General features: G+C 42.1%; 4 protein-coding genes and 5 long non-coding RNA genes across 12 annotated transcripts; 2 read left to right on the forward strand and 7 right to left on the reverse strand.

Moving 5' to 3' along the window:
• Nucleotides 1-3,794: 3,794 nt before the first annotated feature.
• On the reverse strand, nucleotides 3,795-16,007 carry LOC103558711 (uncharacterized). The gene is made up of 4 exons (XR_011541682.1): nucleotides 15,834-16,007; nucleotides 4,803-5,028; nucleotides 4,671-4,718; nucleotides 3,795-3,938 (listed from the first exon to the last, which is right to left on the reverse strand). It is a non-coding gene; the product is annotated as an uncharacterized lncRNA (long non-coding RNA).
• Nucleotides 16,008-59,136: 43,129 nt separating this feature from the next.
• SPON1 (spondin 1) lies at nucleotides 59,137-304,319 on the forward strand. The gene is made up of 16 exons (XM_070626401.1): nucleotides 59,137-60,042; nucleotides 79,172-79,278; nucleotides 128,953-129,086; nucleotides 159,612-159,685; nucleotides 164,525-164,647; nucleotides 203,833-203,981; nucleotides 279,832-279,896; nucleotides 290,252-290,453; nucleotides 291,442-291,582; nucleotides 292,037-292,112; nucleotides 293,143-293,325; nucleotides 296,446-296,616; nucleotides 296,714-296,881; nucleotides 297,769-297,933; nucleotides 299,960-300,223; nucleotides 301,959-304,319. Exons 1-16 carry the CDS (start codon nucleotides 59,805-59,807, stop codon nucleotides 302,120-302,122), a joined length of 2,424 nt encoding a protein of 807 aa, XP_070482502.1. The 5' UTR covers nucleotides 59,137-59,804; the 3' UTR covers nucleotides 302,123-304,319.
• LOC139084224 (uncharacterized) lies at nucleotides 112,504-117,692 on the reverse strand. The gene is made up of 4 exons (XR_011541635.1): nucleotides 117,634-117,692; nucleotides 115,712-115,775; nucleotides 114,797-114,902; nucleotides 112,504-112,619 (listed from the first exon to the last, which is right to left on the reverse strand). It is a non-coding gene; the product is annotated as an uncharacterized lncRNA (long non-coding RNA).
• On the reverse strand, nucleotides 131,968-142,230 carry LOC139084221 (uncharacterized). Its single transcript, XR_011541631.1, has 5 exons — nucleotides 142,055-142,230; nucleotides 141,473-141,617; nucleotides 136,681-136,830; nucleotides 135,996-136,106; nucleotides 131,968-133,631 (listed from the first exon to the last, which is right to left on the reverse strand). It is a non-coding gene; the product is annotated as an uncharacterized lncRNA (long non-coding RNA).
• On the reverse strand, nucleotides 154,746-164,535 carry LOC139084225 (uncharacterized). The gene is made up of 3 exons (XR_011541636.1): nucleotides 164,381-164,535; nucleotides 158,773-158,908; nucleotides 154,746-156,500 (listed from the first exon to the last, which is right to left on the reverse strand). It is a non-coding gene; the product is annotated as an uncharacterized lncRNA (long non-coding RNA).
• Nucleotides 304,320-311,406: 7,087 nt separating the features above from the next.
• RRAS2 (RAS related 2) lies at nucleotides 311,407-381,549 on the reverse strand. Of its 3 annotated transcripts, none has more exons than XM_070626407.1 (6): nucleotides 381,145-381,549; nucleotides 327,851-327,938; nucleotides 326,934-327,036; nucleotides 326,652-326,760; nucleotides 314,852-314,970; nucleotides 311,407-312,908 (listed from the first exon to the last, which is right to left on the reverse strand). In XM_070626407.1, exons 1-6 carry the CDS (start codon nucleotides 381,250-381,252, stop codon nucleotides 312,821-312,823), a joined length of 615 nt encoding a protein of 204 aa, XP_070482508.1. In that variant the 5' UTR covers nucleotides 381,253-381,549; the 3' UTR covers nucleotides 311,407-312,820. The 3 variants fall into 3 exon arrangements, with proteins under 3 accessions (XP_070482508.1, XP_070482507.1, XP_070482509.1); XM_070626406.1 differs by lacking the exon at nucleotides 381,145-381,549 and adding an exon at nucleotides 380,643-380,994; XM_070626408.1 differs by lacking the exon at nucleotides 381,145-381,549 and adding an exon at nucleotides 380,298-380,479.
• A 76,550-nt stretch (nucleotides 381,550-458,099) lies between these two features.
• On the reverse strand, nucleotides 458,100-489,125 carry COPB1 (COPI coat complex subunit beta 1). Of its 2 annotated transcripts, none has more exons than XM_008526749.2 (22): nucleotides 488,697-489,125; nucleotides 487,814-487,964; nucleotides 484,361-484,590; nucleotides 483,783-483,952; nucleotides 482,167-482,281; nucleotides 481,354-481,446; nucleotides 478,838-478,975; nucleotides 476,887-477,006; nucleotides 474,865-474,972; nucleotides 474,634-474,780; nucleotides 473,748-473,893; nucleotides 472,079-472,175; nucleotides 470,856-471,016; nucleotides 469,853-469,973; nucleotides 467,530-467,757; nucleotides 467,186-467,365; nucleotides 464,825-464,969; nucleotides 463,675-463,794; nucleotides 460,947-461,092; nucleotides 460,247-460,336; nucleotides 458,957-459,112; nucleotides 458,100-458,488 (listed from the first exon to the last, which is right to left on the reverse strand). In XM_008526749.2, exons 2-22 carry the CDS (start codon nucleotides 487,902-487,904, stop codon nucleotides 458,429-458,431), a joined length of 2,862 nt encoding a protein of 953 aa, XP_008524971.1. In that variant the 5' UTR covers nucleotides 487,905-487,964; nucleotides 488,697-489,125; the 3' UTR covers nucleotides 458,100-458,428. The 2 variants fall into 2 exon arrangements, with proteins under 2 accessions (XP_008524971.1, XP_008524970.1); XM_008526748.2 differs by having other exon boundaries at nucleotides 488,662-489,037.
• Nucleotides 489,126-497,574: 8,449 nt separating this feature from the next.
• PSMA1 (proteasome 20S subunit alpha 1) lies at nucleotides 497,575-509,936 on the reverse strand. The gene is made up of 10 exons (XM_008508528.2): nucleotides 509,775-509,936; nucleotides 508,461-508,505; nucleotides 508,099-508,200; nucleotides 507,875-507,978; nucleotides 505,601-505,689; nucleotides 504,923-504,993; nucleotides 504,677-504,806; nucleotides 502,969-503,048; nucleotides 499,257-499,367; nucleotides 497,575-497,944 (listed from the first exon to the last, which is right to left on the reverse strand). The coding sequence occupies exons 1-10, from the start codon at nucleotides 509,775-509,777 to the stop codon at nucleotides 497,888-497,890; spliced, it is 792 nt and encodes a 263-aa protein (XP_008506750.1). The 5' UTR covers nucleotides 509,778-509,936; the 3' UTR covers nucleotides 497,575-497,887.
• Nucleotides 509,937-517,420: 7,484 nt separating this feature from the next.
• On the forward strand, nucleotides 517,421-530,987 carry LOC139084223 (uncharacterized). The gene is made up of 3 exons (XR_011541634.1): nucleotides 517,421-517,474; nucleotides 528,389-528,588; nucleotides 530,377-530,987. It is a non-coding gene; the product is annotated as an uncharacterized lncRNA (long non-coding RNA).
• Nucleotides 530,988-543,730: the final 12,743 nt, after the last annotated feature.

A 543,730-nucleotide genomic window follows, 5' to 3' on the forward strand; every position in this document is an offset into this window, starting at 1 on the left:
GTCATGTGTTCTGTCTACGTTCCCTTGAATGTAGCTCTCCTTGACCCCAGAAAAGTTGGGAGGACCTCAAACAGAACAGCAAGGGCCTCCCCCTGCCCCCATCACCGACATGCCAGGCCTGAGCAAGGCAATAGACACAGCAAAGACCCAAACAGACCCGGTCCCTGGCTTCGTGGAGCCTGTGGTCTGGTGGGGATACCGCCATTAATAAAATAACCATGCAGATCACCGTTAGAAACTTCATGAATGCTGTAAAGGGCAGAACAGGGAGTCACAGGCCCCTCATGAGAAACCTGCTGCAGTTCCTGGGGCTGGTAGAGTTTTCTTGAGAGAGTCATACTTGAGCTGGTATTTAAAGCTTGAATAAAAATTAACTAGAGGAAATGGGGAGGAGAGAGAGCTGGGCATCTTCCAGACGCACTCTCCACTCTTCTGCATCCTGCTCTCAGGCCCTGAAGGCTGACTGCCTGGGCATACATCTGTAGCTCCCCTGCCATCTCTGGATCTCTGCTGGGGAGTGTTAGCTGCCTAGGGAATCATGGGAGTGAGTAGTGCGAGGTCAGGGTGTGCACTCCCTGTCCTCTACCCTGTGGAGTTGCTCTGGTTGGCTGGGTCCTTTAAGGAAAAGTCACTATTCCCACGCTCTCTCTCCAGTAGTACTGACCCGGACACCAGGCTTTAGAGCTCTGCTCCTGCTCCAGCTGCACCACTGCCCATGGGGTAAGAGGCCCTGCGCCTCACACCTGTGCCTCCGCTTTGTGTGCCTGCACCCCAACTCTGGTCCAGAGTAGGGACTGGACCAGCAGCGTTCTTAGCCCTAGGCTGAGGGGTTGGCCAGAGGGTAGGCAGTGTGCATGTGGTGGGTCCTGGGGGTAGCGTGGGCGTGGGGCTGGGGGTCCGCCTGAGTGAGTGATATCACAGGTGATTACCAGCGGAGGTAGGGGTGGGAAGAGAAGGGGGTGTGCTGTGACCGGGGGCCTAGGGCCCAGAGGTTTCCCTTCTGCTACAGAACTTCCCTTTCCCCACAGAATATTGAGCAGTCAGAGCCTTCTGAATTCAAACTCAGTCTTCCAGGTTGTTCTGAAGGTTTATTTGCCTAGAGCAACAGATAGTCTATACTTCATTTAGCAGTTTGTTAGTTTCAGTTATAACTTTCATTTATTTAGACACATGGTTTGGGAGGTCTCCAAGCGTTCTCTCGTCCTGGGCCCACAGATGTGTGGGATGAGCCTGCCTTCCGGTAACCACTCCCTCCCTCATCCCTCATCCCTTTGGGCCTAGAGGTAGGATACCCCAGGCTACTGCGCAAGCCCCTGTGCGGCCCCTACACCCACGCCTTTGTGAAAGGCCCTCTGCGGCAGACCGTCCTTGAGCTACACTTGTGAGTGGGCCGTCTGTTTCCTGTCGGGACCCTGACTGGTTCAGCAGGCTTTTCAGAAAAAGCTGCCTCCCAAAAAAAACACACACACACAATTTTTTAACTTATACTTTTCAGTTCTTCTGCAAGCCATCAGTTGCAGGAAGCAAGGTGGAGAGAGATGCTGAAAGATGCAGGAGGGCTGGGGGTTATTGTGCCTGTTAAATCAAAGTACGTGTGTGTGTATGTGTGTGTACATGGGGAGGAGGTGTGGTGTCTCAGCTCACGTGGTGCTTTCCCTCCGAGCGCTCCCAACAGCGTGTGCACCCAATGCTCTCTGCAGGGTCTGGCTGGCGTGCGCTAACCCCTGGTGTCTACAGATGCCCTGTGGGCCAGGCTGCCTCCCCTGGCATAACAAGGAGAAGGCAGCGCCCTTCACTCAATCACTGAAGCCCCTCCTTGCAGGAAAACTGGACTCCTGTCCCCTCTCCCCCTCTCCTCAGGGACCACTACTTCCCTACCGTGCTCACCTGGCCTCCCTCATGCCCCAAGTTCCCTAGGAAATACGGAGATGTCCCACCCCCTAAGGAGATGCACAAAGCCAGCTCAGACGAGGTCGTGCGTACAAACGTAAGTGGGCTGTTGAACAAGCACCACTTGTGGTGTAATCAAAATGCAATTTTATTTTTGTCTCCCACAATCGGTTTGCAATTTACTCGGTAGGGATGAATTTCCCCCTGCCTTGGAAATCTCTAGCAAGCTCACAATCATGCTGCTCGCTCTCCGGGAAGAGGTATCCCCAGGTCACTTTAAATTGCAGGCACAATCTTATTTAGTAATTAGAATGTTCAGTCCCAAACTCTAATCTTAATTTAGTTTGGTGTCTTCTCCCCCTCCCCAACTTGGGCCGACGTTAGGATGGGAGACTGCATTTGGAAAGTGGAGGGTGGTGTGGCTAGCACCCCTATTGCTCCCCCATGAGCTCCCCCATTGTCTGACCTCCCATTGTCTGTCTGCAAGGAGGATAGGAAAGGGCTTACTTGAAATGTGTGGTCTCATCTGACATCATGCTCTCTCGGCCCAGGAGATGTTTGAGCTGGCTTTTTCTCTTCTGGGGTGGTCTCTCGGACTCTCTGGAGTTTCCTGTTGGACCCCTCTCGCCTGAATTTTCTCTTCACCCAAGGACATGCACCTTTTTATGGGTGGTAAACTCTTTGCCCTCCAGTCAGACGTCAGGACCTCAGGCTGCCCTTCTTGAGTGTAGCCCACATGTGTTCCATGGGAAAATGCTTATCTTTGACCGGACAATCTCTAGAAGTGCGTGAGAACTGAAGGCAGCAGCCTCCCCTGGGTCCACCAGGAAAAAACCAGGTGGTCAGCTTCTTAGTCTTGCCATCTTCCCACCCAGGTGCCTGGATGTATGCAAGTGTGTGTGTAGTGTGTGTGTGAGTGCGTAGTTCTCTGGGTAGCAGAGAGGAAGCCCCTGTTTACCAGGTGAGAGGGCAGGTAGTTGGGCGCTCAGTGAGTCAGGCTCTCCCCTCCTACTTGGGGGAGGGGTGGGGAGAGAGAACCCTGCCTGACTTTCCCCACAGCATCCTTCCTCACAAACTTCTGTCTCTCAAAAAGAGTGACAGGGTTCAAGAGATAGAGAATGGTTGCCAACTATTTCTGTTGAAAATCTGCATACGGTGATTTAGCACTTCTTTTTGGAATTTCACATCTATTGCATTTTGGTATCTCCTAATTACTTGATAAGGATAGCCCAGACCCTTTCATTTTTAGTTAAACAGGAAAGAAAGGTAAATATGTGAAAGCAAAAAATAGAAGGAGAGACTCAAAGGGTTAGGGAAAGAGAGAGAAAGAGAGAACAGATCTCTCAGGATTTAGGAAGAAATACTCTTGGAACAGGTTCATGGCTGGGTGGAGCTGGATTCCACTGGCGACTTTGCTGGATCCTCATTCCAGCTCTAGAAAGGGCCCTGCTCTGCCCTGGTCCAAAAGAATATAAAAGGGGAGGAAACTTTAGTGACTCAGGTTCAGGTACGAGGACAGAATCCCAGTGTTAGGGACTAAGCCGAAAAAAAAAAAAAAGAAAGGATGAGAATCATGCTTGGAGCCACAGCAGCACCGCGTGATTTTACCTGGCCCAACAATTCCGTTCCCATGTTGAACCTTACTTACAAAAGAAAAAGGATCCGTTTGGCATCAGACTTCTCGTCTGTAACACCAGAAACTAGCAGATGGTGAAATACAATATACAGACCCTCAAGAGAAAAGAACTGCAACCTCCAAATTCTGCACCCAACCAAGATATGTCCTTGTCAGATGCAAGGATTCAGGGAATATCTCACTCACCTACTCCATCTGAGAAAAATACCCGAGAAGCAGAACAAGGACCGCAAGATAAAGGAAGACATGCAGCGAGCCTCATAACGTACAGTTCAACCCAAACAGGTCACTCATTTAATTATTTATTCATTTTGCAGTTGTCTCTAGGGCATCTTCTGTGAGCCAGGCGCGATTCTGTGCACTGGGTGGCAAAGAATCCAGGTAGTGCCCCTGCTGTCATGGGACGCACATTCTAGTGGAGGAGAGACAATAAACAAGTAAACAGAAGGGTATATGATTCAAGTAAAGATAGTTCAAGAAAGAAAACTAACCAGTCAGCAGATAGGGAGGGAGGAATAAGTTGGGGTGAGCTGCTCTTTTACGTAGGATCGTTTGCGTTTTCAGGGATGGAGCATTTGAGCAGAGACCTGAGCTATGCGAAGGGGCAAGCCATGCAAGTATTTGGGGGAGGGAGAAGGGCTGCAAGCAGAGAAGCATCAATGCAAAGGCCAAGATGGTGTAAGTACCCAAGAAACCGCAGGAGGTGAGTGATGGGGGTCGTGGTGGGAGATGGGACTGAGGCGGGCAGGGTAAGACCAGGGAGAGCCTTGTGGACTCTGGTAATGGGTTTCACGGTCATTCTAAGAGTGAAGCAAAGCTGTTGGAAGGTTTTGATCAGAGCAGCGATGTGGTGTTTAAACTTTCCAAACGAGCAGTCTTGCTCCTGTATGGAGAACACATCGCGGGAACCCCAGTTAGGAGGCTGATGCAGTAGTCTAAGCAGGAGGAGGCTGGTGACCTGGACTGGGTATGGGACTCGTGGAGATAGTGAGGACTGACTAGATTCAGGAAATATTCTGAAGGAAGAGCCACTTCTGTTGTTATTTATATGCGCATGCATAAAAAGGTGCATAAAAGGATGGGCAGCAAAATGTTACTGATGGTTAATGTGCAACGAGATTTGAGGCGGTTTCTAACTTTTTACCTTATACATTTATGTATTGTTTAAAATTTTCTGATGAGCCTGTGTCATCTATACAAATGAAAAAAATTAATACAGCCAAATTCATTGTGCATAACAAAAAAAAGCCAAGAAAAAGAAATATTTTTGAGATACCAAGAATGCCTTCAAGGTTGTCCCTGGATCCTTTGTCCTATTCTCTTCATGTGTCGATCTTTTCTTCAGCTGTCAGAAGGCTCAGAGGTAAATTGGCAGCTCCCCTTTAGTAATCGTGTAGTGGTCCTGCAGCCTGTACGTCTGTGTTTTGATTTTTCTGCTGAATCGTGTCTAAGAGAGTGTTGCAGGCCGGGTACTCTGCGGAGGCAGACTCTGAAGAGGAGATCTGTGTGCAGGAAACATATTGGGGTGTACTCGTGGTAGTAAGACCTGAGTGAGGGAGGGAAAGGAGCAGGACCGGGCAGATCTGGAAGGTGAACCGCCATGCAGTCACCACAGGTCTCCGCCGATCCTTGGAGAGCTCTGAATCTTGAACGGCCCTTCAGAGTTATCTTGAATCGGGGCAAGAGGCTGGGCCTTTATACTTCCCCATCGACTGGTCATTGGATGGGTGGTATAACCTTGGTGAGGCATGACACTCTCCTCAGCTGGGGAAATGAGTGTTTCTATCCTGAATGTGTGGGGTCTGGGCAGCACACCACAGCATTTACTATGGGGAGGAACATATCTCCTGTTAAAGCTCTTACACCCCAGACTCAGACTCTCTGAGTTTGAATTCTGGCTCAACCACCTATTGGCTGGATAACTTTCTGGCTAGTTCCACAATTTCCTCAACTATAAAATAGATAATGATATTATCTACCTCAAAAGTTTTTTGAAAGGATTCATCAACTAATCCATGTAAAGTGTTTAGATCAGTAGCAGGCACACAGAAAGCACTCAATAAATGTTAGTTATTAACATTATGCTAGTTGCTATATTTTCTGGTCCAAACTTTAAACTCATTATTTTTATGCTTTTATTATATATAATGTTGTCAGTTTCTTCAAAACCTCTGAGCACTGAGGGGGTTGATTCCAGGTCCTGGATCCAATCTGCAGTGAAAACGACATGAGGATCAGCCCACATCATCAACAGTCATAACCCTGCTATCTCCTTTGAGGCCCATCAGGTGGGGGGCTAAAGGTGATTACTACCTGTCTCATACTGGGCTGTGCTGGGACCTGGAGCGGTGCAGAGTCTGAAGGTGGAGCAGAAACAAGACAGGCTGACAGGTACTGTCTGACAAGTGATATTAAGATACTTACAAATCTTGCCTCTAAAATATGGCATCTGAGTGAGGCCAAGGATATTATATTATCTATCATAAGGAGATTTTTCATTTTCCATGTAGAACCTTGCCAGGCGGTTAAATGACAGAAAACACGGTGACAGCTTGCTGTGTTCCTGACCCCATTATGCAGCCAGTGTATGAAATATGTCTCCTTTGAAAATAAAGTTATTCATCAAGTTGTCTCTCACTAGCATGGTGTAATTATCTTCCCAAAGTTATGAATGAAATGACAGGTTCCCAACAAAAAGAGCATGATGTAAAGATGGGTGTCAGCAGTGCCAGTTTTCTCCCTAAGGAAATGTTGGGCCTACCTCTCCCTGGGCTGCTTTTGCCACTGAACCCCTATGTCTCAAACTGGCCGACTTCATGATGCACATGAGAGAGGGAGGTGTCTGTGCTCATCCTCTCCTCTCACTCCCTGTCACAGAGGAACTGTCTCTACTCTTGTCCAGAGCGAATCCTCTTCATCGGGTTCTTTTCTTTCCACATCTGTCTTTAATTCCCTTCATCTCTGTAGCACTCTTGCTCCATCAAGGATTATCCCATCATCAGGCAGATAAAATGGTCTGCAAAGTGCCTGACACGTGAGAATTCCACTCATGTTGGCTACTATCGCTATTATTATTACCACCAAAAAGATGCCAGTAAGCTGTTTTCACGTGTGAGTTAGCCCTTATCTTCCACTTACAACAGTGTGATCACTGATTAAGTGCTATATATGTGTTTGCTATCATTATCCTTTATCCTCCTCCTCCTCCTCTTCCTCCTTCTTTTTCTTCTTATCACCAGTATTACTATCCACCTGGGTAAAATTTCTACCAAGGATTGCTTAAGGTGACTGCTAGAGTGAAATATGTCCAACGAGCCAGTTAGGTCTAATTGTGAGGAATTAAAAAACATCCACAAAATCATTCCGCAGGGCATTAGGAGCGCTGATGATAGACAGTTGTTAAGACGGCACAGCTTCAGGGCTTTATTTCTCGCCAGTGATTTAACCGCTCTTGTCCTCTCTGGTAGCGAGTGTGGGAGGGGTCATGAGGTGGTGAGGAGAGCACACGTGTGAGTAGTTAACCAGCCTAATGTAACAACAGCAAAAACATCATGTCATCGTATCTTCGACCACTTCCCACTGTCTTCTCACCTTCATTGTAAGACACGCTCTTGTGGCCCCTATTACCCCAAATTCAGCCGCTAACCCAAATCGCCTTCAACCTGCCATCCTGTGGTCCCCTGCAGCATGAGTAAATTTCTGGAAAGGAGAATCCATATTCATCGTTTCTCTCCCTTTTCAATCTCCTGGCTCCTGGCCCCAGTATTCCAATCCAACTGCCCTCCCCAAGGTCACGATGGCCCCTACTTTAGGAGCTCTTAGGACTCTTCTCCACTCCTCTGACTTTTCCTTCTGTTTCCTTTGTTGTTCCCTTCCTTTTCTATTCAAACTTCAAATTTCAAAGTTCTGGCCCCAGTAGGGTTGCCAGATTTAGCAAATAAATAAATATTTTATCTGGCAACCCTACCCAGCTCTCTTCTTATCCACTTACATTCTCCCAGGAAATCTTATCCACGGCTTCACTCTTCTCTCTGTAGACATGTCTTAAAATCCATATCTCCAACTCTGTCTCCTGAGACTCAGCTGAGAAGTTCAGTCGCCTCCTGGATGTCCCCAAAGCACCTCAAACTAGATATGCTCTCCGCCTCCCCAGCACCTGCTGCTCCTCCGTGTTCCCGTCTCGGCACACAATTGCCTTTAAAGGAAGGAGTGCAGAGCCCCTCTCTCGTCTTTCCACACTCTTCCTTGCTTTTCCCAGAGAGGAGAAACTGATATGAATGGGCAGATTTTCAAAAATCTAATCAGGAGCCATTTATCTGGGTGACATCAGTATGCTTTAGAACAGGGGCTGGCAAACTTTCTGTAAAGGGCCAGCTTGTAACTATTTTAGGCTTTGTGGCTGTACCTTCTCTGTCAAAACTAAAAGCAGTCGTTGAGAATAGGTAAATGAATGTTCATGGCTGTGTTCCAATAAAATTTTATGTATGGACACTGAAATTCAAACTTTAGATAATTTTCACTTGTCATAAAATATCATTCTTCTTTTAATTTTTTTCTAACCATAAAAATGTAAAAATCGTTCTTAGTTTCTGGGTCATATGAGAACAAGCGGTGGGCCTATTCATCCCATGCTCCATAGTTTGCTAACCTGTACTGTAAAAGGTCACTATTTTGGAGGGACTTTCTCTGTTGTTTTTCTTTCTCTGTATAGCAAGAGTAGTTTGCTGACCCAGGGCTTTCTCCAACTAAGCAGATCTGACCATCTGTATCTTGTCTGTCTCTTCCTTCTACAGGTCTGAAATGCTAAGGGCCAGCAGTCAGCCTGGCTCTCTTGTACTCTCTGTCTCTTTTTGGCTTCTTCCATCCATGTGAGCACCATGGCAAGAGTTGAAACTTGAGCTTGGGGTTTGAGGGAGACGGAAGCAGCAAATTGGGGGAAAATTCTTTACCTGCTTAAGCTTATTCTTTTATTTGCTCTGTGTGTGTGTGCATGTGTGTGTGTTCTCTCTTGGTTACTTCATGGTGAGTGTCTATGGTTTGGGAAGGGATTGTGGTAGACCCTGGCTTTCTGGCTAAATACTCAATAATAGCACCTCAAATCCCAGCACTATTTCTAATATCGCCATCCTTCTAGTGCCCAAGCTAGAAAATGCAAATCATCTTTGACTATTTCCTGATCTGTTACCTCCATACCCAGCCAGTTTCTATAGGCACTATTGCTATTTTGCGTCTTAATGTCCCCTCCTACCGTCCACTCTTGATGTTTTCGTAATATACGTTCAAATGGGGATGAAATAATTTTTGAAATTGCAATGGGAGTATGGGCAAATTTCATGGTGATTATATGATACCAGAATTAACCAGAGATTTAAATTTGCATACAGCAATGGTATATAAAAGATAATTATGGAGGAAAACAAGATGGCGGCTATGAGCAGACGCTTAATGGTGGCCATGAGCTTCAGAAGGAGAGGATGGCACCATGAAGTAACAGAGATACTTTATTGTTGGGAATTCTGCACATTCTAGGAATATATTAGAGACTGTCAAAGAATTAATGATACAAACACCCGCCAGGAACAAGTGGCAACTCTGTAGAGAGCAATGGAGAGGCTCCCGGGATCTGAAAAGAGCTTTTCTCCTCCCTATTCTTTTCTCAGACTTTGTATTTATGAATATACTCACCCCACTGCACCCCAATTAGAGCAGACTTGTTAGCCTTGATTAGAAGATTTAATATCCATGATATGTTTTCTATGTTAATTAACTTCCTCTCTATGACCTTGTATTTAAAGTACTCACAAAGAACAGGGAAGACACAACTCTATTTCATATGACAAATATTCCCAGATCTGTTGGGAACGGAAGTACCACTCCAGACAAATTTCCCTTGAGGGGGTGGCCTCGAAAACTTGTGCAAGCAAGTGCTCACTCTGTCATCCTCGTCTCCTGTCTGGCTGTCCTTGTCTTCAGTCTCTTCCCATCCCCTAATCCATCCTCAGCAGAGTCATCTTTTTAAAGGACACATTTGAGCAAGCCAGTCTCCTCCTCAGAAACTCTCAGTGGTGGGTTTCCACTGCTGCCTACAAACAAAGTCAAACTCCTGAACAAGGTGTTTAGGTCTCTTCCCTTGAGCTAGCTTCCACGTGCTCCCCAGCCCCATCTCTGACTACGCCCTCTCTGGCCTCCCTGAAGGTTCAGGCACCTCTGGGGTTCAGGCACTGAACCTCCGTGGTGCAGACTGTTCAAATGACTTCTCCACAGCAAATAAAGCACATACTCTTGTATCTGTGCTATTACACAGCTCCCTTTATTTGAAATGTTCTTGTCCCTAGCTTCTGCGTGTTAAAATCCCACTCAGCCTTCAAGGTCAAATCCTGTCATCTCTGTGAAAATTTCCCAGACCCTCTCAGTCAGTCCCCCACAGCACATTGGCACTGAGTTTGTTAAACACTAGTGCATTCTGACCTCTGTTATGTTAGTCTGATCACACATTTGTTCATTTCATAAATAATTACAAATGACCTTCTGTGTATCAGGCATAGGAGATAAAACAGGGAGCAAGACTGACATCCAGACACTCTTCCTGACCATGTGGGGTGACAAGGACCTCTGCTCTAGACCCCTAACAGCAGACATTTTGGGGTGAACCGAGACGTGGCTGGGCAGCATGAGTTAGGGAAGAACAATGGTCAGTCTACTCTCTTGCCTTGGTTTTACTGAGTAGGGTGTGTAACTTGAGAGGAAATGAAATTGCTTGGGACAATAGAGGGAATTTTCAGTGCCTTGACAAAAAGAGAACAGAAGAAAGAGACCCTCAGGAAGTAGTTCTTTCTCTAAAGGGAAGAGGCTCTACAGGAAAAATTAAAATGTCCAAGAGAAAGTTGGCTTAAAGGCTGCTCTACCGCATGGAAATTAGATCATCCATGGGAAGTATTCAACGCCATGCCTACAACGTACTAAGAACCAAGAAAATCTAGTTGTTGTTATTGTTATTTTGTCCCTTCCTCTGAATCTCCATGAAATCTTCATTAACATCAACATTACTTGTCAATCCTTGAGAGCTGGAGTTTTAGGGCGAAGGGAAGATATTAGGAGGATGGGGAAAACTACTAAGTCTGGCCTCATAGTGGGCTTGGGGGGGAACCAAACACTGCCCAAAGAGAACCAGTCACACTGAAGCATACACCGTTTATTGGGTGCTAACCTGGTGCTAGGAACTGGGCTAAGAGCTTGATGTACCCTATTTCATTTAATCCTCAAAACGCCCTATGACGTAGTTGCTATTATCATCCCCCATTCTATAGATGAGGAAACTGAGGCACCAAGAACACAAATTGTTTGCTCAAAGTTACACAGTTAATAAGTGGGTGGAGCCGGTATTCAAATCCCAAATCTCCAAAGCTCCCCGACTTGACCACTTTGCCCTGAGGTCCCTCCACCAGCCCTGAGCTCCCCGAGGGCAGGAAAAGACAGTGTTGAAGGAGGCGTGGCCCAGAACATCATCCTCATTATGTAAACAAGAGAAATGAGACTCTGGACAGTGAAGTGACATAATCTGTACGTTTTACGAATCAGGACTACAGATCCGGCTTCTGACTCCCACTCAAGTGCTCTTTCCGTGATTGGAGATTGACTTTTATTTGAGAACAATTCCCACATGAAGCATGTGTGCTGTTCCCGCTCCTGGGCCGATAGGATCACCAAGCCCCAGCTGGGATTAGAGTCTTCTTCGATTTATGGCTTATTCTTTTCTGGTCTGGGTTATTCAAAGGTCAGTTGGACTAATGGATGAGGGCTGCTTTGCAGCCTATGTTCAATTTAAAATGCACGATGCCTGTCAGACTTATTACTTTTAAAAGGGAGCTCTCATCGGAACGGGGGTGCTATTTTAGAGATGATTCTGTGATTGGCTTTAGAGAGTCGATCAGATATGATTCAAAAAGATAGTGCTGAAATTCATGACATGTGGAAAAAAAAAGGGACCTAACTTCTCAAATGAACTCCTGATAAGAACAAAGAGATTCGCTGAAATATTTCACCAAAGTCTTTTGAGGCCATTAAGAAAGTGCCCAGCCAGGACTGAAAAGTGCATTAATGGTTATTTCTTTAGGGCAATTGAATTATTGCATCTATCTCCACCTAACTTGATTCACATTGAAGCAGTTTATTTTTAAAATTAGATACAAGTGTTCTGGTTTAAAAGGTGGCTGGCTAGTAACCCTTGACACAACCTCTTCCACCCTCCCAATAAAAGTCTGTGAAGACAGAGAAAATGTCAAAAATGCATTTAAAAAACTTCAGACTAGGACTGATGAGCTGCTGCTGGAATCTGTGATTAATTAACACTAACTTCAATGCCAATGGAATTGGCCAGAGAGTGCAGATTCCGTCCTACCCTCGCTCTGGTATTAGAAACAGAGTCAGTCTGCTAGATTGAAAGCAATGATACTAGCAACAGTAGTTAACATTGTTAAAAGATAAATTGAGGTATATTAAAATTTTTTTAAAGTTTCTTTGAGCAAAAGTCAGTTGGAATGGGGAAGTGCCAAACTAGAAGCAGAATGACCCACTGACAGGAGCTAGGGGCAAGTTTTTTATAGAGAAGATGCAGAAGCAAAACAAGACCATCGTTTGATTGGCTATGGCTTCTGCAGCTTCACTATTTAGGAAAGGCTTGTTGGCTGTTTGTGATTGGTTGTTCTTCTTACCCTTGAAGACTTTACAGGATTGATTCTGGCTGAGGTTTCAGTTTTCTTACACAGGCTACCAAGGTGTTAGAGCCACCTCAGTCTGAGGGCCTCCTTGTTACATCACTTCAACAACACATATTCAGTGCTGACCATATGTGAGGCACTGGTTCTGCATGAAATCAAATCATTTAACCTCCTCAACAGCTCTAAGAAGTAGGAACTATTATTTTTCCCATTTTACAAATGAGGAAACTGAGGTGCAGAGAGGCTAAGTATCTTGTTCAAGATCAGAAAGCTAGTAAGTAATAGAGCCAAGATTAAAATCCATGCACTTTATCTAGTTCCTCTTTCATTGTGTGCCCAGTTCAGAAATACAAGGTCTTCCTAACAGAAATCCAGGCAGCCATAACTCTACAATGTCCAGTGATAACAAAGTGCATTGTCATGAAATGTAAGTGCCAAAGGGCAAAGCAGCAAACCAGATAAAGAAAAAAATGATTACAAACATAAGAAGAAACTAATAGTTGTACAATTATTTGGGTGACTTATGCAGACAAGTTAGGGCAAAACTTAAATAATATTAAACAAAATTTTTACCTTTTATTAAAATGTTTGAAAAATATTTACAAAAACAGATCTTACACTAAACCACAAAGAAAAGTTGGACAAATCTCAAAAAGTAGAGAGTATAATGACTACGTTCTCTGTCTAAAATGCAGTACATCTGGAAATCAAGAAAAAAGTTTAAGGATAAGGCCCTCAACCTCATGGAAGTCAAAACACTCTCCTAAAAAGCTATCATTGAGAGAGGAAGTCAACGGTGCAATGGAGATAATTTAGAGAATTGCAGCGAGAAAACAGTACATCAAAATTCACAAGATGTCAAAGCTATCCTCATTGGCAAATTCATAGCATAAAGTGATCTCATTATCTAACAACAAAATATAATAAACTTCCTTCTTTGACTCAATAAAATAAAAAAATAAACAAGATAAATAAAAAAGAGGCAAAAACAAACACCATGAAATTGATATATGTGGTGGAGACTGTAGGATGATTTTCTTAATGTTTCCAAACCCAACCTCATTATCCCTTTTCTTCCACAGAAGCTGGAAAGTGAAATGATTAACTTCCCAGAACCCCTTGTAGTAAGAAGCAGCCACGTGAAATAAATCTTATCACTGAGATATCAATGGAGGATGATCGAGGGGGCTTGACACATGACTGTATATAAAATATATATTTATTATAAACATATAAATCATATGGTAAATAGATACATTATATAATTAAATAATTATGTTAATGACATGCTAATTATAATAATAAATTATACAGTCATGGGTTGCTTAACGACAGGGATGTTTTGAGAAATGCGTCATTAGGTGATTTTGTCATTGTGCAAACATCGTAGAGTGTACTTACACAAACCTAGATGATATAGCCTGCTGCACATCTAGGCTATATGGTACTACCTTATGAGCCCAATGTCATATATGCAGTCCATCACTGATTGAAACCTTGTTATGCAGCGTATGACTGTATAATTATATATTTCAGATACTTACATGGTAATTATATACAATATGTCGATGAAAATAATCCATAACCAATCTATAAATGAAAATTTGGGTGAGTTTATTCTGAGCTTAAATCTTAGGATTATAACCCGCGAGAGTCTTTCCACAAAGCAACAGAGCACTCCAAAGAAGTGGGGGTACACAGGGCGGTTATATACTCTCAAAGAGGGTGTTTCACATATGATTGAAATGTCCCTCCCACAATAGTCACAAGATTGCCCTGTCGGCACAGCACTTGATGGACACAGCAGGTAGTGGGGCTGCTATCTTGGTGGGCGTAGCAGGAGGCAAGTCTATTGTCTCAAGCTGGGCGGTTACAGGTGAGCGCAGCAATCAGTTTCTAGCCTAAGGAAAGATACTTAATCCTTAAGGAGACACCAATGTTGGGAGGGGGAGGGAAGTTGCACCTTTATCTCAAGGGCCTTTGTTCTTGCCATAGGGAATCTCTAAAGCAGATATACAATGCATGCTCAACGGCCTCGGTCAGGCCCTTTTGGAAAGACAAGCTCAGGCCGAATTAGGTTTACACCAAATGGCTTCCTCATATATTCCAATATATCCTATTACTTGCCGTTTTTATCTATCAAATATATAAGTAATTGTGTAAATATGTACCTATGAAATTCCCATACTATATAATTGTGCACCCTCCCCCCAAAATATATTGTATTAAAATTCCAAAAGTAGAATTATGTGCAAATAGGTTTAGCTAAAGATCATTTAAAGAAGAGATTATTTATAGAGGTGTGGGCAACGGTTTAGGAAATTCATGGATATTGAGGTATTCAAAACTAGCACCAATGGGAAGCCATTACCATCCTAGGCCTGAAAGAGATAAAGGGAGTGTGGTAGTTTTAAAGATTTTTTGCTACTTCTCTCTTGAGGAAGTAGAGCTTAATTCTCCTCCACTTGAGTGTGGGCTGGACTTAGCAACTCCCTTCTAACAAACAGAATACGGAGGAAATGATGATGTGTGACTTCTGAGACTAACAGGCATGTGGCTTCTTCCTTATTTTCTCTCTCGGCTGGCTTGTTCTGGAGGAAGCCAGCTGACCTTTCATAGGAAACTCAACCGATCCTTTGAAGAGGCCCACAAGTTAAGGACATGAGGCCTCCTGCCAACAACCAGATGCTAGAGCTTGGATGGGATCCTCCAGTCCCAGTCAAGCCTTAGGATGACTGCAGCCCAGCAGCATCTTAACTGCAACCCCATGAGAGACCCTGAGCCCAAGCCACCCAGCTAGGCCACTCCTAGATTCCTCAGAAACTGTGTGAGATAGTAAGTGTTTGTTGTTATATTTGGGGGTAATTTGTCATACTGCAATAGATAACTAACCAGATGGAGAAAATAATATCCCTAGACATGGTGAAAATTTGCGTTGTGGAGATCTGGCTTCTGGAAGAACAGTAGACATAGAGGCTGTGGCCCTTGTCAGAACCACTGGGCCCGGCTGGGAGGACGAGGAAGAAGATAGCCTTTGCTCTCTCTCCTCCTGCCCTTCAACCTTCTGCCAGTGCATACACTGACCAGGCCCAGCAGAAGCCATAGGGCAAGTCAGCCCCAGTCTGTAAAGATTAGCCCCAGGGCACAGAACAGGTCAAAGGACAAGTTTTACGGAGCCAACAAAGAATAATCAGAACATATTTAGACCAATCTCAATTATGAATAGTGTTTCGATCAGGATTTGGTTGGAAAAGGAGAACCACTAGGAGATATATGACGTAAAGGACGTATTACACAGATTGGACCTTATGTAACTGTGGGAGCTAGTTAAACAATTTCTCTATGGCTGTTGCTTCTGTGCGTGGGGCCTCAGACTGAAGTCAGCAAAGCAGGCAATGAGGAAAGAGGGACATGAAGTGGGGACAGCAAGAACTGGAGCCCGCAGACAGACTGAAACCTACATTGGTCTCCTACTGTCCCCAAGTCTCCAGTTTTGATGATGGGAGAATCTGCAGGAGAAATTGGTACCCTTCTCTGGGGCTGAAATGTATCCAGCTCAGGAGTCAGTGAAGCTGAAGGTGTTGACTCACCAGGAACTGGAGTTGCTGTGGGTCTGGCTGCTGTCCCACCTCGGCTGCTGTCAGACGAGCCAGCAGAGCAGCGACAACACTTTGAGTGGCGTGGCGTCAATGTCTCGTGCCCTGCAGTGGCCAGTGAGTGCAATGAGAATATGGCTCCTGCTTCATTTCCGCCTTCCCAATCTCACGCAATGGTCCTTGGGGCCCAGCTAACCCAGAACTATGCAGGGCAGGGAATTCTGGAAACAGTCCCAGCTAAACTGAGTTGATACAATACAAATCCACCACAGGGCTGCAAAAGGACAAAATATACTAAGAGCAAAATGAAGTATGTGTTAAGAGGATTATCTACCACAACCAAATCAGGTTTACTCCAGGGAAGCAAGGATAGTTTCGCATTAGAAACATCTATTAATGTAATGACATCAGCTCAACAATCTCAGTAAGAAAAACCAGATGATAATCTCAACAGAGGACAAAAAGATGTTCAGATAAAATTCAATATTCACGCCTGATTAAAATAAAAAAATCCTCCTAGAAATCTAGAAGTAGGAAGATACCCCCTTTAACACACAACGTTGCTTGTTGACATCCTGTATCATCCTTAATGTTGAAACACCAGAAACATTCCCGTTAAAGCCAGGAAGAGGCAGAGGTGCTGGATGTCTGTATTACTATGTAGCACTGTTCTGGAAATTCTATCTGATGCAATAAGACATCAGGCAGAAATAAAAGGTAAAATTATTGGAAAGGAAGACCAAAATTACTGTTATTTGCAGACAATATGATTATATATCTTTAAAAAACTGCAAAGAATCAGCTGAAAGCTCTTAACATGAATTCATAATAAGTAAATTGGTGGCATAAAAGAAAAATGTACAAAATCCAGTAGCTTTCCTCTTGCTAGCAATGCCACTCAGAAAACATGATGGGGAACAGAATTCAATCACAAGGCAAACCGGGAAACATTAAATACCCCACAGCGTTGGCATTTTTGAAGAATACAGATCATTTATTTTATTGAATGTCTCTTCATTTGGGTTTGGCTGCTGTTTCCCCATGATTAGACTCAGGTTATGCATTTTTGGCTGGAATATCTCAGAAGTAATGTTGTAGCCTTCTGTGTGCATCCTATTATGAGGAATATGACATCAACTCATCCCATTATCGATGACACTAACGTGGATCCCTGTTAACGTGGTATCTACAAGATTTCTCTTCTGCAAAGTAATTATTTTTCCCTTTGTAGTTATTAGGCACCTTTTAGGAATTTCTTTAGAGACCCTGTAAATATCCTGTTTCTCATCAAACTTTTACTCATTGTCAAATATTGTTTTTGGCAGTGCTGGCAAGGATGGGCGAGATGTCCGTTCACACACAGCCCTAGTCCGAGTATAAATAGGTCACAGTCTCTGAAGGGCAACTGAGCAACCCTTCTGAGGAACGTTAAAAATTGACATAGTCTTTGATCTAATAATCCAAATTCTAGGAATCTGTTCTAGGAAGGGTAAAAATCAGAAGTGTGGCCAGAGAGGTACTGTTTTCATTTCATAAATTTTCATAACAGTGAAAATTTGGTGACAAAGTAAAAGTCCAACAATAGATGGGTGGATAAATAAATTATGATAGTGCTGTATGAAGAAATAATAGTATTCTTAAATACTAACAGAAAGAATAGTCACCAAATAAATTTACTTGAAGATATGTATTTTAAACTGCATATATAGTATGTACTTATAGGATATTAGTATTTTAGAGAATTTTAGAGAAAAACACACTAAAATTTTAATAGTATTTCTTTCCAGGGGTAGTTTTGCAGATAATTTTTGTTGTTTCTTTCATTAATTAATTAAATTAATTTATTTCTTTAGTGAGGAAGATTGGCCCTGAGCTAACATCTGTTGCCATTCTGACTCTATTTTTCTTTTCTCCCCAAAGCCCCAGTACATAGCTGTATATCTTAGTTGCAGGTCATTCTAGTTCCTCTACGCGGGATGCTGCCTCAGCATGGCTAGGTGAGTGGTGTGTAGGTCTGCACCCAGGATCTGAACTGGTGAACCCTGGGCCGCTGAAGTGGAGTGCACAAACTTAGCCATTCAGCCATGGGGCCGGCCCTCTACTGTTTCTTTTATATTTTGTTGTATTTTCCCGGTGTTCTACAATAATATACTTACACATTTTTTTATAATTGAAAAAATGTTAGTAAAAACCACCATGTAAAAATTAATTTTCCTGCAAATTTTCCTTGTATAAATTTGTGATCGATGTGTTACCTCCTCTGAAGTCAGCAACAGAGAGTTGATGGAACAGCTGGCAAAACAGGTGAAATCACTCTCTGTGTTTGGTCGTCGTTAAAGTATGACATGTAATATTGTACGATCACATACATTTAGTCAGACCACTTTATTTATTAACATCACAGATTTCAATCAGCAATGTATTCAATAGTTAGGCAATATTTTATAGTTTACAATGCGCTTTCATATACATTATCTCATTTATTAAATGCTGACCTGTTTTAGGTCATTTCAATCTGATCATGGAGAACAATCTTAAAAATTTCATTGAAAACTGAAGTCGCTTAGCTTCTTTAGGCCTCTCTTTCCTTATTACAAGCATATCGTGGTAGAAAGGGTCTAGATCTGAGACTCCAAACACCGGGTTTGAGTCATCTTTCTGCTCCTGACCAGCAGTGTGACCCTCGTCCATTCATTTCATCTTTCTCTGCTCCTTTTTCCTGGTCTTCAGAGCAAGGATTCCTGAGGTTTCGTTCTACCATGTCAGATTCTTATATGCCGTGGGAGTTCCTTCCCTGCCCAATATGCTCGGTTCCTGTGGGTTGCTGCAGTTGTCAGCAAACATCAGTGTCCTTGCAGGATGTCTGCAAGCATCACCCCACGAATGTACCTTAGCAAGTTCACATCAGAAGAGAACTGTGTTTTATTTTGCCCTGACAATCGTAAGCACTGGGCAAAACTGTGTTTTCATTTCATTTCTTCAGAAACTTTGGAGTCTCCCTAGCATGGCCCGGGTCTTTGGTGTCAACTCCCTTCCCACTCTAATCCCCTTGAGAGACTGTTGGCCACACTGCAGCAAAAGCAACTTTATAGATAAATGCACAGCTATTAGGCATTATACAAGAGGGCAAGCCACAGGACCCAAGGTCCATAAACAATGCCTCAAATAAACACTTCCCAGTGAGTTGGGAGAAATATGCGGGAAGGGGAGTCATGCCCCCAATTCTGCTCAAGGAGACCATGCCTTGAGCAACTATTTACAAGAATGTGCTTTTTGATTGACCCTCACACTAAACTGCTCCTCCCCGTAAGAGCAATAGCACTTTTAATAAGATGAGCTCCTTATAAAACAGTTTGATTAATCCCTGAGTTGCTTCATCTGAGGTCTGCTTTGGATAAGGCTTGCTACCTTGCCAAGTTTTTAAGGAGTTGAGAAGAGAATAATATTTATTGAGGGCCAACCACAGTATGGTTAAAGCCGATTATATCAATCAACCCACAGCGATCTTGTGAGCCATCTTATCTTCTTTTCACCAAATGAGAAAAATGTCTGAAAGAGATTAAACGGGCTACCCTAGGTCACACAACTAGACAGATCTGTCTGACGGCATCTATGATCTTTCTATTGTGCTGTGGCTCTCCAGATCTGGGGAATACTGGGTAAGTTTCAGTCCACCTTCATTCTATTGCTATAAGGTCATTTATTCATTCAACAGACATTTAGCAAATGTCTCCTATGTGTCAATGTCTTAGTCCATTCTGGATGCTATAACAAAATACTGTTTCTCACAGTTCTAGAGGCTAGAAGTCTGAGAGCAGGGTGCCAGCACAATCAGGTTCTGGTGAGAGCCCTCTTCCGGGTTGCAGACTACCAACGTCTCCTTGTGTCTTCATATAGCAGAGAAGAGAGCAGAGGAAGCAAGCTCTCTTTTGACTCTTACAAGGGCACTGATCTCATTCATGAGTGCTCCACGCTTATGACTGTGTCTAATCCTAATTACCTCCCAAAGGCCCACCATCTAATAATATTATGGGGTAGGGTTTCCACATATGAATTTGGGGGGGGACACAAAAATATAGTCCATAACAGTCAGGAACTGTACTAGGCTCTGAGAAGTCATCTGTGAAGCAAAAAAAAGTTACTCCATCTGTTGGAGGTTAGCTTCCAGTCGGGGAGACAGATAATACACAAAATAAATATGCAAACAACTAGTATGTGCATGGATTTAGGAGAATGGGGGTATAAGTTGACAGAGGAAATCAGTTTTGGACGTGGGTAATTTTGAGATGTCTGTTAAATGTCCAAATGAGGGACGAAGTGGAGGACAGATGGAAATATGGGTCTGGAGTTCACAGGAAAGGTGAGTGAAAACACTTCACTGTAAGAAGGAGTCAGAGGAGAAACCATAGGGTTTTCTCTATTTGCAGTTTAATAGCCCCCAGTCTTGACCCTGTGGCAAAGGCCGAGTGAGTGCAAAGACCTGGAGGTAAGAGAAACAATGTGTCTTTGAGGAACTAAGAGATGCTCAGTAAGGCTGGAGTGTGGCATGTGAGGGGGAAATGGAAAGAGACTGGAGAATCAACCAGGGAAAGGACCGAGAGGATCAGAAGGAGCTTGGACTTTGCTTGGAGGGGAATGGGGGGGCCATGAGAGGGTTTAAAGGAGAGAAGGTGTGTGCTTTAAGAGAGACAGAACTCTGGCTGCAGTGAAGCCTGAATTGAAGGGCAGCACTGGAGGTGCGAGGCCCACTCAGTCTGCTGCAGGAGCCCAGGTGAGAGAGACTGGCGGCCTTAACCAACGCAGTGCTGAAGGATGAAGAAAAGTGAGTGGGGTCCAGTAAGGTTTGGAAATAGAATCAACAGGACTTGGTGATTGGTTGGAAATGAAGGGTGGGCATGGGTGAAAAGGGAGTTCAGGATTTCTGGCTTGGACACCTGGATGGATGGCAGGGCCACTTACCAAGATGGAGATTCAGGAAGAACCCAATTTTGAAAGGCCAAAGGTGAGTTTCATTTTGTATATATTATGTTCAAGGGGGCTGTGGAAAATTCAGGTAAACGGTTGGGTGCGTGGAGCTGAAACTCGAGGGCAAAATCTGAAGTGCACTGGGGTATGCACACTCTCTCCGAAGTGGATGGGGGTCACCCAAGACTGGTGTAGAGCATGCACAGTGAAGAAGACAGAGCTCCAAGGAACGCTGCATTATCCCCAGGCACTATCTCACTGATCCTTTTAACAACTCTGTGAGTTGAGTTTTATCTTTTCTATTTTCTTCAGAGTCAATTGAGTAGACAACCAGAGGCATTTCCTAGCTCCCAGCCTTGGGAGCCCCCACCCCCCCAACTTGTGTAATATCTTGGACAGTGTGTCAAATCTGCTAACATGTGGGTCACACATTTATTACACGAGGTGCACTTGGTGCGTGGAAGCCTGTGGAGAAAGTTTGAGTACTGTCATGAGCCTGTTTTTAATGCTAGAATTATGTAATATCTCTTATCCAGGTTAAAATGAGAAACTCCCCCATTTTTGTAATTTTTGACGTAAGGATATTTGGGCTGACACTGCACTTTAGACCGAGAGCCAGGAAAGTTATCAGCATGGTGGAAGTCAAGCTGTAGAACCCCAGAGATCAGACACGACATAAAAATGGTCTTTTGATCCATTAAGGTGAAGAAAATAATTAAATTTCTGCATGTTCCTTCCAGTAAAATAATTATTCAGGAGAAAAAGTGGTCAGACAAAGAATCATTCCACAAGGAGAAATATCATAAAATGCAAAGTATTTTCTTATTACTTTTTTACTACCTTTTTCGTAGGCGTTCACGGGAGGAAAAGGAAAAAATTTCTACAGAGGCTTAAGAGAACCTTTCCATGAGGGCTGATCCCAAATACCTAAGACAGAATAGAGGCTTTTGAAAGGAACTTTTAAAAATAACGGGTAAGTGTTTTTTACTCTTGAAAAATTGTTATACTGTGTGATTTTAAAACATTTTAAATCCCTCAATAGAAATCCACAGAAATGCAATAATTCTATTGTAGGATACGCTGAAAATAATATTTAACCCAGTGACTGCGCATCAAAGTGAGAAGATTATATGCTAGAATGGCACATGGCGTGCATTCCACGGTCCGCATAGCTGATTGCCATGCAGTGCCTTGGGAGCAAGCTCCATGCTTTCAATGCCATTGTGTAAGTATTCCTGTTCAGCTTAGCCATGAGATATGGCTCCTACATTTATATAAAGGAGCAAAGAAAGTCATGTTCCAAGTTTGTTTCCACAGCAACAATATTCCATATTTTCTTCTTCTGTGTCTAAACATGAATAAGCTTCTACTAGAGAGGGTGGAATAAAATCCTTGCAAACACCAATTAAGACCGACTGTGAGTGTGAAAGCTCCAGTGATCATATTCATTCAACAAGCATTGATTACAAGTCTATACCCCAGGCTAGGAAGCATGTTAGTCCCTGAAGATGCAGAGATGAAGACCTAAGGCCTGCCCTCTAGATTGTCATATACTGGTGAGAGAGACAGCCAGGCAAAAGGATGACTTTAATGCACATATAATATTGTCTGAGCTAAATAGAGGTACGTTCGGAGTATAGGAGGAAGCAACTAACTGCTTGAAGAATTCATGGATATTTGACCTAGATCTTGAATAACTGATGATCTTTTGCAGAGAGAGAGAGAGGGAGAGAGGGAGAGAGGGAGAGGGGTGGTGGTTGGGGGGTTGGGGGGACAATTAAGGCAAAGAGAACTGTATGTTCAAAAACATACAGATACCAATAGAGGCATGAGAGCAATGTCCTTGAGGAAAGCACATTGGGATGGTTGGGAGACATGCAGGTGGAGAGAGTTGGGGGCATAATATGGGGCTAGAACTTCAGGCTGGGGCTCTTGTGAAGGACCATGTGTGCCTAACTAAAGTGTGAGGATTTGATCTTGTAGATGATGAGGATCCATCAAATCTACTCAAGCAGAGGCGTGATCAGATCTATGCTGCTGGAATATTCACAGGAGCTGCAGAGGAAACGACGGGAATAAACGGAAGAGTTGGGGGTAATGGAGGTAGACAGACCCAGCTAGGATCTCACCGTTTATCTGAAGATTTGAGAACTTACTAAGATGTAAAAGCATATGTATAAGCTCTGGCTCCTAATAGATGACTCAGCAGAAGTTTGTTGAATTCCTTTCACCTTCTCTCCCTTCTCCTTCCAATTGTGTTTAACCTCAGAGTGGCAGCTGAGTGGGAGCGAATCCTTTGCTGGAATTTTGCGGATGAGGAATTTAGGCATGAAAAGAAAAACAGCTAGCCCAAGTTCCAGCCACTAGTAAGTGGCAGGGATGGAATTTGAACCCAGACATTCGGACTCCAGAGGTTGGGTGTGTGATCAGCACACTAAGCCCCCTCTCACTGCCTGGGAGCTTTGTTGTAAGGATTAAATGAGAGGACGTGTGTCTCTTGCTGAGATGATAACGTAGTTAACCCTTTGATGATGCCTTACTCCTCTCCCAATATCTGTCCTCCTGGTCTGTGGCCTTAACCTGGTCACTTCCCATTTTTCAGAGTCTCACCTTGGCCCTTGCAGCTCTGTATTTATCCTCATCCCAAGGCTACAACTCTTTCCTACAGTCTTCAGATTTTCTAATCCCAGGCCCCACACATACACTCCAGTGCCTTCTCACAAAATACGCTTCCCGTGGCCTTTGTGAAATAATGGAACCTCTTCATACCTGGTGCTTTTGCTTCATTAAGTACCAAAAGTGGGATGCCGAGGAGCTCCTTTTGACCAGAGATCTTGTGTGTTACAGAGACATTGATCAATGTTGCTGAGATGCTGCTCTACCTAAAATATTTGCACCCAAAGTTCTGAGCTGCTTGACCCAGGAGAGTCCAGTCCATTGGCTGGCCAGAGAACAATTCAATTTTCTTTCTCTCTCTCACTTCAACTTAAACTCAGAGACTCAGGGACTGAGATGCTGGAACTTGGAAATCAGGTGGAGGAGGAGCCTGGGCTCTGCTCATGGACCCATGAGAGCTGGACCAGAGAGGGAAGAGCTGAGGGACTGTGCAGCCCTTAACCTTGAGTCCTGACTTTCATTTACATGGGCCCTTTGGCTATACTTTCTGCCCTTGGGGTCTATGAGATATGCCCTGTCTGCTTCCATAAGCTCTCCTTTGGGGTTTGTGTCATTTTCAAAATGGATTTCTGTTTCTTAAAATCAAATATTCCCCGAGTCTGCTCTAGAACCATGGATGGTGCTCTCATGTATGAGTTTTATGTGCTCTCAATAAACCCCATCAGAGCCGGATTTTTAAAAAGTGTCAGGGGAAGTGATCAAACCCCTGCTGAGATGGCACTGAAAGTAGATTTCTTTGCTCATAGCTTATAATGATGTAAAACAGGCTGTTTCCGCTGCCTCCTATTTTTCTTAACCTTCCAGATAGTTCATGCCACAGGTCTCTACAAAGCATTTCTCTACTTCTAACTGGCTTAAAATATTTGGTCAGCCATGGTCTAACCAGGTTGCTAAGTATGAGAACTAGTTGTAACAGCTAATTTTATAAGCCCTAAGAATAATGGTGCTGGAGAATATTCATGCAGAGTATGGGCTACCAATCAATTTTAGGATTCAGGTACTGCATCTGTTTGTAATTGCGCTAAGTCTGCGTGTGCACACACACACGCATGCACAGCCGGATTCCACAACACAAAAGACAGCACTTGACTTTTGAAAATACGTCTTTTTTGATTTTGACAGTGAGCTATGCCAGGTGGTCAATTTGAATGACCATTAATCAGAGTAATGGTGTGTCAAAGGAGGCAGGAATCATTAGGAAGGTATTGTCTCTGGAGGGTTTTGCAATTTTCCAAAATTATTTTTATCTAAAGAGACTTATGAGGCTCCACAGTGACATATGTGTCCTATTTACTCCATCAGAACCAGAGTGGCCTAGCACAGATGCACCAATGAGAGAAGTGCTAGATCAGGCTGGAGACGGCTGCCTTCTGAGGGGTCAGGGCAGACTGCAACAAGGGGTCAGCACAAGGACATCATCTTATCCAAAGGATGCATGTGTGAGGTAGGGGTACCCCAGGGGAGCGAAGGTCCTGCCTATTGCCAGGTCTCTGGAGACTGGCATCACCAGGGGGTGATGGGCAGGCTAGCCACGTGCTGCAAAGGCACAGTGACTGGCGGTGGGATGGGTCTGCGTCCTCAAAAAGGGGAGGCTTTCTGTCACAGAAAAATACTCAATTTTAAAGGGACATAGTTTAGCTAGTCACCCTTGGATATCTGAACATTGAGATTAAACTGTAAAACTGTAATAAAAGGAAGCATGAAGATTAATAGATAAAATTCTTTAGCACTTTAATTTTGTAGAATTCAAAATATAAGAAAATGAATTTCCTGGCCTCTTGCCAAAGCAGATATAAATAAGTAGCGATCGAGACTCTAATTTCCTGAGGATCTTAATAAAGAGAAATATTTATGGTTTAAAATTACCTCTGAAATTATGCTGCAAAGAATAGTTAGTTTATGACTTCAGAGAACAAAAAGAAACTTGCAAATACTTGATGTTGGCAGATCAATTAAGTGGTAATACATGCTACATTATAATTTTAATCACCATGAAATTAAAATATGATAATGAGTGTTAACATGACTTTATCCTTTCAAACTATGATTTAATTTATGGAACTTTTCTTGACTACTTCCTTATTTCCTTGGTTATTTTTTCTTATTCAGTGTGCTACTTTAGATTACGCACTTTCCAATGCATATTATTCAAGACAGCCACCAATTAATGAGTTCTTCCCTTATCAATTAAGGATCTTGTAGGCTATTCTTGCTCATTTTAATCTAGTTCTTTCTGCATCCCTACATAAAATTCATGGAGAATGAAAATAACCCTTCTTCTTTTAAAGGTCTTTTTGTTTTTCAAGGTGTTTAGTTTTTCCAGGGATACACAGATAACCCAAAAGTGAGATTGCGCTCTTCAAAGGCAGCCTTCCTCTAACATATTTGGGGAAAGGGGAGGAGTTTGTTTTAGGCATCCATGTAGCAGCTATATGGACCTGGCGCGCTTCTCCTCTCCCATCTCTGTTGGTGTTCCGGGTCCTTTCCATGCTATGAAACCTCCATCCCACACTGGCCTCCGCGGATGGATGGTGTTGCAAGGACCGCTTTTCCCTTTACTGCTCAAACCTCTAATTCCCAACACCTCACTTTCAAAGCTTCAAGCTGGGACGTCCAAAAGTTGTCTCAATAAAGGAGAGGGAAATGTTTAATAGTACACCAAAAGTGACTCAGGCTGTCTATGGGAAATGAACAACAAAAAAGGATAAACTCTTCACAGAAGATCCCACTATGTCTCTCCAAGGCATCAGTTTACTCCTTGCATCTTGATGTTAGCCCTCCTCTCTGCCCCTCCAGATTACCCCTCTTCTTCTTCTGTCCCCTGCATGTAAAACTGCACCCCTCCTCCACAGTGAGGGAAAGCTCACTCCCTACCCATAGCTGTTGGTCTAACCCTAGAAGCCATTTATTCCACCCAATCAGGCAATTCCAGGGTCTCCATAACCCCATTTCCCAAACGCAGATTTTTTTTTTAGAATCTGCTTTATTCAGCCAAAAACATCATGAAGGGGGCAGGGTGGGTTAAGAGTGGGGTGCTGAAGCAAGACAGTCTTGGGTAGGTTTCTGCACTGAAACCAACATAATTTCCTGTCCCAGCAGTAAACGATGCTGCGACCAGGCACACTTTCCTATGCCTGATAAACAATACCGAGAGTAAGCAAACACAACTGAGTTGCTTGCTCCAGGAAACACCAACTCCTGCAAGGGAGGCTGTGAGCCAACTAAACAGTTAAATTATCAAAACTAAGAGCATGCTCATCAAAACTCACTTCAAAACCCTAACCTCACTGCACTCACCAATCTAAAGCTATTCTGCCAGAAACTCTACCTAAGTCAATTCTAATGACTTCCTTGCCTTGCAAGATTTGTCCCTGTCCAGGTCCTTGTTATGTGCTTCAGCGACTCCGTGTCAGCTAGAGGATAAAGTGAAAACTTTTGTAAGGTAATCCTGGTTTATCTGTCCAGCCTCATCTCCATCACTCCAACATTGAACTTTATTCCAGAACCCTGACGAATTTGTAACCACCCTCAACACACACGTGCATACCAAGATGTTTCACGTCTCTGTGCCTTCATTCATTTCTCTCATTTTGCATACCCTCCTCCTCTCTCCCTTGTTGCCTTGCGTAAGTTCTCCTCAACTTTCACTAGTCTGAGGCCTCTCTTCAGGAAGCCTTCGCTGAGCCTCAGGCAACATTAGGTGGCCACCCTTTCTCTTTTCTCAGAGCCCCTGTGGTCTTACACATTGCATTGGGCTGGTCCTGGCCTCTCAGCAGAGCTCCACGAGAACAGAAACTGTCATATGAGACCTGAAGATCTCCATACCCAGGAGTTCCAGATACACGGGAATGCTCAGTTGGTGTGTGGTGAACTGAACTGGACTGGATTTCGCCATCGTGGTACTGGTGAATATTTTTCTCAGTTTACTGTTTGTCTTTCATTTAGGTTGTGTGAGTTTTTGACATATAGTAGTTTTTATTTTTTATAGAGTCAGATTGATCTTTCTGTGATTTCTTTTATTGATTTTGGGCTTAAAAAGTGACGGACTGGTTTTTAAGAGCCTCTCCATGACTTGGCTGAGAAATTCTGCAACCTCATCCTGCTGTCTGAGATCAAGAAAGCAGCATAAGGCCCAGAAACAAGGAAGACATCTCACCCATCGATTAGAAATTCATGGCTCTCTTCCTTTCCTTCTCAGTGAGAGGTGGTATATGGGCCAAAGGCACAAGTTATATTTTGCATTTTAGCTCTTGTAATTTTCATCAATATGTGAAGACAGCTATCCTCAAGCTAAACAATTCCATTTGGTTTTAGGCCCCAGAAGACAATCTATACCTGAATGCTTTCAGGTAAAAGGAAAACAACATTTGCTGTTTTACTCTTTTCTTACTTTATTTTCTAAATAAGCATAACACACCACAGCAATTTACTCAGCAGGCTTCACTCACCTGGCTCTCTGCTTCACTCTTAGTTTTTCTCCATCTGAAATGTCTGCCCATCCTCCAAGGGCCAGCTCAAATGTTATAGCCTTGATCGGCTCCTCTCTGATGAGCTCCTTCTTCTAAACCCCTCTTTCCCCATTTTGTAGGTACATGCTTGTGTAGAACACACTAAAATGTACGTAACACAAGGGCACGACAGATGTCTCATTCACTCGTTTATTCATTTGCTGTTCAGACATTAACGAAGCATAGCAGGTGGCCTGCTCAGCACAGGAGAAACAGTAGTGAACCAGATAGAGGCCAGTTCTGCCCTCGTGGAACTTCCTTTCCAGCAGGGAAGACAGCCACCTAACAACTAGTTGCGCATTTGATTACACGCTTGGAAAGTGGCACAAGGGAAGAATGTAGGAGGCTAAGTGAATGTGTGACAGAGGAGTGAGTTAAGGGGAGGTCAAGGGATCACTCGTCTGGGAAGCGATGTTTTAAGTTGGTATCTGAAGGTTGAGTAGGTGTTAGTTAGGTAACATGGAGGAGGAGAGCAGGGCATGCCAGGCAAAGGGGTAGCATATGCAAAGTCCCTGAGGCATATCACCATGTGGCTGCCTGTGGACACCACCTTGCTTATAGAGAGTACCCAACACACGTGATAAATAAAAAATAGTAATATTTTTAAAAATATTAAATAAACAAAGTGATATTATTGGTGTAATGATATTTCTTTCCAAGGTTCTAATATGTTCAACTCTCCAAAGTAGAAGCATCAAGAGCAAAATTAAGAGCTGTCACTTTACTGGTGAGGCAGAATATGATAGTGATTAAGAACATGACTCTGGAGTCAGACAGGGCTTAGATCTCATCTCTATCGTTTATACCAGGCATGTCACCCTGGGCAAACTACTTAACTGCTCTGTGCCTTACTTTCTTCGTCTGCTAAATAGAATAATAATAAAACAATGATAATAAATAGTACCCATCCCATAGAGCACCATAGGCATTAAATGAGATAACACATGTGAGGAGCTGAGAACACTCAGTAATAAGTCAGTACTCATCATTTAGTGAAACCAAGACATCATCTGTAAATCTTCTCAATGTCACTACCTAAATTAATATTTATTTGTGTTTGAATTAACAGTACTAACAGTGACCAGGAAAAGGGAAAGTACAATTTTTCTTTTTTGCCTTTTGCCTAAGGAATTTCCCTTGTGAGCACGTCTATATATAGCGTCATCAGTGGAAAGTAGAGCAAAGAACAAGATTTCCAAGTGATAACATTATATTTCAGTCTCAGTCATAATTACATGCCTTCATACCTACTCTCATGAATTCTAAGCATCATTTCTCCTCTGTTTTCACTTTTAAATACCTGTAGCTTTTGGAATCCTTTTGGCAATCTTCTACAACTTTTCAAACTGGGGCAGCTTGCTTAGAATCCTGACTTCTTTCCATCAACCATTTGCTTGTTTTGCAAAATGTCATTAAAACAAAAGATGCCGTGAGTATACCCCAACATCAAGATTTTACGTCTCTGAGACAAGATCGTGAGAAGGGAATTGACTTGAAAATGATTAATAGACTTGATATTTAGACTTTCCAGCCTTGGTTTCCAGCTTTTCACCTTGCATTTAATTTTGAGAAAGACCAGGCTGTAGCTGCAGCTTCATCTTACAGCTCGCGTCTCTGCGTTGGACTGACCAGTCCACCAGACTTTCATCACGCCCAATAGACCTAGAGAGGAGGCACAATTAAAAAGAAGCATTTGAGGAGCAGCTGAACTGGAGTAGAAGAAGGATTGTTAATTAATTTTTCCCCATCTCACCTCGAACAATGACAGGCAGTTGGCTTTCTATCCCCACCCCAGTCAGCCTTGGTGAGGATGCAGGTGGCCAAGGCTGCACGAATCGGCGTATGAGCAGAACAGGAAATCTAGTAAGCTGGCCAGACTTAATGCTGCTGAGCTTCTGATTTGGAGACATCACTATATTGACTTTTTTCTTTTTTTTGAGGAAGATTAGCCCTAAGCTAACTACTGCCAATCCTCCTCTTTTTGCTGAGGAAGGCTGGCCCTGAGCTAACATCCGTGCCCATCTTCCTCTACTTTATACTTGGGATGCCTACCACAGCATGGCTTGCCAAGCGGTGCTGTGTCCGCACCCGGGATCCGAACTGGCGAACTCTGGGCCTCGGAGAAGCGGAACGTGCCAACCTAACCGCTGCACCGGGCCGGCCCCTTTGACTTTTTTTTAAATAGTTTTATTGATTGAGGTACAATTCATATACCATACAATTCACTCCTTTAAAGTGTACAATTCAATGGTTTTTAATATATTCACAGAGTTGTGCAACCTTGTCATGATCAACTTTAAAACATTTGTATTACCCCAAAAGAAACCCTATAACCTTTGGTTATCACCCGACCCCTGACCCCCACTCCCCCCCCCACCCCGACTACTCTCATCCTCCTAGCCGTAGGTAATGATTAATCTACTTTCTATCTCTATAGATTTGTCTATTCTAGACATTTCATATTATAAAAAGAATTTTATAATATGTGGTCTTCTATGACTGGTTCTTTCATTTAGCATAATGTTCTCAAGGTTCATCCAGGTTGTAGCATCTATCAGTGACGCAGAGCAATGGGCTTGCTCTGCTTGCTGTGATCTGAGCCAATTAATCACAATGAGTTAGAGATCAAGAAAGGAAGTTTAATTAGATTAGCCGGCTAATCGGAAGATGGGTGACTAACAACTCAAAAACCCATCTTCAAGGATTATAGAATCTTGAGGTAGTTACATAGGGAAAATCGGCAGTAAGGAGGGGGTTTCCTTCAGGCATGACAGACTCCAGGGTCTTTTATTGTTCCATTCTTCTGTCAGCTGTGATGGATACTTTGTAGGTGTGTTTCCCACCTGTGGTCAGCCTGTTCCTGGAGAGAAACTCAGAACAAAGTTTTAATTTATCAAGCTATTGGGGAGTACATATGTAAGTGGGAGACCATAAATTAAGAGAGCGTGTGAATTTTTTAGAGTACATGCAGAGCAGCGAGTTGTCACACAGCGGAGGAGCTGGGGCCATTTAGCAAAACAAGATGGCTTCACTTTTGCTCACTTCCATCAATATTTCATTCCTTTTTATGCCTAAATAATATTCCATTGTTATAGATATAACACATTTTGTTTATCCATTCATCTGTTGGTAGACAGTTGGGTTGTTCCCACCTTCTGGCTAATGTGAATAATGCTGCTATCAACGATCATGTACAAGTGTTTGTAGCGGCATATGTTTTCATTTCTCTTGGGTACCTACCTAGGAGTTGAATTACTGGGTCAAATTTTCTTGGTGTTTTAACTCAAATACAAACACCAAATTAAACTAAATGACAGCATTTTGTAAATAGTGAAGCACTTATAAAAAATAAGGCTTAGTGATAACTGTCTTCTAGAATATTCAATCTCCTAATTTATTCCAGAAATGTTGAATCAGTTTCTGTTATGTACTTTGCTCTGTGCTATGTACTGGGGATAAAGATTCAAATAGGACTAAAGTGAGGCCCCTAACTCAGAGGGACTTAGTGTTTATAAAAATAACTAACATGTATTGGATCCTTACTCTATGTCACGCATGATACTAAATGTTTTCTGTATGTTAAATTCTTGACTACTACTGCCACCCTATGAGGTCAGTACTATTATTATCCTCATTTTATAGAGAAATTGAGTAACCTGCCCAAGGTCATGCAGCTGGTAAGTGGCCGAGGTGGGTGGTCTTTGTCACTTGATCACTCTCCCAGACTGCTTCTCTAGCAAGAGTATCGTGCAAGAGTTGAGGGTGTCACCTAAAGTTAGACATCCGAGGATGAATGCTGCCTCCCCCACTCACCATGTGATCTTGGGCAGAAAAATCACACTTTCCAAACCTCAAATGCCTAATCTGTAAAGAGGGGCTGATCCAAGTGTTCACAGAGTGGCTATAGGCATTAAATGAAATAAACATATATCAAGTACTTGACCTGCAGTAGTAACCAACAAATATTAGCTGTTATTATTATCTCTAATAGACTCTATATACAAAATTACAAGGGCGTATGATATATAAGGGCTGCCAAATGTTGCAATCTGTCTCTGCTGGAAAGGAAAAACGTCAGGTTCAGCTGCAGAGAAGCTAAGCCTGTAGGCCTCCTTTTACCCAAATTCTATCCATTGATATGGAAGTCTTAAAAGCTGGCTTCTATTTATCTCTTCTCATTCCGTCTTCAGCACTGCTGGGGAGCTTAATGCAGGGTGGTGATTTGTATTCCATAAGTGTCTCCTGTCTCATCAAGGAAGGGGCCCATCCAGGCTTGGTTTTGGGTGGGTTTGGAACCTGACACCCAGGAGATGGGGGTAGCAGCAAAGGAATCAACCCAAGCATCCATAGGGGTCAGACAGGCAAGATCCATTCCTCTGCAGGCTCCTGCAACGAGGGGAAAAGGCAATATGGTTATGCAAGAGAAGATTTCATGGAGATGTGTGATGCATTTAAACATGAATGTATTCTGTTCTCAGTAACTTGGAGAAGTTGCTGTTGCATTGGGGTCAGCCTGACATGGGACTAGTGAGGCTCAGGGTGCGGTGTGACTTGTCACACTAAGTACACTTGTCTCCCATGGCAACGGGTTACTGGGCAGCAGGAGACAGCAGGGCTGGGAAAGCATTCAGGGGAAGGGTCAACAGGGAGCCCTTCTTTGCATATTTATCTGGCCCCGGATTTGGCTGATGGTTTCAGAATGTGTTCAGTGGTCATCAGCATTCCCTGCTGTTCTTGGGGATGAGGTTGTTCCGGAGGGAGGAAGAATCAAGATTGGCTTCCTGGTACTTGTTACAGGAAAGTCAGACACCCAGGGAACCCAACCATGGAGAAGGCAAAGTCCAAATGAGTTTATGAATACGCACATTTAAATACACTTTGACTCTGCTGGGGCTCCCTCATACTCACATAGTCAGTGCGTAATAAATATTTATTCCCTGTCTCTCTACAATCCCTAAACAGCTTCTCTTAGAGATCTGTGTGTATTGTAGGGGAGGAAGACATTTCCTCTTCCCAAATGGGGGTTCGTCTGGCTGGAGAACGAATTAAATTCACATGAGACAGAATAGCAAGAGAAAATTAAACAAAGCTTTATGAGGAACCATGGCCCGGGGCCTTTCTTCCCGAAGGAAGAAAGGGAACCGAAGAAGTGGGGTGCACATAGTGGTTATATACCCCCAAACGGGGTGTTTCACATGTGATTGAAATGTCCCTCCCACAATAGTCACAAGATTGCCCTGTCGGCACAGTGCTTGATGGACACAGCAGGTAGTGGTCGGCTATCTCGGTGGTCGTAGCAGGAGGCTAGTCAATTGTCTGGAGCTGGGCGGTCACAGGTGAGCGCAGCAATCAGTTCCTAGCCTAAGGAAAGATGCTTAATCCTTAAGAAATGCCAGCGTTGGGAGGGGGAGGGAAGTCAGTTACAGGAGGTTACCAGACTAGCACAATAAAATGCAGATTTTAAGTCCTTGCCTTTGGTATTGATTGAGAGTTTTTAGAGAGAAGGTCATCTCCTTTCTTCTTCCTGGTACAGCGAGGGAGGCAACCCCTACAGATAGAGATTTACCCTACAAATGCAAAGGTGTCCCAACAAAGGGTAAGTTCCATTCCTCAGAGCCTCCTTCCCTGTCCCAGTTTATCAAAAGCAATCAGCCTCAAATAATCCTGATGCCAAAGAGACATATCTTGGGGTGGCCAATTCCAGGTCCCCACAGTATCATAACTACTTGCTCACATCTATCTCTGCCCACCAGCTTGTGGATTCGAGGGGGAGGGTGGACTGTGTATTATTCTCTTCATACTCCCAAGGACCAGCACAGTATCTGGACCATGGTATGTGCTGAAGAAATGCGACTGGATAGAATGTTATGGGTGTATAGCCTTTTGGCTGGAATTCTGTTATTTAATTATCATATCAAACCTGTGCTGGTTTTATTATTCCTGTTTTAACAGATGAAGAAACTTAGGTTCAGAAAGGTTAAGCAATCTGACCAAGGTCATGTGTTCGTGGAGGTGGAATTAGATTTCAAGCTGAACATCTGATGGGTGATTAAGACTCACATAAAAATCAATCAGCCTATTACCACATTAAGACACTAACTAGAATGATTGAAAGAAAATGCCTGAAGCTTCCAGGAAGTGCAATATCATCAAAGAGCTTACATTAATTGCCTTCTGGTCCATGGCACCAAGCTAAGAGCTGTAATAGGTAATACACACAGATGGCATGTTTCTCCAGAGGATTTTTAAAAATAAAAAACTATACGTAAAATATAATTATGTATAAGAGGAAGATTAGCACCACCATGAACTTGAATGAACCTAAATATGGTCCAGACAGATGAGAGCTCCCCAAGAACAAGGAAGGGGTCATCCCAGTGCCCTGCACAGGCCAGACACAAAGCTGGTACTCAACAAGAGCTGCTGAGATGGATTCCATTTTAAGGTATAAAGGCTATATAACCATCGAGTCTGAAATATAAAATGTCAATCAATAGGATTGGCATTGAAATGAAGGCATCCTTCCTAGCTGGCTTCCCCACTCCTGCATCAGGACTCCTCTGCAGGACTTGTAGGGTGTTCACGTCACTGGGCTTGAGATGAAAGCCATGAAAAGTCATCTTAACTGGCAAGTCCTCAGGATGAGCATTGCAGCTCTGGCCACAGGCACAAGATGGGGGTGTCCGTGGACAATAGGGGTGAAAGAGTAGTTTATCACAGCATTATCACTATCTCTTCCCCTCTACCGGAAGTGGGCTGAGAGCACAGAGAAAGCACCAGACAAGTGAGCAGGAGATAGGGATGGAGGCAGATGCTGTCAACAGAGCTTGGGCAACACCTCACAATCCAAGGAGCAGCAATGGGAGATTGATGCTGAGCCCCAGAACATGGGGCTGCATCTGGGCCAAGCGCTGCTGCAGGTGGGAGTGGCTGTGGGTACAAGGCGGGAGCAAGCGTGCTGGAGCGGAGTGTGGGACCAGGGCTGTGCAGAGGAGCACTGGTACAGAGGAGGCGAGGTGGGCTAGGAAGGGCATGCACGTTCAACAAGGTGTACTGTACTTGGGGTGGGCACTGTGGTGGGGGCAGGGTGCTAGGGAATATGGGAGAGTTGTACAGGAACAGACACAGAGTAAGCTCCAGGATTTCACAGTCCAGTGAGGAAGACAGACAGACAGAGCCGAAAGTGATTCTGTGTGACAAGTGGGAGAAATAAAGATGGACTAAAACATTACAATAATTTTTAAAAGGGCAGATGAAGATTACTGAAAGTTAGTTTGTGCCAATAGTCAGAGAGTTTGGGGTTCAAATTCTAACCCTGTCACTTACAAGAATGTACCTGGCATGAGTTATGTAGTCTTCTTTAATCTTCAGTTGCCTCATCTGTAAAATGGGTATAACGCCTCCTTAATGAGGTTTTGTAAGGATTCCAGTGAGGTGTAGGTAAAGCGTTAGCACGTGGTCCAGCATAGTAACCCTCACTGAATATCAGCTGCTTTACAGCTTCTGCCACTCCAGCTCCTACTTGCCAGGTACAGCTGAGAGCTTTGGTCCATGCTATTTAATTTTTATATACATTCTGCTAGCCAGTTATTTTTATCCTGACTTAATAAGTGAAAAAAGTGAACGCTAACTATTTGAATAACATAGGGAGTACACAGCGGATCTAGGATACATCTCCAGGCACGTCCAGCTTCAGACCCTCCACTATTTGTTATCCTGTGCTTTATTCTTATAAATATATGGTAGGTACCTATGGTAGCTGCCTAGGTTAGCACTTGGATAATAATAGCAATTATTTATTTAATAAATTGTATAAATAATGTAATTATTATATTTGTAGCAATTATTATATATTTATAGTTATTATTGTAGTAAGTGTTAGGCACTAAAGTAAGTCCTTTTCTTACACGACCTTATTTAATCTTTATAATAATCCTATGAATCAGGAACTATTGTTCTCTTCATTTTGCAGATGAAGATAAGTGACACACCCAAGATTACAGATCTATCGAGTGCTGGAGTTGCGATTTGAATGGAGAAGGGTGGGAGGGAGGAGGTGGGAGTGGGGGGAGCTGGACTCCAGATTCTGTGTATTTTGTACTACAACTTGCTTAACTTTAGTGGAGGAGTTTTTCTATCACTTTCTCTAATTTTTCCTTTTTTTCTCTTCCTCATCCTTCTTTTTCTCCTTTCTTCTCATTGGTGTCTCAAGGGCACTTCTCCTCCATTTTCATAATCAGGTTATAGTCACCCAAAAGGGAGCACAAATCTGGAAAAACAGCATTTAGCCTCACTAATAAGCAGAGAAATGCAAATTAAAATGAAAATGGCATTAACTTAGGCAAAACTTTTTAAAAGAGGAAACCCAAGTCCACAGGGAAGCAGATTCCATTTCCCGTGCTAATGTAAGTTGGCACAGCCCTTTTGGCAGGAGTTTGCAGTGGGTAGAAAGAGCCACCAAAGGACAATTCCATTTAACAGTCATTTACTCATTTAACACACAGCGATAGAGTGGCTTGGGAATTTATCATAACGCCATGATGGAAATTACTTTCTTCTCACAGGAATTCCACTTAAGAAGGGTTGCATGTTACTATTTACTCTTCCCCCAACCTTCTCTCGGTTTGCTATGTCTCCCCTGGGGCTAGCTGGGAGAGGCGAGCTCTGCTTCAGAGTCGCATTCGTTACCTCAGCCCCCAGGATACCGTGTCTACAGTGGGGACCCAGGTGGAGCCAGCGGCTCCTTCGTCCACAAAGGGTGCCGCTTAAGTGAAAGGTGGTCACTTCCTGATGTGGGCAGCCAGCCTAAGGCAACGCCAGCTTCCTTATTATTATTATTTTTTGAATTGAGCTATAATTTTTAAAAAATTATTATTTTTTCAACTTTATTGAGATTTAATTGACATATCACATTGTGTAAGTTTAAGATATATGGCACGTTGATTTGATACATTTACATATTGCAAAATGATTACCACTGCTTTCTTATTCACACACCTCCTAGCTCTCAGGGGTTGAACAGTATGACTTCGTCACAATGATTCACATTCCCTCCTCGCCTCTTGCTGACCTGCTGCCCATCACTCCTGCCTCAGGAATATTGGTTTCTCCTTAACATCCTACGCCGTTCGGAGTGTTGATTCTGGAGGCAGGGGCCACAGCACTCTGCCAACCATTTAGTTCCATAGACTCTTTCTTCATCACTCCAGCCCAGATCCACCCCTTCCCAATAGCCTGGAGGCCTGGGCAAATGAATCTGTGGTCATGACCTTTCCCTGTAACCTCCCTGGATCTGGTCACCTCCACTCTTGATGCCCTCCGGGTCTTGGGCAGCACATTTTAAAATCGGAGTACCGTTAGCTCTGACGGGGGCGGGGCAGGGGTCAGGGAGCCAGGCGCTAGGCATTCTCCCGCGCCCTCCATTGCCTGCTATTGATTTCTCCTGCCTTCGCCCTTCCGCTGCCCCATAAAGAAGCCGAAGCAGTAAAGCTGTCAGGACATTTTCTAAAAGAAAGATGTGCTGAATGGAAATGCTGTAGTGCCTCTTAAACAAAGAGGGACAGGGTGGCTTTGTGGGAGCCTGCGGCCTTGCTGGGGGCTATGAGTGGAGGATGGGTTAGGAGAGAGATCCGCACTGTCAAGGATGTGGCTGCTGATGTTCCTAGAGATGAGGGGGCACCATGGGCTAATTCTCTACCCCGGTAAGAAGCACAACTCACACTGGAGCTGCTGCGCCCCTTCGGTTTCCCACAGTGAGGCTGAACGCTTAAACGTCAGCGAGTCCCACAGATCGATGGAACTCAAAGTCTCTGTCCCTCCTTGGATTTCATCCCTGGTCCAGGAAAGAGAGAAGGCTGGGAGACCTGGAGGTATTTTTCACCTACAGAATCTGTGCATCATGAGAAACACCACTGTCCACCTGCATCGGTTGCAGGATGCTGCAAAGATGCTTTGTTTACTAAGACAGTCTCAGATCAAGATCCATCTCTGCCACTTACTGGCTCTATGGTCTCAGGCAAGGTACATAAGCATTCTGAGCCTCAGCTCTTCGTGCTTCAAAATGGGATTGCTAATACGTCCTTGCAGGACTCTTGTAAATATTTTAGAAGTTGAATTCCATAAAAGAATCTAATGTCTTGCACATATGTGTTCAATAAATGCTTCCTTTGCCTCTTCTTTAATCCCCATTGCCTGGAGCCCTTAACTCAATCTCTGCTTGGCCTTTTATGTTTTAACAGGGGCTTATGAATCTGTTTTAGGGCTTGCTGTGTTCCTGTTTTAACAAAGCCCCTCTAGTGGCTAAAAAAGCTTTCTTGTACCAGAGTATAAGGCAGAATCCACAGTGATTAAAGCAGGAGACTGACAGCCATTAGTAACAATGAGCTCAGACAAGTGGCGTCATATAGTTGCCCATCTTCACAACAGCATGGTGTTTATAAAAGTGCGCACCATACTGCCCGGTCTAGAGTAAGCATACAATAAATGTGTGGCAGGAGCATCCTGGGATAGCCCTCAAAATTCTGACTCCCTGGGATGAATGTCCTGTATAACTCCCTCCCCCAGAGTGTGGGTGGTGCTTGCAAATGTGATGGCTTTTATGCTAGTAAGTTAAATGGCAAAGGTAAAGGGATTTTTCAGATGTAATTAAAGTCCCAAATTAGTTGATTCTGAGTTCATCATAAGAGACATTATCCTGAATGGGTCTGTCGCAACTAAATAAAGCATTCTTCTGCTGGCTTTGAAGAAGTAGGCACCACGAGTTCTAGGAAATGAATTCTACCAACAACCACAGGAACTTGTACAAGAACCCTGAGTCTCAGATAAAACCAAAGCCCTGGCTGACACCTTGATTGCAGCCTTGTGAGACCCTGAGCAGAGGACCCGGCTAAGCTGTGCCCAGACTCCTCACTCATGGAAAGTGAGAGAGAAGCAACATTTTAAGCAGTAGCATTTGTGGTAATTTGTTAGGCAGCAATAGAAAACTAATATAAAGTTGTAGACATTTGAAAACATTGCCACTAATTTGAAATAATAGGACAGAATCATTCCAGATGGGATTGTCACCAAAGCACAGGAGAAGAGCCAAGTAGACCAAGATACCAGTTCTTCTGGAAAATGACTAACTGCTACCAAGCAGAATAAAACTCTATTCCCCCAATTCCAATACCTTTTTATGAATACATGCCCACCTGCAACTCAGCAAAGTATATTCTAGGAGCGAGTACTTCAAGGATCCCTGTTCCTTGGAGATGGAGAAGCACAGGCTTGATTCTGGATCCTTGTGATTGGTGTCCACCTAAATAAGGAGGTAAACTGAGGCAGGCTCAAGTTACCAGAAATTGAGTTTATTCAAGAATAGCAGAGTAATTGCAATTTGGGAAATGCGTGCTGTAGCTAGCTGCAGTGAGTCTGTTGAAGGTTGGGGGTGGGCTGTATTTATGGGCAAGGAGTGCAAAGAGGGAGAAGCCCAGCCAGAGTCTGAGCAATAAGTTCATTGACGTGAGGATGGGGAGAGATGCTTGGTGGATGTTCATTAGTCAGGAGATACTTCTTGGTCTTTTGTAAATCAGGCTTTTAATGCAAATCAATCAGTCAATCAGTCTCTCAGCTCTTAAGTTCTGTTCTTCTGAGAGTGCATGCGTGAGATTCTCCATTTCATATTCTCTGGTTCCATTTTAGATTAAAATCCTTTCACATTGGAGCCAGCCCTGATGGCCTAGTGGTTAAAGTTTGGGGCTCACTGCTTCAACTGCCCGGGTTCGCTTCCCGGTCTTGGAACTACGCCACCCATCTGTCAGCGGCCATGCTGTGGCAGCAGCTCACATAGAACGACAGTGACTTACAACTAGGATATACAACCACGCACTGGGGCTTTGGGGAGGAAGAAAAAAAGAGGAAGATCGGCAACAGATGTTAGCTCAGGGCGAATCTTTCCCTGCCAGAAAAAAGAAAAAAAACGTTTCACGTTGGAAATAGGAAGCAAATGTCCTGAGATAATATTTTGAAATATGAACACATGCCCTCCTTCCATTCCAGAGAATGGACTTTCCCCTGCTCAAACTAAATCTTTCTGCGTTCCTTGTCTCAGGGGTAGAATGAACACCAGAAACGGAGAAAACAGAAGCTTTTCTGCCCTTGGTTTTCAGAAAGCCAGTCCTCAGGGGCAACAGGGAGAGCTCTGGGCTTGAAGAGTAGATTGGGAGACAACCAGATGAGTAAGATCCAGACTATGCTTACCTCCGACTAGAGAGAGTCCTGGGGTAGGGGAAGTGGGAGCCAGAAGGGAAGGGATAAATGCGTGGACACTGTGGATCTCTGAAAAAGGGGCTTGCTTGTTCTTCAATCAAGCTGAGCTCAGGGCAGGCCACATGCTCCAGAAAAGCTGGAGTGATGAAAGACCCTTGTCTTGTTTCCTATGAGGAGCCCAATAGGCAGCAGACCTCAAAAAAGAAATAACTGTGTAGTGTAAGGAGAGGGCCTTCAATAGCCCCACAGAGATTCCCACAGCCCAGTGGGCACAACAGTAGTAGGATAATTGAGTGCACTACTGAGGGACAGAAAGGACCTGAGAGGTGGCCAGACCTCAAGGGGACTGCATCACCACTTGATGGAAGAGTCAGAACATTCCACAAATGCCGTCATGGATAGATGACGACTGAGAGCAGATAATGCTTCTCTGGTCCCGGAACTCGGATGGAACTTCTAGGAACTTCAAGGAAGTGGGGGAGGGGAGGCAATTAAAAATTAAATTCTACTATCCATCAAGAAGGGATGAGGGGAGGTACTTTTAATAAAAATTATACTGAATTTGGCCCAACTGAGTTTTGTAACTGAGATTTGTATCTGTTGAACAACTGGTCTACTTCTGGGAGACCCAGTGAAAAGCAAATGATAGGTTTCCAGGAGGAAGGGGGCTGGCAGATCATGATTGGAATGGCCCCTCTTATTCCAACTCCTTTTATACCCTCTTCCAGTGTTTACTCTGATGGAACGTGAGCAAACACGAGACAAGCTAAGGCTGGATCCTGCACATTGGTGCTTGCCGTCTTTCTTGCTTCTGAAACCCCTCTCCCAAGTCAAGAGCCCAGGCTAGCCTTCTGGAGACATGTGGCCCAGCCAACAGCCAACACTAACATGTGAGTGAAGCCATTTCAGACCACCCAGTCACAGAATGTTGCCACCAGGTGACTTTAGCTGCACAAGCCATAGTTACTGATTCGCTGACATGGTAGAATCATGAGTAATGAAAATGGTTGTTGTTGCAGACTGCCATATTATGTGGGGTTTGTTATACAGCAAAAGATCACTGTTGGGGAGGAAGGCATATTCCTCCATCCTCTGGGTTCTTCTGGCAGGCCTAAGAATTAATTGACATGAGACAGAACCACAGGAGAAGATCAAACAAATTTAATAACATGTACACATGAGAGAAACCCAGGAAAACTGAGTAACTCACCAAAATGGCTGAAGCCATCGCCTTAAATACCATCTTCAGCTAAAGACAGGGGAGGATGCTGGGGGTAGTGATTTGGGACTTTAAAGGGGAGGAAGGTAATTCACATGGAGATCGAAAAGCAGATGTTTGGTAAAAAAAATGTTTGCCACGCCTTGCAGAGACAATGGGAGATGGTGAGGACTTTGATCAAATGGGCCTTGCTAGGTTCCTCCCTGTCTACCACACCTAGTTTATTTTATATTGTAGGTATCTATGGTAATAGCTCCCTCCTGGAACAGACCTTCTATCTTAAATTCTTTTAGGCAGTTATGGGGAAGTTCAAGGTTTCTTCCTGAATCTTTTGTTTTTAAAAATAATCAAGCAAAGAGATGCGTTTTGGGGTGGCAGATTCTGATCCCCACGTCACCAGCATAGGTGTACGCAGGGAAAATATCTCATGGAGACGTGTGAGACTGAGCTCCAGGCAGGAGAGCTCAATACCAATGAACCAATCTAACAGCATATTTTGAACACGGAACTTTTATTTCATTTGATTTCCCACACTGACCCTGCGAAGTAAGATTTATCATAGGTGAGATAACTCAGGTCAAAAGAGTGTGTTAAAACTCCTATTTTTTTTACTGAGTCCAATTTGGCTTTAATAATGTGCCTGAACTCTCATAGCTAAGTGTAGCTCTTACCGTGAGGCTGGAACCAAACACCTCGATGGGACCCAGCATGCATAGTGGTTAAGTCTCCTTTCCTTTCTTGTTCTTTTTAGGACCCAGTCCCAAACCTGCAGCCTACCTACCGCAGGCCTCTTCTTCTCCCAAAACAAACAGAGGAGTTAGAGGAAAGGAAGAGGGAGGGGGACTGCCTTTGTAACACCCGTGGGTGAGAGTTGAATATCACCATGGAGCTCAGTGGTCTCAGACGAGACAAAGGCATTCAGTTGCCTCTATTTGGACAGCTGAGACTGGCTCCCCTCTCCCCAGCATGCATGTCAGGAGACCCGGGCTGAATCCTAATTCCAGGCAGTGGGAGGGAGCTTCTCAGAGAAGATTTTCAACAGCAAATAGGTGACCAGTCTCCACTGACCCCGTACCGTCTTCCAGGAACACTGCAGAAAATTTTTGGCTCATTTTCTATCACTCCAGATTTTTTCTTCCCATCAGACTCAGAAAGCAGAGTGATAGAAAAGCTGAGCATGTGCTGTGGAGGAGGGGAAGGAAAAGTCTCTAAAAAAATCATTTAATTCACAGAGTTTTAGCTTGGGAGATTCTCCTGGGCCTTGTAATCATGAAAAAGGCAGATCTCTGTCAAGGATCCCTTTCTCCAGAGCAGGTCTGACCCAGTCTGTGTGCCCTCGGAAGACGCTGTAGCATCCAAGACTCTGAGTCAGTACGTGGCATCCTCTCTACCTGTGCTCCTTCTAGACATGCTGCATCTCCTGCCCCATCCTAAACTCAGAGAAGAGGTTTCACGTGCAGAATGTGATGGAGAATCCTGGCCCTCTGACTCACAGGGGGTCACCTTGGACCTGAGCTTCTTTATCTATAAAACACACATCTAATGCATGCCTTGCTGCAGCTGTGAGGATGACATGGAATGACAAGTGTAAGTGCTTGGCGTGGCTTCTGCACCTCTTAGCTGCTCCTGGCACTGGCACTCACAGTAGGTGATCAGCGAGCCTCAGTTCTTCCTAATCTTTCCATACGTATATTTACTGGAGTGGTGAATGGCCAGCAGGTTATAATTTTAATTTTGTCCAAAAAGGCAGGAACTCTTTATTTTGCTTATAGAAGGCAGGAACTTTGTGTTCTGTATTTCTTTTTTGTTTTCTTCTTCTTCTTTTTTTTTTTAAAGGCAGGAGGGTTTTTTGGTTTTGGTTTTGGTTTTTTTTAAGATTGGCCCTGAGCTAACATCTGTTGCCAATCTTCCCTTTTATTTCCCCCTTCTTCTCCCCAAAGCCCCGCAGTACATAGTTGTATATTCTAGTTGCAGGTCCTTCTGGTCACACTATGTGGCACACCACCTCAGCATGTCTTCATGAGCAGTGCCATGTTTGTGCCCTGGATCAGAATCGGCAAAGCCCTGGGCCACTGAAGTGGAGTGTGTGAACTTAACCACTTGGTCACGGACGGGGCCAACCTCTGTTCAGCATTTATAAAAGAAAATCTCTTCAAAGACTTCTTGGGGCTTCTGCTAAATTGGAAAATCCAACTAATCCCTTTGGAGTGGACTCAGTTGATTCCCTACCCATAGCATCTCTTTCTCCCCTACAACCTACCTCCTTTGTATTTCCTCCTGCCTTATATAACCTTGATTCTGTACAGATATTTGTGGTTCCCCTGGCCATGTGCTTCAAGGAAAGTAGCCCCTGCCCCAGATCCAGGGGGAGATTCTGATTCATCTACGCCAGGGTTTCTCAACCTCAGTGCTATTGATATTTTGAGTGAGATACTTCTTTTTTGTGGTAGAGGCTGTCCTATGCATTGTAGGATGGTTTTGCAGCATCCCTACCTACCTACTAGATGCCATTAGCACCCCTCTGTCTCCAATCACAACAATCAAATATGTCTCAAGACAGTGCCAATGTCCCCTGGTGGCCGAGGGGAAGAAGCACTAGTCCGAGCTAATCATAGTGGTCCCATTACCCCTGCCAGTGACTAATGTGGGCAGTGGTATGTGATGCATTGCTGGCCAATAGAACTGAAAGGAAGTTAACTGAAGCTTCTGAAAAAAGATTTCCTCACTCTTAAAAGGAGACTCAAGGAGTAGGTAGCTCCCTTTCCTTCTGTTGGACATTTTTGGGTCTGGTTCTAATGACCAGAACTGTAGCAGCCCTCTTGCAATCATGGAAAACTAGCCTGAAGACAATGTCAACTCACCAAGAGATAGACTGGGCCTGAATTCTTAATGATGTCAGTGAGCCACTGAATTAACCAAGCCTGGAGCTCACTTACTGCTATGAGAGATCATTCATTTGTTCATTCAACACATTATTTACTGGATGTCTACTATGCACACGCCACTGTACTAGACACTGGGGCCAGATTGGTGAGCAAGATGGACAGATTTCCTGCACTTATGACACTTGCACTCTACTGAACTTAGTGCTTAAACCACTGAGAAGATTTTCTATTACTTGTTGCCAAAGGCAACCAAACTACTGCACACCTACCAAATGCGGCTGCTGTCAACATCACTTGGACCTTTGTTGACACCTAGGAGAGTTTTTTTGTTTCTTCCCTCTGACTCCTATCTCATTCTCCACACAGACCATTCCAAACCATCTACACTTTCCTCAAACCTCTGACCACCAAGGCCCTCTTCCAACTTGGCCCGTACTAACTTCCTATAGTTCTCCATAACACCTTGTGCATACCAGTTTCATTGCTTTGTCTACTGATTTCTTGTAGGGGCTCTGAATGCAGCCTCTAGGCTGGACCTAGCTAAGGAGTCAAAGTGCTGAACGATGCAGAGAAGCCACGAGGGAGACCACATCTGGTCCCCACAGCACAGACTGAGGTCCTGACAGCTTTCCGTTTTCCCTTTCCGGTTCCCGTAAGTTCTTGCTATAGCTTTATAGAAAGGAACCATTTTCTTGAACCAGCCCTAAGGATATCTCTGTTTCAGGGATCAGCAAACTATGACCTGTGAGTCAAATCCAACCTTCTGCCTCAGAAGCTAAGAATAGTTTTTGTAATTTAAGTGGTTGAAAAAAATCAAAAGAGGAAGAATATTTCATGAACCAGAAAAATTATATGAAATTAAAACTTCAACGTCCATCAATAAAGTTTCATTGGAACACAGCCACCCTCATTTGCTTCTGTATTGTTTACAGCCGCTTTCACGCTACACTGCAGATTTGAGTAGCTGCTACAGAGACCATATGACTCGTAGAGCCTAAAATATTTATTATCTGAAAAAGTTTACCAGTCCTTGCTTGATTTCACAAAACTAAAAAAGCTCTGCTTAATACAAGTACTTTCTAAAATTAGAAATTATGAGGATCTTTAAAATAGAGAATGCCTAGGGGGCTGGCCCGATGGTGTAGTGGTTAAGATTGCGTGCTCTGCTTTGGCGGCCTGGGGTTCACAGGTTTGGATCCCCAGCATGGATCTACACATTGCTTGTCAAGCCATGCTGTGGCAGCATCCCACATACAAAATAGAGGAAGACTGGCATAGATGTTAGCTCAGTGACAATCTTCCTCACGCACACACACAAAATTAGAGAATGCCTAATAGACGATTTAGTGCCTCTCTGATTGGGTTTGGTGGAATCATCCTCTGCTCCCAGAAAGCTAGTTAGAAGGCAAACACAGAGAAGGAACTTGGGTTTAGCCTGGCAGAAAGATGGCTGGCCCAAGAAATAATAAAATCAGGCACTTCCTTCTTTTGTCAACTGTTTTCCAAGATGTTCTGCTAAGGCTCCCCAGTGTTTTTGAAAAGCGAATGTCGCTACACAAATAGAGTCAAGAAGAGCAGTCGGCCCACACTGTACATGTGGCAGAAACAAAACACCAAGCCATGCCTGCACTCGGAGTGACTAAGCATTCCCTGTGGTGTTTCCGTGGTTGATTGAATTCATTAGCTTGTTCATATCTTAGATACATTCATTCAATCTGCAAACATATATTGGAATTGTGTAAGGAAAGTTGGAGACTAAACAGCAGAGATGTGCGAGAAATGTCAAGATCAACAACACAGACTTTTTTCTTCTGTCTGAAAGGATAATAAATGCAGAGCCTGGTGTTTGTGGCTTTAGCGGGTGCGGTAAATGTAGTGAATGACAGAGGGAAAACAGCGTGGCTCCTCTCCTTGGCTTCCATCTTTGTCAATGAGAACTCTCACTGGACTGGAGAGGGTGGAACCTGTATTGGGATGAGAGACCTGAAGTCCAAGAAAAATATTGGAAAACTGAGCTGCTCCAAACAAGGATTAGTCTCCTGGACTAAACAAATTACCTGCCTGGGCATGAAGATGAGTTGCCAACAAGATCACTGGCATGTAGACAATGGAACTGTGGGGAATTCAGTGGTACTGGAAATCAGAAAACAGCCAAATAGCATCTTGATTCTATATCACAAAACTCAAAGATGGAGCCTTCAAACTACAGAGCAGTGGTATTGAGCCTGGTCAGAATTCTAGGACAGATGTATCACTTAGGAATCATATTTCTGTTTGTAATCGAAACCCCAAAAGAGTAGCTTAATCACTTTAGAGACTTATTTTTCTCATTGGATGAGCAGTCCTAAGGCAAGCATTGGTTTAGCTGCTCAAAGATGTCAGGACTGAGTTCTCTGAGATTCTCTTGGCCTCTCCCTCATCATCACCTCACGGTCCCAAGATGGCTTCTCCATCACCAGCGTAAGCATCTGTGTCCAGGCAGGAAGAAGGGAAGCACAAGAGAAAGTTGAGTCTTCCCCTCCCCCCTTAAGGAGCTCCCTCTACCCCCACCCCGGGAAGCTCTACCCAGCAACTTTCACCTGTATCTCATTGGTCAGAATGTGTCAGATGGTCCACTAGTGTGTGAAATATTAGGGTTTTTTAGCTGGACATATTGCTCCGCTCCCCCAACAAGATCAGGGATTTGTTAGTGAAGAAGGAGAAAATGGGTACTGGTGACACAACTAGCAGTCTCTCCAACAACAGATTTTCCAAGAAATAGACTATAAGCATGTTGAAAAAGAAAACAAAGAGTTGATCACTGGGAATTGCCACGAGTTTACAAAGAAGCTACCAAGCAGATTAGCCTACTTTTCTTTAATGAAAATGTTGCTAGGCTGATAGAAAGAAGAAATATGGGAGGTGTAGCAAATGTGTTTGTCAGCAGCAAGACATTTAACAAAGCCACTTGTAATGTCTTTATAGATAAGACGGAGAAATATGGATGATGTGACAGTAGAGTAAGGTAGATTTATAACTGGTTAAAAGACTCAAAAGACTGCTGATGAATAGTTAATGTCAGCTTGATAAGCAAAAGCTATTAGAACTACATTGTGTTATTTTCATTAATATCAGACTTATGAACAATAACAATATTTATAACTGACAGGAGATTCAGTCCTTGTTCCGGTCATGCTCCACATCAATTTCTGGGATGAGGATCTAGACCTTAAAGACTTGAAGGTGACGTAAATCTGGATGACAGATTAAGAATCCAAAATCACCTAGGTGGACAGGAATGGTGAACTAAATAATATGAGCTATCATTTATTCAACAACTACTACATGCCAGATAGTAGGCTAAATGCTTTCCACACATAATCTCTTGTCCTCTGAATAGTCTGCAATGTAGGTCTTCTTATCATCCTCATTGTACAGATGAAAAAACCAAGACTCCAAGAGGTTGAATCACTTGCCCGATATCACATAGCTGGAAGTGAAAGTACTAGATTCCTACCCCAGTCTATCCACCTATTCGATTTCCCCTATGACATTCTGCTTTTCTATGCTAGTAAATGTAAGCAAGTCCTGTATTTTAGGACCAAGCAGAAGATGGGGAAGAAATAGGTAGGGGGAGGCAGCAAGTAAGGAAAGGATTTGGAGATTTGAGTTGGCTGAAAAATCAATAAGGATGTCTTCAACTTACTTTTAAATGCATCAAATAAGAAGGACTAGTGGAATTACAGAGTGATAGACAGATGGATTTGTGATAAAGCAAGTGTAGTGAAATGTTCATTGTGGAACCTAGGTAGTGGATATATGGGGGTTAATTGTAAAATTCTTTCAACTTCTCTGTATGTTTGAAAATATTCATAATAAAACGAGGGAAAAAGTCAATGTAAATTGACAGCATGACATGGCCAAATGTTTAGCTCAGCATGTATAGCCTCTTTCTTCTGGGGTAACACAGCCATAAGTTAAATTCTGTCTTCAGTCTGGGTGCCAGCCTTTTCCAGGGTTGGTGACAAGCTGCAATATGCCCTTGGAAGACAATGCAGGAGAATGAGGGATCCAGAAACCATGCCTAACCCAGAAATGGGAAGAAAATAGTGCAACATGGTAATTCTCAGCAAATAGTTAAAGAGCTATGTATTAGTTTTCTACTGCTATGCAACAAATTATACCCTAAACTTAGCAGCTTAAAACAACAATATTTGTTATATGATTGTTATATAATATTTGTTATATGATTCTGTAGGTCAGATATTCAGAAGAAGCTTATCTGAGTGGTTCTAACTTGAGGTCTCTCATGAGGTTGCAGGGAGACTGTCCACAGGGGCTGCACTCATCCGATGGTTTGACTGGGGCTGGAGGATCCACTTCCAAGATGGCTCACTCACAGGGCAGGAGATTTCAGTTCCTGTTACAGACATCTCTCCATAGGGCTGCGTGAGTGTCCTCGTGACAAGGCAGCTAACATCCCCCAGACGAGCTATCTAAGAGAGCAAGGAAGAAGCCACAGTGCCTTTCATGACCTCATCTCTGAAGCCACACACCATAACTTCTGTATTATTTTGGTCTTTAGAAGTGAGTCACTGAGTCCATGCTCAAGGGGAGGGGAATTAAGCTCTACCTGTTGAAGGGAGGCGTCTCAAAGAATTTGTGGACATATTTAAAAATCACCACAGTTTGCTTCTTGGAAGAGAGTTAGGCTTGTTCTATAGGGATCCTAGGGAAATAGTTTTTATTTCAATGGAAAGACAATTTTCCTAGTGATTAAAGCCCTCTAAAAGAACTAGAAGGAGTTGGTGAGTTTCCCTCCACTTGAGAGATCCAAAAAGAATCTGAACAGATAGCTGAATATGTGCTATTCATTCTTTTATTCAACAAATATCTGTAGAGCATTTACTGTACGTCATCCACTGTGCAAGGACCTGGAGATGTAACAGCAAGCAAGACAGATGTGGCACCTGCACTCATGGAGTTCACACTGTCCTAAGAGTGAACAAGCAAATCAAATAATTACAGGTTGTGTTGAGTGTTACATAGACTATAAATAAATAGGTTATTGTAGGAGCAACTAAGGGCTAGGGAGCTACTCTGGTTTTATAGAGAGAGTTCATAAAAGAGATAAAGGTTTGAACCAGGTAATCCTCTAGATTCCTTCCAGTATAATGATAGTCACTCATTCATTCCTTCATTCATTCCTTCATCCACGCAGCAGACACTTACTGAGTGTCTACTGTGTGTCAGGCACTGTGCAGGGCACTAGGGGTACAAAATAAACAGTTTCACCTTTTAAGGACATGGGGTCTTGTGAGAGATAACAAGGTGTTCACAAAGATGATCATCCCATGTGACAGGTACTACAGCATGATGCACAAGGAGCCTGAGGCACACACCAGTGACAACCCTGCCCGGGCATCATTGAAGGCTTCTCGGAGGTGCCATTTGAGCTGTGTTTTCAAGGATAAGGAAGGGGACTGACAACCAGCAGAAGAATCTTTCCAAAAGGTCAGCATCAGAAACGCCAGGATTTGTTAAGGAGAACGAAGGAACAGAGACGAAAGTGAAATGTGAGTTTAATGAGTTAGCGAAGCTGGTGAAGGGATGCACTGTGAATCCTGGCTCCTGCACCACTGCGTTAAAACGCACTGGGCCGAGAACTGACTCATTTCACATTCAAAACTTCTCGAGAGAAACTCCAGTACCCAATATTCATCACAACTCTGCTCCTGTCACAACAGCTTCCCTGTAATTCCCTGCCACAAACCTTCCGCTCCACATCCTCACTACTGCACCCCTGTTCCATGCTCCTATAGTCAGTGCGACTCAGGATGCCTCCCCACTTCGTCTCTCCAAATCCTCCTCCTCCGTCAGGTCCTACTGCTTCTTTGAAACTTTTGGACCACTCCAGCCTGCAGGGTTTCTCCCTTTGGGGACTCTGCGAGGAACACAGAGACCATTTGTCTCGGTCCTTAAGTGGCACTGAAATGTCTCTTGCAGATCTTCATGGGCTCTCAAACAGATTTTACATTGGGCAACCAAGGAAATCTTTAACCTCTCTTTGCCTCAGTTTACTCATCTGCAAAATGGGAGTAGGAAAATTACCTGGTTCTCGTGAGAATTAGATGAGTCCATATATGTGAAGCATTTAGACCACGACTGCCTGGCTCCAAGGAGGTGTGTTATGACTATGAGCTGTGATTGTTACAAGCCCTTTGCAGACAGGAGGCATGCCGTCCTGCCTCGCAGAGACACAATAAAGTGCTCAGTATCGTCAATGTCACCGCTCTCTGATGAATGAATAAAATGTGTTTTGTTCTTCCTATTAATGCTCACACCAACAGATTTGGTTCCGATTTTTCAAGAGAAACGAGTTTGGGGCTGAATTATGTTCTGAGGACTTTTTTTTTTCAGGTCCTAGCTCTTAGAGTTGTGTATTTGCAGTAACAGTTGGATGCAGCTTATTTAAAGCCACAATCCAATCCGTAAACCTGACACTTCAGCAATTATGTTCTCCAGATGGGAAGAGGTGCAAAACTTGGGCCACAGTTAATTGGAAGGCAAAGAAGGCACTTCTTTATTTGCAGCCCAGGGACACTTCATTATGCTAATAGGAGGAGGGGAGCATCTTTTCCTCTGCCCTTTCTTTCTCTGCTACTCCTGTGTATTCCTTTGTGAACTAAATACCCTTTCTGGCCATTTCTGTTTTCTTCCCTCATCTCCTGTTCTCTTTACTGTCTCCTTCCCTCCCTCTGTCTCTTCCTCTTGTCGTCAGGCTGAGAGGATGTGGGTCCATTTTCTCCACTGTTTTCCTCTCTCAGTGCCTCCCTTCAGTTCTGGTCTTATGTGTGAGAAGAGGAGCTGTCGGCCAACAAGCCCTGGAAACTCCCCAAGACCACAGCTACCTGCTGGGTTACAGAGTCTAGCACCCCACCTCCTCAGCTCACCCTAGGACACCACTGTGAACAATCGCATATGTCACCTAGTGAGCCAGGTAGGGAACACAGATTATTCTTTTTTCCATTAGCATGCCAGAAAGGATGTATTTATCAAATTGGTCTTTTGGTTTGGAAATCAGAGCACACAGCTGAGAGGAAGCAACAGAGGACAGCCAAGCTCTGAGAGCGTCTCAAAGCGGGTGTTGGGGCACAATACCTTACCGACTCCCAGATTTCTGTTCCCCGCTCCCAACTAGCATCTGAGCTGGAGATGTATTGCCTTTGGCAGTCACTATCAAAGACAGATCTTTGAAAGACCCCTTAAATGGGACAGATCCACAATTGAATGTATATCATCTCACATCATCCCCCTATTTCCACACATCCTGCGGCTTCTCTTCTTGAATTCATTATCTCAGGTAACTATCCCACCACTGACACCCCCTTGGGCCCTTGGCTCATGTGAGAACTTCAGAGCCATCCCTGACTCCTTACTCCCCTCCTACAGACACTTACTGTGTCCTCTTCACCCCCTCCTAAATGACCTTCCATGTCATCCCTTCCTCTCTAGCATTAGCGCATGACCCTCCTCTGGACTGCTCTTAAAGCCTCTTAGCATATGTCCCCACCCCAGACTCTCATTGACGACCCATCTTCAAACAGTGCCACTGAAAAGGTCATTCTATCACCCCAAGGACACATCCTGCCTTTTCACACCTCTCTGCCGTTTACCACCTGTTCCCTCTGCCTAGAATACCTGTTCCCTGTCCAACAGGCAAGTTCACATCTGTCTTGCAAGAAGGTGTCAAGTACCTTTTCAAATGTGACCTTTTCCTGGGCCCACCCCCCAATCAGAATTAATTATTCCCTTCTTTGTGTTCTCATTAACAGTTAGTATATATGATTCTTCGTGTTGCAAATACCTGCAGTATCTGTCCCCGTGGCTTCTTGAAGGCAGGGATTATGTCGTGTGTTTGTACACACTCCTCCTAGGTAATCAATAAATGTTTGTTGAATGAAAGGCTTAAATTTCACTGAATATCTACTTCATGTAGACACATTATTCTAAACACAATGGTAAACTCAAAGAGCAAACAGTCTCCCTAAAATAGGCCCAAGGAGGTGACCTTGTGAATGCTATGAGTTCTACTTAATATTGCTGCATATTCTGTTCCCTGTCACCAGGTGGCAGTAGTGTGCCATGGTCATGTGGTCCAAGCTATGAAGTTCCAGAACTTCAAAAAGATGACTCTGCTCGGTCTGGGTTGCTAGATTAACAGCAATAGAAAACCACGAGGGGAATGTGGGCTGTGTCTGGGTTCCGTGCATGGCTGTACTTGCAAGGGCTTGCTCTTGGGAGCTACCCACAGCTGCACCTCGCATGCTGTTTTGCATCCAGACATTACGTTCTCTCTAATCCATAAACCCAAAGCAGGAAGACTGAGAGGTCTCCAGGCTGGGACCAGGTCCACACTTTAGAAGACATCCTGCTATGCAATTCCCTTTAACTTCTTCCAGTGGAGAGCTTCCATTCGGCCGTGCAGTGACAGGGCCCTTACTGATGGCTTTCGTCTGTTTTAACTCAGACAATGACTATGGCAATTAAGAGATCTTAGGTGACCTCTGTTGGAGCAGTTTCAATAAAGAGAAAGAAGCTGATCCCAAACTGCACTGCATGGAAAAATGAATGGAAACTGAAGGAGCAGAAGTAGCAAGGAGGACAGCTGGAGGGGGAGAGAAGATGGGCAAAAGGTCCCGTGTCATGCCTAGTGCCACCTCACCCCCTCCTCCTGCTCCCCTCCCAGGAAGGAGGAGTCTTACCCATGTCTGCAGGCTGAGGACGTGGACAGGAAGGGACACTGAAATACAAGAGGCAGAGAGGATCCCAGCCAGAAGGTAGGAGGGATGAGAACAAGAACATGAGCAGGGGATTAGCCTTGGAAGAATTAAGAGTTAAAACCTGTCTTCCTTTGAGGCAAGAAGTAAACTTGGGTTTTGCCAGTTTGGTTTGATGATGGAGGAGACAGAGTTCTGAGGAAGCTCATGCCTGTGTTCTCTTTTGGGGGGCGTGAAATAAGAAACCAGGTCACTCTCAAAAAGTGAGAATAACAAGAGTAATACATCACGCACGAAAGATGGTTAGGTAGGAGAAAGAGATAAGGTGCTCTGAAGAATGGGAAAGGAAGCTGATTAGGAACAACTTTAAGACTGATGGTTAAGAACAGAATTCATGAGCTTGGAGTAAGGCAGTGTTTTATGCAGCAGAACTGAGAAGCCTGGGATAGTTCCATTGTTCTGCTTAGTTTATCTGGGGGGTGGGGGTGGGGGGGTTAGTCAGAGAAGAGAGAGAGAAATAAAAGAAGTGACCTAATGAAGAGTGTTGGTGAAGATGTGGTTAAAATGGTTAAGCATGGTGTCCAGAGTGGGTGGGGAAGGAACTGACAAGAAGATGGGCTGGGAAGAGGGGTCAAAGCAAGGGGGTAAGGAAACTGGAAAGCTGAAAGTGGAATGAGAGAGGGCTGTCGGGGGGTCAAGATTTCCAAAGATGGGCATGTTTCTGAGGGGGAGGGCTGCTGATATGGAGGGAGTCACGCTCATTGGAGCAGAGAAGGTTAGAAGGATGGCTGAAATCAGTTCAGACTTTCTAGTCTCCCAGGACTATAACATGAGTTAGAATGGGCAGGAAGCCAGTGAGCCAGTTGCAGAGTCCTCTGTGGCTGCAGGGGAGTGACCTGGTGGCTATAAATGATGGAGGTAGGATGAAGCGGTGTAAATTGGATGCTGTGAGCTTTAAAGGAAGAGGCTTTTTTGAAGGCTATTCTAGAATGCTGATCTGGAAGTGGCAGCGAGAAAATTCTCCAGAGAGTAGAGGGAAGGGCAGAACTGAATGAAGACCAAAGGACTGGAGAGATCAGGTGAACAGTGGCGCTCATACCTTGGGTAGAGTTGTGAGATGGACCCAATCAGCTTCAGAATTCCAAAGGCAGTGTAATTATATATGATTCGGACAGTGCCTAGAACATAGCAGGTGCTGGATAAATATCTCTTCAATTAATTAATGTCTTTTTCTTCTAGAACTTTAAAAAATTTTACCCTTTGCATTTATCTTCCATAAATTAGTCTCAAAACCTGCTGGCTCACCACTAGGCAGCTTCCTGGCTTTTCCTCATGACAGATTACAAATAGATTGTTTAATACCGTTCGCCTTCCTTCGTTGTCTATCTACTTTCTTTTTCTAGAAACCCCTTCCTAGAAAGTTTCTGAGTATAACTCTATGAGTTAGAGAATGAAGATATAACATTATTGGATTCTTATTATAAATTAATAAAATAAGAATAACAATACTTTCTTTTGGTGAGTCACTTTGAAGTTTGCAAATTATTATCTCAGTTACCCATTTGTTTCTCAAAACCCCAGGAGATAGACAGGATAGGTATTACTATTCCCAATTTTGTACATAAACAGTTTCGACAGCTCCTGTAACTTCCCAAGACCGCTTAACTTCTCACAACCAAAACGTGGGAAAGCCAGACTGGAACCCTTACGCCTCACGTCTGAATTATAAACTCTGGGACAACAGTTCCCTAAACTTTAGTTTGAATTTGTTCAAAGTGCAGATTCAATACGTCTGGGATGGGGTTTCAGAATCTGCAATTGAGGCAAACATCTGATACTTGAGTTTCAATGACCATACTCAGAAAAATACTAATCTAGAAACTTTTTCCCTTCTCTCTTAAAGGAAAAAAAAAAAAAAAAAAAAGAAGAGGCTGATCTCACCTCTTACCAATCAAAGGAATTTCTTTCTTGGAGAAGTGGAGCCCCCAGCTCTTCTCTTCTGTGACCTACCCACACACACTGATAAAGCTAATTATCTGCCCTGGCTAAATGACTTTCTCTAGCAACACCCTAGCAACTAACATCAGCTCTGCCTCAGGCTACAAAACTGGAAAGAGATTTCTCGAAGTCCAGTGTATTCTACAACAGAACGAATCATCTGAACAGGAAATTAAACAGAAAATCAACTGGATTCACTGCTAGGAGATGAGACAGACACATGAGACAGTTGATGACAATCCACCAGAACACAACAGTCACAATAAGAAACTTTCTCCTCAGAAGCTCTACTGAAGTCTAGTGGAGAGACCGTGGGACCTCGTTCCACGGAGGACAGGAGAATTTAAATGGGCAGGAGGAAAGAGGGCATTCTAGGCGATGCGAGAGCTATAAGCAAAGGTGCCGAGCCAAGTCTGAAAGTGAGGGACGCAGGCACCAGCTGGGCAGCACTGGGAGCTCAGTCTGGGCTCTACAACCAGATCTTGGAGGGCCTTGAAGATTCCTTGAAGAACTTGGGCTGAGTCAGAGGGCCTTGGGAGGCTGTTAAACACTTTTTATTGGTAGAACAAATATTTATGGAGCCAGGCACTACAATGTGCATGGAGGATACAGTAGTGAGCCCCAGACACAGCTCCCGCCCTGTGGAGCTGAGGACCTGGTAGTGGAGATGGACGCCAAACAAATACGAAATGTAAAAGTCAAACTTAAAAGTGAAGAGGTAATCACAAATTTTGAGAATATTAAGAGAACAGATATCAGGTTCCAGGAGAGCATATAAAGCGGGGCAGGATCTATTCTAGGAAATCAGGAGGGACTTCTCGGAGGAAGCAGTTTTACACCAACATCTGAAGGATGCGTAGGAGTTGGCTGGAGAGGGTGGTGAGTGAGAGAGATCAAAAGCACTGGATTTGAGGCAGAGAGAACAGCACAGGCAAAAGTTCACAGAACTGAACAGTGGCGGTGGCTGGAGCCCATGACAGAAGGAGTGCACGGCCTGAGAGGAAGATCAAGCGGGGCCTTGGAGCTGCGTTAAAGATTCTGTCTTTGTTCTGAGAGCCCTGAAAAGCCACTGAAAAAGGATTTTAACCTCCGGATTGACATTCAAACCCGCGTTTTAAAAATGATCATTTGGGCTTCAGTGCAGAAGACAGATTGGGGGGGAGCAAGAGTGGATGGCGGCAGTCCAGTTAGGAGGCTGAGGGATGATAACTCAGACTGGTGCGGTGGCAGAGGAGGCAGAGAGAAGTGGACAGATTCAAGAGGTACTTGGAAGGTGAAACTAATGACTCGGTGATGGATTGGATGTGTGCAGAGAGAGCAGAGGTCTGATATGCCGGCAGAGCTGAGTTAGGGAAATGGAGCTCGGGTTGTGGGACTGCAGCTTGATGGGCTGCGTAGACCTGGTGTCGTAGCCCAGATGGTGGGGACACTGCTGTGTAGTGGGAAGAACCCCATCTTGGTGTTGGTAAGGCCTGTTTTGAATCCTGGTTCTTTTTCCCTTACTAACTGTGACACCCAGACAGGTAATTTTATAGGTTCCTAATCTGGAAAATAGGAGAAGAGAGAGGAAATGGGCCTCCTATCTGACATGGTTTTCCTGTCAATGTTCCATAAAAAATTAACTATTCCACCCCTGCCTGCTCCATGCCCTCCCACCTCCACGTTAGATTTGAATACCATAGTCTCCCTTTATCCTTAGTTTCGCTTTCCTTGGTTTCACTCACTCACAGCCAACCGCAGTCCAAAAATATTAAATGGAAAATTCCAGAAATAAACAATTCATAAGTTTTAAATTGCCGCTGTTCTGAGTCGTGATGAAATTGCGCCCTCCTGCTCCCTCCCGCCTGGATGTGAATCATCCCTTTGTCCAGCGTATCCACGCTGTGTGTGCACCAGCCCTGAGTCACTTACTAGCCATCCCAGTTACCACGTCAACTGTCGTGGTGTCGCAGTGCTTGTGTTCAAGTAACCCTTATTTTACTTAATAATGGCCCCAAAGTGCAAAAGTAGTGATGTTGGCAATTAGCATATGCCAAAGAGAAGCTGTAAAGTTCTTCCTTTAAGTGAAAAGGGGAAAGTTCTCAACTTAATAAGGAAAGAAAAAGTATCGTATGCTGAGGTTGCTAAGATGTATGGTAACTTTTGTTATAGCATATTGTTATAATTGTTCTATTTTATTATTAATTATTATTGTTAATCTCTTGCCGTGCCTAATTTATAAATTAAACTTTATCATAGGTATGTATGTATGTGTAGGAAAACCATGGTATATAGATAGGGTTTTTTACCATCTGTGCTTTCACGCATCCACTGGGGGTCTGGAAACACATTCCCTGTGGGCAAAGGGGGGACTACTATATGTCGATTTAGATGAAAAGACATTCAAAAGCACATATTTAGGCTGTTAGATATACAATAAGTTCTGTGAAGACAGGACCCACATTTTATGCATCTCTGCAGTTTCCTATCCTCTGAGACAAAATCGGGTACATTACCATGAACCACTTATTTTAGTTTGTAGTATATATCACAATTATAATTTGAAAAGATTTGTGTAACTATGCATTTAATATTTGCCTTTCCCATAAGATTGTAAGATCCACAAAGGCCAAGTAATATGTCTGTCTTGTGTTCCAGAGCTGAGCACATGGAGAGCCTTCAACATCAATGAATAAATGAATGAATGAATGAATGAATGAACTCATTTTTGTTTTCTCTGGCACTCACTGCTCAGCATGGTCTTGGCCCCAAATCTACACTCAAGGAAAGCTTGCTGGATGGCTGGGACTGTGCACCATGGAGTCCAGCATGAGCTCTCAGCCAGCGCAGTGACGCTGGAGATAATTCACTCAGGACACAGCCGTGAATCTGAGTGTCACTTCCGTGAAGCAGGGCTGGTCAGCTGGATCAGGCGCTGCTGAGGGTCAAGGAGGGTCACAGCTGAGAAAAGAGCATAACTGGCTTCAGCAAGGGGTCACTCTTGGTTGACCTCTGAGGAAAGGTGCCCAGTTAATAGTGGCAGTGGAAGTCCCAGCACAAAGACTGAGGAGTAAGTAGGCAGGTGAAGAGGAATGGAGACCTCCAATGCAGATGGCTCCTCCGGGCTGCGAGTGATGTCAAAGAGAAAAACCTGACCTGGAAAGCAAAGGGGATTGCTTTTTAAATGTAGGCTCTCGAGGTGTTTTAATGGCCCGGGAAAGGAGGAGGGGCGGCAACCAAAGCTTCTGAGAGCACCTTAGGAGAGAGATGCTGTGCACACTGAGGGGAGGCAGGGGCCGTGAGGCGTCCCCAAGCTGGGCTAGGTCTTCGCTACTGTGGTAGCCAGGGCCAGCTCAGACCCAGCCATTGAGGGTTCGGGAGGGTGGGTGGGGGGCAACACTAAAGACCGGACCAAATGTTTTATACGGGTCATTTCCTTTAACTCTAGCACCCCCTAGAGGAAGGATGTATCAGCCCACAGGCACACACACACACCCCTACAGAGCATGAAACTGAAACTTGGAGAGGTTAACTAACTTGCCCAAGTCTCCCGGTGGGTGAGTAGCAAGACTAAGATTTGATTCAGGTCAGTCCCCAGGGAAACGCTGGGCAGAATCCCGTCCCCGGCCTTCTCTTGTCTGGCCTTGGGCTCTGCCCAGTGAGCCCTCAGGCTCAGCTCCTCAGCAAACATCTGTCACTGAGGACTGAGAACCTGGAACAAAATCTAAGTCAAGAAAACACAGGCTTTTCTTTGAACCTTCTCAACTCCTTTCCAGAGCTATATGAGGACTCTCGTGGACCTCAGACACTTTTCTCTTTGTGGGCTCCCTCCTACATAAAACAGTAGTAAACATTATATTTCATGACCGTGTAGGTACAAATACATTAATATTATATAGTAGAATATTTTATTGGACCTAAATCTTTTTTCCTTCTGATTTTAAAGAAAACATTTTCAGGAATCTCTCAAAGTGTTACAGGTCGAAGGCACTGACCCTGCTGGGCCCAATGGATGAGTCATTCTGTTCGTTTCTCATCCTCCTGTCTGACCTGTTCCAGCGCGACTATGGGAAGAGCAACAGAGTCAGACGGTCATGTCATCCGACCTGCCTCAACTGTTCGGCTCCAGGCCTCAGTTTGCTCATCTGTAGAATGAGCGAAAGTAATGCCATGTTCATCGTGTGCACTCAGAGTGAAGGACAGCGGATATAGCATATAGCTAGGCACACAGTAGGTGTGCAAAAGTTCTCAGTCTTTCCCTCCTTCTGGCACTCTCCTCCACAGTGGCCAATGTGTAGCTCTGGATTGGGGCAGCAGCCTCCTTGGTGGCAGGACACAGCCCGCAGTTTCCCTGTACCCTATGATTTCCTCGCCAGACCCTGGGAATCCAGCGTCGCAAAATAAACACGGCCGCGCCGCTAATCGCCAGCTCGGAAACAAAACAGCGCTGCGCTCGGGGATCTGGGCAAAATCAGCCCTCCCTCCTCCTCCTCCTCCTTCGCCGCCGCCCTCCCTTCCTCGCGCTGCTCGGCTCGCTCAGCTCAGCTCAGCGCAGCGCAGCTCGGCGTCCGCCAAGCCGAGGCGGGCACGCTCTCCAGTTGTCAGCGCCGGCTCCGAGCTCCCGCTCCCCGCCCGGGCTCCGCCAGGTCTCGCTTCCGCGGGGACCCCTTCGGGCAGGAGTCGCGTGGCGAGGGCCGGCGGCAGCGGCACAAAGTTGGGGGCCCGCGAGGATGAGGCTGTCCCCGGCGCCCCCGAGGCTGAGCCGGAGTCCAGCGCTGCTGGCCCTCGCGCTGCCCCTGGCCGCGGCGCTGGCCTTCTCCGACGAGACCCTGGACAAAGTCCCCAAGTCGGAAGGCTACTGCAGCCGCATCCTGCGCGCCCAGGGCACGCGGCGTGAGGGCTACACGGAGTTCAGCCTTCGCGTGGAGGGCGACCCCGACTTCTACAAGCCGGGAACCAGCTACCGCGGTAAGTGGCCCGGCTTGGCGTTGGGGGCGCGAGACGCGGCCCCCGGAGGGCGCCGACTGCGCGGTGCCGGAGGAGGGCGCGCGGTTCCCGGGCGCACGGTGCCGGCGCAGCCGGGGAAGGGCCCTTCTGTCCTGGCTGCCCTCACCTCTTTTAGCAGCGAGCTCTGCGCGGTTCGCAAGCTAGTCCGGGGCCGTCGCGGGGGCTGCAGCCAGGCGAGGCAGCCCCCATCTCTTGTGCGCCGTTCCCTGGCGTGGGTTGTGGCGGAGCGACGCGTCACACCGGCCTGCCTGGAAGGCAATCTGGTTTCTCCCTGGCCAGCTCCAGGGGAGCAGAGGAGACCCACCTTTCCCCAGATCCGTCTCTGGAGTAGAGGGGACCCTGGCTTCTCCCAGTCCGGTCCCAGGCAAGGTGATGACTCCTGCTTTCCTCGCTCCCATTTCTGAAGGAGGGGATACCAGCCTCGCGAAGACCGGTCCCCGGCGGGACGGTCACTCTAGCTTCCCCGGATAGATCCCGTCAGGAGAAGGGACTTCGGCTTCTCCCTTAACTGGTCCTGGGGTGCGGAGGAGGGCAGGAAGAGCCTCAAGCTTTTTCGGAAGGGTCCCTGGAAAGAACTCAAATTATTCTCTGATGGTCCCGGGCGAGGAAGAAGACCCAGGATTTCTAGAACAGGCTCCCAGTGGAAAGGGCCTCTGGAGAGCTTTGGGTAGGATCACAGAGGGAAAGGGAACCTGATGAAGATGGAAAGGGAATCCCAAATTCCCGAGGCCTGCTCCCTGGAGGCCGGGGGACCTTGGATCCGCTACCCCGAGGCTCCTCGCCAGAGGGATGTCGCGCCTACGCTGTTCAGCTGAGAGCGGGCTTTCGGGAGCGCAGGAAGGGGAATTCCAAGCAGGTGAGCGCCTCCTGGGCAGGACAGGCAGCTCGAGCGGCACAGACCTGAAGACCCTTGGCTCCATCTCTCCGGCCACCCCTCTCTCCTCAATCCAGTCATCTCCCCGTCTTTCCCCAGCGCAGCAGCTGCCGTCCTCCAGTTGGGAGCCAGGACATCGGGCAGGGAAGGAAGCCTGCCTGGCCTCACCTGGGGGGTGACAGGGTGCGTGTCCCCTCAGCCCCGCCCCTTCATAAGTCAGCTCCGGTGCCAAGCAGGGAAGAGCGTGTCTTTGGGGTAGCTAGTGGGGCAAATGGGCTCACAGCCGCCGCCCTTCCTCCCTGTGTTCTCGGCTCCTAGAGCTTCGCGGGAGGAAGCGGTGGGAGCAACACTGGAGAAAGTTTAGGGCAGCGTCAGCGGGCGCCCAGGCCACGCAGGCGACGAGAATCAGGGACCGCCCTTCTCAGAACGCTTCTCCCGTTTTCCCGGGTTCGTGTCCCGGAGTTTCCGCATCTAGAGCTACCCAGAGCGGGCTTCCGCGCGCCCTCGGCACGTGGACGCGCTCAGCGCTTGGCAAGGAGCCCCTCCGACCTGGGCGCGCGGGTCGGCGGGATCCTCGGTGCTCCACCGACAAGGACGTTGGGCGGAGAACACCGACCCAAGCCCGGGAGGGGGCGGCGGGGCGGCCGGGCTGCAGGAGCGAGCTGAACCTACATGCGGCCGCAGCCTCCTGGCCGAGCTGGGAAGCTGCCAATGCTCTCGGTGGACCCTAGGCAAGCAGGCGTAACCCCATTGGCCTCTGTAGTCTCCCCCAAATGGAGGACCTGGGTTCCCTGGGGAAACTGCCCCAGTTCCACGTGGCAGGGAAAGAAGTGGCTCTGAGTCAGACGGACTGGGATTTAGTCGCTGTGTGACTTTGTGCAAGCCCTTTAAGTTCTCTGAACCTGTTTCCCAGCTGTGAAAATAGCTCTTTATCCAACCTCTTTGGGTAGTTGTAGGGAGTAAGTGAGTTTACAAAGATGAGTGTGCCTGAGCTTCCTAATACCTGATGGTTTGAGTTGGATATGAGGCCCTTATTGGTTTATTAATAGAGGGATGTGCCTGGTCAGATGTTTTGTTTTTGATGTGTTTGTGTGTGTGTGTGTGTGTGTAAAAAGTGGGTTTTCTCAGCACTCCTCCAGTCCAGTCTACCAGTGAATGGTGATTATCTGGATCCTCATGAATTAATTGAATGAATGGATGATTGATTTCTCCATATTAGGAGCTTTGCCTAAGACTGTACCTAATTAAGTCCAGGAGGATTTTTTGGTGGGGGGTGGTTTAGGCTAGTCTGGGGCCAGGCCAAGTGTCCTGACGGCCTCTCTTCCCCCAAATCCTCACAGTTTGGCTGAGCGCTGGCAGCGGGTGGCCCTAGCACCAGGAGAGAGATGCATCTGGTATTCACTCGGACAGAGAGGTTCCAGGACTAAACGCTAGCCCTTTGGACTGTGACATCCGGACTCAGGCTTTCAGTGGGCAATCATCTTTTCTCCTTTCTGGTGGCAAAGAGATCTTGAAAGGAAGATCTTGCAGAAGCCACACTGGGGCCTTCTAAGTCAATACTCTGCAATTAGCAAACCTGATTCCGCCACTCAAAGTCGGGGAGAAAAAGGCACTGGCCTAGTTTGTGACATTTTCTGTTGGCTTATACTGTCTTAGAATAATGATGTTAAAAGTAAATCTAACGCATTCTGCTCCGGGTATTGACTTAGGGCTGTGGAAGTTTACATCCCTTTGGTGTTCTATTTGCTTTTTTATTTTTTCTGGAATTAGGGCCCCTCACAATCCTTGGAATCAGTGGCTTGTTTTCCTGCCTCAAATCTTTATCCCCGGTATTCCATTTCATCCCCAAATGGTTTCTGCTCTCTGTGCCCCTCATCCCAATAATATATCCTGTACGTATTCTAGACTGGAATAAAATGGTCACTATTAAAAAATATTGAAACATGGGGTTTCTTCTCAACAGCCAGCATCCAAGTTAGATTAGTCGGCCCTTTCCGAGTTGTTAGTACTATATTGACTTCCGTCCCTCTCTCACCACTTCTTTCTACTCTCCCTCCCTCCTCCCCCCACCATTCCCCTCCCTCTGTAATAATTGTGCTTTAGAAAGCTTTGAAAGGCCTGCTCGGTTTCTGACCATGGCATCCTTTGAAAAGGAGATTACAGTGATTAAAAATAACAAGTTGAGGATCCTCAAGGGGCTTCCCTTATAGGAGGACAATTTGCAGGACCAGCGTTCCCAGATCACAATTTCAAGCCAAATAAAAGAAAAGCAGCTTAAATGTTCAAGAATTGATTGAAAATAAAAGAGGCTCTTTTGTCTGACCAAAGGTCTGTTTATTAGGAAAATAATGCCAGACCCTGGCTAATGAGAGTGGCTTTTCCTAGACGCTCTTTAAACGGAAATTTCAAGGAACTTGATGGGAAAAGAATGTCCAGTCGAGATTTCAAAAGCTTGTCCAACTTCAAGTATAATTGGGGGATTTATTTTAAACTGGGGGGTTTGGAGACCTCCAAAGCTGCTGTGCCTTCTCTTTCTTTGTCCCACTCTGAGGCACACACTGCCATAGGAGTGTGTGTCCCACCTCAGCCTGGTAGAAAGAGCCCCGGCTTTGATGTTGGCTGGGACCACTCAGACACATATTCACTCCATGATCTCAGGCAGGCCACGTCACGTCTCTGAGCCACAATTTCTTCAACTGTAAAATGAGAGTACTCTCCAACATCCCCACCCCATCTCCCAAACTCCCACCCCCCCAGGAAGTTGCTGTGAGAATTAGAAATAATCCATCACAAAAGAAACTGTCACACAGTAGGTGCTAAAAAAATATGCTATGAGATGATTATTTTGGAAATAGAACAACACTTGGCAGCAAGCGCTGAATGAGAGATTGTGTCAAGTTCTTCCTATTCACCTCACTTATTATTCCTTACAGTACTTTGAGCTGTTTTATTATTAATACTTTACAGATGAGAAGACTAAGTCTCAGAGAGTTTAGAAGCTTGCCCGTGGTCACACAGCTAAGCATCAGTGGAGGCAGGATACAAACTCAGGGATGTCTGCCTCCTCCATCTGTGCTCTTACCCAGTTTTCTATAGGGACTCAGTGAAAAGATTTGGGAGTAGAATGAATTCACTCAGCTACCCTCAGCCTTCTGGATGGTGAGCCTTCATTGAAGGCAAACAACAACAAATCAAGATAACTGACGTATCTTGGGACCCAAAGTATAAAGTGATGGATCCTTATTTACATTTTCTTTTTTTCCTTTTAGACTTCAGTATTGCGTTTCCCTATTAACCAGAGGACTGACTTAGAAACATGAAGAACCTTGTCAATCTTTAGCCCATTCCTTTTGTTTGTGGGGGAAATCGAAACAAATTGGATAGGAAAAAAGAAACTAATTTGACTATTGCTTTATTTTTACATGCAGATGTTATAGGACCATTGAAAAGTGCATATGTAGAATCTCAGAAATTTAAGCCGAATGGGGTCTTTCGAATAAACTATTTCTTATCTAATGGGTTCTTTTTAAATTAAGTATTTCTGATGATATTGTAATTACTTGTAAGATACCCCTCCCATCTCTCTTCTTTTCTTACACCATTCCCCTCTTTAAAAAAATTTATAATTTTTTATAAAAATAACATTATATTAGTTTCATCTGTATAACATAATGATTTGATATTTGTATACAATGCAAAATGATCACCACAATAAGTCTGGTTACCTTCTGTCAACATACATAGTTACAAAATTTTTTTTCTCATGATGAGAACTTCTAGGATCTGCTCTCTTATAACTTTCAAATATGCAATATGGTATTGTTAACTATAGTCACTGTGCTGTATGTTTCTTCCCCATGACTTATTTATTTTATACTGGAACTTTGTACCTTTTCACCCCCTTCACTCGTTTTGCCTGCTCCCCAATCTGTCCCTCTGGCAACCACCAATCTGTTCTCTGTGTCTCTGAACCTGGGTTTGGTGATGTTTTGTTTTATTCTGTTTGTTTTGTTTTTTAGATAAGTGAGATCATATGGTATTTGTCTTTCTCTGTCTGACTTATTTCATTTAGCATAATGCCCTCAAGGGTCCATCCATGTTGCAAATGGCAAAATTCCACATTTTTTATGGCTGAATAATATTCTATTGTATAGATATACCACATTTTCTTTATTCATTCATCCATCGATGGACACTTAGGTTGTTTACATGTGTTGGCTATTTTAAATGAGGCTGCATTGAACATGGGAGTGCAGGTATCTTTTTGAATTAGTGTTTTCATTTTCCATTTCCCTCTTTTTATTATGTAAATTTATTTTTTTAACCTTTATCCCTTTTAATAAGTATTTAGCTCAAATTGGTAATAGAAATTAAAAGATACGTATCTAAATGCTTCATGGTTGTGGAGATTGTTTATTGCTTTGAATTTCATGAGATGCAAAAAAATGAAAACCTACAAAAAGTGAGAGCATATCAAATTGGAATTTTTCCAGGTTTGAAGCTTGAGTCCTTCTCCATACATGGTTAAGTTGTTTCACTACAACTGACCGACTCAACGGGAACAACAGGTTGTGATTACTAACATGTTCCCAAACATAGGCTGATTGGTCAAGAGCTTTTTACTATCATCCTCTCCATTTTCTTGTTACATATAATGTGAGATGCAGGTCAATACCAAATCCTGTGGGGGAAAAAAACTCTTACCACATTGTGTTAGTCAGGATACAGGCTAAGCTCATGCTACAAAATAAAGTGTTTTAGACAAGAGATAAATGGGAAGTCCAAGGTGATGGGCAGCTTTGCTCCACAAGGTCAACCAGGAACCCAGGCTCCTTCTGTCTTGTTGCTCAGCCATCTTCTAGTACTCGGCTGTCCAATAGATATTCACAAGTCATAGTACCTGAAATGTGGCTAGTCCAAATTGAGATGTACTATAAGTGTAAAATGCACACTCATTATTGAATAATTAGTATGAAAAAGAATAAACTCACTAATAATTTTTTATATTACTTGTTGAAATGATAATTGTATATATTAAGTTAAATAAAATATATTGTTAAAATTACTTTTACTTGTTTTACATTTACTACTATTGGATACCTATTAACAAAATAAAATTAATTTCACCTGGCTTGAGCTTGTTTCTATTGGATAGCACCGTTCTACGGTGTTGTTCTCATCAGCACGTTTATAGTTCATTACCAACACATCTGAGTTGCACTCAGCATGCAGTGGGGGAGGAAGTAGAAGGCAAGCAATTTTCTTTTAGTGATGTGACCGAGAAATTGCACCCAGCACTTCCAAACACACTGCACTGGTAAGAATTGAGTCATGTGGCCACACGTAGCTGGAAAGGAGCCTGGGAAATATAGCATTTAGTGGGCAGCCACATGCCCAGTTAACTAGGGGAGGGATTTATTTTTTCAAAAGGATGAAGGTGAAAATGGATTTAGGGGGCATTTAGCTGTCTCTGCCACATGTTTTAATGCATAGTCATGTAAAAACACAGTATTTCATGTTCTCTTACTCAGTGACAGGTCATCTAGATGGGTCTTCTCAACAGCGTGTCGAGAAGTTGATATATCTGCTAAATGAATCAGCAGAGGAGAAGTGTAGTGTGTGTGTGTGTTGATAGGTTTCACACTGAGGAGATAAAAAGGGCCAATATGTCAGAGTGACCAGTTCTCTGTCAGCCTCTACCTCAGTAAAGGTGGAACCTACAGGGAAAGAAAGCAATGGAGGAAGAAGTGGATAAAGCAAGAAAATGAGAGAGAGGAATAAGGAGGAGAAGAAGAAAAAAGAAATTTAAAGAAAAGATGAAAAACACTGGGGTATACATTCGGAATGAAAATGAGAGAAGTCATTTGAGTACAGTGGAGTCCCATCTTACTTGAGGGTTAGGTTCAAGAGGCACCAGGGAAAGCAAAAATCACATCAGTCAAAATTATTCCTCAAAAGTCCTTTGGGGCTGGCCCTAGGGCAGAGTGGTTAAATTCGCGCACTCTGCTTCCGCGGCCCAGGGTTTTGCCAGTTCGGATCTTGGGCGTGGACACGGTACTGCTCATCAGGCCATGCTGAGGCTACCTCTCATGTAGCACAACCAGAAGGACCTACAGCTAGAATATACAACTATGTACTGGGGGGCTTTGGGGAGAAGGAGAAGAAGGAAAAAACAAAAGAAGATTGGCAAAAGATGCCAGCTCAGGTGCCAATCTTTAAAAAACAAAGTCCTTTGAAATTGTACGTAAAATATAACACAGATACTAGATTCAGCCTCGCCTTATTTATGTACCCCTCCAGAGAGTTTTGTTAGTGGGGAATAGAAACAAACTGACATTTCTCAATAAGTCCAGCACTTCTCGTTTTCCCCCCAGGACTGGGAGAGACTGATGTTTCCTCAGCTGAGTACCAGATAAGGCAATTGGCTTGCTTGTCCTTAAGCACTGACATGACAAGGGTGGTTATTCACTATAAGATGGAGCGGGGCAACTGAGGGTCTCATCTCACGCATGCTCTAGCACACGCATGCCTTGAATGGAGTGGCAGGTGGCCCCTATCTAAAGTATTATTTCCTCCCTCTGGTTGTTCTCCGACAGTGTGCATTTGTGTTTGATGATATTGTAGGCACGTCTGCTGGAGCACAGACGGCATCAGGGAGCTCACGATGTCACAGAAAGCTTTCAGTGTGGCTGGCCAGCTCTTGCTGATATTAAATTTCCCATTTTTACAGGGTGTCTGGTCTGGGCTGGAGTTGAGGCTGAGATAGGAAGGGTAAGGAGGGAGGGAACATCACCAGAAGTCCTTTGTGAGCTCTACAGAGACGAGGCTTCTAACTTTCACAGAAGATTCAAAACTACCATGAAAACTTCAGGGAAATGTAAATGGGGCCTCACATCTACTGATTGCTAAGGCCCAGGAGACTCATGGGAGATAACTTGAATCCTATCTACAGTTGTCATTCAGATATTTGCAAATATGTCTCACAGATTGGGTGAGAGAGGGGAAGGGCAGGGAAGCACAAACCACTGGGTGTGGGGCATGGCAGTGTGGGAAGGTGGGCAGACTCAGGGCAGGCCATGAAAAGTAAACAGTGCTTCAGGAAGCTCTTCTGATGCTCCTCCTCTCCCCTCTCCTCCTTTTCTCCTTCTCCTCCTCCTCTTCCTTCTTCTGCATCTTCTTCTCCTCCTTTTCTTTCTCCTCCTTCTCCTCACAGCAGCAACACTGCCCTCTGAGTTTTCCAAACACACTACACTCATTCTCGCCCCAGGGCCTTTGTATATGCTCTTCTCCATGCCTGGAATGCTCATCCTTTTGTATGGGATCTTTGTATGGCTCACTCGTTGTCTTTTAAGTTTCAGCTCAGATGTCATCTCTTTAAAGAGGCTCCTCTGACCACCAGTTTATGTTTCCTGTTACTTTTGCTGGTTTTTTTCATAGCCCTTAACCACTCTCTGAAATGACCTTGTTTATCATCTGCCTCCTTCAACCAGAATATAAGCTTTATGAGGGCAAGGATTGTATCTTTCTTATTTGCCTTTTTATTTCCGGCACCAAGAACAGAGGGGGCCCTCATCCATATTCCCAGGCACTAAACGTAACAGGCACTAAATCATTATTTGTTGAAAGAGTTAATGTATCGCTTAAACCCCAAGAAGGCTGGTGTGAGATGTCCCTCCAAGACAGCTAGATGGAGGGAAGGGAAAGCGATTCTCTCTCAGCCAGAGACAGGTGAGACCAAGGGATGGGGACAGATAGCAAGGAGCTCCAGGTGATGGCAGCTGAGAGGATACCCAGTGCCCTGAGGGCATTGGCTGGAGGTTGAGGCAGGCACATGGCCTGGGTCCAGGGTGAAGACTGTTGGGAGAGAAGAGGTCAGCAGTGGTGAACATGGTGGGAAGTTGGATCATCGATGGTTCAGAGGTGAAGAGGAGAACGACAGCAAGCACAGAACAAAGGGAAGAGGCTGCCAGCTTCAGACTCTGACTCTGATTATACAGAGAACAGGGCAGAGGGCATTGTTGGCCCATCGAACCTAGACCGGTTATTAAAGTGACTTTTCCTGCAATCAGCACTTTGTGGGTTCATTTGTGTGGTTTCCAAGCCTAGCCATGCATCAGAATCCCTTGGAAAGTTTTTAAAAAAACAGCTTCACTGCCTGCCCCCCAACCCCCAACAAAGGGCTGGATTCCAGGAATCTATGTTCTTTCTTTTTTTTCCTTTTAAAGCAAGATAGTGAGACACAAAGGGAAGGTGGCCAAAAGGTGGTCACCTTCCTTTGAGTGTACTTCCCCACCACCACCTCTCCCAGCCCTGCCCCAGCCTCCCACGTCCCACAGGCTTTAGCCCCGGTCACATCACTGCTTTATCCTGGTACAGTGGGACATCAGTAAAGTGGCCAGTGGAAAATCCTCAAAGCTGAGTGATGGCAGCATTCCCCTGCCTTGGCAGTGGAGTGGTAGGGAGAGAAGAATCTAGGCTTCCTTTAAGTGACAACACTCACAGACTGGCGAAGCCCGAGCTAAGGCTGACCTAGTTGTCCTTTGCTGCCAACGTCTGCCTGTCATGTAACTTCCACTCATTGGTCCAGGTTCTGCCCTTTGGAGTCAAGCAAAATAAGGTCTCCCCTTGACCATATGTCAGCCCTTGAGGTGTTTGTGGAGAAACAGCAAGGATGACTTCTCTTCTGACTAAAATGCCCCGTTTCTTCAGCCTTTCTTTATAGGATGCTGCTTCTTGTTCCCTTTGTGCTCCAGATGTGCTCTGATCCGGGCAGAACATGGCGGAGTGATTATCTCCCTGGTCCTGGACACTGTGTTTGTGTTAAGCTTGCCAGGTCTTATGCTTGCTGTTTTGGCAGCTGTGTTGTGCTCTGGGATCATGCTGAGCTTGTAGCCAGCCAAAATTCCTGTGATTTGCTGGGAAGGCCTGCTGCCCTCCTCACCCTATACTGGTGTAACTGGTCCTGGAACAGAAGATTTGACATGATTTCCACATTAGAGTTAGTGCAGCATGTTTGGGTCCATCCCTGTAGCTGTCAACCATTCATGAATCTGGGTTCTGTCATTGAGTGACTTATCCGCATAATCTAATTTGAGATTATCCACAATTTTGATAAGCAAGCCTTAGAAGTCTTTATCAAAGAAGTTGACAAGAATGTGGAATAAGTCAGGGCTCAGAACAGAGCCCTTTGACATTCCTTGAGTCTTTCCCTAAAGCTGACACTTAGTTAAATAGTTTTGAAGTCAACTAAATTGCTTTCATCTCAGTGATGTTGAAATACCAGCTGCCACCCCCCTGGTCAGTCACTTCAGTTAAGTCATGAATACTGTTTCCTTAGCCTGCTAATGAGTTGTATAATCTAGGCAAATTTATTTTCTTTCTTTGCTTTAAAATTAGTCAGAACTCTTTCCACTGCAAGTAACAGGAACAGAGTCAAACTAAGAAGCAAAAATGAGAACTATTAAGTCCCATATTTGGAAAGTTCAGAGGTGGGTCTGGCTTCACATGCAAATGGATCTAGGGACTCAAATGGGACCTCTCTCTCCCCTTCCCTCTCTCCTTTCCACTCCTTGCTTCCACCTTCTCTGTCTTGCTCCTTCCATCTTTTTTCTCTTGGCTGTGTTTCTGTGTGTGGTCCTCATTTTTCTTACTACAGATAAACTTTCTCCAAATGACAGGGAAGATAGCTGCCAACAACCTTCAATGGAAAAAATGTTCAATTAGTTCTGTAACTAAAAGAAAAGCCTTTTTCCTTTAACTCCAAACTGGAAAATCCCAGGGAAGGATTCTGATTGGTCCAGCTTGGGTCACATACCCAGAGAAATGGGGTATGATCTAGAGATAGACTGGATCTGGGTCACAGTCACTTTTGTGACATCATATTTCAAGAGAGAGAGGGGTACTGTTATTGCCAGCCGCAAAGACCACACTGTCAGAGTAGGGGAAGAAGTGGGGGTCTTAGACAACATGTATCCCTTAGAGCTTCCTGCCCTCATCCAAATTTCCTGCTATGTTCTCTTGGCTGACAAATCTCCACTTCCCCAAGAGCATCCTTCCCATCCATTCCTCTTTCTCTCCACATGCTGATCGGCTCAGGGCCCCTTCATCTGGCTCCCAGCTGTCCCATGATGAAATAGCACATGGTGGAAAGAATGAACATCTATTGAGCAGTTGCAACAGGTCATATATGTTACTCCTTTAATATTTATGACAAATCCATGAGATGATAATGATCCCTATTTTATAGAGGACACTGATTTATTTTTTGATATATTTTCAGCAAACATTTATATATACTTACCATTACAAATATTAACACATTAGCTGTTACAATAACATGCCATTTTACAGGAGATTAGACACTGAGGCAATGAGATGCTGAGTGACTTGTCCAAGATTACACACAGCAAACAGAGGGGAATTTGAACCCAAGTCTGTTAGCTACATCTTTATAGAAAAACAGTTTTCAATTTTAAATATGCATAATATTTACTGTGGAATGGGAGATGTTTCATCTCTGCCTGGGGATGCTGGGAGCCTTGGCTGGAGAAGATCATTTTGGGGGAAAGTATCCAATCCCCCCATACACAGTTGCTCACCTTTAGACTTCTAGCCCTGCCTTCCTAGCTGTCAGCCCATTACCAGCATCTTCTGCCTGATCCTGGCTGGGTGGGCTGAATTGTTGTGCCAGTTTCTAAGCGAAATATGTGAGTTGCAGCTCCCCAGAGCTCTGGAAGTTGTGCAGAGTGGGGAGGGGACCACCGTGGCTTATGTAACACTCCAGCGGTCCTTGTACCCCATGTTACAAGTTAACGCAGAAGCTGAAGTTCCCTGTAGTTGATATGTGGAGCAAGATGACTGGGGCATCTCAGTAACACATAGCACGTGGATGGCGGGGGCTGGTCATGCAATGGAGCTGGGATCAGGTTCAGGACCTTCTCAGTGAGGTTGGGGCTGGGGATTCTGAAACCCAGAGGCAGAGTTGGGAGGGTGATGGAACTGGATAAGATCCCAGTGAGGGCAGTATGCGTAGCAGATGAATTGAGTAACAGTTCATCAGAGTTTATTAAATGGTTGACACACCAACATTTGAAGGACCCAGAAAGCTATTTGAGAATTAGGTAGGATGGGAGTTTTCATATGACAAGTGTACCCAAGGATGGGGAGAACTCACCCTTCAGTGGAAATTTAAGGCCAGTCTCCAGTGTGAAACATCAGTCCTCATACAAACAAGGCAGGCCAGAGAGGCTCTTGCCACCTGGCTGGATTTTAGGGAAGCACGATTATCCAATAGTCACACAACTTCCAGCCTGATCTTCCTAAAACACAAATCTGAATGTGACATTCCCTAACCCAAACCCTTCAGGGCCTGCTCATCACCCCCAGGGTGGTATCCACACTTCTTAGCAAGACCTTGAAGGCTTTTCCCTCTACCCACGATGCTGTTACTTCTCTTGACCTCTGGACAAACTCCTATTCCTCATTCAACATGCAGCTCCAATGCCACCTCCTCCCTGAAGCCTCCTCTAACTCCCCCAGTCCCAGTAGACTCAGATGTTCCCTCTTCTGGGATCCCAGAGTGGTTTGTTCATGCCTCCATAATACCCATCATATGTCATAAAAAAATATCTACTGATATGTCTTTTTCTTAAAGTTATTAGACACGTAGAGGGCAGAGACCATGCTTTTTCTCTGTCTCCAGGGGTGTAGCACTGGGCTAGCACAGACAAGTGCTCAGTAAACAAAAGGATGAGGCAGACTGACATATTATACATGGAAGCCCATGGGAACTCTGGCAGAGGGACCAGAGCAGGAGTGAGCAAACTATGCATTGAAGACAAATGAACTCTTTTCTTTTAAAAAAAATTTATAGAGATGTAATTGACATATAACATTATATTAGTTTCGGATGTGAAATGATCACCACAGTAAATCTAGTTAACATCCATCACCAGACATAGCTACAATTTTTTTTCTTGTGATGAGAACTTTTAAGACTTACTGTCTTAGTAACTTTCAAATATGCAGTACAGTATTACTAACTATAGCCACCATGGTGTACACTACATTCCTAGGACTTACTTATTTTATAGCTGGAGGTTTGTACGTTTTGACCCCGCTCTCCCTCACCCCCTGCCTCTGGCAACCACCAGTCTGTTCTCTATATCCACGAGCTCTGTTTTTTTTGTTTTTTGCTTTTGTTTTTTGATTGTTTTTTAGATTCCACATATAAGTGAGATCATATGATATTTGTCTTTCTCTGTCTGACTTATTTCACTTAACAAAATCCCCTCAAGGGTCCTTCCATGTTGGAGCAAATGACAAGATTTCCTTCTTCTTATGGCTGAATAATATTCCATTGTATATATATGCCACATTTTCTTTATCCATTCATCCGTCAATGGACACTTAAATTGTTTCCATACCTTGGCTACTGTAAATAATGCTGCAATGAACATGGGCACGCAGGTATCTTTTCGAGTTAGTGTTTTCATTTTCTTCAGATAAATACCCAGAAGTGGAATTGCTGGATCATATGGCAGTTCTATTTTTAATTATTTGAGGAAGCTCCATACTGTTTTACATAGCGGTTGCACCAACTTAGAACCCTTTTTCATTCATTTATTCAACAAGTATTTCTTGAGCTTTTACTATGTGTTAAGAGGTATGCTAGACGCTAAAGACACAGTGTAGTCCAAGGCAGACTTGGTCTCTGCTCTCATGGAGCTTACAGGTTATTAGGGGAGACTGACATTTAACAAACAATCCACAAATATTTAATTAAAATTGAGTGAGAGGCATTCAAGAAAAGGAGAGGGATATTGACAGGATATATTTTATGGGGGTGGGAGGGGCTGAGAGGTCCTCACGGGGCACTTTATGTTGAGTGTGATAAGCTGCAAGGAGACCCGTTCATTATAAGGACCTACCCAGATCTCCTTATAACCTGGCCCCGTGAGGATCGTCCCCGAAGAGAGTCATCTCCATTGCAGTCTTCTTAGTGGTCCTTCATTGGCACCTATTAGAGTTTTTCTTTGGAAGTTCAATCATTGTTCCTGAGGACTAGCTCTCTGAAACTCACTGTTGGTTAACTGGCTTGCTGAGCATCATGATCTTCATCATCATAATCATTTTCGTTAACATCTTCATCGTCCCCAGCTTCGCCATCACCATCAGCACCACCACCACCACTGCCACCATCATCAGGCTTTACAATTATTGAATCTTTTATATGTGCCAAGCACTGTGATAAATGTTTATTTAATCCTCCACATTCCTAAGAGAAACTCAATATCATTAACCTCTTTTTAAAAATGAGGAAAGAGGGAGATTAAGTAACTTGCCAGAGGTCACATAATTAATAAGTGGCAGCTTTGGGATTCTAATCTGAAATCTTTGCTCTTAACCAGTTCCCTGAAGGTCCTCACAGGATGGCTCCGAATGAACTTTAAAAAAAATCCTTCATAAGCAATTTTCTTGAATTTCTTGGGTCTCGTAATGGCCTCTCTTGGGAGACACTTGGGAGGAGTCATTAGAGAGAAGATTCTATTATTTCTTGCCAAGCAGTCATCTTCAGTCATTACTGGGACTCAGAACACACTGCACATTTGCTCCTTTCAGGACAGTCATATAATAGGGTTCTCTGGAGGGACAGGGTCTCCTCTCTTCCCTCAAATTATACTGTATAAGACCACCATTACCAGTGCTAATTATGGATTGAAACCCCACACTGAGTTCAGCTCCAATGCCCCCATCCTGTGTGTTATATTCAATAAGGTGGAGTAGAATCTCAATTTTCTAGAACCTACAGGAATGCAGCATTCTGGCAAGTTCAGTGTATGATCAACCTTTTAAGTGCACTGCTGGAAATGCAGTAGTATTTTATTGTGGATTTAATTTTATTTCCCTGTTGACTAGTGAGGTTGAGTGTCTTTTCCTATACTTATTGGCCCATTTGGACACCTTCTTTTATGAAGTATCAGTTCATGTGTTTTGCCTATTTTTTTCTGTTGGGTTGTTTATCTTTTTCGTATTGATTTGAAAGAGTTCTTTATATATTTTTGGATAAAAGTCAGTTGCTGGTTGTATGGATTGCAAATATCGTCTTCCACGCTGTGGCTTACGTTTTTTAATGGTGTCTTTTGATGAGCAGAATTTTGATATCACTCTTGATATCACTGCCTTTATGTATCTTCTCCTTTATTGTCACTGTTTTTTAACGTTCTGTTTAAACACTGTTTCCTACTCCAAGGTCAGTCACGTTTTATCCAGTGCTACCTTCTACAAACTTTATTGTCTTACTTTACATATTTAGCTCTACAATCTATGTGAGATTTATTTTGTGTATGAGGTCAGGTAAAGGCCAGGATTCACCGTTCTCTATATGGTTATCCAGTTGCGCTAGCACCATTTATTGAAAATGTCATCTTTTCCCCACTGCTCCTTTATCATAAATCAAGTTTCCATATATTTGTTGAACTTTTTCTGGACGCCAAACTGTTCAGTTGGCCTACTTTTCTTTCCTTGCTGTAGTACACTGGCTTAATTTCCATAGCTGCATAAGTCTTGATATCTGATAGCGTAAGCCCTCCAACTTTGCACTTCTTTCTCAAGATTGCCTTGGATATTCTTGACCCTTTGCATTTTCATATAAATTTTAGAATCAGCTTGTCAGTATCACAAAAAACGTGCTGGGATTTTAATCTAGAGTGTACTAAATCTATAAATCAATTTGAGAAGAATTGGCGTCTTGATAGTACGAAGTCTACCAGCCCATGAACACGATTCAGTAAATTTAATTGCACGTCAGCTCCGTGCTAATCACTGTGCTGACCTCAGATGTGGTTCTTGCCTTTGAAGGACTTACAAGTAGGTAAACAAAGACTTAACCACAAAGTATAATGTAATGTGATCATCTCATCGCTGCTAATAATAAGAGCTAATATTCATTAAGTGTCTATTATATGGCAAGCGTGATTTTAAGGACTTTACATGCCTTATTTCATTTACGCTTCACACTGATACTTTGAGGTAAATACTGTTATTATATCCATTGTACAGGTATTTTAAATTTTAATTTATGAAAACTTTTTAAAATTATAGGTTAATTTCTTGGACTCAACAATGTCCAAAAAAAAAAAAAGCCCCCAGATCTTGATGGGGAAGTCAGAGGAAACACCACATAAAAGGTGAAAATTTAACTGATTTCTGAAGAAGTTTGCCAGGAATGGAGGAGTTGGAACATTCCAGGCATATGAGTAGTATGTGGGAAAAAAATGCTGTAGGGTGAGATGATTTGGCTTTTCAAGAAACTGCCAGTGAGTGAGTCCCAAGACGGAAATGCAGTGCTGTGGGAGTGGGAGTGTGGTTGGTGAGCTGGAGAGGCAGAGTCTGCAGGCCTCTCAGTGTGTGGGGTCTGAGCTTTATCCTGAAGGCAGTAACTGTGTGGTAGGGGTTATCTTAGGCTGGGTTCCCCAGAAGCAGACTTCATTCGTTTCCTAGGGCTGCCACATATATGATCACAAACCAGTGCGTTAAACCAACAGAAGTGTATTCTCTCACAGTTCTGGAAGCTAAAAGTCTGAAATCAAGGTGTCAGCAGAGTTGGTTCCTTGTGGAGGCTCTGAGGGAGAGCTCCTTCCATGCCTCTCCTAGTCTCTGGTAACGATCCTTGCCATTCCTTGGCTTGTGGATGCTTCCCCCCAATATCTGCCTCTGTCGGCACCTGGCATTCTTCCTGATGTGTCTCCATGTCTCTTCTTTTAAGGACACCAGTCATATTGGATTTAAGGCCCACCCTAATCCAGTATGATCTCATCTTAACTAATTATATCTGCAAAGACCCTATTTCCAAATAAAGTCACGTTCCTAGGCACTGGGAGTTAGGACTTCAACATATAATTTTGAAGAACACAATTTAACCCATAACACCAACCCTCAGGTGAGAATTGGGTGCAAGTGATTTATGAAGGACGTGCTCCTGGGGAAGCCAGTAGGGAGTGGGGAAGCAGGACAGGGAGGAGAAGCCCACCAGGCTGTGCCGGTCTCTCAGCGAGTTTCAGTCTGATCCTGCAGGGCCATTGTGAAGTGCCAGGTACCCCTCAGAGTTGTCCTCATCTGATGCAAGGGAACTGGGGCTTTCATATGAGCAAAGCAGGCTCCAGGACCTGAGGACAATCCTCAAAAAAGAGCCACAGGTGCTGGCCACTGGAAGCAAGGCATGTCAGCACCAGGGTCACGTTAAAATGGCAAAAACGAATTTGAGGCCATCTGGGCAGAGTACCTTTACTGTCACCTTCTTTGTCCTCTGCTCCCCTCCTCCAGAATTGTGTATAATGGCCTTAAAGGCCACCCCAGCTCACCCTAGACTGCTTTGAGGCTGGCTGGCTGTCCCTCAGAGATTGCAGCTCTTTCTCTGACATCATAACCATCATTTTCTGCTTGCCACTGCTGAGCACCCCACATTTCTTACTGTTCTTACTTTATCGTGCTTTTTTCTCATCCTTTCTTGTCCACTTTCTATCTTTATAGACACAAGTAGCCAAACAGAATGCTCCTTTATTTTTATGGGATGAACTAACCAATCAGAGCATGAGATTTGCAATCTTTGTGTCTCAAAGATCTTCTCTGAGATGTCATTGTGTCAGTGTCTCATGGACCACTGCTATGTTATCCAAGATGGTGGTTTTAGTTTTTGGAGCTTTGAGGTGCCTCATTTTCAGGACTGGAACTAAAAGTCCCTCCCCAGTAGGGAGTTGCTTATCAGAATCACATAAATATTATATGTTAAATGAATTGATTTTTAAATTTTTAAAACTTAGTAAGCACTTGTGGAGTACCCACACTATGACGAATGTACTCAGTGTGTGCAACCATGGGTGAAGTGTTAAACTGAGGAGTGGTCTGGCCCTACGTCTGCCTCTGGGTGGTCTTACTGCCTTGGGTGTGTCTGTTAACCTCTCTGCGTCTCTGTTTCCTATCTGTGAAATTCGAAGACTGGAGTGGAGGATTCTTGGGATAGCTTGAGGCTCTAATAGTCTATAATTCTACGTTTGACGACCAGAATCTTAGCACTTTAATGCAGGCAGTAAAGCAATTTAAACCTCAATTTACATCAATTTCAAGAAACTTGAATTGAGTGTCTATTAGATGCTAGGCTCTGTGCAAGGTGCAGGGGAACAAAGAGAATTCAAACCCAGCCCCTCTCCAGCATTAACTCACAGTCCAGTGGAAAAGGCAGGTAAAAAGAGAATCGCAATCCAATGCAGAAATTGCAGTAAACGATTTCCATCTCAGAAGACTGCGGATACCAAGGAAAGAGTGACCATCATTGCTAAGTACACCCTTGAGCCAGATTTCAGTGAAAGCATAGCTCTCTGAGTAGACGTGAGAAGGAATAGTATAACATAGATTCCTAACTCCAGCTGCTATAAAAACAATCCCCCACAAAAGAAGTTTATTTCCAGTTCATGCAAAGTACAGTATGGATGTTTCTGGTCAGTGAGAGATTCTCTGTGTGGTTATTCAGAAATCTAGGCTCCTTCCATCTTATGGTTCTACTGTGTTTCTCCTGGGACGCCACAGTCCTCTGCTGGATCTCCTGCACTCAGCAGGCGGAGGTGAGAGAGGGAGAGTAGAGCATGATGTGGAAAATTTGTATGGGCCAGGCTGGAAGTGGCATGCATCATGTCTGTCCCGGCTTTCCACTGGCAGAACAGAGGCGTAAGCAGACCTTATTGCAAGAGAGGCTGGGAATGTGGCCTAGCTGAGTGTCCACAAGAAGGAGGAAATGTATTTTGGAAAACACACAGCAGTCTCTGCACAAAGGGCATCCTACAGGAGTTTGTGCTGTGAGCAGCTAGATTTCTCCTGGGTCAATCTAGCGGAAGTGTAACATTAGAGAACTGTCAAGACTGGAGTTGCTGACCAGGGACTATCTCCAATTGCGGTCACTGGGAGACAGCTAACCACAGCCTTGGTTGCTTCAAGAATTCCCAAGTGAGATTGCAGTTCAGGCCTTTAGCAGGTTTTGAAATACAAGAGGAGCTGGGTGGAGAGGGTGAAAGCTCCCTACTCAAGGCATGAGCCTTTTCCAATGTCTGCTGCCCCTGCAACCCGCAGGCCTGGGATGCTGGTGGAGAACTCATGTCCATCCATTTGACAAATGGAAGACAGCTGATTCTTGTGCTTATAATCTGCTTTCTTCTCTCTCCACAGTGACACTTTCAGCTGCTCCACCCTCCTACTTCAGGGGATTCACATTAATTGCCCTCAAAGAGAACAGAGAGGGTGATAAGGAAGAAGACCATGCTGGGACCTTCCAGGTAAGGCCCCTCTGGGCTTTCTCAGCGGCCCTCCATGCCCTGGCAGGTAGAAGCCAAGTGAAAGGTGGACGGACTGACGAGCTGAGTGAAGGGAAAGGTGCAAGTGTCTGCAGGGGTTTCTTGTGCAGTTCCTTTGACGTTGGCCAGGTGGGCCGGGTCCACATGAAAGACCCATCACGGAGCAGGCAGCAAACGCCTCCAGTCTGTGTTGTGGCCTTCGGGGTCGGCCACCAGGCAGGGCTCTTCTGTGGCTCACAGTGCCTTCGGGCTGCAGAGAGTGCTGCACGGTGAGCCCTTGGAACCCTGGCGAGGCCCGCTGTTTTTGCTGTGCAGCCGTTTCATGATTGACTAGCGGTTCTCAAGTATAAACGGAACAAGAGCTGAGGATGGCCAGACTGGAGGGAGTTCAAAGCACAGGAGAACTATTAAGGGAATGAAGAGATGGATTTATGAGGGAAGATTAAAAGAATTAGATATGCTTTGCTTGGCTGAACGAACAGGGCCGGGTTTAAGAGGTGGTAATGGTCTTTGAATGTCAGTCCTCGCAGAGCAACCTCCTCCGGGGGAGCCTTCTTTTGACTTTGTACCAAAGGGCGCAGCAAGACGAAAGTGGGTCAGGGGAAGAAAGGGAATCTCAAAGGCGAGGGCCCTGACAGTGAGCCATATTCCACCGTGGAATAGTCTTCCGAGGGAAGTGGTGGGAAACTCATCCCCTTTCAGAGGTTTAGAAAGAGGCCGGCAAGTTGTCAGAACATGTCCCAGAAGGACTGGGGCAATCCTAGGAGGAGGCCTGGCCAAATTTGCTGTAACCGTTTCTCATCTCAAATTCCCATTGTTCTGGAATCCATTTTTATCTGGCACTTGCAAACTCAGAAGAAAAAAAGAAACCCAAGAAGAATACTTACACCCGTAGCTGGCTGCTGGGGACTCTGGTACCATTTGTGGGTTCCATTGAGGACCCTGCCCAAAATATCTTCCCCACCCAAAGGCATCTTTTAATCCCTTGTGGCCAGGTTGTAATTTTGAATCCTGTGATTAAAAACATTATTAATTGTTTTTAACATAAACAACAGTCCATTGTTTAGGATTCTGCGCTTCTGGCTTAGTGGGACTGTTAATTCCACGTTCATTGTAATGTCCTTCTATGCACCTAGATGGCAGGACCTTTCTTGGCTCATATCTGAAGGAATTAACCAATAATAATACTAACAATGACCAAGATTTATTGGGTACTTACCATATGCCAGCCACTAGGTTAAGTGCCTTACCTTATCTTGGTTTATCTAATCTTAATTTAGTTTACCTTGTCTTAGTTTAATTCTCAAAACAACCAAGTAGATAGGAATTATGATCCCTATTTTATAGATCAGGAAATTCAAACTAGACAGATTAAGTCACTTGCCTAAACGCGGAGAGTAAATAGTAAGGCCAGGCTCCTCTATCAGGTGTCTGATTCCAGAGACTAAACCGCTTCCCTGTAGTACTCAAGAAGCTCCTGGCACAGGTGTGTTTGGACAGTGCATCACTAGGGTTGTCAGAGGAAGGGAAGATTCAGGCACGCATTCAGCCCACAAAGCATTAAAATATATTCCCCTTGTCCTTGTTGTGCTGACTTACCTGGAGGTGTGGATGACTTAGATTCTGGGCAGCTGAGACATCTGGGTAGCTGAGTGTCAGGATGGGGGTGAGATGGAGAGAATGTGGTCTTAATTTTCACACAGACAAAGTTTATCTACTTTAAAATGATGCTTCAAGGTATATACCCAAAAGAATTGAAAGCAGGGACTTGAAGTTATTTGTACTCCCACGTTCGGAGCAGCATTATCCACAATAGCCGAAAGGCGGAAACAACCCAAACGTCCATTGATGGATGAAAGGAAAAACAAAATGTGGTATCTATATGAAGTGGAAAATTGATCAGCCTTAAAGAGGAAGGAAATTCTGATCCATGCTATAACACGGTTGAACCTTGAAGACGTTATGCTGAGTGAAATAAGGCAGTCATAAAAGGACAAATAGTGTTTGATTCCACTTATAGGAAGCATCTAGAGTAGTCAAATGCATAGAAACGGAAAGTAGAGGATGGTTGTCAGGGGATGCGGGGGAAGGGGACAAAGGGAATGATTGATGAGCAGGTGTGGAGTTTCGGTTTGGGAGGATAAAAAAGTTCTGGAGATGGATGGTGTGACGGTTGCACAACAGTATGAACATACTTAATGCCATTGAACTGTACACTTAAGAACGGTTAAAATGGTAAATTTTATGCTGTGCATATTCTACCACAGTTAAAAAAAAATGATGCCTGAGTTAAACCTAATGGGGGCATGATGTAGAGTTAGGCCTGATGGGTATATGGCTTATTTCCTAAATGCTGTTCTGTTTTTTTTTTTTTAAGATTTTATTTTTTCCTTTTTCTCCCTAAAGCCCCCCGGTACATAGTTGTGTATTCTTCGTTGTGGGTTCTTCTAGTTGTGGCATGTGGGACGCTGCCTCAGCGTGGTCTGATGAGCAGTGCCATGTCTGCGCCCAGGATTCGAACCAACGAAACACTGGGCCGCCTGCAGCGGAGCGCGCGAACTTAACCACTCGGCCACGGGGCCAGCCCCAATGCTGTTCTGTTTTAATTCAATAAATTGATCGTCCTCTTCAACTCACTGTTGTTCTGCTCAGCTAAATCTTGGTCTCTGCCACCAACTGGTGAATACAAAGCCCTGCTCACAGTGGGCAGTGAGTAAACGTTTGTTGAATGAATAAATGAACAAATGATTCTTTCTGCTAGCATCCATAACTCAGTCCTATTTGGAATTGTTTCAGAATTCCTATCTCTTTATGCATCCTCCCTTCTTCCTTGTCTTAGAGCTTCTCACATCCTTTCTTCTTTCCTCTCAGTGGTTCTCAGAGTGTGGTCTCTGGACCAGCAGCGTCAGCGCCATCTGGGAACTAGTTAGAAACACAAAGTCTCATGCCCCACGCAGACCTACTGAATCAGAAGCTCTGAGGGTGGGGCCCCCAGAACCAGTGTTTTAACAAGCCCTCAGGGTCGATCTAATGCACACTCAAATTTGACAACCAGTGTTCAAATGAGACATGGACCCAGCCCGCTCAACCTGAACTCCTCCATCATCACATCAACATATCCGTCTGCTCCTATCTTCTCATTGCTTCCACCAGCCATGGAGGGATCAAAGAGAGAAACAAATACGGAAAATGCCTAACATACACTAATAACGTTTGTGTGCCAGATCCTGTTCTAAGTGGTTTACATCGATTAACTGATTTGATCCTCAGAGCAACACTATGAAATGAGCATTGTTGTCCTGTTTTTCACGGATGAGGGAAGTGTGGCACAGAGCAACTAAGTAACCTTCTCAAGACCCCTCAGCTGTAAGTGGTAAAGCTGGGATTCAAACCCAGGCAGTCTGGCTCCAGGTGCCTGCTCCCAACCACGGTGTAAACCCCCTCTTAGTTTGTGTGCGTGTTAAGTGAAAACATGAGGGCCTACTATGACTTTTTATGGTAGTAGCCTCTGTGCCAATGGCTTTATATGTGTCATCTTACTTGGTTCTCACAGCAACCCTGTGAGGTCAGGATTGTTATCCCCATTTTCCAGATGATGAAACTGAGTCTCCAAGGGGTTAAGCAAATTGACCAAAGTAATTCAGTGTCTACAGGTGAAGGCAGAGGCAATCCTGTGCCAGTGATTTTCTCACACTTCATCTGCCACCCCTGCCCAGCCCTTGGGCATTAGATGCACACTCCACTTGGGTTCCCATCACCTCAGAGGTTGGAGGGGGAAGGGCCAGAGCTCGGGCCTCTGTTTTACCTCTCCTGCTTGAGTCACTGTGGTCTCTGTGTTTGCCCCCTGCTACTCTAGCATGAAAGTCTTTTCTGTCTGTACCAAAGCTGCCATCTTTGGAGTTATCCGTTTATTCATCAGCACTTATGGAGGGTCTCCTACGTGCCAGGCACTGAGGTAGCACTGGGGCTGCGATGGTGAGAAAAATACCCAGTCCTGCCCTCCTAGAGTTTACAGTGTCCTCCTTGTAACTGTACCTGAAATGACCTCTGCTGCCAACAGGCGTGGCAGGAAGTCAGCAAGTCCTCATTGGAACCTGAGTGGAGGATCAGAAACTACAAATGCCACGGTAATTTGAAAAATACATACGTGGTGATTAACAAATATTTGGATGTACTTCTTTGTTAACACTCTCCCTCCAAATATGACAGACCTTTGAGGACTTAGCAACAACAAAAAAATTCTAATACTCTAAGTCTGGTTAAAGATTACATTCTTAGCTCTAAAAGTAACTCTGAAAGGGGGTGATTTTGCCTCTAAAGAAGGGAGCCCTCACTGGGAGGGCATAGTCTTGCCACGTTCAAACACAATGAAAGCAAACTGCAATGCCCCTTCATACCCAGCGGGGAGGGGACGGGGCTGCTTGGGACAGGGAGAGGAAGGGTTACAGCTCTCACCACGTGGGCAGAGGGCCCGGGAAGGGGGCGGGGCTGCCTGCTCTGCTTCCAACGGCGGGCCAGCGTGGCAGCGCTGGCACAGACCACGGTGTCTGCCTCTGGCTGCCAGAAGGAAGAGACATGGAAACCTCTCTTTGATGGGCTAGCTGAGTGTACTCATGGTTAATTGAAAGTGACAAGGAATGCAGGGGCTGGACTGCCTGTGCAAAAGCTACCCACCAATCCTCTCAAATTGTATTCCTAAAAGCGAATTCCTCCCTGGAATGCTCACGGGCCAGCCAACTGCCCGGCTCTTTCTCCCACCTCCTCCAGGTCTCTGCTCAGATGTGCCTTTCCCAGGGAGGCCGCCCCCTCACCCTGTTTGAAACCTCATCCTCCTTCGCTCCTGGAGCTAGCCTCCCTACCCTCTTCTCCACTTAAGTTTTTCCATTGCTTTTATCGCCACCTGACATGCTGTCTGCTTCACTTGCTGACTTGAGTGCTATCTGCGCCTTCCGCTAAGTTATGAGCTCCACGAGGCAGGGATGTTTATCTGTCTTGTACCCTCAGCACCTCAAACTGCACCCTGCACAGAATAGCCACTCAAGTACTTATCAACACTATGCTAAGCTGCTAATTTATAACACCATTGCTTTATTTTATTTTTAATTTAAGGCCTATAGGTGTTGGCTAATTTAGGTAATAGTCTGCCAATCAAAGAAAGAAAGCCTCATTATAAAGGCATGTGCCTGAGAAGAGCCTTTATCAGTACTATACAAAAAAGGATCTTTTAATAACTAATTATCCCATATTCTTAATCACCTGTTTCTAAACTATTTTCATGATCTCTTCATTAACAATAAATATTTATTAGCAGTTAATGGGTTCTGAGCCACGTGAGAAGCTAAGAGGTTTTGACACACTTTTCTAGAAATAAAATGCTATTACAAGCCTCTTATTTGGAATTTTCTTAGTTTCTAGGAAAACTTTCCCTTGTTATATTCACCTAAGCTTAATCATGTTTCTATAATACTTTAGGAGTTTTCAATCTGCCATTCACTATTATAAATAATGGAGTAAAAACAGTTTCTTGCATAAAACTTTTTTCCCTATTTGGTATTATTTTGCTAGAGTAGTTTCCCAGAAGGGTAATTACATGTTCGTTCTTACGTTTTTGATGTGTGGTGTAAAGGTGGTCCCCACACCTCCTCCCAAAAAAATTCCACTCAGCACTCCTTTAACAACCTGGATACGGTTGTTCCATCATGGTAGCCACACCCACTGATGTGAAGGGAAAGATATATGCCCATATCAGGACTGGGCATCACAGGATGTGGGCAGGTCAAATTGATAGACCAAATCTAGCAAGATGAATGCTAATGGAGGAACACAGAAAGTCACCTACCTGGATCCAAGTAACCAGTTGCACATGTCCAAGAAGAGAGATTTGGATTTATGGCAGCATGTTAAGCAAACACACACAAAAAATACCCTAGGAGTTTTAGTTGCCTATAAGTAAGTTCAGAATGAGTCATCCATGAGATAGGATCACAACAAACGAATGAGGTCTTAGGATGCATCATAAAAGCATGAACACAGGAGGTAGATTTTCTCATGGGGTTCTTAATCCACCCTGAGAGAGCCCGCAATATACTCTTTCGGTCTCTATAGAGTACGCCTTTCTAGGGAACGAATATTACAGCATAAAAATACAGAGTTTTATTTCATCATTCATTTGTTTATTCAGATATTTCCATAGCATTCATAGCTCTCTGTACTTTTCCTTCAGAGTGGTTATTACACCTTAGAATTATGTATTTTTTGTAGGATTATTCTTTTAATATTGCTCTGCCCCACCAAATTATAGGGCAAAACCATATCTGTTTTGCTCACTACTGTATTTCTAATGACTAGCACTATGCTTGGCACATGGTGGACATTCAATAAATATTAGCTGAAATGAATTAATGAAAGCACTAATTACCAGCTATGGGAAGGGCAACATACTAGGCTCTGAGCATTTTGAGATGAATAATTAAGGCCTGGTCCCTGGTATTAGGAGGTCAAGATCTACGGGAGAACTTCCCAACCCTGGTATGCTATGTACACTGGTAGATCACAAATGGGTTATAGGAGAACCTAGATAAACATTTCCTTAGTTATTGGGGTGGTCTCATCTGTTTACTCTGGGGAAATGCTATCATTTCCTATGTGTGACCTAGAATAAAGAGACTTGTATAGAAAGAACTGTGTTGCAGCATGCTAAGTGCTATGATTGCTGCATGTGTGCAAATAAGAAAACAATCATTTGCAGGAAGTGAGGAGTGAGTGCTGATTTGGGAAGAGAGAAAGGATATTTATACAGATGGTAACTGTGAGTTGTCTCTTTGGGTGGTTGAAGTTTGCAGGTGGACAAGGGGTGAAGATGAAGGGTTTGTGTGAAGACCACTCTACTCTTTCCTCAGACCTCTATTTTAAAACTTTCTCTATTTTAATTTATCACTAAATCTTTTTTAACAAGTGCATACAACCCAGTGAGACCTCAGTAAAAGTTTTCTTAAATGAATGAACAAATGAATGAATGAATGAACCAGGAGATGAATGACGTGCCATGCTGCCCCCTTCCCTTCAGGAACTCAGTTGGTATAAAATGCCCCTGGGGAGCTGCGATCCTAAAAGAACCATCAAAAGAATACATTTTTTTTTTTTTAAGTACGGTTCTTTTTTTTTGGCTTGGAAATATTTGCCCTGAACTAACATCTGTTGCCAATCTTCTTTTCTTTTTTCTTTTTTTTCCCTCCTCAAAGCCCCAGTACATAGTTGCATATTCTAATCGTAAGTCCTTCTAGTTCTTCTATGTGAGTCAGCACCACAGCATGGCTACTGACACAAGAGTGCTGTGGTTCCACACTCCAGAAGCGAGCCCAGGCCACTGAAGAGGAGCGTGCTGAACTTTAACCACTAGGCCATCAAGGCTGACTCAAAAGAACACACTTTAAAAGCAATGTCAATACCTCTTGTTCAACACTTAGTTTTCTTTTTTTTTTTTAATTGCCACATAAAATCATTTGTAAGAAGAGCAAGAAGCAGTGGGCCATGTGAGTACCTGGGGTGGACGGGTCCTCAGGCTTCTACAACCCTGGTTTCCGGTGCCTGCTACCAGGAAGGACAAAAAATAGTTTCCTTCCAGGCAGGCAATGCCTGAGTCTGGGACCCAGACTCATGGAGACTTGAGTACCACTCTTCTCAACAGAGCACGCTCTTGTTTTGTGTTGGAAAACACAGAAAAAGATAGATACAAAGAAGGATAAAGAAGAAATGCAAATACATCATCTTATAACCTAAAGATAATCACTATTAACATTTGGGTGCATTTCCTTCCAGATTTTAAGAATAAACGCATATACATATATATACACATGCACATATATGCATATATGTAATTTTCAATAAAATATTGGAACCGTACTATAGAAGGATCTTATATCCTGTTTTATTTTTCATGAACATTCTATTATATATTTCAATGCAATTAAATATTATTCCACAACATGAATTTTAATAGCTTTATAATATTCCACCATACTGTTGAATTATAACTTATGCAACCATTCCTCTATTGCTGGGCAAGATAAGTGGTTCCAGTTTTCCTTTTTCTTTTTTTCTGTTTACTCATAAAAAAACACTGCAGTGCACTCCTTAACGCATAAATCCTTGTCAGCATTCATGAGTATTTCCTTATTACTAATTTCAAGAATTAAATTACAGGGTCAGACTAAAGTCTCTCTCTGCACACATACACGTATATGTACATATTGGCTCCTTTATTTCTACAGGTGGAAATTACATTTGGAATTTGACAGTGTCAGTGATGGGCACGTAGGTTATTATGACAGTGGAAAGCATCCCTATTTTTAGGTTGATCTTCCCACTCAAAAAGGAGTATGTATCTCATTCTTCTTCCAATTCCAGCTTGGCTTTTCCATTTGGAGTATGCAGCGGGTGTGTGGAAAGAACATGAGTTTTGGAGTCAGCTGACCTGGGCGCATATTCTGCCTCTACCAGCTGGGTGAAGAAGTTGCTTAATTTCTCTGAACCTTAGTTCCTTCGTCTATAAAATAAGGATGACAAACATTGTTTTGAGTATCAAATGAGATAATTTATGTAAAATGCCCAAGACAGTGCCCGAACATGATGAACCCGCAATCAATGTCTCTTCTGTCTGAGCCAGCAGCCAGGTGCCCTTTCCACCTCTCTGTGTCCAATGAATCACAAACGCCATCCCTCTGTAGTTGTGACCAGACATCTTGTCTTAGGTATAACTGACCAGCTGTGTATCTGACTCTACCAGGTGAGGGGAGAGACCAGCTTCTCTAATTCTTTCTATTTTTACTGTAATGTGATCGGGAAGCCTACAAAGTAACATGGAAAATTTCAGTGCTGCTGGATCCATGATACCCAATAAATAAAAACAGAACTCTGTTCAATGTGGGAGCTGGGTGTGTGGCTGGGCTCAATTACTGGCTTTGTGACCTACTCCCACATAGCAGCTTCACCAAAAATGGGGTTCAAATTATACCCTGACAAAGGCTTCACACCCAGGGGATGAGCAGACACAGGAAACCACCACTGTTGCCTCCAGGTACTAACTAGCTTAGGTGCGTCACTTACTTCCATTCTCTCCCCCTCGGCTGTAAGCTCCACGAGAACAGAGACTGTCTGATTCTTGCACAACGGCACACCAAGTGCTGGTGCAGTGCCTGCCACAAAATAGGTGCTTAGTAAATATTTCTCACATAAATAAACACATTTATTAATCTCCTGTCAGTTTCAGACCCCTCCCATGAGATAGGCACTGTTATCATCCCATCTTACAGGCCAGATAAAACTGAGTGAATTAGAAATGTGACAAAGGGCACAGAGCCAGTAAATGGCAGTGAGTAAGGATTAAAACATCTGAGGTCTGTACCATTTTCTCTATTCAGCATCTCTTTTAGCTCCAGGGGAAGATGTGTGGGAGAGACAGACAGAAATCAACTACCTGGTCCCTTGAAATCCTTTCTGGGTCATTCCAGGGATCACACCAGGTTTATCTTCCTATAGATACATCATCCTCCAGGTCTCAAGCCTTCACATGCCTTCACATTTGTGTTTCCTGATACCTGTCTTACTTTCATCCCATTTAGAATCTGTGCCTTCTTATCCATCTCTGACCTCTCAAACACTTGGCACATCCCTTTATTCTAGTTCTTCACATGCTGTGTGGCCCTGATGTGTTAAATTCCTATTCCCCTACAAGATTCTGCAAAGAGGCAGAAATCTGGGCTGCAGCCATCTCTGTATTCCCACGGTCTCACCAAGGCTTGGCACACTGGCCAGTTGATAAATGTTTTCCAAATTGATGGATGACTGCTGCTGGAATTCCTGGGCCTACCCACTTGTTTGCTGGCATTAGTTGGTCTCATGCTTTCTTACATGGGAACTAGCATTGTTTCCACATCTGTTTTTCTAAAGGTCTGGAAATAATTTTCAAATACATTAAAGAATTGTTTAGCACACAATATATAACTTTTACTGCCCCAAAAAACTTTTATCACATATGTATTAAGTAGCTTAAAAATACCAATAAGCCACTGTGGGCCTTGTAATCCTCCCATCCTTAAAATGAGAATGCTGAGCCTCCATTCTAACCACTTTATGGGCTAGATCTTAATTCTGGTTTTACAAATACTTAAGTCATCTGGTTGCTTTTAAAAATAGAGTTCAATCCAAAGAGTGAATGGATCATCGTGTACTTAAACAGTAGCCTATTGTAGGGTATTTAGGTAGATTTTTAAAAATATTATAAATAATTTTATAAAGAAATCCTTTTTCATTTATTTATATATTCATTCAACAAATATTTATTAAGCCTACTATATACAAGGCATATTCTAGGTTGTGAGGATATAGCTGTGATGAAACAGACAAAAATCTCTGCCCTTATGAACATTGTGTTTCTATATTTTAGATAATTTCCATGGGATAGTTCCAAGTTTCTGTATCAAACAGTTTTTTGGCTTTTGATGTCTATTATTATGTCATTTTCTATCATACCTGATCAAGTAGGAAACTGACTCAGAGCTTAGTTTTAGAGCAAATGTGTAACCCAAGTTACCTTGTCTTGGTTTCTCCTCTTGCACACAGAACTGTCCCTCCAGTTGACCCCCCGCTGACACCTGATGTCTCATAGTTGTTTGTTTTGGACAGGCCAGGGTGTTGGCTGGAAGGAGTTCCCATCCGTCTACCATGTGGTTACTAAACCACAATTTGCAAATCCCATTCTTATGCAATTACCTTCTCGGAATAAAGTTCAAAACTTAGATTTTCGCCTTGATAAATTTATTATTCAACATGACCCATCTCTCCAGCATTTCAAGATTCTTCTAGATTTGGCATCTTTTATCCAACATAGTCCATCGCAGTCCTCACAGCTTTATGTTGTCTTCAGATTGAATGAGCCTGCATCCTCAGCTAAGCCATTGATCCATGCTGCAAGGACTTTATATTTCCTCTTCCCGCTAGCTAGGATGCTCCTCCCCCAGATATCCATAAGACTCTCTCTCTCACTTTTCAGGTTTCTGTTCAAACGTCATTTTGGTCAAAGAGCACGTTTCTGACCATGTTTTATGAAACAATACCCCTATCACTCTTAATCCCATTTACCCCACTTTAGTTCTCTCCATTTAACTTATCACCGCCTGACATGGTATATGCTTGCTGGCTTATTACCTATTTCCCCTCGCTGCTATGTCAGCTCCATGAGAGTAGGGACATTGCTCTGTTCAGTGCTGTGTCTGTTCAGCGCTGTCACAGTGCCTGGCACATAGTAGGCATTTAATAAATAGCTGTCAGTTTCTTAGTTGTGCTTTTTAAATTTTGGCCTAAAACAAGTTGTTCTTTTTGACAATGAAATGACACTGATTCTATGGTAAAGACAAAAATTCTGCCCCCACTCCCCAGCCCCTTTCCTTCCCAAAGTCAGCTGACATCCAGGGCTTCTTCGTATGTACCCACATGAGGACACACGCACACATCTCCTGGCCTCTTTCCAAAGAAGCCTGTACTTGTGCAGCTGCCTTCCTGGATCCTAGTACCATCAAGCACCACATAATAACATTTCAGTCAATGACAGACCGCATATATGACAGTAGTCCCATAAGATTAGTATCATATAGCCTAGGTGTGTAGTAGGCTATACCATCTTTTGGTACACTCTTTGGTTTGTGTAAGTATACTCTATGGTGTATGCACAATGACAAAATCACTTGCATATCCCCATTGTTAAGCAATTGCCTGAATCCCAATTTAATTTCATTATTTTAGTGGCAACATAGCCACTCTATCCCTCACTGGCTGCATAAGTTTGGGCCATTTAATTTACCCTTTCTGAGTTTGTTTCCTTGCTTGTCAATTTGGAATAATACTAATTCAAAGAGTTGTAAAGATTAGATAGGATTGCCAGTTTCCGCTACAACATGTAAAGAGCTCAGAAGTCACCACTCCTGTCCTCACAAGAAATAAGCCAAAAAATTGAAAATCAACAACTCTGATTAGATCCATCAGCAAATTGAGGTCACAAGGCAAACTGTCCCTCCTCTCCCCCAAACTGGAGGGAGGAGGAATACTGAGAATCACAGCTCATCAGGAGCAGAGGCTGCTGGAGACAGTAACTGACAGGAGCACTTCAGCAGTAATTGACGAATAGCTGGAGGCTGTGTGTGGGCCAGCTTGAGAGTTAAACTCCTAGGTGCCCAGTGTGAGGAGATTCCCACACTTCTGTGAATTTTACTTCCAGGAACCTCAGCAGGTTCTCACAGTGAAGATCAGAGGAAAACCCTTCCTGCTTCAAGCAGAGGGAGGGGAACAAATAACCATTTTGAAATATATCCAGAGCATTCTCCATAAGGAAGATCTGCCCTCAAAGGAAACTGCTTTCCCAGAGCCTTATCTGACCTGGGGGAAGGGCAATTAGCCAACTCTAGCCTCCTCTAGCCTTCCTGTCTCACATAAGGGGAGTATAGAAAGAGCTAAAAGAAACTCTTCTGAAGGTCACAGCCTGGAGACTCTGACCTTATAAAAAAACTGAGATTTAATCCTAAGATTATAGAGTCTATCCCCTTCCCAATACCTTAGTACCACATCAGCAGAACTCCAGGATAATCACAGTGACAGCAGAGAGAGCTTCCAGGCACAAACTCTATTTAAGAAGGAGATTCTAGAGAAAACCAAAGATAATAGAGGAGACAAAAATAAGGACACTGGAGGTAATTGAAGCCTCTGACACCTGAGGCTACAGCAAACATTAAACCCAGCCTAACTCCTAGCCAGATAAACATAAAACCTCATGCTAAAGGCCTTTTTACCTCAGTTCCTATTATTCTATAGATCATGTCTGGGTTTCAACAAAAAATTACAAGTCAGGCCAAAAGGCAAGAAAAAACACAGTCTGAAGAGACAAAGCAGGCATCAGAACTAGACTCAGATAAGGCAGAGATTTTGGAATTATCAGACTGGGAATTTAAAATAATTATGATTAATATGCTAAGGATTCCAATGAAAAAGTGGACAGCATGCCAGAACAGATAGTAATGTAAGCAAAGAATTTGAAATTCTAAGGAAGTATCTAAAGGAAATTTCAGAAATCAAAGACATTTATGTAACAGATATGAAGAATACCTTTGATAGATTCACCAGCAGATTGAACATGACCAAGGAAAGAAGCACTGAGCTTGAAGATATATCAGTAGAGACTTTCCAAACCAAAATGTAAAGAGTAAAAAGAATAAGAATGAGAAGAAAAGCAGAACAGAATACCCAAGAACTTTTGGACAACTACAAAAGTGTAGCATATGTATAATGGGAATACCAGACAAAGAAAATGAGAAAGGAGTAAAAGAAATATTTGAAGATTAGAGATTAGATGAAATAATACATAAAAAAGACACCAAAGTAGCTTACTTATACTATGTGATCAATAAATGATAACTGCTATAACTACCACTATCATCATCATCATCATCATCATCGTCATCATCATTAATTGATAGATCAAAGTAGCAGAGAAGGGAAGAAGAGTTTGGATTAAAGGCAACCTTTTAGAAAGGACTTAGTCTTCCTCAGAAACTGGAGGGAAACTTCTTTATTTGAGACGAGGGAAAGGCAAGGAAAACTAGTGAAAATACACAATTATTCGTTGAAAAGCAAGAAAAGAGTGTGGGAGAGTTCACATAGAATTCTCTCCATATAATTCTGACTTTAATAATAATATCTTCTCACAGGATTATTGAAAAGATTAAATAGTGGTAACAGTAGTTTTCTAATTGTAGTGAACATCAAGATCTCCTGGGTTCTCGTTTATAATGTGCCTCTCTGGGACCTAACCCAGGGAATTTGATTCTATGCATCTAAGAAAGTGAATAGTTGGGGCAGAGGACCCTGCATTTTTAATAAGCACCCTAGGTAAATCTGATATAGGTGCTCCACAGAGCACTCTTTAATAAATATGCAAGCACATTGATTACAGCCTGGCCTGAAACATGCTCAACAAATGTTTTTCAAGTAGATAGGGGCAAGCCATCTGCAGAGGGGCAAGGACAGGGCTGAGGACTAAGGAGAGGGAAGAGGCTGGGAACAAGAGCAGAAGGAATGTGGTGGGAGTCCGTGAGAGGTGGACAGAAGGATTGCCTAGCAATAGAGAGACTCTAGGATTCCTAGGGGGAATCTTCAGACTAGATTTGTAAACTTTCTCCATCAACCCTCAAGAGCTTGGTTGCTGGAGCTAAGTGAACAGGCGGTATGGTTTTCCCAGGGCTGGCAAGTGCAGGATGCAGTGGAAGATGGGAAGTCACAAGCATCTGGCCAAGGGGAAAGGGAACCAGGGCACCATTGAGAAGGCTGGTCAGGAGTCCAGGCTGGGAGGAGGCAGTACCTCCAGTATCTCCTATCATAAAACAATCCCAAAAGTCCTAGGATCCCACATCTCCTCCACCCACTACCTCATTTCTCTGCCCCACTTCAGAGCCAAGCATCCCAAGAGAGTTATGTCTACATGTTTTTCCCACATCTTCACTATCCATTCACTTCTCAACCCCGACCAGCCTAGATTTAGCCCTATTACACCACCAAAATGACGCTTGTCAGTTTCTTCAGTGGTCTCCATGGTGTCAGTAGACACTTCTCCATCAATTCCTTACCCATCTCTCAGCATCACAGAGAGGGCTAATCGCTCGTTACCTAAGACACTCTTCTCTCATGTCTTCCCGATTTTATTTATTTTTCTTTCTGGCTATGGCTGTGCCTTTATTCGCTTCTCCCCTCTACCTGAGTTCTAAATCTTGGTTTCTCATACTTGGCACTATTGACATTTGGAGCCAAATAATTCTTTGTTGTGGGCAGCTGTCCTGTGCATTGAAGGATGGTTGGCAGTGTCCCTGGCCTCCACCCACTAGTGGTCAGTATCACCTCCTCCCCCCACCAGTTGTGACAACAAAAAATGTTTCCAGACATTGTCAAATGTCTCCTGGGGGACAAAATTACCCTCAATGAGACTCACTGCTCTAAATGTTGCGCTCCTCCAAACTCAGTCCTGTGACCCTTTCTGTCCTTTCTCTACACTCTGTTAGTCCATTCCTATGGGGTAAGTCCCATCTATGTGATAATGACGTCCATTCATGCTTTTCTTAAACATTCGTTGCCCACTTCTGTGTTCTAGACCTTAGACTGAGATAGAGGATAAATTAAGACTGTGGTTTGTCAAATTAATTGGTGTGGATTTCAATCCCTGTTCTTCTCTTGCTAACTGTGTGACTTCAGCCGTCCCAGCTTCCATTTCTTACCATGAAAAATAGAAATAATAAAGAGGTCCAACCTGTAAAGACAAGCATTAGAGTCCCTGACACATAGTAAGTGCTTAAGCATTAGTTACCATGACTTTCATAATTCTTATCACAGCACCTTAAGGGTATGCATGGTGGGCTTCTAAAGCACAAAGGAGGCATTGTTAGCCCTGTTGGGTCATGTAATAGAGTGTTGAGGGTTCAGCTCTAGGGCCTGAGAGAGCCGGGTTCAAATCCTGAGTCCACAATTCCGCTCTGTGGCCTCTCTAAGCGTGTTTCTTCTTCCTTGTAAAATGGGAATAGTAATAGTGCCTACTTCATTGGGTGACTCAAATGAGATAATTCTAGGAAAAGGGTTTAACATTGTGTCCAACACATTGATAATTAATAAACATTAGTAATTATTATTAGGGGGGCATGAGGGAGGATCATCTTTAACTGAATCTCAAAACTCAAGGAAAGGGCAGCCTGGGCAGATATTTATTCTTTCACAGTTCTGGAGTCCAGAAGCCCAAAATCAGTTTCTCTGGGCCACAGTCAAGGTGTCAATAGGATCACACTCCCTCCGGGGGCTCCAGGGGAGAGTCCGTTCCTCATCTCTTCCAGTTTCTGGTGGCTGCCAGCAGTCTTGGTCTTGTGGCTGCATCACTCCAGTCTCTCCTCTGTCTTCACGTTGCCTTCTCCTCTGCGTCTCTCACTCAAAACTCCCTCTGCCTCTATCTTTTAAAGATACATGTGATTGCATTTAGGGCCACCCAGATAACCCAGGATAAATTCCTTCTCTCAAGAGCCTTAAATTAATCACATCTTTGCCATATAAATTTATATTCACAGGTCCCAGGGATTAGGAAGTGAATATACTTTGGGGTGACATTTTTTTGCCTACCACACAGATCCATTTAAGATCACTGACCTTGGAGGGCCCTCAGCCCACCTGGCAATCTCACTAAATTACCCTGGAAGGCTCTCTTTCCCGCTTCTCTAATCTGATTTCCTCTAATTTCTGACCTTTCTCTACCTTTTTCCACATCACTCTTATCAAAGGACCTTGTCTCTTTCTCTTTAGGAAAAAACAAGGAAATCCCTGGACCAGGACTCCTTAACTTGTTGTCACCAAGTTAATAGACCTACCTGCGTCTTTCCTCACCACCCTGCTCTCTCCCTTCTCCTAAGGCCAGATTCTCTACTTAGGCTCTGGTTACCACCCGCTCCTGCCTTCTCAGGAAACTTAAATGGCCAGTAGCCCCTTCTCCCTTTTGTAGAGTCAGACTTTTCCTCTCGATTAGATGCTTCCCATCAGCTCAAGCTTTAGGGCATGAATCTCCCTTCTTAAAAGAGCAACAACAAAAAATTCCCACAACAAACACAAACTCCATCCCCTGACCAACCTATCACTAAGTCCTGTGGATTGTACCTCCTGGGTATCTTTCTAATTCACCAGCTTCTTTCCTTCTGAGCCTACTCTTAGTCCAGTCCATCATCATGCACTCCTAGATGACCACAGTGACCGCCCTGCAGCCTCTTTTGCCACCTCACTGTGGTTCTGCTGAGCACCCTTCAGTGGCCTGTGTGACCACTGGGACAGCTCCATGGGGTCAGGCACTTTGTTTCATTCTCTGCTGTATTCCCTGTGTCCCGACATCTAGAAAAGGGCCTGGAACATAGTAGGCACTCAATAAATGTTTATTTTACTTTATTTTTCAGTTTGACTCTTTTTTTATTGAGGTAACATCGATTTATGACATTATATAAATTTCAGATGTACTTCATTATATTTTGCCATCTGGATAGACTACATCGTGTTCCCCACCAGAAGTCTAGCTGTCATCCATCACCATACAGATGTGCTCCTTTACTGCTTTCACCCTCCCCACCCCCTATCCCCTCTGGTAACCACCAATCTGTTCTCTGTATCTATGTGTGTGTTTGTTTATTTTCCACATATGAGTGAAGTCATATGGTATTTGTCTTTCTCCATCTGATTTATTTCACTTAGCATAACACCCTCAAGCTTCATCCATGTTGTTGCAAATTGCATGATTTCATACTTTTTTAAGGCTGAGTAGTATTCCATGTATATATGTGTGTGTGGATATGTATATATATATATGTGTGTGTGTGTATATATACACATGCGTATATATATATGTATATGTGTGTGTATATATGTGTATCTATAGATAGATAGATATCTACACACACACATATCTTGACATCATTCTTAGCAGTATCTCTTGGAATAAATGGTTATTTCAGAAGGAGACCATTTCCTTAATAGCCTATAAGGCCCAGCAAGGTCTGGCTCCTACTTCTATTTCTTCTCACATCCTCTCACCCTTGCTCCCTGGGCCCTAGACACTCTGGTGCCCTCCCGTCCTGGGGCCTTTGTAAGTAAATGTTTTCTTGTTTGGAACACTCAACCCATCTTTTCCTACCTAATGCCGACTCAGTCTTCAGATCTCAGTGTATATGTTGCAAGTTACTTCCTTGGAAAAGCTTTTGTTAGTACCCTTATATGCCCTTATATCTTCTCATCATACATGTATCTTTCCTTTGTGGAAACTTTCCCAGCTATAATTGTGTTCATATTTGATGACTATCTGATTAATGTCCATCTTTCCCATCAGATGAGGATTGGGGCCATTGTATTCCTAGTGCTTAGCATATTGTCTGACACACATAGATGCTCAGTAAATAAATATTGCAGGAGTTAATGAATGGATAATGGAATAATGTTGGGGCTGAGATCAGATACAGGAAGAGGAGAGCATTTGGTGGAAAAGTCACAGCTCAGTTTTGCACATGTTGGAGAGTCCAGCAGATGATTTGGTCAGAGAGGCTCCCTGTTGGTTGGAAATTTGGATTGGGAGCTCAAGACAGAGCTCAGGCTAGCTATTTAGACTTAGGCAGTTGGTGAAACCAACTGGAAATGACAGGAAAGATTGGAGATACAGGAGGATTAGCATCTGGAGATGAGAGGGGGATGAGATTAAGAGCAGCCTGGGAGCTCATTTTAGAAAGGAAGAGACAGAAATGTGAAAGATGGATGTCACAGAGAGAAATGTGGAGATGGAAGGGAGGAAAGAGCTTGAGGGGGACGTGACACAGAAGGTGAGGACAGGTGAAGGTGAAGGAGGGGCTATGGGGAGACCGGGGCTTGAGGGGAAGGGGGAAAGTTTAGATTTTCTTAGAGGTGGAAAGCTGTTGTCGCCATAGGCCAAGCAGGTAACCTACGTGAACGAAGCGTCTATGTCTGTGACATAATCCTGTCATCCTGGATGCAAACTATTTCTCAACAGACTATCCTGCAGCTGTTCACAGCTGCCCAAACTCACTGAGGCAGGTAAGCCAGGTGTGATGAGCTTTCTTTTCTAGCTGCAATATTAAGCTGGAGTCATATCCTTTGCTATGCTCTTTCCACTAAACCACACCGTCACGCCCTACTCTAGCCTACCTGTCTGAGGCTTGAGGATGTGTTACTGCCATTTTTCAGCATTTCAGTCTCCTGCAGATGAAACTGGCCCCCAGCCAGGGGAAAATAGAATGTCCTTGGTAAATAGCATTATGATAAGATCTTGGCTTTAAGAAATCCTCATGTTGCTTGTAACATACTATTCTTTTTTCTTTAATGAGGAGCCCTTAAGAATCAATTATATTCTCCTACTTAGTGTGGGTGATCAGGACAGACCAGGACCAAAATATTATGCGCAGAATGTGACTCCAGTCTAGGGCAGCTGAATGTGAGGAGCACACGTAGCTGCAGAGCGGGTCTCGGCCCTCTCTGCCCTTCTGTGTGGGTTTGAATCTCGCTCAAGCAGCTCAGAAGAAAGAGCGTTTGACTCTACTGAGGGTATGAGGTGTAAGGCAGCAATATAAAGTGTGAAAAGTGCTTAGCAGAGTGGGGCCAGCAAATAGCAGCTGGATGTATGACAGTGGGATGCTAACTGCCTCAAGTGGCTGAGGGTCTGGTCATGAAGGCCTTAGAGGCCAAGGAGGGAGTTGTCAATGCTTCTCCCCTTCCTTACCAGGCAGGGCTTGCTGCTCAGCCTTCCAGAGCCCAACACTCAGTGCTGCCAGCCACCGCCCCTGGTAACTCGTTGCTGCGAAGCCTTCTCATGCTAGTGGTGATTGTAGCCCAAGAAGACCCAGCCCTCCTGCAGGCACCTTCAGTCCTAAATCCCACCCTGGCATTTTGCCCAGTGCCACACAACCCAGATGGGGAGATTGATGCAGTGCCACAGCCGTGTTTCCTGTGACCCCAAATGAGGGGCAGCTTTTGATACTGGTGAGATATATCTGGGAACCAGATGAACACCTGATCCCTTCTAGAACAACTTAATGGCGCTAAGCATTTTCTCACTTTGGAGATGTGCAGACCACGTTGATCCCATGTGCTGGGGAAAGAGGCTTTCTCCATAAGTACACCATCCACAGACTGCAGCCTTCTAAGTAGGAACCAGGATTAACCAGTTTGTCTGTTGGTCTGGCAAGCCCTCACTCCTCTTTTGAGACTCAGCTCAAGGTCACTTCCTCTGTGAAGCTGCTCCAGTTCCCCCTCCCCCACCCCAGCCCCCACTAGAAGCCACACCCTCCTGAAGCTTCCAGCTCCTTGGTTCCAATGAATTTCCCTTTTATTTGCACCTCTTTGCCTCAGCTTTCTAGACTGCAAGCCCCTTGAGGGCAAAGCATGTTTTAATCTTCTTGGAATCTCCAGGGCCCAGCACAAAAATTAGTTCTTGGTAGTTAATTAGTAAGTGTTTGTTGAATAAAATTGTGGCTACATTTTATGTCCTCTTCCTTACTTATTAAATATTAAATACATCTATTTATGTATTCTGCCTTCCTGGAGAGGTGTTGCTGTCCCTACACGAAATGGTCTCTGATGGCTGATATTTCTTACATCTTCTCCCTGTGGGTCTGTTCCCGACAGCAGCCCCATCTTCCAAATGCAGTTTCACACGTGTACTAAATCAGTTTGCTGCAGCCTGAACCTCGGTTCTTGCTTCTCCTTCAGAACCAGTTGTGGGCTGGGAATACGGATCCAGGCAATCCCAGAAGGCCCATGCTGACAACTCCTGCTAACTCGTAGGCTGATTATGCAGGTTATTCACTACATAAGCCTTTTACTTCTTGTTCCCTGAACCCTCTCTGTGTAGCCTTGTCTGTTTCATCAGTGAGGGCACTGGCGGCTCAGAGACTGGGAAAACCAAGCCTACCCCACTCTATTCCCATTCGGCCAGCTTTTATCCTCGTTTGGGGTTTTGGAATAAAAAAATCTGATCTATTAGTAAAGGAGTGATAATTAGTCATTTTAGAGACACTCTCTGAGTAAGACTGCCAATTAATCCAATTTGGCTGTTCTGTTTTAAAAAAAGAAAAAGGAGGCAGGAATTAAGGGGTTTGGTAACAATTATTCCCCAAATTCTGACTCACTGATGGCTTTTTGGTTACAGATGCCAGAAGTCCCATTCACTGTGTTGCCTGGCTATTGAGTAGGATCTTCCTAGAGTATATGCAGTTTGAATGGGGTTTTGGAAGCTGCTTGAATTTTGTTCAGGACATATTGCTACTATTGAATATACTGCCTCTTGAGCAACCGGTTTACCCAACTGCGGGAAGCTTAGCTCACTTTATTAAATTTTTAACTGCATCTCAGTGTACTTATTCTCAGGAAAGGTAGATTGTAAGAAACAATTCTGAAATACGTGGACATGCAGCAATTTTTTAAATTATTTATGTTACAGATTTAGACTCCATTCAGGTCAAGCACACCCCCTGGAGGATGCGTTAGTGGTTTGCGAGCTTTCCTCCCGTGTACATCACGATACTACTCTTAATAACAGCCAGCATTTATTGAGCGCCCATTGTATGCCAGGCTCTACACTGGGTGCCCTATCTACTTTAACTTTTATCTTTAAAAGACATCTAAGAGAGGTTATTTACTTGCTCAAGTCCACACAGCAATGACTCCCAAACTTGTGGGGTGTTTTTTTCCTTGGGTGCTTTGTGGAAAGGAGAAAGAAAGTTACAGCCTGTTTGCAGTCGCCATGGGTTTAAGAGCAAGAGGAGTATTAAGCATGGAAACCTGAGAAGGCTGGTTCTTTTGAAGCTTTTGACTATAATCAAATTAGACGCTAATGTGCTAATGCCCGGGGAGAAGCCCTGTGCGGGAGACCACTTCCTCCGGCCTCTCTCCCAGCCTGAGCTGCCTCTGGCCTGCCTGAACCCACTAGTGACTTCTGGATCCTGGCTCTTCTTCTCCTTCCAGCTAAGTGGACTAAGTGGGCCCAGCCCAGTGACTTATGTCTGTGCTGTGGCTTCTTAACAGTAAGTGGGATGGCAGCAAGCATAGACTGCCATGGGTGGGAAAAGAAAGAAGGGGCTGCCACAGACCAGGGAGGGCAATGACAGCATTCCACAGGTTCTAAAATGCCCCTTTTTAACATTGCAGTCAGAAATCAGAATGCATTTTACAATTGATAAACGTGAAATGTAGGATTCATTCTCCCCAGATAAGCTGTTGCTGCGTCATCGATGCCTCTTACACTCAATGGCATCTCACGCTGGAGGAACTATGGCGGGTATTCTCTTGTGTGTCAGCTCTGATCAAGTGGTGGAGACCATCTGGAGTTGGGAGGAGAGGGGTCTGATGCTGTGTCCTGTCGCAGTGGGGAAGAATGATAAGCTGCGGCATCAACGTACATCAGAAATGGCATGGAATCCCTAGTGCTATGCATTTGCACCTTCGTGAGATGTCCTTGGGAGCAAATGGAGGAACACCCGCCATGTCTTTAATTGTAAACTGAGGGAGACAGTACACAGGGAACATTTCTCAGGGACCAGGTCAGAGGCCTGCCTCCTTTCACACAGATTTGTGACTTTGGTCTTTTCAAAGAGCTTTTTAGAGTATTATTTTAATTATAAAAAATAGTCTGTGCTTATTGTAAAACAAAGATATGGAAGTATACGAAGTAAAAAATTTCATTGTATGAGTGTTACTATTAATGGCCGTATACATTGTTTTTACCTTTTTTTCTAGTGCAAACCAACATGCGTGTTTATATGTGCATGGGAGTATGCATGCACACATACTCATTTGTATATCTGTAGAGTAAATTTTAGAAGCAGAATTCTGGGTAGACATCATTTTAAATAGGCATAAAATAGTCCACTCAGCCTTTCCCTCTTGAGGTGTAGCTCAAAGATTATTTCCTATTCTTCATTAGTATAAATACTCAAAAAATAATCTTTGACCAAAAAAACTTTTCTTATGTTTAGATTAATTCATTAGAATGGTTTCCCAGATGTGGAATTACGTATTAAGGGATAGGAACATGCTTAAAGTTCTTGATAATTTGTGAATTGATATTCCAAAGACTTGGTTGATTGACACTTGTAACTATGGGTAAATTTAAGCTCAGTAATAAAGCCTTTGTGTTTCCACTGCCAAAGAACAAGAGAATGTTGGAAATATCCCAGTGTGCATCCATGGCGGCTGTTTAGCAACAGGTCTCGCTAGGAGTGGGGCAAGTCGTGCTGTCCATGTGCAGTGCGTCGGGGTTCAGGGTCTCAGGGACACCTCTGGGGAAATATGCAGGCTCTGGGTCACCCTTGGCTTTATTTGTCTTAGCTGAATTGCTCATAGCAGGCTGGGGAAATGTCCCCACTGCCAGGACTCCAGGACGGATCTCTGAAGTGTCAGGCCACTGACTTTCCTTCTCATGGGTCAAGTGCAGATGACCACGGAAGGCTCAGAAGTTGATGACTTACTCGGGGGTCATCCAATCTTGGGACTGATTCTTCTTCTTTCCTTTAGAGGGAGAGGGGGAAGGAAGAGAAGGAAAAGGGCTCAGATAGCAGCTTGAGACACTACTGTCCCTGGGCATCCTACTAACCATACCTCAGGAATTTTCTTTTCTCTGTGGGTATAATAGCAGTGTGCTCTCTTCACAAGAGCGCTTAACGAAGTTCTAAGCACCTTTCACACATTATCTCATTGAATACGGTTCATTTAACTGAACCACCAAGAGTCTAAGTGGTCTTGGAAACTAGTAAGGTGATTCTGTGATGTGCACTTTGCACTTGTACTGACCTGTAAGAGGGATTAACTGGGAAACAAACGTTGGATCTGCCAGACAGAGGCCATTGTGCTACCTAGGGTTCAGCAAGAAGGCAGGAGTATATGCATCCAGGTAGACATCTGTTTCTAAATAACAACCAACTTAAGCATCCATTTATTTGGAAATGGGCCCATGTAACTATAGCATTGGTTATGCTTTCTCTAAATTTGAGTAGCGTCACCCCTCATTTATTGCTAATGGATGCTTTAAAGCAAGTTCTCAGCATAGGGTTTTTTTTTTTCTATTATATTTTTATACTTACATTAAAAAAGAAATATATAGCCAACCTTGTTCAAAAAGAATTTAAGATAGCTCATATCTGGTTTAATCTAAAATTAATGCCTCTAAAATAGAATTTTAAAATGATCATTTTAGTGGTGCTTTGGGGACTTGAATTGAGAAAGTAAGGAAGCTGGGTGTTGACTCACACAATTCCTTTTATCTCTGCAGAAGGAAATGTGCCATTTTTCCATTTCAGCTCAGGCAAGTGCTTCTTGATCACTTAGGAAGTGCCAGGCGTTGCCTTTGGCCAGCAAGACCTATGTGCATTGTGCACCAGCTGACAGCAGATCGGCAGACGTTTGCTTACAGAATAGGCACATGGCATTGCAACTTTGCAAGGCAGGCTCTCGACTCCCCTTGCAGGTGCCCATGGATTGCTGCTACTGAGGGAGACTTGTGTACGATCGGCGCTGGTGTCAGGTTCATTTTCATTGGCAGCGGCCCTGCTGGCACATGCTTCATTTTCCCATGTTCAAATGAGAAATTTAATTTTAGTCTCCAGAAGTATTAATTATTAAGGAAAATATTACAAACCGCTTTTCAAGTTGAGACTGAACAAATGGCCAAGTATAACTGGATTCAGGGCCCTGAAGTAAAGACATTGTTTCTTTAAAACATTTTCATTGAAGTGAAAGTCAATGAGGTCACAAATAAAAACAGTTAAACTCATTTAAAAAAAATTCTCAACCTTTTAGTTAACAGGGAGAGCCAAATAATGAAACAAATGAAACATACTGATTTTAAAAATCAACGCCAATGTAGTTTTAAAAAAAAATTAATATTGTTTCTAGACTAAGCATTACCTGAAGGATTTTTAAATTAGCTTAATTATCGTTATTTTTGTTTAGTAACCTGTGAATAAAGATTTCTTTTTTTGCCTGGCTTAAATACGGACTGACCTTTTTGCAAAATGCATCTTATATTTCTGGTGAACTTAGCAGTGCTTAAATTGTGTTCATATTCATCCTCTCATGTGAGCTCCAGAATAACCCTGGGCTGGAGAAAGAACTGGGTTCTTATCTGGATTTTACAGATGAAGAATCAGAAGTTGAGCGACTTGCCTACTGTCACCAAACCAGAAAGCGGCAGGGCCAGGCATATTTCACGGGGCCATGCTGTCTTCGCAAATATTTACAAAATTAGACAGTCAAATGGAAGACCTTCACCAAAACTCCTCTTGCTACTTAGCATATTGCAAATGCTAATTGTTGGATTAACTGAGACTAAGTACCTTGAAGAATATGTATATTCTGATAATGGATGCCTTACATCAACTAAGTATTTTTAGGCTCCTTGTGTTTTTATACTTGTTACATCTTTGTAATTATTGACCAAACTCATGAATCTTGGACTGTTTGGAATGAGCAGCTCACTTTTATTGAATGCTGTTTGGTGTTATATTTTATTGATTGCTTGCCTGATTATCTTAAACTTTTAGCTTTAAGATGGCTTTGCCAGAGCTCCTCCACAATTATTGGAAACTACTCACTTTTCTGGTGAAATAACCCTGGAGCAAGGTACTGTTTAGAGTAGTTGGGTCTTGTTGCTAATTTGTGGGTAGAAAGAGGTAAAATGATTACAATGTATGGATGTATTCCATCTGTGAATGGCTAGAGGGCCTCGGCTCAAATTTGAACCGCCGTTCAGACCGGCAGCTCTACCTCTCAGCTCTGCACAAAGCCCTTACTAGGTCCCAAATGGGAAAGGAATCTGCTTCGCCAAAGTCATCAAAGCTAAGATATTAGAGCACCCAGGTTATCACTTGGGAATGGAGAGGAGAGGATAGATTCAAACAACATTTGAGAGGTAGAAGTTGGCTGTGGGGGTTTAAAGATGACATGGAAATTTCTAGTTTAATGATGTCAGTAATTGAGATAGAGAGCAAAGGAAGGGCGGGGGCTGGGAAGGGGAGGGACTGAGATCAAGATACCGTGTCCTTCTCCTGAGGAGCTTATAACCTGCTTTGGGAATGCTGTGTTGACGGGGGGGGGGGGGGGGGGAGCGGGAGGAAACAGGTGAGTAAACCAATGATTAAATTGCAGTAAGATAAGGGCTTCGATGGACATCTGCAGAGCATGCTGGGAGAACAATTCATAGAGGTGGGGGAATCAGAAGGCCTCTCAGTGAACGTGCCACTTGGGCTAAGTTGTAAAAGAACTAATTAGGGAGAGTGCAGTGCAGGGCATTCAAGGCAGAGGGGACAACAATTTAAAGATCCAAGTAAAAGAATAGCCAGTAGATCAGGCAAGTTCAGTGGGCTGGAGGGTTTTGGGTGGTGAAAGACAAGATGGTAAGAGCAGCTCAATCATGAAGAGCCTGATAACGGCATCCAGCATTTATTAGGCATTTACTGTAACCAGGAATAGGGGAATAGTTCAGAAGATGTTCAGAAGGTAGACTTGTCAGCATGCAGTAACTGATTGGACGTGGGGAAGAAGAGAGAAGCACAAGTCCAAGGAGACTCCTGGGCTCCCACCTTGAACAAAAGGGAGAGCTTGAAGGAGGAGCCCATTTAAGAGGGAGGAAGATGATGAGTTCCATGTTAAATCCAAAGTCCCTTTAGTCATCCAGGTAGCCAAGACGCAGTATGACATTGTATTTGGATGTATGGACCTTGAAACTGTACTGCCCTGGTTTGAATTCTGGCTCGGACACTTAGGAGATTTATGACCTTAGGCAAGTTATTTAATCCCTCTGTGCCTCAGTTTCCTCATTAATGAAATGGGGATAATAATTGCATGGTACCATTTACTTTATAGAGTTGTCGTGATGTTTAAATGAAATATATATATATATATAATTTAGAACAGTTCATAGCAGTACTCAATGAATATGCATTGTTGTTATTATTGTCATTATATATAGTTTTGAGGCTCAGAGAGGGGCTGGGGTTGACACCATTGAGGTAGAGTATTAGGCTAAGCTAACCATTATGTATCTATCTGTTAGGACGTATTTGGCTATAAGAAATAGAAAAGCCATTCAAGGCTTTTCTTGTAGGTTCATTTATTGTTTAGCAAAGAGTTTGGAGATAAGTGGCTTCGGCATTCTTTCAGCAGCTCAGTGATGTCAGGTCTCTGGACAGGTGGCTCTGTGATTCACTTGGCCTTTCTCTCCTGGTCCATAAAATGGTTTCTCTAACTCAAAGCTTCTCACCCTCACCAACAGTGTTCCAAATAGCAGAGAATGAGGCTAGTGGGGAAAAAAATGCTCCCCTTACAGATCTCTATCTTTTTTTATTTTTTAAAGGAAGATTGGCCCTGAGCTCACATCTATTGCCAACCTTCCTCTTTTTTAATTGCTCCCCAAAGCCCCAGTACATAGTTGTATATCCTAGTTGTAGGTCATTCTAGTTCTTCTATGTGGGATGCTGCCACAGCATGGCTTGATGAGTGGTGTGTAGGTCCACGCCCGGGATCTAAACCAGTGAACACTGGGCCGCCAAAGCTAAACACACGAACTTAAACACTTGGCCACAGGGCTGGCCCCTCTATCTTTTTACCATAGAGAAAAATCCCAGAATTCCCCAGGCAGACTTCCCCTTGTGTCTTATTGGCCAGAACTGGGTCACGTGGTCACCTGTCGCTCAAGGAAGAGGGGCAAGATAGCTGTAATTGGCTTAGGCTGTCCATGATTCATCCTTTGGGGCTGGACACTTTAAGACTTGAACAAAATTGGGGTCCTTTTAGCAAAGAAGAAGGAGGGAACGGCTGTCGGGCCTGCAATTAAGAAAGTCTGCCACACTAGGGAGGGAGAGCATTTAGAGCAAGAAGACAAGGGAAGAACCCAGAACTCCATGGATGTGTGGCATTCACATAGGGAAGAGATTTCAAATGCCAAAGAAATAGGAGGAGAGAAGAGCCCTGAGAGAAGCCCAGGAAGAGTTCCAGGAGGGTGTGTCTACAGGGGTTCATGTGGCAGAGCTTTGAGCAGGAAGAGGCTGTAAAGAGCTGTCGGATTTGGCAGTGAGGAAGTGGCCATTGCCAGAGCAGATTCAGTGGCGCCAAGGCGTGAGAAGAGAATGGCAATCTCTATCCTATGCAGTTGGTGGGAGTGCAAATTAATTCAACATTTCTATCCGCTTGGCAATGTGTATCAAAATGTAAAATGTTTGTACCCTTTAACTCTGAAATTCCTCTTCTAGGAATTAATCCAATAGGCAGAATTAGACAAGTGTAGGCTGATGTAGGTATAAGGATATTGATTGCAGCCTTGTTTATACATGATAGAAAAAAAGAGAAGTGTAATTGAGCTCAATGTCCATCATACAGGATTAATTAAAACAAACGATGGTACATCTTGTCAGTGGAATACCAGCCACAGCAGCTGAGAGCTAAAGTTCTAGAATCTGACAGTCAGGGTTGAATTTTGGCTCTGCCATTTACCAGCTGGATGACCTCAGGTGTCTGGGAACTTTCTGGGACTCAGTTTCCTTAGCTATAAAATGGGTAATATTGCAACACTCATACAGCTATGCTGAGAATTAAGGAAGCTGATGCAAATAAAATACGTAGACTATGTCTGGCACATGTTGTGATGCAGGCATTTAAAAGTGTATGGTAGATCGATATGATGGAAATAGAGAACTATTTATGAGACATTAAGAGAAAAAAAAATGATGTTACCGAATAGCAAGATAATATGATCCAACAGTTAGTGCTTTTTTCTGGGAGGTGGAATCATGGGCACAATTCACTTTGTATTTTATGCATTTCTGTATTTACTACCTTTAAAACAAAGGTATTTAATGTCTGATTCACCTGACCAATGATAAGCTACACAAGAGCAGGTACCGTTTTTGTTTTGTTCATCACTGTATATCATAGTGCAGTCATGCATCGCTTAATGACAGGGATATGTTCTGAGAAATGTGCAAACATCATAGAGTGTACTTGCACAAGGCGACTAATCTTACGGGACCGCCGCATATGCTGTCCATCATTGACCGAAACATCATTATGAGGCACATGGCTGTATCTGGCACATTGCAAGCTGGCAATGAATGTTTGCTGAATGAATGAATGAAAAATAGGAAGCCGTGTTTAGGAGGAAGTTGCATAGACCAAGATTTCAAAGATGTAGCAGTTCCATCTCAACAGGGGCCAGGGTAGACCTCAGGGAAGAGGTGGCAAGTGGAGCAGAGCTCAGGGCTAAGGGCTGTCTATCCGTCATCAGCATGGATGCTGCAGTGTCCCAGGCCGTGGACAGCATGAGAGAAAAAGAAGTAAACAGGCCCAAAACCACAGGGATCCAAACCCTGGCTCACTGTTCAGAACTTCCCAAACAGGCTGAATCTGAGAGCAGTATCATAATATTTTAGAACTACAGGAGATTTCATTACCATTGAGTCACTTTTACATGAGAAAACCAAGCCCCAGAAAGGTTGAGTGAGTTCCGCAAGTTCCCCCAGGACGTGTGTCCCCCAATTCCTGCTTTGTGCTGGCTCCTTCCTCCAGGATCAAACAGTGTGGATATTTCCCATATAAATGAAGATGTTGGAAGAGGATATTCATTGGATCCCTAAGAAACCCATGTCTCTTTAGTGTGATGCATTTCTAAAGTTCACTGATCACCCAAGCCCTTTATTTGCAAAGAACAAAGGGACGAGGAGCGTAATTAACTCACCCACAATCTCCCATTGTCCTTAAGTCTTTTGTGTAAGCATTGATTGTTGTTTCTATTGTTGAAAGCAGGATTGTTCTCTTAAGGAAGCACGCCCAGAAAGAGAGCCGGGCAGGGCGCTCAGCAGGTGACACTGTTGAAGTTTGACCTTAGGGTTCCAAGAATAAAAGAAAAAGACCAAAAAGCCCTAATTGAACAGAGGATCATTTTGAATTGGTTACCAATCTAAACTACAGAATGCTTTGAGAGAAAAAACATTTGGTTATTTTCAGGTACGTTTAGGAATTCAGACATCAGTCAACTGAGCCCTCAAGTACAGGCCCTTAGGGAATCCAATTTAATGAATATTTAAGAACAACTTGTAAGCACAGGTAAGTGGAGCCTCCAAAAAGGCTTGGAAAACAGCCTTTTCTTGCTGTTATATCTTTACCATTACTTACCCATACATTATTTTTACTCTGAGGTTGTTTTTGTTGGGAAGAAAGGACAGGCCTCGTAAAGGAAGATGGTGTGGCAGAGGAGAGAGCCTGAGATGTGGGTTGAATACGTACGGTTGGGTTGAATATTGGTTTGTCCGTTAGGAAAGCTGTGTTTCCCTCAGGAAATTGCTTAACTCCACTGAACCTCAGCCTCCTCCTCTATGACATGGGATCATAATACCTATTTCAGAGGGTTGTTCTGCTAATTCAACAAAATCATCCTTAAAAGGTCTGGCATATAGCTCGGTAAATTCTAGCTTCCCTCCCCCAAAGCTAAACTTCTGTTCCCTGACCATCTGAAAAATCAAGTTACAAGTTACTGAAATCTTTCCATCGGTGAAAAGAAGGCAGTGTATTTGGTTCTTTACCACATCTTGTGTATGCTTTTGACTTTATCCATGGAACGCCTGGAGTTGCTTCATCTACCTTGATTGCAACACACTGTGAAGGCAAAGGTGAGGAGCAAAGCTAAAAGCAGGTTCAGGAGGTTCACCTGGAAAACCAGCGACATGGAAGTCTCAGGCATCCCTAAATTTGTTCCTTGCACTTTCCCATCCTAACTCTTTAAGATCTGTGGCTGGGATCATGTAGGATGGAGACAACCAAAAGGAACTGTCAGAGTCTCTGGAGTGAAGCATGTTTAAGGGACTGGAGCTTGGCGGATGTGACAAAGAGTGGCAGGGAATGATATCCAAGAAGTTGACGGGGGCTAGCAGGCATTAAAAGTTTGGATTTTAAGCAGCCAGCCCTGTGGCATACTGGTTAAGTTCAGAGTGCTCCACTTTGGTGGCCCAGGTTTGCAGGTTCGGATCCCAGACACAGACCTATGCCACTCGTCAGCCATGCTGTGTTGGCAGCCCACATATAAAGTGGAGGAAGATTGGCACAGCTGTTAGCTCAGGGCTAATCTTCCTCAGCACACACACAAAAAAGTTTGGATTTTAAGTGCAATGGAAAGCCACTGGAATTCTTTAAGCAAGGAAGTGACATGATTTGATTTATTATTTTAAACATGCACTCTGGCTTCTGCAGAAGTTTGGATTGTAGGGGTTAAGTATGGAAGCAGAGAGATAAGTTAGAAGGTTGCTGCGGTGCTTGTGGAGTTTGGGATTCTAGGATGCTGGAGAGAAATACTGTGGAGGTAAAACTGACAGGCAGTTGGAGGTGAGGCTTAAATAAGATAACATAATAAAGTTTCAAGGATGTAGTAGACATTTAACAAACACAAGTTCCCTTCTTCCTTTGTGCTACAACTACATCAAGAAAACGACGCTTTTCTCTGGAAGTGGATATAGGGGGATGATGAGTTAATAACCACATTTTCCAAGCTGCGTATTCTCTCTTTGGAATAAGAGCTGACGGCCAGTTCTTGCTGACCACAGCCTGCCTACTGGGAAAACCTGCCAAAGGAGGGAGAAAGTAAAGAGAGGCATGAATGAGGGAAGAGAGATATGAAGACTAGAAGGAGCAATTCAGGGGCCTCCTGACAAATATGAAGGTGTTGCTATGTACAGAAGGCGCCGGCTAATAGCTGGATTTGTATCCTTAGAAGTGACAATATAGATGTGTTAGCGCAATCTGCTGTGATTAGAACTGGAAGGAATCCTCTGGAGGCCAGCTCATCCAACTTCCTCATTTTAGGAAACAGATCCTGAGAGAAGTGACTTGTGCAAAGCCACATGTATAATGGCAGAGGCAGGTTTCATAGCAAGATACAGTGGGAAAGACTGATGTTCAAAGTAAGAGAGACCAGGTGCAGTCATTGATTCAGCAAACATGTGCCGAGCTCCCGTCCTGTCTTCAACCGGACTCTAGGCACTGGGAACAAAGGGTGAGATAAAGCAGACAAGGTCCCTGTTCCTGTGGAGCCTACACTCCAGTCCCTCCTCTTATGGCAACTCTGCCCCCACAGGCCAGCTATTTTGCCTCCATGGATCAGTTTCCTGTTCTCTAAAAAGAGAGCAATAGGGGCCGGCCCGATGGCATAGTGGTTAAGGTAACGCACTCTGCTTCAGCGGCCTGGGGTTCGGGTTCCCGGTGTGGACCTACGCACCACTCATCAAGCCATGCTGTGGCAGGCATCCCATATATAAAATAGGAAGATGGGCACAGATATTAGCTCAAGGCCACTCTTCCTCAGCAAAAAGAAGAGGATTGGTGGCAGATGTTAGCTCGGGGCTAATCTTCCTCAAAAAAAATAAAAGAGAGAGAGCAATAACACTTCTTTAATTTTATTCAATTCATTTATTCATTCCACAAAGATTAATTAAATTTGTGTGATGTGCCAGACCCAGTGCTAGGTGCTGGTCACACAAAAGTAAGCAAGGTAGATCCAGCCCCTGCAGTCAGATACGACAGACTAGACTCAAGATGCTCGTCATCCTAAATGTCCATCTAAATCACCCAGGGCCTTTAAAAAAGCTCTGCCACCCCGGCCTCACTCTGAGAGCTTCTGATTCAACTGATCTGCCTGGCATCATTATTTCCACAAAGTTCCCAGGTGGTTCCAAGGCTCACGTTCACGGAAGCGATGGAGCTCTGGAGAGGAGCAGATAAAGGACTAGGTGGGCATAGAGTGCAGCACATCTGGCTCAGGCTCTGGGGTTTTCAGGAAGGCTTCCTGGAGGAAGTGACACGTAAAGTGAGATCATGAGTAGAAACTAGTCTGGCAACAGGAGAGGGAACAGTGTCTGGGAAGACGGAGGGTTGAGGGAGTAACAAATAGACACACTTAACACAGTCCATGGCCAATGATGAGCACTTCCTATGCCTGTTTCTCTCTCTGTGTTCTTCCTGACCCCTCTCGCCTCTCATCAGTGTTCTTTCTCCCACAATACACTGTGTTGACAGGACAACAGCGGATTCCCTGCTTCTAATAATTATCTGGAAGAGCTTCTTCCTGTCATCCATCAGCCGGTGAACCGCTCACATCTCCTGCTCCTCAGCAAGGCGTGAGCCAGGCTCTCAGCTCCCTCCCCACGGAGCCCAGCTCAGTGCCGCCTCCGCATGACTTGATGTTGTCTCCCCCAACCCTCCACCCTTGGGCTCATGGAGACCAAATGCATTCTCCTCAGACAGTTGATTTGTTTTGGAGGCTCTTAGTACCCCCAAGGCTGGGAACCACATTGGATGTGTTTGACAAATAGCCACTGAGAATTGCCATAAATCCACTTCTTTAAGAGACATTCTTAGTGTTAAAATACAGTTAGATCAAAGTTTGGCATTTCCCCAGGGAGCAGAGACATTCACAGACATGTACCATATTCAGTAAGATTTAAGTCCATGCGTGATGTCTGCTGTGTGAGGAGAAATCTGACATGCTTTTATAGCCTGGAGAATGAAGACATTCAAGGACCTGTTTAAGCCCCTTCTGAAATAACCCTCAGCAGAACCTTACCTCATTCTCAAGGCGAGGGGTCGGGGAGAGGAGCAGAGTGTTGACCCTGTGCTGATGTCTGCTGACATAAGCAGAGTCCAAGCAAGCATCGTGGGTAAGGAGGAAACTGGGGCTTTGGGGAGAAAAACCAGAAAAATGCCAGAAATGTCACTGTCCTATGCTTGGGAGGGGAAGAGTCAGAGAGTCCCTCTCTTCTATTTATAAACTTCTAAATGCAATGTTTAGAATAAAATGGATGTTAGGATTTTTCCTGCCTATGAGGTGGCCCCATCCTTTCCCTCCTGCCCCCTCCCCACTTTTCCTTGTTTGGGCCACTTTGACATATGGGTGAGACCAGAAACAAAGGTTGTCCGCTCATCCAGGCAGCCATCTGTCCACACTTGCCAGTGAATGGAATTTGCCAAGAACTCCCACTCCAGGGCTCCAGGGAGAGGCAAGCTGATAAGCTTGTGCCTCTGATAAATCCGACAGCCTGGGATGATCTGGCAGGGTGGGGAGGCTGAATCCATGGGAAACTGTGTCCCTGATGGAGACAGGGCTGGATCCCTCTCGCCTGGAGGTGCTGACACTGTAAGAATGGAGGAATGAGGAGGAAGGGATGGGGGTGGAGGACCAACTCAGATGTTTAAAAAGCCAGAGCTGCAAATAAAATCTGGCTAGGATCAGTTTTTTCTGCATCTGACCTTACTAGAATCCTCTTTCCAAAAATCTAAGCCTTCTCTGGGCACACAGGGTCTTGCTGGAGGCTGGTGATGTGGTGGAAAGGCCACTGGTTTGGAGCCAGACTGCCGGGTGTGAGTTCACTATGAGCCTGGCAATTCTGATTAAGTGACGCCATTTCTCAGAGCCTCATTTTCTTCTGTGAGATGGAAAACATAGTCCCGTCTCAGGATTGCTATGGACTTTAACTGAGCCAACATAGTTAATGCTTATAAACCCCAGCCCAGTGACTGGGACACGGAGGGTCCTCAGCCAACAGAGTTTTCGCTCCCAATCTTGTCCTTTGCTAAATGAAATCAAACCATTGAAAGCCCCATTAGTGTACAAGAGACATTCGTTTGTCCATCCCAGAAGGTGTTGGCACAATATAAAAAGGATTCCTGAACAACTTCAGGCAAAGCAGGATAAAGAGACACACATTCTGCTGAGCTGATCATAAATCTGAATGAAATAATTATGTAAAGTATTTGAGAGCAATTCAGTGAGAAGATGCCTCATCTGCCTTGATGGGCTTTTCAATTACTCATTTTTAGTACTGCATTATACCATTCTCTGGCAATAATTATTAAGCATTTCAACTGTATTGCAATATAAAACTTAAAAGGCTGATTTATTTCCTAGGCGTTATACTACCTAGTATAACGTTCCCCGATTATGTGGTTCTATTTGTTTAAACCTATTTATCACAGTGATTTTCTAGCATTGAGTGGAAACTGACACCAGATCCCCAAGTGGAAGATGAGGGGACAGTGATTTGGGGACAATGATTTAGGTCCAATGGTCACAAGCGCCAGCTTTGGGGTCATGAGGGATATGAGCCCAGAGTCCCTACTTCCTAGTCCCAGTTTCTGAGCCTGTAACATGGAGATAATTCCTACTTCACAGGATTATTGGGATGATTATGTGAAATGATGGCTATGAAGTGTTAGCAAGAGCACAGGATGTGGACTCCATAAATATGAGATATCATGGCTATGACTATGCATTCTGGGATGCCCTGCATTTCCCAGTTATTCACACTTGTGCATCAATCACCTACAAGGCTCTGGGCACTAAGGGTGCTGTCAGGGCCCATTCTCTCATTGTCACTTTAAGAACTCAAAGAAACTGTTCCAGACATCTTGCCAGTTCCTGTATATTGCGCATCTTCTGTCATCAGTACAACATAGCCATTTTGCATAAAGACACTGAGGCACAGAGAGGATAGTTACTTTTTTCAAGGTCACTCAGTGACTAAGACAGAAATCGAACCCAGGTCTGCCTGGTTCCAAAGAGCACGCATCATATTCTCTTCACTACCTCCTGCTGCCTCTCAGGATCCCAGGAGGCATGTGTCACTTGGTTTGAAGGAGAAATTCCTTCTCTTCCTGGTTCTTCTCAAGAATATATCATTTCTCTTACTGAGGATTACCTACCCATAGTAAGTGACCAATTTCCCCAAAGTCCATCTCTACCTTTCTTAGCATCCCCCAATCCTCATGTGGAAGATAAGGTGCTTTTTTTATTCTAACCAAGGGCTACAGTGTGGGTAGAGTGATCAGGCAATGACCCCTACACACACACACATACCTGCACGCACACCCCGGTTCCACTGGAGCCTGTCCACTGTACTCGAGGCTCTCAAGCCAAGCTGGATTTAAATGCAGGCCAGCTGGGCTGGTGCCAGGATACCAGTCTGTAAGAAGCATAAAACGTCGCTGGAAATGTAATGAGATGGAGAAAATGGTCTTTACCAGAATTATTGAACCAAGCATGACATGAGAATGATGATAATAATAAGATTTACTATTATAAATGATACACTGTGATTATAATGTATACAATGATAGCTTTGTGCCAGGAACTTCTCTAACTCCTTTCCATATATTAACTCATTTAAACCCTTCCAGCCCATTTGAGGTCAGTACTCTTATTATCCCCCTATTTTACAGATAAGAATACTCCTTCCAGAAAGGTTAAGGAATTCGCCAGTCACAAGGCAGGTAAATAGGCTGTTGGGCTCTCTCAGGCCCTTCACCATTCCTCTTGGTAGGGGGCGCTGAAGTGACAAGAGATGGTGTAGGCTGCCCTCTAGGCCTCTTAGTTGCTGGATAAGGTGTGCAAGTTCAGGGCGGGGGCTCTGAACTGCTCAGGGCAATAAAGAGGGAGCAGTGCTGAGCCAGCAGCCTTCCCTGCCTCCTCCTCCTACAGAGCACTCAGCCTCTCCTCCAGATGAATGTTGGGCAAATATTTAGAGATTATCATTTTGAAAGGAGGCCAGGTTATTAGCCTGCTCAGGGCGCGCACGTGTCCTGGTCCAGCCCTGCTCCCAATCCTGGCCTGCTGTGTTTGCTCTCAATATGTGAAATAACCCATAGAGCATGGAGGATTAATCTGCTTTTCAGGGAGGAACACAATCCATTAGCTCTTAGGACTTGACCTCCGTGGACTGGAGGCCATATGCCCAGAGCGAGTTGTCAGAGGGGCCGCCTACTGCTCATGTACCTCTGCGCTGCTCCTCCTCCAGGTTCCCACGTGCTTCTCAGGTCTGGGAGGTGGAGGCACAGCCCTGGGGAAGAGGAAATAAAGCAGAAAGGGTAAAAAAGATGACTAAAATGAAAATAAGAATCTATTTTGGCAGAGTTGCTAGCAAAGAAAGGGATGCTAGTAACTTTGGCGAGAGGATATAGGGTTTGGGAGGTGAGGGTCTTTGTAGGGAAAGAGGACAAGATTTAGGCCTAAATCTCTACAGCCTAGAAGAGGGACCAGTGTCAAAAGCTACACCGGATAATCAAGCCAATGCAGACATTCTAATGATGTTTCTGATGTGTTTAGAAAAACCTGGGAAAATGTGGAGGCTCCTAGGACTAACGGAAAAAAACAAGACACGATGTTATACACACAATATGAACACAATTGTCTATAAATTTCCAAGTACAAATACAGAAAAGTCCAGAAGGAAAAGGACAAACCAAAACTATTGAAACAGTGGGGGATTTTTTTCCCTTTACTTTTCTGTCCTTGTAAACTTTTCTATAATGAACTTACTCCTTAGAGCAATAAAGGCAAAACCTTCATTTAATTTCTAAAAATCTGCATTGAAAGCTCTTTCATAAAAGACAAATCAGCTGTTTTTCCTTCCATGACTTTCAGACTGAGGAAATACACATGGGAAACTAGAAAGAGGAGATGTAATGACTGGGATTATTTTCTTTGGATTCTCTCTCAGATATTTACTGAAGTGGTTCAAAATCCCTTCCTGGACAGATCCAGCAATAATAACCTACGTTAATTCCACTCCTGGGAAAAATTAAAGATGTGAAATTTAGCCATAAGAGATGATCATTATAGCCCAAGATTGTAAACAACAAAATGTTCAACGCTCTGAGGCTCATTAAGTAAAATGTGAACTGTTCATACTATGGGCCATTATACAGTCGCAGAAAATTTTATTGAGATATATATTGAGTAGAAAAGAAAGTTGTTCATAATGTGTTGTTGAGTAAAAAGCAGCTTACAAGACAGTAAGTATAGAATAATCCTAAATTTTACAATATATATGCATATATGTGTGTGTAGGTATGTATGATCTGAAAAGAAATATATCAAAAGGTTGATAATAACTATCTTGCGGGTAGTAGAATTATGAGTAATGTTTGCTTTGTAATTTTTGCTTCTCCATGTTTTCTGATTTTCTACAGTGAACAAGTATCTCTTGTGTAGTAACAATACAAAGTGTATTCCTGCTTTTCCTTTTCAGGGTGTCTTCCTCCTATGTTAATACAATCAGCGTAAGGTGTTGGGGGAACGCTTCCCTCTAGCCACAATACACTGAGGACCCATTATGGGTGCTGAATGTTTTGTAAATGTCATCTCATTTTTTCCTTTTGTCAACCAAGCAAGAGGGGTATTATTATCCTCCTTTTTCAGGTGGGAAAAGAGACTCATAGAGGTCAAGTGACTTAGCCAAAGTCATCCAACTGGAAAGTGGCAGAGCCAAGATTTAATACAAATCTACCTGACTCAAACATTCATGCACTTTCCATTCCACCACACAACATCTCACAAACCTCCAGAGAAGAAACATTTTTGAGATGATGCTGTAGGACATATCTTCCTTCATTCTCCACTCCAGTCCCTAACTGTCAGTGTCCCCTACACTCTCTGATGCAACAATCCATATTTAGATATACCAATGTTCTCTCCTTCAGACTCAATTATCCTACTACCAAGACCAATAAGGACCTGAGGACAGTCTGCTCAAGCAACCACTGTCCCCAGTTGAGGGTTATCACCTCACTATCCCTGTTAGCCATCCTTGGTCATGGTACCTTTGCATTGACCACTGAGGTCTTGAGTTGATCTCTTACTCTCATCCCCCCAGCAGAAGTCCCTCCTTATCCTAAAGCCTAAGTTTCCAAACCTACCCTCTCTGGCCAACTCTACTCCTATACCATGCTCATGGGACTGGAATCCTGTTGTGGATGCCATTCCAAGTTCCTATTCCAATTCTCTCACTTATCCTTGGTTCTCATGTAGGAACTGGAGCCCTAACCCTGACCGCTAGCCCTGATCTCTATGTCTGGGGCTCTGCTTCCTGAAGACAAATGTCCAAGATGACACCTACTTGGACTTCTAGATAGTATTCTCCTAGATGTCCCATTGCCATGGTCCACCCACTTGTTAGAATGCTTGTGACTTAATCTGGGATCTTGATGCTGCTTAGGTTTATCTCTTGAAGCTTAAGTCTGTTGGACCAAAAAGGGTGAGGTAACATATCAGGAGAGAGAATCCAGATGAGAGTTGAGGACAGGAGCCAAGAGCCAAAACTAGATTTAAGAAAGAAGTATTGTGTATTCAAGTCTGAAAAGAAAGTGAGGCCATAATGCAATGAGGGAAGAGTAAACACCCTAAGGTCATGCTGTAGATTTCAAAATGGGTATGGGGTGATTCAGGGCTAAGATTGTGATCAAAAGTTTTGGAAGCCCTTAAGGTCATGCTGATGAGGTAGCTTAGAAAGTTCCCAGTATTTGAAAAGGTCTATTCATGACCAGACACCCAACCAGATGCCTTAACCATAGCTTGCCAAGCATTCTGGAAATGAAACTTTGTCCACCCATCTAAACCTGGGTCTACCTTACCTGGCTATCTCCTCTGGCTAGATGGGGACCAGTCACAGGTCCCTTAATCTCTCTCTTTTGCAGGGAGTCAAGCAGACTGCCTTACCAGCAAATCTCTTCCAAGTGACTTTAAACTTAAACATAACCTGAGAAAATTTATGCTGACCTATAATTTTAAAAAAGGATATGTTAGCCGTGGAATGTTGTAATGAGGCTCTTAAAAATTTAGAAACCTCTTCATTTAAAATAATATATCATCACTATAGAAACTTTAGAAAATACAAAAAGCACAGAAAGAAAATAAAAATCATGCATAATACTACCATCAGACACAACCACCCATTGTAAAATATTTTAATTTTCAGTCTTAGGTACTCAGAAAAGAAACCACAGATTGAAATAAATGATGAAAGCTTCTTAAGTGATCTTCATTCAGTTGGTGGCTAACATGGTAGTCTATTCTAGACCATGACAAATGTGGACATGTCTGGGAGTTGGGGAAAGGTACAAGAGCAGGTTATGGTAGGCCCAAAGCTTGTCCGAAGGAGCTGATGTTTTCTGAAAAGCAAACAACTCCGGGAGCATTCTCTGAATCAGAGGAAACAACCCCTTCTGTTCAAGGCTTAATTACCATCTGGCAACTGAGGTTGTGGATAAACAACCATATTTACCTGAGGTGGCTTCTATGGCTTGGAAAACATTCTTCTTTGTTTCAGTTCTGGGCCAAGAGTCTTAGTCTTGTCCCCTACTGGGATCTTTGCCAGAGGCAACTGGAAAAGGTACAGGCTTTGGCTTTAGACAATCCTGGGTCAGAATGGGTCACTCTGAGCTTCATTTCCTCATCTGTGAAATTGAAATAACTATTCTCATCAAGGATTCAATGATGTGACAGTTAAGTACCTAGCACATCATAGGTGTTAATTAAATACTCGTTCCCTTTGGTTTTCCCAATGTAATCACCCAGAACCCTCCCAAGGATTATAAAGATTTAGGATTAAAAGTACCCATAAAAGTTCTGTGACCTCCAGTAAAGAGGGTCTTCACTGGAGGCCAAGTGCACAAGTCCAAGAAAATCACATTGTTTGGAAATCCATCCTCACACCAACAAAGTTGCAGAAGGGAGTCTAAATTCCTTTGAGGAAATTATGAAGCAAAAGGACTCTTTACATTTACCAAGTACTTGTGTGTATATTGGAATCAGGTAGTTAGTTGTTGGGGGTTGGTCCAGTGTATATGGTTCCATGGGACTAAGCTTGGCTAGAGAGAAACTTCTTACCTAACATAAGGGGATAACATTATTAGGAGGGACTGTGGAATACAGGAAAAAGTTGAGGCATTAGAGCCAGATGGGGCTGAGATCAAACCCTGGCTCCATCACTGTGGGACTTGGCCAGGTTAATTAACCTATCTGCGTCATGGAAGTTTCCTCAAGGATAGGCTTAATAATGCTTATTTTTCAGTGTTTGAGGGGAATGGAAGCAATATATGTAAAGTCCTTGACCAATAGAAAGTGCTGAAAAATGCTAGCTAGTATTATTATCCAGGCTATTAAGGACCATCTAGAAAAACAAAGTCCAAAGTCAGAAGGAAGTTCAGGGAGTTGTCTAATTAAAGGAGCAAAGGCAGATATTGCAGCCAAGACACAGAGCCAGGAATCTCACAACCAAAGGGAGGAGGAAGGGATAGTTAGTCCTTCAGTGCACACCTCTGTATCAGGCACTGTGCTAAGTGCTGAGGAAACAATGAGAAAAAAACAAGAGACTAGAGTCTGCCCTCATGTTGTTTACAGATTATTAGAGAACTAGACATTAATCAAGGACCCAAAGAAATGCTTGTAAAATTAAAAGAGAGATAAAGTATCTGAAAGGAGAGGGATGGGATTATGAGAACACATAAAGGAGGAAATTGCCATAGTGAGAGAAGACAGGGAAGGCTTCTCAATGAAAAGGATGAGTGAGCTGAGGTGAAGTAAAGAAAGGGAGGGAGAGAGGGAAGAAGGGAGAGTGGGAGGGAGGGAAGGAGAAGGAAGAAAGGGAGGGAAGGAGGAACTAGCAATTGACCAGCCTTTGGCAGGAGAAAATACAAGACCAGTGGACCAAGTATGGAAAGCAAAGAGGGAGATGGCACAATATGAGGGTAGAGAGGTAGAAAAGCAGGAACTCAACTCTGTTAAGGATTTTAGTCTAGATTCTAGAAGCAATAAAAAGCTGTTGAATTGTTGTAAGGTAGGGCATATTACAACTATATTTCTGTTTTGAAAAGATCTCTCTGGCTTGCAGTATAGAGAACAAATTAGGAAGAGAAAGGCAAGAGAGGATGTACAAAGACTAGTTAGGATACTTTTATGTTAGGTCAGATTAAAAATGATGTAGCTTAGTCTAGGGTAGTAGTAGGGGTGGTAGTAGGAATTCAAGAGATATTAGGAAGGTAAAATGAAAAGCATTTGATATGAAGGGTGAGAGAGGGAAGAGCCAAGGATGACATCAAGTGTTTCTGGCTTGCACAATTGGAGGAGGACCAGGTGAGAGGGAAGATAGTTAAGTTAGTTGTTGACAAGGTGGATTTGAAGTGTTTTTGATCCAAGAGGAAATGCAAGTAGAAGATAGAAGCTCAGGGAAGCGGCCAACACTGGAAATATAAACTTGTGAATCATCCACACATAGGTAGTAATTAAAGCCATGAACTGAATGAGATCAACTACAGAAAGAGAATAAAGTCAGAACAGAACAGGGCTTAAGACTGAGCCTTGAGCAATTTCAAATTTAAAGGCCATTAAAGGAGGATGAGTAGCCACAGAAAGTAGAGAAAGAGCAGACAGGAAAGTCAAGGTGGGGCAAGGGCAGGAGGGAGCTATGGCACAGAAGCCAAGGGAGGAAGGTGCTTCAAGAAGGACTATATATTAGCATCGCAGAAGCCACTGATGGCCTTAGCTAGATTTGTTTTGGTAGTGCGATGTTCCCGAAAACACCTGGGATTGGGTTGAGAATGAGTGGGAAGTGAAAACAGTAAGTATAGCCAATTCCTTCAAGTAACTTGTGATGGAGCGAAGAGCGATAACATCAAAACCAGAGGCGGATGAAGAGTTAACTGAAGGTCTCTTAATTTTTAGGTGGGAGAGACTCAAATGTGCTTAAAAGGCTAATGGGAATGATTCAGTTGGGGTAAAAGTTGAATCTGGAGGAGAGAAAAGTGGTAATTGTTAGAGTCAGGAAGACAGGATGGACCAAAGCAGAGATGAAAGAGAAGTAAGTCTCCTCTGTTATAACAGGAGTGAAGGAGGACAAGGTGGATGCAGATGGGAAAATGAGAGACTTTATATCTGATGACTTCTGTTTTTTCTATAAAGTAAGAGACAAGGTAAAAAAGAAAACAAGAATGGAAGAGGAGAGATAAAGGTTGGAGGTTTGGGGAGATTGGAGAAGATTTGAAATCATCATTGTTGAGAGTGGGAAAGTAACAGTTTACAAGATACGTACAGCAGTGTAGCGGGGCAGACTTGAGGCTAGGAGTCAGTTAACATAGGAGACAATTGGCCTTACCATGGGGCTTTGTCCAGCAGCACTGAGTCACAGAGGTGTGAGAATTTTATCTAGGTTTGGGATTTTATCACATCAGGAAGATAAAATGACAACGGTAAGGGAGTTTTTAGAGAATTTATACCATATATGAAAAGATAAAGATCCACAAATAGATAATACAAAATTGACAAAGAAGAGCAAGAGAGAGGAACTGGCCCTTCCAGATATTAAAATATATTACAATGCCATTGGGGGTGGGGGGGAGGGGATAGATTAGAAAGCCCAGAAGCAACATGAGTGTTTGAGAACCTGGTATATGACTGGTTGAACATATGCCCCATTTGCCTGGGAAAGTCCCACTTTTGCCTGTTGTCCAAGAACAATTGTTAATAACAGCCTTTTTCATCCTTGTTTGGACAATAAATTACATTGTCACTCTATATATGAGAAAGGTGGCATCACAAAAAAAGTGAGAGAAAGATGGATTAAGTAGTGTTAAAAGTAGCTTACGGTATGGACTTTCGGTGTCCCATCCCACATATAAGGAGCTTGGAAGTGGCCACTCCATTCTAACAGCAAGTAAAAAGCCAAGCAAACTGAAAACTCAACAGCTCTTCTTAGATCCCTCAGAGAAGTGAGGTCGCAGGGCAAACCACTGACCCCAAAATTGGAGAGACAGACAAGAGGATCTAGAGAATCACAACTTATCAGAGCAGAAAACTCCACATGCCAGAGTAGGAAAACCCAAACTGTAATTGATGGATTTCTGGAGGCTCAGTGTGGACCACTCTGAGAGTAAGAAACTCCAGGGGCACCCAGTAATTGGATTGGGGGCAGGAGGGGCAAAACTTTTGTGAGTTTTACATCCAGGAGCCCTACCAGGTCCTTGCAGTGAATATCTGAGAAAAATCCCCTTGTGCTTCTGGCACGGGGAGGAGAAAAGAAACTATTTTTAAATACACCAGAGCATTCTGTTCTTCATAACCAGGACTGCCCTCAAGAGAAACTATTCTACCAGAGCCTAACTGCTGGGGTTTTATCAGAGCCTAATCCATGTTGGGAAAAGGGTATATCCAACTTGAGGCTCCTCTAGCCTTCCATGTAGGGGAAGGAAAATACATGACTCGAGTCCCCTCCAACCATTTAGTCCTACCTAAAGGGGGAAAGAAACTGAGAAGCACATGTGAAGTTCACAGTCCAGGGGCAAAAGTCACCAAAAGACTGAGACCTAATCATAGGACTACAGAACACTTCCCCTGCCCCACATCTGACCACTACATTGCTAAAGGCCTATTTACCTCAATTCCTTTTACCCAGAACATCATGAAATTGGTGTTGGAATTATCAGACCAGGAATTTAAAACAACAATGATTATTATGCTAAGGACTCTAACAGATAAAGTAAACAGCATGCAAAAACAGATGGGCAATGTAAGCAGAGAAATGGAAATCCTAAGAAAAAACAAAAATAAATGCTAGAGATAAAAAACCTTGTGACAGAAATGAGAATGCCTTTGATGCGCTTATTAATAGGCTGGACATAGCTGAGGAAACTCTGAGCTTGAGGATGTGTCAATAGAAACCTCTAATGCTGAAAAGCAAAGAGAACAAAGACTGAAAAAAACAGAATAGAATATCCAATGACTATGGGACAACTACAAAAGGTGTAACATATACAGAATGGGAATACTAGGAGAAGAAAGAGAGAAAGGAACAGAAGAGATATTTGAAACAATATGACTGAAAATTTTCCCAAATTAATATCAGACACCAAATCACAGATCCAGGAAACTTAGAGAACAAGAAGGATAAATGCCAAAAAACTACACATAAGCGTATCATATAAATGACAGAAAATCCAAGAGAAAGAGAAAATCCTGAAAGAGGCCAGAAGAAAAAAAAGCTTACCTATAGAAGAGTAAAGATAAGAATTATATCCAATTTTTCCTCAGAAACCATGAAAACAAGAAGAGAGTAGAGAGAAATATTTAATGTGTTGAGAGAAAAAAACCTGCCAACTTAGAATTCTGTACCCTGAGAAATTCCTCTTCAAAAGTGAAGGAGAAATAAAGACTTTCTCAGACTACCCAAAATTGAGGGAATCTATTGCCGGTAGACTTGTCTTGCAAGAAATGTTTACAAAATTCTTTAGAGAGAAGCAAAATAATATAGGTCAGAAACTTGGATCTTCATCAATAAAGGAAGAGCATCAAAGAAGGAATAATGGAAGATAAAATAAAAAATTTTTATTTTTCTTATTCTTAATTGATCTAACAGATAACAGTTTGTTCAAAATAATAATAGCAACAATGTATTCGATTATATATGTTTATGTCTCTATATATGCTTATGTATGAGTAAAATGAATGACTGCAATGATGCAAGGGACAGGAGGAAGGAATTAGGAATATTTTGCTATTATAAGGTACTTGCACTATCTGTGAAGCAGTATAGTGTTATTTGAAAGTAGACTTGTATTAGTTGTAAACGTATATTGCAAACTCTAGGACAACCACTAAAAAAAGCCCAAAAAAAAGTGTGATTGATATGCTAAGAAAGAAGAGAAAATGGAATCATATAAAATACTCAAAACCAAAAATTCGTAAGTGTGGAAGACAAAAATAGGAACAAAGAACAACGGCAACAAATAGAAAACAATAACAATTATGATAGATATTAGTCCAACTATGTCAATAATCACCTTAAACATCAATGGTCTAAAAGACAGATTGTCAGAGTGAATCAAAAACAAGATGCCTATGTGTTGTCTACAAGAAACCTATTTTGTATATAAAGACACATATAAATTAAAAGCAGAATAGTAAAGATATACAATGCTAACCCTAATCATAAGAAAGCAGGAATAGCTATACTAATTTCAGACAGAGAAGAGCTCAGAGCAAGGAAAGTCATCAGAAATAAAGAGGGGCATTACATGATGATGGAGGAGTCAATACTCCAAGAAGATGTAACAATCCTTAATATGTATGCACCTAACAACAAGTGTCAAAATATGTGAGGTAAAACTGATGGAACTGCAAGGAGAAATAGCTGAATCCACTATCATAGTTGGAGACTTCCACACCCCTCTATCAAAAATGGCAGATAATCAGTAAGGATGTAATTGAACTCAACAGCAGCATCAGTCAACTGGATATAATTGACAGCAATAGGCTACTTCAACCAACAGCAGATTAGACATTCTTCTCAAGCTCACATGGAACATACACCAAGACAGACCACACCCTGGGCCACAAAACACACCTTAACAAATTTAAAAGAATAGAAATCATACAATGGCTGCTCTCAGACCACAATGGAATTAAACTAGAAATCAATAATGAAAGATAGCTGGAAAATACCCAAATACTTGGAGACTAAACATTTTTAATTAACGCATGGGTCAAGCAAGAGATTTCAAAATAAATTTAAAAATATTTGAACTAAATGAAAATGAAACTACAACATCAAAATTTGTGGGATGCAGTGAAAGCAGTGCTTAAGGGAAATGTAGAATATTGAATGTATATGTTAGAAAGGAAGAAAGATCTAAAATCAATAATGTAAGCTTCCATCTTAGGAAACTAGAAAAAGAAAAGCAAATTACATCTGAAGTAAGCAGAAGAAAAGAAATAATAAAAACGAGAGCAGAAATCAATGAAATTGGAACAAGAAATCAATAGAGAAAATGAACAAAACCAAAAGATGGCTCTTTGAAAAGATCAATAAAGTTGATAAGCCCCCAGCCAGGCTTACTAAGAAAAAAAGAGAAGACACAAATTGTTAATGTCAGAAATGAAAGAAGGGACATCACTATAGATCCCATGGACACTAATGGAATAATAAAGGAATATTATGAACAACTCTGTGCCCACAAATTTGATAACCTATATGAAATGGATCAATTCCTTGGAAAACATAATCTGCCAAAACTCATACTAGAAGAAATAGACAATATGAATAGGCTTATATCTATTAAAGAATTGAATCAATGCTTAACAACCTTCCAAAACAGAAAGCACCAAACCTAGATGGGTTCCGTAGTGAATTCTACCAAACATTTAAGGAAGAAATTATACCAGTTCTCTACTTCCTAACTCATTCTGTGAGGCCTGCATCACCCTAAGCCCAACACCGGACATACTGAAAAAAAAGAAAACTGCAGACCCCATCTCTCATGAACATAGAAGCAAAAGTCCTCAAGAAAATATTAGCAAATCAAATCCAACAATGTGTAAAAAGAATACACACCATAGCCAAATGAGATTTATGCCAGGTATGCAAAGCTGGTTCAACATTTGAAAATCGATTAATGTAATCCATCACATCAACAGACTAAAAAGAAAACTCACACAATCATATCAACAGATGCAGAAAAATAATTTGACAAAATCCAACATCCATTCATGATGGAAACTCTCAGCAAACTAGGAATAGAGAGGAATGTCCTCAATTTAATAAAGAGCATCTACAAAAAAACCTACACCTAACATCATACTTACTGGTAAGAAACTTGAAGCTTTGCTGCTAAGATAAAGAACAAGGCAAGGATGTCCCATCTCATCACTGCTTTTCAACATCATACTGGAAATCCTAACCAATGCAATAAGACAAGAAAAGGAAATAAATGGTATACAGATTGGGAAGGAAGAAATAAAACTGTCTTTGTTCACAGATGACATGATTGTCTACATAGGAAAATCTGAAAGAATCAACGAAAAACCTCCTAGAACTAATAAATGATTATAACAAAAGAATAATGGTTGCCAGGAGTTGGAGAGAGGAAAGGATGAATAGGCAGAATACAGAGGATTTTTAAGGCAGTGAAACTATTCAGTACAATACTACAATACTACAATGGAGGATACATGTCATTATACATTTGTCCAAACCCATAGAATATACAACACCTAGAATGAACCCTAATGTAAACTGTGGACTTTGGGTGATAATGATGTGTCAGCGTAGGTTCATCAATTTTAACAAATGTACCACTCTGGTGCCAAATGTTGACAATGGGGAAGGTTGTTCATGTGTGGGACAGGGAGCATATGGGAACTCTCTGTATTTTCTGCTGAATTTTGCTGTGAACCTAAAAGTTCTCTTAAAAACTTGTTTATTATTTTTTTTTTAAAAAGTAGCTCATAGCATGGAGAAAATAGAGTTGGAGCTCTACTTCATCATATTAAACAATAAACTCGAAATGGATTGAAGACCTAAATGTGAAAGGTAAAATTATAAAGGCAATGGGAAAAAATATTGGAGAATAACTTTGGGATCTCAGTTTTTTAGGCAAGACCACAAAAGTGCAAGCCGTAGGAGAGAGACTGATGAATTTGACTGGATGAAAGTTATTTCTGTTAAATGAAGAATTCCAGAGATAAGATGAACCTCTGGGTAACAAAGATATTGTAAATGATGAGGGATTTATATCTAGAAATTCCTGCAAATCAATAATAAAAGGACAAGAAAATCCACTGTCAAAGAGTCTAAGTAGGCACTTCACAGAAGGAGAAACCTGATAAATACATGAAGAGTTGCTCAAATTTGCTAGTATTAAATTAAAACAAGACACTACTTTACATCCATCAGATTGGAAACAATTAGAAAGTCCAGTAATCACAAGTACTGGTAAAGATACGGGGAAATGGGAACATTTGTGCAGAGCTGGTAGAATAAAAATAGGAATGGCCATTCTGCAAAACAATCCGGCAATACCTAGTGAAATTAATATGATTATATCCGCAACCCAACAACCCAGCAATTCCACTACATTGTTTATGTTGCTGAGAAACTCTTCTGTGGGTTCACAACTAGAGCAGCATGAGGATCTCCATTGCAGCAATGTTTGTGGAGGCAAAAAGCTGGAATTCAGCTAAGTGCTCCTCACTGGGAGAATGGATACATAAAATGTGGTCTTTGCGTGCAATGGAACTAGGCAGCGTCAGAAGCAATGAATTGCTTTCACATATATTTCACATAGTAACACTGACATATCTTAAAAGCATAAGGTTAAGTGAAAGAAATATTAAAATACAAAACAATTCTATATAACTTCAAGTGAATTATATATATATATGTATATGCTCAGAAGGACGTATATTAAATACTTAGGAGCAGGGCTAAATAGAGGAGAGAAATGGGAGAAGGATAAAGAATGTAGAGATAAACAAAACATAATCCTCCTAAAAAGTAGAGGAATTTTTAAATGTAACGTAAATACAATATGGATATCATGAACTCATTAAGTTATGTTTGAAGATTAAATGAGTAATTCAGATAAAGCACATCACCTAGTGTCTAGCAAGTATGAAACACTCAATAAATGTTATCTATTAATGTTATTAACACTACTCGTGACATAGCTGCTACCAATCAATTGGAGTTGGCACTTAAGACCAATTGGATTTAGATAATTTCCCCCAAAAGATCCTTCCAGGTCTAATAGTCTATGATTCTACTAGAGCGACAGGCAAGTACTGGCCGCAGATCCAAAGCAAGCAGGAGAAGTGCTGAAACAGTCCTGGGGAATGGGAGTGGCTGCTGGCTTTTTTCCAGTGTTATAGGAAACCTTGGTGATTGCCATGGGAGGACACCCATACAATGCACTAACTAAGAAAGTAGAGACCACACAAGTAAACAGTGCTATGAAGCTGAGAGACTTCATGCACTTTGGTATGCTTCCTCCAAAGGGGCGTTTTCTTTTAACATTTGAATTTCAAGTTATAAAATTGTAGCCGACTCACCAAGTTTAGCTACAGAGAGAGTGTTTGCTTTTGATTGTCCCTCCGCCATCCCCCTCCTTCCCTAAAGTGGGACACAGGTTTGTTAGGGAAGTGAGCGAGATCATCACCTAGTGGCCTGTTCCTCAAAGTGCTGACACAAGATCCTGGTCCCAGAGAGCAGAGAACAAATGCCAAATCCTTACCCTTATGTTAATTCAACGAGCATTGACAGGGACTCTATGCCAGGCACTATTCTGCTGTCTGGGGATATAGAGCTGCTAACACAAAGTGACAAGTTTAAAAATAAAATTAAGGAAGTGTCAACTCAGAAACTTGAGACTTCCCAAAGTGACATTGCATCTTAATGTGTTTATTTTCCGTAGATCATAGATGAAGAAGAAACCCAGTTTATGAGTAACTGCCCCGTTGCGGTCACTGAAAGCACGCCCCGGAGGAGGACGCGGATCCAAGTGTTCTGGGTAGCGCCGCCAGCAGGAATGGGCTGTGTGATTCTCAAGTAAGTGAACCTGGAATCCTTGCAACGCTGCGCTCTTTCCCAGTGGTCTATCGAAGACTTCACGGGGCGGTTGCAGAAAGAAAAGTGGCTTTCCTGGGGCATCAGACAAGTTGCATTATCTCTCTGCCCTCATTATCTCGACTCTAAAACAGGACTATGGGCCATCATGGGTGAAGTGCTATGAAAAGAATCATTCACCTGAATCTCTATTTTTACCTAATACAGGGATTCTCCTACCCTCTATCTTCCTAGACATAATGCTATGAAGGCCGATTAAGAAAAATTACAAACCAGGTGGGGATAATCCTTGCCTTCCTCCATCTGGAATTTAACACCTGGTTTCCTTAAATTGTGCTAAGCTGACCTGAGACCCAACTGTAACCTCCATGAGCCTCCCGCTCTGCTTTATGATCTCATCTTCTTCCTTCTCCATCAAAATTGCCTGCTTGTGCCACTTGCTAGCTGGCCTCCTGACCCTCCCTTTGGTGAGTTATAATAGATGATAAGAGGTGTTAACCAGCTGACAGTTTTCCGCTGAAAGGTAGCAGTATCTCAAACCTCTGTCTCTGAAATTGTTTGCCATAGAATGGTGTTCAGGGAGATGTAAACACGTGGGCAGGAAATAAATTTCTACGGTTAAATAAGTTTGGAAAATGCTGTATCCCCTTCTTGCAGATTCACAAGATATCTTAGCATATTGAAGGTTTTGCAAAGTCCTGCTGAAATGAAATCTGTTTCTCTTGGTTTGACCCTGCATTTCCCAAACTTGTTTGACTGCAAAGCTCCTTTTTGTTTTTTTCTTTGAGGAAGATTAACCCTGAGTTAACATCTGCCACTAATCCTCCTCTTTTTGCTGAGGAAGACTGGCCCTGAGCTAACATCCATACCCATCTTCCTGTACTATATGTGGGACACTTGCCACAGCATGGCTTGACAAGCGGTGCATGGGTTCACACCCGGGATTCAAACTGGCAAACCCCCTGCCACCACAGCAGAACGTGCGGACTTAACCACTGTGCCACCAGGCCAGCCCCTGCAAAGCTCCTTTTTTGCTGAGACATCTATTAACATTCACCAATTTGGGAAACACAGCCATACCCTCTTTTAAATAGATTTAAAGTCTGTATAGAGTGATGCTGGGAATTTTGGGATTTCAGATAGGCAAATAGTCATGAGTGGATGGGCAGGGCTCCAATGCCAGCATCCAAGAAGCCATTTTCCCATGGAGGTAGGGGCTGGGAACTTCCGAACCATCTTCTTCTTTAAATCACCCAAGGCCTTATTTATGTATTTGGTGCATTTGTCTGCATCTCCAGCAGGTAGACATTTCAACAGACTTACAATTGTGGTTGAGTCCAGCTCACCCCTAAGGAGAGGCTGATAGCCCACCCCCAGCTAAGCACTCCAGTTGCCACCGTTTCTGGGCTCAGCTGTGCCTGGCTTTTGGAAAAATGCCCACAGAAATCTCTGGAAGCCTCTGTCCATTGTTCAGACCCAGCCATGTCTTTGCCTGGCCTCCTTTTGCTGCCATCTGTCTGGGCATCATTTATTTCCTTCTTGGTTTAATGCAAGCTGAGCATCCTTTCACAGATTCTTTGAGAAGTTTGGCTCTTGACATTAATGTACAGGGGTGATTAAAAAAACTTTGTTAGCAGTAGAAATTTTTTTAATGAAACCTTGTGTATAAACCCCAATATATAACATGTATCTAGTATTTACTTGAAATGCAGGAGAAGGCCTTGTGGGAATAAACGAGGACCACGGAAATGAGAACAAACAGAGGCTATTTAGAGCTTGCTCTGTAGCAAGGGAGTCAGCTGCCATCACTAGCATTTGGCAGAGACTCAAAGGCAGGCCAAGGAGTGGGGAAGCTTTACAGAGAGGAAAAGGGAAGGCTGCAGGTACGTTCTGCTTGGAGGTTATTGGCATGGGGAAGCTGCAGGGGGGCTCACTGGAAATGGAACATCTTCTGTGATTGTTTTGGAGAGCATATTTGGCTTTCTTTTGTTGGTCCTGAGTTGGCAGTAGGGGAGGCAGTGGGGACAAAAATTAGAGAAGCTGATAGTTATCGACAAGTCCTAAACCTTCCAGGCTGATGGCTGTCGAGGTTGTGGTTTGGCTTCCCAGGCCGGTTGCTGCAGAGGCTGGGGGTCAGAGTTCTATTGTCATTGTCAAATATGGCCTGGCCATTCTCCATCAGTATTTTCAGGCTCTCAGCCTGGAGTCTGGGTTCTCAGCTTGGCTTTTCCAGACTTGCACCCCTCCGCATGGCAGCCCAATCACTCTGCAGAGCCTGGGGCTCCAACGAAGACAGTTGGAAAACATAGACGTATGCGTTGAGTCTTCCTGCTCTAAAAACCCTTCCCTTTCTGACCCAGATCTCTGTTTTTTTTTGATTTATTGTTCTCATAAGCCAGAAGCATTTGATCGTCTTGGCGAAAGCCAGAAAGTCATCTCTTGTTTACCCACTAACAATGATAAACATATGTGTACATATGTTTATCCACTAACAATAAACAAACGTGGCTTGTCCATTCACTCATTCTTTCAACAAATGTAACTGAGCTTCTACTTGTGCAGGCGCTCAGGATCTATGGGCAGCTGAGAGGCGTTCTTGGCCCTGGAGGTTCTCCCAGGCCAAATAGAGGGGAGAAAAAAGGTCAGCCGATACTTTCTGTGTACCAGGAACTCAGCTGCTCGGCTAGCAGGCTTTATCTAATTCAGTCTTCACAACAAACGACCTCCATTTTACAGTGGAGGAGACAGGCCCAGAGAATTAGACACATTTCCTGAAATCACACATTTATTTCACTCTAACGCCCATGTTCTTCCTTTCTTTTATGTATTTTTTTCTGAAGGAATTAAATATAAGCTACAACTATTCATTAAAGAAATAATAGTTTTATGGGTAAGACATAAATACTTTCACATTGTAAAATTTCAAACAAGACAGAAAATAGTGAAATACAGAAAAATACAGAATATAGGAAAAGCGAAAAATCTCTAACATCTCTCCCAATAAATCCCAGAGTCCCCTACCCAAAGGTAGCAATAGTATCAATTTGGTGTCTGTTCTTTAGACTTTCATCCGTGCATTTGTGTGCATATTAAGTCAACATAAAAGAACGTTGTTTCATTTTTGTGGGAATTTAAATTTACACAAATGGTATCATAGTCTACATAGTGTCCTGAACCTGACTAAGTTTTCACTAAATAAAACGTCTTAGATATATTTCCAGGTCAGTGCATGTAGGTTCACCTCTTTTTTAAAACTGTTGCACATAATCTGTAGCGTGACTATGTTAATTATTCCACGGTAGATGGACATTTAGAGAGTTTCCAGTTTTTTACTGTTACACATAATGCTGCGATGAACATCCTTATACTTGTGTCTTTGAGCAAATATGCAAGTCTTTATCCACAGTAGATGCCAAGAAGTGGGATCATAAGGGATGCACATTTATAATTTTAATAGACACTTCCAGATTTTCCTCCAAAAAGCTTGCCAACTTAAACACGCTCCCTGACTGTGAATAAAAGAGCTTATGTCTTTACTTGCTCAACAACTCAATGTTATCAATCTTTAAAATTATGCCAATCTGATAAAAACAGTATCTTACATTAATTTGCATTTTCCTGATTACTAGTAATATTAAGAATCTTTTCATGTATTTATTCTTTTTTGATTTCCTCTTCTGTGAATGCCCCAGTCATATTGTTGTCCATTTTTCTAATAATGTGTCTTTTTAAAATTGATTTTTAAACATTTAAATATGTAATTATACAAAATATATTTATGTACAAAATAGATTTTACATAAATATATGTAAATACATAAAATGTACAATTTTATGTATTTAAAACATATTTATACTTAAAATTTACCTGTAAATAGTCCAGATAATAACAGATTGTTATACATTTCAAATATTTCTCTCCATCTTTTAACTTTGCTTATGGGTGTCTAATCATCCGGAAGTTTGAATTTTTGATTTAATCAATGTATCCATCCTTTCCCTTATGAATTTTGATTTTTTGTGTCTTGTTTAAGAATAATTTTCCTACATCCAAGGTTATAAATATATTCCCATATTTTAAATATTTTTATAGATTTAAAAATAAATTTAGATCTTTAATCTTCCTGGAATTTAATTTGTGAACGATATGGCGTCAGTAAGCCTCAAAAGAAAATAGATGAAGTGCTCAAAATGAGGTGCCAAAGGGCAAGTTAAATCAGGGGTTTATTTGCAACAGTGTGGCCAAAACACTGGGAGGAACCTTCATCACCCAGGCCTGAAGGGGCAAGAGGAGGGAACAGAGAGGATGGAGAAGACCACTGCCTCACAGGAGCTGAGCTCTTCAGTTAAGAGAAGCAACTAGCCTGAGGTGTCCCCACCAGGACCCCACCCTGTCCTTCCCTCTGATCCCTGTCAGTTCTCCCCTTTGGCCTGGCTCCAACTGTGAAGACAACGGAGCCCCTTGATAGAGTCCACACAGATTCTCCTCTGTGGCAAAGACCAGGGTGCAGAAAGACGGAGAAGGTATCTAGAAGAACAAACCAAAGATTTCCAGCACAGATAGAGAATCAAAATCTACCTATTTTTCTCAAAATGGCTAGTTGTCCCACATCCATTTATCACGTAGTTTATTCTTTCCCCAATGGTTTGAAACGCTACTTTATCAGATATAAAATTTTTATACAGGTCCATTCTGTTCTGTTGATCTTTTTATCTATTCCTGCTTGAAACCCACACCATTTTATAGCATAATTTTATTTATGTTTTCATAGCAAGTCATTGCCCATTAATCTTCTGGTTCAAAATGTTCATGGCCATTCAAGCAGATTCATAATTGCAGATGAATTGTAGAATAAGTTTGTTGTGTTCAATAAAAACTTATATTTCCATTTTGAATGGTGTTGCACTGAATTAATAGTTTAATGTGGGAAACATCAGCATCCCTACAGTATGTTTTCCAGGTCAGAAATATGGAATGTCCCCTATTTATTCAGCTCTTTTGTGTCCTTCAGTAAAGTAATGTAATTTTTCTTCATGTAGATTGCACATTCTTATGAGGCTTTTTTCCCCATGGTATTTATAGTTCTGTTGCTTTTGTGAATGGGCTCTTTTTTCCTATTATATTTTATAATCATTGATTGCTTGTGTTTAGGAAACCTATTGTCTCTTGTACATTGAGTTTGAATCTGGACACTGCCGAACTCTCTTGACAGTTGTAATGGCTTCTTCTTTCATTCTTATGGGAAATAATTAATAAGCATAATTTTTAGTCCTTTTTCCTATGTTAGTTTATCTAGCACCTCTAGCGGAATATTAAATAGTGGTATTCTTGCTTATTCCTGATTTTAATGGGAAGACTATTATATTTCACTTTTAAGTATAACATGCAGTACAAGTTTCCAACTGATGCCTTTAATCAAGTTGAGAAAGACCCTTTATCCAACTGAGAAAGCTTCCTTCTTCCTCATGTGGAAGGTGGTGTTTGGAAAACCAACCTCCCATGTGCCCAGAGGGTACCAGCACTGAGAGTCAAGCTATAACCAGCGGTCCTGATTTTCAAGACACTTTCAGTCCAGTTTTGGTGTCAATAAAAATGTGTATGCCAAAGTTAGCAAACCCACAACAGACATGAACTGGGGACAAATTAAACATGGTTAGTCAGAAAGGAGATGGGTGAAGAATGGCGTAGTGCAAGCGCCAGAGCTTCTTGGAGAGGTTGGTTTATGGCTTGAAGGCTGTAGAAGAGTTTGGAGAAATGGACAGAAGGGAAGAGATTATTCTAGGTGAAGGGAGTGGAGTGAGTGGAAACTGAAGTGAGAGCTTGGAGGTGAGAGTAAATGTGGCAGACCCAGGAGACAGTAAACAGACAGACTTGGAGAGATTAGAGCGTCTTGGGGGGGCCAAAATCCATTGCCGAATCGTGGAGGTCCTCCAATGTCAAGATAAAGAGATTGAACTCGATTCAAGAGGAACAAGGGAGCCATTAGTGGTTATTAAACAGTGGACTGACATGCTGGGAGGAAGGTTTGTTAAAAAATTAGTAAGGAGGGGCCAGCCCAGTGGCACAGCAGTTAAGTTCTCATGTTCCACTTCTCGGCGGCACAGGTTCGCCGGTTCGGATCCCGGGTGCGGACATGGCACCGCTTGGCAAAAGCCATGCTGTGGTAGGCGTCCCACATATAAAGTAGAGGAAGATGGGCATGGATGTTAGCTCAGGGCCAGTCTTCCTCAGTGAAAAGAGGAGGATTGGTGGTAGTTAGCTCAGGGCTAATCTTCCTTAAAAATATATATATAATTAGTAAGGACACTTCAGTCTGGCAGCAAAGTTCAGGACAGATGACAGGGGAGATGCCAGCTTTGCTGTAGAGGCCTCACTTTCAAAAACGAGCATTTGTGTTGTGGTGTTTGGGTAATATTCCTGGGAGAAGGCAGCCCAGTAGGATAAGCTGCAAAGCCTCCTAAATGTCTATAGACGACAGCTCTAAAGCCCGCTTGGCTGGTTGTGATCCTTTGCCCAGGAGGGTAGACAAGGGAAGCACATAGCAATTACGACTTTTCTTTTGGCACAAACCTGATGCCATTTCCATTTTCCATTTGGAGGCAAAGATTTGAACATTGCTAAATTACAGGCTTTCCAGGCAGCCCTCCTCATAGCTTTCTCCCTGCAAATGAATGACCCAGCACTTCAGGTTTTCCCGGCATGCTGCAGTGCCGCAAGCATGCTGCAGCCCGTTACAGCAGAGGAGCAACTGATTGAAGAAAAAGCCCCCGTGAATAGAATAGATGTTTACAGACCCCACTAGAAGGAAGTCCTGTCCCCTTAAGTCGGACAAAAATTTTGTCCCCTGATGCCATCCTCTCTTTCCATACATTTATTACCTTTATTACTTACTTTGATGACTAGATTTCTGACACCCATGTCCTTTTGCTGGGAGGATCTGAGATGCGTGTCCTCCTACTCCTGAGGAGATAGTCACGTGGTGAACCGTTTGGGGATTTCAACCTTATGAAACAATGGTTGGTTACAGGCAGTAAAAACAACCAAGAGCCAATCCCTGTTCTACGTGCATTACAAATACTTATTTAATTCTCACAGCAACCTATGAAGTAGATACTAAAGAGGATGCTGAGGCACAGAGAAGTTAGGTAACTTGCCCAAGATCACAGGGTAATTGACAGAGCTGGCATTCAAACAGAAGCATCTGAACTCCAGAGTCTGTGATCTTAATACTGCACTCTCACCATCTCAAATTGGTGCCACTGGGTCAGGTTCAACTCCAACTTCTCCCTCTCCCCCAATCTCATTAGTTGCCAGCCTTGTCTCTTCTGTCTATCACTTGCTTCCCGTTCACCGCCTTAGTCATAGACACTTCTTGCCTCACTATTGCAAGAACATCCTAATTGCTCACCCTCGTTCCTTACCCTCCGCTCCTTCCTCACACTGGGATAAGACTTGCTATCTCCATATACAGCTGAACCCCACACTTACCTACCAAACTTGAACGGGGCCTTCCCTCACCTTCAAGATAAAGTCCCTAATCTAAATCAGATAGTTTAAGCCTCCCAGCATCCTTTACCAGAGTCCCTGACCAGCCTCTACTTCCACTGCATCCCTCCACGAACACTGTTATCCGGCCATTCTTGTCTGCTCACTGTCGTGGTAACATTGAGCACCTCCTGTGTGTGGGCACCAAGGGCGCAGAGGCTGTCTTTGAAGAGGTCACAGTCTAGGGGCACAACACAAACAAAACAAATCAGGTCCACAGCCTGGCATCTGCAATTCTGAAGTCCAAAAAGCTCTAAAATCCAAAAGATTTTCTTAACTGCTTTAGGGCCCAAACCTGCCCTGAACTGACTTGAAGTTAGTTATAGTCTTTTAGTGTAAATATTAATGTGTTTGAAGCTGCCCCAGACCCTGATAGGTGTATTACAAAGTGTACTATAAGATCTGAGATCTTGTTCAGTGTTCCCCATCACCAAAGAACAAAGCATAGCATCCGAGGCCCTTTGTGACTTGTTCAAACCACTTTACAGCCTCATTTCTAGGTGCTTCTTCTCCCCACATGAGACTGTGAGCTTGATGGAGGAGGGGATCAATTTTACTCCTCTTTGTAGCCCTGATGCAGAGGTTGGCAGGGGCCTGCAGACCAAATCTGGCCCACTAGCTGTTTTTGTAAATAAAGTTTTATTGGAACACAGCCACATTTAGTCATTCATGTGTTACTTAGGGCTGCTTTCATGCTACAGCAACAGAATTGAGAAGTTGCAAGAGAGACAGCATGGCCTACAAAGCCTAAAATATTTCTTCTCTGGCACTTTATAGAAAAAGTGTTTACTGACCCCTGCTCTAATGCCCGCAGTGCTAGGACTCAGTAACTACTGATTCCTGTCCCAGGTACTCCTAAAAGCCCATCTAAGACAGAGGCTTGTATGCAGATAATTTATTTCAGAAGTGATCCAAGGAGCAGGAGGTGGGAGGGGGTATGATTTGGTCAAGTGTTACTAACTTGGCCATCACTGTAGGCAACCAATTCCTGATCCCTCTGGGACATTTTGAAAAGCTTTATGACATGTGTCTCAGAACAGTGGGCCCAGGGATGAAGGGGGAAACCATTATCCATTGTCTTCCATCCTCCATTGACCAAGGTTGGCCACACAAGCGTTAACTCCCCTGCACTTCTGGGTTGCACACACAAGAGTGTTTTCCTGAACACATACTGCAGCATCAGAGAAGCTCTGGGACAGGAAGCAAGAGGTACACCACGCAGACAAGATGTGCATCATCCAGTTACAGTGGGGCAGAGCTGGTCACTGCAACAGTGGCTGGAGTCTGAGTTGGGATGAGAGGATGTAAAGAGGTATATAGAGGTGCCAATGCATCGAGCAGTATGAATAACAGTGTAAGTAGCTTACATTCATTGTCAAGCACTGTGCTAGGTGCATTGCATGCCTTATCTTACTTAACTCTCATGAGAGCCTATAGGGTCTTCTCTATATTGTGCCCATTTTGTTGACGAGAAAACTGAGGTTTAGAGAGTTTATATTCAGGGTCATAAAGAAGTTAAATAATGGAGTTGGGACTTAAACCCACTTCCGCAGGACTCCAAAGCCTTTGTTGTTAACTAAATGCTAAGTTACACTGGCTGAGCTCGACCACCCACACCCCCTGCCTTCTGCCTCAGTTGGTCTGTGAGGTGTGTGAGGGCAGAGCCACTCTTGTAAACCATGGGTGGAGGAGGCCTGTGGGGGGAGATGTTGTTCCCCCAGTGAGGAAACTAATTGTCATTTAGAAAATGGAAAACAAACCCAGGGACCTGGCAAGAGAAAGTCTTGTTTGTGGAAAGAGAGGATGGCTATTAAGGAGGAATTAGCCAGCACTCATAATGCTTTGTAACTTCATAGAGCTCACCAAATCTTTTTATCTTGGAAGGAAATAACATAGAAAACCCACATGAGATGACTCTGTGTGTGATTTAGGAGTTGGCAGGGTGAGGAGAATCTGATGTGGCTGGGGTGAAGCTTACTCCACAGTTTTTCTGGCATTAGGTATTGAGAAGAACCACAGGCTCCTTTGTTGTAAGTCAGGGTGGCCTTCCCGTGAGACCGTCTAGGACCTCAGCAATGCTAACTGGGGAGGAAGCGAGGAGTCAACAGAAAACGGGCAGAGAAGTCCCGAACCAGCTGAAGCAACTGGTTCTTGGGAGAGCAGTTGCAAAGACTGAGGCCATGGCTAAAAGGGCAACACGTGCTTGGTTCTGGAAGACTTAGATACCCTAAGACCTACGATGCAACAGGTGGAACCCAGATGCCAGGGGTTCCCAGGAGGCTGGTGGTGGCACGGTTCCAGGGGAGCAGTCCAATGGCAGCAGAGTTTCATTCAGCAGCTGGAGTCCCAGGTGCACGGTCCAGCCCCCAGTGGAGGAAACTGGCAAGATTTAAACAGGAAGGATGGGCTGCAGAGGCACTCCAGGCACAGCAGTGAACTGAAGCTCAGGTGGAACGCTGAAGCCCTGCTCTATGGACTGTGCTAACATTGCAAGCAGTCGATGGCTGCCTGTAACTTGGTGGGCTCGCACAAATACCCATCACCCTCCCAGCCCCCCCCTGCCCAACTGTGCACCAGGACCAGTTCCAGTCCTCTCCCACTGATGGAGCAGGAGTTGCCAATATATTTCCTGTCCTGGTCATGGTGGGATCAAAGCATGATGCTTTGACCCTATGGACATTTTTTTTCTTGAGATTAAATTCACATAACATAAAATTAACCATTTTAAAGTCATCAATTCAGTAGCATTTAGTACATTTACAATCTTGTGCAACCATGATCTCTATCGAGTTCCAAAACATTGCCATTGCTCCAAGGTAAAACCCTGTACCCATCAAGCAGTTTCTCTCCACTCTCCTCTCCTCACAGCCCCTGGCAACCACCAATATGCACTTGTCTCTATGAATTTACCATTATTCCATATAAATGGAATCATACAATATGTGACCGTTTGCATCTGGCTTTTTCTCTTAGCATAATGTTTTGGAGATTCATCCATGTTGTAGCATGTATTGTTACTTCTTTCCTTTATATATCTGAATAATATTCCATTATCTGTGTATACCACAATTTTCTTATCTCTGTGGACGCTTTTGACATGAAATGGTCAAAGGATAAAAATGGAAACATTTGGGCTACAGTGAAAAAAACACCAGATGGTATCACATCTACATATATTTTTTAACTAGGGAATACACACAATAGATGTGTTGCTCCACTCCTGAGCCTCACCCCATCCCTAGGGAGGACAGTGATGACTCTGGGACAAGGATGGAAAAGGACAAAGAAATGGTTCAACACCTACTTTGTTTATTTTTTAGGGTCATGAAGTAAGTGTGAAACAGGTTGGCTTATTTTATCCCATCACCAAAATGGGTTGGTTAGATCTTTTACACCCAGTATATGACCACAGTGTAACAATGTCATATACCTGGGCATTCATTACTGCATCTTGGAAGGAGCTTGGGCTGAAGCCTACTGAAGATGCAGATGATGCTGGAAAGATGAGCAGAGGGTCCTCAGTGCTCTAGAAGGCGTTCCTCCAGAGATGCTCACGGCTCCGTCACCGTTCACTTTCAGTTACTCATCAAAGAATTGTCCCTGAATTACTAGCCTCCCTGCAAGCCTGCTTGCCACAGAGAATACCCAACCTAAAGCCAGGGAAGAAATGAGATCACATAAGAAGAAAGAATGGCCCCTGCTCCTTCCATGATTAATTATTGCAGGCTGATTTTAGCTACATTTTTCCTTGGGTATTTCCCTAGGATTTCACATTTAACAGCCCCTGGAAGCCAGAAAAACAGAAGAGAAAAAGCTCCATTATATCTTAGTTCTATGCTATTCATAAATGAAAATCATTGTTAATTTAGAGTTTGACAGCTGTGGTGCATTTGTAAGTCCAGGGCAGCTGTCACCAGCACTCTGGCTTATTTTTCAAACAGATGTTTAATTCGACTTTAGTGCTATTGCCAATCTTTGAGGAAAAAGAGAGGGAGAGAAGCAGAAACAGAAATAATCATTATATTCATCATTTGGTTTCCTTTCAAAACATAAATCGGCATGATTAACGATGACATCAGAATTGCTCTAATTGCAGTTTTAGTGCAGAACTGCTTAGCTATCATCTCCTACATGATCCAAAGTCCATTTTTTGGGTTTTTTTCTAAAGTCAGAGGCTGTTTTGTGATAATTACACCCAGACTCTGAACCACAGTCCCAGCTACCCAGGAAAGCCTTCCAGAGTGCAGAAAAAATTGGGGAGTGATGAATGATGGGTGACTGGGCCACAACCCCAGATGAAGCCACAGGGCTGAGTCTTGTCTTATGGCTGTGGAATCAGGAAACCAACAAAAGCAAAGAAACAGAGCCCCTGGAATGGGAGCCAGGGACTCCCCCTCGCTCTTACACATCTACCTTGCTTATGTGGCTCAGGCAGCCGGGTTTGTGCTTGCTCACAGTGTGCAAATCCATCTCAGTGTATAAAATGAAACACATCTGTGGCTCCACGTAGAAATCTGATGAGTCAGAATGTACTTGAACAGGCCCCACTGTTCCAGTCCACGTTGGTTGGAGGAACCTTCCTTCACACCAGCTGTGCTGCTAGGTAAACCCACTTCCCTGATCTGATTTCTCTGCCCTCGCTCTTTTGTGTTTGGCTCTCAGTGGTCTCGCTTGGCTTTTACTTTGTACCATCTATCACGTGTCCAGTCAATGACCCTCAGTGCCTCTTTGACAATGCCTCGGTATGGGGACACTATATGCAATAACGTACTTATTGCATGGCTATGTACTTGTTTCTTTGTACATTGAGATGGAAGACTCACCTTGCCTTCTTCCTTAGTCCACAGCTGTGGTATGTGCTGTGCTAAGGATGAATTTACCCCAAGGAAAAATTTGGCAGATGTCCTGGAGCCCAGCTCTTAGGTCACGGTTTGGTAGCGGAATGATCCACGGCCTCATCAACTGGTGCTAGAAATAACAGGATGCTCTAAACAGAACTGAAGATATGGACTCTGAGGGCCAAGTCTGACTCCTCAGAGGGTGGCCCCCCCATATTTTTAAATGGAAAGTATTATTTGCAAATTATTAACCAGAAACTAATTCTTCCTTAACTACAGAAATACCAGGCTTCTGCCAGGTTGACCAGGTGGAATTTGGGGGAATCTTTAGGGAACTCGTACATGTATCAAAATCTCCTGGCTGTTTCTTGCCACCCTGGCCATGTACCTGGGTCCAGACCATGGATCTGTTCCTCCAGCAGCTGCTCCCCCACCTTTGCTCCATGCTTGGAGCCCATCCCTTAATTCTCCCCATCACAGATAAGGTCAGGTGACAAAGATTAATAAGATGTTGTTGAAAGCTCGGGGAGTGCCAGAAGGGAATTATAACACAGAGAATCTACATACCTGGCTTACAGGTTTGGGGCTCTCAGGGCCCAGAAGCCCCAGCTCGTCCTTGGGGGTTCCCTGCTCTCTTACTTGGTGGGCATCAGGCTCCCTCGCCTAACCTCATGGCCAGTTTGCTTCCCCCCAAAACAATGCCCCTGAACGAGTCCCGGTTGCCGCAAGTTCTAGACGCAGCTGTCCTCTGGACTAGTTTGCTTAGCATTATAGTGGTGAAGGTGGAGTCACAGGTCAGGTGGCCTGAGATTGAATTCTGGCTCCACCCCTTCCCATGACGTGAGGCCTAAACTCCCCATGCCTCGGACGCCTCCCTGTGAAATGAGGATAATAATAGCACCTACCCTGTCGATTGCTGTGAGGGTCAGATGAGTTCATATAGATGCAGCGTTTAGAACAGTATCCAGCATAGAATAAGCTCTGTACATGGCTATATTATTATGATTATTGCTTTACATTCACAATAAAATGAAGATCACATACAGATGTTTCTAAGACAAAAGAAGCCGTTCGTCCCCAGAAGTGAATTCCAGTTTCTGGCACTTAGGATGAAAACTGTACATTTTTAAAGCTGATTTTTTGAGCTTCAGAAACTCTTAAGCTTCAGTCTCATGGGGTCTCCTTTCCTTTTGCTTGCTTGCTCCTTGCCAGTTCCCATAGAGAATATGAAGTGGTGCGAAGAAAAACATAGAACAAAATAGTCATGTTAAATTTTAAAAAAATCAAGACCAGAGCAAATAAAAATTAAAATATAACATCAAGACAAGAGGATGACCAAGCACAAAGATACACAGGCTCTGAGCTCCCGTGGAGTTGTAAGTGTAACAGATTCCAACTCATTAAATAAAAGGGAACTAAAGGTTATTTGATATGAATAAATACCTGTGCCAATTAAATGAATGATTCAGAAAGTTTGATAAGGAACAGGATGTTTATATAATCTCAAAGTACCTGCCCTCAAAATACTTAATAACTTACAAAGAGAAACAGCCACTTTAGAGTGGAGAAGTCTGGCAGACACCAGGAACGGAACAAATCTAAATTTAAATCCTGTGCCACCAGATAGGATGCAACGAGAATGCAGTATCGCTTCTGTGATATTCCTACCGAAGACGCATAACCTCAGTCTAATCCTAGGGAAACATCAGACAAGCTCAGACATTTTATAGAATTACTGACGTGTAATCTTCAAAAGTTTTGAGGTCATAAAAGTCAAAGCCTAAGGAACTGTTCCAGATCAAAGGAGACTAAAAAGACATAAACTTTATATGCAACACTGTGATTCCAAACGATCTTTTGGCTATAAAGGAACAATTATCAAAACTTGAATAAAGTTTGAGGGTTAGATGTATTAATGTTAATTTCCTAAATCTGATGGTTGTATTGTGGTTTCACAGAATATCCTTATTTGCGGGAAAGACAACAAAGTACTCAAGGTAATCAGATATCATGTCAACCACTTACTCTCAAATGCTTCAGGGAAAAAAGATGTTCTTCGTATTGTTCTTGGAAATTTTCTTTAGGGTTGAAATGATTTCAAATTAAACAGACAGCTCAAAGGCGAGAGAGCTGGAGTGGAAGAGAAAAGAGAGGAGCCGATTTGCATCTTCCCTTCTCTTCTTTCTTCTTTCTCCATTTTCTTCCTGGCTTCTTCCTCCAAGACTGTTGGGCTAAGATGTGCATGAGAAGATGTTGGGTTCAATTGAGAAGACAGACAAGGACTTGCTAGGCCTGAGAGGCTGGGCTGAGTCCATTTGTTTCTTGATTCCTTCATGTGGCACCACTGTTTCATACCAGCCAGCATGCCGGATGCCAAAGATACAGAGCTGAGCAGGGTGCGGCCTCTCCTAGGAACTCGCAGAGTGGTGGGAAAACAAACCGGTCAATGGGCAGCACACATGCTGTGGAAGGGGCCACCCTGGGAAGAGCACAGGGTTGAGGTGGGCAGGCACCAACCTACTGTGGGGTGGTGTGAAAGTTCCGAAGAGCAGAACTTGTGAGCTGACTGAAGGCAGTAGCGGAGGAGGGACAGAGGAAACAGCGTGTAGAGAGTGTCCCTCAACCAGAGAAAGCAAGGAATGTTGGGGACCTGGAGGTGGGTCCTGATGGTGGGGCAGGGAGGAGTGCAATGGGGCTGAGGAGGCACTCAATAAATGTGACCTTTTTTCTTTATTTTCCCTCTTTTCTGTATCCTTTCCTTTGCCGAAACTTCCCTTCTCTGAGAATTCAGCTGGGTGTTGCTCTAGTTTTTTAATGACAGTGATAATAATAGCTAGAATATGTGCCAACAACCTTATAATGAAGATACTATTCTCCCATTTTACAGAGAGGAAACTGAGGCACAACTCACCCGATGTCATAATTAGAGGAGCTGAGATTTGAACCCTAGGCAGTCTAACTCCACAGCCCAAACTTTTGATGCCACAGTGTACGAGCAGATCTTTAATGAGGCTGAACTCTTGTGAGGATTATTTGTCTTTTATAGCGCGGGCTTGTGGGCCTCGATAGTTCTTTAACTAGAGGTGCGAATGGGGGAGATGCTTGTGAACAGCCGTCTGTCGGTGCATCTTACCCGTGCCCTGCTTTCCCATGCTGCACTGTCAGCGCTGATGTGAGTCCTGCCATGGGACCAGGTAAACCTGGAGCCTGGGCTACACCACGTGATGCTTGTACCCTGGGTGGCTGCAGAAATTACAGCTCAGGGAGCAGCTCATAGTGGAGGAGGGCAAGGAAGGGTCCAATCAAAGAAGAAAGGCTGAGGATCACGTCCAAAGAGTCCTCAGTGGGAAGACAGTCCCAAGGGAAGAAATGGGGCACGGAGCTGAGTCAAGATGTGCAGTCTAGGATGGAAACTGAATAAGGCAAAGTTGTACAAGGCCCATTGTCTGTGATGCTGTAAGTGGCACATGGCCTCGGTGGGAAGGGACATCAATGTATCTCTCCCCATCCCCCACCCCCACTACCCCACCTGCTATGGGCCAGGCTTGTGCTAGGTGTGAGGGAGAGACGAGAGAGCAGGCTGAGGGACCGGCATGTGAATCTTCATCTGAGACCCTGAAATGCCAAGCTCTCTTTGGAACAGGGCTGCATTTGCATTCTCACTTTCGTCCCTGGAACAAAGCCAGGAAGTGACAGAGTTACCGGCTTGGGGGGGGGGGGGGGAATGTGGCAGGGGAAAATAGCAAGTTCTCTCCTGCTGCCACTGCCACGGCCATCTCTAAAACAGCTCTTTAGAAAAAAGCCTAATTATTCCATTACTCCTCAACAGACGGGAAAAGTCTCCCTTTCCACACCTCTCTGACAATTACTACAGATTCTATTGCGTTTTTCAAGATGATTCCTGACTGAAAACGTTGCATTAGACAGTTTGCCCCTTGCAGCTGGGCTCTGGGGTCAGACAGGTCAATGTCGGAGTCCTGGCTCTACCCAACTGAGCCTAGTTTCCTCCCTATAAAATGAGGATAAGGAGCTAAGCATGGGAAATGCCCCTTCACATTTTTTAAAGTAGTGTAGGGTTTGCAAAGCACCTTCCCAATACTCTTGCAAGGTTGCCATCATAATCTTCTTGGGAAATGAAAGCTCAGAGAGGTAACACCGTTTGAACTGGATCACACAGACCCTGAATGTAAACGTCAAGATAGAAACCTGGTCTCTGCTTTTAAAATAGAAAGGATTTGCTGTGTTTATGCACATTTTCTTTTATGATGCTCAAAATCACTGTATAAAACTGGGGACACCTACATCTACCTACCTCTCTTTGCCCAGGAGTTTTACCTTGGTGTTTCCTCATTACATGGGAGTCGAGAGAGCCCAGTGGAGAAGCCATGAGTTGGGCATCAGCCTCGTTGGGTTCCTAATCCTGGTTTCCCGCATAAGAGTTATATAAACTTGGGCAAGATACTTGGTCCATCTGTGCCTTGGCTTTTTTCATCTGCAAAGGAGATAATAATAGTACCTACCCCGTAGGTGGGAGAATTAAACAAAATAATCTATGTCAGTGGTTCTCTACCCTGGCTGAAAACACCTGAGCAGCTTTTTAAACTCGCCGGTGTTCTGGCCTCAGCTCTGGAAATTCCGATCTCCCTGTTCTGGATGAAATTGGTGTGTCAATACTTCTTAAAAGCTTCCCAAAATGATTCTAATGAGCAGCCAGGGCTGAGAACCCTTGAAGTATGTAACATGCTTGCTACGCAGTGCCTGCGCATAGTCAGCACTCAATAGATGTTAGTTGTTATTGCTGTAAAAGCTGCTGCCATAGTCAAGGCATGTGGGCTAACACTGCTGAACTGGTACGAACACCCAGTGGACCCCAGCGGCTCTGCAGTGCTCTGTGGGTAGGTGCAGAGAGGAGCAAGAGAGAGACGCTCCTGCAGAAGGGTTTACTTAACTCTCTAGTTGGATAAAAAAAGGCATAAATACATGAGAAGTTAAATAGCAACGTGAGGTTTAAAGTAGAAGGAAGATAACGTTTTTCAAGCACCTACTTTGCGCTAGGCACTTTCCACATTGGCTTAGCTCATTAATGCTCACAGGAGTCCCGTAAAGTAGATATTAACCCCAATTTATAGGCAGAAAACTAAGGCTCAGGGCTCTAATTCACCTACTGCACACTGAAGAAGTAGATCCAGGATCAAACCTGATCTGCCTGACGACAAAGGTCTTTCTATTATACCATGTCTTTGTCATGCTGATTTCATGGTGATTACAAAGAATACTAATGAACCACTTGGGATTAGAAGTTAGAAGGTTTAAACCCCAGACCTCATGGATATATGTATGTATGTATGTCTCTGTCTGTTATATTTTTAATCATTCTATCCATTTATCCTTCCTTCTTCCATCCATCCATCCATCCATCCATCCACCTAATTCTTTTATCCAACATGGCTACAGAATAAGATTTTCAGTTTAATCAAATATTTTGGTTAATAGGCCAAACTTTAGGGTAAATTTTAATTAATTTTTCATTTTCCTACATAAAGCTAAAAAAATTAACATTAAGCTAAACAATATATCACTACCAGTAAGTCACAGAGGAATAGGATAGCTGAGGTTATGCTTTAAAGCATGCTAATGGTATTAGAGTATTTAATGTAGATTAACCACTAGTCCTAAACAGTAATACAAATAGAGGAAAACAAAATTAACATGATTAAATACGTTCAGAGACTCTTTATTCTGTTAATTGCTAAAATTTGGGCAACAGTCAGATTGCAAAGAGACTTGCAGCTGCAGCTCCAAAAGAGCTGGTCGTCCCCTCAGCTGTTGCTAATTAATGCGATTTTCCTAATAACAGTTTTCTGATAGCAGAGAGACAGTAACAAATCAAAACAACTTCATTTTTATGCTGATGAGCCCTAACAACAACAATGAAAATTGCCCAACAGGATCCAAATAGAAATGTTGCTAACTGCAGGCTTACAAGGAGTATCTTTCATGCACAGCTGACCTTCAGTGCGGAAGTTTATTGCACGAATACGTGGGCTATATGGGATCGCACGGCAAGTCACATCCTCGCATCAACCAATCAACCACAGTCACACTGGGTCACAATGGGATTATGCCATAGGCCCCAGAGAGGAGCAGGAAAGTGCTCTGGACAATTGTCCATTGCTCTGGACCTAGGCCTGTGTAAGTGACCCATCTTCTCTTAATTTGTCTGACATTTTTTCCCAAAGACAGAATTCAAGCAGACCAGTTTGCACCATTCAATATGCAGAATCCCTACTGGGCAGAGTTAGCAGGAAAGCGACCCAGAAGTACCCAGCATCCCTCATGTTCAACCCATCTAATGTTGCCCTTGCCTCTTGTATTGATCTCCAGTCCTCCTTTTTTTTCTTTCTTTTTCTCCTTTCCTTCTTCCCACTCTCCCTTCCTTCCTTCCTTTCTTCACTTTCTTAACTTATCTCTGAAAGTGTTTTCTATGAGAGAGGCTAGAAAACAGGGCAAATCGTGCCCAGATTTCATGGCTTACATGTGGTCTCATGTTGCTCCAGAATTCTGTGGGGTTCAATATGATCATGGCTCACCTCCGATGAGCTCATTAGACATAAGGATGAGCTCAGATGCTACAAGATGGGTGCAGATGTTGAAAAGAAGAAACATGGGAGAAATCTGGAGCAAGTCAAAAATGAAGGCCTGTGGGTGTCTTTTTCTTGGGAGGGCGGGGGGTGGTCAACCCAAGGGATGAGCAAAGTGGAATGCACAGTGCAATCAGCAACTGTCTTTTCCATGAAGAAAGCTCTGTCCTTGGTTTTACTTCCTCCTGGCAGACATACCATCATCCTGCTGATTCCCAACACTGTGAAGGGATTTCCAAATACAACCTGAGTGGTTCCTTTTGAGAACAATGCTTGCCATCAGCCAAACTACCTAGCTTGAACAAACCAAAGCAGAATTAACTGGCCTTTATGCAATGGGAAATGTTTCGTGACTCAGAGCAGTCACCGTTTGCTGTTCCCCCAGCACTCTGGGTGGCACTGCTAATGCAGAGGAGTTCGTGCCTCTTGCCAGATCGTGGGCATATGGTAGACCCACAACACGATGTGTTGAATAGGAAAGAGTTGAGTTACGGGTAAAGTCAGTATATGGAAACATCTCAGATTGACACACCCTCAATGCTTCCTACATGAAAGGCACCGTGCTAAGTGCTGGAAGGGCCGCAAGGGTACAAGGAGCCCCTTCCCTGAAAAAGCGCAGAGTTCAGTCGGAAGTACAAAACGTAAGCAGGCACACAATAAGTTAAATGGTAAAACAAGATATTAAAGTGCAACTAACGTCAAGAGTACCCACCCAATGCCCAAATGCCAAATGAACAGTAAAGATGAACGGTGATCTAGAAATCCGGAGAGGTCACTTCTGAACTTTCTGGTCAACGGGACTCTGAGGAGGCAGTGATATATGGTGACAGATGAGTGGGGTGTGCTTAGGCAGAAAGGAGGCGGAAGTGCATTGGTGGTTTATCCAGTAACAGAGGCAGAAGCCAGGAGGGGCCCTGTGATACACGTTCTGCACACAGTGAAAAGGCAGGGCTGAGTTCCGGTAGTTGGGAAGAGTCAGGAGGGGTCAGACCTGGAAGGCAGCTTGTCTCCTGGTGTTTAGGATTGTAGACGTTTAGCAAGAGTTTGGACTGTAATCTGTGAGAGAAGAACTTTTGTTTAGAGAGGACCTACTTTGTGCCGGACCCTGTGCTGGGGTGTGGCAGGGCAGGGTAGAGGTAGGAGACGGGATAATTAGGAGTCTGGTGCCGCTGCTGCCTAATAGTCTGTGAAAGGAAGTGGTAATGTGCTAGAGGTGACGATTAATCCCCTGGCAGAGTGTAGGTAGTTTGGACGGGTTGGCAAGGAGAGGAGACCCATTAGGAGGTTACTGCAGTAATTGTACAGGGAATCCTTCGTTTAGTCTTCCATGCATGTCCTTCTTGAGTCTAGAGGAGGGAGCATCTCCCAAGACAGGATCTGCTGCTGTATGAGAAGCTCCCATTTCCACCGAAGAAAGCCCTGGGTAACAGACAGGGAGGCCCTCTGAGGAACTGAAAGGATGGCAGATGCCATGTGCTTAAGGACCTGAGAGGACCGTGCTGCCAGCCCTGACTTACAGGAACCCACGGAAAGGGGAGATGGCTGCAGCCACGGCAGAGTGGGACCAACTGCAGATAGTAATGACTTGTGTGTGAGCCAGCTGGGAGGGAGCGTGCAATGTAGCGCATTTCCTCTAACTTAGAGGCTGAGGTGATTATGTGATTACACCCACGCCCTGCACTGAGCAGCAAGGACTCTGCAAGGAACACTCGAGAAACCCAGGAGCAATACTTTGCTTCTATTTCTTGTTTTCCAGCTGAGACAGGTTCTATTTTGGATCAGAGCATAGTCAGGAGAGAAAGCAGTTGAAGCCTTGGGTGCTTAGAATAAAAATTTAACCTTCATCTTTAGGAAAAAAAAAAAAGTGTATATCTTAGTTGGAGATTTTATTAAATGGAATGACAGTAATACCATTTCACATATCTACTATCATTCATTTCAGACCTAATAGTGGTGCTTAAGCTTTTCAAGGTCAGGAACCCCTTTGAGAAGCAGATGAAAGCTATGAACTCTTAACCAGAAATATGCACTTGTGCACATCATATGGGATTTCATCATCCTGAAACCTGTCTGCAGACCCCAGATTAAGAACCCCAGGTTCAGTAAGCCTTGGCTGCATCCTCTGCTAGGTTCCAGGCATGTGATGATGAATAAGACACAGTCTGGGGCTCGAGGGGCTCACAGTCTGCTGCGGGTTTATAGATGTGAAGAAGTCGGAGGGGAAAGCAAAGGGCACTGACCAGCTGTTTAACTGCAGGAGATGTTATACAGGAGAATCAGGGTTCAACAACATTGTGGAAACAGTGAGCCTGTCAGTTGTCCCATGACTAGTAACACCCCGGGTGCCAATAAGCATATTACGAAGTGCTGAATAACGTGCTAAGGGTGATTGAAAAAAAGTAATTTTTCAGGAACATCAAAGTCCGTGTTTCTAAGAGAGTTTCTTAGAAGTTCTAAGAGAAAAAGGTTTTTTGGCCTAAAGATGTGTTGTGAGATATTGCCTTCCCCCCAGGCTCAAGGATCAGACATAGATCTCTTTGCAAGGTTAAGGAATGCCGTAGATAGTTTAAGCCAGAAGGAGGAGCCTGTTAAGGGTCAAAAGATGCTGAAAAAAAATATTGATAGTTTGGTGTAAAACAATTACAGGAAACGAGACATGGTCCTGTTCACCACCCAGAATTGCCTACCTGTCAGAGCTCCCACAACTGGGACTACATCCTGCAGCCTATTTATTTTGTCCATGTGAGTTTATTTAAGACTTTTCAACAGATGACAAATTTCCAGCCAGTGATCGAGCAGGGACCCCTAAGGGTTTCCACTGTTTCCTCGGCCTCGGCTTACAGGCATGTGACAGCCTCCTCCAGAGAAAAAAGAATATTTCCCTCGCCTGTGTTTTCCTGTCAAGCTCCCACCTGCCGCCCTCCTCCTTTTGCAGACACGTCTCTCTTCACACTGGAGTGTACTTGCAGGCCTGCTGCTTTCTTCCTAGTCACTGCGAACAGGTGCCTGTCCCCTGCACCCCATGGAAAGTTCTAGCAATAGCAGCACAACCTCCCACCCAACAAATCCAAGCCCTCTTTTAGGTCTCATCCAGAGTGTCCTTCTCCAAGACTCTTCTGATCAAGTGTCTCTACCCTACTCCCACCTGAGTCCTCCACTGGCTTCCCAGTGCAATCTCTTGACCTGGTATACAGGGTCAGCAGAGCCCACTCCACCCTGCCTTTTGAACTGCCCTCTTCTCTGCTCCTGCAACACTTTGTTCATACCTCTTTCCATTAGTTAGTCATACTTTTGAGAGCAGTATTCATTAAAAAAGTTAACCAATAGGACCAGCCCCAGTGGCCTGGTGGTTAAGTTTGGTGCATTCTGCTTTGGTGGCTTGGGTTCGGATCCCAGGCCTGGACCTACACCGCTTGTCTGTTAGTGGCCATGCTGTGGTGGTGGCTCACATAAAAGAAAACAGAGGAAGATTGGCAATAGATGTTAGCTCAGGACAAATCTTCCTCAGCAACAAAATAAAACAAAAGAGAAAACACTTGACCAATGATAGCTTTAACAGATAGAGGTTTATTTTTCTCATATAACAAGAAGGCCCGAGCTAGGTGATTGCTGGTATTGTTTCAGCAGCTAAATGACGTCAGGGCTAGAGCCTCTGATTCTTCTTGGCATTTTCCTCATGATCACAAAATGGCTGCCTTGTTTCACACATTGTGTTTGTAATCAAGGCTGAAAAAAGAGGGACCGGCCAGAGTGGATCATTAATTTCTTTTATCTGGAAAGCAAAACTTTCTCTGAAGGTCTCCCTTCCATCTTACAAACCTCCCTTTATGAGGCTGAATGTGGGTCACATGCCTCCTTCCCCAGCTGCAAGGACGGCTGGGAAAGTGGGAGCAGGACCATCATGATTGGATTACCTGATACCACCCCTCAAAAAATGTGAGCTCTGCAAGCTTGGAAGATGGCAGGAATGGATATTGGATAGACTCTACTACTTGCTATGCAGTATTTTGATTCATCAGATTACATATCTCTCTTTTATCAAGCTGTCAACTGTTTGGTGTCACACACACTGTATCTTATTTATCTTTGTATCTCCAATTCCTAACACCGCTTTGTGGCACCTACTCTGTTAAATAAAAACATGAGTAAATGAATGTCTGTCTGGCTTTAATGCCTCTCACATACAGATTAGTTCTTTTAAAACGTAATCCAATTTTATTCTTTTCTTTTTACATCTCTCTTATGATACGAAAAGCAATTCCTCGTTAATTTTCCATTGAATTTTGGAGGGATAAAATTTAAAGTGCTAGAAAAATAGTAGTGACAAGATGTATGATAAAGATTAGGTCTGAAATCGGACAATAATAAGAGAAAATGGAACCATGATAAACTTGCTATCCCCAGGGTCATTCTAAGAAGAAACAAACTGAGTGCTGAAATTAGTTTTCCTCTAATTTTTGTTAAAATCAGAACCAGGGCTTTGTAGATGATATGAATCAGGAGCATCAGAAATCCAGTGACCATACAAGGTTGGGAATGGATTGTAGTCTTGTTAAGAATCTTACTGACCTCTTAGCCAGATTCCGGTCATAACTTAAGCTGCATGTGTACATGCAGCACCGTGTGGAGGCGATGCCCCTGATTCAGGTCGAGATGTCTGCTCAGAGCAGATGGCTTTGCTTCTGAGGCCCAGGGATGGTGGACGTACCAAGGATCTCTTTTTGGTGTGCAACTCTAGCTGCTGCAAACAACCCATCCCTGCTTACAGACAGCCTCTGGGACTCCAAGTCCAGCTCCACTGCCGTCTTTCCAAGAAGTTGTCCTGTCAGGCCTCACTCCGACCAATAATTCCCCCGACTCCACCTCCACCTCTGCCTCAACCCAGCCAGAAATGGCCTTCCGCCTCTGAGTCACCGTAACACTTGTAGATGATTCTCCAGTTGGGGTTGTAACATGCTCTGTGTTCTGAGAGTCATTTGGGAACGTCTGTCTTTGAGTGTGGCAGCTTATCGTAGGCATAATGTCTTTCAAATGGCATGAACTGGCCCTCATCTAATCCTATCACACCATTTTGTTACCAGACTCACCACCAACCCTGGTGGATTATATCAACATCAACATCTTTGTTTAATATTACTAAGTTTTGCAAAACATGACCATTGGGGGAAACTGGGAAAAATGTACAATATCTGTTATTTCTTAAAACCGTATGTGAATCTACAATTATCTCAATACAAACTCTAAAAATAAAAAAAATTCTTCCTTGCCCCTTTTGCCTTTTGTTTCTGTCACTGGCGTCTTTGATCCTCCCTGTGGTCATTGGGGTTTGTCTACAGGGCGTCCGTTAACTTACCTCCCTCTGTCTCAGTTTTCTCATTTGTAAAATAGGGATAACAGTAATGCCTATTTCATGGGGTTGTTGGGAGGATTAAATGAGTTACTATTTATGAAGCACTTAGAAGAGTGCTTAATCGTCAAATAAACAAAAAATAAATAAAATATCTTGTACTCAACTTCCTCTTTCTGCCCCAGATCCAGTAAGTTACTAAGCCCTGATCAATTTTCCTACAATGTGTCTCCTAGATTCTGTGTTTCCACTGCCCCTCTCCCAATTCAGACTTTCAGGGCTGCCGTTATTGCTTCTTGGAGATTTGCCAAGGCAAAGTTAGTCGGTCACTGCTCTTCTGACTCCCATGGCTCCTCCATTCTTGCGCTCAACATTGATTTCCTGTTTCCTTTTCTGTCTCTGTCTTTTCCCCACTGGACTAGGAGCTTCTTACTGGAAGGTACCATCCCTTATTCATCCTTGAATTTTCAGCTCCTAATAAAGTGCCTGACAGAAAACAAGTGCTCAGTCAATGTTTTATGAATGAGTGATAATTCAGCAGGAGTAATCTCCTAGCAGCTACTAGAATTGCCTCTTTGCAACAATGGTGGACGACCATGCCAGTCTCTGAATCCGTAGCTTTGTGATCCCAAGCGTGGATTGGGACCTTACTGTTGGGCAGCCATGGAGTTCTCATATGTGTTGTAGATAGAGCCTTGCAGACAAGCCTTCACTTTTCTTCTCTCATGAGCACATTGTCATGGGCTGCCAGGATGCCCGGTAACTCCTGGACACAGCTCCATGTCCTGAGATCCACCTAAAGCCATATAAACGATTGGCAAGAGTCTGGTTCATGGAATGCACCCAGCCTCTGTAAATATTTGCTGATTAATGTGAGACCATGGTCAGGTTAGCACTTGGCCTCCTTGTGAAGTGAAATAAGGCGAATAGCCTCAGTTCCTAATGATATTACCATCACTATGACTAATATTTTATTCATGGGTCCTCCCATAGAGTTGTTCTTTCATTGGTAGAAGGAAGATGTTACTGGTCATACACTGGATCACCTCTATGGAAAATATCCCTGAGATCATAGGCAAATTTTGTAAAGTATTCCAAGAAATGTTCCGTAATAGGGATTTTACTGGAATTCGGAAGAAGGTTGGCAGAAAGAGTCTGGAGACCACAAGTCCGAGCTTCATTTTGGCTGTACATTTTCGCCACCTGAAACAGCCTGAGCCAAGTGGCACCCTCACTGCTCCCTCCACAAGCCAAAGAGACAGACCTGATATCAATCATAATAATAGCTCTTGTTTATTACCACTTTGATGTGCCAGGCACTATGTGAGGGCCTGGGGACTTAATGACAGCAGCAATCATGGCCACCACGTCCTGAATATTTACTTTGTGCAACGTGCATGTAGTAAGGGCATGACATGAATTATCTCTACATGGCAGTGAGCCAGCGGCTGAGGATCCCTGTGTATTTTTAAGTCGTTTCATGGCCTGGCCTCTTCCAAGTCCTTCAGTTGCTGAGGTCTCCCACTCCCTTTTCCATGAGAGCAGGGATCCCAGGCCTCTCCAGCACTAGACACAAACCCACCACTTAGCAAACTCTAACTTCACTCCCACAGGCAAATTCCTCAAGGAAAAAGAACAGCAAATGAGTAAACCCTTCAGACAGAAAAGGGCCGAGCATCTAGGAGATTCAGATGGCGTTTCTGAAAAGGTTCTGCTGTAAGTCTAAAAGAAAACTTTTGAAATGATTAGTAAGTTATTTGGAACCTCAATAGTCCAAAGTTTGAGAGCTAACGTCCTGAGAAATTTAATTTAGATTTCCCTAACACGCTCACGATAAGAGAGCATCCAGTATATCAGCCTGTAAACGCTGTGCAACAGCCCTGCCAAACTGCAACACGGAACGGGGGAAATTTGTCATTTTGAAATGTTCAGGGAATTCTTACTAACAGCTTTCTCATCTTGTAAAGCTATTATTTTTCTGAACTATAATATGATTTATAAATCTCAGCTGAGTTTTATGCTTTTGATGGGAACAGACTCAAAGTGAAATGCATTTTCTCAGAATATAAAAATTCTCTCAGGAGTTGACCAAATGAGGAACAAAAAGAAACATCTTTTGCAACCAAGTGCACCAAAGTCTTGGTCTCTGCTGGCATATCTGTAGGGCAGTGTTGGTCTCCTCAGAGTTCTTGGCTCTGCTTGACTCTCTTCGCACTCTGCACGCTTTCCCTGGGTGACATCAGCCACTTCAAAAGCTCCCACTCTTCCTTCTGCCCCAGTGACTCCACATCCATACTCCCCACTCCTCACATCTCTCTTGAGTTACAGGTCCCTTTGTCTAACGACCCACTAGACATACCGCCATCATGTCCTACAGACAGCTCAATCTCATATTCTCTCCTTTTCCCCAAACCATGTTCCTTCTCCTTGAATCCCCATACTGCAGTGACGCTAATGTCTATAGAAAGGAGTAAGATAAAGTTCCTGCTCTCAAGAAGCTTATAATCTAGCCCAGGAGACAGAGAAGTAGATAGGCACTTAAAATACAGGTTAAAAAGTACTGTGGTAGGAGCAGCCGAAGAGGTTGTGGCTCTCACAGGAAGAGCACCCAGTCAAGGAATCAACCTGAAGGAAGTAACATCTGAGTTGGGTAAGAGTTAGCTAACTGAAGTGTGTGTGTATGTGTGTGTGTGTTGAGGAGTCACGAGGAAAGACAGAAGGAGTCCCATGGACAGAGGCCCAGGGGCATGAGACGGTGAAGAAAGACATAGGATACAGCTTGGATAGAGTGCTCAGGAGGATTGGATAGAGATGAGACCAGAGCACCAGGGCTGGATCAGAACTAGCCCGTATTCCACATTTGATCTGCACTGTTTGAAATCCAGAAGGCGTGATCCGGAGCGTGGGCCAAGCATGGGCATAGAGATGTGTGCTCAGTCTTTTCGTGGAGAGCTTCAGGTGGTCACAGCCCAGGCTCCAGGAGATCCACCAAAGTATCAGTTCTCCACAGTATTCCCTTGAGATGCTAAAATAGATCCAAGGAAAATTCATTTGAGGTTGCATTGCATAATAATACCTACCTCACGGGACAATTATATTTTTTATAATAATCATCTTTAATCCTTACAACCACTTTGAGTGTAAGACAGATCGTGGACTTTGGAGGTAGAGAGGGCAAACTTCAAACCCTTGGGCATGTTACTGAACCTCCCTGCCGCTCAGTCATCCTCGGCTGTAAGATAAGGGTGAAAATGGCCACAAACCCTCATCTTAAGCCCTCTAAAAACAAGAGCACTCTGGTAAGTTTGCTAAACTTGACCTAAACTGACATGAAGCTATTTATAGTTTTTATTTATTCTCTTAGTATGAATATTCTTATATTTTGCTGCAGAATATTGATGTTTTTGATTATGGGGATGATAATGGCGTATTACCACCTTAACTTTCTAATATATAAAAAACTCTGAATCCAAAAATACATCTAGCCCAAGGCTTTTGGATGTGGAATTTGAGGTCCTGTGGTGTATGTGAGGCATAAGACATAAAGATAATGTACAGAAAGGGACTTCCCAGCACAGCAACTGGCACACGGTCGGGGCTCAGGAATGACAGCTATGTAAAAGAGGTGTGGGCCACCTTAGACTTTGTACAACAAGGCGTGAAGGAATGGAAACATCTTATATGAAATACATGTTTTCTATCTCTGGTCCCCCAAAATCTTACGATCCGACTTTTGGAAAATTTGGGTGTAATTTAATTTTTCTAAACATGATCATGCTTTCAAATCACAGGCTTTGCTGTTGTTCTCATATTCACAGCAGGAGGAATTTGTTACAGATGCTAGCAAAGAAAGGTTTTTGGAGAGGAATCAGGACAGTCAAGGGCCTGGTAGAGGGGAAGAGGTGTTCAGACGAGGGGCATATGCTTCACAAAGTCTGGAACCCGGTGAGCATGACATGAAATGGTGACAGATGAAGCCAGAGGGTGTTGGGGGGAAACTTTATGAAAAGCTTTGAATGGTAAGTTTGTATGCAAGAGAATTTCATTGAAACAAAATTTTATTTGCATTGGAGCTCTGTAACCACACATCAACCCATTTTTACTCTATGGCCCAAGCACTCTCTTAAAAGAGCAAATCTGATCCTCTCACTCCTCAGGACACACTCTTCAAAGATGTCTCATCCAGCTTGGAGTAAAATGCCATCTCCCTGCTGGCCCTGCCCACCCCCGGCTCCTCTCACACCACCTCCCTGGCTTATCATTCATAGGTTCTCCAACCAGCCATGACCCTCCCTACCTCAAGGAATTTACAAAGGATGCCCTCTCCCTTGCTTCTCCCTCCCACTTGCCTAGTTAGCTCCTACTCTTTCAAATCTAAGCTCAGCTGTCTTTCCCGGGGGGAGCCTTTCCCGGCTTGGTCAGGACCCCCATGTATACTTTCCCACACCATAGGGACTTCTCCATTCAGTACTTAATGGCGGTTGTGTTAAATGGTTGGCTGAGGACTTAGTTGTTTAATGCTTTCTCCCCACTCTTCTGTCGACTTTGAGAATGGGAAGTGGCCCCATCTGTCTTGTTTGTGACAGGGTCCCTGGCCAGGGTCTGGCCACTCAGCAGGCCTCCAACCACTCTGTTGAAAAGACACCAGTAAATACAACAGGAGGACAAATAGGGGAGGAGGCCACTTTGGCTGAAATGGGGACGGAGACTTTGGCTGAAGGAATAATGTGGGGCCTGGGATACTTCCCCCTAGGCCTTCTCCTTGCCCTCCACAGGGGTCCCCGAGACACTTCTTGGCAGGGACACTCTGAAAGCACTGTGGGAGGGGATGGGATGCTCCGACTAACAAAAGGCTCTGTTATTTGGCTTTAGGGTGAGGCTGAGTGTTCTCTGGGCCTGGGGAAACTTTCTGCTTGATGGGCGATGGAATGGATAGATGATCAAAGTAACTTTGTGTAGACAAGAAGCCTATTTCATTCATTTGTTTCAACATCTCATCTCTTTTGGGTGGGGACAGACTGTAAAAGATATCTTAGGCTGGCCTGAATTTTATTCTTTTTGCAAGACTGGGTATAGAGTAGACATTTCTTTGGAAAGTCAACTTGGCCTAGGCCCAGACCATGGAAAACCGCCTCTGTACTCTGCACATCCCTGCACACATGGGCCCGTTACTGGGTCTGAGAACATGTGACACAGGGCAGATCCTATGACTCTATCACTCATTCAGTATGATCAGCTGTGATGGAGTCAAGGGATCCCTTTATCTGTTAAATAGGGCAAATCAAAGTGAAAATTACCTTTTGACTGAGCGGCATTGCTGAAGAAAATCAATAGAAATGCCCGAGATCCATTGGCACCGTCTCGATGTTAAGTGTTGTAGACTTTCCAATTACTGGAACACTGGGTTTCAGGATTCAGCCTCTGCGGGGCCAGCTGAAAGTACACAGCAGAGTGGGTTACAGGAGAAGCAGCGTGTCTGTGCAATCCTAGATTAAAGAGAAAATATGTGCTGGCCAAACGTAAGTCATTTTTCAACCTCAAAATATTCTTTCCAAATTCTAAGATCCTGTGTTTGACAAGTTTAAGAGGGAGCTATAACAGCTGAAGTTGTCTTTGTTCAAAATGTAGGAGACAGTTTCGTCTAGACTTTCAGGAGAGATATAGAATGACATTTTCAGAACAAATCAAAATATATTTTTAAATTCCTTTTTTCCCCTTCAAGACGAGGGTTTGACATACTTCTCTGATTTGAACATGGTTGATCTATAAATGGCCTCAACAGTTTGATACAAAGCTAGAGTAAAATGAACCATTGAGAAAAGTTATTGAAATTGTTGTTAGCTCACTTTCTCATCTTTATAATAATATCAGCACCACCTCCACCAACACGATAACTGGTACTTATTGAGTGGTTTCTAGGCATGTGCTGAACTCTTGACATACATTTTATTTAGTTCTCAGAGAAATTTCATGAGGTAGGTATTATTATTAACACCAATTTTCCAATGGAGAAACTGAGGCACAGAGAGTTGGGGTGACTCACCCAAAGCCACACAGCCGTAGGTGGACAAGCAAGGATCTGACATCCCTAAATCTGCCCTCCTCACCACGGCACTTGTGTCTTCTTTCCCCACAGGGCCAGCATTGTACAGAAACGCATCATTTATTTTCAAGATGAGGGCTCTCTGACCAAGAAACTTTGTGAACAAGGTAAGAACGTGTGGGTGGGAGAGGGCCAGATAACCGGAAGCTGGCTCATTCAGTCTAAGCATCCAGCCGCAGGAATTGAGGCGATTGGACTCTCTGAGTTCCTCCGCGTTCTGCTTCCCCACGCAGCTCCGATTTTTAATCTGGCTGTGTGCTGTAGATAATTGGATCCGCCTTAAGCTCTAATTACTCAGCTTGATTCCCTGGGTAGGAGATAATGTACCTTAGATTGGTGCCATCATCTTCTTATTTTTGTGAAACAGTGATTATTCTGAAGAGGTTCCTTGGAATAATTCACAGGACTTAATTAAGGAACGCACAATTGTGTACCTTTAAGAAGTCTGTAATGATTCTCTGCAATAATCACCAGCACCTGGGTGATGTGGGGGGATTTTTCTCTAGGGAAGATGGGCAGGAGATGGGGATGCCAAGGGGGCATTGACCTTGTGATTTCATCGCATTCAAGGATCTGGTCCTTGGATTTGCAAGCTCATCCATGCCCTCTCCTTGTTTGAAGGCATTTTCGCAATGGTCATGGAGATTAAGTAGATGGGGAGGTTGGAGCAGAGGCCTGGATTCAGATCCTGCCTCTGCCCTTTCTAGCCACTTGACTTAATGTAAGTAAAATAGTACCACGCCACCTTGCCACATAGGAAATGATACTTATATATCAGTGTTAGTAATTATCTACATCTGAAAGCTTGTTTATTAATCTACCGTGAAAAATTAAGACCTTAAGTGTCTGAATGTGTTTAGAAGTTGTTAGAGAACTAAATAAAAATAGAAAATGTTCTAAAATTATACAACTTAATTATCTCATTTTTATTCATTTTTGCAGAATTTTTATTGGCATTTAGAGCAATTAGCATTTTGAGAAGAAATAGACCTCTCCAATTCTAGCACATCATAGGTACTATGAAAAAGAAAAGTTGGTAACAGTCTTCTGGGAAAATAATAACAATAGCTAATATTTTTTGAGTGCTTGCTACATGCCAGGCACTATTCTAAGTCTTTCACAAGCCTTAATCATGTCATCTGCACAAACCATATATGGTAAAGATTATTATACCATCCTTATTTTATTTTTTTTTAATTTGTTTACTTGTTTTTTGATGAAGATTAGCCCTGAGCTAACATCTGCTGCCAATCCTCCTCTCGTTTGCTGAGGGAGATACCCTAACATGCTTCCTCAGGTTAGATTGGCTAACACTGTGCTTATCTTCCTCTATTTTTTTATGTGTGGGATGCCTGCCACAGCATGACTTGATAAGTTGTGTGTAGGTCCGCACCCAAGATCCGAACCCGGTGAACCCTGGGCCCCCGAAGTGGAGGGGGCGAACTTAACCACTAGGCCATCAGGCTGGCCCCCTATAGCATCCTCATTTTATAGATGAGAAGCCTGAGGCACAAGACGTTTCAACAGCTCACTCAGGATGATACAGCTAGTGATAGAGAGCAGGGTGTGAACCTAGAAGCCAATGCCCTTAACCTCTGCCTTTCTATCAAAGGGACTACCTCCCAATTCAGCAGCTTGCATGGTTACCTTTGGTAGACAAAGCATAGGTCTCCCTGCAGCTGAGCTAGGGCAGAAACTAGGTCCCACTTGGAGGACTGATTGGAGAGCATGGAAACAGCAAAACGGGAAAGAGTTGGGTGCCCTGCATTTGGGTCATACCTGCCACAGGGGCTAGAGAGCTGGAACCTGTGGGCCAAGGCCCTTGTCAGCTTCCAGGTGGGCATCACCACACATGGGTTTGGGGGCTTTCCTGCCTTTCCTTTCCTGTAGTTAATTGTCCACAAGTTCACTCAGCCTTTCTCCAACCAGGGAACATCTCAACTGTTGAAGCTCTTGGTTCCTAAAGGACAATCCCATTCCTACCCTGCCTCCAGGAGACGACATTGAGGTCCCGTGGGTTAGAGTTGTGGGTGTTCTGGATCACACATTTAGAGGCCACCTTTTGGTCTACACCCACAGGTGGCCAATCACAGCCACTGTGGTATTGTTTTGTTAGGTTGATTGCCAGAGGACAGCTTATTTCCCAGATTTGAGGGTTCTTAGGAGACACTTTGCTGTCACCTCCATGTACTGACCAGCAATTGTTAACTAAAGTGCGCTTTCCAAAGCCTTAGTCCTGATGTTGGGGGAAGTCATCTAAAATACGAATACGCTAAAATTCTGCAGATACAACGTCAATAAAATGGCATACAAATCTCTATGGGTTCTCAGTTCTGAAGCAGAGATCCTATCAAATGACTAAGGATGCATATGTATGAAAAAACTACTTCCCAATGGCAGCTTTGTGGATGAAAAAAGGCCCAGCAGGACCATCCTGGGCTGTAGGATCTTAGGTGCAGTTGCAGGTGATCCCCAGAGACAGCAGACTCCTGAGGAAATCCATCACTTAGCAAAGCAGGTTACATTAAGAAAGTCTTTAGTTTACAAGCATAGAGCAAAGGGGTTTTTCTTAAGTGTATATGCTCCTTAATTATCTTAGCTCTTTCATTAGGGTCTTTGCATTCTTTGCTTCCTTGGTGAATCAAATCACATCTATCAAGGAAGAGGAGAAAGAAACTCGTGTCTGTTATTTTTTTCCCAGTTGAAGCTCTTAATCCATAGGGGGAAAAATTAAGAACTGCACAGATAAAAAGCAGTTGGGTGTAGAAATTTGGGGAGAGGGCCGCTCAGGAGATGCTGCACTGCCTGAAGTTACCTGTATTTGCAGTCCTTGCTGTGGATAGAAGCGAGTTAACACTTGTTATCCCTGCCCTTTGGAAACCTGGCTCATTTTCAATAGGCTTTCCCTGGTAGGAACCAGTGTGTCTGCTTTTAGTTTCAAACTTAGAAATTTATTTTTTAAAGGGAAGCTTATTTTCCTTTGGAATTCAAAAGGCTTATTCTCAGTGTATTCCTTTGACCTCCTGGATATATCTTTAAGTTTACTACCTGTATCTGAAAGCGCTTTTCATAAGGTAAAGCTACCCATTGGCCTTATTTTGGTTCTCTGAGAGATTGTTGCTGCCTCATTTAACAGCGCCTGGTAGTTAGAATTGAGACCCCAGCATGTATCTCTTAGCTCTGAATCGCCTTTTCAAAACTAATTTAGTTTCTTTCACAACATCGTTGGTCATAATGGAAATATAAAAAGAAAAAATGTTCAGGAGTTACTGATTTAAGCTACCTGTCCTGAAATACATTCAACAGGGCTTGTCCCTTAACTATCAAAGTGGCTCACCCAGGAACAGACCCGGGTTTCGTGCGCATAAGGCAGTGGGGAGCCGGCTCCTAAGCATAGACAATGCTCTGGCCTTTTCCAAGGGTACAAAAAGTAGCCAAACAATTATTTCTATTTTGGGTGGTTTCAGATCTCTTCTCTGGGGCTGTTTAGAAATCCTGGAGCTATGTAAGGAGGTAATTTTTTAAATGCACCATTCTTCACTTGAAAAAGCAAAAAGAGAAACACAAAAAAATTTCTCTCATTGGTGCTTATGCAGATCTGTCCAGCAGAAGGTCTTTCCTGGAGGGTTATAGTGCAGAGATTAAGAGCACGGCCTCTGGGCTCAAAGCTCTTGGTCCACCTGCACCACTCACTAACACTGTGACCTTGGGCTGGTTACCTACTCTGCCTCAGTTTATTGATCCGTAAAATGGGGTTAACCAAAGTACTTACCTCCCAGGATTGCTAGGATTAAATGAGACAATATATGGAAAGGGATCAGCACATACAAGGTCTCTATACAGTGTAGTTATTATTACAATATCCCATACATGTGTCTCCATCCTAGAAGGCAGAATTCACTTCTTCTACCCATCACTGATTTTGCATATTCAAACCAAATGAACTCAGCAAATTCCATAAGGAAGGCCTGTAAAATGATCTTCTTTACACTCAAAAAGATTTTTATATTGTCACTGTTCATTATATAATGTTTAAGAATAAATGTCCAACTTGGAAAAAAAAGGAGCATTTATGTTAGTACCTCTAGAGGAACAAAGAAAAAGCAGTTGAAGCAAGTTGCATCTGCAGTTATTGTTTTCATCTTGCAGGAAGCAGAACAGACTAAAAGCAACAATGCACAGTTAGGGACGGGGCTTGACAATCGGAAATACTGAATTTATTCATGTAATTTCTCTTTCCCCACTTATCAGCTATGCACAGCTAAAAATGGGGGTGGAGAGGGAATCTTGTTAAGTTTTTCCTGGCTGCTTCTATGCTCAGAAGTAAACCTGAACTTATGAACATGTTCCCAAACCCCCACCCTTCCCAGCAGTCTCTGAAAGCTTGATAAGATGTGATGTGACTATATATGCATATCTTTTTCTTTTTAAATAATTTTCAGCAGTCCTTTATGTCTCTCTACTTGTTCTCACTGTTCTCCTTCAAAGCTGCTCCTTCTGGTCCTGGCAATTTGGCCCCAGAGAATATTTCTTAGAGAAAACACACACATGCATATGCCTCTTAAAATACGGTGGAGAAATCTTGTTGTGGGTGGGGTGGGGAAACAGATTCAGGCCCAGAAAGGATAACTGAGTGAATTTTATCCCCCGTTTCCCAAGATAGCCCCAGTCCCAGATATTCTGCCTTACTGGTCCTACATATCTCCTCACATTAGTAGAGCAGAAGTTCTGGTTTTTTTATTTGCAAAATAACGTTACCATACTTAGAGGTATATAAAGTTCATTATAGCCCAAGTACTGACCTGGTTCTAGGTGTTATTAATCAATGAAAATGGCACCTCATCTTCTTTTCCCAAGCATTAAGGACAGGACGAGACCATGATGGTGCTGCCTTATCAATGACCCACGTTTGTTTCCTAACTTGGTGACTTTCCTGACTGTTTCAGATTCCACGTTTGATGGGGTGACTGATAAACCAATCTTAGACTGCTGTGCCTGTGGAACAGCCAAGTACAGACTCACATTTTACGGAAACTGGTCTGAGAAGACACACCCAAAGGATTACCCTCGTGAGTAGAGCAGCTGCCGTAAGGGTTGGGGGAAAGCGTATTGCAAAGTTCTTCCTCATCGTGGGATATACTTGCTGAAGTATGAGAGTTCTGCTCGCTCTTAGCAATTGATTCATGAAACTCACATTCCCACAAAGTGAGTTCATTGAAACAGGCAGATATAATAGTGGTATGCTTCCAGCTTCTTTGCATAGCATTGTTCTAGGCATTTTCTTATCTCTGAGTCACAAAAACATTCCTGAGGTTATGCTGCTTATCTTCAAGTCAGACATTTGGTAACTTCAGTCCTCCTGAAATAACTCTATCCATGAATTATACAATAGACCTATTTGTGCTGGAAATATCTGGCAAAGGGAGCTGGTCTTGACTACACAGACCGAGGTCAACAAATATTCAACATCCTCAACCATAGCAGGTGTTAGTAATCTATCAGCATACCCTGTTCCTACTGGTTCCAGATGCCACCTTGGAATCCTTCATGACACCATGCTTCAGATAGTCAGTCCCAATCCAGGAGAGTTGTCAGGAGACCCCAGACTTGCTGCTTGGGAGTAGATCCTCAATCAAGACCCTAGCAACTCCCTTTTATCATATAATTGTCTCAACAAACACCTTGCATGTGCCAGATACTTTGCTAAGCTCAAGAGACATAGTAGTGAACCAAGAAAGACACAGTCCACATTCTCCTGCAACTGAGAGATTAGTGGGGAGACAGACACTAATCAAATAATCACACAGAAAGATGTGAAAATTGTAGCTATGAATAGTGGACTTACCATGTGCCAAGCATTTTTACATATATGTCATTTAATCCTCAAAATGACCTGTTTTTGTGGATGAGCTCATTGGAGATCAAAGAGATGTTGTGATTTGCCCATAGTCAGATATAAGTAGTGAAGCCAAGATTCAAAAAGGGATTTTTCAGGCTCTTTGTCCTGCCTCTCATTTGGATTGTCTTTAAGAACCAGCATATCCCATTCTCTAACTGTGGGTGGCAGGAGATCCGTGTGTGGCACTGAGCATGATTTTCTGTTCATTGTCTGTTTTATTCTTGTTCATTTCACTTTAGAGTTGCCACAGCTGGGAAAGAACAGAGGGACTGGGAGAAAGAGATTAAAAAGAGGGATTTGAGTCAGTCCCAAAGGAAGGGGGAGCAAGGGGTATATGGTTGGGACTTAGAAGACCCAGTCTAGACCAGAACCTCCATGGTCCCCAAACAGCCCACCCAGAGGCGACTCCAACTTTTCTTGGCAGATCAAGAGCCCTATTGTTTAATTTTACCCACATGTAATCAAGGCTTGGGACCGTAGTTCATTCTTCTGACTCTGGGATTCAGCTTGATCTGATTCAGCTGCTGTGGGAGACCTATGTGGACAAACTTGGACTCTGCCTTGGGGGGAAAAACCACTTGGAACGAGTATGATGGAAAAATTTCCTTCAGTGCCTTCCATCCACTAATTCAGAGGAAATAAAATGTTAGGGGCCCATTACTCATCATTTGTAATCCTAAGGAGCTTCTTGCCCTTTTCTATTCTGACACTGTTATTTCCCAGAATTAAAAAAAAAGGTACAGACCATTGTTTCTGGATCTTTGGGCCAAATCAAGTACAAATCTATACAGAATTTCTGTGGAGTTGTTGGGAGTTTCTTAATAAATATAGCAGACATGAGTTCCAGATCCCCCAGGATTGTCAGATGTCAGAGTGTGTCCTAACTTTTGGTTGCAAAAACTTGGTCACTATCTACAAAAGAGTATCTATCACATCATACTGTAATTATTTCTTCAGGAATCTTTCTTCCCCATCAGACAGAGAAGTCCTTCAGGACAAAAGCCACAACATGCTCATCCTTCATTCTTAGTGCCTGGAAGTGCCTGGAAGTGCCCGGTGCCCTCCCAAGTACTGTGTCCTGATCATTGAATGCAGAGTGGCATTCACCATGACCAGGGAGCAGATTTCTAGCCCACATCTAGTCATGATGCCAACACTGAGCAGGGAGTGTAGGCCAGACCTTCCTTGGAGGTAAAGGGGTGTACTTGTACACTTGGGGGGCTGGAGCCAATTGGAAGGGCACAAAGAAGGTCTAATCAGGACTTTGAAAATTTGGTGTTCATAAAAGCGAATTCTACCCATCTTAGGTAATAGATAACTTTCCTTTTGCTGCTCCAGGAGTGATTTTGTCTCGATAACCAACCCTTACCATGAAGCCTGATTAAGCCATGATGCTTCCCGACAATAGTGTAAACTGACAAATGCTGAGTCCCTGTCTCATTAATTACTCATCCAAAACACTACTTTTTCTCCAAGGATCTCAGAACAGCGATTCTCAACCTTTTTAATTTCAAGACTCCTTCTACACGCTTAAAAATCATTGAGAACTCCAAAGTAATTTTGTTTAAGGGTTGTGTCCCTCAATATGTGCCATATCGAAGACTAAAACAGAAATTTTGAAATATTGCTTATTAATTAATGTCAAAAGTGACATATAATGATTTAGCAATAATAAACTCATTGCATGTTAGGACATTTTATGAAAATAACCATACTGTCCCAAACAAAGAAATTTAGTGAGAAGAGCATCATTGTTTTACAGTTTTGCCAATCTGTGTGGCTTAATAGAACACACCTGGATTCTCATATTTGCCTCTACATTCAACCAATTGTGGTATATATTTTTGATTGAAGTATATGAAGAAAATTCTGTCTTACACAGACATGTAATCAGAAAACGGAAGAATATTTTAATAACCTTTTCAGATAATTACAAATAATCTTCTTTTATATTACACCAAAGCTCTGTAGAGTTTTGTAAATTTGTAAATGGTAGTTTCTTAAAGCATGATTACAATGTGGTATATGAAACCATCTCAATGAACTTGTACTCTGTTACATTAAAATATATTGTTTTATCTTGCACTTTGAATGGATTGTTTTTACAAATGAATGATTTTGTAACATCATACACTGGTCATTTGGAAAATATTGGTTTACTGAGTTATGCAGATGATCCAAATGTTGAGACGTTTCATGATACAATATCAGAAATCACATTCATTAATATTACTTCCAATCGCATCAGAAAAGTGTTTAAGTATTGGAAAGCTATCATGTTCATAGTAACAGATACAAATTTGCCAAAATTCTGCAATTTGCTTGAAAGGTCAAATTTTATCATTGGCGACAAATACTGTCAGTTGTTTTCCTTGAAGTGACAGGCTCACTTCATTTTTGAGAAAATGTCTGCCAAATTCTCAAGTCTGAATGGCCATAATTTGTCTGTCATTTGTTCTTTCAAGTAAAAATGATGTTTTATGAAAATAAAAGTGTCTAGTCCAGCTTGCACCTCAATCAATTGCTTTTATTCAAAACAATCATATTACTTCAGTATCTTACCAGAAGTGCCTCATGCATAGTAAAAAGATGTGCACTCAAAGGTACAGAGATTAATAAATAAAATTAATAATTTTTATTGTTTCATCAAGGACATTCTTAAGTGAAACTGACTCTTTTGGTTGTTGTTTGGTTGTTTACTGTGAGGAATACACTGACTACTAATACAGTTCAAGACCCCTGCCTCGGTCCACACTGACTGCCAGCAGTTTTACTCACCAGCTTTTGCCCCATCAGTGTTAATGTCAACACATGGCAAAGACAAATTTCGTCTTAGTGTTTATTCTGAGAATAGTTTTTACCTCACAGACCCCCTTGAAAGGGCCTCAGGGTCTCCAGGGGTCTGTAGACCACACTTCAGGAATCTTTGAGATGGATAAGATAGCAACCTGAGTATCTGCCCTCAGTTCTCTTTGGGTCACTTGCTGTTGAGAATTCACCTGGGACTTCTCATGGAGGGTTGGACAGCACCTTCGTGCTTTCAGCCCTCTCTTGCAGTGGGCCACGTCTTCAGGTGGCTCTTCTCAACCATTATACAAAATTGTTTCTTCCACATGCTGTTTCTGGGGTTCCCTCTCTTGAAGAACAGAGCACTCTCTGCATCTGTAACACTTCTCTCTCTGGGAGGGGTGAGGTGTGATGAGATAAAGAAGGCAGGAGGATGGCCTAAATGACCTCTGGTGTTCCGTCTCTATTGCAATGCCGTAAATCCCTGCTGGCCCTCTGAAAATTGTGAAGTCTTTCTGAAACACTCCCAATCAGGTAGTTTCTAGAAATCCATTTTAAGGCTGGATCATGCAAGTTTTACCTCCTAATTTTATAAGAGAAAAAAACCTGAAGCACAAAGAAGTTAAGGGCTTAGATCACATAGCCAGAGTGTCAGAAACAAAATCAAAGCTCAGATCTGATTCCCTTCTGCCTTCCTCTACGGGCTGCCACGAGGCAGTCTTCTCTCCTCTGCAGTAAAATTAAATACTTTATACACAAAGCATCTTTTAATACCAAATTCTGAACAGCTTTACCCACTGTACAGAAACCAACTCTACAGAGATCTTAACCGAGAAGTCAGAAAGAGAGGGTGTGGATTTGCTGCACCTGAACAGATTTTCGGGACCCTGGAGTACTAGGAGAAGTGTAAGACCCCCCAGTGTCTGTCCTCAGCACCTGGAGCCTGCAGTGACCACCGGCAGTCCAGGAGCTCGTGTTCTTTGCAAGAACTCAGTGACTAGGCAGTGTTCCTTCGTAGGCATGTCCCAGGGGTTGGAGACATGCCCAGTCTTTGCTGGGGGGCTAGGAGTTGCCTAATAGATGCTGAGTCTCTTCCACCCCGTAAAGACTCTGTAATCTTCCTTGACAATGCAAACTGCATAACTGCCACCATTTTTAATAGAGCATCAGTTTTAATATCATTTAACAAACACTTATTGGCGAAAAGAATATTTTTTCCAAGAGCCAATTATCTTTTTCATTGGCCAACACATTGCCTAAAATATAAACATGGCCACTGGGAAAAATATTCTGCAAAGTCAAAGTTAATTTTACAGTGGAATTCAGCCATCTTTTCCATTGGGTCATTTAACTGAAAACAATTATTATTAAACCCAGTCACATGAAAGACCATCACGTTAACACTTGGCCATACTTTCTTTTCCTCATATGGGTGAATACACCCATACACAGAGTTTCTAACATCACATTTGAACATATTATGTCCTACTTTTTACATTTGATTTTGTTTCCATAGTCATAATTTATTATATCAGCTTGTTCTAAGCATATCTAGCTGTTCTTTTGTTGAGCATTTGGGTGATGTCAGGTCTTTGGCTAACATAGAAAGCTCTGCAATAAACAAACTTTGTACATGAAGTCTTCTTCCACCCTTCCTCCTTCCTTTGAATTATTTCCTTGAAATAATTTCCCAAAAGTAAGACAGCTGGATCAGAGGATATGGACCTTTTTTGGCTCTTAAGACCTTTTGCGAGATTCTTCCTCAAAGCATTTGTATCAGTTCACCATGTTACAATAATGAATAAATATATCTGTTTCTCCCAGCCTCCTCAGCACTCAATTTAACTTTTTTGTTTGAATTTTGCCAATGAATGGTTATAAACATTAATTTTATTTTAAATTGGCATTGGTTTAATCACTAACACATTTTATTGTCTTTTGCCTTTAAACCCGCTAGAGTGTTGGCAGGAACCAAGTGTGAATTTGCTCATTATCTCCCCAGGACCTAGCTCATTGTCACATTAAAAGCCTCTCAATAAATAATGTTGAATGAATGAATGAGAAGCAGTTACAAAATGAGCAAGGAAGAGAGTAGAGGGAGGTGAGCAATGAAAAGCCACTGAAGAGGTTAGAGCAGGAGAGAGAGAGGACCTTATATGACTGCTGAGTGGAGAGCACATTGGATGGGACTGGTGGTGCCTGGGTAGATGGGTTAGGAGGATGTTGCGGTGGTGGATGTGGTGGTGGAGAATGGAGGAATTTGAAATATCTTTTAGAGGTAAATTGTGTCATGGATTGCTGTGGAGGAGTAAGAGAGAGAGGCATCAAAGCTGACAAGCCACGTTTCTGGCGTGGAAATGGAGGTACTCTTTCATCTTAAAATATTCCTCAATATTATTGTCTTTCTATTTTTATAAATGATTGTGAAATCATTTTATCAAGTTCTCTAAAGGATCCTGTCAGAATTTTAAGTGCGATTGCATTAAATCCTCAAATTACTTTGGGAAGAATTGTGAGCTTTATAATATTTACCATGCTCAGTTTCTTCCCAATTATGAATAAGACCACTTGTGGGTTTTCTTAGCCCAGTGCCTAGGACAGTGATGAGCCACTTGTGGACCATAGGCCTCTCCTCTCGATCTAACTTCAGAAACAAAATTAAACATTCAACAAGTGATAATCGCACTCCCTCCTACCATCACTGGGAAATCCCTCCCCACGCTGAGTAACTGCCTGCCTCCCAGCTGTGCCACCATCAGGCTGAGTCATGAACAGACTATGGCACCAGGAAATAGGATTTTGTACCAGGCACATGTGTCGTGATACACCATTTCAGTGAAGGAAGGGGCTAAAGAGAAAGAATTAACTAGCTTCTTTCTCCTTTTCCTCCTCCCTTCCATCCGCCTCTCTAAATGCCTTATGGCAACAACTCGCTATTTTATGCATTAGGAGTCAAAAAGGAAAGTGAATAATCTAGTCTTCCAGTTAAACATGGCAGGTTGAACACACACATTAATCTCTGATCTGTCCTCAACTCCCATAAAGATAATATTAGATGAATAAAAAAATATATAAGCCCACAAAGACAAGAAAAGAGGAAACAAGTCCATATTAAACAACAGCACCCAAATCTGGGGACATGGTCAACAGATGGACAGGTAATGACTATCTTAGCAGAAGAAGGGAAGCTGAATCCTAAGTACGTGCAGAGAGGGTGGTGCGTAAGAACCAAAGCACTTCATTGTAGGGAACAAGGAAAGGCCTCAGGAACCAAGTGCTCAGCACAATGAATGAAAAAGGCCTTGAACAATAATGGGGTTTGGGACAAACCTAAAGGCATCCAGAAAAACAGGCAACAAATAAAGGATTGAGAACTGAGGGACATCAGACCTCTTTAGAGCAACACAAAAGCTACAAAACAATGGAACAGTGTCAAACTCCAGACCTGTGGTTCTAAATTCTTAGGTGAGACATTTTTTGTTCAGTCCAGTGTCCAGGCAGCGGAGACAGAGAGCATTCTTATTGGATCACTTTTTCATTGAAACTTTGTCCCTCCAAGGGCCCTGCCTTTAAGGGGGATTGTGCTCCAGTCCCCTGGTTTGAGGGGCACGCTAATCTCTTATCCCTGTGTGGCCACTGAAGCCTAAGCCTCAGGGCAGCCGCAGCGTCCATCTGAGCTTGCAGCTCAGGTGCTGTCTCCCTCTTTACTTAGACCCCAGAAGATTTCTCTCACTTTTTCTAGCACTTCGAGGTATTTTGACAGGGAGTTTTTGGGGTTTCTATTCTGATCTCCAGATTATTTCCTGCTCTTCTCCATCCTGTTCTGGGAGGGTGACCTCTAGGGACCTCATCCCCCGGGCTCCCTCGCCCGCCTGCTTCCAGGTGGATTTGGCTGGTGAGAGGCCAAGGACAGAGGAGAGTGCCGGCAGGGTCTCTATGGCTCCCTCTCTGCTGAGGCTGCAGGTTGGCGGTCCTCTTCCAGAGGCCACAGCTTCTGTCCAGCCACCACCTCTTCCAGGTACAGCCCTCCCTCCTGGTTCCTGAAAATGCTCCCCCTCCTAGGGAGATACTTCAAACTCAGAGCTGGTTGCAGCTCCCCACAAGCTTCCCTTTCCCCTCCTGCTTTCCTTGAACACTGCCATGCCGTTATAAATTGTCCCTTCATCAAACTCTCCTCTCTTATCTGATTCGATTACGCCATCTGTTTCCTGTGGGACCCTGATTGATTTGGCCATATTTTTAGAAAGTGATTCTTAAACTCTGGACGTGTGTTACTTTGACAGCATAAAAAGCAAAATTAACAAAGACGATAAAGTCAGTTGTCACTATAGGATTTCACCTACATCCCTGCTACACTGCCACCTTCTTTGACTTACTCAGAATCCCCTCACTTTGGCCACCACCCTCCCATGCTGCTTCCCTCCCACTGCACTGTTAGGCCCCAGGGACATCCGAATGGGACTCTTTCCTCAGGGTCTGTGAGTAACTCAGATGCCAGTTCAGTTCCCATTCCCAAGGCGTCCATTTCCCTTCTCCCTTAACCACCACTGGGCTCTCGTTCCACCCAAAACACATTCAAAGGAGCAATGTTATAAGTAGACACTTGAATGCTTGCGTGTCAGGTGATTTCTGGAATTTTAGCTAAGAGAACACCCTTTAATAATGGGGAGTGCGTTCACACAGATCGTGTTTCTTGGTATAAACATATATGCAATTTCTGTAAACACTGAGACTTGAACAAATTTTAATTTTCCCTCCGTGATTTCCTTTTCACCATGAAAGCTTTGAAGTTTCTTTCTTGTATACCCTCCATGAAGTTAATTCCTAGGATTATTTTATATTTTTGTTATTATTGTGACTGAGATTTCCAGTTTTCATTATGTTTTCTGCCAGGTTCTATTTAGTCTACATGAATGCTACTGATCTTTTATGCACTTTGATTGCATCTACATGCTTTTATTTCTAAAAGCTTTATCTAAAATTCCTTGAATCGCCTATGTAATCACTCATAATTTGTCTGCAAAAAGCAGTATGTTTTTGTCTTTTTTTCCTGATTACTAGTCTGTGATTTCTATGGTCTCCCTCTTGTTCACTGACAAGAACCTCCAGTGCAATGTCAAGTAACAATGGTAAAAATGAGTAGCTTTGCTCGGCTCCTATTTGTATTTAAAATGCCTTTAATATCTCTTCAGGACACTGTTGACTTTTGGCTTCAAATACGTTAAATATAGATGTCTACTTTTAATTTTTTAGTGGATGTTGGATTTTTCAAATGCCATCTAGCACCTATTGATATGAACATATAATTCTTACGAAAGTCTCTTTTTGTGGAATATAATTAATAGTTTTCAATTTTCTAGACTATTCTTCCTTTTTGTGTGTGTGTGAGGAAGATTCGCCCTGAGTTAACATCCACTGCCAATCCTCCTTTTTTTTTGCTTGAGGAGGAGTAGCCCTGAGCTAACATCTGTGCCAGTCTTCCTCTATTTTGTATGTGGGTCACCTCCACAGTATGGCTGATGAGTGGAGCAGGTCCGTGCCCAGGATCTGAACCCATGAACTCTCAGCTGCTGAAGTGGAGCGTGCAGAACTTTAACCACTGAGCTGCAGGGCTGGCCCCTATTCTTCCTTTTTGCAACGGACCCAGCTTGATCATGGGGTGGTTTTTCCCTTTAATGTACATGCATAGTTCTTCTTCTTCCACTATTATATACTATTTGCAAGGCATTATATTAATTGTTTGCATACATTTCCTCAATAATCCTTGCCTTAGCCCTATAGGATGAGTATTACATTCCGTATTTACTGAAGATGAAACTGAGTCTCAGGGAAGTTAGCAGTTAGGCCAGTTCATAGACCCAATGTGTGGTGGAGCCAGGCTTTGCATCCAGACCCTCTGACCCTAGAGCCCTTTCTTCTGTGGCTCTCTTTTAAAGAGGGAAGCTACCAGGATTGTCTTTAAATTCTTCACATCTACATGCAAGAATGAAATATGTCTATAGTTTCTGATTTTAAAATCTGCTCTTTATCTGACTTTATCAAGACCATATTAGCTTTGAGGAGTAAATTGATATTACTACCTACCCATCTCCATTGATAATTGATACTTTGAAAGAAAACCACAAACACTGAGTATTTTCCCCAACCTTCATCTCCAAATTCCCTTCCAATTTCTTTATCAATTATTGGTGTGTACACGTTCTTTCTTTTGTATTTATTTCACAATTTTATTTCTTTTCTTAAAAAATCATCCATTTTATTCAGATTTTCATAGTCCATAACAAACAACATAGAGTACAGTAGGATAATTCTCCTTTATTTCTTGACTAAATCTACCTGTGTTGCCTTGATCTGATAAGTTTTGTTAGCCTAGTAAATAACGCTACTGCTATTCCTTTTCTAATTTCCATACATCTGGTTTTATGCATACTATCATCTCCTTTTATTTCTTTAGGATTGCCCTTTTGTTCCTTTGATAAATTTTTACATTGCTTATTTAATATGCTGATTTTCCCCTTTTTGCTTTTTTTTTAATTAAATGCACTTACGGCTATAAATTTTCTTTTTGGTAGAGCTCTGAGCCCGTCCTGGAGATTTAATATGTAGTTCTCATTTTCATTGTTTTCTTAATAGAGTACTTTTATACTTTACCTTCTGGACATACTTGTTAATTAGCAGAGTCTTTTTAAGTGTCCGAGTAGTCAGAGATTTTGGTTTATATTTTTGCGCTTAATTTTGTTTCTTTATTTTGTTTTGGTAAGAGAGTATGTAATAGATAATTTCTGCTTTTTTGTACTTAATAACCTTGTACATATTTATTTTAGGAAGCCTTTTTTCTTACTCCACCTCAGGGGCCGAGGGAAATGTTACGTATTTCATGGCGCACGAGATGCAAGGCCCTCTGGCTTTGTTTTTTGTTTCATTCCATTTACCCCATATTTACTGTGATTACTGTCATGTTACAATTTTTTATGCCATCTTATTTTATATTTCCTGATTATATCTTTTTTTAAGCTACTTGTTTCTTTCCATTGCCTAAATTAGGTTTTCTGCTGGCTTAAAAGTTATTGGATTCATTTTTTTGTTCTTAGGGTGGTTGCCTTTAAGACACATACTTATGTTTATTTATCTCTATTGATTTTATAAACATTTTAATATTTATGTCTTCCCTTGAACAAAACAAGAACGTTAGCATGCTCTCAGATTCTTTTGGTCTCTACCATCCCTTTACCCAAATACGCACTTCATATTGACTATTTTCTAGAACTTTATTTCAGATTGTTATGGATATTTTTTTCTTTTCTTTATTCTTTGCTTTTTTACACAACCATAACTTTACCAAAGTTTTGATTACCCATTGATCTTTAGCATTTCTCTTAGTGAGTATTTCCCACAAGAGTGTTTTCATAGTGGGTCTCTATGAGGCAAACCTCTGAAGCACTTATATGCCAGAGGATATTCTCAGTACGCTCTCACATTTAAATGGCATATGGCTGAATATAAGACCCAGGTTTAAAAGCATTTTCTTTTATACAGTAAATGTTGTATTCTTATTTTCAGCTGTTTAGAAATACAATGTCAATCTGATTTTTTGTTTCTGGATGATCTACTCTTTCTCTCTGCTTTTCTATTTCTTTATTGTATCATTGATGCTCTAAATTTTCACTATTAACGTATCAGGTGTGGATTTTTTTCTTTTTGAAAAACAGTTTTCTACTCTAGGAGCTCTGTAAACATGAGGTCTTTTCCCTTCCTTTTATTCTGGGAGATCATTTTTCTTCGAGTAGTTCTCCTTTTTTCTCTCTTTCTGAGCCTCCAGTGACCCAGATCTTGTCACTTCTACCCGTCTTCTTCATGTCCTTTAGGTTTTACTTTATATGTTCTCTCCCTTCATAACTTTCCACTGCCTTTTGGGGGAATTCCTCACTCTTCCTCCCCCATCATTCCTTTCTTCAATGCTAACCCTCCTGCTTTTTATCCCAACTATTGTGCTGCTTATTTTCACCATTGTGTGGGGGTTTTCTGTAATCTTTTATTTTGAAATAATTTCAAATTTATGTAAAAGTCGTAAAAATAGTACACAGAATTTGTTATTATCTTTCACCCAGATTTGCAGTTGTTGACATTTTACCACATTTGCTTTATCATTCTCTCTCTCTCACTCTATATAATTTTTTTCTGAACTTTTGAGAATAAGTAACAGACATCGTGCCTGCTCCTTTATACCTAAATGCTCCAGTGTCTATTTCCTAAGAACAGGGATATTCTCTTACAAAATCACAGTACGTTTATCAATAACATTGATAAAATACGATTACCTAATCTACATACCTTGTTCAAATACACTAGTGGTACTCCTAATGTTCTTTATAACAATACTATACATTAGCAATATAATGCAAGTCACAAATATGTGCCACAAACGTAATTTTAAATGTTCTACTAGCTACATTAAAAAAGTAAAAAGAAGCAACTGAAATTAATTTTAATAATATATCTTATTTAAGCCAATATATCCAAAATTGTATCATTCCAACATGTAATTAATATAAAAATTTAATGTTGAGATATTTTGCATCCTTTTTTACATATTAAAACCCAATGTATATTTTACAGTTATATCACTTCCCAGTTCAGACTAGCCACATTTCATTTACTCGGTTGCCGCATGTGGCAAGAGGCCACCACATTACACAGCGTAGCTCTGTAGCAAAGACAAAAATAAAAATTCTGGCCCAGGATCCAATCCAGGATCACACACTGCATTTACTTGTCATGTCTCTTTAGCCTCCTGTAATCTGGAACAGTTCCTTAGTCTGTCTTGACTCTCATGACAGTGACATTTTTGAAGGGTACCAGGCAGTTATTCGGCAGACTCTCTCAATTTGGGGTTGTCTCATGTTTCCTCAGATTAGATTCAGGTTGTGCATCTTTGGCAGGGGTATCACAGCCATTATAAATATTTGTTTAACACCCAATTTATATTTGGTTCTTTTTCTTTACTTCTTGTTCTTGCTTCGCATTACTACTGTCTCCCTATGTCTTTGAGGATATGTGTTGTGCTTATGTTAAATTTTTGGCCCATCTATTGTAATAAAGCTGCTTTGTGTTCAGTTCGCTCTCTCTTTTACTCTGTTACCCCTTGGTATTTAGTTATTGCGGCAGGTGGTCTTGTGTTTCTCTGGTGATATCACTGTTAGGCCTGGTAGTGTGTGATGGAGAAGGGCCAAATCTTAGGTGGTGTCTCTTCTGATGTGTTGAAGGGAAGAGCAGGGGGTGAGGCCAGGGAAGAGAGCTCCAGGCGTCTCATCACTCTATCAGCTCCCTCATTTCCTTCCATTCTACTGGGTACCTTCTCCAGCCAGGGACTCCTTCCAACACTTTTAGAACAAAGCAGGAGTAGGAAGCAGGATTACTCTAGGTTCTAATCCCCAGCCCTGTGAGTTTGGAGAGGGAAGGAATGCAGAAGGGTATACCCAAGGGTGCCTGGGCTCCCTTCATCTCCTCTTCCTTTGAGAAGGGCTTTTTGCTGCCCTGAGATTTTTCTGGCTGGGGACAGGAGTAGGGCTGGACAGGTGCTGCAGACATCTGGGTTGCAATGACCCTCCCTTGGCAGTATCAGAGAGGGGAAATAGGAGAACTCCAACGGTCCTCCCAAATTCATCCTCCCACCACTAGGTCAGAGGAAAGGGGAGGACTCGTCACTCCTCCTCCACACATCCTCTTACTCCTGGGCCATGTCCCCTTCCACCCCTGGCTGCTTCCACCCCATCCCCACCCTTCAGTGTCTTTGTTAGTTCCATGGATCTGTGCTTCTCTCGGTTTCTGAAGTTTCCCAGAGTTGAATTTAGAGGAGTGATTCATCATCTCATAAGAACCATCAACAAACTTTCAGAGTTTTTGTTGTTGTTTAATCCATTTAATTCTTGGCAATATCTATCCTTATTGCAATATTATGGAAAATTTAATTATGTTTTTCAGGCTCTCTATTCTGTTATCGTTTTCTTCTTGATACTTCATATTCTCATAATGGGGTATTAACACCTTGTTCTAAATTTGTGTACTTATAATTTCTTCTAGATTGTGTGTGTGTGTGTGTGTGTGAGAGGAAGATTGGCCCTGAGCTAACATCTGTTGCCAATCTTACTCTTTTTGCTTGAGGAAGATTGACCCTGAGCTAACATCTGTGCTGATCTTCCTCTATTTTATGTGGATGCTGCCACAGCGTGGCTTGACAAGCAGTGCTAGGTCCACTCCCACAATCTGAGCCTGCAAACCCTGCACCACCAAAGTAGAGTGAGCGAACTTAACCACTGGCCCCCATTTCTCTTCAATTTTTAACAGTGATTGCTCTCTATTTGTTGCTATGTTCTTTGGGTCCTATAGACATACTATCATTATATTCTCATTATTAACTCTGACTTTCATCATCACATAAGTAACATCATTAGCTTCCTTTAATAACATTTGCCTTAAATTCAACGATGTATGAAATCCCACCTGCTTTTCTTCACTTTAATTAAGTTTATATTTTTAGTGTTTTAAAAAATTTTTTTTCTTACTTTTAGACTTTCCAAGCCTTTTTAAAGATTTCCCAGTAAATTACTGCATTAATCTAATTGGAAGCATTTTTTTGTTTTCTTTTTTTTTTGGTTTTAAGTTTTTTGTTTGTTTCTTTGTTTTATTTTGTTCTGCTTCCTGCATGATTGTTTAAACTTAGAGTTATTTTAATTTTAGTACTCTTCAGTTTATGTTCTGCCATTCTCAATTTTTTTAACCTCAGGATTTTTATAGTTAATGTTTTTCTTTCTAGATTTTCTTTGGTATTATATAGACAATGCATTTGTTTTTGGTTTTGCTTAAATTTATTCCCTTTGGCAACAATCTTCTTTTTAATTCAATTAGCTATCAATTTTAAATAAACAACAAAGATATTACTTCTATTTTGTCAATACATTCATACCTTATTCAAGTAATATCTTTTGATTCATTTTTGTGGAAACCTTTGCTGCTTTTTGTTTTTCTCAACTCTTCTCTCACTTCCATTCTCGATTGATTTAACTTATCACTCAATTTATTTATTTAAATCTACTTTTATTTTAACAATTCTCATAATCTCCAACTCCTATCACAAATGATTCTTCCCTGTTTCTGTTCTTATTTACTCATCTCTTCAATAGATACTTATTACTTCAGGATTTCTTACGATTTTTAATAGTATCATTTTTTTTCAGGTCTGTCTTTAAAGATCAGGTTTCTTTTTGAAGTAATCTTTGAAGTCAACTCTTGTCCATTAGTGAGTGATTAAATTTTAAGACTGAAAATCTTTGCATTTGGATAACAACTTGACTGGATAAAAACCCAAATTATATAGCTTTTTACTCTGACTATTGTTTGTACTTGGTTTTCATTACAATGAAAAAAAGCATAGTCCTTATTCACATGATTTATATTCCTTTACATGAAATCTATAACCTAGCTTCTTCAGAATACTTTCTTTTTCTCTTGTGGTTAAAATAAAATATTTGATGATGCATGTTGATCTCACTTATTTTAAATGAGATTTTAAATAGGGCTTTATTTATACCTTCAGCTGTTTTATTAGTAGTGACATTTTTCTTCCAGTGCATCTTTTTTTTTAATCTCTGATTTTTTTGTTCTTTGTTGTTTGCTAAGTCATTCCACAAGTCTATTCAGAGCATCTATTTTGTGTAGGCAGTGTGCTCAATTTATTCCTTCTCTTTCTTTAGGAATTCCTGTCTCTCCCAGAGTGCTCCACTCTCCAGAACCATCTTCTTTTGCATGTTTTCTTATCTCTTTCCATGCTCCACATATTTTTTCCTACTTCATTTTCTCTTTCTCTGTTTAGTTTCCTATAGCACCCAGTTTCACATTTTACCTCTATTATCATTGTTTGTTCCTTTTCACTCTTTCTTCCCATAATGAGCTCTTCTGAAATATGTATGACGTCTTGCTTCCACACTTAAAAATAGATTGCAACTGTTCTCTAAACTCTGTTTTTATTCTCATTTCAGTTCATGGTTTACTGAGTTCATACCCCCATTCCCACCCCTACCTTGCACCCAAATTCTTAATTCATATTTCTTCTCTCATTCTGCCAACCATCTTTACTAGGTCAAAATCTCTTTTTCCCTCTTTTACTCATTCTTCCTTGAGTTTCTTGTGATGATTGTGACTACTGTTTCTGAAACCTTCGCTTCAGACTTTTTTATTGGCATGTAAATGAGACTTGAAATTGGAAGGTTCACAGCTTCCCACTTGCCTTCCTCCTGGAAGTCTACAAACTGTATTTCTTGAGCATATCCTTTCTTACATAAGACATGCCTATATTAGATTGACCATTCAGAATTATATATTACATGAAGTGTTACTTTTTTTATATCTATCAAGGTAAAATCCCATCACCATTGATAAGGGTAAGTTAATTTATTGATAAATTGCTTGTCATTTACTCCTGCTTGTTGGCAGTTTGAGGAGCACATGGTTCCTGCATCTCATTCATGAATCTTAAGTAGTCACCTGTTTTCAACTGATTTGAAGAGGAAGAAAGACTAGATTCGTTGGCAAGTCATGGATCAGTTATTATGTAAGCTCTAATGCTCCCGGTTTCCCTGGCAAAATGGATGTGATTAACATTTACGTATGAGACAAACCCATGCATTTTTCATTTAATATTTCCTTCAAATCCATTTGCCAGTTCCCGTGTTGTAATTCCAAGAAATACATCCTTTAATAATAAAGACTTAATTTTCCCTTTGCATGAAAATATTCTAAACTCCAAAAAGCTTTATGAAATTGTAGGAGAGGGAATATACAAAGTCCATTAAACAACAGCATTATGTATGGTTACCCAGGAATTTGCACTCAAAACTCTGCTAAAGCTAATGGCATTTATGTACTTAAGTTTTCCAAACAACGAGTTGAAAAATATACCCTGAACGATTGTTTATGCCAGGAAAGGCCAACTACTTATAATCACAAGTGGAGTTTCTGCAAAGGTCTGTGCCTGGCACTACAGTCTTGGCAAACATCCCTCCCAATTTGCAAGAACTCTACTGTTTTGGGCTGGAAGTGAAGCATGAGCACAAAGAAATACTTGCAGCCTTTTCCTAGCCTTGGTTAAATTTGGAGTGAAAGAACAAACATATAAGAGGACAAAGAGTAAAGGAAACCACAGCACCGGCAGCCCTGCCTTATACTGAGTGAAAAGGATTAGTATGGGCCGCCCTGCAGTAAAGCCAATCGCCTGTGATCAGGAAGCAGGATAGTTGTAATCCCTTTACCATTGAGTTGATTGATTAAATTGAAAGTTATGAGTCAAATGCCCCAGAACATCTTGGAACCTTCCAGAATCTGTGCATATTCATATGATCCTGATGACCTTCCATTGGAAGGGAAAGTGTGCACTACCTGCAGGGGACACATGAAGAAAGGCTTGGGGGGAAGCTGAAGTTTTTCACAACCACCAGCAAGAGTTTAATTAAACTCTCTCTAACATAATAAGCTTGGTTCAATTTAAGAGCGAAATGTGCCATGTTTTCCCGCACATGGAGCTTCCCAGGGTCTTGCAGCTCAAGTGGAAAGAACAATAGAAAGCAGAAGCCTTTCTCTTCACATCTGGCTTGTCAAAATGGGGCTAAGAGGCTTTCTGGAGGGTTTTGCTGGCTGAGACAGTTAGTGTTTACAGATGTGAGTGGCTTTCAGTCATTGAATGCAAATTGCATTTGCTTTGTCACACACACCCTGGGAAAACCAAGAGGAAGAAGAGGAATAATGTTCCTTTATCCGCCCACCCACATTGAGATTCAGGGCACAGTCTTTTCAGGTTTATTGGGTCCCTAAGCAACCTTTGAAGAGAGCTGTACATCTGTCCGGCCGTCCCCACTGCAGCAGATATGGATTCATTTGGCTTTGCCTTTCAAGTCTCTCTGGTTCCATCTTGGGTCCATTGACCGAAATTTTAGGTAAACATTTCTTGCCTGCAGACTGGAGTGGTCACACAGCTCATGGGCTAATTCTGCCTCCCTCTTAAACTTTGATCTGTATTCTGAAGGTGAACTCATCGGAAAAAAAGAAAGAGGGCTAGCTTTTAAAGTGGAAGCTAAAAGCCAGAAAAATAAGCTAAAGTGGGAAGGTGGGAAACAGGAGTTTCTTTCTGGAATACTGAATCTCAACACCAAATACCAGCAATGTGAGAGCTGAAAGAGCATCGCTGATATGACAGAGAAACTATAATCCAGGTTTCTCTTGCCCCAAGAAAGAGTGGCCACTGGTCAGCATTCTGCTCAAAGGCAGTATATACCACATACAGTCTGAGCCATCATGGACTTGGAAGTCAATGAATCTGAGACATATTATAGGGCCTTATGAAAATTGCTGAACCTCTCCGTGCCTTAGTTTCCTCACTTATAAAGCAGGGATGATCAAAGCACCTTCCTCATAAAGCTATTCTGAAGACCTGGGTTCAAAGCTAAGCTCCTCCATTTACTAGCTGTAGGACCTTGGAAAAGACATCAACTGATGTCTCTGAGCTCTCATTTTGTGCAGTAAAACCAAAATCTACATTATTGAGTTATTGTAGGATTAGATGAATTAATATTCTTACAGCCCTTAAAACAGGCTTGGCGTGTAGTGAGAGCTCACAAAGTGTTAGTCATTGTTATTTTAAAATGAGATAATGTATAAATGGTTTTTAGCTCAGTACCAGACACATAGCAAGTCCTGTGTTAGCTGTGGCTGTAAAGAGCTCGTTTCTATCCTTGTCATTATACCACGCAAATTCTCAACCTTTAAGTAAAGATTTAGCTGTGACCTTGCATTAATATCTTGAACAACCCTTCCATTTGATTGGCTTCATCATCCAGTGAGAATTTGCTGATCTTCCAGCCTGGCTCCTGATTTCCTCCATGTCCCAAATGGAGAGAGGCTGAATTCCAGGTATATTTTATCATCCCTAACTCTACAAATACGAATGGCCTCAAATTTAAAATTAAAAGACACTTTACTAAAGATCTTGTACTGCAGAAAGCCTAACCAGCAATGAGGAAATAGCTAGAGTTTGCATTCGTGACTTTCTCCCCCCTCAGAAAGGAATTTAATAACAAATACAACATACATTTCACAATCAGCTAGGCAAACACATGGAACTAGTCAGCCAATTTTAATTACAAGTTAGTGTTTACAGACTTGTGTTCTTGTAAATAAGCTAAGGGAAGTAAACAGAGTTTGGGATTTATGTGTTCTGTGATTTCTGTGGGCCAAGATCAGTTTTACTTGGTCTCCCTCCTGTCTTCCCCACTTCCCCATCCTCCCACTAACACACATAAGCGATTCCTAGGTGGGATTGGCCTTCAAGTTTACTAGGGCCTGAGTTACAACCAACTAGAGAAGAAGCAAAGCTGAGATGAGATAAGAAACGGACCTAAATGTCGAACTGAGTTCTTGGTGCAGCCCTTCTGTCTTTGCCAAGCCAGGTCTCACTCACTCTTCTTAATTCCGCCAAAACCATCACTTCTTCAAGGAGGTCTTCCCTGATACCCTACTCTGGACTGGGTCTGGTTCTCAAAGCCCCTTTATAACCATTTGCAGCCTTTTAACCATTTGTTGTTTAGTCTGACTGCTATAGGTTTCCCTAGGGTTATATTCCTCAAGATATTCATATAATTTCAAGCTTACAGAATTCAAGACTAATCCTGGAAAAGGATTAAGACTGCCTTTTCAAACCAGCTGGGAAGTGGTACAGCTGTGCACCAGTTACATAAGCACAGCTTAAAACCCACTTAATTACCAGCTTTGAATCATGATTTTTGACAGTCCTTTTTAATTTGGAGGAGGGGAAATTTGCATAGTTTTACATTTTGTGCATAGAAAGGCTTTAGTATTTTTATGTCTCTTTTTGTATGTCTTTATGAGTATCTTTATATATTTCTATGCCCTGTGATTCACATCCACATCAAGTGAGGCTGCCCAGTAATTATTTTTTTAATTAAATTCACTGTCTTTCCCACTAAACGATAACTTCTAGCCACTGTGACTATCCCTTGTTCATTGCAGCACATCCGGTTCCCAGCAATATGTCTGGCACATGGTAGACACTCAAGAAACCTGGGAGGGGCTGAGGAGAGTAGAAACTGACATGTTCTGAAAATCTAAAAAGAGGAACAATTTTTTCTCCATGAGCAGGAAAGACAGTCATGTCTTGCATCTCAAAGATAGAGGAAAGAGTTATCTGTTCCTCTGGGTTCCATCAGTATTCTGTCCACTCCTACATCATGACACAGATCCTAATTGGCAAAAATTATTTCTCACTCTGTCTCCTGCACTAGACTATTAGTTTCCGGAGGGCAGGGACCATCTTGTTCATGACTGTATCACTATCTCCCAGGCTGTCAAAACAGAGAAGAAACTTATGAGTATCAGATGAATGAAAGGATGGCTGGATGAACTGGGGTCCTCGGGTCCACTCCATTCCTTACAATGATATCAAGGAAACGTCACATAGGACAGGCTCTAAACCACCTCTAAAATCTACCTTAAATGCATTCTACTTCCTTTCATCTGTAAGATATGGAAAAATCTCTCATATTATCCTCAACTTTGGGGTATGCAATTATAATTAGCATCTTCAAAGTACTATGTATATTAGAAATAATATTGGACAAACTTCCTATATGAACCTTTTCCTTACCGTCTGTTTCCTGTGTCCTCTTTGCTTTTTCCCCACCTTCTAGAATGGTTTTATGGCAGACTCCAGAGAAAGGCATTTGAGTTGGTTGGGACCATCACTGTATCTCCAGCTCCAGCCCAGTATCTAATATAGTGTTAGTGCTCAATCCACGTTATTCAGTGGACTTGCTGCAAAAGGTCTTCTCCATTTTTAAGACTTAACTACTTAAAACAATCATAGGAAAGGAAAATGTAGATATTCTACAATCTTAATAAGTTTGCTCAGAATTGTATGCACAAAACTCTGCTGACGCTAACAGCGTTTATGTGCTTAAGTTTTCCAAACAATGAGTTGAAAATACACCCTGAAGAATTGTTTATGCCAAATAAGGCCTACTATTCATGATCATGACTGGAATTGCTGCAGGTTTTATGCCAACCACTGCATTCCTGCCAAACATCCTCCCAATTTGCAAGGATTCTTGGGTTTTGCATTGGAAATAAAGCAGTAAAATGCCTTTTCAACCCAACTTATATGAGTCTTATTCTTCATTAGTCCTTACTTAGCCTACACTGATTAGAGGAACATCCTAACTCTGTTTTGAAATGCTTATTTTGGTTGACAAAATGACATGGATTTTCAACCAAAGAGCGTGGAAACAAGTTAATAGTATTGTGATGTCAGTTTGAGTTGTGAACACACACTTGGAAAATGGCTCACACTACTTCCGTGCCAGAGGCGCCAACTGAGAGGTTGTCAGTCAGATATTTCCATCAGCCAAAGCAAGAAATCAGCTCCCCATCCTGGTGGCTGTTGGGCCAAAACTTGCAGCAAAAAGCAAAAGCAAAAAGCTGGCAGAGCAAGGGCTTAGGTTTGCTAATCACAGTTCCTAGAGATGATATGCTTGGAGAATAGCTCACAACAAGTAGCGCTTACAGGCAAAAGTGCTCCTGAAAAGTGAGCCTGCTGAGGACCCCGAGCCCCTTCTTCAGACTCAGTCCAGCCCCTAGTTTCCCAAACCAGTGATTTTCCTTCTTTGGAAGAATTTTGCAAGAGCTTAGCAACCGATCATTGTCCCAGTTCTAACAAGGCCATCACATCTAATGGTTAAGTGTGTGGACTCTGGAGCCAGACTGAGTCCTGTCTCTACCACTTACTATCTTTGAGATGTTAGCCAAGTCACTTACTTAACCTCTCTCTGCTCAGTTTTCTCATCTATAAAGTGGAATACTAATACCAACTTCACAGGACTATTGTGAGGATGAAATGTATTAATATATGTAAAGAGCTTAGATGACTGCCTGCCATATAGTGTCGTATAATTCTTGGCTATGATTAGTTCTCATTTTTTGTGATTCGGTTCTTGCTTTGGACCCTAGTTCTCATAGTTGGGTCTGCAGGTTTCAGGAACTTGGCAAAGGGAATTTTCCATCTTGATTATTGCATTTGCGGTGTTCTCAGCTGCCAGCACATGGTGGTGGGGATGGTCTGAGCCAGCTTTTGTGCTCCTAAATAATAAGGCTGAGACGCTGTCCTCCTTTGTAACAGAGCCCTGGACACTCATCAATCAACCAGCTTTCCTGGGTGTACTTACTAAGTGAAGGCCTTTAGAAAATGTCACTTCTGTATGTATTTTTAAAAGTATTGGCGGGGGCCAGCCCGGTGGTGCAGCGTTTGGGTTCGCAGGTTCGGATCCCAGGTGTGGACATGGCACCGCTTGGCAAGCCATGCTGTGGTAGGCGTCCCACATATAAAGTAGAGGAAGGTGGGCATAGATGTTAGCTCAGGGCTAATCTTCCTCAAAAAAAAAAAAAAAAAAAGTATAGGCAGGAAGCTAATACTCAAGGCAAAACTTATAAAAGTTCTGATACTACCAAAGCAGAGGGGACTCGATCAAGGTCACAGACCCCAGACAGGGTAAATGGAGGATATATTACATTACCCTGGGTTAAAATACAAATTCTTCAACTGGGCTAAATTCACTGGGACCCAGCCAGTACCAGTTGAATCTCTTGCCCCTCTGCAACTTGTACTCTTGGCTCCATATCCATCTTATGTGCCCAGACAGCACACTGATCATTGTGACCTCTGGGCCTTTGCACAGGCCATTTCGTGTGCTTGCAACAGTCTGTTCTGCCCCCAGCCCCTTCACCTGGCTGATTGCTGGCCACCCTCTTGTTCTCAACATAAACCCCACTGTCTCGGAAAGCCTTTTCGAGTTCTCCAATCTGGATTAGCAGCCCTCCTTTTTTCTGCCCCAGCCTTGTGGTTATCCTATCACCACACTTTCCAGGCTGCATCGTAACTGCCCACCACATGCTCGATCCCCCTAATATGCTGAGACATGGCAGGGCCCTTGTCTGGTTCGGCTCAGATCTCCAGGACCTTGCATAGGACTTTGAGCATAATGTGTGACAGTGAGAATTTGTCGAATGAAGATGAACAAAGCTCTCTCTCTACCAAGCTGCCTCCCTGACAGGTCAAATCCCCAAATAAAGATACCAGCTCTGCAAGTCCTGGCTAACGGCCTCATGCATGCTGAGCTCCTGGCCCAGAGCACCTGACCTCTGACCTTTAAAATGTCCTGGGGTAACCTTTGACCTCCCACCTCTACCTCTCACAAGCTCACAGCTCATCTCTGTCATTTCCCTATCACCATCCCCATTACATGAGAATCAAACTTTGGCTCCCATACAATGCAGCTCAAGTGTTGGGTAGTACAGCATGAGCCTGGAGAGACAAAGAAAGGAAAGTAACACTGCTTCTGTCTTCACATTTTCTGTCTTGAAGTGAGGCTTTTATTGAAGCATAGCATACATGCAAAAAAGTGGGTAAATCCTAAGTGGACAGCTCACAGTTCCCCGTTCATTTGAAAGCATTCATTTTATTAGCACAAAAATCAGAAATTTTTCTTTTTAGCAGCCTCCTTGTTGTCTCTTTCCAGTCACTACTCCCCCCACAAATGGCAACCACCATCTTGGTTTACATCATAGATTAATTTTGCCTGTTTTTAAACTTTTTGTAAATAGAATTTTACAACATATACTCTTTTGTGTCTGGCTTCTTTTGTTCCACTTTATAGTTTGTGAGACTCATCCACATGGTTGTGTATAATTTTGGTTTGTTCCTTCTTGTAGCTGTATAATATTCCACTGCATGAATATGCCACATTTCATTTATCCATTCTATTATGAATGAACATTTGGGTAGTTTCTAGTCTGGGGCTGTTATGAATAGTGCTGTATAAGCATTTATGTGCATGTCTTCTGGTAAGTATATAGATGTATTTCTTTTGGCTGTAAACTAGGAGTGGAAATGCTGGGTCATAAGATATGGTAGCCCAGCTTTGGTGGAGACTGTTAAATTTTGCACAGTGAGAGAGATCTGGTGAATCCACATCCTTGCCAACACTTGATATTGTTGGTCTTTTTTATTTTAATTATGTAGTGTATATGTAGTGATATTACACTGTGATTTTTTTAAATTTGAATTTCTTTGATTTTGAGTACTATGCTGTTATTGATCATTTGGATAATCTACAGCACCTGTTCAGGTCTTTTGACCATTTTTTCTATTGAATTATCTGCCTTTTTCTTGTTGATATGTAAGAGTTCTCAATGTATTATAGATATGTCTTTTTTTTTTTTTTTTTTGAGGAAGATTAGCCCTGAGCTAACATCTGCTGCCAATCCTCCTGTTTTTGCTGAGGAAGACCGGCCCTGAGCCAACATCCATGCCCATCTTCCTCTACTTTATATGTGGGATGGCTGCCACAGCATGACTTACCAAGTGGTGCCATGTCCGCACCCGGGATCCGAGCTGGCGAACCCTGGGCTGCCAAAGCGGAATGTGTGCACTTAACTGCTAAGCCACTGGGCTGGCCCCTAGATATGAGTCTTTTGTCAAGTGTATGTATTGCAAATATCTTCTCCCATTCTGTGGCTTGCCTTTTTACTCTCCTAATCTTTTGATGAACAGAAGATTCTAATTTTAATATAATCCCGATAATCTTTTTTCTTCACAGTTAACACTTTTTGTGCCTCATTTAGGAAATCTTTGCTTACCTCAAAGTCATGAAGACTTTGTACGATAGTCTCTTCTAAAAGCTTTATCATTTTTACCTTTCATATCTAGATGTTGAATTGATCTATAATTGAATTTGTGTATGGTATGAGGTTGGGGTCAAGATTTTATTTTCCCCCCAAAATCATTTCTTGGGATGCACATCCTTTCCTTTCTGCATTAGTGTCACCTTTGTCATATATCAAGTGACTGTATATCTATGGGTCTATTTCTGGACTCTATATTCTGTCATTATGTTCCATTGGTCTATTTGTCTACCCTTCATACCTGGGAGTATTAGTTCTCCAACTTTGTTCTTCTTCGTTCTCAGTCCTTTGCATTCCTGCATAAATTTTAGAATCATGATCTCAATTTTTATTTTTAAAAACCTGTTAGTATTTTTATTGGGTTTATGTTGAATTTATGGACAAATTAGGGGAGATTTGACAACTTTACATTATTGACTCTTCTAATCAACAAAGATGTTATATTGCTCCATTTATTTAGATTTACTCTAAGTTCACTCAATAATGTTTTATAGCTTTCTATGGGGAAGAGGTCGTGTTCATTTTTCACTAGGTTTATTCTTAGATATTGTATATTTTATGCTATTGTAAGTAATAGCTTTTTAAAATATCATTTTTCATTTGTTTGTCACTGGTATATAGAAATTAAATTGACCCTCGTATATTGGCTTAGTATTCAGAGAGCTTGCTAAAGGCATTTGTTAATTCTGTTTCTTTATATAGAGATTATTTTGGAATTTTTATATACATAATTATTATCTTCTACCAACAATTCCTCCCTAGTCTTTAAGCCTTGTCTACCTCTATCTGGCCTTACTGCCCTGGCTAGAGCCTCTAGTACAATGTTGAATAGAAGTGGTGATAGTAAGCATTCTTGCCTTGTTCCCAATCTTGTGGGGGAAGCTTTTAATGTCTCATTATTAAGTAGAATTTTTTCTATTGCTTGTTTGTAGATATTTTTCATCAGGTAAAGAAGGTTCCCTTCTATTCCTAGTTTGCTGGGATTTTTTTTTTTTTATCATGAATGGATATCGAGAGTAATCAAATGCTTCTTCTGTATCTATGAAGATATCATATAATTTTTCTTTTTTTCTGTTAATGTGATGAATTATATTGATTGAATTTTGAATATTAAACCACCTTGTATTCCTGGAATAGACCCCACATGGTTGTGATATGGTGTATTTTTTCTAAATATCTAGATGTAAGGTTGTTTCGAGGTTTCTGCATCTATGGTCACAGAAAAGATTGGGCTCCTATCATCACCTTTACCTTCAATTTTGAGGTGGAGTTTTTTGCCCCAGCCTGACTCCTCTTTCGTCCTCCGTATAGACTTAGCTCAATAGACTTCACTTCCATTATTAGCTTAGCAAACTTTCCCCAGAGCCTCTAGCTTCTTTCTCACTGGCAGAACAAGAAGCTTTCCCACAGACAAAGCAACCATGATCCAAATCCTGGTTCAACCGCTCACAGGCAATGTGTCCATTACAAGTTACAGAGCTTCTCTGAGCCTCTGTGTCCTCATCAGGGAAATGGGACTGAGAAGTAAATTAGATAATACATATGACGGCATCTGGTACAAGTATGTGCTCAGTAAATCTTGATTCTTATTACCTCGTTTCTCTGCTACCTAAAGACTTTTCAGACACAGAAGAGCATTGGCTTGTTTACAGGCTTAGCCAACAGTTAAGATTCAAACCTGAAAAATAAAACTAATGGGGGTGGGAGAAGTCCATTCTTTTTGTTACACTCTAAAGAACAAAGAAAAGTTATTTACTGCTCCTGCTAAGTTCTTAAATAAGCTCCTAGATTTTTAAAATTAGATAAACATTACTAGAATTTATCATCCAAAATGCTATAGTTCCTTTCCTGGGGCTTCAAACTCAGGTGTTAATGGTATAGGAAACATTCAGAAGTTGTCCTGGAATATAGCCTGTCTCCCATATATAACAATGTATATGTGGAAAAATTGGCGTGGAAGGACTTAGTTAAAGTTCCTGTTTCTAGAAATATAACCCTAGTGCTATTTGTTGGTGCACAATAAACCTTCAACCAGCCTCTATAGTAGCAATGGAGATGGGAGTTTGGGGATGCCTGAGATTATGTTCTTTGCCTCTGAGATAAGAATAAGGTGATGGGCTAGGCTTTAGAGATGTCCATATAAATCAGGAGTCAGAAGTTCAGAAAAATTGGATTGGGAAGGCTGAGTTCAAAGAAGGCTGAAATTTATGAACGTCAAGAGCCAATACTCCCACTGTTGTCAGGGGCACTGGATAAGCACTGTTCTGTTTATCCCCCTGGTATCCCCACCATAAGAGCTGATTCTGATGACAGCCATGGGTGACATCAGAATGACCTTCTAATTAAATCTGGACTTGGATCAGGCTGTGGATCCCCAGTGGAGAAAAAACAGCATGGCCTTGGCAGACCCAGCAATAATCTCAGCTCTGCCACTTATTAGCAGCTCTGTTCCCTCATCCATAACATGGGGATGATAATGACCTATCAAGTATGAACACTGTGAGAATGGAAGGATGTTGGCTAACACCTATGAAGTGCGTGATGCAAGGAATGTACTTGATAAATGGTAGTGGTTGTAAGGATAATGGTATTGATAATGATAACAATGGCAACAATGATGACTCTGACAAAGGAGACAACATCCATAGCTTTGGGTGGAGGGGTGCTGAAGGGGTATTTGTATTCTATACTTTGCTTAGAGAAACAGGAGGAGCAACCCCAGCTGGCTCTTGTCATATCTGCAGACTGTTATTTTATGGATCTCTGGGCCTAGACACGTGATCTTACCTGAAAGAGCCATGTCTTAATTTCCCCAAAAGCAGAGCCTGAGGCAAGGACTTTGGTGCAGATAGTTTATATAGAAGGTGATCCAGGAAGCAAGAGTGAAGGAATTGGGGGGGGGGGGGGAATGATAGGGGAGGAGGAGGAATCGACCTAAGAGTGCTTTTTGAGGTCGCTGGCATCAGTGTACCTCTCAAAAGTGTACAGAATGCCTTCCGAAATTATCCACCTTCCAGAATTGTCCAGCAGTACCCACCCCTCTATAGGCTAAGGATTATCTCCAGGAGCACTAACTTCCTTGCACTCCCAGGCACTTGCTGGTTGGCTAAGTGGGCTTTCAAAGCTTCATAGAAGGCTGTGAGGCAGTAAATGGAAAGAAACACAGTACACTTGAGGTGGGCACTCACCGACAGCATGAGTGAGCAGGTGCTCGCACCTGCTTACACCTGTCATTGCTGTGGCTGGAGTCAGAAGCAGATGGAGGGTACGTGATACCGAGCACCAGAGGCAACTGCTATGGGCCAAACCCTAGCTCAAGTGCAGGCTCTTCCTGCATGCTGTCTCCCTGAACATGTGATTCACAACTGTGAGAGACCTTGGTCCCCAGTAGAGTCTATCCTCTCCCATCTCCGCTTCCCAGAAGGGGCCACCTGCACAGTTGGTCCTTACACTTAGCAGTACTCAGACCTATCCCAGGTTCCAGAGCTATGCTGTCCGATATGATAGCCACTAGACATGTGTGGCCATTTAAATTTAAATTGATTAAAATTAAATAATATTTAAAACTAAGTTCCTCAGTCACGCTGTCCCATTGTCATTTCAAGTGCTCAATAGCCACATATGGCGAGTGGCCACCATATTGGACAGCAGAGTATAGAATGTTTTTGTCTTCACAGAAAAGCTCAGTTAGACAGAGCCTCTCTAGATTGAGCCTAACTGGCCCAAATTCTGGCTCTACTGCTTACTAGCTCTGAGCAAGTCATTTAACCTTTCCTTGCTTTAACTTCCTAATCTGTAAAATGGGCATGTTTCAAGGATTAAATAAATAATAAGATATAAAGCACATAGTAAAGTCTCAGTAGGTGTTTATTATTATTATATCCCAGTTCCTAGGGCAATTCCTATGTGAGGCAGGCAGTTGTTAAAAAGCCTTCAGCCCTGATCCAGGCCTGAGTCCCTTGGGGCTCATCTCTGTGCTCCTAAATCATCTCCACACTCAAGATGCTCCTGCCATGTCCCCTCAAGTCTCAGAACAGAGATGCTGCTTTGACCACTTCTTGCTCTCAGCCTCTTTTCAGTCCCCCACCCTGACTCCAGAAGGTAGGACCTGAAACTTGACTACAAGCTGTGTCAGGGGTCTGCTTCTGGGAACTTCTGTCAGTACACCTGACTCATTCTGCTGCCATTTTCCCACCACTCGCTCCACCCACCCACTGGGCTTCTGTACCCTCCCAGTGCTAAACCGCAACTAACCTGACAACACCACTTGGAAAATCCAGCTACCCTCCAAGACCCTGCCTTACCCAAATGGACAAGTCCTGTGTGTGTTCCAATTTGCTCACATGCCCTACCTTCCCTGAAGAAATAGAATATTAATATTAAACGTAATATTTCTTGAATGTTTATTATGTAACAGGAACTGCACTGTTTTTGTAAGGATTTCCTTCCATAATACCCATAACAACCCTAGAAGGTAGTACTAGTGTTGGGTAAAAGGTTATTTCCATTTCACAGATAAGAAAACTGAATCTTAGAAAACTTGGATTGCTTGTTCAAAGACGCAGAGCTCATAAAAGGAAACAGGAACATGATGATGGCCTTAAACCAGCAGGAGGTCTCTTTCTTCTTTCGAGGCCTTTGAGGGAAGGATGAACTGATACATGCAACAGCATGAATGAATCTCAAATGTGTTATGCTAAGTTAAAGAAGCCAGACTTAAAAGGCTACATGCTGTATGAGTCCATTTATATTATGTTCCAGAAAAGGCAAAACTGTAGGGACCAAAGGCAAATCAGAGCTTGTCAAGGGCTGTGATTAGATGAATAGGGTTGACTACAAAGGGGCATGTGGCAATTTTTTTAGCTAATAGACCTATTCTATATCTTGATTATGGCAGTGGTTACATGATTGCATCAATTTGTCAAAACTCGCTAAACTATACATTTAAAAGGATGAATTTTGTTGAATTTAAAGTATACTTTTATTTTTTTAATGGGAAATAAAGCAGACAGTAATTTTCCTCTGATTGCCCCCAGCAATTATCCAACTGTGGGAATGGAGGGGAGCAAAAGTCAAAGTTTCAAAGACTTGGTGGAGTAAATGAGCTCAGGTGGGAGCTCAGGATCAGGTTGCAAGGACTTGAGAAAAGAATTCAAGGAGAGGAAGTGGAAACAGTGAGCCCAACTTTCCTGAAAAGCCTGGAGATGCAGGAAAGACAAAAGGTAGGCTTTGTGGGGAAAGAGCATTGATGGAAGATTTTTTTTCACCCAGCATGAGAAAACTTGAACCTCCTTCCTTTAAGGGAGAAGCTCTTCAGTGAAAAAGAGATTAAAGGTGGACCTTACCCCATGCATGTACCATCCCTAGCACACTTCATTCTTTCATATAGATCTGAGTTGCCATCTGTTTTCATTTCCCTTCAGCTTCAAGAACTTCCTTTAATATTTCATATACCACAGGTGTGCTGGTGATAAATTCACTCAGCTTCTATTTATCAAAAAAGTGTTTTATGTCACTCTCATTTTTAAAGGATATTTTTGCAGGATATAAAATTCGAGGTTGACAGTCTTTTATTTCTTTTAGAACTTTAGAGATCTCATTTCATTGTCTTCTGGTTTGTCTTGTTTTTGAAGTCAGCAGTCATTCTTTCTTTATTTTCCTGATTGTAATCTGTCTTTTATTGCCTCTGACTGCTTTTAAGATTTTTTTCTTTAGCTCCAGTTATCATCAATTGATTATGAAGTACCTACATATAATTTCCTTTGTTTTAATCCTGTTTGGAGTTTATTGAGCTTCTTGGATCTGTAGGTTGATATTTTTCATCAAATTTGGGAGAATTTCAGGCATTATTTCTTTAAATATTCTTGTTACCCAATTTCTCTACCCTCTCTTTCTGGGACTCCAATTACCCCTATGTTAAACCACTTACTGTTATTCTAAAGGTCGCCAGGACTCTAGTTCATTTTTTTCAAACTTTTTTTTCCGCACTTCATTTTGAATTGTTTCTATCACCCTGTCTTTCGGTTTGCAGGTCTTTTCCTTTGTCATGTCCTGATCAAATATTGTATTTTTCAGTTCTAGAATTTCCCTTGAGTTTTTAAAAATAGTTTCTGTTTCTCTGCTGAAAGTCCCTATCTGTTCACTAATTAAGTCCATCTTTTTCTTTAAATCCTTGAACATATTGATAATAGATATTTTAAGTCCTCATATGATAATCCCAACATATCAGTCGTCTCAGGAACTCTCTATTGACTTGGGGTTTTTGTTTCATGGTTATATACCATATTTTCCTGCTTCTGCACATGTTAGTAATTTTTGATTGTATGAGGGCTCTTGTAGATGCTACATTATTGAGTGTCTGGATTTGTTGTCTTCCTTTAAAGAGTATGGAGTTTTGATCTGGCAGATGGTCAATTTACTGATAGATCTGCTTGATTCACCTTCAAGGCCTTTTTCCTAAGCTTTATTAGGGTAAGTCTGGAGTAGCCCTTACTCTAAGGCTAAAGTAGTGGCTTTTCTAGGTCTCAACTGAATGCCCAGAGTGGTCAGAAAGGTCTCTCTAATATGAATGGTTGGATGTCCTACATCTCTAGCGTTGTGTGATCTCTGGAATTTCCATTCAGCTCTCAACTCCCCAGTAGCTATTCTCTCACAGGCCTTGTACAGTCTCACCCTGCCCATGTGCAGCCTACTGTTTGGTCAAAGATTTAAGGGGACTCCTATGCATATTTCTGAACTTCCTTCTCCAGACAGCTCCCTCCTTTCTGGCATTCTTACCAGTAAATACTGTCTACCTCAGCAGCCTCAAATTGCTATCTCTACCTCCTCAGCTCAGCCCAATTGCCATACTCTGCTGTGCTTCATCTTCCTGCACCACAAACCAGAAAATGTCCAGGATAAACCTGGGGCTCACCTCTTGTATTTCCCTTCTGTGAGGGATAATAGTCCTTTGCTATCTATTTTCCAGCATTTGAAAACTGGTGCTTCATATATTTTCCCAATTTTATAGTTACTTATGTGCAGGGGGCTAGTTCAGTGCCATTTGCTACATCAGAGTCAGAAGCAGAAGTTGTGTGAGCATATATAAAGTTGGGAGTTGTCTGTTGACAAGGCTATCTTATTCGCTTCACATTTCCTTCAAGATAAAATAAATGCTTACTGTTAAGATGTTCATACTCCTTCGTGATATGCCTGGCTGACTAGTTTCACCGCTGATAATCCCTTCCTTAGAAATATATACACATACACACACACGCACACACACTACCTTGACCTACTAGTGGTTTTCCATGTACCTCTGGCCTTTTCTTATGCTCTGATTTTGCACATACTGGTCCTTCTGCAAAAATACCCTCCCTCTTACCCCTTAATTACCTTGCTAACTCCTACTCATCCTTCAGAGTATTGCTCAGCTGCCATTTCCTCCAGGAAACCTTCTTTGGTACACTCTGGGTTAAGTGTCCTCTTGGTTGTGTTTTAAATTGCTTTGTTTTTGCCTTTATCAAAGCTGTACTGCACACACTTTATTGTAATTGCTTGTTATGACCTGTTCTTCATGCCCTCCACTCTACCCTCCAGACTGAACATCTCAAGGACAGGGACCAAGTCTGATTCTTCTTGGAGTTTCCATGGCCTAGCACGGGTTTTAGCAAAATTTATCTATAAAGGGCCAGATAGCAAATATTTTAGGGTTTGCAGGCCAGACAGCCTCTGCTGTAACTCCTCAACTCTGTCATTGTAGCAGGAAAGCAGCCATAAGCAATACACAAATAATATGTAAAATATAAAACTTTATTGTAACAAAAAACAAGCAGTGGGTTATAGCTTACTGATCCCTGACTTAGCACATAGTATTTGCCCAGAAATGTTCATTCATTCAATTAATTAATTAATAGAATAGAATATTATTATTGGAGGTGTCAGAGAAAAGGCAGAAGAATGTAATGAATTGCACAAATGTGAGGGTTTTCCCTGAAATAGAAACATGACACTTCTCTTGAGACCTTAAGGAAGGGAAAAGGGTCAGCTGAGTGAAAAAGGCAGAAAGATAGAAAGTTGAGGAATTTCTGGCCTAATTGACAGATCTCCTCATGCAGGGTTTTTTCCAGGAGGCTGTACTGGGATGGGACCCTGAAAACTAGAATGGCTTGGTTAGAGTGAGTTCCTGAAGCCAAGAGCACGAAGAGTTGGAGGACTGGTACAAGCTGTGTCCTGGGCAGCACCCAGTGGCAAACCCAGAGGAGCCGAGTTCTGTAACCAAGTCCAAAGCATCAGAAACCAGGCAGATTCTGGAACCGAGCCTAGGATGAGAATAACGAGGGTAAGAGAGAAGTGAGATCCGAGACAACTTTTAGGAATCGGCCGGCAGGTCCGCAGCATTTTTCTGTTGCTCACTGGCCATGTTGTGCCTGGATGAGTTTGTGGATGGGTTAACCTTGGTCTTCTCAGAAGAGTTAAATAACAAGTTCATCTACTAAGAGATGAAAGGGAGAGAGGAGGCTGAGACTTAGAGATGAGAGGAGCTCTGGTGTAGCTACTATAGCAAATTCCATAAGGGCCCAATTAGGGCCCCAAAGATTTGCTTGGATGTGATGGGTGAGGCTGTGGTTGGATAACAGGAGGTTGTAGCAATCCAGTCACCAAAGTTGTAGGACATTCTCTAATGAAGCGTTATCAATGGGTGTCAAGGAAATGAATGGGTGGCTTTCTGCAGGATAGGGATTGGCAGGGAAATGCAGCCACTAGCAAACCAAGCCAGAAAATCCGCACTGTCACTGAACACCTGCCATATGCAAACACCTCAGAGAATCCATCTACTGTACAACATACCTCCTCCTACACCAGACAAAAGGCTGCACACAATTCTTTTTCCATCAGCACTAGCCTTTTAAGCATCATTGTGAACACTGGTAATTTAGCACCAGCAATAACAACAGAAAAGGTGTCAGAAATGAGGTTACTATACATATATTCAAGATATCTCCCTGGAGGGCTTTTCAGACAAGTGCACCTGGTCGGCTACCAGTATCTCAAACTCACACGTCTAATCATTTCTTCCTCCCAGCTGCCCACCTGCCTCTGTCCCATCTATGCGCCATCCAAGCTATCAGGAGTAAACGTCTAGGCCACTTGAACAGTGCTGGACTCAGACAGAGACATGCTAAGCCAGATAGCTGTGGCCTTACCTGAGAGCCAAAGGGGCTGGCGATAGTCTGGGTTTCTCTGCCCCTGACCACAAAACTGAAGGCCCATCGTTTCATCAGAGACCCCACTGGTAGCTTCCCTGAGTATTCCTTTAAGGCCACAGCATTGGCCTCGTCCTCTTCTCCCCAGCCCTCCTGATACCCGAAGCTTCTCTTTCTCCTCCCTTATTTCCTGGAGGATGGTGGGGCCTGGGGCTAAACTTCTCTGTGTCCCAGCTAACTGAGGTCTGCTTAGCTACCTCATTCCACAGGCCCCAGACCCCTAAGTCCCATTTAGATGACTCCTTACCATTTTTTTCAGATTCAGGTCCTTGCATCTGACATTGCTGTCATCTCCACCCACCAGCTCTGTGTCAAACTGCCGCCAAATCACCCAATCAGTTTCCCTTTGATCCCCATGCCTTCCAGAAACCCATCTGGGTTTTCCCTGCCTTGTTCAGATTTAATTTGACTGGCTAATATTTACTGAGCCCATTTTATGTCAGCTGCTAGTCATTATTTCGCGGGCTTCAGCCTCAGAGTGACACCAGGAAGCTGGTCATGTCAATATCCCTACTTTACAGATGAAGAAACTGGGGTTGAGAGTGATTAACTGACTTTGTCAATCTAGAAAGTTTCAGAACTGAGACTAGAACACACATTGGTCTGATCCGAAAACCAGAGTTTTAACTACTTCCCCAAACTGCCTCCCAAAGACTGCCCAACCTCCCCTCTCGTTGGCTCTCATTGGCTCGTATCTCTGATCTCAGGTCCATTTCCTCTCCGCTGCCCCAGTCAGACCCCACACAGCTCAGGCAGGGGATGTTGATGTGTCTCCCATTTGGTCTCCTTACTCTTTGGCCTCCCCCTTCCTACCACTGGGTGTGTCCTGCCAGAGATGTGGTGCAGTGTTGTAGAGAAGAGCTGGGCTATGGCACGAGACGGACCCAACTTTGGATCCCCACGTCTTCACTCATCTGTTTCTGTGATCTTGGATTAACTCAATTAAGCTCTCTGAGTCTAAGTTTCCTCATGTGAAAAATGGAAATTATGACAGGATCTGTACCAAAAGAATTTTCTTTTTGAGTGTTTAATGCGATAATATACGTCAAGTCCTTGGCACAGTGCCTGGACAAGGACATTGAGTAGAGGCTTGATACATGTTAACTACTGTTGTGTCAGTCTTCCCAGAAGGAAACTTCCATCATGTGTCCCCCTTTCCTGATGCCATGTGCCACAGTGGGCACTCAGCACCCTCCACAACCTGGCCCCGACTTTCTTTTTCATCTTATCCCTTTGTCCTCTAACTCTCCAGTCTATCAAATAGTCTTCTCTGTTTCCTGACCTCTCAGTGGGATGTAGGAAAAAGAGCTCTGGACTTAGGCAGGGTAAGGCGGATCTGATTTGCTCTGGGATCAGGCAGATCTGGGTTTGAACCCCAGCTTGGCCCCTCACTAGCTCTGTGAGCTTGGGTAGGTTTTTTAACATCTCTGGCCCTCAATTTCCTCATCTATGAGAATGAGGTTGTAGTAAGAGTTACACCTAGGCAAGCATTATACCTAACACCTAAGAGGTGTTTATTCTCTTTTCTACTTGTTAATAGAATTCCTGCTTCTACTGCCCTGCCAGTCTTCCCATGGGAGCCTCCTTCCATTTGGAGCCTCCTTCCATTTGGAAAGTTTCCTTGCTCCTCCACCTTCTTTTGGATTCCTTTTATTTTTTTAATTGTTTTTATTTTTGAGGAAGATTAGTCCTGAGCTAATATCTGCTCCCAATCCTCCTGTTTTTTGCTGAGGAAGACTGGCCCTGAGCTAACATCCATGCCCATCTTCCTCTATTTTATATGTAGGCTGCCTGCCACAACATGGCTTGACAAGCAGTGCATAGGTCCACACCCGGGATCCGAACCGGCAAACCCCAGGCCACCAAAGCAGAACGTGCGAACTTACCCGCTGCGCCACCAGTCCAGCCCCTAGATTCCGCTTTTAGATTCCCATAATGCTTTCTGTCTGTAATAATACAGAGACCTTTTGTTTTGTACAGTTCTTTAAAATTTTCATAGTTCTTTCCAAAACCAGCCCAATTAATTTGCACAAGTCTGAGAAATAGTCCAGCGTAATAATAATTATCTCTGTTTTTGAAAGGTAGACTGAGGCTCTGAGAGATCAAATGACTGGTTCATGGTCACAAATGGAAGCCTGGAGCCTGCATGCAAGTCTTCAGGCTCTTAGTCACTATGCTTTGTAGTCTGAGTCCTCGCCCTAGCCTGGTGCCTTGCCAATATCTGTTATGTGGTTGATGTCATTCAGTGTGTTGAAATTTGAATTAATTTGGTGTGTTGCAAGACCATGGTAGGAAATTAACAACTGTATTGACTAGAAGGTTGAACTGGTACAACGACATTTTATTCAAGAGTAAGAAACCACAAAGCATCCCACTCTTGAGGCACCTTCTTCTCTGTCCATGTGGCTTTAGACTTTGAATCCTAGGATTTGGGGAATTTGCAGTTAGCTGCTCCATCCCCTTGCTCTGTGTTCTTGTTTCTATAATGACCCTGCCCATGCTGGATTGTAAATAATCTGCTTATCCCTCTGTTTCCGCACCCCCAGGCTGTGAGTCCTTCCAGGACAAGCACCATATTCAACTCCTGTCAGTGTCCAGGGCCTGCCTCTGTGCTTGGCACATAGTTAATGGAAGCTGAATGAATAAACCGGAAAGACTTATCTGAGTCCATCCCCTAATCCTCCTGTGATTGTGCTTATTCCTACTCACTTCTTTTATTCCATGTTATTATATATGTCGTATCTCTTAAACTGAATTAAAGTCAAGTTCATGTTTTGCTTATTTTTGTAGCCTCCCTAACAACCAGGAAAGGAGGAAACTGTAATTATTGAGTGTCTACTGTGTGCCAGTAGTGATTGCACGTATATTGTCCCTCTTTTTTTCTTTTTCGGTGAGGAAGTTTCACTGTGAGCTAACATCTGTTGCCAATCTTCCTCTTTTCTTTTGCCTGAGGAAGATTAGCCCTGAGCTAACATCTGTGCCAATCTTCCTCCACTTCGTATGTGAGTTTCCATCACAGCATGGCTGATGAGTGGTGTAGATCTGCACCCAGGGTCTGAACCCGTGAACCCAGACCACTGAAGTGGAGTGCGCTGGACTTAACCGCTACACTGCAGGGCTGGCCACTATTATCTCTTTTTTTAAAAAAATTGAATTTAATTCTTATGATATGTCGGTAAGCTAGGCATTATCACCCTTGAATTACAAAGGAGGGAGCTGAGGCTCAGGGAAATAAAGTACTTGGAATTTGACCAAGTTTACACAGCTAGTAAGTGACAATGCCAGGATTTGAATCCCTGTCTGCTGGCTCCAAGACCAATACCTTTCTTTTTTGTTGTTGTTTAGGGTTTGTGTTTCAACAGCATGCAGGGTAGATGAGTGCATTAGCCCGGTAGGTGTCAGGAAGTCTGCTCATCTGACACTTGCATTTAATCACATTGAATCAAATCTGTGCAGGCCTGATCCCAGATGCTTCAGGCACATATAACTGCCATCTTCCCATTTCATTGCTTGGATGAAATGCTTCGGGAAACATGTACTGAGCACTCACAATGCATCAGGCACAGTGCTAGACACTGGGGATACTGTGCTGAAGACAGGATCCCTCAGGGAGCTTATAGTCTAATGGGAAAACAGACATGTAACGGTGATCATAAATGCGATCTGTGTATGGGGAGACAGAAGACAAGGGCTTAGGTCAGTCTAGGGTGGTCTTGGAAGGCTTCTGGGTAAATCATGAAGGAGGAATGAGTTGGCCAAGCCAAAAGGAGGAAAAGCACAGAAGGAACAGCATGTGCTAAGCCACTGAAGTACAAAATCATAAGTAGGATGGGTCGGGAATAAGGGGCCATTTTGGTAGAACAAAGCAGGGTGAGGAAGAGATGCTGGAACGGGTCTCCCAGTGTTCACATCATGAACCAAAGGTCACGACTGGCTCCTAGCCCTTGCCCCTGCATAAGCAGTGCTCTTGGCTTAGATGACAGCTAGGACATTCTCCCTACTCAGGAAGTGAGTTAGAGAAATAGCTGGCAGCACCTCCATCTCTCTTCTCTAGGGACATGATGGATAAACACAGGGTTTGCATTTCTCTGAGTGTAGGAAATAAGAACAAGCAACTGGGCAGACCCACATGTGATGTCATCTGCCTGGGGTGGGGCATGGCTGCCCTCAGCATGCCAGGAGGGTGGGTTTGTGCCCACGTTCTTGATGTGCCCCTGGAGCAGAGGACCCTGGGGTAGCAGGTGGCAGAGATAAACAGGATGAGGCCCTTTTCATAATCATTTTCTTAAGTAGTGGGCGGAGTGGAGAGTTTTGCCCACTCTGGGCCACAGGGTGTTAAACTGCAGATGTCAGTTGGGTTCATCCAGTTCAAGTTTTCTTCTTTGCTGTGCTTGAAAATATTTAACTTGAGACTTTGTAAAACCAATCAAAGAATGGCGGAGAACTGAGCCAACCCTACGATGAGTTGTATGTAACTTAGTAATAAATGTTATGTGTCTATCTTCATCATGTGCAAACGCAAATCCAATGTGGTGCTGATGTTGACTCTGTTCCTCTCCTTCCTCCCCCTGAGACTTTGAGAAATCTATAGGTTAAGTTCTGTCTTGATCTTGCCCAGATCTTATCTGTTGTCCCCTATGTCATCCATTAATTCCCTCCTGCTTCCCACCACAGTCATCGTCCCGCATGATCCTCACCAAACCACTGTGGACCGGTCACTTCCTCATATCCAAACTGCCTCTCCCATCCTTTAACATGGCTACCCACCTGCCTCTCCTGCTGTAAGGTACATAAAAGCCAGCTAAAGACAATTGTGCTTATTCTGGAGAACTGCTAAGTCTGTTCCCAACTCACTCCTTTTACCTTTTGCTCCTCACTCGCCTCCCCAGCTCCACACTCCAATTTTTCTCCCTCTAATGCATTCTCCACACTGCTGCCTGGATGATTTATGTAAAATTCAAATGCAACTGTGTTATTCCCTTGCTCAGAACCCTTCAGTGGTTTCAGACCCTTTCAAATGACATCCACACTCCTGAAGCATTCAGAACAAGGCCCTCCATGAGCAGGTTCCTTCTACCTCCCTGGCATCATTTCCTACCTCTCCCCTGACAGTCTGTGACACAGCAATGCTAAATTACTTGTGGCTCCCCAAACACACAATGTTATTTAATGTTTCTGAGTCTGTCAGAAATAGCCTTTCCTCACTATTCTGTCTTACAAATCTGATTAGCCTCAAAATTCTCTCAGCTGTCCTCTTCTCTGAGACCCTCCTAGACAGAAGTCATCATTCTGGGGTGCCTCTGTCTTGTTTGAGCATCTACCATTGCCCTGTGTGCATATTCCCAAGACTTACTTGCTTATAGGGACTGTCTTACTCATCACTGACTAGCACAGGACCTAACCCAGAGCAGGTGCTTTGCCTGCTCCGGTTGAATTGCTGTCCGATTATACCTCCTCCCCATCATTTGAGGGATTTGTGTTTTAGCCACAGCCACACTGATACCTGCATCCTGATTGGCTTTTCCAGGTCGGGCCAATCACTGGTCTGCGATCATTGGTGGATCCCACTCCAAGAATTATGTGCTGTGGGAGTATGGAGGATACGCCAGCGAAGGCGTCAAACAGGTTGCAGAATTGGGCTCACCAGTGAAAATGGAGGAAGAAATTCGACAACAGGTAAGGAAAACAATCACAGAATGACCAAAAACCAGAAATTCAATCAAAGCATCCCTCAGCTTTCTTTCCCAGGAGCTTGAAATTTACAGTACCATGTGCTGGAAAATCGGTAACATAGGAAGCAAAATCTATTCACTTGAGTTTTGGGAGATTAATATCAAGCAGAGGATAGAGGCACAAAAGTCCATCTTGTTTTCTCAGATTTTCCCTGACTGCATTTGTGTTTTCTTCGGCTTGTGCTAAAAACCACTGCTGTGACCCCAATGTTGGGATGCTGTGTGTCTGGTCTCCTGAGAGCCAATGTGGTGGATTTCACTTTTCTTACTGTGATCCTTGAGAGGGTCAGAGGAGTGCCATTCAAGCTGTCTAAGCCAGAATCGCCATTTCCTAAAATAAACGTTTATGTATCATCACATGCTTTTCGCAACTATGTCTTGAGGTGTTTGATAAATTAGTTGATCATTATTCATAATCATTATAGACCGAAGTATCTTTTATGTACCACGTACTGTGTCATGTGGCCCCCAGAGCTGTACCATTATCTAGGTCCCCACTCATACTGCTGAGAGATAAGGGAGAAATAGCCCGTCATTCTTTCCGATTTGTTTGACTGACAGTGCCCTCATCCCTCATCAAAAGCTCTAGGAAGAGGCTGATGAGGGATCTTGAAGGAAGAGCTACAGTTTTTCTATGGCCATTCACAGGCTGTGCTGTGGAAAGGTGACAGTCCAGCTTTGGCCATCACTAACCACAAAAGCCATTTGGGTCTGAGAGGATTTGGTGGGTATCCACGTCTCACTGACCACAAGTGGTCAGGAGGGAGTAAGGAAGGAGCAAACTGTGTTGTCCTGCTCCCCATCCCGTCCCACGTCTCCTGAGACAATGCAGGAGGCCCCGGAGACGCTGGGCCGGTGAGTCATGATGTGTGCGTGCTCAGAGGCCTGAGCAGCACAGGAGGCCAAGCACAGCTGAGGCCCCCAGCTCCCCTTGAAGTCTACCACCTGGACTCCAGGCTCCTATGAACCCTAACGTGAATGCCACAAAGGTCACCCTGACTCCTACTATAATCCCCTGAGGAATCCTTTTGGACCAGACTCAAAAAATGCCCAGGAATTAGCTTATGTTTCTGATTAATTTGATTTAAAGTCCCTTCTCCCTTCTTGGAAAAAAAAGTCTAACCAGATGTTCTAAGCTTGCATGTTATTCATCACGGTTCTATCTGTCCAACACTTAGTGTTTCTCTGATTCTGGCTGCCGTGCCTCATAAGTGGCATCACTCATTCAGGCTACAGCACAACCACATTCATCTGCAAAGTCATGGAGGCTCCATGTTGGTCCTAGTCTGTCCAACCTGTCCTTTGTTTGGTATCCTGAGGGTTCATGTTCCTAGTTCTCAAGCATGGAATTTTGGTACACTGGCTCATCAAGTTCTGTTGTGTGGTATGATGAAAACTATTTGTCACAAATAAGAGTTGAAATGGTGATGTTTGCAAATAAATTAGATCAAGGTCAACGGCATCTTCATAATAATGCCAGTCTTTCTCTTAGGCTATCTTGAGAGGTTTCTGGAGAGAAAGGAAGCAGGCACAAGTAGTGAGAAACTGGGACCACCTTGTACTGGTGAATGTTACCTGTCATATGTCATAGCAGTGAAAAGGTTGAAAACTGATGGATGGGACCCCCCAGCCTTAGAATCTCCCCTTTAGGAAAACATTCTTCGCTTGATGTGTTCCTAAGCAGCACATGTGGGATTAGCTTCTGTAGCACACAGACTGCCTGTCCCAGCTGGCTATTGTTCCCGACATTAAGTCACAGTAATAAGTTTAATTATGGGTACTGCACAGGGGAGTTAAAAATCCCACTGAGCATGTCTCAGGGTCTATCACCATCTTTCAGGCCCCCTGCTCCCAGACATCTGCTTCTAGCTGTTACTTCTAGGCTGAGAGGACAGTGTTCTTATCCTAGTTTTACAGAAGAGGACACTGAGGCACAGTCAATAGCTCAAGAATACCAGAACTTGAACCCAAGTCTGTCTGCTTCCAAAGCCTGGACCCAGTACCAGATACATAATTTGCAGGGCCTAGTGCAAATGCGGGGCCCCTTGTTCAAAATGTAAGAATTTCAAGATTGTGACACTGTGAATTTCCCAGCACGGGGCCCTGGGAGTTTGCAGGTCACACACCCATGAAGCCGGCCCTGCCCATCCACCTTCCCTTCCCCACACAGCTGTCCCACGGAGAGACTCCTCTCCAGCCCTGGAAATAAGCCCCGTTTCTATTGTTCCACCAGCAATGCACGAGCTCACCAGCTGCTAGGAAAATCCGTTGGATAGAGTGATTTCAGGGTCTCCTCACCCCTAACAGTTCGTGGTTCTAAATATTGTTCTCTGCAAGCACATAGCCTGTTTTATTTTTCTGTAAGCCAGGTAAGAAACAGCATGAATAGGAGCAAGAATATGAATCCTCCTAGAATATAAACATGCGTCCTCTGAGTAACCAGGAACTTGTTTGAACACGTCGACAAACTAACACGGCGTTCTCAGCCTTTAATACCTTATGTCCCACCCATTGCTCTATCAAAGAAGCCGAGTCCAACCAGGATGAAAATCAAAAGCCCTCTTTTCCCAGGAAAGACATTTATATGCTTACTAACATTCTCTTATGATAGACTTATTGCCACCTCCAAGTTTCAAGGGCGTTAAAAATCACAGCAGATATTGTTGGAGGTAAATCTTACGCTAATAGATTTCAAACACAAATGAACAAAAATAGTAATCCCATTAGTAGTGGAAAATTGTAATAATATTATTGAGTATAAATGCTAATGTTACCATAACTGCAAAACACCAATAAAATCAATGAAAAATTACAGCAGCATTATTGGCAATAATGACCCTGGCGGCCAGAGTGAGTGGGGGGAGGGCACAAGGCACACTTTTTAGCGGGGGGATGGAGGCAAGTGTGTCCTGGCGGGGACTGTGGACTAGCCTGGCAGGTCATGAATGGGTAACCCAAGGCAGGTGGAGGCAGTAGGAAATGGCAGATCACACTTGTGGGTAGGTGTGGCAACTGAGAGTGAGCTGATATGCTCATTGTTATGAAAAAGTTACACGAAGACCATTTCTGCTTCATCAAGCGCTCATTTATGGCATGTGTACTAGGTGTACTAGGGGTCTGGTTCTCTGCTGGATGCTGGCCCAAAGATGGTGCCCGTTTCACCCTGTTATTCATGCTAGAAACCTAGGCGTCATTCTTGATTCTACCCCCTGCCCCAATGTCTGCCTTCTCTCTTAAATTCATGCAGTCAGTCCCTCCTCAGCACCGCCTCGTCAAAACCATCCTCAACTCTTGCCTGAATTGTTGCACTAAGCTCCCGACTCCCTGCCCCGATGCTCTTCCTGTGATCCACACTGCCTCAGGGCCATTTTATGGAACACAAATCCGATCACACCACTCCCCCAGTTAAAATGTTTGATGCTCCGGACTGACCCTAGGATAAAACCCAAACTCCTTATCAGAGCTTGAAAACCCACCATCATCCAGCCTTGTCTTATCTCTCCCTTCTTATTTCTTGCTGCAGCTCTGAGCTTTGCCCATGCAGAACCTCTTTCAGTCTCCCCAAAGACCATGCCCCTCTTGCATCTGGGCCATCTCTCAGCCTGGAACGTCTTCCAGCTCCCCTTTAAGTGGTGAACTCCTATTTTCCCTTCAGGACTCAGCTGAAATGTTGCTTCTTCCTGGAAGCCTTCCCGAATTCTGTACAAGATTGGTCCCCTTGCCAGGTGCTCCCACAGCACCTCCTCTATCGTTACCATCATCACTTTTACTGTAAGTCCTTGTCTGATGTCTCTCCCTCACTAAACTGCAAAGTTCAAATCTGCACTTTCTATCACTTCACTCTGAGCTGGGTATGGTGTTAATTTCTTCATAATTATTTCTTGAGTGTATTAATTTATTCATTCAATAACTTTACTGAACACCTACTAAATGTCAGGCATTAGAGATACAGCAGTGATCAGATCCTTCCATGCCTTCGTGGAATCAATGTTCTAACAGGGAAGACAAGGAAAAAAATTGGTTAAATAATTACAAATTATGGCAATTGAAAAGAAACCAGCAAGGGGTGACATAATGATAGGGAGGGACCTTTTTAGATAAGGTGGTCAGGGAAGGTCGCTTTGAGGAGTGAGCATTAAGCAAGACTCAAAAGGAAAGATCATTCTAGATGGTGACATAGCATGTGCAAAGACCCTGAAGTAGAGAAGAGCTTATTGTGTTTGAAGAACTAAGAGAAGACTAGTGTGGCAAGAGGAGAGAGAGTGAGTGGGAGTGGGGCACAACATGAGACCAGAGGCCTGAATGAAGGACCATGTTATCTCCACTCCCAGATTGGGAGAAATTCCCAGGTTGGGTGGGAGAGGCAGATCCATAAATGCAGGGGAACTCTGCATCAGCTGGGGGAATGACAGCATTGAACTGTGGGAGTTCTTGGATGTGCCCTCCTCTGAGTGACCCCAGGCATTAACATCCTTTGTTCCCTGTGGTCAGAGACACATGTTAGTTTCAATGTCACTTCCCCTGGGGAGGCTGGGCCCAGCATCCCTCTCCCTGTGCAATCCTTCTCCTAGCCTGAGTTGTCCCTGCTTGCTTCCTTCACTGTCTCCCAAGTAAGCGGTGTCCCTTGAAGGCAGACACTTGGTTTTCCTCACTGCTGGAGTCTCCTTTTCAAACCCACCTCTGCTTCCGTTCATACTCAGTCTATTACTTCACATTGTTACTTTTATCTCTTCTATTTTCAACGCGTCTAATTGTCTCTTTCAGATTATCCTGTTATCTCAGGGTCTTAGGGACTAAAGTTCCTTTGAACTGAACTTGGTCTCTCTCTCCTCATCACTCGTTTCCTCGTTTGCTTTTGGATTGTTTGCTCATCTTTAGCAGGTGTTTTTCTTTTTTTCCAGGCAGGAGTCCTCTGAGCTCAAGTTGTGATGTTTCCTGAGGGTGACATTGTATTTTCTTCATGTCCACCTGAGTTTTTATGTCACTTCTCAGCTTGGAGTTCCCCACTGCATGGCTGGTGTAAATGTGGACTCTGCACTAACCCGTGGGAGAGGTTGGGCCTTGCATTTCTTGAAGGTGAATTTTCACTCAGAGGACAAGCTTCCTTGCCACCTTCCCCGAGGTGACGGATGGAGAGCTTTCTCGTCCCCTGTTCAGGAACAGGGCAGCCCTTCAAAATGTCTAGCTCGATGCAAGGGTGTCTTCCCACATCCCTCCTTGCACTAGCTCAAGACCTCCCCTTCTCTCCCTGCATGGCTCTAAAACCTCCAGCCCCTGGGGCCCGTATCCTGGTCCACAGCCCCAACAGGTCACCAGGCACCAGCTCCTGCCCAGTTCTGGTTAGCCTTTCCTCCTCATTTCCAGCATCTGAGAACTTCCTAAACTCAGCTATGTATTTTTAAAAATTTGTCTTGTTAAATCTGGTCTAGCGTTTCTGTGTTTGTAGCAGGAAGGAGAACCTTCTGCATCAGCTCAGTCTTTCATGTCTGCAGATGGCCACCTGATGTCTCCAGCACCTCATGCAGTGCCTCACACATAGCGGGTGTTCAATGAATATCTGAACTGGTTAATTGACAAGCGAGCCATGAATGTCCCTTGCATAAAACCATGACCCTTAAATGGCCACTCATCTATGAAAAATACATAGAAAAAACACTCCAGATTTTATATTCCTCTGGATCCAAGGCTTCCCTGACTGCAAGAAGTCTGATAATGGTGGAGTCTAATATGGGCACTGAGTGGTTCTTCTTCAGGAGGCCTCACTTTGGCCAATTACCTAAGCCGGCCAGCAGGGTTATCACACCACATGTGGCTCAAGACTCAATAAACAAGCAGGTGTTCTTTTTCTTTAAGTTGAAAGTTTATAAGGCTCTGGCAACCGGCAGAAAATGTTCAAGAATTTTCTTTTCTAATTTCCTTTTAAATCATTGGAGATAATCGGTATCTACTAAACTTTTATTTCTCCTGATTTTTGATTTTCTAAACTTTTGATCACTTTCCTGTAATTAAAACCATTGCCTGATTTCTGACATATTCCATGGATCATGACATGCTGCTTCATCTGGTTGAGAAAGTGACACACACACACACACACACACAAACACACAAGCATGTTACGAGTTTTATTTATAGTAATAAAGCTCCAATGGTCTTCCGTGCTTGTGAGAAGTAGTACTATATAACAGCTAAAAGACTCAGTTGGCTCTGAGTTAAGATTTTTCTGGGTTCAAATCCTGGCTCCATCACTTACTTACTGGGTGACTGTGGGCAAGTTACTTAACCCCTGCCTGCCTCAGTGTCCACTTCTACGAGATGAGGATGGTAGTAGTGCCAACTCCATGCTTACTGTGAGGACTAAGTGAGCTGGTAACGTGTAAGTGCTTGGAGCAGAGCCTGCCAGGTAGAAAGTGCTCACTAGATGTCACCTGTCATTACTATGTTCTTATTCTTGAGTCTCCTTTTCCTCATCTGTAAAATGAGGGTTTTGTCCTAAGATCTGAGAGCTCCTAGAGGAGCTAGAGTGTTAATGATTCTAAAGGTTCAAGTTCATCACGTCACTCCTCAGCCAGAGAACGCCCACACGATGAGGGCACAATTCTTTGCCATCCCCCAGGCTCTGCCTCTGCCTGGCCCTCCTCCCCCTGCTCAACAATGTCATCCCCTGAGAAGCCCTAACCCATTGTCCCAAAGTTGACCCTAAACAACTTGAGGACAATAACCATACCGTCATATCAAAAAGGAGCCACAATACAACTCCATGCCCATTCCAACTCTACTCCTTTGCTCATCCTCTTCCTACTCTTTGGAATAGCCTCGGCTGGATGCCCGCAGGAGCTAGTTCAATGCCACCTCCAGAACAAGGCCTAGAAGCAGCCAAGGACAGGAGATCTTCCCATACGCAACAGGACACCAGCCAAGGGGTGGAAATGCAGACAAGGCTGCCAGCCTGAGGAAGGAGGTGATCTGGTGGAGTCTCTTGATGTTAAGGAACAGGAACCCACCCAAACTAACTCAAGAACAAAGGAAACTGTATTGTAGGGAGAAAGTAGAACTCATGAGAACGCAAGTTGATATGAATGCAAAAAAGCCTCACAAGAGCTGTAACTGGAAGGCATCAGGCTGAGAACACCACTGCTGCTCTCCCCTCCCCAACCACCCCTGCTGCCCCACTCATGTGGTCTTTCCATGTTCTTCTCTGTGAATCTGTCCCCCCATCCTTGTTCAATAGACTTGATGTCCCTGCTTACTTATGTTGCACATAGCTCCAGATGGTGGCCATACAACTTTCTTCCTTGTCTTCCCATAGCCAACTGGGCGGTTCTGGTGACTGTTAGTTGAAATGCTGGAAAGACAGATTGGTCATTGGACAGTCTGTGTGTGGGTGCCCCTGCATCAGATATCTACCCCTCATCCAATCAGTGGCTACTGCCATGTAAAGAACCACCCACCCAGGTTACTACCCACAAGGGCTATGGGTAGGGCAGTTTATACTAAAAGGGAAATTAAAAGTAGGAGGTAAATTGATCAGTGGATTGACAAGAGCTAGACCGAGTCACAGAACCCCAGCCAAAGGACCAGAATTCAGGTCAGGATGTCAGTCCCACAGGAGAGGCGAGCATTAAAGTGAACAGGGGCTCAACACAAAAGAGAGGGGAGATCAGCAGAACCCCAGGATGCAGAGCTAAACCAATTGGGTGAAGAATGCTGAGTCTAGATATTGGTTCAGCCATTGAGGTGGGACTAGGGACATCATTAGACCCAAGGATAAGGATCTGGAAAGGCAGAGATCAGAGAAAAAGTATGGGGGCCAAGAGCATTTTCAAGACCACTTATTTGTCCTTGCCACTTGCTGCCTTACATTGTTACTTAAGAACTGTGAAAACAGTACAAGGCAAGTAGATAAGCTTTAATGTGCCTTCCTAAGTCTTTGATCTTGAGTAGGTCCCCTAACTAACCTTCACAGAGCCTTAGATTCCTCATTTGCAAAATGATGATAATGAGAATATGAACTGCATATGTTGGTTATGAAACGATACACATGCAGTGCCTGGCTTGAAATATAAGCCTATTATTACTCTTCTTATTGGGACGAAAAATAAAATTTGAAGGATTTATAATCCCCTTTTCCTCTCACCTTCTAAGAAGATGCTTTAATTTTATTGGGTGGAAATACAATTGAAAGAAGAGATAAACTGTGCTACATAAAAGTTGCTAGAAAATGAAGACCAAGAAAAAGGAGAAGTGAGGGGAAAATTAAGGCCAGGAAGCTGAGATTGTATTAGAATTTTAAGGAATGAGAAGAGACATATGTGAGCAGCTGCCGTTTGGAGTAGAAATCAGGGAGAGAAGGAAAGGTCCAAAGAAGACTTAGTGAACTTGACTTCTGAAAGAAGAGACATCAAAAGAGAATATTTAGCAGGACACTTTGCAGAACATTGTGTGATGTAACTTACCGTCTCCTGCCTCAGCAAGAAACATTCAGTAAAGACCCACAGTACTTTTCAAGGCTTCTGGGAGTCAGATTGGGTATAATTTTTTAGGTGTGTCACTCTGCTGTCCACGGCCCCCAGGGGAGCCCAACCTATTTGGGTTACATTAGTATCATCATCCATATCTCCTTTGTCCTTCCCCCATCTCATTCAAGGCTTAACTCCATGGAGTATGTGCAAGTGGGCACTTGTGGTTGATAGAAATAAAGTGATACTGGGGTGGGAGTAGGAAAGGAGTTAAATGATTCTCAGATATAGAAATTAGAACATCATTTGAAAGGTATAATTTGAGTCATATGAAGCCTCTTGTTTGCTTTCTGTTGAGTCTTCAAACAAATCCAAATCACAGTAGGACAAGCAGCCAGAGTGATTCAGTGATGACGCCCGCCCTTTAGTAAAACTGGCACAGGCTGCCTTTGCTGGAAGGATGTGGAGCCTGCCCCTTAGCAGCAATTCCCGACCTCTGCCGTTTATACCAGAGCATCACCGATCCCTGGGAATATTTCTGAGAATCTCTCCATGAGGGAAATGTGGGACAATTTTATTTAAGATATTTTTTATTTAACTCGCTAAAAATCTATTTTTACAGCAACTGAGCCAAAATATTACAAACAGGAGGCAAATTTAAATGGGTAGTAATTAGTAAATTGCCTTAAGATTTAGAGGAAAATTTGGCAATATCTATCAAAATTATATATTTTCTTTTTTTTCTTGTGAAAAAAATTCATAATGTGGTATTTACCATCTTAACCGTTTTTAAGAGCAGAGTTCAGTAGTGTTGAGTATATTTACGTTATTGTGTGTACGCTTTCTTTATACCTCGACATAGTAATTCTATATCTAGGAATTTGTCTTTCAGAAATATTCTCACACGAAGGTGTAAGAGGAAAGATATTCGTGACAACATTGTTTATAAAAATAAGAGATGAAGAGAAACAATTTTTTTAATCAATAGGGGGCATATTAAAAATCTTGCTGCTTTTATATAGTTAAATACCACACAAGTATTAAAAGGAATAAGGCAGATTTGTATGTACTGATACAGAATGCTCCCCAGTGCACGTTGTCAGGTGGGAAAAAGCAGAAGAGTGTCTCTAGCTTGCTGCCATCTGGAAAAAAAGACAAGCAGGTCAAAGTCAAACGATTACATGCACATATGACATTTTATATGCATGGATTGTCTCTAGGAACACACACCAGAAACTCACTGTCTCTAGGGCAAACAGGGAGAGTAGACGTCAGAACTGAAAGGTATGTTCACATTTCACTGTGTGCCCTTTCGTACTGTTTGTGCATAACATGTTACCTTTTTAAAAAAATATTATTTCAATAAAGAGAACTTTGATAAGAAACGGACTATTCCAAAAAGACCAATACTCCAAACTTAATCTGTAAATTTAATGTACTCGCCCTCAAAATGTCAAATACTTTTTAAATTATACAGGCTGATTCTGTGGAAATGAAAAACTAAATAGTCAAGAATAGCCAGGAAATGTCTGGAAGAGAAAAATGATTTGGAGTAGGGAGGAAGAAGACTAGCCAAACCGGATATTAAAAACTACATTATAAAACTACGTTACATAAAACTGTGTGGAACTAGAGTGTGAGTACACAGAGTAATAGAATCTAATACAAAGTCCAGAAATCGACTCAAATTCATTTGAACTTAAGTACGTGAAAAAAGTATAATTTCATATCAGTTGGGGAAAGATGGATTATTTCATAAATGCTAATGGCACAGCTGGAAGCCATGAAAAAACAGCTTGCTCCCTACCTCAATCCCTAAATGAAAATAAACTCCAAATATATCAAAGACTTGAATATTTCAAGATGAAGATGTAAAAGCATTAGAAGAAAGCATGAGAAAATCATTTTTATTATCTAGAGCAAAGTCCCTCCCAAGCATGGCACAAAACCCAGAGGTCATGAAAGAAAAGATTGATAAAGTAAACTAAAAAGGTTTTTAATTGCGGAAAGTATCGTTTAAAAGTTTTAAAGATAAAGGACAAAGTAGGGGGAAATATTTGTAGCCCATTTGTTGTTAGTGCTGTGGAATCCATTCTGACTCCCAGCGACCCTGTGCACAGCACAGCTGAACCCCGCCCAGTCTTTTGACGCCATCCTCTCACCTTCTGGCGCTATATCAGAAAATGACCCACTGCTATTCATAGGGTTTTCGTGGCCAGTTTTTTTGAAAGTGAGTGGACAGGTCTTTCTTTCTGGTCTGTCTTAGTCTGGAAGCTCTGCTGAAGGCTGTCCACCATGGGTGACCCTGCTGGTATTTAAAATACTGGTGGCACAGCTTTCAGCATCACAGCCACATGCAGGCACCACAGGTGACAACCGACAGATGGGTGCTGTGGTTCCCTGGCTGGGAAACAAACCTGGACTGTGGCTGTGAGAGCACCGAATCATAACCACTAGACCACCAAGGCTGGCCATTTGTAGCCCATACGGTAAACAAGGGGCCGATTTCTTTAATATATCAAGAACTCTTATGGGTCAATCTTTAAAAGACCAATAAACCAAGAGAAAAATGATCAAAACACATGGACGTTTCTCAGCAAAGGAAATTAGATGGCTTTTAGATATTTTAAAACATGCTCAACCTCATTGACAATTATGGAAATGCAAATTCATTCCACAGAGCTACAGTTTTTGATCTATTAGACGTGTGATAACCACATGTTCATGGAGGCGTAGAAAACAGATGCCTTCATGTGGTGACGGTGGTGCTGCTGATCCGTGGACATTGTGGAGGGCACCCTTCTCTGAGTCAGTAGCTCCTATCCAGGAATTTATATCTGCAGATATACTCACACATAGGCACATTCTATTTACTGAACACTGTTTGTAAACAGAAAGAGTGGGGAAACTTAAATATCCTTTAATAGGGGATGAGTTAAATAAAAATGATAATTTGAGATTAAACATTGCCAAGATAAATCATTTAGTTAAAAAAGAAAGTGCAGCGGAGTATTTATAGTGTGTTCCCTTTGTGTTATCTTAAAGACGTGTGCTTACGTCTCCTGGAGGATATATGAGAATATGAATAGTGGTTGCCTCTGAGAGATTGTAGGATAGGAATAGGAGGAAGCTTTCAGTGTTTTGCCTTTGGTGTCTTTTGAATGTTGTACCGTGTTTTTGCAATATCTATTCAAAAAGTGATTATTCTATAGTTGAAATAAAAAAGAGATAAGCCAAACACCTAAAGCTTAGAGATCTTTGAAAGACACTACGTAAGAAAGCACAGTGTGTGTTCTTGGTGGATTGTTCTCATCTTGGTGACCAACAGTGCTTGTCTGGACTCTGCTCGTGGAGTCTGGCCAACGTGGTGCCAGTATGCCCTGAAAACCCCCACTGAGGACGCCGTCCCAGGGCCTGGGTTGTTCAGAGGTAGAAATTTATAATCGAGGGAGCCCAAAGCAGTTTGCTCAGAGAAAGAGTATGAACCAGGGCCAAGGAGGAAAGCAGAGGTCAAATTTGGTGCCTGACCTTAGGTCTGAGGGGTGAGGCCACAAACACAAAGACCCTGGAAGCCCAGACAGTGTGGGAAGGGCTGAAAGGCACCCAAAGTCCCTTCTAGTGGCCACACGGCCTAGGAGGGCCTGCTGTCTTAAAGGAACAGAGAGGCCTGGCCAGGACTTTCTCCAGAAAGACTCCAGAAGTAATCACAACCACCTCTCTTCACTTTCAAAACCACCAGGCAGTGGTTCCACGTGCTTTAAGGTTTAATACACCGCAGAAGACAAAACCTTGTCTGTGGACTGTCCCACATTGACAGGCCCAAGTCCTGCAGGGGCTGGTGGGAGCCTCCCTCGTGTGGATGTGAGCTCCCAAGTCAGCGTCACACTAAGTGTGGTCAGTGGACTTGTGCCCGTCCACTGGCCATTTGCTACCAGTTGCAACGCACTAAGTCTGCAAGTTGAGAATAAGCATTTAGATGTAGCAATTTGGCAATGGCCAATGAATCTAATAATAAAAGAACCAGAACTTCGATTTTGTAAGCTTTTGCTTTTTCTTTCTTACTATTATATTTTACCAAAATACAGTCTGCAACAGATTGGGTTTGTATTTTATTTTATTTTTTTTTGCTGAGGAAGATTCACCCTGAGCTAACATCCACTGCCAATCTTCCTCTTTTCATATGGGAGCTGCCACCACAGCATGGCCACTGACAGACGAGTGAGGTGGTTCTGTGCCTGGGAACCAAACTGGGGCTGCCAAAGCAGAGTGCGCCAAACTTAATCACTAGGCCACCGGGGCTGGTCCCAGATTGGATGTTTTTTTAAACAGCAACAAACTGGTCTTTCACTACAGAGTTGAGAAGCATTGTTCTGGAGGCAAGGACCATTTCTGAGTCATCTCTTTACCCCCATTACTTGAGTCAGCATAGATGCTAATAAATGTTTATCTGAAGTTACCGCAGTCCACAGATTTTGTTTTGTTTTGTTTTGGTTTGGTTTGGTTTGGTTTGGTTTTTTGTGAGGAAGGTTGGCCCTGAGCTAGCATCTATTGCCAATCTTCCTCTATTTTATGTGGGATTCCACCATAGTGTGTCTTGACAAGCGGTGTTAGGTCTGCACCCAGGATCCAAACCTGCAAACCCCAGGCCACCAAAGCAGAGCGCACAAACTCAACCACTATGCTACCAGGCCGGCTCCCCCAGGTTTTTTTAGATGAGAAAACTGAGGCTCAGAAAACATATGAAAGTTACCCAAATGCTGATGGCAGCACAGATGTACAGCCCGGGCCTCCTGACATCATTCTGGTGCTTTTTCCTCTCTCTACTAAAAGAGAGGAGGCATAGGCAGCCTTCAAAATTTCACCCTGTTGTAGGTACTCATCCAGTGTGCTGAAAAACAAACTTAGTTTTCACAGTCTCTGTGTTTCTGAGACATTGTTAGCTGGACTTTCCAATGAATATTTGCCATCTAGTGGTTAAAAAAGGTTTACGCACCCAGTATAGACTTCATTCATTCACTCATTCATGTGTCAAACACCATATTTAGGAAATCACTTGTCCTTAAGAGGCTCATGGTCTCTTGGGAAAGATTGACATAGAAATAGGTGATGACAACACAGTGCAACTTGGGCCAGGAAAGTCAAGGGCAGGGCAGCCTGCCAGCACAGAGCAGGACCTTCTCCTGCCTCAGAAGTTGAGGTTTCCTGAACAGCTTTAAACTCAGCATTTTGATGCTCAAAAAATATTAGCTCCTTTCTCATTTTGATCTTGCTGGATCATCAAGATCAGGATAGCAGTTTTTGTTGTCACTCTCTCTGTATGAGAATGGATTCATGAACTGAGCATGTTAGGAATGTGGCCATTATGCACCCTTTGGCTGAATAGGGTAGCTGTCCGAGGGCCGTATCCCTCGCCACCACTACATCTGGTCTTCAGGTCTATTCTGAGAATGCATTGTTCCTTCCCATCTCTGGTCGAGGCTCTGTGGAATGCCCCTCCTGTCCATGCAGTTCTTCGGCTCTCTCATCCGGATGCTCTCCTGAAGGTATGCCTGACACCCCCCATGCAAACAAGCTCTTCCAGCCCATAGAAGATGCCCTCCATCAAGCCAAGAGCCACCCACCCAGTGGTCCAGCTGGCCTGGAGTGAGAGAGGCATGGCATAAAGACAGGCCTGTGAAGGGAGGTTGAGGTCATCTCATGAACGAACTTGAATACCAGGCTGTGGAGATTACATGTAGACCAGTAGGAATAGGGCAGCCATTGAGGGTTTCTGAGCAGGGACGTGACCAGAGACCAGGGCATTCGTTCATTCAACAAATAATTATTGACATCTATTGTGTGCAAAGCACTGAACGAGACCCCGTGCTTGGCCTGAAAAGCACAGAGATGAATAAGACCCAGTGTGGGAGACACATGACATCACCCCGCTAGGTTATAATGCACTCTCTACCCCAGGCAACAACTTAAAATCCTTGTCTCAGAGAAGGGGAGAAATTAAACTGTCTCTGAAACTTCACAGTATATGAAATTAGTTGCAGAAATTATAAAGCCATAAGTCACACTTCCGATTGTTCTGTAACTTTGTAAACATAGCAATTTTTCCTTAGGATAGAAATATATAAACAAACAAACAAAAGAAGAAAGAGGAGCCCCATCTCATGGAGAGAGATTCCTCTGCCTCCTCAGATCCTGCCCCCACATTACAACATGGCCCCTTGACATCATGCAGCCAGTAACGCTTATAAGGGCTGGATGCAGGGGCTAAGGGAGACGGGGAAAAGCACACGATTACAAGATGATGAGCTGTCCATTATGGTAAAGTTTTGTATCAGGTTACATGGGAGTACTAAGGAGAAAGTATCAGTTCTGTCCAATTCTGTCTTGAATGAAGGACCTTACAAAATCATGAGTGGATGTTGACGGATGAAGAGAGTTTGTCAGGTAGAGAAAAGGGAAGGGCACACCAGGCGGCATGGAGGTGGGAAATGCCTTCTTGAAACTGTAAGTGATTCTCTGTGGGAGAGATGGAGTCGGGCAGGACAGGTTCATTCACTTGTTCTTTGCATGAACATTTCCTGTGCACCTATTGTGGGCCACACTCCGAGGTAAGCAGGAAGCCATACAGGGAAACATAAGACACAGCCCTTACCTTGAAGGAGCTCAGGCACTCAGAGTTCAGCGAGGCAGGAAACCCCAAAGCAGTACACTGCCTTTGCTTCGGAACAGGAAGGCAAAATGCAGGCAGGCAAATGCTTCTTTCAAAGGCTTGCTGTCATTTTTCAACAGCTTGTGGCTTATAGCTTCCATTTATTGAGTGTCTACCCTGTACCAGACACTATGATAGTTTCCTCACAGACTTACCTATTTTAATGAATCTTCACAACAACCCTGTAAGGGGATTATCATTAGTTTCATTTTCCAGATGAGAAAACCAAAGCCTAGAAAAGCTAGGTAACCAGCCCAAGGTCGCACAGCTAATAATCAGTAGCACTGGAATTTGGGTTCTTCCCTTTTTGCTGGCTCTTTACTTTTCCTCATATTCCCTCTCCATCCCTAGAAGAGCTTTCATTCCCTGTCTGTATCAATCAGAATTCCACCCAGCCTCCCATATCCCACCCTATCATGATGCCTTTCCTGGTCCTTCCAAATGCATGTTGTTTCTACCTCCTCGACCTTCCAGAGCATCTTGTATGGCAGTTCAGCCCATTTTCCGCCTTGTAGCATGGGTGTCTGTGTCTACCTCTGGAAGAAAGAACACAACGTAGGAGTCAGTCTGAGCCGGGCTCACCCCTCCCTCTCCCCAGTGGGGCTTTACATGTGGATCATCACACATTGGTCTGTATCCGTCGCATTGAGTTGAACACTAGTTGAACACTAGTCCTAGTTCCCTGACAGAAGGACGCTTTAGCACAGTCAGCAATTCCACCTCCTTTGTGTCCCCAGCTATCACTAGTTCTCCAAACGACAACCTAATTTCCCAGTGGGCTCCAGTTACAGTACTTCTTAATTCATCTTCCTATTCAAAAGCCAAATTGCTGCTTCATTAATCAATGGGTAAAGAAAATCAAAAGTCTATTAACTGGCAAGCCAATACAACTCCCAAGGGCATTGATCCATGTACGTTACGAGCAGCCTGTTCACTGGTAACTACGGCTCCTCAGAGCAGCTCACAGGGAACTGGAATCTTTCTTGAAATAGCCTTTAAAGGCATAGAAACACATAAGATTCTTATTGGGATTTTTCTGGCTGGGAAGAGGGAAGGAGGGACTATTTGCTTGTCAGTAATATGGTGTAGACACTAAGTATTTCATAGGATTTCATAGATGCATACATTTACCCAACAAGCACTGACAGACATGTGTGTGTTATCTGGGGCAAAATTAATTTATTCTTTGAAATGTAATGACCTCCCTGCAGAATGTATTCAAGAATCAATGCAAATATAGAGCGTGTGCTCATCTGGCTGATGATCTAGGATCATGACTGCAAACATGGTTGGATCTTTCAAAATGAGGTTTTCTTCTATACTAACGTCCAAAGGGTTTTCTTTCTCAAATGGTTTTGCTGATCATTTAAAACTCACCCCTTTGAATTACCTGCATGCAGATTAGTGATCCCAAACTTAAGCAAATATGTATATCAAATATATATAATATACAAACCTAACCACAAAGAAGTGGGTCTGAGCTTAACTGCAAAGCCCTCCAAATTAAGGCCCATGCATCACCAGTGTCTGTTGCAGGGTCAATGTCTGGCCTGGGTTAGGGCTTTATTTTATCACTCCAATCTCCATTAGCTTATTAGTTTTGCATTCTTCTACTCCATGCATTCTTTTACAACATGCATCCCCCAACTTACTGGAGTCTGATATATTAGCTTCTAATATACTTTTACATCTTCCAGGACAATGCAAGAATCTTACAACACTTGAATTCCTCTCATCTCACTGCCACCTTAAGTATCATTGTTGCCAAATACTTAAATTTTGCATATATTTTAGTCCTACAAGTCATTATTGGTATTGTTTTGTACAATCGATATTCATTTAGCCTCACCCACACATTAACCCTTTCTGTTGCTCTTTCTTCCTTTTTGCATTTCCGTTTTCCTTCAGGGATCATTTCCTTCTACCTGGAGAACTCCTTTAGCATTGCTTTTAGTGAGAATTTGCAGGCAAAAATTTGATCAGTTTTTGTTTGCCTGAAAATGTCTTTCTTTTACTCTCATTTTTGAAGGATGTTTTTTCTCTCTTTTTAAGATTTGCCTTGAGCTAACATGTTACCAATCTTCCTCTTTCTTTTTTCTCCCCAAAGTCCTAATGTGTGGTTGCATATCCTAGTTGCAGATCATGCTAGTTCTTCTGTGTGAGCCGCTGCAACAGCATGGCAACTGACAGACAGGTGGTGTGGTTCTGTGACCAGGAAACAAACCTGGGCTGCCGAGGCAGTGAGCACCAAACTTTAACTGCTAGGCCATCCGGGCTAGCTCTGAAGGATATTTTTTAATAAGTAAGTTGGCAATTATTTTCTTTTTCAATACTTTGAAGACATCATTCCTCTGCCTTTGGCTTCCATCATTTTGTTGAGATGTCACATGTCAGTCTGACTGTCGCTCTTTTGCAGATATGATGTTTTTTTTCTATAGCTGCATTCAAAATTTTCTTTTTGTCTCTTGTTTTGTGGACTTTTACTATATGCTTAGGTGTGGGGTTTTTGTATTTATTTATTTATTCTTTGGGGGGTTTTAGCACTTCTTGAATCTGCGACCTGATATCTTCTCTCAATTGTGGAAAATTATGGCTATTATTTCTTCAAGGACTGGTTCTGGCCCCATTTTCTCTCTCCTCTCCATCTGGGACTCCAATTACACATAAGTTAAATTTTTCTATCATTTCCTGTATGTTTTGTATGCTTTTTTTTTCTATATCGTCCATTATTTTTTCCCTCCATACCTTAGTCTGGATATTTCCTAATCTTCTCTTCTGCTGGCCTAAATTACTGCTAAACTCATTAGTTCCTAATTCCAGTTATCAGATTTATCAGTTCTAGAATTTCCGTTTGACTCTTTTTTACAAATTCCAGTTTGTTGCTAAAGCTCTCCATTTTGATTTCTCTTTCTTTGAACATATTCATCACAGTTTTTGTCTAAATCCAGATTTGATACTCAGAATATCTGGATCATCTGTGGGTCTGTCTCTGTTGTCTTTTTCCTTGGTCCAGTTTCCTGGTATGTTAGATAAATTTTTACTAAATTCCAGACATTGTATTTGAAAAATTGTAGAGGCTCTGGCCGACATTTTCTTTCTTCACGGAAGTCTTACTTCTGCTTCCAGCAGGCAGAGCAGGACAGATCCCTTTAATCAGAGCTTGGGTTGGGCTGTTTGGAAGCTGAATTTCAGGCTTTGTGGGAGCTGTTTTATTTCCGGTTTACCCCTACTCCAGGTGTATAGCTCTTCTGGGATCCTAACTAAAAGCCTGGGGTGCTTCCCAGCATCTATCCTCCTTATGGTTTCTGATTCCAGTGTTAATCTTCTCAAAAGGTGAGCTGCTGAAAGCTCTGTTCAACCTCTTAGCTACTAATTTCTACTCAGATTTGCAAACTTTCTATCCTGTGACTCTTATAAATCAGCAGTTGCTTCAGAAGGAAAAGCATTGCCAAGTGTTGGGCTCGCTTCTCTGTCCTTCCTTTCTTTTCAGGATCTTGGCATTCGTTTTCTCTCCCCAGTCTTGTGAAGCTGCCAAAAGCTGTGCTCAGTCTCTGAGCCTCTTAGCCTTGTGTGGCTGATGGAAAAGCCAGTGCCTAAAGGGAGAAAGCAGCTCAGAATATCTGACTCACTTCTATGCATTCCCTCCTCTCCAGGATCTTGGCCTTCAAGTCCTGGCTGCACCAAGAGCTCTCCAGTGCTTTAGACCAATTGTTTTGTTTTGCTTTGTCCATCTTATCTGGATGTTCTTGGCAGGTTGCTGGTCTGCTACAAGCTGGTTCATCACTGTTGGAGGTGAAACTAGCATCTCTTCTTTAAGCATTTAGGCTCTGTCTCTCCAACGTACAGCTGTGTCTCTGACATCATTCTTGTCCTTTGTCTTCAACCCAATCCCGCTTTCCGGTATCAGTACTAGTGTGCTAAGTGCGGAGGACTCTATGTCTTTCTGTCTGTAATGGTGCGAAGCTGCCCCTTGTTATATTTGTTGTGTAAGTCGTATTTGCTATTTGTTTCCATTCCTCATTTATATTGGAAGATACAGTTTTACACCATCCGTGACTTCCTTCAATGTGAGTGCCTTGGCAAAATTCTGTGGTGGGGAAGGGTTTATAATGGTCTGGTACTTTGACTGGCAGGCTTTCCTTTGTGTTGAAGTCTCTCTCCTGTTAATCAAAGCACTCTTTTTCTGTGTCCAGCTTCTCACTGAAAACCCCACTACAAAGGGACCACCTGCCCCTGAGTTTGGACTCAGCCTAGCTGTCTTGGAGCTTTGCTGTCTGAGTTATTGATGCTCATTGCATGTGAGTGACAGATTTGTGAAATATGTCATGATAAGTGCTAAGAAAATTGGGTTTTGATTTTTCCAAATATTCAAACTCTTAAAATTAAAAAAAGAGAAACCTCTATGGATTTAAAATAAATAGTATTTTATAGTACTCAACTAATAGAATTCTGATTGATTCTTACTTCTAAGACTTCGTGAGTTGATGCCACCTTTTTTCAATGTTTGAGACATTAGACGTGAATCAGGCATCATTACAGATTTTCTTGATATCTGTGAGAAGGAATTATATTAAAGTACTAAAGATTTTCTAAAAATATAAAATGAGCTATGTTGGCTATAGGTTGAGCACTAACCACTGTACACATAGGAATGTCAGGTGTCGTCAATGCCCTCCGATCTGACTCAGCTGGGAGCAGTATTTGATTACTGTAATCTAAGAAAGAATGTGTTACAGCAGGGAATTATAAAAATTAATACACGGAAATGTCAAATGTTTTAACTTAAATATATCATATACTTTCAGTCACAAATATAAATCACCCCAAAATTTCGTCATCGCTGATTCCCAGTTTAGGCTTCTTGACAGTGGATCTAGTACTTGCAAAGCAATCTGAGTGCAGAACCCCCATTTTTTACAACTTTCCCCTATCTTTGACAGTTATCTTGTTCTCACCTAATTATACAATATTTTTAGCAACTTGCCTTTACTGAGTCCTTTCAAAGCAGTCATAAAATAACGCCTTCCTTTTCTCACTCATTTCTCATCAATTTCAAAAAATTAGCTAAATTATGTAAATATAGCATAAGAAAAACTGGCATAAGGAGATTTGGGAACATACACAACTTTTCTTAGCAAACATACAGTTCTACTGCAGGAGCATAAGTGTGCTGCTCGAGCAAAGAACAGCCCACAGTGGAAGCGTCCAGCGTGCAGCAGCTCGGTCAGTTCGCTACAGAGGGCATGACTAGCACTGGTCAGTCCCACAGGGAGGTGGAGTGGCAGAGAGCAAAGAAAGCTTCTCCAGGACTACTAATGAGGACAGCTCGTTTGCTCAGGCTTGGGTTGAATCTTGTCTATTTGAAGTCACCTTCCTTGCAACCACCCTTCTTATCCTTCATATTCATTCATTGGCGTGATTTCAGAAGGACTGAAAACAGCTCCGTCAGCAATCTGTAATATTGCCTAAATTTAATAATAACGAGAGTGAACTTGTTGTGTGTTACCCAGTGCCAGACTGCTAACCACTTTACATAAATCATCTCATTGAATCTTCTTAACCGTATGAAGAGGTACTACTACTGTCCTCACTTCAAACCGCAGGAAATGGAGACTCAGAAGAGTGAAATGACTTGCCCAAAGGCTTATCTTGTAAATAGTAATGTTTGGGGCAGACTTCAAGTCCTGGTCATGAGAACCCAGAACTCACATCTTTACCACACTAACTGCTTCCCTTGTCATGGAACTTGGGAGTTGGTGAGGAATCCTTTCTGTCGTACCCACTGGCTGCTCCTCAGCGGCGGGGGTGGGGGGTTGGGGGGGTGGATAAAGATCCCCATGCTACCATTTTCCCCTTTTTGCTCCAGTCAGCATCTTTAAACTCAGCCTCCTTTCCTTTCCTTTGGGAGTTGATGCCTTCCCTCTCTCTAGTCCTCCAAACTCTCCCCAGCACACCTGGCAAAGTGCTGGGTCCTGGCATCCTAGGCTCCCTCTTTCTTCAGTGATTCTAGAGACATCCTCGTGAGCTCTTTGCAATTGAAGGATTTTACTGTCATCACTATGGAGACACAGGGTAAGAGAGAAACACATGCAGAAAAACGACCAAGGTTCCAGAAACTTACAACAGTTTTGCATTCCAGTTCCTGAGCTACTACTCTTCATGCCCAGGCTGTGAAGGGAACCAAATGCTCCCTTGGGCTGTTGTCCTCCGTATTTAGCCCTGAGAAAGGGACTCCCCTTTAGCAATAGCCCTGGTTATCCCCACACCCAGAAAGGCTCCTTTTCTCAGCACAGATGCCCCCCTGTTTATAGGGCACTTGTACCCTGAGGCCCTTCAGACTTGGAGGCAGCCATTTCCCAGGACCTCTGCCCCCTACACACAACAGTAGTCATGACCCCTCTGAGCATTACCTGATGGTCATTGTTTAGGGCTAAGCATCGTGACTTCTGGAAAAGCTCTGTTAAACTGTCAATATTTTACCTGGCACACATGGAATTGAGGGCAGGAGAACCACAACTTCAGACACTGTTAACCATTAACTGTGGAAATAGATTTGTTCATCTGAATAAGTGTCACCCAGGAAGGACTAATTGGCTGTACTGAAATGACAGAAGCTCAAAGAACTTGGATAAGTTTAAGCTGCCACTATCACCTTAACATGTACCCCATTGTCTCCTCCCCTGCATCCTTTAGTATCAGAATACCAATTGTTAGCTGGATACAAGGCCACCCAGCATAAAGACTACATTTCCAAGCTTCACTTGAGTTAGCCATAGCCGTGAAACTAAATTCTGACCAATGAGATGTAAGAAAAATAATGTGTGCAATTTCCTAGAAGAGTACTTAAGAGGAGGGAGCATGCCCATTTTTGTCCCTGGACTGTCCACCTACAAAGCCTTTTACATAAGAGAAAAATAAACTTTATTCTTGTTTTAAGCTGTGACATTTGGGGTTATACTGTACTGTAAACCTATTCCTAACTGACATATGTAAGAATTCCAAAAGTATTTCAGACTTTGAGATCCTTGTTTCTTATTCCCTTTCAAAGTAATTTAGCATTTTTTTAAAATCTTCTTTATGATGTTAATCGATCAACAAGTGAGAAAACAGGGATTCATGTGAAGTGTATTTACATCGAGGATTCTCCGACTTTCTTTTTCTTTACTATACTGTCTTAAAACACACACATACTTTGATCTCAAGTGACTGGGGAACAGCCATTTGTTCTCAAAGATTACATCTTCGACACACAATTCTTCAATTAAATAAGAGTTTGGAAGTCAGAAACAACACAGAATCCTACACAAACTGGGTCTCACCTTATGACTAATCCCCAGCCCCACGCCATGGGTGGGAAAACAGATGAAATCAGCCTCCTTTTTTAGTTCCTTGGGTTCAACTATTACAGACCCTGCACAGAAAGAAGAATAGATATTTCCGAGACTAAACCATCATATACAAGAAGTTGGTAATAAATACAATAAATGCCTAAATATATCATGGCTAGAGTTGGTAAAGTAATTTTTCACCATCAGATGGTTCCCATAAAAAAGCACTAAAGTGTCCATCTATACAAAGCCCCTGGCCCCATTTCAAGTTATCTGTTAATTACACATCCCTGTATTATCCAGCACCTCTGCTATTGTGGCAAGTTTCTAGTTCATTTTATCCCACACTCAATAAGTTTTCATTGCAGCTGCTGCAGCAGACACCTTGAGATGCATTTCTATAGAGACCATGGCAGCCTGCTAGCCCAGTGATTAATTTCAGTGACTTGAATCGCTGGGAAGAGGGAAGCCACTTCCATTTTAATTACATCTACGAGAGTGTAGCACTTTCATCCCATTTCCTCATCCTGAAACAAAAGACCTCCTGAAAGGGAAGTAAAATCCCGAGTGTGGTGGTCTCCATTTGCACAGATCTCCTTTTTTCAGTTCATTGTGCCACAACTCAGTCAGCTCCATACTGGGAAATATTGGCAAGCCATTGGAATTTGTAAGCAGATTGGAAGCCATGAAGAAGGCATCATTCAGCTTCTTTTCGTTTATTTTACTTGGACAATTAAAATGCATTGAACGGGTCAAGATATGAGATAGTATCTCGCCATCACTGCAGATGTTCTGTCTAAAAGGGTCAAGAATAATTACCTCTGACATGCCTATGTATTTATTTGTTGTCCCACAGAGAGAGTGCCAAAGACATTCTTGGGGTTTCCAGAATACTCCATACTCATTCATGCCCTTGGGTGCTGGCACCAGCTGTTCCCTTCTCGCCCCTTTGCCATTGGATAAATAGCATCTTCCAGCAAAGCTCAGCTCAATTGCCACTTCCTCCGCCCTGCCCTGCAGTGGGGGTGGTGCACGGGATGGGGGTCGAAAGAGCAGATGACCTTAGATGAGACATATGTGACTGGGAATGCCAGTCTCTGTGACCTTGGACAGGTTACTTAGGCTGTCTGAGCCTTGGTTTCCTCATCTGTACACAGGAGGAGAATTAACATTCTCCTAGGTCATACTTGTTATGCGTGTTATATGAAACACTCAGAATGATGCCTGGTCACAGAAGGAGCATCATAGGTGTAGTTTGCTGTCCTCTTCTGCACCTCCAACAGTAGCATTTTTTTTTAATCTTCTTTATGATGTTAATTAATCAGCAAGCGAGGAAACAGGGATTCAAATTAGTCTGTGTCCTTTCCTCCTCCTCCTACACAAGTAAAAAGTGATTAAATTTAGTTGTCTCTGCCTCCTGTTTCAGATCCATTCCCTCTTCTTGGTCTTTACTGCTGACTGCCTTGATTCACATGTGGTTTCTCCATCCCTTGCCTGAATGAATGCAACAGTCTCTTTACAGGTCTGCATGCCTCCCATCTTACCCCCTCCATTGCATCCCCATGAGGCATCTGCAGTGATCTTTCCTGTCCCTCCCATGTGGTGTGACCCACCATCCTAGTTTGCCTAGGAGAGAGGGGATCCCAGGGTGCGGGACTTTGAGCTTTAAAATCAGGACAGCCCTGGGCAAACCAGGATGAGTTGGTGACCCTACATCCCCTGCCTAAAATCTCTCAGTGGTTCCTCAAAGATTCCAAGATACACTTAAATTAATCAATGTAATACACAAAACCCTTTGTAACCCATCCCTGCCTTCCTCTCTACCTTCGTCTTCACCATATCCTCCCTTGCAGTTCCTTCTACTTGCAACACCTACTCCCCTACTCATTTCCTCTGGCCAACTCCTTCAGAACTAAGGCGTCAGCTCCACTAAGAAGTCTCCCCTTAGCACTTGCCTAATATAGATGCTCCCCCACTGTGCTCCCATAGCACCAGTTTTTACCTCTGCTCTGCCACCTTCTACACTTCACTCTGATCATGGTCTGTCTGCACTAAAAGATTGAGAGGCCCCTGAGGACAGGAGCTATGTCTTCTCAATCTCTGTAACTCCAGGAGCTGACATATGGTATGCACTCACTGTTGAATGAATGAACAAATGAGATGCACACATTTGCCTCTTCATGCCCACGACTGTGCGAACTCCTCAAAAACAGAAAGGATGCGTGTCTTGATTCCCTTTGATTTCTTGATTCTCTCCTCTTGCACCTAGTACACAGCAGGGCTCAATTAATATTTTGAATTAGTGAATAAATAAATGAATGGATGAATATGTCTTTCTTTCGATAAGAGCCAGGCGATGAGCTTTCATGGCGAAATAAACTTCCCTTCAGTTCGTCCCTTTCCCTAGCCCTGTGCCCTGGACAAGGCACCAGCTGTCAGAAGTGAACATGGCCCCATGCCTTCTCTCAGGTAGCTGTCAGCTGGAAATCACTTTGGGCATGACCTCTCCTGTAGACACAGACTCCAGAAGAAAAATGGTTTCTGTCCAAATGGTTTCAGATCTAAGAAAATTCTCAACTAGATTCCCTACGCAATTGTGTATAAAGGCCACCAGCACATGAGGAAGAAAGCTACACCAGATGGCTTTCCCACTACAAAGAGATGAAATATGTGTCATTTCCACTTCTGCAGTCGTTCAGTCTTTTGGAGCTCAGCATTAAACAGCTGGGAGCCCTTTTGGGCAATGCAGATTCCACTGCCTGGTGGCAGGAAGTCGGGCAGCAGGCAGGGTCCATCCATTCCCTCCCACTACCTTCCAGCCAGGAAGCTATAACTTTCTCCTCTATAAAAGTTTTATGACAAGTTGAGTAGAGAGCCTAGCAGGGAATAAGACCTCAAGGGGTTGGCAGGATAGAGAAAATGAGAGCAGATTGGAACATGAGGGATTGTTCCTGGAACGAAGTGTGGAATGGAACAAGTCCAAGGGCCCTGTGGTCACACAGACCTGGGAGCAAAACCTAGCTCTTCCAAGTGTAAGCCGTGTGACCCCAGTTAGCTGGGCCTCGGTTTGCTAATCTCTACAATGAGAAGAACTACAAAACCTACTTGGCACAGGCTGTGTTCAGTCCACGTTAGCTCTCTTCCCCTCTCTTGACTCCTACTGTATTTGCTAAAAGGGCACTTCTTGTCTGGCAGGATTTTTTCTCTCATTTGTAGATTTCTTTATAAGGATGACTCTCATAAAGATTGTTTTAAGTGAAATCAAATTTAGATTTATGCATTTTTTTAATTTCTTGCATTTGAATAGGACAATGGTAAGTTGAACAGGATAAAATTAGAGCTGTCAAGGGGTGTCTGGGAAATGTGGTGGTTCCATCCACGAGCCAACTGTGAAAGCCAAAAAATGCTGGTTTGTAAGCAGCTGTGAGTCTCTGGGATGGTCTAGGAGGACCTGCGTTCTGCTTTAACTCTCATACTTTTGCTCTTAAGTCTCCCAAATAGAGAGCGATCTCTAACACCGTTAAACTCTCTTCTGTACCCCTTGGTGCCTGTCCCTTATATGCTAATGTTTCTGATATTCATTCACCTTCCAAGTTCACTAATCTTTTAAAACCACATTTGAATAGGCATGTGTGAGGGAAGCTTACTCACTTTCAAGCCACATTATCCCACAGGGACCTGTAGAAGACAGCCCAAGACAAAATGAGGAAGGCCTCGTTCAGAATCAGAGGCCTACGTTCTAATTCTGGCCACTTTATCTTTGCACAAGATCAGTGCTTTTCTCTGTTAGCCAACAGGTAAAATCTCTAAACATCTATCACTTAGTCCAAGTTCTCTTCCAATGCTAGAAACTACTCCACGACATTTTCCACAGATAATCACCCTCCCTCTGTTTGAACGCCTCCAGTGACAGGGACCTCATTTTTCTGAGCTACCATTCATGGTTTGTGCAGTTTGTACACTGCACAAGGACACCCAGCTGAAGAGGCAAGTAGGTGCTGAAATCCAGTCTCCTTTCTGCTTGCAAAGCGAGTGCCCACAAAGGGACCCCTTCTTCTCATTTGACCATCCATAAGGGACTCCTTTTTCTACCTTCCACAAAGGCATTATATAGGCTAGCAGAGACCCTGCCAGGTCAACACACTCCAGTGCTCTTAGATGTGGAACTGCTGCCTGAAAAGTAGAGGGGACCTCAAGTCTCCATCATGAAGGTGTCATTTCAGATGCCAAGTGGGCAGCAAAACTTTGTGTCCTTGAGTTCCTCTTGGCAAGGGCCAAGTCCCCAAATGAGTCCAGATGTGGAAAGACCAGCAATTAGTCAGCATCCGAGCTAGTGTTTCTGCAAGGGAAGAATACAACAAAATAAATAAGTACCTAGAGCAGCAAGCTATGTTTGATCATTTATCAAATTGCAAAATCTTATCCTTGACTGTGAAATGGCTTTCTGGTTAGGAAAATGTACTAATAATTTTATTAGGCAGCAATTAAACTTAAATTCCTTTTAACTGTATTTGATGTCATCCTTTTTCTGGGCCCATTAGAGTAACATTAAGGTGTTTGTGCAGATAGCTCAGTCATTTCAAATTATTTTCCTGTCTAATGTGGGAGCCTTTAATAGCAGACTCTTAGGTTGAATTCAATTTTGGAGACACCAGGCATGCTAATTAGATCGTCTCAGTGTTCCTTGCAGAAGAAGCCAAAGAAGAGCTATTTTTTGCCCCCTCTCCTGCTTAGCACTGTTCATGGAACACAACTTTCTCTGCAATTAGAGGTATAGACCCTTTACTGCACAAAATCTCACTTGAACTGTTAAGTGTTGCTAGCAGACACAACGTCTGGCTAATATGACACCACTGTTGAAATGTTTTTAAGATCTAATTAGAGCCAGTCAGTTTTCCCTCCTATTATTCTGAGTATTGTAGTCTCAGCCCTCCAATGTTAGACTTGAAAGAAGAGTAGGGGAAGGAATGAACATTTATTAGGCACCATCTGCTAAGTTCTGGGTAAGATACTTAATGCCTATAACAGCCCTGTGAGCTGTGGCTTATTATCTCACTTACAGATGGAGAAACTTTGGCTCAGAGAAGGTAAGTAAAATGCCCAAGGTCACACAACTGGCAAGCTAGGGAGTCAGGATTTAAACTGTCAGCCTCTCTTTGCCACCGACTCGTTCTGGGAACCTGGAAAGTCACTTTACCACTCTGATCATCAGAGTCCTCATCTATAAAATAGGGATGATAATAATATCCCTCACAGTTCATTGTGTGGATCAAATGCAGTAATAATTGTAAATGGCCCCTGCAGAAGATGAAGTGCTATACTGACGTGATATGTGATGTCCTCTGATGTTACCCCACAAGGTCTTGGGTGGAATCTGCCTTCTTTCCATGGGGTTGAAACCGCATATCCACTGCCACAAGAAGGTCGGAGAGAGCACAAGTTAAACCTTATGCTCAGGACTCAAGGTAAATTAGATCCAAACGGAAAAGCAGACAACACCATGAGAAAGAGTTGTTCACAGTTCCAAAGGTAACTTAACAGATCTGCAACTCTTGAGATGACTCAGTTTCCCCATCTGTAAACAGGGGGGGTGCAGGCTGATCTGTGGATTAGATGAGATGGTGTTATGTGAAGCACCCAGCACACTGCCCAAACTGCAACACTCAACAGAATAATAATTTCGTTTCACAATCATTTCCACCAGTCTTAGTCCCTGGCAGTCTTCCACCTGCGTAATCCCTGCTCGCTTACAGATTCCTTCTTCCAAGTCTCTTTCCTCCCTGATCTATTAACACAAATTCTTTCTCCAAACAATCATTGTACTTGGCATCAATCTACTAACTTACAGCTATTACAACCATGATTGCAATTACCGTTTGTCCAGGCTCCTTGCAATGCTATCATCGTTTTCTCTCGGTTACCATGATAAATGTTACTAGTAACTCCTGCCTCAGATCCTTTGTGGAATGAAGCAAGAGATTAATTTATTAATTGATGGATTAATGGCTCATAACTGTTGCAATCATCATTAATTGCTATTACCTTTGAAGCATCAAATGGTTGAGGGGGTTGAGAGCTGGGCTGAAAGAATGTTTCTTCCTCACATGGAAAAGATGAGAGCTGTCAGCAGCCAGGTAGAGAAAGTGAACATCACCTTGTGAGCACAAGTGTGTTAAGGCTGTCGTGGCACGGGCCACAGCCTCTCTGACCCCTTCCTCTGTGGTTCCTGGCTCTGATCTGCCTTTCCCCATAACTACTGTGATTCTCTCAGCATTACACACCCAGCCCTGGGCTGCTGGCACTTCCCTCACCCCAAGAACATTCTCTACCCAGGAATTCCTGAGAGCCAGCCAGGCAAGATAAGAAAACAGCAGGATGGTTTGTCCTGCCAGACTCTGGGGTCCCTGCACACTCTGGTCAATGCAGCATGTAGCTGCAATCTTGTCACCCTGTCTTTGAGAGGGCATCCTCCAGCACTCAAAGCCCATGGAAGATAAGAGCCTCGGATGCTCAAGTCAGCAGAAGGACACTAGGGCATCTGAACTCTTCACCAGCCCTCTCTACCCACCCCAGTCACACCAAGCTCTCCTTTGTGAGGAAGGTAACCCTTGAAGACACACAAATCTCTCCCACAATTCTCTTAGCCCTGAGGCACTTCCGCTTAGATACAGGAGTAATGCCAATGCAAAGCACGGGCTTTTGCTGAATTATTCTCATCAAGCAAACATAGTATCACACATTCTCCTTATCACAGGGTCTACCTGTAACTCCCCCTCCATCAGCAAAGCCAATCATTTTCTCTTAAATATTATGGCCCTTGCTCCTTGCTGATGGCTGCAGAGTTAGTTGGCAGTTTTGCCCATGGCGTAACCCCATCGTTTACCATCCAAGATCCATATGAACTGTTTCCTCTCCCTTTACGACCAGCAAGGACTGTTGCTCAAGTTCTGTGCCTCCCATCACTTTCTCCTAAAGAGCCTTTCTCAGCCAAATTTGATTGGTCTCATAACTCTTCTGTGGAATCTTGCAGCCATTTTCCTGAAAGAATGATGGGAACGGACCAGGGCCTTGGTTCAGAGTTCAGCATTCCACTAAACTCTGCATGTGGATCTAGCATTACACTGCTTTTAATTTAACTCTTCATAGCGCTTAGAGCCTTGGTTTTCATAAATGCCATTTATCCTTCCTTGGACGGTGTTCTCATTGGAGATGGTGTCATGGCAGTCAAGCTGGCGGTACTGGCTTCCTAGACCTACGTCTGTGGAAGTGTGTGTGTGTGTGTGTTTGTGTTTCAGTGGTGGGCCCCATAAACAAGAGCATGCTCTGTGCAGATACATCTGTAAGGAAATGTGTTTTGGGGCCCACCCATCACAGGCATGAGAGTGCTGACCAATTAATGAGGAGTTTGACACTCTATCCACAGCTGGAGAGATTCCTTACAACACAGAGGGTAACACCAGAAAGAGTGTCAGTGAAACCTGAACCCACGTGGCAGAGTGAATTATATACAATGTACCAAAGAGATTAAAACATATACACAGCCACCACAGATAGCGTACAGACAGCATTACAGAGTGAAGTTGGATTAAATAGCAATTCCTCCAAACGGCACTGGGCAAGACCTTGGCCTAGGCCAGCTGAGCAGATCTGTCCCGGGCCTCCCCTGTCCAGCTCTGTCTTTGTGGTGATTCTGTGGTTTCTGCTGATCTGCATCTGGATCCAGGCTGATCAACACGCTTTCTCATCAGCCTGGCCATTTCCTTACATCAGAGCTGATGTTCACATTGCAAAGAGTTCTTGTCTTTATGTCAGCCCTATTGATTTTACAGGACTAGGGGGCCTTTCACTGCAAGATTTTGCATTTGATTTTATAGCCAAAAAAGATTATTGATCTGGGGAGTAAATCTTAATAATAATATGCACCTTCCCGGGTTGTATGAGGATGAAATGAAATCATACATGCAAAATGAGTTAGAAAAGCACATAAGCCTGGTTGTTATTATTATTTCTTTCTGAAAGTAGCTCTCCCCTATTAGTGATTCCTGGCTTGTCCTTTGGACTCCCCTTCAGAAAGGCAAGCCAGACACATGTGACAAGTTAAACAGGCATAGAAGATATTTTTATCTGTTTAAGCCAACAACAGTAAACGCATCACAGGACAGTATGTGATTAATTGCCAAGTGAATTGTGGAAAGAATAATTGCCAGAAGAACGTGAGCGAGGGAGGGCTTGGCCCTAGCTGGTGGAGGAGGGGCAGAATGAGGCTCCGGAAAAGCTGTATAGAATAACAGAGATTTGCTCTGGGTCTTGTAGGACAGACGGGATTTGGATTGGGGAGCGGGAGGCATTCCAGGGAAGATAAGGTACATAGAGATGGGTGGACAGATAGGCAATGGACGTTCGGGAGAACGTTGCTGGGGAACGGTGGGCAGAGCAGAGCGTAGCTGGAGTGGGGAATTGTGAATGATGTTTGCTCTGAGGCTAGACCTTTAAACAAGCCCAACTCACCTATGCCACATGCTCTAAACCAACTGAAAAATAAGCTTCACACTCTCCAGTCTGGCCATGTCTTTTGCCCAACACCCCCACCTTCTTGCTCTCTGCCCATCCTTTGCCATCCCAGCTCGGCTAGACTCCTAAGCTTGCCTACATTTCCATTCACATCCCTGCTCAGGTCCTGAGAACTTGATTCTAGTGTTTGACCCCAGAGGTTTACTTCTTAATTCCCACTCAAACCTATAGAATTAAAGCCAACACTTACCTAGACTTTTGTTTGCCTACACTTTAATGATCCTACTTCCTTTATTTCTCAAAATAATCCTGTGAGATGGTACTGTTCTTAGCCCCATTTAGCAGATGAGGAAATTGATGCTTGAGATGTTAAGGTCCACCAATGAGTGGTAGAGTCGGGATTTGGACTCCAAACTGTCTGACTCTATAGCCTGATTCCCAACCACTAGGCAGATGATATAGGCTCTTATTGCCTAAACCCACGCCATTGGTTCTTTCTCTTTGACCTACCCAAGGTCACCCTTGAGTCGGATGTCTGACTCTAGTCAACCCTTGGAAACCTAGCCCCTGCTCATGCTACCATCCTGCTGCAAACCCCTGGGTTTGGGTACCAAGGAGAGGGCACAGATAGGAATTCTCAGTGCAGTGGTTGGTCTACAGTCCTAGAAGACTTCCAGCACCAACATTTATGTTCGATCCTATTGACAATGGGAGCCAATAAAGGTTTCAAGATGATTATAATCATGGAGAATAATATGGTCAAAACCTAGTTTTCAGAAGATGAATCCTGGGACCCAGTTCAGCACTGTCCTACCTGTTCCATTCTGGACCATGGAGAAGCTGCAGGAAGAGGCAACAATTTGCAGCCTATTTTGTGGTTCAAGGCCAGGTGAGAAGTGTCTGAATTAAGGTAATGATGGTGCAAATAGACAGAATATGATGATAAGGAAGGGGCTTATTTCACTGTGAAATAAAACGTATTTCCTCTTACATAAATCTTCTCACTAGCAGTGTTTGTTATCTATAAAGAGTCAGCAGATGGCCTCACAGCTCGTGGGGACTCAGATGTGTCTCAGGTGTATCAGTGGTCCTTGGACTATGTTCTTGGAACTGCTGGAGGCAGCACAATTTAGGGGCAAGCTTAGGGCACGAAACTGGGAACTGCCCAGAAGCCAGACACGCCTGGGTTCAAATAGTAGCTTGGCCATTCAACCAACCACATGACCTTGGAAAAGAATTTAATCTCTCTGAGCCTGTCCCCTCATCTGTCAAATGGGGATAATAATGTCTGCCTCACAGGGTTGTCGTGAGGATTAAATAAGACTGTGGGGAGAGAGGCTTTGATTAGCACAGAATAAACGTCAGTTTTTGTACTATCATTTCTTAGCCAAACATCTCATTAAAAGCCCTGCATAATCACCCGTAAAATCTTGTTTGAAATTAAAGTGATTGGGTTCAACTAACCCCTTGGAAAGCAATTTGGCTTCCACCGCGTATTAAGACATATAAAAATGCTCACATCCTTTGACCCAGTTGTTCCACTTCTTGGAATCTATTCTTAGGAAACTGTCCTCGATAGAGGAAGAGCATAATGTGCAAGGAGGTCCACACATGGATGGCTGCAAAAATTAAAGCAACCTGAACGTTCAGTCCTTCTGCAGTCTGCTGGTGCTCTAAAAAGACCTTAAATCAGTACTAAATATGAAGCTCAGAACAATGTTGTAAAATGGGTAAAGTCAATCAGGGATCAAATGTCTTCGTTTCTTCCATTCATTAAGCAGCCCCTCACCTCTGCAGGGCTCCCCTGTATGACCCACGGACCGGCAGTTCTCTCTCCTTTTCTCCCCGAGTTCAGCCATCTGGGCACTGCCCACAGGGGCTTCATGCCAGAACCCACCGCACAGCCTTGGGCCTCTCACCCAGCTGCCTCAGCCCCTCTGAGGCAAACCTCAGCTCTCTCCCCTGCAGACACAGAGGTCCTCCTCCTGACTGGCAGCCTTTGGCCCAGCTCTCTGTGTGTCTCCCAAGGTTTCCTTGCAAATGCACCTTCCCCAGCCCTGCCCCCACCTCATCTCTGCTATCTTCCCACTTCCGCTTCCTTTCCCTTATTTCCAACACATCTCCTTATGTCCTTCTAAGTCAGAGAAAATATTTTCTCAAGAGTCCAAAATTTGTTTATCCAAATAAATTTAATGAAAGGGGGAAGAAAGATTAACTTAGACATTAAAGGTTATTTAAAAGCCCATTTACGCGGAGACTCTGAGTGTTGAAGCTTTGAATACTTTGTGAAATCCCTCAAGAGAGAACTGAAATTTTATTAAACCACATTATTTCAAAGCTGGCATCCATGAAGGTAGAAACACAGGCAGTTAGCTCATTAAAAAAAAAAATAATAAGTCCAGTAAAATCACTTGGTCTACCTTTATCTTGTAAGCTGGAACTTCTTTTGATAACGCCTGGGAGAAAGAGCCTTTGGTCCTTCAGTTTGGATAATTATGTGCATTTTGCAATTTCTTAGCTTTGGCAGGCACTGGATAGCATTTGGCTTCAGGGCTTTCATCGTAAAGGACAGTTTCACAACTGGGCTTTTCCTGACAGCTCCAACATCTGGGCCTTGAGTGGCCCAGGTCCACCATGTGCTGAAATCCTCTGTGCGTCCTCTGAGCAGAGCACAGAACAAGCTGTACACAGCTGGTTCCTTCCCTCACTCCCAGGAGCCTCGGGGGCAGGCCTCTCCTAATTGCTGCACAGGTTATGGCATTTTAAAAAAATAAATAGAGTAATCATCTTTTTTTTTATATTGTTTTACTGTTTGAACAATAATTGATCAATACTTCAACTCAGTATCTATTCAGCACCTACATCACGCCAGGAGTCCTATACTGAGCACTAGAGATATGAGGGTAGCTCGTGGGGTCCACTCTGGCCCATCTTTCTTCCTCCCTCCCTCCTTTCTTCCTCCTCCCTTTGTTCCTGTCTTAGATATTGTTTAGATAATGCTGAAAAACAAAAAAGAAACAAGCACTTACAACCCCACCACTTTGTATATATTAAAAAAAAAAATGAACGTCTCTCCTTTCTCATCCTACCTTCCAAACCCCAGAGGTGGTAACTATCCTTAACAGATCGGGGTATATCCTTCCCAACTTTTCCTTAAATTATATAAAGGAAGCTGTCTATCTGTACACCCAGACATTTCTTGGCAAAATAGAATGAAGCTATACTTATTAGTCCCCAAAACATCGCTCTTTTACTTAATATATTATGGGCGCCACCTTATTATTTTTAATGGCTGATTAATATTCCATTAAATGAAATGTCCATAATGTATTCAAACTTTCCCTTACTGGCGGACGTTTAGGTTGTTTTCAAATTTTGTGCTTTTGCTGATATAAACAATTATGTAGTGAACATCCAAAAATATATGAATATATATATATATATATGTTTACATGTTCGTGTCATTATTTATTTATAATAGATTCCCAGAAGTGGTATTGGTGAGTCAAAGAGTATGTATCTTTTTCAACTACAATACATATTACCAAATGGCTTCCCAAATAGCTTAAACCGTTCACACTCCAACCAGCAGCATGTAATACTGCCCATTTTCCTTTCCCTTCACCAGCGCTGGAGATGTCCCTCTTTTTTATTTTCATCAGTCTTGTAGACAAATCTATTACTGTTTAATTCACATTCTCCCGACTTGTCGAAAGGTTGACCATCTCACGTTTTTGTATGTTTTTGGGCAAGCGCCACACTAGACACTTGACACACCTTGTTGTGTTTAATCCTATAAACCAGTATGAGGTGGGTGCTATTATCATCCCCATTTGACAGATGAGAAATCCCTGAGGTTTAGGGCAGATAAGCAACTTCAGAGTCCAACATCGGAGTCCAAGCAGCTGCTGGTCTGGGATTTGAACTCAGGTCTGCTGGTTCCAAATCTTTTGTGCATTCCACTATTCCAGGCCACCGTCCACAAATCTGTCCTCCTCTTGCTCTTTCAGGCTTCTGAGTCTCAGCTTTCCTCCATTGATAATTTTGCTCATCTCCCATCTGCCTCAGATGGCCCACACTAGCCTTGGGCTGCAAATCTGGCCCCGGCACCCACTGGCCTCTGAAGAGACAGAACATGGATGAATAAGAACAAGTCTCTGCCTAGGAAGAGCTCATAGATTAAGTTTATAGATGGCGCATTGACAGGTTAAATTTCCTCCTTAATGTCTAACCTTGTACCTGAGCTTTCTGCCTCTCCCACAGACCTTCCCACTCCTGAAGTAGAACTCCTTTAATGTAGAGTAATTCTTCCCTCCCCACACACTTTAAACAGCCAGGCACATTTTGTTCTCCGTGAACTTTCAGGACTGGGCGCACATTGTGAAATAATAAATGCAAGGGAAGAAACGGTGAGGGCCGCGTGACTTTCTGGCTCCAGAAATTTTCTTCCAGGGTAAGTTAGCATCCACTTCACTCTCGCAAACAGTCCTGAGCCAAAAGATTCCAAATCAAAGCAAAAATCTATCAAGAGAATTCTGATTTAAAGCTTAAGAAAACAGTCTGTACATATTTTTAGAACAACCCAGAAAAGAATACATCTGTGACTTGAAACAGCTGGAAATCTACTTTTTGCCAAAATTATGCCGATTACGAAAGCTGTGATGGTCAGACAAGAGGCATTCAAGTCCTGTATTTTTCGTGTATTTAACTTTCGAATAACTTCACTTTCATACATTAAACATGGACCCCTCTAAACTGCCTTTTTGAATGTTAAATGCCAGCCAGCCACACCATTTGTATAGCAGTGTTTGTATAATTATTTGAGGATTTTGTTATATTTTTCCCTTATTGGCTTAATAAGAAGAGTGCTAAACCAAAAGAACAAAAATAATAAGAAGCCTAGGTCTTACAAGTTTATAATATATTTGAAAAAAATAGAAGAAATGATGAAGCATGCTGAAAACAGAATAACTTAGCCTCAGATAGTCATTGGACTTAAGCCAGTCAACCATGTGTTCAGTTCTGAAGGGAAACAACAAAATTAAAGAACATTTGTTAAAAATGTAGCAAATTGTGGTAGCAAATTGTGGGTAAAAGACAAGGTGTCATTAAGGAGTTATACATTTCTTCTAGTTTACTGAAAATGGAGCGTTCTCCTATTTGGGACCCTGGTAGGTGGCAATGTGGATAAAATGCTGGTAGCAAATTGAGGGTAAAAGACAAGGTGTCGTTAGGGAGTTGAATTTTTAGTTTACTGAAAATAGAACCTTCTCTTACCTGGGAACCTGCTACAGAAGGGTCTCTCCTATTCACTTTTATGTCCCAACACCTTCCTTACACATAACAGATAGTCCATAAAGATGTCAATTGTAGGTCCAACATTTTAAGTAATTCATTGCGCACTAAAGTAGAGATATGTTTTCCTGTTCCTACATATAGAAAGGGAGGCGGGAAAGAAAGGATTCCCAAGGCTGCTTTGCTACTGTGTCTTAAGATGGACCACCATCTTATGGGGCCACAGAGTAGACTTGAGCAGATAGGGTGGCAATGAAGAGCTTTTGTAAGACTATCGTCCAGATACTCTCCTGCACCGCACTGTGCCTCCAAGTCACACACCCACCCAAGAACAAAGACACAGCTTGGGAGTGAGGCGTCTCTCATCAAAAGATGCAGTGTTTGGAGACAGGTAGGACTAAAAGCTGTGCCCAGAAGGAGGAACAACGTCAAGATCAAGGCCAATAATCCAAGGCAAGGAATAAAATGAAAATTCATAGTCAAGGTAAAGAATCAAACCAGAGATGCTAGTGAGTGAAGAGTATTCCAATGGATGAGTTGAGAGGAATTTTCAAAACAGAGTGAAGGCCTCCAAATTGGTGTTTCCCACCAACTCGCTGTGTGCATTTAAAGAAACTGGAGCAGAATGTGTGTAACTACTGTACAAAAGATGGGTAAATGACAACATGACAAAGAAAGTCTAAACGTGTGCCCCGGCAGAGTAATTCTCTGGAGTGTTAGCTCCAAAAGATAAATAGTGACACCATTGAGGTCAGACACTGGAGAAGTATTTCAATGGGGCCAATGCCCCAAGCACAGAGAAAACGCAGTGTCAGTGACAGGTGAGGTAAAGAACAAAGTAAGAGCAGGGTGAGCCTGAGATTCCAAGGTTGGAGCCAGAAGGGTTGGCAGGAAGGCCTAGGAGGTGATTGGGGTGGTTCTGCAAGGACAGAGCCTCCTCGGAAGGCCCTACTTACCTCCATTGCCGCACCACCCTTAAAGACATATTAATCTTAAATCTCAGAAGGCATCTTAACCTTAAAAACATCACTCTCTGAGCTTCATCAGTGATAGCTTGTGAAGATGTGCAAGGCCAAGGGGGCGTTGTGGTAAAAATACACACATGCACGCGTACGTACATGCATACGTACATGCATATGTATCCTCCTGCTCCAGGGTTTTTAAGGATGATGGGCCCTGCTTATCCCAAAGATAAAGGGAGTGGTAATTCATTTCACTTAAAGTGACTTTAAAGTTTACTTGAAATGAACGCACATTCAAGGTGTCTTGCCTTCAAAAACTTGCTATATGAGATGCTTGGGGAGAAGAATCTTCTTCATCGTTCAGCCTGCCTTGCCCCCAGCTGGTCTTCCTCAGATAAGCGGAGCTAGGATACTGTCGTTTAGAAGCCCTAAGGGTGTGCTGGCTGGGGAATCTGATCAGCTAATACCACTACTCTGCTCTCAGAGTACAAGTATTTTCATTTAGAATCAGCCATGTGTTACCTCAAACCATAGAAAAGGAAAGAATTAAGAGGCAGGGGATTCGTCAGCGTCTGTACAGGAAGGCGGTAAACAGGAGGGGGCATAAGTCCAGGATCACACCCTTCTCAGGCAACGCCCTCAAGCGGGAATCTACAAGCTGGGTGGTAATTCATGGTATCTGTCCTGAACATGGGCCCCACCTGGGTTTCCAACTATATCCGTGCCCTGATAGAAAATTGTCATTCTCTCTTCCCGGTGAGGAGATGCTAAAATATACCATCTGCCTATCCGCTCCCCTCTGATAACCAGGGAGGCCCCCAGCAGGGCAGCCCAGGCTGTGAGGGCTTGCCCATCACAGGATCCTTGCAGAGGATTCCCACAGTCTTTTGACAGCAGTGGCCATTAGCGCCTCTCAGGGCTTTCTGCTTACCTGCGCAGCTCCGTGGTGGCTGGAAGCCTCTCAGCCGTGCTTCTAAAGGGCAGCAGTTTACAAAAGGACCCCTGTTGAGCCCCTACTAAAGCTGAGTTGCTGCACAGCTTGCCCAAGGAACACGTTTCTTCAGAAACTTCCTCAGGCCTATTGAGACTGCTTATGGAATAAGAGCATGCCCTTGGAGCCACCCCTAGGGCCCTCATCCGGTGCCCAGCACAGGTCAGTGGTTCCAGCCCTTGTGGTTAAGGATGAAGTTCACCTCCTCCAAATCTTTGTCTTCCCAACCTCGGAGCCTCACTGGTGAGGCAGAATAGGCCTATTAAGTGTCCCATTGGTATCTGAGATTTAATCTCCAGGGTATTTGGCGAAAGCTCTAGATCCCTCTTCCTATGGGGTCGTAATGAAGCATATGCCTATGGGCATGTAATTGAGTAATCTGACAATCCTAAGTATCCTTCAGCTTCTTAAGCAATAAATGTAAATTAAATTTCATTAGTGACTCTAACTTGAATGGCAAATGTCAGCCACTGGGTCAGCTTGAAGCTTACGGATAGATTTCAGTGATGAAAAACCCACAGCAAACCCTTGAGTGAGAGAATGCTAAAAAGCAATGGGGAAAACTGAAGAGGATGCAGGCCTCTTCAGAGGCACAGAAATAGGACCCAACTTGGCTGGCACAGTAAATGTGTGTGTTTACTCACTCATCTAGTTCATTACAGAGCACCAATCACAAAGATATTTATTTTGTCTTCTTTCCTGCTCTGGTAAGCTAATTACAAAGTAATTAAATTAGCTGCAGAATAAATTAGTTGTTATCAAACTGAAAGTAAAGGCATTTTTCTAAAAGTTATGTGGGGTAAAACACTGGCTTGAATGATAATTCCAGATTGAGAAATATTTTATTTCTTTCTTTTACGAATGTATGGATTATTTTAGAGGGAAATCCGCAATTTAAAGATACTCCTAAAGTAAATACTTATTCTACCTTTAATGAATGACAAAGGAAAGTGTGTTCGAATCCATGAAAACACTAGAGGGGGCAGGCTACGTGAAATGTTTACACGATGTTCCATGTCAGCCGAGGCCGCCGAGATATCTAAACGCCTTCAGTGGGCAACGAGGCAGGTGGAAATTAATGGTGCCTGCTGCTCCTATGACAGTTTGATTTAGCGGCCTTGCCACAGGCCACTACTAAGTAGCTAGAAATAATGTCTTTTTCAAAAGTGTGTACTCTGCCCCCTTTGAAATTACAAACGTATAACAATTTATGTTCAGGTTCTAAATTAGACATCTAGTAGATGCCATGCAAGGTTTCAAAACCAGCTGTCTCTGATCAGTCAGTTTTGCATAGCCCTTACTGAAGTCGTTTCTACTTGATCACAAATAGGTCTGAAGGTACCTTGTGATAAGAGGGTCAGGCTTTCAGCTCTCAAACAAGGTGAAAGTCACTTATGAGTTGAAAGAGTGTGGGATATTAATGGTGATGACAAAAATGAGCGGAAAAAGCCTAGAGTCAAAGGACAAATGCCACAATCATTAAACATCGTGCAGCAACATCCCACAATAAAAACACTGTGATACCATGGGTTTCTTCACAGGGCAGGTCACGTCAAGTCCCATGATCAGAATGCTTTCTGGTTGAGGGTAAAATGTCAGGCCTCACACTTGGGCCCCAAAACAAGCACAATTACAAGGTCAGAGAACAGTAATGGGCATAAAAATAACTTGCAGGTTTTAGTGGGCACTGGAGTCAGTCCGAATCAACGGCTTGCGGAGGCTGCAGGAAGGCCGGCATGAGTGTGGACAACGTTCGAGTCTGTTATCTAGAATGAGGGTTCTTAACTGGGGCTTCGTGTGTGGGATTCAGAGGTCACAGCCTTTATTGTCAGACACCTATTCCACAATTTTCAATATGCTCTCAACATTGTCATGATCATCCTTGTCCATGTATCTTTGCAACCATCCTTGATGAATACCTACAGATAATCCTAAAAGTGGGATTTCTGGGCTTAAGGGTGTATACTTCTTTCATGCATTTAATATATGTGGGCCTCTAGGAAGATTGTATAATCTCTGTTCCTAGCCAGAGCATTTGAAAGGTCCCATCTCCCCCTAGTTAATTTTTTCTCATGCATTTCTCTACGACTGAATTTTAAAGAAGAGTGTTTAAAGTAGAAGGGAACCTGAACTCCATCCTTTTCATTTGTAGGAGCAAAACAATTGAAGCCCAGGGAAGATAGGTGATGTTTTCTCCAAGCTAATAGCAGGGCTTCGTGGGCGGGGGGAGATACCAGTGTCTATAGCCCCACGTGCCTGGACTTGGACCTGATACATAACATGTCCTGGGAAATGTCCAGCACATGCAAATCTATAGAAACAGGAAGTAGGTTAGTGGGTGCCTAGGGCTGGGGGGAGGGGAGCTGAGGAGTGACTGCTCATGGATTTGGGGGTTGCGGGGGTGAAGCAATGAAAGTGTTCTAAATTGACGTGGTGATGGTTGCAAACACTGTGAATGTACTAAAAACCATTGAATTGCACATTTTAAATAGGCAAAGAGGTATAGTACGTAAACTATATCTCAATAAAGCTGCTATTAAAAAAAAAAAAAAGAACAGGTACTCCATGAATATTTGTGGAAGGAAGAGAGGGAGGAAAGGAGATCAAACATCGCCATGCCTTGATTTCCAACCAGTGATGGGTCTACTGTCGCCATTTCCCAGAAGCAGAGCATGTCTGCCATGGATCCAGCATCAGTTCTGGGGCTCCTCTCTCAGGTGTTCCCCTGTTTTCAGTACATATTGATTTGTCTCTTCTCGGAACTTAGGAGTAAGAAGTGAAAAAGAATCTGATCTTCATGCTTTTATATCCCCTAAGAATCTCGCTCAGGGCTGGTCACAAGGTAGGAACTTGATAAATGTCTGTTTCCTGAATTACTGGTGACCTGTGAGTAAATTAAATATTAACTAATAAGGCAATGACATGGTAGTATTACTAACCTGGATGCCGGAGTTTCGGCAGCTGTCAGCTCAGGCTCTGTGAGCGAGGTGGCAGTTAGGCAGTTTGCTGTTTCGGACGTTCTGATTTCCCTCCTGACATCTCCCTGCGCGTGGCGAGTGGTCACGGACCCCTTTTGCCCTCGGTGCCTGAAAGCTCAGGACTTGGCTTAGGGCGCAAAGAGCAGTGACTGCTGCCTGCAGGGCGAATCCAGACTCCATGGGGCTTAAAGCTTACTCAGTTTGGGAGGGGGTCCTTTTTAAGAAAAAGCAATGCAAAATTACGAATGCAAATTGAGCACAGAACCTTGGAAGCCTGTGCAAGGAGGGCCCTGAAAGTTAAGCTTCCTTGGCCACCTGGTAAGTCTGCCTCTGGCCATGTTCATCGCTCCTTTTAATTGCGTTTTTTCTATTTTTGTGCTTAAATGTCCATTGTTAGCAGCAGTTTAACATTATAAGCCTCCTAGCTTTCCAATTCTTCTTAAAAATAGAGTTTAAGTACTTGTTTAATTAGCTCCCCGTCCCACCATGCAGATAACTAAAACGATGACAGAAGCATCCCATCTTGGGTGAAGGTCGGGCTCTAACATCAGTGCATAATGTGAAAAGCACACCTCTTCACAATTGTCCTTCAAGTCCTTGAAATCGCGTGTTCAGTACAGAATATGTGGTTTTCTGCTCATAACCTCGAGTTCTTACACACACTCAAGTTTGAAAACCACTGCGCCAGGAAGGAAAGTGGAAATGCAGACGTCTAAACCTAAAACCCTCTTTGCCTTACGACAACTCTCAGTTCTCTAGCTGGAACAGACAGTGGGAGCTCACCTGAGGTGTTTACTCCATCCTGTTTTAATACTGAGGCTTTATAAGCTTAATAAATGTTAACAGATTCGTTTATAGTTATGGAATTTTAAAAGATGACACATATGAAAGCTCATAGCCCAGGTCCTGGCCTAATAGGTGCTCTGTAAGTGTCTGCTGGGTTTGAATCGAAGTCTCATGTGGTCGGGTCACCGTGCACACTGCTCTGTGGTGTCTTCTGAGCTCATGTTTCTGGCTTTGGCCCCATGACATCACCGTCACCTTCAGGCCCAGGAGCCCTGGCACAGAGTCCCGAGTGGGTGTGCTGTAGCTAAAGGATTTCTTGGACAGGAGGCAGTGTTCTCAAGTCTCCGTGTAGAAACGTTTCTTCCTGACGGCTACTGTGTGTAAGTTTGTATATACCGAGGCTGTTCCGAAATGAAATTATTTATTTAGTGATTCATTTGCTGCTTTTGCTGCTTTACTTCCATGTTTTTTTTCTTTTTTTTTGGTAAGGAAGATTCTCCCTGAGCTAACATTCGTTGCTAATCCTCCTCTTTTTCCACTTGAGGAAGGTTAGCCCTGAGCTAACATCTGTGCCAATCTCCTCTATTTTTTGTATGTGAGATGCCTCCACAGCATGGCAAATGAGCCAAGTAGATCCGCGGCCAGGATTCAAACCCACGAACCCGGTCTGCCAAAGCACAGTGCTTGGAACTTTAACTATTCAGCCATGGGCCAGCCCCCTCTTTTACTTCTTTTGAAAGCTGAAACTTAGGGGAGAAAAGATGCTCCTGTTTTGTTTGTATTTTTAAAACTGACTCAAGCAAGGCAATAAAGAGACTTCCAAAAGACAACCAGGAATCTGGCTAAAATTGGTCTCAGGACTTCAGTGAATTTTGTTCCTGCCCTCGTACTTAGTCGAGTATCTCATTGGTGTCAGTAATGACTTTTCCAGTATAAAATCTCATAGCATGATCTACCACGTTGGGGGAAAAAAGAGAGTCCCTTTGGTACGGAACCAAAGTATCAGGCCAGGGCCGGGTGTGTGGGATACAGAAGTAAATAAACAGTGCATGGCCTTGACCTGAAGGTCACAGTTGTCTGAAAATATTTGGTCCCCTGAGATACTTTAGGGAGACATACAGGTGCTAGCTTTCAGTATACCTCTCAAGGGGGTGGGAAAACTGTTTCTCCAATGTCCTCACAGTTACACTGCTTTACAAAAATTCCCTTCATAATAGCACCACCTTCCACCCAGGTGTCAATCCAGACTCCAGGTAGTCACCCCAAACCACTCCTCTCCTTCCCCTCACAGCAGCTAACCTCCAGGGGGCCGGCACCTCTAAGCCTGAAATCTCTCTTGAATCCTCTTCCTTCCCTCCTCTGCCTCTTCCCTGTTTGGGCTTCATCACCTCTTGCTTTGACTATTGGAGCAGCCCCCCAGCCTCCTCTCCCTCTCCCCCACCCCCACTGCCTGCCTTTCTCAGCCTCCCCTTGCCCACCCCCAGTCCATGTTCCAACTACTGCTAGGAAGGGCTTTCTAAACACAAACTGGCCCTGTCACTCTCTGGCTTAAATTCCTTGCTGCTTCCCCATTGCTCTCAGCAGTGGCTCTCTGCCTCTTTCTCCTGCTAGTGTGCTTGCTCACATGCGTGCTGCATTTTGAGATTCATTCACTTAGCTAGGTTATGCATAATTCTCAGCATGCCAGTGGTAAGCTCGTGCCTTCCTCACTGCCGACACCATCACTGTGGAGTGTGCAATGCCTCAGTGGGGAACCCCTGACTTAGATCATAAAACCTAAGCTCCTTGGCCTTGCCTACTAGGCTCTCCTTGGTCTGGCCTATCCACATCTCTAACCTTGTTCCCTCCCAGTCACCCATATGTACCCCTTTGCACCAGCCTATTCCAAACTGCTTGTGGCAGCCCCCCCAAAGAGAGCACACCGCTGTGCCTTTGCGCATGCTGCTCTCTTTTCCTTGAATGCTTTCCCCTATCCATCATCCACCCAGTTACAGTGCTTCAAGACACAGCTCAAGAACCACCGCCTCCAGGAAGGCTTCCATGCTCCATCCACACTCTTAATCTCTACATTATACATTTCTCTCTAAGCTCATTTATAGTTCCAGGTTTATCTCTAATTAATAGAGCCCTGAAGTTTATAGCTTGTCTTGTGCACTCGAGTATAAGCTCCTTGAGACCAGGGACTTTGGATCATTAATTGTTAAGACATCAAAGCCTTGCACAATGCTTTGCATCCTAGGAATTTGATAATATTTGATATTTGTGGAAGGAAAGGAAGGAGAAAGAAAAGGTAGAAGATAGGAGCTATAATCGTTTCTTTTCCTTCAAAACCATGAAAAAGAAAACACACTTAACATCCATTTAATTAACTTCTATAAGGTTTTATTATTGACTTCATGAATTTTTAATTTTTGTGTGTGTGAAAAGTCTTTTGGCTGATTTCTTTATTCTCACTTTTGGAGAGTTGTTTTACAGTTGTATAAAGGATTCCTAGGAACCTGCAGGGCTCTCAGATTCCCGAAGATGGTCCTTCATAGGATGCTGGCTGACGGCGTGGGCTCTGAGGGGAAACAGACCTGTGTTTGAATTCCTCTTGGCCACTTACCATCTGTGTGGTTTGGCAAGTGACCTACCCACTCTGAGCCTCAATTTCTTTATCTATAAAATGGGAACAATAAAACTACCAACTCCACAGCATTAGTTTGAAATTTGAATGAGAAAATACATACAAGTGAGTAAATACACATAAATGTTTAATAAGTGATTATTATTATTAGAAGGACAAAGTCTAATATATCCAATCTTAAGTTATGGCTTCATTAGTATGTGACTATAAAGTAGTGGATTCTAATAAAGGAGAAACAAAAAATTCACTGAGAACTTAGAGAGGTAATGAGATGATGGAGAAACCATTTTTTCTAATATGGTTAGCTCATTTTCTTATAATCAAGCTACAAGATTATTCCTTCACCTGCAAAATGGATAAATTCTTCATTGTATTGACTTGTGTGAAAAGATATCCTAGTTTAAATGGAATGAATTTCCCTTTAATTTGATTTTCTAGCAAGATTAGATTCTAATATGAATTAATGTCCTAAGTTGAAAGTTCTAATTGAGCACCACAGGAATCAAGCATGAGTCAAAGACATCGTCCCTTTACAAATATCAGTCACTGAAGAGACATCCATCCGTGTGTCAGTGGCATCTCATAACAACAACAACAAGAATACTCGTAACTGACATTGACTGAACGCTTGCTGTGTGTCAGGCAGCCCCAGTCAAGCCTCAAACGAAGGCTCATGCCTGCACCAGACGCTGACTTTCCATTTACAGTGAGGGAAGTCTCTGGCCAGTGAGCACAGCGCTCCCGTCTGCTCTCTGGAGCATCCTTTTCCCAGGATCTGGGGACCTGCACAGCAGCCTCTAGCATCCGCATGGATCACAGCAAAGGGAAGGAGGAACTCTCCAAGGCTCCGTCATCCAGAACAGGGTGAGACTAGGAAAGCTATTCGCCTCACATCCTTTCTGCAGAGATCCCTTCTCACCCTCTCCGCCCCCCGCCGCCCACCATCCTCTAATATTTTCTTCGTAGTACCTATCACTTCCAGAAATGGTCGTGTACATTTATTTTTTAGTGTCATGCAGCTTCCGCGAACACAAGGATCTTTCTGTCTTGTGCATTGCTTGCCCCCGCCCCCACGCCTAGGACAGTGTGTGGTCCAGAGCAATGCTCAATGAAGATGTGTTGAATGAAAACAGGGAACGAGGGTGAGGAAGGGAGGGGGGCGACACCCTCTAATGGCAAGGATTCTCCCGCCCCCCTAGAGCCTCTGCTTGCTTGTCAGATGGGCCACACTTGACTGAAGTCTGTCCCCGGGACTCGGTTTTCCAAGTTTATTTAGCTCCCCCCGCAAACACCCCCAGGCTAACCTATTCTTCTTATTGAGCCAAATTCACTGATTAGCCCTCAGTTTCTTTCACTTTCAATCCTGTCAGATCCTGTTCTTCCTGCTTAACCCCTAGGGAAGCATCCCATCTTTTACCACAATTTCTGCAGGTGGCTAATATCATCGATTATTTGACTCATTCAACTCTCAGAGGGTAATCTTTTCTTTGATCCAAGTTTCAAGGCCATCTCACTGTAGGCTCCCCTATATCACTGATTACACCGGGCAGAGTCAAGCAGAGGCGTTGGCACTGCTCTTTCAGATTCCTCTGGAAGCTACGGTGCTGTTAATCTCTGCTGTGTCCGTGCTAATAGTGCCTGTCTAGAATCAACCTCGATCTACCCTTCACCGTGCCGAAAAAGATAAATGCCAGACTACAGGAAACAAGCTAAGGGCAGCCCTCGAGGCCCTGAACAACTCCTCATCCGCCTGCCAGGGCTCAGGAACTCCTGATTTAGGAGGCTGATCTCTAATTTCTCCTTAGAATGGATTCCAAAATCAAAACCAATAGTTAGATTTTTCTGGAAAGGAGCAGACAAAAAATATTTTTGTTTGACAGCAGCAATAGAAACGAGACCATGTTTCTCTTTTATGAAACCTCTGAGAGTAATTCATTGAGATCTTGACATGTAATACCACCGAATCACTTCTCCAGCAAGATATTTGCCTCAGCTCTTTCAGCCCCACACCCAGACATCGCTGCTGGCACTTACTAGGTCTTGTCATTACGTGGGCTGCTTTTAATACCCCAGGCAGGCTTTGGCAAGAAGAAGTGGCACCTGCTTTATTGAGAGACAGCTCCATATTTTATCCTCTGACAGAGAAATGTGCAACGTAAATGTCTTTAAGAGATGATTATCGTACATCAAGATGTCCATTCCAAAAAGCCTTGTACCGGACGCCCAATCACCCCAGAATAGAGGTGGCAGATGGAGAATTGGAGCTTTCAGAAAAACAGATTTGTAACCCTCTAAGTGTCTGCCTGCTCCTGGCCACCACACACCCTGCTGCTCAGGAGTGCCCACTGGCTCAAAGAAGAGATCCACACCTCAGAGAGGGTTGGGGAAGAGGATGACGTTCAGGTGGCTTGTTGCCCAGAATCTATGAATCAGGACACACGGGTTACACCATCTCAGCCCAGAGATTCTTATTCACTGAGTTAAAAGAAAAGATTGAGCGTGCAATGTCAGGCACATTAGTGCTGGGCCCCTGGCATCTGGGGAAACACTAAAGTGGAAGATTTTTCCTCTCCACTTTTCAAAAATTGGAACAATGCTTCCAGCATTGGGAGCAGGGAAGTCCAAAATCCATGATGCTTAGCGGCTCAGGTACAGAGAAAATGAAATCAGAAATCCTGCGAGTTTGCTCTTGCTGCCGAGGGCTTATCTGTGTGCGGATAACAGAAATCTCTTAAACCACATAGTTTGACCCCTGCAAATCTGATTGAGTCATTCTCTATGTAAAATCCTCGTGTTGCTCCTATTGTCTACAGCTGTGGCTTCCAAATCGCTCTGTGGGGCCTCAGGTCAAGCCTTTCACGGGGTCTGAGGGGAAAGTGTGGCTCTCGGCCCCAACCCCTCTGCTCCCCTCAGAGACGATCTTCTTTTCTTCTGTTCTGCAAGTTGGGCTTCCAAGTAGGATTTTCAACAGAGTTTTGTGACTTAGAAACAAACTGTGAAAAGGATTTGCCTACAGGATAAAATCTATACAAATCCTGCATGTTCTTTATCCTATTTACCTCTCAGCCCACAGCACACCCCACAGTCCCGTCATGCTTAACAACTTTCCTTTCTCATACTGTGTCAAGCCTACCTTCTGTTCCCTCTGCCTAGAATGTTCTCCCTTCTTCTCTGCCAGGTAGATCTGTATTCTTGTTTTCAGATTCAGGTCAAATTTTGCCTTTTGAGTGTTCCTCGTCCTGCACTGGCAGCAATTAGCCATATTCTCATAACATCTGTGCCTGTATTGATGCGCACGGGGTTAGTATATGTGTCTGAATCTTGGATCAGTCTGCACTCATAGAAGATAGTCCATGTGTTATTTCTTTCCTCCTCCGTCTGCCTCCAGGGCCTGGCATGCAGTGGGCACTCAATAAATATTTGATGGGTGGACGTGTAGCTGTTTAATTCACCACTAGATAGCAGGTTGGCATTTTCCCAAACAGTATTATTCAGAAGGAAATCAAAGACACAGAGCCACAGTCTCATAACCAACTCAAGCAGCTCTGTGTTAACGGAGAACGTAAATTCTTTAACTACTTCTGTTGGGATCAGAATTTCATTTCTGTAAAAATAACGATTACAACATTAAAAGAAGTATTGTACAGAGGTCACATACTGAAAGCCCATGGACGACGATAGTCTCTTAAACAGTCATGGTTTGACCCTGCCAATCTGATTGAGTCGCTTCTCCAATTAAAATCCTCATGCAGCTCCCTGTTGCCCGTGCCTTTCACGCTCCTCCATGGGGCTTCAGGGGTTCCTTGGGAACCCCTAAGGGTAAGGTTTCCATGGAGGCCTGACTGTGACAGATGCGGCTCTGGGCCCCACACCCTTGGCTCCAATCAAGGAGGTTCCACAAAATCTGAGTGTTCAAGTGTTTTGTGTTTTAATTTTTTGTTTGAATGCCTTGGCTGAGCCTGACTCTCCGGTCCATCACGGTGCCTACCACTTGCTGTTTTTTTCTATCCATCCTCCCCTGCCTGATCCCTGATAACATTTGAGTCTGCAACTCAAAACTCACCCTCAAACCCACCCCTCTAACAGCTGTTTTCATCTTTATGAGCTCCTTTCCAGATCCGGAGCACAGGCATTCTTGTTTTTATAAGGTTGCAGTCATGTTGCACACGCCATTCTATATTTTCTTTCTTCACTTAAGACTGTATCATAAATATCTTTCCATTATGTGAGACACATCTTTCATGGTTACCTTTTTAAATGACGAATTTTTGAGTTTCTTGGCTCTAATTTATTCAGGTCTTCCATTACTGTTAAATCAACACTTTATTTTACGCTCTTAGAAATAATGCTGCTTTGAATATCCTCACACATATGATTTTTTTTCCTAGAAATACACATTTTTATTGATTTTAACAAGTTCCTTATATGTTATTGATATTTTGATACAAATATTTTCCCAATGTTTTTTCTTTTCATTTCTTATATTTTTATGATTAAAATATGTTAACTATTATCCAGCTGAATCTTTTGATCTCTTCCATTGTTATCTCTTCTGTTGCTTCAAGCTATTGAAAGTTCTTCACAGTTCATTATTCACAGTTCCTCAGATCTAATGCAATCTTGTTCTCGATTCTTTTGCTTGTTCTATGGATTTAAAAATATATATTTAGGGGCTGGTGCCATGGCCGAGTGGTTAAGTTCGCCCGCTCCGCTTCGGCGGCCCAGGGTTCACAGGTTCGGATCCTGGGCGCAGACCTAGCACCACTCATCAGGCCATGCTGAGGTGGCGTCCCACATAGCAGAACTAGAAGGACCTACAACTAGACTATACAACTATGTACTGGGGGGCTCTGGGGAAAAGAAGAAGAAGGAAAAAGGAAGATTGGCAACAGATGTTAGCTCAGGTGCCAATCTTTAAAATATATATATATATTTAACACTTTAATTCATTGGAGTATATTTGGTACATGTTTAGATATAAATGATATTTAAATTATCATCGTTTATTAAATAACTTCTCTTTTGCCCATTGTTTATCATACTTCATTAAATATCAAATTATCATATATAAATAGGTTTATTTCAGCACTAATTCTCCTCTACTGTTCTTTATGTCTGTTTTTGTACCAGTACTATACTGTTTTAATATGTATGGAATTTATAATTCTAGTCTTACCCAGAGGTCTTCTTTTCCAAAATATCCTTTCATGTTCTTGACATTTTGTTTGCCTAATAAATGTTAGAACCATTTTGTCAAATTCTAAGAAAAAGTGGTGGGGCCGGACCCGTGCCGAATGGTTAAGTTCTCGAACTCTGCTTCAGTGGCCCAGGGTTTCACGGGTTCGAATCCTGGGTGCAGACATAGTACCACTCATCAGGCTACGCTGAGGCCCACATGCCACAACTAGAAGGACTCACAACTAAAAATGCACAACTATGTACTGGGGGGCTTTGGGGAGAAAAAGGAAAAAAAATAAAATCTTTAAAAAAAAAAGAAAAAGTGGTGATTTGGATTTAAAATGCATCAAGTTTTTTTACTTAACTTCTTAATTATTGCATGCATTCTAAGCATCTTATACTCTTACATTGTTATACATACATGATTTCTAGCTGTTTCCTGCTTGTGCATTGTAACATAGTGTATATAGTATATAGCAATGTATTGTGTATAGTAATACCACTCTTTTTTTAATTTGAATTCCAAATCTGCCCTTTTTCTAAACTTGTTGATTTAGTTCCAAGTGTACAGTAAAGCTTTTGTAAACACTTTTCTCTTCTTTTCAAAAATTCATTATTCTTTATATCTTTTGCAATTTGCCTCAAGCAATATGAAGTTTTAATGGTAGTGACATTCTTATTTTGGGCCTATTTTTGAAAGAAAAGCTTTTAGTGTTAGTCCATTATTGGTTCATGATTTAAAATAAGTATCTTTACCAAGTTAAGGTAGTAATTATTTTACTCGAAATCAATTAAAAGTTTTATCAATTCCTCTTTTGATATCTATTGAAATGGATTGCAACATCTAATGTTAACAGATTTTCTCCTATTGATTTCTTTTCTGCATTCCTGGAATAATCTTCATTAAGATCAGATTTGTCACATAGAATAAATTAGATGGCATCCAGACTTTTCTGTGTTTTGATACAGTTACCATAGCTTGGAAATTATCTGTTCCTTAGGACTTTGAAGGAATTCATTAAGTCTGTGTGTCTTACTTTTTTGGGTATGCTGAAAATTTTTTAAATTTCTTTCTCTCTTCTGGTTTAACACCATTTCCTACTTCATTCTTTAATTTGGGATATTTTATATTTTTATTACAAAATATCATCCATTTATTGAGGCTTTTAGTCAATTAGAATGTAATTAGGCATGGTATTCCCATAAGTAACTTAATTTCTCTCTTTCTTTTTTTTTTTTTTTTTTTGGTGAGGAAGATTGGCCCTGAAGTAACATCCATTGCCAATCTTCCTCTTTTTGCTTGAGGAAGATTGTCCCTGAGCTAACGTTTTTGTGTCAGTCTTCCTCTGCTTTGTATGTGGGATGGCGCTACAGCATGATTTGATGAGCAGTGCATAGGTCTGCGCCCAGGATCCTAACTCACGAACCCTGGGCTGCCGAAGCAGAGCGTACATGCTTAACCACTATGTAACCGGGCTGGGCCCACTTAATCTCTTTTTATATTTCACCTATGGAATCAGACCTGAATTCTCATCCTGCTTCCACTACTAATTTATCTACATGATGTTGACCAAGTAACTTGACTTTGGACATCATTTTTTTTTTCTGCTTTTTCTCCCCAAATCCCCCCATATTGTATATATACAATATAGTTGTATATTTTAGTTGTGGTCCTTCCAGTTGTGGCACATGGGATGCCGCCTCAACATGGCCTGATGAGCGATGCCATGTCCACGCCCAGGATCCAAACCCTGGGCCTCCGAAGCAGAGCGTGCAAACTGAACTACTCAGCCACGGGGCCGGCCCCTGGACATCATTCTTGCTGTAAATAGAGGTCATGTTACTTCCATCCCAGGGGTTCCGTGAGCTTGCAGATAACATACATAAAGTTCTTGGCACAGTGCCTGTCCTCAATAATTAGACGATATTACAATGTTCTTTTTTCTGATGCTGTTTATTTGTCTCCTTTCTTTTTTGCTCTTAATCATATTTGCGTGGGCTATCTATTTCTCGTGGGCTATCTATTTCTCATAGTTTTCTCAGTATTTTCAGAAGCAACAAATAAGCAATGGTGAGGCACTGAAGGTTTCTGAAGAAAGAACGCCAGCTCTAGTAATCGGATCTCTGAGCTGGGTTTGTGGACAGATCATCAGAAGATGAGCTTATGCTGTGAGAAATGACACAGTTGATAAGGGACCAGCTAGACTCTTCCGGACAAGTGGGATGTGGAGGTGTAGACCTTACAGTCATAATCAGTAAACACAGCCTTCAGAGCTTGGAGAGCCCCTTTCAAGGGCTCCTGGGAGTGGGAAATTGACCAACTGGCCCCCAATTGTCCTGCTCCAGCATCCAACCCTTCAGGGCCTGGAAACAGACGCTGACAAACACCGTGACCCAGACTAAACCCAGCTTTTGAATGGGACAACAAAACAGGCTTTGTTCATCCTTTTGAAATGGGGCCCAATTATGTTTGATTAATAAATGAAACTCTGTGTTCAAATAAGAGAGACACTGTAGAGAAATGGTCAGAAAGCACTTTGTGTAGGAAAAGGCGGATGAAGTTTTCAGAGGGCATTCATTTGCCTGGAGCTGCTCTGAGACAGAAATGTTCAGCCTCCAAATCCTCCTCTTGTTTTCCTATTCCCTTTTTTCCTTAAATATGCTTAACTCTTCTGCTTAAGATTAATTTCAGCCCCTTGGTAATGGATTTCCGTGTTTATTCTGTCATTTAGAAAAAAAATGCACTATTAAAAACATTCCTAATCTGTTTATAAATGACAATAGAAAAATAAGCCAAAAGGTAGACAATAGTAATAATCAAAAGATATGTATTGAGCACGTTCTATGTGTAAAGCACTGTGGTACCTGCTACTGAGGGGAGATTAAGAATAGCCCCTACCTTCAAAAGTCTTTCAGTCCAGTTAAGGAAATGGCCAATAGCTGACTGGTTGTAACACAAGAGAAACTGAAATAGATCTGCAATCGGGTCATAAGCCACATCCTGCAGGAGCACAGATCCATTGGATGGATCAGCAAGGATTTCATGAGCGAGGTGCATTTAGGGTGCATCTTGGAACATAAATAGGCTTCCTATGAGCACGTGCTCCCTCAGCTTCTCTTAAGTGAGCCAGCCAGAGCATCCATGCACTGTGCCCCAGATGTCAGCAAACACGAGCAGCTATTCTAAGCTATTCCACTAGCCCTATGTCTGCTCACAAACACACAAACACTCTTCCCAATTCACCTGCATTTGCTTTCCTATCCCTCACTGCATTTGCCCAACCCCAAATCCTCGCTCCCAGACAGCCTCTGGCACTGATCAGTTTGATGACCTCCAAAGTTTGGCTTCTTAGATCTGGACTTTTCTACATGGTTTTTGGTTCTGCTTTCTTCCTTAAATTTTGGCCCTTTCCTCCATGTTGTCTTAGGGGAGAAACTCTCAGCTCCAGTTCTCTCCCCATAGAGCCCCCAGGCCTAGCCAGACAAACCTTGCTTCGAGCAGGCCATTGGAAGAATCGCCTTCGTTATCCATCGAAGAGTTAGGGAGGGAGTCCAGGTTCTCCTCTACTCTCTGGCCCTGGGTAAAGTGAAGGGAGGTGGAGGGAAGGCAGGGGAGGTGATGTGCCCTGGAATTCCATCTGCTTCGTCAGCCACCAGGCCGGAATCCCTGGAGGCTGGGCATTAAGTCCCAGGAGGACCTCAGAGGGCTCAGGATAAATCAGTCACGGTGTCTGGAGCCTTGCACCATTCCCAACTGGCAAATTTATTAAAGAAGTCCGAGTACAGTTTCAAGCCCAGCCAAATTCTCCTGCCCCTGTAACAAACTCCTCCTGAGAGTCAGGATGTAGGGGAAATGTTTCTTAGAATGCTTTCAGCCACAGGAATCTTAACCAAGAGTAGCTTAAACAATATGGACTTTTAGCATCTCACTAAATGAGAAATTCGGAGATAGATGGCTCCAAGGTTAGGACAGTGGCTCACTGATGTCATCAGAGACTAGGACACTTACATCTTTCCACTCTGCCATTTTTAATGTGTTGCCAATGGCTCCCTTCACAGCCACAAGATCAATACAGGAGGTCCACACATTGCCTCCTCATGTGACAACCTGGGTGGTTTCTTCTGCTCATAGTGCTGTTGACCATGTTACTCGTGGTATTCAGCTGACAAATGGGCTGGTCTAAAGGGTCTGAGATTCATATGGTCAGAACCTTGGAGCAGTGTGTGGAAGGCTAAGACTGTCAACTGGGGTGCCCACATGTGGCCTCTTCAGCATGGTAGTCTCAGGGAGTTAAACTTCTCATATGATGGCTCAGCGTTCCCAAAGAGAGTGTTTTGGAATACAGAAAGTGGAAGCTGCCAGTTTCTCAAGGCCTGGGCCCAGAAATTGGCCAAAGTAGTGACAAAGCTTCCCACATTCAAGGGGACAGGAGAACATCTTAATGGGACAAATGTCATAATTGATGGTCATCTTTGATCCACACATAGGTTATAAGTTAACCTGTTGTAATAAAAAGACCAAAAATATGGTGATTTAAATCAGATAGAAGTTTATTTCCCTCACACACAACAGTCCAGAGGTACGCAGCACAAGGCTGGAGGTCTGTTCCTACCAGGCTCTCCACATGGCTGCCCTAGCTGGGTCTGAGACAGGCGCTCTGGTTGGTACCACTTCCCAAGCAGTGGGAAGGGGGAAATGAAAACAGAGTGCAAACTGCTTCCTTACAAAGGTGATTTAAAGTTATACACATCCCTTCTCTTTCATCACGTTGGGTAAATATTCGTCACATGGCCATGCCTGACTACAAGTTATTACCAAATGGAAAATGTGGAGAATGGGTATTGGGAGACAACTACTTCTTGATCTCTCCTGACAGCCCAGAAAGAAGCAGGTGGTAGTGGATGAAATTCAACTCTAAATGAGGAAGTTGGTATCTGGGGGTGATTTATGAAGCAGCCCTGTAAGTGCAGGGGTCTCCACCTCCTGGGCTGGGTGGTGAATCTTGGGTACTCTGAACATGCCCATAAAAATCGGGCCACTCACCCAGACAGAAGCAAACAATGTGCAGATCCCCCCATTAGGAGGGGTTGCTTACTTGAATCCCTCATTGAATGGCAATGGTAATTATCAGTCGGGCTCACTTGGCGGGGGTCCTGCTCCTCAGAAATATCTGATGGGGCATCTTACTCCGAACTTCAAAAGACCACAGAAGAATTAGTTGATAAGGAATGAGCTAAATAGTTCCCTAAATGGTTTATCAAGTGTAAATATGAAGCAGATCTCACTAGTGTTAAAACCACTCCATGAGGCAGGCCTAACAACAGCATTGGCCTTATCTGACCAACCAACCCCACCTCACCAGGGTGTGGGTGAAACCCTTCCTAGGAGAAGGCAGTGTGTGTCATGGATGTTCACTGGGATTCCTTCTGCCTCCTGCCTGGTTCTGAGAAACTCACGGATCCACTTTGCTTCCCACTCCGAAGCAGGTTGGATAATTCTCTTGTTTGTATCAGAGTGGATGCTCCATGGGGAGAGCCCTCAGTTTCTGCCCACAAGTACTCACAGTTCAGTCATTTCAGCCAGCACCAACATTTGTTTCATAAGCGTAAAAACAGCCCCATTCCTGTCTGCTTTATCTATTGAGGATCTGAGTATACTTTTGTTTAACAAAATATGTTCCATTACTTTAAAAAAAAAGAATTGATAGCTCTTGACTTAGGAGGCTCCTGGGCTCACGGCTCAGGCAGTGCATTCTCTCTCATATTTTCACAACTATTTTCATGAAATAAATGGTCTTTCCACTGGCTCTTGAGGATAATTTTAATAATATATTTGGGGGCATATTTGAAAGGGAATAGGGTATTATGACTCTAGACTTCACTTATTTACAGTTGAATCTCTTTAGCTTCTATCTTTAAAAAAAGAAGAAAAAGAAAGGAAAAACACTTCTTTACTGAAGAGGCAGAATAGAATGACAGACAAAAGAAAAGCCATGGATTTTCCTCTCAAAGACTTGCGTTTAAATATCATCTCTGCCACTTATTGGCTCTGTCACTGTGGGCAAAATATTGAGATCTCGGAGTCTCCCGCCATTTTCTCGTGTATAAAATCAGGATGAGAATAATAATTCCCGCAGTGTAGTGCTGTCGTGAGGATTAAGTTAGGTAGTTGATGTAAAGCACGAAGCACAGGGCCCAATATTAAATATTAAGAGCTATCATTTATTGAACCCTTACTATGTGACGGGTACTATCTAGGTCAGTTGCTCTCCCTTGGGAACTTGTTAGAAATGCAGATTCTCCTCAGGCTCCACCCCAGACCCACTGAATCAGAAACTCTGGGGAGAGCGGTCCAGCAATCTCTTTGAACAAGCTCTCCTGGTGAGTCTGATTCACACTACATTTTACGAACCCCCAGCCTAGGTGTTCAAGAAATGGAAAATAAGATTTTCACATCCACATTACACAACGGCTGAAAATTTGTGCTGAAACAAATGCAGGCATGCCCTCTTCTATTTTGTTTGATGATAGCCCCAGAGTCTGAGTGAGTCACATCCGTGACATTCGTGGCTCTCAGAACCATTCCCTACAAGGCGATGGAAGGTAGGAAACTCGGGAAAGCCAACTATCTTACCCCTCCTCCCTTCCAGGTCCTCTCTTCCTCCCCAGAGGGTGTGCATCCTGTCCATGTCAAGCAGTTTGTGAAATACCTGGTGAGAACTCAGCCACTCCAGAAAGAATGAATAGCTCCGCCTTAGTGCAGCCCCAGCACCGGGGGCCAATATCTCCCTGACTTGTCATTATGTGTTCCGTCTGCCCCCCTCATAAAATATGAGCTCCTTGGGGGCAGGAACCACGGCTTAATCATTTCTGTGTTCCCAGCAGCTGGTCCGCATAGTAGACACCTAATAAATGGGTGGTGAATGAATGAAGTGTCGGCCCCAAATCAGAGGGGCATTTGTTCCAGGAGCATGCAGGCAGTAGGCGTGCCTTCACAGCCAATATATTTCTGGCCCTGGTGACAAGGAGGCCACGGGATTGCCTAGAGACCTGTGAAATGTTACCTGAGCCATGCCTCCTCCATCCATCGGCTCTGCTCAGTGCCACAAGGCAGGCTATGTGACAGTCTCACGGCAGATTAGAACCACGTTAGGAACAGCCTAGGAAAGCAAACTGCAAATATCCATTTCTTTTCTCTGTCATAGTTTGTTTTCCCAGTTGCAGGCAAGGTTGAAATGAGCTCTGTCTGTTGACAATTTGGATAGAATAACTTGTCTGTTTCATGAATTCTGAACAGTGGAGGGCTGAATTCTGCTGGGCTGTGGAAAGCGAACAAAGCATTCAGTGGGATAGGTGGGAACTGGGCACGGTCTTAGCTGAGGAGGAATTGGGCTCAATTCTGGCGCTTCCCCTGAGTTTCTCCTGCCTTCCGGGTCTTTTCATGCTGGGTGGGTGCAGCCTATCCCCCACCCACTGCCACCTCTGCTGGAAGCCATTCATCTAGCTCACTTAGGAGAACCAGAAAGAATATAGATTTCTTCTTCCACACACTTCTTTATGGAATCTCCCCATTTCTTTCTCATTGTAATGTTCCTTCCTGCTGCAGTCGCATTCGACTATAGTGAAAAGTAACGGGGAATTCATCCTTCACTAGAAAACTTTGACAGTTAAATTCAGACTATGAGGGAAAAGCTACCCTAGTTCTAGCCACTCTCTCTAAGCGAGGTGTAGACAGCAGGTGTTGGGCTATGGTGAGGGACCCCATAATGAGGAGAGCAGGCACCTCTAAGAGTTGAAGGAGGGAGAATCGGTGCAGAAGGTCTGAGTCAAACCACGCACAGAAGTGACCCTGAGGTCTGGCTATAAGTGGGTGATGGCCACTTACTCCAGTCATCACAACTAGGATGTGTCCTCTAAAGTCAAATGTTTGTTATAAAACTGCCACCTATTTGTATCATATCATAGCCTGGCTGAGGGAAGGAGATGTAGGTAGAAGCGAGTGGTCTGCATGGCCTCTAGAAAGAGGGCGGTCAAAGAGAAGGAGTTTGTCAGGGTCTTCCATGTACTCCAAGAGAGAAGATACCGTGACTGGCAGACATGATGTTTTGATCTACAAGGCAGATCTATCCCCATACTGGAGGTAAACGCATTTGACTAAGATGGCTCCCTGACCCTGTCCATTAAAACCGTTCAGCTACACTCCCTTGCTTCAACTCTGGCTTCCCAGGCAATGTTCTGTTAAGATTATACCTTCTCAAAAAGACTTTCCTACATGTGGAGGCTGTGCTGCCCAGCCCTTATGGGTTTATATAAAGTCCACTTGACTTTCCAGTTCTCACTGTTGAGCACGTGTTCTATGTCTTGAGAGTTTGGGTAGTATGAGCCAATTCCTCTGGTTGACCCCCTCTGCACACACTACCCAAATCAAGGTCCTAGGGCAGGAAAGGAGAGGACTATACTCTGGACATGCTTCAGCCAACATCCTAGGTGACAAAGCTCTTGAATTCAGCTGTGGGAAGGTAATTTTTCTTCCCCATCTCTGTCTTCAGATGGCCAGTGTTAAAGTTAAGTAACAATCATAGTCTCTTTTTTTTAATTCTAACAAAGGTGAATTGTTAGGCTATTTTAAGCACTCCTTAGACGTGATTTTGTTCCCAAAATTTCTAACTTTCTTTCATTATATATTTGAAAAGGATTTCAAATTGCCTGCTGATAGAAAATGAAAACACGACAAGCTATACACTCCGACCTTAAAAACGTCTATAATATAGCCCCATAAAATATAATTAGAAATCCATTTCAACATCGCATTACAGATCCATGACTTAAAGGTAATTTCTGTCATTTGAATATGATGGTGAGCTGATGGCTGAATTAGATTCTTAAGATAAAAACAATTTATCCTGCATTAGAAGTTATTACTTTAATTGAATAATATCTGGATCATGCTAGTGTGGTAATGTTAATGTTCTTGCCCATTATCTTGGTGATGTTCACCCCACTGTTTCCAGAGAAAATATAGTCCATTAAATGGATGGGAGAATTAAAACAGAAAAAAGCTGCAAGCTTTTCATGGCTCATTATGCCAAGGTCAGGACAAAGGAATGGCTCTGACCTTGAAATAGGGCAAACAACCTGGCCTGGGCTAAATGCTTACAAGAATTGAAAGCGAAGTCCTTTCAGCCGCAACAGAGTGCCTTGGGTTTCCTCAACAACGTATCTTTCTGCAAATTAGCATTCATTAATTATTTCATTTATTCATTTATCCACTTACCTGGTTCATTCCTTCAATGAACTCATTTATTCATTCAACCAACATATTTTGTCCACCTTCATGAAACCATGAATGGTGTCAGACCATGGAGGAACAGATGATTTAGTCAAGGAGGGAGGATAAGCCTGATTGAGAACCTACTATATCTCAGACAATACAGTGGGAGCTTCCAGACAATACCTGATTTTTTCCTTCACTGCAACCCATAAGGTAGGTAGAGTTACCCTGCTCATTTTATACATGAAGAAACTGATGATCAGACAGGTGAAAAGACTTGCCCAAGGCCTCAGAGCTAGAAAGGGAAAGAGTCAGAATTCAAACCTAGGCCTGTCTTGTTTCATGGCCTAGGCTGTTTTGACTACACCTGGAATTTGGACTTAGGATATAAACACATTTTTTAAAAAATTATAATACAGTGTGATAAATGATGCAGCTGGTACACAATAATATGGAGCAGGATGACCATGGTGGAGAAAGCCAGATCCCCACTCTGGGTGGACTCGCTGACATTTTGGGGCAGTAGGAAATGTCTGGGTGGTCCTAAGGTGTCCTCCAAATCTCCTCTACCTCCCCAGCCCCCTCACACAGCTCTCCCTCCACTTCCTCCTTATCAAAAACCTGGTCTCTATGTGTCCCTCCCCAGCCTCTCAAGGAAAGGCTGTTCTCTCACATTCCACATAACACAAAGCAAGAGGGGTCAGGCTCTACTTCATTTCCATCATCTCTTCACACCTCATCTTATGGAAGGATGTGCTCCTTTGAGGTTCCTCACACCCAGCCGTACCAGCCACTGTCCTGGTCTCTGCCACCTACCAGCCTTCTGGCCACTCCAGCCCTCGCTGAAGATTTTGGCCCTGGGATCACCATCTTCTCCAACCCAAGTCGGCAGCTTGTACTGGGTCTAGGACCGCTTTCAGATGCTATGAATGCTAGAATCATGTGGGCACCCTAAGACATTTTATTGCCCTGTGAAGTCATTTGGGGACTCAATGGCAGGTGATACAATGGTTTAGGTCCAAATCAAAGGAGTATATCTGATAAAACTTTATGTAAGTACAAAAAAATTTTCCATACCATACCTTTTCCCATTTTAACATTTTACAATCTCCTCCTTGGTCAGGCCCTGCACCACTACCTCCATCAGCATTACAACCCAGATCTCATCAAGCTGTGACAAGTGACAGAGGCATTACATGAAGAGACAGGCAACCTGTTTAGGAAGTCTATGTCCTCACATGTTGTACCTTATCATCTTCTTCTATCATCAATATCTTGAGACACACAACAAAGATTCCCAGAAGCTGTTCCATTGACCAGAATGATTTTGAGACCATTTTAATAACTACACATTCCTGTGTCCAACCCAGAGGTTCTAATTCAGTAGCTCTGAGGTGAGACTTGAACATAAGTAGACTTAAAAAGTCTTCAGCTGATTCTGAAGCACCAGCAGTTTGGGAAACGTTGACATATAGGCCCTGTCCGTGAAACTGGTGTCCATCTTGACACCAAGTGAGTGTCATGAGTCCTCCCTCCTTCAAGTTCACCATCATTACGTCAGAAAAATACTGTTGGCCTCCAGCTTAAGGCTGCTCTCTTTTTCCCCACCACCAGTGATAGGTTAGTAAATGTTTATCAACTGGTCCTCAGGAAAAAGAAAAAGCCCTGATTTGTGGTGTTTGCCAATGTCTGTGGTGTAAATACTCCCACCATGGCCAATGTCAAGCTACTAAGGTGCTGTCACTGAACATAGAGTTGAGAAGAGATGTATATAGTCAACTCTCAAGAGCCATATAAGTCAGCTCCACCTCACCATTGTACCACCCACCCCTTTCTTATCCCCGAAGATCAAACAAGCTACTGCCCAAGGAGCAGAGGTCTCACTCAGATCCTACAACACAACCAGGGCCTCTCAGAAGTCCAGTTGCCTCCATTTTTTTTGCTCTTGGCATATTAAAAAGTAGGGGGGAAATGCTATAACAGGATTGACAAAATTAGGACAATGCTTTAACACAAAAATACAATGTAATAAAATTGTGCCAATTTCAAGATAAGTTACAAGAATTACAAGAATATCCATTTTTACCTTACCATGGGTGGGGTTGGTCAGTAGCCTGCCATGTCAAAAGCTGTAAGATGAGCTTCTTCATTCAATTCTTTTGGTGTGTCTCTGTGACTCTGGAGATCATGCCAGACTCTAATCTGAGGCTTTTGTGAGTGTGAAAACTAGGCGAAAGGCCCCCAGTCCTGTGTCCACCCTTCCATCTCCCACTCCCATCTCCACACCCCAACCCTCCTACCTCCTGACTCCTGAAATGTAGACACTTGTCATAGCCTTTTCCCTTCTGCCTTCTGTTCTTTATGTCTCAAGAATTTCCAAAGCCAGGTGCCCTGTGTAGGGGAGGAAAAATGATTTGCCTCTACCTTTCTAGGTTCTTGGCTGAGATCCCCACCATCACCCCTGCACACCCATAATAAAAGACAGATTAAGAGGAGGGAAAAAACCAATTATAGTTACGTACATACGGGAGTCCCACAAAGATATGAGACTCAAAAGGCAGCCAGGTAATTGAGGCTTGCATACCATCCTGAGCCAAGGAGAGGGACAAGGGTCTGGGGCTGCAAAGGGGAGGAAGGCAATTCACAGGAAGGTGAGAGGAGGAAAAGTGTGGTAGAAAATTTGCCCTGCCCTGCCAGGTAAGTCTCCCAGAGGAAGAAGTGATCTCCAGTAACAGCTCTCAACCTAGTACAGGCCCCTTTCTTATGTAAATTTCCCTTAAAAGGGGTAATTTCTACTCTGTTTTCAGAGCTTCTCCTGTGTCTGCAGTTTTTCAAAATAATCCTTAGACCAAAAAGGCATATTTTGGGATGGTACGTTCTGTTACCCTTCATCTGCCACTGGACCTTATCTGGATCACAAAATAGCCAAGTGACAAGATTAAACATAACAGAAAATGATCGGAGAGTCCAGCTCCCGTCTGCACCTCTGAGGATCAGCAGTTAGTTACAAATGATGTGCTCTTTCATCTGGCTCCAGTCTGGCAACGGATCTGGCGGAGAAGAATTCTTTCTGGGTTTCATTTTCCTTATTGCTCTGAGCCACTTCTGGCAGGAACATTATAAGCAAATCAAGTTTTGATCAATTGATGCCTATTTCAAGGCTGGAGGAGCTGCTGCTCATTCATTCATTTATTAAACAAACATTTATTTATTATCTCCCTTGTGCCAAATCCTGTGCTAGACAGTGGGCAGGAGGGACATGCACATGAATAGTTCCCCTCCTTGAGGCGCTCGCAGTGAGGGAAGGAGGGGGATGTGGGAAACATGCTCGTAAGAGGGTCACAGCAGTTCAGTGAGGTGGAGCCCATGACTGAGGTCAATGTAGGACAGCCAGCAACGTAGGACACAGAGGAGGGGCAGCTGCACCAAACTGAAGGCTTGATCTGCATTCTAAAGGACAAGGAGGCGTTATCTAGGCTAGAAAGGGTTAAATGACACCTCAGGGAGAAGAAGGTGGTTTACGCAAAGGTACAGAAGCGTGAACAAAGCACTTCTGGTTCAAGGACCTGCAGGCAGTTCAGTGAGAGGCAGGAATCCTAAGGATTATGCTTTGACATCAGAGGACCCTGGGCTCAGATTCTGGCTCCTTACTTATTAGCCACATGCAGGGGAGTAAATTGTTGGGTTTCTCTGAGCCTATTTCCTCATCCATTAACTCCACCTTAGAGGACTATTGGTATGTAGAGGAGATGACGTATGTAACGTGCTCAATTCAATACCTAGGACATAGACCACACCCATTACTTGGTAGCTGGTTTGGTGATGGGGATGAAGATGAGGATGGTGGTGGCTGGGATCAAGGGTACATGGAAGGTGGAGAGATATGAGGCTGGAGAAGCAGGCAAGGCCAAAGAGCAAAGCCTTGTGTTCCATGCTACAAAGTTTGGACTTTATCCCTAAAGCCAAAGGAAGAATTTCAAGGAGTGGAGTGACCTGGTGAAATGTATGTTTTAGAAAGGTCCCCAGGGAGGATTGGAGAGAGGAATGGGAGAGAAAAACTGGAGGCAGGAACTGAGTTAGGAGGGCCTCAAGTCTGCAGATCTAGTGTACAGCATGATGACTGTAGTTAATAAGACTGCATTGCATACTGGAAACCCGCTAAGAGAGTAGATTTCAGGTGCTCTTACCACACACACAAAAAGTGCAACTATGTGAGATGGGTGTGTTAATTAGCTTGACTGTAGTAATCATTTTACTATGTATATGCCTATCAAAACATCATGTTGTACACCTTAAATATGTCAGTTTCTTTTTGTTTTTTTTTTAAAAAAAAAAGCCTTTTCAGAGGAAGAGTTGCTTGAAAGGACAGGATAAGGGCATTCCAGGCAAAGGGACTCATTAGCCTTGAGATGGCCTGGGTAGGACAGATAGCATAGGAGATGCGCTGGAAGGTAGTCAGGCAGAAGTGGAAGATTACCCTGAAAAGGGGGGTGGAGAGATGCAGATATAAGTAAGTAATCGTAGCTACCCCTTCCCTGACCATTCACCTGGCCCTTTACTTAGGTGTCTCATTCAATCCTCTCTATTATTATCAATCCACTAGAGGACACTTCCCACAGGAACAGGGACTGTGCCTTGTCCACTGTCTTATGCCCTGTGCCCATGACGGTCTCTGACCCATAGAAGAAGCTCGATAGATATGTGTTTTACACATTGAGGCATCCGCTCAGAGAGGATGAGCTCCTTCCTCTAACTTACACAGCATGTAAGCGGCAGAGCCAAGATTTGAACCTCGGTCTGTCTTATTCCACCATACTCCTCTTTAACTCCTGCTCTGTGATGACACAATAATAACTAGAAGGGGGTTTTCAGTTAGGGAAGCTTCTGTTCCCCCTGGGACGCCTGGCAGAGGCCAGCCTGTGTGGTGATCTTAAATTCCTAGTAGGGACACCCCTGGAGTGTTAGCCAGCAGCACACAATTTCTCCTCTCACCTCCCCAGTTACTCCCCGAACCTCTAGGAGTGTATGGGGGTCTCAGGAATGAGGAGGGTTAAGCTTTTACAGCTTATCGAGCTGTTCCTTTGCATTTAAATAGCACCATTTAAGAAAGCAGCATTTCTAGAACCTTATTTGATGCTGAAGTGCTGAGCACCTTTAAGGCACACTTACTTCTCACCCATCCAGGTCATTTGGAGCTTCATTACTTAATAATTTGAAAGCTTTTTATGGAAATCAGTGGATGAAGGGAGACAATGAAGCAAAATGTTACATTTAAGGACCCAGCAAAACGGGCTGGCAGGATGATACCTGGGCTGGAAGCTTCTTAGGTGGAAAGAGAGAAGCAGAGGGAGATCTTGGTGTGCCGATGAAGTCTCGTTATTTTCTTTTTAATTTTTTTTTTTAAAGAATGATTTTTTTTTTTTTTAAGATTTTATTTTTTCCTTTTTCTCCCCAAAGGCCCCCGGTACATAGTTGTATATTCTCCGCTGTGGGTCCTTCTAGTTGTGGCATGTGGGACGCCGCCTCAGCGTGGTTTGATGAGCAGTGTCATGTCCGCGCCCAGGATCCGAACCAACGAAACACTGGGCCGCCTGCAGCGGAGCGCGCGAACCCAACCGCTCGGCCACGGGGCCAGCCCCAAAGTCTCGTTATTTTTTGAAACTGCTTTTTATTTTAAAGATAATAAAGCTTAACGCAGCTTAACAGGCTTTAAAGTTTTCAAGTAAGAACCCATCAGATGTCTTATCCGTTCTACCCTGCACTGGCGCTTCTGCCCCTTCTCCCACCGCTTAGCCACTGCCCTGGATCCGAGCTCCTCCCTGCAGACCTTTGCCCCGCGCCCTCCACGCACAGCGCAGGCCTCTCACAGGCTCCCTCCAGAGCCTTCAGTGCTCTTTCTCCAGCTGAGAAAACCATGGGAAACAGCCCTGGAGTGGCCTTTTCTTCCCATTTTTCTTTAATGGCAATTTATTCACATGGTTCAAAATTCAAAAACTATGTAAGGTTAGACACTGAAAAGTCTCATCCTTTTCTTTGCTCCCTGGTCACTCAGTTCCCCTCCCTTGAGGCATCTCATTTTTGTCTAGTTCTTGTGTATCCCTGCAGAGACTTATGCAAATAGAAATACAAGCACACATACAGTAATGTAAAAAAAAAGATATAAAAGTATATTTTTATATTGCTATATGGTCTTTGGGTTCATCATCAAAAGACCTCTATCCCTAACCAGATTATCTCTAAAATGTATTAAATTAGAAAGCAAGGTACAGAGTGGTTTGTATAATCATCCAGCTATCATGGTGCGAGGAATGGTAGGGATAATGAAAACGTGTGTATTGTGTGTGTGTGTGTGTGTGTGCACGTGCGTGCGTTCTATGATCTCAACTATGGGACAAAGGCCTACAAATGTAGAAATGAATATACTAATTGATGATAGTTGCTGGGTAAAGATGGTGGGATTATGAATATTTCTTTTGCCTCTCTCTCTCTCTCTCTAACTTCCTATAATATGGTTATGTTATTTTTTTCATTTTAAAGACCTTATCTTAGTATGTAAGGTGTATTTTCATCTTGGTAGAGTCCTTTCCTGGCCCTTTTCATATGCATTCGCACCCATGTCTTATAATACTTGAGTCCCTTTATCAGGGAAGCTTCCTCCATCGCTCTATGTCATTGCAACCTCCCTGCCTATCCGGCCCTGGGCTCCCTCTCGCCCTCCCCTGCACTGTTTTCCCGGAGAGCCAGTCACAGTCTGGCACGCTGCTCATTTGTTTATGTCCACCTCCCTGCTCTAGAAGGAAAGCTCCATGAGGACAGGAATTCATTGGTGGTTCTTTTGTTCAGGGCTCTGTCTCCAGTACCCAGAGTGGAGCCTGGCACAAAGTAGGGGCTCAATCATTATTTGTTGGATGAAGGAATCCTTGCCATCAGCCCCCAGCAATGCCCATGACCTCCAGCGTTGGTAGCTACTGTGCTCTGCCTCCTCTTCCATCCTCTTGCAATGACTGGAAGGCCACCCTTACATCTGGGGTCTGGATCTCACCTCTTCTCATCTTTTCAAGAACCCCTGCTCCTGCAAGCGCACCCTCTCTCTCCCCTGCAGTAGCAATTTCTCTTTCTGTATTGGATTATACCCTTCCACATACAAACTTGCCCTAATTTCACTCATCTTTTTAGAAAATAATCCCATGTCCTTCCTGCTACTGCCAGTTTTCTCAATTCCCCTTTCACTCCTCAAAAAGAGCTGTCTGCGCTTCCTGGCTCCCCTGCCTCACCTTGGGTTTTCCTAAACCTGCTTCAAATGTGTTCTCAGCGGTGGCAGCAGTGAGCAAGGACAGTGGGGGCAGCAGGGGGACAGTGGGGACAGAAGAGGCAGCACAAGGGCTCTGAAGAGGCCCTGGGTCACTTCCTGGGGGCCCCTTGCCTCTCTGGCTGCTCCTTCTTAGGCTCTTTGCCAGCCCCCCACCCTCTCCTCTGAGACACTCACTTCCAGGCGCTCCTTCCTGTGGCTTTGACTACCACCTCTGTGCTGATGACTTTCAAGTTTGTATCTCCTACCTGGACTTCTCCCTTGAACTCTAGCCTCACATAGCCAACCGCCTGCATGACACCTCCCCCTGGAGTCATCCTTGACTTCTCACCCCACATCCAATCCATCAGCAGATCCCATTACTTCTACCTTTAAAATAATGGCTTGCATCTGACACATTCTCAGCCCCGCCATTGCTCTCTCCCGTTCCCCTGTGGCCCGGATGCTGGTCTCCCTGTTTCCCCCTTGTCCTCCTACAGCTTACTGTCCCCCAGCAGTCAGCAGACTCCTCTAAGCACCTGAACCAGAGCGCAGCACTTATCTGCTCACAAACCCTTCAGAGCATCCAGCCCCAGAGTGCTCACAAGTGCCCTAAGACCCCCTGGGAGGGCAGCGATGGTCAGAGTCTTCCTCTGGCTTGTCATCAATTAATTGCTTAATTAATTAATCCATCATTCATCCCCTAATCATTCCTGCATACTTCCCCCAAGCCAGGTATTGTTGGGTACACAGGGAGGACATAATCCAGCCCCTACTCTACTACTAGCTTCTGGGACTAGAGGGGACCTGTCTTCAGAGGGAAAGTGGGAACAGGAGAGGGGTGAGGGGTGTTGAGTGCTGTGCCTTTAAGACTAGGCAGATGCTCCCATGGGGCAGTGCTGGGGCACTGCCCTCACAGGAACCTTCAGCCAGACCTGGCCTGGCCCATCCTCCTGGCTCTGGCTCCAGCTGGGCTTCCTTGCAGCCCCATCTGTGGGAAAGCAGACAGCCCTTGCTTCACTGCCCTCTCCTGTGTGACGGTGGGATCTCACCTGACCTGGTTCCTTTTTCACTTCCCTGCTCTGGTCCTGGCACTGACGTTCTTCTAGAGTAGAAGGTGAGGAGGAGGTCTGGTAGGATGGTAGGGATAGACATGCCCCAGTGACCTCTTCCGCTCCCCCCTTGACTCAGAGGAGAGGCCGGTTTTCATGAACGTTATAGAGGACACCAAGAAAGTCCAGAGAATGAGGTTAAACCCAGGATTGGCACTTGGATCACCAAAGGACGCGCTAAATCGCTGTCTGTGGCTAATACATGCACACAGAAGGATGGCCCTTTCTCTCAGGTCATGAAGTGATGCCATCCTCAGAGCTCTCCACCTGCCAGAAGGACACAACAGGAGGGCTGTGGGGCGGGCCCTGGGCAGCTCTGATGGGCCCTTCCTCTCCACTTCGGAAATGCCAAGCTGCTTTCACAAAACCATCTCACGAGAAAATGGTTATCTACGGGCATTATGCAATTTTCCCATCGGAATTACAGGCTGTGTTTGAAAAGAAATAAAAAGAAATTGAATTTGAAATGCCTCTGTGCAACCACATCATTTCTCGTGGATCTGTTAATGGGCTTCAGATACCTCCTCTGGCTTTGGAAAAGCTGATCAGACAGTGGCTTGTGATGGCAGCTGCTTCCAGGGGACAAGGCGTGCTATGGGCACTTATAAACGGCCAGCCCAGGTCGTTGGGGTATCCACTTGAGCATACTCAGAACCTGTGAGTGCTGACCACCGCTCTTCTGTGGCTCCTGCCTCCTGCCCCTCCCCTCCTTCTACCACCTGGCCATTCCAGCACAGTTCTCTGGCTGGTGCTCTCCACCTGCTCTTCCCGTGCCCGCCTGCTCAACACCCAGGTCTCTCAGTGTCACTTCACACAGCTCTGGCTCCACCCAAGGCTGACGGAGTGCTGGTGGCTGGGGCTCAGAAGACACTGGCCCTTCCTCATGAGAGCCTCTCATTCATTCGACAGATATTGATTGAGTACATTCCAAGCACAATTCTGAACACTGACAGTACAGCACTGAGGGAGCAAAATAGACTCTTGCCCTCCTGGAGCATATTTCCCAGCAGTGGGAAACAGAAGACAAAACATAAATAAGCAAAAGACACAGAATATCGGACAGTGACAGATGTTATGGAGAAAAGATAATCAGATAAAGTGATGGGCTGTGCCAGGTTAAGGAGGGGGTAGGGAATTGCTATTTTGAATGGTGGGGTCAGCAAAGGCCTCACTGAGAAGGTGACATTTGAGCAAACACCCAGAGGAGGCAGAGGAATGAGTTCTCTGATATCTGGGGAGACAGCGTTCCAGGCACAGGGAACAGCAAGTGCTAAGTGTGCCTGGCATATTTGAGGAAAAGTTTCAGCCAGGAAGACTGAAACAAAGCGAGTGGGCGGGAGAGTCCAGGAGAGTGGGTGGGAGATGAAGCTAGTGCGGTGACAGGAGGGCAGGGCAGATATGAAGGGCCATGGGGGCCATGGCAAGAACCCCATTTGCTGTGAGTTGTGAAGCCATTGGAAGACTTCACCCAGTGTGAGGAAGAGCCTGAAGGAGGATGAGGAAGGAGGTAGAGAGACCAGCCAGGAAGCAATTGCAATGATCTAGGCAAGTGATGATGGTGGCTTGGACCAGGATGGTGGTGGGGCAGGTGACAGAAGTGGTTGGCTCATAAATACATTTTAGAAGTCGAGTTGACAGCATGTGCGTATGGATCGAATGTGGAGTATGAGAGAAAGAAGCAGCAAGGATGAAAAACTGAAAGGGTGGCTTTGCCGTTTGATGGCATGGGAAGAATGAGGGAGGCCAGGTTTGGGGAGGGAAAGATCAGGAGTTTGGTTTCAGAAATGCTGAGTTTGAGATATCAATCAGACATCCAAATGAGAGTGTTAGACCATTGATATAAACAAGTCTGGCATTCAGAGGCGAGGTTGAGGTAGAAGATGAAAATTTAGGAGCCATCAGTGTTTATGTAGTTGGTATTTTAAGGCATGGAAGAAGATGAAATCACCACGGCGGTGTGGATAGAAAAGAGAAGGGAACCAAGGCTTGAATCTGGTGCAGTTCAATGTTTGCAGGAAGGTGAAGAGGGGTCAGCAAAGGAGACTGAGAAGGGATGGCCAGTGAGGAGGCAGCAAGTGCCAGAGCCAGGTAGAAAGTGCTACAAGGCCGAGGGAGTGACCAGCTGTGTCCAATGCTGCTGAAGGATCGTGGAAGCTAAGAGCTGGGCACTGACCATTGGCAGTGGAGAGGTCACTGACGACTCTGACCAGAGCAGTTTCAGAGGAGAGAGGTGAGTCTCAGTTGCTTCATCTGAGAAATGGAGAACATCCACCTGCCTACCTCAGAGGGCCACAGTGCACATCAACCAAATATGAGCTGGCTGTTTTTATTTATGACCTGATAAACCCAGAGCCTATTGAAATGATGGGAGGGACCGTTGGGCACAATTGATTTTAAAGATGCTTATAACTCCATTATCACCCCATAAAATGGCTCATTTCCTGCTGCTCATCACCAGGACACTCACCTACCAATGAAAAAGTTACCTTCAGATGTGGAAACCATCAGGATTGATATTTTTTGTGGGTGGTAAGTGGGAATTCTGGGAAAGGTTAGAAATAATGGGGCCCAGCACTGCTCACTGAGGTCTCTACCAGAGGGAGCCAGGTGACCCTATGCCTCAAAGCAAGGGCTCCTTGGAGCAAACTGTCAGCCAAGGGCAGCCATGCTCTTGCTGAAAACGAGCAAAATGGGGGGAGGGATGAGAGGGAGACGGGAGAGGAAGAACAGTCAGGGAAAGTGGAAAGAGCGTGAGTTCTGGAGTCAGACATAGCTGTGCTGGAGTCGTGGTTCCTGGGTGCTTTTCAACAAGTCACGTGACTTCTCTGAACCTCAGTTTCCTCATCTGCAAAATGAGATGGTAGCTATTCCCAAAGGTTTTCATAAGAAACATCTGACGATGGGAAATGCACCCTGGGGTGGGGGTGTCTGTGTGCGTGCGTGTGTATCACTCTGTGCGCATTTAGTGTTGTTGGGGCCCCCTTTTTAGTAGCAGACAGTTTCTCTCCAACTCACGATGGGGCCCCCTTTTTAGTAGCAGACAGTTTCTCTCCAACTCACGGACCCTATGCTCCAGGCTCTCTTCATCAAATGCAGTTCCCAGTATTGTAAACACCATCTCATAGTCCTCGGAGCATGGCTGTCATAGTCACAACTCAGAGTCGGCTAGGACATACCCTCAGGGACAGCAGAAGCATGGACAAGGGGTGGGGCCCAGCCTTTCAGGAGTGCCAGGTCTCCTGCACCACAGCCCACCCTCCCAGCTCCCCTCTGCCTGGCTTCACAGGGTGACGAGTGTGGTCCCCAGAGTCAGCCTGAGGTTTGAACTCCAGCTCTGCCATTGACTAGCTGTGTAACTAATTTGGCCAAATAAATATGCTTCCGAGGATTAAAAAGTGTCAAATGTGCTGTAAGGATTATATAAGCTACTATATATAAGGTAATTAGCGAGGTGCCTAGCACACAAAAACCATAGATCACTGCTGTTATTATTATTGCTGTTGCTACTTGTTTCAGTTCCTTTCCCTCTGTGATCATGGATTGCAGCCCATTTCTTTTCCTGGAAGGAGGAGGCAAGTTGGCTGGGCTGAGTCCAAGATGGCAGGTCTGGGGCAGGACGTGCTATGGTGGGGAGGGAGGTCACCCTCGGTGCCACCAGGAGCAAAGGGGGCCTTAGGATGAGGAAACAGGTTGTGGTTCAGGACTGGGAGATGGAGGCGAAAGATCGGGAGCCGGGAAGATGCAGGAACAGAGCTGGAGGTGAGGGGCAAGGCCGCGAGGAGGTGACAGACTCCAGCCTTGTGCTGTGGGCATGGGTGAGACGCCCAGAGCTCTCCCACATTAGTGCTGGCTCTGGAGTGCATGGGAGGGCAGTGTGGGATAAGGTTGGTTCAGACTTCAGTCCCCTCTCTCACATTCTTACTCTCTGCTCTGCTCAGACTTGGCATCTCCTGATATCGATCAATGTGATTTCCGCCTCCAACCTGTCCCAGACCTGTTTTCACTCCACAAAACCCTCCTTCCTCCAGATCTGACCTCAGCCCATGGGCTATTTTGGGCTGTGCGTTTCCCATTTGGTACCAGCAGCTATGAAGTCTGATTACAGCTGTAACATCTTCACAATCTGTTTACCAAAAGCAAATGAAAGAACTCATTCCCGCGAAGATGGACACGACTGCCCTGTCATTTCTTTTGGGTATTTTCTTTTAACTGCTACATCTCTGGAAAAGTGCTAACATCATCCAAACGAGGCGTGAACTGTGAATGCCCTGAAATACTTTGTTTGAAAAGGGTCCTAGGGGAGAAGTATAAGGGCTCTAAGGATTCTTGAAAGAATCTTTCTGTGCCTTGGAGACTTGTTAAGACAGCATTTCATTTAAGACTGAAGTTTGGAGCAAAATGCCCTTCATTCTCCAGAATGTAAAATGCCTGGCACCCCAGTGGTCCCATGCCAGGCTCACCCCGCTACATAAACCTCCCATCATCTGCTCCCTGAGACGCAGAGCTTGGCATCAATGAGGGGACGTTCTCCTGAGGCTTTGTGGGTTTGTAGATGCAACAGTGTGCTGCCCTCTCTGTACTCGAGCAGTACAAATCGATTCTAATACCAGCTTGGCCCGAATGTAAATAAGAATAAGAATAGTAGCTAAAATTTCTGCTAATACAGCCACTGTATTAGCACGTCACATGGATTATGTCATTTAGTCCCCCTAACAACACCATGTAGCAGATACTCTTTTTAACCCCATTTCACAGATGAGAAAGCTGGGAGAGGTCAGGAGGCCTGCCAGAGGACACAGAGCTAGTCAAGGGGGCAGTCAGGATTCGAACTGAGAGATGACTCTAGAGCTTGTCTTCTCAACCACGCCACTTTCCTGAGCCTGCTGGATTCATCAGTACTGAAATGATGGATGGCATCCAGTGTGTCCAGAGTTGTGAAGACATGGGCCCATATGCGTTCTTGCTAGAGTATAAATTGTTACAGCCATTTAGAAGACAATTTGGTAGGCCCTCCCAAAATTTTTAATTTGCTTTATTTTTTGATCATTCTAGGAATCTAAAACACAGGAGCTCTTGGTACGTAAACACGTACACAAATGTTCACCACAGCACCATTTATGGAAAAAATTAAATATCCACCAATAATGCTGGTTAAATAGATTAGAGAACATTCATTCTATGGTATTCTACACATACATCAAAAAAGAATGATGTGGCTTTGCTTTTTCAACAGTTCACTGAGCATCGACAGCGCTTGGGTATGGCCATGAACAAGCCAGACACTCTTTATCCTGTAGAACTTAGGTTGTACCAGAGGATTTTCATGCTTCAACAAAAATATTTAGCTTTTAAATAAATTTTCCAGAATACGTCTGCTTTCTTCTATTTCACTGAATAACACAAATGATCACAAACAAGGAGCAATAAGCTGTTGGTCATGCAGATGGTGTGTGACCACCAGATGAAACAACTGACATCAAGAAGCGGTTCTAATGCCCCCACACATGGGCCCACCATCCTTGGAGCCTCCACAGCTCTAAAGCAACACAGACAGAATTTCAGCTCCATAAATAAACACTCATGGAGGCCCAAACAATTGTGTTGTTACACACTGCAAAAGAAAAATCAGCGTGTCATCAGCTGGGCCTTGAAAACCAAGGTTTAATTGTAACGCAGAGTGAATCTGCAGGGCCAGCTCACTTGGTGGCCACCTTAACTCCACCCACATTGATTTTATTTTTTAGTAAAGTATTTCTTCACGGGCACAAGGATTGTCATCAGACAGCATCTCACTACTTGTATTTCATATCTTGGATTTCTTTTTCATAAGTCTTGACCTGGCTTACCATAATTTGAAGCTCTCCAACACTTTAAAAGTCAACAAAAGGAGATCTATGATGCTGTATCTACTGACATGGAAAGCTTCCCATAATATGATAGTAAGGAAAAATTTTTAAATCATGGTGCAGAATTAGATATTCAGTGTGATGAAATTTTTGTGGGGAAAAGCTGTATCTGATGTACACATACGCACCTAGTTGCATATATATAATAAAAGGTCTGGAAGGAGACGCACCAAACCGTGACGTTCTGGAGAAGCAGAAGGAGGCGGAAGGCGGGGTAGATGCGACAGTGGAATGTGCTCAGTGTTCACACTGTGTGCTTCTGTGATGCTAAATTGGTCTGCCATAAGCATGTATTGTTCAGGAACTAAAAATCAAAGAGGAAAATAGACTAGAGGTAGATGATGAGAGCCTTGCAGGCAAAAGTCAGGAATTAAGACTTCATAATGGAAGTTGTGGGGAGACGCTGGAGGGGTTAGGCAGGCAAGGGTCGGGTTTGCAGCAATGGGGAGAGTGGATTGGAGGAAAGCAAGAAGGTGCAGGAGATGAAGCGACCAGTAAGGGGACTGTGGGGGGACTCAAGAGACATTACAGCTGTGAACACCGTGGATCTTGGGGCCTGACCGCTGTGAGGTGGGGAGATGGAGGAAGGCTGGTGATGTCCCGGTGCCTGGTTCAGGCAGCTGGCGGACATGCCTTTCACTGAGATGGGGCGGCCGGAGGAGGAGCAGGGTTCTGGGGTTACAGGAAGAGCTCAGTGTGGGACGTGGAATGGGAGCTGACTACAGGAAATCCAGATCTTGGGAGACACAGCACTGGCCTTCGGAAGACAGGGCAGGTCGGGTCTCCCGCGTGACTTCACGCGAGGCAGCTCCTCTCAATCACTACCAGATACTTACTGGGAATAAGTGAGGGACACATTCTAAACAAATAGTCAAATCCACCCTGCAAAACGTCTACCGCTCAGCTGGGCCTTGGAAATTCTCTCCCTGCAGACAAGCGAGTGTGGGGGTGTCTATGCATCCAATGACTCATTCCTCTAACCAAAAGAGGGACCCCCCAGGGAAGCCTGAGCTCAGGAAAAGGCTGTGAGCTTCCCCGGGGGAGTTGTGTCTGCTGGCTTGTCCCTGTGGGGCTCACTTGTGCACTTCACCCCACCCAGGACCATCTGCAGGCTCCCAGGCTAAGCTGTATCTGGCCCAGCTTCCTTCCTCTCAAAGGCCCACCGCCCACCAACCCCTTCCCTGGCCTGTGGATGAGGCGCTCCAGACCAGAAGGCCTTTTATAATCTTTAGGCCTGAACCTAGAGATACCTCTGACCTCCTTTCAGCTCCCTCAGGGCTGTGGGGTTTTCTGGACAAGGTATCCACCAACTAAGGAGAAGTTTACCAATCCATCCCAAATATGTGCTAGGCACCCACTGCCAGGCATGACCTAAGGATGGGGGCAGAGCTGTGAGCCAGCCAACCAAGTCTCCGCCCTCCTGGAACTCAGAGACCTGTTCAGTCAGCAACAAAGCTCTTCCTCCCCCAGCCGGTGACATTCTGGGCTTTTCTGTGCATAGTGGACGGTGGTGTCTGAGCGCTGCTGGGCCCAGCCCAGGGGAAGGGGAGATCCAGGACCAGGTGAATGCACTCTGGGAAAAGTCTCAGCCAAAGCCGAATCTGGACCTGCGGAGGCCGTCAGCCTTGGAAAGCATGTGACACCCCCACCCGCAATGTGTAATTGAAAATAGAAACCCAAAGCAACCTCAAAGTTAAGCACCATCAACAAAGTTCTGATTTTCCCCCACGATGATGACTTAATGCTTTCCTTCAAAATGTTCATTATCAAATTCTTCCTTAAAAGGTTATTTTAGGTCCCCAAGCTTTAAAAGTGCCCTACACACTCTCCCAAGCAAAATAGAGCAGAATAATGTGAGTGGCACAAGGGGTGTGGGCCCAGGCTTCCTTCTGCCCTCCCCGTCCGAGGGAGTCTGATCTGGTGTGTGGGTCTCGACAGCACTAGCGGCCGCGGGGTGACAGTCCTCGGAATCAGGTGTTGGCTTCATTGCAGCTTCTGCCACAGTGTGGCCTGCAGCAGGCCCCAGTCAGTGCCTGGACAGAGAGCACCCTCCAGGCTGGACACAATATGGAAGTCTGGCCATCCATGGACCATCCATCATGGTCCAGGTCAGAGCCTGGCTCCAATGGAGAAGGATAGGCTGAGCCGGAAACCAAAGTTGTGGCTCAGTGGGCCTCTTGGGATCCAGCACACACCAGGCACATGGGACACTCAGCCCCACCTCCTGGGATTGAGCCTCCAGGGCTCCTCCACTCTGGGGTAGGATGGCTCCACACCTGGGCAGGTAGAGCCTCAGCAGCCAGTAAGGGAGTGGGAATGGACAATGTCAGCATGTCAAAGCCCTCTTGTTTGCATGAGCCCGGCTCTCCTCACTAAATATCTGTGGTCCTTTTTTTGCAGAGTGATGAGGTCCTCACCGTCATCAAAGCCAAAGCTCAGTGGCCAGCCTGGCAGCCTCTCAATGTGTAAGTAGCAAACAGACCCTGCCTGCCCTGCCCCTGTCCCAGCCTCGTACTTGGAGCCACCTACCTACTGGCCGCCGCATGCCAATTATGTCATTAAAGTCAGCAATACCTGGCAGGCAGGAGAGCAGCTGAGTGCACTGCCCACGTGGGGAGTATCACCCATGCCCCTATCTTCTCGGGAATGCAGCCTTTGTCTTTGGGTCTCCTGATGGCTTTACCATCACAAAGGACCCAGCTCAGACATAACATTAACCATTTGTGTTTACTCGTGATCTCAGCCACAACAGGCCAAACACACACTCCCCCTCAGGGCACCAGGTGCGCTCACTCTGAGCACGTCTGACTCGTGAGAAGCCAGGTTTACCACAGGCTCCATTCTCAGCCCCCATGTCTTTTCTGTCTACTCTATCTCTTGGGGATTTCATCCTCCCATGCATTTTTGTGACCAGAGGTATAATGATGGCTCCCAAAACTACCACTCCCCCAGGCAGGTATGTAGGTAGGGAGATAAATCCATCCATCCATCAGTTTCTTGGACACCTCTCTGTGGATGGCCTACACGGTCCTTGAACTCATCATATCCAAAATGGAACCCATCACTAAGTCCTGTGGATTCGGCCTTCTTCATATATCACTAATCAGTCCTCACCTGGCCATTCCCCCGCCATTAGTTCGAGCCGCCATCTCTTCCCACCAGGACTGCTTCAATCCCTCCCTCTCCTACGGTCCCCCCATCTGATCCCTCATCCACACTGTTACCAGAGTGATTTTTTAAGAATCCAAACCTGATTGTGTCCTCCCCTCCTTAATCCCTCTGTGGACTCCCTTAGCTTCCAGGGTCAGGTCTGTACTCCTCAGTTCACCTTGTGAGGCCGCAGTGAGCAGAACACACTTCAGCCCCTGCCTCCTGTTCCTCGGGGCTCGTGTCTTACTGCTCCCTCCTCTGCACCTCACTCTGGCCACCCTGAATCCTTGAACAAGCCTTGGTTTCACTCATCCTTTAAGGATGCGAGACCTGGAGAGATGAAGTTCCCAGTCAACCACATGAAAATGGTTTATGAAGGATGGCTTGGCTAGCCCCTCTGTGGAGCAGTCTGTATCCACTAACCATCGATGGTACTGATGAAGACAGCAACAACATGGGGAATGTGGGAGAGACTGCTCGGTGGAAGAAAAGGCAAACTCAAAATGAAAGGAAGGGAAGAGCAGGACATTCAAAGGGACAGCTCCACAGGATGAGCCAAGTGAGGAGGGTGCTCACCCATGACCAGCTGGGAGCATGGAAGCTCTTGCCAGGCCCCTGCTGCTCACCTGTTTAACTCCTCAGCAAATTAATGGCTCATTCCCTACTCTGTGCCAGCCCTATACACACAGTCCCCGCCCTTTGGAATGCCCAGCCAAGAGGAGAGACAGACAATAAACAGAGTTCTGCCACTCCAGGTCTGCCACTTGCACAAGTCCAGGTGGCACCACATATGCAGAGTGTATAAATATAATGTCATCATGGTAGCCCTGTACACTTTAAGGGGACAAGTGTTATGAGGAGGATCTGAGCAGCTCTCGAAGCCCAGAGAAGGGGCATAACCTGGCCTCAGGTTGAGGAGAGGTCATGAGGCTCTGTGCAGGCGGCGCCAGGGGACTGAGTCTCAAAGGATGCTCCTTGCCCTGGATTGATCCGGGTGTGGGTGGAACCTAGCCCTGAGTAGAGGCTCACACTTGGACAGCTGACCAAGGGCAGCCCAGCTGGCTGCATGGAGGCCTTCTCTAGCTTGCTGTGATCTCCCAGCTCTGCTCTTGATCTCCTCTGAGGAAGCTGAGACCAGAGTAGTTGAAAACCTACCCAGGCCTGGAAGTGCCTTTCCCTCCAAGGAGAAGTGACACCGGCAGGGCCTGCTGCCCAGGGCTCTCTTCTGGTAGGGGGGCATTTGCCTGTCTCATGCCTGTCCCACCAGAAAACGCTGATATGAATTCACAAAGCCCCTCAGCCCCCTTTGCATTATTAACGTCAATCAGAAAAAAGTCCACCCTGAATCCGGTTTGCTCAGCCTGTCTCCTTAGCTTCTCCCAGCTCCCAGAACCTATATGTGAAGGACTCCTCCTTGGTCCTCTAAGCAGGCAAAGGCTCAAGGGCAGGTAGGATTTGGGGGCATCTGGACCACAGAGTTTGTGGATGCCAATTTTCACGTCACTAAGGAATTGTTATGCCAGTTTCCCCTTGAGGAACCTGGGTTTAGAAAGACGTAAACTACAAAGCAAGGTGCTTTCAAGAAAGAGAGAGGAAAGGAGGCAGAGAGGAAAGGAGGAAAGCAGAGAGAAACCCTTTTGCCTTGAGCATCACTAGGTGCCAGGTACCCTACTAGGCACTTACGGTCTTTATCCCACTTCATCCTCATACTAACCCCATAACAACCCCCATAGGGATTATGATCCTCACTTTACAGATGATAAGACAGAGGCTCAAAGGTTATATGATAGGTCCAACCTCAACATCTGCCTCCATCAATGGAAGAACTCGAATTCCAACCATATCCAGCTGATTCCAATGCCCATGCTCTTCACTATAACAAGATCCCTCCAATTAAGTTACAATTCTTACATTTCCCATTGTTTAACTAATCAAGACATATATATCTGCCAACTGGGCTTCTGACCAGCAGGAAATTAGCAGGGTGACTACACCAAATTGTCTGACCCCCGCCCCAAAACAAAATAAAACAACATTTTTACTTTCACTTACCCTGTGCCCTTTATCGAGGATGACCGAACATGTCATTGCCTCAGCAAACACTGGAGGATTCCAAAAGGAAGTGCTGTGAAAGGTGTTTAGGGGTAGAGTGGGGAGCAGAGCAGAGTTTCTCATGGAGCTTACAGTTTAGTGGAGGAGAGACATTAACCAAATGATGACAAATGTGATGTTTCTGTGAAGTAAAGATATCAGGTGCCATGAGAATGTGTGATGAGGACCCCGACCCAGCCTGAGGGTTAGAGAAAACATCCTTGAGGAAATGGTAATTGAGCTAAGAGCTCAGGAATCAGTACAAGTTAACTAGGTAAAGAAGCAAATCAAGGGGAGAACATTCTAGAAAGTCTAGAGAGACTATCAGGTGCATCAGCTGTGCCCTGAGGAGGGAGCAGCACATACTTGAAGTACTAAAAGGTTTCAGTATAACTAGATCCAGAAATCATAGGAGAGCTTGGTGTGGGGCCAAGCCATGCAACATTAAGGATTTTGATTTTTACATTAAGAGTAATGGGAAATCATTGAAGAGTTTTTAGCAGGGTGACAACATGATCAGATTTGCATCAGAAAAAAAAAAACAATAACAACACTCCAGCTCCAATATGAACGAGCTAAGAGTAGATGAGGCGAGACCCGTGAGCAGTGAGAAGGCTGTTGCAAAGCTCCAGGAGAGATGTAATAGTGACTTTGACTAGGATGGCGGTGGTGGAGATGGAGAGAGGTGCAGAGATCTGAGAGATACGTAGGCGTGAAAACCGACAGGCTGTGGTGAGAAGTTGAATAAAGAGGGTGAGGGAGGCAGAGGGACCAAGATGCCTCCCAGGTGTCTGGCTGGTGTAACCAATGAGTTGGTGGAGCCACTCCTAAGACTGGGCACCTTAGATGAAGCTCAATGAGAAACATCAGGAGTTCAGTTCTGGATGTGTTACGTTGGAGCTGCCTTCAGGATGTCCAGTTGGAGGTGTTCAGCACACAGTTAACTATAAAGCTCTGAAACTCAGGAGGAGGATTCTGCACTAAGAGCCATCAAGGAACAGGAGACAGTAAATGACGAGGTCATGGACGAGAGAGAGCCTGAGAGTTAAGTCAAGGGCTTAACTGAGCCCAAGGAGCTCCAACATTTAATGCTGAGGAGGACTTGCCTGCAAAGGAAACAGAAGAGATGTAGGGACACCTAGGGAAGAAAGCGTTCAAGAGGGAGAGTAGTGAGCTGCATCTAGTCCCGCCGAGAGGTCAAGTAAGATTAGAGCTGCAAAACGCCGCTGGATTTATCAACGTGAAGATCATCATTGACCTTACTGAGGATCCCTTCTGCTCAGTAATGGGGGAGGGGTAACCAGCCTGGAAACGGGGGAAATGAGAACAGAAAGTGAGGTGATGGCGTCTGGGAGCACAGACAACTCCTCTGTGAAGTTTGCCGTGGAAGAAGAGAGACAGTAGCTTCAAGGGGCTGAAAGAGTCAGTGGAGCTTTTTTTTTTTTAGATGGAAGAGATTTTCTGAAAAATTGAAATCAAAAATATTTTGGAACCCATTCCCACCCTTCACCCATTCCTCAGACTTCCTCAGACCCCGGTGAATAGAATTAACTGACGGCGCTCAGACCTCCCGAACACGCAAGCCCTCTCCACTCAGCGCTAACCGCCTGTTAAGGGAAAGGAATTTTCCTTTGATTCGCCCATACCCAGGCTCCCCTTTCCTCTTCCAACTCTCATCAGGAAGTCAAATTAGGAAGCCTCCATGCAGCCAAGTTTTGTTTTGCAGAAACAGCCCTGCCCCTCCTCCCTGAGCCTACTCGATTGAGGTTAATGGGATTCCAGCCTCCCTCAGGCCAGTGGAAAGCCAGGGTGACCTACTTTGTGAGGTCCTGCCCGTGGAAACTGACTTGTTTTTCAATGATCTTCATCTTTATCCCCCAGGACCACTTCTCCAAGGACAGCCGTGAATGAACAAATCAGCTGCTGACTTGTTTAGCCCAATAAATCAAATGCGGCTGCCACAGCCGGGAGGGTGCAGGTAGAGGAAAGGCAGATTCCCACCTCCTTCCCTGGGTCCTCTGGAGTCCAAGTAGAAAATGCCCAGGTTTCCTGCAAATCAGTTCTGAATTTCCACCACCCAGTTCCTCCAGTTTAGTCTGAATGCTAGGAATTACTGAAACTTTTAAAAATAATTTTTATTCCCTTTCTTTTAATGAATCCTGTAGAAGGACTGTAGTCCCCTTAATTATTCCCAGCCACTCTGTTTAATTAACATTTGATTAGACAATGGTCTCTGTTTTCGAGACAGATGAGGGGCGGGTGGAATGGGGACACAGTCTCCCTCTCCAGAAATCCTGCCTCTGGGGGGGGAGGGGGTCTGTGCCCCATAATCACACAAAGCCATGGTTCCCCAGGAGGCTACAGGCATCTTTCTCTCAAATCGGAGCTGGAAGTTTCAGGGCCCTCCCTGCCTCCTGTAGCACTTGCCCAGTTCCATCGATGTCCTCAGGATTATAAAGAAAGACTGGCCTTGGACTAAAGGGCCAAGCGGTAAATCCAACCCAGAGGGACCTGGAGCTCTCGGTGCCTCCAGGTTAATTTCTAAGCCTGGAAACCTCGCTCACACCTTCGGCCCCGCAAACGGGTCTTCAGCCTAGTGCGTAGCTCTAGCGCCCTCTAGTGGCAGCCTTAAGTTTCTGCAACTTCGAAAGCTCTGCATCAAATAATATTTGCAATACATGCTGAGGGACAGAACTCAGCAGCTGTGACCTGAGTCACCAGTGACCTGAGTCTCACTGCTGTGGTTTTGTAACTTAGAAGGGGATAATACGTCTCTAGAAGGACCATAAAAATCCTTTATTACCTCTTTTCTTCTGTGGTGTTTTTTGGAAGTTTTGCTTAGAAAGGTTGAATGAGAAGCAAATCAACATTTACCAAGTCCTGTGATGCGTCGGTCACAATGATAGGCAATTTCCTCACAAAAAGCCTTGCGGTAGGTATGATGCTGCTCCCATTTTGCAGATGTGATAACTTCAAAGCAAGGTAGCATAAAAGCCCCTGTCACGCAGCTAATAAGTGGCTGCACCGAGGTCCAACTCCAGCTGTCTTTCCCAGTATCTCTGTCCTTCCAACACAGCACCTGCTCTCAGAATGTAAAAAGGGGAACATCTCTCTTGTCTTTATTTGGTTTTCATTTTTCATTTTTCTGGTGTGAACTGTGTTCATAGCTTTTATCTATTGGGATTGTGGTATTTTTCTTACAGTTGGATTAGCTCTGTATATACCATAGATACTGACATTCGTCAGTCACGTTAGATGGAGGTGTTTTCGTCAATCTGTCATTTTTCTCTCTAATTCAACACTGTTGTTTCATTATACGGGTGTTTTTAGTTGATGTATGATTCAGTCAGTCACCTTTGTAATTGCTTTTTTTGTTTCAAAGCTAAGAAAATTAACATTTCTCTAACAGATCTGAAAACTTGGCTTTTTTCCTATGATCTGGTGGTTTTCTATTTAACTCTGGAAGTGTTTTTTTGTTTTCGTTTTTGGGGGTTTTTTGGTGCATGACATAAGATGTGAATCCTATACCTTTTTAGTTGCAATTAAGTTAACCCAACGCCACTTATTGCATAATCTTTCCTTTCCCTCTAATTTGAGAAGGCTATTTTGTCCTTATCTAAAGTTTCTGGGATCTCCAATCCGTGCCACTGATTTATATTTCTATCTTATCCTAAATATTACACCATTTTAATTATCATGCTTCATAATATAATCTGTTACATAGTATGGCCAAAATGAACTCTCTTTGCTAGAAAACTGATAAAAATTTAAATCCAGATAGAAAAATGAAATCGAGTTAACAAAATATCATATATGGGAAGACATGGCATATAAGAAAGCATAAATAAGAATTTTTATTACAGTTTAAACAAATTAAAGAACTCCAGCCATACCTAGCATTTCCTAAAGAAGACTCACATATATTCAATCCATTTTGTTATTTTAAGTAGCATTTTTACTATAGAAGTAATAAGTACTTTGAGGTGCTTTTTAAATTAAATTTGAAGGTCAAAGGAAGTCCAAGAGCTCCATATTCATTTCCTAGATTAATTCATTTATTTCAACAAATATTTGAGGAGAATCCACTGCATGTCGAGTTCTAAGCCAGGCACTGGGATGCAGCAGTAAACAAGACAAAAATGGCCTCTTCTCTGTTGGAATTTAATGGGGAAGACAGAAATTAAACAAGAAACTCCAAGCACAGGATGAGTTCTGCCTGCTCTGGGAAGGTACACCAGGGTCCTAGGCAGTATGAGGAGAGGTCAGGAAATGCTTCCCGAGGCTGTGTTCCGTAGGCTGGGTAGTGGGACGAATTTTCCTGTCAAGGGTAAGAGAAAAGAGCAGGGCATAACTGAAGATGCTAGAAAATCGCTCCCAGGCCCTTATCCTACCCCTTGAAATACGTACCAAGGTCTGGAAGATACCTCACTCAGGTGACAGATTTGGCCAAAATGCAATGGCAGAGAATGATTTGCATAAGGCCTTGTAAGACACACGAGGCTCTCAGGTGGTTACATGCGTCTGCTGGGCACAATATCAGGATGGCGTGTTGGGCGGGAGCGGTTTGGTTTCTCCAGCTCTGGACTCCTAAGTAGAGCTGTTTTTGACCCCATCGGTTGTCATGGTGAATAGTGTCACCGTTGGGTACAGGCTATGAACAACTAACCTGACCCAAAGTCACATGTCCAGGGAGATGGGAAGGTAATAGGTGGAGCATTAGTCTCTATGGCAACGAAAGAGGAGCCTGCCTCCAAGTCAGTGCTGGACCCCGAAGGGGCCGAGAGCCAAGGGGGGCTGGGGCGTAAAGCAGCTCTGCCCAGATGCCAGTGCTCTCTGGCCGGCTTTTACTGCAAGGCAGGCTCCGGACCGTGTCCTGTGAGTCCGTGGACCATGTCCCGTGAGTCCCTGGGTGCGCAAGGCCGCAGCTCTCAGACTGCAGTTCTCGTGGCAGCCGGGTCTTTAAAGAAGCTGCTAAAACCACTGACCTACATGCCAGGAAAGCATGCATGGGCAAAGGAAACGAAATCCCCTGATTTGTGCCTAAGCAAAGAGCAGACTGGGTAAGTGTGGGACTCGAGCAGTTTTTAAGGGCTTCCTAATAAAGCATTTCACTTGAGCCTCACAGCACCACCACAGGGAAGCAAGGTCAGACGAAGAAACTGAAGCTGGAAGGTTGTGAGTGACTTATTTGCCCGAGATCTAGAGCTAGGGAGGAGTGGAGCTCAGGTCATCACACGTCCACTTATCCACTTGTTCAGCTGGCCCACTGGACCCCTAGGAACCGAGATGCAGCTGTGAAACTTAGGGTTTCTGCCCTCAAGGAGCTCCCCGTCTTGTGGGGAAGACCAAACAATGAGAAAGCGATGACAATCATAGAGCGCAGCTCCAGAGACCCACAGACCAAGGGCACTGGCCTCCATCTGAGGGATCAGAAAGGCTCCTGGATGAGGTGACTCATGACCTGAGGCTGAAAGATGAGCAGACCCATGATTCTCAGACTTGTGCATTAGGATCACCTAGAGGGATTATTAAAAGAAAATGCTGGTCCTACCCCCAGAGTCTCTGAGTAAGTAGATCTGGAGAGGGGCCCGGTAATTTGCATTTCTAACAAGTTCCCAGGGCACACAAGGACCACACCTTGCCAACCCCTGAAGAAGAGCTTTTGCAGCAGATGCAAGGGCATGTGGGCCTGCAGCTAGGCTGGCCTGGCCTGGGCACGGGGAGCCTCTGGGCAGTGGGGGATGGGGTGGGACAGGGGAGGCTGGAGAGGGAGACAAAGCTAGGGCTCCGGCCAGGCTCTCCCCCCACCCCTGTGCCAGAGCCTAGACTGGCATCAAGCTAAACTGTGAAGTCTGCTCAGGGAGGCCTCCCTCCACTCCTCTCTCTTTTCTGATATCCATATGACCTTACACTGCTTCTTCTCTCAATAGCAGTAATAGCTCAGTGCCAGGCACTGGGCTAATTACTGTATGCAAGTTCTCTCATTAAACACTCATAATAATCCTTCAGAGGAGACATATGAGGAACCCCATTTTATAGATCTGCTCGCTGAGGCACAGAAAGGTTTGGTCATTTGTCCAAGGATACACAGCCATAAGAGGTGGTGCCAGGATGTACACCCCGGCTTCTCTCACTCTCTGCTCATTGTTTGATCCCATCTGGCCTGCCAGAGCCCAACGGGTCCAGTTCCACAGGGCCCAACGAGGTCTGGAGTCTTCACTTCCTGGGTGCAGGTGAGGACAGCCAGAAGCAGGTGATCGCAACAGAGGGGCAGAGGGACTCCCAAACAGCTGAGGTGGACCAGCTGCCAGCTGGGTTGAACAGACAAGCTGGTCCCCGCCAAGGATTCCCCACGATTAGCAGCCTGGTGTAGAGTCAGGCGGAGCTGCTTTCAAACCTCAGCCGTCTGCTAGCTGCGTCTCTAAGTTCATTAACCTCTAGGGGCTTTCCTTTCTTTTCTACAAAATGAGATAATAATTCTAATGCCACAGGATTGTCATGAGGTGAAAATAAAATGACGTGGGTCTGCCACCAAGTGTGCACTGAGTGATATGACTCTCTAACCAAGCCTTGTGGTGGGGCCACCTCCACTGATCTCATATAGCCCTGTCCACGCCTAAGACCTCCTAGCAACACGAGGAGACAGAGCTTGAAGGACTGCCCCTCAGAGCTCAGGGGTTGTCAGGCAAACGTCTTGGGCTCTACAGCTGGTCCCTGCTCGACAACTGGAGGCAGTGGCCAGGGAATCGGTTATGGTGCCAGGACAGAACCCTGCTGTGAGCGGCCTCTGGAGGGCAATGGAGGCAGCTTGCTGGGGGAGATGCCCCCTCTGACGGCACACTGTAGATCTCAGTAGAGTAAGAAAGGCGGAGGGCAGAGGATTTAGAAACTGCTGATGAAAAGAACACTGACCTTGAAATAGTATGGACTTGAGTTATCTCCATTCCACTACTTCTCTTTGTGACTCTGGACAAGTTACATAACCCTTCTGAGCCTCAGTTTCCTCACTCACAAATTGGAGCCAATAATCCTTCCCCTAAGTCCATTATGAGAATGTATACGAAAAGGCTTGGGGTGCTGTTAAGCAGTTTTCATTTATAAAGTTCATCTCGCGTCCAGCACAGCTGGGCGCACACACAGCACAAAGTATTTGTTCATTCATTTATTCAGAAACATTTACTGAGCATCTCCTCTGTGCCAGGCACTGCTATAGGCACTGAAAATAAAGCCATGAAGAGGGCAGACCCTGCTTTCCCCAAGCTTACACTCCAGTGAGAGATGACAGTCAATAAACAGCTGAACAAATAAAGAAGCTAGCAAATACAAAATCATAGTAAGTGCTGCGGACACATTAAAACTGGATAGAGGCAGCTTATGGTTCTCTCCACAGGGACCAATGGATGGGCTCAGGACAGAGAAGGCTGTAAACCAGTAGTAGCCGAAGGCAGAGTTCAGAGGGGGACTGAGACTCTCCCTTCTTTCTGTGCCTCTCGTCCTTTCATCATGGTCTGGCCAGATGTCCCTCAGAACGTGCACCCCGGGAGTCCCTAACGTAATGGTCTCTGTATTTGGTTTCCAGGAGAGCAGCACCCTCGGCTGAATTTTCCGTGGACAGGACGCGTCACTTAATGTCCTTCCTGACCATGATGGGCCCCAGTCCTGACTGGAACGTGGGCCTGTCGGCAGAGGATCTGTGCACCAAGGAATGTGGCTGGGTCCAGAAGGTGGTGCAAGACCTGATTCCCTGGGACGCCGGCACCGACAGTGGGGTGACCTATGAGGTAGGCGTGTGCCTGGGGTGGTGAGTGGTAAACCTTCCTGAGCACCGCCTCCCTGTCCAGCCCTGTTCTGGGGTACTGGACACAGAGATGAGTCCGGCCCAGGCTGTGTCCTAGATGAGCTCACCATCTGGGAGGGGAGGCCAGCGTGGTCCCATCACATACTCACATGCTGTATGACCTGGGCCCTGGGGAGTGTCTGTGCAGCTGGCCAAGAAAGCACGGAGGGGGGATCTGCCACAGCAGTCCCCAGGTAAGCTAGGGAACAGCTGGCAACAGACCCGGAGGCAGAGAGACAGAATGGGGAACAGCAGGAAGTCAACGTACATTTCTCTGGGCCAGATTCTGAAGGGTTCTGGACAGCCAGACCAAGTTTGGATTCTCTCCTGAATGTCAGTATTCCTCAGATATGGTCAGCACACCCACTGCATCAAAATGTGGAGCCATCAGAAAACCAGTGTAGAACAATCTAGAATAGATGTTGGTAAACTATGGTTCATGGGCCAAATCGGGCCTCCCACCTGATTTGCAAACAAAGTTTCAGAACCAGCCTCATGCATTCGATTCCATGTTGTCGGGGGCTGCTTTCTCACAACTACAACAGCTAAGTGGAGTAGTTGTCACATAGTATGGCCCACACAGCCTAAAATGTTTATTGTCATGTGACCCTCTCAGACAAACGCCTGGTCTAGTAGCAAGAGCTCTGGATTCAGGACAGCCTGGCTCAGCCAGTGCCTAGCTGGGCCGACCTCTCTGAAACTGGCCTTCTTCATCAGGGCATAATCCTACCGTGTATATGGGAGAATTTGAAAGGATGGATCTGCAGATTTCCACGCACAACACATGGCATGAATAGAATTCCGTGAATATATCACAGTTATCCTTGCTGTTAAATTCCTATCATGGTTTGTGTTCTGATCATTTAACAACAAAATCGCTTTTGTGGTTTTCAATCCCACTCTCTGTATCTGTGTTTTTTCCCCCACTGCAGTCACCCAACAAGCCCACAATTCCCCAGGAGAAAATCCGGCCCCTGACCAGTCTGGACCATCCTCAGAGTCCTTTTTATGATCCAGAGGGCGGGTCCATCACTCAAGTAGCCCGAGTTGTCATCGAGAGAATCGCCCGGAAGGTACTGGGTTAGAGCTCACCCTGGCACAGAGCCTGTAGTGCAAGGAGACTGTACCCCTTTCTGCTCTAGAATCTTAGGATCCCTGACATATTCCAAAATATGGAATTTCTGGACTTCCTAGGGTTTCTAGTATGCAAATTAATTCATAAGATGTAAATGAGAAAAATTAACACAGAAGTAGAGTTGGATGCTTCACTGAATGATTTGATCCAGGCAAACAGCTTTCATCATGAGTTCCATAATCGATTACTAATGTCTGTCATAGGTCAGGAAGTAGGAAGCTATGGCTTTATTGTCGTTTCTTTTTCAATCAGATTGTAACCATTGGCCCAGAACTCTGCTGTGGCCTGGGATTTGTACACAGGATGGGCATTAGATTTTATATCCTTCCTCATCTTTCCCCCACACATTCCATTCTTTAATGTGAGCCCTTCAAGTAAAATTCCTTTTGCAGGGGGAACAATGCAATATTGTACCTGACAACGTTGATGATATTGTAGCAGACCTGGCTCCAGAAGAGAAAGATGAAGGTACGTTGTTTTCCTTTGTTGCAGGTGGCAACATAAATGGGCACAATCTTTTGGGAAAGCAATTTGCTAACATGTTTTAAGAGCCACAAAAATATTATATCCTTTGACTTGGTAATCCCGTCTTGGAGGATTTCTGCTTGGGAGATAACCCAAAACAAGGCCAAGACTAGGCACAACGTATAAGGGGATTGGTGAAGGTATGACATTGGAATATGTACTCAACAGTATCGGGCCTTTAAAATGATCACGTAAATGCTACTTGCATAGCTTCACAGTATTCCCATCACTCTCTGCTTTGATTCTCACACTGGCCTGTGAGGCAAGTGTGGGTGCATCCATTCCCCCAGCAAGGAAAGTGAGGCCCAGATCCTACAGTCAGGAGGGAGTGGCACAGCCATGGCTTCAGCTCAAGTTTTCTCATGGGATCTGGAGCCAGACAACCTGGGATCTCATTTTGTGACTTTGGGCAAGAAGCTCGCCTTTCTACCATGGTTTCCTCGCCTGTAAAGTGGGGATAATAACAGAAGCTGCCTCGTGGAGAGTTGTCATTACGGATCAAATGGGATAAAGCAGGGAAGGGTCGTAGAATGATGCTGGCACATGACGAGTGCTCAGTGAACACTGGTTGCCCTTATTCTTATCATGACATCTGCGTATGGGATCCCTGGGGAGACAAAGCAGCAAGACAAAGAAGCCTGTGCTTCCCCAAACTGCCTATGATACACCCCACCTGTGCGGAACGAAGTCTGCCAAGGCGAGGGACTGGAAATGACAAGACGTTCACACATGGAGGGGAAGGGATAGTAAGAGAATCTTCCTTATTATTACGTTATTTAGATATTGATTAATAGAATGCTAAAACGTAATTTTCAAAGGGAAGTAAATGCCTGCTTCCATCCCAGGAGTCCCGGGCTCACTGAGGCTAGTCAGGAAGCAGGGTTTTCTTGTCCCCAAATGAGCTTGTCTGGGGAGAGGGCCAGACACAGCTTCCACAGGCTCCCAGGGAAAACGTGTCACATGCTCTTTCCAGATGACACCCCCGAAACCTGCATCTACTCCAACTGGTCCCCGTGGTCCGCTTGCAGCTCCTCCACCTGCGACAAAGGCAAGAGGATGCGGCAGCGCATGCTGAAGGCACAGCTGGACCTGAGTGTCGCCTGTCCTGACACCCAGGACTTCCAGCCCTGCATGGGCCCGGGCTGCAGTGACGAAGGTGAGGAGACAACCGAGGCCAGCGAGGGGCTGGCAGAGGCTCAGGAAGGGAGGCCTGGCCTGGCTATGCCAGCCCCTCATACCTGGTCAGGCAGCGTCCCTAGTGGGGGCACCAGGACCCTGACTGAAGTTGTCAGCAGGGTCCCCCTGGGGCGGACTCCCCTCTCCAACAATGTCTTGAGGGCTCTGAACACAAAACGTGTCTTACGACATCAAAAGAATTCTTGAGACTGGCTGACCACCCTCTCCCTCCCCAGCCATGGAACTAAATATTCCTGAAGAGCCAACAAACATCTTATGACAAATTGCAAATAGCAAGCAGCCTGCTTCTGGGCCTTAACACCAGTCTTTTTATGAAGCAGGTGAACAGGAGGGCCAAGATTGAATCTAGATCCCTTGCCCTAATTCTCTGTCATTTATGGACCGTGGTGTACGTCCCACCCCCGCCTGAGTTGGAGCACTCACTTCCTGTGCCAGGACCTCTGGGCTGATGGCAAGCATTCTCAGTCTCTCTCTGCAATTGTCAAGGTCAGGCTTGAACTCTGAGCTTGTACTGCCTATGTCATGATGGCTTAAGCTTCAAGATGACGCTCAGCTGATTGCTGTGCAAAGGTCAGCTGCCTACTTTCCAGGCTAGGACTGCTGTCTCTGCCTGGACAAATCTATTCTCTGTACTCTGATCTTGACTCTCTCAGAGGTGCAATGAGGCAATGGGACAGGATGTATAGGCTGGGCTGGTTTATGGCAGGAAGAAAACCACTTCCAAGCTGAGGATAATTGAAGAAAGCTTACCCCACTGCAGGTCATTCACTTTCTGGCTCTTCCTGGGGGCCAGTCTTAAATACCTCTCCTGGCCACACTCCCATGGTGGTTAATTGTTAACTGTTTGTGTCCATGAAAAGACACTTCAGAGGGGAGTAAAGCCTGCCATGGACGGGCCATTCCTACAAACAGGCAGGGAGGAAGTTGTGACAGGCCTGGCAACGCTGGAGCCTAGCTGTCTTTCTTTGGCTGGGGTTGGGGAGCTGTCTACCTGAGGCCTGCGGTGGAAGCTGAGGTCTTTAATGTCCCCTCCGCTGGGAACAGTTCTTCCTCACATCAGTTCACGTGGCTCCTGGGTGGTAATAACAGTTCTGAAACATGTTGGGCTGTGCCTGCTTTTTTCTCCTTTGTTTTTGGTAGTACGTGATATCAAATTTACCATCTTGACCATTTCTGTGTCCAGTTCAGCGGTATTAATTACATCCACATTGTTGTGCAACCATCACCACTGCCCATCTCCAGAACTCTTTTCATCTCGCAAAACTGAACCTCTGTCCCCATTAAACACAAACTCCCCATTCCCCCTCCCCAGCCCCTGACAACCACCACTCTACTTTCTGTCTCTATGAATTTGACTATTCTAGGTACCTCATATAAGTGAAATCATACAGTATTTGTCGTTTTTCAACTGGCTTATTTTCACTTAGCACAATGTCCTCAAGGTTCATCCATGTCATAGCATGTGTCAGAACTTCCCCAGGTCAAACGTGTGGGTTCCAGCTGTGATTTACTGCACCACCAGCGCTGTCTAGCTACACTGTCCTAAGGTTAAATAACAATGTGTAGGCATCACACATGTGCAAATGACAGCCTGCGGACATGTGCAGGCTGGCCTCACACTCTGCCTTCAGTCCTTCTTTCTGGCTTCATCTCCCACTACCGCACACATATACACTCTATACAGGGGCATTTGTATGACCTGTTCCCTCCACCTGAAATGCAAATATCCTTTACCCAACAAAGGTGCGCTCAGATGTGCCCTCTTGTGTGAAATGTTCCCCAGAACTCCAAGAAGGAACGTGTTTTTCTCTCCTCTATGTTCCCCAATTCCCTAGGCTTACTTCTGTTGTCATATTTTCAATACCTGGAATTATTGTTAGTTTATGTGCCTATCTCACTCTCTGGAAGAGAACAAGATCCATATCTTACACATCTTCTAAACCTCAGAGCATACCACTAAGCGTTCAGTAAATCCTTATTGACATGAGTAAATGGATGGATGGGTGGGTGGATAGATGACTTCATTTCTATCTTCTTTTTTTAGAACTAAGCAGGCAAACACACACATACACACACGCGCACACACACACACACCAGTGTTTCCACCAGGAGCAGCACCCCTTCTCACCACCTTGGAAACAGGACCACCAAGCCATGGTGAGAGGTTCAATTATCTTTTCCACCAACTGCTGAGTGTCTCCTACATGATCATGACCCACTGATGGAAGCAAAGTCTTATATAGCCCAAGATATCAACTCAGAAGGCGGGTTCTATGCCTCCCTCATTCTTCCTCTACCTCCCCCTCTCCTGGCACACACAGACACTCCCTCTCCACTCCCTTCCCACCCTTGGCTCCCCATTAGCAGCTGGGGTTTTCTCTTCTGTCACCAACCTCAACTAGGCATTGAGATGTCTGTGGCCACTTAGCATAATCTGCTCTGGCTACAAATCAGCCCTGTGACTTCAGCTCCCTACGTTCCAAGGCCAGTCACACTCTACCCTCAGGAACAAAATTCTCTATTTTTCTAGACTGGCAACTGGCAGCTTTAGACAATAACTAAAGTCTCAGGTTCCTCTGAGCAAGAGAGCTTACATTGTATCTCAGAATATATATAATTTCTTTCCAGTGGTGTCCAACAGAACTTTCTGTGATGACGGACGTGTTCTCTATCTGCACGGTCCAGTATGGTAGCCACTGGCCACATGTGGCTAATGAGCACGTAAAAGGTGGTTAGTGACTGAGGAAGTGAATTTTTAATTTTATTTAATGGTCCTAAATGTGTGATACCTCTTAGACCATACAAATGGATTATGACTTAAATTATATGTAGATGGAATTGTATCTTATACCACATATATATATAAAACATCCTTCTAGCCATCCAAGCATCTTTCAAACTTCATGGGATAAGGAGTGATCCTTCCTGAGTGCCCCCATGAACCTGGGAAAAGGCATTTCCTCATAGAGAGATTCCTGGTGTAAAGATTTACCCCTTTTATGTGCCCTTCCACCCTCAACTGCCTAATTCCTCTTAAATGCCAGCTGCTTCCTTCTTGGTTTCTGCCCTTGTGTTGCAGACGGCTCCACCTGCACCATGTCGGAGTGGATCACCTGGTCGCCCTGCAGCATCTCCTGCGGCATGGGCATGCGGTCCCGGGAGAGGTACGTGAAGCAGTTCCCGGAGGACGGCTCCGTGTGCACGCTGCCCACCGAGGAGACGGAAAAGTGCACTGTCAACGAGGAGTGCTGTGAGTGGGGCGCCGGGCGGCTGGGGGGCGGGGAGCGGGGGGCGGGACTCCCGAGGCCGCGCCGCAGCCACGACTCCAACGCCGCGGGACTCCCCAGCTCCCAGCAGCTGCCTGATGACTGAGTGGGGCGAGTGGGACGAGTGCAGCGCCACCTGCGGGATGGGCATGAAGAAGCGGCACCGCATGGTCAAGATGAGCCCAGCGGACGGCTCCATGTGCAAGGCCGAGACGTCCCAGGCGGAGAAGTGCATGATGCCCGAGTGCCGTGAGTGGGCATGGGGGTGGGCGTGGGGGAGGGGACAAGGACGGTATGGAGAACCACAGCACCTCCTACTACTACCACCATCAAGGTAGGAGGTTGGGCAGGTGGAAGGAGTAAATATGGTCCACCGTGCTTGCAGGGTGCTGCTGGGAGCAAGATGAGGGACACAGGTGTGTGGACATGAACTGGACCCAGAGAGAGTGGCCTCCTTTGAGGGACATTCTGAGCAATGCTGAGGTGGCAAACTGCTGGCCTCTGGATAGAATTCACTTGCAGCTGTGTTATAGGATCCCAGAGTATCTTGTTTTTTTTTAGGAGAGGGAGTAATACATGTAGGCAGGATGTGCATTCCTCAGGGCATCATGGGGCCCCTCAGTCTTGTCCTGTGTTGGACTTCCCTAGCCCCATAAAGCACTACAACACGTGCTTTATGCACAAATGCACCTAGGCCCACACATCACTACACAAACGCACACATGCACACAGGTACATACACATTGTAGGGATTTCAGCACCAAAGTGTCCAAAAATGCAGCATTGAGCCTATCTTTTAGTGCACGGCTTTTGGGGCATATGGGATGTTTCTGTCTCTAGTAAGACCCTACTCAGACCCTCAGTGGTGTTTCAAGTGGGAACTTGTGTATTCATATTTCTGAGCCACATCTGACGTCATGTCATGACCACCAGCTGAGCCAGGAGAGATGCGGGAGTGAGAAGAGCAGTAGTCTGCTAAGACACTTCTCGCTCCATGGGGTTCACTCTTATCTGAACCTGTCAGTCAGTTTCACTTTACTCCAGGGGCCAGAGCGGGAGACGGGGTAGGGGGCACAAGGAGAGCAAAGAAAGCCAAGGAAGCCTGTTCTCAGTGGCAAACCTGGCTCTTGACCTAGACACCATCCCATGCTTGCTGTCCCCGTGGTCCGAGTGGAGCGACTGCAGCGTGACCTGTGGGAAGGGCATGCGGACTCGCCAGCGGATGCTCAAGTCTCTGGCCGAACTCGGGGACTGCAATGAGGAGCTGGAGCAGGTGGAGAAGTGCATGCTGCCCGAATGCCGTAAGTCCTGGAGCTCCGGGAAGCCCCCCACCTCCCTGCTCCGTTAACCAGCCCCGTGTGGTGACCATACTGCTAAGTCTTAGAGTACAGCTCCTTGCTGGGGAGAAAGAGTGTGTGTTTGGACCTCTGTGTCAGCAAAGTTACTTAAACTCGTAGTCAATCTCCTCATTAGTAATGGGGATCCCACTACCGTCTACAAAACACATAAACTGCAAGTTGCTGTGAAGTCTAACCGGGAGGCTTAGATGAAAACATTTAGCACAAGGTCAATAAACTTATTTCTTAATTCTTTCTCTCCCCTACCCCCACCCCCAGTTAGGGCCTTGTCTAACCCATGGTTTTTCGAAGCTTTTTAATTCTTTTTTCCCTCTCTGTGACCATATACCCATGACCAGAGGCTGGACGTTAAGTCAGTGGCTCCTGTACCCTTGCAGCCCTGATAAGAAAAGCAGCCAGCGGGAAAACCAGCCAAGTTCTCAAAAGCTCGCTGCCCACCCGCATCTCCTCCACAGCCTCTGTGATCAGCTGTGTATATTATAGGGGACTAATCTCCAAGGAGGGCACGCCAGTTTTTCTGGCTAGTCTTCCAAGAGAGCTTCTCGTTCAGGTGGTGGACACACTTGCTATGATCTGTTTTCTGGCTGCCTCTGAAATGCACTTTTAGTGTTTCATGCTCCCTCTCCCTGTTATTAATCTGGCTGCCCTTCTGGGTTCAGATCCCAGCTCTGTCCCTTACAGGCTGCATAACCTTCAGCAGATTCCTGAGCATCCGTGTTCCTCATCTGTAAACAGCAGGAAACACTTCCTACGTTGCTCTGAGGACAAAACCACATAATCGGTACAAAGTGCCAAGCACTGGACCTGGCAAGTCTAGGCCTCAATCTGATGTTACCTATTACAGTTCCTGAGCTGTTTTAGCTAGACTAACTCATGTGTGGAGATGACCCAGACTAAATAAAGCCTAAACTAAATAAAGCCTGGACTTTTAATAAGTAAGAGTGACCCTGAGTTCAACTCAGCTCACCAGAGTTGAGGCTCCAGAACCTTCTGACTGAGATGCTATTACCAACTTAAACTCTATATCCACAGGGTCCACTGAATGAAGGGAGAAGACAGTGAGCATTTATGGAGACTTACTGTGGGCCAGGAACTGGGTGGGAGTATTGTCTCATTTAATCCCCACAGCCTAATGAGAAAAATACCATTATGCCCATTTTGCAGATAAGAAAGCTGCCTGTGCTCCCACAGGGAGAAAAGGCCTGAAACTATCGAACAAAATGAGTATTCCTAGATCTAGCCGGCCCTCGCTCTGCAAAGCCAGGACAGAGTCTGGACACATTGCCTCCCTAGGACAGACACATCCTGAGAATCAGAATGATGGGTTATTTCCCTTCGACATTTGTGAGAATTTGCTGGATCTCGTACCATGATAAACCATAAGACATCTCATGCTTCCAGCCCCTTCTCTACTGAATTTCCCATTTCTGGCTCCTGTGTTTTTTGCACAGACTGCCATGATAGGACCCAGGATGATGTCGAGAACAAGAGAAGCTGCCTAGGTCTTACTGCAAAAGCCACAGTGTCCTTGGTATTGGTCTACGGGGTTCAGCTCTGAAAAACGGCCCCAGCGAGCTGTGCCTTCCCTGAGAAAATCTAAGTCCTCAGGACTGTGGGAGGCTGGTCTATGCCACTTGAGGCTGATTTGACAATCTAGAACCCGACAGAGCAGGGCAAGAGGCTCTGAACACATTTTCAAAGTCCCCCCAAAGCCCTTGAGTCAGAGAGAGGCCATAGGATGTGGGTTATGACCTGGGCACCAATCTTGCATCTACTGCTTACCAACCACGTGGGCCCGATGAATTTCAGTCTGCCTCTTGGAGCCTCAGTTTCTTCTTCTGTAAAATGGGATAACAGCACCTGCGTTGCATTCCTCATGACCTTGTGCTGAGATGTTCAAAGGGGAGTGTAAGTGACCATAGCTTGTGTCAGACATGAGATACACTCACGCCCGTCTGTGTCTTGCCAGCCATTGACTGTGAGCTCACCGAGTGGTCCCAGTGGTCAGAATGTAACAAGTCATGTGGGAAAGGCCACATAATTCGAACCCGGATGATCCAAATGGAGCCTCAGTTTGGAGGCGCACCCTGCCCGGAGACTGTGCAGCGAAAAAAGTGCCGCATCCGGAAGTGCCTCCGAAACCCATCCCTCCAGAAGCTGCGCTGGAGGGAGGCCCGAGAGAGCCGGAGGAGTGAGCAGCTGAGGGAAGAGTCGGAGGGGGAGCAGTTCCCAGGTACGGCTCCCAAGTGCGAGGCTGGATTCAGGCAGATGTCAAAGCAGGGGAAATTAGAATGGGTCTTGAAGAACTTATAGGAGTTCGCCAGTTAGAGAAAGGCATCCCAGGTAGCAGGAATAGTAATTGCAAAGGCACAGAGAAACCCAAGAGCAAGACATGTTCAGGCAATAAATGGGATGCAGATAGAGCACATGGTACCAAGGGAGAGGCAGGGAACCAAGATAGAGAGGTAGGGACCAGACCATAAAAGATCTAGTGTTTGCTGAGGATTTGAGACTTGATTCTTCAGGTGAAAGTTTTAAGCCAGAGAGTGACTTGAACAGACCTCTGTTGAGTGGTTGGGAGGTGGCAAAAACAGAGGCACAGAGGCCAGTTACATTTCGTTTGTAGCCCAGGAGAGAGACTGTGTGTCCTCCTCCAGCATAACTTGAGGGGTTTCCAGGACTTAAAAGAAAACTCCTTCCCAGGGCTTCACTGCTGAATAAGCTGGCCCAAGCCAAGAGTGCAGTATCATCAGCAAACTGATGACACGATGAGTGGGGAAGATCCATGCTTCAGTCTTGGGCGCAGGCCCATCGGAGGTCTTTGGATTCCCTGCAGTGGGTGAGGAGGGTGCCATGTAAAAGCTAAGGCTAAGGGGTGCGTTGAGTTTCTATTTGAAAAGTGCAGCTCAAATGACCCCTTCTGCTTTCCTCTTCTTTAAGACATTCCAGCTCTACCTAGGATGATGAGAGAACTGCAGATATGAGGAGCTACCTGACAGTTCACTATCTTTCCATTACGGAGCTGTTCCCATATCCAAATGTTGTGTGTTGCACCTGGCAGTCAGTTGGCCAGTCAACAACCATTCATTATGCCCAACTATGTGCCAGGCAGGCACCAACCCATGGAACTCAGCGTTACTGTTGACTGGATAATCATAAATGTGATTGGTTCTACAAAGGACTAATTTATAGAGCGCTACGGAAGCATTTTTTTTTAAAAAAGATCTAATCTAATCTCTTGGGGTCAGGGAAGTTTTCTTCACGAAAGGCGTGTTTATCTACATAGGAAAAATAACATATACTTGAGATTCCTTAGTATTTGGAGGCTAAGTGTTTGGGGGAGCAAAGCGTAAGAGAAGGTGGTTAATTGCTCCTTGAGCAGTTGCTGCATTAACAAGCCATCCCAAAACAATCTTTTGTTAACATGATTCTGGAGCTCAGTGACCTGGGCTGGCTCAGCTGACAATTCTGCAGTCTAGCTTAGGCTCATTCATGTGGCTACTGTCAGCTGGTGGCTCAGCGGGCACGGGAAGATCCAGACCGGCCCCGCCTGCATCTCTGGGGCCTCAGATGGGATGGCTGGGGCCTCCCTCCACATCGCCTCTCCAGCAGTCTAGTCAGGATTGCTTACGTGGTGGTGGAAGGGTTCCCAGCAGCTTTGTCAAGCCATGTTTGCTCATGTCCCATTGACCAAAGCACGTCATACAGCCAAGCCCAGATTCAAGAGGTGGAGAAACAGACTCTGCCCCTTGATGGGAAGAGCTGCAAAGTATTATGGCCCTTTTTTGCAGTCTATCACATATGTGCTAGCAGTCCCTAATAAGGACTCTAACCATTTAATTTTAACAAATCACTACAAACAAGAGCAGAGAAGCCCAGACAACTAAATGTGACAGTTGTTTACTAGGGTTCAGCATCCCTGTTCCATCCCCTTTCTCTGGCCTAACCAGGCCTTCTCATGCTTTCAGGCTGTAGGATGCGCCCGTGGACGGCCTGGTCGGAATGCACTAAACTGTGTGGAGGCGGGATTCAGGAACGCTACATGACTGTCAAGAAGAGGTTCAAAAGCTCCCAGTTCACCAGCTGCAAAGACAAGAAGGAGATCAGAGCATGCAACGTTCACCCGTGTTAGCAAGGGCACAAGTCTTCCAGGCTGCACTCTGGGTCCCACAGAGTCACCAATGGCTGGATTGTTTGCTTATTTGTTTAATGCAATTTAAATCGTGTACACTAGTTTTCATTTCTGCAGTGTGGTCCACCCCGTAGTCTTGTGGATGCCAGAGACATCCTTTCTGTACACTTCTTGGTGGGCACAGGCTGCGTGGGGCTCCCCCATCCTCAGCCAGCCCTCCTCTAGCACAGAAGGGGGTAGTGTCAGCCACCCTGTACTAAACGGAAACACGTCCCTCTGGGGCATCCACCTGGGCAGCAGGACAGAGGCCCTGGCCTCCTCCACATGGAGAGGCAACTGTGTGTGGAAATTACTCTGTCGCGGTCCCCGGGTGTGGCAGGGACGAAACACTCCCGGGCCGCTGGAGGCAGATTCCCCTCGTTCTCGTCTTAGGCCTTCTACTCGCTCCTGCAGGAAACTACTGTTTGCCCTTCTCTTTTCATTCGGTGGGACTTTAGGCCCCTTGTGAGTCTCCTGTCATCAGTAGTTCCTGGGGAAAGCAGCTGGGAGAGGTGAAGAGGAGCCTTGATGTTGAGTGGCTTTTCTTCCTTCCCTGAGAATTTCTGAATACATTTATCTCACCCTTAATGTTGGTTCTTGGTGCCCCACAGGAAAGAGATGATGGCTGCTTTATTTGGACGTAAGGTAACCAATTATTACACCCAAGGCAAAAGGTACAAAGTCCAGAAAATATTTTTCCCTTGTTTCGGTTTTTGTGTGTGTGTGTGCCATAATTCTCCTAGCAAGCCAGCCTTACGAACCTTCTGATACCAGATCTCACTAGAACTGAGGCCAAGGCAGCAAAGCTGGCCTCTCCAGCAGTCCCGAACCTGAGCTTTTAAAATCTTCGGCCACACATCTAGACTTTTAAGTTTTCAAACCAGTTTCTAACACGAAAAAAATTTTTTTAGTCATTCAAACATTTTGCTAAGTCTGTCTGCGGCCCACCAAGCCATTCCTTCAACAAAAATACTCTCTCTGTACTTTAAAAGGTTTTTTTAGTCATAAAATTTTATAGAGAGAAAAAGTGCTTCAGAGACCAAGAAGAACTGAAATGTAGAGAGAAAGGAATCTTAGAGAATCAAGCTGGGCAAGAAGCTCTGGTGGGAAGTGGAACGCACGTCAGCCCCCCACCCAGGGCTCCGGTCCTCCGACACAACCGTGGGGAAGGGCAGGGCGTTCTGTCTCCTTCCGACCACTCAGCACACCAAATTCGGGGAGACTGACTACCAAGAATTAGTGTAAAAGGACATTTTACCAAGTTCAGTCCATCAGCAGTTTTACTCATTCATTGACTGTTAAAATTATTTTGTTTCTGTTGCAGGCTTTCTTTATTATGCTTAATCCAAATACGCGTCATGGATGAGATGCATACAATGCTTTGAATACACTATTTTAAGAATTTGCATTAAACACATCAGGATACTTCCAAACACAACATATATATGCTAGAATCTTGAATCTGTATTATTTTCTTTACACAAGAGAGACTGTTCAATAAAAAACTCATTGGGTCTGTCTTTTGTGTTTTTAAACTAATTCAGCGTTCAGAGGTTGGGTCTTTTTACAGTTTTATCCGCCTCAAACATTCGGCAAGAGATAACGGTTTGCTCCCTCACTCTAGAGGGGCCATTACTACCACATCCCTGAGCTTTCCGGAGGTGTCAGTTTTCCTACATTGTTTTCTTAATCCTTAAGTGAACTGCTTTCTCCCCCAACAAAGGAGCAGAATAGAAACAAGAGGCTGAATTTTCTCCTTGGACAAAAAAAGTCTGGATACAGAATCTGCCCACTTCTGCAGCATTGTCTAGCTGCCTAGAGGCGTGCTTACTCTCAACCCATGCGCATCGAAGGTCAGGAAGACGGTGTTTCCTAAGTCACTCTAAGGACAAGCCACCCTAGTATCTCATGTTCGTATCTGATCCCTTTTGGGTACATTTTTAATCCTAATTTTGGAGGCTTCAAACCAGGTAACTGGTTAATGGCTGAGAATGGGTAACGTGTTTCTTGTCACATCCGTGTTATTTTTTTGTTTATTTGCAAGAGGGAATTTATAAGAAGCGTCAAATCTCTTTCTTACCAAAGTCTTGTGTTAGGTGGTTTATAGTTTTTCTGGCTAACCAATCATTTTGGAAATAAAGACTTTTTACTACAAAAATGAAATTTGTTTGGACTTCCACTTGAGATGGTAAACAGATCATGAGATGCCCAGTAAAAATTGCCATATAAAGAACAACTATAATTGTTGTATATATTTTTATCAATGCCAAACCATTTATAATCCAGTTTACATCCACATTTTCAGAGGACAGTAAGTTCAGAGGTAGATTCCCCAACCAAACATCGGGTCACTCACCTGTCACCTTGCCAATGCATTATTTGAAAGAAATCTGTTGTAGCAACTGAGAATAAAGCCTGGGCTCCTTCAGACCCAGAATTTTAAAAATTTTAAAATATTTTGTGCTGTTTTTAGTTTGAACTTTGTGTATTAAACATGTTTTAGGCATAGTCAAAGTCTGTATGTTCCTTCCAGGAAGTCAGGGCATAGTACACATTTTCACATGACTGGAATTCTCCAGAACTTAGTCCAGGTCAAGTCCGTGGCTAAAACGTCAATACACAAAAATTCTCCATGTCAAATTATTCCTATGACCTAACAAACAGCCACAAGTGTCAAGCAATAGTTTAAAGGAGTTAAATATTAAAATGTACCAGGACTGTATGCTCGGTCCTTTTTCCACAGAATTAAATATTTATATTCTAAAGAAATGAATACTATTGTCCAAATAAGACTAAATATAAATGTTTAATCCCCAATTACAACACAGAATCAAGGAAGACACAGACATTCCACTATTTGGTTATTTGGTGCTATTAATCTTGATAATAGAATGATTCATTTTGTTCTTCATATTGCCAATAGGGAGAATGAATGAAAATAAGTTAGTCCCTTTTGAAAATAAGTGAGGTGCTGGAACAAACTATATGCTAATGAGCATGAAGATAATTCTTCAATTTAAATCCTTTGAAACCTGTGAGCAAAAGATCTGTACTAAAATGTCACATTTAAATAATGGCGTCCCTGCCTTACAAACCCTGTCGGTTCGAAGGGTGCAGACACTCTGCAGGGCAGAGAGGAAGAGTCGTCTGGTGGTTAATTGCCAAGATGGGAACCTGGGTTCAACCACTACTGTGCCTGAGCCACCATGAGAGCTGGGGGCCGTTCTTTTCCCTTTTCTGGCCTCAGGCTTTGACACAAGCATTCTTACACTGAGGGATTTCTCTGCCCCACCCCCACAATTTAGCCAGTTCTCATCTTGAGAGCCGGTCCCGATGGGAACCTGATGTGAGAGTCACCAAAGGCCAGTTCTACCCCACCAGTCCCTCACTTCTTCATAAACCAGTAAATGCCCACTTTGTGGTGAAGCTGGTTTGAGCCGCATTTCTGTCACTTAGAACTGAAAATGTCCTGACAAAATACACACGCAGTACTTTTGCCCAGCTATCATTACAGCAAAATGCAATTTCAGACTTTTCACTTAACATTCATGATGTTGTAACCTAAGATAGCATTCATTAACATTTCTCATATTGCTCTAAATTCTGCATAAAACTCTGAATACGTTCTTAACTACTTCCTGGCTTTAAAACTGATGGGTAATAATTCTCCTGTTTTAATAGTTCTCATTAACTCATTAACTGTTAGGTGTTCAGTTTTCCTTTACTTCAAATAATTTTAAGTATTAGCAGAAGGGAAAAGGGCAAACATCTTATTCAAGACTACTGACTTCTTTACAACACCTGGAGTTGTGAAAATAGTCTCGATTTTTTTCTGGTGTTGGCATGCAACTCCTACTGGGTGATCTTAGGCTGGAATTTACTAGCCCATCTGGGAAGTCAGAGGACCACTTGTGAAAAACACCCGAACTTCCGCTCCCTCACTCACTACATTAGTGCTCCTCAGAGAGACCTGCGGCCTGAGAACATCTACAACCGTTCATTACCATCCTACGACGAGATAGGGAAATTGAGAGCAAGCCTTCAGAAACTTTTAGAGTAGTTTGACAGTGCCACAATATCCAAGAGTAGGATTATTTTTCTAGTAGTTCATTTTTAAAATTACATTTAGCAAAAATATCATTCCACCTAGTGGAGATTAAAATTTTTTATAAACTCGCCCTTCACCTCAGATGGTCTGAGAATCACTGTACCATGCCATCCCCACTCCCCAGTCCGAAAGGGAAGCCAGCCTGCAAACCATAGGTTTTGAAATCTCTCAAATGCTTAAGTATCTATACGTAGTATCTACTTCTAGACTTGCAAACCTACATATCTGGGATTAAGTGCCCTGCGCTGGCTCTTTTTCGTACTCCTCTAACATCCTACCCTGTCAAGCAAGGTAACTGCCCCATGACCCTCTGATTTTGTCACAGAATTTCTCAGAATAGCAACCTACACTTACTTCCTCCACTTCCTTGCCCTCCAGTCACACCACAACCTACTGTAATCTGGTTCCCCCAAGCAGATGACAGAAACAACCTCTCAAAGTCATCCATAACCTCTAAGCAACCGCTGCTGCCCGCTACTGCCCCGTCCTGGCTCAGCACTGCAGGCTTTTCACCACTCCCTCGGCTTCCCTGACAAGAGTCTCCCGGTTCGCTCCCGTTTCTGCCAGCTTCTCTTGGCTTTTTGCTGCGTTTCAATCTTCTACCCCCAAAGTCTTGCTCTTGGACCTTCTCTCAAACACTCTCTTTCTACTTCACTCCACTCCCACCTCTGCAATCATTAGCTCAAAAGAGAGAAAATTCCAAATCTGCACTTTTAGCCCCAGCCTCTTCTTTTGAGCTCCAGTCCCCGTTCCCAAATGCCTCCTGGACTAACCCTGTATGTAATCGCCACCATCATGAGGCAATTCCAGCACAACAGGGTTGCCTGGGCCGCTGCTTCATTTCTCAGATGGTTTTCCTGCACATGACAGGCTATACGGGTAAAGCAGTCCACACAACAGACATAGTTTTGCCCTCACAGAGCTGATGATACCCAGGTACAGGTCAGACAAAATACTCACAGATGGTTAAGTGTCATTAAGTAAACACAGGGCACTGTGGCATCAGGACAGGTGGTCTAAGAGGGCTCTCTGAGGAGGTGGTGTCTAAGCCAAGAGCAAAGGAGGAAATGGCTAATTGGAAGAGAAGAGTGAAGCAACTAGTTTGGAAAATCCTCGGCACGTTCTAGGGTGTAAAAAAGCAAATCAGCGCGAGTGTGAGTGAGAAGCAGGCGGATGACAGACCCCGCGAGGGGCTTTCCTTGTACAGTGTGGTAAGGACTCTGGAATCTGTCCAAAGGCTCTGAGATGGTGACAGATTTTAAGCAGCAGTGTAACATTTAATTGATGGTCTAAAATAGATCCCTTTGGCTGCGCTGAGAGAACAGCTTTGTGCGGGCAAAATGGAAATAAAAAGACTACTTCAGAGGCCACTGCAGAAACCTGGGGGTGAGATCAGAGGGCTTTAGACAAAAGCAGCAGAACAAATGAAAAAAGGACGGGTGCCATTTGGTACCTGACCAGTCTTCCCTAAACCACACCCCTCTGTCATTCATTCTACTGCTGGGTTAGATCCAGGCGCTCCTCGTTCAGGCTCCTTGCAGTTTCCCATTATACACAGAAGGGCCATCCTATTCAAAGCCCTCCCCCACCAAGCCCAGTCCACCTCATCATTCTTTCGTCCCAGTGCTTTTAAAATCCTTTGAGATTTAGGTTCCAATTCCAGAATACACCGTGCATTCTGCCAGCTCTGTGCCTCTGCCCAGGCTTTTTCCCAGCTTTCCACCACCTCACTCTTCTCTCCTCCCCATCTCAAATCTCACCAATCCATCAAGCCCCAGCTAAACCGCCACTTCTAATTAGGAAGCTCCCTCAGGTTTCCCAGGAGGAATATATACCATCGCTTCTGCTGGCCCTGGCAACTCTCTGCATGCTTCTCACACTCTGCCTTAACTCTACTGTGTCGGCATTTGTTTTTGTCACTCTTAATCTTCCTCCACTAGATACTGAATAATTTTTAGGAAAGAAAAGCTCCACATTTATTCCCAGAACACCTAATAAAGCCTTGTACAAAGAAATCTGTTTCAATGAAAATACCTTCTTTCTAAAAAGTACTTTGAAACTTTATAAGCAGTCACTGGTTAAAAACCCTTAAGTGACCAAGTGATACAGAAAGTGACCACTTTCTCCTTATCTCCTCCTATGTACCTGCCAGTTAGCTGTTCAATGGGACCATTACGTATAGGAATGGGAAAAGAAATTAAAACAAGTGGTGATGAAAGTTAGAAAAGAACAGGCTAGACCTTAAGTATACACAGACTTGTTACATCAAAATTTAAAAGTCAAATGATATAGGGACCAATTTATATCATAGAACTCTGAAGCCTCAAATTTTGAGAATCATCAATGCAAGATGTATGTCAATAGGGCATAATGTCCAACTCTGAAATACCGTAAATCCCTAAACAAACAACAATAGCAAGACAATTCCTAGGACAGAAATTCATGACTGTCAATTCAGGAAATCCTGTTTGAAAGAATTTCCACATATATAGACATAAGAGATCCTAAAGCTGGCAACGTAACCTCAAATGCTAAATGTGCTACAGAGCAGGCCTGGCAAACCACGGCCCACAGATCAAATCCAGTCTCCCATCTGTTTTAGTACAGAATGGTTCTTACAATTTTAAACGAATTTTGGGGGAAAAATTCAAAAGATGATGAATTTTCATGACATGTGAAAATGATATGAGATACAAATTTCAGTGTCCACAAATAAAGTTTTATTGGAACACAGCCACATTCATATGTTTAGACACTGTTTATGGCTGCTTCAGTGCTACAATGGTGGAGTTGAGCACCTGGGACAGAGACCACATGGCCCACAAAGCCCAAGATGATATTACTATCTGGCCCTCTACAGAAAAAGTTTGCCAACCCCCTCAGCCAAAGAGAAAAAAACGGCCACACAGACAAGGACTATTCATGCCTTGAGATGGCCATTCCTTATTTTTTTTGGTGAGGAAGACTGGCCCCGAGCTAACGTCTGCTGCCAATCTTCTTTTTTTTTTTTCTCTCCCCAAAGCCCCAGGACATAGTTGTATATCCTAGTTAGAAGTCATTCTAGTTCTTCTAAGTGGGATGCCACCACAGCATGGCTGACGAGCAGCATGTAGGTCCACGCCCAGGTCCAAACTGGCAAAACCTAGGCCGCCAAAGCAGAGCATGCAAACTTAACCACTCGGCCACAGGGCCGGCCCTGAGACTGGCCATTCTTGTGAGATAAGATTTCAAGTCAGAGATTAAGAGGGATTCCAGGCTCCTCTGATTTTATGATGGAAATCAAACGGGAGAGACTTAGGCCTCCAATCATAATGGAGTGACAGGAACTCGATTTCTGCTCCTACCTTAGACAATCAGAACACTGGACTAAATATGTGAAACAACTGTTTTCAGACATTATACACCAGGCAACACAGGACTACAATGCCTGATGGAAGAGAAACAAGTAAGGTAAACCATAAGATTGCCCTGGCTTTCCGCCTGGAGGCACATTCCAGACTGTACAGGGGAGGGGGGGTTCCAAGCAGGGCACAATGCTTCCCTGAGCTGAAAAGACAGAAACTGGAGATTAGGGAGTTGGAGGCAGCTGAAAGTTGCAAGACAAAGTCCTGGAGGGGAGACAGTTACCCAGAAAAAGAGCTCCAAAAATATGCATAGGGTCAATGAGTCTTTGCTGAATATTAAGATACACACGTAGAGGGTGAAACTGCAGGAGGCTGGGAATTGTTTGAGCTCCAACTAACCAAACTGAAGAGTCCTCACTGACTATGCAGAGCATTCAAGAGAGACCCCAAAAGGGCCAGACCTTAGCAGTGGAGCTAAACCACCCAAAGAAAACAGCTACTTGAGATTGAATGAAGCTTAAAAACAAGCCTTGAAAGGACCAAACTGAACTGCAAGTAAATTAACTGACTACTAGAACAAAGCCCAACCATCTTCAGAGGAAGACAACAAAACCCAGGCACCCAACAACATAAAACACACAACGTCCAGCATCCAATCGAAACTTACCAGACATGCAAAAAAAGCAGATAAATGTAACCCATACCTAGAGGAAAAACAGTCAATAGAAACAGACCCAAAAATTAGAGATGATGGGCTCAGGACAAAGGCGTTAACACAACACTATAACCATGTTCAAATACTCAAAGCAGCCATTCTCAACGAGGGTTCTGCAAGAGAATTAAGCCCTATAAAAAGTTATTTGAGGGACTACATTCTCAATTCTCTCAAGGGTGGTACACAGCTAGAACCATTCTAGATGCACAGATGAGAGGTTACTGCATTCACACAACAGATAAGGCATTAGACTCAACTCTCTGGGAACTCAGTTGAGAGGCTGGATAAGAGAAATAAACGCACAACATGAGGAGGAAGGAAATAGAAGACACAAAAAAGAACCAAACAGAACTTCTACAGAGGGAAAAAACACAGTGTCTGAAATGAAAAATTCATTAGATGGGATCAACAGCAGATTAAAACAAATGCAGAAGAAAATGTCAGGGAACTTGAAGATGTAGCAATAAAAATTATCCAAAGTGAAGCACACAGAGAAAAAACGAAGTAAGTTGAGACAACAAAATTTAACTTTCAAGCTGCTTTGCCACAAATTATCTGTTCAGAACAAAATGAAAGGTTTCCCATTAAATCTGGATATTACGTAGACAGTCTCTTGCTACATGAAGTTACTCATGATAAATAAAAAACTTTCCTTACTGAAAGTACTAACAAGGATAAGTAATAGTGCTATAGTATCAAAAGCCACAGGATAAAGGTGGTATCTTCCTGGGCAGTAATTTTAATTAGCATTCAAATAAATGTGTGTGCTTCGTTTGAGGCTTCATCCTCAGAAGGGCATATGTGGAGGGATTCACCCTCCTCTCTCTTCTAGGGCTGGGGTTCTCTGTCAGGAGCACTTCACAGAAAAAGCTGAAGAAACACTGACTTAAGAAAATATTCAAGAAATCACTAGGAACACCAAGCCATTTCACTGCAAGTTCACCTCCTAACTAATATTGATTTTTAGATTCAAATCCTAAGGCAGTGCTGGGACAAGGCATAGAACTACTAAAATAGGTTTCCTCCAACACTCATTCCTTCAAGAAATTACCAAAATAACCAGTCATCAAGCATCATCTTGTAATAGATCAATTTTAATTCTAGCACCTGAAGCTATACAAGGGTACGCTTTATAAACTTCATGGGACTGTTGTACACGTTCAGTAAAGTGACAACTGTGCAATACCACTTAGTATCTCAAAATCAGGAACATACTTTTGAATTGTTTAAACACAATCCACAGAATTAAAAACAAAATCAGAAGCCATCCACAGTTACGCTAATTGTCAATTAAAAGCTTTGCACTTACTACTTGATCTAACAGTCAATATCTAGTAGGGGATGTCGAAAGTGATTTCAGAGTCTCGTCCTGTTGTACTCTCTCGGGAAGATTTCTTGAGTAGGTACGTGACTGGCCAAAGGGGGGCACAACCAGGACCAGAATAGCAAGTAAGTTCTACCACAGTTTCTGTAGTTTTCACTTTTTTCTTCTTTGTCAGTTAAAAGTGAACAGTGAGAATTAAATACTTATCTTTACATATACACAAGGTATGCTGTGAAAGCATATTTGCTTACAAACATATAAAAATACTTGTTAACTAGTTTGATAAGAAAATAATGTATAAAAGTATATAGCAAAAACATTAATCATCTCTGACCCTGGAAAGATCAATTCCATATTTTATATTACAAACAAAAACAGTTTTAGTTTTTTTTGAATCCCTTATCCAGAAATACTTGAAAAAGGAAGACAGACAGAAATTATTTATTTTTACTCTCAACATGGCTGTGAAAAGAGTTAAATTAAAAAATCAAGAACATTGAAATGCCTAAGTCCAGAATGAGACCAAATATTCGACCACACAGAGTATTATCATCTTTAAGAGTAGCAGTAATAATAAAGGCTTTATACGTAGTTTTTAATCTATAAATACAATAGGCATTTTGGTATTTTGGCCACTGGAAAACAAAGGCTGTAGCTTTAGTAAAGGTCTGAGATGCCTCACTTATGTGGATTCAATTCAGTGTATTTAAAGTTAACTAACGTTGACATCAAAATTTTTAGAGACAGGCAAAAATTCACATTTTTAAAAAAACTCCTTATGTTTCTATTTAGAGTAACAGTAGGCAATATGATTCCAGAAGTTAAAAGTTATTTCACAACCTATGACTTCAGCCTGGCAAACAGCTTAGGTTCCAAAACTGATTCATCCCTATTAAAATGTAAGCCCTTAAAAAAGAATGTGTCTGTGTATATAGATATATATTTTAAAGGAATCAGATAATCTTTGAAGCAGCCTTAGTGTTTCCTTTCAATTTGTCTGAAAATGACCATAGGATGAGCTTCACGGAAAGGACTAGCCAGCTTCTTGGTCTAAGGCTACCACGGTGGGCATCCGTCTAAGGCTAGAAAGGTACCAACGTGACGTAAACCGTAAGAAGAGAAGATGAGGGCTTTTCCTGGCAGTTGGTAGCTAAAACTCAGGGGATTCTTAGAAAATGACACAATGGCAGCCTTTCTTGTCTTTTTCTTTCCGCGTTGGTTCTGGTGAAGGAGGACATTCCTGCTCCTGAAACTTCCTGTAAGACAGAAAAACCTAGATATAACTGCCTTCTTGGTAATATATTATTACAAGCGCAGGTTATTTCTGGACGAGTCTGGTTTACGTGCATAGGCTTTTCAGCATTAAATTTCAACCAGGGAATCAAAGCAAGTCTCTGGGTGTTGGGGGAGGCACAAATGCTTCAACGCCAGCATCAGCAGAGCTGTCGCGTTCCATTAATGAGCTCCATTAACGAGCGAGGCTTGAATCAGATGAAATGCTGAACTCAATAACCCCTAAGCTCCCTTCCCAATTTGAAATTCCGTGCCTCGCAGGTACACTCCAGAAGAAACGCCCATCACCAGGTGCAACAGAGCAGACAGCCTCACGAGGCGGGCCGTTCCTCTGCCTGTTCCGCCACGTCTTAGCCGCAGGTCAGCATTAGACACGGTAGCTGACCTCTCTGAGCCGTGGAGCGCTAGAAGCAAGTAATAAGAACCTACCTTTCACAGCTGCTACGAGGATTAAAGAAGAGGTTATGTTTAAATGCCTAACAGGGCCTGGCATAAAAATGCCTCCTCTGCCCCCTTCTCTCTCCTGTGTGACTGATGGGTATAAATAACTCTGAGCCTCCAAACCGGGAGTGTCAAAACCAAGGACAAAATATTTCAAAATGGCAGTAAAAATTATTTCAAGAAGGCACTGCTTCATCGGCGTGCGTGTGGTAAAATGCACGTAAAATTTACCATCTTACCATTCTTAAGTTTACAATTCAATGGCATTAAAAATATTCACAATGTTGTACAACCAGCACCACCATCCATCTCCAGGACTCTTTTCATCTCGCAAAATTCAAACTCTGTATTAATTTAAAAAATAACGGAACTTCTATTTTTAACAAACTACTAAAAAATAAAAAAACTATAGTCTCCACCACTGCACCCCCCCAAGAGAAGGCCCTGGGGCAAGGGGCTGAAAAAAGTACAAGCAGCCCATAGCTCAGAGGTCAATTCACCTTAGACACACAATTAACACCAGCCCACTCCACACACCTGTCCAACTATCTAACCAGCAGAGAAACCAGTGGATCTAGAGAGCAGCGGGTGAAGGAGGGCCAGGTTACCAAGACTCAAAATAATCAAATGAGGCACCCCCTCCCCCCGCCTCCCCCCCCCCAGTAAAGCAACTCCATCTTGCTCATACACAAACACACACAGGTAACTCCAGCCGACCTTGCCCATCACCTCAAACTTCCTGGAACCCATCAACACTTTCTGAACCACAAGGGCCTCAGAGGCCGGCTAACAGAAAAACTCTGTGCAGTCTGGATATTACACTTCACGGCCCATGGGACAGCTGGGTCTCTGCTATCTAGTTTACTCAGCCTGGGAGGAGGAGGCCGGCAAGAAGCAAAGCTATGAGCACAGGCTCTGGAATCAGAGATACGGACTCAAGTCCCAGCTCTGCCTTCATTTAAGACGTCTAAACTTTGAACCAGTGATTTAACCTCTCTGTACCTGTTTTCTCATCTGTAAGTGGGGATAAAGGAAAGTATTTAGCTTATTGGGCTGTGGTGAGGATTAAATGTAATAACCCATGTAAGGCACTGAGCGCGGGGTCTGGCAGAGATCCCCACTCGAATGTCAGCTGCTGTCATCACTCTTCATACCACCACCGCCAGCTCTGGAAGCTGCACAGGTCCTTTTCAAAAGCCCTATGAGTACTCTCTACTTCAATCTAATTAAGTTAGGTTCTACACGGAGAAGCATCTACAATAAAACATGTCCTTAATTAAAACTTTTAACACGGCATTATTAACCCCTAGAACAGAACCACTCCTACATACAATTTCTTCTTTGTTACTAAAAAACACTTAATGGTAATTTTTTTTCTTCTCTGTTGATGGTTTTAAAAAGCACAGTGTGACTACTTGTCAAATTCAGTAAATGAAAACAAACTTCTGGAATGTGCTTTGCTCACCTTATAACCCGGACAAGTTCATGGAAAGCTTGATCGACGTTCATCCTAATCTTTGCTGACGCCTCCATGTAGGTCACCTTGAGTTGTCGTGCTAACTGCTGCCCTTCTTCCTGTGTTACCTGAAATTCCGAGAGGTGTGTGTGAGGCACAGTGCTAACAATTAGATCTACTCCATCTGGTCCTCGGCCACAGACTGCACTGTGGATCCAGCCAGAGGCCACGCTGGTCTGTCATAAGATGAACCAAGAAATTTAATACCTGAAGCCCAGCTCTGCAGAACGACTCAGAAGAACATACTTGTGACGGAAACAAGACTTCAGTCAAATGATTACTCAAAAGCATTAAATACAACAGTAATAAATTCTGGGGAGGAAAAGTACAAGGTGCTACGAGAGTGTGTAACCCTGTCGGCAGGTCAGAGAAAGCTTCCCTGAGGAAGTGATCCTTAAGCTAAGAACTAAATAGAGTCTGGAGTTAGTGAGGTGGAGCAAGGAAGTATCCCTGACAAAGGAAACAGCACATGTGAGGGCCCTGAGGAAGAATGGGCCTGCTGAGCTCCAGGAAGTGAAAGAGCCTAGAATGGCCAGAACACAGGAAGCCAAGAGAGAAAATGTAGAGAGGCACGGATGGAGAGGAGAGAAAGCCTCAAGAGATGCAGGGTCTTCTTTGTCTCAGCATCCCCAGGACCTGGTACACGGGAGATGCTCAACAAATACATGGGAAGAAATGAATCAAGAATAGGATCACAAGCCCTCACATTAGAAGGTGAAGGAAGGATGGCACAGCTGACGACATATAAAATGGCGAAAACAAAAAACATTCATCAAATATAAGTAAATAGCCTATGTATTTTAAATGTAAAAAGGTTGGAATAGTGCTATTTACCTAAAATTATCAAACTATATGACATTTAGATAATGGGGCCAAAAAATTATATTTCTGAAAAAATGACTTTCATTGCTGTCATTACCACAAAAGCAAACACTTGGAGAAAAGATAGAAAATACAAATGGGGGAAAAAAAAGAAAATTTAGGAAGCTGTCACTAAGAGAGTCTTCTGGTCTTTTTTCAATGACGTTCATTTTTCTCTACAAACATAGGACAATTTTTGTTTACTTATGTTATACTCTGGAAATATGCTAAACTCACTCGTCTAGCTGTTCTGTAAATGCCGTAGGCTTTTCCACATACACAACCACGCCATTTGCTAATACAGACAGTTTTCTTGCTTCCTTTCTGACACGGACGCCTTTTCTTTCTCCTTCTGGCCTCACCTCACTGCCCAGAACCTCCAGGACAGTGACAGCAGTGGTGAGAGGAGACTTTTGCCTTGTTTTTGATCTTAGGGACAAAGCACTCAGTCTCCCACCACTGAGTATGCTATTAGTTGTAGGGTTTTATTGTAGATGCCCTTTATCAGATTGACTATTCCATTTGTAAAAAGCTTTTATCAGGAATGGAAGCTGAATTTTCTCAAAAGTTTTTTTCTGCATCTGCTGAGATCATATGATTTTTCCTTTTCAGTCTGTTAATATGGTGAATTATATTGATTCATTTTCACATGCTAAACCAACACTGCATTCCTGAAACAAACCGCACCGGAGAGAGGATGCATTGTCCTTGTCATGTATTGTTGAATTCTATTTACTAAAATTTTATTTAAAAGTTTTACATCTATGTTTATGAGAGATACTGGACTGTCATTTTCTTGTATCTCTGTCTGGTTTTGGCATCAGAGCAGTGATGGTTTCATAAAGTGAGTTGGAAGAATTCTCTCTCCAATTTTCTGGACAGTTTCAGCAAAATCGGTTTGGTACAATTCACTGGTGAATGGATCTGGGCTTGGACTTTTCTTTGAAGGAAGGTTTTTACAACAAATTACATTTATTTTACAGATACGGTACTCTTCAGGGTATCTATTTTTTCTTGAGTCAGCTTTGGCAGTATGTGCCTTTCAAAAACTATGTCTATTTCATCTAATTTGCTGATCTATCGGTATAAAGTTGTTTATAGTATTTCTTCATTACCTTTTAAATATCTGTAAGAGCTGAAGTAATGGTACTTTCCCATTACTGATGCTGGTAATTTGTGTCTTCTCTCTTTTACCTGGTCATTCTGGCCAGATTTGTCACTTTGATCTTCTAAAAACCAATTTTTGGTTTTTATTTATTTTTTCTATGGTTTTTCCATTTTTTTTTCATTGGCTTCCATATTCAGCTTATTTCCCTTCTTCTGATTAGTACGGTTTTAATTTGCTCTTTTTCTTCTAGTTTCTTTAGGCAGAAGCTAAAGTCATTGCTTTGAGACTTTTTTTCTTTTCTAACACAAGTATTTAGTTCTGTAAATTTCTCCTTATACTTCTTTGGTAGATCCCACAAATTTTGCTATGTTGTGTTTTAATTTTCATTCAGCTCATAACATTTCACAAGTCCCCTTTTCATTTTTTCTCTGAACCAAGGACTAGCTGGAAGTTTCCACATATTTGGAGATTTCCTAGTTATCTTTCTCTTCTTGATTTCCAATTTAATTCCACTGTGGTCAAAGAACACATGTTGTCTGACTAAAATCCTTTTAAGTTTATTAAGACTTGTTTTATGACCCATTCTCATTTCAAAAGGATGTGTGCACTGCTGGTCCTGGGTGGTGTGTTCACTAGATGTCAATTAGGCTAAGTTGTTGGATAGTGCTGTTCGAGCCACCTGTATATCATTACTCATTTTCTTTCTACTTCTCAATTGTTGACAGGGGTGATGAAATTTCTGACCTGAACTGTGAACATGTCCATTTCTCTTTGCAGTTCTTTCAATTTTTGCTTCAGGAATTTTGAAGCTGGTATTAGGGGCACGAATGTTTAGGACTGTTATATACCCTCTTCACGAATCAATCTCTTCTCGTTTTGAAATCATCTTCTGCGTTCCTGGTAATATTCCTTGCTCAGAAATCTACTTTGACATTTATATAGCCACTCCGACTTTTTTCCCATTAGTGTTAGCACAGTATATCTTACCCCACCCTTTTACCTTTAACCTATTTGTGTCTTTACATTTAAAGCAGATTTCTGATAGAGTTTTGCTTTTTTATCCAATCTGACAATGTCTGCCTTTTAACTGAGGTGTTCACATAAATTACATTTAATGCAATTACCGATACAGTGGAGTCATCTTGAAATCTGTTCACTATCCCCGTATGTATTCTTTTCCTACTTATCCTTTTCCTGCTTTCTTTTGGGTTAATTGTATTTTTTTAATGATCTCATTTTATCTCTTTTGTTTGCCAATGACCTATATATCCGTAACTTTAATGATTTTTTTTAGAGTTTATAATATACATTTTTCAATCGTTACAGCCTAATTCAAATGATATTACACCAATCCACGTACAGTTTAAGAATCTTATCACAATAGTATGTTTCTCTCTCCTGCTTTTTTATTTTTATTACCTTTTACCTCACAATACATTATTTTTGCTTTAAACATCCAATTATGTTTTAAAGAGATTTAAATAATAAAAGCAATTTATATTTACCCAAATAATTACCATTTCCAGTGCTCTTCACTTCTTCGTATAAATCCAGATTTCTATTTGGTATCATTTTCCCTCTTTTCACATTTCTTGTAACGCAGGTCTGCTAGTAAATGAGTTCTTTCACCTTTTATACATCTGGAAAATGTCTTTATTCCACCTTCACTTTTGAAATAAATATCTAGTGGGTTTTGAATTCTAGGTGACAGTTTTTTCCTTCAGTACTTAAGACAGAGCACCATTATCTTCAGGTTTGCATCGTTTTCTATGAGAAATAATCACGACTGCTGTCATACTTATTTTTGTTCCTCTATACGTAATATGGTTTTTTCCCTCTGGTTATTTTTCAGATTTTCTCTTTATCGCTTCTACCAAGCAATTTCATTGTAATGTGCCTTGTAATTTTCTCCATATTTCTTATGTACAATTTTCATCAAATGTAGAAATGTCTCAGCCATTACTTCTGCTGTGAGTCTCATCTGGCATTGCAGTTTTAATTTCTGGAAGTTTGATTGTGATCTTTTTACATGTTCCATGTCTCTGCTTAACAGTCTCTTCTCTAGCTTCTTGAACATGTGAAATGTAGTTATAACAACTGTTTTAACATCCCTACTCACTAATTCTATCATCTATTTCATTTCTGCATCTGTTTCTATTCATTGTTTTTTCTCCTTATTATGGGTCCTACTTTCCTGCTTCTTTACACGCTTAGTAATTTTTAAGTGGATGCTTGGGTACCGGATTTTTACCTATTGGGTTCTAGTATTATAGAATGCCAGGTAGGAACAGTGTGTATTCTAATGACAAGATATTTTCACATACTGGGGTAAATGGGGCAACTATTCTGATTCAAAACTGATGCGGGTTGAAGAAAAAGAAAGCCTGATTTAAGGCCTATCAAACATACTTCATACATCTGCTTTAACAATTAAAATAAGAACCCACACTTCTCCTCCTACAAAGCCAGGAATGCCCTACTGGAAACACCCTATGGGTAACTCCCACATTAGTACTAAAATAAGTTCCATGTCCCAACACCAGGGTCATTTTCACCTGCTCATTTACAACTAACCACCTCTGTGGAACTTAATGAGCATGCATTCTGGGCGTGTTTAATGTATGAAAACCGTGTTTCTCCTGAACGCTTTCTTCCTTCGTGAAGACAGCCTTCCTGGACTACAATCCTCCCCCTGGCTCAAGTTAAGGTCACCTTACTTCTCTCATCCATAGACTGGTTACTGGTTACTTTGCATCAACACTATATATTCTTGAGCTTTTCTCCTGAGATGCAGTTACTTGGAAACAGTTTGATCCTTTTGGGCTGTGCTTTAGGTTTTGTTATACAGTACCTGCGATATTATGATTTGTAAGAACTATATGTTGGTCATTTAGATGAACAAAATGTATTTCTTGAAAATATGTAGTGGTCTTCTATAGTTCCTGGCTCACAGCTCCCAAAACCCTTGGAATTTCCTAAATGCGGAAAGTGGCTAAGGTGTCTTTGTTATGTTAATGAACTGACTGTCGGACCCCACCCAAGGGTTGGGGCTGGTTGTCAGGAAAACCAGCCAGGTGATCAGAGGATTAGAACTTTCAGCCCCACTCCCTGATTTCCTGGGAGGGAAGGAGGGGCTTGAGGTTGAATCAACTGCCAATGGCCAGTCACACAGTCAATCAAGACTACATAATGAAGCCTCCATAAAAACCTCCAAAGACAGCTCGTCGCCCTATTCTGGAGAGCTTCCAGTGTTGAGGAACCAGAGTGCCACTGGGCCCCGCCCCAAGTTCCACAAGGACAGAAGCTTCTTTGTCTGGGACCTAGCCCTATGTATCTCTTCACTGGCTGTTGCTTCCCATCCTTTAATATCCTCTGTAATAAATTAGTAATCTAGTGAGTAAACTGATTTTCTTGAGTTCTGTGAGCTACTCTAGCAATGAATCGAACCCGAGGAGGGTGTCGTGGGAATCTCTGATTCACAGCCAGTCTGTCAGAAGCACGGGTAACAACCTGGGCTGGTGACTGGCACCTGCAGTGGAGGGTCATCTCGTGGGCCTGAGCCGTGGCCTGTGGAATTGCTTCTATCTCCTGGTAGATAGTTTCAGAACTGAGTTAATTCTCAGACACCCTGCTGGCGTCCGAGAACTGCTTGTTGGTGTGGGGAAGCCTGCACAGACGCACACTGGAGGTGGGTCTGGGAACCCCTTGTAGAACCACAACAGCATTTCGTTTAGGTCTAATTCTGCCTCACTACCCGAAGAAAACCCAGCCAAGCGAACTCCCCGACAGCGCAAGAGCAGTGAAGTTTTCCACTCTGGCTGACCAGAATATGAATTATTCCTGGCCCTATTTGAGCTCAAGGTATTGTTCCCTTTAATCCTTTCAGGTAGTTTGTTCTCTCAATTTAATGTTCTGTTCTCAAAAGTCAGCAACCTCAATGCAGTATCATTAGCTTATTACATTGATGCATATACATTTAATAATTACTTCATAACAGTGTACAAAAGCCTACTGTGTTCCAAAAGAGTGGCAGGCAGGTTCTCCATAGCACGGTATATCCGAGTTTATGTAATTTTTAAATTTATCCTGACTCTTTTCAAAATAGCTGTGTACCATAAGCCTATGGTTCTGAAATATGAATCAATCAAATCAAGTAAGCAATTAGCAACAGCAAGGAATCCAAGTAAGAAAAGAAAGCATCACAGAGCCACCAATTTAGAAAGGACAATTCCTATTTCAAGAAAACCTGACATGAGAAATTCCTTCCCACAAAAATACCCCCATGTTGTCACAAATTCTGTTCCTTCTTCCTGGGATGTCATCCCTTCTCTCCCAACTCTATACTCTTAATGTGTTTCTTACCAATACCTCAAGACTCGATCAATCAGAAACTTCCCCTGGGTGCTGAGGTTTCCGAAGAGCATCCCAGAGCGCCCATCACCCCGTGTAGTGACTCCTACACACCACACTACACTACACTACAATTTCTGGCTTTGTTTTCTCAGTCTCCCATCATTATGTCCTTTGCAGCTAGGGGAAGTAAGACATATTGGTCCTTGCACACCCAGAGACTAGAAGAGTGCACAGCAGTCAACTAAATCATCGTATGTTAAGTAAACAGAGTAGGATCAATCAAATAGGTACATCTTGAATTAAAAGAAAAGATAATAAGGAAAAAACCAAAACCTTGAGACAAGTCAATCTCAATAAATTACTTAACTAATATAAATTTGATTTGGGGAGGAAAACGTACATCCTTAAGAATTTTGTTATTTGTCTTTCTGCTCTACTATTCTTCAGAAAGGCATCTTGCCCCGTCCCTCCTGCATAACGTTATTCTTTATAAGTAGTAAGAGAAATTAATGAATTAATGGTCTAGATGATAAAACAATCCCAAACTGCTACGGTTGTTTATGTGCTTCATTTATTTTTAAAGCATGGTCTCACATCACTGTCTTCCAGGAATTGAGGTCATAAGAGTTTGCAAACACACTTCTGGTCAAGAGATCTCTAACCACATATAAAGCTACTTTTGAGCTCACTGGTATAGCATAATTTTAACTAAAAAGTACAAACAGCACTGCCACCACCAAAGCAAACAAAAAGAACACCACATGGAACAAAGCCGCAGCATTGTGAAGCCAAAATTCAACAGGAGACTGAAAGCTACACAAACAAGGATTTCCTAGAGGTTCCCCAACCCAGAGAATTTTCTAAAGACGCCTAACACTAAACCTTGTCTCCTGGATATTCCCATTTAGTAGGTCTGAGTGCTACTCAGAAATGTTTTGCTTCAAATTACCGAGGTCGATCTGATGTAACAAAGCCACAGATCTCCTTTGGGAAGCTCCAGTGAGACTCAGTTCAAACGCACAAATGAATATTAGCAGAAATCCACAATAATATGAGTTTATCTAGTGCTATACATTTCCAAACAGAGTAGTGCAAAATGGGAGTAACAAGGAGCAATGTTAATGGGAACAGACCACAACATGGGCAATAAGAGATGTGTTGAGTTAATGAATAACCTGAGTTTACAGAAGCAAAACTTGCTTGTTTTTCAAAAGTATCTATTATGTAGAAAGAGTCATCAAATTAATAACACATCTTGATTCACTGATGCTGATTCATTTACTCAGCAAAAATTACTGAGAGCATTTCTCTGTTCTATGTGCTAAAGATAAAGAAGGAACAAAATTAATCGGTCAAAACTGAGAAGCCCTCACAGCACCTACATTCAATGGTTTACAAACCTTTTAGATGCAGACACGGCACCAACAGGCTACGGCTAGAAGAAGACTCTTATTCTATTGGTCTTTTTTGGGGAGAGTGTGGTTCTTTTTCGCGGGAAGCTGCAGGGCCACAGTGTGGTCAAGGTACTGACAGGTAGGAGTGGGGGTTAGTACACTTTGGTATCTATTTTAAGTGTAATGGGTTCCTTTCTCAAATTAATGGTGGCCACTAGCAATTAAACACCTGACAAGGGGAAAAGGAGAGGGGGACGCTAAGGTATGCTGGGGGAGGAAAATGGGGTAAAAATACAAAAGCAAACACAGTTGATTTCTAGACAGGGCTGAGTCAATGACAAGGAACTTGAAATCAGAGAGATCACGAAGTCCACAGTCCAAACCCACACACTGCTGTATTAAATTTTAGAATCAATGTGCTGTGATATTTACCTACTTTTACATTTTAGCAAGGGCAAGCAAATCATTTACCTGTTTTCTTCCTAGACCTTTGACAGGATAAACAAGATAATCAATGTATCTCTAAGGGGCCAGGTATGTGGTAACACTAAACAACCATTCAAATTTCATAGATTTCTTTATTTAATGTAAACTTCAGTGACTTTGTTTTTTCTACTGCTCTGCATCAGTGCTGGAAAAAGTGTTCAATAAAGAGTGGATGGATGAATGGGCACAAGAAGCAAGTCCACAGAGATATGGAAGTCAAAGGGGAGCAGCAAAGCCTTTTCTGGCTGATCTCCCCTGATGGGTTCAGAGTCTCAGGAGTCAGCAGCAGGAATGCCCAGAGCTGACCCACAAATTCAAAGAACAAGGGGAACTGGCGTTTGCTACGTAAGAGAAAACAGGCTAGAAGCTAGAGAAAGTCCAAAGGCTTGTGTCTAAGACAAAGGCAGAAAAGAACCAGCAGGGTCAACAACCAAGAGCCAGCCCAACTGGTTACTGACTAAGAACCTAAAGAGAGATGACCAAAACGCAAGCATTTCTGAACAGGGAGAAGTTGTTTTTACGGGGTCCCTGTGGTCTATCCAGGTTCAGTTGGGAGACCAAGTTAGGATGCCAAGACATTATAGAACATGACCTCAAATTCTGAAAGACTTCAAAACAGTAAAAACCTTTAGCATAGCATCTCAATTTCAAACGCACTGAGTATGGTCCTCAAGGATAGGAGGTAAGGCATGGTTGTCTGTACATCCAGAGCCTAGAAGACTGTGTACCTGGCTTTAAGACACCCGAGAGATAAGGAAATGCCAACAAAGGGAGGAGGCAGGAGGGGTAGGGAATGGTGTCCCAGAACTAAGTAAACAAAGTGTTTCAAAAAGGAGAGTGTAAGCAACTGTGTCAAATGCTACCGACATCTGCGCAAGTGGTGACCTTGACCTTGACCGGGGCACTGCATGCCTGAAGCCATGCAAGCAGGAAAGGCAGGAAAGAAAGCAGAGAGAGCAAGTGAAGATAGTGTTTTTAAGGAGTTTCGCTTAATAGGAGGAGCAGGAAAAACTCAGATTAAGAAAGTCTCTGCTGTAGTTACTGTTTGTTTTAAAGATGAGAGTTACTCATCTTTATGAGAGGATGTACGCTGATGGGGATGATCATGTAGGAGAGAAATGGGACGATTTCTGGGGTGATGCCTGTGAGCTGGTGAGAAGGAACAGGACCCAGCACCTACTGGAGAGGTTGGCCTGAAGAGGCGAAGAGCTTATCCCTGTAAGTGGGGGAAGCAGAGCTGGTGGGGTAGATGTGCACGTAGGTTAGGACATGTGGAGGTGGGAACACACAGAAATTTCTCAGTGAAATAGGAAAATATCACTCATTATCAGCTGAGAGTGAGAAAGCGCAGAAAGTGTTGTAAGTTGAAGATCGAGAAAAAAAGTAATCATCATTGAAACACGTGGGAAATGAAGGGACTGGGGAACCTGGGCCTTCCAGTCAGCACTGAAGGCTCACATGGCAGTGGTCATGACTTTAAAGCGAGAGCAGCCAACATGCCTGAGTGCCGGGGTGAAGGAACCAAAAGAGAAAACGAAGCACGAGAAGGAACGGATTTTTTCCTTGTGCCTTTCCTTCAGTGAGTAGAATCTACAGGAATGAGCAAAAAGTGAAGCAGATTTCAGCCACTCGTCTTTCTCTCCTGGATATATACACACCTGAGCTTTCCAGCATGTACATACTTTATGTCTAGGTATATGGTCCAAAGCAGAGAAAGAAATACAGAAGAACCTACTACAAGCTAACTGCATAACTTTAAGGTGATGAAAATACGAAACTTATCATTCCCTATATTTCTCTCACCACCTTGTTTCTATTTTACTGAGAATCTATTACTTTGATAAAAAGAAAAAGACTTAAATGAAAAATTTTTCAAGCCTATGGTACAAAACAAAGGCAAAGTGCTACACAGTACGTTGAATGCAGATGGATGGAAGCCGCACACCAAGCTCTGGCACTCTTCAATATACAGATGACTTAGAAATGACTCCTACAGCCGCTACGCCCCCAGATAATCACGGTAGGCCCTGTTTAGCTCTGGGGGGCATACACTCCCCTGCTCTCCCTAACCTGCCACCACCCACCCTACAGGAGACCTCCACCTCACCCCAGGCCTCCACCTATTCCTTTACTGGAGCTACCACCATGAAAAGGTTTGAGAAAAACATATGTGCACAATCAGGGCCCAAGTCTTTGCGGGTGGAGCAGTTGGCACAGGACAGGAAAGAGACCCCTGGTTCACTGTAGAACTACCCTGCTACTATTTCCCAGATTCAACGAACATGAAAGTGTTTCTAGTACTAGGAAGGAGTAGGCAGCTTCCAGTGGGCAATTTTTAATAAATATAATTAGGTTCAGAAACCCAGAAGGAAATGGCCCCCAAAAATAAATTAAAAAATAAATGGCCTGTCTGCTGTAGGTTTAAGATGTGAGCAATGCCATTATTCCAAATTATTTCAAACAGTTTACACTGGTTTGAAGTGAAGATCAAATTTCTTTACCTTAACTTTATGATAATTCAGATTTGAAAGAGACCTAGCATTAAAATTTATTCTACATCAAGTATCACCAGCAAATATTTCTAAATCTTAGCATTAGAACAATAAAATCATTCTGAGTCCATGTTTTAAACTTGGTTTACCTTCAACAAAATTTTACAAATAGAGCAAATCAAAGATTACGCTTTAAATAGCTAACTACAAAATGGAAGGCCATCCTCAATGCTGTTTACCAACAAATTTTTCCTGATGTTTGTCCCTTTCAAACAAAATCTTAAGAATCTGTTAACACAAGGTTATATCAAAACAAAAGAAAACTTAAATACAAGCAAAAGTTAAGAAACAATTTAAACAACTATATTCTAGATGTGGGGTAGAAGCTAAAGACCCAAAAGAAATAAAGACAAGAATCCCCAAATAATGTAGAGGCTGCATTAATTTCCACCTGACCTTGCTCCCCTTCCAAATAAAAAGATGAGTGAACAACATATACCACAAATTCAAAAATTAAATATAAAGTAAGTGAGTAAAGAAACAAGGGAGTATAAACCAGTCTGCAACTAAATACTAAAAATATTCTCTTCTTGCAGGTTAGTGGTGTTAGAGCCACCCCAGGTGAAGAATTAACAGAAAACTCAGTCATTAACGGGACTTAGGAAAAATACAAATATTGTAATTTAAATCAAAGCCATTCTCTAAATGAACATAATTTAGCATTAACAGTGAAGAAATGAGGCCTTTAGGGATAACATGAAGATTGTCTAAATTAGAGTTTGGAATGTCACCTAAGACATAACATGTGAATGAAGCTGGTACAAACACTCTCAGGCTTATCAAGGCCACTGAAGTTCTAGGTAAAAAGATGTGAAAATTTAATTTCCCCATATCTACTTCCTTTTCATTTCTTAACTATCGTGACTTCTGTAAAATCCCGTGTGCCAAACTCAGCGTCTTTTTTAATCACGGCACTTTCAACTGTTCTATGAAATACATTGTTCGCTTACATGATTATAAACACGTGGCTCCCCAATAGCAAAACTCCTTCTCACCTGTCTCTGATGATCCAGATCTGCTTTATTACCAATTAAAATCATTGGAAATTCATCACGATCCTTTACTCTGAGAATCTGTCTTTGGAATTTATAGATTTCTTCAAAACTAGAAACACAAAAACAAATCCATCAATTTGGTCAAACATCAGAATTCAGCAAGTCCCATGGCCCACAGAGTACTTTACTACTTTTTCTTCGTCTATGAGAATAAGAAAATCCAAATTCAATCAAACAGTCATCTAGACATGAACAGATCTACGTTTTAATCATGGTACAAACCTGCCTCTATCTGTGACCGAAAACACCAACAGGAAGCCCTCGCCAGTTCTCATGTACTGCTCTCTCATAGCTCCAAACTCTTCTTGTCCTGCTGTGTCCAGAACTAAAGACAAAACAACAAATGTAACGTGGGCGTGTTCTCACTTTATACATGGCTTCCCCACAAGGGCAGGCCCAATGGATGCGGGTCCTTAAGAGCACACCATTCTTAGCATAATAAAGAAAAGGCCTTCTCCTCTTAGTACTTTATTCTCAAGACTAAAGACAAATGTATCCTAATGGCAGACAGTTTCAGAGTTATCTTCATCAGTACAGGTTGATTTTGCGGTTAGAATATATTAGCATACCAATTACAAGGTTAAAAATATCAAATAAATCTAGACAGATGGAGTGAGATAATCTCTGAAGTCACTTGGATGTTTTATCCCCTCTGTGGAAAGAAGTGAAAAAGACACCTGTAAATTTAAGGAAGAAATTTTGGTCTACCACTCAAATAACATACTTAAAGTGCAGGTGCGAATGTATTTCTTGATCTCTGCGAATAAAAGAATCACACAAGTTAAAACAGCAGGGCTTTCTTTTGTGGAGAGGTGGAATTATAGCCAAGCACACAACACTATTTGCTAAAGCTTCCGGACTATATGTTCTAAGCAAGCTAACAATATTAAAGCTTTTGTATATACAATGACCTGACTAGTTTCACCAGAATAAAATTAATCCAATTATTGTTTTACATTACATTTACTAAGGAATATTTAAATTGCCTAATATGCAGATTCATCAATCAAAACTAATGAAAGAGATGGGCTTATAGTCAGGATCATCTCATATTTCAACTGTATTTAACCTAGCAAAAATCAGAGCTTCCTTTGTAAAAATACGCCATGTGAACTATCAAATAAAGGAGGATCACTTACTATCTAGGCGGGCTGCTCTGTCATCTATCACGCACTGCTTTGTGTAGGAATCCTCGATGGTTGGATCATAATCCGTTACAAAATAGGACTGTAAGAAAAATAACCTTATTTTAAAATTTATGTTTACTTGCCTACCCAAGTACCCATGTCATGTTATCAGATCCCATTCATCCAGAATTAATCAAAATATTTTCATTGTATTAAAGTTTATCCTACTAATGTCAATTCCCCATTAAATGAAGTCTACGCAGAGCAGCTTCCAAGTGGAGAAAAGGTACTAAACATCTCTGAATCTTCATATCTGAAATACGCAAGAAGACTGTAAAAGACCTACTGTAGTTTTTCTTTTTCATAATTAACTTACATATACCTAAGAATCTAGATCTCAAATTCTAGAAGAATACAGTAAGTTATAATTCAGGTCTATTTGCAACTCAATGGTCAGCATCAGTCCTAAGAAAAAAGCAGTCTGAAACAAATGGAGATAACAAAAAGAGGCCTGGAAGATTCCATCCCCATCCTCTTTTCCCCCCTTCTTTTCTCACACCTTGTCTTAAGTCTTTCAGCTGCCTTATGTATTATCATAAGGAAACACGATTTCAGGATTTTTTTCATTTGCAAGGATCTCAAACTTTCACTTATATTTTTGTTGTTTTTTTAATTTTAACTTCTATTTCTCTCTTCTTCTATTAGCAAAGCCTCCAAGTGTTATCTTCTAAAACCATCACCAGAAGAAAGGACAGTTCAGGTCGCAGAGCAAGAAGGGGAGAATCTTAGCGAACCACTTGTTTATGTATTACCTTTCACAATCTTTTTAAAAAACGTTTTAAAAAGAAAACAACAGCAACAAACATCTGAGAGAGAACTTATCTCCCCCTTCTTACAGAAGGGCACTAACCAGGACACTGACATCATCCTTCTTTTGTTCTGAGCATCTCCTTTGCTCTCCCTCATGACTGAGTTCCCCAAAGTCTGTTTTTCCCACTGGTTCATTACAAAATCTGAAGAAATGACTTGGAGAAAGAGTTTAATGCTAGGAACCAGCACCAAAGCTTTTCAGCCACTTTTCAGGCCAGGGTTCCTGGCAGCTGGACCTGCTAGCTCCGGGGACACAGCATTCCTAAATGAAACCACCCCTCATCCCCCGCATGGTGACATACGCAAACACCAAAAAGCTACTGAGAAGCAGGCACTCTGAGTAGGACAGGAAACTCCTGGCAGGGGGAGGGTGGGAACCACAATACTCATCTGCCTGCTATCACGACTTTACATATTTATTTTATTTTTGAAAGATAGTTTCCACATTTTATTCCTATTTTAGGGTTAACTTTAATCACAGAATTCAGTATCCATAATCCTATTTCCCTTTTGATGGTTTCACTTAAACGTGTGATTTATTAAACAAAGTCTATAAAAGAAACATTTACCAACAGAAGCAGCTTTTAGTAGAAAGCCATCTCCATCACTACCCCACGCCCATTTAAAAATAAACAGGTATCAAAACAACCCTGAACTTACTTTTTGACACCCACACCTCTTTAAAAAGTAAACTCAACTGGCAACAACATTCTTTGTACCCACTACTCTAAATAGCTTACAACTACATACAGCCTTTCACCAAGCAAGCTGGATCAAGCAGGCTGTTTATATCTTTAAGATTAGTTTCCCGAAACATGTTTCTCTATAGCAATGTGATACTTCTTGCCAAGCTTTCATCTTATAAAACCGGAATTTCACTGACTACTCCCGGTTTACATCTAAATGTGCTGCACTCTCCCTCTCGCTCGGTCTGTGAACAAAGTAATGGACAAATATTAAAGATATTTTTTCAAATGTCCAAGTCATGCACAATAGCTGGAATTCTTTCAATGCGATGGTGTTCTGCATTGTGAGACAGGATTAAGACATTAATACATACAAAAGATTGTTGGTTTAAACAACTTTGAGGCCCATTAAAATAGTTTTTCCTTTTAATGGCTGTGGAAGTTTCATATTTTCTTTGGCTATCTTAGCTTTTGAAACACAATCTTAATGTTGTAAGAATTCTGCCAATTTGCTAACACTGACATGCATTTATTCCACTCACACTAATTTTTAAGACAAATTTCTGGATATGTAGGTCTATATTTCATCTTCATTGTATCCTGCTCTCATAATTTGTTTACAGAGACCGTCGTCTTCTCGCTACATGTTAAAGAGTCATCCTCACTGAGTCGTCTTCCTCCCTCACGAAGATCCACCTGGGGAACATCGACTCGGGCCTGACTGTCCACCCTCTTCCTCTCACAACTCTCATAAGCCACAGGTCAGAATACACCTAAAAAGAACATTCATTGTGTGCAGGTAATAAATACACTGCCGCCGCCCACCACAAAGACAATATTTTTGTTACATAAACTTGGGTACCAGATATTTGAGGCAGCAGACCACCAACAAGAAACCAGTGTCTGTTGATGGACACAGTCCTGGATTTAATTCTAACTGCTACTTTCTAGCTATGGTATCTGAGGCAAATTACTTGACCTCTCTAACCTTCGGCATCTGTAAAACAGGACAGTAACAAAACCTTGTGGAACCAATAAAATGAAGTAATCCACATAATGTGCCAAGACACGCTGCTGCTGATTAATAAATGCTAACCATAATAATCATTGTATTACTTTTGTCATGCAGTTAGATAGTATGAACTAGCGGTTTTAGTCAAGTAAAAAGACTTGCTAATCTTGGGAGCATCTTTAATAATTCCGATCCTAGTTACGCCACAGACCAACCATGGGACTTGGTATCCAAAATGTTGTGAATCAAGATAAAAGCTTCCCATCTGGGGTTCTGGAAATATTTTCTGGATCTAAGCAGTAATTACACAGGTATATACATATGTAAAAATTCATCAAGCTGATTTAAGATTTGTGCATTTTGTACATATAAGAATTCTACCCTCTATAAAATATGCAAATCAAATTAAATAGCTCCCTGTTGCTTATGGGATTCAGCACTTTCTTTACACAGTATGCAAAGCCCTCTAAGTTGGACCCGTGGTGTTCACCACTCGAAGCCTCACTTCTCACTACTTGACATCCTTCAGCCAACTGCTCTTGCTCTCTTGGTTTCCATCATTGGTTCGACAATTATCCATGGAGCATCATAGGGACAAGCTCCCTCCTTCCACAGAGCCCACTGCTTTTCACACAACATCCAGTAATTGTGGTATGATTGGGAGCAAGGCGAATGGGGAGTGTTAAATGTACTGGCCAAAGAACAGACACAGTGTGAAATGCCAATACCCTGCTTGTTCAGAGCGCAACAAAAAAAGAGGTTAGTACTGCAGTCATGCATGGGAACTACGTGTACAGTGACTTATAAACACAGAGCCCCAGCAATCTGCCAGAAAAGAAAACAGTCTCTCTCCTGAAGTTGAAAAAGTTACCGAGGACAGCCCAGAGAGGATATTCTGTAGCAGAAGCAAGAAAAAAACAAGCACAGTACTGCACTGTGGAAGACAGTAGAGGCTCAGGCCAGGGCAGGAAAGGAGAGCCGAATGAAGAGTTCAGAATATATGGAGGGGGAATTGGGGCGGGGAGGGTGGGAGGAGAGACAGTAATGTGCTTTCTCCGTATCATGTGAAAGGATGCATGGAGCAGGATCCTAGCCGGAAAAAAAGGGAATATGTCTTTTCAAAGCGCTTCCAGGCAGCACGATGGGCAAATGGACTGAAGTCTCTTTACATGGCTAAGAGTTAGAGAGAAAAGTTTAGGATTTGGGAAGCAACCCCATTGAGACAGGGAGATCTATTTCCCCTGATAAAATCTGGTCTGATAAGCCCTTAATAATGCAAGAGTATTATGCTGTGATAGCAAGAATGTTATTTCTGATTATATGCCACTAGATTGCACAACAGGAGCTCTGCTGGCCTAAAAGAATTGCCAACTCACTATCTTCCCATTCAAAGAAGTGGCCCTAAGGAGGAAAAGAAGGGGGAAGGGGAGGAAAGAGAAAGAGCTGACACAACTTCTGCATTCAATGGGCAAGAGTGACAACCCACTTTCTCCTGACACCAAGCTCCTGGCAAAACTGCAGTTCCCCGGCACTGCCACAGCGTGGCGCCTGATCTGCACACTGGGAGGGTGATTTACGGAGATGCTGGGAAACAGTGAACCCAGCACACTGGTTACGCCCACCACCCTTGCCTGTGAACAGGGCAGGAGGCTAGAGCTAAGGTCCACCTGAGGAGCACACACGCTTCTCAGGAGCGCCTCAGGAGTGCACTAAAAACACGGGGTGCAGGCAGGGCAGAGGCAGGGAAGAACTGAAACAAGTGCAGGCAAACCCCTGACCACTATGAAATCTGAGCAACGCGTATACGAGTATATCACACTACTCTCTCGACTTTTGCATGTATTTTATAATTTTCCTATTAAAATTCTTATTTTTCAATCTGGTGGTAGCACATAAGTACTACAGAAAGGGTCAAATCAAGGGAAGAAGATAAGGGATCCTTTTTACCTGTGAGCTTTCACCTCACTCTACTCACGACCAACTCCCCTAGGAGCCTGAATTGTTTTTTTTCTTGGTCAGAATATTTTCCAATTATCTTTTCTCTTCTCTCTCATATCTCTCTCTCTTATGTTTTATACTTTTACTGTCCATCTTTCCCTCAACCAACTAGAACACAAGCTCCGTGAGGGCAAAGATTCCGTCAGGGCTAAAGCGACTCGCCTACGGCTTCAGCAGCACCTGGTCGGCAGACCCAGCACTGAAATCAAAATTCCCAGGCTCCTCGGCCAGTGGCTCCTTCGGCTTTGCTTACCCTGCCCGTCTGGAGGAAAGCACCCTCACTTACCCTCCATTCCTGCTCCCATCGCTCCCATAACCAAATGAAGTATCCTCAATTACAATAACAGCAGTTTACATTTATTGAGCATTCACCACGTGACAAGCAGTTTATAACATTGAACATTATTTAATGTTGCATATACTTTCTTATTTAATCTTCACAACGAACTTTTAGATAGACAGTCCCTTTTACAGATTTTTTAAAGTGAGGCACAGAAGAACTGTTACTTCTTCAAGGGCGCCCAGCGACTAAGTAGGAGAACTACAATTTAAATTCACGTCTGATCCCAAGCTCGGGAGGAGGGTGGGGGGCGGTTTACAAAGCCGCCCCACAGGATCAAGAGCTGCCATCACCGGGGAGTGCTGTGTGTGCCCCACCCTCCTCCCGTGGACCCGGAGCGCTCGCTGACCCTATCCCCTGTCCACACTGCATCTTGCAGCGTGGGGCCGCCTGGGGAGGCAGCAGGCCCAGTGGAAAGAGCCTGAGGGTATGCCAGCCAGACCAGGATACAGCTCTACCACTTCTACTAGCTGCGGGAAGGAAACTAGAGCAGCTCATTCAACCTGTCTGAACCCCAGTTTCCTTGTCTGATGGAAGTAACACCAACCTTGCGGGATTGTTGTGAAAAGTCAAATTACTATATACAAAGCACAGCCCACAAGGCACGGTAGGCCCTTAAATTACAGCTAACGAAGCCCTAAGCACACCTTACTTTCTTCCCAAGGCCTTCAACACTCCAACCAGAAAACGAGCTCAGCATAATCTGAATTCCTCTTACCCTTAAGGTGACCATGACCATAGTCTGGAATTTCCCAGCTTTATATATTCTATCTTCTTGGTAAGACTTGTGATTTGGAAAAATCATTATACCAAGCTGTATGTATACCATGTGATTGGCACTTAGAATGTCCTTGCACAAATGCTTCTCTCTCCGTGTAAGCGTATATATGAATGTATAAATGACACACTGAGCCAAACCCAACATGCGATAACGATAAAACTTTTCTCCAAAGCCCTTCTGTGGGCAAGCCTTTTTTTCCTTGCTCCTGAATGAAATCTAAGTTAAGTCTCCTAACTTTTTCCAATCATTCTTTGATTATAAATAGTTGTTCAAGTACTTTCAGGCCCAGAACACTGTGCTTTCAATAATTAAGACGCATAGTACAGTGTCCTAATTGCGTTAGTATTCATCTAAATTAAAGCATCTTTCTCCCCTTCCTAGAGAGAGCTGCGAAGTCTTGGACTAGGTAGGGGTGGGGGGTGGGGGGGGGGGTTACACCAGTCACCTTCTCTTTCCCTATCTTCTTCTGCATCTCTTCTACCCTCACAAAGCTGTCTCTGGCTCCGCCAGTCTTGAAGCTAAAGGAGTGGGGAGAGGTAAGGGGGTTGAAAAGGTCACACCAATGAAATCTGATGTCCATGGTAACTTTCTCACGAGGGTCTGTGGGTTTCCTGTAAGAGAGCCCAGGTGGGACCCTCCACGTACAACTCCCAGGACTTGAGTGAGACCTGGCCATTTACACCTCCAACTCTCAATCCTTGGGGTTTCCATGGGTACCTCCTCGTGGCTCACATCATCGACTACGTGGCCATACACACTGTCCCTTTTTAGAAGGCTTTAAGCTAGTTCTATCCAGAAGCTCAGGGAAACACTATTACCTTTCCAAGTGCAGACTGCTAACTACACAGCTCTCTTCTTTCTCTCTGCTCTGCTGTGGATCCACAGACTCGCATATTCATCCTTATGCTCACCAAACCCAAGGGGCTACCTGTCAATTTCTCAAAACGATTCTATTAGAGCTTCCCCCATCATTTGGCTCCTCTCCACTATGTGTGGAGGTGGGAAAGCACACAGAACACACTGCCTATCAACAGCTCTCTCCATAAACATCCTAGTCTCAGAAACCTTAACTCTTCTCACTTTTATTTCTTGGAGATAAGGTATGGACTAAACATGCAAAACCAATTTAAGGCCACTTTCCATGCAAGTCCTTGGAATACAAGGCAACGATTACTTTATTCTCAGAGAATAATTTATTCAAGAGAAACTCAGAGAATAATTCAAGAGAAACTAAACAAAAACAGAGTTCCAGTTAAAATCCTGTTATATATGTCCAACTAGATTTGATGTATCCAAGGCCTATCTCATGATTTTATAACTTCCCTGGAGTTAAGCAAGGTAACTTGCACAGTTAAAACCTCAAAATACTGGCTGTTGGAAACCCCAATAATTATGAAGATTGTAATGGGAGTTAGGAGTTAATTTCCCAGAGCACAATAAGGACCTGGTTAGCTCTCAGTAGCCTCTATTTGCTAAAACAAGAGCTGTGCGAATTCCTCTGGTAACACTGGAGAAGTCTGCAGCAACTCAGGCAGCTGTGAGCCAGAGCCGGGCTCCTCCTGGTGTCACTTTTTAATGCAGCTGTCAAGTCACAGAGAACCTTTGTTCCTGGCAACACCCTCCATTATTTTTATGTCAAATGTTTCCAATATGCTTTATATTCCTTCGTTCGAGTACATATTTTTTCCTGACTGAAATTAGTATTTCATTTAACCTAACATGTATAATTACAGAGATCTCCATAATTTATCCTGCAGAGCTCTAAGCAGAATAATGAAAGCTTCACCAAGTCCAGTAATCCTTTTAGTTTCTTTTTAACAAAACTTAGGCCTTCAGTCAATGGTGCTAATTGTCTCCGACTGTCTGAAGCCACCATGGGCCTCTGTATGACTTCTGTGCAATCTCAGCAATGAGGTATCACCTCTTGTGAAGCATCTGTTTGCAAATCAATGGGCCTGGTATGCAACAAGAAAAAGTACAGTACAAAGTCAACTTACAAACTGGTTCCATTACAGAAGTTTGTTTCTAAGTCAGTTATTTGGTGCTCATTTCCCCAGGGAAAAATTGTTCTAATCTGTGTTTAGATCCATAGGCCAGACCACAAAAGCTACTGCTGAAATATGGTCCTGAGCCAGTATTAACCCTGAGCGCTAACCTCTGAAGCAGAGACGTTTGGCCCAAGAAGAAATGCAAAGAGAATTCTGTTTACTTTGTGAGCACAAAGCCAGGCCTAAGCTAGACTTAAAAGGAGGGACAGGCTGTCTCTGGGGCACCCCTTGTACACCCCAGCCTCCTCATCCTGCCCCAACTCTCCGATACTACCCTCTTACCCTAGCTTTAGCCTTGAGAGCATTCCTGGGACAAACCACTTCGCTCTCTCCCCAGTGTCCCTTCCACTCTCAAATTAAGACTCACAACTCACAGGAAAGTCAGATCTCGCCCAGGTCTGAATCAGAGCACGCTGCAGCATGAGGCAGCTCACCCTACCTTTGAGAGATGCTTGTTCTCTTAAAAAGCAGAAATTCTAACCCAAAATGGATCTTCAGTTACATTTTCAGCAAAAGTCAAAAAGAAAAAGAAAAGCTTTAGACTTCGTGAAGGGAAAATTGCTCAGGGCGTACACCACCATTTCATGATGTCAGCTCCCTGAAGGAGCTGCAGCTTCCTCTTCACAGCTTTTATCCTTCCAAACCCACAGGCTTTAAAAGGAAAGAAGACAAGAGAAAGATTTCCCTCTTTCCCCTCCCTGCACAACCCTACTACAACTTGTCAAACTAAGTACTGGGTGGACAAGATCACATAAAAATTTTTAGTTTCATAATATCTGTGGAGTGATTTTGAAAACCGTAAGAGGAAAGGGGCCCGCCATGGCTACAGCCACGACTCATATATACGAACCATGTGCAGGTAAGACGAGCTTAACTCAGGACTGCCTACATAACTACAAATCCATCCTCTGGAGCTGGCATATTTAGAAACCACTGAGCAACAATAAGCCAGTGGCCTCTATCATGTAGCGTGATAAAGTTTATTCTCCTTGCTTGAAGTTAATAGTTGTTTGCTCTCATCCCCCAATTATTGTAGTCTTATTTCAACAGATAACATATAAAGTTTTAAAGATAAGAATCAACAATTTTTTAAAAGCACAACGATAATTGGTACAGAAAGAAATAATAAGCAGCGAGGGCCATAAGCCTAACTGTGTATTATACGTGGACATTAATAAATATCTCACACCATCCTCATGGGAAATTTGAGTAAATCCCAGGACATTCCCTTTCTCACACCAAGGCACAAGTCTTTACTGTGTCTTTCAGTTCTTGCCTTGACTGAACCTTGCACTCCTGGGGAATTTCCATATCCACCCCATCCCTTCCATCCCGATAGCTATTACCCTAGCTAAGTTAGCCTTCCTTCTCTCTGCCTCATGTGAACCAAAGCTGCCTAAACAACAGAAGGCTAGCCTCCGTGAGGAACTTTACATGAACAAGACAGCCCCCGACCTCTAGGTGCATGCAACCGTCCAGGCTTAACCTGGGTCCCATCTCTGCACCCTTCCTCTCCATGTCAGGGTCGCCCCCACACTGGGGTCCCCTAGTTCCTCTCTGCTGGCTCAGCCCCACCACACAGACCCGAGAGCCAATACTGACTTCAGGCAGGAGGCGTCTCAACCAGTACGAGATCCACATTCAGAGTCTCAGGATAGTTAGCTCTGTTACTCGTCCGACCTTGGTATGAAACTACAGTGCTGATAACTGCTTCTGTTTTATCCCCAAACCCCAACATCACCATTTCTCCTACCTCTTCTCACAGACTTTACCAATCAACACGTGTTCCAGCTCCTCTAAGCGGGCTTCTCTGACTCTGAACTCTTTTCTTATACTGATAATCTGCTAAGTAAGTAATCCAGGCCTTTCCTAGAACCAGGGCCCCATTTTGTTTGTTTTCAAGAGCATTATTGGGATATAATTCACATAGCATAAAATTCACCCACTTAAAGTATACTATTCAATAGTTTTTAGTAATTCACAAGGTTGCGCACTCATCATCACTATCTAATTCAAGATATTTTCACCACCCCAAAAAGGAACCCTATACTCACCAGCAGTCATTTCCCATTTCCGCCACCCCCTCTCATCCCTAGGGCCACTAACCCCCCAACCTACTTTCTGTCTCTACAGGCTTGCCTGCTTTGGACACTTCATATAACCAGAATCATCCAATATGTGGACTTTTGTGTCTGGCTTCTTTCACCTAGCATAATGTTTCCAACGCTCATCCATGTTGCCGCGTGTATCAGGACTTCTCATTCTTCTTCTTCTTATGATCCCTTTTTATGATACGCCATCATAGGGATATACCACACTACATTTATCCATTCATCGACTGACGGACATCTGACTTGTTTTCACACATGCTGGCTATTATGAACACTGTTGCCATGAACATTCATGTACCACCTTTTGTGTGAACATATGTTGTCTTTTTTCTTGGGCTTATATCTAAGAGTGGACTTGCTGGATCATATGGTAACTCTATGGTAACTTTCAAAGGAACTGATAAACTCTTTTCCAAAGTGGCTTTGCCATTTTACATTTCCATCAGCAGTGTCTGAGAAGTCTGATTTCTCAATATCCTCGCCAACACTTGTTATTGAACGTTTTCTTTTTTTTGATTCTAGCCATCCTAGTAGATGTAAAGTAATATCTCCTTGTAGTTTTGACTGGCACTTACTTAATAGGATATTGAGCCTTTTTTCAGGTGCTTGTTGGCCATTTGCATATCTTCTTTGGAGAAAGGTCTATTCAAATCTTTGCCCACTTTTAAATTGGGCTGTCTTTTAATTGCTGAGTATAAGAGTTCTCTGTATATTCTGGATACAAATTCCTCATAAGAACATACGATTTGCAAACATTTTCTCCCATAGTCTCATTATTTTTAAGTCTTCCTGCCATAAATTAGTACATAGTTCCTAAATATCAACCCTGGGCCAAGGTCCTGTCACTCACCAACAATTGGCCATAATTCCATGTTCCACTACCCAGACTTGTGGGTAATGTCTGCTCCTGTGCTCCATCAACCAGTTGCACTATCCTCCTGCCATGTGGTAGGTCTGCTGTGCTGACTGCTTGCCTAAACAAAACTTCCATTGCTATACCCACTCCTCTAGCGCCCATCCACTCCCACCCCAATTCTGAATTTTCTCGATCACACTGAATTTCCTCTGCCTATACCACACCCTAGCACAGTTCACTTGTGCCAATACGTGGAATCACCTTACTTCATCAATTCTAAGATGCCATCAATTGCAAGACCATAATTACTTTATGTGGCAAGAAAGAAAAAAGCGTCAAAACAACTATGGCGTATCTTTGATTCTGAAGCATCCTAATATCAGAGATACTAAAATGTAGGAGGAAAAATGTATGTTTAAGAATCAATGAAATAACAGTAGTTCTTGACAACAACTCTGTAAGGCTGGTATTACTTTCCCTCTTTTACAGATGAGATCATTGAGGCTCAGTGGTTAAGTGACCTGCCAAAAGCCATCAAGTCAGTGTGTTGATGGAACTGGGATCCAAATTCAAGACTGGCTCTAAAGCAATACTGCTTCCATTACACTTTCTTTAACCTGTCATATTAACATCGAAGCACACAGTACACACCAGTTCAAAAAAGAAATCCTGTTCTTCCTAAAATAAATTAATTTTTAACTTATAAACTGCTACTGCCAAACTTTTAATTAAAAGCAGTTTCATTCAAAGTGAAAACACTCCACTTCTACATTAAGAATAAAGGTGTAAGTATGGTAACATAAAAAAATACAAAAACATATACTCTTTGATCTAGCAATTTTATTTCTGGAAGTTTATCCTATTTACACATCTGCACATATGAGAAATGACATGTGCAAGGTCATTCATTATTGAACTGTTTTTAATTTAAAAGACTGGAAACAACTTAAAATGTCCTTCAGTAAATAACTAGTTAAATTATGAACCATTCATTCACTATGAATGAGCCATTATAAAAACATGACTTTATGTACTAATATGGAGTAATCTGCAAGATATATTGTTAAATAAATACACACAGTTTACATATTTGCTTTATGTGCATAAAATATCTCTGGAAAGATACACAAGAAAGTGATTAATTCCGACTACCTGTGGAAAGAACCAGGTTGCTGGGAGGTATGAGTGGGAGGGAAATTTTTTGTAGGTTCTGAAATCTGAAACATGTGAATGAAAGAGGGAACCAAGGGGGAAGACCTAGAGAGATTAAATATAAACTGTAGTAACAAAAGCAGAGCACAGGCGTGTGAGGAAACCTCGATTCCAGCCCCAGCTCTGCAACTAGACAAGTGCTTCCAGATGAGTCAACTTCTTTCCTGGCTTCTGGCTGTAAAGGAGGAATTTGCTCCTTATGATCTCTTAAAAGACTCCAGCTCTAGTTTTATGATGACATATTTAGCTCCTAAGGTGTGTCAAATGTAATTTGTAGGTGCTATCAAAAATTTCTTTGTTTTACCTTTGGGGTGTAGGAGAAAGAACACCAGATTTTAAGTCAGGAAGGTTTGCTTAAAGCCCTAACTCCTGCTGCTTTCCAGCTGTAGAACTAGCAGCAAATCACATGAGTGACACCAAGTTCTATACCTGTAAAGTTGAGGCCAGAGCTACTTCCACAAGTTTGTTATAAGGAGTCAAATAAGATAGACAAAAATTTTCTGACATTTGTAGACCACCATGTGAAAGGTAAATTATTGCTATACACGGAATCCCCCTTCAGGTACTACAAAGTAAGAAGAAGAAAGAGCATGGATTTGCAGTCAGTTAGACCTGGCCATCCCACCTAGTAAATGCTACGTGTTTTGGGAAGGTTATTTAATCTCTTAAACCTCAATTTCCTGACCCATTAGATGGCCATAATGATTCTTATCTGCAAGGGCTATTGTGAAGATGAAATGACACTGTGAAGCACCCAGCACAATGCTTGGCTCAAAATGGACATTCAAAATCGATTCTCTTCCTCTCCAAACTTAGAACCGAAAGGCTGCCCCGTAAGCAGGCGGCTGACCAACGCACTTCTAGCCATAACTTTTGCTCCCCACAGCCTGGCTGCTACTTCCTTTTTCGTTTCCTTTCCCCTCTATCCAGTGCTACCTGCGAATATCCTAAAGCCAATTTTCATTTCTCGTCCCTTTGAGAGCAGAGAATAGTCTGTAGAAGCAAAACTAGACGGAAGAGGGGTAGTGATTTTCACAGCCCAACTTCTACTAAACTTTTAAACTTCCACGTGAACCTTCCTTAGGTTTACTCACTAACCCACTCAATCTACGAATGCTAACCGAGCACCTGCGATGGCTCAGGAGCCGAGGAGGGAACCCGGCTCTCACAGAGCTTGAAGATTTTTGGAGGGATGACCATCAACAAATAAATACACAGAATACATCAGAGGAGATATGAACTCCGAAGAAAAACAAAGGGAGTTGGGAGCAGCGGGAGAGACTGAGGAGGATGCGATATTGCATAAGGTGGCCAGAGAAGGCTTCGGTGACAATGTAACAATTGAGGAGAGAGTCCTAGGTCAACTGAGGGAGTGAGCAGCCCTGCTCTCTACGGGAGATCAGTCCAGGCCAAGAGAACATGAAGTTAAAGGCAGTGAGGTAAGAGTATGGTAACACGTCTGAGGAAGTGCAAGGAGGCCAGTGTGGCTACAGGAGAACAAACAACAGAGAGAGGTAAAAAACAGAGAGGCCGCAGGGCCTTGCAGGCCACAGTAAGGACTTTGGATTTTATTCCCAGTGAAATGAAAACCACTGGAGAGTGATGTTCTAATCTAATCCTACACTGGCTGTCGCCTTCCATTCCCAGTCTTGCAACACAAAGGGCAGAAGGGCTCTGACACTTCCTTTCACAGGGGCTGGCCAAGATCCATCCCACAGAGGCAATTAGAGCAGTGTGTAACACACATTGCTTAAAATCCCCTTTAAGACGTTGTAGCAAAAGATTTCCACAGATTCAAGGAGGAAAAAAAATTAAGGGCTGGCCTGGTGGCGTAGTGGTTAAGCTCACACCCTCCACTTCAGCAGCCCAGGGTTCACGGATTTGGATCTCGGGCGCAAATCTACACACCACTCATCAAGCCATGCTGTGGTGGTGTCTCACATACAAAATAGAGGAAGATTGGCACAGATGTTAGCTCAGGGACAATTTTCCTCACCAAAGAAAATAATAAAATAAAAAATAAAAGCATTTTAAATATATTTAGGAAAATGTAAGTCAATTATACTTGAAAATTAATTCAATAATACATTTTTAAATGTGCTTGTTTTATAGGAACATAGCTATAAATGAGGGGAATTAACATTGTCGACTACCAAAGACACATATTCACCTATTCATACATACAAACAAGATGTTCAGGCAGCTTCGTTATTGTGAAAAACTATTAATAACCTAAATGTCCATAACAGGAAATGGTTAAGCGAATTACGGTATATCCATTATAGAACACTAAACACCCATTAAAAGGATAAGCGGCCAAGTGGTGAAGTTCACACACTCCACTTCGGTGGCCCAGGGTTCACCGGTTCAGATTCTGGGTGCGGACCTACTCACTGCTCCTGAAGCCATGGTGTGGCAGCATCCCGCATAGAGGAACAGTGTGACTTACAACTAGGATATACGACTATGTACTGGGGCTTTGGAGAGAAAAAAAAAAAAAGAGGAAGCTTGGCAACAGATGTTAGCTCAGGGCCAATCTTCCTATAAAAAAAAAAAGGAAAGTCTCTATGTATGGATTTCAAGAGTGTCCACAATATATTAAGTTCATTCATTCATCAAATATTTGTTGAGTACTTACTACTCAGGAGCTGGGAGACAGTCCTGAATGAGAATAAAACTGACAGGGTTCCGGCACTTGTGGAGCTTAAATTTTAGTGGAGGAGACAATACATGAGTAAGCACAATAAAGATGACCGTTTTTTAAATAAGTGCTACAAACAAACCAAAACAGGCTAATGTGGACAGGGAATGGGTGGATGGGAAGAGGCTTATTGTTTCTAAAAATTACATTGTCAGACATTATGGCTATGGGTCTATAGCACAACTAAACTTAGAAAAACCACATTATTGAGCCTCTATCACTGCTGCTTTATGCTAACAACAAGAACTAAATTCCTCATGGCCTTCATCTCAAAATAGGAGAGAACGAGGAGAGAACGCTCTGACTCAAGTTTCTCCAAACCACATGCCAGGAGGCAAGGCCAGCACTTCTCAGAAAGCGGCTCTGTCTGTTCACACCAAGGACCACCCTTCTAACTTCTGATTATTTAACCTCATTCATCCACCCAGCAATTCTCGGTAATTTCTATAAAATCCTTCCTTGTGACACACAAATTTAAATCGGACTAGATCACTGGATAAATTTAAACTCTTTTAAGTGGAGACAAACGTGATTCATATCAAAATGAACCACATAAACATCCATCTTACAAAAATACCCAAGTATGTAGGTTAAAAAAGTCAAGAGCTAAATGGCATATGTTCATAGAATTTAAGACTCTGCTCACACCACTTAAAGTCACAAATTACAGCTTGTCCATATATGTACAGCCTAATTTCACAGTAAAAGAATGCCACATCAATTGCAAACCACATGAAGAGAAAGTAAACATGCAACTAAATTCTGAATCACATTGATATGCATATAAATCAGATTCTATAACTATTATTCCATTTAGTTAAACTACTTTTACAGTGCTTATTAGCAAATTCAGGAAGGGGTTTACTCACCATAGTGGGTTGAACTGTGGCACTCAAACAGATACGTCTAACTCCTAACCCCTGTACCTGTGAATGGGACCTTATTTGGAAGTAGAGTTTTTGCAGATGCAGGTAAGTTAAGGATCTCCAGATGAGATCATCCTGGACTTAGATCCAATGACTGTGTCTGTGTGAGAGAAAAGAGCGGGAAATTTGAGACACACAAACTCAGAGAGAACCCAGAGAGGAAGAAGGCCATGTAAAGGTGGAGACAGAGACTGGAGTGATGTGTCCACGAGCCAAGGAATGTCAAGGGCTCCCAACAATCACCAGGAGCTAGGAGACAGGCATGGAAGCCACTCTCCCTCAGAGACTCCAGAAGGAACCTACCCTGCCGACAACTTGATTTCCGGGTTCTGGCCTCCGGAACCACGAGAATAAACTTCCGTTGTTTAAAACTACCAAGTTTGTGGTAATTTATTATAGCAGATCTAGGAAATGACTATACCTACCTATAAAATTTGAACTGCTCAATCTACCTAATTATTTTCTGTATGTAGTTTATAAGCCCAAGAAGAGTGGATAAACAAAACAATTTTTTTTCTACTCACAAGCTATTGGAATTCAAATACTGAGCTGTCTTCACAGTGCCAGCACTGCAATTTATTGCAGATATACACATAGACACATGAAAAAACTGTTTTCATTCTCCGAACTAGAAAAATTCAGCTAGTCAACAAAACACAAAAAGTGAAAGAGGGTAAATGGAGTTAAACGGTTCTAAGGTTCTAGTAGTTTTGGGAAAACAGTCAAAATGATCCTTTGTTTCAAAATATAATTAAGTCTGAAGATTTTAACAAGTTAGTTTTATTATTTTTCATTTAGTTTTTTTCTTATAAAATACATCTTCATTGTAGAAAATTTGGAAAAGCGTAAGAAAAAAATTTTAAGCTCACCTTTAGAATCAAAGCCTGTCTTCACAATTTCTCAAGTTAAAATGTGAAACTAGACATATATTTCCTACCCTCTGAGCTGAATAACGCTTTCTTTTTAAGGCTTTGCACGAGGCCCGTCACTAAACGCCTTTGTTTACAATCAAGTTTATACAGCATTTACACAACTATGAAATTGAGAGTCTACGATGGAAATTCTGATCTAATTTTAACATAAGCCTTATAATTGAAACAGCCAAATGGGAACTACAAGGAGAGGTATCTTGTCATGGGGGTTTCCGACAAGGTGCTTTCCCTTCATCATTTTGGGTCCTGAAATGTTCTGGTCTCTAATCATAATTTACATATCAACTAAGCCCTCAATTTTAGAAATAATATTTTTAAGTACAGAAAAGCAATAGATGAAGATCAAAATATTAACAAATTTTATTCAAGAGTTTTTGACTAATGATCTCCCACATTTCCCTTTCATTTTCTCTCAAAAATGAGTATCAAATAGATGGCACAAAACACAGGTAAAGAGGAACATCTAAGAGCTGCAACACGATGGCAAAGCTTGAAACACTGAGTATAAGAAAAAGCTGGAAAATTTTTGCCAAACCGAATCTCTAAATGCAGGTACATTTCTTACTGTTTTATTTAAATGGTGATCTTTTTATTAAAAACAAAATTTCACTAAGTCCAGGTACATTTTTAAACTGTTATGCCATTTAAATATATTTATTCAAAATTATACAGCATCCCCACTCCTTAAGTGTGGGCTGCACATAATGACTTCCTTCCAAAGAATGCAATATGGAAAAACGGCAGAAAGGAGAGGAGTAACTTGACAGTGGAGAAACCAAACAAACAAACACGACCTCAGTCAAACGACCAAGGTCAACATCAACAGCCGTAAACCACATTGAGAGTATCCACCCTTGATGTGATGTGATGTGATGAAAAGGGCACTTTACCTCTGTGGTCTTTGTCCCCAAAACCCGCAACCTCAGTCCAGTCATGAGAAAAACATCAAATTCCAATAGAAGGGCACTCTACAAAACACTTGACAAGTACTCCTCAAAATGGTCAGGGTCACTAAAAACAAGGAAAGTCAAGGAAAGGAGACATGACAACTAAACGTAATGTGGTGTCCTGATGAGACCCAGGAACAGGAAAAGGATATTAAGTAAAAACTATGGAAACTTGAATAAAGTACAGACTTCAATAATAATGTATCAATATTGGTTCCTCAATTATCACAAATGTACCACACAAAGTAAGATGTTAATAATAGGGGAACTGGGTGCCAGGTATACAGAAACTTTCTGTTTTATCTTCTTGATTTATGTAAATCTAAAACTCTTCTAAAAAAAAAAATGAGTCTATTTAAAAAGTTTACACGGCAGTTATTTCCAGAAAAAAACTAATTAAGGTCCTAGATAAGACTTTTCTAATCACCCACATGTAAAAGCTTAATGTAAGGAAAACAACTAGATCCACTGAGCAGTTTCTTCTAGCACTAAGATGATATCCAGATTTTGTAAGACTGATAATTAAGGGACTCAGGGGCAAGACCAAAGGGAGACTAGACGTAGCTCACCTTTTCAAGAAAGCATTTGATTTACTGTGATAAGGGTATGAAAACCCAAAGCCTCATAATCACAGAGCTATCTATAAATAAGACAGAGAATTTTAAACTAATAAAAATAACAAAAAATAGTAATTCAGAAGAAGAGTCTTCTAAAGTAAAAACCTTGAGCAGGAAGTCTGGCCTTTCCTCCATCACCACGGACCAAACATTACGGCCCTAAACACAGTTACTCCCCACTTCCTCATTTACATAGTGGAGAGCGACTACCACATGGTGCAACATCCAAAGGATGCTCAAAAAATAACATAAATGATAATGTAACATTCTTACTCTTTCATTTCAGTGGCATCTGCTAAAAGCAACTAATTCAGGTAAAGTGTATGTGATGCTTTGTCAGTGATTTATGCATGCATCAGAAGGAAGCAAGAGAATCTATGAAAAGAGAAAGAGAGGACTACAAAGGAGGGGAAAGGAGAAGTAGCATTTAACCAATTATCAGCATTTACCAGGCCCTCCTTTCCTATGCCTCCTCCTCCAAAAGTGTCCTGATGAAACTCTCATTTCAACTAACACTTACTGAGATGATCCTAAAAATTGCTACACTGTAATTCAGCAAAAGCTGAGGTTCTAAATGCAAACCAGACACTGGAAATTAAAAATAAATGAGTATCTGTTCTTGCCCTCCAGGAGTCTACTCACTGTCAGTCAAGTAGGAGGCAAGACAAGAAAACAAATATCATCTTTTGTTGACTCTAGGATGCCACCAATTGGAAGAAGCACCCTAATTACAAAGATATTAAATAAGAGTTTATTTAATGTGTCTTAGAATGAATAAAATACACAGTTTTGGAGTGGTAAGTAAGTTCAGCATAAGGTACTATGGAGGCACAGATGTGAATGTTCTACCATTTGACATTGTTATCTTTATGGGTATTGGGGAGGGGAGCAATGGGCTGTTTCATAGATTCTTAATCCTCTAAATCAATGGAAAAATAGAATCAAAATGTATACATCTTGCCAGGAACAGTTTTATTTACAAAATGCCAGACAGGCCTGTAAGATGTAGAGTATCTTTATTAATAAAAATTTTTTACACGAACACGAATAAATTCATATTGACATTCCACTAAATTATTTGGGAAACAAAATCCAAAGGTGATTTCTTTACTTCTAAGAAAAGTAGCCTTTTTATCAAAAAGAAACTCAGAAGGTGAGAGAACGTATCAGTTTTTCCTCTTGATCTTCTTCTACAAAACAAACCCTAGCACAGCTCTGAAGTGTACAAGGAGACAACCGTAACATAACTACATTTCTAAAGGAGACTCAGGTCATTTTCAGAGATAGCAGAAAGAACAAAGCAATCACCTTCATGACGTTTTTCCCTTCAGTGAGGACCTAAGCTCTTCTCTAGCACAGGAAAACAGTCTTTGCAAATTCCTTAAGGCCATGCACACAAACCCCAGAGAAATATTTGTTGAATGAATGAATCACTAGCCTAATAAATCCTCTTCAGACGTTTACTTCTTTTAACACTAGCGTGCCCAGGGAGAAGGTGGCATCTGTTCAGTTAGCTGCCCTTACAAGAGAAGCAAAACCCTTCTTTCACAACAGGACTCCTGTACCCAGCCAGGCGGGGCCCTGACCCAGTCTCCCAGGACAAGCTTCCCTGCCATGGTCACTCCAGCAAAAAGCCCAGCTGGGCCATGGTGCAGCGAAGACAGAAGAAATGTTTCCTGGGGAAGGCAGACAGTCTACAGTAAAGATAACCAAACACAGACATTTTATTGATTCTTTCACTCCCCACTCTTGGGGCTATTGAAAAGTAACTATAAAAGTCCACAAAGTCGGTAGGTACTCGTATTGTCTCCATCTTACAGGTGAGAAAAGGGAGACATAAGAGGATAAGTAACTTGCCCAAAGCCACACAGCAGTAATTGGTGGATGGAGACTGATTCCGAGCAGTCTGGCTCGATTCTGTGCCCCAGACCACTACATTACCCTGAGAACTACCTTCAGAAAACAAAATAAATGTATTGCTTCTATTTTCTCTGTATTTATGGACTAAAATGTCCAGACCTCAAATCCGTCCCAACATACCTCAGTCAATCCTGACATTGGCAATAAGCTGGCAAGCAAGCAAAGAAGTTTTCCTAGGTATGTGAGAATGACCCACATTGCAATAAACACAGACAAAACTCTCCAGACTCCCTTCTGCCTGCTAAGAGCACAGATGACTACAAGCTTACCACACATAAGGAAGCATTTCTCCTTCCCTTTAAAGTATTATCAGAATGTCTCATTCCAACACCCACCTGATAAAAGGCCATCATTCTGCCCCAAACACTTATGGTAGAGAGAGGCAAAAGCCAGTTTTATTTTTCCCAGTACAAAATAATTGTGTGATTAAAACAACAGCAAAAACAGATGTAAAAGAATCCAACATGATAAGACAGAGGGTTAGTTCCATTCAACCCACATTGTGAGTCTAAAATCTCTGACCTAAACACTCTCACAGTAAGTAAGGTGTCAGCTCAAAGGAGAAAAGGAAAGAGCTTACTCGAGAAATGATAATAAAATAAGATTATAAAAATACTAAACACAACTCAACTGTAATTATGATACATATTTACAGTGAACTAATCACTGTCAAAATATTTAAAGAACAAGGAATGATACCCAAAAAAAGTCACAGTGTAAGAAGAACATAAAGATGAGTTAAATAAAGGTCTTCCTGCGTGATTCAATTTGTTTGTTGAGTTGTAGCATTGCCCACCTACCCCATCCCACAAAAAAAGCCACATTCATTTGAGGTCATTTTACCTCTTGCTATTTCCTCTGCAGTGAGTCTGCAAAGTTGTGATGCACCAAGGTGATCCTATTCATTGAACAGAAAGCAATTGAGTGAAACACACAAGCAACCAAACCTCTGGCACCCTGCAAAACCACAAAAGAGCAAGATCTTTTTTTCCCATGTTCTAACATATTTTTTTAAAGCCGTTTTCTTAAGCGGCAATATACCTAGAATGAGTGCATGCTTGTCTAGAGTCATATGCTCGCTACCAAAAGTGAGAGGCCAATCGACACCGAGACTGGAAATTAATCAAGTCAAAAATTTTTAATGGACTTCTTTAAGCAACTCTTCCATTTCCTTACTAGCTCCTTTAGCTAATGCCAACCTATAAACAAAACAAAAGCAGCAGAAAGTTTCTCCTCTAGAAATTAGTGAATACTCAGCTTCCAAAGTTAAATTTCAGGTTGGCCCAGAGATTCCCCTTAATCAATTTTTGTTACTTTCAGAAAAAGTTATGCAAAAACATTAGCTAAGAATGACAAGATAATAGCACAAAGTAGGAACTTTTCTGAAAGGTAGTACATATACTGTCAGTTTATATAAAATAGCAGAGATTGGCAAAAATAAAAACACTAAATAACTTAAATTTATCTCAGAATTCATTTTTCAAGACCCTGACAACTAGTTGTGAAAAGAAGTAGCATGTGAAATATGGGAAAAGCTTGAAAATGTGAAGTTAACCTTCATACTAACCTAAGCAACATAATGATAAAAGATAAACTGTAAACAAGTAAACGCACGTCAATACTTTAAAACCTTCGGGGAATGTCCATACCATCTCTCCTTCCACTAGCATGACTAACTGAGAGCAAATTTTAGGTTTTCTCAATAAATTTCCCTTCATCGAAGGGTGGTGGGATAGGGCAGGGGACACTACAAGAATAGCACTCAAGTCCCTCCTTTATACTTGCAAGGCGTCCGAAGTCCCTGTACAGGGTGGGGTGGAGCCTCAATCTGCTGTTCGTTATTTCTGCTGTGTCTAGCGTTCTGCTGGTGCACATCTGTTTGATCATTCAGGAGCAGATGGGAGGAGGGAGAGCAGGGGGTTGTCCATCTGCTAAGACCCCTTTAGCCCACTTATGGCCATTTCAACCTGGCTAGAGCGATTCTTCTTAATGAGCAAAGTCTCAGATTAAGCTCCCTTTCCACTTCCCAGCTTGCTGCTGGCCCAAAGTTTAGTATCTAACTGAAATGCTGGCTCATTCCTCAAGTTCTGCCTTCCCTGTGTTTTCTTATCAATAAGTGCTCCCTACTCTCATTTGAGCTCAATTTTGTTTGGGGATAGAATAATTAGAGAGCTTGAATAGTCTAAGGACCCACAAAGGAGGAAAAATTAAGAAACAAAAGAACCTTGCCCCACACACACACACACAATCAGGTCCAGAAATTGTAAAAGCCAGTTCTATCAAACTTTCAGGGAGCAGGTAATTCCAGTACTACACAAATTCTTCCAGAGAACAGAAAAGAAAAGACTCCCCAACTCATGAGGCCAGTAAAACCTAGATACCAAAACGAGACAAGGACATGATGAAAATTACAGGCCAACTTCACTAAACGTAGATTAAAAAAAAATAGAAAGCCTATAAACAAAATATTAGCAAACAGAATCTAACAGTACATAAAGAATATACATTATGATCAATATATCCCAAGAATATAAGGAAATATAGACTTTTTTGAAAAATTACAAATATAATTCACCATATGAACAGATTAAAGGAAAATACGATTATAAGAGATAAAGGAAAAGCATAAGAAAATGTCATTTCTACCTTAAAATTTCATAGAAAATGGGACTAGGAGGGAACCAAAAATGTACAGCAAACATCTTTTTTGAAGAGTGAAACTCTTTAAAATCAAGAACAAGAATGTCTGCTATTACCAGGTGTAGTCAACATTGTATTGGAGGTCCTAACCAATGCAGTAAGACAAGAAAACAAAATGGTATAAGAATTGAAAACAAATTATTTGATGATATGGTTACCTACACAGAAAACCATACAGAATACACAGAATAATTACTGGAAATAGAGTTCTGCAAGGCCTTTGGATACAAAAATCCACATAACCGCCAGGCAAAAAAAAAAAGCCATTTCTGCATACAAGCCATTAGAAAGCTTACGTCAAATAAAAAATATCATTTACAATAGCAACCGTAAATATATGGTCACTAGAAGTAAATCTAACAAAGCATATTCTAGACCTTTATGGAAAGAAACTATAAAGCTTTAAACAAAGGCCAAAGGGGGGAGGGGGGATATACAAATGAATGGAAAAGCATTCTATGTTCACAGATAGAACTGTCAAAACGTCCATTTTCTTTTATCTAATACAATTTAAAATAAAAAAGCTATTGGGTTTTTGTGGAACACGACAAAATGATTGCCAAGATAAACACCCAGGAAACTCTTCACAAGAGTAAACTCCATGAGAATTTTTTGTTTTGTTCAGTGCCATCTTCCCAGCATTTTCCTACACAGTTCCTGGTACATAGCTGTCCAATAATTTGTTCCATGAAATTTTTATTGAATGAACACAGCAGTGAAGCTTATCCTAACCATTTATGAAATTAAGATAGAGAGGCAGTGACACAGGAATAGGCAAAGACTGATGGAACAGAATAAAAGGCCTACAAAAGCAAATTCACATATACAAAATCTGATAAATAAAGAAGCAGAATAGCAGGTTACGGGGGAAGGACGGACTAGTCAATAAATGACGGTGAACTACTGCTCATGCACGTGGGAAAAAGTACAATTGGGAGGAGGGAACTCTAAGGGCGTATAAACTTATAAATACAGCAAGCATTATCACTAGAACCTCCCTACAAAAGTCTCACAAATTTTGATTTTTTAAATATATTTAGATGCTATTCTAATTGAGAAATACATAGTGCCTTGCCTGGAACAGTAATGCTTAATAATGTAAGTGCTTACTAAGTACTAGTTCTTCATACAGCTGAGCCCTCAAAGGCACCTTGCTGTGAAACCTTGCTTCAACCACTTCCTAGCTTTGTGACCTTAGAGAGGTTACTTGATTTCTCTGAGCTTCATTTTACTTATGCACAAAATGAGTTTACACTGATACTTACCTCAACAGAGTAACTGTCTGGTGAAGTTTTTTTGTAATCCTTTTAGTTTTTTAATTTTAGGGTGCCATTAACTTCGCAGATTAACTTTTAGAACTGGCACAGTTAAGAACTTAAATCTTCAAATCCAAGAATACAGTGTGCTTTTCTATTTATTTAAACTGTGGTAGCATCTTTAGGTTTCCTGACGTAGACGTTACATACTTTTTCAGTGTGTGAAAGAGCTGCCTTTTTGTTTGCTGTTGTACAAGGGGGTCTCTTCTTTCATTATGTCTTCTATTTGGTTTGTAAAATGGCAATTTCTGTGCAAAATACTACTGTACAATTATGGAATGGAGTGGGAACTGGGGAAGGAGCAGCAATTGATGCTATTTTAAGGGCGCATGTAGTTTAGAATCTCACTAGGCTTCTCTCATCTACTTCCTCAAATTTAAGACTTTCTCTCTGGCAACAACATTATAGAAAAGTATTCAGCAAAAGATGGACATATTAGAATCTCTTCAAGAGAATTTGGTTTTCTTTCCTTGAATAACAATAAAAATGACCTCATTATCCCCACGGCATAGAACCCCAAAACAGTAGTGAAGGCTTCAACAGAATTATGCACAAATCTGAAAATATAGGGCATACATCTAATGCTTTATTTTTCATAAAACCAGAAACAGTGACAGCTTAAAACTACAACTAGAATGTTATATAGCTTGTACAATGCTAGTGCTGTTATATTAGCTGTATAATTTTTAACATTTTTGTATACTGAATTTCTATACCAGGAAGTATGCAATTGTTAACTATTTTACAAGTGTCTAAATTTTATTTTAAATAAAAAGTTACAGCACCTACTAGATTAAACTCAACTACATCAATTGTGACAATAAAACATTTCAGGAAATATATGCTTTCCAATGCTAGTTTTGGAAAAGACTGTAAATACGCAACACAAAATTATCAGGTTTCTGATTCTGAAATTTGTTTAGTAAGACCTTTGAAAGCTAAACAATAGTAAAAAAAAATTTAAGGGGTAGAAGTTCTCCTATACTTTTATTCCAGCTGACATAAAATCAGGAGTTCCAATTGAATTTAGGACAGTTTTCAGTAAAAGCAAAATGTCTGTCCTCCACTGGGGTGTTGGAGTGGGAGGGTGGGGACACTGGGCAACCAAGCAGTGGAAACTCATGTCATATCTTAAACCATTTACATGTTCAACAGAGAAAACAAACACTGCAGATCTATTAAGAGCAGGATTTTGCTATTCAGTTCAGCTGTGGAAAACAGGCATTCACTCGTTAAAAAAACAACTCAGATGAAGCAGAAACAGCATAAACCAATCAAGCCAAATTAAGTCAAAACAACAGTGGTGTTTTAAGACGTAATATGCACGCATGAATTTCATTACAGAAGATACTATAGTTAAAATACCACTGAGAGTACCCAAAGTGACATGTAAAAATAAAAATAGCTGAACAGAGGGGGGTCAAACCTCAAAACAAGTGCTATAACCACCACCCAAAAATGCAAAATAAAGGAAGTTGTCTTCTTCAGAGTCAAGAGGGGGAAAAAAAAAGTCTCATTCTATCTACTAACTTTATTCCACTAGCAGGGGAGGGGGGCGCAATCACTTACTTCCACGGCCTTTCTAAGCGTTTAAAGAACAAATACGATTTGCATTACTAACACCAAAAAAGGCAAGCAGTGTTGCGTTAGCTCCAAAAGTATTTTTATCAGCACTAGCAAAATTGCCTTTAATTTGCACTAATAAACTAAGCAAACTAAGTGTCCATTGCGTGAATGTACACACACACATCACACACACACACACACACACACACACACACACACACAACCTAAAAGGACCCCAGCAGGATGTGGGGATTAAAATTTTACTCCAGGAGAATAACTGGCTATTTTATTCATTTCCCCTTGATTTCATTTGAAAGTCAAGTTATCAGTAAAATTGCTACTGGAATTATGACCATATGAATTCACGCAACATAACCCGAACAACACAAATTCTCCCTACTTAATGAATCTCTAAATGCTTTAGGGAAAAAGAAAATGAGCAGTACAGAATTCTAACGTCCTCCAACCAACTCTTCATAGATTATACTTTATACCCACAACCACAACTCAGCGGAGAAGAAATTTCATGGATGAAAACTTTATTTACTCCCCCACAACACTGCAGGTAATGAAAATAGATGTTGCTCCTTAAAAGTTACTGTAAAATAAAGGAACTAAAATACAGAAAAGTATGGAGGGAAAAACACAAAAAGACCAAACTGAGACCGAAATAACAGTGATAAAGTGACACAACTTCATCAGAAGAGGTTCAAGAGGATTTCTTTTTTAAATAAAATCTAACAATGTGGTGCTTTAAAAACACGAGGCTAACAATAAAAGGGCCAGCAAAAAAAATGTATCAAATTTAGTCAACAGAGGAAAGCAAGTCTGAAAAAATCATTATCAAACATGGTAAAATTTATTTGGGAAGAGCGACAGTGAGATTTTAAAATGTCATTATGCAATAATGGAAACAATATTTACTTAGGCAACAAAAAGCATAAATCAATGCAAAAACTATTAGACTGAAGTTAAGAAAAACATTACAGCATGTAGTAAAAAATACAGGGCACCAAGGATAGGAATAAAATTAATGAAGAGTCAATGTACATAAAACAAATTTTATACTTTAAAGCAGAGGCAGACTCGCCAGGAAACGAATGAAGATTGGGCTTTGAGGCCCTTTATTTATACAGATGCCTTCTTTCTTCACCGGAAATAAATATTCATCTGTGTACATAGTTCTGTATTCTTTCTCAAAGTGGGTCCCTAAAACTACACAAGCTTTAGGCTCCTCAAAACTTGGATCTGGCCTTGCACTAAAGACAAGAAATGTATCTTCTCAAATGTCTGCAAGTTCCAGATCCCTGGACACACCACCGAAAACAAAGCAAAACAAAAAAGCAGAAATTAACAAAGACTTAAATTCCAAATATATAATAAACAACTCAAATGAGAAAAAAAGTTTTAATTTAGGAAATTAAAATAGGATTTCAACAAATATCAAAATGACTCATGCAGTACTCACAGGTGAAATCATAGTTCTGAATGTGTTAATCAAAAGAGAAAAACAAAGCAATAAGTTATAAGATTTCAGAAAAGTATTAAACTCAAAGGCAAACAGAACATAATAATTAAGGACACAAGGATCTATGAACTGATAGCACTGACAATTTAAAACCTGGCACTTTCGAGTGCAAGTGGGGGACCATTCTAGAAAATCTAAGCCAGCACCACCAGGCAGGGATGTCTTAGTCATCTCAGATTACCTGAAAAAGTAAAGGCAGTATGTTGACATGTGCTAACACTCATAAAGAAGTTCAGATAATACATACATTCCAGGGAAAGAGGCTATAACAAAAATAAGATACTCTATACACAGCTGTATAATAAAACTGAGAAGCTTAATGAAGGTAATGTTTTTACACCAAAATTTAAAAGAGTAAAAACACATAAGTATACACAAAGCTGATATCTCAAGAAATAGAAAACTAGAGGCCAGCCCCGTGGCCCAGTGGTTAAGTTCGAGTGCTCCGCTTTGGCGGCCCAGGGTTTTGCCAGTTCAAATTCTGGGCACCGACACGGTACCGCTCATCAAGCCATGCTGAGGCAGGGTCCCACATGCCACAACTAGAAGGACCCACAACTAAAAAACATACAACTATGTACCAAGGGGCTTTGGAGAGAAAAATGAAAAGATAAAATCTTTTAAAAAAAAGAAAAACTAAATTAACATTAGATAAAATGGACAAGATTATCTAAGAACTACCAACAAAATGTCTGAAATTAATGACAACAGTGGTAAATTCAGATTTTTAAAGAAATAAAATTTAAAACTCTAAAGAATGTGAAGATGAACATTCCATCTGAATCATCCTACAAGACAAATATGATCTTGATCACAGGTTTGAGGTAGCCAGAAAATAGAAACAAAACACAACACCCACACGATACAACTTAATAAAGTAAACAAGAAATTTATCAGGTAAAATAATGGTATACAAAATTCCTCAACGTGTTAAATAAATAATGAAGTGATGCATGTCCTAAGTATGTAAGAACAATTCAACATTAACAGACACAACAATAATGGCTTAATAAAACAAACAGAATCCATTTCTATAGACGCAAAAGAGCACCCAATAAAACTACACTGCTAATAATAACATTAAATAAAAACACTAATAGGATATTTACTTAACATAACTTATCCAAAAAAATTTTTAAGTATTTTACATGATATAGGGAAAAAAGTCAGTAACAAAACAAGGACATTTACTGTGTTCACTTTAACTATGCCGTGATTTTAAAAGTTTAAAAGTCAGGGGGCTGCCCCGAGGCCTAGTGGTTAAGTTTGGCATGCTCCACTTCAGTGGCCTGGGTTTGGTTCCCGGGCACAGGCCTACACCACTCATTGGTGGCCATGCTGCGGCGGCGACCCACATACAAAATAGAGGAAAGCAAAAATAGAGGAAAGCTTTTTCCTCAAGCAAAAAGAGGAAGATTGGCAACAGATGTTAGTTCAGAGAGAATCTTTCTCAGCAAATAAATAAATAAAAGGGGAAAAAAGTTTAAAAGTTCTGGCCCAAAGCAATATAACTATACAAATAAGATATAAATATTAAAAGGGAAGAAACACGTATGGTGACAGACGTTTACTGGACTTACTGTGCTGATCGTTTTGCAATATATCCAATATTGAATCATTATGTTGTACACCTGAAACTAATGTAATGTTATATGTCAGGTATACCATAATAAAATAAGTAAATAGGAAGAAACAAAACGGCAAGGAGAAAATATTTACAACACACACTGCTAACAAAAGACTTGTGTTCTGAAAGTAAGAATCCTCACAACTCAGTAACATAAGCACCCCCATTTTTACAGACAGAAGATTTGAATACACACAAAAGGAGCTATACGAATGGCCAGTAGGCACACAAAAACATGTTCAACATCATCAGTCAGAGAAAAACAAATTAAAACCACAATGAGATACCACTACACTTCCATTAGACTGGCTAAAATATCAAGTATTGGTAAGGACCCAGAGTAACTGGAATTTCCACACTTCTTTGGTGGGAATATAAAACGTTACAACCATTTCATAAGAAACTACCAAGCGGTTTTCCAAAGTCAAAGATACATTTACCATATGACCTAATAATCCACAACTTGGTTTTAAATCCAAGAGAAAAGAAAATATAAATACACATAGTAACTTCTATATGATATTCAGAGCAGCTTTACTCACACTTCCTAAAAACTGGAAACCACCCAACTGTTCCATCAACAAGTAAACAGACAAATCAATTGCAGTATATCCATACTATGGAACATTTCCAAGCAACAAATAAGCACACACTCCTAAAGAAGCAATATAACGGACGAATCCCAAAAACACGCCAAGCAAAAACATCCCAGGCACAAAAGAGTACATACTGTATAATTCCATGATACAAAGTCCAAAACAGGCGAAATTAAGCTAGGGTGGTCAAAGTCAATGTAGTGGTGAGCTCTGGAAGTTATCGATTGGGAAGGGGCACAAGGGACCTTCTTGGGGTGATGGAAGGGTTCTGTATCTTGCTTGCGGTAACTGTTACTAGCGTTTTGACATCCACATTTGTTAAAACTTCGTCTAACAATACACTTAAAAGGGGTGCATTTTATTGTATGTGGTTACTACTAGAGAATGAGAATGCAAACAGAAATGGAATGGGCAGGGCGGGGTGCAGCGGGGAGTAGAAGCTTTTACTTTTTATTTTACATACCTTTGTACTGCTTACATCTTTACATATGATGTGGTAAAAATTTTGCATTTTTAATGAAATTTGCACGATATTTCACTGTTTTTCAACTGATTAAAAAAAAAATTACACACATTATCATTGCAGCAAAACAGAAAGCCAAGAAACAGTTCCTTATAAGAGACATAACAAGAAAATCTGATCATAGAAAAATAAAGAATTGCATATCAGATCTTAAGAGAAACCATCTTTTTCTAAGCTTTAAATGAGAGAAAAAATCTTGATTTGAAGTCTAGTGTGTGTTTCATCACACAATAGATAAACTATGTGAAGTCAATGTCAGACATATAGAGGCTTTTTCAAATAAGAAGCTAATAGATAAATGGGCAAAGACACAAACAAATTATACAAGAAAAAATGCAACAGTAAAAATTAGAACTCAAACTTCCCTGGAAATCATAACAACTTTATTATGTATCACTTTATATCAATTAGCAAATTCATTTACAACTTTTTTCCTAACTATAAAATAATGGCTACTGTAGAAAATTTATAAAATATTAAGAAAATAACTCAATATTTGGGTCTCCTTCCCATTGTTTTTTCTATTATTTTAACAATGAAAATCAGGACAAGACTTATACTATATTTTTTCTTCACATAAATTATAGTATAAGCAACTTCCTGTTTCATTAACATGTATTTCTAAAATCATTTTTTTATAGCCTGCATTGATCTCCTTTAAGTCCACTAGAGCAATGAACTATATTTTAACCATCGGCCTTTTTAGGACAATCACAGCATGTCACTATTATAAATCACATCTTGATAATTATCTCTGTATAAAGATCTTTATGGTTCTTATACATTTCCTTAGTAAAACTCCCCGGAGGAATACTTACCGAGTTAAAGGATAAGGCTAGGCTACTGACAAAGAATACCAAACCGTACTCTAGAAAGCTATACCAACTGTATTCCCTGAAGAGTGCTCTCAGCAGCACTGAAGTTTTAACATTCCTTTTCCATACTATAGAATATATCACATGTTCAGCAAAGAAAATCCAGACAGGGAAAAGAAAAAAACAAAAATCATTAAAATCGTCGAGGGATGTTTATTCAACTTGAGTCCTTTTCTCCCTATGCATATATAATTAAATCTGTATTGTATTCTATGTTCAGTTTTATAATCTGCTTTCCTCCCCTATTTAATGAGCATTTCCTCCTTGCCAAAGTCTCTTTAAAATTAGTTTTAATTAATTTTAATGATGTGGACCATTATTTCATCCATCTTCATTATTGATCACATAGGCTATTTCCAAAATTTTGTTATTGTAAGTAACGATGTCACAAAATTTTGTATATAAATCTTTGCACATACAGCTAATATTCCTTGAAAAATAACTCCTGGGTCAAAGTTTATGAAATTTCAGGCTTAATTCAGCTTGCCGATTTCCCATATCAGTAGCGGTGTGAGTATCCATATCGTCATACCTTTACCTACTTTTTGATAGGTAACCTTTTACGGATCTTTGTCACTTGACAGTCTAAAACTGTCTTATTTTATTTTGCCTTTTTTCCGTTTTTGCTCTTCAGTGAGAGAACTTAAAATGTTTGTTTTTTAATTGTTGCTCATCCTGTTGCCATTTTTCTTTTAATATAAAAGAATCATTTTCATCATCAGCAAATTTTTAAAGATATATTCAATTCTGATGTGCCTGTACTATAACCTATTAAATTACTGACTTGGGTTACAACTTTTTTGAAAAGCATCTATGTACACCAGATTATTCTGCCTCTTATTTCTAGCTGAGACTCCCATCAAGTCTTCCCTTGTTTCTAAAGTCTCCTGCATCCATAATCACACACGCATATATATATGTGTGCATGTGTATATACATATATATGTGTGTGTATATATATATGCGTGTGTGTGTGTATATATATATATGTATATCTCCTTTCCATCCTCCATGAGGAAAAAAAAAACAGTATGTTATTCCTGCCCAGCTTTTAATCCTTCAGTTTGTGCCGTAGATTCGATCTCCTCCCACCTTCTCAAGGTCCCTGCCAGACAGTCCCTTCCCTAGTATATCTCCTGTCACACTAGCTCTTTTTCCTCAGCATATAAACAAGAAACCTTTAAATTTAAAAACACTCACGTGCAGCCTCAACTTTTACCTTCCTTCTTTCTCCTCCATCAATATTTTTCTTGACCTGCCATTCAGTGTAATCTGGCTTCTTTTCCCATCCATTCCACTAAGTCTGTTCTGTGTAACCTATTCATGGCCAAATCCAATCTTACACTTTCACCCTTAGATCCTTAAGCAATCTAAGACACGTCACCCTGCTCAACACTCAACCATTCCCGAAGCTCTCTTCTCTTGACTTCTTCAATATCTAACACAACTGTGTCTCTAGTTCTCTTCTCTCGTCTTGTTCCTTTTCTTCCTCCTGCCCTCTTTCCAAGGGCAGCCTTCCAGAGGTCCATCTTGAGCCATGTTGTACTCCTCCACATGGGGAAGCCTCACCAATACAAACTATCTTCAACAATCATCTATCACTTTAGATTCCCAAATCTCCCTCTCCACCCAAATCTCTTTCCTACACTATCCTGGGTATAAATAGGGATAACATATGGCTTCACATAGCTGCCCCTGAAGCATCTCAAACTCAGTAAGTACAGAACGGAATTTACTATAACATTAAGTTGAATGGAATAATGACTTACAACGTGAATCAAAAGGCCTAAAAATATTAATTCATTTTTGAGCTAATAATCTAAAGTCAAGAGAAATAAGAAAACAAAATAAAAACTCTGGAGGAAAATATTAATTACAGCATTATTTAATATAACCAAAAAAACACACAAAAACTGAAGAGGACTCTTCCTTCCAGGAAGATGAAGTAGACATACTTTCTCCCTTCCTCCTGCTAAGCAAAAGTTAAATTCGTTTACATTATATATAAAGAAACATAATAAGAGCCTGAAAGCTGGAGAAAAGGCATACAGGCTAACACTTTGGAACCCAAGGAATGACACCATAGTGAATTCCCTGGGTTGTCTTTTTACCTCAGAATTGGAGCTGAAAAACCCTGCAACCCAGAAATGCCAACAGGAGCAAACTAAAAGAACCCCAACAAGGGCTGGCCCCGTGGCCGAGTGGTTGAGTTCGCGCGCTCCGCTGCAGGTGGCCCAGTGTTTCGTTGGTTCGAATCCTGGGCGCGGACATGGCACTGCTCGTCAGACCACGCTGAGGCAGCGTCCCACATGCCACAACTAGAAGAACCCACAACGAAGAATACACAACTATGTACCGAGGGGCTTTGGGGAGAAAAAGGAAAAAAAAATAAAATCTTTAAAAAAAAAAAAACAAAGAACCCCAACAAAGCATGCTCTCTCTAGCCCAGGGTCGAGAAAAGGGAAAACTTTTTGACAGTAACTCTTCTACTCGAGTCAAACACCACAGAAAAAACTGTGGCCCCACCCAAACGTCCACCAGCAAAGACCCAGGAACCTAGAATTCTACAATCTCAAGGCTATAAAGAGGCAGCCCAACCCCCTGTTGGGATGGTGTCAGAGAAGGCCAAGCAGGGAGCCAGGATTTTCATTCCCACCAGCCAATAATGAACCTCTCTCCCTCAAAAGTGCCAATGGAGATCATGTGGGGAACCTAGACTTCTACCCCCATCCAGCAGTAATAAGGAATGACCCCTACACCTCAGGTTTCAATGGAGGCTGAGTGGCAAGTCTGAACATCTACCTCCACCCAGCAGGAATGAGGCAGCACCTCCACCTCCTTTCTCCTGCCAAAGCAGTATCAAAGAGGCAGCTGAAACAGGTGGTTTGTGTAAGATCCAGAGCCTTAGAACAAAATATGAAAATGTGTAGGTTTCAACAGAAAATCCGAGAATCAGGAAGATCTCAAACAGAATGAGAAAAAAGCAATCGACAGACACCAACATCAAGATGAGAGAGATGTGAGAATCATCTGATGAAGACATTAAAGCAGTCTTGATAAAATATTCAAGCACGCTTGAAATAAATGAAGAGAAAGAACACCTCAGCAAAAAAATCAAAGTCTCAGCAGACAACTATGTTATAAAGAACCAAAGGGGAACTTAAAACTGAAAAACACAATAACCAAAATAAAAAGTTCAGAGGATGGTCTCAGCAGAGAATGGAAGGGAAGAAAAAATAATCAATGGATTGGAAGGGGGAACAACAGAAACTACCCAGTCTGAAAAACAAAGAAACAGAATGATAAAAAAAAAAAAAGAACAGAGCCACAAGCCCCTGTGGGACTGTAACAAGAGATCTAAGATTCTTCTGATCACAACACCAGAAAGAGGACCGAGAGCGCGGCTGAAAAAGTACTTGAAGAAATAATAGGTGAAAACTTCCCAAATTTGGCAAGACATAAATCCATACATTCAAGAAGCTGAGCAAATCCTAAAAAAGGAAAAAAAAACAAAGAAATCCAGACCTAGACACATCAGAATTTAGCTTCTAAAAAATCAAGACAAAGAAAAACACCCTGAAGGCAGCCAAAGAAAAACAACACCTTACCTACAGGGGAAAAACAACTTGAACGACAGCAGGTTTCTCATCAGAAACCATGGAGATCAGAAGTGGCACAATTTTTCAGGTGCTGAACAGAAAGAACGATCAACCCCAAATCCTATATCCAGAAAAAAAGCCTTCAGGAATGAAGGTAAAGCCAATATAAGAGAATTTGTCACCAGCAGCCTGACTCTAAAAGAATGGCTAAAGAAGTTCTCTAAACAGAAAGCAAACAAGAAACAAGTATCCTCAGGAAGGAAGGAAGAACACGGCAAAAATATGGATAAATACAACAGGCCTTCCTTCTGGCATGGCTGATGGTTGAAACAAAAATTATAATTCTGTCTAATGTGGTTCTATTTGTATGTAGAGGAAATCTTTAAAATAATTATATTACAAACAGGGGAGAGAAAAGGGACATAAAGGCAGGTAAAGGTTTTAAACTTCACTCAAACTGCTAAAATAACGTATCAGTCAACTATGATAGCAGACGGAGACGGTAAAAGTACTCGTGAGATTGTAGCTTTATTGTGGGTGCTCTATGTGTAAAAAGCTAAAATCCCACAAGTACTATTACCATCTCCATTATATTGATGAGGAAATTAAGGCTCAGAGTCATGCAAGTATGTGCATACTAGTCAGTGAATGAAACTCAACCCCACAGTCACCTCATTTTTTTTTCACTGCATTAAAAAGGGGTTCTTGGCATTAGAACTTCAAAAATGTGGATGAGGAAAAAAGTTTTTTTCACTAACCTCTAACTGAAATTTAGTATTTCCTCCAAGAAACCACTGTAGTAGTACCTGCGACTGTCACCAACAGAAATCACAGATATTTCACAATGGTTGTCCCAGATAAATCACAATAGCATTTACACTCAACACGAGTTAAAAAGACTTTTTTTGGTAATATTTTGATAACTGTAAATGTAATTGGTTTCCTTTATAAACCTATGTATTTTATTTTATACATTTAAAAAACAGTATTCTGAGGAGTCCAGAGGCTGCACAAGACTGCCAGAGTCTTCACACAAAAAAGGCTGAAGAAGCCCTGCACGTAGGACATTTCCCAAATTCTATTACCCAAATCTTAATGGATCACAGCCTCCACCTGCCACCAGAATGGGAAGAATGGTTCTGCTTTTGAGAAGACACCAGACAAAGAAAACTGACAACATTAAACCACGCCATAAGCAAAACACATTTTCAAGTTCTCAAAAGTTAATACCACGTGAGTCCAGTCCTCAGATGACATTCAGATCCACCCAAAATCACCAAGGGACTCCACAATTTACACCAGGAGTTAATTTGTATCCCCAAAAAAGGAGATAATTCAAACCTCTAAACTCAAGAACAAGAGCATTGATTCCACCTTCCCCCACCTTCCACCTCTTACCCACCCCACCCCACCCACTTCCTCTTAAACACACATAATCTATAAATCTGAAGATGCCCTTAAGTCACGTTTTCAATCAATGTCTTTATTGAGGGAATTAGCAACATCTAAGTGTACATACTTTCACATTGAACAACACAGAATTCCTTTTCTCTCTCCCACCTTACCTCTCCAAAAACCAGAACTACCCAAATAAAGGCAACGCTTTTAGACGAACAACCATCAACAGCGTTTTTTCTAATCCCATGATCATTCAAACCAGGAAATAAGATTCCTTTCATTCACAAGGCCACCAAAATGGTAGTACATTTTTAAAACAAATAAAGAATTCTACCAAAAAGAACACACTCTTGATGAAAATGTTCTCAGTCCAAAAGTTATCCATTTTATAAATGAGTGAATTTCATGAGCAAACATGTCAACAGTATATAGCAGAGAGAAAGTCTAGTATGCGATACTCTAGATTTTCTTTTAATCCTTACTCACGCCTCGCTAAAACCACATTACGTGAGCATTATTTTGTATACCTACAAATAGCATTAAGAATTTCGTGCTGGGAAAAGTTAAAGGTATCACTTCTTCATACAGGAAATTTAAGCCAAAATTATTCATCAGTTCCTGTAACCAGCAAGATGAAATGCGATACTCTGCTTTGGAGAAATCTTCAGAAAATGTGTACCGTATTTTAAAAGCAAATCACAACACACCTCTATACACACATTCACACAAAACAGTTTTGCTCACAAACTCAAACTGTTTACTGTAATAAGAATTGTACTCAAGTTTTATTTGTTGTTTGAACAGACAGGGAAAAAAAATAGTTTCCCACCCTGAAGGAAAACCCCTAAAGAACACACTTGCGTCTTGTCAACCAAGTCATGATACCCTGAACACCAAATGAAAAGCTAAGTTTCCATTTGACTACATATTTAAGTCAATTCAGAGTACATTCTTGTTCTTAATTAACTATAAAATATCTCAGAAAATGTTATGAAGAAAAAATATTAAGAATATGTATATCTACTTCACAATTTAAGAAATAAAACATTAGCAATGATTCTAGACCCTTACACGTCCCTCGACAATCATACGCACCCCTCCTCACCCCAATAAGTAATCAATATGTAAATTTGTTGTTTGTCATTCTCACACATGTATACAACAGCGATATTCGTAGAATGGATACCTCAGTCTCATTTTAAGCTACATTTTAGAGAGAGGATGCCATTACAAATCTTTGGCCCCATGCTAGCTTTCATCAGCGCATCATTAGCAGTTTTAGTAGAAATTTATCAAGCCATCAAGTGCGCTTCAGATGGAACCTGCTCTGAGATTCCTCCTCTTCTCCTCCCCTATTCGGGGCACCTCCCAGATTCATACTGGAAACAGTCACATAAGAGAATTTCATTCATTAAATGAGTATATATCACTCTTTTCAGAAAAGTTCCCTCTGGTAAATGTTGGCATTTTTGTTCCAATTTAACATTCACAGTCCCATGGTAAGAAAACCACTACGTTTTAGGAGTCAGGAAAACCAACGTAAATCACAGCTTCACTGTTCACTTGCTATAGGACCTTGGACAAATTACTTCTTCCTAAGCCTCCATTCCCTCTTCTATAGAATAGAAAGAACGACGACGACAACATCACACCACCTTCCCATCATAAAGGGTTGTTACGGGTATAAAAGGAAACCATGTACACAAAAGTTTTCTGAAAACTAAAGTACTACACAAATGTAAAACATCACAAAAGGTAAATGCTAGTTATTATAAAAAATCTTAATGAAGATTTATTTTAAAAGTTAAAATGTGGCCAATGAATTTTTTATAATTCATTAAACAACCTAATGCTTTTACTTCAGAACTTAAAAGTATTGACAATGTTGAAACAACACTTGACTTTCAGTTTGTTTATAATGAAAAACCTTCTACAACTAAATAATTTGCTCTAAATTCCAAAATGAATCATGATTCTCACTTCCTTAGAAATTATGATATAATGATTAGAAACTCTGTGAAACCCTCCAAAAGAAAGTATACATAAATCATGTTTTTAAAGGTAATAAACACTATTGGACTGAAGTGGTATTTTTCTTCTCTTTTTTGTTTTAAGCAATTTAGAAAACTCCAAGGAATGACAGGATTTATTTATTGACTGTTGTGGGAATGAGTCTCCCACCCCCACCGCCAGTCTACCACAAGAGAAAAATACCACTTTGTCTTCCAGCTTAGGAAGAGGCATTATCCAGGTGTGAAGGATGTCATGGTCCCAGTCAAAGCAAGGGCGGTTCTATTACAAGCCAAATCAATGAGCCATTTATATATTGTACAGGAAGAAGTATGAAGACAACTTTTCAAAAACCGTAGGGGAAGAAAGGGCAAACCAGACAACACTCTAATTAAAAACTCATAAACTCGTGTGTCACAAAACTTTAGAATCTGAAAGGACCTTAGATATAATCTATTTCAGCCCTTTCATTTTATAGATGAAGAAACCAAGACCAAGAAAGTATAGGTCCTTTTAATGAATAAAGTAAATGTAGCAACTAGGAGCTTTTGCCCCTAAAGAAAATAAGAGTTTGATGCAAGCATTTTAAAAAACCATTCTTCTCACGAAATGCAAATTGGAGACAGCAAGTCTAACAAGAAAGAGAGAAGGAAACCAGGAAACAAGGAATGGGAGAAGGGAGAGGAGCTAAAGAAAGCGGTACACCACCAACGGTTCAAAAAGGACTAGTCACTAACTGGCTCCAGTAGCTCTACCCACAAGATATTTATTAATTACAAAGGGAACAGCAGTAACTGTTGAGGGGTTAACTAAGTGATCAGATTTCACACCATCAGTAATGGGAAAAACAGACATGTGCCTCCTTAACATGATGTACTGGAGAAAGACTTTTCTTGTGTGATGTTTCTGCCAAAACAACACAATTTGATTCTAACGATAAGAAAACATCAGACAATCCAAAGAATGAGATATTTTACAAATATGTTAAGATTAAAAAGGCGTGAAAAATAAGTGCAACATGCAATCCTGGACTGGATCGTGGACCAAAAATATTTTTTTCCTTTTGTTATAAAGGACATGATTGGAACAACTGGTGAATTTAAGTAATGTAGGTTAGATACCAGTATTATAATTTCCTGATTTTGATACCTGTACTAAGGTTATATAAAAGACTCTCCTTTGTTCTTTAGGAAATAAACACTAAAAGGGTATCACTTCCACAACTCACTCTCAAAAGGCTCAGAAAAAAAATGTACAAGATACTATGTAAGCACATGGGAGTGGCACCTAGTGCAATCTGGATATTCCCTGAGGAAGGGCTTGCTGGAGATGAACTCTGAGTCACAAGCAGAAAGATGACTAAGGATTAGTCAGATAAAAAGACATACTTGGTAAAGGACACAGCTTCAGAAGAGTCATGGAGGTACACTACACACGGATTGTGACTAAGAGTGATCAGACCACTTTTCTCCAGACATAATACACTGTGTGACAGCAGGAATTCCAAATAGGTGTGGAGAAGGTGTCTGGGATTGCCCGGCTGGGCAGAGCAGCGTGTGTTCGAGTAATGGGAAATGGATCTCGGGGAGGCAGGAGGAGGCAGACCAGGAGGCAAAAGGACGCTTGAACCAACTTCACTCCCTACTCAATCCCAGCTCTCCCACTTTCAAGTGAATGGCAAGTGCTTCATAAACCTAACCATTTTTTAAAAAGAAAGAAAAACTTAAAGACTTCATTTTTAAGGTAACTCATTAAATAAATAGTGTCTTCTTTGCGCAAGGTAGTATGGTGTAGTCCTTAGGCGCCTGTAATCAGAAAATACAGATTCAAGTCCCTTCTCAGCCATTATTGTGGGATCTTGAGCAACTTACTTAACCTCTGAGCCTCAGTTTCCACATCTGTAAAAAAGAAATAGTAAATTGTAAAGATTAAATAACGTGATGCTTGTAACACACAATGTTGATGTCTAACACACAGAAAATGCTCAATATAAATAAGTCATTATTGATTCAAAACAGCCTTCATAGGTCCCCGTTCCTTATTTAAAAAACAAAACAAAAGCAGAAACCCTTAGTATTATAATTCAGTTATTGTATAGGATAGAAAATATGAAGGCCAACCACCTTATCAAAAACGCAAACTCAAGTCTACCTACAAGTTCTATACAAGCTTTATAAACACAATATTATGACTTTTCATCTTAGAATTCTACTGAAATTAACACAAACTCAAGGTTAAAATAAGAAATTAGAAGACAGTTCATTATCCAGACACCAACTACTTATTTGGGGACATTATTTAAGTTTGGTGCCTTCTTCAATGTTAACCACTTAACTTGTCTCATATGATATTTCAAAACTGCAACTTTAACTCACAAGAAAAAATTACAAATATGACAAGGCTTTAAATCTATTACTGATAATCCATTTTAGCATCATTCTAAATAAATAGCTATTGATAGTCATAAAAGTAAAGTCATTAATTAGCAGGATCCATTTTAAGTAATAAAATATAGAATATTACAAGAGGTTCCATTAAAAAAAAAAAGGAATGTGGGGTATTTTGTGACAGGCCAGTAAGACAGCTGGAACAAAGCTGTTGGAGCAACAGCTGTGTACCATGTACCGCTCATCTAAAACCACAAACTAAAGTAACCCATGTCAGACAACTTCATTTGACAGATCAGCTCAGGCAATGGCTCCTTCCTGAAACAGTCTGCTGCAAAGAAAGCTAACTAAATACATAATCTGCAATTTGAGGAAGGAGGAAAAAAAATAAACATCACCCTGTGTCTTCAAATGTAAAATTAAGAACTGAGAATCACAATCTAACATTAGAACAGAAATCAAACTTTTCCATAATATTTTAACACCTGCTGCTATTATGATCACAGAACCTACCAGACTTCATAATGGTAAAGAAATAATCCCAAGATCCAACATTTCTGAAGATTCAATTGCTAATATGAAACCTCACTAATTCCTACTCCATTCTTAATTTTCAACTAAATGAAAAGTGCTTTACCATAAAACACTGCAGTGGTTAAAAGAAATTTTTAACATTAAGTAACTGGATAATTAAAAAGTAGCTAATTCAAACCAAGCTGTTTGAACTTCCATGGAAATATCTGAAAATAATAAATTCATGTAGTACTCAATTAAGCTGCTATAAGCATTTATTTAAACATCTGCAAGTCATTAAATTATCACAGACCCACACCTTTGCTTTATATTTTATCTCCAATTTTTTCATTCCAAAAACCCACAAACCCTTCCCAAACCTTAAAATCACTCCTTTCTCAGTTTAAGATACATGGCTGTGAGCTCGTGCACAAGTATATACACACGAGGCAAATTTCCCTACCTTATTTAACTGACATCTTAATTTCAGAGGCCAAAGGGACAAAAATTACAAATTTAATAGTCATCTATCTTTTCCACAAGATTTCTGAAACTTTAATGTCATATCTCTCACAAACCTTCCTTTGCAGTTTGACTCGACTACTTGCTTACTATTCTTTTCCTTTCAGCTAACAAACTGCTGACTGTTGTAATCTCAACCACATGTCATCATTTAACCAAAAACAAGGCATTAAGAGAAAACCCACCAGGAAATAAGACAAAAGTAATAAATCTTTAAAACTTTTTACTCTCAGGCTGTTTTACATTTCCTGAGTCAGAATTTCCAGAAAGAAATTAAAACAGGACTATCTTCTCCAAAGACTATTTTGAGTAAAACTGACTACTATGGATCAACTGCTAAAACGTCTAAAACTAAAGACTCAAGTGTGCACATGCCACACATAGATAATCTTTTAATTACAGAGAAACTCGGAAATCCAAAATGAACAGTTCAGTTCACTGTCCTCTTCAGTAACGAGCTGCTATGGAACCACAACAGATACAACTCATCTTTCTTAAGACCGCTTTTTCTCCAACTATTTACTATGCCCTGTTCAACACCTAATACTAGTAAATAATAAATATTAACAAACATTTTGCTATATGCTTACTTCTGTGTAACGTTAAGTATTCCTGGTCTATGACTGTCAAAATGTAAATACGAAGAATAAAATGTACAAATACAACTAAGGAACAGACATTCCAGCAAAACATTCTAAATCTATAAAATCCTCTACTAAAATACTCCCTGTTTTACTTGTAAACATTATAGTGTTTATAGGGTTTAAAATAATAATGCCAAAGTGAATCAGACACAGGATGGTTATCTTGTCCAAAGCCACAGTCATATAGTAGCTGAACCGAGATCTAAATAAATGTCCTGACTCACAAGGATTCTCTACATTACTTCAAGCTGACTTTTTCAGATAAGCAGTATAAATTTTTCCAGGTCTAGGACATCTTTTTAAAAAACAAAGCAGCTGTGATGTTTAACTTTATAGACAAAGTTACAACTATGACAAATGCAACCACAAAGGATAACTTCCTCAGAAACAACAACTATTTTAAAAATAATTTCTACTTTTATACTCTCAATGAAGAGGAAATAAAGCAATAAAAGCAAACTTAATGAAGCCTGCACAAATAAAGGTTAAAAACAAAGAATATAAAACATAAAAAGGATAAAAACAAATTTATGTAGATTATTTCACAAATACACAAATTATACAATAAATGTGAGTGAGCTATATCCCTTTACTAAAAGACAGAGACTCTCAAATTTGACTTCTAAAGATCACATTACATACTATTTACAAAAGCTTACTACCAAATGCCAAAAGAAAAAGTGAAATACAAAAGAAGTAAATGCATGCAAACAAAAAGCAGCACTGGCAACAATTAATATGACAGGATGAAATTCAAGATAAAACTCCACACAAGACTGATACTATTTAATTATAAGAGAAACAAAGATTTAATCATCATAACATTTTATATATCAAACAATATAACATCAAAATAAAGCAAAATTAGAAATGAAAAAATTAAAACAGTCTTCATGGGAGATTATAAACATATTTCAGAGTTTCACAGATTAAACAAGCAAGAATAAAAAGGATGTAAAGATTTGAATAATACATCAACAAATTCCATTTTAATAGGTATGTGTAAAACTTTGCAACTTATAAGCTACAAATAAATAGTCATTCTTCTCTCATGTTCTTGGAATATTTACAAAAATCAATGGTATGTTTGGCCATTAAAAAGTCTTAATGTTCCAAAACACAGAGAATTCACAGTCACATTCTTTGACCATAGCCCAAGAAAGCTAGAAATCTACAAAAGGATCCTCTCAACCTTTCCGCAAATTTAAATTACTTAAAAATCAAGGAGATATCCAAACTGAAATTAAAATTATCTGAGAATTAATAAAAAGTACAAGATTTCATAGCAAAGGAAAGAATGAAAAATCAGTCTTACAATGCCTTTCAAAAAGTCATCAAGGATACTACAGACTTTGTGATGACAGTAACATAAGAAAACATTCTGGAAAACCTCTCACTAGAATTCCTTCAAAAATATAAATTACAGCAGATAAATTACCTAAAGTACTACTGTGAGAAATAGATGGCCATCTCATTAAAAAAAAAAAGAGAGAGAGAAAGCACAACTAAAGTTTATATATGAAATCATGAAAAAGACATCTATACACAAAACAATATGAAATAACCACACTTCAGATCACACACACACACACACACACACACACACACACACTGAAGAAAGGACTCCTTTTGCTTCTAGGCCATTCCAGTTTCTATATGTACAGCAAGAAAAACCTTTACCTTGCTCTGCATTTTACAGCTTCTCACACACACACTCACTGCATGCCCAGCCTCTTCCACTTGCCTCAGTGCAGAAAGCTTAGACTTAAGGATTAAAATAAACTTGAAAACTATCCCTTTTAACTATCTCTAATTCTCCAAAATTATACCTCTCAGCCAAAAACCCAAACTGGGCTGAATGTCTTAGCAGATTTAATAGAATTTCACATTTATTAAAATCCTGCTACTAATACTCCAAAAAGTGAAGCTCCCTGGCATCAACTTGCCCCTCAACATCAAACAAAAAAAGGGGAATCTCAGGGTCCCAAGGTAAGTCTGAGGGATGGCCAGTTCTTTACTTCCAACACCAAGAACAGCCAAGATCAACTCTTCATGGGAGGACAAATTAAAAAAACACATTCTGCCACAGAAGGACAAACCTCTCCCCTGGAAGGAACTGTTTAATTAAACAGTACCAAGCCTTAGAAAATAACAGCTTTGTGGCCTTAAAACAAGACAAGAGGGGCCAGCCCCGTGGCTGAGTGGTGAAGTTTGCGCGCTCTGCTTCGGTGGCCCAGGGTTTCACCGGTTCAGATCCTGGGCGTGGACCTAGCACCACTCATCAAGCTGTGCTGAGGTGGCATCCCACATGCCACAACTAGAAGGACTTACAACTAGAATATACAACTATGTACTGGGGGGCTTTGAGGAGAAGAAAAAAAAGATCGGCAACAGATGTTAGCCCAGGTGCCAATCTTAAAAAAAAAGACAAGAATATTACCACTGATTAATATCAGACTGAGCTATCAAGGCATTAAATCTGTTTGAGACAATAATTAGATTTGATATCCAGAAAATTTAATCAGTGATACAGAAGGCAAATTTGACAAATTCTTTCTTATCCTTTTCACTGATTAACTTAAGACAATATGGTATAAAGAGTTCAGAGAATCAATGCACAAATAATAGGTATTTCAGAAAATAACTGAGAAAATGAATATGAAAATGGAGAAGAAAACCTCCCCAGACTGGAGAGTGTTTGTCATCATTTCCCAGGGAAAACCACTGAACAGAGAAACACTTCCAGTCATGTCCTGATAAATGTTTCCATTTCCAACGATAAGAGAAGGCTACAAGCACACAAGTAGAAAACAAGTTATTCCTGCAGAATAGAAACTTGAGACCAGTCAGATAAAAGTAGAGACATGGAAGATAAAGCAGTACCTCCACTGTTTTCATACAAAAAATGTGGGGACCCAAAAATTTTATACCCAGCCAAATCATCACTTATCATGCAAAAGTAAATATAACCTTAGATATCTTTTCAATAAAATACCTAAAAGTGTTCTCTAAATCACAATTCAAAATAAAAACCAGCTGTAGTTTAGGACTGCTTGTAAGCACTGAAACCAATCAGAATGACAGAAATAGCAAATAAAAGTAATAACCCTCCATGAGAAAGGGATTAATACCACTGAGTATTATTAACTATCATAATCATAACAAAAAAGAAGGTGAATGACAAAACACAATCTTTTAAAAGCATTGTAATCACCTACACCTTCAGTTGCTTCAAATAAGGATGTCAAATTTACACAAGGGGTACAGGTGGAAACAGAGCAAACCAAACTATTAAATTTCTCATTTTCCATAACTGGACATAAAACACTATTATTCTGATTTTCTAACAAACATGTTTAAGAATAGGAACAATTTTTAGGTAAATCTGAGTAGCAAAAAAAAAAGAGAATCTTCCTTTGAAATCACCACAGAACACAGAAGAAAAAAAAATACATCTATATAGCAAAAGACAAGATGAGTGCAAAGAGAGGTCATTATGCTAAAGATCATGGCCAAAATCTGAACTGGCCTAACCTACAGTTAGCAACATTTCCCTCAGAAGACATATGCCTACAAAATTAAGCAGAAATTTTCTCCTTAAACAGAGAGAAAGTTGGTCCCCTTTTCTGCCTCAACTTGGTTCTTATAGGCTGAATTTCATTCAGTGTCTAGTGATTATGAAGACCAGATCTTGTTAGCATACCTGAGTAAAACAAACTCTGCTTATCAACATTACCCAAAGCAAGGTCAGAGATGTTAACTTTGATCACTTGGTGAAGGTGATGTCAGCCAGGTTAATAACCCTGTAGTTATTATTTTCCCCTTGATAATTAATATCATCTTATGGGCAGATACTTTGAGGCTGGTAACATTCGGCTACTCTCAAACTTTCACCCACTAGTTTTAACATTCATTTATGATTCTTTCTTGCATCAGCTGTTTTGATTGCCAAATAGTAATTTTCTAATTCTACCACTTACTCTAGATTTATTAGTTGGAATTCCACCTTAAGGAAGAACTTCCCATCCACCTTCATTTATTTATTTATCACCATGGATTCATAGATTCTTACCTTACTTATGGGCAATAATCAATTTACTATCATAATTTATTTTAATGATCACAACATGGTCCCAGGGTTAGCCAGTGGGAGTTCCTCCAGGTTGGCTGTGTCTCTCTTGACATGCCACCATCATTTCGTTTTTAAGCATTTCCTCCAAGCTCATCTCCTATTTTTCCCTGTCCCAGCCCAGCCCCGGCAGTCATTTCTCCAAGGTTCCTTTTAGTAAAGAATGGTCTTTAGAAACCAAGACCTGTCACTAGGTGTTCTCATTGCTAATGGGGTATCGTTGTTTCTATGCTCTCTCAGCAGATGGAGCTGGAAAAAAGATGTATAGATGTGTATATGTATATTCACACATATCGATTTCTATATCTATATACTTTTTAAACCATGAGCTCATGCCAGTATCTTCAGTTCTAATCAATCATCAAAGTTCATTCTAGCTCTCCCCCTTTCCACATTTATAACTCCCCTCTCCAACACTGAGAAACTTGGCTCCCATTTTCCACAATGTATTTACTTATTAGCTTAATCCTAGTATAAAAAATTGTTTCAAAATTGTAAACGCATGCCTCCGTGACCAAAAAAAAAAAAAAATGCCTATTAACCAGAGTTCAATGTTTGTTTCGAGTTCTTTTTGTCTTTATCCTGAGGACATAGTCCAAATACCAGGTTCAAGTGTTACTTAAATTTGTTTTTTCCTTTCCCCCTTCAGTGTAGTTATATTATGCATCTGAAATATGGTTCAGTTCATTTGTTTGTTTGTATTCACCTTAGGGTGGCTTTTTTTCTTCATTACTTGATTTTATTGGTGTTTGCTATTTATATACCTGAGTTTGTGAAACGTTAACAAGGTTCCAAAAGTCAGAAAGGTATTCTCAGAAGGCTCACCACCCCCATTCCCTCCCACCTCATACCTACTCACCCCTTATGGATAACCAATAATCTCATTAATCTCTGATCTATCCTTCCTATGCCATTTTTCCCCCAATAAGCAAATATATATGTATTTTCTTATTTCCCCTTATTTCTTAAACAAAAAGTAGTATATTATACATACAGTAGATACTTTGGCATTTTGCTTTTTTCACTGAACAATATATCCTGAAAAGCACTCCACATCAATTCATAGAAACGTTTCTTATTTTTTTCATAGCTGCATAACGCTCCATTGGGTGAATGTACCATATTTTATTCAACTCCTTCTCCCATCCTGTAGGTTGTTTCTAATTTTTTAAATTACAAACAATGCTGTGACCTCAAGCATGTGAATTTTCATACTGCTGAAAGTGTATCTTCAAGGTAAATTCCTCGATTTGGGATTACTGAGTCAAAAGGTAAGCACCCGTAATCAAATCAAAATCCATCTTATGTCTCCTGATATAATGCACTGAAAAGAACACATCATTTCTGTGTTATTCCTGCCCCAAAAACGCATAACCTGAATCTAACCATGAAGAAACAGACAAACTCAAATTGAGGGAACACTACAAATAACTAACTTGAACTCCAAAAACGTCAATGTCATAAAACACACAGACTAAAGAACTATTCCAAATTTAAGAAGACATGGAAACAACGCATTGCATAATCTGAGATTTTCTTTTGTTATAAAGGGCATTACTGCAACAAATAGCAAAATCTGAAAAACTTCTGCATATCAGATTAGTAGTATATCAACGTTAATTTTTTATTTTGGTTGTATACTACGTGTATGGAAGCAAATACCCTTGTTTTTAAGAAATGTACACGGAGGTATTTAAAAATAAGGTATTTACATTGTCTTCAACTTACAATCAAATGATTCAGAAAAAAATGGAGGGAAGGATAAAGCAAATATGGTAAAATGTTAGCATTTGGGAAATCTGGATAAAGTTTTAAAAAAAAGCAACACTGGATGTCATTTTTATATTTATATCCATACGTCTCATACTCAACATTTACTTCCTTGTATACAAAGCTCTTTCTCCTACAAAAAACATCACCATATGCGGTGACGAGGTAAGTTAATTGGCAATATTAAACTACTAATAATATACAAATAATTCCTGCAACTATAATACTTTTAATTAAACTATGATTTAATGCCATTTAATGCTATGTAACCAACAAACGTCACATGGCTTTTATAAAACATTAAAAATAAAATCTAATTTACAAGACAACGAAGAACTCAGTCTAATTATGTCTCCAATAGCACAATTTTAGACAACTGATGTTTCTTTGCTTCTTTCAGAAGCACACAGAAAACTGTGAATAAATATATAAGTCTTTGTCTTTTTCATAAAAGCCTGGCACATATTTTTCCTTGTGAAATAGAAATAAATCAAAGGCCTAGCAAGGACATTAAACTGTTTCAATTCCAAACACAGACTCAGCGACTCTACCCAAAGCAATTCAAGATCAAGGCCTTTCAGGAAGATTCAATGACGATTAACCGCACACGGTCTACAAGCAGAGAGAAAGTCTACTCATTATCACTTTTCAGTAAGGAGCGCACAGGAGAACTAACACCCTAAAGACACTTCTATTTTTTCTCAGCAAAAAAAGGGAATAAATGTTCATGTGGCATCACAAAATCTGTTTCAATTTTATGAGATCAATTTTAATCTGAAAAAAATCCTTTAAAAGACTGTTTTAACAAAGTCTCTTTCCGTCCCCCCCGCCACTTTTAAAGCCACCAAATTATTTTCCTAACTGAATTAAACAGACTACTTTCATTTCAAACTTAGGACAGACCTATGACATTTCAGCAATACAGACGAATTTCATCCCATCTCAGTAGGTAGCAGCCTGTCATCACTTTGTCTTCTAATGGTATTATACCCAGGAAAAGCAGGATTCTAGACAGAAGGGTTCCCACCACGCTCCCGCAACTTCCCCATCCCAACACAGACAGACAGACGCGCACAATTACGCGCACACGCATACACACACACATAGGTTGGAGCACATGAGTTCTAAGAAATCCTAGGACAGAATCTCCTTCTGCTTCTCCTCTGACAAAAGCTGTCACCCTCTATAAGAAAGTGTGCTTCCTTGAGTCTCTGGCATTTTTATCTGGGAATTGCCAGTGGAACCTTTTCAACTGCTACCGAAATGAGGAAATCTCTAGTATGCACCACCACTGGGAGAGGTGCCTTATTATTCAATGCTAAGATTTTATTTGTAAATCACTCTGAAAATGTAAAACAATAATTTGCACACTAAAAATAAGTCTACGGTATACTTGCAAATTCACAGATAAGAGTTATTTTTAGTGATAACTGATTGCAGGAAGAGTCTTCAAGATTGGCAACAGAACAGCAATTCAAGAATCTAAACTCACAACCTTCACACATGGATCAATTAACTATTAACACAAATACATGAGTCCTGAAATCTCTTCCAGGATCTCTGCCCCCAGGAAAAGGCAACAAAAACGCAGTCGTCAAGAGACAAACTCCAGATAAAAAGCAATGTTTGCGTCAGGTCCAGACGAACAGCTTGTAAGACCGACTAAAACTCAACACAGGAGAAAGCAACCGCCCCCCACACAGCTCACACCCTGACAAAGTGCTGAACAAAAAGTGAGGATGCCGACAGAGGAGAAGCTGGGAAATCGCTCTCTTTAATTTTGTAAAACATGTACGCTGTCTTCTCAGAGTTGCCAGATAAAGCAGTAACCCAAACCCAAGGATTACTCCATTATTTCCTAAAATTAACTCCCAACTAATAAAAAGCAGTTTCCCCAACTCAAAATGGGATCAACAGTCAGTACCTAAATACCACAGCTAAGTGAGGAGCAGAGTATGAGGGTGGGGTGGGAAGGTGGGGTGTTGAAGATTTCAAATAACAGACCAGACTACGTGTCAAGGAAAAATGAATAAACGACAAAGTTTGTTTTGGAGGAACAAGATACAGAAGTAACAGCAGCAAAGAAAACCAGGTAACAATTGTCATTTACTTCCTCTGTGGACCCCACTGTGCTGAATGATTTGCATCTACTCTTTTGTTTACTCCGAAACCCTAAGGGTACTATTACTAGTCTCCCTTTTCATATGGGGAACCTGAGGCTTGGAGAACCTAAGAAACCTGACCAAAAACACACAGCTAGTTAACTGAGTAAGAAAGAATCTAGAATTTCAAAGATGCAGAGATTTGTTCACCCAAACCCAACATTTTATGGAGAAGAAACTAAAGCCCCGAAGAGATTAAGGGATGCCAAGATTCCCCGGGGTCACCTGAGCAGGGAGACCTGGAACTCAGATATCCAATGCTTTCTCCATTTTACTTTGTACAATGTTAAGATCATTTCCTAACTAGGGTTTACTCATCACTCAGGTGTCCTATTTACCAATAGAGCTTAAAACATTTTTCAAAAAACTATGAACAACAGAAACAAGGAGGTCAGGTATATACACATACTCTTAATAACATAATACTTTACATTTTTATCACAGACATTTTATGATCTGCTTTATTCATTTTTAAAGAGGAAAAGACACCTCAATTAAGTAATTATTGACTTTAACTTCCTAAATTAAATTATTTCCAAAATTTCCTAATTTTGCAGCTCTTCCTAGGCACAGAAGGTAACAAACAAATCTAAGGTTAAAGAAAGTCAGGGCTAAAGGCAAAGTTGTTTTTAAGTTCTCCACTCCCAAATTTGTTTATTGTATTTTTTCTGCTCAAGATTAAATAAGAGAAAAATATGTATTGAACACTATGAAAACAGTGTCTTATTTCAGTAGTCTTAAAAAATAAATAAACCAATTTGTGCCATCCTGACCTCCTAGAGAACTGACTTCCGCCTGTTAAGATTATTACTGTTCTGCTGTCTCCTCTCCCTGCAATTACTGCTAGACAATCACAGCAGAATGAATTTTAATTTCCCAGGAGTCAGACAATAAATAGCAGCTCTATTAAGTGAACACGATAAATAGTCACTTTAGCTCCACAATCTAAGATTAATATACTAACAATAATAACATCTGTAGCCTTACTATGCACTAGGCATTGTTCCAAGCCCTTGATATATGTTAACTCATTTAATTTTCACAACAACAGTGAGTGGAACTTTGTATTTCCCCAGTTTACAGATGGGGAAAATTGAGGTACTGAGAAGTTAGGTACCGAGAAGTTAGGTAATTTGCCTACGATTATATATGCAGCAAGGGGCCAAGCTGAGGCTCCATCCAGGTGGTCCGGCTCCTACCTCTCCAGAACGTGTACTCAGAGTCCAAGCCTAGGTTCCTCCCCTTCACTGGCCCCAACTCACCCGCCCAGCCCAGTCCCCTCCTTGCCTGCCTTCTCTCTCCAAGCCAGTATATGACTCCCTCACACTCATGTAAGATCCGTCCTCTCTCCCCACCACCAAGCCTTACAGTCCTTTCACCAATCCTTCCCAAACTGACTTCTCCCCGATTCTGAATTCCCTTTGTATTTAAATGTTACAAAACTGTACATGTACAAACTTATAATAATTGCCATCATTAACTAAGAACATATTACGTGACAGATACAGTGATAAGAACGTTTCCATTATTTAAAAGATTATAAAGAATGTGTGATCAGATCCATTTCACCGATGAGAAAACTGAGGCTCAGAGAAGCTGAATATTTTGGCAGTATTCTCACAGCCAATAAATGACAGGGCAAGACAGGCGCTTAAGGCTGTGTAACTCAAAGCTCACACTTTCTCCATATATAAATATGTGTCATATGCATATAGGCCTCCCTTACTTCTTTTATATAATCTAGAGCACCCAGGTATAGCACTATCCATAAAGGAGATATTTCTTTAACAAATAAATTCTAGAAAATCATTAGGAAGACTGCAATTACCATTATCTTAATGGTTTCTAATACTATTTCCCAAAAACAAAAGGTTCCAATACCTGAATTAAAAACTTACAGATTCAAATACATTCAGATGGTCCCTCTCTCAAAAAACTAAAGAAACATTTGTGGTTTAAACCCTTCAGGTAACACTTTATTAATAGTGAAACCCAAGATTATTCTCTCCTCACCACCACCACCACCCCCACCCCCAGCCACTACAGTCCCCAAAGAAAGGGTTAGCTATAAATTGTTTTGCTTTGCCATCAGTTAAAGTCTCTCTCGGCCCTAGGGAAATAGCAACATGACAGCATCCTGACTCTGCAGCCTGCTAAACTTAAACCGATCTCACCTCTTAGTGTGATTTTTTGTTAACCCACTAATGAGCAGACTGTAAATGCTCATTACATAAACACCTTCTCTTCCTGGATACAAAGGTTGTAGCAGCAGTTTATAATCCCTTGAAATATTATAACAGCAATTATCGCTCACTTCGTCAATGCGAAAGGTAACAATCACATTTATGCTACAGTGCTCTGTATTTTAATGTCACTATAAACGTGAAGTGAAATGAAAGAAGCTATGCGAGGACCCCAATTGATAACAAATGGGTGAAACGGAAACCAGAAATAAATATTTCACCAAACCGTCTTAACAGTACTCTTGATATACTAAGAATATCTTTGTTACCTTTTATAAACGGGTACCTTCGTTCTCTCCCAGCATATGCCACACCTTGGGCGGACAAAAGCAGAGAAATATCTAGGTTTCTCTTTCTAAAAACCCCCCAAAAAAAGGCCAACAAATCCTCTTACCAAGAGCAAATCCTAAGAACGAAGAATTCCACCCCCCTTTTCTTTACCACAAACCACGACTTTTCGCCTCCAGCACCCAGACAGGGCTGGGAGCCGGGGAGGGGGTGGCTGGCACAGACACGGAACGCACGACTCGGTCGGTCCTCTCCCAGCCTGGCCCATCCCAAACTTCACCTTGGCACGGCGAGAAGCAGGAAGGTACCAGGAATTCCTAGGAAATGGTCTCCCCCCTATCGGAGAACACTCTTAACTTCCTCGAAGCCACCATTTCCCTGGGGCATTATCACACACTCCCACCCGGACATATTACCTAAGAGATTACTTAAAAGAAAAGCACAAACACACACAAAGAGAACCACACTGCTTGAAGCGACCAGCTCGGGCTCGGCGCGCGCGGAGAAGCCCGGAGACCACGCGCAGCCGCGGCCAACTTGCCCCCGGGATCGCACCGACGGTGCCGGGGCGGCTGGAAAGGCAGCGCGCGGGGCTCCAGCCCCACGCCCGGGCCCTCGGGGCAGGAAGCCCGGCGCGGCGGCGCTGCCTCTCCCGGAGGGCTCGGCCCCGGCCGGAGCGATAAGGTGGATCGGCGCTTCCCACCCTGCCAGCTCCGCCCTCCCGGACACATTCCTGAGAAGCCCGACTCCCGGGACGCCGAGCGGGGCGCCGGGCAGGCAGCAGCGCGGCGCCGCGGCCGCAGGGCAGGAGGGAGAGCCGGCCCCGCGCCCCCCGCCCGCCCCCGGCCCGCGCGGCGCCTCCGGGGCGGGGTCGCGGCGGCCGCCCCGCCACAGGTAGCGCGAGCCCCCGCCCGCCGCCGCCCCGGCGCCCCCGGCAGGCCCGCTCCAGGCACCTGGATGAACTGGATGGTGAGCGCCGACTTGCCCACGCCGCCGCCGCCGACCACCACGAGCCGGTACTTCTCCTGGCCGGAGCCGTCCCGCCAGCCGGCCGCGGCCATGGGGACGCCGCCGAGCCCAGCCCGGCCACGCCGAGCCGCCGCCCGCCCTAGGCCCGGCTCTGGGGACGTGTGCGGCCGGCGGGCTGCGGGCGAGCGGCCGGGCGGGGGTCCCGGGCGCCGGGAGCTGCCGGGAGGGCCGGTCCGTGCGGCAGCGCGGCGCCCGGGCTGGCCGAGCGGCGCCCCAGGCGCGGGGAAGGGGGCGGTCGGCAGGGGCCAGGGGCGCAGCGGCCGGGGGGCGCGCTCCTCCGCACGGCTCCGCAGCGCCTGCCCAACGCAGCCTCCAGCGCCGCTACAAATGGCCGTCTGGGGGCCGGGCTGCGAGGCTGGGGTACTGCATATGCATGAGGGGGCGGGCCGGGGCGGGGCCGCCGGGCCCGGGGCTGAGACTCCGGAGCTGACCCAGGGCTCTGCCCCCAGCCGATGTGCCCCTCCAGTCCCTTGACTGTGCACGTGTGTGTGGGTGTGTGTGTGAGAAAGTGTGGGAGTGGGTGTCAAGTGGGAGTGGGAAAAAGACGGCAGACAGTGTGTGACCATAATTGTGTATGTCAGGGATTGTCAGGGATCTTGTGGATGAAAAATACAGCATGTGAAGGCGTGTGGAAAAAATAGAGCTGTTGTCATCTTAACTCAATGTGTAGGAGAGTAAATATCCTGTTTTTAAGCGTACAGATGGTGACCAGGATTGTGTGAAAAGCAGTATGTGACAGTGATTGAGGTTTAGAGCGGTATCACAGTAATTGTGTGTGATGGGCTTGCGGTGGTGACGGCGTGTTAGGAATGTGACAGAGACTGAGCATGGAGAATAAGTCACAGTAATTGAGCGCGTGCGTGGCCAAGATTGGATGTGACAGATTTTGTGTGTCAGGAGAGTGCTTTAGTGGCTGTGTTTATGTGTGAGAAATATGTGGTAATTGTATATGAGGAGCGTGAGAGATTAGTTGTACTTATTTACACGCTACATACCAGGCCCTGTGCTTGATACCAGAGCACAAAATAATGTCCCTACCCTCAGGGAACTTAGAGTCCAATACGGGAAACAGCGAGGACAATAGGCATGATAATAAGGTCTGTAATACTAAGCACCGTGTGTCATATGTGCCCGTAGGAGAAGCACTCACCCTGGAGCTGGGTGGTCAGGGAAGGCTTCCTAAAAGACCTGAAGAATAAATAGTATAGACAGATGAATAATTGGCAGAAAAGTATTCTAGGGAAAGGAAACAACATATGCAAAACTCAGTGCTGAGAAAGAAAGAATTGTGTCACATAATGTTGAATGTACTGGGGGAGTTTGCATGCCAGGGATTGTGAATGAAAAGTGATTATCTATGTGTATGGCAGCTCAACCAAATGAGCAGGAATTGAAGTTCCATGTAGAGGCCATGTAAGGGAGCAGATAAGGCCATGGACTCTGGAGCCAGCCTGTCTGGATTCAAACCCCAGCTCTTCCACTAAGGGTGGGATGTCAGAAACTTAGCTCCTGTGCCTCAGTTTTCTCTTCTCTAAAACAAACACAGTAAGACTACTTACCTTACAGGGTTTTTTAGTAAGAATCAAATGAATTCATACATATGAAGCATACAAAACAGTGCCTGGCATGTCATAAGCATTTATGCCGGTTTTGGAACATGACTGCAAGTTCTTGGACAAAACTTAATGACTCTCTTGGAACCAGTAGGATGAAGCCAAAGAGATCCTGCCTAACTAGAAGAGGCCATGCAGCTTCCACCTGTTCTCTTGGGATGCCCACTCTGGGAGAAAGGAAGTACAAAGTACGAAGTTTGGCTCCCCTGAGACTGCTGTGCTAGAGAGGCCACATGGAAGCATGCCGGTCAAAGGTCCAGCTCAGCTCCTAGCTGACTGCCAGCCTCAACTGCCAGCCCTGTGAGACATCTTGGATGCTCAGCTCCCGGAGCCTTCAGGTGACTGCAGCCCCTGCTGGCATCTGACTGCAACTGCATGGGCGACCCCAAGCAATAGCTGCCCAACCCAGCCCTTCCTGACCCCCAAAATCATGAGCAAAGTAAAGCAGTAAACTGGTTGTGCTTTTTAGACCTTTTATTTGGGAGTAATTCCAATGTATAAAGTATAAAGAATACCCATACACATTTACCAAAATTCAACTATTGTGAGCATTTTACCTCATTTCCTTTATCATCCTCCTCTCACTATCTGTTTCTCTCGCTCTCTTTCATATATACATATAACATATATTCACATAAGTTTATATACAATTCATATATAGAGATGAATTTTTTGAACCATTTAAGGGTAAGCTACAGACATTATGGCCCTTGATCCCTAAGTGCTTCAGTGTGTATTTCCCAAGAATAGGGATATTATCTCACTTAACCACAGCAGAGTTATCAACTTCAGTAAATTTAACACTGATACGAATATTCTAACCTCCCATTCATCTTCCAGTTTTGTCAGTTGACTCAGTAATGTGCTTTAGAGCATTTTTTTTTCCCGTCTAATACAGGATCCAGTGTAGGGTCAGGCATTGCATTTAGTTGTCAAATCTCTTTAGCTTTTTTTAGGTGGTACAAGCACCCATTTTTTGGAGGGGGGATATTTGTTACACAGCAGTCATAGCCAGAAAAGCCTCAATGACAGCTTCGTTATCAATGCGAAGAGAAGGAGAAAAAGAAGAGAGAGAAAAAGAGGAAACCAATGTCAAGGAAGAGCTGAGGAAAGTCCAGTTATGCTTCCCACAAATGCCTCTCAGTGTCTGCCTAACCCTGAACTTTCCCATAATCCTTCAGGACCAAGAAGATGACCGAAGTGTCTTCCTTACACTCCTTCTTTTCCAGATTACAATCCAAATCTTTTCTCTCCTTTCAAGAAGATATGGTAATCAGAAAAGCTGAACAAATTTCAAAAATACCCAAAAGAAAGAAAGTTATTGCCTGAACCAAAAACCTAGCTATGCCACCACAACTATTTAGACTGGAGGAATCAGGTATTGGTCCCAAAACAACTGCAGTGAACTTCTTAGTATTCTGTGACTCTGCATCTGGCGGAGAAGAACTCAGAGGTTCTGAGCCTGATGATAGTATGACCAGTAAAAAAAAAAATGAAGAAGAAGAAGAGGAAGTAATAAATAGAAGCTGGTGAGTATGTGTGTGTCCGGTGACTAGAGTTTTCAGGGAGAAACCTATTTTCATCAGAACCTTTCAATAACCTATTTGCTGAGCTTCTTCTCTGCCTGAGTTCTGACCAAGATTTTCTTTCCTTCCTACTCTGCACCACTATAATCTCTGTGTGCAGGACAATTCCAACACTGAAACCAAGCAAGCAAACCCATCCTGTAGAAACCATGTTGGTTGCCTCCTGGGCATCCATTTCTCCTTCCTTTTAAATGGTATCTACAAATTTCCCCTCTGTAGTTTGGGAGTGACTGATACCCACTCCCAGATCCAGGGGTTCACTCTAATTCACTTAGGGTTATCAATCTCCACTGGCCGCAGTAATTAGCTGAAGGATGGGCATATGACCTCAGTCAGGCCAATGAGGAACAGATTCAATGTAGAATCAAAACTTCAATGAAATACCATTTCATACGCACTAAGATGACTATAATCAAAAAGACAGACAATAGCAAATGTTGACAAAGATGTGGAGAAACTGGAACCCTCATAGACTGCTGGTAGGAATATAAAATGGTGCTGCTGCTTTGGGAAACAGTCTGGCATTTCCTCAAAAGGTTAAACATAGAGTTACCATACAACCCAGAAATTCCACCCCAGGTATACACCCAAGATAAATGAAAATATATGTCCATACAAAAACTTGTACACACAAGTTCACAGCAGCATTATTCATAATAGCCAACAAGTGGAAATAACCCGATTGTCCATCAACTGATGAATGGGTAAACAAAATGTGGTATATTCATACAGTAGAATTTTATTTGGTAATAAAAAGGGATAAAGTACTAATACATGCTACAACATGAATGAACCTTGAAAAGATTATGCTAAGTGAAAGAAGCTGTCACAATAGACCACGTATTGTATGATTCCATTTATATGAAAGGTCCAGAATAGGAAAACCTATGGAGATGGAAAGTAGATTAATAGTTGCCAGGACTGAAGGGGAAATGCTGAGTGACTGATAATGGGCATGGGGTTTCGTTTCGGAGAGATGAAAATATTCTGAAAGTAGATAGTTGTGACAGTTGCCCAACTCTGTAAATATGCTAAAAACCATTGAATTGTACACTTTTAAAGTAAATTTTGTGGTATATGAATTAAATCTCCATAAAGCTAGGGGAAGAAAAGATTCAATTACAGGTTTTTATTTGAGCTATCAAAGAAATCCCTTTTTACTTCAAGATGTTCCCCATATCAACTACTCCTTTGTTTTTTTTATTTGATTCAAAGTTGAGCGTTCAGCAAGCAAGAAGTCCATATGCTCAACTCCACCTAGACATTCTATTCCAAAGTGCTTTCTTACCCTTAGAAAATACCCCAAAAGCCAGCAGCAAGAAGAGACTCCCCTGCAAAAACAAATCATTGAAGACACAGGAGAATATGGGAAAGAAAGAACTAATTGTTATTCAAGCCAATTAAAGATGAATTTTCATCTTAACCTGAAAAGTTTCCTTCTCAAGTATCTGGGAGAAAATAGTTAAGTACGTAAATCTTCGTGAGAAGAATGACCTGGAACCTTGAAAACCATGCTAGAGCTTATCCCCCTGACATTGCTGAAAGAAATCCTGTACCTAGGGAAGGAATTTCTTTCCCAATGTCACCTAGCAAGTTGTTAGCAAGATACAGGTCTCCTGACTTCCTTGTTCAGAGTACTTTGCCCCATGCCAAGCTGGGTGTTATCCAGAACCCCGCAGAGCGTCATGGCACAGAGACACTGTGATGCTGCCAATCAAGAGGGCTGTTGAATGCATCGTTCTGACTTAAGTTGAGTGATTGTCTGGCTAAGGGAATGTCAAGAAATTTCAGGGCCAGATTTGGCCAACAGATATGTTTTGGCTCACAATTAAATTTTTTGAATTTTGAATTTTTAAAATTTTTTGAATTGGTTCCCAATATTTAAAAATAGGATATTTCACAGAGATGGATTTCTAACTCTTCCTAAAAAAATTAAATGGACATCTAGCACCCTCAGATCAGCATTATCATATGACAACTGGCTAAAGGTAAGTACAGGCTGCCCTCGAGAAAGGGGGTGGATGCTCTTGCTCTTCAGAGTCACCAGCACTCTTGTGTCATATCCCACCTGATTGATGTTACCCGCCTGGCCTGTGTGGGCTTTCAGAGTTTGCAAATCCTGCTACTTTATGCCAGTGTTCTCCTCCTAGGATGCATATCTGAATCCCGTGTAGCGTCTTAAAATGAAGAACCTGGGCTGCACCCCAGACTTGATAAATAAGAATCTCTGAGGTTGCAGACCAGGAATCTGAATTTGTGTATCTAAATATCCAAAGTAACTAACTCTATGACACTTCCACAACTGAGAACTCTTGGAGAAGAGTAGACTCATCCATGTCCACTCTTTATTTCAGGACAAACAATGACCTTTTCATCTGGAATGTTGGTTACTCATCATCTCTAAAAACCACCATTGCCCAAATACCATCCCTGGCCCATCCCAGAGAAAAGATCTTGGGGTGGAGTGGGGAGGGAGGTGCTGAAACCAAGACACCCCTGACCTCATCTGTAGCTGAGTCAGATGGAGCTCAGGCCTGGTGACCAAAAAGAACCAACCCTCCAGATCAGAAAGCATTAGATCCTTATCACAGTTGATGGAAGAGCACCATCCACTTATTTCCTTTATGGGCGACTGCTTCTAATGTGAATGAATGGCTGGTGGAGAATGAAACAGCCTAGCAGGAGCTGCATGCATCTGAGATGAGACAGACGCACAAGTCTATTCCTTGTTTAAAGATCATACTGCTAAGAATAGAAACTGAAACACACGCTAAAGCGTGTGCACACACAGCCCTGAGGAAGGCCACAGAGGAGCTGGAGGAATCCACAGCTTAGTGAAGGATTATCTGAGAATCATAGAGCCCTAGAGCAGAAAAGGCACCCTGAGATATTCCCTCTAAAGAAGCTCTCATTTTACAGATGGGGAAGCAAAGACCCAGACAGGAAAGGGCAGTCCCCAGCACTGCCTAGAGATAGAGCTGAAGCATGACTAGAACTCAGATTCTGTTTCCAGCTCGGGGCCTGACTCAAGGTAGCATACTGCCATGGGAGCCCAAACGCCCAGAAGGCTGAGGGGGAACAAAGTCACACCAAACGTGGCTGCCAGGGAGAATCAAGCAAGGGTGTCCACCACTGCATGTTTTAAAAATAACGAAAAATCAAAAACTACCTAACTATTCAACAAAAGGGGCTTGGTTAAGTAAATGATAATACAGCCATAGTATGAAATACTATGTAGCTATTAAAAATAATTTTTAGGGGCTGGCCCCATGGCCGAGTGGTTAAGTTCACATGCTCTGCTTCAGTGGCCCAGGGTTTTACCAGTTCGGATCCTGGGCATGGACATGGCATTGCTCATCAGGCCATGCTGAGGCAGCGTCCCACATGGCACAACCAGAAGGACCTACAGCTAAAATATACAACTATGTACTGGGGGGCTTTGGGGTGAAGAAGAAGAAAAGGAGTAATAATAATAATAATTTTTAGGGGCCACCCCATGGTGTAGTGGTTAAGTTCCTCATGCTCCACTACAGCAACCCATTTTCACAATTTCAGATCCCAGGTATGAACCTACACCACTCATCAGCCATGCTGTGGCAGCAACCTGCATATAAAGTGGAGGAAGATTGGCATGGATGTTAGGTTAGGGCTAATCTTCCTCAAGCAAAAAAATAATAATTTTTTTAATAAAGGAAAATTAGAAGTAGGATACAAATCAGTATAATTACAGTGTTACAAAATATAAAATATATATATAATAGCTACCATTTACTAAGCACTTGTCATGAACCTAGCACTGTGCTAATCACTTAAAACATATCACCTGGGGTCAGCCCTGTGGCTCAGTGGTTAAGTTGACATGCTCTGCTTCAGCAGCCCAGGGTTTCACCGGTTCAGATCCTGAGTGTGGACCCAGCACCACTCCTCAAACCATGCTGAGGCAGCGTCCCTCATAGCAGAACCAGAAGGACCTACAACTAACCTGTATATTCTACAACTAGAATATACAACTATCTACTGAGGGGCTTTGGGGAGAAGAAGAAAAAAATAATAAAAATAAAAGAAGATTCGCAGCAGATGTTAGCTCAGATGCCAATCTTAAAAAAAAAAAAAAAAAAGCACGTTACCCAATTTAATCCACAAATCATCTGAAGTGGGTTCTATTATTATTTTTATTTTACAAAAAAGCTGCAGCACAGAGATGTCATATACCTAGTAAATAGTAGAGTGCATTTTTGGATCCATGAGGTCTGGGCTCCAAAGCTTTTGTATTTAATCATTATGAATAAATTAATAAAAAATACTGGCAGGATATTCAATTATCCTAGATAGATCACAGGTGAGTTTGATTTTCTACTTTTCATTTTTCCGTTTTTTATTTTAATTTTTTTTTTTTTTTGTAATTCCCTATTTTCTCCCACCCCCAGCCCCTGATAACCTCTAATCTACTTTCTGTCTCTACAAACTTTCCCATTCTAGACGTTTCATATAAGCAGAATCATACAATATTTGTCCTTTGGCATCTGGTTTATTTCACTCAGCATAATGTTTCGTGGTTCCTCCACGTTGTAGGCATGTAATCCTGCTTCATTCCTTTTAATGGCTGAATTGTATCCCATTGTCTGGACACAGCACAATTTGCTTACCCATATTCCTATTGATGGACATTTGGGTTGTTTCCACCTTTTGGCTATTGTGAATAATGCTGCTGTAAACATTTGTGTACAAGTACCTGAGTTCCTGTTTTCAAATCTTTTGTGTCTGTGCCTAAGAGTGGAATTGCTGGGTCAAATGATAATTCTATGTTTAACTTTTTGAGGAAGTGCCAAAGCATTTTCCACAGCAGCTACACCATTTCACATTCCTACCAGCAATGTGGGAGGATTCCAATTTCTCCCCATCTTCATCAACACTTATTATTTTCCATTTTTTATTATAGCCATCCTAGTAGGTATGAAGTGATATCTCATTGCAGTTTCGATTTGCATTTCCCTAATGACTAATAATGTTGAGCATATTTTCATATGCTTCTTTGCCATTTGTATATCTTCTTTGGAGAAATGCCTATTCAAGTCCTCTGCCTATTTTTTAATTGGTTTGTTTGTCTTTTTGTTGTTGAATGGTAGGAGTTCTTTATATATTCTGGATATTAAACCTTATCAGATTTGCAAATATATCCTCCCATTCTTTGGCTTTTCACTCTCTTGATGGTGTTCTATGATGCACAAGTTCTTGATTGTAATGAAGTCCAATCTCTTTTTAGTCATAAAAAAATAAAATTATTTTTATTGACACTGTTTAATGGTATGGGCAGAGCAGGAGCCAAAGTTTTACCTGTGTGATCTAACTATGTAAAACAGTTGTACATATATAATATAACCATGTAAAAATAAGTGGGAGTTAGATAATCTGGGAGTTAACTATTCCAGGAGGACTGAGAGAATCAGGATCAACATACAGAAAATACTTATATGGTCCTCCACCATTCAGGTTGAAGTGCGATGGCTGCTCTGTCTCGCTCTTCCCTCCAGCAGCTTTCCAAAGGGAGGCACGCTTGCTGCTCGAGGGGGACTGAGCCCTGAAAATCGAGCTCCCGTAGCACCCACGCCTGGTTTATAGAGCTCTAAACAGGGCTCTCTTTCATCTACACCCCTTACCAAGACTGTGACAATGGCTGTTTTAAAGATTTGTGAAGAACTCAGAAAAGACCAAAAGAGTAGAAGAGAGAAGAGGGAAGTCTTTCTTCTTCCAAATGATAAGCTATGATGTCTCGAGCCTCCAGAACAGAAGAGCACAACTTCAAATGCAGCCATATGGATTTAGGTTAGACAAGCTGACAGATCCTGATAATAAGACCGGGAAGACAGCTCCTTGGAAGCTGCCTAAAATGCAGTGGTTTCTAGGCCCTGCTCCCGCTCCCACAGAATTACCCTGTTTCAGGAGAGAACTGAAAGGAAATGCCTTGTGATTGCAATCTTCCCTCCCATGCCCCATGGTTCACGGATACTTGTGTCTCCCGGAGGTGCAACACCCGTGGTCTGGTGAGAACAAACAAGGTTTTCTCCATGGGGCACTCAGGAGCCCTGGAGGGAGAGTGTGAGAAACGGCGTCCTAAATGTTAGAAGGGGAAGGGGCAGGAGGGGTCTTCTACTCCACCCACCTACATTAATCAGTGTTGGGGCATTAGAGGACCTAACAAATAACGCTCTTCTCCACGCAAGTTCTCAACCAATTGAGAAATAGGATACGGAAAACCAATAGATGGAAATCAAAATGTCAGCTTTATTACTGATAAGAGCTAGATGGGAAGATAGGGCTCAGATGTGAGGCCAAACGGACGTGCTCACACTCTTCCCAGAGTAAATTTACCACTGAATTACGGGCAGGGCTGGAAAGACTGCAGGCCTCACCTTATGGGAATCTCCCTCCATAACGTAGCACATAGAGCAACACAGAATAACTGTCCCCTTTAGTCAGGCTGGCTCCCAAAGAAAACAAAGCACGAACAAAGAAAACTGAGCACGCCCAGATCACTCTTCCAAAATCATCAATTAGACAACTCATACCTTCTTCATGGAGATGGATGAGTAAAGGGTGGGGAAATCGGCTAGGAGTCTTACTCCAGTGATTTTCAGACTCTAGGGAGGCGTCAGAAGCACGTGGAGGCCTTGCTACAGCACAGATTGCTGGGCTCCACCTGCAGAGCCCTGGTTCAGTAGGTCCGGGACGGGGGCTGAGAAATTGTGGTTTTTAACAAGTTCCCTGGTGATGCTGATGTTGCTTATCTTGCGACCACAGTTTGAGAACCAATGCTCAGAGAGAATCTCTCCACTTGGAAGCATAAGGGGGAATAAATGATCCCCTTGACGGTCAGGAGTTGTTAGGTTGCCAGTGACAGAAACCCAACTCAAATTGAAATAAAAAGGATGTATTGATTCGTGTAACTAAATGACACAAGTGTTGATCTAACTTCAAGTGAGACTAGACTCAGAGACTCAGATGGTGTCTCTCGGACCCCTTCACTCTCTGTGTCTCTCCGCTGTGTTTGTCCTACAGGACTCTAGCCTTAAGCAGGGTTTCCCCTGTGTTGGCAAGATGGCTCCGCTTACTTTCCATCCCCTTAGCCAGTGCTGCTCAAACTTCAGGGTGAATCGGAATCATCCGGAGGTCTTGTTAGAACAAAGCTTGCTGGGCACCAACCCAGGAGTTTCTGATTCAGTGGGTCTAGGGTAAAGCCCAAGAATTGGCAATTCTAACAGATTCCCAGGTGATAATCTTGATACTGTCAGAAAAATGGAGAAGGATGCTGGGGAGACACAACCAACAGATGTGCACTACTCTCTGTTTCATAGATCAAGAAACTGGGAGGTTAAGTGGCTGGTCTGTTTTATCCCGTTTAGAAGATAAAAATTCTCCCAAAGTCATGTTGTCATAACAGAAAGAGCATTGGTTTTGAAGTAAGAAAATCTGATGTCAAATCCCCTCCCCACCACTGATGAACTGAGTGGTTTGGGGCAGATCACTAAACCCCTTTGCTCCTCTCTTTAGTATCTTTAAATTGGAATAAGAGTTATCTTTAAATTGGAATAAGAGTAACATCGACTCATAATGTAGGATGAGGGTGTCCTGATTTACTGGAACATGTAAGAGTCCTTTACACCTAGAGAAGTATTAGATAGATGGGAGTTTTAGATTATTTTAAAAGTCAGTGTGGGGGCCGGCCCTGTGGCCGAGTGGTTAAGTTCTCGTGCTCCGCTTTGATGGCTCAGGGTTTTGCCAGTTCTGATCCTGGGCAAGGACATGGCACCACTCATCAGGCCATGCTGAAGCAGCGTCCCACATGGTACAACCAGAGGCACTTACAACTAGAATATACAACTATGTACTGGGGGACTTCGGGGAGAAGAAGAAGAAAAAAAGAAGATTGGCAACAGTTGTTAACTCAGGTGTCAATCTTTAAAAAACAATAATGACTTTTTTAAAAAGTCAATGTGAATTACAATATGCATGAAAATTAAAAGTTACTATTTTTTGTTTTATTACTACTATTTTCCACCTAAACAATTGGCAAGATCAAATATTTGATAACACCATGGAGCATTCATATCCTAGGACCTTTCAGTGCATTCAGGGATCCAATGCCCAAGAATTTCATCTCTATGCCTGAGGGATTTTTCTGAACTGTGAAAGTCCTTTCTGGCCCCCAGCAGGCCAGGCCAGGAAACTAACACATACTCTCCTACTCCTGTCCCACACCCCGACACCCAGAGCAGCCCTCTGCCAAAGACTCTTGAGAGATGCAGCTCCCTCACCTTCGTTTAGGAAAATCCAGAAGCGAGTATGCTGCACCATTTCTCATAATTTCCCAGTGGGATTAAGCTCCAGTCACCCACTGTAATAGCTGGCTTCATAACATATCCCTTTAACGGATGCTTCCCTTCCCTGTATCTCTCCCACCCCCTCAGCTTCCTGGTGTTCCCTGAATCTCCCCAATATACTACTTGCACTGAAATCAGTGTTGCAGAGACGGGCTTTTCTGGGGAACCCCAACCAAGACATAAACACTCTTTGGGAGTGGGCACTATCTAGCAAAATTACAAATTTACATGCTCTTTGACCTAGCAAATCTGATTCTAATAACTTATTTAACATTCATGTACAAAATAATATATATGAGGCTATTTACTGAAGCATTATTTGTGATAGCAAGAGACTGATACAGCTTAAATGTCCATTAATTCAGGACGGGTCAAATAAATCAAGGTACATTCATACAAGGAGGGATTACGCAGCAGAAAAAAAAAGGAGGAATTCCTATTAACTTGAAACAGTCTTCAAGATTTATTTAAATGAGAAAAGCAAGATATCAAACAGTATGTATACTACAGCACCATTTGTGTAAAAGGGGGAGCATACGTAAACGTGCATTTGGTTGTAATCATATAGATTATTTCCAGAAGGATAAACAAAAAATTGGGAGACGATTCATGTATATACTCTTTGGCACCTTTTAAATTTTGAACCATGTGAACATATTATTGATTCAGAAAAACAAATTAATTTAAAAAATTTTTAAATGAATGTGGAAAAAGAATTTTGTACTTAGTTATTTAAGACATTTCAGAAACACGTTTATTTGTATAGAGTTAGATAGCATTGCGAGTAACTACAAACATCACAAACAACAAAGCTACACATTGCAAAATGTCCAAAAAATGTATGTCAACGGCCACCCAGAGTTTTAAAAAGTACAGACATCATGTTAATTAACTAGGGAGCTAGAAAGAATAAAAGACAGGGAAGGTCGTTGAAGAGCCCAAAGTCACACTTGGGGATTTTGACGTTCTCAGCATGAATGATGTCTTCTCAGTCCTGCAAACCTGCTCCGAGGTGGGAGCTTTATATGCACATTCTCTTGTGTGCACTACTATCACCCAATTTTACAGGTGCGGGGACTAAGGCCTGGGGAGCTGAAGGCACGTAAGTGGAACCTGAATTTGATCCCGGATCTGTCTGACCCCAAGGCAAGATACAGGCCAACATCCCCTCAGTACTACCTATTAAGGCAGCAGGCCTTGATAAGAGCTTTGAAAAAAGGGTTCATATTTTGGAGTCACAGTACCCCAAGGTTCAGGCCTAAAACAACCCTAATGAACAGGAGGAAAAGCCATTTCCTCTTCGGCCCCATCTGGACAGATTTTCATGCCAGAACATGGGGACGAGAAGGGAGCTCTCGGTTCGTACCTTTCTGTGATTGGAGCGTGCCAGCACCTGGGGCCATACTACAGGGCAGGAATCTATTAAACCTGAGGTGGAGGATATTTTTTAACAAACATTTAGTTTTGCCTTTGCAGTTCCTCACTCAAGACCTGGCACATAGAAGTTTCTCAGAAAATATTTGTTGAGTGAATGAATGAACCAATAATTGGGCAGCATAATGTGAAGTAATGCAGGAAGTCCAAAGGGGTAAAATACTCAGTCCCAGGTTGTAACTCAGTGGAGGAGACAAGACAAAAATTCCACAATATTTAGGTAAGCATAGAAGATAGGACTGTAAGTAAGGCCTCAGTGCCAAATGAAGCCTGAGCTTTGGGAAGTCAGAGGTGGGAAATAGTCCTGAGGGCTGGAGTGATGTGAAGACGACATACGGATAAGCAGAGATAAAAGGCCTTCTGGGGAAGATAATTTCTAGTGGAGATGTAGGGTAAGCCCAACATCTGATGCACGGGAAAGAACTACAGAAGTGGAATGAGATAGGCCCAGGGTTGAATCCCACATCTGTCCTTTATTGACGGGCAGTTACTTAACCCCTCTGATAAGGACAATAATGGAGCTTCAGAGCCAGGCTGAGATATCCGGTCCATACAGCCCCCACTGGAGGCCACTGTAGACGACTGGCCTTCAGGATCTCGTCCTTCCTTGAATGCTTGCCTAAAGCCAGACCAGAGAGAAGGAAGCTACGGACAGGAGAAAGGAAAGATGTTGTCCTCTCTTCCCCTGAGATCCCCCCGACCTGGAGCCACCTGGAGAATGACAGGGAAATTGGGGTCCCCAAATGGAGTGCTCGGCCTCCCCAGATTCACGGGACAGGCTAAAAATGGATGGGCAGCTGTGGCACAGGGAGATCCCCCTCTGCTGCCCCTTGATGTCCTCTCAGCCTCTGCCAGTCAGTGCCATAGCCTCGGTGGCCACCAGTCCAGGCTCCAGGCCTGAGACGTGCACAGCTCTCTCCTCCACTGGAGCTGGGTTCCCCCGCTTGGCCTCTTGCCCTTTGATTCTTCACTTCTCTCTGTTTCATTTCAGTCTCTGTTTCAGTTGATCTGTCTCTTTCAGTCGATCCCTCTCTCTTTGTTTCTATCTCAGTTATCTAATGTTCTTTCTCCATTTTACTCACATGTCTCTCAATAACAGACTTTGGCTCCCTGGACAATATTCTTTGCATTATTAAAACCCAAAACAAAGCAAAAGAAAAACCCAAAGGCTTGGCTTACTCACAAAAGCGTATCGATCTAAAAGCCAGTGTCATCATTTAGATTCATACTTTTACACAATACTCAAAAATATATCTCAGAGGAATCCAAGAGTTAAATATATAAACCCCAAATCACAGAAAAACTAGCAGGAAATTGAATTCACTGTTTATCAGATCTTTGGAGGAATAGTCACTTTTAAAGGACTGAAGCAAAAGAAGAAATTACAAAGGGAAATATTAACAGATTTTACTGCTTAAAAATGTGAAGCTTCTGTACAAAGAAAAGTAACAAGAAGAAAATTTAAAAAGTAGACTATGAAGAAATGCTTGCAGTAAGCAAAGAATGAACATCTAACGTATATGAAGTTTGCATCATAAAAAGAAAAACCAAAGCTTGAATAAACAGACATCTTCCATAAATAGAAATATAACCATAAGTCAACATAAGGAAAAAGTGTTTAGCTGCAGATTCTCAAGTATGTGCAAATTAAAACATTAATAGGAACCATTTCCCCGCCATTATACTAGCAAAAATTAAAACAATGATAACACCCAATGCTTGTGGTTAAGTAAATTTACACAGCACTTTTGGAATACTCTTTGGCAATAATTATCAAGAAACTTCAAACTATTTGTACCTTTGTCCTTTAATTCCATTCCAAGGGATTTATCCTAAGGCAGCTGATTTTAACCTCTGCTCCTTGCAACCTTAGAAGTTCCACAGAATGGTCTGTGGAACCGCTAGGGAGGGTATGTGTTAGCAGGGTCTGGGGCTATAAGCAAGAGAAATTAACCCTGACTATCGTAAGCCAAAATTCAAGACACTGAAAAAAACTGAGAGGCTCACAGAATCAATGGGAAGCTATACACCCAGGTTCTGAAAACAGGCAGGAAACAAGAAAATTCCAGAGGGCTAGGCAGCTGGAACCACACCACAGGTCACAGAGCAAGAACAGTCAGGCGTATGTGGCACTGCTGCTGAGAGGAAAATGACCTCCAGTTCCCCCCACACTGACACATGCTCTTAATTCAAAGAATGTCTGATTGAACGTAAATCACGTGCCTCAGGCTTTGCAAGGAAGCAGGAGGTGGAGGTGAAGAATCCGGGTCTTTGGCTTCCTAATGGCAGATGGGAACTATCTCCCAAATCTACACACATACAGGGAGTCCCTCAAACGGAAGACTTGGGTACGAATTGCAGAATGATATGGGTGCTTCAGCCGGAAAGCAAGAAATACCTTCTCCTGGGTGATGGAGTGCTGACCACGTAAAGGTCTAAGCCTCTATCCTCACTTCCACCAGAGCACCTCCACTTTCCTCAGCTTTTCCAAACAGGCTTCCAGGCAAGATTTTATCTGAAGGAAGGTTTCCGCAGCTTCAACACATTGGAGAAGCCTCTGTGACAGCACCAGGAAGGCTGGTTTAATACACATTACCGACTCTTTTCTTCTTTGCTGTCTCTGAATACAGAGGTTGAAACGATACTTGCTTTTGTGGCCTCCTTAGAGGTGGAGGTGAGGATGTGACACAATTCTAGCCAAAGAGGTATGAGTCTATGTCTGCTGGAGGTGATTCTGGGATGATAAGAACAAAAAGGCAGACCTGACCGACATTATCTCTTCCTCTTTTCTGCCTTGAATGCTATGTTATGACTAGAGCTTCAGCAGCCATTTTGAGGACATGAACATGAGAAAAAGGCCAGGGGAAGAAAGCCAGCAGTCATCCTCCTCTGAAAGACTTGTTCTATGAGAAAAATAACCCTCTAGTTTAAAGGCCATTTAGAGAAGCCTTCTGTTCCTTGCATCTAAAAACATTACTAATTGATATACCACAAGAGAAAAATCCAAAAAAAGTAAAAATATATACTGATAAGTTGCTCATTACAGAATTTTCCAAATTTCTTTAAAAAAAGGAGCTAAATTTAAATGTCTAACTATAAGAGATTTCTTAAATAAATTATAGTCTACACACTGGATAAACTATTACGCCTATATTGAGCTGGATAAGTATGAAGTCTTTATAGGCTCATGACATAACAATAATTCAAACACTAGAATACATAATTTAATCTATGTTATTGTACTATACATAAAAACTCGGCTGCCTACAATAGCCACTATCACTTTTGAAGGACCTGAATCACCCACAGCACCCGCTGAGCAGAGGAGCCCTAAACAACCATGTGCTGGGCCTTGCAGCTCTAAGACCTCTCCTCTCCACACAGCTGAGTGGCTCAGGCATGGGCAACAGATCCAGGGTAGCCTCCAACCTCTGAGATGCTTTGCTGCAAAACTGCTCAAACAGGAGTGAACTGGGCCAACAGGTTTCTCAATCTTTGGAATCGGAACTGGAACCAAGAGACTCAGGCAAAACACATCAGGGGCTGAAGCTTAAAGGATGCATAGATCGTGAGGTCAAGGACAGGAATGAGAGGCTGTGAACACATGTGTTACCAGGAACCAGAAAATATTAGGCCGAGAAAAAGATACAGAATAGAGTGTGAGGAAGCAGCCCGGGTGAATGGAGAGAGAGAGGCAGACAGAGAAAGAAGCAGAAGCACAAAGAGTAAGCTAACTTAGGTAAACGGTGGGCATTAGAGTGAAGATCAAGAAGGCCGACTGAGCTCTGGAAAGCTGCCTTAGATCCAGAATGGCTTTCCAGCTCCAGTCCAACAAGCCCAGCTGATCTCCAACCCCTTCTGCTGAATTTAAGTGGGACTCTTTTTTTCTTCCCTTTAAGCTAAATGGTTTCAATTAGACCCTGTAGCCTGTGTGAGTATGCATTCCTGCGAATTATAATAGCCTAACATAGGTATAAACACAAGCATGTAAAAATTCTCAGGGACAGGAACACGAGCAAATAAAAACCATTCACTTGTCAGAGAAGGGAGTTTGTGGATGAGATTTCTTTTGAGGAATTCATTATTGTTGCCCTAATATTGTTTTTGCAGTAAATAAAATTATGTTTAAAACACAATAGAACTGTAGAACGCCAGAGTAAAGCCTCAGATGTGTGCATATTGTTTGACCCTGCAATACGACTTCCAGGAATTTATTTTAAGAATATAATCAGAGATAATGCATGAAAATGTAAGTTCTTGAGGACTCAACATGACATTGTTGTAGTAGAAAAAGTAGAAACCACTTAGATGCCAAACAACAGAGTATTGGTTAAGTAAATTATGATATCCGTATAACAGGATGCTGTACAACCATTAGTAGTCATACTGAAGAAGAATATTGCTTTGCACAGAAAATGTTCATGATTTACTGCTACGAAGAAAACAAACAAAAACAAAAAAACCGCTACAAAATAGTAACTATTTTTGTGCCTTTTTTTGGTAGAGAAAAAAATGCTATTATAGGCATAAAAAGTACTAACATGGAAGGATAGACACGAACGTGTCAATAGCAGTGGTCCTTAGTTTGGGAGGCAGGAATGATTAGAAGAAATTTTTGTATTTTTCCTCTATGTTATTCTGCTTTTTTTCGTGTTTTTCTTTGAATATCTTATTTATGTAATTACGAAAGTAATAGGAGGAGAGTTTTTTCACTCCTTTCTTTTCTTTCTTTCTTTTTTTTTTAAGAAAAACCTGCTTGACTGCCTGGGTGCCTAGGAAACCATTACTGCAATTCCCACCATCTCTCACAGCCCCGAGCTTGGGGAAACCCGGAGAACTGACCAAATCAAAGACTTTTTCTCTCAACGTGCACAGGTGACAGAAGGGAGAGAAGAGCAGAGGACAAAGGCGGGTTGGGCAGATCTGAGGACGCGCAGGCTGGCGGGGAGCGGGAGGCCAGCATCCAGCCCTCCGGGTCGCTGAGTCCCCGCCCCACCCCCGCCCAGGCTGGTCGGCTACCCGCTTGGATGCGTGACTCTGGGAGGGTGCTGCGCCGGGGCAGTGAGCGGCCACCCCGTGCCCCCGGCACTGCTGACGAGGGGTCGTAACAGGCTGTGCTCACTGAGGTATGAAGCTTTCAGCCCGTGAAAAGTCAAGCCAAGTAGGCGGAAGCGGCTCTGCAGGAGCCCCACGCCGGCCGGGGCCTGCTGGATGCTGCCCGGAGCGCTCCGAGCCCGCGCGCCCAGGAGCCAGAAACCAAGCGGGCTCTGGCCAGGCCGCCGGCCGGCAGCCCGCGACCCGGTGGCCAGTGCGTAACGCCAGGGGAACCAGGGCAGGCGGGGTCACGTGCCTCGAGCTCAGCGCCCTGGGCGTTCCTCACCCGCTTCAGTTCTCCCTTCCATTTCCACCCAGGAGGCTGTCAGACTTGTTTAAAAAGACAAAACCAAATTACGGTGACACAGAAGATACACGGTAACGGGAGTCAGAGGACTTAGATTTGACTCTCAACTTATGTGACCATGAGCAGGTCCCCTTGTTGCTTCATGCCTCAGTTTCCCATCTGTGACTTGGGGATAATGATAATATTTACCCCAACAGGTAGCTATGAGTCTTATTGGTGAACACAAAAATGATATAAGAAAGGACATGTGAAAACTACTTGGTAAATTATGAAGGACTAAGCTAATGTCAGTCCCTGTTCATCAGATGCATGCTTGTTAGGACTTACAAGTTCTTACTTTTGAATGCTGTTTGTATATGATGGTACCTCACCACCTTCCGCTTTCCACAGCTCGCAGTGGAAGACTCCACAGAGAAATGATATTTAGACATAGGAAGGAAATCAGATCCAAAGCAAAGGAGAGCACATATCTGCCAATATAAAGATCAATAACATTTCTGTGACTGAGTTTTGAATTTAGTTCTGAGTGTCACACAGAGAGTGTGTAAAACAAACCAGATCAGATATGTTGTTCTCATTATTAGAAAAGGAGCTTAGTACAGAGGAGAAGGTTAGCAGGTTAAGTATCTTCAGGGGGAAATGGAATGTTCTCTGAATCCCCATAGCCCAAGTATCAGTCATTTACATACCACCCTCACGTGTTTTGCTGTGTCTATATGCCACAACTACTTTTAGTTAATGAATACTTTAAAAGGAATCTGATAAAAATTATTTCCTAAGAAAAAAATGTATCACTCCTTCAAGTGCTTGCTATATATTTTCCCTAATATACTGTACTTTATTAAAAAATACATAACCATTAAAGTAGGAAATGTTCATCCTGTAACCACCTAGGATCATCTACCATGCCGTGTGTGTGTGTAATATGTGCGGGCTGTGCATACCATACCTGAGGAAACTCTGCTCTGGCTGCTTGATGAGCCCCTTACAGAGCCCATCACGGCATATCCACGGTGACCAAGATCCTAGTTATCACTGGGGCCAATTCCCTGGACCACGCCAAGGAGAGCGAGTCCCAGTAAAGGGACCAAACCTGCCCAACATCACACGTCAAGTGAGGGACAGGCTGAGGCCTCCCGACTGCCAGCCCATTGCCCTTGGCTCCCCAACACTGCCTCTCCCTGGGTGCCTCCCCTCACCATCCTGGTTGACCCCTCAGTCAGGGCCTGTGCCCACAAGGACCCGTTAATGTGCCCATGTCTGATTCTGAGAGGAGGTGAGTTAATGCAATTTGGGTGCCTCCCCAGAACCACCTTGGCTTCTCCCTAGATTTGGACACCATGGTCTCTTTCCCTAGATTTTGAACTCCAGGAGGGGAAGAGCCACAATTTAGGAGGCTGGTGCAGAACAACAGGTGTGGAGGCAGAATTCTCTAGACCTCATCTTAACAAGTCAGTGGTGAATCGGCTTTGGACAAATTGCACAGGATAAAGAGAAGATCCCAGAGGAGGGGAAAACTTTCCAGGGCTCAGAACTTCTGGCAGGCTGCAGCTTCTGGTGGGATGGTTTGTGTCCTGCAGAAAGGCACCCTGCAGAGGAAGCGGCCCAGGGCCCCCCCACTGAGGAACAGCCGGCTGGAGGAAGAGAGGCTGTTTAACTTGGTGCCCAGAGCAACTCCCCTTCCCAATTTGTCCAACTGAGAGTATGCCTGCTTGTAATATGCCCTACGGTGCTATGTGTGCTGGCAGGGCCCCATGTGCGTCCCAAGGAAAGTTATATCAAAGACTGCAAGGTGATAACCTGAAACCCAGACACGTCCCCTGGGGCCAGACAGGGCTATGTCCTTACCACCCAGAGGCCCCTCAGGGCCCCTGCAGAGCTGATGAGCAGTGCTGCCGTGGACCAGTGAGGACAACCTTCAGAGCTCATTGGAGCTAAGCTCTAATACAAATTTGGGTTGGGAAGAGGGGTGTAGAGACCCCACAAAGTCCAGTAGTCATGCTGCCAACACTCAAGGTAGACACAGGAAATGCCTTTTGAGCTCCCCTTATCTTCTTCCAGGTGTTGCTGCTTGCGAGGCTGTGGGCTGAAGGAACAAGCCCTGGATGAGGAGGCAGGAGCCTGGAGTGCTCGCTCTGGCTCTCTGTGACATTGAGCAAATCACTTGGGCACTCTGGGCTTCAGTTTGCTCATCTACCCAATTATTTTCCTAATTCTTGTCCTGCTGCAAGAATTAGGAAATTTAGGTTCTGAGGTCAGACAGACTTGGTTTCTAGTCAAATGCTTCCCAAAGGAACTCAGAGTTCAGTGGAGGACACAGACACGCTAACAAAGGTGTACAATAGAGGCTGGCACAAAAGCAATAATCTTACTTCTTGCTCAAGCCAGCACAGACAGTGAGTGACTGAGTGAGGAGGAGAATGCAGGGTCTGGACTCTAATATGGGGACACATCAAACAGATAATCATGCAGATAATCAGTGCAATGCTTAATCATAAATATGACAGGTGCTGCAAAGGAAAAGCAGAGGATGCTTTGGGAACAAAACAGATTGTAACATGACAGATAAGCTATGTTAAGGATTTTGGACATTCTCCAAAGAGTCATAGGAAATCATTTAAGCAAAAGAGTGATAGTAAGAGCCTGCTGCAGTGAAGACTAGATTGGAAGGATGCAAGAGTAAAGGCCTGATCAGAGGCTCTTGCGGTAATCCGGACAAGAGATGGTCATGGCATGGGTTAGGGTAGAGGGGAGACTAGACCAGTGATGTAGAGCCATCAAGACTCAACGATGGATTAGATGTGAAAAAGGGAAGAGGGAGGGCAATGTCAAGGATGACCCTCGTCTTACTGGAATGAGCAACAGGGTAAAGGATAGTGCCATCTACTGAGATTAGGGTACAAGAGGAGGGGCAGCTTTTGGAGGAGAAGACCTTTCATTCAACTTTGGCCATGTTGTGTTTTCTAATTGTGATGGTGATTTTTTTTGGTCTGAGCAGGCTAAGGTTGCCTGTGAAACTGAGAAAGGAGTTGGACACATGAGCTTCTCAGTCAGAAAGGAGTGGGCTTTGGAGCCAACCCAATATGGCAACCGAAGCCACAGTGGATGGGAAGAGGCAGCCTGCCTGCTCTTAAAGCAGAGTAGGGAGTAGATAGAGCACAGGCTTTGAATGATACCCATTGGTATCTGTTCCCTCTTTACCACCAGCCTTGTAACCTTGACCAAATTGCTTCATCTATCCAAGCGTAAGACTCCTCATTTGTAAAATGGAAACGATTTTACCAACTTCACCAAATTATCAGAAGAATTACACTGTAATACAATTAACAGTTCAAAAGACTCACATCTACTTTATAGATATATGAGGATATTTCAGACAATCACCTTGTACTATACCTTATAAACTTGGTGTGAAGTCTAATACCAAGTAATATTTTTAGCAAAATAAGGTATCCAAAGAACTCCTCATAGTAGCAAGACAGGGAAACATAGGTTTACAGAGATATTTTAACGATGGACAACCCTGGGTTCAAGCCTGGGCTAACCACTTCCTAGCTATGTGACTTTGGGCAATTATTTACTGAGTTTCCTTTTCCGAAAAATTGGGAGAATAATGGAATCATCTTCATGGCATTGTTGCATGGATTAAATAAAATAGTGATGTAAAGTGGCACTTACTAAGTGCTCGAAAAATGCCACTTATTGTTATTATCCATAATACAGTGTCTGGCACACAGCGTGTATTCACTACATTTGTTCCTCTGCATCCACCTCACCACTACTCCACTCTCTACAGGTCCATCCGCACACATTTTCGGTGCTCAGACCTTACTTAGTGCCTGTTCACAGAGGAACCAGAGCTCTCTAAGTTCTAATTCCTCACAGCACCCCCAATTCAGCTCTCTCCACAGCAATCTATTCTCCCCCTTCATTCAACAAGCACAACAGATACTATAGGACATTGTCGCGTTGTTCTCAAGTACCAGCTCCCCTCCCTCACTGGGAATGTAAGAGACAGAGACTCTAGGCCATATGCTCACATCATCAGCTGTGTTTCCATGACAACCAGCCCAGCATAACTAGATGTTTCAGCAGGGATGAGCTGTGACACCCAGCTCTCCACAGAATCTAGCTGACTAGCTATGATTATATTCCTTGCATTGACCTAAGGGCTAAAGCAGGATGGATATGGCTCTAGGAGCGGGGAAGTCTGTGTTTGCATAAGTAAGAGACTGAATTTACGAATGCATTTGGCTATCCATCGCAGCAGTAACTGCTTTGGCTGTAATAAGTTAAAAGAAATCTAAAGCAAAAATTCTATCCTAAATGCCACAACAGAGGAAGGTACTTATTGCGATGTGAATGAAATGAAGATACAGACCTAATTCTTCCTAAGAGGGTCATAGAAGACTTCATTTTAACAAAATCTTTGGTACTTGCTCTATTTTTAAAAAAAGGAAAACATATTATAAATACATTAGCTAGGATGCTTTCACCTAAGTAGCAGAAAACCTAACTAAAGTAGCTTAAATAACTAGGACATTTGTTATCTCATGCTCCAGAATATCTAGAAGTAAGCCTTTCCAGGGCTGATTAGTTCAGTGGCTCAGGGATAGCCACAGGATCCACATGCTTTCTGTCTTCCTGCTCTTCTTTCCTTAGCACGTCTGCAATATCTCCCCTTATTGTTAAGAGGTAACCAAAGCACGGCCAGACATCACAAGCAGACATTTCATCTCCAAGAAGAAGAGGAGCATCTGCCCTGTGCATCCATTTTTAGTGATGAGGAAAACCTCTCCCAACGCTCCCCCTGCTGTGGAGGCTTCCTATCAGGTCCCATTGGCATGCCTTCATCATGGATTCAGGGTCAGGATTTGGATTTTATCTTGAGGAAAATGGGGAACCATTAAAGGATTTTCAACCAGGTGATGGAGTCATAGATTTCTGTTTTCTGTAGATGACTTGGAGAGTAATATGAAGATGGAACAGAGGGAGGGAAAGATGAGAAGCAGAGAGACCTGTTAGCAAACTATTGCAAAATCCATACAAGAGATGATGAGGTTTGAACTAAGTTAGTGATGCTAAGAATTGGGGTGGGAGGTAGGAAGATAGATGGCGGGAATTGGGGATGTTAAATTGTCATTGACATTGGACACAGAGATTGATTGGCTAGAATGCTACTTAGATTTCTTATGTTTGTATCTGAGTAAAAGAGTCTTGCCACCAACTGAGCTGCAGAACATCACAGGAGAAAATTTGAGGGAACCGATGATTAGCTCAATTGTGAAAATACTGAGTTGGTGGAGCATGGCATATCCAGCTAGCAGGACAATATAGAGGCCAGAAACTCAGAAAAGAGACAGGAAACTGGGAGTTGTCAGCATGTGAGGGGTTGGTGAAAACCAAAGGAATGAATGAGATCACCCAGAGCAAGAAGGGAAGGGTGCCAAGGACGGACCCTGGGTGAGTGGCATTTGAGGAATGAGCCACGGACGAGAATTCAGTGAAAAAAAAAATGGATTCAGAGAAATCAGAGAGGTAGAAAGAGAACTGGAGAGGGTGGTGTTACAGAAGCCAAGGCCACAGGATTTTAGAAGAGTGTTAAATCCTACAGAGGAGCTAGAAAGATAAAGGATTAGTTTCAATTTTAATGACTTTGTTGAGAATTATTATTATTTTTTCCTTAAGATTGACACCTGAGCTAACATCTGTTCCCAATCTTCATTTTTTTCTTCTTCTTCTTCCCAAAGCCCCCCAGTACATAGCTGTATACTCTAGTTGTCGGTCCTTCTGGTTGTGTTATGTGGGATGCCACCTCAGCATGGCCTGATGAGCAGCGCCATGTCCACGTCCAGGATCTGAACTGGCGAAACCCTGGGCTGCCAAAGCAGAGTGTGCAAACTTAACCACTGGGCCACGGGGCCGGCCCCTGTTGAGAATTATTGAGGTAAGACAGAGAATGCGGCCAACGCAAACTCTTTCTGGAAGTCTGACTGTGAAGGGGAGTCGAGAGAGAATATGACCACTGAGGCGAGTGAGGGAGGACTTTATACTCGTGGAGTGAGGCTTGAGCATGTTTGTGGGCTGAAGGAAGGGGCCTAGAGCCAGGGAGACGCTATAGTTACCCTGCCTGACCCAGATATAGGACAATTTTGATGCAAAACTCCAAAAGCTAGAGTTCTCTCCTCCCCCAGGGCCATTTCAGAGGGTACACAGGAATGGCTCCTCAACAGGGGGCTACCAGGTGTCCCTGAGCCTCTGCTCCTTCAATGACATTCATCTACATGCCCTTATTGTTCTTTGAAGATACAAGAGAATCAATTATGGTCCCCACTCAAGACTGGCCTACTGGAAATTATGCAAAATACCGGCTGTCTCTCATATCACCTTATTAGTGCCTTGTGGTGGTGATTTCATGGAAATGACTCTGAGGCAGAGTTGAGCTGCCTAGCAGGGAGCCTTTTACACCACGCATCTGTCTTCTCTATCTTCTCTGTCTCCTTTGGAGCCAGCCCAATTGTTCCCAGGCCAAACTCTCAGGGGGCTGTACCCTCAGCCTCCCTGCTTCTTTCAGACTCAGAGCACCCTTTGCCCTGGCCAGTCACTCACTGTCCATCCCTTGAGGGCACAACTTGGACTAAGAGCCAAGAGTAAGAGATGAACCTTAGGAGGGTCAGGGGTGTGTAACCTGGAGGAGACCTAGGAAAAGCTGTCTACCCTGCACAGATCCCATCAGAGCCTGGGATACCCCACGCTTACCTTCACAACCCCAGTGGGACGTATACTGAGGTGTTGGCCTCTCTATAGAAACTATCTGCCTCACTGCAGTTTACTTCCAGAAGTCAGGTTACTGCTGCATCATCCTATTCCTAGGTCCTATCATTGGCTGATTGGTCCAGGTGGACATTGGGCCCAGGAGCTTTTCCCATAATCTTCACTGCAGAGTCTCAGCACCCACCACTGTGTCTAGCACATAGCAGGCACTTGGTAGATATTTCTTGAATTCATTTTTTATCTTTGCATTCACCATATGCCATTTGCTTTACCAGGAAGGCTTCTTCTCCATCCTCATCATTTAGCTAATGCCTACTCATCCTTCTGAGCTCACTGAAAACATCATCAACTCCATGAAACCTTCATTGATTCTCCACCTCTGCTCTGTTCTGCAGTATTCAGAGCTTTTCTCTGAGGCAGAACTTTGTACTCTGTATTGCAAATATTTTCTTGCTCATCTGCCATATTGGCCTCTTTCTCTCTAGATGATAGATAGATAGATAGAGACTGATTGATTGATAGATAGATGTCCTAACGCATTTGAGATTCACCCATGTTGTAGGATGTATCAGTACCTCATTCCTTTTTGTTGCTGTTGTTGTTGTGGAAGATTCACCCTGAGCTAACATCTGTTGCCAATCTTCTTTTTGCTTGAGGAAGATTTGCCCTGAGCTAACATTTGTGCCAATCTTCCTCTATGTTGTATGTGGGTCACTGCCACAGCATGGCTGACAAGTGGTGTCACTGGGATCCGAACCTGCAAACCCGGGCTACCGAAGCAGAGCACACCAAATTCAACCACTACGCCATGGGACCAGCCCCACTTCATTCCTTTTTATTGCCAAATATACCACTTTTTGTTTATCCAAAGTCGTGATGATGTATTCCTGTGTTTTCTTAGAGGAGTTTTATACTTTTAGCTCTTACATTTAGGTCTATAATCCATTTGGAGTTAAAAAGGCTTAATCTTAAATTCAACATAAATTCTATCCCCCCACATCCCAGGCTTAGGTTGGGACCCCAAATGTTTAGAATGGAAGTAGAGGGGTGAAATCTAGTGCTAAGATGCCTCTTCTCCTGAATGTGGGGGAGGCTTCTCCACTGTTGATGTTTCCTTTCCAAATGAGAGAGCTCAATTAGCGTGACATTCTCCATGTATTTACTCTGTCTGCAGGAAGTGAAGTGGCTTATTTGATTTGTAAATTTCGGAGTAGGCTGGATATGTTTGAATCAGTGACTTCTTTTTCTCCCCTCATTTTTTTTTAGGTGAGAGCCTACCTGCACCGAGCAGAGTCCTCCTCTGCTCCTCCTTGTTTTAAGTCTTACCTGGGCAGGACCCCATGTCTGAAGGCTGCTGGGGTCCAGCACTACCTCCATGGGATGAAGAGTCTGCATAATTTAGGAGTTCAGTTAGTAGACTTATTTGGCTCTCACTATAAGCTATATGCCCCAACTCAGCCTATATCACCAAAAAGGTGGTATTTTGGCCACCATCTATATATCTTATTCTTTGTCTAATTTCTCCATTTGTTTAGAATCTAGGCAGTGAGAAGAGTACTCTGATTGGAGCACATCAGAGACTCTAATAACCTGTTCCTCCATTTAAGCCTCTAGTATACTGGGGTGAGTGAGAACGAAAGGGACAAGTGTCTTAATTTGATTTAATTTGGCCCTGGCTACAGTCCTTTCTCTGTTGGTTTATTGTTGCTTCTCTGGCTGATAGTAACTGGCCATTGATGACTTCTGTGAGGCAGATTTCCAAAAGTAGGCTCTCTCATGGAGACCATGTGGGAGTTCTTTGGGAGGGAGTTGCAGGAACCTCCCCACTACAGAGCTGTCTGACAGATGAGTCAGAGTGCAGGCAGGAAACAGACGCCACACTTAAGAGAGTAACTGAAGAGATGCTAATCAAGGGACTGTTGGCAGAGGACTGGACAAGGTTAAGGGAACCAACTAGGACTGTTGAAGCACCCAGGGATAGTCAATGGGAAGCCTTTACTACCATTCGGCTCTAAGGGGTATGGGGAAGGAATTGTTAACCATGGGAGGGGGACCACCTGAAGGCTGTGGCCATAGGAAGATGAGTGAAGCTATTGTAAAACGGGATTCCCTCCGTGGCCCAGTGCGGAGACAATTGGGCTAGGGTGGAGAGGGATAAATGTCTTTCTCTCCTCCCATCCTCTGATCTCTTGCTGGTGTCTCCTATTGCCCAGACCCAGTTGGAAGCCAGAGAGCAAGGAAGCCCGGTGATGAGGTCCATAGAAGTAAACCTCCTAGGGCACGGAGCAGGGCAGGGAAGGGTGGAGAATGGAGCTGGAGGGGCGAGTGGCTAAAACTCAGCACATCTGACATGAGAGACAGGGCTCTGCTCTTCCACACCCCCTCAGCTACTGCTGTCAGGGTGACATTCAGCAGTCCTGCTGTCAAAGTTGTTTACTTTTAGTGGACATTCTGAGTAAACAATCTCCATGCTATCCAGCTGTTGAATATTTATTTTGACTATCAACCCTGAGCACACTTTACGGCTCCTCAATGCTTGGGGTCTCCTGCCTGGCAGGAAGCCGTGAATAGAACAGCAACAAGAAGACTCAAGCCTCCTCGCTGTCTGTGATGTTCACTTGACCTTCAGGGAACTCACAGAAACCTTCAGCGCTGGGGATGGGGTGTGGGCTGTTCCACTGCCCCCACCTCCTCTCTCTGGCCTGCTGTCTTCCTCCAATTTTGTTCTCTTCTGCTCGGTTAGACACTGGACACAGTTCAGTAATCTACTGCCTGAGCAGATGTCCAACTGGGGAACAGAATTCTGGTCTCTTCTTGCAGTCAACTCTAATTTCTACCAACGGCTCTTTTGGTGCCCTCCTTCCCTGCCCCAGCACTAGGTATCAGGTAGAGAAGAAAGTACCCACTTACCGCAAACAACAGCTGCAGTCTCCACGAGGCCAACTACCCTCCAGAAATCTCTGCAGTCTTCCCTGCCATATTTTTTTTATATTTTGGAAAGGGGAGTTACAGTGGTAGAGAGGTGGTGGATGGTGGCAGCAGGACAATTCAGCACCCTGTTTGTAAGCTCAGGAGAAGGTTGAAGGTAGGGGGGTATACCCTCAAATGTAGACTGTTCTCTTTAGAAGGCGAGGTATTTAGTTGTTGTGTTTTTTTTCAGCCATAGGCTTTAGTGTGACCATAGGGCAACAGGAAAAGAACCGTCAACATCCTGTTAAAGAAATAATTTTTACTCTTGCCAAAATTTTTTTAAATGCCATAAATATAGACATAATATGGAAAATACAAAGCTCCCATAATCCCACTTTTCTGAAAAAAAACCAAACCAGTATTAGTAGTTCGATACACATTCCTCCAGACTTTTTTTCGCAATGCGTATTAACTTTATTAACCTTAGAAAAGGGGATCTTGTAGTGTACATACTATTTTGTAACTTCCTTTTTTTCACTCAACAGAATATCCTAGACATCCGTAAGGTTTCTCACTGTCAGAGTGTGGAGTTAAAAATATTAAAAGGGAGGAAACCAGAATTTAGTGCTGAATTAGAAATTGAGGTGTTATTGGAAACTGGTGAATTTCAACTTATATGGATAGATGTAGAAATAATTATACATATAAATGTCTGTATGTGAGTATGTGCATGTGCACACGCACACATGGATGTACATAGATATATTCCCTAGCTGTCCATTCTTAGGATCTGGAAGCAGTGCTATCCCAAAAACAATAAGCATACCTAGCTGTCAGTTCTTGGTCTCTAAAAACCATTCTCCACTAAAAGGAACCAGGGCTTTTTGGAGAAACGGTTGATTCCAGGGCTCAGTCAGGGAAAGCACAAAATGAACTTGGAACAATTTTTAGTGCCAGAAAGGAAATGCTCAGAAAACAATGAGGACGTGTCGAAAGGACATAGAGTGAAGCCCCACTGGCCGATCTAGAATAATCTGCACATCCAAATATAGTCACATGCCACATAAAGACGTTTCAGTCAACGATGGACTCGTTTATGGCAGTGCTCCTATAAGACTAGTACCATATAGCGTAGGTGTGTAGCAGGCTGTACCATCTAGGTTTGTATAAGCACTCTCTGCGTTGTTCGCACAATGACAAAATCACCTAATGACAGGTTTCTCAGAACGTGTCCCCATCATTAAGCAACGCTTGACTGTAATAGTGATAATAGATTATAATCCACTACACAAAGTAGCCAACTGCTATAAATAAATGAGTAAATTGAAAGCTTGATGTACAGTATATTAGCATGGTTTCAAAACACATTCTTACAAAGTAGTCATTAGTTACAAAAAGGAGAGTTGCTGCTCAATGGATATAGTTTCAGTTTTGCAAGATGAAAAAGTGCTAGAGATCTGTTGCACCACAATGTGCATATCGTTAACCTACTCCATTGTACACTTAAAAATAGTTAAGACGGTAAATTTTATGTTATGTATTTTTTTACCACAATAAAAAATATACTTATTAGTTACAAAAGAAAAGAGAGTAATTTTTCAGTGGAGAAGCCTGGAAGACACCACCTTAGTCAAGTGATCAAAGTGAACATCATTAGTAATGGGACAAATTGAAACCATATACCACCTGATAAGATGCAGAGAAACCACAATATCATTTCTATGATATGTCTGCCAAAGATGCAGGACCTGAATCTAATCATGAGGAAGTATCAGGTAAACCTAAATTGAGTGACATTCTACAGAATAACTGGACTGTAATCTTCAAATGTATCAAGGTCATGAATGTTAAGGAAAAACTAAAGAACTGTGTCAGATTGAAGGAGATTAAAGAAACATGACAACTAAACCCAACACATGATTCTGACCTGGCTCACTTTTCCGTGAAAGATCTCATTGCAATAATTGATGGAACTTGCATGGGGTCTCAAGATTGGATGGTTGAAATGTGTCACTGTTGATTTCCTGATTTTGATGGTTGTATTGTGGCTAAGTAGGAGAATGTCCTTTTATAGGAAATATACATTAAAGTACTCAGTGGTGATGGGTCTTCAAGTTGGCATCTTATCCTCAAATAGTTCAGGGGGATAAAAGTTATTCTATATCTATTGAAATTCATTAGTTTTCACCAATACCTCTGTAGGTATTATGCTTAAAACCTTTCTGTCGATTTGAGATTGTTTTTAAAAATTAATATTCTTCTGGAGGAAGAAAAGAGTGTGGCACTCAAATTCTTATTAGAAGCTGCCTATGAGCAGGAATTGTTGACTAGAGGGCTTCCCTGTAGCTTCCCCATAGGCAGAGAGCTGGCTTGTTCATTGGAAGATCTCATCCTACCTTCCAGAGCATCTGGTGACCCTCCAATTCCTGAGCCTTTCTAGGGCACTGAAAGGGAAATTGATTTGGTTCTTGTCAGGGTCACCCACTTCAGTGCCTTCTGCCTTACGTTGCTTTCTCCCAAAAGTAGAACTTGAGCCAAGAACTTGGGTGCAGGTAGTTTATCTAGGAGGCCATCCCAGGAAGCAGGAGTAAGGAAGCAGAGAAAAACTAGTCAAGGGAAGAATGAAAAGACGCTCTAAGGCAGTGTGATGGAGGTTGTTGCTGTGGGCAATAGGGGCTGGAGAAGTGACCAGCATGCCTCTCAGAATTGTCCACCTGAAGCACTGGACACTGGAGCACTTATCCATGCTTGATCCCCCTTGGCTGAAGACTGTCCCCCAGGAGCATAAACTTACTCCCCGCTAAAACACACTTTCACTTGTACGTGAGCCAAGCAGCTTTCACAATCTCAGAGAAGCTCCAGGGCAAAGAAAGAAAAGATGCGAGTCACGTGCTTGAGGCACAATGCTATCAGGGCAGGCAAGGCTGAACTGTGGCTGAAATCAGAGGTGGGCTGGGAACATGTGAGGGAGGCACCGAAGCTACCTCCTGGAGCAGCTTTACCTTCCTCCACTTTCTTAAGACAATTTGCCCCCCTGCTTTCTCTAGTTCAGATGGTGTCATCAAAGATGGAGTTTCTGTTTTTATTGGTCTCATTGTTTGTGCGGGCTGATTTCTGAGTAAAGGAGAGGAAGAAGACCTTAATTTTGCTATCTTGCAATCAGAAGTCCGATAATTGGTGACTAATACCATCAGGTGCCACTTAACAACAGGGATACTTTCTGAGAAATGTGTCATTAGGTGATTCTGTCATTGTGCAAACATCATAGAGAGTACTTACACAAACCTACATGGTATAGACTACCACACATCTAGGCTATATGGCACTAATCTTATGGGACCACAGTCATATATGTGGTCTGTTGTTGACCAAAACATTGTTGTTTGGCACATGACTATACTTGCACTGCTCTGAGCAATCCCCAAGCACTGTTCCCAGCCCTCCTAGTTATCTCATTTCCCAGGATTTCTTTGGCATTGCTGGTTAATGAAATGGGATTTGCTCATCCTAGGCAAACCACAGATTGGACTCCTTCCACCCAAGAAGGAATGCAATTCAGCCTCCACAATTTTCACAGAAGCATGCCAGCTTTGGTCCTATGGGTCTTATATTTAAAGTCTATGGAGATCCTTTTAGTCATCAGATGGGTGCCACAAGCCCTTTCCAAGAAGCAAAACTTAGACCTGAGCGCAAACTACCTTCTTACAAGACGTTGAAATAAAAAAAGCTCAGTTAAGACAGAGACTGAGAAACGAATGTGCCACTCCCAGACAAGACCAGATCCTCTCTTATGCATGTTCTTCTTTGTAGCATTTTACACTATTGTGATTAGACAGTTGTGAAATCAGTTGTCTGATGTCTAGCCCCGCTCCAATATAAGATAAGCTCTGTGGAAGTAAAGATGTGTTATCATTTAAAACTCCATCCTCAGCACCTAATAAATAGTTGGATTCCAATAAATATTTGTAGAGTATATGCTTTCAGTTGCGAGTGACTGACCCGCCTCCAACTGAAATTTGCTTTAAAATAAGGTACGGTGGGTTCCCAGGTTGGTTGATTCAACAACTCAACAATGTCATAGGAATCCTGGTTCTTTCCAGCTCTCTGTATTCATCTTTGATGTTGTACTTCATCCTTAAAAGTGCAAGACGACTATAAGAGTTCCAGGCACTACACAAAATCCAGAGGAAGAAGAGAGAATGTCTCTCTATGGCTCTTTCTTTGAAACAAAGAAACTTTTCCCAGAATCCTCCAGCAGATTTCTCAGTTCTCATTGGCCAGAATTGGGTAACATGCAATCTTATCCTCCTGCAAGGGGATGAGATTGCCTTTAGACCAATCAGTCAGGCCTATCCCTTGGACCTGGGTCCACTTCCCCTGAGGCACAAAGCTGCGTGAGGGAGAAGTGGAAAGCAATAAAATCATAGTTCTATTCAAATGGAAGGTGGAGGCAACACAGTCCACTGTGGGCTCACATGCCATGGAACTCTCCACATCGACACTGCAGCTTAAATCTGCCAGCCCGGGCCAGGCAACAATGTCCTCACTACCCTCCTTCCCACGTGAACTCCTCCCCGAAACCATTTCTTCTTTCTCTTTCTTGTTACCCACCTCCCTACTGAGTTCTCGAATCAGCTCCTCAGGCACAGCTTGTGTTTCCCTTGAGGTTTTTGCTTCGCTCCCAAAGAAGACACTGTTCACATTCTTGCTCACTATCCTTTGTATGTGATGAATTTCTCCTTGAATTACAAGTTTGTATTATGGACAAACATCCTCTCACCAAACGAAGACAAAGACACGATCCATAACTATCCTTTCTTGCAGCAGTGAGACTTAGAGCTATGTGTGGTGCTCAACAGCCATGATGATCTCATCCCAGGCTCTTGGTACCATGATGTTTCTCCTTTCTCTGATTTTGTGTCTAAGATCTGGTGGTGGTGGTTGCTTTTGTTTCTTTATGTAATAAGTTGATTCTGGGAAAGACTGGACCCCAGGATTTTTGGGCCCTTGAGGAGAGATCAACTGAAACTGGACTTAGTTTGGCATATTTCCCCCTAGGTCAGCAATTGATATCCCAGATTACATATCTTAATTTGTTTTTAATTTGATTTCCAAAGCCCACTGACAAGACATTGGAAGCATTTTCAAGTTAGAGTCTTGTAATTATCTTTGTAGGACTGTATGGCCAAAATACACCCTTGTGGGCATGCAGGGAATACTTTCTGAAGGAAATGGGAATTACCATTGTTAATCATCTTGGCAAGAGTTCAATCCTTTGGCTGGAAATAAGTTCTGGTGAGCCACTCCATAGACCGGGGCAAGGGAAAAACCTTCCTTCCATCTCTGGGGCCTAGGGCCAGTTTGGCTTGGTCCCTGAAATGAGGACATTCTAGAGAGCTCCTGGTGATGATGAACACTACTGAATCATGCAGAGTGAGCCCAGGCCTGGATCACAGCAGAAAGATGGACCAGTAGGGGATCCTGAGAAAGGATCTGAGTTTGCTCAGTCCTAGGAAGTTATCCTCTTGTGTTATTTTTCCCTTTCTTTATTCTGGAATCATTTGTCACTTCTTTTTAAACATTATGGCTGGTCTTTGCTGGGTATGTGACATTAAAGAGAATGTCTTGTCTCACACTTGGGCCAGAGAAGCCAAAAGGAGAGCAGTGCCTACGTGAAACCCAAATACTGTCAACAGTCATTGCCCGCCGAGGACAGCTGGGCCCATGGAGCAGGGACCTCAAGGATCATCACAGCAGAGGCAGCAGTGTGGCTGTGTGGAGAGAAGGCCAGAGCAGAAAAAGCAGGAAGAATTCCCTCTCTCCTCTTCCTTCCCTCTTTTTTCTTCCTTCTTCCCTTTCTTTCTGCCTTTTTTCCTTCCTTTCTTCTGCTCATCTCTCCTCACGTCTCCTCTCCTCCCTTTCCTCTCTTTTCTTCCTTCCTTCCTTTCTTCTTTTTTTAATACAAAATATGCTCACGTGATCCTAAATGAAAAAGTGTGAAAAGTACACACCCCAGACATCCACTCAACCAGATGCCCCCACACTTGCTGCTGGTTTTGTTTAAACTCTTCCAGGGAGAGCCTATGAATACAAAAGCAAATATAAAACACACGATACATATATTCTTGTTTATTCTATAAAAATGGGAGCATAGTCGACTTACTGTTCTGCATCTGTTTTATTCATTTCATGATATCCCTTGGAGATCTTTACATAGCAGTACATAAACAGCTTCCTCATTTTTAAAAAATAGTTAGGTGGTATTCCATTGTATGGGGACGTCATATTTTATTTACTCTCTTCCTTTCACCAAGAGTGCATATTTCATTTCCTACTGTGGATAAATATATCTATTGGAGAAATTCCAAGAAGTGGACTTGCTGGGTCAAAGGGTATGAGCATTTGTAATTTGGAAATATATTGCCAAATTGAGGAGAGATCTCTTCTTGAACACATACGGAAAAGCACCCTGAAACATTCTCAGAAATAACTGGGAAAATCCCTAAAGAAAATTTTTTCTGGCAATTAATTGGTGGGATTTAGTGCCTTGGACCTAACAACGTGGGTTAAGATTACATCTCCTGAGTAATGGTTACTTACTATTATAAGACTGCTTGTGACAGAGACTGGCAGCCATCCTCCCAGGTCCATTCTCCCCTCTTTCACTGTAAGAGAGGGTGAGCTAGGCAAACGGCCACCTATTTTCTAGCTAGTTTGCAGCTAGATGTGGCCTTGTGACTAAGTTATCACCAATGGACTGCGAGTGGATGTAAAGGATGCGACTTTGCCCCATTTGTTTAAAAAAGTCACTTGCTCTGGACTTCGACTCTATCCCCTTCTAGCAAACTGAAACATGGATGGGTCATGCGTGGCCCATCTTTGACCATGCAGATGAAGACAATGGCATTAAGGATGGCAGAACAATAAGATGGAAGGGGCTTGGGACCCTCAAGAACTGTGTGGATGAGAAGCGCTCTGCCACTCTGGCTTGCTTACCTTGGGGTTTTCTATTTTCTTTAAGTCATCATGATTTGGGCCCCTCTGTTATAGCAACTTAGCCTTTACCCTAACATCCATCCAATATTTTTTTGGAAATAGGCCCTCTCTTGGAGTATTATCCTCAGTGTCTAAGCCAAATGATCTATTTACATATATTCTGCCTATTCAAACAAGGACTTAAGAGGGCTCAGCAAGGCCTGCCACAGAGTCGGCAATCCCTTCCTTTTACAATATTTATTGAGCACATACTATGTAATAGGCACATTGCTAAGTGCTAGGGACACATTGGTGAGCAAAACAGATACTGTCCCTTCCTCCTAGGCCTTCCAATCTGGTGGGAGAGACAGACATGATTCAAACAATCACACAGATAAATACAGTTACAAAAGTAATAAGTATGAGGGAAAGTAGTGTTAGATGAGATTGGAGAGGTAGGCAGTGGCTGGACCACACAAGGCCTTAGAGGCTGTGTCAAGGCTGACTGGTCTGCAATGATAAGTAGCTGCTGCTACAGCCAGTCTTCTGCTCAGTTTGACTCTGCCCGCCCATCCCTACCCCATTTCATTTGCTTAACAAATATTTGTTGATCACCCAATTAGTTGATAGGCGTGAGGGAGCCCTTCTGGGCTTGGGAAGACTAAGTGCTTGGGCCTTAGGAAAACCTTGGGCATCAATGCACGAATCCTTGGAAAACAGAAATTCTCCAATTAAGACTGGGTACTTATCCGAAGTTAGAGGATGCCTGGGAAGGCATGAGTTTCTGCTCACTGAAGGTGTTGAAGCAGAAGCAGGATTAGTGCCTCATAGAGAAACTAGATTTGGAATTCAGGGATGGAACACAAAGTTTGGGACCTTGATGCTAAACAATTCAGTTGAGGTCAGCAAGAGGTGACAGAGCTGGAGCAGGAAGCCACAGCTTCACACAGTTGCTTCGGAACTGGCAGTCCCTGCTAAGGCCTTCCCCTCTGTGCTGGGAGGAGGGAGCTGCCGCCACATGCCCTACTAGGGTCCCTTAATGAGTTCAGGCTTCACTCCTGTGGGTGCAGCCTGAGATTGAGAAAAAAATTTGTCAAATCCTTCTAGAGGCTTGTAGGTCCTTCCCCCTGCCTCCAGGAAGCCCTAACTCAGCCTTACCTCTCCTGAAAGATCTCCAGGGAGGCTGAGGAGGATGCTGGATTTTCCATCAATATCACTATCCAGGCAACAGCAAGATGATGGAGTAGAAAGAGGACTGGATGAGAAATCTGGTCACAGTTCCAACATCTTGACAACTCACTTTCCCTCAGCTTCCTAATCTGTAAGAAACGATGTGGGGGTGGGGGGGGCTTTCCCTCTAAGACCCCTTTCTGCTTTAATACTCTAGTGGAGGTTCTCCAAGTGTGGTCCCCAGTAAAGCAGCATCAACATCACCTGAGAACTTGTTATAAATGCAAATTTTCAGGGTCCACTCCAGACCCACTGAATCAGAAACTCTGGGGTGGGGCCCAGCACTTCGTGAACCACTGCTCTGCAGCTTGGTTGTTATGGTACCCAATGTCTCCCGAGCCTGCACCCTGCCTGTGGCAGAGCGTGTGATGGCGTGGGAGGACGCTGCTTAAGACTGTGCAGGATGTGTTTTGGATAACTCCAGAGAGCACCCTTCACATTGTAGACATTGTAGATTTTTAGAGTTAGTAAGACAATTTTCTAGAAGACAGAAGTAAAGCGTCTTGAAGGAGGGACAGATTTTTCCAGTTGGAGTGGCGGTGAAGCTGGCAGGGGCTGGAATTTGGGGTGGAAGCTGCAGCAGTCTGAGCTTAGCTGTGAGACCTTCCCCCCTCTCCTACTTTCTGGGCATGAGCCACTGCTGCTGCTCATGCTATTTCAAAGCCCAGAAGAAGAGATTCCAGTGGAAACTTCCTCCTCTCACTGGCTCTCCTCCAGAAGGCACTTGTTTCTGGTCCAGCAATTCAGAACTGGAAAGGCCCTTAGAGACTTCCTCACCCAACTTCTTCATTTTACAGATGAGGAAACTGAGGCCCAGAGAGATCAAGCAACTTACCTAAGGGCACAGAGAGTTTGTGGCACAGCCAGGATTAGACCCAGATCTTTATTAGAGGTAGGGCTCTGTTATAATCTGCATTCGGTAGGACCCTAGCCCCAGTTCTGGACATGTTTCTTCTTTCAATTCTACCTCCCACACCTACCTCCAACACAGACACAGACACAGACACAGACACACACACACACCCCCTTAGGTTCCCACTGTTCCTGCTATCTCCCTTTCCAAACCAGATAAGAGAAAGGGATGTGAAACTCAGTATTCCATAAAGCCCACGGGACCGAGGTCAGCTATGAGGACAGTCTTGGGCAGTATAGGGAATTGCATTTTAATTGGGACCAAAGCCTCCAAAGGCAAAGGGGAGGTTTGCTGGCTTACCTTAGGCTTTCAAAGCAGCTGGGGAAGGCATGCTGGGAATGGAAAATTTCCAGGCCTCCCTACCCTCTGCCCCCATATGGCCAAATGAAGCCCACTCTGCCTAGGCGATTCCCAGGCCTGCACAGCCGCCGCCCATTGCCGTCCCTGCCAGATTTGGGAGGCAGCAGATCTAATTCCTTAACTCGGCTCTGCATCAGAGGTGGCCGAAGCTTCGGAGCCCAAGCCAACGCTGTTAGGGGTGAAACTGCAAACTTATCCCCTCAGCCTCTGGCCACACCATCCCTGAATTACTAAGGCCCAAAGTAGAAAATCAGAAATTCTCCAGCGGCGTCTGCAGCAGGCTTCCTCCCAAGGCACAATAGCTTCTCTCTGTAGCTGAGAACCACATGTGGGAAGCGTTGTCCTTTCCTCCCTTGCTGAAGCATTTTTAAAATGAAGGGAGGGGCTGGCCCCGTGGCCGAGTGGTTAAGTTCGCGCGCTCCGCTGCAGGTGGCCCAGTGTTTCATTGGTTTGAATCCTGGGCGCAGACATGGCACTGCTCATCAAGCCATGCTGAGGCAGCGTCCCATATGCCACAACTAGAAGGACCCACAACGAAGAATATACAACTATGTACCGGGGGGCTTTGGGGAGAAAAAGGAAAAAAATGAAATCTTTAAAATGAAGGGATAGGGGAAGTCTGAGTTGGGGGGAGGGGAGGAGAGAGAGAAACAGGTTTTCCCCAAGCAAGCAGCCCTCTGGGAACTTCTGGCTGCAAAGAAAGTCAATTCAGGTCACAGACCCAGGCCCCCAGGGCAAAAGCCTCATGGGAGAATCATTGTATCACAAATTTGGGCACCTACAGATGGTCCCAGCTAGTGCAGGCATTTTAGGATGATATTCAACATGTCCGTTCACTCAACTGTTATACTCACTGTCCCTCTGCCCATTGTCCCTGCAGGCAGGGGGAGCCCTGCTTCTATCATGTTGACCCCACCTCCCTTTGGCTATGACTGCCTGGGCAGGTGGAAGTGGAAAGCTGAGCCCAAGTGTAACAAATCCACAGGCTGGCCAAGGACCTACAACATGGAATGGCACCAGAGGAGCTGGGATAACCATAGCTCCTCACTTGGGAATTTAAACAGAGAAATGCTGAGAGAATGAGGCATTGCAGGACAAGGAGCAGATGCTTAAGGCTTATGATTTAGAGAGAACCAGGGGCAACCATGACGGGCAGCCAAAAGTTGTAAGGAAACAGAAATTATGAAGGATCAGAAACTATGAGCGGAGACAGTACTGAGAAATGGAGCAGACATGTCGATGTGCAGAGTCACTGAGCCACACTCGTAGACCAGGGCAGTGACGGTCCACGGAAACCCTGTTGTTAAGGTCCCTTGAGCCTCTTTAGACTCAGAGCAACCTTCCAGACTTATGGCTCAGCCGCACTGCGATAGGGGTCCTCTCCTTAGAGTCAATGAGAAGTTCATCTCCCTTTTCATCTCTCTCTCTCACACACACATTAGACAAATTACTTGAGAAAAATTGAATGATTCTTCATTCCAGACAACCAAAAGAACCAAGCACAGCCTATGCTCAGACTTTTAATAAATATAATGATTCGATAGTACTAATGACAACCTTGAAAGAACAAAGTAAAATCACCCACCATACTTCCCCATTTAATAAAGTAACTAGTAATAATAGTAGTAGCTTTCAAGTATTAGATGCATACTTCTGTGTATCGTTATACACACATCTATACAACTGCAATTATTGTGAACATGCATTTTGATTTGGGCTTTGATTGCTTATTGAGACTTTAAGTGGTATTTTAGCAGAAGCATGAGGAACAGATGAGGGCTCAGGAAAGACTTCTGTATTTCTGACCTGAGTCATTGTATAGAGCTATGCTGTCCAACATGGTAGCCACTAGCCACATGTGGCTGTTTAAAATTTAAATTTAAAATAAGTAATATGAAATAAAGTAAAATTTAAGTTCCTCAGGTACTAGCCACATTTCAAGTACTCAATAGCCACACGTGGTAAGTGGCTGCCATATTGGACGGCACAGACTCAGAACATTTCCATTATTGTGGAAAACTCTATCAGACATCAGTAGGAGAGAGGCTCCTCCATTATCCTCTATCACAGGGGCAGGCAGACTTTTTCTGTAAAGGGCCAGGTAGTAACTTTCCTAGGCTTCGAAAGCCATGTGGTCTCTTGCAGCTGCTCAACTCTGCCGTTGTACCATGAAATCAACATAGACAATACATAAACAAATGACCATTACTATGTTCCAATAAAACCTTATTTACAAAGAAAAAGCAGTGGGCCACACATTTGGCCCTCCCGCCATCTAAAGTACCCTTGCTGTTATCACATCACCTTATTTGGTTCCTTCACAGCACTAAGCATTTTGTAACAAGCTATTTCTTTATTTTTTATTGTCCTTCTCCCCACATTAGACTGTAAGATTTGGTTAGTGACTATATCTATTTTGCTCATACAGTGAATCCAATACTGACAGCACATGCTTAAGTACTATTTGTTGACTGACTGAATGATTAATGGCGTTGCCATTCACTGGACTAGGAACACCAGAGAAGGAATAGTTGTTTAGAGAAGGTAGTGAGTTCCCTGAGGGACATGATAGTTGTATTATAATTTATTATTTTTATTGCTCTCTCTCGAGTCCCTTTCCCCTCTGGCCTTCTTTAAGCCCCATCAGCCTGCAAGTCAGTGATGTTTTTCAGGAGCTGGACAGAGTCTCTGCTTTTTGGACCGGCTCCCTGGGAGACTGTAATCAGAGGCCCAGCCTGGGGGAGATTCCCTGGGACATCAGGCATGAGCCAAAGGAGCTGGAAGCAGGCTGGGGCCTGGCCTGGCCCTCCTGCACGTTTGTCAGTGTGGGCTCCAAAAACACAGATTCCTTTTCCCATTCTTCTTGGACTGAGCAGAATTAGAAAGACCAAATCTGTGACCCAAGGAATTACTTAAGACAGAATTTCCAAAATTTCATTCATTAATTCATGTACCCTCTTCACAGTTTTTACTGCATTTCCATACCACCTGAAAACAGGTTTACTTAATATATCCAATCCCTTCAAAATCTTTAAAATGTTTAAATCAGATTGTGTCACTCATTGCTCAAAAACTTCCAATGGCTTTCCATCTCGGAGTTCATTCCAGAGCTCCTACCACAGCCTCCAAGGACCACATAGCCTGGCCCCTGGATACTTCTCTGACCTCACTTCTGCCATTCATTCAGTCCACTCCAGCCACACTGAACCCCTCACGGTTCACAAACATTCTAAGCCAGCTGCAGCCTCAGAGCCTTGGCTCAACCTGCCTGGGACACTTCACTCCTCACAATCATCTCTCAGAAAGGCCTTTCTTGATCACTTTCTATAAGATAGCAGCCCTCTTTGCTCTTCTAAATACACTTTAGAATCAGCTACAAAAATTTCACACACACGCACACACACACACACACAAACCCTGTCAGAATACTGATTGGGGTGACACAAATTTCTAGAATAATTTGGAAGAACTGACATCTTTAAAATATTGAGTGTTCGGGGCCGGCTCTGTGGCCGAGCGGTTAAGTTCGCGCGCTCCGCTGCGGCGGCCCAGGGTTCGGCTCGTCCCACATCCCACAACTAGAAGGACCTGTAACTAAGATATACAACTGTGTACTGGGGGGGGGAGGGGGGGGGTTTGGTGAGATAAAGCAGAAAAAAAAAAAGATTGGCAACAGTTGTTAGCCCAGGTGCCAATCCTTAAAAAAAAGAAAAAGGAAGATTGGCAACAGTTGTTAGCCCAGGCGCCAATCTTTAAAAAAAAAAAAAATTGAGTCTTCTTCCTATCCATTCTATATCTCTTCATTTGTTTAGGTTTTATTTTATGTTTTTCATTAACATTTTACAATTTTCTTGATAAAGACCAGGGGCATAACCTTCTGTTAGATTTGTTTCTAGATGCATAACATTGTGTTGCTTTTGCAAAGATTACCTTTTTTTAAAAAAAAAAATTACATTACCTTAGGGGCTGGCCCAGTGGTGCAGTGGTTAAGTTTGTGAGCTCCGCTTCAGCAGCCCGGGTTCACAGAATCCGGGGTTCGGATTCCGGGTGTGGACATGGCACCGCTTGTAGAGCCATGCTGTGGCAGGTGCCCCACGTATAAAGTAGAGGAAGATGGGCACGGATGTTAGCTCAGGGCAAATCTTCCTCAAGAAAAACCAAAAGCATTACATTAGAAGATGTTTATTACTGGTATATTTTTTTAATATCAATTGTTATGACCCTATTTTTATTTCTAACATTATTTGTGCCTTCTCTCTCTTTTTTCCTGATGAGTCTCACTAGTATTGGAGTAACATTAACTAGTAGTGTCAAAGACCTATCAGCACCTAACAGAGACATTCTTTTTGATGTGTTGGAAAGAGGTGGGAAAGGGAATAATTAAATATTATTTGATGCTGGTGTTTATGTGGAAACCTTAAATCATTTTGGGTCCCACTAAGGCTATATGGCACCCATACTGGGAAATATTGATTTATTAAATTTCACAAGCACAATGAAATACCTTTTGAGTTATCAGTTGCTTTGGCTCACCTCTGGGCCTGTCTTTAGCTCAGGGTTGATAAAATGATGCTAAGCCAGGAGAAATGGGCGTGGAGGGTGCCCCAGAGAAGTGGGGGATCCCACCGTCTGGATGAGCTGAGGGGCCTCCCTGCCCACCCCATCCTGCTACCCACGCTTCTTCTGTGAGCAGCTGTGCACACAGAGGTATTCCCAAGGGCAAGGTTCAGGGGTGGAGGGAGCAGTGAGCGATGGCCTCCCTGCCTTCCCCCACCCAGGCTCTGGATGTGAAGCAGGAAACAGGGGCTTCTTAGAACTGTCGAGGTTTCCTGGAAGCCTGTGAGTGCTGAGGCCATCTGGCTTTCGACAGCTCACTTTCTGGTGGCGTTTGGGACCTAGAGGAGAGAGCCCTCTCCAGAGATATAAACTCACTAGTTGGAAACTCTGAGGGTCTGGGGGGGTGTTCATGTTGGACTGGAGAATGAAGCTTTCAGCCCCGGCTCTTCCCCTCTCCAGTGCTGTTGACCACAACCCCGTACCCCCCGCCCCTTGGGCAGTCTTTATAGCCTGTGCTTGTCAAATCAAACTATGTATTCTGAGAAATATGATTATTCTGAAGGTTCCTTCTCTGAGAAACCCTTGAACTGAGGAAGGCAGAAAGCCACAGTCTTCTGGGTGGGCAGAGCCTACCTGGGTTACCCACCCTGCACCTCAAAGAGGAATGCAGCTGTTCTGAGTCATCAAAGCAGCCTAACAAATAACACCTTCTTCCATGGTAGCATCATCAAAGAGAAGGTTAAGCCCGGTTTATAGCCAGTATGAGGCTACTTACAAGAACACAGGCTTTGGGACTATAAGGTCCAGGTTCCAGTGCTAGCTCGTCCACCTCCTGTGCGTATCTCTTAGATGCCCTCTCTCAGCTGTAAAAGCCAAATAGCATCACGGTGGAATGCATAATCCCATTTTTTAAAAAATTTGCACAGGTGAACATAATGTAACATAGAATGGCTTGTGTTTGTGTATGCTATATTAATTAGGTACCGCTAGCTGCTGCAACACATAAACCCCAAAATGTATAGACACTCAAGTGTAATAGTTCATTTCTCACCCACATAAGTTCAAGGTGGTGTGCAGGTGGCCCTTTTCCCCTCAGTGATTCAAAGACCCGGAGTCCTTTCATCTTGTGGTTCTGCCGCCCCCCAGGGCTTCAGCCCGCAGGAGGAGAACAGCGTGTGGGAGGGTCACACTCACTTCCGGAAAGCTTTGGCCCACAAATGACACATGTCACTTTTGCTCACATTCTACTGGCAAAAATTAGAGACATGGCGGCACCTGGACGCAAAGATGGCTGGAAAACATAATCCCTGCCCAGGTAGCTGCTCCCTGGCAACAACTTGCATCACAGAGAAGGGACTGAAATTCTGGTGGACATGCCATGTATGCAGAGAAACGGTCTGGAGAATACACACTAATCTATTAACAGTAGTTACCTCCGGGGAGCAAGATTAGAGAAGATGGAAAGACTTCCACTTTTTACTTTAAACAAGTAATATAAACACATACAAAGTTGGGAAGCCATGGAATGGCAGACTCGGACGGACCTATGGGAAACACTCCAGACAGATTTCTTGAACACATGTATAAAAACATCTATGCATGTAGTTCCCCCCAAAAATGAGATTCTATGTCTTAAATCTTTGCAAGATGGAAGGGCCACTCAGATTTTCTAGTTTTATTTGAACACAAAATATTTAATGTTTTGATGTAGAGAATAAGAGGTGATCATTAGCTTGAAAAGGAAGGAGACACAATCAATACTGTGTAGAAAGAAAGCAAGATTACGAACATCAGCCTACGCGACAGATGGCCATTAAAGGGAATGGAGACAGATGAGGGGGCAGTAGATGGAGAACAGGGAGAGAAGAAAAGCAGGACCTGTGGAAGCTGCAACCATTCCCAGGCCCCACAGCAGGTGATAGCCTCTGAGGTAGGTCAGAGAAGTGTGGCTCTGGGCAAAATCATTTATTCATTCAACAAATTGTTATTGTGTGCCTACTACGGGGCAGGACTTTTCTAAGTGCTAGAGGTACAGCATTGAACAAATCAAAACCTTTATTTTCGTGGAGTTTGTATTCTAAAGGGAGGAGACACAATAAACAAGTAAAGCAAAAGTGTATGTTGGGTCAGGTGGTGATTAAGTGCTTTAAATCAAACTAGTGCAGAGTGAGGGCGAGAGGAAGTGGAGGAGAGAGGCAGGAGTGTGTGTGATATTTAAGTAAATCATCTCACGGTCGAGGAAGACCTCACTGGTAAGGAACCATTTGAGCCAAGGCCCAAAAAGACCCATGTGAACCAGCATGCAAAAGATGAAATAGTTATCTTCACAGAGGATGCTGTTGGTTGTTGAGCCAACATCCAGATAGTCCTCCCTTCTCTCTAATAGAACCCTTCCCCGCTTGCCAAGACACAGACATGCAACCAGGAGAAAGCTGGACTCCATCTCCAGCTCCAAAAGTGGATCCCAATTAGTCTAAGCCAATCCTGGCAGCCCAACCTGACTTAGCAGTGACTGGTTCAGGAAGCCAGGCTTAAGCCCATTCACCCAGGGAATCCCCCTGGTCACTATTGTTGGTCCAGGGGCAGGCACATAACCTAAACCGGCCGAAATAGATTGAAAGGAGGGATTTATATCTCTGTTCGGGAGAGGACGTTTTTTCCTCTGTCGTGATGGATGTGAACAAGGAAGCATGTTGTCACAGTTGCTCAAGACATGGTGACACGGCCATCTCTAGACAATGAGGGAAGCCAGCCTGCAGACAAAGCCAACACAAAGAAGAGGGCAGAGCTGGGAGAAGTGCAGAGAAATGGAGTCAGAGCCCTGATTATCCCATGCCTGGAGGCTGCCCTACTCCAAGACTCCCCATTATAGGAGAGGAAGAATCTCCTTACTGTTCACGCCAGTTTGAGTTAGGTTTTCTGTTCCTTGGTGCTTGAAGGTTCTTAACTATGACAATAAAAATCATCGCAGCTAACACGTCTCGAGCATTACCTTTTGCCAGGGCCACTCCTTAAAGTTGTAATTTCATTTAACCTTCTCAACAATCTTATGAAGCAAATAAAACTATTGTTCTTATTTGTAAGATGTAAGTGACTTTGCCCAAGGTCATTTGGGTAGTAAGTGGCAGAACCAAAATCTTTCAGAGCTTGGAGCTTGCTCACTTAACCACTGATGATGGTTCTATAACTAGGTGAGGGAGAGAAATAGAAAGAGGAAAGAGTATGTAAAGAAGCCAGAGGAAGAGGAGACGGTGATACTCTTATAAACTTTATAATTATATATAATCTTGTTCTCTCGGCCTGGAATACCCTATCCCCAGAATACCTTCCCCTCACTCCCACTTCTCTGCCTATGTATGTCTATCTGTTCTCGCAAAACCTCGACTCAGACATCGCCTCCTCTGAGAAGCCTTCCCAGATCACATCTCCCAAAACCTCCAACCCTTTGGGATCCCACAAAAACATGTTTAGATTTCTATTATAGCTCCAGTTATGTTATAAACTGTTTGTTTTCATACCTCCTCCTTTACTAAACTCAGAACTCCATGAGGGCAAGGACTATGTCTAATTAATCCTGGTGATCCCAGTGCTTAGTTCGTTGTGGGTACTCAGGAGGAGCAGCACTGAATGAATTGAGCATCCACCCGTCAATCATCAACACCCCTTCTCGAGGGCCCTGTATCTCACCAGGTGGTCTGCCAGGCCCCGAGGGGATGTAAAGCTCAAAAGATCAGGCCTTCGTCCTCTTGAAGTTCATAAACAAGTTGAGGTTGCATTAGTGTCTTAATTATACATTACAGAGACACAATTCAAACTAGCTTAAGAGGAAAAGGACATGTGCATAGGGGACAGAATTTATTGGTCGTAGTCAGATTATCTCTAGCTTCAGGAATAGCTGAATCTAGATCCAAGGGCTCAGGGGCCGGCCTGTGGCCAAGAAGTTAGGTTTGCGTGCTCTGCTTCGGTGGCCCAGGGTTTCACCCATTCAGATCCTGGGTGCGGACATGGCAGCACTCATCAAGCCATGCTGAGGCGGCATCTCACATGCCACAACTAGAAGGACCCACAACTAGAATATACAACTATGAACTGAGGGGCTTCAGGGAGAAGAAGAAGAAGAAAGACTGGCAACGGATGTTAGCTCAGGTGCCAATCTTTAAATAAATAAATAAATAAATAAATAAATAGATCCAAGGGCTCCCAACACTGTCATCATCAAGCTTAGGTCTCTCTCCATAACTTGCTCTTCAGTGGCTGCATCCTCAGGCATTCTTCTTCTATGTGAAAGCCCCTCACAGCTCCAAGTTTGCATCTCGTCACAGCAAAAATAGAGCTTCTTATTCCAATGGTTCCAGCAAAAGCCCCAGGGATAATTCTCCATGGTTTTAACTGACTCACTTGTCCCTCACTGAACCAATCATGGTGACTCTGATTGAAAAGGCCTAAGTCACATGCCTACCTTTGGATTTGGGAGATGGGGTCAACCTCATCCAAATCGTATTGACTAAAAGTGAGGGAAAGGACAGACAGAACCATCATTAGTGGTTAAGAGGGCAGGCTCTTAACCTCTGAGCTCTGAAGGAAATGAAAGACTTTTCTGTCTCAGAGAAGAGTATACTAATTTTGGCAGGTACCAGGAGTAGGATTATTCTCCCCCTGTGACCAATGGAGTAACTGAGGCCCAGTGCAAGAAGTGCCTGCTGAGAGGTCACTCAGCCCAGAGACAGAACGGCATGAGAAGCCCAATTTTCTGCACTCCATTCCAGGATAGTGCCCCTACCCGCTCACCACCCACCTACAACAAAACCCAGTCTAAGGTTGGAAATCACCAGGGCAACAGCTGTGGCTCAGTCCTGGAGCTGGTCTGAGGAGACCTTGGAGGAAACTCTGGGAACAAACATCCAGGCCGAGAGAACGTATCTGATTGCATGACGGTTAAGAGCAAAGATTCTGGGGTCAGGCAGGCCTGGCTTTGAATCTCAGTTTCATGACTTATGATGATAGCTTGGACAAATTGTATAACTTCTCAGAGCTTTCATTTCCTTGTTTGTAAAACAAAGTGGAGAAAAGTACCTACCTCATGGGATGGTTAATGAGGTCTGAATGAGGTAATGTAACACATATTAAGAATTTAGCACGATGTCTGTTCCAGAGCGTGCTCAATAAATGTGAGTTTGAGGACAGTCCAGTGTGGTGCAGGCCCTTGAGTCAGACAGAATTTCCGAGGTCAAATCCTGGCTCCAGTACAACTACTGTATTTCATTGATTCTGTAACATACTTTCCCCACCCTTCGCCCCTTATTTTGAACATCTCTGCATCAAAGCATCTTAGCGTTGTAACATGGCTTAATCGCCAGTGTCTCCTAGCAGTACATGAGACGATAGTGTGACTTACCGTCGACGTCTTACATTGGGCCGATTACTTAATCTTTCAGTACCTCAGTGTCTTCAGTTGTAGAATGGGGTTAATAATAGTATTTACTTCATAAGGTTGTTGTGAGGGTTAAATTAGATTTGCTCTGGCACGCAATGAGGGCTTAATCAATTCCATGTATTGCTATTGTTTTTATTACTATTCCTCAAATCAGATAATGGGGTGGTGGAAGGCGCCTGGACTGAGCAGCCAGAAGCAGAAGCAGGCTGAGGGCTTGTGCAGAGGTGAAGACTGGTATCATAGAGGCAATGCCGATCCTCAGATTCAAGAGAGGAGTGTGAGGAACAGTAGGAAGCCCCACAAGAAGCTGGTGGAGTGAAGGGCGGATCAAAGCATTTGGTTTTCAGATGCAGACTGGATGCCACGTTAGGCGCCCAGGCTGGCTGCCCGCTGGGGACGGGATGGTGAGTTAAAAGGGCTGGTCAGGCTGGGCTAGCTGGTCTACCTGTTCTGCGAACTTTCATGGTCTCTGACTATAATGGCTACCATCTATTAAGTCCTACTATGTGCCAAGGCACTGTGCTAATTGATAAGTCCTAGCTCATAAAACTTTGTCATCAACCTATGAGTTAGATGATCTTATGAGGTCAATTTTGTAGAAGAAACCAAGGCTCAAAGAGGTAAATGAACACGTTCCAAGTTGCATAGTTATTAAGTGCCAGAGTTGGAATTTGAATCAGGGTTTTTTTTACTTTATATCCAGTACTGAAGTCCTCCTGTCATGCTGCCTCTTGTACTCAGTTCTCCATCATCTCTCAGTGTATCAAGAAGCAAATTATCCACTTTCCTCACCTCCGTCCACTCCTCCTTCCTCTCCTTACAGGTCTCTACCTCCCAGGCCTACAAATGCCAAGCTCGCAAGTCATCTGTTTTGCCAAAATTCTGTTCCGATTTGATAAACTCTGGCCAGGCCAGCTCACTCAGCATGATTCAGCCAGAGAGAATAGCGAGGCTGCATGCCCGGCATGCCGACTGTCTGAGCTCAGGCAGGATGGGCGGCGCAGGAACCTCAGCCTGACAGATGGCTCCACTCGGCTGTCTCCCTGGGCCTGATGCCAGGGGCAGCACTCGCTCTCTACAGGAGGGAGGGCGGGAGCCAGGCTGTGTGATTCTCACATGCATGGCTGTGCATATGTGTGTGGTTACATACGGAGCATTCATGGGCGAGGCTGTGTGTGACCCAGAGGACATATTTGTATGTGGCCGGTTTGTGTGTGCAAGTTTATCTGTGTGCATGCAGATGAATGTGTATGTGTATGGCTGGCTGTGTGTTTGTGTGTGTGCATATTTGCGTGCATGCAGAGGGGTGTGTGTGTGTTTGAAATTTCAAGTTTGCATTCATCCAGGTATGTATGCCCACGAGTATGAAAGAGAAAGACAGACAGAAAGAGAAAGAGAGAAGAGGGTCCCAGGCTTTGAGAATTCATCCTTTTGAATGTTCTCACCCGTAGTGGAGAGCTGTGGCACACCCCGCCCTCCAGCTCTCTCCTCATCACAGGACTGAGCGACATCAGCAGCAGTGGAAAGTCACCCCATACCCAGGGTGGAGCATGGGCTCTGACTGAGCTTCCGGTTTCTAAAAACAACTTCCTGGCTATACTTTCTCCTGAAGGTGAATCTGAAGCCGGGTACCTGAGGGTTACCATACATATTCAATAAGAACATGACTACCTTTCCACCTCGTTCCCAACACAGACCTAGACGAAACGAAGTTGATCTTGTTAATTTGTTTTCTGTTTAACCTGAGGGTCACAAGGATTTATGAGCTTGTTTTACCAAAGATAAAAAAGGCCTTCAAGGATCACCAGACAACCAGCGTCCAGCTGCCACTGATGTTCAAAAGTCAGATTGCGCAGGGGTTTATCAGGGGTGAAAGAAACATGGATTACCCCTTTGTTTCTCTGAAAATCTTCCTGCCACATCCTTTAACTCTATAAAACTTCCTGCTGGGGCTGACCTGATGTTGCAGCAGTTAAGTTCGCACATTCCGCTTTGGCAGCTTGGGGTTCGCTGGTTCGGATCCCAGGTGTGGACCTAGCACCGCTTGTCATCCATGCTATGACAGGCGTCCCACAAATAAAGTAGAGGAAGATGGGCACGGGTGTTAGCTCAGGGCCACTCTTCCTCATCAAAAAGAGAAGGATTGGAAGCAGATGTTAGCTCAGGGCTAATCTTCCTCAAAAAAAAAATCCTGCTTTCTTCTATTATTAAGGCAGATTTGAGAGAACCTATCCTCCTGCCTTCTTGTTTTGGCCAATTCGAATAAACCTTTCTCTGTCTTCAACCACCAATGGCTCAGTGATTGGCTTACTGCATGTCAGGCACACAAACCTGAGATTAAGAGGTTTGGTATCAAATCGAGGCCCCCTCTGAAACTCTAGTAATTAGAATGGATCTTCTCTCCAGGAAAATACCCTCAAAGCATACAATTTCACATACAATATTACAGAACTCAAAGGGCCCTCCAAAGCTTATTATGGACCCCAGTCAGACACCAAGTATTATACAAACACTTAGTGAGCACTATTGCGTGTACACTTATTGAACACTTACTGAGCACTGGGTACGATTATACTGAGCCCTCGTTAGAGAGGTAAGTACACAACAGAATATGATGGCCACTGTTTTTGAAGAGTACCCAGTCTAGTAGGAAAAACAGATGTAAATGTACAACCACAGGCTACCGTGACAAGTGTAGTAATGGTTGAGAGAAGGAACTGCCAGGGCATGAGAGGAATGAGAGAATGTCCTTCTTGAGGGATTTCAGGGAAAGATTCACTGAAATAGTGGTCATTCAAACTTTATCTTAAAATATGAGAAGGCATTTGTCAAGCAGGGAAGATGGGGAAGGACTTTCCAGGCAGAAGGAAGAGCACGTAAAAAGGCAGAAGGGATGCTGCATTTGGGGATAATACATCTGGGAGGAGCAGGAGGTCAGGCTGAAAAGAGAGTTTAGAGGCAGACTATGAAGAGCTTTGTACATACTAAGCTAAAAGTTTTGGATTTTAACCCGTAAGTGATGGGGAACCATTAGAGTACTTTAAACAAGAGAGTGACGTCATCTAATTGGTGTTTTGTAAAGACCACAGTGCATCCTGCATTTATCTGGAGACCAGATAAGAGGCTGTTGCAATAGTTTAAGTGAGAGCTAACAAAGATGTGAACAACAGGAATGTGGGAAAACCAGGGCATGGGTTTGAAGAAAAGAGATATTTAGGAGATAAACTGGTCAAGAATTACGTGCCTCCCAACAGGCATATGAAAAGATGTTCAACATCATTAACTATCAGGAAAACGCAAATCAAAACTATGAGATATCACCTCACACCCATCAGAATGGCTATAATTAACAAGACAGGAAACAATAAGTGTTGGAGAGGATGCGGAGAGAAAGGAACCTTCGTGCACTGCAGGTGGGCATTCAGACTGGTGCAACCACTACGGAAAACAGTATGGAGTTTCCTCAGAAAATTAAGAATCGATCTACCATATGATCCAGCTATCCCACTGCTGGGTATGTATCCAAAGAACTTGAACACACAAATGCATAATGGTACATGCACTCCTATGTTCATAACAGCATTATTCACAATAGCCAAGACTTGGAAGCAACCTAGGTGCCCATCAAGGGACGAATGGATAAAGAAGATGTGGTATATATATGCAATGGAATACTACTCACCCATAAGAAATTATGAAATCCAGCCATTTGTGACAGCATGGATGGAACTTGAGGGTATTAAGCTAAGTGAAATAAGTCAGAGGGAGAAAGTCAAATACCATATGATCTCACTCATAAGTAGAACATAAAAACAATGACAAACAAACACATAGCAACAGAGACTGGATTAGTGGTTACCAGAGGGGAAGGGAGGAGGGAGGAAGGTGAAAGGAGTAATTAGGCACATGTGTGTGGTGATAGATTGTAATTAGTCTTTGGGTGGAGAACATGATGTAATCTACACAGAATTTGAAATATATTATGACGTATACCTGAAAGTTACATAATGTTATAATGCAATGTTACTGCAATAAAAAATTAATTAAAAAAAATAAAAGATTTGTAAATTCTGGTAGACACACACACAAAAGAATTAGGTGCCTTCATTAAATGTATGGAGATTAAGAAGAAGACAGAAAGAACGGTTGAGCGTGGCTTCTATATTTCTAGCTTGGGAAGAAAGGTAGATGTTACAGCCATTCACTGAGACGAAACCAGGACACAGATTAGGTTGTTGGGGAAGATAATGAGTTCTATTTGGGACACATTGTGAGATATCCAACTAGAGATGTACCTTAGGCGATTGACTATATAGATCTGGAGTACTGAGGAGAGAAATTTGGAAATATAAATTTGTGAGTCATAAGCAGATGAATTACAACTGAAATCATGGATAATAGATGAGGTCACTCAGGGAGAATGTAGATATTGACTGAGAAGAGAAGTAGAAAGAAGTCAATATTTAAGGGTACATGGTGGAAGAGGAATTTGTGAAGGAGATTGCGAGGGAGGATTCTTAGGGCTTGGAAGGGTTGAAATAAAACCAGGAGAGAGGTATTTCCTGGAAGCTAACAGTAAACAAAATTCTTAAAATGAGGGGCGTGGTCATTAGAGTCAAGGGCTAGGAAAAGGTCAAGTAAGGCAAAGAGTGATGTAAAAACCATGCAAAATCAAAAGATGGAAAGAAGACTGAAAGGAAATATGATATACACAAAACACTAACCAGAGTTATTACTCTAGGGTATATATGAAAGTTTTTTAATATTCTTTTTTATAGTTGTTATCTAAATATTCCTAGACCAATCCAATGAGTGTGTACTGAATTTGAACAATGAGAGAGAATATCTGGGGAAAACCAGGAGGCTATTGAAATAGGGGACTTCCACTGCTAGCCAAGGTGGAGTAACAGGCACTGGATTTAACCTCCTGCCTAAAACAATTACAAAACCAGGCAAAATATATGACTTAACTGTTTTCAGATATTGAGTAACAAGTAGGACACTGATCCCTAAAAGTAGGAGGAAAAATAAGATGAGTCCTAATACTGTACCAGCTTACTTCCTAGAGAGAAATTCCATGCTGCAGAGCATAGAGGGGTAACCTAGGCAGAACTAGCAGATTCTCTGAGTTGAAGAGACAGAGCTGGTTGTTCAGGGAGTTTAAGATGGCTGGAATTCACAGGGCAGAGCACCAGAGAGGAGAGAGTTGTACAGCGAGAACTCTGGAGATCTCTGGAGATCCGCAGCAAGTTCTCATTAAGTCTCCAGCTGAGTACTGATAATTGTATGCAATGTGAAGAAACCACCTGAGGCTGGGGAAAGAACACTTGAAAGAAGCAAGTGGAACAATTCTTGGAGCTCATGCAAGGTTGGAAGTAGTTTATATTCCCAACAACCAGAGTGAGGGAACCTCATAATGCATTGGGCCTGGGGAGAGTACCATAGCCAAAAGGATATTGCCTCATAATGGAGCCAAATTACCCGCAAACTAGACTCTGCTCCCAAAGCTTCAAAGCAACCTCAGAAAGATCAAACTCTTTCCAAGCAGATTGACTGAATCCTAGAACAAACTCAAAATAATTAAGGAATGAAAAAAATCCAGTGCTCAACAATGTAAAGTTCTCAATGTTTGACATGGAATCAAACTTACCAGACATGCAAAGAATCAGGAAATTATGACCCATAATGAGGAGAAAAGTCAATCAATAGGAACAGACTTATAACAACACAGATGATAGAATTAGAAGATAAGAACAATAAAATAGATATTAAAAATATATTTCATATGTTTAAGACAGAGGAAAGCATGGGTATGTCCAGGTGAGAGATGGAAGATATAGAAAGACCTAAGTCAAATTTAAAGACATGAGGGACCAGCCCAGTGGCGCAGGAGTTAAGTTTGCATGTTCTGCTTCAGCAGCCCAGGGTTTGCCGGTTTGGATCCCAGGTGCAGACCTACGCACTGCTTATCAAGTGATGCTGTGGTAGGCATCCCACACATAAAATAGGAGATGGGCCAATCTTCCTCCACAAAAAGAGGAGGATTTGTGGCAGATTTTAGCTCAGGGCTAGTCTTTCTAAAAGAAAATTTTAAAGAGATGGAAACTGCAACATTGAGATGAAAAATATACTAGGTGGGACTAACAGACTAGACACTGCAGAATATTAGTGATTTTGAAGATGTAGCAATAAAAACTCTCTGAAATACAACACAGAAAAAAAGACTTAAAAAAACAAGAAAAGAATTGGTTCATCATTGAGCTATTGGAAGACTTCCAGGGCCCTAATATGTGTATAACTGGAAATTCTGAAAGAGAGGATGAGGAAAGAACAGAAGAAATATTTGAACAATCAATGGACCCAAATTTTCCACATTTGATGAAAATTATAAACCCATAGATCCAAGAAGCTACATGAACCCCAAGAAGAAGAAACATGTAGAAAACACACTAAGGATCAGTATCTCAAAGAGATATCCACACTCTTACCTTCATTGCAGCATTATTCACAATAGCCAAGATATGGAAACAACCTAAATGTTCATCAGTGGATGAATGAATAAAGGAAACGTGATATATATATATATATATGCATATATACAATGGGAGATTATTCAGCCTTAGAAAAGAAGGAAATCCTGCCATTTGTGACAACATAGATGGACTTTGAGGACATTGTGCTAAGTGAAATAAACCAGATACACAAAGACAAATACTATATAACATTGCTTATATATGGAATCTGAAAAAGTTGAACTCATAGAAGCAGAGAGTAGAATGGTGGTTGCCAGGAGCTGGAGGGTGGGAGAAAAGGGGAGATGTTGGTTAAAGGATACAAAGTTTCCGTTATGCAGGATGAATAAATTCTAGGAATCTAATGTACAGCATGGTGACTATAGTTAATAATGCTGTATTAATACTGTATTGTGTACTTGAATTTGCTGAGACTACTTTCTTAAAAGTGTTCTCACCATACACAATAAAGGTAACTATGTGAGATGATGGAGATGCTAGTTAGCTTGATTGTGGTAATATTTCACAATGTATATGTATATCAAATTATCACATTGTATACCTTAAATGTATATAATTTTTATTTGTCAATTACACCTCAATAAATCTGAAGGAAAAAAGAAAACATAGTAAGGTACATCATAATCAAATTACTTGAAACCAAGGACAAAGAAAAAAGTTTTCAAATGGCTAGAGAAAAAAAGATGTTGCCTACAGTTTTATAAAGATAATGACAGCAGACTTCTCACATGAAATTATGCAAGCCAGATGAAAGTAGCACAAGATTCTTAATGTGCTGGGGGAAAAAACTGTCAACCTAGAATTTCATACCTAGCAAAAATATCTTTCAAAAATAAAGGAAATAAAAACTTACTATGAAGTCATGGCTATCAAGAGACTGTGGTGTTGGCACAAAGATATACATTTAGATCAATAGAACAGAATTAATAGCTCAGAAATAAAACCTTACATTTATGGTCATGTGATTTTGACAAAGGAGCAAGGACAATTCAATGGGGGAAAGGATAGTCTTTTCAGCAAATATTGCTGAGACACTTGAATATCCACATACCAAAAAATGAACTCAGACCCTTATCTTACAGTATACAAAAAATTAATTCAAATGTATCATAGAACTAGACGTAAGAGCTAACATTATAAGACTTCTAAAAGAAAACATAGGAGAAAATCTTCATGGCCTTGGGTTGGGCCAAGAATTTTTAGACATGACACTAAAAGAATGAGCCATTAAAAGAAAAATTGATAAATTGGACTTCATCAAAATAAAAAGAATCTGTGCTTCAAAACACCATTAAGATAATGAAAAGACAAGCCATAGGCTGGGATAAAATATTTGCAAATCACACATCTGATAAAGGACTTGTACGTAGAATATATAAAGAACTCTTACAACTCAAAATGAAAAATGAAAAATAACTCAATCTTAAAATGGGCAAAAAAATTGGAAGAGACAATTTGCCAAAAAAGATAAGCAAATGGCTAATGAGCACATGAAAAGATGCTCAATATAATTTGTCAGTGACATACAAATTAAAACAACAATGAGATGCCACTATATACTCACTGAGAAGACAATAATAAAAAAGATATACAATACCAAGTTTTGGTCAGGATGTACAGAAATTATAACCTTCATGCATTGCTGGTGGAAATGTAAAATGGTACAACCACTTTGGAAAACAGTTAGTCTGTTTCTTAAAATGTCAGGCACAAACTTACCATACGACACAGAAATTCCATTTCTATGAATCTACTTGAGATAAACGAAAACACATGTCCACACAAAGACATGTATGCAAATGTTCATAGCAGTAGTATTCATAATAGCCAAAAAATGGAAACAATCTAAATGTTCATCAATGGATGATTAAACAAGATGTGGTATATCTATGTAATGGAATATTATTTAGTATTTAAAAGGAATGAACTACTGACACATACTACAACATGGATGAATCTCAAAAAATATGCTAAGTGAAAGAAGCCAGAAGCAAAAATTACATATATGATTCAATTTTATGAAATATCTAGAAAAAGCAAACTTAAAGAGACAGAGAGCAAATTAAGTGTTTGCCTACCTCTGAGGTGGAAGTGGAGATCAGCTTTTAAGTGGGTGTTAGGGAACTTTTTGGAGGGATGGAAATGTTCTAAAAGTGGATTATGGTGATAGTTGCACAACTCTATAAATTTACCAAATCAGTGAATTTTTACATTTGCAATGGTTGAGTTCTGTGGTATATAAATTATACCTCAATACAGCTATTTCAAAGAAAACAAAGAAGAAATAAAGACTTTTACACAAAAAGGCTGAGAAAAGACATTACCAGCAAACCAGCACCAGAAGAAAAGTTAAAGTACTCCAACAAAAAGAAAATCATGCCAGATGGAAATCTAAATCTACACAAAGGGATAAAGAGCACTAGAAATAAAAATATATGGGTGTATTAGTCATCCATTGCTGTGTAACGTATTACTCCAAACCTTAATGGCTTAAAACAACATTTATTATCTGACTGTTTCTATAGGTCTGTCTTGGGAGAAAATTTTTCATTGCATTTCTGTACATCTTATATCAACTTTGTTCCAGATTGTCTTCTTAAGGATGTTTGAAAGTGCCTTCCTCCATGGCAGCGGGCAGATTTGTGTCCTGATCTGTCTAATAAAGATAACGTCTTGGCCTGGGGTGAAGGTCGAGTAGGTTTGCTTGCAGCCTCCAGCTTTTAACCATACGCTATGAATGTCAAAGCAGATTTCAGGATGTTTTCTCCTGTGTGGTCCAAACGCAAGCTTCAATAGTTACAGCTATGATGCTATTCTCCAGGAAACACCTATCCCAGGAGCTGGGGGGCACAAAAATGGAAAAGACTTTCTGGTAGGAATAAGGTAAGGGTTGGAGGAAATTTCAAAATAGAGAAATACGCTGCACGGCAGGACGTGGTCTGATAGAGGCTCTTTGGCGTGCAGGACAGTGGCTAATTTGGCTGAGGGAGCCAGAGCTTCCTGCCCTTTGGGGAAGATAGGAGGATGCCAAAAACTGCCATAGGGGGCCGGCCCGGTGGCACAGCAGTTAAGTGCACACGTTCCGCTTTGGCGGCCCGGGGTTCGCTGGTTCGGATCCTGGGTGCGGACATGGCACCACTTGTCAAGCCATGCTGTGGTAGGTATCCCACATATAAAGTAGAGGAAGATGGGCACGGATGTTAGCTCAGGGCCAGTCTTCCTCAGCAAAAAGAGAGGATTGGCAACAGTTAGCTCAGGGCTAATCTTCCTCAAAAAACAAAACCAAACCAAACAAAAACTGCCATGGGCCCTTGAGTGAGAAGAGAAACACAGAGCCACTGCCCTACTGTCATTCAAGCTTAAAGGAGACAAACGCACAGACGGGGCTTAAAACTGGTTATGGTGAGAACTTCCTTGGGTGGCTCAATAGCCTGGAGATGAAATTCCCAAGAAGGCTGAAAATAGGGACAAGACATTAGTTTTATTGTTTTTTATTGTAATTTTAAAAGCAATGCATACTTATTGTAAAAAATTTGACTAGTATGGAAAAGATAAAGTCGTAAATAAAACCCGCTCCTTGCCAATCCCACTCTTCAGAGACACCTACTGTAAAAGAATAATTCCTTGCCCTCCCTCTCCCCTCCCAAAGCCCCCAAGTCCCCTTCCCCAGAGGAATCATTTTAGACTGTTAGCTGTTTCTTCTGACATTTATATATCTCTGTCTTTCCTAAATAATATGTTCTGATTGCTACCTGCTGATTACTCAATTTTAGATAAAGTGTAGTGACTCCTTTTTATGGTAGATCAGGGTTTAGCTCTCTTACACTTCCACCCCTTCAGTTTCTTCTCCCCTATCCTCCCAATAGAATTATATGACAATTTTTGACTAAATCAGCACTCAGTGTTTACATTATTATGCCTATGCAAATACTACTTACAACTGAACATTGAAGTATTCCAAAATTATATTTCTTTTCCTACCTTTGGTTTTCCTAAAGTTAACAATTGCCTTGCTTTTTCATTTGCTTAATTTTCTTTTAACTATTACCTATAGCTAACTCTTCTGACACTTTTCAGTAATCTTTCACTACGGTTTTCCTCGTGGTCAATGGCATCAGATAATGTCAGTTCCAATTTTTCTCCTGAAGACACCCCTCCTGGAAACCTTCATTTTCCTATCCGAACTGTTTGCACTCTAGTCCTCCTGCTCAGCTGACCACCTGGGACTTTCTTTCCCTGTCATCTGGGGATTTTTGTTGTTCTTGTTGTCTTTTCCTGAATTGGAGTCCCCGTTGCCTAGAATTTATCTTTCTCTTTCTTGGATGACACCCTTATTTGGGAGATCACATATACCAATGGCGTCATCAATTTTTGCCTAGCGATAGCCGACAACGTATCTCTGGAATCACCTTGCTCTCACGTGGACTGGTTGCCCTCTACCCCTGGTGCAAAGCTGTGATCCTAGGATTTCTCTTTACCATCACCTTTCTTGTGCTTTTCATCTCTTTCCTTGTTGGAACTTCTGTTTTCTTGGTTTATTCCCTTATTTTGGTGAGGAAGGGTGTATTTCAGACATGGCATGTCTGCAGATTTCTTCATTCTAGCCTCACACTTGATTATAGTTTGGAAGGGTGTTGAATTCTCAGTCAGAAACTATTTGCCTACAGAATTTTTAAGGCATTGATTCATTCCATTCTTGCTTCCAAGGTTGCTGTTAAGAATCCGGAAGCCATTATGATTCCTGATTGTATATAACTTATTGTTTCTTTCTGGAAGCTTTCAGAATCTTCTCTTTACGTTTGGTGTTCTGAAATTACCCAGTGGTGTTCTGAATTTCACCAAGTGCCATGTATGTGTCTATTTTCATTCAATGTGCTGGATACTCTGTGGGTCCTTTCATCTGGAAAAACTTTCAGTTTTTGGGAAATTTCCTGGATTATTTCTTTCATGATTTCCTTCCCTCAGTTTCTCCTGTTCTTTGTAAATTCCTATTATTTGAGTGTTGGAATTGTGGACTGAACCTTTAATTTTCTTACCTTTTCTCTCTCACCTTCTAGCTCTCTGAATTTTTCCCTTACTTTCTGGGAGATTTCCTCAACTTTAACTTCGAATCTTTCTATTGAATTTTTTTCCTGTGGTTATGATTTTAATTTCCACAGGCCAAGTTTTGTTCTTTGACTGTCCCTTTATTTAAAAATAGCAAGGGAAGATCTTTTCTTATCTCTTTGAGCATAGTAATGACAGAGATTTAGAAGTTTTTCTGTTCCTGCATTATCTTTCTTTCCTCCAACTGACTTTTATCTGCTTCTTTGTTTTGGTCTTTCTCCTGTTAGAAGTTTCACTCAGATGTTTGTTAATCTTTGTCTGCTCTTATTGAAGAAGGGACATTTAAAAATTGATTGTGGGGCCAGCCCAGTGGCACAGCAGTTAAGTTTGCACACTCCACTTTGGCGGCCCACGGTTTGCCAGTTCAGTTCCCGGGTGTGGACATACACACCACTTGTTGGGCCATGCTGTGGTAGCCATCCCACATAAAATAGAGGAAAATGGGCATGCATGTTAGCTCAGGGCCAGTCTTCCTCAGCAAAAAAAGGGGAGGATTGGCAGCAGATGTTAGCTCCGGACTAATCTTCCTCAAAAAAAAAATTGGAAGCTTCGAGCACGTGGGTGAGGCTTGTTGCGATATAGCACTTCACTGTGGGATGATCTGACTAGGTCATTTATCAGGGAACCCCCAGTGTTGATATGTTCTATTTATTTCTCCTTCTGCTGACCAGATCCTCCAGAAAAATGTTTTCAGCATCCACCTGGAGGGTCAATGCCTGGCTGTTTACATTCTGGGAGCCAGTAAGGGAAAGAGAGCTGGCAGGTCTCAGCATCCAGCCTTCAGTAGACACATATTTATTGGTCCACAACTGTGCCGTGCATCCCTTAATCCAGGGACTCTCTCTATCTCTTTTTTAAAAAATTCTTTCTAGAGAATAACCCTTCAGCCCTCTGCTAGAGTGGAGTAAGTGTAGTCACTCAGGGGGATAAAATACAGAGGAGACTCTAAGAATCTGTTTTGTCAGCAGTGTTTGATCAATTTTCCTAAATTTAGTTCCCACCTCCTTCGTCCTCGGTTGCCGAGCTTTTGGAGGACTCTGTAGTATAGATCAGGTTGGTTCTCAGCTTTTCACATCCTTTCCATGTGTACAGATTTAGCTTCTCAGACCTACCAAGTCAGTTACCACTTGTTCATCTGCTTTCAGATTCCAAAATTTCATTGCTGCTGTCTCTTCTCCTTTTCCCCCATCCTTATGAATCTGTTTCTCTAAATCCCTTTACTGTGGTTTTAATGGGTTTTGAGGAGGGAGCAAAATTATATGTGCGCAAAATTATTAATCCACCATCTTTAACCGAAAGCCATTGAACACTTTGTTTATGTTAGTTTACGGACAAAACTCTGAAGGTTTGGATTATTGTCCCTATTTTACATGTTAGAAGGGAAATAACTTACCCAAGATCACACAGCTGGTACAAACTCAGGTCTGTCTTAAATATTTCCTATTCATATATGAATATATATATCAGAAGTTGCAAACTGGAAACCTGCAGACAGACAATCCATGGAGATTTTTGTTTGACCCTTAGGAAGTTTTAAAACTCAGGAAATTTCACATAAAAATCAAGTGTTTGGCTTTGCTTGAGAAATCCAAAGACCTAGCAACAGTGGACTTGTATTCCTGCAGGAAAAAATCTGCTGGAACAGAGTTGCTTCTGCTCCCTTGAAGTGTGCGACCCTCTCTCCAGTTTGCCACAGTCCTCAGCATGCTCTATGGTCTTACATCTGCCTGCAGTGCTCATTTATGTCACCTGCCTTGCCCCTCTTTTCATTTGCACATGATATAAATTTTTAATGAAAAAGTGAATATTATGAGAGACTGTTCTGGACCTTGCTTTTTGACTTAATTCTAGTAAGTACCTCTTGTGTCTGTTTATCTGCCCCACTTACAGGCGTTGTCGTCTTACTGTACAAATGAGTCAGATACACAAGCAAAGGCCTCCTGCAATCCGGTCCTTGCTATTTGATCCTGTTCTCCTCAGCCAGAGCTGACTGACCCTGCGGTAGACACCTAACCCTGGCTGAGACAATGAAATACTCTCTCCTGGGAATTTGAAACTTGGAATAGAGACTCTGAGGCTGCAAGTCACTGGAGTTCAGTCCTAGTGACAGAAGCACGAGAGAGAGAGGTCCCATAAGCTCCTGCTACTAAAATCCTCAGAGTGCCCTCCCTCCTTCCCTACCAAGTCCTGGTTATTCAGTAATTCCTGGATTCCATGAACCACCTCAGAATCCTTCCAATAAATTCCTCACACACACACTTTTTCTTTTGCTTAAGCCAGAGTTGCATATTATTTCTTATCAACCCTTCTCTCCTTTTCCCTGCTGACGCTGCTCCCCCTCTCCAAGCTTTACAGAATCTGCTTTCTGTTTCAATAGATTTGCCTATTCTGGACCTTTCACATAAAAGGAATCATACAACATGGGGTCTTTTGTGAGTGGCTTCTTTCAGTTAGCATGATATTTTCAAGGTTTATCTGAGTTGTACTGTGTATCAGGACTTCATTTTTTTTTTATTGCCAGATAACATTCCATTGTATGAATATACCCTATTTTGCTTATCCATGTTGGACATTTAGGTTGTTTCCACTTTTTGGCTATTATGAATAATGTTGCTGTGAACATTCATGTACAAGTTTTCGTGTGCTTGTGTTTCCATTTCTCTTGGCTTTACACCTAGGAGTGGAGTCCCTAGGTCATCTGGTAACTTGGTGTTAAACATCTTGAGGAACTATCAGACAGTTTTCCAAATCAGCAGCTACCATTCTACGCTCCTACCAGCAGTGTATGAGAGCCCCAGTTTCTCCAAATCTTTGCTGACAGTTGTTACTGTCCATTGCTTTGATTATAGCCATCCTAGTGAGTATGAAGTGGTGTCTCGTTGTGGTTTTATTTTGCTTTTCCCTGACGTCTAGTGATGTTGAACATCTTTTCATGTGCTTATTGGCCATTTGTATATCTTTTTTGGAGACGAGTCTATTTTTATCCTTTGCCTATTTTTTAATTGGGTTATTTGCCTTTTTATTATTGAGTTGTAAGAGTCCTTTACATATTCTAGATACAAGTCCTTTATCAGATATATGATTTGCAAACATTGTCTCACATTTCATTTTCTTGATGGTGACCTTTAAAGGAAAAAGTTTTAAGTTTTGATGAAGTCCAATTTATCTAATTTTTTGTCACTTGTGACCATTAATATTTTCATGTATACTCTGGATATTTTCTGTGTATTTTAACAAAGATGAGATGATGTATTCCTCACTGCTTTATGTAGTTAATAAACTGTGAACAATTTCCATGACGGTACATCATCATCTTCATAGTATATATTGAACGGCCTTACCATAATCTGTTTAAGGGGTCACCTAGAGATGGATATTTAGGTCATTTTCAGTATTTTTCTATTATAAGCGATCCTATACATGCATCTTTGCATGCATGTCTAAATTATTTGACAGAAGGAAACAGAACTAGAGCACCAAGCCTGTACTGGGTAAATGTACACTGTATAAAGGAGAATAGTAGAAGATAAAATTAGGAAGATAGATTGTGACTAAATCATGGAGGGCCTCCAGGGTCAGTTTAATAAGCTTAGACTTGGAAAGCCATACAAGTCCTTTACTGGGGGGTCTGACTTGATAAAAGCCATGTGATTCCACTTTGATAAAGTGAGAAAAAAGTTCTGTCTACCTCCAAACCCTTTGTTCTAGTAAAAAAGGAGGAAAACCAAGAGATGATAATGTCACTGTAGCCAGAGGAAGAAACTTCAAGAAGAGAGTAGCCAACTAAGTCACATGATGCAGAGAAATCAAATTAGGTGATTTAGCAGTAAAAGAATTGTGGTGACATTTGCCTAAGTAATGTCAATGGAGAGGAGGAGTCTGAGGGCTAAAAGGTATGTCAGAAATAATATAATTCTTTTTTAAAAAGTGCACGGGAGGGGCCAGTTCTGTGGCCGAGTGGTTAAGTTCACATGCTCTGCCTTGGTGGCCCAGGGTTTCACTGGTTTGGATCCTGGGCACGGACATGTGACTGGTCATCAAGCCATGCTGAGGCGGCGTCCCACAAAGCACAACCAGAGGCACTCACAACTAGAATACACAACTATGTACTGGGGGCCTTTGGGGAGAGGAACAAGAGGAAAAACAAAAAAAGATTGGCAACAGACATTAGCTCAAGTGCCAATCTTTAAAAAAACAAGTGCGCAGGAGGTGAGGAAGTAGAGATGGTAAATGTATTAGTTAGCTAGGCTGTGCTGTAGTAACAAACAACTCCCAAATTTCAGTGACATAACACAACAAAAATTTGTTTCTTTCTTACACTCTATGTGTCAGAGAGACTGCCCCACAGTCACTTAGGAGCTCAGAGTGATGGATGCTCCATCATCTTTGAGTTGCAACTTCTGGAAGACAAAACTCCCCCCACAATTGGCTCAGCAATTGAAGAGATCATTGGAAGGTCACATGCCAGCTACACTATGCTTTGGTCCAGGGTGAGATACTAGTCACCTGGGCCTGCCAAGCTTCAGAGGAGCTGGGAAATGTGGGGAGTAGATAGAATATTTGATGAGCACCACTATCTCTGGTAGATTATATAAAATTTGCTATAAGGGGAGGGAGAGAGATCGTAAGTAGGGTGACAGGAGGTGAGTGGTTTTGTTTTTTGTTTTGTTTTGTTTTTTGGTGAGGAAGATTGGCTCTGAGCTAACATCCATTGCCAATCTTTCTCTTTTTGCTTGAGGAAGATTGTTGCTGAGCTAACATCTGTGCCAATCTTCCTCTATTTTGTATGTAGGATGCTCCCACAGCATGGCTTGATGAGCAGTGTGTAGGTCCATGCCCAGGATGCAAACCAGTGAACCCTGGGCTGCCAAAGCACAGTGAACAAAATTAACCACTACGCCAGCAGGCCAGCCCCCTGCTTTTCGTTTTTCTAATTAGAAGAAGATTGAGTTTGCTTACAGGAGATGGAATGGACAAGCAACAGTGCATAATATGGAGAATGTGGAAGGGGGAATGATGAGCCTCATAAAGGAGACCTGACCCTCTTTCTCTGAGATCGGCAGGAAGGAAGTGAAGGAAGTCCAGTTAGCTAAATTTGTGCATATAGAGGCAGGAAACTGAGGAAGTTCACACCTGATATTTTCAGTTTCCTAAGAAGGAGGAAGGAAGTTAATCGCCAAAAGTGGTGGTAGTGGTGGGAGGGATCAGAAGTAGGTTCAGGGCCTCTAGGAGTTTGGAGAAGGTTCTCAAATCTATCTCCACCAAGCTATCAGACCTTGTGTGGACAATTGCAATAGCCTCCTATCTGGATTACTTAACTCCATTCAACCCTTCCAACATACCACAAATGAGCTGACCTTTTTCAAAAGACAGGGCAAATCAGATGATGCCGTCTTCTGCATAAAACCCTACACTGGTTCAAAATCCATAAAACGGCTCAAGGATCTGGCTTACATTGATTTCTCCAGCCTTGCCCTCAAACCCCTCCATGCACTCTCACAAGGCCCCCTTTCTTTTCCTTCCTCTTTCCCGGCTCAGGCACTTCAAAGACACTCTTCCCTCCACCTGGAAAGCTCTTCTGTTCCACTTCCACTCCTTTCACTTAGCTAATTCAAACCCTTCCTTTAGGCCTGAAATTATGTCCCTTTCTCAGGGAGCCATTCTCTGACCCTTCAGACGAGGGGAGGTCTTCCTGTTGTACACTCTTATAATACTCAGAGGTTTGTCCTTTGCAGCACGCTTCACAGCTTTGTAACGATATGTTTGTGCTTAGTGGACAAGGTCTCTCTCCTCTGCTAGACTACCAGTCTATGAAGGCAGGCACTGTGTCTATTGTCCGTTTTTGTCTATGTTAACGTTTTTAACACACAGCACATTGCCTGGCATATAACAAATGATAAGCAAATATCTGTCAAATGAATGAATGGACTAATCAGTTTTGTTAGTTGATTAATTCATACCTATTGTGATGAGAAGACCAAGGTTGCAATAGCTATGAAAGCCCAGTCAAGGACGAAGACCAAAGACCTGCCTTAGAGCCCGTCTGCATGGTTGTGCTCTGCAGCCTAGGTACGGGGTGGAGGAGGCAGATGACTGGACTACTAGAAAGTTTAGACTTTTCAGAATTGGAGTGACAGACAGAGGACAATGCTGGTTTTCGTGCTGCACTATAAGGGCTAGGCCAAATAGGGAAGGAAGGGAAATATCAGGGGGACTGATGGACTTGGGAGAAATCAGTGAGGCCAAAGGCCTGGTCGTATCCAGAATGTCTAGCAGCAGGTACGGTGGGAGTAAAAGAGTGAGAGAGCTAGGGAGCCAGGAGACGACAGTCAGAGATTTAGTATGCCAGACGTTAAGAACTCTAAAGCAGAGTGGTTCCAGGTCTTAAGAAGGTCCTGGGTATAACCGTGGTTGTGAGGTAGTGATTATTGTTGCCAGCATTAAGGAACAAAAAGGGTAGGATGCTAAATGGCTTCACATAGTGAAGTCATCTGGATGATGGCAGGACTTGAAGTGGAGAAGACATTAGGGACCAAGGTGGTCAGAAGACAAAAGAGCATAGAAGCAAAAATAGCATAGAAGATAGCATAAGCCTCAAAAACAGGCCCTCCCATCACTCCTTCCCTCCTTGGATCACTCATTCAAGAGTCAGGGTCCCAGGACAGAGGGTTTTGTGGGCTGAACTGGATGGCATGAGCCTCAAAGGAGAAGCACATTTTGCATGTGATACAAGTGTGGTGGTAGGTTAGCGTTAATGGGGAATGACAGGGCTGCCAACTGGAGCCCTCAGTGGAATGTGTGAGAACAGAAGAGAATGGTAGAGAATACAGGGAAGGTGTGGCCTTGAGGGAGAGCCAAGTTTCCATTAAACTCGAGGTAAAGAGAGTAATCTGACATGAACCTAAAGTTCACAGGAGAGGAGATTGTCTGTGTGCTTGTTCTACAATGGATCAAGGGTTGTTCCAGCAGTAAAAGTCATAACAGGTAATAAAGAGAGGACAGGCTCTGGGTCAGAGGTCAGAGTTCCATTTCTGGCCCCATCATTTACTTGCTTAGCAACCATAGCCAATTACTTCACCCCTTTGAGCTCAGTTTTCCCAACTGCAAAATGATAAAGTCATAACTGGCTTACCGTGAGGATCAAACAGACAATAGATGCAAAACTGCATTGTAAACTGGAAGTGTTGTCTGAATGTGAGTTGTTATTATCATTATTGCACAGTGAGTTAATGGTAAAATTTGGACAGAAGTTCTTAACACGTTTTTGGTTTTTTTTGAGGAACATTAGCCCTGAGCTAACTGCTGCCAATCCTCCTCTTTTTGCTGAGGAAGACTGGCCCTGAGCTAACGTCCGTGCCCATCTTCCTCTACTTTATACTGGGATGCCTACCACAGCATGTCGTGCCAAGCCGTGCCAGGTCTGCACCCGGGATCTGAACCAGTGAACCCCGGGCCGCCGAAGCAGAACGTGCGCACTTAACCACTGAGCCACCAGGCTGGCCCCAAAGTTCTTAATTCTTGATTTTCAATTTAGAACAGTCCTTGGAGGAAGGCAGGACAAACATTATCTCCATTTTACAGGTTCATTTGTTCAAGAAACCTTACTGAGGGCTAATACTATATCAGTTCCTGAGCTGGACAACGGGATAATAATATGAATCAGACACAATCCGTACCTTTGGAGTTCATAGTCTAAGGGACACAGTAACATGCTAAGTTGTGCTATGTGGTATTACGGTGGAAGAGAGAGTGCTGTGTGAGCACAGAAAAAACAATTAGGGAGAGCCTGAGAGAGCTTTATAGTGGAAGTGGCATGTGAGCTGGGCCTTGAAGATTAAGCCAGAGGACAGGAGAGGTGTTCCACTCCCAGAAAGTTGGTGGTGGAGACCCAACTAGAACTCAGGGCCACAGACATGCAGCAGTTATGTGCCGTCTCCTCCGTACTCTTTGGACAAAGCAGAAAGAGGCCTCTTTGGCCCCACAGAGGAGCTTATTCTCTTTGCTTTTGCTATGGGCTTGGCAGCCATGGGAACACCACCATTCTTGTAGTCTCTGCAATTTGCTGTCAACAACTTACTGTCAGGGTGCAAACACACAGCTCAGATCCCCCAGATATGAGGCATCATGCTTCAGTCTCTGCCTGCTAGCCTCTGCTCAACTGTCTGATGATGCCTGTTACTGGCTGACTGCCCTGCCTTATGTGGGAACCCATGAGGCCAGTGGGTCAACTTGTGAGCAGCTCTCTCAGGAGCCAGCAGGCCTTTAAAGGAATCATGACTTGTCACACACCCCAGGGTCATGGCACACCTGAATGAGGTTGTTGGAGGACCCCTGCCCCACCCCCTTCTCTCTTCACTATTTCCTCCAATAACCTTGAGGAAGAACCAAATCCTATCTGGTTCCCTTCTTCCTCAACCCCTTAGATTCCCAAACTCTGACGCTTCCCTTCTCACTTTTTCAAAGGGCACTGTTGACGAGCCAGCTCATTTCTGGACACTTGGCCACCCAGGGCTGGGACCTAATCCTATTTAACAGTCAACAATAATACAAACCATGGTATATCCATTTGATAGATGAAAAGAAACTGGATCTCAGAGAAGAGGTGAGGGGTTCCTGGTGGGGGAGCTATCTTGGGGGGGGCACCAGAACATGAGACTGGACTGTAAGTAGCATAAGGCATGAGAATAATGACTGCTGAATTTAGGCTGTCCAGTATCCATTTCCTCCTTCCTGGGAACACCTTGATTTCTCTACACAGTAAGTGCAGTCTCGGTGGCAGTGGACATCTGGATGCCTGTCTCCCATGACAGTCACTGAAGGGCTACAGAGTTCTAGGCTGTGAGGTTTAAGGGAAATAGCAGAAGTTATCTCCCTGCTGAGAGGAGCACCATGCATAGCCCGCCCTACATGCTCAGCCAACGTCATTTCTGCGTCAGCACTGTCCGTTACTTATCATCTGTGTGGTGTTAGGCATGTCACTTAACATGCTTCGCCTCAGAAATATGTGTGAAATTACCAGTGTTCTTAATAAGTACTAACTGCTATGGTTATCATTATTATTTTATTAGTCCTCAAAACAGTGAATAGCTTGAATCAATAGTGGTATACCATCAGCATGACAAATTTAAGTAACACAGAAGCAGACACTGACTTGCTTATATAGAAGTTTATGTCATTGAAAAGGTCACATTATATTTTGATTAAAAAATATATAAATGAATACATATCTGCAATGATATATCCCAAAATGATAACCACTATTTATCTCTGGGTGGTGAGGTGGTATATAATTTATTTTATTTTTGTCTGTCTTTATCTTCTATCTTCACGAGCAGACATTATTTAGTAGTAATTAATTTGTAAGTTAAAAAAGGCCATCACTTAGTGGAGAATCAGGACTCTGACTTGATTTCAGTCAGGGGCAAATTCAAGGGGGTAGGGCAAGGTAGCCAGTCTCCCTGCAATAGAGAAGGAGTCAGAATGGCAGTCACACCATACTTCTGGATGGTGTACTTCTGGTTTAAGGGCAGAGGCTAGATACAGAATCCAACCGTCAAGAGGAGCCAGAGGCCAGAGCTCAGAGAATAAATTTTATCTGCCCCCTGTCTATCACTCCTGCTGCATCTTCTACCACTTTATCCCTGTCGCAAAAAAAGAAAAAATAGCGGCTGGTCGACTGATGTAGTGGTTAAGTTCAGCACGCTCCACTTCGGCAGTCTGGGTTCATGGGTTCAGATCCCGAGTGCAGACCTACACCACTCATCAAGCCATATTGTGGCAGTGACCCATATAGAAAATAGAGGACTGACACAGATGTTAGCTCAGGGTCACTCTTCTTCAAGGAAAAAGAGGAAGATTGACAACAGATGTTAGCTCAGGGCCAATCTTCCTCACCAAAAAAAAAAAAAGAAAAGAAAAAAGAAATCCCAACCATCTGTTCCTCAAATATGCCAAACTCATTTCCACCTCAGGGCCTTGTTACTGCCTTACTTCCCTGACATCCCTCTCAAAGTCACCCTCCATCTACTAGGCACTATCTATCCCATTAGCCTATTTATTTCCTTCATAGCACTCATCCACGCTGAAAATATCTTGATTATTATCACAAAAACATAAGCTTGTGAACACAAAGATTTTGCCCGTCTGGTTTACCATATACATGCTGTGACAAGAACAGTCTTGCACAAAGTAGGAACTCAATACAGAAACACTGAACTAATGCAAAATCAAAACTCCTCATCAGGGAACAAAAACATCAAGCAGGGAAACGGAGGCAGACACAGCTGTGCTCCTGGGACCCAACAATGTGGAGGGTCGGCAACTGTGAGTTGACTTTTTGACACTGGATTTGGAGTCAGGAATATAAAGAAATAAACACTATTTCAATTGTTTTTCCTTTGCAAAAACCAGTTATCACATTAAAAAAAAAAAAAAGGTGATGACACTTCCAGAAGAACATGACACAGTCTGTACGTATGAGTTTATTGGAAGTCTGGACTAAATGAGTAACTTCCTGAATGATGTGAAAAGCGATGAGGCTTGTGGCATTCCGGAAAAGCTTGACACTAACTGTGCCCCAAAGCAATTCCATGGAATGATGTCTGAGAGTCTAAACGGTCGCTTAGTTTAAAAGGTTTTAGATTGAAGTTATGACAACTGAAAATTTCTTATACATACTCAAACCCCGGGCACGTAGCTATTAAGTGAGCTTTGTTGGGACACAAAGAAGCAGATAAGGAGAGTTCTACGCCAAACCTTCTGTGAACAAGGAGAACAAACGAGGAGGGGCGTGTACGAAACAGTTGGGACTAATTTTTATTCAACACCTTTTACATGCCACACACTAACAAGGCATGAATTTTCTCATTTAATAATCCTGCAAGGCAAGTATTATTTATTTCCATTTTCCAGATGAAAAAAATAAGGCTTACACAGATTGACTTGCCCAAGATCACAGTTACTAAATTACAGATGAAAATCTGATTCCAGGCTTATTTGACTCCAAAGCCTGCAGACTTTCTACCATACTTGACTCCCCAGCATTCCTGGAAATCCCCTTGATGAAATGGATTGCTCATCTTAAAAAAAAAAAGAAGGCAAGGATATGGTCTAAAAGGAGGCAGGAAGAACAGGGAAAACTAAGTAATCCACCAACTATTAGGTTGAATCACATGAAATTGCTGATATTTGATTTTTTTTAGCCATGAAAGAGGGAATTTCATATGGTTCAACCTCATGGAATTTCTTCTGGGGATGAAGATCACTATGACAACACTGTTAACAGCTCCTCGGTCGCCCATTTGTACACACCTTTACAGATTAGGTTTCATTGCCATTCCAGTACCTCTTTAAGACAGGAAGGGGTAGGATAATCATTCCCATTTTATATATGAGAAAAAGCAGATTTGGTAACCCTCCTGCTTATCGGAGCAGCATTTGCTAACTGGCCTCCAAGACCACCAACCTATTCTCCAAATTGCAGTCAGCGGTGTTTCTAAATCTCTCATCTGCTTAAAATCCTCAGTAGTTCTTCTTTCCCTTCAAGATACAGTTCAAAGGCCTCGGCCTGTCTTTCGTGATCTGACCCTCGTCTACCTTCTCCAGCCTCACCATCTGCCACTGCCCCCCAACACATCCTCCGTTGAGCAGAACCCGCCTCTCTATGCCATGTACTCTTGTGACTTTATCCAAACCGTTCTGTGGCTGGAATGGCTTTCCCATCCTTCTCTCCATCCCTCATCTGACATTCAGCAGGCAAATTTATGTTTTTCAAGGCTTAGTTCAAATGTCACCTCTTTGTGAAACCATGCCTGACTTTCTTCCGATAGTCACCAGTTTTCTGTGCTCTCACGGCAGCTGGTACATTTTTCTGTTACAAGACTTATTCAACAGTCCTCTGATTAGGTGTTTATGTGTTCTTCAAATACTCACCAAACTGTAGCTTACCCTTAGTAACTTCAGGACGCGGCACAGCACTAGACACACAGCAGGTATTAACAGTCAGAACCCAAGAGTTACAGAAGCCCCTGTCTTGTGCCTTAGGTTGAAGAAAGGGGAAAAGTCATAAAGGTTGAGTACTGAAAACCAGGGCACATTCTTCCAGGGCTTTGCCAAAGTTCTTTACATTGAGGGCATAAGCCAGGAATGGCCTGAACTTGGATTTATACGTCTGTTACCAAGGCTTTTTTCATTAAATAGTGCCTATGAATACATAAACTGCAAGAAGTGCATACGAATATTAGGATTTTATAAGTCATACTTCACAGAGACACCTAGGCCAGTGGGGGAGCATCTACGAATCAAGTTGTTCTTTGCTGCCACCATGATAGTGACACATTTAATTCAATTTGATGAACAAGCAACAACTTATTAGCAGAAAACATATGTATGCAGCATAAAACCACCAGGAGCACATACGGCCACAAAGACAAGCTACTAGACCAAGAATATTCAGCTAGCCAAACATTCCCATAATGTTTACAATTTTTTAAATGTGGTAGCAGGTATTAACATGTTAACGTTTATGGAGAAAAAATATAAAGTTGACAAAATTCTTTCTACCAACTTTTCTTGGACCTGGGAAAAAGACCACCATTATTTGATCTTAGCTGTGGGAACACGCTGGTCTAGCTTGTGGACTCCCAGTCTACTAGCTGAGAGTTTGAAAACCACGCTCCTAACAGTCATACCTTTACTCAAAGCACAGGATCATTTAAAAAAAAGTGTGACCTTAAACAACTTCATAGAGAAAATTTTGATTACGATTACTGAACTTCACTTTTCTATGTTGTTGGGCTTTGAGAAAGGGCTTGCACAGCTTAGCAGAGTTCAGAAATTTTCCCGGACTGACTCCTGAACCACGCTGGCATCTTGGCCACGTTCCGGCTGGTGAGTCCTGGGCAGTAAGATCCAGTCCCCAGCCTCGTGCGGGGGAGGGCAGTGCTCACTTCCAAGGGGATGTCAGCTCTCCGGGTGGGCCCAGACACCGGAGAGATAAAGATTACAGATCTAAAAATCACAAGAGCGGGAAGCAGGGACTTCAGGTAATGAAATATCCTAACCACACCCAGTGGCCTGAGGGGTAAACAGCATTTATTTTCAAGATATACCAGTGATATGACTGACGTGATATTTTGATTTTCCATTCACTTGGAGAGACAGACAGTGTATCCATATCCTGATTCATCTTATCGTAGGAGACATTCCTACAGAGTGGTGTCTTTATCAACTAACATTATTTCATAGGCACACGTCCATGGTGTGATTTAATCCACACCCTTTTATCTTTGGAGCTACGTGCTTCATTTATTTGGTCATTCAATAAATATTTATTGAGCAACTTCTATCTACGCAGTACTCTGGTACACACTGTATATACTGAATACCATCTGCTTATTAATTTTCGTTTTGAGGTGTCTCGATGATTTTCTATTTTTATTATTAAAAATATTATTATTAAAATCTTTGAACTTAGTTTTTTCTTTTTTTAGGTATGTCTCTCAAAATGGTATTACCAGGGAAGAGTCTGACCAGGTGAAGGAATTGCAGAGCTACTGCTGTATGTGGTCAAGAGTAAAGCATACGCTTTTAATTTTAGAATTATATGTAAAATTTATGGTTAGGCCACTGCAGGAGACCAAGACAAAGATGACAATCAGAGTCTAAAGCAGGGCGATGGTGGTAGGAGTCGGGAAAAAGATTCTAAAAATGCTGAGGAAGGGAGAACATGCTGCTGAGTGTCTGATGAGATATAAGGTATGAGGGCAGAGTGAAGGGTGACTACTGGATTTCTAGCATAAGCGACCAGACAGAGAACACAGCAGAAGAACAAGTTTGAGGGGCAAGATAAATTCCATTTCATAATGTTGATTTTGAGGTGTCTGTGGGTAATATCCAGGTGGAGATACCCCAGTTGACTATAAAGTCTGTTGAAGAGATAGATGTAAAAACACAAGGCTTTTCAGTATGAATTTTTTGAGCTAGAAACTCTGAAGGTCAGTTAACTGAATTATTTCATCTTATAGATAAGGAGAGAGGCCCAGACAGATACACCTATTTTCAGAAAGCTACTTAGAGAATTGAGATTAAATTTAGGAAGACTCATTCACAGCTTCTTCAGTCTGCCATGCTGCATTCCATTTGTATGTCTCGTTGGTTTTACAATTATTCAAAAATAGAGTATTTTTCTCTGAATCCTACGATTATATACAGAACCCAGATAAAAGGCACAAATCTCACTTGCATTCTTTTGTCACTGCACACCTGACTTCTCAATCAAAGAGATCCTGCCAGGCTAGATAGAGAAACTAAGGACAAAGTGGTCAGATTACTGGAAGTGACTTTTGATCAGAGTGAGCAACACTAAATGTCACATTGTTACTGTAACCCAGCTGCACATATTCTGTGTTCAACTGTTAAATAATTGTCACTTGATTGTCATTCTGAAAGCAAACAAAACCATTACGTTCATCACAGACCATCTATCATACGAGGTACACGGGTTGTTGACGGTTTCTTTTAGCTGACATAACAATAGTTAACAAGCAAAAGTGTCAAGAGCTAATTAAAAAATGGACATGATAAATACTGTTACAAAGTTGAGGGCCAATGATATCTCAATTAAAGAATTTTTGAGAAATAAAGCCTCTTTTAAGTAAGTTACGGGTATTAAAAACAAAAACAAAGTATTCAAATAGAGGTAAATTCTGAAGGAGGTATGATACTGAGAAGAGGTTTCTGTCTTTTTTGCACTGTAAGGAAGGTGAATGGGGGAAGGAATGGAATGTATACTTATTGATAAGCACCTATGTGCCAAATATTCATAATAATACATTTAATGATTTCATCCCTCAAATCAACTCTATGACATAGACATTATAAGCTCCTTACAAATAAGGAAACTGAGGCACAAAGAGATTAGGCAATGGTGGCAATGTGTGACCAGTTGCAAGGGCTTCAGTGTCAGGCACCCTGGCTTTTTTATCTGGGTTCAATTTTTACTATTAAGCCTTAATTAATAATAAGTAACTTTCCCTCTTAAGACTGCAAGCATCATCTGTAAATGATGACATTAATAGTATTTGCCTCATAGAGTCATTGGGAGGATTATATACGTCACGGAAAAAGCACTCAGTGTTATGCCTGGCACATGTAAGCACTCAATACATCAGCTATACCATCGTCTAAGACCGCAGAGCAAGTAGGTGACAGGACTGCAAGCTTTTCTCATTCTAAACTGAACTGCACTACACCTGGTTACGTCTTTAGGCTCCTGAGATCCTGGGGGTGAGTGCGGAGCTCAGGGAGGGGACAGAGAACACGATGGTGTGCGGAGAGTCTGGGAGAGGGCAGTAAGCAGGGAGCTGATATGCCTCACCCTACTTTGAGGATGGTATTCAGAACTGTTAAGACAAAAGACAAACTATAATTTAAACTCAATCTTGATTTAAAGGAAAGGCTATAAATTACTACCTAACTAAGAACATATACCAATGTGGAAGGAAAAAGTCACCCGTAAAACTACTTACTTTACCCAATATGTAGCGCAAATGTTTCACATCTGATACTGAGTGTCTAAAAATATTTTGGTTCTTTTGCCTTTTTAGATACCTTGAAATGAGTTGTCTCCTACATTATTTATAAATCATGTAGAAAAATTTCTCACAGGTAGCAAAATATCGCTAATATCAATCTCTTGCTAATAGGAAAATTACCTTGTTTTTTCCTCTTATAAAAACAACTCCAATCACTTCTAATCCCCAAACCAAAGTAACTGCATGGAGCTCCCTCTAGTGTCATGACAGCAAAATAAATATAAGGACCATTTAATTCTCTCGTAAGATTTATAGGTTTATTCGTTCAATACATTTATATATTAAGGCCTCACTTGGTGTCAGATACTATGTTTACCCTCTTACCAGACATCACGGCCCTAATCATGTGATATCTTCTAATGTGAGCAGCTACAACCTTTAAATGTATATTATATCCTAATTAAGAGAGCACAGTGTGAACAACTTTACTAAATAGTGCCGCTATCCAATTCAGTTTACATTTATTAAATGCACAAAGCTAATAAAATGCTAATGAAGTAAACAGCTTAATGTAGTATAGACATCTGAGAACTCTGTTAACTTCTCTGAGTTCTCCTTATTTTTGAATTTAAGAAAATGGCAATGTGAGCCAATTTGATCCCAACAAAAATGGCCTGATTATGTTAGGCAGGTATTTTCTGAGAGTATCAACAGAGATATATTCTAGGACACAGAGAGGCATGATTCCTTGAGATTTTGAATGCAATACTGGTTGAGTGTGAATACAAAACCGAAATCTTCAGCATGCTAAGTCACTTTTCCTGCCCTATATATTGTCAATAGGTGTTCTGTGAAAAAAAGATTCCCTGGTCAAGTAAGATTAAGATATGCTGGGCTAAACCAAACTAACCTACTGTTTTTACTAAAGGACCTCTCAGAATTTTTAGTATGCTAATGCATGGTGAATCCCCAGTACAGAACAGGATAAAACTTCTCCCAAACCTACTTGACCATGGAATCCTTTTTCTCCCAGAAGATCTAACAACATCACGGAGGCTAATGTTCAAAGGAACAGAGTCTGGGAAATGATCTTATCCAAACAAAGTGGCATCTGCTCTCACCACAAATCTCCAGCCCTTGGCTCAATGCATCAAACTGACCCCTTCCTGCATTCCCAGTATCTTTCCCATTTGGTGGCCACTGACGTTGCTTTGAGACCTCAGTGCTCTGGAATCTCAAATGCCCTGTAATCGTCTGGATCTGTCTGATTAAAAAAGCAAGTGGCTTCAAAGTTTATGACATCATACAAGTATCAATCACCTTCACACTCCAAACAAATCATTCCATTCTCACTCAAGTGCTGAAATAGGAGATGCTGCTTTCATTCTTCCACAGACCTTATTCTCTCAACTCATCCTGAACGCATCCTGAAGTCTAGCTGGAAGACAAAGTATAATAGTTTAACGTTCGGACTTAGCTAAAACATCAGACTACCTCAATCATCCCCAAGGAAAAGCAAGGGCCAAAAGGACAGCACCATCAGGCTCTAGGGAACTGGCTCAGAGAGGCCTCTGGAATCATACTGGGAGGTGATAGTGCCCAGCCCTAGTGAAAAGTAAGGAAAAGGGGAGGAGTGAGTAAGGCACAGAGGCAACATGGAATTGGAGCTCTCTGAATCCCCTGGAGCTGAATTCTGCCAGTGCAGCTTTGATAATTAGGTGGAACCCATTTAATTCTTAACAAACATAAAAGAAAACCCAAAGCTTAATGCGAATGATTTAAAAACCTATTGTGGGTTATCTATTTTACATTATGATTCAGGATAATTAAGAATAATATGTTTATTTCAGTCAAAGCTCATAATACTCTTTTAAACCGAAGATGGATCTGTTTTCTCAAGTTGATACTTTCTTCCTGGAGCTAAATTCCAGAGAAAAGCCCTTTAGAACATGATAAGGCATTTTTAGAGATACTGATGTTGGAAAAGGAAAAATCAATCAAGTAAATCAATGCCTGTCTCATTTCACGTCAGTGAGTTTGTAAATTCTCTTAATAAAGTTCATATATTCACAACTCAAAGAGTAATTTTCATTTACAATAGAAATCTATAATCCAACTAAAAGAAATCCACTGCTACATAACTAAAATTATGTAATTATACATTTATTTATAAAATAACAAGAGATTTAGGAATAGATCTGTTTATTGTACTGTGAAAATGGTCTCGGTACATGTGAGAAACATTATATACTTTGAGGACAGCATTCAAAACTGTTAAGATAAAAGACAAACTGTAATTTTAAACTCAATCTTGATTTAAGGGAAAGGCTATAAATTATTGGCTGGAACGCATTCAGCATGAACTCAGATTCTTTATAACATAAAGCATGAAAGAGTACAAAAGACGTTGGAGTCCAATAAGCCCATACCAAAATTTTAACTGTAAGGTTGCAAGGACTTTTTGTTTGTTCTTATATACTAGTTTTCTTCTGAGACAAGTTGATTTTATCTCCAAGACTTAAGGCCATTCCCTGCAAAGAAGAATGAAGATGTTTATAATTATTGAAACTATGTACAACCAGTAAGTTATTCTATCTCATAAAGCCTCCATTCAATGAGTCCACATCAACAATGAAACCAAGGATACAGAAAACAGACTCACCAAAACTTTACCTGGGTAAGTACTTTCAGTGCTAGATTTACAAATAGTTACTAGACTTGTAGCTTGGATTTCAAAAAACTCTAAAGAACCCACTTCACAAACATCCCATGAGAATCAATCTGGTTTTAAGCACATAAGCCAGAACGACAGGCCCTAAAAGCGGGCCATTTTAATGAAGCAAAAGCTATATTTCTATTCAGAGCATACTATTATTATATATATGCATCTAAAGCACAGAACACTAATACGACAGAGGATACTTCATATAGAAATAAGACAGACATAAATTCTTCCTTCTTTTTGCTCAGTTCAGAGATGATCTCAAAAAAATTGTTACCTGACTCTTCGCACGAATTCTTATGTGGCCAGTAACAGGGGCCTCTGGTCCCTGTTGAATTGGCTTCTCAATGCTGACATTTGCAAGTGCATCTTCTCCAAATATGGAACGAGCATAGAGGTTGGCTGCCATAAAGCCACAGTAGCCAGAAAGTGCCTGGAAGAAATTTGTGATAAAGTCAATACTTTACTAGAGAACTACAGTCATGCGTCGCTTAACAACGAGGATAAGTTCTGAGAAATGCGTCGTTAAGCAATTTTATCGTTGTGCAAACATCATAGAGTGTACTTACACAAACCTAAATGGTATAGCCTACTACACGCTTAGGCTGTATGGTACTAATCTTACGGGACCACTAGCATATATGTGGTCTGTTGCTGACCGAAAGGTCATTATATGGCGCGTGACTATACACATAAGCAAGACCAAACAGCACAGCTGAATTATCACTTAAACCAGGACTTACCATGTCATGGTGGTTACATGACACCGTATGAATACGTCAAAATTCACAGAACTATACATGTAAAAAATATGACTTTTACTGTCTCTATATTATACCTCTATAAACCTGACTTCAAAGAAATAGCACTTACCCCAATTTGTAATTATACATTCTCTCTTCACTTAAGAGTTATTCGCCTCCCACGCTGGACCTTAAGCTCCATGAAGGAAGAGACTATATCCAGCAGCTCACAAAGTACTGGGCATATAGTATTTATTTGACTCAGTATTTGTTGAATAAACTAATATATGAATTAAAACCTAGCGGTTTGGCAGGATACATTCTTTTACTGATTAAATTAATATTGTAACATTAGCAGAAATTTTATAAAGAAAAAAAATTCCTTAGAGTTTTGGCTTCATTTTTTTTTTGGTCTTTCTAGTCTTTTTTCATACATACACACACATAGCAGAAAACCAGAGTGTATCACCAGTTCTGTATTTGAGCAGATATATTCTGACGCATAATCGGAGCCAACAGAAGAGGTCATGGGCATTTTCTAACTCAGTATCACAAACTATTTTGTGATAAGCCTTTAGCTGAAAGGGAGAATGAAAAGAAAAACTAATTTGACTATTCAACTGGGTCATTGTACTAGAAACAAGCAGGCTGGTATATTCCAGTAGACAGAGGTAAGCAGATCCATACATTCTATGGGATAATTTCTTTTAGCTAGTCCAGAGTGACACTGTTTTTCTCATGCTGACTAGTAACAAAAATACCCTAGAGGAAATACAAGAATCTACCACTCTATCAGCTTTAAGAAGTCCTCAGTCAAATTTTACCTTCTCTGGAGTGAGGCATTTCATGTTGGTTGACTTTAATATGTGTTGTAAATAGTCATTTAAATCAACTATATTTGTGTTAACTGTCACCTGTACAGAGGGAGAGAAAAGTCAAGATTATAATTCTTAGAATGAGAAAGTTGAGAGTTTCTTATCTTGGGGTCGAGAAAACAATCACTCGTATGTCACATTAGAACCTCCTTCCAAGTATTTAGGAGGGAGGGTGCAACAAAAAAGTAAATAACATCTTCTACAAAATCCAACAACCTGCAGGTTGCTATCAGATCTTTCAGACATAGGTAACTTCTTAGAAGATCAACATGCTGCACATAAATATTTCTAATAAAAATCAAGGCTCAATGGAACAAAGTTCCTCACCAGGCTACTGAATTTGCAAAGCCTCTTTTGGACACTGGATTCAATGATAATTATTATTCATACATATACATACAGGGGATGGAATACTGTCTTGATCAATCTGATTAATTACAGAACTGCTACTCTCACCAATTTACAACAGCCACTTATCAGATAAACTACTTACATGACTTCCAGGTAAGGCTAATTTGCAAGAACAGATATTGAAAGACTTTGCTTTCCACATCTGACACTTTTTAGTGGGATTAATTTTATCAAAGAATCCTTCAACACTAGCCCAAAAGAAAGCTAAGGAGTTCAAGGAAATCTCCCAAGGACTAACTTTGTTTTCCCATTCAAACTCGGCCCACATCTGACGGAATTCAGCATCAGTACAAGTTGCAGGCTGGATATAGTCCATGATGTCAATGTGAATATCACTGAGGACCACACAATTTCTGTCACTTGCTGCTCCAGAGACATCATAAACTGCAATATACATACAAAAAAGATCCTCCATCAGCAGAGGCAAATTTTAATTTTAAAAAGTTTTAATATTTCCAAATAATAATTATGATACTAGCAAATATTTATAAAATGCTTATTATATACTGGGCTCTATTCTACACGCTTTACAAATATTACCTGTTTAATACTCCCATTAATCCTATGTTATAATATTATTATTTTCCATCTTACAGACGAGGAAACAAAAACAAAGAGAAGTTAATTAAGTTGTAAGGTCACAGAACCGATAAGTAGTGTGGCCAGGACGCAAACCCAGTGAGTCCTTCACAGCAGTTGTGGTGTGTTAGGCACTCCAGGGGGATACACAAGTAGAAGTGTTTCCATATAGGTGCTTCTCTAATATTTTTGAATAAATATTGCTGAGCCATAGGACTTAATTAAGATTATCTGCTTCTATGACTGTCTCTTCCATGGTAAAAGTCATAATCTGATTGGAGCCTACCTTTCTTCCTTCTAGCCTCTTCTCTTGACATTCCCTCATCCTTTCTACTTTCAGAAAAAACTGAGGTTACCAAAATTAAGTTCTTTTAATTTTCAGCCCTACATCTAAAAACAAACATCTCTCTCTGAATCTACTCTTACCTCCTTACGTTTCATATCAGAGAAGTGCTGCCTCTTCTCTTCAAGGTTAATACTTCCTGCCGTCTGTGATCCTGCCTTCGTTCAGGACCTCACTCCATCAATCAGCACCTCTCTCACTCATGTCTTTACCTTTACATTCTCTACTGACTTTCTTCCCTTATACATAACCATAACATAGTCAAGGCTCTCTCATCTTAAGAAAAAAAAAATCCTCCCTCATACTTGATTCTCTTCTGGCTACTGTCCTCTCTTATCCTTATCAAACCCAAGGCCCTACACTCAGAATAGTCTACACTCACTATCTCCATTTTTCCATCTCCTATTTAGTCTTCAATCCACCACCACTGCCCAAGACATACCACGAGAAATCTTTTAATATCACTGATAGCCAAATCCAAAGGACTCCTCTTTTAGACCTCATGTTACTTGATCTTTTGTACCTTCAGATACTTCTTGAAGATTTTTCCTTACTTCTCTAACCACATTTCAGTTTCCTTTGTAGGCTTCTCCTCCTGCCCAAGCTTTTAATATTGCTGTTCTCTTTGATTTGGTTTTCAAATCTCCCCTCTTCTCATTCTTTATGCCGTCTCTGGGTGATTTCTTCCCTTTCTATGGCTTTTAAACAAATATTTATCTCTAGTTTAGACCTCTTGTTTATGTTTCAGACTCCTATCAAACTGCTCTTGGATGTTTTCAGACACTTTATTACTGAACTTGCTTAAGATTTTACTTATTCTCTAATTTGTTCTCTCCTATATTCTGTTTTGGTGATTGACATAAATATCAACCCAACCAAGAAATCTGAGGGTTACTCTAGTCACTTCCTCTTCAATTAGTAATCATGTCCCAGGCATTCTACTTCCTTAACATCTATTATATTCAGCCTTTCTCTCCATCCCAACCACAACACTGGTTCAAGCTCTCTGCCATCTCTCACCTGTGCTACTGCAATAGTTTACTAGTTAATCTTCCTGCATCTTCCCATGACTTTTCTGTAGTGCTGTCACGGAAATATTTAATTATGTAACTACTCACTCACTTATAATTCCTCAATGGCTTCTCTTTACATCCAGGATAAAGTCTGAAATCCTCAGCATGGCAAGCAAAATATAGCTCTAACCTTCCTAACCCCATTTTTTTCTACCACCACCCTCCTCCATTCCACTCTAAATTCCAGGTATTATCAAACTACTTGCATCTGTTCCAGCTGTATCCCTGTCTATCTGTAGAATACTTAAACTGATCTTGCAAAACCCCACTTGAGAATTAGCTCCTCCACAAAGCCTGCCTTATCTTTTTCCCCGCAGCCCCCTGCCACTTTGAGAGAAGTCACCAAATATTTTCAGACTCCCACTTTACACAGCACAGCCTCTTTCACAGCACTTACCATTATGGACTCCACACATCTTCCTCACATCTGTTTTCCCTTACTTGACTATAAGCTATCTGAGGGCAGAGAGCTTTTGTCTTTTGTTCCTCACCACAGTAGCCCCATCCCTACCACAGAAATTGCTTAAAAAAAAAAAAGCATATTGACTAAATGAGTACCCGGAAAGAAATGCTTATACTAAGTTTTAGACTCAGTTCAAATCTTATCCTTTGATAATAAACCTGCCTCCTTTATAAAACTTCCTGTAGTGTTAGCATTTTTTCCCTATGATCCCAAAATACATAGTATGCAAACTAGCCCTAATCACACTGTACTACAGTTATATATTTACTTATTTATCTCCTCCTTTTGTGTGACAGTTTCTTAAGGACAGTGACTCTGTATCTGGCTCATTTCTATACCTCCAGAACATACTACAATGCTTCGTAGCACAGCAGGTGCCCCATAAATGATGAATGAAGGAATGAATGGATTCAGGTGCTGTCCTCAAGAAATGTCACAAAGCTAACTCACTAGAGAAATTCTTCAATAAAAAAGTTAAAACATCACATGCTATAAAACAATTCCTTACCTATATTACCAAAAATTATTCCATTTTCTGTTGATGCTACTTTGACATTAGCTTTAATGTTTGCAAAATCATGAGGAGCAAGAGTCAAAGGAGATGGCTTTTCCACAAGTTTCAGATCCCCTGAAAAAAATTTAGACATGGTTTAAATACACATTTGGTAACCTCCCAAGTCATGAAATCTTAAAATGTATGCAGCTTATAGCTTCGAGCAAAATAAGGAACAAGAGAAGGGTTATGATTCAAATACTATAAGGACAAAATAAAGAAATTATTTAACATCTTATTATTCACATCAATATGCATGTTCTTTTAAAAGGTAAGTAAGCTTCTCAGAATAATTCTACATTTGATTTGTGAGTGTAGGGTGTGAAACTTTGGGCATACCATTTTATTTCAAAGAATGAATACAAATTGCTCAAAAAGCTTAAGTATTAAACTATACATTCCATTACCGAGACAGATAAAACAATCTGCAGAAAGACTCGTCAATTCTTAGAAACACTGTTCTTCTTACAGGCGTCAAGCTATGCTGAGGAAGATAGGGCAGAAGCATGTTTTCTCTAGATATTAAAGTCCCTTAACTCTTGCTTAAGCCATATGGAATTTCCTGGGGGCACTGCACTGTTCCTGTATACAAGTTATATTTTCCAATTTCAAAGCCAGATGTAAAAGTGGTCAGAGAGTGGGATTCATGTGTCTTTATTAAGAAGAAAAAAGACATCTTTTTGCTAAGTGTTGCTTAGTGAGAAATGATATATTTGGTCACACATGTATGCATTAGTTATTGACTCAGAAAATACCTGGTTCTGTAGTAAGGCAATTAAAAGTTTAACTAAGTCAGCCACTTGGTAAATCTGTAACTTAAACAGCTTATTTATATCTAGAAAAACCGACATTTGCTAGATCAAGCTCAGTGAATAAACCCATCTAGATGTACCAAGAGCACAAGCACAAGAAAGTCAGTATTACAGAAGCTCAGGAAACTGGAATTGACGGAGACTAAATGTTAAATGTAAAACTAAGCCTTGATTCAAAATGTCACAAAGGGCTCAAGAGAATTCTTATACTAAAACTTGTGCACATCCCTTAATAATCTGTCATAAAGATTTACTATGTAACAATATCTTTCCTTTATGGTAAACTTCCTCACCCAGAGTAGCTAACTCTAATGTGCAGTTCTGCAAAGTATCACTGGTTTGGTTGACAACAAGTACATCCAGGACAATATCATACTGGTTGACATGAACATAAGCTTCTGCATATACAGGATCTGAGAAACCTGTCAATTGGGTGACCTGTCAAACAAAAATAAAGAGATAATCAAATGACTGAGACAATTTAACCAAACATATCCTAGCCAAATGACTAAGTCTGTTAGGTAATTAACAGATGTGCTTATATTAGACAAGGTCATTTTGAAATAGGTCTAATAAAATTGTTTTGTAATACAGACACAGTAATTGAAATTGGGTCATTAGAATAACAAGTCCTAGAGTTTACAGCTCAGTAGCAGAAAGACGTTAAATATGTTGACAAATACATTAAACATTACCCCAACTTAGGAACTGAATAGACTTGGATACATTTGCAGTTAAATCCCGCAGCATCTAAACTCACCAGATGCTCTCCAAAACTCAGGAAACAAAATTCAGATCGTGTGGTAGTTCCTGCTACCCAAACTCGGGAACCAGAGAGATCATACAGCAAGCAATGCTTGTAATTTCACAAAGATAAAATTTTAGATGTCCCCCCCAATTTTTTTTAAACATCCAAAGTACAGCACTTCAAAAAGGTAATATTGTCACCAAAAACACAGGCAATAAAAGAAAAAATAGATAAAATGAACTACATAAATATTAAAAACCTTTGTGGCTCAAAGGACACAATTAACAAAGTGAAAAGGCAACCCACAGAATGGGAGAAAACATTTGCAAACCATACATCTCATAAGGGACCTGTATCCAGAATATAAAAAGAATTCCTATAACTCAACAGACAAAAAACAAACAACCAAATTAAAAAATGAGCAAAGGACTTGAACAGACATTTCTCCAAAGAAGATATACAAATGGCCAATAAGTACTTAAAGAGATGCCCAACGTCACTGATCATTATTAGGTAAATGCAAATCAAAACCACAGTAAGATACCACTTCATACCCACCATGATGGTACTATAAAAAACAAACCAAAACAGAAAATAAGCGTTGGCAAGGATGTGGTGAAATCAGAAACCTTGTGCACTGAAGGCTGGAATGTAATAGTGCAGCAGCTACGTAAAACAGTGTGCTGGCTCCTCAAAAAATTAAAGCAGAATTTCTACATGATCCAGCAATTCCATTCTGGGTATAACCCAAAAGAAATGAAAGCAGCACCTCAAAGAGATATTTGTACATCCGTGTTTATGGCAGCATTATTCACAACAGCCAGAAGGTGGAAGCAAACCAGGTGTCCATCAACAGATGAAGAGATAAACAAGATGTGGCATATATTCACAAGGGAATATTACTCAGCCCTAAAAAGGAAGGAAATTGTGACACATGCCACAACATGGATGAACCTTGAAGACATTAGGCTTAGTGAAATAAGCCAGTCACAAAAAAAAACAAATACTGTATGATTCCACTAATACAAGGTACCTGGAGCAGTCAAATTCATACGGATAAAAAGTAGAATGGTGGTCGCCAGGGGCTGAGGGAAAGGGGAATGGAGTTATTGTTTAATGACTACAGTTTCAGCTTTGCAAGATGAAAAAAATTCTCGGGATGGATGGTGGTGATGGTTGCACAATAATGTGAACATACTTAATACCACTGAACCATAGACTTAAAAATAGTTAAGGGGGGTAAATTTGATGTCATGTAAATTTTACCACAATTTTAAAAAATGTATTTTAAAAATTTTCTAACTGTAATATTGCCACTATTAATTCTCAACTTTAAGGAAGAGAAAGTATTTTAGTAGTTCTAATTCTGCTAATCTTATCTTGGACAACAAAATCAATTTGAGACTGTTTACTCATCTAACAGACAAAGGGATTACAGCAGATCACTGATTTGTAAGTTTGATGTATTTGAAGAGTAGAATTGTTTTCTTAATAAAATCCTATTTGGAATTCAGTATATTAAGAATACAAAAGTGGAACTGCCATGTTTGAAGCAGCAGGGGCCAGGAGAAACTGAGGGCAGTGTTGGGGAGGAGTTCCGCCTTCAGCTGTACTTAACTCTACGGATCCCTGAGCTGTGTGTATTAGTCTACGATCCACACACAACTGCAACAAGTATGAAATCATCTCCTGAACTCATAGTCCCATCATACAGTAAAGTATCTCATCAGCTTCTGAGTTTCACTTCATGTTTAACAAGCCTATCAATCACACTGATTTAACAAAAACTGATACTGTATAACCAGTTATTTTCTTTTAAAAAGCAGCAAGACCAGCAACGTCTTGATTACTACTTTCTGAAGTAGCCAGTTTAAACAACTTACCATTGTATCTGACATTTTGTTACCTTGTTAAGTTTAGATGCTAGGGGGTCTGCCGCCTCTTTCCTCTGTGTGTTACCCATTGCCGCCAGCAAACTCAGCTGAAACTGATCTTCCTTGCAGTTCATTTCATTCTTAGCAGTGAGTTGCATGAAGGAAATGGGGTCATCAGGCTGTACTGTCACATTCCTCTTTTCAGATTCTTTCTGTATTGAGAAAACAATACACACACCTCTCTCTAACATGGAAAGAAAGACAACTTTTTGTAGGCCATTAATAGAGACAGCCCTCACATATCAGGACTGAAAAATCAACAAAATAAAAAAAATAAACACAAAGCACTTTTATGGCTTTATCATATATACCTTACCTTTTGGGATAACTTCTCTTCTTCGAGTTTAGCAGATAACATGTGAGAAAGCGACTGTCTGCATTCCTTATTGAAAATGTCATTCATTAAAGGTGAACATTCAGACAAGACCTTGAGGCACAGGGAAATTCGATCTACATCATCGTCTGTAATTGGCTTCTTAGGAAGAGAGGATTTTCCCAAATGAAGGATAGTGGCCATGAGCAACATGGCCTCAGCGACAAAAGACTAGAAAAGGAGAGAAATGGATTATTTACTGTCATGATTCTCCAACCGCAATAATGTCACTTTATTGTTACTTACAATCAAGAAATAAACCTAATTTTCACATCACCTGATTAAGATTTCAAATCCTTTAGATTTTATCTCCATCTTTTTTCTGCACCCTTTTCCTTCCTTTCTATTCTAAGTCCCACCCTTCATTAACCCTCAACTGAAAGACAGCAATGGCTTTTTAACTGTTCTCCCTTACTCTAACCCCCTCACATGCCAATACTATCTTTTTAAAATTCCAACTACAGAAAAGTTAAAAGAATGATACCCTTCACAAATTGCTAACATTCTGCCATATTTGCTTTCTTATTCTACCTATGTACGTACACTTATTTTTTTAGCTAAACATATGAAAGTAAGGTTCTTCATTGCATATATCTCTTAAGAATCACGACAGTTTCCTATATAACCACAGTATCATTATCTCATCTGAGAACTGTAATTATCGCAAAATATATATCTACTATACACTCTAAATTCAAATAAATTTTCCTAATTGTCACAAAATATTTTGTTTTTTAAATCCAGGATCAGCTTCATGCATTTTATTTCGCTGTTATTCTCTTTAGTCCCTTTTAATCTAGACTAGTCCCCCTAGCTTTTTGTATTGTTTTCCATCACAATGACTTTTTTTTTCTTTGGGTGAAGAAGATTGGCTGTGAGCTAATATCTGTTGCCAATCTTCCTCTTTTTTTCCTCTCCAAAGCCTCAGAACATAGTTGTATATCCTAGCTGTAGGTCATTCTAGCTCTTCTGTGTGGGATGCCACCACAGCATGGCTTGAAGAGCGGTGTGTAGGTCCACACTCAGGATCCGAACTGGTGAACCCCGGGCCACTGAAGTGGAGCATGTGAACTTAACCACTCGGCCATAGGGCCGGCTTCCCCCAATGACTTAAAGAGCCCAGGTCAGTTGTTTAACAGAATGCCCCCCACTTTTGGTTAGAGTACCAGAGAGGTGATGTTTTATATTTATTAGTATGTTCCATTAGGAGGCACATAACTTCAGGGTGTCCCATTACTGGTAATAGGATCATTACTAGGACCTATCTTAATCCTTATTGTGGGGGCCGGCCAGGTGGCATAGTGGTTAAGTTTGTGTGCTCTGCTTTGGCGGCCTGGGATTCACAGGTTTGGATCCCAGGTGCGTACTCAGCATGCTTGTCAAGCCATGCTGTGACAGTGTCCCACATAAAGTAGAGGAAGGATGGCATGGATGTTAGCTAAGAGACAATCTTCCTCAAGCCAAAAGAGGAAGATTGGCAACAGATGGTACTTGGGGGCCAATCTTCCTCACCAAAAAAAAAAAAGGTTAAAATCGTAAATTTTATGTTATCTATATTTTACCATGAAAAGAATAGGCAAAAAAAAAAAGGCACCCATGAAGGTACTTGAATTTTGCTTTGTTCCCTCTTCTTAACTCTTGATTTCTTATAATTGGCTATGGCCCCTCCCTACCTAAGTCCAGACATTAGATAAATAAGAAATGGAAAAAAATGTTGAATATATTTATAAAAAAGATAACTATTTAAAGCAAAAATAATAGCAATGCATCATAGAGCTGACAACATGACATAGAAATAAAATATAGGACAATAGTGCAGAGGATAAGAGAGATTGGGGGAAAGGAAGTATATTGTTGTAAATGAATGTAGAGTCAGAATGGTCAGAAGCTATGATGAAGGTATGAATTACAGAAATGGGAATATATTTAAGAGATATTTCTGGGATAAAAGAGACAATGACTGACTGGATAAAGATGTTGGAGAGAGACAAGCATTTCTTCACTGGGCCTTGACTAATCCTAGCAAACAGAAATGACTTGATAAACCCTTATATCTCTTCCATTGGATTAATCACAAGGTATTGCTGATATATTACTTTGTCAATTTTACAATGACATTACATTACTGTGTCCATTTCCCCCATTAAACCATAAGCTCCTTCACGACAGGAACTTCAGCAGTCACCTTTGGGCCCCTCACTGTTTAAGACATACAGTAGGCACTCAATACTCATTTGTGGGGTAGATGTAGAATAAACGAACTTACGTTTTGCTTTTTCTTCTCCTGAACCAAAGCTACATAGCGCAAGGCAATCTTGGTCAGAGTTGTGGCAAGGGAGGCAGCAACAAAGAAATCTCCATCCAGAAGGAATCCTCTCAGGGGAGGTCTGCAAAGCAACCAAGGAAAATGAAACCCACCAACTTCTCAAGCAGCATGCAGCTTTTGTATAAATGACAGAAATAAGCCTATTTAACACTCTTACTGCCATGTTTCAGTGATAAGGATCTAAATTAGCTCCCTCTTTAGCTTTCAGAATGAAAAAGGAAAAAGAAAAAATACATGGCTTTAAAACTTATCTTCAAATGATGCAAGAGCCAACTGAATAAAGAAAGAGAAAATGGTTAAGGGTGTATGTACCAGAGCCAATACGCTACATTCAAATCCCCGCTTATCTATTTATTTATTATGTCCCTTTGGGAAGTTACAAACCTCTCTAAGCCTCAAACTCTTCTTCTGTAAAATGGGGTTAATAATATACTTTATCTCAACAAGCTGTTGTCAAGACTATTATATGAGACAAACTACTTACCAGAATGCCTAGCATACATTAAGCAATCATTAAAATTTTAGGCATTACTTTCATCATCTTCACATAAAATTGGAGAGCAAAACAAAGAGGAAAACATCAAAACTTTATTCCATCAATTAGAAATGGAAAATCTTCAAAATATGTTTCCCAAATACTAACAGGCAACAAAACTCAAATATCACCAAAGTTACCTCCACTTAGCATTTTCTACGTGAGTAAAATAATTTTAGTTTAAAGAGAACAGAGTTATTTCAGTGAAACATATAAGGAGCAGAGGATTAAAACCATCACGACAATTCCTGGAAAGAACTTAAACATCCTTCTCCTTTCAAATATCTTAAATGGCAAAGATTTCCCTTTTGATCAAAAAACCAAACTACTACGAGGAAAGAAATCATCTGTTTTACACACAGGAGTAATAATCAAAGTACAGGGGAGGGTGCAGGTGCTGCGAATTACCTTTCCTCCTCTTTCTTGGCGGGTCTAGAACTGCTCAGGGCACTCTGAGTTGCATAGGTGCCCATCTCAGTTACCAATTTCTGTACTGGTCCCACAGTTATTTCTTCTTCAGGTTTCAATTCACCAGCTTCTTTCTTTATTTCTGACTCTACAATTGGGATCTAAAAATCAATTGTAAACATCAATTTAGTAATCATACCAACCGCATGCAAAATCATATTTAAACAATCAATTCTATAGAGAAGGCATTCCCCCAGTAAGATTTTTGGAACTTGGAACTCTGCTTTCAATCTTCTTTCCTTCCCAGAATAATGCAGTGAAAACAACAGGGCCTTTGGAGATGGATGCCACTTACTAGTTGTATGGTTCCGGGCAAGCTAATTAAACTACCTGGAGCCTCAGTTCCTTTATCTGTTAAATGGAAATCTTAATTCTTTCCACATGAGTTACTTGATAGGAAAATGCTTAGGACAGTGACTAAGACAAAGTAAATACTCACTAAGTCTTATTTGTCTTCTCCATCCCTTCCCTTGAAAGAAAAAAACAGCATCCATCCTTCTAAAATGAAACGAATCTGACTTATTTATACACAATAACTTCACCAACTACTTTTTTAAAAAACCAAATGGGTACTGCATAATTATTCCTCAATACCAGTCTATCATCTAACTGAAGAGCTCTAAGAGTCTTCAGTCATTATCTACTAATTCCTTTATTGTATAGATGAAAAACCTGATGTCCAGTCAGGTTAAGGAACTTACATCCAACGTGCCAGAGCTAACTATTGGCAGAAGCAAGACTGAAACTCAGGTCTCCTGACAAGCACTGTTCTTTCTATTCTACCATATGGTCATTTGGAAAAGGAAATACTGTTAGTTTTAGTGCATAAATATTCTAAAAGCAGTTCTGTTCCTATAATATTTGCATCCTTCTTTCAGAATGCATAGGCTAAAGCAGAATTTTACAAGTCTTCTTTTTTAAACACAGAACCTTTTGTTCAAATAAAATCTTACTCAGAAGGGTAAAAAATAACAGATAAAAGAACAGATGTTATGGCTTAAGGCAGGGGAGGGGGGACTCCCCGATATTCCCACAGCCCCTAAGACTTAATTATCTGGGTAATTAAAATGCATTTTTAAGTGTTCTTTAACCCAGACATTACTAAACAGAAAGAGGAAAGCAAATCAAGACATAAACGTCAGATTCACTAAAGTAAAACGTACCTCCCCCAGGGACCTGCGAACCTCAGTCATCACACTCTGAATGTCTTCCTTGGTACTGCAGTATTCTCCCAGGATCCATAACGCTCCTCGGTAAATCCTAAGGCAGGAATACAAGTTCTGAAACACTGACTTTGCCAACAAATCTTGAAGCACAGGTCTTTCTGAATTTAAGCTCAAGCAAGAAAAGATTCTGCAGTTCTAAGGGACTATGGATGAGATCTTAAGAAAGAATATAAAAAAGACAAAGTTTCTTTGATTCTCTTCAGAAATCACAAGGATTAAACGGAAAATAAGTGTTCTCACCCATCATTATTAGGAACATTCTAAAACTGGTAAGCCCAGCAGTAAAAATAAAATACTAGGGGCCGGCCCGGTGGCGCAGCAGTTAAGCGTGCACGTTCTGCTTCTCGGTGGCCCGGGGTTCGCAGGTTCAGATCCCAGGTGCAGACATGGCACCGCTTGGCAAAAAGCCATGCTGTGGTAGGCATCCCACGTATAGAACAGAGGAGATGGGCATGGATGTTAGCTCAGGGCAAGTCTTCCTCAGCAAAAAGAGGAGGATTGGCAGCAGATGACACCTCAGGGCTAATCTTCCTCAAAAAATAAATAAATAAATAAAATACTAAAATGTTTCCCAGAAAGGTGTTATCTTCCACTTAGGACAGAGTTAAGGTAAATTTGATTTTATCACTTACTACTATACGGACTGTATTATTTTAATGTAAAAAGTAATTCGCTTTTTATTCAGTAGTCACTGAAAAGAAGAGGCAGTATGCTAAACAGAACAATAGACAAGGAAGGATCAACCAATAGAAAAAAACCAAAAACACAAAGTAAAGAAAGCAACAATTCTCTAGTTAAAAATGTTAAACTGAAGGGGCCAGCCTGGTGGCGCAGCAGTTAAGTTTGCACGTTCTGCTTCTCGGTGGCCCAGGGTTCGCAGGTTCAGATCCCGGGTGCGGACATGGCACCACTTGGCAAAAAGCCATGCTGTGGTAGGCATCCCACGTATAAAACAGAGGAAGATGGGCATGGATGTTAGCTCAGGGCCAGTCTTCCTCAGCAAAAAGAGGAAGATTGGCAGTAGTTAGCTCAGGGCTAATCTTCCTCAAAAAAACCCCCAAAAAACAAAAAAAATGTTAAACTGAATAAAGTCTTCCATCATCTTTTCCCTAGGATTTTCATTAAATTTATTTTTAAAAAATTCTAGACACTGAAGCCCTATGAGATTATGGTTGCCAAAAGCAACACTTTGATATAATTTTTTTTTCTCACAAAGGAAGCAAATCTTTTCTCACTTCTATAAATATCACCACATTTTCATATCATAAAAACAATTTTGTAGTGGTCCCTTCTTTTCTATGTAGGCAGATATAACGCAAGTCTAGAATAGTCTATTTATCAGATGCTTTAAATCACTTTAGGATTCCCGATGTTTTAGAGGAAATCAGAATAGAGAAACCTAGCTAAATCACTCATACAAAAAAAAATTTTCCCCATAGATTATGGATTAACCGAGGGTGGAGATGAGGTGATATTTACTGACACACTTATTTTGGCTTCTCTTGAGTCATCTCTCCTCCCTTATATTTTCTATCAACTGACCCTTTAAAGATAAAAATGGTAAAATGCTTACTTGACTTTACATTTAAACAGATTTTAAACCTACTTGACGGATTTAATAGCATGAAAGACTTCAAGCATCTTCTCAACAATAAGCATTCTCAGGTTATCAAAGCGCTGAATGGCTTCACGGACAAACTCCAAGACATCAGCAGCTGCTGCTTCATTATTGTCACTGAGAAATTCCATTAACTAAAAGAAAAAAACGGAAAATAGGATAACAATAACATAATTTTCAGAAAGAAAATTATCTAAGGTTTAATCAGTAACTTAAACTTACAAAGAATATAATTAACAATTCTCAAATAAATAATAAACTGTTTAAGTTGAGAGACAAGCACCATTATGTAAACAAAGGCACAATGGTTTTTCTGATTTATGTGCAGCAAAGTTTATTACAAAACTCACAGTAAAACAGAAGCAGGAAATCCACAACTCAAAATAAATTAACTGGATACTAAAACTGAAATCATTTTAGAGAAAATTCAGAGCTCAAAGGTAAAATTTCAAATTACACTAACATACCTCATTCTCTGACAGTGACAGAAGCAAAATACTCTCGGTGTGTGAAATTTTTCCTATAACCGAAGGCTTCAATTTTAAGAGGTAAAACTATCTGAAAGAAATACTTATTTGCTCTACTGAATGATAGACACAGAATAATTTTACTTTAGGTAGTTGTAACAAACACCAATTATAATAACATGCAGAGGTATATCTGTCACTACATTTTGTTTATTTTTTGATGAAGATGTAGAAGGAAGTCTGTCCTTATCCTTCTGAGCTTAAGAGTGGACATCAAGATCCCTTCTGACCATGAGACTTAGTGATTCCAGACAGCTGAGATTTCCTGAGTTTAAATGTTGGATAACCAGAATTTATTTTAAATTCTTTTAGAGAATTTCAAAATTAAGGTCATCAGAATTACATACCACAGGAATAACATTTGCAGCCATATCTGGAAATCGGACAGAACAAGAATGCAATGTTCGCACAAGGAGTTGTCTATATTTGTCAGTATCTTCATGCTCAGTCACGTTATTTGTTTTAATCACTTCCTTCTTCAGGACAATAACCAGCTACAGAACAAGGTAAAAATAAGTGAGAATTACATTATGTGTTTGCCTTAAAGCTTACAAGGTGCTGTCAGAGTTTTGTGTTACCTCTTCAACATTCCTAGAAGAGACAAGATCCAGTGCTAACTGCAGAGTTTTCTTGCGTACTTCTAAATCTGGCGTGCTCAATACTCTTAGGATGTCCATAACCAGATCCTGAAAAAAAAACAAAAAATCCAGAATTAACACCAATATTTCTGGTCACAAGAAGAAAATCTTTACTGTAGACTGGAGGATTCTGTCCCTCATCACCAATTTGATCAATAATAAAATCACTAGGGGCTGGCCCCGTGGCCGAGTGGTTAAGTTCGCGTGCTCCACTGCAGGCGGCCCAGTGTTTCATTGGTTCGAATCCTGGGCACGGACATGGCACTGCTCATCAAACCACGCTGAGGCAGCATCCCACGTGCCACAACTGGAAGGACCCACAATGAAGAATATACAACTATGTACAGGGGGGCTTTGGGGAGAAAAAGGAAAAAAATAAAATCTTTAAAAAAAAATAATAAAATCACTAGCAGTGAAAGAACCAGATATTTTGGGTATATAATATCACACGATGCATTCAAACTGAAAATGTTTACTCTGACTCTATCAAGCAGTAGATCAAACTTACAGTTTATAGGAAGTAGAAAAGTCAGAGGAACAAGCTAAATGACACCACAAGAGAGTAACCAGACACATCCAGAAGGAGGAGCATCTTACAGGACAATTAGTCTGGCCTCTTTAACAAGTCACTGTCATGAAAAAGAGACACTGCTTAAATTAAGAGATTTAGGGGACACAACCAGATATGAGGTATGGTCATGAACTGAACAAACCAAACAAAAAATGCATTTGGGGGATATCTGGGAAAATCTGAGTTTGGAGCTGGTACTAGATAATATTAAGAAATTATTCACAATTTTGTTAAGTATGATAATGTTATTTTGGCTCTGCAGGAAAATGTAATATTTTAAAGATGCATATTTAAAAAAATCTATGGCAGATAAGTATTTTAAAATATAGCAAACCTAATTTATGATTAATTTTACTTGTTTAAAACTTTATATTTTTTAAAAACCTCACTGATGAAAAAGTTCTAAAAATCCTAAGAATGAACTCTTGTATAACTTTCATTTACATTCACCAGTTTTTACTATTTTGCCACATTTGCTTTATCATACTCTCCCCCTAAACATTTTGGTGTATGCCTCCCACAAATAAGGATAGTTTCTTATATAACCACAATAAAGTTACCAAATTCAGAAAACTTAACATTGATAACAATCCTATTAATTAATATACAGTCTACATTCACATTTCTCCAACTGTCACAATAGTGTCTTTTATAGCAAATTTTTTGTTATTGTTCTGATCTAGGATGAGCAGTGAATTTAGCTGTGATGGGGCTTTATTTTCATAACAATCATTATTCTCACAGATTAAATAGGTATGCTGATAATTTTCTAGTATCTAATCTTTTATTCTCAATCAATTGGTATATTTTCCAAGAAATGTAAATTATATTCAAATCAAAAAGAATATATGTCTACTGCCAAGAATACCAAGTACAGTACAAACAGAAAAGACTTTAAAAAATAACATATTAATTCAAGCTAGAAATTTTTTTTTTTTTAAAGATTGGCACTGAGCTAACATCTGTTGCCAATATTTTATTTTTTACATTTTTAATTTTTTTTATTCTTCTCCCCAAAGACCCCCAGTACATAGTTGTATATTCTAGTTGTGAGTCCCACTAGTTGTGGCATGTGGGACGCCGCCTCAACATGGCCTGATGAGCAGTGCCATGTCCGCGCCCAGGATCTGAACCAGCAAAACCCCGGGCCGTCGAAGCCGAGTGCGTGAACTTAACCACTCGGCCACGGGGCCAGCCCCCAGAAATACTTTTTTTACAGCAAAGACAATACACAAAAAGGCTATGGTGATTCAAGAGTTACACCTTAGTTGACCAGAATTTAAACTGCCCAGTCTCCAAGCGTTTAAGTCAACCAAGATGGCAAGGCTTGGGAAATATCACAGCTTGGAAAAGATTTTATTTAGGATTTCTCTCTTTCACATAACATTTACCTGTAGTACTCGTTCATGAGCAGGATGTTCTTTCAATTCTATCAATCGATCCAGAACTATGAGCTTTACATTGTTGTCACTCTCCTTAATAATTAAGTCAATGTAACACTGAGCAGCAGCCTAAATAAAAAAGAAAGATTTTTAAGAACACATTCATTTATCTTAAACATAGAATCCGAAAATAAGGAGGGAAAAAAAGCCCCCAAGAAGCCAAAATATATCCACTACTCCTGCACTAAACGTTTATGCATTTTCCCCAGAGGAATGTGCCCCTCCATTCCCTAAGTTCTAACAGATCTCATTATTTTTCAAGTTTACAAAAGATCAGAAGCTCCACGAATTAAAAGGATGAAAAGGGACTGCTACAGGCAGAAATACTTATAAACAGCCAAAAGGGGTTGAAACTAAGGACCAAGGCAGAAAACAGCAGAGAGAGAAAGCCCAGAAGTATAGCTATGGAGCATCTTTTAGCTTAAGTGCAAAGTCTAACACATCTGCATTATAGTACAGAAAAATCAAAAACATAAAGATGACCCTGAGACATTAAAAGCAGAGGACAAAAGAGCAAACCTGAAAGAGTTCCCAGTGACCAAAGCTGGAACAATTTGATCAATAAAATAAATAACAATAATAATGGAATATAATCCATAGGATAAAATATCCATACTGGTACAAAGGAAGAAAGAAGGAAAGGAGGGAGGAAGGAGAAGGGACAGCTCTTCCTCGCAGAACGCCAATTAATAAACGTAGAATGAGGGAAATAGAAAATCAGCATTAGAATACCACAGTAATAATTATTGTAGACAAGATCCACTGATGGATGCTAAAATTAGTTGGTGTAAGTCTGAGGAGAAATAGGATATTTGCACTGTTTCACAGTATCTAAAATCATAATTCAACAGTGGAGAAATCTGGCAGATACCATCTTAAAGGACTGATCAAGGTTAACATCACCAGTAATAAGACATATCAACATCATGTACTCCTTGATACAATACACTGAGAAGGGTGCATCACTTCTGTGGTATTCTTCCTCAAAATGCATAACCTTAATTATGAGAAAACATCAGACAAATCCAAATCGAGAGATATTTTACAAACCAACCCAGAACTCTTCAAAAGTGTCAAGGTCATGAAAAACAAGGAAAGGTTGAAGAACTGTCACAGATCGGAGTAGACTAACACATGACAACTAAATGCAACGTGGGATCCTGGACTGGATGCTGAGACAGAAAAAGGACATTAGTGGGGAAACTAGTGAAATTCGAATAAACTACTTAGTTTAGTTAACAGTATTGTTCCAGTAGTAATTTCTTCATTTTGACAATTACACAATTGTTATGCAAGACATGAACATTATGGAAAGCTGGGTGAATGGTAATGGGAACTTTGTCCTATTTTTGCAACTTCTCTCTAAGTCTAAAATTATTTCACAATTAAAAGTTAAAAATTTTTTTTTTTTTTAAAGTACTGGTGAGTACAGCAGTAGATTCTCCTATTTACACAATCTGGCTTTCTAGAATAATTCATTCTCTGAATATATTTGGAGATCCTCATATAGTCTTGATATACTAAAGAAGATAACATTCCATTTTTGAAAATACTCACTAGAATCTTTTTGGAATCCAGAATTCATTTTCCCAGATCTAGTTTCTAATGTAATTAAACGATGGCGAGAGAGCTTAAAATACGAGTAGCATTCCCCAGAAACTAGAAATATTAGTATTTTTTCTGTCTCTGTCTCTCTTTCTCTCCATATATATATATGAAAGCAGGAAGCAAGAAAAGAAGGAAGGTCGGACTATGTAAGGAATAAAATAATTTCATAAAATTTGCAGTGGTAACATCTATGCCATGTAATGCCATGTAACTTCATAGTAATGTCACTAAATCCTAAGTGATAAGACAGCATATCTATCATCTAACTGGCACCAAAAGAAATAAGCAGTACCTTGATTGCCGTAGGTGCACTAGACAGTGTCACCAATGTTCCAGCGGCTTCATATTTTACAGCAGGGCTAGATGACTGTAACAGGTTATAGATGCAGCGAATGAAACGAGCCCTTTCTGACGGATTGGCATGACAGACCTGGAGAAGAAAACATTTAGTTTTCAACTGACTTCAGGGACACTTGCTTTCAAATAAATTTTGTTTTTAATAGATGTCAGCTTATAGGATGCCAGTTTTCTTAATCTGAAAGCTAAGAATAGTCTTATAAGGACATCCAAAGACACTGGCCAACATGGGATGAGACACTGTGACACAACACTGGTAAATTCAGAAAGAAATGGGTTTTACTTTAAATAATTGTTATAGATACTCATTCATTTATTCACTCAATCATAATTTATATTTTCACTCTTGCACAAAAGGTTTTCAGATGACTTTATAATAAAAGATACGCAAACTATACACAAGGGAAAGAGGGAAAGAAAAATCTAATGAAAGCAAGGCCAATACCACATTAACCAAGTACACTCTACAGGTACTGTGATAGGATATTAAATTTGGTTCTAAATTTTTATTCTGGATGTCATGTCAAAAAGAGGGAAACGATGGATTATATAAATCTCAATAACTGAACAAAGGAAAATAAGTTTTTAAAGCAAGAAAGACAACTCTTTTTCAAGTACTACTACTTATTATTTGGAACCATATTCAACATTGCGGAGACAACTAAAATTTTCTATCCCATTCTAAATACTTTTAATACCTTTACCTGTGAAACAAATACTCCTCATTTTTTCTCCTTTGAAGTTAGTATTTGTTAGAGTTTCCTAAAATGTATATAGTAAAATCTCTATTACTTAGGTATGACTCAAAAGCTATTCCCTCTTACTATAATCTGGACCCTAATAGACAAAGAAGTCACTGGATAGCAGAGAATCTCTATTTTTGAGAACCTCAGTGGCACCCTTAAACCACACACGTCAATTAAAAGGAGCTATCTATTTATATTCAGGTTTCATCTTAAATGTCAGTTCCAGATGACTCCTACCCTGTGTTGAAACAGGGTCTCTCCTGCAGAAGCAAAGATGGCTGTAATAAGTTAGTAATGTCTGCCATGGGTATTCTGTCCATACCATCCTATTTAATAAAGTCGTTCCCGATGTATATTTTTGTTGGCCTCCAACAGCATCAACAAAGAAATTGGATGTTTACTGCATCTTTTATTTTATTAGAACATTAAGATACAACCAATTCTTTCAAAGGATTTATCAAATTAAAATATTGTCAATAAAGTACTTCATTTTAAAACCCAAATCTCTTACCTAGTTTTAGACTTCCTATTAGTCAATGGCCTACAACGTGATGTTAACATATGTAAAGTCTCTCTAGTCTCTTTTACAAACAGGGAACATAAAAAGTATTTCAGGCTTTCTCTGTTTGATTTTAGATTTCCAAAGTTGTCTAGTGTGTACTCAAGAAAAGACCCCGAGGGGCTGGCCCGGTGGCGCAACAGTTAAGTTAGCATGTTCCACTTTGGCAGTCCAGGGTTTGCCAGTTCAGATCCCCAGTATGGACCTATGCACCACTTGTCAAGCCATGCTTTGGGAGGCATCCCACATATGAAGTAGAGCAAGACCAGCACGGATGTTAGCTCAGGGCCAGTCTTCCTCAGCAAAAAAGAGGAGGATTGGTGGCAGATGTTAGCTCAGGGCTAATCTTCCTCAAAAGAAAAGACCTTGAATTTTACTCCAAAGCCTAATTCATAATCTATTCATTGACTGAGAAGTACATAACAATTTCTTTGCAGCTGTACTAGGTCATGCCATGAGTTTTTACAGAATTTTTCTTTTTTTTGGCAGAAGATTAGCCCTAAGCTAACATCTGCTGCCAGTCCTCTTTTTGCTAAGACTGGCCCCGGGCTGACCGTGCCCAGCTTCCTCTATTTTATGTGGGGTGGCTGCCACAGCATGGCTTGACAAGCGGTGCATAGGTCCACATCCAGGATCCAAACTGGTGAACCCCGGGCTGCCGAAGCAGAAGGTGCAGACCCAACCACTGTGCCACAGAGCTGGCCCCTTTTACAGAATTCTTTATGGAGGTTTAGAAAGAATGGAAGCAAGTACTTGGAAAATACAATATACCAAAGGAAAAAGAAAAAAAAAGAGTTCATAAGCCATGCTATAAAATATTTCTACTATTAAAGCATATTATCTTAGCAATTAAGCAGCATCCCAGAAAGAGACTATTTAACCTTGTCTTAACTCTTCTTTTTGTTTGTTTATTTTTTCACTGAGGAAGATTAGCCTTGAGCTAACACCTGTGCCAATCTTTCCCCGCTTTATATGCGGGTTGCCTCCACAGCATGGCTGACGAATGGTGTGGGTCCATACCTGGGATCTGAACCCATGAACCCAGGCCGCCAAAGCGGAGCATGCTGAACTTAACCACTATGCCACAGGGGCAGCCCCTGTCTTAAACTCTTAAAGTTTATTTTACCCACCACAGACTAGTCTTACCTTATAAATTAGTTCAACAATAACCAATTGAAGAATGTCTCCAAATGTCTGAACTTGATCAATACAAGTACTTAGGTAATCCAAAGCTCGATCCTAAAAAAATAAGAATATTTATCAAATTCCACCTCACTCAATAAAAGGACATACATAACTAAATATAAAACAAGTAAGGAAATGGGAGCAAAGAATAAAAATGAAGATTAACATATAAATATAAAACATAAAGTCAAATATATTTTCTAGAAATGGGCAGCAAATCTGGGGTCTGAATTTTCTAGCAGCTAAACCAAAACAGTAGATCCATATACTTTTAACCACTAGCAGAGCTGGATATAGAGTTGATATTCACCTATGAAATTTGAGGAGCCTAATAAGGACGCTCATCTGCACTGAAGGCCACCCTTCTTTCACGGACATGGCTCAGGGTGGCCTCTATAAAACTACTGTTTTTCTCTAAAACAATTTTAGATTTATACCAACAGAAGGAAAAACAGGCAATCAAAGCCCCAAAGTAGAGTGCCACAGACTATGGGCATAATAATTTCAATCTGGAAAAACTATAAAGTGGCTGTTATTAAATGCCTTCCTGATATTTACTTAAAAAAGAATATATACAAAAGCAATATTCCAGAGAAGGGTTAAGAAAGACCTGTATTTGTATACAAATTTAGTTCAAATATCTAAAAAATCAAAATACACAATTCACAAGTACTACAAACAAAATTACTGACTGAAAATTTGATTAGGCCTATGCAATACTTTTAATTCTCATTTAAATACAGACATAAAAGTATTTTTTTAAAAATACTTCACCTGATCTGCATGAATTAGCATCATAAATGCATTCCTTTTGCAACTTGCATCCTTCTCGTTCACCAGAAAATCATGTATCAGTTCAGGAGCATCAGGTATAAGATGTTCAAAATTTCTTAAAGTAAAACAGGTAATATCAATATTTAATAAAAACCCACTTTGTTATTTTAGTAACTCTCTGGACGCTACCAAAATTAACCTTTATCAAACTTTATAACACTACCAATTGTTTTTGCTTTTTTAAACTTAAAATCAATTAGAAAATTGTGGGTAGGAATCACAAGCTTACGTATTCATTAAGTTATCAAATTACATGTTTTCTAGTTCAATGCAGAAAAAGCTGATTTATTCAACATGCTATCTATCAACTGGATCTCTCTAATAACTGTCTTTCACATACTTTAGGAAATAATATCGATGCTTATAATGACAACCTCAAGGTACTGAAGGATCCTTCATTAAGAATTCTCAGAGGAAAAAAAATAGTCCCTTGAATTTTATTAGGTATGCACTGTATTTATTTACTTACTAGCTTACTTCTTATTTTAGAAGTTTTTAAGTATTTGTAGTACACAGAACAATGAACACCAGTTTAATAAAAACCATCACTTAGCTTCAACAATTATTAATTCATAGCCATTTTTGTTTCACCTATAGCCCTGCTCACTTCCTCTTCTCCCACATTATTTTGAAGCAAATTCCAGATCATTTATCATTTCTTCTGTAAATGTATCAGTATGTTTCTCTAAAATTAAGGACTCTTTCTTTTTAAAACTGATCATACCTTATCATACTTTTAAAAAAAATTTTAATTTAATATCATCATATAGTGTTCAAATTTCTAATTATCTTATAAATGTCATAATTTGTGTGTGCACTGTAGTTTAACTTCTGAAATTTGTGTAGTATGGTAACTTTCACAGAAGTCTACATTATTAACCAGAATACCACTTTCCCTAATAGATAACAAAAAGTAAGAGAACTGTGAAATTATATAATAATCAACTATTAAAGTATAAAGATGTTTATAAAAATTACGTCCTTTTTCTAAATGGTCTGCCACCAGCGACTGTAAAAACCAAGTATTCTAGCCTCATCTAACTGGTTCTCTGAATTGTTTTTAAAGTCCAAAATCTTAAGCTTTCTAAGAACATGAATCAGTTGAAAACTGCAACCCTTCCTATTAAAACAAATTCCTTTCTTAAGGCTTCTAAGGATAAAAAGAGAAGACTCAAATTCCACAAAAAGAGAACTCTAAAACAGGGTCAAAGCCTATAGGGGCTAATCAAGTTAACAAATTAATTAAGCGGGCTAGAGTAATACAATTGAGAATGACAAGCCCTGTTGTAAACTGGAATGTGTACAATCTATTTAAAGGGGCTACTGTCATTCAATTTCAGCAGATTGCTGTCATGAACAAACCAGGACCCAGTGCTGCCAGATCTTCTGACTTTTCAATGTTGACAACTTAATGGTAATAAGGAAAAAATATTGCTCAGACTAAACAAAACAGATCTGGAAGCTACAAACAATCTGCAAAGAGCCACTGTAGAACCTCTAGTCTAAATGACTAAAGAGTCCTCACAGAACTAAGCCAAAGGAGTATCTTTATTTACCTATAAATAGTATAGATGGCCAAAACAGCATTTCTCCTGACATAGCTGTGTCGATGCTCCAAACAAGCTCGGATAGCTGGCATTAAAGGTTCTAGCAATTCTGCTTCTTTCAATTTGCAAAGAAAACGAAGAGTAGATCCTCGAATAAATTCATTAGGATGCTGAAGATCCTGACATAAAAGTTTAAACACGAAATGCTGAGTTCCAGGATTTTACAAAAAACTTTTAAATGCAAAACGTTTCAATGAAAAATTCAGAAACTATGTTTGAGGAAAAAGACCTAGATTATTAGACAATTTCCAAAAGATTCCTGTGATTAAAGCATTTTTACTTATCATGTCAAAGTCATATTCTGTGTCACTGTTTTTTATTAATAACAAATAAAAATGCACAGAAAATGCCTGAAAAAGCAATAATAAAGCTTTTTGCAATAATCCTTTACAACTTCAGTTCCACATATCTACAACTTACATCTTATCCAAGATTTAATTTTAAAAATTAAAACAAAGCCCATTCTACCAATTTCATAGTTACTCAAAATCAAAGCAATATTCAGAAAAATATATTGTTTGGTTTACCTTTCTATATGCATCACATACAAGGATCATTTCATGCAAAAGTCTCCCATCTGGAGTTGTTTTAGGAACAATTTCCCAAAATACCAGGAGTAATTTTTTGATGGTGTGATCCTGAAGAGGCAGCACGAAGCGAATGATGGTCATCAGAAGCCCAGGAAGCTTTTCACCGTTCAGAATCATAATGATTACTTTTTTCAGAGCTTCAGTCTTTGACTTTACATCTCCTTTTTCTGATTCAAAAATTAGGGAAAAAAGGACAATTATTTCAAAAGAAAATTCCTCAGAAAATTTTAAAAGCAATTAACAAAACATTTTCTCACCTTATCAGTGGCAATGGTAATAAAGGTACTAACTCAAGTGACAAGAGTTCTCCACCTGGTTCTGCCACAAACAAGCCGTATGACTTATACAAGTCATTTATCTCTGAAAGTCACGATTCTTTACATATAATATAAAGGCAGTGGATAAGATCTCTGGTCTCTAACCAATGGAGTTAATGCAGAGGCCATGAACCAAATAATGCATGTCTCAAAAACACATGTAGCTATTTTTCAAAATGTAAACAGATGCTGTTAAGTGCTTCAGAATTCAAAGTAGCTTTTGGTCAGTGTGTATTTTCTCAATGAAAGTTACAACTACTATTACTGGGGGGAGGGCAGGGGAGGACTGACATGTTTTCAACATTAGGGAGATCCTCAAAGTCAAAAAAGTTGGGAACTAATATACTAGATTAATTCCAAAATTCCATCATATTTCTACAAGCTATAAAACTTTGTAATCTTCTTAACAAATTATCTAAGAAATTGGAATAAAAGTAAAATGTACTAGATTAGTAGCCATTATTTAGAATTACATACACTGACACATAAGATGCTAGTTTATTGTTACTTAGCCTAAAAAACACCCTCTATAAAGTGTTTTATGCAAAACAATCTATAAGTTCACATCATTATCACTGCACACTGAAGAATTTATGGGAAAAATCTTTTGGAGCCAACATTCAAAGGCAGAAATAAGAGACAGGCACACTGCTACTATAATCATTTAGATTACAAAAATAAACAAATCTAGGAGAGGGGAGGACAAAGAGGGATGACAAAAGTCTTTAATAATCTTAGAGATATCATGAGAAAAAAGAGTAGAACTAGAAATAAACTTCCAACAATTAGAAGAGTTCCTTGTTGTTGCCAAAGAAAGAGAGACTGAAAGACCAGGTGGTAGAGTTACAGGAAGGATTTAAGCTTCAGAAAAACTGTACTAGGTAAATCGAAAGTTCTTTCTAGTCCCTGAAGGCTATACATCTATTACAAGGTTGGCATGATATTCTAACGTGTTGCAGAATAAGAGAATATTCTCAGTATTTCGACTGAGAACACTGGGAGGGTTATTGCCAAATTTATCCCACAAGGGTCAATGCTTTTGTTTAAAACAGACTAACTTCTCATGAATCTCTGCCTGCTTCAGAGCATTCTATTTCCTGCCACATATGAAAAAAATCTGGTGTGTGCCATAACAAATCAAGAAATAAATGTGAAAGATGAAGTGAATCTCAATCTGGGTAAACCTTCAGTTTTTAAGTCTGTGAGGATGACAAAAAACAAAGCTTCAGGAGAGATGACAGTAACTGATAGCAATAACTATGCAAGTAAGACAGATTAGGCAAAGTTCTAAGCGGCTAAAGTTGCTTTCACTGAGCCTAAACAGGTTTTCCTCCCTTTGTCCCAAGGCTTCCTTTCTGAACGTTTTTTTAAAGTTTTTTTCTTTTCTAATCTGTTTGATAGAGTAAAGGATACAAAATCCACAAGGCATAAAATTATATCACAGTAATGCTTGGCTTCTTTTGTTTCAGTTTTTGGCTACTTTTCACAAATTAGCAAATCCTAAAAGTTTAGCAGGATAAAACTCCACTTGGAACTAAAGGTTAAAAAGTGTTAAAAGTAGTTTAACAGCAAACTTGTAAAAAAAAACTACACCATTTATATTCCAAGCCCCTTGCAACCCTGATTTCCATTTATTCCAACAATTCGAATTGAGGTGAAAGATGCTTCTTTCCATATATTCAAAACTTTCAGAACTTATTTTCCTCTACTAGCACTACCAAAAATTTGGAAAATTTCAAATATCAATTCAATTCACCAAAATACATTAGGTACTTCCTACTCCAGGGAATGTATAGTCATCAGAGCTCGTACCCAGCGAGAAAAAGATACATGTACCTAAAGCAACTCAATATTTCATGGAACAAAAAATATTTGTTACTCAAATTGGAAACTACTTCTAAACTTTTTCTCATCTCAAGTCTTTTGAGATAAAGTAAAAAACATACACAAAATTAAAAACTACTTATTTATTTATTGGTAAGGGGAAGGGAGTGAAGAAAAGAGTTTGGTAACAATCAAGGACAGGTTTTGTTCTTTACCTTCCTAGCTGTAACTTTAAGCATTTTGGGGGGTGGGGGGGGTCTAAAAATGAAAGTTTTAAATTGTAAGAAAAAAACAGCAACAAAAGTTTATTCATTAATTTGCACTCTATTTCTACTATCTTACAGAAATATGGGGGAAAAAAGGAAATATATGTGGCTTTCGTATATAAGGGGCATCAGTTTAAATGCCACAAAAGATGGTTTCTTTTCCTTCTCCAAAAAAAGCCCTCATGAGAAACCTACTATTAAGTAATCAGGAGGTATTCCATTATTGCTGATTAAGAGGTGGGAATATGCAAGTAAAATACTGTCTCCTTTCAAACTGCAAACTAGAGACTGGAAATATAATTTTCACTCTATTTTAAACAGTAGTTATCAGTTTAACGTAAACTTATTTTTAGTAGTTCAATTAAACAAGAATCCTTATTTTGGAATTGCATTACTTAAGATAAATTTTTTTGACAGAATCATTCACAAAAAAGGAGACACAGTATACACTGTTAGAATTAAGAAATGTACTTGTTTTCTTATTTGCATAAATAGTTTAAAAATGAAAAGCTTAAACCTTTCTGGAAAACACATATGTATTCCAGTGTTGACTTCATCTATTCAACAGGTGGTGAACCCAAAAGAACAAAGCTCTTAGTTTCACAAGCTAAGTAACATGAAGTTAGCACAAAGGAACTAAGACATTCAAATACACATTCTCAATCTGTTACTTACAGAGAATTGTCAGCCATGTTTAAGCATAATGTATTAAACTACATAAGACTATGTTATTTTGAAGAATATCAAACAACTAAACTATTACATTTCTAAGTTAAACTGAGATGTTGTTTTATTTCCAAAAAACCCATAAGTCTAAGGGTAGCAAGTTTTCATTTTTCATAAGACAAAAGGTCTATTGAAGAAATCCTAGAAAAAAATACTTAGACACAAATTAAGCATTTCTAATTATAAAGATCTTGAAATGCAAATGAGTTTTTTATGCTTTTTCCATTTAAAATTTTCAAAATATTATCAAAGTTTACCCAGATCATTTTTCAAGCTAATTTCAGATGGTGGTTCTGAATCCATTGGCACATTAATTAACGTATAGCACACATTCTCAGCAGCCGTCATGGCTTCCGGTTATAAATCAACCCTGGATACAAGATTTAAGGATGACAGATGCCAGAAAACCTAGAAAAATAAATACAAGGATACCATTACAAGTAAAAAACCAAAAAACAGAAACACAACCAGTAATTGTGGTGATCTTTACTGTCTAAAGTTCATTCAGTTTGTCTTATGAGTTTTAAAGTATTAGGAGAGATTCAGTCTATAGTGTATCCCATAAAAATAAAGCCTATTATAACAAAAACCACACTTGCCAGGCTCGGCCTAAGGCATATTATCTCCCACCTCACAACCCCGCCCAGAGTTTAGAGTGCTGTACTGCAGCATAGGCCCACAATACAGTGACAGTCCCCAAGCCCCACCCCACCATGTTACAGAAATGATTTTTTAGCATAACACACAATCTGGACTGCTCAGGAGACCCTGTGCACGAACACCCCGCTAAAACTACAGCGCTCCATCGCGTCCGCCGGTGGGACTCGACTCTGTTACTTGCGTCCCTCGATCGGTGCGCTGCACCCCCACGCCCCTTCCTCGTCCCTTTCCTCCTGCAAAGCAGGCCCGGGCCTGGAGTGGCGAGCCCCGGGGACGGAGGAGGGAGAAGACCCCTCGACCAGGACGCAGGCCGGGATGCGGAGTCCGGTCCAGAGCGTCCCAGCCCCCCGTTCCACTCCGCCAGGCCCGGACGCCAGCGGCCTACTCGTTTCCTTCCCGTATCTTCCTGCAGGATAGCCAGTTCCTCCGACTCTGCCCAGCTCACCACGCCTCCGGGATGAGGGGCTCGTAGCCCGCTACCTGGCTCCGAGGGGCAGCAGCTGGGACAACGGCGAGACCGTCTACTCCGGCTCCGACCCGCAGCAACGGCGGCGCTCCGCAGAGTCCTCGGCTGACGTGGAAGGGGTGGGCGGACGACCCAGGCCACAGCCACCTAGCACCTACGGCAACTCAGAGAGGACATGCCTTCTCCGTCCTGCGGTTGCGCACTGCAAACAGATCCTGCAAGTTTCTTCCGCTTCTCTCGTCCGCCTGGTTTAGGCGACAGAGGGGACTGGAAACACAGGTTTATTAAGTTTTTCCTGCAAGCGTGAATTAAGCGCTGTGACCATTTAAACGCTACCTAGAAATTTTTTTCTTCTTCCGAGAATTAAAACAGCCAAGGGGAGGAAGTATTTGGAGAGAGGGAAGACACATTTTATAGGGCTGCGTGGTCCAGTGGAAAAGAGCGCTAGGCTGGGAGCCGGAAGCCCTTTTCTAGCTCACTCACTAATAAACTGGGAAAGTAACTTCAGTTCTTCTAGTAAGGGACTCTAGATTATATGAAGATCTATTTCAGTTCTTATCATCTGCAATAGTCTGAATCTCTGCTTCTGCAGTTAGGCTGGAGCTGTCTGAACACTGAAGTCGCGCTGGTATGATTTCTGGTCTTTATTTAGTAATGGTCCCTTTCATGATCCTTTCTCAGTACCCGGTAGGTTAAAAACTTTTTATGCATAAAGGGAGATCGACAGTGACTGTTTTAAAGGATTTCACCTATCTCCAAAGACCTAATTGTTAAAGCTACAATCAACCATAGCATCTTCGGTTTAGCCCATTGGAGGTTCCATATCCCACCCCCTGCTGAAAAAAGTTCTTTTCCTGCCAATTATTAATCAAAAAAATTTCGAGGTCTTGAGCAAAATATTGTGAATACAAAGAGGTCTGACAGAACCTTCCCTTATTAACAGGTTCATCTTGGGGAGACAGAACATAAATAGTGCCTCATCTGTCTAGAATCTAGCTGTTTTGAGATTTCTTCTTTTTGGAACCACGGAGCAAAAAATGAAAATAAATTCTTTGAGCAACCAAAATACATTGCAAAGGCCACGTGTTTATAGCACTTTCTAAGAGTGCTCCTCAAATCCTGTGCATTAATGTTTTAAAAACCATTATCTTGAGATAATTATAGAGTGACATAAATACAGAGATCCCAAATACTCTGCATCAGTTTTGTCCAAAGCTGACATCTTGCATAATTATAGTACAATATCAAATCCAGGAAATTGACATTGATATTATTCACTTGTCCTTATTCAGATGTCACCGGTCACATGCACTTGTTTTTAGTTCTAGGCAATTTTACCATGTTTAGATTCATATGATCTCCGCCAGTCAAGATACAGAACAATTCCATTACAAGGATCCCTCCTGCTATCCTTTTTTTTTTAAAGATTTTATTTTTTTCCTTTTTCTCCCCAAAGCCTCCCAGTACATAGTTGTATATTCTTCGTTGTGGGTCCTTCTAGTTGTGGCATGTGGAACGCTGCCTCAGCGTGGTTTGATGAGCAGTGCCATGTCCGCGCCCAGGATTCGAACCAACGAAACACTGGGCCGCCTGCAGCAGAGCACACGAACTTAACCACTTTGCCATGGGGCCAGCCCTTCTTCCTGCTATCCTTTTATAGTCATAGGCACTTCCCTCCTTAACTCCTGGCAGCTAACCTGTTCTCATTTCTATAATTTTGTCATTTCAAGGATGTAATATAAATGAATTATACAATGTAAACCTTTTGAGGTTGGCTCTTTTTCACTCAGCATAATTCCCTTGAGATCAACCCAAAATGTGTGTACAACAGGTTGTTCTATTTCTATGTATTCATTTTTAACATGGAATTTTAATAATTACAATTATCTAGTTTCCAAGCCAACTTATTAAGAAATGACAATCTATTGGCATGAAATGAGGCCCAAAGAAGCATAAAACCTAGACTTAGCAATGAAAGCTCAGCAGCTCAGGGCAACCATGGTGTAGGACTAACCATACCCACTTCAGTTGCCCTGGAGGCTCATTGTGTTACAGAATAAAATTTGAGGCTTATCATGACTGAGTCATTAAGAAAACTATTAAATATGAAAAGGCAAGACAATGTAATGTGTTTTATAAAATCTCATTTTAGGTCATTGGCAGTATATATATATTGTTGTATATTCTTAAAATACAGAGTTTGTTGAATGGACCAAATATAGGACCAAATATAGCCTAATTCTTCCTGACTTGTTATAACATGCATTTTGTTTTAGGACTTATTTTTACTTTTCCATGTAATTATATCACTTGAAAGCTCTTAAAATTATAAGTTACTTGAGAGCAAGGACTTTGTCATATACCAAGAATCATAAAAACTTAAATGTCCAGGAAATCAATGCCTAGAGAATAGGGACTTGCCCCCAAATCACAAAATGGTTAAACACTGAAAAAGCTGGGACTAGAACCTGAATCCTGTCACCTACTTTACTGCCGTTTATTTTTGACTATACAAGTTCTTGAAAGATGCACATACAGATGCCTAACAAATTCCATGTGAATTGAATATTATCTTTATATCAAAGTGATAGGTTTCATGAGAGGAAATTATTAGGAATTTTATTTAACACACACAGACTAAATGGAATAAGAGCATAATACACTAGACAAAATGGCATGAAAAGGCATCAGAATGAACTCTGCACAGACAGTGGGGTTGAATCTTATTGGGGTTGGATTGGATTTTAAGTTCTAAAGTCAGAGTATATGACTAAAATCACATATTGAAAAAATTACTAAAATTGCCCAAAATTACAATACAGATCACTGGTTGTTTTTTTTTTCAGCTGAGTGCCAACCAAGTAACTGGTTTACACTTAAGAAACAGACACAAAAATGATAGCCAGCCCTGGTGGTCTAGTGGGTAAGATCTGGCGCTCTGCTATCAGAAAATGGACAATCTCATCTATGAGATATTTTATACAAACCACATGGTAACCATTAAACAAATAATTAGAACAGAGACACAAACTACAAATAAGGAGAAAACTAAGAAAACCAGCATAGAAAACTACCTAACTGAATTGGTAGTCCAAAATACATGGGACGAGAAACAAAAGAAAGGCAGAACAGGAAAACAAGTGACAAAATGGCAGCATTAGGCCCCCACATTTCAATAATCACTCTAAATGTAAATAGATTGAATTCTCCAATCAAAAGACACAGAGCGGCCAGATGGATTAAAAAACAAGACCTAACAATATGCCACCTCCAGGAAACACACCTCAGCCCCAAAGACAAACACAGACTCAGAGTAAAGGGATGGAAAATGATACTCCAAGCTAACAGTGAACATAAGAAAGCAGGTGTCGCCATACTTATATCAGACAAAGTAGACTTCAAGACAAAACAGGTAAAGAGACACAAGGAGGGGCAGTATATAATGATAAAAGGGACACTCCACCAAGAAGACATAACACTTATAAATATATATGCACCCAACACAGGAGCACCAAAGGACGTAAAGCAATTATTAACAAAACTAAAAGGAGATATCAACAACAATATAATAATAAGGGAGCTCAACACCCCACTAACACCAATGGATAGATCATCCAGACGGAAAGTCAACAAGGGGGGCCAGCCCCGTGGCCAAGTGGTTAAGTTCGCCTGCTCCGCTTCAGTGGCCCAGGGTTTCGCCGGTTTGGATCCTGGATATGGACATGGCACCGCTCATCAAGCCATGCTGAGGCGGCGTCCTACATGCCACAACTAGAAGGACTCACAACTAAAATATGCAGAAATAAATGAAATTTAAACCAAAAAATAAGTAGAAAGGATCAATGAAATAAAGAGCTGATTCTTTGAGAAAATAAGCAAAATTGACAAACACTTAGCCTGGCTCACTAAGAAAAAAAGAGAGAAGACTCAAATAAATAAAATCAGAAATGAAAGAGAAGAAATTACAACAGATACCACAAAAATACAAAAGATTATAATACTATGAAAAGCTATACACCAACAAATTGGACAACCTAGAATAAATGGATAAATTCTTAGACACTTACAACCTCCCAAAACTGAATCAAGAAGAAATAGAGAGGGGCCGGCCCAGTGGCACAGCAGTTAAGTTCATATGTTCTGCTTCTCAGCGGCCCAGGGTTTGCCGGTTTGGATCCCGGGTGCAGATATGGCACCGCTTGGCAAAAGCCATGCTGTGGTAGGCGTCCTACGTATAAAGTAGAGGAAGATGGGCATGGATGTTAGCTCAGGGTCAGTCTTCCTCAGCAAAAAGAGGAGGATTGGCAGTAGTTAGCTCAGGGCTAATCTTCCTCAAAAGAAAAAAAAAAGAAGAAATAGAGAATCTGAATAGACCAATCGCAAGTAAAGAGATTGAAACAGTAATCAAAAACCTCCCCCAAAATAAAAGTCCAGGACCAGATGGCTTCTCTGGAGAATTCTACCAAACATTCAAAGAAGATTTAATACCTATCCTTCTCAAATTACTCCAGAAAATTGAAGAAGATGGAGCACTTCCTAACACATTCTATGAGGCCAACATCACCCTAATACCAAAACTAGACAAGGATAACACAAAGAAGGAAAACTACAGGCCAGTATCACTGATGAACATAGATGCAAAAATCCTCAACAAAATATCAGCAAACAAAATACAGCAATACATTAAAAAGATCATACACCATGGTTAAGTGGGATTTATACCAGGGACACAGGGATGGTTCAACAGCCACAAGTCAATCAATGTGATACACCACATTAACAAAATGAGGGAAAAAAAACAGACGATCATCTCAATAGACACAGAGAGAGCATTCAACAAGATCCAACATTCATTTATGATAAAAACTCTCAATCAAATAGGTATAGAAGGAAAGTACTTCAACATAATAAAGGCCATATATGACAAACTCACAGCCAACATCATACTCAATGGGCAAAAACTGCAAGCCATCCGTCTGAGAACAGGAACAAGACAAGGGTGCCCACTCCCACTACTCCTATTCAACATAATACTGGAGGTTTTGGCCACAGCAATTAGGCAAGAAAAATAAATAAAAGGAATCCAAATAGGCAATGAAGAAGTGAAACTCTTCCTGTTTGCAGACTACATGACCTTATATATAGAAAACCCTAAAAAATGCATTGGAAAGCTACTAGAAGTAATCAACAACTACAGCAAAGTTGCAGGGTACAAAATCAACTTACATAAATCAGTTGCATTTCTATACTCTAATAACGAACTAACAGAAAGAGAACTGAAGAACACAATCCCATTCACAATTGCAACAACAACAACAAAATATCTTGGCATAAATTTAACCAAGGAAGTGAAAGACCTATACAATGAAAACTACAAGACTTTCCTGAAAGAAACATGACAACATAAAGAGATGGAAAGACATCCTATGCACATGGATTGGAAGAACAAACATAGTTAAAATGTCCATACTGCCTAAAACAATCTACAGATTCAATGCAATCCCAATCAGAATCCCAATGACATTCTTCACAAAAACAGAATAAAGAATCCTAAAATTCATATGGGGCAATTAAAGACCCAGAATTGCTAAGGCAATCCTGAGAAAAAAAGAATAAATCTGGAGGCATCACAATTCCTGACTTCGAAATATACTACAAAGCTATAGTAATCAAAACAGCATGGTACTGGTGCAAAAATAGGCAGACAGATCAATGGAACAGAAGTGAAAGCCCAGAATTAAAACCACACATCTACAGACAGCTAATCTTCGACAAAGGAGCTGAGGACATACAATGGAGAAAGGAAAGTCTCTTCAATAAATGGTGTTGGGAAAACTGGACAGCCACATGTAAAAGAATGAAAATAGACATTCTCTCACACCATTCACAAAAATAAACTCAAAATGGATCAAAAACTTAAAAGTAAGACCTGAAACCATAAGACTTCTAGAAGAAAATATAGGCAGTACACTCTTTGACATCAGTCTTAAAAGGATCTTTTCTGACACCATGTCTTCTCACACAAGGGAAACAACAGAAAGAACAAACGAGTGGGACTTCATCAGATTAAAGAGCTTCTACAAGGCAAAGGAAAACAGGATTGAAATGAAAAGACAACCCACCAACTGGGAAAAAATATTTGCAAATTATATATCTGACAAAGGGTTAATCTTTGTAATATATAAAGAATTAACACAACAACAAAAAATCGAACAACCCAATCAAAAAATGGGCAAGGGATGTGAACAGACATTTCTCCAAAGAAGATATACACATGGCCAATAGGCACATGAAAAGATGCTCATCATCACTGATCATCAGGGAAACGCAAATCAAAACTACACTAAGATATCACCTTATACCCATTAGAATTGCTATAATAACCAAGACAAAAAATAACAAATGTTGGAGAGGTTGTGGAGAAAAAGGAACCCTCGTACACTGCTGGTGGGAATGCAAACTGGTGCAGCCACTATGGAAAACAGTATAGAGATTCCTCAAAAAAATTAAAAATAGAACTACCATATGACCCAGCTATCCCACTACTGGCTATCTACCTAAAGAACTTGAAATCAGCAATTCAGAGAGACTCATGTACCCCTGTGTTCACTGCAGCATTATTCACAATAGCCAAGACATGGAAGCAACCTAAGTGCCCATCGACTGATGACTGGATAAAGAAGATATGGTGTGTATATATACAATGGAACACTACTCAGCCACAAAAAACGATAAAATCGTCCCATTCACAACAACCTGGATGGACCTTGAGGGTATTATGTTAAGTGAAATAAGCCAGATAGAGAAAGACAAACTCTCTATGATTCCACTCATATGTGGAAGATAAACAAACACACGGACAAAGAGAACAGATTAGTGGTTACCAGGGGGAAGGGGAGTGGAGGGGGGGCACAAAGGGTGAATTGGTGCACCTATAAGATGATTGACAAATGATAATGTACAACTGAAATTTCACAATGTTGTAAACTATCATAACCTCAATTAAAAAAAAAAAAGATTTGGTGCTTTTACCGCTACAGCCCATCAGGGAGCCACACCACCCATCTGTCAGTTGTCATACTGTGGCAGCTGCATGTTGCTGTGGTGCTGAAAGCTATGCCACCAGTATTTCAAATACCAGCAGGGTCACCCATGGTGCACAGGTTTAAGTGGCGCTTCTAGACTAGGATAGACTACTTAGAAGGACCTGGGCGCCCACTTCCAAAAAAATTGGCCATGAAACCCTGTGAATAGCAGAGAAGCATTATCTAATATAGCACTGGAAGGTGAGAGGATGGCGCAAAAAGATCGGTGAGGTGTCACCTCTGCTGTACACAGGGTTGCCAGGAGTCAGAATCAACTTGAAGGCATCAACAATAAATATGAGACACATGCACACGCCATTTTTAAACAAGAGAATCACTCAACAATGACAGAGGCTCACACAATGAAAGGCACAGGGGAAGACAGACCTGCCTGAAAAGCAGATTATGAAATTTCCCACTTATGCTCCCTCCTCCAGACAACACACCCATTGAGTCTGAAGGCAGGTGGGAGGACTCCCTCTCATTCACTGTTTTGTGTGTGTGAAAGTTAACGTGTGCTTGATGCAATTCCATTGTAGGTCAAATGGTCACACAGTACTTGTGGCCTTGTCCCAAGCTCAAATGGCAGACTCTTGAGGATACTTCTAGAGTGGAGACCAACAGCTCACATTTCTGCATTTAGCATTTAGTTAGAAGTTTTTCTCTCAACAAGTTTGCTGGTATCTCTTACCACTCTCCCTTCAACAAGTCAAAGAAAGATTTAAACCTACTAAAGCTTTTCTTTTTTTGCTTTTTCTCCCCAAATCCCCTGGTACACAGTTGTATATTTTAGTTGCGGGTCCTTCTAGTTGTGGCATGTGGGATGCCTCCTCAGCGTGGCCCGATGAGCGGTGCCATGTCCGCGCCCAGGATCTGAACCAGTGAACCCTGGGCCGCTGCAGCAGAGTGCGCGAACTTAACCACTTGGCCATAGAGCTGGCCCCAAAACCTACTAAGGCTTTTAAAGTTTTGGGCAACCTGGAAAAAAAATTAAACTAACATTTTATGAATTTTATAGTGTACAAGGTGTTTTCACATAAATTTTCCCATTTAACCTTCACAATAATTCTCCAAAGGATTTCCTTAAAACAGGGTGAAGTAACTCACCCAAAGCCAACAGCAGCTGACTAGTAGAATTAGGTCTAAAATCCAAGTTCCCTATCTATAAATGAAATTCTCCCCTCTAGAAAGATAAGAATCTTAGAAAATAAAATAATTTCTATAGGCTTCTTAGCAGCAAAATTTTGGATTAAAGGTTTTGTTTTTTAAACCAGATTCCCTCTAATCTCATTTTGTATGGTCTAAGATAAAGATTGTTCTGCAATATCTGTGTGCACAGCTCATACGCATAATGGGAGGCAGCCTAAAGATTATGCTGGAATGGGGCTGGGCAGGATAAGAGGAAACAATGGTTTGGGATTAAAATTTCCCTTTTGTTATTTTTGCAAAAGTTCCCTACACTGAGACAGGAGCTATCACTACTGCCATCTGCTGGTTGGAAAGAAAAACTGTCCATATGTTAACTTGCTGCTACTATTGTTGGGAAGTGGTGGTTTCTTAGGTTTTAATCAGAATCTCTAGGGTTGAACCCTGAAATTTGTATTCTGAACCAAATCTCCATGGATCTCATGCAGCCAGTTCATACATTGGGGAACCAGTATAAGACTGTGATAGATAAGAGGTAATATTTTTCCCTATGACTAAAAGTAAGGAAATTTAATTTGGCAAACGAGACAAATGACCAGCTGTAATCTCAGATTACTATTTACAGTTGAAGCTACTTAAAAAAACAAACAAAATCCCAATACACCAGCAGGTAAAACAATTTTATTTCACAGTTGTCTTTAAAACCACAAAGACACTATGTTCTTCATATAAAAACATTAGTACAGATAACTATACGTCCTAGAAAATGATTATATAGACCCTTTCAAAGAAAAATGCATCCCATTATGTGGTTTCATTGAAGTTGCTTGGAAAAAACTCACATCTGGACTGATTCCTAAAACATACCATTCCACCAGTCTGCATCTTTTGTTTCAAAGTATAGATTATTGTCATCAGTACATGTTCCTGCATTCTTACAGATTTGATAATACACATATGGAGTGGTTTATCACTTAATGTTCCATTGGTTCATCAGCCTTTTCTGCAGGTTCATCAGCAGGTTGAGCAGGCTTAAGAGGGGAAGAAAAAAGAAAATATGTACAAAGAACACGTGACCAACATATACTTCTAATCACAAATGTTATGTTATAAAAAAATCTATGAGAAAAAGGGGTTAGGAGATATTCTGGACACTCAATTTTAGTTCACTGTCCTGTTAAAATTTCTGAAAAAAGGTTTTTTGAATAGATATAATTTTACAGTTCTGAAAACCTAAGCATCACTGAACAATTCCAGCATTTTATCACACTTTGTCTTGCACAAGAATAAAGGCCTTCCTTTTATTACTACTACTAGCCTTAAAATACAATTGGCACATTTTAGACATTCTTTTCCTCTTTAGCACTAATAAACACAGCAAAAATACAATCAAACAAACCAGCTGCATGGCACTGCACTACAGTCTTCCCAACAGTACTGGGCCTTACCAAAATCAGTTTAAATAATGCAAATCTTGCTCCTCCAAATAGTATCAACAATATCCCTTTCAAGTTGGAAAAAAAATTCATGCTGTAGAAGAAATTTCTATACAGGACACTTTATTTTCAATTACACAGCTATCAAATAAACATCTTTAAATAGCAAATGTGTATTCTAAACACCCAAATAAAAAGACCAGTATTTAGCCTAAGATTCACCAACATTTCTTGATCCTTTTCTCACTATTTGAAGAGCCAAGTTAGTTGCCAAAGCTGGTTCTCCAACAAACTTTCTCTGAGTCCCTACTCCTACAGAATCTTGGTTGGCCCTATGACTTGCTTCAACTAATAGAACGTGCAGGAGTGATGCTGTGCCAGTCTTGGGCCTCAGCCTTAAGAATGCCTGGCAGCTTTCACTTTTGAGCTTTTAAACTTTTGTAAGAGTTCTGCTACCATGCTAGAGAGGCCCCGGTCAAGGAGAGGCCCTAAGACTACATGGACAGAGGTCCCAGCCTTTAGCTGCCCCTCTAAGATACCTAGAAAGCGTGAGTAAAGACATGTGAGTAAAGCCATCTTGGACGTTCCAGCCCCACCTCCTCAACTGACTGCACCGTTTGAGAGACTCCAAGTGAGATCAGCAAAAGAACCATCCAGCTGAGCCCCAGTCAACCCAGAGAATTGTGGGAAATAGCAATAGATAACCAAATCATCAACCCTTTTTGTGTTTATGGAGATCACTGCTCCTTGAGTATTTTACTTTAGTAGGTTCTTAGTTTTCCTCCTGCCATTTGAATTACGATCCTATCTCAATAATACAGACAAAAATGGTAGGTTTACACGGTTGTGGAGGGAACAGCAGTTTACAACAGAACTAAAGCCTCTTGTGTTATGAGCAGTTACATACCTGTGTCTTTCTCTGTGGTCTTTCTTCAAGACCTTCCAGGAATGGAGACACATCATCATCATCATAAATTGTAAACTCCAAGTCTTTACCAACAATTCCAATGGAAACATTCTGAGGGGAAAAAGGTAAAAATAAAAAATCAAGAGAATTTAGGTTGGAAAATGCTTATGATAAAATGTTGGGTGAAAAAATCAGAATAAAAATTTATATAGCATGTGAATAAGACTCAAAAAATACTTAAGTGTAGAGAAAAGGTAAGAAAACTAGTACATCCTTATAATTTGTAGATTTAATATTCACTTTTGAGAATCTTGAGTAACCTCAAAGGTCTATGTCACCTAGAAATTTGCAACTTGGCTCATAATGGGAACGTGCTGCAGACCAGAGTGAGGAAGCAAACCACTTAGCTAGGAAGCAAGCTTAACTCCTAAGAGATAATCAAAGTTGTTTCTTGTCTAAGACACGATGGTTCTTGGCAAGGAAACAGAATAAATTTGGGGTTCTAAAGAGTTACATTTGATGGGGGCTTGGAACTATGCTCTACATGGAAAAATTAAAGAGCAATTCTTAAAATGTTCAACAAATGCTTACCAGTGCAAAATAACTCCTGTAAGATTACAAGTTTAGTGAAAACTTGAGGCATAAGGATATACAGGCCATTCTGTATGATTCAATAAAAATATGAAATCAGAAAGCCAGATACCTGAACAAACTTTTCCAAATTATAAATGTCAAGTTAACTTTATACCTAAAATTTAAAACACAGTCATCTTGGAGTGATGGCATTATAGGTATTTTAATCAAATAAAAACAACATACTTTCCTAATTTTTTTAAAGAATATTTATTATTTTTATAACAGGAAAAATTGTTTAAAAAGGATTATGTAGGTAATAAGTCTTCACATATGTATTAAGTTATAATTATCCAATCACTGTTATCAAAATGGATTTATAATATGCTGACTGATCTCACTTTAATTAATGATCATGAAGCTCAAGGAGGCCCACAATAATTCCTGCATTGTATTACACAGGTCCCTAGATCATTCAATCTCCCCTTTTCCTCAACAACTCTTTGTAACATTCTCCATTCTCCTTGCAGCTGAAAACCTTGCTCCTATTTCACTGAGAAAATAGAAGCTAATTAGAAGAGAACATTTACAAGCTCCCACAGTATCCACTCTTTCCTATATCTATGTCCCTAGATTCTCTCCTTTCCTGTACGGTGAATGAACAGTCCAATTTCTTCCCTAAGGCCTGTCTTTCCACCTGTATACTGTTCAAGGACACCAGTCCAGCAGTTTTTCTCATATTTCTCCTACATAAATGATTCCTTTATACTAGATTATTTTCATAACCATGCAGCAAACATGCTATAATTTCTCTCATTTTAAGAGTTTTTTTAATTTTTCTTTTTTCTCCCAAAGCCCCCCGGTACATAGTTGTATACTTTTAGTTGTGGGTCCTTCTAGCCATGGCATGTGGGACGCCACCCCAGCATGGCCCAACGAGTGGCGTCACATCCGCGCCCAGGACCTGAACTGGCAAAACCCCAGGCTGCCGAAGCAGAGCACACGAACCCAACCACTCGGCCACACGGCCGGTCCCTAATTTCTCCCACTTTAAAAAACCAAAACAACAAAAAACTCTTTTTTCACTATGTTCTCTTTCAGTCACCACTCCATTTCTCTGGACCCACAACAGAAAATCTCCTCCAAAGAGCAGCTGCCAATCCCTCTTCTCCCAGTTTCTCCTGATTCCATTCCTATCAGGCCTTTGCCCCACCATTCCATTAAGATTGTCTGGTCAAGTCCCCAGTGACATACTTGCTAATCTAATGGTTAACTCTTAATCCACATCTTCCTTAATCTAAGAGAATTTTTCATTCCCTCCTCCTTGAAATAGTTTCTTCATTCGCTTTTAAGGATGCCTCACTTTCCGAGTTTTCCTCCTACCTCCCCGGCCATCTTTCTCAGTCCTTTTTGCTGATATCTACTCATCTCCCAATCTCTAAAGGTGCCCTTGGCCCAGCCCTCAAACCTCCTAACTATTTCATTCCTTTAGCAATCTCATCCAGTCCAGTCTCTAGAGCCATTTCTACAGAAAGACTCCAAAATCTGTAACTCTAGGCTAGACCATTCTCCACCAAACGCCAGGGGCTGCACATCTGATAACTGCTTACTCTTTATTGTTAAATGGACAAACAACAGGCACTTCAAATTTTTTACGTCCTAAACTAACTGCCTGATCTTCCTCCACAACCCCTACTCCAAAACCTGTCCCTCCAACTGTCTTATTCATCTCAGTAAATCATAAATCTCTCCCTTTCTTTATCAGGCCAAAACCCCTGAAGATATACTTCCCCCTTTTTTTTCTCACACCCTCACAACCAATTTGCTATCAAATCTTTTTGGCTCTAATTTCAAAACATACCCAAAACTGAACCACTTCTCATCATCTCCACTTGTGTGACTCTGCTCCAGCCACCACAATCTCTCACCTGAATTACTGTACCAGCCTTAAAACTATTTCTACCCATGCCTACTACAATCTATTCTCAAAATGGCAACCAGAATGACTCCTTTAAAACCTAAATCAGGAGCTGGCCCCATGGCCGAGTGGTTAAGTTCATGCACTCCACTTCAGCAACCCAGGGTTTTACAGGTTCGGATCCTGGGTGCAGACATGGCACCACTCATCAGGTCATGCTGAGGTGGCGTCCCACATAGCACAACCAGAAGGACCTACAATTAGAATATACAACTATATACTGGGGGGCTTTGGGGAGAAGAAGAAGAAAAAAGACTGCCAACAGATTTAGCTCAGGTGTCAATCTTTACAAATAAATAAATAAAATGGTTAAAACCTAAATGAAATCATAGTTATTCCTCTGCTCAAAATCTAACAGCCCACTCAGAGTAAAATCCAAAGTACCTACCATAGTTTCTAGGACATGCACAATCTGGCCTCCATTACCTCTGACTTCATTCCTTCTCTTCCTCTTGATCATTGATTCCAACACTACTTCCTGGCCTCCTTGCTCTGAATACTAGGAACGTTCTGGACTCAGGGCCCTTGCATTTCTATACCCTGGAATAATCTCGCTCTAGACACCTGCATGCCTCACTCACTCACCTCCTTTAGGTCTTTTCCTCTTTCACTTTCTCAGTGAGGACATCCCTGATCATTCTGTTTTAAACTACACCCACCACACCTCCTTCCTACACCCAGTTGGTCATTCTTTCTCCTCTTAGCCTATTTTATTTTTTCTACAGCATTTATCACCTTCTAATACACTATATAATTTACTTATGGATATATTGTCTACTTCTCCCCACTTGGATGTATGTTCCACAAAGACGAAGATGTTTGCTGTGTTTACTATATTCTCAGTGCCAATGCCTGCCCAGTCATAGGTGCTCAATATAAGTACATGTTAACTGAATTAACAACACAAAGATATTCCTATCTGCTGAAGAAATAAAGGATACTGTACATCAGACTTACTGGTTTTATTGCTTTTACCAAAAAGAAATGTTCAAAAATCACTTCAAAATCTGGTCACTTAGTAAACAGCTTAAAGAAAACAATAAGCCAAGGCAATCATCTCCCAAATTGAAGAATTCTAAGTATACACTCCACTACTACATTTATGCAACAAGTGATTAAACTGAAATGCTAATATCTACAATTGGAAAAGGTGGTATTTACCTTTGTAGTTAGGTCCTGTTCTGCAGGAAGTGTCTCTCGTAAGGCACGCAGACCATGCTTAACCAATTCATCCAAATTGCCTAAGTGTAATAAATTAACAATTATTTCTTAATTTCATCTTTATGCTAGGCTTCTTTTATCTGTCAGGTCTAATAGTGTGAAATCATGGTTTTAGTCACATACTAAATACATCATAATAAAAATAGCCAAAAGTTTAATGTTTAGCTATATAATCTTTTTTTTTTTTCTTGAGGAACGTTAGCCTTGAGCTCACATCTGTGCCAATCTTCTTCTATTTTGTCTGTGGGTCACTACCAGAGCATGGCTGATGAGTGGTGTAGGTCCGTGCCTGGGATCTGAACCCACGAACCCTGGGCTGCCAAAGCAGAGCATGATGAACTCAACCACTATGCCAGGGGACTGGTCCCCATACAATCTTTTAATAATAATCAAGAACATTGCTGGCTTCTATTTTATTTAATGAGAGGCTACATGATTTTTATTACTAAATTTGACTTTTTCCTATGCTAATTTAATCAAATACCTGATTCACAAATGATACAGCTCAAAGTTTTATAGAACGTATTCTGTGGAATGCTAGTTGCTGTTTTTGCCCTTTATAAAAGGAGTCTCCAACTCTTTCTATATGGCCTGTATTACCACGCTATCGAAACTAGACAAAGAAATTACAAGAAAATAAAACTACAGATCAATATCACTTATGAATAGACACAAAGAAAACCTCAACAAAACTCCAGGGACATTTATATGTTTATATAAACATTTATATATAATTTATATTATACACTATGACCAAGAGGGATTTATCCCAGGAATGTAACGCTGGTTTAACATTAAAAAGCCAATCAAGGGGCTGGCCCATTGGCATAGTGGTTAAGTTTATGTGCTGTGCTTTGGCCGCTCCAGGTTTGCCAGTTTGAATCTCAGGCATGAACCTACACGTGGCTCATCAAGCCATGCTGTGGTGGCATCCCACATACAAAATAGAGGAAGACTGGCACAGATGTTAGCTCAGGGATAATCTTCTTCAAGTAAAAAGAGAAAGATTAGCAACAGATGTTGGCTCAGGGCCAGTCTTCCTCACCAAAAAAATAAAACGGGAGAAGAAGAAAAAAAAGTCAATGAACGCAATACACCACAATAGAATGAAGGGGGAAAAAACCACACGATGACCTCAAAAAATGCATAAAAAGTATATGTTAAAATCTAAGACCCTTGCATAAGCAAAGCACTTGAAAACTTGCCCTATCATCACATCTTACATCTTCCTTTCCCACAGCTACATCAACTTCTTACTTGTTTATGGACTACTCAATGCAGAGAAGTCTGTTTGACTAAAAATAAGAACAGAATCATAAGAAATTGAAAGCTGTAAACAAAACTTACAATTGGTAGCTAGTACAGGGGTTCTCAACTCTGGCTGGGGCATACTTCAGACCAACTGAATCAAGAACCTTCAAGGTTGGGGACACATAATTGTATTCTGAAAAAGTTCTACTAGTGATTGAAACTACTGTGGTAGCCAGAAGGGGTAAAAACCAGTATGTGTGACAGAAATAACAAACACTTCATGGGCTTGATTTTTTTTAAAAAACTCTGTATGGCAGATAGTTTTCTTCAGATAGAACACTGTGTTTATTCACTATGTAAAGACTGGAGGGGGCAAAAAAATATATGTATCACTTACACTCCATAAACTCAGACATATGTCTCTCCAAGTAAGTACGAGCTGATTGAGAACGGGCTCCAATGGACATAGCTCTGCAGTCAAAATAGTTAGCAGATGGACAGGTCTGGAAAATGTGAGGGCCCATATCCTACAAAGAAAAAAAACCACACTACGTAATTCTTGACTTTGGTTGAGTTAAAAATTAGAAAATTTCTAGTCAGTTTTTAAAAATCATTAAAATATAACAATACTCTATGAACTTACATCATAACCAGCAATAAGCAGCCCAACACCATATGGTCTCCGGCCGTACCGTTGCGTTGGTATCTGGGTCTCTTAAACCAGTTAAAGAGCCTGTTCTAACAAGCAATAAAGCAGTATCTTTATTTCAAATTAAACATTATTAACAAAGAGTTCTGGTTTCTTAATTGCTGCATAATCCACCACAGGAAGAAGAAAATAACATGGCAATATTTCTTGGCCTAGTATTAAAAAATGTTTGACTATTCACCAAACCCAAGAATGAGCACTAGCAAAATGATCCCCTTCCATGTAAAAAAAACCTCATTTGTTTTGGATGTCAGGGTCAGGGATTTTGGGGGACATCTAGAACCACCAATAAAAAACTTTTAAATCTCTTCTAAAAATGATGCTTGGATAGTTTTCCTGAAATTGGGCTTATCTATGTCTGGAAAATATCAATTGCTTATAAGGGCTGATGAAAAAGTAACCCAATTCCTTATTTAGAACCTATTCTTCCATAGAAAAACTTCCCACACTCTTCTAAATTTTAAACAATCTGTTATTAAAAAGTGACTGATGTTAAAGTTTTCACAATCTTACCTATGTTAAGTATTATCATATTCCTAATAAGTAACATAGGGATTAAGTATCAAAACCCTTTAAAGTTCATGTCCACCAATGTTAACATAAAAAGGATACTGCTTCCAATTAGAGATACAAGACGAGACACAGGAAGAGGTCTGTCAAACACAAATCTGGAATCCAAACACTCCTGGCGCATAAAATTACTAAAAAAGAAACAAGAAAAATTAGTAATTGCAAATCAGAGAGTTATTCCAATCTAAATAAAGTAGTTTGATTTCTTTTTGCTTTCTTCCAGACATTTACATGGATTACATCTGTATGAGGGAACCAGAAAGACAAGGCCACGAGGATGCATTTTTATACCAAACTCTGGGGCCACCGGAGGTTTTTAAAAAAAGTCTAAAATATTCTTTAGCTCTAGATAATCTTTGTCTCAGAGCACTTTATAGACTAGAGAAGGCTGAGCAAAAGAAATAGAACTCTCTCTCTTCTCTTATCCTTCCCCTTAAGATATTAAGATATGTTAATCCTAGGTCTTGAACCAGCAAAAACATAACTACTTTGCTTTTTTCTTGAAAGCTGACTAAAATTCCACCAATAGAGCAACTGCAAGACACAGAATCCACAGTAAGACCCTGTGACGTGTTCCTGCCCACGTTACTTCTATCCGCAAGCAGCACTCCAGAGAGGTGCTGGTCACTGGACTGCTGAGTCTCGCTGTTACACCTGACAAGATTCAAGCAAAGAGAACACTGGAAAAGAGGGAATTCATGCCTAACTATTAAAGCCAAGAGGATAAATAAGAAATGGATATGCGCCTTTCTTTCCACGTTGCTTTCTCCAGTTTATGTGTATGTCACATCTGATGATCAACTGTTCACTGCAGGAACCAAGCTATTTATTTGTTCAGGAATTTTATTTAAGTCCGTTTCCTAAGGCTGTCTAAACTGCACTGCCCAGTATGGCAGGTACTAATCACGTGTGACTACTGAGCACTTAAAAAGTGGCTAGTCTGAACTGAGATGTACCATAAGCACAAAATACACATGAAATTTCAAAGACTTAGTACAAAAAACAATGTATAAAATATCTCATTAGTAAGGTTTTTATTTTGATTACATGTTGACATGGCAATATTTTAGATAGATTGGGTTACATAAAATGTTTGACAATGTAACATATTTTACATTTTTAAGAACAGACAGAAACAATAATGCTGCCACTATTCTGCTGACCTAAGAGAGCAGGGGGCTCACTGGATAACTTGAAACTCTTAACATTATTACTTTCTCTTCGTGCTCATAGTCTTTCTTCCCTAATTAAATCACAGACTTAAGAGATTAGTTTTAGCAACTAGCTCCCACCTCCCAGCCACACAAGCACATATTACCTGAAAGGCACTGTGTTAAGTGCTCTACATGCTAGGCTATTCAACAATAACCCTGAAAAAGAAAATACTAAAAGAATTTGAGAGTTTAAGTAATTAGCCCAATCTCAGATACCAAGTGGTAAAAGTGGGAACTAAACTCAATCTATGTGATTTCAAGGCCCCAGTTCTTCATTTACACAATGCCTCTCAACCAGAAATAATCTTTATCTCCTCTCGCTTCTCATGGAAATCTGCCTGTTACTCTCCACTTTTTACCTTATGTTATAGATATATTACTAGATTTTGAGTTCCTAGAAGAGAAGATCTATGTCTGATTCATCTTTGTACACCTTGCAGTATCTAGTGTACTGAGCTCTACAAAAAGTAAACGTCTAAGAAATACTGGCATATCAAAGAAAGCAAGGGTAGTTTGGCTGATCCTAGGAACCAGACAAAAGTGTCAAGCTCTTCACAGGCATAACATTGTCTCAAACAATATACACTGAGTTAACAAGTATCACATTATTCAGTGACTTCTCAAAAGTATTAATATTAATACGGTTTATTCTATTAGCTACTATGACAGGGATCAAGAAATGGAATACTTAGTAACTGAGCCCAAATCCACTAAGGTATTCACAATTTTTTTTTTTTTTTTTGAGGAAGATTAGCCCTGAGCTAACTACTGCCAATCCTCCTCTTTTTGCTGAGGAAGACTGGCCCTGAGCTAACATCCATGTCCATCTTCCTCTATTGTATATGTGGGATGCCTACCACAGCATGACTTTTTGCCAAGTGGTGCCATGTCCGCACCCAGGATCCGAACCCGCGAACCCCGGGCCACTGAGAAGCGGAACGTGTGAACTTAACTGCTGCGCCACAGGGCCAGCCCCCACAATCTTAACTCATAAACACTCTGGCAGATAACTTCCTAAAATATCTTATCTAGATCTTTTCTAGAAATGCAATCAATTATGAATCAAAGGGATGTTTCTTTTATTTTTCGTGATCATACTCACCATAGCAGTCTAGCATCAGCAGTAAGTCCCGCAATTGAGATACCAATATGGTTGTCAACATGGAGAATTTTTTTCTGATGAGCTGCAAGCTCTGACTGTGCTCTCTAAATAGAGACATCATGAAACATAAAAACAAGTTTACAATTTTATTATCTATACAGTGAACCTTATGTTTGATAGTTCTGTTTCCTAAAGGAGGCAGATATATTTATTGCTTTACTTACCTTCAATGCAACCAACACTGCATGAGTTTTTGATTTCAGACCGACTGTGGCCGAACCTTGTTTGACAGCTTCCATTGCATATTCAATTTGATGAATCCTGCCCTAAAGAGAAAAAAATCACACATCTTAGAGTCATCTTATAATACGCTTTTATATATTTAAAATTAAAGTTCCTAAATCTCTGGTGAGCACAGTTATGATTTTTTTTAACTAGGAAACTTACTTTAATGATAAACTTAGGTTCCAGGAATGTCTAAAATTATTACATTCCATTGTCTCACAGCCTACAACGTCATGAGTTTATAAACACATTGCAGCTACCAAAAGCCACTTCCCAGAAATAGTATAAAACAGTACTGTACCTGAGGGCTCCAAACAGTGACATCATTGTCATACTGGTTGCGAAACTGAAAGTAAAAGAAAAAAGACCTATTGCTATAAGAACATTACAAATCCCAAATCTTGGCAAACTCTATCATTATAAAATGTTCTCCCATCTGCTTCCATTCAACATTAATGCAATGCTCTTACCACAATTTCACTGGAAGATTACTACTGTATTCAGTTGCAAGCCAATTCTACATTTACCATAAGCTAGTGAGGGAGGGGGACAGATCTAGATAGTACCTATCTTCCCAAGTTCCAATTTTACCACTGTCCATTGCCCTCCCTTTGGGTTCTTTCAATTACTACAGTTCATATGTGTCAACTGTCCTTTGCTTATGCCCTTCCCTTATACTGGGCCCTAAAAAATGGTCAAAAGTATTCTTTTTCCTTAAACTAGCCCAAATGCCTATCTCTTGAAGTCTTCTCCAGCTTTTCTCCCAAAATCCAACACATACTCTCACCAGTTCTTTATCTCCATGTCCCCCTCTACCTTATACCATGATTAGGGACATGTCTGATTTATGTCTGAACTCTCACTGCACTTAAAACAGTGCCTTGTACGTATAAAGATCCACATTGAATGAATAAACACAAGAATGTCCTCAGGAAGGTAGAGATGGACACAAATACTACAGGACAGACCCATTACTGCTTTAGTGGCGGTACTAAAACAGTACTTGGGAGACTGATCATGGGGGCGAGAAGGCTGAGTGCCGGAAAGGTAGACACAGGACAGGAAGCCGTGAGCCCTAGATTGTAACCCTGATTCCATTGCTTCTCTCAGCCTCGGTTTAGTCATCTGTAAAACTAGATGACTGGACAGCGACTGAAAAAGGCCTCTTTTGATCGAACTCTAGAGGAGAGAGATATCAGACGGAAGCACCAGGTAAACGGACGCGGTCCAGGAACCCAAACCCTGGGGTCAAGTCTGCACCTGGCAGTGCAGGGAGGCCTCTACTCCCCTCTCTCCCACACTGAGCACGAGGGGTCACTCTGGACCGCTGGGAATGTACTCCACTGAAGGAACGAACCCGGCTAGTAGACCAAGGACGTAGTGTCCGAGGCCCGGCGGAAAACGAAACAAGCCCGGGGAAAGGCCGCACCGACTACCGACCGCCCCTCTCCGGCCAGGCCGGAGATGCTGAATCACTGCCGAAACCCTCCCGCTGGCTGAGGTTCCCAGGCCCCGTGGCCTCGAGGCGCTGTAAAGATGACAGGAGAGACGGCTGGCTATCCCCCAATCAGCCGACCTCTGCCCCCACCCTGCCTGGGCTCCGGACCCGACGCACCATGGTTCCGGCGCGGGCCTGACTGCCGCCTCCTGCAAAGCTGCGGATCAAGGAGCGCTGCCGACACTACCGCTCGGCGATCTACTGAGAAGTCTGCGGGGCTTTGACGGCGGCGGCGCAGGTCTGAGCAATCTACTTCAGAGATATCGATAGGCTTTCGCCGCTTCCCCGCCCTCAGAGCCCTCCGCAGGCTAGGCAGTGGGCGGGGCCTCGGAAGATGGAGGAACTGCGATTGGCTGGGAAACTTGGGCCGGGAGTGCTGGCGGGAGCTAAGAGCTGCGGAGCGGCCACCATCAAGTCGCCCTTTTGGATCCTCAGAGAAGTTACCCGTGTGTTGCAGATTCCCGCCAGTTTTTCTCTGGCTTGGCCGGATGCACCTGAAATCGCTCGAGACGACAGCTGCCACTCTGGATGATGGAGTGTGCCGTTCAACCTCTCATTCAGCGTCCACAGAGAATGGGATGTTGTGTGACTGTGAGAGGAACGAGACCGCAGGAAGAGCCACAAAAAAATGGTCCGTTTCTGTGTGTCAGCCATACTCTTCCTCGAGTATTTTTTTTTTTGCACATGCTCTTCTTCCTACTTTGGAATCCTTTTCCCCACTCCCTGGAGAACTCATCTTTCAAGGCTTTGCTGTCATTGATCACTCTTTATCACAGTTATTGGTTTTCCTCCACCAGACTTTGAACTCTTTGAAGGCACTAATGTCTTTCTGTGCCCTCATAACCAAGCACGATGCCTGATACATTAGGCTACTAAGGAAAAAAATGGACGTTTTCTTCCGAAACACGTATTTTCTCTTTTGAGAGCATCTTTTAGTAAGTCCCCAAATGAACTAGATTAGGACAAGTCTGCAAACAGCTGCCAACCTAACATCTACCTACTGCCAATGACTTATTTTCTTTGTAAAGAAGAAAGGATGAGTACCTAGACTCAGGTAAGAGTTGAAAGGGTCCTTAAAGATCTAAGTTTTGCAGATGAAATGAGCCCCAGGTCCCTGAAGTGATTTGCTCAAGTTCCGAGCAATTTAGTATCACACTCTTTTGAAACCTTTTCATTTATATAGTTTGGACATTTTTTCATGTTAAACATTTTCCAGGTTAAATATGACTCCCTAGTAGTCTGCATTGTGAACATATCATGTTTTATTTACCAAAATCCCGATTGTTTAATATTTAGGTTACCCTTGATATATTTTTGTGTGTACATCTATACTCCTTTTCTTAGAATAAATTCCTAAAAATAGAATTGTAGGTTCAAAGGAAATAGATATTTCTAAGGCTTTTTTTTTTTTTTTTTTTTTTTTTTGCTGAGGAAGATTTCCCCCTGAACTAACATCTGTACCAATCTTCCTTTTTTTTTCTTTGGTGAGGAAGAGTCATCCTCATGTAACATCTGTTGCCAATCTTCCTCTTTTTTGGCTTGAGGAAGATTAGCCCTGAGCTTGTAGGAAGACTGGGTCAGCAAATGTAGCACTACTTCTTTAATTTAAAGGTCACTGGTAAGTTATGTCAGGCTTTTTTAGAATTACATAAAAATAAATCCAAATAAAAGCCAAGTTGAGTATTTTTTCCCATGGACGTGTAAATCTCATTGTGTTACTCTGTTTAGCTACTGTAATTGGTATGTTGAACAAATGAGTAGGGTGCAATTGCAAATAAAATTATTTTCCCACCAGATGTTAAAACACACCTGTGGAGCTAATTTTTCCCTGATCCTTGAATGAAATATGGCACAAATATCATGACTTCTGACATTCAAGTAAAAAAAGTTAACTAGTCAATTCAACAGCCTCAGCTCAGTAATTGATAAGTCTAATATAATAATAAAAACTTTAGGGGTCAGCCTGGTGGCATAGTGGTTAAGTTTACATGCTCCAGTTTAGCAGCTCACGGTTCACTGGTTAGGATCCTGGGCGTGGACCTACACACAGCTCATCAAGCCATGCTGTGGTGGCATCCCACATAGAGGAACTAGAAGGACTTACAGCTAGGATATACCACTATGTACTGGGGCTTTGGGGAGGAAAAAAAAAAAACTAGTGGCAAAGCCCCTGCCCTCCCCCAGCTTGACTCTGCTGCCATGGCAAAAGAGGAATAGTTGACCTCCTCTTGTGTCCTTGCTTAAAATTTCTCTCCTAGCACCCCCTCCCACCATCCCTATCAGCTAGGTTGCCTTACTTCTCCCAAGTTGAAATGGGAAAGGGCAAGAGAGTTCTTAACTTGGCTAGTATAGTTCTGTGATGAAAGGTCTCTGCTCTCTGAGCTTAGCAGGTATTTACACTTGACCCTTGTTACTCTATGTATTTTCTGGAAACACCTCCATCCTCACCTTACCCCGATGAGCAAACACTGGCAATCTCTCACTTGCACTTGGGTAAACATATGTCATGTGGCCTTTAGCTCAGTGTCAGTTGCTAACATCTGCGGTATACACCTCCAGCTTCGTTCTCTGCAGGTCTCCTCATACTTCCACTTGACTGCCTTCAGTGGCCTGTATCTAATCCAAAGAAATACCCACAGAGGCTTTGCCTCACACCTCTGGGAGTGTAGACTTTGGCCAAACCTAAAACTTATCTTTATAGTCAGTCAAAATTTCTTGCTGCCTAAATTTCACTAGAATGTTAGCTCCATGAAGGCAGGAGATTTTCATTTATTTTGTTGACTGCTGTAGTCACCTGTGCCTAGAATAATGCCTGTACTTAATAAGTGCTATATAAGGATTGAATGAACGAGTTCCTCAGATATGAGCCAGATACTAAGACTCTGTGACCCCCCCCCCCCGATCTGTCCCCCAGCTCTAGGGATCCTTTATCAAAGTTCCATTCAATAAAACCTCTCCCTAGGCATGAGGAGAGGAAAAAGCGACATCAACATACACCACACCAAAACCCCTCTCAAAATCTTCTAAACTTTCCATTTTTTCTGACTTAGAAGTGGGTAGACAGTTGAGTTGCAAAGCAGCCCCTCCCCTCCCTCTTCAATATCTTCTTTTGGTGGTCTTCCGCTTTACTGTGGAATGTGGGAATAGTTGGCGCTTTACTTTCTTTGAGCCTCAGCCAAAACAGAGACAGAAAGAGTCCCACTTTACCATCCTGCTACACACACTTACTTGTTTACATGTTGTCTTCATCTATTAAATCATAAGCTCCCAGAGGACAGGGACTGGTTTATATTTCCCTTCGTATGTATATTTAATGTGTCACACAGATTAGGTATTCAACAAAGCTTAGTTAATAGCAGTAGTAATAATAATTCCAAGTATATTGCCTAGTACCAAAGACTGAAGTCCAAAACTCTGTGTTTCTAGTATTCTTCTAGTAGAAATCTTTAAATTTGGAAATATTTATAGTAAAATTGCAGAATTGTTTGCAGTTTAATGTCACTGCACTAGACATTCTCCATTGCCCCTGCGGATCTGCTTCACCCTTTATGGATTACAGCAGCAAGGTCCCTTCCTCCCTGGCTTCTGCTGAGCTCTAGCGGGAGATCAGAAGGCAACAGGAGAGAGATGAGTCGATTTATTACGCTCCGTCGCCACAGGTGGGCAGTGGTACTGCGTCATCCCTTGCTGTTTCCCTGACCGCATTCTGATTATACTCTCTTCAGTTACCCCTTTTAGTGTGTCGTCTCTTTCTTCTGGGACTCTGACAGATACAATAATATTTTTAATTTTTACAGAGTGCAGGAGGTACACAATACTTTTTTTTTAATGTGAGAAAAACCTAGTATCTTTTCTTGAACTTTAGTTTATACTATACTTCTAAGAACATTAATATCAATAGGTCTGAAATAGCTAGAAAATAGAACCTAAGATGACAATTTATACCCTTCCCTGTTTTCCACCTGCTCAAATATACAGGAAAAAAGTCTGCTTATAGTTGATCTTATAATTTTTTTCCAATTATAAAAGGAATACACGTTTATTGTAAATTTTTTCAAATGCAGACAGTATGAAAAATAATCCCCTATCATCTACTAGGTAAAGAAAATCACTGTTAAAATTTTAGTGACTTTTTTCCCCCTACAATAATATCTTTCTAAAGAAGGGAGAAAAATTATCCTGAGAGTATATTTTCCAATATTTATAATATGTAATACATTGTGTGTGCATATGCGTATTGTGGGTATGACTCTCATTCTATAGAAAGGGATACTGCATTTCTTTGGATCAGCTTGGATCCAACCCTGGGCTCCCAGCCCGCCATGCTGGTGGAAATTCAATCTCTGTTAGTATTGAGCTTTCCTCTTCATCCAGGATTGTACAAAGTTTCTAGGCCTTAATTATTGTGGAAGTACCTAGAATTACTTCAAATTATTTGTTTGTCTATGCACATTATTTACTGGTAAGGGTCCATTTTGTGCCGTCTTCCCTTCAGATCTGATGACTCCAATATTCCTTCACCACCCTTGGAATTCAAGAATCTGGAATTGAGTGAATCTGGCAGCCCCTGCACCCAGGTGCAGCTTCCTCTTTGAGGTTTTGCCATCATCCTGGGCTCTGTCACAGAGAAAGACAGGAGTCTTAGCTGTTCACTCAACCTACAAGCTTCAGACTTCTAAATCTTGAGAAATCTTTCCTCCACCTCACCCTCAAAGGTATTTCTTTTTCTCCCCTTCTCATTTCAAAGGACAGGGAGAGCTTCTGCTGTCTCTAAGCAGCTTTTGCTTTTTGCCTTACAGAAATCTGAGGTCTGGATACCTGCTTGAATGGGGGGCAAGGGGCAGGGGAATGGGAGAACACAAGGAAGTAATGTCTCACCAAAATATCTAAACAAAATAAAGTATCAAATTATAAATACTTATTTTATGCCTTTTTATTTAAGCATTATATCACAAACGTTTCTTCATGTCACATACTTTTAAATGTCTGCATAACAGCAAGGTATTCCATCATTTGAATGTATCGTTATTTAACTAACATTTGATAGCCTTTAGGTAGCTCACTCTAAATCTAGCCTTGTCTGTATCCACTCCCACTTTATTATTTTTATTTTTTTTTTATTTTTTTTTTTACTAATTATTCAGAAGCTAAGTTTCTCTTTGGGTAATAGGTAAAGCTTGGAATAGAGCAAATTGGAATTAATAGACATAATTTGGAAGAATAACAATTTAGAGTTGTATTTAAAGTGTCTAATATAATATCCCTCCTTCTGTATATGACCAAGAGAGAGAGCTTTACAAAAGCTATTGGCATACTTGAGTTGTTTAGAAATATTTTTTCCAGAAATTAAGCAATTATTACAGAATATCATCTAGACAGTTGAGTAACAATGACTATTACATGTCCATGGGAAAATTTCAACTTGGCTCTTATTTGAACTTATTTTTATTTAATTCTAAAAAATCTTGAAGTAACTAACCATGGCCTTTAAATTAGAGAAGTAGTGCTGCTCTTCTGGCCTTTTCTTTCTACAAAAGACCCTTATGATCAATTTTGCAACTACTACTTAAAGGAGCTGAAAGCCATTCAAATCCCATGAGACTAAATGCCTCTTCTGTTGGTTTACAAGAAGGGCTTGGATGTAAGAACCACTCTGAAGAGTTCAGCCAACCACCTTCAACTCATAGAACCACCAATATATGCATAGAAGGGAATAATGAAAAGGACAGGTTTGGGAGTCAGATATTTCTCATTCATTCACCAAATATTTGTTGATCACCTTACTATATGCCAAGCATTATTACTCTGATGCTGAGTATACCTCCGTAAACAAAACAGACAGAAATTCCTGAGAAGGGTGTTATGGGATGAAATAAGAGAGGAAATGGGATGGTGGTTGGAGATAGCATAGGGCCTTTAGGCTATAGTAAGGACTTCGACTCTGAGGGAAGTAGAAAGCTACTACAGAGTTTTGAACAGAGAAATGTCATGACTGACATTTTTAAAGGATTATCCTGACCCTTGTGTTGAGAAGAGATTCTAGGGGACCAAGCGTGTTAACAAGATCAAGCTATTACAGAATCCAAGTGAGAGATGACAATGGCTTGGATCAGAGTTGTAGTGGTGAGATGATAGGAAGTAGTTGGAATCCAGATATATCTTGAAGGCGGAGCCAACGGTATTTTGCTAATGGATTGGATGTAGCAAGTAAGACAAAGAGAGGTTTCAAAATAACTAATGTTTTTGGCCTGACTACATGGAAGAATGGAGTTGCAATGAACTGTGACAAAGGAGAGGTAGGAGGAGCAGGTTTGTGGGGAAAGATGATGAATATGGTTTTGTATATTTCAAGTTTGGGATGTCTATTACATATCCTAATGGAAATATGGAGTCATTAGTTGATATATGAGTTGGAGTTGAGTGAAGAAGTCCAGGCTGGAGATCCAAAATTGAGGGTCATCATCATAGAGAAGTTATTTAGAGCCATGAGGCTGGAGTGACGGTAGATAGAAAAGAGTTCCAAGAATTGAACACTGGGGCACGCCAATATTAAGACAGAACTGGGTTTGTATGTAACAATAGCTACTTATAAACTCTGAGACCTTCAATGACTTATTTCATCTCTCTGAACATTTGTTTTGTTGTTGTTGTTGCTTAAACCTGTAAAATAGAGATAATATTGGCAAGTCTTTCATGATTATTGTGATGACTAAGTGAATTCCTCATTTAAAGTGCTTAGCACACTACCTGGCACATAGTAAATAATAAATCTTAGCTACTATTATCATTACTTTTAAAACCAGCATTTTTCTTCCAAAATGTTGCTGGTTGCCTCAGTGATGATATACTCATATAATCAATACAGAGGTGATGCCTATTATTTATCTAAATAGAAAGTAGCAAACTGGAAGTGTACAGTGAGCCACTCCCCCCCATATCTAATATGTTCAATAAGTTACACTTTTAGCCAAGAACCTTCTTTTTCAATTAGTTAGCTTTTGAAGTCCTCCTAAATATGTGATTTTGCTTTAATCTCTTTTGAAAATTTTTACTTATTTTCATTTAGCTGCCAAGATCTATGAAACAATAATAGAGACTCTCTTTTAAAGCTTTGGCATTCAGTTTGGCTGACTGCGACAAAAATAAAAAACATGGTTGGTGAAGTTTGAAATAAGGACACCCTTCTTTAACACATTTGGATAATTATTTGTTATGGAAATAATTTCATCCTTTAGAAAAAGATGTCTTCCAATTTTCAAAACAAACGACCTCTTATTGTTCTAGCAAAATAAAATGTATTCTGATTTCATTTTTATAGAAATCCACCATGAGATTATTTGAGAAACTGCTTTCTATGTTAAAAACAGGCATTTATTCCTTTAATGGGCCAAAGCCAGCATGTTTTTAGTGTCAGAGTAGGTTAAGAATTGCTTTTCTTTTGGCCTGTTGCTGAGGTGGCAAGGGTAACCACTGAGAAACAAAAGAACAGAGATATTTTATATTTTATGATGGAAAGAGTATTCTTATAAATAAGGTGAAATTTTTCATTTGTTGTATTTCTTTTTCTTTCCTCACGACAAGACAGAAAAAAATTCAATCCCCAGTCTACCAGTAGGCTGATACTTCCCTGGATGTTGGTCATAATAAAAGTGAGGTGCCCTCTAAAACCAATGTTTTCTAGACCTAAGTCCAAAGATAAGTGCGCAATTCCCTTCTCTGCTGCTAGGTGGCAATTAATGCCTTGGAGAGAAAAAAACCCGCCCCCCCAACCCAGCCTTCCCCACCTAGAAAGATACGTGCATTTTCTCTTCCTTAAGGTAAGAATTCTCTTAAGGATAATGTTCTCTTTCCTGCTTTGTTTTGTCTGAGTGAATTTACATTCACCTTTTCCTTTAATTGTTAAGAATAACACATACAAATCTAACACAGACTGCTATAGCTGGGGAAGAAAAGATCGTATCTCTTAAAGAGGGTGGTTTCCAAGCAGAGTGTATGTTCATGAGTGATATAGAGTAGGAAGTTGCTATAATTTCCCTGCAGGTTTTTTTTTTTTCAATTTTATTAAAGAAATTTCCTGTGAAAGGAATTACAACTGGCCCACGCTAACATTATGCCAAATGTAATATAATTAAATATAAAACAAAAATGGAGAAAGAAAATAATTTTAAACACCTAAAAGCAATTTCAGTGTGGTGAAACTGCTTTTTCAAGTAAACTACAGGGAAGACAATTCAATACTTCTTTGTAAAAGTCACAGAGTGATACAATACAAAAAACAACTTTTCTTTCAGACAACCTATTCAGATTTATCTATTCCTAGCAAAATTATTAAAAGACTACACATAGTTTCTATGTATTTATAAGTCTGGCGAATTTGTTCTATACCCTTTTTAAATTATGTTTGTGTATGTTGCTTTTTATGACCTTCCTTACCAAAAGAATATATGTAGTAGATATTTGTTTTATATAAAATTCAAAATATCAAATCCCTGTTCAAAGAAGACTCTCAGTTTGGGTCTTACACCGAAAAGACTCTCCCCAGGCTGAACTTAATGAAGCCTAACACCAAAAGAAACGCTGTTTCTGGCATTCTAGGCCTTCCCTGCGTCCAGATGGCCTGTCTGTAGCCCAGCCAGAACCAAACCCTTCCTGCTGCCTTTTCGTGCTGGCCTTGGACAAGAGCCCCAGGCTACACCAGCTTCCATACCTCTTTAACTCTTCATTGTCCAGGATTTTTAAGAAGAGGTGGGACTTCCAATGTGAATTTGGTTGAGAGATTAAATCCAGTTTTAGGCTTGAAGTTTAGTTTATAAAATGTTTATCCGCATCACTTCCCCCGTCCCCTCCCAGAGCCTTCCTCCCGAAGTGGCTCAGTCAGCCAATTGGCATCAGAGGAGCCCCGTTTGGAAGGGAGTGTGTGTGGGCACTTGCAGGTGAGGACAGGGCTGCCAAGGCAGACTATGCGGTTTGTCCTGTGTCTGCAGCCAGTACCTGACTTGTGCCTCTCCAGAGCATTTGTATACACAGAGCAGTTCTGGGTGTAGGGTGTGAGTAATTTCAAAAAGTACTTTTTAAAATAGCTCGGTGGTCCGACTTAGGTTCAGCAAACAAGGATGCATAATGGAAGATATAAAATGATCGTGTCTGGATTTAAGTGAGAACTTCTTGAAGGTAGTTGTGCCAGAATAACAAATCTACTCTCTTTTGAAAGTACCCTTGGAAGTCTCTCTAGTGGCAGCCATTGTTTTTATCTTGGGTTTTCAAAGGTTTGTCTGTGGGAATTTCACCAGAAGGTAATACACAAAGCAAACTCCACACTTGAAGGCGAAATTTCCCTGTAGTTTTGCTTTTCTCCACATAGAGAGATGTTATTGACTGATTTGCAAGGGTGCTTCTCAGTTGGCCAGAACAGATGTTTTCAGACGAAAATCTATGTCACTTTCCTTCGTATTTTTGAATCTCATTTCTTGGTTCTGTGCTCGCTGTTATTTTTAATTATTAGTATTATGCCTGTTGCCAAGCTATTCCACTTTCCACAGAGTTGATTAGAAACCTGAGAAATCCAAGCCAACATAAAGTCCTGGTTTCCAGATCAGACTACACGAACAAAGAAAAAAAATTGCAAAAGTGCTAGCTTTTACAGAGCTCTTAAGGAAAAGAAAACAAAAAATGCAAAGAAACCTAGAGCTGTAGAGAACGGAGCTTAAAAACAGGAACCCATGGAAAGAAGAATGAAAGGACAAGAAACCGTATAGCACTAAGATGAAAAGAAAGTAAATACAGGACAGAGTTAAAATAGATCTGATGTATCTATTGATTTGCAGTGTTTATCCTGGAGTGCTGGGTGGCTACTCCAAGCAGCAGAACCTCTCTCAACAGCCAACATAAAAGGAACATTCTGGCACTGGCATCCCATTTGTGGCTTCAGAACTGAAACCCTTCTCTTGACCCCCTCCACCTGCTCTGCTCTGTTCAGACCTTCACTCCCTTGGTTTCAGCTTCACCATTCGCTTCTCAGCGTTTGCCTGGCCCACAATTGCACGAGGTTGTCTTCTGCGCCATGACCTTGTCTCCTTGTAACTAAGATGATGAAAATTGGGACTCTCCATCCAGCTATGTTGTCTCAGACCATCTTGGGTGACATGCCTCCCAGTTGGACCCAGTCCTCAAGATTCTTCCTTCTGTGAAAAACGCAGTGAACTAGACAGGCCTTTAGGAAAGATTATGTCCTCAGGAGAGATATGATATCACTATGGTTCAATGCACATTTCCAGAAAATAGGCTGAAATCACCTAAATGCAGAAACAGCAGAAAGGTCCATCATTTCTGGACTTAAATGTCTGTTTTTCAGTTTTACACATTACCTTACTTATAACTTATTACCTTACTAATAACCCATACCTGATGGATTGTAATTGGATCTTTACAGAACGATAAAATACTACTCCCACAGAAAGTAAATATGAGAAAAAAATTTATGAAAGCAAAAAAGGAACTAACACATGGAGTTAGACGTCAACTTTTCCTCTTAGAAAATCTTAAGAAAAGCCCAATTAAAGAGGAAGATTGTTTTAGAATAAGTCATCTAATGTTGGTTTAATGCTCTTTTTAAAAAAAGTGCATTTCATTTCTGTGAAAAGAATTTTACTTCCCCTTTCATTTTGAGGAGAAGAGCAAAAACTTGGGAGCACCATTCCTATGTTCTAGTGTAAAAAGAAAATTGCCAGCATGAGAAATGCTATGAATTTATGAAAAACAATAATTTTCTCTCCAAATTAAAATGTATTTTCCTCTACTTTTCCCATCACCATGAGAGTATATGTATAAAAAAGGGCATTCTTCCATAAAACCCTTTGATCAGATTTCACAACTCTAGTCCTAAGCTAATAAGAAGTCTTTATTTAGTTTCAGTCTTTCCAAATAAGCCTGTAAGTTTCTGACGCAAATACCAGTTTGATCCTGTCTGTCCTCTGTCCCTTGACCTCCCACTGGAGTCTGGCTCAGTCTGTTCGCCTAAAAAGGTGAAAGTAGACCCTATATCTATAGAGCATTTTAGTCTTTATGCAGGGCCACACAGAACTGTGGGGAGCTCCACTTGGGGCCAGGAAGGAGCTAGAGACTGGCTGCTGTCCAGTTCAGCTGGCTCAAGAGAAGTTCAGCTTCCTTGTCTTCTCACTGACAGTCCCTTCCGTGCTGACCTTTGACTAACTGGCAGGGCTCTTTGAGCTCTGACCCAGCTTTGTCTCTGCCCCCACTCTTCTTCCCCACGTTGACGGTACTTCTCAGAATGGGGGAAAACCTGAGGAAAAGTTGCCAGGAAAAGTGGAAGTACTGACTTTCGAGCCTCTAAGGATTTTCTCCCCCTTCTTGATAAGGGGTGCTGTTAATTTAAAAGGACGTCAACACACGGCATGCAAAATTTGCGAAACCACGGAGAATTTAGCATGGTCTCTGTATCAGGGTAGATTACAAACCTCAGGAGAATATGCTAGTCCTTCGGCAAATATGCAATAGTCTTTTGAAAAGTCCATATTTACTGGAACTTTTTGCAAACGTTTTGCTTTCTTTTTATAATTATTATTATCATTAGTTCCTCTGTGTAGAAATAGATTCGAGGGAAAATTAAAATGCATGCAATGATTAAATAGCTTATAGAATTTGATGATAAAACCTTTAAAAATGCAAATGATTTCTCAATCATTTAATTAATTTTGAAAGAAACCTAACCAATATATACTTAAAACCCTCCATACGATGTTTAAAATTTAAGAAGAAAAGTAAATAATATAGAGTCACAATTATAAAATTGTAAAAGTACCTTTACAATTGTAAAAGTAAAGATTTGATTGTATTTTCCTGATTTTTCTTCTCTTTGATGGCTCCCTTTGATGACTTTAGTGATAGTGGCTCAGTTGCATGCTTGGCATCTCTCCTCCTGCTGACTTTGAACAAACAATTCCCTCTCTCATTTGGGGGTATCTGTAACCCTTTCATCTAGCCCACTTTCCTTACCTTCCAAAACTGGCATTCAGCTGAAACCAGAAAAAAATCTTTTTCCAGTTTGTTGACAACTTGTTGAAGGCAATTGACTGCTTTTCAGTAGAAAACATTTCCTTCCCCTATTGTGTCACCTCTACCCCCTAAAACACTTCACAAAGCTCTGGGTGAGCTTTGCCAGACAAAGGCTTCCTTAAAAAAAAAAAAACTTAGAAGCAGCTGATGTCACAGACATGAAGTAGTTTCTTAAGAAAAGAGTCATTGCTCGCCACCCGTAATGTCTAAACAGTACAGGGCACCACAGTGCTGGAAGGGGCTCCCCAGTTCAATCCTACTCATGAATTTTACGGACAAGGAAACTGAGGCCCAGAGAAGTAAGGATATATAGTCCAATTTCTAGAGGAAAGATTCCGCACTTTTTCTGTATCATGGACCACCTCGTCAATCTGGCGAAGCCTGTGGATTCCCTTTCAGAATAATGTTTAAGAGCATAAGATAAAGTACATCAAGTTGGACCCCCTTCCTTACACCATATACAAAAATTAACTCAAAATGGGTCAAAGACCTAAATGTAAGAGCTAAAACTACACAATTCTTAGAAGAAAACATAAGAGTAAATCTTTGTGACTATAGATTAGGCAATGGTTTCTTCAGTCTTTTTAAAAATAACTTTATGGAAAAATATAATTCATGTATCATAAAGTTCATCCATTTAAAATATATACAATTCAATGGTTTTTAGTATATTTACAGAGTTGTGCAACCATCACCATGATCAAATTTTGGAAGCTGCTTTATTTCTTGTTTTTTTTTTTAAAGTTTTGCACCTGAGCTAACATCTGTTGGCAATCTTTCTTTTTCCTTCTTCTCTCCAAAGCCACCCAGTAGATAGTTGTATATTCTAGCTGTAGGTGCCTCTGGTTGTGCTATGTGGGATGCCGCCTCAGATGGCTTGATGAGCAGTGCCATGTCTGGGCCCAGGATCCAAACCGGCGAAACCCCGGGCCACAGACCCGGAGTGTGCAGACTTAGCCACTTGGCCACGGGGCCGGCCCCTGGTTCTTGGGTTTTTTTTAAATAGTAAGGAGGATTTATTGGTTCATGTACAGACATGATGAAACAATGACTAGACTAAGTCTGTTTTCTTCTGCCATTTTGGCTTTTTTTTTTTTAAACAGCTTTGTTGAGATTGATTCACATATAATTCACTCATTTAAAGTGTATAATTCAATAGTTTTTGGTATATTCACTGAGTTGTGCAACCATCACCTAGGCAATAGTTTCTTAGATATGACATCAAAAGCACAAGCAACAAAGAAAACAAATAAATTGTACTACATCAAAATTAAAAACTTCTGCGCTGCAAATATCATCATCAAGTCAGTGAAAAGGTAGCCCGCAGAATGGGAGAAAATATTTGCAAATCGTACTTCTAAGGGACTTGTATCCAGAATATATAAAGAACTCTTAGCTTAATAATTAAAAAGATAAATGAGGGCTGGCCGGGTGGCGCAGCCGTTAAGTACACATGTTGCGTTTTGGCGGCCCGTGGTTCGCTGGTTCGGATCCCAGGTGCGGACATGGCACCGTTTGGTACACCATGCTGTGGTAGGCGTCCCACGTAAAAAGTGGAGGAGGATGGGCACGGATGTTAGTTCAAGGCCAGTCTTCTTCAGAAAAAAGAGGAGGATTGGCAGTAGTTAGCTCAGGGCTAATCTTCCTCAAAAAAAAAAAAAAAGACAAATGACCTGATTAAAGAATAGGCAAATGATTTGAATAGACATTTCTCCAAAGAAGATATACAAATGGGCCATAACTACAAAAAACACTCAACATCATCAGCCGTTAAGAAAATGCAAATCAAAACCATGATGAGATACCACTTCATACACACTAGGATGGCTGTAATCAAAAAGACACACAATAACAAGAGATGGAGAGGATGTTAAGAATTGGAACTCTCAAATACTGCTGGTAGTAACGTGAAATGGTGCAACAACTTTGGAAAACAGTTTGGCAGTTCTCTAAAAGGTTAAACAGGGAGTTACCATGTGACCCAGTTATTCCATTCCTAGATTCTAAACCCATTGGAAATGAAAACATACATCCACACAAAAACTTGTACGTGAATGTTCATAGCAGCATTTTTCATTATAGCTGAAAAGTGGAAACAACTTAAATGCCTGTCAACATGAATAAACAAAATATGGTATATCTGTACAATAGAATATTATTTGGCAATAAAAAGAAATGAAGTTGTGATACATGGTACAACTTGGACGAACTTCAAAAATTTTATGCTAAGTGAAAGAAGCCAGTCACAAAAGACCACACATTGTATGATTCCATTTATATGAAGGATTCAAAATAGGAAAATCTATAAAGACAAAAAGTAGGTTAATGATTGTCTGGGGCTGGGAAGTGAGGGGAAGAGAGTGGGGAATGACAGCTAATGAGTATGGGTTTCTTTTCGTGGTGATGAAAATGTTCTAAACTTAATGATGGTTGCATACTTCTGTGAATATATTAAAGCCATTGAATTGTACACTTTAAAGGGGTGAGTTTTTTTTTTTGAGGAAGATTAGCTGTGAGCTAACTGCTGCCAATCCTCCTCCTTTCGCTGAGGAAGACTGGCCCTGAGCTAACATCCATGCCCATCTTCCTCCACTTTATATGTCGGATGCCTACCACAGCATGGCATGCCAAGCGGTGCCAGGTCCGCACCCGGGATCTGAACGGGCGAACCCTGGGCCGCCAAAGCAGAACGTGTGCACTTAACTGCTGTGCCACCGGGCTGGCCCCTAAATGGGTGAGTTTTATGTTATGAATTAGATCTCAATAAAGATGTTTAAAAAAAATAAAATACGTGAGAATCCCAAGGAAACCAATTCTATTGAAATGCAATAATCAGAATATTAAGAATTCTGTGTTACAGTAATATATGTGCTCCTTAATAACACATTAGATTATAAGTATTAACTACCATATTTTTGAAGTAGTGGTGAGCAAATATGGTATTTTGAGATATCAGCAACAAATGTAAGAGCAGTAAGAAAATGTCTGACTTCTATAGGTGAAAAGTTCTAACTACTGCTAATACTCTGTAGTCTCTTGTCTACATTAATAATCTAAGGACTACATGCTACATTTAAGCCTACAAATGGGAGGAGCTGAAAGATAGGGCAGAGGTGGTGAAGATCCTAAAGGAAAGGCTAAGTTTCAATTAGAGGTCAATGAAAATAATTATGCAGGTTTTTTCCATTCCAAATTCATGGATGCCCTGAATTCTGTGTATAGACCCCTTGGGGGTCTGTCAAGAGAGTTAGTGAGAAAGATGTTTTAAAATCCACACCTACTGATTCCATCCAGTTCTCTGTCTAACTACTCTTTTTTTTCTCTTACTCAAGGGGATTAGGTAGAAAAGAATGAGTTTTATTTAAACAGCTAGAGTCAGTTCTAAAAAGAGAGGGAGCTGAGAGTTGCTTGTATGGGAATTTCTAAAGAAAAAAGGATTTTGACTACAATCCTCCCCTTCCTTCTCCATCTCTGCCCAGCCTCCACAACCACCTCCACCCACACGACACATATAGACCACCACCAAATGATGCTGTAATGCTTCTCCCTTTCAACAGGAGACATTGATTTAGAGAAATAATTGTTGTTTAGAACTCTAGTAGAAATGTGGATGTTGAAAAGTTTTCTCAGAGGGAATATTTTCAAGAATTTGCCTTTGAATGCCAGGTGAGGCAGAAAAGCTGCTGGCAGCGATTGAGTCAGTTCGAAACAGGGTAGGGTAGCCGAGCTCAAACCACTGATTTTAGATTTTTGCATAAATGTAGTCACTTTTCAGGTTAGAGGAGAGCTGACCAAAGCATGCCATCTCTAGAGACAGCTGCTGATACATGTGGTCACTAAGAGGTAGAATAGAGGAAAACAGAGACAAGTCAAGTTGTTTGCTCCATTAAATTCAAGTGACAACAAATATCAGATGATTACAATATGTATGCACCAGTGGAGTAAATCGTTTTTTAAAATGAGAATAGAATGTGTGACATTCCTGCCATTATTTGAAATCTGGGGCAAGGAGGTTTTTGGGTCCTCCTCTGGACTGTGCCTTCTTTCTCAGTCGCCTCCACCATGTAATATGGTACTGCCTCATAGAGAGTAGAACCTGGACCATGGTTTGGGGTTGGGCATTAAGACTGTGGCCACCTTAGTACTGGGACTTAAAAGGTTAGACAAACCGTGATCATATTTTCTAAATTATATTTAAAAAAAGGACTTGTTTTGACCATGGGGTTTTATAGTTCTTTCTGTCATCAAAAATTCTCTGGGCAATATACTTTTATACCAAAACACTAGAGTCAAAAGGACAGAGTTTTTAAAATTGACAGAATCTGGAAAACCCGGGTTGAATGGCCATCATGATTAGAGATATCCCAGATCAAAAGAATTGGGAGTGCAGTAAAAATGGATACGCACTGGGAAGGTCCAGAACAAGATTATCAGTCAGGATTCCAAATCAAAGCAAAATGATGAGTCAGAACCCAGCAGTCAGGTCCAGAGATCCAGGTACTTACTTAGAGTAAAGATCAGGGCAAGCCACCAGTCAGAAAGCAATAGAAGAGAGGCAACAGATGAGCTCAGAGATTCTAGGGGATGAAGGTAGGTAGCCCAACAATGCTCCAGTAACCAGAGCTCTCCAGGGACTGAGGGAGACAGAGAAGTAGGCAAGATGGCAGACTTGAAGACTGATAATGATACTGAATCTGAATCTCAAATTCGTGTGCCCAGTGCACAGGAAGCCAAACACTGAGACACCAGTGCTTGAAGATGGAGAAAGATTTATCTGAACTGGCCAAAATGAGTAGGCGGGAGCCTGGGTTCACTCAAATCCGCCTCCCCCCAACTGAAAGCAGGGTGGTTTTATAGAGCTTAGGGCTTGGCAGGAGGAGCTTCAGGGAAACAAAGGGGTCACTCCCAAGAAGCCCCTGGGCAATCTGACTTCTGGGCTTCAAGGCTGCTTGTGGGCCGGCCATTTGTGATTGCAACCTCCCCGAAGGCATTCTTTTTCTTCTGCAAAACAAACTCACAAGTCCTGAAGACCCCTGAGTCACCCCTGAAGTTACACAGGAAAAACAGCAAATTGGTTTAATATGTACGGTACCCCTCAGGTACTCAGCTTCAATAACAGAACAGCTTCTGCCTCGTCTAAGATTTGCTGATTCTGACTGGGACAGAGGTTAATCTCTGCAAGGCTATCCTCAACCTACAAATGGGAGGAGGGGAGAGATGGGGCAGAGGTTGCAGAACGGAGGAAGAGATGGAGGTGGAACATCAGCTGTTTCTGGTGGGCAAACTCCTGACAAGCCACTATGTATGCGCATATAGAGTTATATATAGATAATAATGTTAATAGCAACAACAATAATAATAGCTGATATCTGGCACTGAGGTGTTATTATTGTTCGCACTTTATATATGTTAATTTATTTATTGTTTACAACATGCCTACTAAGTGGTAGTATTATTATGTTCGTTATGCAAAAGAGGAAACTGAGGCAAGTTAACTGAGGAAAAGTTAAAGTGATTTGCCCAAGGTTGAATAACTAGTGAATGATAGAGGTGGGATTTCAAGGTAGGCACTGACTTCAGTCTTCCTCTCTGCTCCATTGCCCTCTTGGTGTGTGTGTTTGTGTGGTGTGTTCATACCCATACACACAGGTGTGTGTGTGTACACATATCTTCATATACATATATACACACGCACACACGAGTAGATACAGTGGTGTGCTGGAGCTTGTTTGTACTAGCTCACAATAGACAAATGTGCACATCTCTTCCCAATCCACGTTCAGTGGCATCATACTGGTAGCTTGAAATTAGCCATAGCGGGAGTATTTACAGCATGAAAATTGGTAAAGGCAATAAATCAAGACTTATTTTTTTCAAGGGCTAATTTAGCAGCACACCACTGGGTATACATACCAAGTAGATATACATATCAAATGAATATATATATCTATATAACATATGTAACCAAAAACATAAATAAATTCACATTATAAGCTACAAATAAATTAAAAATCCCAAATATAAAACAAAATTTAAAAATACTAAGTACAAGAAATACGTTGGCTGTGTAATAAGTTTATGTTGACCTACTTTCTCTCACACTGAGCTTGTGCTGGTTAAAAGATCAAATCAAAAGACTTCTTTAGAAGATATTTGCTATAAAATGTTAAATTAGATTTCAGTATTAAAAAAAATGCCTTGATACTGCTCTGACGACAATACTACATGATGTGTCTCTCTCTATCAGTCCTCGATCTGCTATGTTGCTAAAAATATACTAATTGAAACACTCCAACCCTCCAACCCTGAGGTTTGCTGTTACTGTTTGTTTTTCAGTTAGACTCATGATAGAGTCAGTAGTGAAAAAGATACATTATAATGTCTATTTATGGCTTTTGACAAAATGTGCCTATGGGTTGCTGTGAATTTTCCTACAAGATGCACTGCCTGGGATCTGCACAACTTTTGTTGTTTAACTTAATAAAATCCTCCGGATGTGGATTAACTTCCTTTGCTCAATATTTATTATTGTTTCATCCGCAATGAAATGGGAACTGTACGCATTTTGATAGGTGGGCTGAAAGGCTTCTAAATCGCACTTGAGCCTCTTAGAGTGAGCCCCATTATGTGCAATAATCTGATTTTATAATTTCCTGCAGTGAAAACCAAACCTAAAGAAATGTTCTTGCCACCTCCTACAACACAGCAACAGTAGGCAGCTCTCCCTGTGCCCTTGGATCCTCCCGGCCAAATGAGTGTCGCAGAGTGTGTGCAAGGCTGGAGCTCTGGCTGGAATCCTGAGAACATGAACAGATTACGTCCTCATGCTCCAATCGCAATAGGATGGAGTCAGTAGGCAGTAAGAATAATGGGACTGGATCTTTTTTTGTTTTAGCAAAATAAAACATGTTGACTCTTCTCAGTGTCATCTTCTAATGCCTGACGTTCTCTATTTAACAAAAATGTATCTTGGGTGAAATGGTTGTCCGAACAGTTTCTGAGCACAGTCATTACTTGCAATCATGCTGAGAGGCAGTGGAGACCATGACTGCTGTCTGGGACTATAACTACATCTCTTCGTCTCAAAGGACAGAGCTGAACACAACTAGCTTATTATTATTATTTCAAGTTTACATAAGTAAAAAAGGGTAGTTATGCATGAGTTGGAGGAAAGCAAAGCTCAAAGTAAATATATTCATGTATTTCATAAACATTCATGTGTTTCATAAATAGTCAAGGAATCAAATCAAAATAAAACCGGTCAACTTGATAGAAACATTATGCTAAGTTTTACCCCCAAATCAGTTGAAGTGAACTTAAAAAAACTTCATATTCTCATATACTACCTTTGGAATCCTAAAATTACACCAGAATTATTTCAGAAGCCCTAACATGCTACATCATATCCATTTATCTTGGTAGATAAAGCTATTACCAAATCATTCGTGAGGACAGTTGGCTGGTGTTTTTTCTGGCTTTATTGGACATAATGAATTGATTAAGATTGGAAAGATCTCATTAGTAAAGATGAGAACCCTGCTTATGCCATCTTAAGAAAACTAGAGAAGAAAAAAAAAGATTGGAAAGAGAGATAAGGCAAGCAGAGGATAATAGAGAATACAAGGTAACTAAACAGAGCCTGAGGGAGCAGGCTGAGTTTTACTCTTGCTGCCATGGAGGATATAATTTGTTAAACTTTTTATGGGAAAGATGACTTTGAAATCCATTATAATTATTAATTACATTTTCTCATTCTCCTTCTAGAAAACAGAAAATAGGATAATAATTCTTGATGTACACATAGGTTTATAGGTGAAGAATTACTATAGAGATTGCTTTTAAGGACTTAGCAAATTCTTTTTTTTAATTGTCTTATTTATTTTTTATTGCAGTAACATTGGTTTGTAACATTACATAAATTTCCGGTGTACATCATTATATTTCAATTCCTGTGTAGATTACATCATGTTCACTGCCCAAAGACTAATTACAATCCATCACCACACACATGTGCCTAATCACTCATTTCACCTTCTTCTCTCCCCCCTTCCCCTCTGGTAACCACCAATCCATCTCTGTTTCTATGTGTTTGTTTGTCGTTGTTTTTATCTTCTATTTATGAGTGAGATCATACAGTATTTGACTTTCTCTCTTTGACTTATCTCACTTAGCATAATAACCTCAAGTTTGCAAATTCTAATGTTCGTTAGAACATTCATTATTTCTCTGCAAAAAGTGGAAGGAAATGTCATGGACTTGCCTGTCTTATACTAGATTATTTATGTATCTGAAGTTTAGATATCTCAACACAGTACACATACAATAATCCAAGAAAGATACTGTTACCCACCAAAACATAAATACCCAAGAACTTTTACAGTGAGACCACTCAATACTTAACGGTGTTCACTCAACTCTTAAAAATCTGACTTCAGCAACATTATTATTGGATCATTTGTATCCAGCAGATTTCACCCATCATCATGTATGCTACATTTAACAATTAACTATTCTTCAATGGTTATAATGATGTAATTGTTTAAATGTATAATTATTTTTAAATTGTTTAAGATAATCCCTTTGTTGGGATGCTTCTAGTGTTTAGAATCCCTCATTGAAGCTCTTCTAACATAATTTGTTTTCTTAGGACGTGGTGAGCGCAGGAAGGCTAACCCAAGAACAAAGAAATTATATGGCTCTTTGAGAGTTCAAATTTAAAGTTTCTATGAAATGGATTGGAATGGATCTATGCAAAATCATCCTGAAGAGACATGAATCCTAGGTCAGCAGGACTGGCCTGTTATTTGACGGAAGAAGCGGTCAGTTGTGGAAGCATAAAAAAAGGACAGTGTCTAGAACAAACGTTGGTAGTGTTCATCCAAGTGCTCTCCTGGGAGAGAGAGTCCCAGCCAAATTCCTCTGAATATTGCAACTCCACTGGCGAGGACATTTTCAGAGCAAACGTGGATTCGGGGGATTATAGCCAATGAACATCCAGTGTTTCCAGCTCCCTTAGCATGATGTGAGTATTTATATTGTAGGAATCATGCAACAGGCTATGACAGTCCGATCCCTTTAAATGTTGGATTATTCTAATGCCACTGGTTCTGATTCCAGCCTCACCAAGCAACAGTCTAATTAGGATCTTGAATGTCTGCTTAAAGAGGGGAGAATGGGCTAGCCACATGGATGTGACCTATTGCTGTGACATTCTCTGGTTATTGCAAATTAATAAAGTGGCTTTTCTGGTTCGACATAGTTATGGCAGAATGATTTGTTAAAATATTTTTTTTATTTTGTTCTCCCTATATTTTTCTCTTCCCCACATTTCATTAGGTAGTGAGGCTTTATAATGCCTTTCCACAGGGATTTTGGGGAGACAAAAGTAGAATCAGCTTCAAGTTCATGGTTTTTCCTACCTTCTTGAAAAGCTAAACTGATTGATCAGACAGTGCTGGGTGTCCTGGAGAGCTGGGAGAGACAGGGTCTTAGAGAAATAAGAGGTTTTCTAGGAGTTGCCCTGAGGCTGGGGAAGGGGAGATGTTAGAGCTTGAGAAAGTACAAGACCTTGGAGGAAAATGGCTGCACAGAGTGCCCAGGAAGACTTCTGAGTCCCAACCATCATGAAGGCCGCAGTCACCATTCTTGGCCGTATCCTTCAGACTACAGCCGTAGGTGTTGGGGCAGTAACTGGACCATCGGTGCTTTTGCGAAGAATTGCTTATGTTGAATATCCTCCAGGTTATAGCATGGGAGTTTGGAGTTCAAAGTAAGTTTAAAGAACAGAAAGAAACTTGGCTTTTCTTGCACATCTGAGTGTGGCTAAGATTGTTGTGTACAGCATATCAGTCTTGTGAGCTTAGTTAATGGGAATCCATGCTTAGTCTGCAAGAAAATCAGGTTTTTGAACCTAAAATCTGAGGGCCAGACACTGGTCTATGGTAAGAAGTACCATACTGTAAAGACTCTTGGAAACATGCTACTTCCTTCTTGAAACAGTGAGCATCTGCATAAGCAGTCGCCCTCTACATACACAAACCCCTCTTTGTTTTTACCGTTTTTTGAAAGAAGCACTCTTCTTAGATGAATTTCTACCAGCCCTTCAAAGGTTTAAATTATTTTATACAATCTGTAAAGAGTTTGCTAAATAAATGTAACTTTAATCCTCAAGTTATTGAGGTTTTATTATGGGATTTACCTAACTTTTTTCATAGCACCTATTTAATTAAACCTTCTTTTGAAATAATTATAGATTCACAGGAAGTTATAAATATAGTACAGGGAGGTCTCCTATACCATTCACCCAGTTTCCCCAAATGGTAACATCTTATATAACTGTAGCACAATATCAAATCCAGGAAATTTGCCTTGGTACAATCAACAGATTTTATTCAGATTCAGATTTCACAGTGTTACATTCACTCGTGTGTGTGTGTGTGTATGCGTGTGTGTTCTGTGCAATTTCATCACATGCATAGATTCATGTAACCACAATCACAATAAGATATAGGACTGTTTTATTTCCACAAAGATCCCTCATGCTATCCCTGTATCGTCACATCTTTGCTCCTCCCCTCCCCCAACCCAAATTCCTAGAACCACTAATCTGTCCTCCATCTGTATAATTTTATCATTTTGAGAATGTTCTGTAAATGGAATCATACAATATGCAACCTTTTGACATTGGCTTTTTTTAACTCAGCATAATTCTTTTGAAATCCATCCAAGTTGTTGCATGTATCAATAGTTTTGTTTCTTTTTATTGCAGAGTAGTATTCCATAATACAGACATACCACAGCTTAACTATTTACCCATTGAGGGATATTTGCGTTGTTTCCAATTTTAGGCTATTACAAATAAAGCTACAAAAAACATTCTTGTCCATGTTTTTGGGCACAAATTTTCATTTCTCTGGATAAATGTGGAGGAGTGTGATTTCTGAGTCATGTGGTAAATGTATCCTTAGTTTTTTAAGAAATTGCCAAACTATTTTGCAGAGTAGCTATACCATTTTACATTACCTCCAGCAATATATGATAAAGGCAATTTCTCTGCCAGTATTTGGTTTTGTGACTATTTTTTATTTTAGCCGTTCTCACAGATGTACAGTGATATCTCATGGTGATTTTAATTTGCAATTTCCCTAATGGCTAATAACATTGAACGTATTTTTATTTGCCATTCATATATCATCTTTACAGAAAGATCTCTTCATGTCTTTTGCCATTTTCTGATTGGATTGTTGGTTTTCTTACTGTTGATTTTTGAGAGTTCTTTATGGTGCCTTACAGATGTTTGGTTTGCAGTATGTTCTACAATAGTTTTTGGTTTGCAAACACTTTCTCCCAGTCTGTGTTTTATCTTTTCATTCCCTTTACAGGATCTTTTGCAGAGCAGAAGTTTTAGGTTTGGTAAAGTCCAATTTATCAACTTTTCTCTTACAGATTATGCTTCGAGTGTCATGTCTAAGACCTCTCACCTAGCCCTAGGTTCCAAAGATTTTCTCCTTTGTTTTCATCTAAAAATTTTATAGTTTGACATTTTACATTTAAATCTATGATCCAATTTGAGATAGTTTTTGCATAAGCTGTGAAGTTTAGGTTGATTTCTTTGCCTATGAATGTCTAGTGGCTCTAGCACCATTTGTTGAAAAGACTATCTTTCCTCCACTGAGTTGTTTGTACCTCTTTTTCAAAAATCAGTTGGCCATAGTTGTGTGGATCTATTTCCCTATACTATTCCGTTGATCTATGTATCTATCCCTTCACTAATAGCATGCTGTTTTGTTTACTGTAGTCTTAACATATAAGATCCATTTTTAAAAAGCATTTCTCTGAATAATAGCTATCTATTTTTTTTTGAGTGTTTATATATGCCAGGCCTTGTTTTAAGTGCTTGACAGGCACAGATTCATCTAATCCTCACAAAAGCCTATGAGATGATAACGTTTAGGCCCATTCTATAGATGAGGAAACTGAGTGCAGAGTAGTTCAGTAACTCTCCTAGGAGACGCATTTGGAGCTCAGGCCCATGCCCTAGCCACCGTGCTTTATTGCTTCTCTGACGCGGACAGATTTTTATCTTCTCATAGCATTGCTTTTCCTGGACTCTGCATTGGCATTTTGCCATCAATCTGTGTTGAGAGACGGCATTAGAAACAGCTCTATGAAACTTATTATTGCATTTACTGTAGGCAAGTTGATGACGATATGCTTGATTACGTCACATGGTGTCCTCTTTAGGAGGACAGATGGGAAAAGTGTTTCTCAGATCTCAGTACCAGGAATAGATATATTTCTCCTGAGTAAGTGGTTTGTTTTTATCTCTTGGACATTGTGAAACTGTATGAATGATTACATTTCCCACTTTGTGCTGGCTGCTAAAAAGCTCAAAACCAAATTTTCAGCCTATCTTTAGCAATGAAGTGTACTGGGTCTAATAGTACTTCTGACTTCATCTTATTTTTTCCACCGTAATTTCCTCTTGTCCCTATTTCCTCTCTAACTCACTTTTTTTCTTTTGACTTTTTATTATTTATTTATTTATTTATTTTTTGAGAAAGTTTAGCCCTGAGCTAACTACTGCCAATCCTCCTCTTTTTGCTGAGGAAGACTGGCCCTGAGCTAACATCCATGCCCATCTTCCTCTACTTTATATGTGGGCCGCCTACCACAGCATGGCTTGACAAGCAGTGCCATGTCCACACCCGGGATCCGAACCCGTGAACCTCAGGCTGCCAAGAAGCAGAACGTGTGGACTTAACCGCTGTACCACCACGCCGGCCCCTCTTTAGCCTTTTTAAAAATTAAAATATACAGGTAAATAGTATAAAAAGTCAAATACAAGACTTTTAACAACAGCGAAACAAAGTGGGAGTCCCTTTGCCCACTCCTTGCCTCCTCTGATCTCTGCTCTGCAGAGCCCACTTTCTTCACATCTCTTAGCTATTTCTTCCAGTGCTCATTCTGTTTCTTCTTCTCTTGACTTTTTGCTTTAGGTATTATCTCCTGATTTCCTCTTACAGAGAGTGGGGTTTCATTTTCTTACACCACCGTCTACAACACACACTCTTTACCTATAACCATCCTCCCATTGTAGTCATATCACAATTTTGGTTAAGCCCATTTTCAGTGTTTACATTGTTATGCCTATGAAGATATTGTTCACAGGTGAGCTGTTTCTTTATAACTTATATAATCATTTTGTTTTCCCTTAGGTTAATAATTGTCTTTTTTGAACTTCACTTTCCATACAGCAATCGTTAATCTCTGCCCAAGCCCTCTGACAGAATTATAAATCTCTCCCTCTATCAGTTTTGTTTGTTTTCTCACAGACGTCTCTTCTGGATGTCGTCCTGGAGCCTCTCATTGTCCAGCTCGCGTCTGGACTGGTTGTTCTCTGGAACAGCTGTCCAGCTGTCATCCTGAGACTTGCCTTTTTCATCATTTTGGGAATTCCTTCTGCATCTCTCTTTTGTTGGATCCCTTATTTCCTAGGCCTCATATTTCCCTCTTGCCTTCCTCGCTTGGTTTGGTGGAGCTCATCCTGCAATAGCTTACTGAGAAAAAGTTCGTGAAAGGTAAATTTTTTTGAGAACTAGCATGTTTGAAAATGTTTATATTTTAGCAGCACACTTGAATAATAGTCTGAGTATAGAATTCTAGGTTGGAAATAATTTTCCTTCAGAATTTTAAAGGCATTGCTTCTTTATCTTCTCGCTTTCCGTGTTGGTACTGAGAAGTTTGACACTAATACCGTCTATGGGACTTGAGGTTGGTTGGTTTGTTTTCTCCTGTCTGGAAGGTTTTGAGATCTTCTTTTTCTTCCTAATATTCTGAAATTTCACAATGAAGCACCTTAGAATAGGGTCTTTTTTCATCCACTGTGCAGAATGAACCTCAATACAATGGGCCCTTTCAATTTGAAAACACCTTTCCTCAATTTTGAGAAATTATCATGTATATTCTTATTTTAGTAATTCCCTCTCTTCCATTTTCTCTGCTCGCTCTTTCCAGAACTCTTGATTCAGTTGTTGGACCACTTGACCTGATCCAATTTCCTTCTCAGTTTTCCTTTTTTCTTTCTGGGAGATTTTCTTAACTTTGTCTTCTAACTCTTCTATTGAATTTTTACATTTCTGTTATCATATTTATATTTTCTAAAGTTCTTTCTGGTTCTCTGATTGTCCCTCCCTTTAGCCCCCATTTTTGTTTTGCTTTGTTTTTACATGGCATCCTGTTCTTGTTTTATGAATGCAATATCTTCTCTTACCTGTCTAAGGACATTGATTTTAGTGTTTGAAGCTTTCTTCTATTTCCTACATTGCCATCTCCCTCTGAACTCTTTTTGTATGTTTGTATTTCACATTACTGACTTTTTGTAAATGGCTGTCTATTCATATTTAAGAGTGAGGAGCTTCAATACCCTCTGTGAATGGGCAGAGCTTATTGACTGTTGGGCATCACAGTATTGTCACATTTCTTCTTTTTGAGGCAGGCGGAGGGACCTCCAAATGTCATTATTGGAAGATCTTTTCTCTTAGGCTGTTCAGTCAGTCAATCAAAGAAATCCTTTTGCATGGGTGTTTATGAATCTGGCTTCCAGCCTTCTGGGAGCTTATTGGCTGGGGGAGGGGGGTTTGGGGGGTGAGGGGCTGGAGGGTGGGGTAGGAGTAGTTCATCCTTCCATATAGAGACTTCCATTTAATCCCGCTCTCTTCACCTGTGCCTGATGCACAAGCCCAGAGCCTTTGACCCAGCCTCTCAAGAGAATAGATGTCCTCGCTTCTTCTAGGGCGGTGGAAGTGGAAGGGTAATCACTTGGCTGTGCTACGTTGGGAAGAAGATCTGGGGACCTAATTGGTTGTTATAAAGACTTTCAAACAATCTTTTCTTTCCACCTACACCCCACACTCCCATCTTCAGAGACACCTGTTGCCTTCAATTTTAGAGTTTCCCAGGGTTCTGTGATGCAATTTATCTTCCTTCTTACACCTTTCTTTAATTTTTCCCAGTGTGAGAAAGCCTGAATCCTGATTTAGGAGCAAAACAAAAGTTTGAAGTCAAAGTCAGAGGAATGGGGCCTGTGGTCAGATACAAAAGATGAGCAGAAAACAAGAAAGTTTCTGCAACTGGAGGAGTAATCATATTAAAAGTCATAGTCTTTGTCTATATCTCTACACATTTTTCCATCTGAAAAGACTATTTTGAGATAATGTACTGAAGAGGAGCAGGAATTCCCTCTGCTGACCCCAAATTATGCCCTGAGAGAGAGGCAAGGCTATTCAGGGGAGAATGAATTGCAAGGTCAGAAACTTGAAGGTGTAGAAAGGTTGAGAAGTATGTCCAGGCTTGAGGACTAAGTTCAGTAACAGTGTGAAGGTGGAGAAGGCCCAATTTTATATGACTTTTGATTATGAAGTGCACAAGAGAGCCTGATGTCTTAAAGGAGCCACTGTGGAGGGTGCTGGATTGTAGTTTCCAGCCTCTCTGTCCAGTTGACCTTTGAAGACTGGCAGGTTGATAGAAATCTACTGGTTAGTGATATTTTGCTCTAATATTGTTGACCTTAAACAAATAGATAGCCAGTTATTTCTCCAGTAAAAATGAGTTTATTTGCAGCCCAGCCTCAGTAGCCTAGTGGTTAAGTTCAGCATGCTCCACTTCGGCAGCCCATGTTTGGTTCCCAGGCATGGACCTACATCGCTCTGTTAGCAGCTGTGCTGTGCTGGCGACCCACATACTAAAAAATAGAGGAAGATCAGCACGGATGTTAGCTTAGGGCGAATGTTCCTCAGCAAAAAAAAAAAAGAGTTTATTTGGGATTAGTAAAAAACTGCAATTCAGGGTCTGCAAGGCATGGTGAGCCACGTGCTAGTTCCTCAGCAGCAAGGGTGGAGAAACTCTTCTGTAGAGGGGAAGAGGAAGTTGAAAGGGCTGTTGTAAACAAAGAGTCCAGTGGAGGAACTGAGTTCAATGTCTGGTGTCTTTTCACTGGCTTAGTTGTGACAGTTTCTCATTGGCTGAGCTTCTTGCTGATCAAGAAGAGGAAGTCTTTCTTCTTCATGTTGGGCTCTGCTATAGACTAGGGCATGAGAGCTCCCCTTTTTGGCCTCCTGACTCCAATTTAATGAGGTTTCTGTTTATTAATTTGACACTCCACTAAACATAGTGGGCCTTTACAAAACTGGAGGCCTTCCTATACAAAGAGAATGCTGTTAATATACTCTCCATCCAAGGGCGTGAGCTCTGGGTTGTTGTTTCAGTGGGATGAGCTGCAAGACTCAGCCAGACCAGCAATCCGCTGCCAACTTTGGCCCAACGGGAGGTTTCAAGACGGAGTAGTTGTGTCCCTAATATCACGTTTAATAACCTTAAATAAGGGTTGGTATAGCCTAGCTTCACTGAAGAGATTACTCAGAGTTGGTACACAAGAAATTTATGGAAAGAAGGAAGGAAGAGAAGAACTTAGTTCCCATGTATAGCTGTGTCATTCAGAAATTTGAGAGTGTAATAATACAATAATAATAATAAAATATGAAAGTATAATACAGAGATTTAGTATAAAAAGGTGTTGAAATTCCAGTGGGCAGAGGAACTTGAAGATGCAGTGGAGTAAGAAAGTGACTTAACTTTCCGATCACAAGAGAAAAGCAATGGGGGCAAAGGAAAGAAACAGAGAGACAAGGTGGTGACTGCAAGCCAGAGGGATTTAAGCTCCCCTCCTCCTGGTGACACTGCGGAGGTTTCCACAATGCTCTCAGCATCGGGAACTTATTTAACTGTAGGGAGAGGGAGACAAGTGACAGCTAGTGGGACCAGTGGCCTTCTGGAGAGATGGGATAGGCTGAGGGTCTGACACAACCAGAGAGCTGAAGAAAGGAAATGATCATTAGACAGAAGCAGAACTGAAAGACTTCCTGGCTGCTTCCGGTATTCAACACATGCAATGGGGTCCCAGGAAAATGAAGTCTCCAGAAGGAGAAGAAATAGTGCCAATGTTGCTGGTGAGGTAAAGGAGCTTTCCGGACGTAGATCACCCAGAGATTCTTAATATCTGTGTAATAGTCACACAAAGCCTTGTGTGTTAGATAGTATTTTCTGTTATAAAAAAACAACAAAACTAATACAACTGTTGCATATTGAGTTCCCTGGAAACTGACTCTGAGATGGATATTTGCATGCAGGAAATTTAATGGGGAGTGCCCAGGGATTCAATACCAGAAGAGGAGTGAAGGATGTAGAATTGGGTAGAAGGAGGAACTGAACTGCAGTGAGGTCACAACAAAGGTCTCTCGTCTAATCCTGTGGGGAGCTCTGGAGTTGTCCTGCCTCGGAGCAAAGAAGGCTGGGCATGGATGAGTCATTAGATGTGAGTTGCCTATGAGCTTGAATGAAGTGACTCTCTTCAGCTGAGGACAATATCAGAAGAGGGAAGGCCCGGCCCCGTGGCCAAGTGGTTAAGTTTGTGTGCTCTGCTTTGGTGGCCTGGGGTTCACCGATTCTGATCCTGGGAGCAGAACTACACATCGCTCATCTGGCCATGCTGTGGTGGCATCCCACAGAGCAAAATTAGAATGACTTGCAAGTATGATATACAACTATGTACTGGGACTTTGGGGAGAAAAAAAAAAGAGGAAGATTGGCAACAGATGTTAGCTCAGGGCCAGTCTTCCTCACCAAAAAAAAAAAAAAAAAAAGCATAAAACAAAGAAAAAACCTCCTCATTAAGCCTCATATATCATCATTAAAAAAAAGAAGAAGAAGAGAGACTTGTTTGAGAGCCATCAGCTGCCAATATTCCTAGCAGATAAAGTAATGATTATCTCAGTTCAGAAAGGAGGAGCTGAGTGGCACACCATAGCATCCCTTACAGCCAACCTTTTATACTGGATCCACTCACTTTGTATAATAAGTTCTGGAAACAGGATCCTGGTTGTTCTCATTGCCTGGGGAAATTTATAAGGGGAATGTTAGTGGGCTAAACTGCAGCCCATGGTACTGCTCCTTGTCTGTAGGTTGCAACTGGTACTAATGGTGTCCTTGCTCTATAACCCATGTTAGTTTCCCTCACCCTCGACTCTGTTGTCTAGGTGGCTAACCTGGGGGGCCTCAGGTTACCTTGCCCTTCTCAGGCATGGCTGCTCCATTTACCGTAAAAATTGGGCAAAGGACTACCTAGTCAATCACCATGACCTCTAAACCCATAGAGTCCAGAGTTGCTGGGACAAGAAGCATAAATACCACAAGTAGGTCACTGTGAGTGATGGTAAGCAGGGCCCAGGGCCACTCCTACTTCCTTCCTTTGGATTCCAGAACCATGTAGTATAACCTATTGAGAACACAGGCCTACGTAATAATTGTTGGCTTATGGTGTAGGCTGCATCTTGGAAGATATCACTCCATCTTTGCAGGGTATCACCTCCAAAGTGGTACCACAATTGCACCTTAAAAGGCAATTTCATCACTCTGTCAAGCTGAAAGCTTCTGTGTAGTGTGGTGTGAAATAAGGAGAGTGGATCCCATGGTCATGTGCCACTGTTGCACCTACTCTGCTGTGAAATGGGTTCCTGGGTCCAATAAAAATATTATGCAGGATTCCATGTTGCTGGATTAAACACTCTACAAACCCTCGGATAGTGGTGCTGGCTGAGGCCCCCAGGGGAGGAAGGCAAACCCATAAGCAAAATATGTATTTATTCCAATGAAAATGAATCACTGCCCCTTCCAGTATAATCAACTTGCCATTAAGTGGCTGATTGGTCCCCTGGAAGAATGGTGCCATATTGGGGACTCAGTGTTGGTCTCTCTTGGTGGCAGGGTGGTCAGAAGGAGAAGTAAACAAGGGTGAATTTGCAACCAAGGCTCCCATAGGGAGCTCTGGGCTGGAATGACCCTTCAGAAGTGCCCTTCCTCCAGATAAAGGAGTCTGGCCTTTATTACCCTCCCTTTCTCCCCTCACTGGCCAGTCATTAGAAGTGGCTGCTCCCAAGAAGAAGGGCATAAGCTTGGGCAAGGCAACTTTCTTTAGTTGAGGGAGGGCAATTCTTGGAGAGACACTCATCTGAGAGCTGTCAGCCAACTCTCACAGCAAGTGGAGGAATGAGTGCCTTAGTTCTGAAGAGGGGATCTGAGTAGGCAGGGTACCAAAGAATCCACCACAATAACTAAATGGTAGGCATTTCTGTTCTAAATTTCAGCTATTCCTAGGAGTTCTTGAATGGGGATGAGTTGGAGGAAGATGGAGAATTGTGAGATACGTCACTTCCCAAATGTCATAGTTGATTACCTGGGAAAATTCATTAAAAACTGCATATATTATGGTTTTATGTATATTTAACCAAACTTAGGGTTGACACAAGCAAAAAATCTCTAAACAGATCAGCAAAAAGCACAAAGAATGCCTTTATCATAAAACATCCACCATTTACAAGATTCTGCTTGCTTTATTTTAAAATGTTTAATGTGGTATAAATATATATACAACATATATCAAGAAATTGTTTTCATACTCTTTTAATTTCTGTTTTTTCTTTTCCATTAATATACATTGTTCATAGATTTGTTATTTTTACTAGCAATTCAATATTCTACCATATTAATATATCAATATTTTTATAATGGCTTATTCTCTCTATTTGGGGCATTTGACTTATATCCAGTTTTTCACAATAATAGGTAGTACAGATATAAAAAATAGTTTTTAAAATCTTTCTTATTTTCTTCCCCAAAGTGGAATTAACAGGTATATTCCATGTTACTTTTTAGAAAGCTTTTCCTAATTTGCAGTACTATAAGCAATGTTCAAGTGCCTGTTTACCCATTATTATGCTAACATTGGATTTTCTTCACTTTTACTTTTCATAGTAGAGTGAATTGTTACCTCATCATTTTAAATGCAGTTTCCCTAATTATTAGTGGAGCAGGGAATTTTCCCAAGTGTTTATTTACTTTTTGTATTTTTTATTATTTATATCTTTTGGCAATTTATCTCCCCATAAAAGGGTACTAATCTTTCATATTTTTGTCAGTCCTTTACATACTATAGATAATAAACTTTATTTGATATTTATTTTCAGTGGTTTCTCGTTCCATTGCCCTTTATCATGAATTCACTTTTTAATTAAATAGTTGGTTTTGTGTTTTATGGCATAAGACCCATTGACCTTACCATTAATGATTTCTTTAAATACTTCAATATTCCAAAATTGGTATCTTGCTTTCTGTTAGGAAAGATGTATTATTGTATTGTCTTCTACATTTTTTGATTCATTTTTGAAATTTTTATCTCCAAATGAAAATAGATTTCAGTTTAATTATTTAACTCATCTGAATCTATTGTGGCATATAGTATAAAATGTGGTCATAATTTAGATTCTTTTAAATGATATCTATTTTCTCCTACATCGTTTAACAGGGATTCATTTATTTGGTGCTATTTTACCAAATTTTTCATGCATTAACTTATTGAGTAAACTTGAATTTATTTCCGAAATTTCTGATTTAGTCAATTGGTCTACTTTATTTATTTATTTATTTTTGCTGGAGGAAGATTCACCCTGAGCTAACATCTGTGCCAGTCTTCATCTATTTTGTATGTGGGTTGCTGCCTCAGCATGGCCACTGATGTGCGGTGTAGATCTGTGCCTGGGAACTGAATCCAGGCCACCAAATCCACGCTAAACTAAACCACTAGGCCACGGGGCTGGCCCCCTTGATTGGTCTACTTTTAAAAAAAATCCAATATTATAAGACTCTTCCCTCATATTTCCCCCTTAAGTGAAGTAATTTTGGGGTTTTAAAATATATGCATATGACCATAGGTACGTGGATACAGATGAACTTTATATTTTTCTTCTCATTTATCTGTACATTCTAATATATATTACATTACAATTAACATATATTATTTCATTACTTAAAGAATCTCTTCAAATAAAATGAAGAAAACAAAAATGTTAATCATGAAATAAAAGACAATTATTAAGAACATAAAAAGAAGAAAGGGCAGTTTGGAGAATATATCACATTAGGGCACATGCAGATAAATGTCTATATCTCCCAAGTTCTCTTATGTGACTATACTTGACTCCATGCAGCCCTCTGTGTAAGCACATCTCTGAGTAGCTGCCCCTAACGTTTCTGAAACGTCCACTTCTCCTGTTCTAGTCTGTCTCAGTCCTGTTCCTGGAATCTACTCGCTATGACTGCCACTGTACCTGCCTTTGGCTTTCGTCCCAATTGGTTACCACAGTGACTACAAGTCCCTGGTTTCTTTCTGGATTTCAGATATCAGACTTTGCTCTCTGTGTGTTTGGGTAACTCTGCTCAAATCTCTTTGTAATCCTTCCTCAATTGTTAACCCTCTTCACCCCCATACCGCTCACCCACCTCCAGTTGCACCAGCTTCTGGGCTGTCCTATTCTCAGCCGCACCAGAATTTGAGGTGACAGACCATCTGCTCAAAGTAGTCATGTCCAGAGAAACAGCTTGTGATTTGTGCAGCCTGGATCAAAAAAACAAAGGTTGGCACTGGAGTTGGCAATGTAGCAATGAGTCCAATCAGGAAAAGAGAAACCACTGTAGACATGTTAAACAGAAGGGATTTAATTCAGGGAATTTGTTACACAGCTGTTGGAAAGCTGGAAAAGCAAAAAGGGGAAAGCTGAGAAAACCAGAGATTTATATTTCGGGAAGTGGTGACTACATTTAAGATTGGGAGAGCAAAGGTGAAGAGCTGGTATAATCATCCTCCACAGCTGCCTTTGGGGGCTGGGACTGCAGGGCGGGTGGGAGGTGGGGTGAGGTGTCACCCAAATAGTGCTCAGAACTTGGGGAGTTGGAGATGCGCTAGGAAGTGTTCTTGAGATATGGGGAGTTGCCTTGGTTCATGGTTTTAGTGCAATGAGGTCCGACTGTTCTTTGTTTCTGCGCTTAGATGAGGTGAAATTGCTTGTTATAGCCTTAAAATAAGCCCTCTTTTACTTGAGCTACCCTGGAAG

Source organism: Equus przewalskii, chromosome 6 (genome assembly GCF_037783145.1).
Source record: "Equus przewalskii isolate Varuska chromosome 6, EquPr2, whole genome shotgun sequence".
Classification (NCBI taxonomy): domain Eukaryota; kingdom Metazoa; phylum Chordata; class Mammalia; order Perissodactyla; family Equidae; genus Equus; species Equus przewalskii.

Coding starts and splice junctions, on each gene's coding strand:
- SPON1 (XM_070626401.1), top strand. CDS start 59,805: ATGAGGCTGTCCCCGGCGCCCCCGAGGCTGAGCCGGAGTCCAGCGCTG. Junction 79,279..128,952: donor ACCATGCTGGGACCTTCCAG/GTAAGGCCCCTC, acceptor TATTTTCCGTAG/ATCATAGATGAAGAAGAAAC. Junction 292,113..293,142: donor TCCAGAAGAGAAAGATGAAG/GTACGTTGTTTT, acceptor TGCTCTTTCCAG/ATGACACCCCCGAAACCTGC.
- RRAS2 (XM_070626407.1), bottom strand. CDS start 381,252: ATGGCCGCGGCCGGCTGGCGGGACGGCTCCGGCCAGGAGAAGTACCGG. Junction 314,971..326,651: donor ATCTGGATCATCAGAGACAG/GTGAGAAGGAGT, acceptor TCGGAATTTCAG/GTAACACAGGAAGAAGGGCA. Junction 312,909..314,851: donor GAACTTGTCCGGGTTATAAG/GTGAGCAAAGCA, acceptor TCTGTCTTACAG/GAAGTTTCAGGAGCAGGAAT.
- COPB1 (XM_008526749.2), bottom strand. CDS start 487,904: ATGACGGCTGCTGAGAATGTGTGCTATACGTTAATTAATGTGCCAATG. Junction 471,017..472,078: donor TTCGCAGGTCCCTGGGGGAG/GTACGTTTTACT, acceptor ATTGATTTTTAG/ATCCCAATTGTAGAGTCAGA. Junction 463,795..464,824: donor ATTAGAGTTAGCTACTCTGG/GTGAGGAAGTTT, acceptor AATTTTTTTCAG/GGGATCTGAAACTTGTGGAA.
- PSMA1 (XM_008508528.2), bottom strand. Junction 505,690..507,874: donor GCTGATGCTAGACTGCTATG/GTGAGTATGATC, acceptor TTTCTTTTTTAG/TAATTTTATGCGCCAGGAGT. Junction 504,807..504,922: donor TGCTTATTGCTGGTTATGAT/GTAAGTTCATAG, acceptor TTTTCTTTGTAG/GATATGGGCCCTCACATTTT.